This window comes from Gopherus evgoodei, chromosome 11 (genome assembly GCF_007399415.2).
Source record: "Gopherus evgoodei ecotype Sinaloan lineage chromosome 11, rGopEvg1_v1.p, whole genome shotgun sequence".
NCBI classification, from domain to species: domain Eukaryota; kingdom Metazoa; phylum Chordata; order Testudines; family Testudinidae; genus Gopherus; species Gopherus evgoodei.
Genome location: NC_044332.1, coordinates 29888288 through 30465003, shown reverse-complemented (window position 1 = coordinate 30465003; position 576716 = coordinate 29888288). Strand labels below are relative to the sequence as shown.

The 576716-nt window shown below is 40.7% G+C and overlaps 1 protein-coding gene across 1 annotated transcript; it reads left to right on the top strand.

The window, feature by feature from the left end:
• The first annotated feature begins 273942 nt into the window (after positions 1 to 273942).
• Positions 273943 to 560393, top strand: GULP1 (GULP PTB domain containing engulfment adaptor 1). Its single transcript, XM_030580450.1, is given in 14 exon segments — positions 273943 to 274074; positions 312894 to 312990; positions 363837 to 363948; positions 423037 to 423113; positions 436610 to 436671; positions 484714 to 484731; positions 484734 to 484787; positions 496349 to 496447; positions 502947 to 503084; positions 511944 to 512060; positions 512494 to 512586; positions 536091 to 536229; positions 544986 to 545080; positions 558605 to 560393. Coding segments are annotated over 11 exon segments (915 nt in total). The 5' UTR covers positions 273943 to 274074; positions 312894 to 312990; positions 363837 to 363948; positions 423037 to 423085; the 3' UTR covers positions 558677 to 560393.
• The last annotated feature ends 16323 nt before the right edge of the window (positions 560394 to 576716 follow it).

The following is a 576716-nucleotide window of genomic DNA, read 5'->3' as shown; positions in this document are numbered from 1 at the left end:
TATTCATCCTTAGGATATTCCACTATTTCTCTTTCAATTTTTAGGCCTTTGAAGAGCTCCTGCTGGGGCCATATTGGCCTCTCTCTATTCTTCCCAACAAACACTAGATAGATTTGTTAGTTCCTTCAGAAAATGTTCAGTTGTGGAGTCACAAAGACTTGCATCCTACTGGAAAATTAACCCCATTAAAAATTTGGAATATCTAAAACTATACAACAAAATATTAAGATCCAGAATATATCCCTGAGACAAGGTTGCAACGCACCACCACAGTGCCTCCAGTGATTGTCTCCAGGAATTAGCTCAGTCCAGTGGAGCACCCCCTCCTGGTGGTGTCCCCCCCTTTGTCTCGCCCTTGGTTGGCATCTGAGGCTACGTCTTCACTACCCACCTGTAAGCTGGCGGTGTCAAGGCTCATCCCTCTCAGGCGCGGTGGGGAGCCAGGGTGCCTCCTTACACACAGCAGTCCGGGAAGGCCTAACCCCTCAGCAGGCATTGAGGGAATAAAAGGTCTGCAAACAAGGTAGAGTCCCGGCCCTCCAGCTGGGGTCGGGTAAGCACAAAGTACATAAGCCCAAGCCCTTGGGCAGGGCGAGGCAGTAGCAGTTCAGGCTCAGGCTTCAGCAGGCTGAGCAAACACAGGAACCCAGAAGTCTATACAGCAGGCCTTCTCAGGCCAGGGAGAGAGGGAGTCTGCCACCCTTGGGGGGGTGGCAGGGGGAACGCAGGCCCTCCCACTCCACCGCGTTCCAGCCTGGGGCCCTAGCAGCGGCCAAGACTTGCTGCTGTCAGTGGGGTTCCTGGCAGCAACACACTGACATGGGTTCAGGCTCTTCAGGAGCCAAACCAGGGTCGGCTACCCCTGGGCCACTTCCGACCTCCCCCTCTCTGGGTACCTGTCTCTCGCCAGTGTCATCTAGGGGGTCGCAGACCATGGGCTCCTCCGGGTACCAGTCGTAGGGAAGCTCAGGCAGCTCCTCGGGATACCGGTCGTAGGGAAGCTCAGGCAGCTCCTCGGGATACCAGTCGTAGGGAAGCTCAGGCCCCTCCTCGGGGTACCGGGCACAAGGCAGGTCAGGCCAACGTTCCTCCGGGTACAGGGTATGAGGCAAATCCGGCCAGTGTTCCTCTGGGTAGTGAGCATGGGGCAGGTCAGGCCATCGCTTCTCTGGATAGTGAGCACGGGGCAGGTCAGGCCAGCACTCCTCTGGATAGTGAGCACGGGGCAGGTCAGGCCAGTGCTCCTCTGGATAGTGAGCACGGGGCAGGTCAGGCCAGCGCTCCTCTGGATAGTGAGCACGGGGCAGGTCAGGCCAGTGCTCCTCCGGATACTGAGCATGAGGCAGGTCAGGCCAGCGCTCCTCCGGGTAGTGAGCACAAGGCAGGCTGGGCCCGGCGGGAGCTCGGGCACCAGCATCTGTCCTCTCTGGCAGCCGGCAGCCAACTGAGCACTTGGGCCGGGCTTTTATACTTCCTGTCCCGCCCCTTGACTTCCGGGGGGCGGAGACAGGCAGCTGTGACTCCGCCCACTGAGGCACCTGCTCTGGTTCGTCCCTCTCAGGTGCGGCAGGGAGCCAGGGCGCCTCCTTACACACACACACACACCCTCAAGGCTGGCTCCCGGGCAACGGGGCCAGGCTCGTCCATACCTCCCAAACGGGAAAGGAAGTCAGCATTGGCGTGGTCCTTTCCAGCCCTGTGGCGGACGGTGAAGGTGTAGGGCTGCATAGCCAAGTACTATGGTTGAAGTCGCATGTTGTGGTCCTTCATACGGCACAACCATTGGAGGGCGGAGTGGTCAGTGACCAAGGTGAATGGGGCCCCAAGGAGGTAGTAATGCAGGGCATCGCAGGCCCATTTCGCCGCGAGGGCTTCCTTTTCGACCACTGCGTAGTTTTGCTCTCTGGGGAACAGCTTCGGGCTAATGTAGAGGACTGGATACTCCTCCCCATCCACCTCCTGTGAGAGGACAGCCCCAAGCACCACTTCCGACGCATCTGTCTGCAGGATGAAGGGTTGATGGAAGTCAGGGCTAAACAAGACCGGCTTGCTACAGAGGCTTGCCTTAAGCAACTGGAAAGCCTCGTCACACTCGGAGGTCCAGCGTACTTGTCGCGGGCTGTCCTTAGTGAGGAGCCCGGTCAAGGGGGTGGCCACCATCAAAAATTGGGGAATGAATCGTCAATAATATCCTGCCAGCCCCAAGAACTGGCGGACTTGGCGCTTTGTGGTCGGTGGAGGACAGGCTGCGATGGCCTGAACCTTGTTCACAAGAGGTTTCACTTGCCATTTTCCGACGGTATACCCCAAGTAGGTGGTCTCACGCCAACTGATGCGGCACTTCTTAGGGTTGGCCATTAACCCAGCTGCCCGCAAGGACCTTAGGATGGCGGCGACCTTTTCTAGGTGAGTTTCCCACTGCCAACTGTAGATGACTACGTCATCTAGATATGCTGCGGCATAGTCGTGATGTGGTTGGAGGAGGCGGTCCATCAAGCACTGGAACATGGCGGATGCCCCACGAAGGCCGAAGGGCATCCGCGTGAAGTGATACAGGCTGGTCGGAGTGGCAAACGCAGTCTTCTCCCTGGAGGCCAGTTCCAGGGGGATCTGCCAATATCCCTTGCTTAAGTCTAGGGTAGTGATATAGCGGGCCTCTCCCAACCGGGCCAGCAGCTCATCTATTTGGGGCATGGGCTAGGCATCAAACTTAAAGATGGCGTTAATGCACCTAAAGTCAATACAGAATCGCTGGGAGCCATCGGGCTTTGGCACCAGGACGACTGGACTACGCCACTCACTTTGCGAAGGTTCGATTACTCCTAGGTCTAGCATCGCCCTCACCTCGTCATCAATGATCCGCCTTCGGTGATACGGCTGGGGTCTGGTCGTGGCCCAGATCACCACCCCCGGCTCAGTCTGAATCTGATAATAGACCACGGAGGTGTGTCCCGGCTGGGCCGTAAAAGTACGGGGGAACGCTTGAAGGAGGCAGCGGGTTTGCTCGAGCTATTATTCTGTCAGCGTTTCCCCAAGCTGGGGTCCCTTGGGGTCTTCATTGGGGTGTACCTGGGGCCCTAGCTCGGGTTCCGGTGGATAGGGATTGATCAACAACCCTTCTCATTCCCGCCAGGGCTTCAGGAGGTTGACGTGGTACCGTTGGAGCTCTTTCCGCCGGTCAGGCTGACGAATTTCATAAGTAATGGGGCCCACCTTTCGAATCACCTCATAAGGGCCCTGCCATCGAACCAGGATCTTGGACTCACTGGAGGGGAGGAGGAGTAAGACCCGGTCTCCAGGTTGGAAGTCCCGGGTGCACGCATCCCGGTTGTACGTCTGGGCCTGCATTTCTTGGGCGGCTTTCAGGTTTGCCTGTGCCAGGGTCCCAGCCTGTTTGAGACGCTCCTGGAGCTGAATCACATATTGTAGGTGACCCTGGGCGGGTGATGGGTTTTGCTCCCAGGTTTCCCTCATCAGGTCCAAGAGGCCCCGGGGTCAGAGGCCATACAATAGTTCGAAAGGCGAGAATTTGGTTGAGGACTGGGGGACCTCTCACACCGCCAAGAGCAAGGGCAGGAGTAGCTGGTCCCACCGGTGGAGGTCCTCCGGGGCAGATTTCCGTAACATGTCCTTCAGGGTTCGATTGAACCTCTCTACCAACCCGTCGGTTTGGGGATGATACACTGATGTCCGCAGTTGCTTGATCCCTAGGAGCCCGCACATCTGCTCCAACAGCGGTGAGGTGAAGTTAGTCCCCTGATCCGTGAGGATCTCCCAGGGCAAGCCGACGTGGGAGAAGACCTTGACCAGTTCGCCTGCGACGGTGCGGGCGGTGATGTTACGGAGCGGGATCGCTTTGGGGAACCGAGTGGCATAGTCCAGCATCACTAGGATGTACTGGAACACTCTTAGGGAGGGGCCCCACCAGATCCATGGCCACGCACTCGAAAGGGGTCTCGATTAGTGGCATTGGGACCAGCGGTGCCTTGGGCATCCTTGCCAGAGCGGTCAACTGGCAATCTGGGCACGAGGTACAATAGTCCTTCACCTCGTGGTGTATCCCCGGCCAATAGAAGCATCCCAATATTTGGGCTAGGGTCTTTTCAGTACCCAGATGTCCGGCAGCCGGGACATCATGGGCCAGTTTCATGACCGCCCCCGTCGATGACATCGGGGCACGAGGAGTTGAGTTCGGGGCTCCCTGGTGTGCGGGTCCCTCTCGACCCGATACAAGCGGTCCTGTCGCAATTCAAAGTGTGGCTACTGGGCTGCTCAACCCGGATCAAGGATAGTCCCGTCCACGGCAGTGAGCTGCTCATATGTCCAGCTGAGGGTGGGGTCAGCTCTTTGGTCCCGGCAGAAGTCCGTGGGGGCCGAGGGATCCCCTGCCTCCCCCGGGGAAGCATTGTCCGCATCCTTTATCTCGACGGGGTGCTCGGAGGGGGGGTCCTGCTCATCCTCCTCCATTTCTGGGGCCCCCCGCTCATCTTCCTTCCCTTCTGGGGCTTCTCCTTCCACAGCTGGTATGGGACCCATGCCACCTCCGGTATGTTGGTGCAGGACGGCCAGGAACTCGGGCCAGTCCCGGCCCAGGATCACTGGATATGCCCGCCTGGGTGCGAGACCTACTACCAGCCATCGGGTCACCCCCATCTATTATCAGTTGGGCCCAGGCACTGGGGTAAGACCATATGTCACCGTGAATGCACTGCAGGCGAATTTCCCCCAGGCGTGCATCCGCCTGGGGACCTAAGTGGTCGCGGATTAATGTCTGTCCGCAGCCGGAGTCAAGGAGGGCCACGGTCGGGTACCCCTCAACCACCACGGGCACCGTAATCTTAGCGGGCTGTCGGTGACGGGCCCGAGCCTCCCAGGAGCAGACTTGGCCAAAGGTGCATTCCATTTGGAGGCAGTCTCTCTGGAGATGACCTGACTTGCCACAAGAGAAACAAGGTCCCACGTCGGTTCATCCCGATCAGGGCCGAATCCTGGGGGAGTCCCTAGAAGGTTCCAGGGCATCTTCCGGGGAGCAGGAGTTGGGGCTTGGGCCGGCCTCGCAGGTGGGGCTGCAGCCTGAGTGGGCGTCACCTTCTTCTCGGGGTTGGGGCATTCTGGCCCCCATGGGGTTGTTCGGCCAGTTGGGCCCACCGGGGCTTCCGCCACTAGGAAGTCCTCCATCAGGGCGACAGCGGCAGCCAGTGTTGCCGGTCGATGATGGAGGACCCAGGCTCTTCCTCGCGATGGAAGGATGTGAGTGAACTGTTCGAGGATCACCTGCTCTGCCAGCTCTTCCGACGTTCGACGTTCAGCTGCAACCACCACCGGCAGGTCTCCCGGAGCTCCTGGGCCACCATACGAGGCCAGGCCCCGGCGGGGTACGTCAGGCCCCTGAACCGCTGTCGGAAAGTCTCCGGGCTTATATTGAGGGCGTCCAGGATAGCAGATTTCACCTGGCTATAGTCCTGGGCGGCCTCAGCAGACAGGCTTCGGTAGACTGCCTGAGCCATTCCTGTCAGGTATGGGGCCAGGATGGAGGCCTATTGGTCAGGGTTCCACCCCGCGACTGTCGCCACCCGCTCGAAGGTAACCAGAAAGGCCTCGGGGTCATCGCCAGGGCCCATATTGGTCAGTCGAATTGGTGGGCGGGGGCTCAGGCCCCCATCAGTGCCTCCCGACTGGGCCCCCTCTCGGGGGGCCCTCTCTGCTGCAAGGTGCTGGAGGCACTTCAGCTGGAACTCCTGCTGCTGCTTAACCAGGTCCTGGATCAGCTGGTGCTGTTGAGTCCCCAGCTGCTCGATGAGCTGCTGCTGCTGCTGCTGCTGCTGCTGGAGCTGGGCGGCCTGATGCTCCTCTTGCCGCCGTGACTGAGCCGCTTGCTGCGGATCCTGGTTCTCGGTCAGAAGGGTGACAAGTTGGGACATGTCCATCTCGGGGGAGGGAGCTCCCTCTCCCGCAGCCCCCCGTTCACCGGCGTTAAGAGTCCGCGCTCACATCCTGGGTGGAACTCCCCACTTCTGGTACCACATGTAAGCCGGCAGTGTCGGGGCTTGTCCCTCTCAGGCGCGGCGGGGAGCCAGGGCGCCTCCTTACACACAGCAGTCCGGGTAGGCCTAACCTCTCAGCAGACGTTGAGGGAATAAAGGGTCTGCAAACAAGGTAGAGTCTCGGCCCTCCAGCTGGGGTCAGGTAAACACAAAGTACATAAGCCTTGGACAGGGCGGTGCAGTAACAGTTCAGGCTCAGGCCTTCAGCAGGCTGAGCAAACACAGGAACTCAGAAGTCTATACAGCAGGCCTCCTCAGGCCAGGGAGAGGGGGAGTCTGCCACCCTTGGGGGGGTGGCAGGGGGAACGCAGGCCCTCCCACTCCACTGCATTCCAGCCCGGGGCCCTAGCAGCGGCCAAGACTCACTGCTGTCAGTGGGGATCCTGGCCGCAACACACTGACATGGGTTCAGGCTCTTCAGGAGCCAAACCAGGGTTGGCTACCCCCGGGCCACTTCTGACCTCCCCCTCTCTGAGTACCTGTCTCTTGCCGGCGTCGTCTGGGGGTTCCCAGTCCATGCGCTCGTAGGGAAGCTCAGGCAGCTCCTCGAGATACCAGTCGTAGGGAAGCTCAGGCCCCTCCTCCGGGTACCAGGTATGAGGCAAGTCCAGCTAGTGTTCCTCCGGGTAGTGAGCATGGGGCAGGTCAGGCCTGCGCTTCTCTGGATAGTGAGCACGGGGCAGGTCAGGCCAGTGCTCCTCCGGATACCGAGCACAAGGCAGGTCAGGCCAGCACTCCTCCAGGTAGTGAGCACAAGGCAGGCTGGGCCCGGCGGGAGCTCAGGCACCAGCATCTGTCCTCTCCGACAGCCGGCCGCCAAGTAAGTGCTTGGGCTGGGCTTTTATACTTCCTGTCCCGCCCCTTGACTTCTGGGGGGCGGGGACAGGGCTGTGACTCCGTCCACTGAGGCACCTGCTCTGGCTCATCCCTCTCAGGCCCGGCGGGGAGCCAGGGTGCCTCCTTACACCACTGTATAGGCGGGTAGCAATTGATTTCTCAGGGATCGATATATCGCCTCTCATCTAGAGGCGATATATCGATCCCCAAACGAGCTCCTATCGATCCCAGAACTCCACCAGCCCGAACGGTGGTAGCAGAGTCGCCATGGGGAGCCGCAGACATCGATCCCATGCTGTGAGGACGGTAGGTAATTCGATCTAAGATACTTCGACTTCAGCTATGTTATTCAGCCACCATGTCCAACCACACCCCCAAAGTCTAATCCCTCCTGTCAGGGATCTATGATGGGCATTCCCCATGGCCAATGGAGGGATGTACTGCAAGAGGGAGGGACCCAGGCCCACCCTTTACTCTGGGTCCTGGCCAAGGGACCCTCTGGTGGCAGCCTTGCTGTCCTCTTTCTCTCCCGTCATCTGTCCACTTCCCTGGGCCGCTTCCCCTATGGCCCCTTGCACCCGCTAGGCCCTTCCCTTCAGAGCCTGCAGCCCGGTAGGCTACGGGCTAGAGCTCCCTTCTGGTCCCTGAGCCCAGCCAGCACTGCGCTGTGAGCAGTGCTAGTCTCCCCGCTCTGGACACAGACCTTCCTATGTCAAAGGTCTGGGACTGATTGACTCTCCTCTCCCTGAGCAGCCTTTTATAGGGCTGATCCTGGCCCTGATTGTCTGTCTCCAATCTGGGCCCTGATTGGCTCCCAATAAGCCTTTCTCTAATTGGCTGCCTGTCTGTGCAGGCGCACCGGCCTGCTGCAGCCCACACTCTCAGAGAGTAGGGGCAGTCGCCCCACTACAATCCCACTTGAATACTCTAGAAAAAATTCACAGCTCTGAAACAAAAAATCTGAGATAGAAAAATTATCAGAATAACCTTAAAACATAACTTGAACAAAGCACCTTAAACAGGTTTCATATCCCAAAATACTTCATTTCAGCCTTAACTAGCAAATGGGGTTTAATGGAACTAGCCATATGCTTAAAGTTAAATAGGTGTGTAGATATTTTTCTGGAAAAAGGTTTTAGAGTAAAATCTCTGGGAAAAAATTAAAATTACCCTGATATCAACAACAATGTTTATTAATAGAGATGGGCATGAAAAGGTAATTCCAAAAAGTCTGTGACTAGGTCCCTTACAAAAGGTTCCTTAGCAAAAAAAGTAGTCATGGGATAAGAGAGAAGGTTCCATCATGGAAATTCCAAATTTCACTTAGCTATATCGATCAGTACTGAAGGGTGAACAGCAAGCAACAGTTGTGGCTGGAGGTAAGGATTATGAAGTTGGAGGGAGCAATTTCAGGTATTAAGACTTGCCAGTGTTGACATTTGTCAAGTATGTTTACAATTTCATTATAAACATTATAAATTGAAAATCATTTACTGATCATCTTAGAACACTCTATTCTTTGAGTTATTTTTCTTGCTATACAAGACAATTATCAGAATTTATAGCCTATTGAGATTCAGTCACCAATCACCAGGGATATGAAAACAAGGCAATTTAACTGTGAGTTTAGACTGTTCCTTGTTCTTAGATCAAAGTGCAAGCAAGAATAAGCTGTTGGAGGCAGAGTGAAGGTAAAATTTGGAGGGCAGACATGATTTAACTTCAGTTACTGTACCATGAATCCCAGTTAATGGGTGTTTTCTGAGTGTATGATATCAGTATTATGAGACAGGATGTAATCAAAAACAAACAGATATCAAAATTGCCTTCAGATAGAAAAAAAAAGTTATTTATCTTTCACAGGGGACAGTTCTCAACCACACAAGAATTTCATCATCTCTAATTCGTTGCACACATTGCACCGACCTAACAAGTTATTTGTTTTCTGTGACACACAACCATCTGCTGTTAAGAGACAATGTCTATGATAACGACTTACAAATACATTTCTCTTTCCATATGGAAGAACTGCTAAGATTTTATAAACCTTGCAAAATGTGCAAGCTGATTTTCAAAGTCACACATATTGGCATCAGTTCATCCATCACATATGGGCCAGGCACTCAACTTCACTGAACTCAGTGCAGCCATATGGCTTGTCCTAGGTGAGAATCTGACCCATTTTCTGTGCAACATTGATGGAATTTTACAAGCAATAAGAAAACAAAGCTCTGATTCCATTCTCATTTAAATCAGTGAGAGCGGAAAAACAGCCTTGACTTCAATCAAATTTGACATCTGTAAATGTTCTTTTCTTTGAAAAGCTTACATTTTATCTATGCAAATGATCTATGAAGTGGTATGGAACACACACTCTACCAATCTGTGTTTTAATTTCACTCCCTTCAGCCATCAGTATTTCCTATTCTGCTAAAGACAGAAAGCTAAGCATCAGTTAGGAAATAAGTCTGTTTAACATATACAGTATTGCTAATTAAAATTAAACATTTGCCAGTTATTATCATGGATCAGTCCTATTGCAAGTGCAGGGAAATTGTCCTACTCTAGGATATCACTATTTGCTGCTGGCAAATACTGATTTTTTTAACGGTGACCACTGAACAAATGGTCTTCTGGTAGCTTCCCCTTTTGGCACTGTACAAATGCCCATCTGATCAATTCCCATGTGTCAGGCAAAGCAAAGAAAACAAGCCCAGCTGTAGTAACTGTTCCACACCACTAGCAGAGCCAGACAGTGATGAGGGGGAGGTATGGGCATGATTAGAGTGGAGAAGGTAGCAGATGATAAAAATCAAAATTGCATAATAACCCTGAGGTAAACTCATGCCTAAGGTTCTATCTGTAACTTGCTAACACTAATACAGACACCTCTGGGGTTTAGCATCTGGTTAATACTTTACCCAGTTTGAACTACAAGGAAAATATTAGATAGGCTGAAGAATGTAATTACTCATTCTGCAATATGGGTAGGACACGGCAGAGAGTTTCAACTCTCTTCCTGCAAAGAGTGATATGGTTCTCTAATGACAAAGGTGGGTAGGTTATGAAGTATTCCTTCAAATCATAAATTAGTTTTAATCAAGGCCTCTCCTGCTATCTGACTAAGAGGCTGATACTACTGGTTAATTACTACCCTCAGCAGAAGAATATGAAAACCAAACCAGACACTGTTTTTTAGGATTTTCTGGTACTGTCGACCACTGATAATACCACATTATTCTTTAAAGTCATATGACAAAACAGCACAGAAGAAAGGTGTGGCAAGTCAGCACAACAGTGTAGCAACCAGCAGCAGCAGGTGTAGTAGCAACAGAGCACCATAGCCTTGTAACTTGCTAGGAAGCAGGTTAGGGAAGACCTGGAACTTAACGAAGAGGTAGGTAATGCATCCTTTGTGAAGATTCCTGCATGTCTTCAGACAGTATTTCATGTTAAAAGCCATTATTAAAGCTTCATTGTTCACATCACTGTAGTCAATGTTTTCCAAGCAATTCCATAAATCTTCAGTCTTCTCCCTATACCGTCTTTGGGAGGAAGGGAGACTATCTAGAGTAAAATTTGACAGCGGGTATAACCCTGATCAGTTTCCTCATTTTTACGCCAGACAACTTCAAAAACAATGGTTAAGCAATTTTTGAGTTTCAGAAACATGTTTAAAGTTCTTATTTCAGGAATGGAGGAAGCAACAGGTTATTAATACAAAAAGACTAATTTTAAAAAAGGAAATCAGTATATGATTAACACATGAAAAGGCTCAATCTTTTTGGGTGTTCTCTGTATGTATGCATTATATTTTGATCCACACATTTTCAGAAGGATTTTTACAACATAACTTATGCTTCAGGCATATACAATTACAGCATTCCAGTCTATTACCTACATAACATGACTTTCAATACACGGCTTAATCATAGATTTATTCAATAGATCAAAAGAGCCATTTTGGTCTATCGGGTACACAATGAGGGTATAAATTACTGCATGTGTTTATGTGACAGATGTTCCTTTTTAGCCTATTACAAAAAAGGGGAGCACTATACAGGTTTGTTTTTATTATCTCAACCTAAATATAATTTTATCATTTTTGATAACAGAAAAGAGAAATGAGGGTTTTATTTAAATAATTTAAGTCTTTGACAAAAAAGAAATGAGGACCAGGAAACCCAAAATTAAAGTGAGTTCTCTGGGCCTGACTAAATGGATTGACTCTTTAGCCTGCTTGGAGGTTTGTAAATTCCTGGATTCGTGTCTAAGGGAGGCAAATTTATTCAACAGAATAAATAAAGCACCACTTCCCGTGGCTCCCATTGGCTGGGAATGGTGATCTGCAGCCACAGAGAGCTAAGGGGCTCCATGCCTGCAGACGCTCCAAGTTAACAAAATGACAATGTATTAGATCAGGGATCGGCAACCTTTGGCACGCGGCCCACCAGGGTAAACACCCTGGCGGGCCAGAACAGTTTGTTTACCTGCTGCGTCCACAGGTTTGGCCGCTCACAGCTCCCATTGGCTGCGGTTCACTGATTCAGGCCAACGGAGGCAGTGGGAAGTGGCACGGGCCGAGGAACGTGCTGGCCGCTGCTTCCCGCCACCCCCATTGGCCTGGAGCAGCGAACCACAGCCAGTGGGAACCAGCCTGGATTGGCAGCGCCACGTGCCAAAGATTGCCAATCCCTAGATTAGATATTCAATTCAATGATTCCATATAGAATTTAAAATAACCAAATTTTGTTGTAGACCCGTTTATAAGCCAACCCCTGCTCTTTGATATATAACATTTTTACCAAAAATATTCAACTTATGAACGAGTATATACAGTAATTTGCATTAAAAAGTGTGGTTTTACTTCTTTTGCATATGCAGAACCAACACAAACTAACACAGAATGAGCTGGATTTTGTGCCTTGTTGTTCATCAACATAATTGTGTATTGGGTTCCTATCAGTTACATATGTGCAAAGTAAAAGACAATAAGATTTCACAGGTGTTGCTAATAGTATAAGTCAGGCTGAAGAACTCATGCTATTGGAAATAATATTCCAAGAAAAAACAAGCCCAGCTTGACACTGAGATTCCAGGTTTAGTTTGCAAGGAGGACAGTCCTGTATTTGTAAACTGTTCACATTTAACATGGAAATAGTTACATCACTGAGATGCAATAAACATGCAATTTCTACAAAGTCATTTTTTTAGATCAAAATTGCACTTCAAGTAATATATGGATCCATAGTAAGGCTGGTTGAAAATATTCCACCAAAACTGTTTTTGATGGAAAACTGGATTTAATGAAATACCAAAATGTTTCATCCAAAGTGTGTGCAGAAAGCACTATTATTCCTCAAAAAACTAAACGCCTATGAACTGAACTATTTCTGAGACGATATACTGCCACGTTGCCTCATGGGAACTGCAGCTTAGTTGGCTCTATAGGGCAGGCTCATGGCCTTCTCCATTACGGCCCACGCTCCCCAGCCAGATTTCATCTCCTATAAAAAAAAAAAAAAGGATAATAGGGTAAAAAGTAATAGCCAGCATGGATTTATCAAGACCAGATCATGCCAAAGCAACTTCATTTCCCTTTTTGTCAGGGTTACTGACCAAGTGGATGTGGGGGAGGCTATACACATGATATATCTTGATTTCAGTAAAGGTTTTGATGCAGTCCCACATGACATTCTCAGACAAACTAGGGAAATGGGGAATCTAAATGAAATTACTATAAGATAGATACACAACTGTTTGAAAAACTATATTCAAAGAATAGTTATCAATGGTTCACTGTCAACTGGGAAGACATATCTTGTGCAGTCCTTCAGGGTCTGTCCAAGGTCCAGTATTCTTCAATATTTTCATTATTGGATAGTGGAGTGGAGAGTGTGCTTATAAAGTTTTCAGATGACACTGTGCTGTAAGGGGGCCAGCATTTTGGAGGACAAGATTAGAATTCAAAATGACCTTAACCAATCGAGAATTAGTCTGAAATCAACCAGACGAAATTCAGTAAAGACAAGTACAAAGTAGTTCAAAGGAAAAAAATCAAATGCACAACTACAACATGGGGAATAACTGGCTAATCAGTACTACTGAAAGGGGGTTATACTGGATCGCAAATTGAATGTGATGCAGTTGCAAAACAGGCTAATATCATTCTGGGGTGTATTAATGGGAGTGTTGTATGTAAAACATGTGAAGTAATTGTCCCATCTTATTCCATACTGGTGAGGCCTCAGCTGGAGTAACTGTGTCAATTCTGGACACCAAACTTTGGGAAACATATGGACAAATTGGAGAGAGAGTCCAGAGGAGAACATGCAAAATAATAAAAAAGTTTGGAAAACCTAACCCAGGGGTTGGCAACCTTTCAGAATTGATGTGTCGAGTCTTCATTTATTCACTTTAACTTAAGGTTTCGCATGCCGGTAATACATTTTAACATTTTTTAGAAGGTCTCTCTCTATAAGTCTATATTATGTAACTAAACTATTATTGTATGTAAAGTAAACAAGATTTTCAAAATGTTTAAGAAGCTTCATTTAAAATTAAATTAAAATGCTGATCTTATGCCGCCAGCCCACTCAGCCCGCTGCCAGCCTGGGGTTCCGTTCACCCAGTTCAGCAGCGGGCTGAGCGGGGCCTGCGGGACCCCAGCTGGCAAGGGGCCGGTAGCCGGGACCCCAGATCAGCAGCAGGCTGTGTGGGGCCAGCGGCCGGAACCCCAGACCAGCAGTGAGCTGAATGTCTCAGCCCACTGCCAATCTGGGGTTCTGTCCGCTGGCTTCTGCCAGCCGGGCTCCCGGTTGCTGGCCTCGTTCAGCCCACTGAGAGTCTGGGGTCCCGGCCCTGCCCACATAGAGTGGGTACCTACCTTCTCCCTGGTTCAAGCCCATTCTCTTCCTCTTTCTGTGCACTGAGCTGAGGGAGGGAGTGCACTGAGCACATAGTTGGGGGTGAAGGAGCAGGCTGGGGGTTGGGGTGTAGGTTCTGGCCAGGAGCTAGAATGAGGGAGGGGGCTCAGGGTTGGGACAGGAGGTTTAGGTGTGGAGTGCTCACCTGGGAAAGCTCCCATTTGGTGCGGGGGGGAGGTATATAGGGGAGGGGTGCAGGAGCTCCCGTTTGGTGCTCACGGTGGGGATGGGGATGTGGGGGTGTGTGCAAGAGTCAGGGCATGGAGTGTGGGGGTGCAGGTGTGTGAGGGGTTGCGGGAGTCAGAGTGTGGGATGGCTGGGTATGTGTGGGGGGTGAAGAAGTCAGGGCTGGGGTTGTGGGGGGTGCAGGAGTCAGGGCAGAGGGCTGAGTGTGTGGAGGGGTTAAGGGATCAGGGCACAGGGCTGGGGTGCTTGGCTCATGGCTCACGGCAGGGGACTGGAAGGTATATGCTCCATCCCCACCTCTTTCCTCAAGGCCCCGTCCCATCTCTTCTCTGCCTCCTCCCCGGAGCAGCTTCTCCCCCTCCCCCTGGCAAGGGTGATCAGCTAATTGGCGCAGGGAAGGAGGAGGAGGGAAGAAGCAGCACACTGGGGGAAGAAGCTGGGGAGGTGGGAGCTTGGCTGCCAGCAGAACCAAGCTTCTGCCTCCAGCCCGCCACCATTCTGGGGTTTCGGCAGCTGGCTCCTGCCAGCCGGGGTCTCAGCCCGCTGTCAGCCTGGGGTTCCTTCACCCAGGCCAGCAGAGGGCACAGAGTGGGACCGGAGGTGGGACCCCAGATGGCAGGAGCCAGCGGTGGACATCCCAGAGTGGCAGCGGGCCGAGCGGCTCAGCCTGCCACCGTGTGCCATCAAAAATCGGCATGTGTGCCACCTTTGGCACTCGTGCCATAGGTTGCCGGCCCTTGACCTAACCTTGAGGACCGGTTAAAAAATGGGCATGTTTGAGAAAAGAAGAGGGGAGATTTGATTATAGTCTTCAAACATGTTAAGGGCTGTTACAAAGAGGATGGTGATTAATTGTTCTCCATGTCCACTATATTAGGATAAATATCCTCACTAGTTAAGCACTGAAAAAGGCTTTCAAAGGATGTTGTAGAATCCTAGTCATTAGAAGTTTTTAAGAACAGATTAAACAAACATCTGTCAGGGATGGCTTAAGTTCTGCCTCCGTGCAGGGGGCTGGGCTAGATGACTTCTCAAGGTCCTTTTGAGTCCCACATTTCTATAATTCTATAAAGAAAAATGGTAGAATGAGGCACCTGAACTACAAGTTGCATGAGGTGCCTTGGCAGCATTTCTGAATCAAAATTTAAGTTTTCTGCCAAAATATTCAGGTTTTTAATATTCTTGGCCAAAAAGTTAAAAAAGAATCCTTTTTTCTGACCATGTTAGTCCATAACTTCCTGACCCACATGTTTAGAGACTGATAGGGCCTACCAACAATGTTTTCCAACTTTCTGCCACACAAAGGATTGTTCCCAAAATCTGTTCTTAATGCTTTGTACAGATCCATATGAAGTGACTAGCGCAATGGCTAGTTCACAAAATTATGTTATCGTTTTTGATGTGCCACCTATATACTTGAGCATGGGGAATGCTCACAGAAAGCATATTTCATCAATGAAAGAAGCCCGCCCACATCCTCAAAAAGGTCTAATTTTACATGATACAGTTTATACATCCTAGAAGTTCCATGCCTAACCACAGATGTGCATTGTGCAGTGTAACTACATAGCACTGAAATGCAGGTAAGTGCAGTTCTGTATTTTATAAAGAGTCATAGCCTACAGCACCCAGCTGCTAAGATGAGACTTTTAGCTTAAAGAGAGCTGGAAAAACAAGAAAATATATAATGGTTTTAACAATTATAAACAAGCACAGAGTGAATGGAACTACCTTGCTGTACTAGAGATCAGACATAATATATTTTCTTTATTCAAATAAATACAAGATCACAGATTGATTTAGTTTTCTTTATTGATAGATCAACGCATAGGTAATAGGATAAAAAGCCTTTTATCTCTACGTCATTAATTCAGCTTCAGCCTAGGTCAGTAGTGGCTAAATGCTATAATAATCACAGATGAGTGTTCGATAGCCTCTGTGAGGTAGGCTTGATGCTCTCAGTCTAGACACAAACAATAGGAATGTGTGTGCACATCACTGAAACCATCACTGTGTGTGGAATCAATTGGATATTCCTCCTTGCTGGCAGTCTGAGCAGAGAGAAACAAAGCTGAATGGGCATATAGAGAGCCTTCTCATGTGGACTTCAGAATTGTTCCTTGCAGCTTAGGGTGGAAGCACATTTGTGCAGGGAGAGGGGCCGCTTTTAGGGCCGTTGGCTGTGCTGGATCTGTTATATTGGGCTTGTCTACACAGTGCCAGCAAAGTCTGCCAGAAGAGTGTGATTTGCAGTGTTCCAACATGTTGCACTCTAACTGTCACAGATAGACATTGGTGGCATTCTCTTAAAGGGTATCTGCTTTGTGCTAATGTTTCAGACTGCACTACGTTAACAAAAACTAGGTACTTTTTGGAATACACCAGCAGACTCTACAGGGAAGTTAGAGAGCAACATGTTAGAACACTCTACAAATCAAGCTACTCTGGTGTACTTTGCTGCACCATATAGACAACTCCATTGATGAATTTGGCACTTCAATCTCTAGTGCTGTCGTGCAACATAACTTTCACAGCAGCGGCAGATTAGCCACTGGGCCAACGGGGTCCGTGCACAGGATCCCTGGCCAATTGCCCCTATCCCCCGCCCTGAAAAATGGGCACCTCTACCTCCTGACCTACTCTGCCCACCCAGCGCTCCTGTGGAAGCCCCACACACCCCGAGCCTGCTCCCTGGCAGGAGTGCTGGGGATGTGGGGGGATTGAAGGTGGAAAGGGTGGGGTGGGACCTGCACTTGCTCTTGCCCAGGACCCCACTAACCCCTAATCCACTTCTCATAGACTCATAGGTCAGAAGGGACCAATATGATCATCTAGTCCGACCTCCTGCACAAGGCAGGCCACAGAACCCCACCCAATTACTTCTGTTTCATAGACGCTATTTTTTTTAACGTATTGAGTTGCAGCAAGTAGTAAATTGTGTCATTTTAACCCAACCTCTTAAAGCAGAAAACAAGCTGCAGTGTTTGCTGAGCCAGTCCAATTCAAATACACACATTTTGCAGTCTTTTACTCCTCATAAAGGAAATGAATGCCTACAGCTCCAAAAGACTTCAGTGGGAGTTCCTAGTGCACACACAAAACAGTTCTTCTTACTGTTCCACAGGCATCATGGTACAGCAGGAATATATAATATGTATTGACTATTGCTGTAGGGTTTTGCAATATATAATTATTTATCAAGCAAATCAATGTTAATTTGATTTTAGCAGGCATCTGTAAGTGCCTGAAGGCCTCTGTCACTCTTCGTATTTCAGCGTGGAGATGCTTACACCAGCCAACAAAAGAAAGACATTATCTGCATCAAATGTGTCCCATGGCATTGAGGATGTAGCATAAAATATTCAACTTTCTCAAGCAGCATCCTGATTCAGCAATATTCTTTTAGTTGCACCAATGCTACTTCAGATCGATTGCATGGAAATATATCCTATAAACATTTACTCATTCTCCAGAGTACTGTTAAATACTATTCAGTCACACGCAAGCCACCCATCTCATATAATATTCCCTCAGGACTTGTATTAAAAGTTGAATATATTGCGCAAAATAAGATAAAAACCAGACATATTTGTTAGTGACTTATGAGGGACTATACGCTAAATAAGGCTTCTTGGGCTTTTATGAAACAAAAAGTTAGTTCATAGTAATTAAGACTGTAATCACATCAGAGGTGTTTTCCATTTTGTTGAAATTTCATCTTCATATAAATATTTCATAGAACATGAATGAAAATGTGTTCATTAAAGAATCCTAATCAAGCTCTGTAAGCCAAAATGATATTAAGAGAATAAAAGAAGGAAAAAACTACTGAGCTTCCACTGAATGTGTCATGAGGAAGGCAAACTGGTAATAACTTACTTCTATGTTGTAAATATTGCATTAGATGCAGATTTATAAGTTAGATGCAATTTCATCATTGTGTTGAGTGGGGATTTGTAGGCTGCCAGAAAATAAATAGTCTTTTACCTTATTTGCAATTTGCTCCTTGTAGGCACTAATGGTTTATGGCTAACGATAAACATATCATTAAAGGAGTAAGTCATTTAGGGAATCTTAGCCATTGCAAGACGACCACTTGGACACCAGGTACAATTTTTCTGCCCAAACACTAATTCAAAGTTCCAGAAATGGCTAATAATATAACAATTTGATTGTTAAGAGGTACAAAGGCCTATGCCAAACGGTGGGTCCTATGCCAAAGGGTGAACGTTACCCAAAATCAGTAATTTTAGTAGCTCTTTTCCTTTAATCAGTATTAAGGTGAGTGACATTTAATAACAATAGATATTGGAACTATAGTACAGTAGAATCTCAGAGTTATGAGTACCTTGGAAATGGAGGTTGTTCATAACTCTGAAATGTTTTTAACTCTGAACAAAACATTATGGTTATTCTTTCAAATGTTTGCAAGTGAATATTGACCTAATACAACTTTGAAACTTTACTATGCAGAAGAAAAATGCTGCTCTCTATTTATTTAGTGGTTAATGTTTAACATACTGTACTGAATTTGCTTTTTATTTATTTTTGTCTCTGCTGTTGCCTGATTGTGTAATTCCAGTTCCAAAAGAGGTGTGTGATTGACTGGTCTGTTTGTAACTTTGGTGTTCATAACTCTGAGGTTCTACTGTAATAGTTTTCATTTAATACATCGAACAGCTTTCAACCGGAGAATTTGGGGAGGGAGGCAGTGCAGGCCAGAAAATGCTGATTCATTGAAACTGAAACTTTTCTGATAAATATATAGGTTTTGACTAAATTTTAGTTGAGCAGGTTTCTCAGGTCCATGATGGAATATCTAATCAAGACTAAAGAGAAACACACACATCCCATCAAAGACAACAGTCTGGTGGTTAGGGTGCTTGTCTTAGATGTAGTAGAGCCAGGTTCAAGTCACCACTTTACCTCAGGTTGAGGTAGGACAAGGATTGGCAACCTTTGACACATGGCCCGCCAGGGTAAGCCCCCTGGCAGGCTGTGCCACTTTGTTTACCTGCTGTGTCCTTAGCTACCTGGGAAAGCATACCTGAGGAAAAAAGAGATGAAGGGGGTGATAGGTGGGCTATTCTAGGGGCACACCAAAACCTGTTTTTCAGGGAAACATGGTGCACAACTATTGATATTCCTTCCCTTGATATAATGTATTTTTGCCCATATTAAAAAGGTGTCCAACACAAGATGCAATTAAATTTTAATTGTAGATGTACTAGCCAATTATGGTAGCAAGGGAAACAGTTTAGGTTACTAGTAGCCTCAGAGGGATCATTGAAAGTGCCAGGGATACTTGGCAAAAACTGAAGAAAGTGGAAACAGTCAGAAAACATAGGCGGCCACAAAGGTCCACTGAGAATCAGAGAGAGCTGGCAGTGGTTGAAGTGAGTGTGAGAACAAGCTTTATGTCTGCACAAGCAGCAGACTGTTCCAGGAATGTCTGAAAGAGCCTTAGAGGGTACTACTGGCAATAACTATAAAGCATTGGAGGGGGCTTCAAATCTGGAAGCGCTAATATTTCCTTCCTTCAGAATTCAGTATGTCCTGCCACACTTAAAGTATCTAAGCCTCATATTTTGGAGGGGGGAAAAAGACTGAACACATGTACTTGTGAAAACAAACAAATCCTACTTATAGTTTAGTCTTGTTTTGCAAAAAGTCATTATGAATGGCCAGATCACTTATCTATGAAAGTACTTGTCTTAGTTAAAATGAAATTCAATCCTTATCTTAGTCTGTGACGCTAACTATATGGGACAAAATCAGTAAGCCATACATGCTGCTACTTTGGCTCAATATTTTGAAAGGAATCAGGCTGATAACAAATCCCATTAAACATTATACCATAACTATAAACCAAGTTTATTAAAACTGCTTGAATTAGCAGTTCCTTTAGCACCAATTCTTCCTAAGTGAGGATATTTGAGTATCAGCCATACACAGGTATATTATATAGCTCAAACTGGATTAACTGTTTGTTGCCTGATGTTCAAAGTTAACTAAATTGTCTTAATGTTACTATGAGGATTATTTAATTGACTCCTCCTCCTCCAACTCAGCACATACAATTGAAATCTTGTCTTAAAGTAATGGCACTACATCAGTCATTTTGTGATACTACTAATGAATTTTAAATATAGCATTGATTCTAATTAAATATATCAAAATGACTAGTATGTATGTGTATTACTGTCTTTGCCTTGATGGATTCAGAATAACTTAACTGTCTAAACTTTCCAGTTTTCCATCCAAATTTATCAGAATTTCTACAAAGAAAGTGGAATGAAATTGCCCTTTTCCCTCCTTTTTATTGATCAGCTCTAACCATTAGCCCTAAAATGTCAATGCTAATAGAGGTCCTTCTTACAGAAAGGAACCCATGTTTTCAAAAGAAAAGAATGTTGTGAAAATAGAGTCACAGTGTGAAAATCAAGACGTTTTAACTGAGCATACAATTATTATATAACAAAATGCATGCTTAGCAGATTTGTAGACATGCCTTTATAATGTATTTCTCACTGTTTTTGGTAAGGAAGCCTCTTAAATAGCACATCCTTCAGTGCTTATTTTGTGGTAGGGCTTGCCAAGACTGAGCCCCAGCACCTTTAGGCTTGGCAGTTCATAGCCCCAGAACCTTTTCCATCAATTTAATTACTGCAGCCCCTGCATACAACAGTAGCTATGTCAGTGGGAGAAACTCTCTGGCCAACATAGTGCTGTCTACACCATGGGTTAGGACAGGGTAACTTGCATCACTCAGGGGTGGCTTATTCACATCCCTGAGTGACATAAGTTATCCCAATGTAAGCTATAGTGCATTCATGGTCTAATGCGCTGAGAGGATAAGAGACTGTTCTGGGCTGTACAAGGTTAGTGACCGATTGGGAAATGGAACTCAGAAGTTGTAGCCCCCAGTCCTGCACTCTTAACCAATAAACCACACTTCATAATGCTAAAGTTTATGTGACCTTATTGATACCTGACTGATTTGTGCTGAAAGGTGGGAAATCACGTAGAAGTGAACCAGGGCGCTAGAATGTTCTTTCAGTGATCTAGCAAGTCTGCATCAGATCAAAGGGTGGGATCCCCAGTTTTGTTTCAGCACACTATATTTTTTTCTTTTCTGAAGCTGTAGCATGCCTATATTAGCCAGTACCAAGGGAAAGTAAAATACTAAGCATCTGAGTACAGCATTTCAACACCATTCTAACCTTCCAAGAGCATTCTATCACCACCCATTCTGTTTACCCAAACAATCCACTTCTGTATTTTCTGAGGAATATACAAATTAAGTTTGACTTATTTAAAATAAAAACTCAAAGCCTTTTAAAAGAAGATTATTGCACAGTAAATTCTGCAGCACGCTCAAGTGCCCCTGGCTTCTGGATACTTCAGGTATGAAATATCCACTTCAGTGGAACAGATATGAAAGAACATGAAAATGTTTACTTAATTACTAGCTGATTGCAACAATAGATTTATTCTGTCATTACTAAAAATCAAATTATTCATATGCTTAGGTATTTAACTTCAGGTATCCATATCAGAGGAATACATTGTAGCATATGAAGTGCAAATTTAAAAGGGGTTATTTGTTTTTGTCTTGCACTTGAAGGGTTTAACTTAGCTTAGAATTAATTATTTGCATCAAGCATGTCAAAGAGAAAGGATAAAAATATATAGCTGTGGAAGTTCATTAATTAGAATTATAAATTGAATAGTGTCTCGAGAGCTAATGTACCCAAACTATCTAGCTAATGCACAGTACATGTGAAGATGGACAGGCTGGTATTTTAATTCTAATTGGCTACAGAAAACTGAATTACATACTAATACCTTCTATAGACAGGATATAAAGGAAACTTTAATCTGTAAAAAGAACACAAAGTTTGTTTTTAACTCAATTATTTATCCTATGTATCCAAATAAAATTATTTTGACTGTATGGAAAGCTTGCAAGTTTTAAAATAAAATATACAAGATGATTTATGATGGAATTAGACCAGCCCTAGGGGCTTTATGTTGTACTAGCTCTACACCAGTGCTCACGTGGCTGGAATTCGATTTTACACAAATAGAAAATTATGTCAATCTCCTGGATAGGGAAAATGGGCCAAACACTTCTAAGTAGTCCCACTGAGGTCAAGACTCACTGAGTTGAGCAGGATTTGGCCCAGGTCTTCACTTAAGACAAACTTGCTTCCAGGAACTAGATGTTTATTTCAGATGTTGTCAATAGAAGCAGAGGATTTAATGTGGCCAGAGATGTAGCCATTTACTCTAGAATGACAGAGGTTAAAAGAACTCTCCTACAGAGATCCAAGATGAAGGAGCCTTAGTTTTCCCATGTGTATATAAAAACAATTTATTTTCATTACAATTGAGTGTTTTGATAGCATGGAAATTATCAGAGTAAGAAATATTAGGCCTGATCCGTATCTCATTTATACCAGTTTTACCAGTTTAGTTTTATTGACTTCATTGGAATTACTTTTTATTTGTATCAATGTAATTGACAGCAGAATCGGGGCCATTGGATATGATCAGAGCTAAAGCTATGGTGAAGTAATATGGTTAAAGAAAACCTGCAGAACAAGAACATCTTCATGAACATCCCATTCAGAACAAATAAATGGGAAAACTACAATAATATTTCTCTCTGTGCACTCCAATAATAAGCAATGAGACCTTTCTACGGTCTCAAATGTGTACTTCAGGTGGCCATTGAGCCTTGATGCTGGTGAAGGTGATAGAGAGAGAGAGAGACAATATTCATCCTTTCGGCACATCAACTCTTATCAGAACAACATTTATAATTGTTTACATAGCTGAAAATTCTTCACTGTGGCAATATATTTTGCATTATGATTATGTCAAGTGCCAGCAGCATGCTGGGCTTAGTACTGAGCCAAGATGAGTTATGGGCTTGCCTTGTAATTCTCCCTATGAAATCTTTGATGATATGATTACCACAGTTGAGAGGAAACTATAATTTGAGGACTGGTACAATAATATTAATAACCATAAAAGCAAAATAAAGTTAGATTGGAAAAAAAGCTATTCTATTCATGCAGTGACTAACTAATAAAAGTAATATACTAATGAAGTGCATTCAGGCACCTTGGAATTAGTTGCATATATTATCCATTTAATCATGGATACAGTCTTTACATATAAAACAGAATTACAAACTGCCTACTGCTTTCCCACAGAGGGCAAAATTAAAGGAGAAGAGGCCTATACTTATTTATTACACTTTAGGCAGTATGATTTTTCCACATGAATAATTGGAAAGTTTCTTCACTTATCTGTTTATTAATTTACAAAGTAATCTCTGGATGGGTGAGATAAACAACATGCAGGGAAACAGAAATACTTTCTGGATAGATATGCTGACAGGGCAGGCAAAGGAAACTTGCAGCACACCACTGCCTGAGATATACCTGTTGCACAGAGAACTTCTGAGGAATTATAACCAAGATTGCCAATGAAACCTTATTTCTGGCATTTCCTAACATAGGAGCGCTTGACTTTGCAACCTTAATGTTCCCTTATATGTACACACATACAGATAAGCAGAAGTTAATGTTGAGAGTATATAATACATATCAAAGGGAAAATAAACATTATAAAGGATTTTACTTATTCTCAAAACGAGTTTTATAAACTCAAATTCAAAGAAATTAAACGTAGTGAAGGTAATTAACCATTAGAATGATTTACCTAGAGATGTGGTGGATTCTCCCAAATCCAGACTGGATGTCTTTCTATAAAATATTCTATAGCTCAAAGAGAAGTCACAGGCTATAAACAGAGATTTTTAAGTCAGGTTCTCAGGATTATTCAGGAGGTCTGACTCGGGGCTTCTCTACCAGAAGACATGCAAGAAAAGTAATCCAAATGAACTAAACCTGAAAATTGGAAGTAGATTTTAAACTATTAAATCCCTGTGTCAAACACTCTCATTAAACTGGTCTTAATTCAATTTACCTTAAGTCACTTCTGTTTACACAAAGTTTCAATACAGTTTAACTTATCCATTTCAAATTCACACTATTAGTTAATTTGGATTAACTTTTCTAGATGTCACCATGATGATGTTTTCAAAAAGGCTACTGGGTCAAACTGACCCCTGTACTCAATACATCACACATGAAGAAGGTTTACACAGATTTTAAAACAAACGAACTAAAACAATTTAAAACCCCCTCCCCCACACATACTTTTGTTTTCCAGTAAACAAAGTGGCATGTGTCTAGTGCAGTGGTCCTGTGTCATGTCTTTTTCCTTGTTCATTATTAAGGATGCTGCATGATAACATGTCAAGGTTTTTTTCCCCACTTTGAACTTTAGAGTCGAAGAAGTGGGGACCCGCATGAACACTTTTAAGCTTAATTACTAGCTTAAATCTGGTACGCTGCCACCAGCCAGAATGTAGAGTCTGGCACACTTTCTGTTCCCCCAAAACATTCCCTGGGGAACCCAAGACCCAAACCCCTTGGGTCTTAAAACAAGGAGAAATTAACCATTCCCCTCCTTTTCCCGCCAGACTTTCCCCTCCCTGGCTTGCCTTGAGAGGCTTACACAGATCCAAACTCCTTGGAGCTTAAAACAAAGAGGAATTAACCATCCCCCTCCTTTTCCCCCCACCAATCCCTGGTGACTTCAGACTCAATCCCTTGGATTTTAAAACAAGGAAAAATCAATCATGTTCTTAAAAAGAAAGCTTTTAATTAAAGAAAGATAAGGTAAAAATTATCTCTGTAAAATCAGGATGGAAAATGCTTTACAGGGTACTCAGATTCATATAGACTAGAGAGACGCCCTTTCCCTAGCGTGAGATCCAAAGTTACAGCAAACAGAGGTAAAAATCCTTCCAGCAAAAACACCATTTACAAGTTGAGGAAACAAACATAAGACTAATCTGCCTTGCCTGGCTATTACTTACTATTTTGAAACATGGAAGACTGATTCAGAGAGATTGGGAAAGCCTGGGTATACGTCTTGTCCCTCTCAGTCCCGAAAGCGAACAACAAACAACACAAAAAGCACAAACAAAGACTTCCCTCCACCAAGATTTGAAAGTATCTTGTCCCGCTATTGGTCCTCTGGTCAGGTGTCAGCCAGGTTCACTGAGCTTCTTAACCCTTTACAGGTAAAAGAGACATTAACCCTTAACCATCTGTTTATGACATAACATTTCTCTATCTCCTCAGACTTCATCTGTTAGAAAAATGATGATCAATTCCATTATTTTCTAGATTGAATTTAGAACTCAGAAAGATGCAAGACTGACAGTGTTTTCTAGTCTTGCACCTTGTCTAGTCAAGCAGTGGGCAGATACAAGTACTGGCCCAACTTCTGTTGGTGAGAGAGAGACACTTGGTTTTAGTATCTAGAAAAGTTACTAACCCAGAAAAAAGATATAGAATGAACGTTTTCTGAAAAGTATTCACCCACAGATCATATGATGTTTTGTCTTTTATCAGACATCTCAGTCCTCATCCTCAAAGGAAACCTGCACAACACCTTCAAAAGATGAGTGTAGGACTTAAATTCATAACTTTGCTAGACACTGAAAATCATTGACTGACGACAGGCACTGGATGTATGGCTTATTACAACAATGTATAAGCCACTCAAATGTCCCTCACCAGCTTCCCCCCTTTCGTGTCCTTTGCCCCTGTGATTGGAGTAGTGTTAACAGGCCACTTCACCTTGAATGGTCCATCAAAATATGTTTAATGTAGGCTAAACAATCTATTCTACCTTGTATTTAGCTGTGATTCTTTGAGTATATTTCCCAGCAGCCCAGAAGAAGAGCTCCATTTAAGCTGGAAAGCTTGTCTCTCTCTCCAACAGAAGTTGGTCCAGTAAAAGATATTACCTCACCCACCTCCCCTCTATAATGTGCTGGGACAAACGCGACTACAACAACACTGTCTATAACTGCTAGACAGCATGGCTAGTGCTCCCACTGCATATTATTGCAGATAAGCTCTTAAAAATGTGGGCCTCTTGATTTCTAGGCAATAATTGTATCATGCAAGTCACAAGGCAAATACATCCTAGCTGAGCTAATAGGAGACTTGATAAACTTCCTTCAGCTTTCTTTGTACATCTTACAGTTGGCACTCGAAACTGAAGTCTCCACTTTGTCCATGAGCAGGCCTACTGCAGGAAGTGGCCAAAAAAACCTTCTGCAGAAGGTTGTCCCATTAGTCTCATTTCCAACCCATAGGGGCCACCTTTAGGGGTGAGAGGATACTCTTACGCTCATTCCATACTTATCTTATGTGCTGAGAATAGCTGTTTCTAGTTATGATGATGGTTTCTGTGTGATGCTAACCTGTTCACTGAAAACTAAACTGAGACCACCAGCTCATAAGGGTGTTAACTTGCTTTTGATTCCTGCTGACCAGTAATAGAGCCATATAAGTAACCTAGTAATGAAATATGGAAACTTTCATTTCCAATAGTCTAAATCATGTTTTTGACTGAATATAAAATATTTAGCACATGTATTTTAATGTATTTAACAAAGACCAATCAAGCCAACCAGTTTTTCCTCATTAAGGACTTCAGACTGAACCTATAATGTTTAAATATTAATGAAAAATCATAAGATGCAAGGCAATATTAACATTATATTTCTGCTATCCTGCATGATGAACTTATAACAGAAATTGAAGTGCTAATGAAGTGATCTTGTCTAATGTGTAAAAATGGGAAAACACAGTTCCAGTAAATTGTGCATCCATTTACCATATGCTCCAAGAAAGATTTCAAGCAACAGTCATTAACTTTGACCACTATGCTTTTGAAATAGATAACTAGGGAACAGAATTAAAGACATTTATTCCTGCATGGTACGTGACTATAATAGCTGATTGCTATATTTAGTGGCTTACAAAACATTCTGTAATATGATCTATAAACAGGAGTCTTAATAATTCTAAAAGAGAAGCCATAATGTAGGAACAGACATCAAAAAGCCTAATGATTAAACCTGAATTAAGGCAATTTGATTGTTTATTGTATCTTCCTCATACATCTTCAAATATCAAAAGTGAAAAAAGGAGGGGAATGAACAGAATGGTAAAATACAAGGGCAGATTTTCACTGCTGTAACATTTCAGAATTCAACTGGTACATTAGGAGAGATGAGTCAAAGTACATCGTATCAATGTAGCAACATTTTCAAAGCCATCATAAACTCAGGCGACCAACTATTGTCAGAGCCACTAGTCACCATTAGAACTGAGTAAATAGTTCATAGTTAATATTTATTTGATGATTTTCCCCCCATCCCTTCTTCCTTATAGACTTTAATACCAGACTTTAATTCCATCATGATCACCTAGTCTGATCTCCTGCACATTGCAGGCCACAGAATCTCTCCCACCTACTCCTGCAATAGACACCTAATCTCTGGCTGAGTTACTGAATTCCTCAAATCATGATTTAAAGACTTCAGATTATATTTTTCCTGTTTGAAAACTGTCTTCCCAAAAAGGTCCCTTTGCAGGTCTTCCTATTATCACCTCTGATATGGAGTAGCTTTTATAAAACTTCTCCATGGTCTAATGGTAGAATTTCCTTATTTACCTATTATCTGGGCCAGGCAGTGGATGTCCCCTTTAGCTGTTGAGAAGGTGGTTCAACCTCTAAAGTGAAAGACTATGGACTATTATAATTAACCATGCAAACTGTATGTTTAGGTGAGGATGTCCATGCAAGTGTTATACTTTAATTTTAAGCAAAAACATGGAGATCCTGGAAATGCTCCATCTTGATTTGTGCACATGCATGTCCCCCCTCCCAGGTGCATTTACCAGTAGGAAAGCCCACTTTGTCAGTTCTCTCTATTTACTAGCAAATCTCTCACTTCTAGAGAAAGGTCTTGGCATCACAAGCTGTTGAAGAAATCTTGCTTGACGGCCAGCCTAGCATAAGTATTTGCTTCACAAGTCATTGGTAATATGATGTGACATATCAAAATATTGTAAGATCTACTGTTTGTTTTTTTAAAGCTAGAGTACATGCAAAATTTCATTTTTTAAAGGGTCTAGGAGTCTCTTATGTAGATTCAAAAAAGAAAGAAAAATATGCTTGCAGACTAACTACAGAATGGAAAAGGAGAAATCATAAAATTACAGACAAATCAGTAGAAGGAATGGAGAGTAAAAAGGGAGGGGGAGAGATTAAATATCAAAGAGAAAATTAAGGAAGAAAAGAGAAGAGAGGGGAGACCATAATTCAAAGAAAGATTTTTCGAAGAATACAGAAGGTTAAGAGGATCTCATGAAGGATTTAAAGGGACACAGAGAACCTGGATTTTGTTGAAATGGACTAACTTAAAATATCACAATTTCTGATAAAACACCCTTTAAATGGTATGTTCTGAAGTTAGGTTGAAATTACTTTTTATAATATTTTACAAGGTCTTCATTTCACAAGCTTGAAGTGTAACTCTTGCCTTTTGGATTCTGCTATTTTGTCACTTGCCACATTCAAGCACCTTAAGGAAACAAAGTTAAGTAACTGAGATGTCAACAAGCATCCTCCACTGCCTTGCTCATGGTATTGTCATTTACACTTGTGCAAAGTGGATATAAAACACTTTTGTTCTTACTTTGTAGCTTTTCACATCCACTTCACACAAATGTGAATAACTATGCAAGTTGCAAGGCTGTGCTTAATGAGTTTCTATGTGTTTAATGATAGATAAATTTAGCTACTATCTTTAAGAATTTGGAGATTCCTTGCCTCATCCAAAATGAAAAAGGAAAACAATTCTTAAATGGTTCAGTGAGACTGTCACTTTTGTGAATACTTGCTTTATGCCACTTCTGGTTTTCTTGCTCTGTAACCAAAGACAACAACATTCTATTCCTTTCATTTGCTCAAGAGAAAAATTTGTTCCAATTTCTGGCACTATCAATTCTAACTTCAGGGGTGCTAAAGTATTACAACAGACATATGTCAAGTGGAAAAGGTTAATCTTGTCTTCATGATTTTCTACAGTGCTTTATAAACTGTTTATTTACTTCAAAAAGTTGTTTTTTAGCAACTTACCCAAGGATATGCTACAACTGACTCTCCCCCGCCCCCAGCAGGTGAAATGCAAATGCTTCGGCAACTGACAAGGAAGGATCCTAAACAAATTGCTTCTTTTTTCATTGTAATTTTGATGTGTCTTGAGAGAAACTCATATTTCTCAATATTACATTACAACTCATGGACTATGCTTTTGTTATTTAGGGGAAGATGAGCAGTGCTAAGCAGACCTGCTATGAGCTTCCCTCTGCTTTCATGAACTGTAATAAGCCAGTCCTTTTCTTTAACCTGCTGTGCTTTCTGGGGTTTGTGCTCACTACCGCTGATCTAACACACTTGCTCTTCAACTCATATTTTATGTGCTCAAGCCTATAATTAAAAGATCTCAACGGAGAGTTCAGAAAAGGGCCACCAACTGCTGGGAAATTTTAGCTTTTTACATGTTTAAATACTAAACACAGCTCTGCTAAAACGTAAGGTCAATCCAAAAATGAGATGGCACTGCCTGCTGACCTTACCTTGAATGTTTATTGTTGTGGTTTTTGCAGTGTGTGTGTGTGTACATACACACACATTGGTGAAAAGCCTGGGGCCAGTGTCTGACAATTTCAAGAGATTTTCAAAAGGAATAAAGAAATGTGTGGACTGAGTTCTGAAACAGAATATTTATAGGCATTTCCTCTCCTGCTTTCAGAAGGATCCAAAGAAGACAGTGGGAGAGAGTGGGAGTAGAGACTGAAACCAGAACACCAAAATGAGGTGCCCTTTCTCCCCCTCCCCTTGTCAGAGGCTTAGAAACTGAGAAGAGAGAGGGGGTTGGAATGCCTTTAATCAGTCTCACAAAAGAATCTGTTTAAAGAGTGGTAGAATTCAATTCACGAGCACAGATTCAGGGGACAAGGTTGATGTTCACATTCAGAAGAGAATCTTATAATGGAAATACTGGGGAAAGAAATTTGAAGTCTGATGGGCAGGGGACTGAGGGAAGCAGCAGCAGCTGCATCACAAAAGCAGGAAAACAAAGAAAAATAGATGAATGCCTACATCTATCAATAGATACACACATCCCAGAGTCTGGTCTGAGTGTCTATACATTTCGTGAGATTGCATGCAAAGAGAAACCTACGAGGATGGCGAGATTCCCCAAAAGGAGTAAATGGGAATTGTTACAAGATGGGAAGCAACAAATGAACAAGCAGAGGAAGAGATTTCTCTTTTTGTTGCTGCTTAATTATAAATTTCAGTCAAAGTGCAACACACACTATCCCTTTCCCCTCCATTACGCAGTCAGAAGAGATTTAACAAGCATCACAGATATAAGTATAATACGCTCCCAAGTAAGATGAGATGACTGTAGCAACTGACCTTGGTCTGACTCTTAAGTACAGCCACCCACACTAACCATTCTGCTGGCCATGCAGCTGAGCATACAAACTCACCTCAGTACAGATAGTGTGGGATTCATTCTATATTCCTGCCTAACCATTGATGTGGCTGCATTCCCTGACCCCTCCTTTACCTGCCCCTACAAACCTCTGCATTTGGACTGCACTCAGAACAGAGACAGAGTCTCTCTCCCTTTGCCTGTCTCTTTCCCCTGCCTCTCCAGTGGTAAATAAGATGTCATTTTGCTGTGATCTTTTGTAATTGCTTTGTTGGGGAGTGGGTTCAGAAGAGTAGAAGTTTAACAGAATTTTTTTTTTCCCTCTGACACGGACAACAGTGAGTTGCTTCCACTTCAATATCCAAAACTATTTCACATAGGTATTTATTTCACATCAGTCACCATAGTTTCTAGGCACTGAAAAGAAACACAAGGAACAGCAAAACTGTTACAGGATTAGTGCAAACTGGCTGAGTTACAGAGGCAAATCCAGCCAGTGATTGAACAGAATGAAGGTACTGAGAAACTTTGAATTCTCTCTCTCTCTAACCCCAACCCCAGTTTGGGATATATACTCTCTAATGCTCACCTTGCTAGCTGGGATACAGCTTTGATAGAGCTGGGTGCAGTAGAGACACCTCCTAGGTCCAGCAAGGAAAGATCTTAACTAGCAGCAGCTGAAGCAGCACTCCTTTTGTTCTCTTTCCTTTCTCTCCTCCTCACTTTGATTTCAGCAGGTGGGGGTGCTTCTTCCCTCTTTTTTCTTTGTGCTCAGAGCAGGGAGAGAGGGTATGTCACATGCTGCACTGAGGAACTGAGTTCTAGGACCCGTCCCACTCACTGATACTTCCATTAGGGCTGATGCAGTTTGCTGCCTAGAGAATGGCCCCAACGGATTCCCTGTTTCAGCCCTTCCCATTTTCTAGTAGCTGGATCTCTGGGGCTGGGTTAATTGTTGGTTTAGAGGTTTAGAAGGGATTTTTTCCATATGCAAAAATTGGCAAACTGCCCTGTGGGATTTTTTACCTTCTGCCTGGTGTCTAACAGGCCTAGATTTGGGGTTTAAGTTAGAATTGTCATAATTCAGGGAGGGTTCCACTACAGCTGATGACATAGAAAAGTGTCCAGCTGAGGTCCCTCTGACCCTTAGACTGCCTTGGGACTGAAACTCATGGTGAAGGGATGTGGCTCTATGGTTACATCTACACTCCAAGCTAGGGATGTGATTCCCATGTCATGTACACATACTCACTCTAGCTCGATCAAAGCTAATCAGCTATAAATAGCAGTGTACCTATTGAGGGACTGGGGAGGGGCAGGTGTGACCTTGCCCATTGCTAAAGGTCCAGCCCCCTAATTGTAAGGGGAGGAGCCACAAACCCAGGCATCAACCAAACCTGGAGGAAAACAAATGAAAAAAACAGAGATGGGAATGAAGATTACAGGGATTAAATCAGGGATCGGGAGAGGGACACCAAGTATAGGACCCCAGACAGAGCCCACTGCTCCTCAAAGGCATCCAGGGATTGAGGGAGGCAGCAGACACCACCCAGAGGAACTCTGCTTGGATACCTAAATTAAGGAGAAATTAGAAGTAGACCTCAAAGTAGCAAAGGCCTGCTCCTGTCCAGATTCTTTTTCTTGGTAGGGTGGATGGTCACCTTGGCCAGTGCCTGGATGAAGCTGAGGAGGAGGTCTCATGACTGTATGGGGCCAAGGACATGGTGTGAATGGATCAGGGGGTGAGGGGGGAAAATGCAGCCAGAGCTTTAGGAGGACAATCTGGAGGAGTTGGAAAAGGGGCTGCCATCTGACACACTCCACATAACATGCATCAAGGCCTCCCTCTTGCTGTAGAAAGGGTGAGTGTCAGGGGAAGCCATAACTGCAGTAGCAGAATGGTTTAGATTTGTTGATTATAAGCCTATCTGAACTCCATGGGCGCATACTCAGAACAGGTAAGCTGTGCTACCATGAATGCTGCCTATGTGACTGCAATTACATTGCTATTTATACTCACACTAGCTTGAGTCTGACCCCAAGTTCATAGAATTATAGGGTTAGAAGGGACCACAAGGATCATCTAGTCTACCACCCTGCCAAGACGTAGGATTTGTTGTGTCTAAAGCATCCAAGACAGATGGCTAGCCAGTCTCCTTTTGAAAACCTCCAGTGAAGGAACTTCCACAACCTTCCTAGGCAGTCTGTCCATTGTCCTACTGTCAGGAAGTTTTCTCTGAGATTTAATCTAAATCTGCTGTCCTGTAGTTTGAACTCCTTGCCTCTTGTCCATAGTGCAGACATAGTCTGTCTTGTTCAGCTTGTGGCTTTTCTCATCTTAGCTCTTCTATGTCCATTGTGGAGGAGGGGAGCAGGCCAGGACTCTGGATTCCAGTCAGGGTTCCCTGGCAGGACTGAAGGTGTAGAGGAGGCATGGCCTTCACACACCCTTTTAAACCTGTTGTCCCCCAGGATCATTGGTTCCCACTGAGAGTGGCACTGGAACCTGATGGCTACAGTGGGGTGGTAATAGTCTTAAAGTTGCAGTCTCTACATTTAGCCAAATGGGTGTTTGTCTCTCATTATTTCCACATCCACTTCAGTACCTGACAGCTGACTTTTTGCAGAAGTGGTTTTGTCTTGTCAGATAGGGTTATTGATTTTTTTGGTTCTCCCATCCCTGCTAATTAGCACTTTGAGGCAATTGTCTTTTATTTCCCCTCATGAGTGGTCTCTCTTCCTTTTAGTAACCAGATAATAAGGCTTTGAAACAGAGGAGTGCTGGGTGGCAAAAAAACTAAAAACAAACCAAAAAAAGAACTCCTTTTCCTGAGCTGAGCCACTTGAGCTCTAAAGCCCGACAGCAGCATTGCCATTCTCAACAGGGCCGGCTCTAGGCACCAGCGCTCCAGGCATGTGCTTGGGGTGGCACTTTCCAAGGGGCAGCACTCCGGCTCCTTTTTTTTTTTTTTGCTTGGGGAACAAAAAGCCAGGAGCCGGCCCTGAGCGGAGGTGAGCTGTGGCGGTGGGTGGCACGGGAAGGGCCGCAGGAAATAAGCCGGGAGGAGGGGGCAGAGGAACCACTCCCCCCAGCTCACCTCCGCTCCACTGCCTCCTTCTCCCCTGAGCACACCGTCGCTCCGCTCTCCCCCCTCCCTTCCAGGCTTGCCTTGCAAATCAGCTGTTTTGCAGCAAGCCTGGGAGGGAGGGAGGAGAAGCGGAGTGGTGGTGGCGCACTCAGGGGAGCAGGTGGAGTAGAGGTGGGCCGTGGGGGTGGGGGTGTGGGGAGGGCTGCAGGAAGTAACCTGGGGGGGCAGAGGAACTGCTCCTATCCTCAGCTCACCTCTGCATCCTTCCCTGAGCACGCTACCGCTCCTGGGAGGGAAGGGTAGGAGGGGAAATGAGGCATGCCCAGGGGAGGCGGTGGGGCTGGGGATGTGAGGAAGGGGTTGGAATGGGGTGAGGAAGAGGTGGAGTTGAGGCGGTGCCAGGGGTGCATAGAAAAACTTTTTTGCTTGGGGCGGCAAAAGACTTGGAGCCAGCCCTGGTTCTCAAGCATTCAAACTCATACACTTTGCTTTCAAATTGTGAGATTTAAATAACTAAAACACTTTAGGTTCTTTTCATTTGCCAGCTGGTTTCTCAAACTTCAGAATAGACATGGGTCACATGTTTTCAGGCCTTTAAAAAAAGGGAGTGGGGGCTGAGATTCTTCCATAATCCTTGCCTTCTGGAGCTATTGTTTTGTTAAAAAAAACCCAGCAAATATTGTGAATTTCATGACAAAATCCAGAGTATTAGCAACTCTGAAATAGCATTGTCATAGGATAGGCCTCAGTCTTGGCTGATTCCAGCAGTTAATGTTACAGTGACTCATGAGACTTGGAATTTTCTCGCTACCTCCTTCACCCATTTGGGGGACATACAACTACCAGATTCCTGGGAGTGTATGTTTTCCAGGAGTGTTTGGCTTGCTCAATAGAGTTAATATTCATGCTGTCTGGCAAATTTATAATTTGATGCCTCCCATCCTTGCTAATTAGCACTTTGAATTGATTGCTTTTTTTGCAGCTGACTATAGATAAGTGGGTTTCCCTCTTTGGGAATGAACTTCAGATATGTGGTTGACTTCATTCGTTTCTGTTGCTACACTGCAATTTTACATGTTTCTATAAACAATGAATCAGACTGATCTTCTAGATTAACAGGCTTACACTGATTTATTGCTCTGTTATGATGGGACAACTTCAGCCTGATAAACTTGCTCTGTTGTGATGGGACAACCATAGCTCAAAGCAAGTTTATGTGAGGAAAAGAATTGTCAACATCCAATGTTAATTGACAGACTCTATTGACAGATTGTTCAGCTGCAGAAATAACATCAACTATCCATGCTCAGTGCTAAGTCTACTGCTAAAGGCACAGTATCTTCTAACAGGCATAGGAAAGAGATGGAACGTTGATTCTCAAAATGTCCCAAATATTGGGACATCTATGAACAAAACAGGAGCCCCAGATAAAACTACTCAGAGGTTCAGGCAGGATCTTCAAAAACTCTGTTGGGTCATTCCAAGTGATCATGGCAGGGTTAAAGTTCATTGACTCAAGTAGAGCAGGAATTTGAACTAGAGTCTCAGTTTCATCCTGATATATAATGGGAAAATGTCTCTCATTTCAAAGATTTTTCATAGGATGGAAAAACAGTTTCCTGTCCAGCTCTACTGATGACTGCTTGCTATCCCATGACAAGAGGATGAGGCATCTGTATAGTAGGTCAAGTCTGAACACAGCCCTCAGGGCAAGGCTTTAGGAGAAAAGTGTATGTTGTGTCTACACAGAAAGAAAGAGCTGTTTCATTGGCTACTGACGCAGGTGAGACTGAGAAACTTCAGGTGAGCATGCATCATTTGGGAGGGGATGCTTTGCTCTCCTATATAGTCTACTAAGGATTTATGTATTAGAGAGAGTTTATGTATTAGAGAAAGTACCATCTCGTTGAGAATATTTGTTTAAATTGTACAGTAGTTATGGATTCTCCAAAAAAATCAAACTATTAATTTTGAATCAAATCAGTAAACTTTAGTACTCAGCATTAGTCTTTACTTCAACCTGCTTTGCATATTTAATTTTTTTAATTATTTCTACTCTCTGCTGAATTTAATGAAACATCAGGATTAAAGTGCATTTCATTTACTATAAATCCTCCACGAATGGAATTTCGCTTGACAAAGTAATCTTTGCCTCCTCCTCTTGCACAGGTAATCCGTGATTAATTGCAGTGATTGTGTAGAACATAATATGCAAGAAAGCCTTAGAGCTCTTCAAGGGTGGCATTAAAGTGTACCAAGAAAAATAATTTTCTGCCCACCAAAAATCCGGATATTATGCACTTCACAGTAACTTACTATGCTTAATTTGGATAGAGATGGCCAAATCGGAACCTCCAATCTGAATCCCTTCAAACTTCAGAGGTGGTGGTTCTGATCTGAACTGCTGCTTCTGAATCTGCTTCTACAGTTTCAGTTCCAAGTCGAATCCAAAACCAGAAATTGCATCCCCCTCACACACACTTTGGACATGGCCAAAACTTCATGAGAATGTTCATTCTCATGAGAGTCAATCCAAAATTAGTAACATTTCTTGAACCACAGATCTGATGAGATTTTTAGAAGTGTGTGTGTGTGTGTGGGGGGGGGATCTCATTAAACAGGTTCACAAGATGTTGATCCCATTGGTCTCACCTAACTCTGATTCAGCCCTCAAACCATTGCCTAAACTTAATCCAGACCCAGATCCAAACACTTCCTCTCTTCAGCCCATGACTAATTTTGAGAGGAAGCAGTTATGTCATATCCATTAGGTGTTCTGCATTATCACTTACTAATGAGTTTTACTTTATCAACGAAGTGGAAATGTTACTTTAATTATGAATTTATTATTTATTGCTTGGCCATTTTCCTTTAATTAGCAAATATCTGAAGCTATTAGTTCTTCCAGATTTTCTCAGTTGCTATGAGTCATGAGCTTCTTTTGGGAATTTAGCAATTACATAATTTAGTTTATATTTGGCATTACACACACCATCTGGATGTTAAATTACTAGAAATGTTTCTGTGCCTATAAATAATGCAAGTTCCTGGCACTGCTCTAATTATGACATGTTCATAATGTATTGCTTCCTAAAATTGATAGAAATTCTACTTTGCCACAAAATGCATGCATTTATCAGGGTAAGGGTGGTTTTCAGGAAAATTGATATAAAGAGATCACATCCTGCTTTCCTTCATCAATTGAATCTGGGATTTAATGAAAGTTTAGATTGAGGTCTAGTCTACACTACAGACCTATATCAGTAGAACTATGTTGCTTAGGGGTGTGAAAAATCCACACCCCTGAACGAATACTTATACCAACCTACCCCCCCATGTAGACAGTGCAATGGCGGCAGGAGAGCTTCTCCCAACGACATAGTACCTCCTCTAGGGAAAGTGGATTAACTGAGTCGACGGGAGAACTCTCTCATGTCGGCTTAGAGCATCTTCATTAAAGTGCTGCGTTGGTGCTGCTGCGCCAATGTAGTGTTTTAAGTGTAGACGTGCCATGAATATAGGACTTAGAGCCAGATTTTTAAGTGATTTATGCACCTAAAGATGCATTGATTTCAATGATAGCGAGGCTCCTCAGTGCTTTTGAAAATGCCACTTGGCACTGCTCTGCATGTTTAGGCATCTAAATCATTCTAACCTTTTAATCCTGTTTTGTCTTCTAGAAGCGCACTTGCTGTCATGAGGGAAGGTTTCTAAAAGGCACAACTAGCCGTTATGTGCCTAATTCCCATGGCCCTTCAATGATAGTTTGGTGCTGAATTGACATTTGGTGCTTTTGAAAACCTCTCCAATGGTGATTTCAGTTGTCTCATTCATAATGCTAGTAGCAATAAGGAAGTGCCTATAGTGACTTATAATAAATGTGAATGGCTTCACTTAATATGCTTTCTGGGAGCAGGATGCTTTAAATCCCAACAGATGAGAAAGTGGTTATATCTATATCTTAGCTTCACTGCACAGAGCACTCCATTAGTCAGCCACCAAAAATGTAGGTGCATATTGCTTTAGGGAGTAGATTGGTAGAAATGCATAGAAGACCTGGAATGTGAAATGTGGTTAAGGGGATTCATACAGAAGCACAAATCAATATAATAGACCCCATTCCCTACTGCACTCAGAGGTATTTGAATGCATTACAAAGAAAGAAATGTAAAGAAGACAAGCAGGCCAAGATTTTCAATAGCGAGTGGTGATGGGTGCCCGAGTTTTTGAATGTCTGTCTTGAGGCATCTGAAAGAGAACTGATTTTTCAGAGGATACATGTTCATCATTTCCTGAAAATCCATTCCTTTTCACACTGAACACCCAAAAACCGAAGCACAAAAATAGAAAAAAAGAAAAAAAAACCCTCACTGCTCATTATTGAAAATACTTGGCTACAAGCTATTGCTTCTCTCACTTTCACTAGTATGTCTCACAGGGTTTTGTTTTTTAAAATTTCATTTATTGGGAGTAGGGTGGGTGAATTGTTATTACAAATATTTTTTAGCACAGCTAAGTTAATAAGGTGGCTACACATAAGAATGGCCATAATGAGTCATGCCAAAGGTCCATATAGCCCAGTATTCTATCTCCTGACAGTGGCCAGTGCCAGGTGCTCTGGAGGGAATGAACAGAACAGGTAATCATCAAGTTTCCCAGCTTGGCAAACAGAAGCTAGGAACACCATCCCAACCCATAATAGGCATTGATGGACCTGTCCTCCATGAATGTATAAGTTCTTTTTTGAACCCTGTTACATGTGATCTGTTGCCATCCCCAACTCCTGTGGAAGTGATCCTACACCCTTGGATGGGAAAAAGCTCTGTCTGCCACAAGTTTCATATCCTACTTGTTAGAGTAATTGTCTCTGCACGTAGCCATAACTTATTTAAATTTATTTAACAATTTCCTCTTAATTTATTTTTCCAAGGGAAAGTGTGTTCTAAGGATACAGAAATTATGATGTCTGAAATCCTTCTAATGTTTAAGTGCCACCTCATGTGAGCACTGTCGCGAACAAGGAGTTTTCAGTTTATAAACTCAGTGAATATTCAGTTTGTGTGCAGCTCAAAACAATAAAAATATGCTTTATATTCCATACACATTAGACATCTCAACTAGGAAATGGCTCTTCAGCCTAATGGCACCATCACAACAGTCTAACCTATGAAAAGTAACTATAGGGAACAAGATATATATTCATAATGCATAGTGTTAGACAGTTAACGGGGGTGGGGGATCCAGAATCCATTAGAAATTCTGTATATGTTTTCATAAAAATATGTAGTGTTCTGGATAGATTCAATGGACTAAAATCTTCTAGTCCACCATACGAAAATAGAACAGTAGAAAAATGACATTACAATACTTGTAAATCTGCAACATTTTAACATGAACTGATGCATTTCTTTACCCAACAATGACAGATCACGATGCATACATAGCTGGAGATTTGACGTTTGTAATAAGCAGGTGCAGCTTCATAAATACACAAGCTCCTGAGCAAACCAGAAATACCTTTTTGTAAACAGCTTTTCAACTCTAACTTGCTGACAGGTTCTTTGAACATATGTTTTGTTTCAGAAAATGTAACTGCTATCGAGTTTCTGCTGCAGCAAAATTGTAATGAGACATTCTTTTCCCTTCAAGTTATTTTAGGGTTTTTTTGGAAACACAGTAGTGTGTCAAATTTGTTAAGAACTTTCTGCAACAAGATGCCTTTTTAAAAAAATAATGGGTAAGGGAGATGAACTAGAGGGCATTACTCAGGCTTTTTAAACAGATTATCCTTGTCTTTAAAAGACGTGATGCTAATTCTCAAGAGACAAATCATTACTTTAAAGCTCCAATTGCATGGCTTGCTTAAATACAGATGACTTCAATGCAGATAATAATTCAACGCATTTGAATAGCTGTTTATATCTCTGTAGTATTTTCATTAAGATTGTTGGATATATTAACCTATTATTTTTCAGTAATAAAAGACATGAATGATTAGAACAGTTATTATTTTGAAGTACAGGCTCACCTAGGTAACATAAACATCACCTCTGAACAGGCAAAATTTAAGGTAGTTTTTTAACATGACACTACCCATGTCTGTAAATTACCTGAATGGAAAGGCAGTCAGCCTCTAAATAAGTGAGAGAGTGTATCTTAGATACTGACCTCCACAGGGTGGAGTGACACAAGGTGGGTTAGGTAATATCTTTTATTGGACCAGATTCTGTTGGTGAGAGAAAGAAGCTTTTCAGCTTACACAGAGCTCTTCATCTGGGCTGGGAAAGGTACTCAGTGTCATAGCTATATACAAGGTGGAACAGATTGTTTTAGCATAAGTAGTCAACACATATTTCAAGGGACCATTCAAGGTGAAGTGGTCCATTAACACCCCTCCAATAATAAGGGTGAAAGGATGGGGCATTGTTAGTGGGTTTTATATTGTTGTAGTTAGCCAAAATTCAGTATTTGGATTCATGAACCAGGGGTCACCAAATGAAATAAATAGGCATTGGATTTAAAACAACAAAAGGAAGTATTTTTCACACAATGCACAGTCAACCTGTGGAACTCCTTGCCAGAGGATGTTTTTAAGGCCAAGACTAGAACAGGGTTCAAAAAAGAACTAGGTAAGTTCATGGAGGATAGGTCCATCAATGGCTATTAGCCACAATGGACAGGGTTGGTGTCCCTAACCTCTGTTTGTTTGCCAGAAGCTGGGAATGGGCAACAGAGGATGGATCACTTGATGATTACCTGTTCTGTTCATTCCCTCTAGTGCACCTGCCAGTGGCCACTGTTGGAAGACCGGATACTGGACTAGATGGACCTTTGGTCTGACCCAGTATGGCTGTTCCTATGTCTCTATTGAGTCCATGATTTTTATAGTCTTGCAAAGTTATAAATTTAAGCTCCCAGGCTTGTCTTTTGTAAGTGTTGTGCAAGTTTATTTTGAGGATGAAGACTGAGAGGTCAGTTGCAGAGTGATTGCTTTGTGAAAAGTGTTCATTCCAGAGGTGATATGGTGTTTCTGTACTATTTTCCTGTGAGAGTTCATTTGAGGGTGTAGTGACTGTCCGGTTTCACCAGTTGCTACAGAGGCATTTAGTGCACTGGATGAGGCACACTTTATGTTGTGATAGACATGTGTAGGACCCATGGATCTTGAAAGGTGTGTTGTGGGGGATGTTAATCATTGTAGCACTGGAGATATGTCTGCAGGTTTCACATCCATTGTTCTGACAGGGTCTGGTTCCGCTTTGAGTTGGTGGGTTCTGGTCTGTGGGGAGCTTTCTCCTCCCAATGAGCTTGGGGATTATTTGAAGGCCAGAGGAGGGGATTCAAGACAAAAAACAGGACTGAAAATTAGCAAATATAAAAAATCTTTAATCCTCAGACTCCAGTAAGGTCACAATTCAGTAGGTTTCTTTTTGACAGTACCATTACAACATAATAACCCACATGCTATGTTTAAAAATGGGTCAAATCAGTTGTAAATCCACAAACTCATTTTGTATTAATGTTTAAAATCAAATTAATGTACCATTCATTTATGGCTCATAAATTCAAAGATCTCTACATAACCTTGATAGAGGAACTTTAAAGATGACCCTCTTTAAATTCTAAAATATTTACACAGAAAATTTTAGAAGTAATAGCATAGCTCAATGCACAATCCATTAAGGCACTGTTTAACACTACACAAGATTAAAGTGATTCAGCACATCATAACCCTTTATATAGGCCCTTTTATACACAAGGATGTCAGAATTAATGTATTATTTATATTAGTAAACACACATTCTGTTATATACCCAGACCATACAACTTCACCCTGTCCTCCCAAGCTAACACCCTTTACCAAACTACCCTCTCCTAACACAATCAGCTACTATAAAAATCTACAACTCGTGTGTGTGTGTGTGTGTGTATTTGAGGTGGAATCTGAATCTTATTGATTGTTGTAAGATTCTTGAATCTGAAGCTTCTTGATTGTTGTAAGATTCCTTCATTGTAATTCAGCTAGATTCTACATATCCATTTCTTTTCATCTTTCCTCAGAAGCAGTTCCTCCTGCCCTTTCTAGATCTTTTAATCACTGATGGGAAGTGCAGTTCAATTAAGGCATACTGTACCAGTGACTCAAGTCCCCATTATTTAGACTTAAGTTTCAGAGCTCTATTTTTTTTTTAAATTATATAAGATTGGTGGGAAAATCAAAAGTTCTTGGCATTGGTCTAACTGTTCCCACTGATGTCAATAGGATTTTTAATGTTGTTTTCAAAAGGAAAAGGGCAGGCCAGTAGTGGTCACTTTTGAATTAACACTTATAACCCCCTTTTTGATACTTAGGGTTGGATTTTTTAAAAAAAATCTTTGAATAGAAACCTTCAGACTCATGACCTATTTGAATGCATATTCTTAAAACACTTGGATTTGCTCCAAACTGTTCCAAGTCATCTCCAGAAAGTCATTCTATAAACATTTGTTCTTCCCAGTGCTATTTCCAATTTGTTCAGTAACATTATTGATTTTGAAATAATAAATTGCTTTAGACAACACATCATTTCTCCATTATTATTTATACCAGGAAAACCAATCAAGTGAAAAACATTACATTATTTGTGAATATCTTTAATACAGTATATATATATAAATTTTACACTAAAATTTTATTGCAATATTAAATCTAATTAAATGCCTCATAAAGCAAAACATTAAGTAGATGTCAAGCAAAATTGACAAGTCATTCTTCTGCCTACTCTGTCATGAATCCCTGTTTTTGTTCGCAAATGGTAATTTGGCCCATGTGGTTGGATGTGCTCTTGAATGTTTGGGAAGGTCAAATGAAAGCTGCAAAATCTTCTTCATTAATGATTTACTGTAGATGAATTCAGAGTCCTGTTTGACATAATCTCCAACTCAGAGATACCTAGATATTTTCCGTGACTCAGTTGGAGCTACCCCCATCCCTGCCCAAGCAGAGTTTTGTCTGTATTTTAGAAGCACTGTGCCATTTATTGAGAACATTTACAAGTATTACGTTCCATTCAGAAGAAATCAGAAGCAACAATGAGTAACTGAATTGATAGCTAGCCTGATAACAAAGATCTTTCTAAAGTATTGTCTGGAGCAGTATTTGGCCAGTTTCTAGAGATTAATATTATTTAAAATATCCTGCCAGATATAGACCATTAAATGCCCACTGAAGTCAGTTGGAATATTTCTACTCACTTCAATGGGCTTTGGCTCAGTCTCAGTGACACCATATCAAGCCAGATATTACAGAGAAAGCTGTAGGATCACATGGAAAATATGGGTTTGCTCCTTATCAGGCAAATCAGAGGAGCTTGCAATCTGACTTGAGAACTGACTAGGCAGCGTGATTTTGGCAGCATTCAGCACACAGGCCAGACTGTATCACTTTCTGATGCAGAAAAACAATTGTCCTTTGCCCTTATGTGTCTGGCAAGACAGTATCTAGTATGGTGCTATCAGCTCTGACCATTTCATTACCAGAAAGATATGGACACACTGGAGTGAGGTCAGAGAAGAACAATGAAAATTATGGGGAGGCTAATCAATGAGATAATTAAAAGCATTGCTTGGTGAGGCAACAACGAAAGAGTGACAGATATCTACAAATGTGTGAAGAATCAAGAAGAGAGAAGAACTGTTAAGAATGGTTTCAGAAGGATATAATTAGAAGTAATGGAATGAAGTTAGGAAATGAGAAATGGGAATCAGAAAACCAGCTCCCTCATAGTGCTATATAGTCTTTAAGGAAGCTGGTTCACTCTGCAGTGCTACAATGGACAGCACACTTGAAAACTGAGGAAGAATCCTACATTTGCATTGGGAAGATAATTGACCTATTGGTTCTTCTTTATTTCTAGTTTATTACTCTATGCCATAAGAATCAATGATGATCCATCAGTTAGGTTAGCATCTGGCTTACTTGACATTTATTTTAAAATGTGCCTCCTGCCACTCACTGTGTCCAGTATACACTGCCATTCAGACAGGACCTCGAGAAATTAATTCTTCCAAAGAGTACAGTTTCTGCCTTGGGAACAAGAAAATGTGTTTCTCGATGCTGATTATGTTATCAAGTAAACCATGTCAATATGAGCCCATCTTCACAATAATGATTGTCCTGAGAAGAACAGTTAGGCTTTATAAGCCTGTCATTTAAAAACATCCCTATTCTATTTTGACATTGATTTGGAGCAGCATCGGCAACAGAGAAGGAAAACTTTGCAAAGCAGCATCAACGCAGAAATCAGCAAATCTTAAAAGAGATGCTGGAATTTCTGAACAAAATTTCTGTGTTTTGTATCAATTATTCTGAGCCTGGTACATGGGTATACCAATGGATACTCGTTGCCAGCTTTGATGGGGTCAGGAGCAGTAGAAACACCATCTGGGACCAGGGAAGAGAAATTGCAACTGGGAGCAGCTAAGGCAATGTTTCACATGCCCATCCTTTCCTTTGATCGTGGTGTGTGCATGTGAGGGAGAAAGGGGCAGTTTCTTTTCTCTTCCCAGCCTTCTTCCTTTGCTCAGTACATTGGGAGGGGTCACATGCTGTCCTACCCAGTGTTGCTGCCACTGGGTGGTAGGTGTGTTGCTGAGTTCAGGTGATCACTCCCATTTGGTGGTGGAGTGGGTGTACATGTGCAGGGGTTGATACAATTTGATGACTAGACAGGGGAGCCATTCAGGCTTCCTGTGTCAGCCCCTCTCTTTTATCTAGTTGCCAGATCTCTGATGATGTCAGGAGCTGAGCTGATTGCCAGTTTTGGGGGCTAGAAGGGATTTTTACCATATGCCAACACTAACAAATTGCTATGGTGATTTTTTCACCTTCCATGCAGCATCCAGGAGCTCTAGTTTGGAGGGGGGGAGGTAAATAGGTTTGTTCCAGTGCAGTTGCTGGGTTAGAAAGTGTTCTATTGAGGTCCCTGTAACTCAGCATTGGTCATAGGCACAGCACTGCCTCTGTGTCTCACGCAGCTTGAGGCTCGCCTCCTCTTAGCTCTCCTATCTCCAGTGAGAGGAAGTGGTTGGGACTCTAGCTTCCAACCAGGATCCTTTGGCAGACCTGAAGATACAGAGGGAGCATGGCCTTCATACTCATCCTCAGGTTTATAGTTTAGAACAGTGCTGGAAAATACTAGCTGGCAGGTCTGAGGTGGTTACCAGAGTTTGTTTATATTTAAAAATACATATTAAAATTAGTTCAACCAAAAAAACCTTAGTGATTCAAAAGTTAGATCCCCAAAGCACTTCTGAGGGATAGTTCAGTGGTTTGAGCATTGACCTCCTCAAACCTAGGGTTATGAGCTCAATCCTTGAGGAGGCTATTTAAGGATCTGGGGCAAAAATCTGTCTGGGGATTAGTCCTGCTTTGAGCAAGGGAGTGGACTAGATAACCCCCTGAGGTTCCTTCTAATCCTGATATTCCATGATCTTTGCATGCTTTACAGAATAGAAAAAAGTAAATACTACCTGGAGGTATAAAACATTGATTATCCTTCTTTTAAAATGCAGCTGTATTATTTCTATGCAAGGCTATCCAACCTGATAAAATTCAGGAAGATTAGAGTTTAAAAAGTTAATAAATCATCAGAAAATCTGTAATATCTTCAATATAAAAGCCCTTTGGCCTGATGCAAGGACCACTGAAATAAGTGAAAAGAACACCATTGATTCCAATGAGCTATAGAACAGACCCATTATGAACAAAAAGATAGAAATAACTAAAGGATGCAAGGACAGGGGATGGCAATAAATAAGGGGAATAAAAGTGACACTGTAGTCACGCTTTCAAATATGGCCTTTTAAAACTACACCTATGTATGCTTGTGCGTGCTCACCAACTAGTTGGGTGGTCACTCTGTGTACACAGTTTGCACCTACAGATAGATTTTCAGAGGAATCCAAAGGAATCAAGCACCAACTTCCAGTGAAATTCAGCTGGAGTTGGGCATCTGACTCCCTTGAGCTCCTTTTAAAAATCTCACCCATAATCCATTGCACAGGCAGAACTGAGGACACCAGTGTCAGAATCTGGGTTAAGGACACTTTGGGGAATTTAATCCAAGAGAGTCAGCAACAGCGAGTCTCAACATACTTTCCCAAATGCAAAAGGTAGTCTCCGAAAACAAATATTAAGCACCTAACAGAAGGAGCTGGGGGGTGTTAGCTAGAATGCCTCTCCTAAAATATATCCATTTACATAAAGCCAAATAATGTCTCATACTCCCCTTTTGTTTGTGAGTCTGGAGTAAAGGTGGGAAAAGTGATTTTGAAGAGTTTGGGGGTACTTCCAAAAATTAGGGTGAAGCAAGGGTTACATGTCAGCACATTGTAAAGCACTGTATCAGAAACCCAGAGTCTGTCCTCATTCCCACTGAATAGGCACTGTTCGCCGGTTTAGCTAAGGGCTTTATGAAAAAAAACCAATGTTTGATACATGTCTCAAGGGCAAATGCAGCACTGGCCATTACTCCTACCCTTGGCAGACAGACAGCTGAAGGGATTCTTTCATAAAGCAGAGGCGCTGGAAGGCTATCGTCATCTTCCTCTTACCTCATTTCTCAAACCACATACCACAAGCACCAGTAGACAGCAAATCTTACTGAGTGTGCACTATTCCAGAGAGATAGAGAGCTTTCCCATCATGTGACCAGACTCATTTCTTTCCCCTGGGGAAGTGGACTACATCTGGTACAGGTGAGACCGACCTTCCTCCTAAAGGACCAGCTTACAATTTGACAACTCCTGCTTCATGCCGTGTAACTTTACTGGAGTCACTCACTCCCTGGTATTTCTGCTTTGAAATCAATGGAGAAATGGATATAAAACTGGAGTAGTAGAGCGGTGAATTGGGCCTTTATTTAGTCATGCTGGCCATTGTTACAATCAGTCCCTCATTTTGATGAGCACCAACATTCACACCTCTTGTCAAAAATATTAAAAGGAAACAAAGGGAATAAGGTATCCTCCTAAAAATTAATTAATCCTGCAACTTTGTTTCTTTCCTCCTCCTATCTCTAGACGCATGGAAATGAAGGGAGCACTGTCATACTGCACTGCACCAGATGGTAGAATTTTGAAAACATGCCACAGGCTGATTGAATTGGCTTGTGGCACTAATAAACTGTAAACCTTGAAATTCCTGTCTAATTTCAAAGTCTTTCAAAATAAACAGCTATAAAGATAAGAGGGTAATTTGAAGCCACAATTTGTCAGGAACATTCTGTAGGTACATTAGAACATTCCATTGAGCATCCTTGTTAGCTAGTGAGTTTCATCTGGTTAATTTGATAATATGGGAAGATTATAACATTTGAACATCCACTTGCCTGGGGACATGGCTTAGGCTTCATAGACTAAACTCAGCAATGATGGAGCTATTTTTTTTCTTGGATAAAAATTTAATAACTAACTAAATTCAGGGTCTTATTGTTTAATGTTTATTGTGCATTCCAGAGGTGAGGAAAACCTCTGGTTATAGTTCCTGAGAATCCTGCTAGCTATGGATTTTTCATGGCATTTATGATTTTCAAATGCTAACTGTACATTTACATATAGGAGATGCTCAGTACCATGCATGACTGGACCCTGTACATGTGAGCAATGACCATATCATAGCAATAGCCTGACTTTAGGATACTCTTTCCTATATTTTTACAGAGTAGCACCAAGGAAACAAACAAATGGGTTGGAAATGCTTAATTGCTTCTTCACATGCCATTAAATATCCCATGTTAGTACTCCAATCTTTTAATTCTTATTCATATCTGACTATGCAAGTCTCAACCAGCTTCTTCAAAATGTTGCCAGACAGAATAGTATTCAATATAATATCTAAGAATGAAAAGCTGACATTGATTCATCCTGAATTTTGAAGATTTTTCCATGATCAGAAAGTGATTATGAGATAAAACTGCCTTGACTTTGACATATTTGCTAGGATATATCAACTTGAGGGAAAGAATGCATGAAAGTGGAAGCTTGCATTAAGTAAATGGTAACTGTTAGCTGCAAGCATTTTTAGTGGTTGCCACAACACTGTTCAGTATTATGTTATGAAAAGTTCTGAAGGAGGCAGTGTTTGTTTTTTAATCATTATGATAATCTGGGAGGCAGTGAGTGAATCCCAGTGAGACACTCCACTATAGTGCATAATTAAAGGCTTCTGGGAATCCTGGCTTACTTGACAGCTGGAAAATGATTCTCAGGGTCTTGTGGCTATTTCACATCTGTAGAAGAGGTCATTGGCATATAATGAAGTGCGAAATAGGAAATGTTAATCTCATTTTACCTAATGTTTCACTCAGGAATTTTTGTTTCTTGGGGCAATTGATAGTGCCAAACAAATATGGATAAGTCATGATGAAGAAGGTCAGTTGCTGAATGTTTCTTCTTTCTGAAAGAAATGCTCATTTTGTATCTCTTGTGTACAACATAGAAAAGTTTGGTTTGTGGGGGCTGAATTCCAAGAAACAGAGGATCCAACTGCAATTTGAATAGAAAGGTAATCTTTATATTTGCATTTTTTTCTCCCAAACATATCTACACATGTGCCTTGACAAAGTATGCTGAATAGAAGCATCATTAAATGTTAATAGCCCCAGTGCTACAGTATATATCAGTCATGTGATGTCTTGAATTAATTGGCAAAAGCACTTGTTAAGAAAAATATCCTGTATTAGATCTTAATTCTTCCCTTAACACACTGCAGTAATGTGCACTGCGGGGTGGGAGGATTTCTAAAGCATAGTGATGTGTTGTGCAGTAACTGGCCCATATAAACCCTGCTGATGCAAACTGAACACTAACACTTTGTTAATGTGCACTAGGGAACTTTTAGTTTGCATCAGCAGGGTCTTCATGGGCCATTTATTGCACAAAACATCAGTATGCTTTAGAAATCACATCCCCGTCCCCCAATGCACATTGCTGTAGTGTGTATACAAGCCCTTATATTTTTTATTAGGAACTTTGCCCATGTTACAAACCAAATATTTGTTCTTCATTTTCCAACATTTCAAAGCACTTTTATCTTGCAAAGTATGATCACATTCTGGCCTGTGATCCTAAAAAGTTAAGATCACAGACTGCAAAATTATGACTGGAGCTTGCCAGAAAATTTTGACATTCAGCATTTTCTCATTTAAAAAGGGTCCGTTTTTTCATGAATATTTTTTTGAAATGTTTTATCTTCCTCCTATCCCCTAAAATCAGGTCTATTCGTGACAATGGTTCCTAATTCTGTCTTCTTAAAGATGTTCATATGTTATCTTCATATTGAACTAAAACCTGAAGTTACTCAGATTATTCCAATTAGAAATCAGCCTATTCTGTCAAGACACATTTTAATTGTACTTTTCAATGGGAGCTTAGCCTGAGTAAGGACTTCAGGATTTGACACATAGCATTTAAAACACAATAAAATAAAAGTGCTAAATTCCTAATGAATTAATGTAAGTGACTGTACTGTGGGGATCTTTTCAGGAAATGTATTTACTCATTCATATTATAAAAAGTGTCAGAACAGCTCCTGATCTGCTAGCCTAGAAAAAAGCAATGATCTCTTATCATCTTACATTCCCCTTCCTATTGTTTGCTGTCCTTGATCTCCTTTCCACTCCACATCTTTCCTCCCCATCCTGGTCTTGTTATCTCTCTTCAGATATAAATATCACATAAGAGACACTGATTTACATTAAAGTGTCATACTAATGGAACAAGAGGCAGTAAACAAGCAATAATGAAACACTCAGTTTTGTCTCAGTTATCTTCTTCAGAACAAATGTCTCAGGAGATGATTACTTAATGTATTTATAGTGCCATGTGATCTAGAGTTTTGTATATGTATTCTTTTTCCAAACTGTGGTAAATATCTTTTCAAATTTGATCTGATTTATTGACGTACTTCAGGTTTTCATTATACTTCTGTTTACATTTAAAATACCAGTAAAATGTATTTATTTTAACAGCATTACAAATACCATACCAGCCTGTTAATCAAGAATCAACACTACACAACAGACATTGACAGTGGGAAGTCCCTATACTTGTCCTCAATTGGTTGGATAAAACTCTGGCATCCAACTGGTATCTTGTCTGTCTCAGTGCTCCTGCTGTTATTACCATCAGAGGGGCTGCAACAACGATAGAAACAGTGGGATTTTTTGGGAGTGTGTACGGGGAAAAGCGGGGGAGAGGGAAGAGAAGCTAATGTAGACAAAGAGCATAAAAGAATAAATGGAAGAATAATTTAACAGTTAGATTTTAATACCTTTACTCATAGAGAGTAGTATTTACTTCACAGGTAGTTTCATATGCTTCAGTGGGATTGTTTCTTCAGGTATGTTAGCAACAAGAAGAAAGTGTGGGCCCCTTACTGAATGAGAGAGGCAACCTAGTGACAGAGGATGTGGAAAAAGCTAAATGTACTCAATGCTTTTTTTGCCTGTGTCTTCACGAACAAGGTCAGCTCCCAGACTACTGCACTGGGCAGCATAGCATGGGAAGGAGGTGACCAGCTCTCTGTGGAGAAAGAAGTGGTTCGGGACTATTTAGAAAAGCTGGATGAGCACAAGTCCATGGGGCTGGATGCGCTGAATCCAAGGGTGCTAAAGGCGTTGGCGGATGTGATTGCAGAGCCATTGGCCTTTAGCTTTGAAAACTCATGACAAATGAGGGAGGTCCCAGATAACTGGAAAAAGGCTAACGTAGTGCCCATCTTTAAAAAAGGGAAGAAGGACGATCCGGGGAACTACAGGCCAGTCAACCTCACCTCAGTCCCTAGAAAAATCATGGAGCAGGTCCTCAAGGAATCAATTCTGAAGCACTTAGAGGAGAGATAAGTTTTGGATTCATCAAGGGCAATTCATGCCTGACTAACTTAATTGCTTTCTATGATGAGATAACTCGCTCTGTGGAAGAGGGGAAAGTAGTGGATGTGTTATTCCTTGACTTTAGCAAAGCTTTTGATATGGTCTCCCACAATATTCTTGCTGGCAAGTTAAAGAAGTTTGGGCTGGATTAATGGACTATAAGGTGGATAGAAAGCTGGCTAGATTGTTGGGCTCAATGGGCAGTGATCAATGGCTCCATGTCTAATTGGCAGCTGGTATCGAGCAGAGTGCCCCAAGGGTCAGTCCTGGGGCCGGTTTTGTTCAATATCTTCATTAATGATCTGGAGGATGGCATGGACTGCACCCTCAGCAAGTTTGCAGATGACACTAAACTGGGAGGAGTGGTAGATACACTGGAGAATAGGGATAGGATACAAAAAGACCTAGACAAATTAGAGGATTGGGCCAAAAGAAATCTGATGAGGTTCAACAAGGACAAATGCAGAGTCCTGCACTTAGGATGGAAGAATCCCATGCACTGCTACAGGCTAGGGATCAAATGGCTAGGCAGCATTCCGCAGAAAAGGACCTAGGGGTTACAGTGGGTGAGAAGCTTGATGAGTCAACAGTGTGCCTTGTTGCCAAGAAGGCTAATAGCATTTTGGGCTATATGAGTAGGGGCATTGCCAGCAGATCAAGGGACGTGATTATTCCTCTCTATTCAACAGTGGTGAGGCCTCATCTGGAGTACTGTGTCCAATTCTGGGCCCCACACTTCAAGAAGGATGTGGAAAAAATCGGAAAGAGTCCAGAGGAGGGCAACAAAAATGATTAGGGGGCTGGAGCATTTGACCTATGAGGAGAGGCTCAGGGAACTGGGATTGTTTAGTCTGCAGAAAAGAAGAATGAGGGGGGATTTGATAGCTGCTTTCAACTACTTGAAAGGGGGTTCCAAAGAGGATGGATCTAGACTGTTCTCAGTGGTGGCAGTTGACAGAACAAGGAGTAATGGTCTCAAGTTGCAGTGCAGGAGGTTTAGGTTGTATATTAGGAAAAACTTTTTCACTGGGAGGGTGATGAAGCACTGCAATGGGTTACCCAGAGAGGTGGTGGAATCTCCTTCTTTAGAGGATTTTAAGATCAGGCTTGACAAAACCCTGGCTGGGATGATTTAGTTAGGGATTTGTCCTGATTTGAGCAGGGGGTTGGAGTAGATGACCTCCTGAGGTCCCTTCCAACCCTGATATTCTATGAGTAAGGGTATCAAAATCCTAATAAGCAAGCAGATTTTTAATCCAAATAAAAACACAAAGGGTTAAATAATAATAGTGATTAACAGCAACCATTGGGAAAAAATATATTGCAATTCTCTGCTACCTACTGTAAAATGATAAACAGTTGTTGAGCCAATGTAATCTTTTAATTTGTCCACCCATTAAACAAGTGTGACAAACTTCCTCCTCTACCTTAGTGGGTCCTGCGCTTATTGGTGGATTTGTTCACCTCAGTGATCTTCCCCTCTTGTGGAACCCACAGTCTGGGTCAGCTCCTCCTGTGTCTGATCAGGAGTTGGGAGGTTTGGGGGGAACCTGGGCCCGCCCTCTACTCCGGGTTCCAGCCCAGGGTCCTGTGGATCACAGCTGTCTATAGAGCCTCCTGTACCAGCTGCATGAGAGCTACAACTCCCTGGGCTACTTCCCCATGGCCTCCTCCAAACACCTTCTTTATCCTCACCACAGGATCTTTCTCCTGGTGTCTGATAACGCTTGTCCTCCTCAATCCTCCAGCAGTACACTCTCTCACTCTCAGCTCCTTGTCTTCTTGCTCCCAGGTCCTCACACACGCTCCTTCTCCTCTGGCTCCTCCCTGCCTGACTGGAATGAGCTCCTTTTTAAACCCAGGTTCCCTGATTAACCTGCCTTGATTGGCTGCAGCTGTTCTAATTAAAGTAGCTATCTCTACTGCCTTCTAGAAAGATCTTAATTGGCCTCAGGTGCCTTGATTAACCTGGAGCAACTGCCATTTGGTTACCAGGGTACTAGGGATTTGTTTAGCCTGAGGCTAACATACCTGTTTCTCAGTACTTTACTGTAGCCATCTGGCCTTGCCCCATCACACAAGACACAAGATATAAAAGCAACCCTTGTCACAAAAGATTTCTATAGTGAAAATCCCCAACTCATTTCAAAACACGCCCTTCAGCCAATTCACATGAGGTCTTTCTTAGTTAGTAGTTTAGTCTAATAGGATATGCCTTCTTCAAACTGGTAATTAAACTGGTCACTCTAACTAGCATCCATTAGTTATGCAACACATTATAGATAAGAACATAAGAACGGCCATACTGAGTGAGACCAATGGTCCATCTAGCCCAGTATCCCATCTTCTGACAGTGGCCAATGCCAGGCACTTCAGAGGGAATTAACAGAACAGGTAATCATCAAGTGATCCATCCCCTGTCATCCTCCCAATTTCTGGCAATCAGAGGCTCGGGACACATCCTGCCATTGATGGACCTATCCTCCAATCCAATATATATTGGATTGAAGATATTGGTGGTAAAGTGAAAAACTAGCTGTCAACCTCACACTGACCCGATTTCTGAGATTGCTCAGAATGAAGGACAGAAGATTACAATGATCTGGGAGTCATTAATGTGTTTCAAAATTCCTAAAAACCTCAGTTGTAGGATTCCCCATTTCTAATATTAATTTTATAATGACAATACCAAGCTGAAATCCTGGTCCCACTCATATCAGTGGCAAGACTTTCATTAAAAGCAGCAAAGAATCCTGTGGCACCTTATAGACTAACAGACGTTTTGGAGCATGAGCTTTCGTGGGTGAATACCCCCTTCATTGGATGCATATGGGGCCAGGGAGCTGGGGGAGGAGGCCATACACAAAGATATTTTATATCTAATTTGAGAGACCTCCCTCGGTTTGGTGTTCACTTGCAGATTTTTCCTGTGTAATTGTACTACACTTATGTGGAGAGCTCTGGCTTTCACTTGGAATCATGAAAGTACTTTGCAGTCTCTAACTTTCTGCATGATTTTACAAATCCTGTAAATTCATCTTTAATGGACAATTAAAGACAGCTCATCTCACACCCCTTGCTTCACTGCTGAATTAGCAGCTTTGGAAACCCCCCATCCATCAGGTGAAAAATGCTGAAATGCTTACCTAGCTCTGAAGGATGCAGGGGCCTATCAGAGAAGAGAGTGGGGGCAGGAGGAGAAATGAGACAGAATGCAAAGCAGTGGGGAAGGACCCCAGGGCTAAAACAAGTGGAAGGAGGAAAGGAATCCATTAAATCATGTCAGATGTTTATGAATTTCAACCTGTTTCTCACTGTGTGGTTTCTTTGGAAGTATTAAATGTCTGATAAGCTACATATTTATATTAAAGCATATCCTGTTTAAAAGGGAATGAAAACACTGACATAAAAAGACTTATTTTAATTTAATAGCTATCCTCCACAGAAACTGCATCCATTCTGCATATCTTTGGGGAAAAAAACCAAATATTTCAATTGAAAATCAATCAGAAAAAGCTGACTTGTGTACATTCATGTGTGATGCAGGCTCAAACTACAGACTGCCCTGTCTCTTGAGTCCAGCAACCCCAAAATCACCCAAAAGTCCAACAACCCAAATGTCTTTGTCCCTGAACAGTGCAGCCCCCAAGTTCAAAAGTTTATCTGCAGAGTTTTACCCCACCAGCCTAGGTGGAAATGCAGGGGTGGGGAAAGGGCCACGTGGGGTGTTAAGGAGTACCTTACGTGGTCTGAGGCCAATTGCCCCACCTCTCCATGGGGTTCTGCTGCAGCCTTCACCATGAGCCGCTCCACTACACCAGCCGTCCCACAAACTGCTCCTCTCTGCCCCACTCCACCTCGCTTCACTCCACTCGCCATCCCATGGGCCGCTCCAACTGTCCCACAAATTGTTCCACTCTGCCAGCTGCTTAGCAATATATCTTCAGGCTCCCCCACTAGTTAACACAGCACTCAGTGATGTCAGCTCTTTGTAATTTTAGCTCTACAATGATTTCAACTTGTAGAGGAGCCCCAGTGCTGGTGTGCCATTAGGCCAAAGTGAATTCAGCACAGCAGCCTATAACTAGACTCTTAATAGAATCAAAATTAGCTCTGCTATTCAATAGTGGGGAGAGAAGGAGATGCAATTGGTGTTTCAAACCCTCAAAGGGGGCCCATCCCACTAGGTACAAATACCTACCCCCATCCTCTCTCAATTCACTGGAATCCATGTCCCTTGTCTAGTGAGTGCTACTTGGTTGATGGTGAGTCCCTCTGTCACAAAACAGTTCCACTGGCCTTGATTCAAATAATCAGGGTAACAACACTTTATTCTTCCTGCCCCAATAACAGAGAAACTGGGGATCCCACAGCAGACAAACTGACCATTTGGGTGGCTGTGGGCTCATGCTACATGGGGTGGGTGTGCCTATGCAAACAAGACCAGCCTCTGAAGTTCTTTTCCACAACTCACCACAATTCACCACCAGATGTCAGGGGAGAGCTCATCCTGACTCTGCTTACAATAATTTATAACAGCTTCTAACTTTTACATGCTATTCATGTTTCTAACATGTTTATAACATATATTAAACATTTATAAACCCTTTATCAGCCTTTTATAAACAGATTCTTAACATAAACTGCAAACAAGCTACTTTAATTTAAAAAAAAACAGCAACACTTTTGTAGAGAAATGGGCTCACTGGCCAGCATGCCCTCTCATAACAGGGCATGGCATAGCAGGCTCGCCTCCTCTGGGGCATTCTGCAGTGATCTGCTTTTTCTCATGACTTGGCCCTCGGGACTAGTCACATTCATTTCCACCTCTTCTGGTGGGACAGAAAGTCCCAGACACAATTGTTTAAAACCTTATTCCAGACTTTCAGCCCTGATCCTGGGACCAGTCATCTTCACATACCTTTGTCTTTGTATCAGGAGGGGTTTAACACCATCTTCCTTGGTGGCCAGTACAGGAACACAGGCTGTCCCTTTACTATGAGTTCCAGCCAAGGCACCCTGTGGCAAGCAGCTAAGGTCTGCTTCTCTCTTCTGCTGCCTCCCTGGACTACTTCCTGCATTAGCCTGTCTCTTCTAGGCCCTTTTTTGGGATCTGCGGAGTTCTTTTCAGCTTCCTGTACAAAGGAACACCTCCCAGAGCTTTCTTCCTGGAGATTCAGCTTCTCCCCTATTGTGAGGAATCACCATAGAATCATAGAAGATTAGCGTTGGACGAGACCTCAAGAGATCTCATCCAACCCCCCGCTCAAAGTAGGACACCACTGTGGTTACATCACCCCGGGTTTTCCAACATCTCTCTTGATCCTTCTCCAGTGCTCCCGTCTTAGAAGAGAAAAAAAGAAAATAGCCTTGAAGGCTTTCTCCTCCCTGCCCCCTTTTTTTCGGTTTTGTTAGTTAGCCCCATCCATCACAGCTAGGACTCATTCTTATTTGTCCTGGCTCACCTTCCAGGTGCAATCAAGTGAACTAATTGCTCTCTAGTTCCAGTTAACCCTTTCACTGCCACTCTGGGGTACACACCCATCACCACTTTTTTTTAAGCATTTTCCAGAAAACAATACAAAAATGCCACCTCCCCCTTATTCAGACAAATTCCACCTACTTCAGAGGACTTCAGTGGAACTGTTAGTATAAGTAAGGTGAACAGGATTTGATATTGTCTAATATATAAGAGGCTCTATATTCTGATATTTGTTTTCTGCACAGTAAATGTGGAAAGTAAGTATAATCTGAGTATAAACAGAGTTTAATAGAAAAGTTTTGTCTGGGGGAGAAAACATGATCAAGAATGATAATTAATTTTGAGTAGTAAATTAATTAGGTACTACATTCTCTCCACTTTTCATCCTCATTACCAATCTATACAAGTGAATCATATTAATGATCCTGCTTGAAATTCCTCTGACATTGTTGATTTATTAAAGCATGGAAGATGGATGCAGAATATCTATGTCAGCACTGTGGTTGGCAGATCTTCTGTTTCACTCAGGATGCTGTCAACATAAAATAAAAAAGCACAGATGTTACAATCTCAGCAATACACTCTGTACTTCTTCTTTGTATAGTTATTATAAAGCTTGTAAATTTGCATCAAATAAGTATGAGATCTTGAGCTAATCATCATATAAATATGGTACATTATGTTCAATATTTAGACTCTGTGCCCTGGTCAGCCTCACTGGTTGTTGCATGTTCACTAAAATTAAGGCTCTTTTTAGGTTTATTCTAAGGATTTTAAAGGAAATATGTAAAGAAATATTTCTGAGTAGTTGAAAGGCTTCACAGTAACTGCTAGATTAAGGAAAAGTGCAGATGCTGCACAAATAGTTCATACCATTCAAAGTCCAGTCGCAGAACCTTTCCTTCTTTTGGCCTTGGGTATTAAGCATGTATCTCTTTCTGTTAACATCATTATACCTTACCGGCAACTTAAATTCATCTCAGTCAAATTTTAAATGGGTTTTGGAATGCAATTATATATCTCATGATTATTCATGGATAACTTTTGAGTTCGTCCTAACAAGAGAGAAGAATTTAGCAAATATTTTGAGTTTATCCTATATCTACCTTTTGGACTTTACAACCAGGTAGCATTAAAAATCAAAATGTGCTTCAAATTACAAACAAAGAAAGCCCCCTAAAAATAAAGGGATTCTCAAAATGGTAAAAAAAATGGTTAAGAAGCTATTCAAATAACTCTCATGTTCAGTGCCCACATCTTTCCATGTTTCAGCTTAAAAGTTCAGATAACAAACTGTTTGACCTATTGTCTCAAAGGCTGAAGAAGATCTTTTGTAATAGGTTAACATGGTTCCCTTTTTGTTAGAAAAAGGACCCCAAATAAATTGACACTGAATAAGGGCTTGTCTACGTAGGGAAATTGACCAGTTATTCTGCTACAACTATCCTAGAATAACTCCCCTGTGACTTTATTCCAGAATAATTATTCTACTGTAGCTATGTCAGTCAATTTCCCTGTGCAGACAAGCCCTGAAAAGAAGGGGCGGGGAGACTTATTTGCGTATCTCCCAGGACCACATAACCAAGCCAGTATGAGTTTTGAAAGATGGACAAATCACATGTTCTTACAAAAAGGACATTAATGTGTTTGGGCTGGAGATAAGACACCAGCACATCAGCTGAAAGCAGTGCCTGGAAGTAGGAAAGAAGATCTGAAACCCAGGCACTCTCTCTGTGTATACTTTGATGCTGCTTTTCCTGCTAATCCCCCTTTTTGTTGTTGGCAACTTCAACAAATATTTTCCATTATATAAGTCATTTGTACACTCTAACCTTCCATTCCGTTTTCAAATCTGGCCACCTTATCTTAAAGCAAGTTATAGAAGAGTTCTGAAATGGGTTAGAAAAATGAGTAGAGTCTTGGAAAGACTTCACACGAGGAGGGATTGAAAACACAGAGACTGTTTAGAGATAAGACAAATAAGACAGGACATGATAGAGGTATACAAAATGATGAATGGCGAGTAAACTCAATTGGTAGCTTTAGCAAAGAACATTAGAGGAGTAATCAGCAGATGCTAAGATGCAGGATATGTGAATCAAGTTTGTGAGCTGTGGGATTATGAAGGCACAAATGGAATTCTTCCAGACTTCTGGGATGTCTTGTGGTACAGGGGGATTTTGACACAAAGCCCTTATGGAGTATCTCTGGCCTGCAATTAAAGCTTGCAACCCTCATGGTATTGCACTGGGTGAGAGGGGCTTTTAAAGTCAAAGGTCAGTTTGGACCATTCTTTGTGCAAGCCCGTACTTTTCCCTGGTGGCTACAATCTCTTTCCAAAACCTAAACTTTTGCATTAAAAAATATTAAGGCCAACATTTTAAATCTGAATGCCTAAAGTTAGGCTCCTAAATCCATATTTAGGAAATTATAGGTTTCTAGAGTTATTCAAGTGCTCTGAATCTACAATCAATACTGCAATACTGAGACTGGATAGGAAGATTCCAGATATATCGATCTGTTTAATTATATTTACCTGAAAAGGCTCAAATTGTACTTCTTTCCTTCCCCTCCCCTCCCCTCCCCAGCAGCAATTCCTGTTCATAGACAGCTAAGGGCCATCAGATCCCAAAACATATCAGTAACACTTGATATTCATTGGAATATGTTTTGGTACTCACCCCAAAATCACTTTGAAATTAGCCTTATTTATTAGTTGTGCTGTGTGGTTTATAAATAAAGTAAGGGTTAGATGGATCCACAGATCTGGATGTTCTAAATGTAATGTAATTTGGAGGTTTAGGGTAATAATATACTTACATTGAGGTACCCCTCTATTTTATAGACCTGCATTAATTTTTTTGTTTGGTTTTTTGTTTAGATCATAACTTTTGCTGTACTGGGGACTGCATTGACAACATGGTAGAAGGCTACCCCTAAACTGTATTTACATTTACACAGAATTTTAATGAAAAATAAATAAGCAGCGTGCAGCATTTCACATAATGCAGACACAATATGCTTTGAAGATTTCAAGGTGTGGAGTGTTCTTGAAAAGACTAAAGTCAACTTCCTAAGATCCAGCTGTATCTTAGAGGTGGCCATGTGCACTTCAGAATGCAAGTCCAAGTCTGCTAGTTGATCATGGGGATATGTTCAGGTTAGCTGCCTTTTCCTATAACTCTAGCCAGCATTTATGGAAATCCAAAGGGTTTCCTTCACAAAATGGGTATTGAAGCATTGTGAGACAAGCTCTAGAGAACTTCGGGTTCAGCTTCAAGGTGATCTAAAAATGGACCTGCAAACAACCAACGTTTTGAACACATTAAGGGAATAAAGTTTGAAGCTAATATAATCAGCAGTAAAATAGCTCATACTCCATTTAGATGAATAAGACCTGTACATACCACCTCAGATCCATTATTTCAGGCCATCAGCCTCCCAGATTAAAACTGTGCTACAATGGCTCACATTCACATTCTTTTTGGTAAGGGCCAGAAGCTTACATTTTAAAAAATTAAAGCATATGTTCTGCAGAAACTGACTTGCGCTTCTGATGGGCTGAAATTTGTCAAGCTCAGTTTCAGAGATATTTATGTATGTAACAATTTATTCCCAATGGATAATAAAAGTTAATCAGGAAAATAAGCCTAACAAAGCATGTTAATTGTAAATAGAAATGGAAAGCATAATAAATAAGGATGAACAAATTAATTAGGGCAAATAAAAGCAAAATCCAATCCTGAGCCAAACCAACATTATTCAGATTCAGACAGGTTTGGATATTCTCCCTCATCTAGAACATAGTTCCTAAATGTGGTTGTTCTTTGTACATTACATGCAGATTTCCCTTTTTTCTTATTTCCCAAATTTCTAGCAACATGCAAATTATTACTGTAGATTTGTGGGTAATTTGACATCCAATTCCCTTGTGGATACATCCTTATATATATATCCAGACATCTGTGAGCTTAATTCCTGGGCAGTGCACAGTGGGGTGATGTATGTGGTTTCTGCTATTATTATACTATCAATGACACTGGCATTATTTTGTTAACAGGAATAAAATCCCATCCTTACCCCTGTGCTTTCTGGAGCATCTCAGACTTCACTGAATGACTTAACAACCACCCAATCAGCCGGCCAGCCAGCAATGGGAGCATGACTGTCCCCAACCCTGCTGCTGACAAACTGGAGGACAGGCAAGAGCACGCCCCACTTCAGAGAGTGTGAATTTGCCAACACTTCCACCCAAAGACTGAAGATAGGAATGTCTCGGTTCACCCTGTCATCGAGGGTTGACAGCTATCTACCATCCCAAGATTCTGGGATGAGCGGATAAAGGCTCTGTGGAAGACAAAGTATGAAGTGGAGAGATAGGGGCTTATTGGGGTAAGTTAAGGAACTGGTGAGGAATGAAGGCTCTGCGGGGAAGAGATTGGGTGCAGAGATGGCTATATAAATTCTCAGAAAAGAGATCGGAGCTGTAAATGAGCACTTATATTTGCATTAGCTAATAAATTTAATATTTGACATGCCCATTCCATGTGTGAGCCCCATTCCTTTTGTGAGATTTGAACATAAGCTATGTATTTATAAAATACCACTGCACTCCACCAAATCACACAAACTCCCCCCAACTGCAGGGATCCAACAGTATTAGCTAAGGATACTGTACAGAGAGTACTGGAGACTTTGTGAAGTCTCTTTGTCCTTCTTTATTCCTCACACTAATTCATTTCAATGAAAGCTTTGTGTTTCATAAGTTTAACATGGTCTGAATATCAGGCTATAAAACTGGCCCATGGATCCCATGCTTAGAGGTTTCTAAACTGGTTCAAGTTATCTCCATAGCTAATACAATAACATAAGAACATAAGAACAGCCGTACCAGGTCAGACCAAAGGTCTATCTAGCCCAGTATCTGTCTACCGACAGTGGCCAATGCCAGATGCCCCAGACAGAGTGAAGCTAACAGGCAATGATCAAGTGATCTCTCTCCTGCCATCCATTTCCATCCCCTCATGAACAGAGGCTAGGGACACCATTCTTTACCCTTCCTGGCTAATAGCCATTTATGGACTTAGCCACCATGAATTTATCCAGTTCCCTTTTAAACATTGTTATAGTCCCAGCCTTCACAACCTCCTCAGGTAAGGAGTTCCACAAGTTGACTGTGCGCTGTGTGAAGAAGAACTTCCTTTTATTTGTTTTAAACCTGCTACCTATTAATTTCATTTGGTGACCCCTAGTTCTTGTATTATGGGAAAAAGTAAATAACTTTTCCTTATCCACTTTCTCTACATCACTCATGATTTTATATATCTCTGTCATATCCCCCCCTTAGTTTCCTCTTTTCCAAGCTGAAGAGGCCTAGCCCCTTTAATCTTTCCTCGTATGGGACCCTCTCCAAACCCCTAATCATTTTAGTTGCCCTTTTCTGAACCTTTTCTAGTGCTAGAATATCTTTTTTGAGGTGAGGAGACCACATCTGTACACAGTATTCGAGATGTGGGCATACCATGGACTTATATAAGGCAATAAGATATTCTCTGTTTTATTCTCTATCCCCTTTTTAATGATTCCTAACATCCTGTTCGCTTTTTTGACCGTCTCTGTGCACTGCGTGGACATCTTCAGAGAACTATCCACGATGACGCCGAGATCTTTTTCCTGACTCATTGTAGCTAAATTAGCCCCCATCATATTGTATGTATAGTTGGGGTTATTTTTTCCAATGTGCATTACTTTACATTTATCCACATTAAAATTCATTTGCCATTTTGTTGCCCAATCACTTAGTTTTGTGAGATCTTTCTGAAGTTCTTCACAATCTGCTTTGGTCTTAACTATCTTAAGTAGTTTAGTATCATCTGCAAATTTTGCCACCTCACTATTTACCCCTTTCTCCAGATAATTTATGAATAAATTGAATAGGATTGGTCCTAGGACTGACCCCTGGGAAACACCACTAGTTACCCCTCTCCATTCTGAGAATTTACCATTAATTCCTACCCTTTGTTCCCTGTCTTTTAACCAGTTCTCAGTCCATGAAAGGACCTTCCCTTTTATCCCAGGACAGCTTAATTTACATAAGAGCCTTTGTGAGGGACCTTGTCAAAGGCTTTCTGGAAATCTAAGTACACTATGTCCACTGGATCCCCCTTGTCCACCTTCAAACAACTCTAATAGATTAGTAAGACACGATTTCCCTTTACAGAAACAATGTTGACTATTGTTCAACAGTTTATGTTTTTCTATGTGTCTGACAATTTTATTCTTATCTATTGTTTCGACTAATTTGCCCGGTACTGATGTTAGACTTACCGATCTGTAATTGCTGGGATCACCTCTAGAGCCTTTTTTAAATATTGGCGTTACATTAGCTAACTTCCAGTCATTGGGTACCGAAGCTGATTTAAAGGACAGGTTACAAACCTTAGTTAACAGTTCCGCAACTTCACGTTTGAGTTCTTTCAGAATTCTTGGGGGAATGACAGCTGGTCCCGGTGACTTGTTAATGTTGAGTTTATCAATTAATTCCAAAACCTCCTCTAGTGACACTTGAGTGTGTGACAGTTCCTCAGATTTGTCACCTACAAAAGCTGGCTCAGGTTTGGGAATCTCCCTAACATCCTCAGCCGTGAAGACTGAAGCAAATAATCCATTTAGTTTCTCCACAATGACTTTATCGTCTTTAAGCGCTCCTTTTGTATTTTGATAGTCAAGGGGCCCCACTGTTTGTTTAGCAGGCTTCCTGCTTCTGATGTACTTAAAAAACATTTTATTATCTTTGGAGTTTTTGGCTAGCCGTTCTTCAAACTCCTCTTTGGCTTTTCTTATTACACTCTTGCACTTAAGCTGGCAGTGTTTGTGCTCCTTTCTATTTGCCTCACTAGGATTTGACTTCCACTTTTTAAAGGAAGTCTTTTTATCTCTCACTGCTTCTTTTACATGGCTGTTAAGCCATGGTGGCTCTTTTTCAGTCCTTTTACTGTGTTTCTTAATTTGGGGTATACATTGAAGTTGGGCCTCTATTATGGTGTCTTTAAAAAGGGCCCATGCAACTTGCAGGGATTTCACTTTAGTCACTGTACCTTTTAACTTTTGTTTAACTAAACCCCTCATTTTTGTATAGTTCCCTCTTTTGAAATTAAATGCCACAGTTTTGGGCTGTTGAGGTGTTCTTCCCTCCACAGGGATGTTGAATGCTATTGTAATATGGTCACTATTTCCAAGCAGTCCTGCTACAGTTACCTCTTGGACCAGCTCCTGCACTCCACTCAGGATTAAATCTAGAGTTGCCTCTCCCCTTGTTGGTTTCCGTACCAGTGCTCCATGAAGCAGTCATTTAAAGTATCAAGAAATTTTATCTCTGCATTTCGTCCTGAAGTGAAATGTTCCCAGTCAATATGGGGATAATTGAAATCCTCCACTATTATTGGGTTCTTAATTTTGATAGCCTCTCTAATTTCCCTTAGCATTTCATCATCACTATTACTGTCCTGGTCAGGTGGCTGAAAATAGATCCCTAATGTTATATTTTTATTAGAGCATGAAATTTCTATCCATTGCGATTCTATGGAATATGTGGATTCACTTAAGATTTTTACTTCATTTGAATCTACATTTTCTTTCACATATAGTGCCACTCCTCCCCCTGCACAACCTATTCTGTCCTTTCGATATATTTTGTACCCCGGAATGATTGTGTCCCATTGATTGTCCTCAGTCCACCAGGTTTCTGTGATGTCTATTATATCAATATCCTCCTTTATCACAAGGCACTCTAGTTCACCCATCTTATTATTTAGACTTCTAGCATTTGTGTACAAGCACTTTAAAAACATGTCGCTGTTTATTGTCTGCCCTTATTTGATTTGCCAGATTCTTTTTTATGTGACTGTTTATCATCTGATCTGGCCCTTACATTATCTTCTTCCGTCCTCTGTTTCAGAAACCTCAGTTCCATAATGGGAGCATGATACTAATGTGAATATTGATTAAGCCTGTTGGTAGTCAGACAGTGAACTTATGTCACCTGGAAGAATGTGACAGCTGAATCCTTTTTAAAAAAAAAATGAAAAACTTTCATGGTTGGAAAAAAGTCCATATAGGGAGATAAAACTCATTAACAGAATGAAAGGGGAATCCAGTGTAAGCTGAAAACAGCTGCTAAAGCTTTCAGAGAAATTGCATGCACAAGTTATGTTATGTATACATGTAAGAAACATGGAGTGTTAAAAAGCTTCCAAGGAAAAGTGCTTCTTTTGCTATTGGCTATCTGGTTGCTTTTGGTATGAACTGTTGCTGAGGAGAGTTTTCAGTTCCAGTAGAGCACTTGCGTATTTGAGGCTAGGATACTCACAAAGCATAAAGGTATGCAGGCCCATGTGTAAGTCTTTGAAGAACTGGGGTCTAAAATTGCCTCCTGATGAGTGAAATGTAACCCAAAGAAACAAGGGTAGTCCAAATAAAGCACAGTTCTAAAACATACAATCCTTACATAATCTTCAGCATACATACTACTTAATGCATATGAATGGATTGATTAAGCTATCAGGAGATGCCAATGTTTACCACACAGTGGCATCTGAGAAACCACAATATTTTCCTAGGCGTAGAATACCAAATAACTATACTATCCCTGACGCCACTATGCTAAATGTAGTATGTTGACTTGTTATAGGACAACCTGTGTGTGCATATTATTCTGCCTTTGTATATTGTGTGTAACTTGCCTTTTTTACTGACTGTGTTTGGTAGAATTTGAAGTTAATGCATAAAGTTAGGCACCTTCATAGTCTTGGCAGGACCAGGGCTTTAGCTTGTCATTTTTCTTTGGTATGTGACCATCAAAGTTTTCCTAAGTTAAATAAACTCCACCAAATCCTTGGCTCGTGTAACTGGCATAGTTCCTCTGAAGTTAATGGAGCCACACACACTATACTTCATGTGCTGAGGATCTGTACCGCTATGTCCTACGTTAAATAAATTGTAATATTGATGATAAAACACAGTCCTAACTGGGAGCCACTTCCTATTGGAGTTTTACTATTAATTGAGTGGAAGGAGGATAAAGCCCTAAAGCTGGAGAGAGATGTGAAAGAACCAGTATTTGCAGGTCTGGCACTGCACTTTTTCTGGAAGCTGTAAATACAGGCTTCAGTGCACTGCCATGTGGTAATGTGGTCAGACTAATATGATCATTCCACCTTTGCTTTACTTTTACTGTGTCCTACCTACAGAGCTGCAATAGGCTGTGACCTGTTACAATACATCTGTGTTAAAAATCTACCACAGTATATTTTTATATTTGTTTCTTTGGTAGGTCATGGCCATTGATACTTCTCAAGTTGATTTAATAAAGCAACTGGAAGTTTGTTTGCTTCTCTTTGGTGATATCTCTGTGCTACATGAAACATACATATCTGTTGAGAATGAGGCTACTAGCAGGGGAGTAGTCAAGATTTTCTATATTTACTACCTTGTAAATTCAGGCAGGACTCTGCGTATTGCCGGAATAAGTGCTCACTTGCAATTTGTGTTCTATCTTTTCATCCCCTCACCCTGGATTCCCTCCTACCAACAGTCCTCACACACACCAGTGGCAAGTTCAACACCATGAGCTTTATTTACAACATGCTTTACAAGTGTTTGTTCCTCACAGCATTCAGCGGTTCCACAAACTTTTACTTATAACCAAAGCACAGGACAGGAGGGGGAGACAGATTAGATATTGAGCTCCTTTGCTCTTCCTTCCAGCCTTCCCTCCTCCCCCCTCACCCCCTTCAACCATCCTCAGCTGAGGAGTTGAATCCTCTTGTTGCTTGTTTAATCAGCTGTTACTTAACCAATTATCTCATCCCTTTGGCTCAGGTAGGGGATGCTTATCAAGTACAAAGAGTGGCGAGTTAGCCTTAAGCTACTCACACTGTGTCAGGCTTTTACAAGCAGTGCTGGAATTACTGCCAACCTTCTGCTGAAACCAGTAAGTGCAGAGAAATGTAAAAATAGAGGAAGAGACAATAAAAATGTACCCAAACTATTCTGAAACTCAAAAACAAAACAAAAAATGGGTTTGATCTGAACTTTCTTCAAAACTTCAGATCAGTTCTTTTTCATCTGAACCAGTGCACATATCAATGCATTTCCAGCTCTTGTAAGATTTCAGCACTTATAAACAAGTGGTTAATGATAGAGTACAATGGTCATAGGACCAGTTCTAAAACCTTCATTTTCGTTCCTGTAAGTTCTTGTAACAAATAACTGAAGTGCTACTATGACTACTATCTGTTTTCAAACTAGCACCATCTTCTAATTATCTTTGTAAATATTTTCCTAAAAATACCATCATTATGGAAATGAAATAAGTTCAAATGAATTCCTATGACAACAGATACGGAAAGGTTTGGTTAAGCAATCTCTTTCTCTTGGTGAGTCTATATATGACTTATCTGTGAAGATATGTATACATATATTTATGGAGTTTATACAAGAAAGGATGTCAAATTTATCATTCTAGTTGTTTCAAAACTGATCACTTATGGTTATGAACCTATTTTCCATTCCTTTTGATTGATCTCATTCTATCCCTTATCTAATAGGTTTATTTTCTTTTTGCAATATTCTTGCTATTCAAACTGCCTATCAGATACTCTGATTACACAAGCTTACAATATAAAATAATATAGTCACTTCAGGGTGAGCTAAGGATGGAATAAGTCCTGAAACGGTGAAAATCTCATAACGAATATAGAAGAAATTAATACAAAAGGCTGAGGAGATTCATGGTAGAAATTATGTAAAATAAAATTGGCACCATATGACTCTGTACACAGATTAATATTTATACATTAGACAAGTAGGGATAGATGAACTACACGTCACCTGTACATGAAAGGACATGGTGAATCTAGAAAGAGTAAGCGTAGTAATAGAAGAATAGTAGCATTAGTCAGAGGGGGAAAGTAGACACTGGGCCAAGTTCTCTGCTGGCACAGTTCCTTTGGCTTCAGTGGAGATACACCAGCATAGAATTTGACTCAGTGTATCATCCTTGCAGCTAAAGTCATCATCAATAGTTTAGAAGACCAGAGTGTTCAAAAAGCAATTATATTTACAGTAAAGGCATTAACTTTATGGTTAGGAACATTGCCCGTAAAACACCCAATACTGGCCTTTCCACAGTATCTTTGGGTTCTCTTTCCTGATACTTCAGCTAGCAAATAAACAGTAGATATTGGCCGCAGTTGAATTTAATATAATCATTTATTGACCAAAGTAGTAGTACACATTGAGCAAAGCTTCAGCAATGTCAGTATTTAATGTGAGCAACAATAAATCTTCTGGTTGAAGAAAACTAGAAGTCAATATATGTATTGCTACATATACTGTATTTTAAAAAGTAGTCCTGACATGGATATTGATCTAATTTTATGTAAACTCTTAGGGCTTTTTAAGTCAATGTTAGAAGGCAGTATTGCCATGCTGTAAGTAATACATTCCATTTTCTTACATTCATCATCATAGTGGTGCCTTACTGGAAAAAAAGATCTTTGGCAGCAAAGATGAATAGTGCTTTCTATAAGAGATGCACAAAAATTGAAGAAGAAATTTGTGAGCATTCACTCTATTTTACAAATGATTTGCTCCAGCAACAATTACATATCTATAGAGTCTACTATTCATGAACATATAAGTGATCAAGTTATCATGAATGTATACCGATAGTGAATTTTAAACTCACATATACAAGAATTCACACTGAATTTATATGATACAGTACACTATAGGCACAATAGGGGGAGAGAGGGCCCAAACTTCTTTACAAGGCATCTGAGATAGAAACAATTAAATAGGAAAGATATAAATTGTACCACACCATTAGCAACTAGAACTCGACATACAGAATACTGCTATTTCTCTGAGTTAAAAAATCATGAGCTAGGCCTCAAAAAAATCCCATGAGATTGCCTGAATAAAACAAATACATTTTAGGTTCTCTATATTCACCTTTTGTTTTCTGAGCCTTTAGGATTGATGTTTTCAAGCTTTTCTCTTCAAACGTTTTCCTGTGAATGAAAGCTGAGTCTCATTTAATCACATGACTCCAGTAGCTGGAGCTTTAAAAAAACACACCAAATATCTCAAGACTTGTGGTAAAATCTCAAACTACCCTATTGCAAACTGGAGAGCCTCCCTGAGCTGCAAGTAACAAAGGGAGAGAGTGGCTCCAGTGAGTTTATCTTCACTAAATTGCTGCACCAATGCAGCCGCACTACTGTAGTGCTTTAGTGAAGACGTTACTATGACAATGGGAGAATTAGTTAATTCACCTCCCCAAGTGGCAGTAGCTGTGTTGATGGAAGCAGCTCTTCCACTGACATAGCGCTGTGTCAATATAACTGTGTTGCTCAGGGGTGTGCATTTTTCTCACCCCTGAGCAATCTAGTTATACTAATATAGGTCTGTAGTGTAGACCTGGCCTGTGTCATCTTTTGCAAGAATGCACTATACAGTTTCAACCACAATTAATTAAAGGTGCTCAGTTCTTCTGAAAAATCAGGTCACTTTCATTTAGGTGTCTAAATATAAAGTTAAAAACCTCATATTATACATCCAAGTTTGAAAACTATGGCCTTATCCTTTGTGCTGCAGTTTACCCATTTATAAAATGGGTATAAATTAATGGGAATTATTCATTGCTGGAAAATTCTGGAAAATTGGCATTGCTCAACCCCCTCCTCCTCCCAACCAACAGTTGCCTTTGTTTTTAGTAAACAAAAATATCACTGAAGCCCCTCCCCCCCTTTGAATCCTCCATGTTCCACTCCTCTCAACCCCACTCCCCATCTCCACTCTCCTCAAGAGGGTTGTGTGAGGTGTGCAGTTCCTGTTCTCTCAGCATCTGAAGCTACTAATTTTGGGAGATCTAGTGCAGTTATGCAGGAGAAGGAGTCATTTCTCCGATATGTGCCAGCATTAGATCTAACCCACAAGCTAGCCCACAGTGATTGCTACAGCTCAAAGTAGAATCCAAGATTTCTCTGACTCATGCCCCTGGCTCTAATGAGCAGATCTCTAGGCCTCCAAGCACTCTCAAGCAAATCCCCTTGCTCTATTTCTCACTGTAATTCTCACATGCCACAGTATGAGATATATCCCATCTCCTAGATCATTAAGTCTCTATGGCTCTAGCTTCTTATAGTTCTAGTTTTAAATTTTCCTCTGCTTTTAAGTAAACTAGCCTTAAGATTGTCAGACTGGTAGGAATTGTTGTTATTTTTTTTTAAAGTAAAGATGGGTGAGTTGTCATGCCAGGTCTGTTTTCCCAAACTCAGATGCCTTCCGTTGCTCTTTGTTCCAGATTTCATCCTCATGTGCATATCAGTATGTCCAAGGTGAAATGGTAGTCAGCCTGCTCACTTTGATTGATGAAAATGCACCCATATTACAAATGCACAGTTGTCTATTACCTGATGATAGGCAGTCTGATAGGCCTATTGTTTTGAGACTGATACAAAGTCAATAAAATCACATACCACTTAAGAAGTCACATGCTCCACTGGTACTGCAGGTCAAAACTCAAACCCAATCTTACATTCTAAGGTTTACTTGTCTCAATTGCATTGAGAATTGAAAATGGCAAAGTTTACAGAGATACTTGACTGTGCTGCCTTGCACCTAAACTCATATTTCAAGCTCCTACTCTCTACCCCACTAAGATGTTGTGTTTGTTTGGACATGGAATTTTGATTAGCGATAAGGAGCTTTGCCAGAATTTCACTCCAGATATTTACTGTAGATTAAAATTAGGCTCTAATGGAGTTTCACTGACATTCCACATGAGAAGTTGCGGACGAAAGTCATGCTTTCTTGATGTCAGAACTTTGTGCTATTTAACAATTAATATTAGATTGCTGTATTCATAGGACTTAAAGCTATGATATTGCAAGGTAAGGAGGCAGAGCTCTAAAATACTGGATGTATGGCAAGAGTTGGCAAGAACTGTTAAAAATCAGTATAAAGGGGTTTTTTGTTTTGTTTTGTTTTTTATGTTTGTCATTGGGATGGCTTGCATCAGACGACCAAAACAGATGAATTAATGAAAGGACAGTCCTACTCCATGTTTTAGTTGTAGCAAAGGGATTGGTGACGCCCAAATGAATGCAATTCATATAGAGATACTGTGCCTGTAGGGATCAGGGCTAGAATACTTTCACTGAACCATTTCCCCATCAATTGTATGTTAAATTCAGGTTGCTAATCCAAGGAATTTGATCATGTATTATTTCAATCAAATTTTGGCTCAGGACATGCCTGATTTTGTGGTTTTAGACTTGGCTGAAAGAAATGTTTTAAAAAAACCTCAGAATACTAGATCCATAGCTGTGGAAATTAGCATAACTCCATTGACTTCAATTGATTTACACTAACTAAAGCTCTAGCCCTTGAAGTGCAATATAAAATTGCTTGATACTGTAAAGTATGCATTAAAAATAAATTATCAATAATAGAGGTGCTACATATACTTGTACATTACAGCAGATTGATTTTCAGAAAAAGGTGTAAAATTAAGAATTATTCTAATTTTAAAAGCCAAATTCAACCTTCGTTGAGGGATGAATTTGGCCTATAAATTCTATAATTTATTGTGTGGTATCATGTGGTAACATCTGAATACTGTGCACCAAATGCTCTTTCCTTGAATGTATTGTATGCCAGAACATTGTTAACTCAAGAGGAGTTGATCTGAAACCTAACTGATTAGAATGTCTTCACATTTCTAGTGTTGATACTGGGATTTTGTGGCATCTCTGTGAAGGAATATAACAAATTATATGTTGTGGGAAATGTAGCAGGAACTCTGCTGCTATTGTAGAGTTATTTCTGAATTTAATCAAATATTTTCTTTAAATTCTAAGGCTACACTTTTATGTGCTATAATTTACTGTTTCTCTTCAGAAGCAGCTAGTGAGGGTGCAGCTAAGAGGCAATAATATCTAACAATATCCTCTCCAGAAACCTCTTCATGTTATTTAGATGATTGATTAGGTTACTGAGAAGATTATTTCTTTGGAGTTTTTCACTTTTCTGCCAGTTTTCATTACTGCTTTTCTAGGTAAAGTGAAGAACTTAGCTCACAGAGGCAGAAGCTAATCCTCTGAGTAATTTATAATTGGTGAGAGACTCGAACATTTTTCCTATCAAAGCATTACCCCGATATAACACAAATTTGGATATAATGTGGTAAAACAGTGTTCCGGGGAGCGGGGGGCACTCCTGTTTCACCTATAACATGGTAAGATTTTTTATATCAAGGTAGAGGTGTATTTAATCTTAAAATACTAGGTAAACAAACCCAAATGAGAGCTTGCAGTCAACATCTATGAGTGTTATCCCTGAATATGGACTGCAGGATGGCCTACTCTGCTTTGAATTTTCTGAGAAATTAATTCCAGACAGCTAGTAGGCCAAATACTGCTCCCCTAACTTAATCCGGCTAGCAGCATGTAAATTAATGGAACTGTTAGTATGTGTAAGGAGCAGGATTTGGCTTAATCTATTAATGTGGTTATTAATAGTATTTCGATCTGAAAAACCATAAAATTGCTATTTCTCACAAAAGCACTATTGAAAATAGCACATAAAACCTCCATGCATGTCATTTGAGAGAGTGGGAATGAGAACATACAATGGATTTACCTGTTTCCTGAGGAACTGTTTTTTCTTATATTTGGTCTTCTGCTTTGGTGTGGCATATTTGATAGGGGTCCAGATATCACATTTTAGTGAGGGGGATGGGATGATTTTGAAAAATGACATAACTGTAAATTTACAAGCTGTTTTCCTTGCTGCTGGAGAAGACAGGAAGGATGGTCTTATGGCTCAAAACTTTTGGGTTCTAATTTCAGCTGTGTCACAGATGCCCTGCAGAACACTGAGAAAGTCACATGCAGGGGAATCTTCAAAGGGGATAGTTTGGGCTAATGACAAGGGATTGGAGAATTTGAGTTTGTAAAGTATGTAATAAATATAAATAATCGAGGTGTAACATTTTTATTACAGCAGATTTTAGTTGCAGATCAGTTACATGGTGCTCTGGAAATGGTAAGGATTTTCTAAGCTTAAGGGAATCAGTGTTGGAGTTCTGAAAATGCTCTACATGCACAAACATGAATGGAGCCCCAACAGAGCATGCAACAAGCTACCTATGGCAGTGCAGGCTTTTGAAAATGTTGATGCTAATCTGTGAAGGTGAAATCCTGATCCTACAGAAGTCAATCAGAGTTCTGCCATTTACTTCACTGGGGCAAGGATTTCACACTCTGCACCTCAGTTTCAAATCTTTAAAATAGGAGGAATAATAATTCTTCCTTAGGTCTCAGGGTTATTGTGAAAACAAATTGATTATTTTTAGAGAGACTTTTAAATACCACAGTGGCAACATCATAGCAGAGGATGTATATAAATAAAAGTTCTATGTCATGGTAGTAAAAATGATTTGTATAACAATAAAATAAATTTATTTTGTAATAGGTTTTATATAGCACTGATTGTTTCCCCTCTGGTATAAACTGATACAGAACTCCTGTACTTTTAATGAATCCATGATGACTGGTAACAACTTGGAAACATGAAATGATACTAAGAGCTGCAGGTACTGGTATTGAACATGTTGCCACAAGAAGATTAGTTCTGGAAAATAATGGTAGTAGCCAAGATATTTAAAAGAATAAGCGTTTTCAACTTTCTGACCAATCCAGTTGCTTTTTTCTGCTGATTCAATTGAATAGATAACCACCTTTCACTGATTAAAATGGTAGTGTGGAGGAGTGTATGTGTAGGGATCTTGGGGTTCTCTTCTTTTCAGTCCCAGCAACAATACCAAAAGTACTTGTAATGTATCATACAAGCTTACAGTGATCTTTATTTGTAATTTTCCATATAATTATTTCTTTATTACATTAATTCTCCCTTTAATTTATATTACAGCTAATCCATATGAAGTGGCCAGAACAAAAAGAAAAATAATTCTATTAATTCAGTTTAACATGCGTCTCTTTAGTATGACAGCAGGCCAGGGAGGTGGAGGAGCTTTTTGACAACATATTAGGAAATGAAAATTGGTTCTTTCACGATACAGGCAACTCATTCTTCCAAACTTGCCATGATGTCAGTTGTGATTGTGCCACACTAACAACAACATATCTTACCTCTTGTTCCTCCTTCACTCCCTTAAAGAGAGCCTGACATATTAAAAATAATTAATTATGAAATTAAGGAACAGATACACTTGTAATTATCTCAGACATGCAGTGATTATGATAAGATCCCCTGAGGGGATCAGCTGGAGTGACTTCAGACTCCATGGTAATCATTGAAAGGGCAACTGTATTACCTCCTGTCCCTGTGCCAGCAGAGCTTGAAATGTACAGCCAAAATAATTGTGTCCAAGCACTGAACATGACTAGAAGTGAGCAGGTATTTTATTTAAGGGAGGTTGGTTCATGAGCGTTGGAAAGCCTTGGAGGCTGCAGAAGAGGGAACAGACAATCTTCAGTTACAGTAAAAAGCCCTAAGATGAATGTAAACCATTAAAAAAACAACAATGTGGGATTTGAGTGTATTGCTACTGCTCCTTGCAGTGTATTTAACAATTAGACTTATTTGACTTGTTAATATGAAACCTGGGCTATGGAGGACAAAGTGTAAAATAAGGGGTGATCCTGCAATACTTATTCATGCAAGTAGTTCTATTGACTACAGTGGGAGTAGTCATAAAAGTACATTCCCAGGATTAGCCCCTAAGAACTGGACACCTCAGCTTTTTCTCATATTAAAAATTCCAGTGGAAGCAATGGAAATCACATGTAGCTTTTCCTTTTAAAGTAAAGCATACAGATTATCTAACATACTCTTTGCGAGGAAAAACCTGTATTCTGAAATACCATTTGTGAGGTTTAGCACTTTTATCAGGAACCTTGGCTATCTCAAAAGAAAAGAAAGGAAATCAGATTTTTTTTAATTCATGCTAAACCCATGCATTTTTCCATTTAGAGGCATTAACAGAAAGGGTTGGAAAGTGTGATTCCATTCCCACACATAAAAATGACCCTCTCTAAAATACCAACCTCCCTAAGATTAGTTCTTGAGCCACAACCACATTTATCTGATTTCTGTCTCCTGTTGCAGCAAATGAAATCTGCTGAAAGCAAGCAGACCTGCCAAGAACCAACTCTGGAAGAAACAACTGAGGGCTGCAGAAACCAGAAGTGAAAACCTGGCCTTACTGAAGTCAGTGGAAGTTTCACCCAAGGATTTCACCCCAACTGCCTTTCCTGAATGGTGTATGTTGTCCCAACCAAGGATAATATAATTAGTTAAATAACGTGTATATAAAACTGGAAGTTAAAACCAAGGAGGAGGAGGGAAAGCTGAATCCTGTTACTCACCAGTTAATTAGCAAGATAAATCTATGTAGTAACATAATCAGTGAGTATGTAACCCTTCCGTCAGGCCGAGTTGATAGAAGGAAGGGCCGGGTTCAGTATATAGGGTCCCTTCCCAACAACATAACACAAAATCAGCTCGAGCCCCCACCCAGTGACCTGGGAAAATCTTACACACATCCCTGGGCACCTCAAAGAGGCAATACTTCCCCTCGGGTAGGCACAGAGTCTCGGTATAGCAGAAAATGTTTAATAACATGAGTTAAACAACATTAGCATTACATTGGGAAAACACCACAACTAGGGTTCATAGACCAAACCATGAGAAAAGACCCACCCCAGCAAACTGGGCCATGTCCTTTCCCTTTGGTTCTTGAGTCCAACACCCCAAAAGTCTCTTGAGTCCAACACCCAATAATCACCCCAAGTCCCAAAAGTCCAACAACCCAAAAGTCTCTGTCCCTGGTCAGTGCAGCCCCAGAGTTCAAAAGTTTATCTGCAGAGTTTTACCTGACCAGTCTGGGTGGAAATGGAGGGGGGGAAGGGGCACATGGGATGTTAAGGGGCACCTTACGTGGTCCGAGGCCAACTGCCTCACCTCTCCGTGGGGTTCTGCTGCAACCTTCACCACAAGCCACTCCACTCCACCAGCTATCCCGTGGGCCACTCCAACCATCTCACAAACTGCTTTGCTCTGCCCCGCTCCTCCCCGCTTCACTCCACTCACCGTCCCGTGGGCTGCTCCAACCATCCCACAAACTGCTCCACTCTGCCAGCTGCTTAGCAATATATCTTCAAGCTCCCCTATTAGTTAACACAGCATTCAGTGATCTCAGCTCTTAGTGATTTCAGCTTGTAGTAGGGGAGCCCCAGTTCTGGTGCACTATTAGCCCTAAGTGAATTCAGCACAGCAACCTATACTAGACTCTTAATGGAATCAAAATTAGCTCTGCTATTCGGTGGTGGTGGTGGTGTGATGATGATGATGATGATGATGATGATGTCAGTGTTTCAGGCCCTCAAAAGGGGCCCACACCACCAAGCACAAACACCTATCCCCAACCTCTTTCAAATCATTGGATTTTGGAACCCATGTCCCTTGTCTAGCGAGTGCTACTTAGTTGATGGTGAATCCCTCTGTCATAAAACAGTTCCACTGGTCTTGATTCACATAATCAGGGTAAAAACACTTTATTGTTCCTGCCCTAATAACAGAGAAACTGGGGATTCAACAGCAGCCAAAGTGACCATTTGTGGCTGTGGTTCATGCTAGGCAGGGTGGGTGTGCCTATGCAAACAAGATCAGACCTTGAAGTTCTTTTCCACAACTCACCACAATTCACCACCAGATGTCAGGGTAGAGCTCATCCTGACTCCACTTACAAGTAAAATAAAGGGGAAAATAGGAAACCTATGTTACTTTCAACATTTGGATACAAAGCAGAACTCTAGAGGGTGCTCTATGATGTATCAAACTGAACTGCAAGATAGTGAACCTAAATCAGTAGGCAAGAGATTTTCAAAGGCACAAACAGCAGTTAGATAGCTAATTCTCATTACTTTCCATAGGAATTAGGTGGTTAGTGCCTATTTCTGCCTTTGAAAATCTATGGAAGCCTATGTGGTGTTGAAGATCCCAACCCATAGTTAAAGTTTCTCTATTTCATTTATGCAGGGCGCGTTGCATGCCTACTTGCTCCTTCCTGGAACAGATCGAGGCTAGTTCTAGGGGTGGGCAAGCAGGTCAGTCACTCTGGCATCAACTTCCAGGGAGCATCAAACTCCTGTACTGCTCAGCGTTTCCTCTCCCCCGGAGTGGCCAGCTCAGTTGCTCAAGGCACGGATGGGAGGAGGGGATGTTTTTCACTCTGGCCAGCTAAATGGCTTGGATGATTTATGGAGCTGAGGGTGAGCAGGGGCAAGCAATGGGAGGAGCTTTTCTGCCCATTAGATCTGGGTGAATAATTGATTTTTCAGTTTGATGGCAGTTCTAAAAAATGCTGGGAAAAAAACCAGGTTTGGATTGAAATGAATCTGAAAATTTTCAGAATTTGTGGTGAATTGAAAAGAGCCTGCTCCAGAGCAGGGATCTGAACCAGCATCTCCCACATTCCAGGTAAGTGCCACTGGGCTGTTGGCCACAAATGTGTGTGTGTGGGGGGGGAAAGGAAATCAGCCCCACCACCTGCTCCTTTTGCAAGTGGCCAAAATTATTACTATCAAATTTGCAACTATTTTGAGGTTGACTAAAACTGATTTTTTGTTAAATAAACTATTAATCTGAAAAACTTTACTCAGCTCTTCTGGCCAGTGCAGCTGAACTAGGGCAAGGGATTGCAGTTTGCTGCTGCTCTAGGCCAGTAGCAAATTACTACTACTCCCTCTCTCCATAAAAATAAGGAGGAAGGAAAGTAAGAAGTGTGCCTCAGAGCCATGTCTCTGAGGTACATGGCTTCCTCAGCTACCCCTAGGGTGTAAGCTTTCATGGGTAAAAAATCAACTTCAGATGTATGGAGTGAAAATTACAGGTACAGATTGTGCCAATATTTATGCCTATATCTGTAATTTTCACTCCATGCATCTGAAGAAGTGGGTTTTTTGCCCACGAAATCTTATGCCCAAATAAATCTGTTAGTCTTTAAGATGCCACCAGACTCCTCATTGTTTTTGTGGATACAGACTAACACGGCTACCCCTCTGATATTTAGTACCCCTAAGGTGGTGAAGCTTACATATCATCTCTTGCTCTGGGATATACCTAAAGTAACAATACATTCATTACATGAGAGGCTATGCAAATTTATTTCTCACCTATCCTTGAGAATTACATACCAGTTCTCTGATTAACTATGGATTTTGGAATAATGCTAACTACTACACCATATCTCCTTTTGTATTGAGTTTATATAGGTGTGATAAAGAATAAGAATGAAAAATGAAAGAGTAATAATAATACTATAGAGTTAGGTTAGAAAGTACCAGAGAAAAATAGTCAGTCTAAAAATTGTGGTATATAATTTGTTGGATTTTGGATCATCAAAACTAGACTTGAATATTAATAATTTGTACTGGAATCCACAAAAATGTCTTTTTTATCTGAAAAGCTTTTAATTTATATATCTATCAAATCCTTAGTTTACATGGTACTCACAATAAAATTAAGGGGCACGATTTTTTTTCTTCTAAACCCTCTTTTTGATTTCTATGAAACTAGAAGTAACAATAACATTTCTGAAGTATAGTTATGTGCTGTCCCAGTTCTAGTCATGACCATACAAAGTTTTTAGACTAATTAGATCTGCCAAAGCATAATGGAGGGGATTTTTAATCCAGTATTACAGTTACCACAGAATACTCTGTGATCTTCCACAATCAGGTTCTATAACACATGACAACTCCTACACAGGAATTTATGGAATAGGTAACAAAAGGTCAGGTCTTAGTCCCATTTGCCCTGCCACTTGTTTCTTAAAACCTTCTTTTAAATTATGGCCTTACTTCTTCCACTGTTGTTCCACACATTCTGAGCAGAAGGATCACAGTGACAGAAAAAAAAATTAGAATTTTGTTTTAAAAGAAAAGAATATCACAGCATTACAATAACCCATAGACTATAAATGAATGTTCACAAACCTAGCTTACCAGCACTGTTTTGCATGGAAGCATGGTGAATGTAGTTTAATTACTCTATTTAAATCTGAATGTAGTTTGTCTGTTACAGCTATCCCCCTATTCCATTTTGTTTCTTACAGCTGTCCCCATACTCCATTTTGTTTTTGTTCTCCTCCTGTGGCCGCCCTTCCCTGGCTGTTAAGTTGTTTACCAGGGCCACTGCCCTTCTTAAAGGGAGGGCCACTTGTGCTGCATGCTAAGTGGGACCACTGCCCTGTTCAAAGGGTTAGTCCTGTTATCACCTCGTTGAACCTGGGCTTGGTGTAGGGCAGGCAATGTTCAGAGCTGCTAGACCTATTGTAAAAGCAGCAAAGAATCCTGTGGCACCTTATAGACTAACAGAGGTTTTGGAGCATGAGCTTTCGTGGGTGAATACCCACTTCTTCAGATGCATGTAATGGAAATATCCAGGGGCAGGTATATATATGTGTGCTAGCAAGCAAGCTAGAGATAACGAGGTCAGTTCAATCAGGGAGGATGAGGCCCTGTTCTAGCAGTTGAGGTGTGAAAACCAAGAGAGGAGAAACTGGTTCTGTAATTGGCAAGCCATTCACAGTCTTTGTTCAATCCTGAGCTGATGGTGTCAAATTTGCAGATGAACTGAAGCTCAGCAGTTTCTCTTTGAAGTCTGGTCCTGAAGTTTTTTTGCTGCAGGATGGCCACCTTAAGGTCTGCTATAGTGTGGCCAGGGAGGTTGAAGTGCTCTCCTACAGGTTTTTGTATATTGCCATTCCTAATGTCTGATTTGTGTCCATTTATCCTTTTCCGTAGAGACTGTCCAGTTTGGCCGATGTACATAGCAGAGGGGCATTGCTGGCATATGATGGCGTATATTACATTGGTGGATGTGCAGGTGAATGAACCAGTGATGGTGTGGCTGATCTGGTTAGGTCCTGTGATGGTGTCGCTGGTGTAGATATGTGGGCAGAGTTGGCATCGAGGTTTGTTGCATGGATTGGTTCCTGAGCTAGAGTTATTATGGTGTGGTGTGCAGTTACTGGTGAGAATATGTTTCAGGTTGGCAGGTTGTCTGTGGGCAACCTGGAGACTCTCATTAATAACCAAACTTCTATACAAACGGACTTCACTAGAATAAGACAGGAGATCTACATTACTCACTTCACCTCTCTTCAAAGGAAAAAGGACTGTAAGCTGTCTAAACTCCTACCTGCCACATGGGGCCACAACAGTGGTACCCCTAACCCACCCAGCAATATCGTCAATTTATCCAACTACACACTCAGCCCAGAAGAAAAGTCTGTCCTATCTCGGGGACTCTCTTTCTGCCCTGCCACCCCCACCAACATGATACAGTTCTGTGGCGATCTGGAAGCCTACTTTCGCCGTCTCCGACTCAAAGAATACTTCCAGGACAACACTGAACAGTGCACTGATACACGGGTGCCCTCCCACCAACAGCACAAGAAAAAGAACTCCACATGGACTCCTCCTGAGGGTCGAAATGACAGCCTGGACCTATACATTGAATGCTTCCGCCGGCGTGCACAGGCAGAAATCGTGGAACAACAACATCACTTGCCTCACAACCTAAGCCGTGCAGAACGCAATGCCATCCACAGCCTCAGAAACCACCCTGACATTATCATCAAAGAGGCTGATAAAGGAGGTGCCGTTGTCATCATGAACAGGTCTGACTATCAAAAGGAGGCAGCCAGACAACTCTCCAATACCAAATTCTACAGGCCACTTCCCTCAGATCCCACTGAAGAATACACTAAGAAACTACAGCATCTACTCAGGACACTCCCTACACTAACACCAGAAGAAATCAACATACCCCTAGAGCCCCGACCAGGGTTATTCTATCTACTACCCAAGATCCACAAACCCGGAAATCCTGGACGCCCCATCATCTCGGGCATTGGCACTCTCACTGAAGGACTGTCTGGATATATGGACTCTCTACTCAGACCCTATGCCACCAGCACTCCCAGCTATCTCCGCGACACCACTGATTTCCTGAGGAAACTACAATGCATTGGTGACCTCCCAGAAAACACCATCCTAGCCACCATGGATGTAGAGGCTCTCTACACAAACATCCCACACACAGATGGAATACAAGCTGTCAGGAACACCATCCCTGATGATGCCACAGCACAACTGGCTGCTGAGCTCTGTGCCTTTATACTTACACACAACTATTTCAAATTTGATGACAATATATATCTCCAGATCAGTGGCACTGCTATGGGCACCCGCATGGCCCCACAATATGCCAATATCTTCATGGCCGACCTGGAACAACGCTTCCTCAGCTCTCGTCCACTCACACCCCTTCTCTATCTACGCTACATTGATGACATCTTCATCATCTGGACCCATGGGAAGGAGACTCTGGAAAAATTCCACCATGATTTCAACAGCTTCCACCCCACCATCAACCTCAGCCTGGACCAATCTACACGGGAGGTCCACTTTCTTGACACCACGGTGCAAATAAGTGATGGCCACATTAACACCACCCTATATCGAAAACCCACCGACCGCTATGCCTACCTTCATGCCTCCAGCTTCCATCCCGGGCACATCACACGATCCATTGTCTACAGCCAAGCACTGAGGTACAACCGCATCTGCTCTAACCCCTCAGACAGAGACCAACACCTACAAAATCTCCACCAAGCATTCTCAAAACTACAATACCCGCATGAGGAAATAAGGAAACAGATCAACAGAGCCAGACGTGTACCCAGAAGCCTCCTACTGCAAGACAAACCCAAGAGAGAAAACAACAGGACTCCACTGGCCATCACATACAGCCCCCAGCTAAAACCCCTCCAACGCATCATCAAGGATCTACAACCCATCCTGGACAATGATCCCACACTTTCACAGGCCTTGGGTGGCAGGCCAATCCTTGCCCACAGACAACCTGCCAACCTGAAACATATTCTCACCAGTAACTGCACACCACACCATAATAACTCTAGCTCAGGAACCAATCCATGCAACAAACCTCGATGCCAACTCTGCCCACATATCTACACCAGCGACACCATCACAGGACCTAACCAGATCAGCCACACCATCACTGGTTCATTCACCTGCACATCCACCAATGTAATATACGCCATCATATGCCAGCAATGCCCCTCTGCTATGTACATCGGCCAAACTGGACAGTCTCTACGGAAAAGGATAAATGGACACAAATCAGACATTAGGAATGGCAATATACAAAAACCTGTAGGAGAGCACTTCAACCTCCCTGGCCACACTATAGCAGACCTTAAGGTGGCCATCCTGCAGCAAAAAAACTTCAGGACCAGACTTCAAAGAGAAACTGCTGAGCTTCAGTTCATCTGCAAATTTGACACCATCAGCTCAGGATTGAACAAAGACTGTGAATGGCTTGCCAATTACAGAACCAGTTTCTCCTCTCTTGGTTTTCACACCTCAACTGCTAGAACAGGGCCTCATCCTCCCTGATTGAACTGACCTCGTTATCTCTAGCTTGCTTGCTAGCACACATATATATACCTGCCCCTGGATATTTCCATTACATGCATCTGAAGAAGTGGGTATTCACCCACGAAAGCTCATGCTCCAAAACCTCTGTTAGTCTATAAGGTGCCACAGGATTCTTTGCTGCTTTTACAGATCCAGACTAACACGGCTACCCTCTGATACTAGACCTATTGTGTTTTTAAGATCCTGGGCATGAGTCATAGGCCTCATGTGCTTTTGAGTCACCTATTGCACAGAACTCTGCCCAGGCATGTCTCTGTGCTCACCTGCAGTTTTTTCCCTGTTCCTCCTCCCCTGTGACAGAGGGAGCCTATCAGGATTACTGGCGGGAAACTGCCTAAGTTTGCCTTTGAAAACAGACATTTTTGAAACAAATATCAGAAAGGTTTCTGCATTGCTGCCTGGTCTGATCAGCCAGGGGTTTTGGGGGGGTCCTTTCTCTGCTCTCCTTTTATTTTTTGAGTGTACCCCCGTTTAAAAAAAAAAAAACCCACGAAGAACGAATTGCTGCCTGAGAGTTCTCCTGATTATCAAGACCGTACGGATCCCTCCTTGCTTCTTCTGATGTTGCTGCTGCTTCTGCCTTTGCTGCTGCCTTGGGGACTGGTAAGAATCCCTTTGTGAAACTTTCTATACTTTTATTTTATTACTTTAGCTGCTGGCTCTGTTTCCCCAGCACACAGACTCAGGCTAAACTTTGGTCTGTGTCTTAAAACCTCTCAAACTCGCGGGGCTTTGCTGCTAAAAATAAGCTTGTGCCTGCTAAGCTCTGCTCCCTGCTTTCAGCTGTAGCCACTGCTGCAGCCACCATCCCTTGGCTTCCTTGGGGGGCTGTATCCTGAGCACATACCACTCCGTCCTCTGTGACTTCCCCATAGCATAAGGTGCACCATAGGTTTTGCTTTTTAGTTTAATAAGTCATAGTTTGCTAAGATTGTAGAGCTTGTAAGTTTCACTTGCCTTGTTATAGTTTGCTGTTTTGTTGATCTGTATAGTTGCTTGTTACAGTTTGCTTAGAATTTGTGATATTTGTTGTTTTTCCTAGTCGTTGATTAAGATAGATTTAAAAAAACCATTGCCTGGTTGTATTCTGTACCTGTTTTATTACTTTGTATAAGCTGCTTGTAATTTATATAAGTTTGATTAAGTTAAAGGATAGATAAGGTTTCTACTGCTTGAATTCGTCTTCCTGCTGTCCCAATCTCTCCCTGAACTTTCCCGTGTCTGTTTTTTCCCCGCTCCAATCTCCCCCTCTGTGTACTTCTCCGTGTCTCCCTGTTGTAACCTCTTGCTGCTCCTCTCCCCCCCCGCCGTGTAACTTCCCAAACCCTTTGCCGCTTCTTTCCTTTTTTTTTTGTGTCCCTCTAGCCCTTCTTTACACCTCTCTGCTGCCTCTCCCTGTATCCCCTGTGTTCGTGCCCCCGCTCCTCCGCTGCCCCTCCCCTACCGAAGATCACCATCACACTGCTCTGTTTGTCTTCATCCCGCTGCTCTGCAACTTCCCTGAAGTGCTCTCCGCTGCTGCAACCTGCTTCTTCCCTCAGCCGTCTCCCCCATTCTCCACGTGCCTTCCCATCGCTTACACGTTCAGCGCCCTCCCCCTTGCTGCTCCCAGACTCCCCTTAAGTGCTCTTGTCTCCCGTACCTCCAGCCCGCAGGCTCCTGAAGACTGCTGCTCTGGGCTTCACCCCACAGGGCTTCAGAGTCTCTCGCTGCTTGCAGCTGCATTCTCCTCTCGTTAGTTACCACTAATCACTCACTCCCCTCCTGCTTCTTGACCCAGCTTTTAGGTACACTCTTGCTATCACAGCCTCACAAATTAAGTCAGTAATTTTCTACATTGCATAATTTCACTTATCACTCATATTGTATTATTGCACTGTGACTCACATTTTACTTGTGGTTATAACACCCCATTAGTTGCCTCCATTTTTCTAATATACTTTGTATACCATTTTTATATAGAAGCTACCATTTTATTTTGCATTCCACACTGTATCTAGAGTTGTTCCTATATAAAGTTGAGTTGCTTATTGACTGTACTGTATCCCATTGTGCTGAACCCCACTTACTGTACCCCACTGTTAAAACTCCCTACACTGTTCAATAAGAACCCCCCCATCATTGTGTATTGTAAACACCTTATACACCCCATCCATCGTATTTCATTGTTAAATTCCCACCACTTCCTTTTTCCTTTAATAAAGAAATTAATTGGCACCCCACCTGTGTGGTAATTGCTCCCCAAGATCCCATATACCTGCAGGCAGGGACATAGTTGAGTTTCATATGCTTGTTTTGTAGGTTTATATTATAATGCCGCCTGCAGTGATTTGAGTATGAATACCAAACTTGAGGCAGACTGTTGGCACCCATGGCACAAACTCAAAATTGGTTGTGAACGCTATACTTAGATTTCACCAACCAAGTGCAACATTCTCAGGCACTATAAGAGCCTAAATATGGAGTCACAGACAGTCTCCTTGGGTACTCCAATCTATCTTGCCACACAGGTGGGCATATCTTTGTGATAGATGATCCTTTACACTAAGAATCTATCATGTTATAAACTATCAGGTTATTATCAGTCCCAAAGGACCAGCCACTTACCCCAGGACAATTGCACCTTAGATCTCACAGGAAAGACAATGCTTGTAGCCAATCCTATAATAAACAATACAAGGATTTATTAAATAGGAAAGCATTAGCCTGCTAAATGCAGGGTTGTGAGTTCAATCCTTGAGAGGGTAACTTAGGGATCTGGGACAAAAGCAGTATTTGGTCCTGCTAGTGAAGGCAGGGGGCTGGACTCACTAACCTTTGAGGGGAGGGATAGCTCAGCAGTTTGAGCATGGACCTCCTAAACCCAGAGTTGTGAGCTCAATCCTTGAGGGACCATTTAGGGATCTGGGGCAAAAATCTGTCTGGGGATTGGTCCTGCTTTGAGCAGGGGGTTAGACTAGATGATCTTCTGAGGTCCCTTCCAACCCTGACATTCCATGATAAAACAAGAAAAGGTTATAGTAGGTAATACATGCACAAATGAGTTACCATCTTCACTTTCAAAAAAATAGAAATTTCTATAAGAAACAAGCTCTGTTTGAACTTTTAGGGCTAGCCTTGGCTAAGCAGCTGGGGTTCTCTCCCAAAGTCCAAGCAGCATAGAGATACAATTCCTTCTTGTTAGGGATTTTATTCCCTTTCCTCTTATGCTCTAAACTGTAAACTCAGCCACTTGCATGACTCATGTTCTGGGAGAGAGGGCAGCATAACATATGTATTTTGTCCTCTTTAACACCCCACAATAGTCTGTCCAGTGTTGATGGACCTTTCCTGTTGGGCAGGATGTAACCCTTTCTGTTGGAGATTAGCATTTGAAATTTGCTAATGTCTCTCTCCTGCCTGGTGATTTACACAGTCACAGAGGCTCACAATACAACTGCTCAAATGTTACCTTACAATATGGGAAACAGATGGTATAAGTGAGGTTGCTGCATGCAGCAACTCACAAGCATTCAATACATTTTAAACACTAAACCCATTCTTATAATTCTAATACTTACTTTAACAATACTAACACACAAGTGAGCCAGACTGATTCCAACTATATATTTGTCAGTTTTCAATTGATACCTGGAGACTATGGCATGAGCTGGCACTTGATCTGCCAGCATCACTATAATTGTGGGAGGATTTATGAAGATTTATTAAGGTAATTTAGAACATAATGGCTCTCTTTTTCTTGTATTTCCCCTTTTATTGACCTCTGGCACCTTCCACTGAGGCAGTGAAGTAGTTTGCATTGGCTTTCAAGCCACACAAATTCCATAGTGTTTTCATGACATTTTGCATCTTCTGATCACTGGAAAACTCTGCAATTTCCTCTAAGATCATTGACTCTCTAGCAGACGTATTTTTGTGTTCTTATGCTGGGGTGTTTTAACCTTTTGGAAGAGAAGTTCATTGTTTAATCTTAACTATTGGTCCCTGGCAGTAAACTGACCCAGCTTCTCACTTGGCAACTCTGGACTGATATTGTCTATGCTAATATCTTCAGAGCTAGTTGCATGTGTGTCCAGTACAAAGAAAGGAGGTAGCAGAAAATCTGTCTGCCACTCCTGTCATATTAGTTTAAATTAAAAGCAGTATTCGTAAGATTAATATTCCAATCTTCCTGCAAGAGTTAGGGTCAGATGTGAACATGAATACAGTGTAACACATAATTGAGTGAAAGAACATAACTGGCTTGTTTATAATGTGATTGCTAGAAAAATATATCTGCGTATGGCTGAACTTTTTTTTTATTATTTAGCTTGTTTTAACATACCGTCCTGTTTTGGATCAGACACCTAGGATAATACAGCACAATCCTATGAAGAGACTCTTAAACACTGCTTCTCTGTTGCTTAACTCACTTTGATATCTGCCTCAAAAGGCATAACCCTGGGCATGATTGGCAGTGCAATTAAGGGGCAAAGTCAACATACTGCTATGAATCAGCTCTGCCATCACACAGCCTGATTCTGCCATTGAAGTCAACAGCATAGGGATTTATTAAATACTCTATGGTTTAGACGTCTGGGAACAGAACAACATATATTGGTTAACTAGATCAGTTACCTAGAGCCAAACTGCAGCACTGAACACTGAGTCACCGTGTCCTAACGGCTTATAGAAAGACCAGCTCCATTGATACTGATGCATGAAAGTAATAAAGTCTAGAATTTTTTTTTCCTTGGCTATAAATATTTCTCTGTTTTTGACTGATGAAATTCTTTTCTGTTATTAAGTACAGTGCTGTTTTACAGAACCCAGGGTTTAAAAGAGCATAAAGGAGCTGGACAAATGCTGAATATATTTACATCAAGAAACATAACATTCAGGGAAGCAAAAATTTAGACATTATTTACACATCATTTTTGCTAACGTTTACTTTGTTTTTTAAACACCTTCAACTGCAGAGGAAATTATTGTAATGAAGCATTTAATGGCATTTGTCCAAACTGTCCTGCAGGCAATATCGAGTTATACATAATTTCTTTTAAAATTCTGCTTCGCACACATTAGAGAGTATAATACATCATTTATATTATTCTCCTGGGTGTCCTTAGACTGTCTGAGCTGGCATAAACCAAATTAAAATAAAAATAAAGCAAAAAAATCAGCTAGTTTAGTGATCCATGGTAGAACTTTATTTTTTTTTCTTATTTTATTTCATTATGCTGTACCTTTTGGGACTTATTAATCTTCTGTACTTGCAGTGCAACTTTGCTGGCCAGGTATTTATGATCATTTCTGTTTAGTATTTTATCCCTCCAGGGCCCAACACTATTTGAATCTGTTCTAATAATATCAATGGCACAACATAAATTCAGTCAAGGACCAAAGGTTTCCTTTTTCCCTAGGTCCTTGACAGCATCCAAAAGGACCAAAAGGTGTTGCATGCTCACACTTGCATTTAAGAGAACATTGCCTAAATATATTTTGGCCCTGATCCTACAAACATTGGGCATGTGTGTAATATAATAACCTGATATATGTGAGTAGCCCCATAGATCTGAAAGAGACTACTCAATCATATGAAAAGGTATGGACATTCTTAAATTGTTTGCAGGATCAGGGCCATCAATGGTATAAATAAACATTAGAAATCAGTTAGCCTTTTCTGAGAAACAAACGCCTAATAATATGTATTATTACAACCTTGGTATGGTTGTGGAAATCTAGCTACTTAACCCAGAAAGTTAGACAAATAGGTTTAGTCCTGTACAAAATTAATAACTTTGTTTTATTACATTTTGCAATCATTTTGCAAAGATTGAAGGCATATCATGTTTCATGATTTACCATCCCCCAAATTCTGCCTTGTTCACAGCTTCTAGAAATTGACTATTTTTCCATTCAAATGTATAAAAACAGAACTGATCTGGCAAAAGCCACCTCTACTTGGAAGGAAGTAACAGACTTTAGCAGCTGTTTCTGTGCAAAAGGGCCAGTTTGAAGATTTAAAATGAAGTTCAGAAAACTGAATTTTGGGCAGTCTTGCATTTTCACACTGAAATAGTATTAGAATATAGTGTAAACAGACTGCTTCATCTGACACAGGAAAACCACTTTTTAAAAGTACATTTGCCTTCCATTGTCAATGAAACACATTCATTCTTTGGCGTTTATGTGCTTTCATAGATTTAAAATGAGTTGCAGAACAAACTCATCTCTGTTACATGGGTGTAACTTCATTGTAGTCAATAAAATTACAAGGGGGTAAAAACAGATCTTAATTTGGAAGCAAAATGTGATTCTGTTTATGTTGCAAACCAGTCATTCTGGTTTTAGTAGCAGAGGGGTAGCTGTGTTAGTCTGGATCTGTAAAAAGCAACAAAGAGTCCTGTGGCACCTTATACACTAAAAGATGTATTGGAGCATAAGTTTTTGTGAGTGAATACCCACTGCATCTGATGTATTCACCTATGAAAGCTTATGCTCCAATACTTCTGTTAGTCTATAAGGTGCCAAAGGACTCTGCTGGTTTTAGTAGAATGGTCATGGGATATCTCCAACACATACTTTTATAAAACTCTTCATTAAGGAACTGTTCTAAGGACCTCAGAAATAGTGGTATGACTGTGCCCTCATACAGTTTAGTTCAATTACAATTGATTCTATTACAAGTTGAAATCATACATGGAGGGGAAAAAATGTGTGCAGTGTTCTCCCCACACTGAGCAAGTTTAAAAAAGGTGTGTTTGGCATGACTTTTCCCTTGTAAAAATCTAACTGATTTTTTTGTCCAAGAGAATTACCATTATCTAATGCTCATTCATAGTGATTGCAGATGAACATCACTATGAATGATGAATGAAGGTCAGTTTATAGAACTAGCAGAATGTCATATTGAAACCGTATTTTCTTGGTTTGGTTTTGCTTTTTTTTAATTTTCTCTAACACGATGTTAGTGATAATATATTGGCTGAATTTAAGAAAAATCAGAGGTCTTGAGTCCTGTATCAGCCATTCCATTCTTTTGCCTGGGATCAATATCAGGTTGACAGGGCTGAAGATTTCCATGCTCTTTCTCAATTCAGACATGAATTCTTTTAGAAATTTTAAGTCCAAACAATTCAGTTATTTTTCCACCTGCGGAAATGGAGAAACATTCCCACCACCCTTTTAAAGTAAATTTTAAGATTCTTTTAAATCAGTAGTTCTCAAACTTTTGTACTGGTGAGCTCTTTCACAAAGGAAGACTGAGTGAGACCCCCCCCCTTATAAATTAAAAACACTTCTTAATATATTTAACACTATTATAAATGCTGGAGACAAAGTGAGGCATGGGGTGGAGACTGACAGCTTGCGATCTCCCATGTAATAACCTTGCGACCCCTTGAGGGGTCCCAACCTCCAGTTTGAGAACTTCTGTTTTAAAGGAAAACTGTCTGAATTTTACAAATGGAAATTTTCAGATTGTCTAGTGCTCTCATACCCTACAACGCTTTCATTGTTAGCAAAAATAAATAAGTATCATAACTGAAGGTCACTATTCTGGACAGTCATGTTCAAGCAATTTCCAGTAAATCCAGAGGAAATCACCCCAGAGAGTATGTGTGGATATATTTGGACCCTAATGGAGTCTCATACTAAAATATAATTCAGCTGGTTCTATTAGTAGTTTTTATTAAGAAAGAAGGATATGCTGGCTTGCAGTGAAAGCTGATCTCTCTCTTTGGCCATGGATTCTGCAATGCATGTGAATTTCATTTTTATGTTTATTGATAAATGTTATCAGATAAGAAGCTTGGAAAGATCTGCATCTTATTTTTAAGATAGACAAATTCAGGCTCTCTTCAACTTCCAGCCATTAGATAGTGCTATCCCTTTCTCTATTACATGTAAGAGCCCATTTTCAAATATTTGTTCCCCATATAGGTACTTATAGAATGTGATCAACCATCTCTCTGTTAAGGTAAACAGATTGAGCTCCTTAAGTCTTTCACCATAAAGCATATTTTCCAATCCTTTAATCATGTTCACGGCTCTTCCCTGAGCCCTCTCAAATTTTTCAACATCCTTCTTGAACTGTGAACACCAGAACTGCATACAGTGCTCCAGCAGTGGTCACCCCAGTGCCAAATACAGAGATAAAATAACTTCTCTACACCAACTCAGTATTCCCCTGTTTATACATTCAAGGATCACTTTACCCTTTTTGGGCACAGCATTGTACTGGGAGCTCATATTCAGCTCATTATCCACCAAGACCCCCAATCCTTTTAGAATCATTGCTTCCCAGGACAGAGTCCTCCCATCACATAACTCTGGCCTACATCCTTTGTTTCTAGATGTATAACTTTACATCTGGCTATAATGAAATGCATATTGTCTGCATGCAGCCATTTTACCAAGCAATCCAGATTGCTCTGTATCAGTGACCTGTCCTCTTCCGTATTTATCATGCCCCCTATCTTTGTGTCATCTGCAAACTTTATCAGTAATGATTCTGTGTTTTCTTCCAGGTCATTGCTGAAAATGTTAGACCGACTGCGACCAAACATCAGACCCTGTAGAACTTGGATAATACACACCTGCTCAGTAATGACTCCCCATTTACAAGAGTTGTCAGCTAGCCAGCGTTTAATACATTTAACATGTACCATGTTTATTGTGTATTCTTTTAATTTTGTAATCAAGATGTCATGCAATATCTAGGTAAATGCTTTACAGAAGCCTGTGTATATTACAGCATCTCTTTATCACCCAAACTTGTAATCTCATCAAAAAGTGATACCAAGTTAGTTTGACAAGCTCTTTTTTCCATTTTGGCATTAATTATATTATCTTCCTTTAATTCTTTATTGAGTCCCATATCAGGCATGCCATTCTTTTGCCTTGGATTGAGATCATGCAGACAGGCCTATAATTACAGGCATATAATTTATAGTGACAAAATGGCCAATGTTGGTATGGTGGGTCCCATGCTTTTCTTGCAGGTGGCTAAGATGCCACCCTTTGCCCCTGCTCTTGGGGTGCCAAGGGCCCCGCTTGTGGTCCAGGAAGGTGGTAGAGGGGTTTGCTCCTCACTCTGAGGCTGAGCCCCTCTTAACTCCTGTAGGTGTCTTACCCTCTTTCCCCTTGGGTAGGGTTACCCTCGGTCCTTGACACTGGGAGAGAGGGTCTCCCTTCTTTTGATTCTCTGGTCTTAAAGGCACACCTCAAATTCCAGTCCTTCCTCTCACACACTGACAGCCTGAAGCAGGGAGTTTTATTAGGCTCCTGACAGGGCCTTAATTGAGTACAGGTGCACCAGTTAGTCTACAGGGAACATGCCTTAATTAGCATAGGGCTTATATATTTCCCCTCTATCACTCTCCCACTCTTCCCTGGTCCTGCTGTATCAAATTACATATTGATACAGCATTAGCATTCCTCTAGTTGTCTAAAACCTCTGTAGTGTTCCAAAACATACTGAAAGTCAACATTACCATCCAAGGAGATCTTTGGCTATTCTTTAAAAACTCTTGGATGCAAATTATCAGACCTGCTGATTTTAAAATGTCTAACTTTAGTAACTGCTGTTTAACATCCTTCTCAAGTACTTAGGATCACTGTGTTTATTCTAGATAAATAAATTAGTGACTTTTCCCAGGATAGGGTAAAAGAGGTGCCACAAACCTAAAGCATATCAAGCAGAGGGCACTCATGTACCTTTCATATTTGGGAGAGGCTTCAGGCACTAAGTATTGGATAACAACTTAATATACATCTCGATCTAGAATTAATAGCAATGTTTGAGACCAACATCATTTCCTTACGGTAATATCAGCTAAACAGAGCCACAAATCTTTCACTCATTGGTTTCTAATCCTATTTTTTCTTGTTAGGTGACATGTAAACATAGTCCTTGAACTAAAAGATTACATTGTGATATGAATCCTCAGAATTTGCTATTGTAAAATGAGGGTTTGTTTCCCCCCTCTTTACATGTTTCATCAGCTCTCTAGAGAGCATGGAGAAAGGGTCAATAAAGAGGGCCTGTGTTTCTGTAAAAATAATAAAACTAAGTCCCTTATAAAGCCTTTTTAAGACTTCTGGATTTTCAGTTTTGCATTTCTGGAAGATAATCTGAAAGTCATAGGGAATTGTTAGAAATAGCCAAATAGATTTTTGCTTATCCAATCCCCATTTGAGCCAAATATTAGGGATATATTTTTTCTAATTATATCTTATGGAATACTGCTCTAAAAGTATAATATCCAAATTAGCTAGACCACTATCCACAGTTACTGCTTTATATAATAATATAGCAAAGCATTAATGTAACAAAACAAAAGGAAAAAAAAAGCACCACAAACTGAGTTTTTGCTGCCAGCTACATGATAAGCTGAGACCACTCTAACATGAGGGGAGTAATAAAATAAAATGACCGACTTTGGCTCACACAGTTGCCAAAATGGCAAAGAAAAATACATTTTAATGTAGCTCTCTTTGCTCCCCGCCCCCTCTGTGAAATACTTAGTGAGGTTCTTTGGAACATCAATTGGGATAGAATTACTATTAATTTACTAGGTAAAGAGAGAGGCAATTCTGCCACCAAGAAAATTCCTGTTGTGCTTTATGCGAGTGTGAATAACTTGTCTGCAAGTACCTTATTTTTGTCCCTGTGCATCACCACTATTTGTTGGTTAATATCACCTGTAAATTTAATCAAAGAGCTATGCTAAGTACAGTAGGGAGTAGAGAATTAATTTTAGTTGAACCTACTTAATGGAAAGACTCAATATTCATTTGCATTATTGCATACCTGTGATTGATAAAGTAAGATTCTTTGAGTAAATCTGTATATTTGCATGATCTGATGTAGACTTCTCAACAATGTCATGGGACTCTTGTTATGCAATTCCTATGTTAGTTTTACAGGCTCTGGAAGTTCAGGTAAATATACAACTTTGAGATACTTATGTAACCCACTAAAGTTTGATTACACAAGTACCCACTATAATTCCATTTTACTGCAGGAATAGTGAGTGGGTTCCATCTGTTTAACAGTGGAACTCCCATTTGTGGATACTAACACATAAGATAAATATGCAAATTTGGATAGTTGTGGATGCCCATATGCTGAGTTGCTCTAGTCTAGAACAAAGACACCAGAATATAATAAAGTTGCTCAGACTGAAAAACAAAACAAAAAAAAATGATCAAAGTTTGTAAGAAGACAATGAGGGTTAACTACAACTCCTCATAAATCTAAATGCAACTTTATCATTACAGCAAATACTATGCAAGAAAAATAGCGTCAAACAGAGAGATTTCTTCAGTACCAAAAGATACACAGGACACAAATCTTATGCCTTTAAAATATGCAGGACACTTGTTCTTTGAATAGACTGGTATCTTTCTCCTTGTAGTTATCTTTTTGCTTCAATTAGTAAAACAGGCCTGTGAGCCCTCAGGGCAGAGATCTTCAGTTCCCCTCCCATATGGCTTCTCCCTCTGATTCTAGCTCAACTAACAAAGTTTGATGCCTTTTTAAAAATATTACAGAGTGGAATTTGCCCTCACCCTTGGAGACGCCTACTGAGCACACTCCAACGGCTCATGATTTTTTTTTCCTGCTAGTCTCAGATTTGCTGGAGTCTGTGAACAGCTGCTCCAATCTTATGGCAAAAAACCCTGACTGCTACTGTTTAAAGGAACAGCAATACGAGCATGGGTTACACTTACAGAAACAAAACCAGCCTATGGAAGTTCACCCATAACATTATGTAGACTTTGAGCCCACTCCTACAAGGTGCTAGGCCACTCCGGGCAAGATGCACAACTCCAGAGAACTCCAGTGAGAGTTGAAGGTCCTTTATCCCTTGCATGATCAATAATACATAAAATGAGAACCAGCAGAGGACATAAAAATCTTGTAGTTTGAGATATAGCTTGGTAAATAAGATGTAAGTAGTGAACTGATAACATAGATTCTTTTCTCTCAAATTGCATTTTAGGCTTCAAAGTGTAGATTCCAGAGTTTTAAATGGGCAGCCTTGATCTCCAGCCATAGCTCTGTGCTACCAGTGCCTGAATCTCTGTTACAGTTATTTGGATGCACTGGTACCAGCTTTCCCTTAATTATAGGTATTTGCATATTTTTGGCCAAATCTAAACATGTTTTCCTATAAAAGCTAATTTATGTACTCAGATTAAGTGTCTAAAGGGTAATTGCTATGAATTTTGTATCCTACAAAAAAGGAACGCAATAGATCACAAATTAGCAAATGTGTTAGACATTATTCCATGTCCTAACAGATGACATTTAAATGATCCCAGTACTGTCAAATGCATTCAGCTGGGTGAATATCTTGGACCAACATCTGAACTGGATCATAAGCTTGCTGGGCAGGGACTGTTTCTTTCTTTGGGTCTTAAAAATAGCTGAGCACACTATTTAAACTTAATAGTACATAACTGCTCTCTATTCAAATTGAAGTCACACCAAACCATTCTGAAGACTGGAAAAGGTTTTGTTAACCTTTTCCCTACCTGTGCCCAGCCAACATCTCAAAGGTGTACCTGCCCATGTCACCTTCAAGCGATTGAGAGGCAGATTGCACCTGTAGTGTCAGGTCTTTGCTTTGCTTTGCTGTCTGGCATTGAAGTGAGGTAGGATGGGGGACGGAAATTCAGATACTTTACTCATCACACCCATTACCCCTTAATTCTGCACTCCCCACCCTTCTAATTTAACAATCAACATCCTTGTCTCTCTCTCGCTTACTGCTTTGGGGGTCTCTGGATGAATCAAGGACAAAACAAAGAGCAAAAGAAAGGGCTACACTTGGAAAGTTTATTTACACTGTCCCTCTGCTTGGCCTAGAGTAGTGCTTCTCAAAGTCGGGCCACCGCTTGTTCAGGGAAAGTCCCTGGCCATCTGGGTCGGTTTGTTTATCTACTGCGTCTGCAGGTTCAGCCAATCGCGGTTTCCACTGGCCACGGTTTGCCGCTCCAGGCTTATGGGGGCTGTGGGAAGCGACATAGGCCGAGGGATGTGCTGGCCACCCTTCCCGCAGCCCCCATTGGCCTGGAGCAGGAGACCGCAGCCAATCGGAGCTATGATCAGTCGAACCTGCAGATGCAGCAGGTAAACAATCCGACCCAGACCGCCAAGGGCTTTCCCTGAACAAGCAGCAGACCAGCTTTGAGAAGCACTGGCCTAGATGACAATGTGCATGCGAAAGTTCCAAGCTGTAAAATATCTCATTTAATTCACTTGCAGTCCCAGTAGGGGCAGAATGAGAAATTACTGCACTGATTCCATTTCAGCTAAACCTAGACCCTCCCTCCACAAATAGTCTTATCTGGTCTTATCTTACTAATTTAACATTTTAAAAGGTTCTCTAAGGCATAGCTAATACATAGTTTGTATTGTCTCCCCATGGACTTCCCAGAACCACTTTTCCTCCTTCAATCCCTCCCATCATTGAATATCTCACAGCTTCATAAGTATCCCTTGTCCGCTGAATTTTTCTGCATTCAAATCTGATGAGCTCAGAGACTTTCCTGACATGTTATGCTGTGGACTGTGCATTATCTGCATCTGAAGTAAGTTATAGAGGATATATTTCCATGAACTGCTAATCGGCTGCCAACAAATGTTCAAAGGTTTGAGTTGGTGCTACAGAGAAAGAGAAGAAAGAGAGAATATGAGGGATGTGGAGGAGAGGAGAGAAACTGAGGAATATCTAGGCACCAGGAGCCAGCAAACCTGCATGCTGGGTTAGGGTCTCTTGATTGGGAGGAGTCTGAGAAAACATATTGGGTGTTGCAAACATAGAAGAAGAAATAGGTGAAATAGGAAAACGCAATTGGAAAGTGAGAATGAAGGATAGGGTCAGAAAAGTGAAGAAAGGAGAGGGGAATGGATGAAGCTACAAAAGGTTCAGATACCCTTCATGTAAGGACCTAAGCAGACATCACTAGTTTTTAAATACCTTCATACCTTATGTCATTTCCATGACAAAAAAAGACCACTAGAAGGTTAATGTCAATATAAAGCGGGTAACGATATATTCCATGTCTAGACAGAAGACCTGGTCCTAGGGCACTTGTGCTGATTAACTGATACCTATAATGGCAACTGAGTGTCACTATTCTTCAATTAGTTCCAATAAAATAGGTAAAGGAAAACTGCAGGCAATTGAACTGATTAATAATTCAGTTGTATCTAATCCTGGGCAATCCTGGCTGCATAATTTTTCAGTTCCCTTTTCTATTACTTATGTAAATTAAACAAGTAAACGACAAGGTTATTTAGAAAATATATATCATTAAAACAAAAAAGTTTGGAAATGGGAATAAGTAAAATTTTACTTATTCAGGGCCTTACTGAACATTCATTCCTCACCCACACAACCCTCCCATTAGCTTCAATAGCAGTTTTGGCTGATCAAAGAGTTCTGCATAGGGCCTGTAGGAAGAGCAGTTGATGAGCAACAAACAATGAAGAAATGTACTCAAATAGCACACCCACTCTCACACAAAGCAAAGATATAATCTATTTCCAAATCAAACTGCTTCTACAGGCTGAGAAGGAAGAAATAAATTGTTATTCCTATTTTTAAATAATTGGAAAGCACAAAGGAAACTTTGATGATGGAAGCCATTTAAGTAGACAGGTTAGACAGATGACTGCCTTTAAAGAAATCCACATAAGTCTTCATTACACTATGAAAAATGTCCATTTGTGACAGAACCTGATCATTACTAGGCGCTGAGCAAAGTTTGTCTGTCTGCGAATCCAGCTAAGCCGTATTTGACCCTGTGTCAGCTGCACCTATTGTCGGCAATGGGCAATTTTGTCAGTGTGTCACTTATGAAAAGTGTTTCCATTATTGACTGCAAGGTGAAAGGCATTTTAGAATGTGGAGAAGTGGAAATTGCAGGTAATGAAAAATAAGGTTAGCCTTTACATTTTGGAATTAGTCACTCACTACAGAGCATGACAAGCTCTCCCCAGCATTAGATAAATAACAAATTCACCTTAACAACATAGACAGCAGTAATCCAGTGGTCTGCAGGTTTCTTTATAGATGGCAGAGGGGGCAATGTAAATGGGTTGTGTTGCTGTAGTGTCCTAGAACAGAGCAATAGGGGAAGCCAACAGAAAATTATTACAATGCATTTCTTTTCACCAGAATCACCTGTGGTAACAGGAGCCTCTCATAGCCTGCCAACAGGTAGCACCATCTATGAGGTTACAATTTCACTTTGACATTCTGACAATATTTCAAACTCTGCATAAAGATAATTTGAGACGGGGTCTCTAATGGAAGTGCAAGGTCAAGCTTCAATATAATCTTGTGATAATACATGATTTCAAGCCTGAGAATCATCCCCTGCACAGGCTACTGCTCCTTACTCCTGCTGCCCTCTTCTCAACCCTTCACTGTTCTTCATCCATGGCCAAAAACACTGAGCTCTCTATTCACCACTGAAGCGGCTTTGTATTACCATTTCAGCATCTTTCTCAGTTTTCCCACAACAGCACTCACTTTGGCACTACTAATTAAATATAATCATTTAAGGATGTAATTAAACTTATAATTTAGAAGTTTTTTTGGTTGTGTTTTGTTTTTATCGTGATCTTCAGTCTGTTTAACATGCAGTAGCCCATGGTTTATAGTATGTCTTGTGAAAATGGATAGTGTAGCAACAGCTTTAGAAAACATTCTATTTAGTCTTAAAATATATGAGAGAGGGCAGAGTAAAGAGGAATATAAATGGTTCCTAATGTAAATCAGAGAAGTAGAATAAAAGATCTCTATGTCAGCTTGTCATGGTGCTCTTTGAGGAAGAAGAAAAAACGTAGCAAGCTGATAGATAAAAGGAAAGATGTCAGTCTTAGAAATAAGAGTTAGACTAAGGATTAGGTACAGTCAAAATCCAAAAGACATCTGGTTTTCTTTAAAAAAAAATTAGTTAAGTAGAATTGATGGTTCCCACAAATTTTGAAAAATTATAAAGAAAAACAAAAAGAACGAGGAGTACTTGTGGCACCTTAGAGACTAACAAATGTATTTGGGCATAAGCTTTTGTAGGCTAAAGCCCACTTCATCAGATGCATGCAGTGCAAAATACAGTAGGAAGATTATACACACACACATGAAAAAATGGAGGTGGCCATACCAACACTAATTAGACTCATCAATTAAGGTGGGCTGTTATCAGCAGGAGAAACAATATCAATTAAGATGGGCTGTTATCAGCAGGTGAAACAATAACTTTTGTAGTGATAAATCAGGATGGCCCATTTCAAACAGTTGACAAGAAGGTGTGAGTAACAGTAGGGGGAAAATTAGCACGGGGAAATAGATTTTAATTTGTGTAATGACTATCCATTCCCAGTCTTTATTCAAGCCTAATTTAATGGTGTCCATTTTGAAAATTATTTCCAGTTCTGCGGTTTCTCATTGGAGTCTGTTTTTGAAGTTTTATTTGTTGAATAATTGTGACTTTTAGGTCAGTAATTGAGTGACCATAGAGGTTAAAGTGTTCTTTGACTGGTTTTTGAATATTATAATTCTTGACATCTGATTTGTGTCCATTTATTCTTTTGTGTCGAGACTGTCCATTTTGGCCAATGTACATGGCAGAGGGTCATTGCTGGCACATGATGGCATATATCACATTGGTAGATGTGCAGGTAAATGAGCCTCTGATAGTGTGGCTGATGTGATTAGGTCCTATGATGGTGTCCCCTGACACAAAAGAATAAATGGACACAAATAAGATATTTGTGTCCCCTACTGTTACTCACATTTTCTTGTCAACTGTTTGAAATGGACCATTCTGATCATCGCTACAAAAGTTATTGTTTCTCCTGCGAGCTTGGCTGTAGACAATGGATCATTTGGTGTGGTCTGGATGAAAGCTGGAGGCATGTACGCAAGTATAGCGGTCATTAGGTTTCTGGTATAGGATGGTGTCTTTGTGACCATTGCTTATTAGCACTATAGTGTCCAGGAAGTGTATCGCTTGCGTGGACTGGTCCAGGCTGAGGTTGATGGTGGGATGGAAATTGTTGAAATCATGGTGGAATTCCTCAAGGGCTTTGTAGAAGTCCGCTGTTGGGAGAGGTGGTTCACCCCTCTCCAGGGCGGCTGGGAGCCAGGCCGCCCCACGACCTGGGGTGACAACAACAGTTCTGGGCTCAGACCCTCAGGCAGGGGCTGAGCAAGCAGTTCAGTCTATAGAGCCCAGGCCATGGATCAGGGTGGGACAACAAACACTGGTGCAGGGCTCAGACCCTCAGGTAGGGGCTGAGCAAGAAGTTCAGTTTATACAAGGTGAGAGGCCCAGGTTTCTGGGCCTGAGCATTGGGGCAAGGGGGAGACTGCCACCCTTGAGTGGGGTGGCAGGGGGGACGCAGGCCCGCCCACTCCTCTGCATCCCAGCCCGGGGCCCTAACAGTGGCAGGCAACCTGCTGCTGTGTCAGTGGGGGATCCTGGCCGCAACACACTGACATTGGCTCTGGTTCTGCTTCAGCCAGACTAGGGTCGGCTGCCACCGGGGCTACTTCCAGACTCCCCCTCGGGGCTTATCTGGATCCTGGGATCGTCCTCCGCAGGGTCCAGGTGCATGGGTTCGTCCCAGCCGGGGCTGGAGGGTAGGTCTGGCAGCTCCTCGGGGTAGCAAGCACGGGGAAGCTCCGGCAGCTCCTCTGGATAACGAGCACGGGGGAGCTCCGGCAGCTCTGGGTGGCTACCCTGGGTTGCAGGAGTCTCCCAGTCCCGAGCTCCCGGAGGGACGTCTGCTCGCTCCGGCCGCTGGGGCCTCACTGAGCTCAGAGGGCCCGCCTTTATACTTCCGGGTTGGCGCTTGACCCTTTGTGGGGTGGGCTCAGAGCTCTGTAGCTCCGCCCAGTCCGGCCTCTGGCTGGACTCTTCATCCTCCGGGGCAGCTGGGAGCCAGGCCGCCTCACTACACACACCCCCACTCAAGTCTAGCTCCCGTGTGGCGGGGCCAGACCCTTCCATGCCTCCCACGCGGGAAAGAAAGTCTGCATTAGCATGGTCCTTCCCGGCCCTGTGGTGAATTGTAAAGGAAGAGGGCTGCAACGCCAGGTACCACCGCTGTAGCTTCATATTATGGTCTTTCATTCGGGCCAGCCATTGGAGTGCAGAATGATCAGTAACGAGCGTGAATGGGGCTCCAAGGAGACAGTACCACAATGCATCACAAGCCCACTTTACAGCGAGGGCCTCCTTTTCCATTACCGCGTAGTTTTTCTCCTGGGGGAACAGCTTCCTGCTGATAAAGACCACCGGATGTTCTTCTCCATTGACTTCTTGGGAGAGGACAGCCCCGAGTCCCACCTCCAAGGCATCTGTCTGGAGGACGAATGCCCGGTCAAAATCAGGGCTATATAGATCCGGTTTGCGGCAGAGGCTTGCCTTGAGTGTCTGAAATGCATTGTCCAGGAGTGGCACCAGGGTTTCTGATGCCCTAGGCGGATGGTCATTTCGCTGCCCCCCGCGGGTCCGGTGGACCTACTGCAGTCATGCTGGTGGACGGTCTGCTGCTGGAAAGGCTCCGGTGGAGCTGCCGCAGTGATGCCGGTGGGCAGTCCGCTGGTCTAAAGGCTCCGGTGGACCTGCTGCAAGCATAACTGCGGTAGGTCCGCCGGAGCCTTTAGACCAGCGCACCGTCCGCCGAAATGATTGTGGTAGCTCCACTGGAGCCTTTCCAGTAGTGGACCGTCCGCTGGCATGACTGCGGTAGGTCCACCGGACCCGCGTGCCGCCCCCCCGGCAAAATAGCACCCCCCAAAAAATTCTGGAGCCCTAGGCCATTGCCTAGGTCGCCTAAATGGTAGCGCCGGCCCTGGCATTGTCGCACTCTTGGATTCATCTTACTTGCCGCGGGCTGTCCTTGGTCAACAAACTCGTCAAGGGGACTGCAATAGCTGCAAATTGGGGAATGAACCACCGAAAGTAGCCAGCCAGACCCATGAACTGGCATACCTGGTGTTTTGTGGCCGGCGGAGGGCAGGTTGCAATGGCCTGAACTTTTCCCATGAGGGGTTTTACTTGTCCATTTCTGATGGTATATCCCAGGTAGGTCGTTTCTTGCCAACCAATATGGCACTTCTTTGGGTTGGCGGTCAATCCAGCTGCCCACAAGGACCTCAGGACCACGGCTACCCGCTCGAGGTGGTTCTCCCATTGGCTACTATAAATAACTGCATCATCCAGGTAGGCAGCCGCGTAGTCCCGGTGGGGCTGGAGGAGGCAGTCCATCAGCCGCTGAAACGTGGCCATGGCCCCATAGAGGCCAAAGGGCATCTGGGTAAACTGATACAGACCTGAAGGGGTGGCAAAAGTGGTCTTCTCCCTGGAGGCCAGCTTGAGGGGGATCTGCCAAAACCCCCTGCTCAGGTCAAGGGTGGTGATGTAACGGGCCTCTCCCAACTGGTCGAGTAGCTCATCTACCCGGGGTATCAGGTATGTGTCGAACTTCGAGATGGCATTGACGCGTCTGAAATTGATGCAGAACTGTCGGGTGCCATCTGGCTTCGGTACCAGCACTACTGGGCTGCGCCATTCGCTTTGTGCCGGCTCGATGACCCCCAAGTCCAGGATGGCCCGTACTTCCTCCTTGATGACCTGTCGTACATGATATGGCAAGGGCCTGATCGCGCCTTGAATCACCACGCCCGGCTCGGTCTGAATGGTGTGATGAATGAGGGTGGTGTATCCCGGTTGGGTTGTGAAGGTGCGAGGGAAAGCCTGAAGGAGACACCGAGTCTGTTTAAGTTGTTCCGCCGTCAGCGTCTCTCCAAGCTGGGGTCCTTTGGGTGCTCCGAACATGTTACCTGGGGGCCCAGCTCGGGTTCCGGTGGGTAAGGGTTAATTAATAGCCCTTCTCGCTCCCTCCACGGTTTGAGAAGGTTCACGTGGTAATGTTGCCTTTTCTTGCGTCGGTCGGGCTGGTAGATCTCGTATGTGACGGGCCCAATCTTTTGGACCACCTCATAAGGCCCTTGCCACCGGGCCAGAATCTTTGATTCACTGGAGGGGAGGAGGAGTAAAACCCGATCTCCGGGCTGGAAGTCGCGAGTCTGCGCCTCGTGGTTGTAGGTCTGGGCCTGAGTCTCTTGCGCGGCTTTCAAATTCTCGCGCATCAGGGCCCCAGCCGCCGACCGTACAGTAGTTCGAACGGGGAGAACTTGGTAGATGACTGTGGAACCTCCCAAACCGCCAGGAGCAGAGGTGGAAGTATCTGGTCCCAGCGGTGGAGATCCGCTTGGGGGAACTTGCGTAGCATGTTCTTAAGAGTCTGATTAAATCGTTCGATTGGTCTGGGGATGGTAGACCGACGTGCGTAGCTGCTTGATTCCCAAGACCTCACACACCTGCTGCAACAGCCGAGAAGTAAAGTTGGTGCCCTGGTCCATAAGGATCTCCCGGGGCAAGCCTATGCGGGCGAAGATCTTCACGAGCTCGCCTGCAATGCTGCAGGCCGTGATGTTTCGGAGGGTTATGGCCTCGGGGAACCGGGTAGCATAATCCACCATGACCAGTATATACTGGAACCCTGCAACGCTTTTGGGGAGTGGGCCCACCAGGTCCATGGCCACCCGCTCGAAGAGGGTTTTGATTAAGAGCATGGGGATCAGGGGTGCCTTAGGGGTCTGGGCTGGAGCAGCCAGCTGGCAGTCTGGGCAGGACTTACAGTAGTTCCTCACCTCCTGGTGTATGCCCGGCCAGAAGAAGCACGTCAAAATCCAGGATAAAGTCTTCTCGTGGCCTAGGTGTCCAGCTGCCGGGACGTCGTGAGCTAGTTTCATGACGACCTGCCGATGGCACTGGGGCATGAGGAGTTGAGTCTGGGACACCCTCGTATGGGGGTCCCTTGTGACTCGATAAAGACATTCCTGTCGTAGTTCAAAGTGTGGCCACTGGGCCGCCCAGTGGGGATCAATGACAGTGCCGTCGACAGTGGCCAATTGCTCGTACGCCCGCTTGAGCGTGGGATCGGCCCTTTGATCGTGGGAAAAGTCAGTCTGAAGCGGGGGCTCCTCAACCGCTTCTGAGGGAGAGTCCTCTGATTCTCTCGTCAGTTCAGTGGGGTCGGATGCTTCCCCTTCTTCTGCCCCAGTCTCAGGGGGATCTCCCCCCAAGGCTGGCGTGACCCTCAGGTGTTCCCCGGTGTTGCAGCGGAGGAATTCTGTGAACTCTGGCCAGTCCCACCCCAGGATCACTGGGTACGCCAGGCATAGGGCTGGACCCACCACCATCGGTTGGGTGACCCGCTCCACTGTTAGCTGGGCCCGAGTACTGGGGTATGGCCGGACGTCCCCGTGGATACACTGCAGTTGGATCATCCCCAGGCAGGTGTCGGCCTGGGGGCCTAAGTTTTGGCGGACCAGCGTCTGGCCGCAGCCTGAATCAATGAGGGCCACCGTTGGGTAACCCTTCACGACCACGAGCACTGTGATCTTGGCCGCTTGGGGACGTCGGGCGCGGGCTTCCCCGGAGCAGACCTGGCCAAAGTTGCACTCCATTGCTGGTCAGTCCCACCATAGATGGCCGTAATCCCCGCAGGAAAAACAGGGCCCAAGGTCTGCTCATCCCGGCCGGGGACGTGTCCCTGCGGCTCCCCAGGGAGGGCTCCGAGTGGCCCCCCGCACCACTGGAGAAAGGGCTGGAACTTGTTGCCCTACGGCCTCCGCGGGTTGGGGTTGGGGCTTGGGACCCCGGTAGGAAACTCGAGAATCAGTCCAGGAGGGAGCCCCCCTCCTTTCGGGGTTGGGGCGCCCCACCCCGGGGGTGACTACTCGAAGGGTGAGATCCACCGGTGTCTCAGCAGTCAGGAAGTTCTCCATCAGGATGATGGCAGCGGCTAGCGTCGTAGGCCGATGGCAGAGGACCCGGGCCTTTCCTCAAGGCGGGAGTATGTGGGTAAATTGTTCCAATACGGTCTGTTCCGTGAGCTCCTCCGGCGTTCGGCTTTCGGGCTGCAACCATCGCTTGCATGCTTCTCTTAGTTCCTGGGCCACCATCCAGGTCCGGGCTCCATTGGGGTAGGCCATGCTCCGAAACCGCTGCTGGAAGGTCTCCAGACTCACATCCAGGGCATCTAAAATTGCTGCCTTTACTTGGTTGTAGTCCTGGGCCGCCTCCGCGGACAGGCCTCGATAGACCGCCTGAGTGGTCCCGGTCAGGTACGGGCCAGGAGGGAAGCCCATTGGTACTGGGCCCACCCCGCAACGACCTCTACCCGCTCAAAGGTTACGAGGAAGGCTTCTGGATCATCGCTGGGGCTCATCTTTGTTAGCCGGATAGGCAGGTTTAGCCGCGGAGTCCCCTCCGGGCCTCCCGGCTGGGGTTCCACAGGTCAGGACAGAGCCGTTGCGAACTATCGTAAGCATTGCTGCTGAAAGTCCTGGTGCTGGGTGGTCAGATCCTGAACCAGCTGGTGTTGCTGGGCTCCTAGCTGTTCGACCAGCTGCTGTTGTTGCTGGAGCTGGGCGGCCCACTGCTCCTGCTGCTGCTGTAACTGGGCCGCCTGCTGTCGCTCCTGGCTCTCTGTCAGGAAGGCGAAGAGCTGGGACAGATCCATGTCTCGGGTGGGGGGAGTTCTCTCCCCCCTAGCCCCTTTCTCACCGGGGTCGAGGGCTCGTGCTCACATTCTGGGCAGAGTCCTCACTTCTGGTACCACATGTAGAAGTCCGCTGTTAGGAGAGGGGGTTCACCCCTCTCCGGGGCGGCTGGGAGCCAGGCCGCCTCACGACCTAGGGTGACAACAACAATTCCGGGCCCAGACCCTCAGACAGGGGCTGAGCAAGCAGTTCAGCCTATTCAAGGTAAGAGGCTCAGGCTTCTGGGCCTGAGCGTTGGGGCAAGGGGGAGACTGCCACCCTTGAGTGGGGTGGCAGGGGGGACACAGGCCCGCCCACTCCTCTGCATCCCAGCCTGGGGCCCTAACAGTGGCAGGCAACCTGCTGCTGTGTCAGTGGGGGATCCTGGCTGCAACACACTGACATTGGCTCTGGTTCTGCTGCAGCCAGACTAGGGTCGGCTGCCCCCGGGCTACTTCCAGACTCCCCCTTGGGGCTTACCTGGATCCTGGGGTCATCCTCTGCAGGGTCCAGATGCATGGGTTCATCCCAGCTGGGGCTGGAGGGTAGGTCTGGCAGCTCCTCGAGGTAGCACGCACGGGGAAGTTCCAGCAGCTCCTCTGGGTAACAAGCACGGGGGAGCTCCAGCAGCCCCTCTGGATAACGAGCACGGGGGAGCTCCAGCAGCCCCTCTGGATAACGAGCACGGGGGAGCTCCGGCAGCTCCTCTGGATAACGAGCACTGGGGAGCTCCAGCAGCCCCTCTGGGTAGCGAGCATGGGGAAGTTCGGGCCACTCTGGGCAGCTACCCTGGGTTGCAGGAGTCTCCCAGTCCCGAGCTCCCGGAGGGACATCTGCTCGCTCCAGCCACTGGGGCCTCACTGAGCTCGGAGGGCCTGCCTTTATACTTCTGGGTCGGTGCTTGATCCCCTTTATACTTCCAGGTCAGTGCTTGACCCTTTGCGGGGCGGGCTCAGAGCTCTGTAGCTCCGTCCAGTCCGGCCTCCGGCTGGGCTCTTTGTCCTCCGGGATGGCTGGGAGCCAGGCCGCCTCACTACAGGCTTCTTTTCCATGGGTCCAGATGATAAAGATGTCATCAATGTAGTGCAAGTACAGTTGGGAACTTAGGGGATGAAAACTAAGTAAGCATTCCTATACAGTAGGAAGTAGGAATTCCTACTGTATTTTCCACTGCATGCATCTGATGAAGTGGGCTTTAGCTCACGAAAGCTTATGCAGTAATAAATTTGTTAGTCTCTAAGGTGCCACAAGTACTCCTCATTCTTTTTGCTGATGCAGACTAACAGGGCTACCACTCTGAAAAGAAAAACGAACTAACCTAAACAAATATATATTAATATCCTCAATGTTAGATTTATCTTTATGTAGGAGTTTCAGACACATTAAAGCTATGTATGACTAAACTGGTAAAGTTATATATTAAGTCTTACAATTATACATCAAGAAGTATTAGCCAACAATTGATGTTTACTAATGAAAGGCAATGGGGAAAAGATGGGATACAATTTAGCAACTGCTTTAAAAGCTTGTGAGCTTCTCTATTCATTTTAATAAACTCTAAACAGGTAATTAACTAAATGACACGTTTAGGGAAGGTTTTTATTTCACAACATTACTAACAATTCTAAAAGAATTGAAGAAACATATCCATTACTGACACATATGATGCAAATACTGAAGGAAGGTAGTTAGAAGGCATAATGTTTTAGCCGACTAGCCTGTCTCCTATAATCACCTCTGTTGAAATGCTGGCTTTGGGTCATCAGGGAGAACACATTTAGAGATGTCATTTTAGTCTCCTTATACACTTAACAAAACGTACACACCATCTGATGAATTGGCACTACCATACATTATATAACCATTCTGATGTAAGCGTGAATTAAATTTGGGGTTAAAGGACCAAATGCTTTCCTCTAATTCAGGGGTGGCAAATCTGAGCCTGAGAAGGAGCCAGAATTTACCAATGTACATTGTCGAAGAACCACAGTAAAACATCAGCAGCCCCCCATCAGCTCCTCCTGCTCCCAGCGCCTCCCACCCACCAGCAGCCCTGCCAGTCAGAGCCTCCGCATCACTCCCCACACCCCCCAATCATCTGTTCCGTGGTGTGCAGGAGGCTCGGGGTGGTGGGAGGAGGAAAGAGGGCACAGCAAACTCAGAGGAGAGGAGGGGAGGGGAGGGAAGGGATGGAATGGGGGCAGGGCCTGTGGCAGAACCAGGGGTTGAGCAGTGAGCATCCCCCAGCACATTGGAAAGTTGGCGCCTGTAGCTCCAGCCCTGGAATCTGTGCCTATGCAAGGAGCCGCATATTAACTTCTGAAGAGCTGCATGTGGCTCCAGAGCCATAGGTTGGCCACCCCAGATCTAATTGTTGCCCCCTTGCAGAGCCTAGGTAAATAGTGGAACTGGTAAAAAGTGCCTAGGATTTTCTATAGAAAACTTTCAATTTTCAACAAAAATTCTAAAACCAAAATATTTTGGCCCATTTCAGTTTGGAAATGTTGCCATGGTGCCTCATAGGAGTTGTAGTTTGGGAGCCTCAAATTCCCATTTTGCTTTATAGGCCAGGTTCCCTGATCAGACTATATTTACCATGGAGCACCATGGTCTTTCCCCTTGGAGAGGTTACAGGAATCCCCTGACCATGGTGCATTAGAAGTGATGTAGTCCAGCCAGGGAGCCTGGCCAATAAGGGAGAACGGGGACATGAGACAACAGAAGTACATCTCCCATTAGGTACAGTGCCAGCATTTCAAAACTGAAATAATTTAGTTTGGGGGCATTCCGTTTGTTGATGAAAATTTGAAATTGTCTGCAGAAAGCATGCTCTTTTTTAAAAAAAAATCATTTAACTGAAAACCCAATTTTCTGTAGAAAAATACTTATGATAGAAAATATTTGACTAGGCCTAGTAAAGAGGCTTTACAGAAACTGAAGGCACCTAATAAAGGTTTGTCGGAGAAGGGAGATTTCTAGCTTAGTGACTGGGAGATTACTCTTACTCCCTCACTCCGTTTGGCCGTCTCATTGGTCCCCTAAGTCCAGCCACTCCAGTAGAGACTCCAGTAGGTAAGCCACTCTATTTTTCCCCATGGTTTCAGCCCTCTCTGGCCCTCAGCTTTAGTTCTTCAGTTTAGACAACTCCCTCTTTTGCTGCTGCCCCCCTCACCACGGCCACCACCAGAAGCCTTGGTGTGATAATTTTGCCTACAAATGTACTGTAGTTGTGACTTCAGCTGTAAAAAGTAAGTGGAAGTTCATCAGATGTCACAATAACCTATAACAACAAATGTAGATAGAGAAAGGGGTAAAAAGAAGACAGACTCTGTTAGTCTAAACAAAAAGGCCTACTGATATAATTCAAGGACTGTGTCAATCTCATGTTTGGTAAGCAACACAATGAGGGTCCAAATCTTAATAAACCAAACTTTAGTGAGACAAATACTAGGCTTAATTGGTGGACAAAATAATGAGTCAAGTATCAGAGGGGTAGCCATGTTAGTCTGGATCTGTAAAAGCAGATAAAATAATGAGTGGATGGACTATTCCACCCACCACTTCCTTTTTGGGTCCTTAACAACTTTGGTGGAGGGGGGGAGGGGGCAATACGGAAGAAAAGATAGAGGCTACTGGAGCAAGCTTCACCATCATGGCTGCCATTACCGCCACCATTTCCTGGGAACCCCAGGCCTTTATCACACTGATCCTGAAAGATGTCCTACTGAGACTGGTCAGAGAGAGGGATCTAGATGGCATTGCCACCCCTACAAGCTCCAGGTAAATCTCAACCACCCCCTGAGAAGAAAGAGGTTCAGACTTTAACAGCAGCAGCAACAGCTCCATCCTATCTCAACTAACTTTTTCTTTTCCCCAAAAGAACACTTATTACCATCTCTGATACCATCTAAGAGACTTAGAAACAGGGTTTAATTTCCCCTTCTAAAACTTTTTTTCTGCTACCTAGAAAAGGAACAAAATATGTTGTTAAAATGAAACTCTTACTTAATACTTTACATTTCAAATCCTTTAACTGTTTTTCCATCTTTTCTTTATCTTTAATAAAAGGTTCTTTGCCATGGTAACAGGCTAAGGTCTCTGTATAACAAACCCTGACCCTTGTTTAACACTATTTAATGTTGGACAGTGACTGCATTACATTAACACTTTTAGCCCATTTATTCCATCTAAATTAATGCAACTGCCCTCTCCAGCCCTAACTCAGCTAGCAAATTGCTCTTGCTGCTCTCCTTGCTTTCAGCCTTCCCCCAGGAAACACCTTCTGGACTCTGGCAGCTCTCACCTGCTCCTCTTTTCCTGACTCTTACTCAGGCAGCTTGGATTCACCAGGCTCATCCTTATGGGGTCTTCCTCGATCCCTTATAACCCTAGGTGCCGCCCTACCATCTTAGTTGGCCAAACTGGGGCACCTGCTTTGGCACAGGAAAGCTGCACCTGCTTCATTTACAAGGGCCAGGCACCGTGTGTCAGTTTCCCACTGCACAGATCTCCTGGATCCCTTTTGTGTCTCTTGGAAGACAGAGCCAGAGAATGAAATGTAGGGAAACTGGGGATGAGCCTTTGCTCTCACCAAGTGCAGGCAGATCATGAGCTGAAATTCACCCAAATGCTTCTGCTGCTTAAACCCACGTTATCTGCACCTCCTCAGCTTCAATTTCCACCAGAGAGGCTTTGGTGCAGGTACTGGCCAAAACTGCATAGTAAAGTGGCTGTGTGGAGGGAGGCTGGGCCGGCATGTGAAAAAAGCTGCTGCTGAACATGTGAGATGATCTTTGGAACATACACAAGTTCAGGATGCTGGCCTGTCCCTCATTCCTTAGCAGGTAGAGGGAGGAAAGAACTCTCCAGAGGAAGTGCCGGGGGCCAACATTGGAATTTTTTGTCTTTTATCTGCGTTTTTCCTGCATAGTATGTAACCCCTCATCCTTTTTCATCTTCTTTCACACTCAACTCCCCCTGAAAAAGAGGGGAAATGAGTCATGATGAGAAAGGACCACATAGTAATAAATGCAATTATGAAGACATTTAACAAGTTTTAAAGCCTGCATTTGATATTGTGCTTTCTCAGTACAGTAGTGTCATTTTAATATGAAGTTTTCACAAGGTTAGCAAGGGGACCGGTTTTCTTTCTCCATGGAAAGGCCTATCCAAAAGTTAAATGATACAATAGGCTTGGTTACCTCTGATGCTCTAAACATGGATCGATTGCTTTTGATTTAGGAATGCTTTTTTCTAAAATGTATTTTATCAAGGTACAAATACTACAACATTTTCCATTTATTTAGCAATGGTAATTGCTTTATTACTGTAAAATGAGTTGAATCAAAAGATATGATATGAAATGTATTAAGCTGGTATTTTTTCAGCTTCATGGCCAAGCTCAAGTCTATTAAGTTGGAAAAAACAGATAATAGATTAAATATTATATATGGGAAAGGATTTTCAATTTTGAGTTTAATAGCACTTCATTGAATTTTTGTTTGGCTTCCTGCTCACTTGAGGCTTGGTAGGAAAGAACTAGTTAATAGCACCAGAAATATTAGTCAGCAAGTGGCAAATAACTTTTTAGTTGCTGGAGATGAAGTGTGTCCTATAGTCACAGCAAAGATGACCTGCTGAAGAGCTAAAGTGTAAAGATTGGAAATACTTTAAAATAATTTTGTCATGAAAAATGAACTGCAGTTGAAGAGTGCTGCAATACAGAATATAGGTACCAGTTACTGAGCTCTGTGCACTTACTGTTTAAAACAGGTCACAAGCTAAATGATCAGAAAGTGGCATTTACTGTAAGGCAGTACATAGCAGGAAAACAGTAACAGCTTCTTTATTAAACCTTGCACACACAGTGGTGGCTCACATTAGCATTACTACATTGCTTAACTGAAGCATATTCTCCCAGTTCAGTGAGTTGTTCTCTTCCCAGCTGTATTATTTCTAATGGGAACTACAGTATGTCTTCTTAGTACTGCGGCTGGCAGGCTATGCTGGCTGCCACTGGTCTTATAAAAAGATACATCACAATTGGCACTAACTGGCACACTTTTGCAGTCTCCACATTAAGGCTCAACAGAGACTGAACCATATTCTCACCCTCTCAGAGGCCATATCAGATTTGAGAAATGCCAATGAGTTAGGTAAGCTAATCTAAGACATTTAAAAGCACTACATTGACAATTTTTTAAAAGGAAACATATCAATTATCCTGGGCTTTCTGCTTGTTTTTTGGCCATCTGCTTAGCAATTAAAGTTTAAATATCTCTTGATTTAAAGTTGTAATTTTTAAGCAATCAGCACTTAAACTTTTTTAGTGCTAAGCACGTAACTGTATTTCAAAAGCACCAGGAGTTGCAGGGAGTGAAGCTAGGTGGGTCAGGTGAGGGTCGTGTTTAATAATTAACAGGCCATCTGAGGCTTTGACAGAAGACAGTCTTGCTTTGTGGGACACTACTGATGTCTGTGACTTAAGCAGAAGGGAAAGCACCAGACGGGGGTATAACAAAGGAACCAGAATGAGTGAGTGAGATCTGGGTAGTAGCTGGAGAGCCAGAATTGTCTGAGGTCTGAAATTATATAGTAGACCTGGCTGGGGTTTCAGTAATGATACAGTAAGTCCTCACTTAATGTTCTACCGCTTAACGCTGCTCAATTAGGGAACATGCTCATTTAAAGTTGTGCAGTGCTCCCTTATAACGTCCTTTGGCTGCCTGCTCTGTCCATTGCTTTTAAGATTCTGTGGAAGAGCAGCAACTTTACAAGGGAACATTGCACAAGTTCCTCTTCTCCACCTCCTCTCCCTCCCTCCCTCCCAGCGCTTCCCCCCCTGCCAAACAGCTGTTTGGCGGCACTTAGGACTTTCTGAGAGGGAGAGGAAGAGTGGGGAAGTGCCGCATCTCCACTCCTCCACCTCCCGCACTACCCCGCTCCTGCCCCTCCATCCCAGAAAGTCCCAAGTGCCACCAAACAGCTGTTTGGCAGCACTTAGGACTTTTAGGGAGTGGGGAGGAAGGAGCAGGGATGCGGCATGCTCCAGAGGGGAAGTGGAGTGGAGGTGGGAAGAGGTGGGCCTGGAGTAGAGCGGGGATGGGAAGAAGCGGGTCTGGAGAATCCCCCGGCAAAGTCGGCACCTGTTCTTTTGGGGAAGCTGCTGCTGCAAAGGTGCTTCCTAGCATCCTTGTCTGCAGCAGGCTGTGCCTGTGTGGGGTAAGCCAGGGGCACTTCCCAACCACAGTACAGTACTGTACAGTATATAATGCCTTTTGTCTGACCCCCAAAAATTTCCTTGGAACCTAACCCCTTGCATTTACATTAAATCTTATGGGAAAATTGGATTCGTTTAACATCGTTTCACTTAAAGTTGCATTTTTCAGGAACATAACTACAACATTAAGTGAGGAGTTACTGTATTGTGCCATGGAGCAGGGCTCCGAAAGGGTTGCAGCTGGACTGGGAGAAAAGAAGCAGGGTAGGAGACTGCTTGTGTGGCTGGAAATCTAGGGCAGGATGTTGGTAAAACAATCCAAAAAATCTGCTCTCCTGGCATAAAAATCTGAATGCTCAAGCTTTCTCTGGACAGCATGCAGGGTTTTCCCATGAGAAGCAGCAGAAGCCTAATATTATTGTTAAATCTCAGATTTAAGAAAGAACAAAAGAAATTCTAATGAAAATAACTTAAGTTATAGTTAAGATTGTTAAATGTATTTCAATAGCAGACATATCATTAAGCACATCTGTACAAAACCCAAACATCAACTGGAAATTCCTAGCTAAGTTTACATATCATCCTGAATGTTGAGTTCACTTGCACAGGCCTTTAACAAAAAAGGTCTCTTCATGATATGGTTTATCAAATCTTGATGATAAAAGAAAATGTGTCTCTCTGTGCACACAGACAATTTTTTATGACAGTGTTGGTTCGGGAGATTAAGAGATGTAGGTTTGATTCCTTTGGCAGTTTCAGTTCAAGTCAAATTTTAGGATTACATAAAGCAAGTTGACTGTACTGAGATGATATATGACAAGAAACATTCTCCTTCAACAAATCACAGGAATCACAGCTTGCTTACCCAGTCTATAAAGCACAAGGTGAGATGAAGTCATTATCAGAAGTCAGGACATGCTTTAACTTGATTATGTCTTTGCCATTTAGTTTCTGCATACTTGGACTGTATATAAAGAGCAGTTAGATGCTGCAACCTTTTTCTAATATTGACTATTCTTTGAACTTGTTACACTTTTAGAGTTATAATGCATCACAAGGCTCAAAGGATTGAGCTAATACAATATCCACAGAAACTTTTAAAGAATTCTAAAGAACTAACTAGATTTCTGAACCTCTAAGGGATTTTTTGTTTAAATATTTATGATTTCTTTTAAGCAATACTCTAGCTCCTTTCTCTTCCGTCAGATGACCCCAGGAATCCCAAGAAAAGTAAAAAGATATTATTTGGTCAGAGAGCCCAGTGTGTGTAGATAAGAGAATTTCCTTTAAGTCAGTGGGGCTACTCTGATTTACACTAGCTGAGGATTGGGCCCCCATTGGTAATGCTCAGATATCAGTGTTAATAAGAATGCTTTTGTGATATTTGGTTTGATAGTGGCAGGGCTGTTTCTTCTTCTAGATAGATCTTTTTTCTCCACGAATGATTCAACCGTAACCTAAAACTGTCTGCTCAAATACTAATGCAGTTATCTCATTGAAAGTGTAAGTCATACATTAGCTTACTGTCTTCCAGGTGCCTATAATAATGAGCTTAAGATCCATGATAGTAAGAGTCCAGAATTTAAGTATTCCCATAAATGAAATTGAATATTTAACTAACCATATCTGAAGTCTTTTTAGTTAGGGTTAAATGCTCCAAGTGTAAGTTAATTCCTCCATATAAAAGTAACAGTATCTGTCAGTATTTCACCTTAAAAGGAGTAAGACGTTTCTTCCACTGTACAATGAGCTATCATAATTGGCCTAACTGAGGAGAAAAGGCATATTTGTTAACCAGGGGATCCTAATTAACCTCTGCTGAGTTTATAGAGATTCAATAGGGAAAACAAGATTTCCATTTTGTCACATCCATATTTAATGTGAAGTTAAGGAGGTATTTTTATGTTTTGGTAAATATATACATGCTATCATTGCAACCAGACACAGATAGTTACTATTCAGAATTAGCCACGTGGCAGTGTACTTACAAAATATAAATTCAGATTTAAAAAAAAAAAAAGTAGACCAAAGCTAGATGTTTCACATTTCCAATACATATTAGGATTAGTCTGAGTTAGTTTACCCAATTTTCAAAATATTAAAATTAAGCCTAATATTGCCTAATCACATAGCCAGCCATTCAGCCAAGTACATAACAATATAATATATGAGACTTCGTGAAGCATACATGGAATTCATCCATTTCTATAATAAAAGTTTGAAAAACACTGGCTGAAAGTTTCTTTGAAAGTTTTTATGACATTACAGGTTATCGACTGCTGCTAGTTGCTGGGGTGTGCATAAATATGACTTATGTCCTGGCTAGGGGACTACTACCCACCAAGCATCTGATCACAAAGCCCACTGAAGTCAACAGAAAGACTCCCATTGATTTCATTGGGCTTTGGATCAGGCCCCTAATGTTTTGGGTCACATCCTCTGTTTTCTCTCTTATGCAATCTTCCACTAAAATTTGAGCTAGTCAATGTAGTGAGAGAAAGAGACCCTGACAATTTTTAAGGATCTGTCAATCTTTCTCCAGTGGTTCTTAAATTACAGTGAATGCAATGCAGGGGCACCATACAACCTTTAACACTGTGGTCTTTTACTTCCAGTCTTGGGGGGAGGGATAGCTCTGTGGTTTGAGCATTGACCTCCAAAATACAGGCTTATGAATTCAATCCTTACAGGGGCCATTTAGGAATCTGGGGCAAAAATCTGTCTGGGGATTGGTCCTGGTTTGAGCAGGGGGTTGGACTAGATGACCTCCTGTGGTCCCTTCCAACCCTGATATTCTAAGATTATCACTTAGATCTCTACAACTATTACCATCAAATATCTGACAACATTACAGCTACATTTTATTGGACTGTATGTCAGCACTGCTGTGCCATCCATACCTTGCACCAGGAGGATGGGACAAATATAATGCTGGCTAAGGAGGGTGAATGGAAAACACAAAGGTCCTGCATGTTATAGAGCTGTTTCATCTACAGACTTCTGAATCAGCTTCAATCATTTCAGTGTCTGTGCAGAAAGTGAATGCAACAACTAAGTATCAGATTTGCTAAATTTAAGTTTTTCTCTTTCTAATCAGTTGACTTTCAGCAGTGTCTGAGCTGCCACTTTTTGGATGGCAAAAAGGACACATCAGAAATAATCTTGCCTTCTTAACTTTCATACACATCATGAAATTCAGTTCACTAACATTTACTAAAGGATGTGTGAATGAGTTATGCAGAAAAAGAAAAAAAAAAAAGCTAGCCCAAACCTTTTCTTCTACCACTGACAATTCAAGTAAGGGCAACCTGAATGTCTCAATGTTCCTCTTCCCTCAGCACGCAACATTCCTGAGACTTCCTTTTCACAAGCTTTCAATTGCTTATGCATGACTAAGGCTAAGATTTTGTCACAGGACTTTTAGTAAAAGTCACAGGTAGGTTGCAGGAATAAACAATAAAGCATGGAAGTCTGAGCCCCACCACCCAGGGCTGAAATCATGGAGGTCCCTTAAAATCACAAATCCATGACCTCCTCGTAGCCTTATGCATGACATTCTTAAATCAGGCTATACTAAATACCAGACTAGCACTACTTTAGTGCTTTTCTATTAGGCAGCATGAAGGGAAAAAGCCTATCTGCGTATTGCAATCACAATTATTGCTTGAAATTGTAGTCATTTCCCTACAAGCTTCTCCCTGCAGCAATTTGGGCAGAAGTCATGCAGTTCTTTTGTGTGCTAATTAGTACACCTGGCAGGCCTGATCACAAACTGTAATGTTGAATGTACCTATTAGAGATTGTGCAGAAGATTCAGAATTAAAATTGGTCTTTAATAGGGACACACTGTTGCCCTGCAGCGTGCTGAGGATTTCAAACACCACAAAATGTTTCAACATTTCTAAGATGAAACATTTCATTTTGGTTTGTGTTCACCTAAACTACCACAGTTCCTCCTGCAACTTATAGTTAGGGTACCTCATGCCATCATTCTTCTCTATGGATTGGATTCAGTGGCTGGAATAGCTCTCTTGATGCACCACAGTCATGGACTTCCCATAATGCACCAGGGAAGTTCAACCAGAAGGAAGAGCTCGGTGCATCTTGAGAGCTGTATTCTGGACAAGAAGTCTGTCCACGGATAGAATAGGGCCAGGAGAAACCTAAGTACAGCTCCCAGGACGTACTGTGGCAGTTCACATGGTCATAGTTAATGTCAAACTAAGCTAAAACAAGAACCTTTTGATTCAGTTTGGCAAGCTGAAATATTTTGAGTCAGGTCAGCCTGACCCATCACAAATTACTTTGTTTTAATTTTCCCAGAGGAAAAAAAATGAACAGTTTAGCTAATCAAAATCCCTTAGAAAATTTTAATTTTTCAGAAACTACATTTTCACAGGAAATTCCTGACCAGTTGTTGTCATAAGTATGCCTCTCGCTATTTAACGAGGAAAAGCTAAAACATAAGCCTAAGATTTAAACCTATAGCAGGAGTTCACACACACTATTGCTCATGTTTAACTAAGTCAATTAAACATCAATTTTTTAGTTAAATTGGGGCAACGTGTATCTAGACAATTTTCTTGGAATGTTATTATATTTCCAAATGTGACCCAGGCAAAACAAACACACAAACCTGTCACCCCCTAAATTATTACTGTAAATAATTTATAGCAAAATAGTTGACTCAGGAAAATGAAGTTAGAGTGTTTAATTTATGTAAAAGTTAACTCTACATCATTTTTGGCTTCCACAGTTCTGCTCTTTATTTCTGGATAATTTCCCATGTTTAGATTGGCCATTCTCTACCTGACTTGAGAGACAAACATTATATGGCCCTGTGATGGGGTAGCACTGCCTTGCACTAGCCCCAGCAGTGTCAGACCAGTAGCACTGATGGCGGAAGTCTCGCCCTGTCCATACTGGGCATGCTCCAAGTGCTCTGGGAGTTTGAAAGGAGGGCGCTCAGCTCAGTCTGGGCTCGCAGCTGCAGGGGAAGGACCTGACCAGGAAGCTCCTGCAAAGGACCAGCCACCGCCTATGAAGGCGCCGGGGATGGAAGCCTCTCCAGGCTGGCTCAAAGCCCTCTGGTGGGAGAAACCCGAGGAAGTGACTGACCCAGAGGCCTGCAGCAAACCTAGGGACTTATGGGAGACCCCAACTTTCAAGCCGGTAGGATGTGACCCAGGGAAGTGACAGACTGGTACCTTGCCCCCGATAAACCTCAGTGTGTTTTGGTAGGACACACACACGCATACACACACACATGCTGAGCCAGTGACAGAGTCCTATGCTGTGGTTAGGGCCGTAGGCCAGGGCCCGGTGGAGTGGCAGAGACTCCAAACATTAGGCCACACCGCCCTGCAACCAGGGGTGACTCTATGGACTCTGGTCCCTAGGCTGTACTGCCCTGCAACCAGGGGTGGCTCTGTGGACTCTGGCCACCATGCTGTACTACCCTGTAACCAGAGGCACAAACCCTCACAGGCCCCAAATGGTATACTTTCAACCAGAATGAGGTTTAACCATTCAGCTTCCATTAATGTAAATTGCAGCTACTTGGCTAACGTCCTTCAGCTCAACCTACAAGATTTCTTCCAGTGACAGGAGGTAGCAATGTTCTTACCACAATACAAAATAAGTTTTTACATGAAAAGTTATTTCAAAATAAATAATAAAATGTTCCATTCCAAAAGTGTCAAAAGGGGGCATTTCAACATAGTCAGGACTTATTTCTCTTCTGAAATGGAATTCCAGTGAAGTTCTCTGATTGGCTCTACACCTACCTTTCTGTACTGTACCTTCGCATTCCAAAGTTCTTAGGTTTTTCTATGCTGCCTTTTACTCCAGGACCTCTCTTTCACCCCCACTTCCTTATGTGAAGCCTTTGACAATTCACCATGTTTCTTTATTAAACTGCACCACTTTTTGATGGACACGTTTTCTGGTCATCTATTGCTGACTGCATCTGTACTGCACAGTTCATTTACTTAGACTGGAATGGGTCCATGTTATTTACATAGTTGAGCACACTGTTAGCATATAATGAATATTCTTCTTTGGTATCAGCTGCAGACAGGAATATTAGCAATACCATTTAGTCCCCCTACTTTCCACCCTACGGATTAGAACTGTCATGCTCTGGTTTCCCATGAAGAGAAGAAATGAGAAACAGAACCAACAAAATAATGTAAATCACTTTGAATGAGACTGACATATTGAAAAATCCTATCTCCCTCCCTCCCTCACAAAAAAGGTTTTGGTGTAAGAGTCTTAAAATTCTTAGGGATCAGCCCCAACGAATAAAAAGCAAGCACATTTCCACTCATTTAACAGAATAATATGAAAGTAAAGAAAAGTAAAGAAACATTTACTTCACGACAGCTATGGGAAATACACTCCCGGGACCAATCAAACTGGCCACTGGATGTCACTGGAGGTCTTGCACCACAGAAACACAGCTGCTAGCATATTAATCTGGCTGGAAATCATATTTTGGAGCATAACTGCAAGTATGAGTTGTTTGTATTACATCCCTTATACTCCCATTTTGTTTGTTTTATTGCTACAATTTGTATAGGGTGTTTTTTAATAGGGGGAAACAGTGTTCATTAAACAACTGATATACGAAGTTATCTGCGGTTCTTTGACAATAACTGAATGTAACTCTTTACATTCATGTGGATCAGTAAGGCCATTTAGAAACGGTTAAAAATGGGTGCACACAACAAAAATGCTCTTTGCAGAATCAGTATATTGCAAGCAAACAGCACATCCCACCAGTGACCAACCTGAAATAAATTCACACCTGTCTCTGAAAACTATCAATCCACATTAAAGCCATTTTACAAAAATAAGTCCTAAAAGCGAATAGTACAGTTTCTCCACACTTGAATCGTGTCTTTTGTTGTTGTTTTTTACTGTTTACCTTTGAACCTTTCAGGATTTACTTTCTTTAGAAATTGTCATTACAGCTGTCTCAGGAGACAGCAGCATTCATATTTCAGGGAGAGGAACAGCTTTAACTATGCAGAGCAAATGGCTTGAATTCAGATTGAGCCAAACAAACTTTTTTACCCTTTCATAGGACAGAAATTACTACACAAGGAGGCTCTGATAATTTTTTAAACTTTTGCTTAATATGTTAGTGTATTGCAACCCTGCTAGTGTTTGTACAAAGCATTGATAACTATGCAGCCATAACAAGCAAGCAAAAGATTTTTGTACGCAATGTAGCAACAAATACCCATGGAGCTCGCAATTTTCAGCCTTCCGCCAGTATTATAAACACAAACGAGCAGATAGAAACTCTATCAGGGTAATAGGGTGCCACAATACATGCTTTTCCAATTAAAAATCATTTGACAGACAGAGGGACTCAAACAACAAAGTATATCCTAGAGAGAAATAAATTGTTTGGCCTCTAGTTCTCTGATCTAGTCTAAAATCAACATTTAAAGTTTGTACATGGAGCATATGGAGATCACCTATTGAAAGGTACGGGCTGGATTGTGGCTTTAAGCCAATGGCCATGTTGGGGCAGCTGGGAGACCATACAGCAGATGCCCCCTCCCCCTGAGGATTCTGGCCAGCTCCTGATTTTCATAGTCATGAAGTGGGCCAGATGTACTGGTTTACGAAATATGCAATAAAAATCCAGTCCCATGGAATCAATTTGAATCACCTCATTTGAGTTCATCAGCAGGCGCACAGTATAAATTCCATAATAGGTGCAATATATTGCACATATATTTTCTGAATTGGCAATAGCCCGCATAGCAGCTTTTCTATCACAGATATGAGTGTTATAGAACTTTTGTTGGAACACATCTTAACGGCATTGTGTTGCATTTGCAAGATTCATGGAGTCTCTGTGGTTTTCTAAGGATCATGCATGTTTCTCTTAACACATCATTGTTGGGTCTGTGGGAAACTAATATTCAGTATATCTTCTCCATTTTAAAAAGTGTAAAGGGAAAACACTAAGCACTTCAAAGCGTCTTACCAATATGAATCAATCCTCACAATACCCCTGTGACTTAGGTATGTGTTATCCCATTTTATGGTGAAACTGAGACAGAGCTTAAGTGACTTGCCTAATATCACCATTGTCAGAACTGGATTAGAATTAGAGCTTCTGACTCTTTTTCTTATGCTCATGCTACACTAAATTATGCTTCAGCTCGAAAAAGAAGAAATGGCTTGAATGTATTAAAATGATTAAAGAACAGTTCTCGGGGGGGGGGGGAAGAGGGGGAATCTAATACCTGACACTGAAAAAAATACACACAAAAAACCAGGCAGTGTCTTCATACACAACAACATAAATAAATACACCTTTTTCAAGAAATACTTTAAAGAAAATAAAATGTCAGGACATCACTTCAGGTGGTGGTAGCCACCAGTATGGCGATACTACATTAGACCAGTGGCTCTCAACCTTTCCAGACTACTATACCCCTTTCAGGAGTTTGATTTGTCTTGCTTAACCCCAGTTTCAGCTCACTTAAAAACTACTTGCTTGCAGAATCAGGCATAAAAATACAAAAGTGTCACAGCACACTAGTACTGAAAAAATGCTTGCTTTCTCATTTTTACTGTATCATTATAAAATAAATTGATCAGAATATAAATATTGTACTTACAATTCAGCATATAGTATATAGAGCAGTATAAACAAGTCATTGTCTGTATGAAATTTTACTTTGTACTGACTTTGCTGGTGTATTTTATGTAGTCTGTTATAAAACTAGGCAAATATCTAGATAAGTTGATGTATCCCCTGGAAGACCTCTGCCTACTCCCAGGGGTACACGTACTCCTGACTGAGAACCACTGCATTAGACTATTAAGTCTATAAATACATATGTAAGAATTCATGAACACTCACAGTTGCAAACTAATTCGTGGTGATTTCAGTGTGCTCAAAACCAACAAGACCAGGTTTTGACACTTCATGGAAAGACATGACCTAAACAATCATCTAATGGAGGAGTGAGCATATATACAAGGCATACATTTTTGCTAGTGAGGGTAATTAACCACTGGAACAATTTACTGAGGGTTGTACAGTCTGAGAAATGGAACCAAAGAAGGATTTACTTGCCCAAAACCACATAGCAAGTCAGTGGCACAGCTGGCTTGAGAACTCAAGAGTGATCGAGGATTCAGTACTCTACTGCAATCCAGCAGAGTTCAGGTACGATGGGGAAAGGAACCAGGCTCCACCCTCCACCTCTCCTTGCCAACACACCTCCCCTCATCATGCTCATCCCCTGCTTTCCCGCTTCACTACCAGAACCCCCCCTACGATACAGGCACCAGCATGAAAAGGGGGTGACAGAAATTGAGTGAGAAGTGGTGGAGCTGCCTCCACCAACTTTAACCTGTGGGAGAGAGAATTCTTCAGGGGAAATCTCAGTGTAAGTTCACTTTGCACGTGGAGAATCCAGACGTCAGCCTTTTGCATGATCCCTAGGACTGCATTGCTGTTTCAGAGTCACCTCCACCATTTTGGGAGTGCTTTCTGTGTTGCTTTAGTCTTCTGTCCAGTTCACTCCTTCTGATTGGAGTGTTACTCCTTCCTCCATGTACGCTTTAGGCAAAATAGGGATAGTATCCCAAAGGGATTAAACAACATTAACAGTATTCTCAATGCCACTGGCACAATCCAGAGGGAGCAAGGCACTTCTTAACATATTATTTTATTGTTAGCTGTGAGAAAGGACAGGGGAACACAGGAGAGAGAAGCCAAGTGAGGAAAAGAAAAGGATATGAGAATATGGAGAAAGAAGGACTGGATGTGTGAAGGAAGTTGGAAAGAAAAGGAAGGGGAAACAGAAGAGAGAAAAGAAAAGGATGAAATGATGCATGTCAATTTCCCACCATTCATATCTTGGCTTGATGTCTAAGGTAGAGCCGGTCAAACTTTTTTCACCAATAAAATTTTACACAAATATTTAGTCATTTTTGTCTCACTTCGCCCTCAACTATTTTGTTTTTTGTCAAAACTGAGGGAAATGGCAATGTTTTTCTAAATGTTTTGTTTATTAAAAAACAGTCTTTTTTATTGAAAGGGTCTAACAGCTCTATACTGAAGCCCTCATTACTGCTTAACCTAGCACTTCTGTCCTGCAGACTGCAGGGGAGAGGAACTGAGGACAGCAGCACCTTACACTTCAGATGGGATTGTTTTAAATGTACATAATCAATCAATAAATCCCCCCCTCCCACAAGTGAGATGAAATTGATTAAAGCCCCTGAATCTTTACTTCCCACTTTTCCTGTTACAGGGGAGAAGGAGGCTAATGACTGACATTAAATGGCATTTCCTAGGTGCCTCAGGAACAAGTCCATCAGCCACTGAAAAACGGTAGAGTAAACTCAGGGCCATGACAACCAGTCAGAGCAACCTTTCTGGTCTTCAAACTCTGAACAGAACCTAAGCATATTCGTTGGTGTCTCCTGAAATAATCCACAACAGTCTCTGTGTTCATCATATCTAGCAGGTGGACCAAGAATTGTGAGAGATTTAGCTCCGTAGAAGAAGAATGAAAGACCTGCTGAGGACATTGCATGGACATTATTAAAGAGACGGGATTTTCTTCCTCAAAATGCAAACAGCTTTTCCTCCTTGCAGAGGGGAGAGCTTCCATGGACAAGGTGTCCCATAGACTATTTTCAGCGGGACTGCACTCTTGCTCTAAAACCAAGCCATTTGAAGTTTCTCTTCAGAAAATAACTTTCTGAGTTTAGATTCCCACATATCTAATTCATTGTAAAGCCAGATCAAAGTAACTGATATACTGTACGGGTGTTGTGAGTCAATGTATGAGTCAGCTCAGAGGGACTTATTAGATACTAGTTTTGTATTAAAGGATTGTGGCCAAATTTTATGAGAAAAGCACCTGCAAAGACTTTATATGGCACAGAAACTGTGGTCTTATATCCCTGTACTTACACATTGAGTTAGAAAAGTCATCAAGCATTTGCTCTTTGTCTATCAAGCACAGTTTTCCCTAAAAACAGGATAGCATTTGGTTCTTCAATTAACTTTTATTCTGCTGTTCTTTCCCCTTTTCTAATGTAAAAAACTCTCTCACTGGAACCAGCAGTATAAAAGCAGGCAAACTGCAGAACATCTCACTTGTGAATTAATTATAGGGGCATGAATCAATACAACAAGAACATTATTTAATTGAAATGAATAAGAGCAACAAAACTACTTAATGAGAAAATGCTGAAGCCACTACAGAGACTAAACAAAAGATCATTTCACAATGCTCTTTCCTTTCCTGGTTCTCATTTTAAGTAAAGAATGAGAAACATGAATATGAATGTACTATCACATTACCAAATTAAAGGCAAATACTAGGGATGGATCAAACAATTTGGCTAAATTGACACCTTCCCCTAATTTTCACCCCACCCTCAAAATTAAACCAAAACAATAACACATGCAGTAAGTGTTTAGATGTAGGGTGATACGTTGTCCTTACAGGCTCTTCAAGATAAATGAAACTGCCCGATAACTGTAGTAATTTGGAGTGGAAGGCAGAGGAGGGTTTGGGGAGGGAGAGGGAAAACAAAGATTCCACAAATGAAAATCTGGCAAAGCTACCTCTGCCATTAATGTCTAAAGTGCTGCTCTAGTCTAAAAAGGACTCTATAATTAGGGCAGCATGAATCTCCAGTTTTCTGGAATTCCATGACATCCACATCACATATGCTCAGTGTACCAGTAAAGATGGAGTTTTGTAACTGGTAGCTCTTCAGATTCAGCCTAGGATACTGTACAGATTGTTATAACCTTATTCCCAGATTCTGGACCTTAGCGTCCAAAATATGGGGGTTAGCATGAAAACCTCCAAGCTTAGTTACCAGCTTGGACCTGGTACTGCTGCCACCACCCAAAAAATTAGAGTGTTTTGGGGCACTCTGGTCCCACTGAAAAACCTTCCCTGGGGACCCAAGACCCAAATCCCTTGAGTCTCACAACAAAGGGAAATAATCCTTTTTCCCTTCCCCCCTCCAGATGCTCCTGGAGAGATACCCAGACACAAGCTCTGTGAAACTACGCAGAGTGATTCCCCCTCTCCGTTCCCAATCCTGGAACAAAAGCACTTTCCTCTTCACCCAGAGGAAATGCCAAATCAGGCTAGCAATCCAACACACAGCTCTCCCCTTGATTTCTTCCTCCCACCAATTCCCTGGTGAGTACAGACTTAATTTCCCTGAAGTAAAGGAAAACTCCAACAGGTCTTAAAAGAAAACTTTATATAAAAAAGAAAGAAAAAATACAAATGTTCTCTCTGTATTAAGATGATACAACACAGGGTCAATTGCTTAAAAGAATATTGAATAAACAGCCTTATTCAAAAAGAATACAAATCAAAGCATTCCAGCACTTATATTCATGCAAATACCAAAGAAAAGAAACCATATAACTTACTATCTGATCTCTTTGTCCTTACTCTTAGAAACAGAAGACTAGAAAGTAGAAAGTACTTCTCCAAAGCTCAGAGAAGCAGGCAGGCAGACAAAAGACTCAGAGACACACTTCCCTCCACCCAAGGTTGAAAAAAAATCCGGTTTCCTGATTGGTTCTCTGGTCAGGTGTTTCAGGTGAAAGAGACATTAACCCTTAGCTATCTGTTTATGACACGCCCCCCAAATTGCAGACAGTGGGGAAGCTCACTGGCGGCAATTTTCTTCTAGAACTTGAAAATAAACAGATTAATACAACACATGCACCTTTACATATACTACTAAGTATATAACTAACAGACTTTTACATTTTAAGAACACTTTTTAACTACTGGATTTTGGGAAACTCTCACGGGAGAGTGCATCAGCAACTTTGTTAGAAGCTCCTGTGATGTGTTGAATTTCAAAATCAAAATCTTGGAGAGCTAAACTCCAACGAAGAAGTTTCTTGTTGTTCCCCTTGGCAGTATGAAGCCACTTTAGTGCAGCATGGTCAGTTTGTAGTTGGAACCGCCGTCCCCAAACATATGGGCGTAGCTTTTCCAGGGCGTACACAATGGCATAGCATTCCTTTTCACTGACTGACCAGTGACTTTCCCTCTCAGACAGTTTCTTGCTGAGAAACACGACAGGATGGAAGTTGTGATCTGTTGCTTCCTGCATGAGCACTGCTCCTATACCACGCTCAGATGCATCTGTGGTTACTAGGAATGGCTTGTTAAAGTCCGGGGCCCTGAGCACAGGGTCAGACATGAGCATCGCCTTAAGCTGGGTAAAGGCCTCTTGACACTCATTAGTCCACTTAACGGCATTTGGCTGGGTCTTTTTGGTTAGGTCGGTTAATGGGGCAGCGATTTGGCTGTAGTGTGGTACAAATCGCCTGTAGTATCCGGCCAAGCCTAAGAAGGATTGGACCTGTTTCTTTGACCTTGGGACAGGCCACTTTTGGATAGCATCCACCTTGGCCTGTAGGGGGTTTATGGTTCCTCGACCCACCTGGTGCCCCAGGTAAGTTACTCTGTTTTGGCCTATTTGACACTTTTTGGCCTTAACAGTTAGTCCTGCCTGCCTGATGCGCTCAAAGACCTTTTCCAGGTGGAGTAGGTGTTCGGGCCAGGAGTCTGAAAAAATGGCCACATCATCGAGGTAGGCAACTGCAAATTCTCCCAGTCCAGCTAGTAGACCATCTACCAGCCTCTGGAAGGTGGCGGGTGCATTTCGAAGGCCGAAAGGAAGGACATTGAATTCATACACCCCCGCATGGGTGACGAATGCTGACCTCTCCTTGGCAGGTTCATCTAGCGGTACTTGCCAGTACCCCTTGGTTAAGTCTATTGTAGAGATGAACTGGGCACGTCCCAACTTTTCCAATAGCTCATCAGTACGTGGCATCGGATAGTTGTCCGGACGAGTTACAGCATTTAGCTTACGGTAGTCCACGCAAAAGCGTATTTCCCCATCTGGTTTGGGTACCAGAACCACTGGAGATGCCCATGCACTGGTAGATGGGCGGATTATACCCATCTGTAGCATGTTCTGGATCTCCCGTTCTATAGCAGCTTGGGCATGAGGAGACACCCGGTAGGGTGGGGTTCTGATTGGGTGAGCATTACCTGTATCAATGGAGTGGTATGCCCGTTCAGTCCGTCCTGGGGTGGCTGAGAACAATGGGGCGAAGCTAGTGCACAGCTCCTTGATTTGTTGCCGCTGCAGACGTTCCAGGGTGGTTGAGAGGTTTACCTCTTCCACGCCACCGTCTTTTTTTCCGTCGTAGTAGACACCGTCAGGCCACTCAGCATCATCTCCCTGGACTGTAAACTGACAAACCTGTAAGTCTCTGGAATAGAAAGGCTTGAGAGAATTAACATGGTACACTTTAGGCTTTAGTGAGGAATTGGGAAATGCTATGAGGTAGTTTACAGCTCCCAGGCGCTCTTGGACCGTGAATGGCCCTTCCCATGATGCTTCCATCTTATGGGCCTGTTGCGCCTTCAAGACCATAACCTGGTCTCCTACCTTGAAGGAACGTTCTCTGGCATGTCTGTCATACCAGGCCTTTTGCTCTTCTTTAGGTTCTCTCTAGCAAGGGCTAAAGAGTGTCGGAGGGTGCTTTGTAGGTTTCTTACAAAGTCCAGAATGTTAGTTTCTGGAGAAGGCGTAAACCCCTCCCATTGCTGCTTTACCAACTGTAATGGCCCCTTAACCTCGTGACCATACACAAGTTCAAATGGTGAAAACCCTAAACTGGGATGTGGTACAGCCCTGTAGGCAAACAGCAACTGCTGCAACACTAGGTCCCAATTATTGGAGAATTCGTTGATGAATTTTTTTATCATGGCCCCCAAAGTTCCATTGAACCTTTCCACCAGGCCATTGGTTTGATGGTGGTACGGGGTGGCAACCAAGTGATTCACCCCATGAGTTTCCCACAGTTTTTCCATGGTCCCTGCCAGGAAATTAGACCCTGAATCTGTAAGGATGTCAGAGGGCCAACCTACCCTGGCAAAGATGTCTGTTAGGGCCAGGCACACAGTGTTAGCCCTGGTGTTGCCTAGAGCTACTGCTTCTGGCCATCGGGTAGCAAAGTCCACTAAAGTCAGTACGTACTGCTTTCCTCTGGGCGTCTTTTTTGGGAAAGGGCCCAGAATATCCACAGCTACTCGCTGAAATGGGACCTCAATTATGGGGAGTGGCTGGAGAGGGGCCTTGACCTGGTCTTGAGGCTTACCTACTCTTTGGCATACCTCACAAGACCGGACATACTTGGCAACATCCTTGCCCATCCCCTCCCAGTGGAAGGACTTCCCCAACCGGTCCTTGGTTCTGTTCACCCCAGCATGGCCACTGGGATGATCATGGGCTAAGCTTAAGAGCTTCTCCCGGTACTTAGTTGGGACCACCAACTGTTTTTGCGGCTGCCATTCTTCCCGGTGTCCACCAGAAAGAATTTCCTTGTATAAAAGTCCTTGGTCTATAACAAACCGGGATCGATTAGAAGAGCTGAGAGGCGGTGGGGTGCTCCGTGCCGCCGCCCACGCTTTCTGAAGGCTGTCATCTGCTTCCTGCTCAGCCTGGAACTGTTCCCTTGAGGCTGGGGTCACCAGTTCTTCCTCAGACTGTGGACTTGGGCTTGGTCCCTCTGGAAGCGATGTAGGTGATGGGGTTGTTTCCGTTGCTGGTGAACCGCTCTCCGCTGGTGCACCTGAGGGTATTTCAGGCTCTGGCTGAGCCTTTTGGGTATGGCTGTCTGTTGTTTCTGCCAGTTCTGGCTTGCTGGCGCCCACTGGCGTTGAGTTTGAAGATGTGGTTGCACTTGCTGGTGCTGGTTGCTGTTCCAGTTCCGGGCCTGGTACTGGAGATGCTGTGGCTGTTTCAGTGGTAGGCATGGAATCCGGGTCCACTACCTCTGTCTGGGTCTCTGGTAACACAGACGGGGCGTCTGTGGACGGCTCAGGAACAGGAATGGGTCTGGAAGCTTGCCTGGTTTGGCTACGGGTAACCATTCCCACTCTCTTGGCCCGCTTCACTTGGTTGGCCAAGTCTTCCCCCAGTAGCATGGGGATAGGATAATTGTCATAGACTGCAAAAGTCCACATTCCTGACCAGCCTTTGTACTGGACAGGCAGTTCAGCTGTAGGCAAGTCTACAGCTTGTGACATGAAGGGGTAAATGGTAACTTTGGCCTTTGGGTTGATGAATTTGGGGTCAACGAAGGATTGGTGGATAGCTGACACTTGTGCCCCCGTGTCTCTCCACGCAGTAACCTTCTTTCCGCCCACTCTCAAATTTTCCCTTCGCTCCAAGGGTATTTGAGAGGCATCCGGGCCTGGGGATCTTTGGTGTGATGGTGGTGTAATGAATTGCACTCGCATGGTGTTCTTGGGACAGTTGGCCTTGATATGTCCCGGTTCATTACACTTAAAGCATCTTCCATCTGATGGGTCACTGGGCCGAGGTGAGTTACTGGAGACTGGTGAGGTTGAAGAGTAGGGTATCTGTGGCTTTACTTGGGTGGTATGGAGGGTCTTTGGCTGTCCTCGGTTGTAGGGTTTATGGTCTGTGTGCCCCCTGGGGTAATCGTTCCCCTTGACAGTAGCTTTTTTGCTTTCTGCCAGTTCCATCCATTTGGCTCCAATCTCCCCCGCCTCAGCGATAGTTTTGGGATTTCTATCTTGTATGTACCGTGTGATGTCTTCAGGAACACCATCCAAGAACTGCTCCATTTGTATGAGGAGGTTCACTTCTTCCAAGGTTTGAATGTTGTTTCCTGTTAACCAGGCCTCATAGTTTTTTGCAATGTAGTAGGCGTGTTTGGGAAATGACACCTCTGGTTTCCATTTTTGGGTTCTGAAGCGCCGACGGGCATGATCTGGGGTTATCCCCATCCTGTATCTGGCCTTGGTTTGAAAAAGTTTATAGTCATTCATTTGCGGCTTGGGCATTTCAGCTGCCACCTCTGCTAAAGGTCCACTGAGGTGTGGCCTTAATTCTACCATGTACTGGTCTTCGGGGATGCTGTACCCAAGACAGGCTCTTTCAAAATTTTCCAAGAAGGCCTCGGTGTCATCACCTGCCTTGTAGGTGGGAAATTTCCTGTGCTGTGGAGCAAGACTTGGCGCCGGGTTGTTAGGGTTGGCTGGCACATGCAGCCCAGCTTTTGCCAAGTCCAGTTCATGTTTTCTCTGTTTTTCCTTTTCTTCATTCTCTTTTTGTTGTTTTTCCATTTCTCGGCGGTGGGCCACCTCTTCTTCTTCTTGCTTCCTTCTGTGGGCCAACTCTTCTTCTGCTTGCTTCCTTCGGTGGGCCACCTCTTCTTCTTCTAGTTTTCTTTTGTGTGCTGCCTCTTGGGCTGCCTGTTCTCTTTGGAAGGCTGCCAGTTTGAGGCTTTCTTCCTTTTCTTTCATCTCCATCTGTCGCCTGTGTTCAGCGTCTTTGATTTGTTCTTCGGCGTCAATCTTTGCCTTCGAAGTCATGGTTCCTGTTTTCTTGTGTTGGGGTGCCCTCCGGTGTTTATTTTCTGAACTGCAGGCTCTCTGTTGCCTCCTGAAGTCTGCCTAGCAACAGTGCTTTTTTCCTTTTCTCTCTCTAGCTAATGTTCAATGAAGGGAAACCAGAAAAACCACTTTATTTGCATGCATATAAGTGCTGGTACTTGCCTGCTAATGGGAGGGCTATTGCATGACAAAAGACCCTTAACAGTCTTCTCGCTTAACATGCAAACCACAAACTGCTAGAGAGAGCAGAAAAAAAAAATTCTCTCTGGTTCCCTTTTAAAACCAAACTGTTTCTCTCTGCTAAAAAGCCCTTAGCAGAGAAAAGAAAAATATAATATTCCTACTGGCTTCTGGATTCTGTCTATATCCCGCCGCTGTGCCACCATGTTATAACCTTATTCCCAGATTCTGGACCTTAGCGTCCAAAATATGGGGGTTAGCATGAAAACCTCCAAGCTTAGTTACCAGCTTGGACCTGGTACTGCTGCCACCACCCAAAAAATTAGAGTGTTTTGGGGCACTCTGGTCCCACTGAAAAACCTTCCCTGGGGACCCAAGACCCAAATCCCTTGAGTCTCACAACAAAGGGAAATAATCCTTTTTCCCTTCCCCCCTCCAGATGCTCCTGGAGAGATACCCAGACACAAGCTCTGTGAAACTACGCAGAGTGATTCCCCCTCTCCGTTCCCAATCCTGGAACAAAAGCACTTTCCTCTTCACCCAGAGGAAATGCCAAATCAGGCTAGCAATCCAACACACAGCTCTCCCCTTGATTTCTTCCTCCCACCAATTCCCTGGTGAGTACAGACTTAATTTCCCTGAAGTAAAGGAAAACTCCAACAGGTCTTAAAAGAAAACTTTATATAAAAAAGAAAGAAAAAATACAAATGTTCTCTCTGTATTAAGATGATACAACACAGGGTCAATTGCTTAAAAGAATATTGAATAAACAGCCTTATTCAAAAAGAATACAAATCAAAGCATTCCAGCACTTATATTCATGCAAATACCAAAGAAAAGAAACCATATAACTTACTATCTGATCTCTTTGTCCTTACTCTTAGAAACAGAAGACTAGAAAGTAGAAAGTACTTCTCCAAAGCTCAGAGAAGCAGGCAGGCAGACAAAAGACTCAGAGACACACTTCCCTCCACCCAAGGTTGAAAAAAAATCCGGTTTCCTGATTGGTTCTCTGGTCAGGTGTTTCAGGTGAAAGAGACATTAACCCTTAGCTATCTGTTTATGACACAGATCTATCAACTTTATAGATTTTCAAACTCTTCTGAAAGTCTGGGAGACAGCCAGTGCTGCTGCAAGTGATGCAGGGCAGTCTGGTCCTCTGGCATGTGCAGGTGGAAGACTTCTTCCCCTCCCAACCCAATAACTGATGGCTGGAGTGCTCATGCCTTCTATGCTGAAAGCAAACTCAGCAGCAGCTGCTCACTGCTAGCTCTGAAGCATCTTCTGCCTATTCTCTGGTTTCTCTAGATCTGAGAAGTGATGATCCTCTGGTATTGTTTTCCCCCACTGGACTGGGAGATAGTTAAGATCTCCCCTACATATCCCAATAAGGCTTCCCGGGAAGAAAAGCAAGGAAAAAGACCCTGAAGAAAGGAAGAGTGGGTAGCCAGGCAAAGTATCTAAAACATAGGAGCATAGAATCAATCGGGTGGGATTAGAGAGCATGATGAACTGTAATGGTATGTAGGGATATTTGTGTGGAGTCAGAATCAATTGTGCAAGAGAGTCTGGGGGGGAAGTAAGAGGATGGGGGGGCAGGACAAAAATCAAATGTGCTTAGATGTGTAGCGACCAGAGTACTTACCTTTTACTGATAATATCTAATTCCACACTAAATAGATTATATTCCACTAATATTTTACCAGATCATTCAGAATGCAATGGGGCAGGAATCTATCTTCTGTATGTTTTGCTGTCATAGCCAGATACAGCTGTGGATGCTGCAACGTAATAAGAGCAAAAATATCTTTGTAAGTTTTAGATCCACAAAAAGTCTTATTGGGTAAAAGAATGGTGTTCAAATTTTAAAAAATCTTTTTATTACCAACATTTGCTTATGAAAATGGAAGAGAAATGTCAATATTCTTTCTCTCTCCCCCCTCATTTCTATATTCAGTATTTCATTAGCCAAGAAATAAACGCTGAACTATAGTTCCCTTCCCATAGGAGTTAATGATGTCCCATCAGCAAACAATTCATTATTTTGGTGTACTCATTAATTATATTTAGTGTGCTTTCCTCTCTGATTTTTACTGTGTATAGACAGAAAATGTGACAGTGTTGAGTTTTGACATTTCTGCAGAAACCCTTTGGGAACTAATATTAGCATGTCAGTTAAATATAGTTTTATTAATTTATTATTAGCATCATCATCTTATTATGATGAAAGATAACTTCAACAACCAGTAAAATACATTGCCCGGGAAAGGCAGTCTTTCAAAATTGCACTGAAAATCTTGTGGATGCTTAAAATATGGCGGCTTGTGCTAGGTATAAGCAAAACTGAATTATACGTTTACTTATCTGCACCCCTTCTCACTCTCACATCTGTCAGTAAGCATCGCCATTTGCCATTGATCATGATATAGTCAATCTGGTTCTTATCTCTGCCATTTGGAGAACACCATATCAGCTTCTGTATTTCACGATGTTCAAATAGAGTTCCGCCGATGACTAGGTCATTCATACTAAAGAAATCAACAAGCCTTTCTCCGTTTTCATTCATAGTGCCACCCCTATGTCTTCCCATTGCTCTGTCATTGTTTGTGTTATCCTTACCGACCTTGGCATTTAGGTCTCCCATGACAATAGGTCATAGTGTGGTACTTTCTCTAACTCCACCTGTAGTGTAAGGCAGAATTTGTCCTTTATGTCTTCATCACTGTCATTTGTCAGAGCATAACACTGAATCAGGGTGATATTATTATGTTTCCCTTTCAGTCTGGCTCTCATACGTCTTCTGCTCATGGATTTCCATTCAAGCAGGGAGGATTCCACTCCCTTCTTCAAAAGGATGGGAACACCCTCACGGTGTTGTCCATCATCCCATCCAGAAAACAGCAAAGTTTCTCCTATGGCAGTTGTTAATCTTCAAAATCCCACCCATCTGCTCTCACTGACACCCAGGATGTGTAAGCTGTAGCATCTCATCTCTGCAGTGACCTGAGCTAGCTTTCAGAAAGGACAGGCGGAGGAGAAAAGATGGAGGAGTTGCACTGTATGTAAGAGAGCAGTATTATTGCTCAGAGCTCCAGTATGAAACTGGAGAAAAGCCTGTTGTGAATCTTTGGGTTAAGTTTAGAGGTGAGAGCAGCAAGAGTAATGTCTTGGTGGGTGTCTGCTATAAATCACCAGACTAGGAGGATGAGGTAGACGAGGCTTTCTTCGGACATCTAACAGAAGATTCCACATCACAGGCCCTGGTTCTCATGGTGGACTTCAATCACCGTGATATCTGCTGGGAGAGCGATACAGCAGTGCACAGACAATCCAGGAAGTTTTTGGAGAGTGTTGGGGACAGCTTACTGGTGCAAGTACTGGAGGAACCAACTAGAGGGCATGATCCTCTTGACCTGATCCTCACAAACCGGTAAGAATAGGGGAAGTAGAAGTGTACAGCGACCTGGACAGCAGTGACCATGAGATGGTCGAGTTCAGGATCCTGACAAAAGCAAGAAAGGAGAGCAGCAGAATACGGACCTTGGACTTCAGAAAAGCAGACTTTGACTCCCTCAGGAAATTGATGGGCAGGATCTCCTGGGAGGCCAATATGAGGGGGAAAGGAGTCCAGGAGAGCTGCCTGTATTTTAAAGAAACCTTACTGAGGGTGCAGGAACAAACCATCCTGATGTACAGAAAGAATAACAAATATGGCAGGTGACCAGCTTGGCTTAACAGTGAAATCTTCGGTGAGCTTAAACCCAAAAAGGAAGTTTATAAAAAGTGAAACTTGGAAAGATGACTAAGGAGGAGTATAGAAATATTGCTCGAGCATGGAGGGGTGTAATCAGGAAGGCCAAAGCACAATTGGAGTTGGAGCTAGCAAGGGATGTGAAGGGTAACAAGAAGAGTTTCTACGGGTAGGTTAGCAACAAGAAGAGGGTTAGGGAAAGTGTGGGACCCTTAGTGAATGGAGGAGGCAACCTAGTCACAGATGATGTGGAAAAAGCTGAAGTACTCGATGCTCTTTTTGCCTCAGTCTTCATAAACAACGTCAGGTCCCAGACTGCTGTCCTGGGCAGAATAGTATGGAGAGGAGGTGAGTAGCCTTCAGGGGTGAAAGAACAGGCTAAGGACTATTTAAAAAAGCTGGACATGCACATGTCCATGGGGCCAGATGCAATGCATCCGAGGGTGCAGAAATAGTTGGCTGATGTGATTGCAAAGCAAATGGCAATTAACTTTTAAAACTTGTGGTGATTGGGGGTGGTCCCAGACTATTAGAAAAAGGCAAATATAGTGCCCATCTTTAAAAAAGAGAAGGAGAATCTGGGGAACTACAGACTGGTCAGCCTCACCTCAGTCCCAGGAAAAATCATGGAGCAGGTCCTCAAGGAATCTATTTTGAAGCACTTGGAGGAGAGGAAGGTGATCAGAAACAGTCAACATGGATTCATGAAGTGCAAGTCATGCCTGATCAACCTGATGCCTTCTATGATGACATAACTGTCTCTGTGGATATGGGGAAAGTGGCGGACGTGATATACCTTGATTTTAGCAAAGCTTTTGATACAGTCTCCCACAATATTCTTGCCAGCAAGTTAAAGAAGTATGGATTGGATGCGTGGAATATAAGGTGGATACAAAGCTGGCTAGATCGTCAGGCTCAACGGGTAGTGATCAACAACTAGATATCTAGTTGTCAGCCAGTATCAAGCAGAGTGCCCCAGGGATCAGTCCTGGGACTGACTTTGTTCAGCATCTTCATTAATGATCTGGATGATGGGATGGACTGCACCCTCAGCAAGTTCGCAGAGGACACTAACCAGTGGGGAGAGGTAGATACACTGGAGGGTAGGGATGGGGTCCAGAGTGACCTAGACAAATTGGAGAATTGGGCCAAAGGAAATCTGATGAGGTTCAACAAGGACAAGTGCAGAGTTCTGCACTTAGGATGGAAGAATCTCATACAGTGCTACAGGTTGGGGACCGACTGGCTAAGTGGTGGTTTGCAGAAAAGGACCTGGGTATTGCAGTGGACGAGACACTGGATATTATTCAACAGTGTTCCCTTGTTTCCAAGAAAGCTAATGGCATATTGGGCTTCATTAGTAGAAGCATTGCCAGGAGATCAAGGGAAGTGATTATTCCCCTCTATTCGGTGCTGGTGAGGTCACATCTCGAGTATTGCATCTAGTTTTGGACCTCACACTACAGAAATGATGTGGACATATTGGAGAGTCCAGCGGAGGGCAATGAAAATTATTAGGGGGCTGGGGCACATGACTTTTGAGGAGAGGCTGAGGGAACTTAGCTTATTTAGTCTGCAGAAGAGAAGAGTGAGGGGGGATTTGATAACAACCTTCAGTTACCTGAAAGGGGATTCCAAAGAGGATGGAGCTCAGCCGTTCTCAGTGGTGGCAGATGACTGAACAAGGAGCAATGGTATCAAGTTGTAGTTGGGGAGGTCTAGCGTGGATATTAGGAAAAATTATTTCACTGGAGAAGTGAAGCATTGGAATGGGTTACCTAGGGAGGTGGTGGAATCTCCATCCTTACAGATTTTTAAGGCCCAGCTTGACAAAGCTCTGGCTGGGATGATTTAGCTGGTATTGGTCCTGTTTTGAACGAGGGGTTGGACTAGATGTCCTCCTGAGGTCTCTTCCAACCCTAGTCTTCTATGATTCTATGATATAGCCCTATACGCAGGCCAGGCAATCTGACCCATATCTCTTAGGATGCACCTGCTGTCATTTAACTCCTATGATGCACTATGGCACTTAGAAGAAAGATTGTGTTGCACCATGGGATATGTAGTCCAGCCAGGAAGTCCAGCCCATAGGAGAGAATAGGGGCAATTAGGCTGGTGAACTTCAGCTCTCAAAAGGCAATGATCCATTGCAGGGAAATGCAGCTTAATGTTAAAGTTAAACAGTCTAGAAAGAAAACATTTTGTATCGCCCACTGTAATCCCCAGGTCCTTTTCTTTTTCAATTGAACAAATTCGAAACAAAATATTTTGTTTTTGTTTACCCAGTGGAAAAAAAATGAAGTTTCACTAAAAGCCAACAGAAAAAAAAATCTATTTTCTTGAGACTACATTTTCTATTAAAAAAAGTCACTCTGAAAGAAGATTTCCAACCAGATGTACTTAAAAACTTCCTTGTTTCAAGTTTTGTTTCAGAACCCTCTCTGCTTTGAATATAAGCATTTGAAATATCCCAGGTCAGGTATTAGTTATCCTTCCAAGAGCAGTCAAAAGTGTACGTAGTCCAAAGTACTAAAAACACATAGTGTGGCAGCTTGGGATACTCAGTTGTTCTTTTTACAGTTTCTATGCTATTAGCAAGTATTTCTACTTAGTAAGTGTTCTGATTGCTATCAATCAGTTTGACTGACTGCAGTAAAGAATCTTCCTCACCAGATCAATCTTAATTCTTTGTTGACAAAGATGAAATCTACCAAAACCAATGCATTTCTAACATCATAAATGTAGTGCCTTATGTTGCTCTAAGGAAAAGAAGGGAAGGTTTATGGAATGTGGGAAAATTCAGATTGATTTGCTGATCACTGTCTCCATAAAATGGAAATCAACATCAAACATGCAAAAGAACTCTCCTATTATTGTTATTTTATCTTGCATGTCTCCCTGAAGGGATATGTGCTCAAGCAAAAGCAGCAACAAAAAACTCTCCGTTTTGGAAATTATTTTGAAAATTGGAGTTAAATAAATCATTTATATCTTCCTTTTATCTCATCATCCTCATCTTTTAACTGCTTATATTGCTTTCATACCACGTAAGAAATGATATTGCAGCCAGAGTCAAGTGGAGAATTTCTGTACTCAGCATCTGTAATCCTCTCTCTGCTTGGTCATTCTGATCCTAACTCTCTCTCAAAACTACACAAAATCCAAGTCTCATCACTTTCATGATTTCATGAGTTTCCTATTAAGTCTGTCAAATTTACCCTGGTTTTATGCATAAATCAGGAAATCTATACAAGTTTTGTGGCAAAACAAAAATCAGACCAAGTTCACCCAAAAATTTAACTGGCTGTAAATTTGTCAAACTCTCTGCTTGCTCCCACCTCAGAAACAAGAGTGCCTGACAAAGAGAGGATGAAGAGAAAAAAGAAATCATGAGAGGACAACAAACGTACAATGCTAGTATTGAGTTCAGGAGTTTCTCAGGCTGCAGTCACATGTCTTGACTACAAGCTTCAGGTGCATAATATCATGAATGGGTGGAAAATATTAGACATGTAATAACAATTCTTAAATTATTCCAGATTCTTCTTGTGCAAGGTTAGAGTTTTTTTCACAATGTTAGCTTTAGATGTATTTAAGTAGCAAATATCCAAGCCTAAAAGACTTTGGGCTCTACAACATTTTCTTTCTTTTGCTGAAGACTCACCTCCACCAAAAAACCTTGCCTTTCAGCTATTATAATAGATAGTAGGTTATCCCACTAGTCTGATTACTCAAGGCCATTGATGTTGCATGCATTTATCCTGTCACTTACAACTGAGTCACACACTTTTCTGTGCCTTTTCTACTCTCATTTTACCTATAACTTCACTCCCATTGGTGAGCCTAATTCTGTTCCAGACCAAATGAAACAGCTATGTTATTTACTGATGATCATAGATGAAAGCATTACTATGCAAGCCATGCTCTTAGGAGGGAAGCTATGAATCTATACCCGTGATTTAGCCAAAAATTTGTCATGTAATACTTGTGATTTCTTCGACTGCTTCCACCACTAGCTTTACTTATGCAGGCTGATTATTAACATATGATAACTGTATAGGAGCTCAGTATCGAATTTATTGAAATCTAGTGAGGTGAATAAATCCATATGCTGCTTTCTGCTCAGTAGAATGAATGCAAAGTTCTAAAGTGAGTGGCATATTCTTCTGTGAAAACATTTCATCAAAAAGTGTTAAAAAAATAAAAATAGCATAAATAATTGAAGCAGTTTGATGGGAATATTAGACTAATCTTTGATCTGAGACAGACTCTCCATGAATATACAGTGCTACTTTTGCGTTAGTGGCTTCTTTCACATAATACTGAAGTCTATATGGAATGTAATATTTCCCCTTGAAGTACTTCTCAGCTTCAAACAATTAAGAAAAAAATCTTCCTGGCCTTAAGGAAAAATCATTGAAATAATAAAATACTCAGTGAAATGAATGGGGCTGGTCTAAGTTTTGCTTGTGAGAAAAGCAAAGAAAAAAAGTCAGACTTATGAAAGTAAGAAAAATCTTGACCGTAACAGGTCAAATGAGAGCTGGGAGGGTTGCCTAAAGTACAATAACTACAGTACCAACACTTCATTGATACCATTCTCCAAGAGTTAGTGAGGGTTTTACTGATTCCCATTTCAGTGTTTAGCACAAAAGATGGATGTCAGTGGTTCCCCATAGGGTCTCTATTTCCAAGGGCCAAATACACATGCCATTTTGCTAGAGTAATAGGATTTCTATGTTCTGAATGAATTCAGATATGAAATTGCAGAACTACTAACTGTGGCACGTATCAGCCTTTGTATCAAATGACTAGAGAGAAGATGATTTTTTTAAAAAGCCCAGAGGTGATCCTGGCAAATACAGGCTGGTAAGCCTAACCTGAGTAACAGACAACTTAGGTGAAACTATAAAAAGGAACAAAATTATCAGACACATAGATAAACACAGTTTGTTGAGGGAAGAGTCAACACGGCATTTGTAAAGAGAAATCATGCCTCATGAATCTATTAGAATTCTCTCAGGGTATCGAAAAGCAAGTGGACAAGAGTGATCCAGTCGACAGTGCACTTGGACTTTCAGAAACCCTATGACAAACTCCCTCACCAAAGGCTCTTAAGCAAAGTAAGCTGTCATGGGATAAGAAAGAAGGTCTTCTCACAGATAAGTAACTGGTTCAAAAGATAGGAAACAAAAGATAGGAATAAATGATTGGTTTTCACAATGGAGAGAGATACTGTGACATGTGGTGTTCAACCTATTCACAGGTTATCTGAAAATTTTTTTTGCAGATGATACAAAATTACTCAGGATAGCATTCAGCTTTGGTTTATCGATGACTGTTAGCCAAGATGGTCAGGGCCACAAACCCATGCTCTGGATGTCCCTTAATCTCTGACGACCAAATGCTGGGACTGGACAACAGGGGATGGATCAGAACAGGCAGGGAGATTTAGGACAGATATTAGGAAAAACTTTCTAACTCTACAGGCAGTTAAGCATCACAACATGCTTCCAAGGGAGGTTATGGAATCCTGTCATTAAAGACCCTCCCTCTCCACCAGGTCCTTGTGGAAAGCAGCTGCAGGGAGCACCCTGCTGGTAGAAGTTCCCTGCAGTTTGGGGCATGGCCCACAGCCCTGCAGGTTGTCAAAGAGGGTGGGGTTGGAGAAGGCACTGCTCAACCTTGTGTCTGACTTTTTTGGAAGATTTCTCTTTCCTGGAATCTGTCCATCCCCTTTGCCTGTGCTTCTAAGATCCTTTTTAACCTGCTCTTCCATTCTCAGAGGTCTATAGGGGTGGGGCTACATAGGCCCAGTATTGTCTTCTAACCCCTTTGGAACCAGTGTGGGATGGACACCTCATCACCAGATCCAAAGGGGACCCACGGCCAGACAGTAATGGGTAAGAGGCTTTCCATACTTACCAGATGGGAAGGTCTGGCTGGAATGATACTCTGAGGGGCAGGAACTGAAACCATAAAAGCAATAATCTTCAGAGGGAAATGGTTTGAGGAAACACTAGTCAGCAGGTCCTTACTTTTGGAAACAACTGTTGCACCCAGCAAGGGACTGAAGAAACTGGGGAGTCAGAGAAAGACATATTTTGATTTGATATTTGAACTGTTTTTTTATTATGTTTGCAGGGCCGTCTTTAGGCATACACAGGATACATGGCTGCGTATGGCACCTGAAAATTTGGGGCACCATCAGGGGTGGCTCTATGTTTTTTGCTGCCCCAAGCACAGCAGTCAGGCAGCCTTCGACAGCACACCTGCGGGCGGTCTGCTGGTCACACGGATTCAGCGGTGTTTCTGTGGGTTATCCGCCAGTCCCACACCTTCGGCTTACCTGCTGCCGAATTGCTGCCAAAGCCGCGGGACCAGCGGCCCTCCCGCAGTCATGCCGCCGAAGGCTGCCTGACTGCCGTCCTCACAGTGACCTGCAGGCCGGCCCCATGGCTTGTTGCCACCCCAGGAACAGACTTGCTGTGCTGGTTCCTGGAGCCACCCCTGGGCACCACTGGGTCTTAGTATCCACCCTTCTGGCTCTTCCTGTCCCTGTTCTTGCTCTTCCTGCAGGCACCCATAGCTAGCTGCTGCAGCCTGGTGAGTCTTCTTCTGGAGGGGATCTAGTAACTTAAAAGTGAAAAAGCCTTCCAGCCTGCCAGACTGATTAGTACAACATTGAAACTGTTACAGAGCCATTCAAATGGTAATGAAGCCATTTAACAGGTATTTGCCAATCCCCAGGTATATACTGTCAGGCCATGGCTACACTAGAGAGTTGCAGCGCTGGTGAGGGGGTTACAGCGCTGCAACTTAGGATGTGGCCACACTTGCAAAGCACGGCCAGTGCTGCAACTCCCTGGTTGCAGCGCTGGCTGTACACCCGGTCGAGCCTCGGGTGTAGGGATTCCAGCGCTGGTGATCCAGCGCTGGTCAGCAAGTGTGGACACCCACCAGTGCTTTTATTGACCTCCGGGGTATAAGGAGGTATCCCAGAATTCCTGTCCACAACAAACCGGAAAAAAGGGAGAGCTCGGAGTTCAGCCAAACTGCTTATTTAAAAAACAAATACAGCTCCTGTTTGCTGAGTGAGCGGAGGCAGGCAGGGGAATTACTTTGGAATGTTCACAGCTGTTTGCTTGAAGAGAGAAACAGCACGCTCACACGGGCAGAGGGGGAGGGGGAAGTCCGTGTTGAGCAGTTGCTTATCTGGTCTGACGGGTATTTAGAAGTACATAATTTGCATGTAGTGAATGAGAGAAGAGTGGGGGAAGGGAGTTAGAACTTTTAAAATGATTGAAGGTAGACACTGTGTGTCTTCCAGTCCTTAGAATTTGCAAGGCAGGGAGCTGAGAACAGTGTCAACTCCAAAAATCCATCCTGTCTATCTCCTCCACGCTCCCTGTCATATTCCACCCCACCCCCCTCTTTTGAAAAGCACGTTGTAGCCACTTGAATGCTGGGATAGCTGCCCACAATGCACCACTCCCAACAGCGCTGCAAGTGCTGCAAATGTGGCCACACTGCAGCGCTGGTAGCTGTCAGTGTGGCCACACTGCAGCGCTGGCCCTACACAGCTGTACGAACACAGCTGTAACTACCAGCGCTGCAAAACTGTAAGTGTAGCCATGGCCTCAGTTTCTGAATTTATTGACAAAAACAGTTGTGCATTACTGTAATATTTACTCAGAACGTGTTAGTCTACAGGACCTTAGTTTAAAATTTGCTTTAAAATATTTAATTAGTGAGTTGGTGAAGATTATAAAATCACATCTCTAAAAAATCCTTGCATAGATTTTTAGATGCACAATCATCTTCAGCCTTAAATGCTTGGATCTTCAGACATATAGTTTTTAAAATAAATCCTTCAAAAGACCACTCTTATCTAAAATACACATTTTTATTTTAATTACTACAGTAAAAAATAATTGCTTCCAAAGTCTTCCTGTCCTTTCTGTCCATCCCTTTCTCCTTTCTTCCCCCCTCCCCAGGGGACGGGGGGTTTGAAGAGGGCCCATAAAAGGACAACACCTCTTTCCTTCCAGATAGCTGGACAAAGAGTTTCCCTTTCTTTACTTCTGACTATCCGATGAACTAGTTCTAAGAGAACCCTCTAGCAAAAGCAGTAACTAGTAGATATAAAATCCTTTGTTATGCCTAAAATCTTTGGAAACACATTTTTTAAAGTTGGTGAAATTTCATAAACATGTCTATTGTTATGGTGATCACACAGAGTAAATTAGTGTTTCCTTTTTCTAAAAGCAATGAACATTGTTATGAACACACTAAACCTCTGTGACTATTAATTTAAAATAATGTCTTTGTTTCAGTGCATTAAATATGTAGTAATTTGGAATGATTACTTTATGAAGGCTTAAGAGTACATTTAAAATATAAAATCAGCTTAGAAATACTAATTAAGAAAATGTAAAACAGAGAAGAGCTGCATCATGTATTCCATCATATTTAATGTTGTATTCAGCATGACAGCTGACTTTCCCTTATTACAAAGTTTTTGCAAATAAATTTCTGACAAACTTTAGGGCATATCAAAAAACCTGTGACTGACATTTTTTATTCCCAAGTTTAGTAATTTTAATTAGGTACCTTCTGCATGTCCAGTCTTCACCATCTGGCATGCAGCGGAAAACATGCCCCTTTTTCTTTAGAAAGAAATTGCAGAAGAGTGTTTTTTCAAATGTCATTTGCTTCATTTGGGTTCAGGGATTTGGCTGGAAAGGGGTGAGCAGGGTGGGGTAGGGAAGAGAGGAGGAAGATGGGGGGAAGGCGGGGCCTGGGGCGGAGCAGAGGTGGAGTATGGGCGGGACCACAGGTAGAAGAGGTGAGCTGGGGAGCTAGCCTCTCCAAGCGGCAGCTTCACCCACTGCCCATGACAGCAGGTAAGAGCGGGTCGGTTCCAGCGCGCACTGCAGTGTCCTTTGGCAGGGGCCGTATTCACAGAGCCGAATGCACTGGTGCCATGCATTCTGAGTGAGGGAGAGGGAACAGGGGTCTCTGCTGGGAACTGTGACTCTGTGGGGAACTGTGAGGTGGACCTGGCATCTCAGTATCCTTTGCTACCTCTCCCACCCCTGGGCTGCTATTGGGCATAGGGGCACCAGTTTAATAATACTGTGTAGGGCCTCATATATCCTAAGGATGTCCCTGTGTGTTTGTTTTTGTTAATAAAGTACCATATAAAGGGTATTATTTGATTTACACAAGAGTCTGGGTTCAGTTAGTGGGAACCCCAAAAAGGGGGAAAAGGCGGTGGCCAGGTTCAATGCCAGTTTGGGTAACACTCAGTTGCAGTCAGTTTAGGACTATTTCATTGCCCCTAAACCAGCAAGGAAAATCCCCTCAGGTGAACACCTTTAGACTAGGTATATCTGCAAAGCATCATATTAGTATACTCACAAATTACACTCCATTAACTCAGTGGTCAGATTATTTTATATTTAATATACTTTAGAACACACAATTCATTTGTTTTCAAATAAGTCTCCATTATTGGATATTTTATGCATACCTCTCTCAAGAGATGCAATCCAAGTAAGGTTAGTCATCATTCTGCTTCAGTGTGGGGAGCACTGTCTTCTCAAGATTTAAAATCATTCACTTTGCCCTTAATCCAATCTGTAGCCTGGCTGCCTTCTTTGATGAAATGTTCTTGAAATAAGTATTGTTTGTTTAATAATTTCAGTTTCAACACAGGAGACCAATCCCAGGCTTTAGGTGCCCTTGACAGATAGTAAAAACAAAACAGCAGCAGAAACCTAATCTTGAGGCAACAAAGGCACAGTTGATAGTAACCATGACTTCTCACTCTCCTGTGTCTTTTCTCCTCACAATAGGAGCATAGTTTAGTCTCTCCCGTCTTAAAAAACCTCATCACCCTTTACCCCCACTTGCCTCTCCAACTACTGCCTCGTTTCCCTGTTATCTCTAAGTTCATCCAGCACATTGCCTACAATTGCTGTCTGACATTCCCCTTTTCCAGTTCCTCCAAGACACTCTCCTATCCAGACTCTGCCAGGACCCTAACAAAGGAACTAGAAAGACAGCTGAAAAACAGCACATTGAAAACACTTCAGTCTGTGCCTCCCCATTCCCCTCCCAAATGCACTGTGTGCACATTGAACAGAAGAGGCAAATAAAGTACAACTTTGTGTAACCTCCAACTGAAACCTGCCCATTTTCTCCAACATCTGATACAGAGTTCAGAAAAACTCTCCAGCTTGAACGTTTTCAAGGAGAGGTACATGCGTGAGAGTGTATGAACTTTTGACAGCCTTCATATTAGTGATGCTAAATCTCAGGCATGACCCCTTTGGGGTTCTTCATGTACCTTATCGCTATATGCGTGAGCTGTCCTGATTTGTGTGCAGATCAGGAGAGTTCAGTCTCCTACATTCTGTGTGTGCATTTTTAGGTGAATATTTCTGTCAAAAATACTCTGTACTTTTACATTGTCCCTTCATTGTTTTAGAATTGAGAAAGCACTTTACTTTCCCCTTCTCTCAACTCCCACTTAACTTTAAATTTTAGTATTAAGCATAGTGGAGTCATGCCAAGGGCATGGCTGGTCCCAGGATCAGGAGGGAATTACACTTGGTCAGATCTGAGGATCAGATCCATAGATCCTACTAGTGCAAATAACCTCTGCAGGGCTATGATCCTCAGAATCACATAGATGGAGTCAGACAGAAGAGAAAGTCTCTTCACAGAAGCTGTCCCCTACAAGCCCCGCTCACACTTTTGCTACAAGCAGCAGTCTCAAAAAGCCAGAAGGTTGTCAGATCAGATAAAAAAAGATCTACTGAACGTTTCAAGGGATAGTTAGGACAAAATTTTCAAATCAACTAGATGGATCTTGAATGCAGTACAAATTCAAACCAAGGCCGTTTGTGTTGTATACTTTTGTGGTGTGAATGAAGTATGTCAGATGGTACTAAATGTTCTAACTGGAACCAAGCCATCTCACATAGTCATAATTAAAGCATGGCAAGATCATTGGGTCCTTCTGGCATTTATAAAGTCTTCAGAAAGCCCCAGTTATAATAGTATAATTCATGCACTATTCCGTATACACTCAGATCTTTGTGTGGCCAAATCTGATTACCTGATTTGTCAATCTGATTTTTTACACTCACATCATCCATCTCCACTCTCTGAACTCAGTTGATGTTGATTTTTAATAAATCTTTTCATTCTGGAACTTACCCAGAGAACTGGAAAAAAGCTAAAATTGTGCCAATATTTAAAAAGGATAAATGAGACAATCCACGTAACTATAGCCCAGTTAGCCCAACTTTTTGACTTTGACCCTGGGAAAAATAATGTAGTGGCTGATACTAGACTCAATCCAAAAATAACAAAGGATGGTAACATAGTTATGCCAATCAGCATGCTTTTATGAAAAATAGATCTTGTCACTTCACTTCTCAACTCCATGTTCCCATTTGCACAGGGTTAGAGATGTCCACAATTCTTTGCCAGTCCTTCGAGTCCATGGCATAGGCTCATAGGTCTGGGAGATACCATCCTTTTCTTTTCAAATTTCTCTTAACTGAGTCTTTTATTGAATCCTTGGTCTTCCACATGGTTTCTAGCTGTCCTCCTCTCTGGCTGGTCATTCTTCATCCATTCTTATCACATGCCCACCTCAAACACGTGCTGTCCATCCTATCACTGAGAGTATCAACTTCATCTTCCTCTTAATTTCTTCCATGAACACACTGTCTACCCTCTGCTTGACTACTATGCTCCCCAGTATATTACATTCTACTACCTGTATCTTGTTTTCTTCCATCTCCATAAGACCCATCATAGAGCATGCAGCATATGCTTTTCCTTTCAGTCTCTGACTTAAATGTTGGTCGTACAGTACACCTGCCACCTTTTTCATTGCCACTCATGCACATTGGGTTTTTCTTTTTAGTTGTCCAGATCTCTCTCTGATGGTACTATGTGACTTCTCATGTATATAAATTCAAGCTTCTGATTCATCTTCTTACCCGAAATTTCAAACAAAAGCTTTTCTTCCACCATCCTTATTTGTATAACATAGTTTTCTTCATGTTTACCTTCAAACCATGGTCTTCAAACACAGACGCCAACTCTGACATTATATTTACCAATTCCTCTTTGCTGTCAGACAAAAGAGCCAATTCATCAGCATACATTAATTTTCACTGTCTCCCCACAGGCTTGGTTCTCCAACTAATCAGCTCCATAACTAGAATGAAGCTTGATGTCTCAAGCCCACATCAAAACTCTCTGAAATTCCATGCATTGTAACCACCTTAGCTCTTGACCTTGAAAATAAATCATGTCAGATTAAGTAAAAAATAGATTTCAAAATGTAATTGTTAATCGAGTATCATCACTGAATAGCAATGATATCCAGTATGGTACCTTCAGGGTCTGTACTTGGAGCGGTGCTATTCTTTATCAATGATACAAAAATAAATGAATTAGCATTGCTGATAAAGTCTGAATGAAGATGGCACAAGGATTGGTGGGGTGGCAAATAACAATAAGGACAGGTCACTCATACAGAGTATGTATACCCTGTGGCCATCCAGTATGAGAGGCACAGTAGAATGGTATGGAGAAATTTACAGAGCAAAGGAGTTTATATCTTTATCTGCCAAGAAAATAAAAGCAATGTCTGTACTGTGATTTAGTGTAATGCATTGGATCCAGATGCTCAGGCAGCTTTGACTTTTTCCTCTTTGTACTAGCTGATTTCAACACCACAGAGCAGCGTTGTTTATGCCACCAGCCCTCCCTTGATTTCAACAAGGGCAGCTTTATTTTATGGCCTGTGCTCTATAGAAGTTGTACCATTAGCAGTTCCCCAGAGAGATATTGGCACATCCACCAGCCACACTAGCACACCATGCAGTTTGGGGGCCACTTTGACCTTTTGCAGCTCTGCAAAATGAAATAAGTTTATGTCCACTTTGCAGTAATGCAACCTTCCCACCCCTGACACTTCCCCCATCCCCATTGGACTGCCTCCATAGGAATCTACACTTGAAGAAGAGAATATTGAACATAAACTGGATTTAGCACTATGAATATAGGTCATAGCAAAAGAATTGTGAAATCACATCACTTATAAGGTTATAAGTGTTCTAATTTGCCTAGAGCCATGATTTGATTTTGTATAAGTAGGTCCTAAAAGCAGAATGTAAATCTGTACAGGACTTTGTATACACAAAGGGATTTAAAATGCAATTTGAGCAATGTTGTGTTCTGTTTTCTAAAGTGCATGCAACATAGATGCTTTGATATTGTTTGTAAAAGTTTGATCAAATATGACAATTAAAATTATTGTTTAAATTGTACTTAAAATTGATTGTTAAAATTGGATTTTTTAAAGATAAACTCAAGAAGTTTAAATCTGTCTTTCATTTCAGGACTAAGCAGTGGCTTTGATCTCCAAATCAGGTCAATAACCTGAAAGAGCCTCACCTGTGTCCACATTAATATAAGTGGGTTTACATTAATATAAATGCAATCTCAGTCTGCTTAAATGGACATTATGGAACTGGTCTATCCAGAGGTTTCAGAGGGAAGATCACTAAAACAGTTAATGTTATAATATTTGATTATGAAACAGGCTAGAGTTTACAATTTAAATGAAAGCATTTCAAAAGAATACCCAACTGTTTTATAAATCACAAAATGCATTATGAATAGGAAATGTTTGACTAAAATGAATCCACCAGAGTTCATTTTTGTCTGGTCATTCATAAGAAAGCTCAGTTTATACTGCATTAGGTTTCAGCTAAATTTGTAATCACTTTTGTAAAATTGCCAAAACTCTTTCTTTTTTCCTTCTTTCCAAATCAATGCCCCTTCTTGTTTATATCCCAATCCTGACAATGGAATACTAGAATCTATAACCTTATGCTTGAGACAAAATGCAAACCTTTCCAGTTTCTATTAGGATTTAACTTGCTGAGCCTCCTATGGCTAAATTTGCTGCTTCTACCATTTAGTAGTAATGCACTTGGTGTACCAGTTCTCTTGAAGAACATGGAAATCTAGTTCCTGTTCCCATCTTCAGTAGTTTTAAAACATTCTAAATATTTGTAAATAAGTATAAAACCCTTACATTTATTTTTTATTTAGCTAATTCTAAGGCCATGCCTGATGCTCTTGTGGAATAGCTGGGAGGCCAGAGTGGTTTTCTTTGTGAATTTTTGGATGCATTTCCTAGAAATTCCTGAATCTGATCAGAGGCAAATAGAGCACTTTATCAGCAAAGCCAACTTTCTGATGCAAAACATGGCAAATTTCATCTTATACCAAACTATGAAATCAGAAGCAGTGAAAACATTATTTTGAGCAAACTATTAATCTTTTTCAAGTGCAACTCTGTGCCATGCCTCCCAATGCAGGTTCCTCTAGCAAGGCAGCTCAACATGTACTGATTTTTCCTGTAAAGAGGTTTCCCAGGTTTTAATAAAGTATTCTAGCTAGATTTCTACAGCACCCTCTTGAGCTGGCCATACTACAAATCTCGTTTATCTTGGTTCTTCTGGAGGAAAACAATGGCTGCTATTACAAAACAATATATATATTAAAAAAATAGGATTAACATGAGACCTTTATGCTAAGTATTCTTGCTTCCTTATTTGCCCTACTAAACTGCACATTCATAATCACAGTAGCCTTACGGTGGAAAGACACATGTGAGGTCGGAGTAAATCTGTTATTTTCAACTACAGAGCCATAGTGAAACAGACAAGAAATTTAATGAAACAGCAAAATCATTATGACTTAAATAATTTCATATATTTTTGATTCTACTTTTAACACCTGGTAGGTCTGATTAAAATCATCTGTTCCTTGTAATTTTTTTTAAGTGGTCAGATTTAAATTCCTTAGGTTTAAAACATATTTGTCCCAGTGTTCAGAAATTAAAAGCAATATTTATTGTACTCTATTATATGCATATGATATGGCTGGGGAAAAAAATCTCTTAACAATAGTGACTTTTATGGAATTTTCTAAAATTAATGAATCCTTCAAAAGTGCCTTTTCTCAGAAATATCGTCAAATAGGCATCAGACACATTATTTTAGTTAAATGACTTATGAATAATAAAAGGGTATCTTGACTATCTTCATATTAATAGGATTGAGCTGAGAGCCAGGTTAAAGATCAAACATTCATCCAAATAAGCAGCAGACAGATAAGAATTTATAATTAGAAAATGAAAACAGTAACAGTCTGTTTAGTTACAGCATTATGGATTTAATGTATTTAAATGGCTTGTATTTGTAAAGTGCGCTCAACAACTCAGTAGTAACTTGAATTGTTCATGGATGGAGTTTACTTGAAAACAGTACAGGACATTTCCCTTTGCTGTAATACTTTTAAATATTAGTATTTCATTCAATATAGGTATACATACTTTTCATTTATGGAATGCCGTTAGTCCATATTAAAATACTTTACAAATGTTAATGAAGCCTGGAAGGTTTAAGTATAAGTATATTGGTATTTCAGATAACAACCTGAGGCAGAGGTCAGGTTGCAAACACCAGTCTGGTAGAATCAGGACTAGAACTCTAGAGTCATGACTCCCAGAACCCTGATCTAATCATTAGACCCCCGCTGTGAAATTGTGGCCCTATTGAACCCAGTGTGAGTTTTGCCATTTACTTGAACAGGGCCAGGAATTCACCCCTTCTTTCTACATATAAGATTAATTCTTATGTGATATATAGACTTTTAAAAAATCATATTGCTTGATTTCATTTCTTGCCTACATAGATGTTACGCTGTCCATGAGGTTTATGATAAAATAGGAATATAAGAGGTGTTTATGACAGGAACATACGCTGAGGGCCTGATCCAAAGCCTATTGAACTCAATTCATGCCATTGACTACAATAGGCTAAAGATAATTTTCACAAAAATCAGCCTTCAAATTGATTTAAGTAAGGCAAAGAGAATAGCTTTAGAGATCTTTAACAAAATTATGTATGTTTGAACATAAAGAAATTAATTACTTATTGGCACAGCAGAGATTCTAAAAGATGTAGCTAATTATCAACCATGTTTTTTTTTCAACATATGTTTTTCTATTCTAGTATAAAGTGGTTGTTTTTGTGGAACCAGTCTGTTTTCTGCAAAATTCTTAAAGGTCAGATACAATGTGCATGCTGATTCAGGAAATCAGATGCCCAGTTGGTGACTTCTTTGGTCAGTTGTACTGTTGAAACTACATACACAGTAGTAAGAGAAAAATATAATCTATGGGAATTGTAAAGAATCAGACGTTAGCTCTCTATTCCCACTTCCTTCTGTAAGAGAAGTACTTCCAGTTAAAACAATCTCATGCCATGCTGAGGAAGAGGAAAATGAACAAAAATAAGGTTGGCTGCAAGGCAAGGATAAAAGAAAATTTGTATAAGTCAGGAAGTTTTTTTGTATAATGGGAAGCAGAAAACTGAAAAGTGAATTTTTTATTAAATGTGTGTGTTTAGTAAACACTAAAATTTTTCATTTTGCCTTATTATTACGGTTCAAATAGGAACCCCACTAGAGATTTCTGCATAAAGACCAATACTTATGAAATCTCATAAAGGTACTTTTTTCTTGACACAATTTAACCTTTTTCTTTTAAACAAATAAACCCCTCTCCTACCTCCCTTTTAGATTACAGAGATTGAAACCTGGCCTCATTGAGTTTAATGCTGGCTATAACAATCAGTATTCTTGGCATTGAGCATTTGCAAAATTGATTTAATTGATTTTTTCCCCTCTACAGTGCTTTCAAAGTGAAATGCAGCATAGACTGAATGGCCAAGCACCTGCTGATTTCTTAAGAGCTGGAAGACTGGTGATACTTTTAAAAATAATGTCTATGTACAATATTTGGAACTTCTCTTTTTCTCCTGATGTTTCATGCAAGGGATGCAAGGTTACAGGGATGGACGTTCAGATTTGAAAGTTTCTTTCCAGTACATTAAAAAAAAAATCTGTCGTCATGGCACTCAGAAGAGGAACTGATTCAGCAAAGCTAAGGAGAACATGTTTTCAAAATCAATAACCAGGAAATTTTGGGGATGATATTTTTAGGGTCAAAAGTACATTTTTCTCATTAAAGTGTGCTAATGTCACTGGTCAGTGTTACAGATCTCCCCCTGTGTTCAATCTACTGGGGATATGAGTTTATTACAGGTCTCGCTGAGCTGTAATAGCTCATGCTTTCGGCTTCTATTTCCATCCCGTGTGTGTCAGGCCAAGATGGCAGCTGCTGTCACACTAATGTCACTCCCACCAGCTTCTGACTCAATAACAACATATGCATATTTCTCAAAGTGGAGAATTTTTTTCCCAGAAACAATGTTCCAGATTAGTTTATTATGATGCACTCAACATATGTCCTTAACATTCACTTTGGGTAAAAGAACAATTTTGAGTGTTCATGGTCATTCTGTTTTTCTATTTACACAGACTTGTTCATTCTACTGAATATTCATTCCCTTTAACTGTTTATTTTTTCTCAGTAAATGGAGCAAGTTTCTCTTGGTGCAGTAATATGTCTTGAACAAACAATTTATAATTATAAATCCAGGTATTCTAAGGGAAGTTCCTGGGAAGTCATGTTAGAAATTGCAACTGAACCAATAAAATTAGGACATATTGTCACACTAAGCAAAGCACCCGATAGCTATTGTGAAGTCAATGAAACTACTCAAGTGGTAGTTAAGCACATGCGTAAGAGCTTTGCTGGATCATGGACATTAATTAAATGCGACAAAGAGTCCTTAGTCACTTTTTACTGTTCCAGACTAACGCGGCTACCCCTCTGATTAATTAGATGGTGTTTTATTCATCTATGTGTTTTCCCTATTCTGAAGTTATAGTCTTATTTCTTAATGTAAGATTTTGAAACTACTTTTTGTTTTTCAGTTGCATCATTTTCTCAGAATAATGATCAACATATAATAGGTTAACTTCACCAGACATGGTGCAAAGAGGTGAATCAAACACTTCCCATGCTGGGGGGCTGTCACATCCAGTGGCAATTAATCCCAAAGGAAGGCAGTTGTTGTTGCTGATGACAGTTCTCTCAAGCAGTTTTCAATAGGTGGAATAAGGATAAGGTACAGCTCCATAGACACTCCATGAGCAGAAGCTACTCATGGCATATGTTGAAGAAATACATTTCCTGTTCATAGCTTCTCTTGTTGCACAATATCCCCCACTTTTTGGGCTGTGCCCACTTGTGGACAGAAGCTCGAGGCTGCTTTTTTATGCTACTACTTCTCCTTCCACAACACTTTCTACAATAAGGGCTCTGCACTGGGTAAATCTGACATAGTTCTGGGATTGAACTGGGCACAATATGTGTCCCTCAGAAAGAATACATCGTAGAAAGTGCATTTTGTTCTGTTTACTATTCAAGAATTTAATACTATGATCAAATTCAGATAAAAGTTCACCATATGAACAAACTGTGTTAATAATGTGAACAAAAGGAAATGAGTGATGAATCTGGATACCTCTTTCCCCTTAATCTTCCTTAGGCTTACCATTAAGCTTGGCAGAGTGTTCAAACAGAGTGTCTATCTTTGATTATTTGTAGCTAGCTGTGATGGCTGTATGCACAGAATTTAAGTGACTTTTTTTCAAGAAGCTGAAGCTGTTGTAGTTGTCTGGAAAAAACGAATTAAAGGGCCAGAGAAGATTTAAAAAAACAATTGTAACTAAAGGGATAGAAAAGTTTTCATTTTGTTTTCATCAATAAAATGTACATCATCATTGATTTGAGAAGATTTGCCCATTTCCTCTAAGCAAAGTCAGCAGCCAGTTTGAAGTTGTCAACATGATATATCGTTAGCATTAGTGCCAATCCGAATCTGTATGCAATGCTCTCTTTATCTAGAAATTAGTGTTTTCTATTAATTAAAATGGGTGACCATTCTTACCCTGAGCATTCTGTTGGTACAGCTAGGAGCACTGGTAGGAGCAAGGATTCTCTCATAAGGTCAAATTCTGTTTGTCTTATTCAGACAAGTAGCTCCAAGTAAGGCAAGCAGGATTTGGCCCATAGCAATATTTCCTAAGTTTTCAAAAGATTCTTGGTCACTAGCATCTTACAATAAGATATGACCAGTAAAAAGTTAAAAATGCTTTCTCCCTCATAAACAAGCATATAAGATATTTGTTAGTTACAATGCCATCACTGATGAAAAATTTAGGTTTATGTGAAGTGTCGGAAACATACAGCTAGTAATTAGTATCACAGTAATTAGAATCCCTGCTTTAACCAATGAATTTTCAATTTCCATATGTTCAAAAAAGCATTTTTTCTCTTCTACTATTGATTCTAATTCTATTCAGATAATAAAATACTATCATCAGCTTTTTTTTGCTTTACTTTGCTCATCTTCTAGACTTACTTTATTGTCTTGGAAGAGGTATCTTGTTTTCCAATTTGGGAAACAGACTACTGAAACTGACACATAGCATCACTCTCTGGCTAATCATAATCATTGCTTGATTGAGTCATATCTAATTTGTTTGAAGGTGTAAACATATTCATAAATGTAAAACTTTGAAATAGTTCTAGTTAAATCAATTAGCCTTTATTTTCATTAGTCATTTGTGCTGCCATTCAAAAATATTAGCTTTTTTTAAGGTTTTCACGTGCTTCATCCATGACTGGGAGAGACAGGTTTTAGCAATGGACTGGCCTTTCAGACTTTATCACCACCCAAATGCTGGTCTTTGACAATGAAGGCAGGGAATTTTGCAATCTGGAAAAAATCCTGGCCAGGGGAGAGAGCAAGCGAGAGATGGAGGTTTCCACCCAAGCATGGTGATGGCTGAGGAGCTAGGAGTCTGGAATGGATGCACTTGCTGCACCATGCAGGAGTAATACTGATTCAGTTGCCCTGTGACAGATACAAAATGTGAGGGTAACAAGAGGCTCAGAAACAAAATGATATAAGCTAATGCTTAAAAAAACACCACCAGGAACTGCAAGACTTTAGGAAAAAACAGAATGTGGGTAATTAGTGCATGGAATGAACCACCAAAGTCAGGCCTTGCTTTCTGCTCAAGAATATATTTTTAAAGAGATTAAGTTATATATGCAGTTATAGAATAGAACCATTAGGGGGTACAAATGCAGGATAGATTGGTGAAAAGACCGAGGTGAGCCACCAAGGGTCCCTGTAACACTGACTGTCACTACTCTGATGACTGAGCTAGTGTGTATATCTACTGCATGGAATCAGGATTATCCAAGCAAATTACATGCTGTCAAAAAGTATTTTAATGCAGGGTCTCCTTCAGTCTCTCTCGTAGCCTGTTAAAAGCCTGATATATCAGGGGTGTACATAGGCAGCAGGAAGTCATTTTATCCCCACTGTTTTTATTCGGAGTAGTAATGGTGTGCAGCAGGGGAGGATACGAAATAATTGTTGCTTATCAGTATATTCTCAGGTTACAGTGGGAGAAAATAGCTAATGCTTACTGTTATGTTTCCTTTAATTGGTGAATAGGATTTCATTCTGGACTTTACAATATATTTACCTAGATGCTGTTTTTTTGGAGCAACTTTAAATTGGGCATAACAACATGTAAAGCAGTGGTAAAATAGATGTTTTAATTGACAGATACTGTGTCACAGATTGAATCCATGCTAGTATCTGACCTAATACTTTTGAGGGACAATGAGAAATTACCTGGGAATTAGAAAATTGTGGTTCTTGTTTAGAGTCCCAGAAATTACCCACAGGGATTGTTTGGTTGCTTTGTGACATCGCTATGAATCATTAAAACACATACTTGGGTCTTTATCACTCTGCTTGTATTTTTAACAACTAACCAGTTAGTCTGAAACTCACAAGTAGGAATTAAACTATGTTCTCTATGTTGGTCAGAGAGGAAAAGCAAAAGTATCAGATGAGTGAACACACTATAGAGAGGTTACCATTGGATGAAAAAAGTCTATAATTTGTTTTATTTTGTGATGAAAGAAGTCCAGTAAAAATAGTTCAGGGTTCAAGGCTCATTGACACACCATCATAGTGTATATTGGGGATTGAGCACAAGGAGAGCAACAAGTGCTTCCTAACTGTGTTACATTATAATTTTAAAAGTCATAAAATTAGTATACTTTGGACTGTTTCATAAGTATAACGGGATTGATGCTGTTCCTGTGCAAGTCAGTGACAAAGCTCCCATTTAATTTGATTATGCAGGAACAACCCTGAAGAGAAATTTAGCTTTCTGTTCATGCAAGATCAGCATTAATCAGATCTCCAATTTTCTGCTCAGACAAATAAAAAGCTGCAGTCCTAATTTCTGAAATTCTAGTTGTTTCACTACTACTGAATCTGATTTTCTCTGGCCTGTAAAATCTTTAATTTCAGACAGTCTCAGAATGCCTTTCTGGGAGTAGATATCTTTTAAAACTATTGATTGTAAAAAAAATTCACACTGCTTATTCATTTCAATTCAGGTGGTAGTATATAGTGGACCTATAATCACGTTCGATTTGATCTGAGAATCCCTTACATTTCTAGCCCTCTTAAAGAGAATCCTTTTGGTGCATTTTCCTGCACAAAACTGATTACATATAAAAACATGAAATTGTATTTTTTTCTTATTTTGACCAATATATCAGCTAGGGAGCAGATATTTATGACTGTCATAAACCTCTCATTGGTTATTTATTGCCTGGCTGCCATAAGATTTTAAAACATGGACTGAGCTTTTTCTATTACTGACTGAACAAAATTTTGTTTAATCATTTTTAAATGAAATTTAAAATCAATGTGCAAATTGATTCGGTTGCATTTTTGAAATGGGAAGTTTAATATAATCGGGTTTTTTGCCTTAAAATTGCATTCAGGTGTGAAAAAAAAGCCATCAATGTAATGTTAGAATTCAGAAAATAATAGAACTTTTTTGAAAGTGTTTCTTGAAATTAAATACAAAAGTGTTTTTAGAAAACTCAGAATATACTAAGTTGTAAGCTAATACTTGCAAAAGAATATATTTTAAAAAGTCCATTCACATTGAAGATGCTCTAATGCGAGCACTACTTTAATTGACCAGTAGTCATTCACAATGATTTCACTTGTAAAAATGCATGCAGAAGATGTTGGAAGGCCATTTTACATATTGCTATAAATGCAAGTGTACTGGGTGATTGTAAATTGAGGTCTGACAATGCAGCACCAAAAATCTTGCAGCCATTTATAAAACATCTTTGAAGGATACAAATAGTTGTTTATGATGCTAGTAACTTACATCACTGGGGTATTTTACTGGCTGTGTGACCCTTAGACTAAAGTAAGATATAGCTACCTAAAGGGAAACTATTGATTTCAAACTATATTTTGCTACTGTCAGACTTTGAAAAGAAGAAAATACTTCACATCAACTCTTCCCCAGAAAATGGGAAGAACTGTAGAATAAAAAAAATCCATGGAATATTGATGTGATGTATTAGGCAGTTTTATGTACGCCATCACTGTCTTGAAACAAAACAGACTAATTTACAGGCCAACAATAACAGTTTTCATTACAATATATAGTATAGTATTGCAATATAGCATCTTTTAAGCTCTAAAAATCTTAGTGTTTAAGGTAAAGGGGAGAGGGAGGGATAGCTCAGTGGTTTGAGCATTGGCCTGCTAAACCCAGGGTTGTGAGTTCCCTCCTTAAGGGGGCCTGTTGGGGATTGGTCCTGCTTTGAGCAAGGAGTTGAACTAGATGACCTCCAGAGGTCCCTTCCAACCCTGATATTCCATGACCATTAGATCATCTGGTCTGACCTCAGGTATATCATAGGCCCCACACAGCAACTGGAAGGCAGTCATTTATTTGTTCTAACTAAAACTATCAGTCCTGTAATGAATAATTTATTGTGCCCTTACTTCCTGGAGACCTGGACATGAATGATTACATTTATAGATGAAATTGTAATTTATTTGTAATTCACCACCTAAATATTTTTCCCCTCAGGTATGAAAAGTTTACTTTTTGGTTTAAGTATTTTACTAGCTATAAAGCCTGTTCTCTGCTGCCATTTAAAACGTTATGGATTTTAACTGAATCACTGTGGTTGTGATAAATGAACAACTCAATTGTAATATTATCATATGGTTGGACTACTGTATTTAGGTAGCAGAAGAAACACATGATCTAGCTGGGAGCTGAACCTGGTCCATCTGGCTAATAGCTAGCAACTGTATATTTTTGGCCCACTGGCTTGCTTGTATTTCCATGTCAATATGTTTTTTCTCAAAGACTGAATGTTTTCTTCCTTCAGATGGAGTGTACTCCAAGAGTTCTTGTTCAGAAAGAACCGCTTCTGCTGTGAAATACTATGAACATGAACTGCAGTCTAGGCAACCTTTTCTCTTTGATGTTTAATTATGATGATACACTACACTGAATTTTGTGCACAGTAAATCCAGGCCATATTTCACTTTGAATGATATAATGTTTGGTATTTATACTTCTGGGATGGAATCTTATTATACACAACTTTCAGACTGAGGACCTAATCCTTCAAACCCCTGCTCATGTGTAGAAGCCCGTCTTGAAGTCAAGGGCATACAGGTTCAGAGGATAGGGTCCTCACTGTCTAAGGATTAGATTGATACAGCTCTTGTTCAGTCACGCAGCCAAGTAAGGGAGAATAAATCTTTCCATCCGTTTACTTTTCTACTCAGCCTCTGCTCAAAAGGTGACACCAGTTGTTGTGGGAAGAGCAAGGGCTGTTTGACCAACATTCACCCTGAGAATAAACGAGTGGGGAGAGGTCAGAGACAGGGCAGCTCCAGACACCAGGGCAGCAAGCACCTGCTTGGGGCCACAAGCCACGTTGGGCAGCGGGCTGGTCATCATGAGGGTGGCAGTCAGGGAGCCTTCGGTGGCGTTGCTGTGGGAGGTCTGCTGGTCCCGCGGCTTCAGCAGCAATTCGGCGGCAGGTATGCCGAAGGCGCAGGACCAGCAGATCACCCGCAGAACAACCACTGAATCTGCGTGACCAGCGGACCTCCTGCAGAAAAGCCACCGAAGGCTCCCTGACTGCCACCCTTGCTTGGATTGGCAAAAAACACAGAGCCATCCCTGGACAGAGGAGCTGGAGGAACCCTGGATCCATCCTTCTACCCTGCCATTTGCTAGTCAGAGTAGCTGGATGGGTATACAATGCAGCACCATTGAGTACTGGGTGTACAATGGTGAAGTAACCTACTCCTCTTCCAGATAAGGGGAGGAAATGTGACTCTTTGGTCTGCTCCTAAAGTAACTCAATAAAGTGCTGCCCCTTCCTCAGACTAAGTTACAAGCTAGTCATAAATTTACTGATGACTCTGTGGGTAGTACTGACTAGTAAACACAAAGGGATATGAAGGATGTTACCACAATAAGAGGGAAAAGGACGCATAATATACACCAAACATTCCAATACTGCTTTGCTGTGACTTTATAAGAGTTTTGCATGTGCAAGGACTGCAGGATTGGACTAGAAGTTTTTCATCCAGGTAAAATTTTCATAAAGGAATATTACATCCCATAGTGGCAAAATGTAAGATGATTTATAATAGAAAATATAGATTATCATTTCTTCTCTGGGTCACTCTGGGTAAGGTTGCAAAAGGTCTCAGCTTTAAGCCTCTGTCACTTTTTTTATGAACTTCACAAATCAGCTATTGAAGCCATTTTGCAATATTTCACCCTATCCCCAAAATAATTTTTTTTGGAAAATGTGGTTCAGCCACATTTGCATTTGCCAAGGGGCAAAAACACACATTTTAAAAATTTCTAACCATACTTTTAAGATCTGGCTGCAGGAAAAGGAACGGAAATTTGAACTTTGCATGTGAACAGACCATAATTGGTAGTGAATTTGCAACTAAAGCTGCAGACTAATAATGAATCACTTCTAAGTATGCTCATTATCACTGCTAAGATTTTAGGAAAGTTTAGTGAAGCCTGGTCTCTTTGTGACATCACTGAATACTTTCCGTGCCCAGCATGAGAGGAGCAGAGGCTGCAGTTGGGATAATTTGCATGAGCAAGGCTACATTTGTCTTATTAAACAAAATGATCCAAAAAATTAGGTTACATATTTCATCTCACCTCAGCTCCCATGACAGATCACTGAAGCAACCTCAGATAGAACTTTGCATGGTGTCAAGTATCAGAGGGGTAGCCGTGTTAGTCTGGATCTGTAAAAGCACAAAGAGTCCTGTGGCACCTTATAGACTAACAGACGTATTGGAGCATGAGCTTTTGTGGGTGGTGCCACAGGACTCTTTGCTGCTTTCTCAGATAGAACGTAACAAAAGGGCTTTAGAGATCAATATTCACATTGTGAGTTTCAAATTACACTCAGCTGGCAATAGGAAGCAAGTGAAGACATTGGAAAATTGCTGTAAAACTCCAGCAATAAATTCAGTAAGTCATGCACCAGGAGCCCAATATACTATCAGAACTACATTTTGCCACTTTCATGCCAGCTGTTGCCTCCAATCTTCACCAAAAACCATGTGAAATAAATGGCTTTTGCAGCATGCCTGAAAAGGCATCACATTTCAAACTAAAGGGTCCTAGCTAGCTTGTTGTTTTATATTGGGCTTTGGTCTTAGCTAGTGAAGAAAGGTTAGAAGGCTGAGGTCAATGAGATGAGGCTCTATAAATCCCTTCTCTGCCTCAATTGGGCCTATAGGGAAGAATATTAACCTGTATGAGTAAGAGCCCCATGGAAAAGAAGGGAGATGTTTTGCATTCTGATGTCGCAGACCTCTAACATTTTGATTGACAAGATATGCTGGGTCAGTGGTTCTCAACCAGGGGTATGTGGACCCCGGGGAGTAGGCAGAGGTCTTCCAGGGGACACTGCAACTCATCTAGATATTTGGCTAGTTTTACAACAGGCTACATAGAAAGCACTAGCAAAGTCAGTACAAAGTAAAATTTCATACAATGACTTGTTTATACTGCTCTATATAATATACACTGAAATGTAAGTACAATATTTATATTCCACTCAATTTATTTTAAAATGACATGGTGAAAATGAGAACATAAGCAATTTTTCAGTATTAGTGCACTGTGACACATCTGTATTTTTATGTCTGATTTTGTAAGCAAGTAGTTTTTAAGTGAGGTGAAAGTTGGGAGTATGCAAGACAAAATCAGACTCTTGAGAGAGGTATAGTAGTCTGGAAAGGTTGAGCGCCACTGTCCTAGATGACCAGATGCTTGGAGCTGATCCTGCAACATCTTTTAAGAGTTAAAGATTATTCTGTATGTTTGTTTGTGTCTGTTAAAAATCTTTGCACATACTGAGCAATTGTGTGGTATTCTCTCTTTGAGTGCAACAGAGCTACTAATTAAGCTTAAAGTTCAAAATTTAAATACAACAGCTCTACTTTTGATGTGTGCAATTATTTCTAAGTCCAGAAAAGACAGAACTCAGCCCTGTGCTTTGGCAAAGAGCAAGGCTGATGTGAAAGAAGCAGAGTGAAATAATAATGAGGCACAATTTGTCCTAATATCTTGGTTATCTCTATGAATGTAAAGTACCCATTGAAGTCAATGGCGTTTTACCAGAGTAGAAGGGACTGCCATATTTGGTCCGCGGTAAGAACGGACAAAATAGTAAGTTAAATAGAAAGTTTTTTTCAGTCTATTTCATCTTACATTTGAAATACTACTTTCCTGGTAATCCAGGAGGATTCAAAAAACTATTGCTGCTCTTTCTATGCTGGACTCTTCAATGGCTCTGTCTGTGGGGCAGATTGTGCCATTTATATCATGGTCCTTATAAGGGTAGGGTTGCCAGGGGTCCAGTTTTCAACCAGAATACCCGGTCAAAAAGGGACCCTGGTGGCTCCAGTCAGCATTGCTGACTGGCCATTAAAAATCTGGTCAGCAGTGCAGTGGGGCTAATGCAGGCAGGCTCCTTGCCTGTTGTGGCTCTGCACAATGTTCCCCCTCTGGCTCCTAGGCATAGGGGCAGCCAGGGGGCTCTGTGTGCTGCACCCCACACCAAGCACTGGCTGAGCAGCTCCCATTGGCCAGGAACCACAGCCAGTGGGAGCTGCAGGGGTGGTGCCTGCAGACAGGGCAGTGCGCAGAGCTGCCTGGCTGCACCTCCATGTGGTAGGAGCTGGAGGGGGGATATGCCGCTGCCTCCGGAAGCCACTTGAGACAAGCACTTCCTGTAGCCTGCATCCCTCACTCCCTCCCGCCCCAACACCCTGCCCCAGTCCAGAGCCCCCTCCTGCCCTCTAAACCCCTCAGCCCCAGCCCAGAGCCCACTCCTGCATCCCAAATCCCTCATCCCCGGCTCCACCCCAGAGCCTGCACCCCCAGCTGGAGCCCTGACTCCCTCACACAACCCAACCCTCTGAGCCATCCCGATGAAAATGAGCGAGTGAGTTCGGGTGGGGGAGAGTGAGTGACAGACAGAGGGTGGATGGGGTGGTGGGGGAAGGGCCTCGGAGAAGGGGCAGGGCCTCAGATGAGGGGTGGTGCAGGGGTCCAGGCAAGGGCATTCAGTTTTGTGTGAGTAGAAAGTTGGCAACCCTAGATTAGGGGAGTGGAGAGTCACACTGCTCCAGAAACTACACTCAGCAATTGTGCCTGTCTGAGGCATAATCTTTCCCAATGGACTTCTAGTGCACTGGTAATCTCCTCACTCTGTTCAATCCATGCAGATTGCTCCCAGGGGTATGCCAGCCCCACTCTGCAGGGTACTGCACAGAATATTGAAGTAATCATGGGGTTTTAGTTAATGTGCAGTCCACAACATAAAGATGTATTTTTTTAATGTCCAAAAGCATTGTTATTTTATAGATGAATAATAAACCAGCTGTGTGCTCAGACTTAAAGGACCTGAGGGGAAGAAAGGCAAGACACCTGCACAGAGGTTTTGCTTGCGTTTGTGCATATATTTACATACGCAAGTATCATAAATGTGTATGCCACTTTGATATCTGTGCATGTTAATGGCTGCCTGGGCACTGAAGTAACCATTTATATGAGAAAATACCTGATTTACATATTCTATTGCAGTAATTGCACACAAAAATGTAGGTGTACAAGTTGGCTTCTAGCTTCTTGGCCTTAAATCTTTCTTCATGTGAAATGCATTAAAGTATTACCACGGTATCTTGAAAATTCACACTGTGCTACTCCTTTATCTGTCATCTCAATTGTTGGTGATTCCAGCCATCCTTTGACGGATGACTGCTGTGTTAGACAAGTACTGAACAATGTCTCCTGAATTGCACATTCTTGGAAAAGGACTGGGTTTCAACCTGGCTACAGAAGAAGTGGGCACAGTACAGGAGAAAATGAACTGTGATTCAAAGAAACCACAACAGAGGGTGACTGAGCAGATTATTACATGTATAAAAGGCACAAGTGCCTCACACAGGGTGGCACACTGACAATCCTAATCAAGCTCTGAGAACAATTAGTAACAGCTCAGACTTAGAAGATCTTTTATTTTTATAAAAAAAATGTGTTGTATTGAAAACTGTGTTAAAATTATAAACCATCAGTCAGGATCAAAGCCAGCAGCTGATCGAGTCTCCAGGCAATCCAACAAGTACAGCTGGACTGTAGAAGGCTGCCTGATTGGCCACACCATCTGAAGCCCAGCAGTAGCAGTAATCTGGTGGCTACTCAAAGCATTTATCCATGGTTGTGATAGTTCCTCTGGCTGCCTGTTGCCAGCTTTGCCCCTGCATTGTTCCACTCCTGATGCTGCCTTGCCTCACCCCAGGTAGATCAGCTCTGACTGTTGGCTCTGATTCCTCACTCCAGTTCTGACCCTTGGCTCTGGCATCTGGCATCTAGCCTTGACTCAGACACTCCTGCTCCACCCTCTGGCCTCACTCCTGCTCCCACCACTGGGCATGAGTGCCCATGTCCCAGTCTCTGACAATATCACATTAAATAGCAAGAGGGTTCCAGGTCAGCCGGCTCTGAAAGAAGTATGATGTTGGGCCCTTAACTTCTGTGTATGTACATGCTGCCACCATAACAAAGAACAAATAAATTTACCAATCCTTCCATTGCTCTTCATGCTAGTAATATGGCTACCAACTTGAAAAAACCCCACATGTATATTACAGACTCTGCAGAATAAAGCTTGCTGTGCACGTACTGTAATAATAAAAATGAGATGGTAAAGGCATATGAAGTGGACTATTTGGACTTACTGGTTAAACAAGGCATCTTTTATGTGGTTAACTCGCCAGATAAAATTATATTTCTTAACCAGTGATTCTCACACTGTTAAACACTAGATGCCTGTCTCTGAAAAATAAGAAAGGAAATCTTTGTTTTGCACATGCTCTCCAAACCGCAGTCTGAAAGTTGGAAAAAACAAAGCCCCTGGAGAGCAAGATCATATCTGAGGATGTTATAGAATGAAGGAAAGATTCAGCGCCCTGTTAATATTTAACAAGCCATATTCTGTATTGTTTAAGCTAACACTCTTTCCATCTTCATGAACAGTCCATATATTCAAGCAATTTTTATGGTAATCAGAAGCATCTCAATCTCTCATATTGATTTATGTACCTACTTCACCAACAGGATACAGTGCTTCGAAAACAAAGGCAATATACCATCTCAGGTTATAAATCCTGTTAAAACTTTATTCGGGGATTCAGAAATAATACTCTGATTTTTCATTATGTTAACCTATACTTAACATCTAATACTGATGCGTACACTCGGATCACTTTAACTCCCACTAAAAGACTTTTATTTTCTGTAGAGCTTTTATAAATGTTTGAGGCTTAAGCTTCTAATCTTCACATCGAAGTTACACCACTGTATCTTTAGCATGTAACTTCAGCAAAGTTACTCTGAATTTACACCAGGATAACTGAGAGCAGAATGTAGCAGACAGAGGTTTGTGAAGCTACACAGTTGCTTCCTGCTGGTTTTATATATATGTAACTGCCATGGAAACCAACGAGTGTTGCATGCATATTACAACTGTGGGATCAGGCTTATAGTTAATAAAGGGAGTTTATATACATTTCACTTGTCTGGGAGCATTATTTTTGTGCCTGATTTCTATTTTTTACCCTGCAATTGGATACAAATTTGCTTAAGTAGCAATATTATTCTTATTTTATTCCTGTTAGTGGTCCCCAATCAGGGTCAGAACCCCTTTGTGCTAAATGTCGTACAGAGAGAGTAAAAATAAAGTCTCAAGCCAGAAAACTTTACATGGATTCATTCCTTCAGACAAGAGTCACATTCCGAACATTCTAAATAGTATGAAAAATTTAAAGCATCAGTGGAAAAAATATGCTTGTTTGAAAATGAGTTGTTCAGCTCAGAAATTTAGTTTTAGTGCTTTCATTCTAACTTTGCTGAAAAGATACAGGCTTTTTGATTTTTTTTTATATAAACTTATTAGACGGTAAATTGATTCCATAGCCACTTAAAACCTAACAATGCTATAAAATACAGATTGGGTATCTAATCCAAAAGTTTTTTTTTCTTCTAATACTTGACATGTTGAGTTAGAGTGTGTGGAATGTTATAATGCCACTCATCTCTGCTTTCTACAGAGCTACATGCCATTGGAGTATAGATCATTTTCATAGATTTTTCTTTTATTGTGTATATCTGGGGTGATGTGACAATATGATGCTGCACACCGTAACTCAAAATGTGAAGGATCAGGAAAAAAAAAAGCAGTCAGCTGTCCCTGTTAGTTCCCATTTCAAGGCTAAATTAATGCAGCAACTGGCAGAAGTAAAGGATGATTGACATAGTTATAATTACTTCTAGAGATTGTTAAAAAATGTACTCTTTTCCATTTCAGGAGCATGATTCCTGTTTTCAAGTAGACTCCAGGCAAGTGTCATTTCCTTATAGGTGGATTTAGATAGACTTACTCACATTTACAGATGGCTGAAAAATTTCAGACAGAAGGTTTTGCTGTCAGAAAATACCATTTTTTCAAAATTGAAACTTTCTAATGGAATGTGTTGATTCTGACAAAATTTCATTTAAAGGAAATCCAAACAACGTATTTTGATAAGGTTGAAACAGAACAGAGAATTTCAATTTTTGTTTTTGTAATGACTTTGTTTTGGAAATTTATTGTATAATAGAAAGTAAAATGAAAAGTCAAAATCTAAATGAAACATTTGACCCAAAACATTTTTTTCTTCCAAAAATTGCATTTCGCAGGAAATTTTAAATTGTTTTTATTACAGCTTAGAACTAAAACAAATTTCAAAATTGCAAAGGCTCTTATCACATGGTCTCACTCTGATGTAAATGTGGAAACACTTGTCAAAAGCCTCATCCCTACTGGGTACTTGTAGGAATTATAGCACCAGTTCAGGCACCTGAAATTTCTTCTATACCTAATGTATCCATGCACCAAAGTGCTAATCATAAGGTATACGCTTTTTATGTCCTGGTACAACTGTAGTTCTGAGCAAGGCTGAACTATTGCCATGCTAAATGTAGATGGGAGGTACAGTTAAACGGGCTCAATTGGTCTTTCAAGCATAATCTCATAATCCTGTGAGACACTTGGCACTCTCCACTACCACTGGCTTCTGTGAGAGGCGGAGGGACTCAACACTTCACAGGATGATTCCTCTCTACACAAACAGAGAAGGTGTTTTTTCCTCCCACTCTTCTAGTGTTATATATTTAATGACTCCATTAGTAGAGCGTTCTCAGCTGTAAGTAAGTTTAACAGTATGGAAACATTTGGGGACGTTCTAACCCAGAACTGAGAGCACTGGGGAGTTCTAACAGCCCTATAAAGATGTTCAAATAATGACTAATGACAAACTCTCTACCCAGCATTTCTAAAAGCTAATTTAAAAACCCTGCTGCTTCCATTAAAATAAGGGTTGGGAGTGGGCCAATCTATTACAATGGACTGTTGTGTGTGATGAGGGTACATCAAGGTAGGAAGCAGTCCAACAATGGGAATCAGTAGCAATTTAAAAGTTCCACAGAAGCCCTTGGATGTTAAAGCTTTGCAGGATGAATCCTATGGGCTGCTGTGATTTAGATATTTACTTTATACACGTTATAACACATCCAAATCAAAAGAACTAAAAAAAAATGTTTAAAAGAGTTTTTAACTTATTTTTATGAAAAGTAATTATTTATCAACACCCAAAATGTACTAGGTCCCTCACAAAATAAGTAAAGACACAGACCCAATCCCAAAGAGCAAACAATAAAGATTTGAGACAACACAGCAAGTGAAGGTCATAACCATCCCCTCTGTTGTATCTTTGCATGAACCTTCTGTTGACTCTTCAGATGGAGCAACATTCTCTCCAGTTCAATTTTTTTTTTACCTGGAAAGTATACTTTTTGAACAAACAACGTTTGCCGCTAGGTGTTGGGAGAACACTATTAATGGGAGATTTACAGCATTTGAAAACACTATTCTCATTGGGCTTGTCCATAACTAGAGCAGAAAGAGTGGGTCCACTCAGCCTGAAAAATTCCAGAAACAAAGCTGCATTAAACATACTAGTGCAAAAGATTCTCAACCCATAGACTCTGCAGCTGTGTTTAATGGAAGTTCTTTGTATTTAATGCTTTATTCCAGAGGAAAGGGAGGGGAAGACATAAGACCATTATCCAAAGCTTGCGGAGATTTCCAAAGTGGAGAGGGGTCAGGTTTTATGAATTCTAAGGAGATTCATACTGGATGACTTACATATTTTGAAAGGTAACATCATTTATTTTTAAATATATATATCGTGAAGTAGAAAAATCACTACATCCAAGCCAGCCCATATATCATGCATCCTATGGTATTAAGGGAATTCAGTGAACTTAGTGAGCCATTGAGATTTTTGAAAAATCATTGTCAAGAAAAGCACCAGTAGGGGGGAACAAAATGCTGTACTGATGTTCAAAGTAAAAGGAAAAAGGTGATACTGATAGAAGTTAAACTGGTGGGGGAATATATAGAGGGAAGAACAGACCATGCAAGATGATGATGAGGATTCAACAAGAATACAACACTAACACTTGGAGAGTTCAGAAAAATCACAAAAATGCTGAAGGGATTGACTTAAGAAAGATTAACAGAACTAAAAAGAGCTAAGAGACAATTACATATGGGGACATAGTCTACAGATATTGTAAAAGCTATGGAAGCCCAGGGTGAAATCTTGGCCCCATTAAAGAAAATGGAAGTTTTACACTGGTCTTCATGGGAGCCTGAAGCCTTGATTTTCACCCCAAGAAAGCAGAGGATTTCATGATGTGGTACAAGTAGGAATAAAAGAAGGAAATTTTAAAAGGTGATATTTGTACTGAATGGGAGAAAAGATTTCCGAGGCTATGGAAAAGCATCTGAAGGGACATGGCAGGTACTCTGACTTTTGGGACTCTAAAAGCTTGACTGTATAGAACACTAAAAGATATGCAAGATAGAGAAAAATCCTGCCTGGGCAAAGAGACAAAATGAATGATCTGCTTAGTCATTTCCATCTCTCACCTGTTTGAGCTTTTAGAGTTTTCTCTGGCACCAACTGTTAAGACTATTGCTTTCCACTTTAAGAGTTACTCTAAGAGTTAGTGTGGTGAATTGTTTCTATGTAAGTCAGGCACTCTCAGCTTTTCTGCAGCTTTTCAATCCAGGCACTTTCAGCTCGTCATTGTTCAAGTTCTGAACTTCTACTAAGATGACTGATAATTGAATTATAATGTGGAAAAATGCTCATTATGAGACCAACCAGGGAACACATTTTCATCAACAACCTCTCAAATTCCAGGTATAATTTATGCATATATACTTTTGTGGGTGAAAGGTAGATAATTAGGAGCCAGATTTCCAATTTGGGGGTCTAAATGTGGATTTTCAGCATGCAACATTTAGGGACTCAACTAAGGTTAGCTGAAAACATCACCCCAACTTGAAACCACTTAAATTTTTATTTGGGACCTCTATCATATTTGAACCCAAGTATGAAAATATAATGTATTAGCCCAGGGGTGGCCAACCTGAGCAGGGCAGTCCAGAGGATTCAGGGGGCCTGGGGTCTTCAGCGGCGGAGGCCCCCCTGCCGCCGAATTGCCACCGAAACCCTGGCACTTCGGTGGCAGGTCTCAGGGCAGAAGGACCCCCCGCCATGGGTCTTTGGGGCACTTTGGCAGCGAGTCCCAGAGTGGAACGACCCCCTGCTGCCGAATGGCCGACAATTACCCGGAGTGGAAGAAGCTCTGGGAGCCCGGGCCCCACGAGAGTTTTCCAGGGCCCCCAGAGTGACTGAAGGACTCTGCTCCTGGAGCCCTGAAAAACTCTCATGGGGGCTGCTGTGGGGCCTGGGGCCTGAGGCAAATTGCCCCTCTTGCTCCCCCTCTGGGAAGCCCTGAGCCTGAGGAGGAGCCGGAATTTACCAATTACATTGTCACAGAGCCACAGTAATATGTCAGCAGTCCCATATCAGCTCCCTCCCTCTTGCAGCCTCCTGGCCACTAGCAGCCCTGCTGATCTGCACCTCCCAATCAGCTGTTTTGTGGCGTGCGGGAGGCTCTGGGGAGAGAGGGGGCAGGAGCAAGGGCACTGCAGGCTCGGGGGGGCAGGGGTGGAGTGGGGGCATAACCAGGGGTTGAGCAGGGGCAAAGCCAGGGGTTGAGCAGTGAGCACCTCCCAGTACATTGGAAAGTTAGCATCTATAGCTCCAGCCCTGGAGTCGGTGCCTTTACAAGGAGCTGCATATTAACTTCTGAAGAGTCGCATGTGGCTCCAGAGCCACAGGTTGGTCACCCCGTATTAGCCAATTACCTTTGCTGAACTTGAACAAAGGCCCATTTGGTACTCTATTAATTTGAGTCCATATAGGTTGTCAGCATAAAATAAGTTAGGGCAGAAAGAATTTGGGGTTTGAAGGACTCATTGAGCATCTGGGGAAAAGGCGCAGGAGGATTATTGTCAAGCCCTTAACTTCTTCAGTGGAAATTAGTGATTAGTAATTTTCCCTGAAGATGATATGAAGCTGCAAACTGAGCTTAGAACAAATTTTAGGTAGTGGTTCAAGATGTGTTAACTCTCAGACTGCAAGCACTTTCTAGACCGCAAACCAAGTAAATACCTTAGCAGAAAGTATGTAAAAGGATGTCTTTTAAGGTCTTTTTCAATATTCATTACTTTGTTCTCATTGCATTGGGGAAGTAAACACCCACATAGGTACAAATATCAAATAAGGGAGTAAGCTGTCTGCTGCCCTATCACTGCATACTATGTAACAATTTGAAGTCTGCCAAGAAAAGTAGCAGCACTATGGAGCAAGTCTTGAAATGTGTAGCAGCAAAGAATTTCTTGAGGAGTGCCAATTCTGAGCCAAAAGCAAGCAGTGCATTACAAAGGTGATAACAGGAACAACAAAAGGAGAAGATCCAAATTTTAGAATAGGGTAAATTATGTAATGTGTTTTTTAAGCTATTCTGTACACTATGTGAAGTTTCCTTGTCAGTAAGAGCATCTCATCCACTTTTCTGTCTTTTTAAACCTTTTTCTCTTTTTAGATATTTATCTTCCTATTGTAATCCCACTTTCATTCTGGCCCTTTGAGAGTGAACAGCAAAAAGTTTTTATTGTTACGGACAGTGATGGATTTAAGATAGATCCCTGTACACTAGGATCCAAGCCCAATGCTTCATGTGTGCTTCAAAGCTGAACTTTCTGCATCAGAAGGGGTTTGGTGCATGGCTCTGCCTAAAGGATGTATGGAAGAAATCCCCCCCAACCTTCTGTTTATGGGGGAGGAAAAAGTAAGCAGCTTTTCATACATGGCAAAGCAATCCTTGTCTAGGCTGAAAAGTCATTCAGCATGAAATCAAAAGGGCGAGGTGCTTGAACACTACTGAAAATCCTATTAGGTAACTATATGCATCTGTAGTTGCTTAAGTACCTTTTAAAAAATCTGCCCTCAGATACTACAGGGATAGGACCTATATATTTAACATGATCTAGTTATGTACTTAGAAGCTTTCCACAGTGTTTTGTGGGTTTTTTCCCTGTTTTCCCTGTGCTAATTAAGAACCCAGCAGCTGATTGTACTGCTCCTAAATAGACGCGTCAATGAAAACAGAAAACAATATGCACTTGTGCAACTAGTGTTCTCGCTTGCCTTTGTGCTCAGATTAATTAGTCTGGTGACAAAACTGTGAAAGATGGGGAGAGGGAAGCATTTTAGAAGTTAGTGAAACTGGAAGTTTTTATCTCTAGTTCCTTGGAATTTTCTGTTTAAGTTCCTGATGCAGCATCCTTTAGATGCACGTCTCTGTTTTAATTTCAAACGGCTAGTTTATTTAGGTGTTTAAATACATTTTACCAAATGAAAGTCACATTAGGAGAACAACCTTGACTTCAAGCTATGCATGCATGATGCGTATTTACAATCCATTTTCTTCACAATAAACTTGAACTATCATTCAAAAAAGTAGGACAAGACATATTGGATCATATTCATCCCTGGCACAACTTCAGTAGGCTTGCACCAGGGATGAATTTCTGTCATTGTGCGGACATCAGCTGTAACACATAAGAAAATATCAAGAACACTGCTGCAGTGATGGGACACAAAATAAAGAAAGGCAATGATTTGATTGTTTGAAGCATGAGATTTTTGGAAAGCAGATCTAAGGGGATAGCAATTAATCATGTAATATAATTTTCCCAAAAGGAACATGAACTAAGAACTTAAAATTGTCTTAAGGTAATTGCGTGAACATTGATTTAGCAATTCTTTCCTCCTTCAACAATATTAAGGGCAAACACTTGGATTTTTGAAGTAATTATACAATTGCAGGAAACAAAGAGTGGTTCCAAGATTTAGTTCAAGGTTGAGAGATTTTCAGAGTCACCTAATGGATTTCAACACTCAGTTAATGGGAATTACAGTTAATGGGAATTGGGCATTCAGACCTTTCAGGGAACTTCAAAAAAAAAATAAAACGAACAAAACCCTGAGCCTAAGAATAATGGAGACTATTATAAATAGTGAAGTTCCTGGAGAGACCAGTAAGGTTGTAAAAAGGTAATCAATAGAGTTACAAAAGGAACAATTCTGCTCAACATGTGTACACCTAGCTAGTACCAGGATGAGTGGGCTCCCTGATCACATTAAAATGATAATGCAGGAGTGGACTGAGGATGTATAATGTATTTCCATATCCATCTCTTTCTCACCTCCCATTATAAATACGATGCACTTTGAAGCACTGGCACATTTTAAAGAATTCTATTACCTGAACAAATTAAGCCTCAGTGTACCTACTCTACTCAACACATTTTTTCCCCTTATTTTCAGAAGTGGCCTGGTGCAAGATGGGGCTCATTACAGTTTGTACTACGGCAAGCCAATAAAAGGTAGCAGATGGCACATTAGAAATTGGTAATTAGGTTGGTATTCAAGGTACATAAAGCTACAACTCCCATTTTGATCTGCTCATCAATCAGGTGTCGAGGCACTGAAAGCAAGAAAAGGATTTAAACACAAAAAATGTCGCATCGACACAAAAGACTTTATGCACTGAAATGATCGCTATGATATTTAATGTCATAGCATGCATATTACTGTGTTAAATGCAATGAAATCCACGTAGAAAGAAAATAATTTGCTAGAATTAGGTCACCCTTATGAAAGGTCCTACTACTAATTTAAATTCCATAACCCTTGACATGGTTATAACATGCAAACAAGACTTAACTGAGTTCCTTTATCTCAGCTAAAGGCCTTGAGTTTTAAGCCAGTAACTGAGACAAAATATACTACAAAATGTGTTGCAGCTGTGTCAGCAGATAACAGTGGAAATTGGTTCCCTTACTCCCATAGTTGTAAATATAGGGCTTACCATCTGTCCATCAAAAGAAGCTATGTAGCTACTCAGAGGCCTCTGCAAAGGGACAATGTATCTATAAAGGAGTTGCACTCCCAGGTCTACACTAATTGTTGCTGCACTTGAGTCTCCTGCGTCTGGACTCTGGAAAATATACAGTCCAGTGATGAATTACCTTTCCCAGAGAATACTGAAATGGCTGCAGTTCGGATTGTGTGTCCCCCCACCCATATCAGCCTATTCCTTCCACCTCTGCTCACCCGGTTGCCACTCCCACCCTCTTCACAGACCTTGGACCTATAATATGCATTGTTGGGGTCCACCAGGAGGGAAGAATGGTTATCATGCAGGGTCATCCATGCACAGAGGGAACCCTTTGTGTGCAGATCTGCAGCAATGTGAGGCAGTAGGGGATTGGACTAGATGATCTCCTGAGGTCTCTTCCAACCCTAATCTTCTATGATTCTAAGAGGCAGTGGAAAATGTAGGAAAATAGCTGCTGATGAAGTGCAAACATTTTAATTGAAGAGACTGTTATGCTATTCAGAGCTGACTTGACTCTTCTAATCTCCACAGTTGTGGGTTCCACTGATGGTATTTTATGCAAACAATGACCTTGGCACAATTACAGGGTCTGTGTTACATTAGGACAAAGTGTCCATGCAAAAATCTCACCATTTTGCAATTCACAGACCTTATACATTGTGGCAGAATATTACAATACCAGATGTAGTGTTGGATCCTATAAGGCACTGAGTGCCCTGCAGCACACACTTGATTTTCAGGATAAAGCCCATAATTCCTTATTCTAAACAATGAAAATCAAAATTAATTCCATGATTCTGATGCTGTACTATTGAATAACATGACTGAGTTATCACTTGATAAGTTATCTACCCCCATAGTAGTATTCTGTATTTTCTCAGCTATTATTTATTCACTCTCTTTGTACTTAAACACTCTAGTGTCCTGAAATAACTCCAGTTTATATATGTATTATCTTTATTAATCACAGAAGAACCTAGTAGAACTGTGGTAGAACCAAATGCAATATCTTAACAGATAGGTGTGATCTTAAATGATTTATAAAATGCATTTTTCAGCTGAAAATCTAAAATTACACAGCCACCTGATTAGTTTAAACAATATATCTTGAAAACTGCCACATACTGATGTTACCAGCTATGTAGCTAATATAAGTAATGTGTTTAACTGCTAAGGACAATGCAATACCTTGCTGCAATACCTTTATGGACTATTTAGAAAGAACTCCTAAAGAAAAGGCAGTTCTGCCCTGACACTGGAGAATAAGGGCCAGAACCTTAGACAGTATTTGCCAGCATAGATTCATTGAGGATTAGTCTTTAGTTAGGACTGCCAACTTTCTACTTAAACAAAACCAAACATCCTAGCCTTGCCCCTTTCCCGAGGCCATGTCACCTGCCCTGCCCCTTCCCCAAGGCCCTGTCCCCCACTAACTACATTCCTCCTCCCTCAGTGGAGGAGGGGGCTCCAGGCTGGGGGGTGGGGCTGAGGGATTCGGAGTGTGGGAGGGGACTGCGGGTTGAGGCAGGGTTGGGGTGTGGGAGGGTGTATGGGCTCTGGGCTGGGGGTGCAGGCTCAGAGGTGGTGCTGGGGGTGAGGGGTTTGGGGTACAGGAGGGAGCTCCAGGCTGGGGGGTGAGGCGAGGGATTCGGAGTGCGGAAGGGGGCTGCAGAATAGGAGTGTGAGGGCTCCAGGTGGGAGTGCAGGCTCTGGGATGGGGCCAGGAATGAGGGGTTTGGGGTGCAGGAGAGGGCATGGAGTTACCTCGGGCGGCTCCCGGTCAGTGGTGCAGTGGGGCTAAGGCAGGCTAGTCCTTACCTGTCCTGGCTCTACGCTTTGCCCCGGAATCGGCTGGCAGGTCTGGCTCCTAGGCAGGGGGCCCAGGAGGCTCTGCTTGCTGCCAGGGCCGCCCAGAGGGGGGGGCAAGTGATGCAATTTGCCCCAGGCCCCACAGGGTCCCCCACAAGTTTTTTGGGGTTCCTGCAGCGGCATCCTTCACTCACTCCGGGGGCCCCAGAAACCTCTCGAGGAGCCCGGGTCCCCAGAGCTTCTTCTGCTCCGGGTCTTTGGCGGCAACTCAGTGGCAGGGGGGTCCTTCCACTGCCGAAGTGCCCTGAAGACCCATGGCAGGGGGTCCTTCTGCCCTGGGACCTGCCACCGAAGTGCCCCGAAGATCCGCGGCGAGGGGTCCTTCTGCCCCGAGACTTGCTGCCGAAGACCCCAGGCCTCCTGAATCCTCTGGGAGGCCCTGTTTGCTGCTCTCGCTCACATACACCACCCCTGCTGCTCCCATTGGCTACAGCCAATGGGAGTGTGGAGCCAGTGCTTGGGGCAGTGGCAGCACATGGAGCCACTTGCGTCCCCTCCGACCCCTCCAAGGAGCTGGACCTGCTGGCCACTTCTAGGGCAAAGTGCAGAGCCAGGACACGTAGGGACTAGCCTACCTTAGCCCGGCAGCACCACTGACCAGATTTTTAATGGCCTGATCAGCGGTGCTGACCGGAGCCACCAGGGTCCCTTTTCAACCGGGCGTTTCGGTCGAAAACTGGATGCCTGGCAACCCTACTTTAGATATCTAGCTCTGGGTGAACAGGAATGCAGCTTCAGAAATGCTTCAGAGCTAGTAGTTACTCTAGTACAAGCTATTAACTAAGGAACTTTTACAATAAAACTAAAGCACATGTATACAATGTACTACTCCGAGCAGGCTGAAGCTGCCAATACACTAAACTATGTATCTCACTAGCCAAGTCTGAAGTATAGAAAGGCTACTTTTACTTTTTACTTATATAGCATGATAGAGTCCCTGCTGATTTATATCCCATTCAATCCCACTGAAATCAATGCTCCATCCGTAATCTAATTACTCCAGATCCTCGTAATCTTCCTCTGGAAGTCCCAAACTCCTCCCAGGTGCACACATCTCTCTTTCCATATGAGTGATCCCAACCCTACCTTCCACCCACTGGAGCCTCAATCTTCCACCTCTGTGTTTACACAAAGTAGCTGAGTACAACATGGCTCTAAATCCTTTGGGTAAGAGTCTAGACCAGGCCAAATCCCGTCTTTGAAGAACCATCTATGTTGTTCAAAACATGATTTCAAGAAAAACTAAAGAATTACTATCATTTTCACATTTATTATTTTATAGCATTTTGAATACTATGAATAGGTAGAAACTGAAGCATTTATGTTTCATTTATTGAACACTGGTGAATTTTTGATACAATAATGACACAAACATTAATGAAACAAGTGGGCCCCAAGGATACAGCCAGTGAATAAGCATGCAAGTAAGAAAATAGAAGCGTTCCTCAGATCTCATAATTACAGCAGACAGTAGCTAAAATGAGCATCCACGAGAGCAAAAATAAAATACCCCAGACTCTATCTGTTTTAGGGGGAAAATAGTGTAGTTAAGAAATGATTCTTATATTTGCATAATGCCTGATGAGAGGAAAATGTTTCCTTTTGCTTTTTCAATCATTGCTCAAACAATTTTGTTAGCATTTCCTACCTCATCAGTCACATCCATGTCATTTAACAATCCTCCCTTTTTGGCCCCAGTGCATATAGCATAAGATAGGAGCAAGGAGGAATATGTCTGACAATTTGGTGTCTTTCTTTCTGCACCTTTCATTTTCCTAATGGCTGTCTCTGTAAAGTCTCTATTTTCCTTCCCTTCTGTCATTAGCATGTAGTGTCTTGTCTGTAAATCCCTTCTTATGCTTAGCTTTATTGCATATGATTCATCACTTCTATATTACTTGTGCAATTGATTAATTAAAACTGGATGTGAACACACATAATCATGGTTAATTATTCTATTCATTAAGGGAGCCATAGTGATCCACAGAGACATTGGGAATTAGGACATCTCTCACCACACTTGAGATAATGACACAAGAAACAACAGCACTGCACTTGTGGAATGCAGTATAGCCCAGTTGTATGTGCAGGAAGAAAGGAGAGTGGGGGAAGGGAGCCAGGCAAGTCATACTATCCATTGGAAAAAATATTCTGTCCAGTATGGCAATGAAAAATCTACTGAAAGAACTATTGCCAGTAGTAGTTTATGTTGATTTTACTCACCTATTACCTGAAGGAAGAAAAAAACCTCTCTTACTCCAAAAGCTAAAATTCTGTAGGTCTTACCTGAGAAGGGGCCTAAACTATAAAACATTAGTCATGTTGGTAAACACTTATATGAGTAGTCCCACTGACAGAAGAGACCTTCTTAAAGATAATTGACTTCTCAGATGACAAAGTGCTGAACTTGTGCATTACAGCCCAGGAGTATAGTTTACTATACATTTAAAGCAAGATCTTCAGCTGCTGTAAACTTGCATAGCTATATTGATTTCAATGGAAATACTCCAGTTTACAACAGCTGAGCACCTCATCTACATTTTATTAGATATTGTAAGTTGTTCCACGTATGTGTAAATAAGAACATATGGTCCTGGTCCTGGACAACTATTGTGCATAAGCAGTGCCATGGATCCTTTCAAAAGTGGTTAAGTTTTGCTCTTAATTCATGGGCAAACAACCTCTACATGTTCCTTACTTTCAACCAAGGATATTAAAACAAAACAAAAAACAAACAAAAAAACACATGCAAATTAAAATAGGCAAAAATAATACACAAATCAGAAGCAAAAACTCTATACATCATACATATGTGTGTCTTTGACCATAAATGTGTTGCATATTTCTAACGTGCATCAAAAATTAAGACTTATTAAACCTGGATCTGCTGTTAGAATCTTCTCATCTATATAAACAAAATATCTACATCAAATTGTCCTTACGTAAATATAATCATCATATGACTGGTATTATATAAGTACTTTTACTGTAGTCAATAAATGTGAAGTTACTTTTCACTGGAAAAATATATGTATATAAGTATATATCAATACATTAGAAGCAAGAGGAAGACCAAGGACAGGGTAGGCCCACTGCTCAGTGAGGAAACAGTAACAGGAAACTTGGAAATGGCAGAGATGCTTAATGAATTCTTTGTTTTGGTCTTCAGTGAGAAGTCTGAAGGAATGTCTAACATAGTGAATGCTTATGGGAAGGGGGTAGGTTTAGAAGATAAAATAAAAAAAGAGTAAGTTAAAAATCACTTAGAAAAGTTAGATGCCTGCAAGTCACCAGGGCCTGATGAAATGCCTCCTAGAATACTCAAGGAGTTACTAGAGGAGGTATCTGAGCCTCTAGCTATTATCTTTGGAAAGTCATGGGAAACGGGAGAGATTCCAGAAGACTGGAAAAGGGCAAATATAGTGCCCATCTATAAAAAGGGAAATAAAAACAACCCAGGAAACTACAGACCAGTTAGTTTAACTTCTGTGCCAGGGAAGATAATGGAGCAAGTAATTAAAGAAACCATCTGCAAACACTTGGAAGGTGGTAAGGTGACAGGGAATAGCCAGCATGGATTTGTAAAGAACAAATTGTGTCAAACCAATCTGATAGCTTTCTTTGATAGGATAACGAGTCTTGTGGATAAGGGAGAAGCGGTGGATGTGGTTTACCTAGACTTTAGTAAGGCATTTGATACGGTCTCGCATGATATCCTTATCGATAAACTAGGCAAATACAATTTAGATGGGGCTACTATAAGGTGGGTGCATAACTGGCTGGATAACCATACTCATAGCGTAGTTATTAATGGCTCCCAATTCTGCTAGAAGGGTATAACAAGTGGGATTCTGCAGGGGTCTATTTTGGGACTGGCTCTGTTCAATATCTTCATCAATGGCTTAGATGTTGGCATAGAAAGTATGCTTATTAATTTTGCAGACAATACCAAACTGGGAGGGATTGCAACTGCTTTGGAGGACAGGGTCAAAATTCAAAATGATCTGGACAAATTGGAGAAATGGTCTGAGGTAAACCAGATGAAGTTCAATAAAGACAAATGCAAAGTGCTACACTTAAGAAGGAACAATCAGTTTCACACATACAGAATGGGAAGAGACTGTCTAGGAAGGAGTATGGCAGAAAGAGATCTAGGGGTCATAGTGAACCACAAGCTAAATATAAGTCAACAGTGTGATACTGTTGCAAAAAAAGCAAATGTGATTCTGGGATGCATTAACAGGTGTGTTGTAAACAAGACAAGAGAAGTCATTCTTCTGCTCTACTCTGTGCTGGTTAGGCCTCAACTGGAGTATTGTGTCCAGTTCTGGGCACCGCATTTCAAGGAAGATGTGGAGAACTTGGAGAGGGTCCAGAGAAGAGCAACAAGAATGATTAAAGGTCTTGAGAACATGACCTATGAAGGAAGGCTGAAAGAATTGGGTCTATTTAGTTTGGAAAAGAGAAGACTGAGAGGGGACATGATAGCAGTTTGCAGGTATCTAAAAGGGTGTCATCAGGAGGAGGGAGAAAACTTGTTCACCTTAGCCTCCAATGAGAGAACAAGAAGCAAAGGGCTTAAACTGCAGCAAGGGAGATTTAGGTTGGACATTAGGAAAAAGTTCCTAACTGTCAGGGTAGTTAAACACTGGAATAAATTGCCTAGGGAGGTTGTGGAATCTCCATCTCTGGAGATATTTAAGAGTAGGTTAGATAAATGTCTATTAGGGATGGTCTATTAGTATTTGGTCCTGCCATGAGGGCAGGGGACTGGACTCGATGACCTCTCAAGGTCCCTTCCAGTCCTAGAGTCTATGAGTCTATGAGTGTTTACTAAAGTTTATTAATAAAATATTCATCATTCATAAAATATTAATCATCCATACATGATCACTGAAATCTGTATCCTGCAATTTAGTCAGTGCAGGTGGACCTCATGTCCCTGTGCAATGGGGCACTCTGTGGTCTCAGGGAGTCTGTCTATGCACAAGAAGTTGCAGAATCAGGGGCTAATATGCTGATAAAAAGCTGAAAAAGTTATCCTGACCATCTGCAAGTAAATTCAAGTACCATGAAATTTATAAGTGAATTTATTTTAATGGGTGACCAGGGAGAGAGTAGCAAAACAGAATAAGAGAATAATTTAGAACCAATAAAGAGTAAGCCATTAAATGTAATGTTAACATTACAGTAGATAGTAATACACCTGTTAGTGCTACACAAGAATATTCACACAAGAATATCTTCACACAAGATATTTTTAATATTTTAGAGATTAGAAATCAGATTTTTTAAAAATCCATTCAGATTCTTACTGACCAAAGCCAGCATGTGTATTGTATACAAATTAATTAAATTCAGTTTAAATGGGAATGTGAACTAAAGTGGAATAAATAATTAATTTTCTGTTATCCGAATCCTTGCATTTATCTCTAACATGTCTTTACATGCCTGAATTTAGCTTTGTGTAAACAAAGGAATTATACTGAAGGGGCTTATGACAGTGTAAGTGATCCTAGTGAATTCTGTGATAAATTCTTATATGACTTGGTGGAGTATAGGTTTTAAAATTCATATTTACTTGTAGTGGAAAGTGTATGTTATTTTAATGACTTATGCAATGTAATGATTTATGTGCAAAATATATAGCTCCTATATGTGCCCATAGCCCCAGACTCCTTGCTACAATCTCCCCCACCATTCCGTCTCTCTTTGCCCAGCCAGCCCACTTCTCTCTTCTGGCTTCTCAACTTCAGATATATCTTGACTTCTGGCTTCAGCAGTGCACAGACAATCCAGAAAGTTTTTGGAGAGTGTTGGGGACAACTTCCTGATGCAACTACTGGAGGAACCAACCAGAGGCCATTCTCCTCCTGACCCGCTGCTTATGACCAGTGAAGAATTGGTAGGGGAAGTAGAAGTGAGTGGCAACCTGGGCAGCAGTGACCATGAGATGGTTGAGTTCAGGATCCTCACAAAAGGAAGCAAGGAGAGTAGCAAAATATGGACTCTGGACTTCAGAAAAGCAGACTTTGTCTCCCTTTGGGAACTGATGGGCAGGATCCCCTGGAGGCTAATATGAGGGGGAAAGGAATCCAGGAAAGCTGGCTGTATTTTACAGAAACCTTATTGAGGGTACAAGAACAAACCATCCTGATGTACAGAAAGAATAGCAAATATGGCAGGTGACCAGCTTTGCTTAACAGTGAAATCTTCAGTGAGCTTAAAACTAAAAGGAAGCTTACAAGAAGTGGAAAGTTGGTCAGATGACTAGAGAGGAGTATAAAAATATTGCTCAAGCATGCAGGGGTCTAATCAAGAAGGCCAAAGCACAATTGGAGTTTCTGCTAGCAAGGGATGTGAAGGGTAGCAGGAAGAGTTTCCACAGGTAGGTTAGCTACAAGAAGAGGGTTAGGGAAAGTGTGGGACCCTTACTGAATGGAGGAGGCAACCTAGTGACAGATTATGTGGAAAAAGCTGAAGTACTCCATGCTTTTTTTGCCTGTCTTCACAAACGTCAGTTCCCATACTGCTGTCCTGGGCAGAATAGTATGGGGAGGAGGTAAGTACCAGGGGTGAAAGAACAGGCTAAGGACTATTTAGAAAAGCTGGACATGCACAAGTCCATGAGTCGAGATCTAATGCATTAGAAGGTGCCAAGGGAATTGGCTGATGTGGTTACAGAGCATTGGCCATTATCTTTGAAAACTCATGGCAATTGAGGGAGGTCCCAGATGACTGGAAAGAGGCAAATATGGTGCCCATCTTTAAAAAAAGTGAAGGAGAACTTGGGGAACTGGTCAACCTCACCTCAGTCCCTGGAAAAATTATGAAGCAGGTCCTCAAGGAAACAATTTTGAAACACTTGGAGGAGAGGAAGGTGATCAGGTCAACATTGATTCACCAAGGGCAAGTCATGCCTGACCAACCTGATTGCCTTCTACGATGAGATAATTGGCTCTGTGGATGTGGAGAAAATGGTGGACATGATGTATCTTGACTTTAGCAAAGCTTTTGATACCGTCTCCCACAGTATTCTTGCCAGCAAGTTAAAAAAGTATGGATTGGATGAATGGACTATAAGGTGGATGGAAAGCTGGCTAGACTGTTGGGCTCAACAGTTCGTGATCAACAGCTCGATGTCTAGTTGGCAGATGGTATCAAATGGTGTGCCTAAGGGGTTGGTCCTGGAGCTGGTTTTGTTCAACATCTTTATTAATGATCTGGATGATGGGATAGATCGCACCCTCAGCAAGTCCACGAATGACACTAAGTTGTGGGGAGAGGTAGATATGCTGGAGGGTAGGGATAGGATCCAGAGTGACCTAGACAAATTGGAGGATTGGGCCAAAAGAAATCTGATGAGGTTCAACAAGGACAAGTGCAGAGTGCTGCACTTAGAATGGAAGAATCCCAAGCAGAAAAGGACCTGTGGATTACAATGGATGAGAAGATAGATATGAATCAGCAGCGTGCCCTTGTTGCCAAGAAGGCTAATGGCATATTGGGCTGCATTAGTATGAGCATTGCCAGCAGATCGAGGGAAGTGATTATTCCCCTCTTCTCGGCACTGGTGAGGCCACATCTGGAGTATTGCATCCAGTTTTGGGCCCCCCCACTCAGAAGGGATGTGGACAAATTGGAGAGAGTCCAGCGGAGGGCAACAAAAATGATCAGGGGGCTGAGGCACATGACTTACGAGGAGCGGCTGAGGGAACTGGGCTTGTTTAGTCCGCAGAAGAGAAGAGTGAGGGAGGATTTGATAGCAGCCTTCAACTACCTGAAGGGGGGTTCCAAAGAGGATGGAGCTCAGCTGTTCTCAGTGGTAGCAGATGACAGAACAAGAAGCAATGGTCTCAAGTTGCAGTGGGGGAGGTCTAGGTTGGATATTAGGAAACACTATTTCACTAAGAGGGCGGTGAAGCCCTGCGATGGGTTACCTAGGGAGATGGTGGAATCTCCATCCTTTTAGGTTTTTAAGGCCCGACTTGACAAAGCCCTGGCTGGGATGATTTAGCTGATGTTGGTTCTGCTTTGAGCAGGGGGTTGGACTAGATGACCTTCTGAGATCTCTTCCAACCCTAATCTTCTATGAACTGTTCTCTCTCCTCCATCCTAACCTCCAGTCCCAGGCTCCCTTTCACCCCAACTTCTAGTCCCAATTTCCCTCTCTTCCCACCCCTACCAGTCTCCAGTCTCAATTACTCCCCACCCTCCAAGTGACATCCACTGCTTTGGCACTTATCCCCTATACAGTCATCTCAAGCAGTTTTCTCCTAGGCTCAGCAAGAGGATCACTGAAAGCACAAGAGACACAGGGTCCCTGTTCTCATTTAAGACATCCCAGGCTAGAGCATTTCCAGCATGAATCAAATATTCTAGAAATGTAACTGCTAAAATCTAACATGTCTCTACTGACCAAGTGCATAGTGCCACTTTTTAAAGGTTTGTAGCTTGGTCAACTTTGTGCAAATTTGCACAAGGAACAGCAAGAAGCACATCCCTGACACAAAGATCACCCCTCAGCCAAATTTCAAAGCACAAGGGTGTTAGAACTTTTCAAGAGGAGATGGCAAGAACTTAACATGAGGAAAAACTACATCTTTTTCCCTAGTCTCATTCTCAGAAGAAGTGGAACCGCTTTGGCTGATTTTTTTTTTAAATCAGAGAAAATGCAGACACCTGACATGAGATATTAAAATAAAATGGTTAAGTTTGGAAAAGTTATAAGCAACCTAATCCAATATTTTATAATAGGAAATGTTAGGAAGCCTTAATAATAGACTCAGATCTAGTACATATTAAATGTCTTCAGATCACAGCCTACCAAGCACAGAAAATGTCTTGCATTAATGGTGGTACCAGTGTGCCTTCCAAATGCTCATAATGCTATGCAATTCAGCATATATGTAGAGATACAGTTACGGTAACAACCTTTTTCTTGGCTATGGAATAGTAAATGAATTAACTTGGGAAATGCCAAGGCAAAAAGAAGCATTTATCCAAAACTCCAATCACAATTGTTTTCCCACTTTAATAACTGTATCATCAATTATTTGATTATAGCCCCCTTTTAATATACATAAAATACTTTTATTATCCAGGAGCCAAGCTTAATTACATTTAGGGCTTTGGCCCTACATTTAATGCATTATTATTTCTTGTCATGGAAACTCTGCCAAGTGGCTAAATAGACTGCTGAAGACCATTTGAGCAAGGCTTTGGGAGGGGCAGGGGAGGAAGCTTTACAAATACGCAGATTTAAAAAAAGGCTGCAGTGTTAGGGATGCAACAAATGTCAATAGCCATGAAATTCATGGCTGAGTGTACAACATACTAAGAACAGATTGCAGGCAAAATGTCCTATAAGTTTATCTTAGCAGTAAACAATCTTTTCCACATGTAGGATTGATCGCTAACTTTGTTGGTGTCATGAGTCAGGATCCCTCCATATCTCATTCTCCTTACCTTTGCAACATTAACTTGCAACCCAATTTCACTGAGCATTGACAGGTAATATTAATAATGATTTAATAATTTCTTAATGTCTATAGGGAGAAGTTTAACGAGGAATAATGTAAACTCCCAACTTGGAATTTGGCCAGGATAGTAGCATTAATGTTCTAACTCTCTGAAAAAGTACCATGGGTCCTCTACTTACTACAAACGACCTCAATTTTACATCTCTCCAGAAGAAGACATCAGCATTAGCATAGTGACGTTAAACACCATGCAGGGATATTAGCTCCATAATGACTTGGCTTAGGAAGATTGATACCAACCAATGTATCAACACCTATTCCTTCACCACGAACAAACTCTTTAGAAGTCTCCCACTGAAGTGACACCAAGCTGAACACTTGCTTACCTTGTGAGACATAACAGGATTATGATACAAAGCAGGATAACTCAAGGCACCTTCCACATTCAAGCTGATCTCCCACCATTAGGGATTTTTCACTGACAGAAGGCATGAATTTTCTTTATTTATTTCAACTCAGGAGTTCTAGTTGTATCTGCTTGTACTAACCTGAACAAGTAGCAAAGTATTTCTTATCCCTATTTTTGTAGTAGTCCATTCAGTTTGTTCTCTTTCACTAATTTCTCATTTGTACTGATAAATAATGACAACTTGATCTCTTTGGGGAGAGAGAGGCTTGCAAACAAAACTTATGTGTAGTGTTGGAATCATTGCCTTCCAGGGATCCTTAGTGAAATAGTCCAGAATATGACTTTTAATTTTTTTTTTTTTTTTAGTGGGAGACCTGGAGAATGGTGGGCTAAGAAAAATCCATTTTAGAAAACCCTACATGAACAGAACATTATAGCTTGCACTGTTAAACAGACAACTGACTGGAATGCCAAAGTTTAGTGGCATGTGCAACAGTAACTCATGTAAGTATGCACAGAGTCCATAAGTAGATGATCACATACTATTTCTTGAGTATAACTTGCAATTTTTTTTTACAAACCTAGAAACGTGTGTAATAGTACTATGCAATCTGCTGTCTATGCCAGACAAACAACCCAGGAAAAATTTATAGGAAAAATACACTGCATGTCAGCAGTGCTGTGTGATGAACAAAACAATGCTGGGCTTCATGGAGTACAGATTTTACCCCAAGATTTCAAATATGCCAAAATCATAACAATCTACAAGCATAAAGGGGACACAACTGTGCCAATTTTCATGGCATTTTGTTCCTCTCCATTGCTGGAAAGATCAGGGCTGCTGAGAGGATTCAGGGGGCCTGGGGCAAAGCAATTTAGGGGGCCCCTTCCATAAAAAAAAGTTGAAATACTATAGAATATTATATTCTTCTGGGGGCCCCTGCAGGGCCTGGTGCAAATTCCAGCCCTCTGGGCAGCCCTGGGAAAGATCCTTGGTAAGCTGTTGCTGAAAAGGCCTCAGGTTATTGCTGATGATGTACTCCCTGCATCCCAGTGTAGTTTTCACTCATCATTCAGCACTGCTGATATGATATTTACATTGCAAACTATTCTTATACTTTCAGCATTCTACAGATTAATTGAAACAAAATCAAGTACTGTAATAGTGAAAAATTGCTGACAGGCCATCTGGGTTTGCAGCTAAGTTATGTTCAGAGTTAACTGCCTCATGCTCTGCATTATATCTAAGGAATGTTTTTGACACTAAATGAAAAGAAAGTATAAAATACAGGAGGGCTGGAAAAGTTTATACATATGTATCCCACTTAGTCACAGTATTATCAAATTCTCAACTCCATTTTATCAAGAAATTCAGAGCGCCCACAATGAGCTAGAACTCTGAGGGGACACATATAAGCAATTGGGAGCTTGAGAGGTCTGAGGCATTGGCTTTAGGGTCTCAGGTACTGGGCTGCATAGCCCCACATCCCAAGGAAGGGAGGCAGACATGAGGTCTGCCCCTGGGAGTGTGCCTTAGAGATCGAGAGCTAGGAACAGAGTTGGCTTAAGAGTACATGGGATCCAGTGGTTGGATCCTCTCACAACAGACTGGTGTCCTTCCAGGGTGGTGGGGAAGGGGACAGGGCTGAGCCAGGTTATGACACATATCTATGTCTTAGAAGGAAAATAACTTAGACTTTTTATTGTGACAGCCATATTTTCAAAATGGCATCTAATTTTGGTCACTTAATTTCAAATATGCTGTGCACCAACAAATGCAAGGAAAGTCAATGGAAGCTTCAAGGCCAGTATTCTTAAGAGTGACTATGGCTTTTCATGGCTGTGTTTCTGAGTGCCCAATTTGAGACACTGTAAAGGGGTCTGATTTCCATAAAGTTAGTGCTTAGCACTTTCTGAAAACCTTGCCCTTTAATGGGTCTCACGTTTGGTTCCTACAAATTGAAGCACCCAATTTTTTATAATTTCTGACCACATCAATAAAGAGAGACAGAACAATCAGATCATACAAATAGCACAAGTGTATGAAAATGAAAAAAAAAATAAAGCTGTTCCCCATGAATCTTTGATAAACAGCATGCAAACTTTAATATTGTGTATCCACAAGGAAGCATGTGTATATTCTGATGAAATTTCTGGTTACTCATAAAACTTTAAATTTGTCACTTCCTGATATTAGAATATTTACCCATGCTAACTAATGCTCTTTTAATGTCATTTAACATTACAGGAATAACGTACCCAGCAAAAAGTCATCACAGCATATCAAACAAATGTCTGGGAGAACAGCCAGCCATTAGACCATAAAGATCAGAGTAATGATGAAAGATGCAGAGGTTTGGTTCACTTCTGATAAACAATGAAGAGTTTGGGAGCCGTAGCCTGTCGGGGTACCTCAGTCTTTATGAGGTCAATAGGAGGCTTACCTGAGTAAATGCTTAGTAAGGCTAGCAAAATGGTCCTGACTGCTAAGCCAAACCTCTTGAATCTGCAAAATGGGGGGCAGGAGATCTCAGAAGAACAAGCTCTGTCACAAAGTCAAATTTAAAATGAACCTCTAAAAAGTTCTGGTTCAGGCAGAGGTTATTGTCCATAAATACTTGCTACTTTTCTTTGGAATCCATGAATTCACTGTTCATAGTTCATTACCATGCCACATAAGACACTGATGTTTCACTTCTAAAATTTGTAAATATACAAAATACAGCATATTTTAAGTCTAAATTGTTGATATGCTGAAAAATATTTTAATGACGCATGTAAAGACTTGGCATACAAAGCTTCTAAACACAATAATTAGGCATTTGGAAAATATGTCGATAGTTTTATGTTTCGGACCACCACATTGCTAATAAGGTTGCCAGTTCTTAGTTTTACTGGCATGGAATGAATTGTTTATTGGCACATTAATATTCTTGTCCAATGGATGCTTAAGGCTTTGACAGACATATAAACACAAGAGGCTAACACAAGATATCCAAAGTGGGAAGGCGAGACGTAGAAATGTGTTTAATTCTATGAATCTCATCCTTCCACGTGTTTCTAAGAATCTACTCCATTTCCAATGCACTAAGCATAATGTTTTAATGGATCAAGACTTTCTCAATCTTATTGCTCTGATGTAAACTGCACAGCTTGTTTCATATTGCTGGAATAGTGCTGGAACCTCTCTAGGGGAAAAGAGTGGGAAGAGAGAGAAAGGAAGGAATCATGCCTTGAGCAGTCTAAGTGAGGAGCAAGCTTTTTGTTATTCTTCTCGTTAGGTGACAGGCACCTTAAAGTTTAATAGAGAAATAAAGTTGACAGAACCTCCCCCGCTACACACACACCAGAAAAATAAATGTATGAGGTAATGACTGCTTCTTTCTTAGTTCCGGCTGTCCTGATAATGAACCGCAGCAGGTGCTCTGTCCATACAGACCACTGGAATATTTGAAAAAGAAACAGCTGTTACAGACTTCTGTTGCTAGTTGATGCTGCATTCTGCATCATTAGAAATTTTGCTGCTATAGTTCTGTGTTCCAGTCTCAAAAAATCAATCAGAAAATAGTATTAGTTGCTTTTCTAACATCTAACCAGATGCCTACACTCACCAGACCTGATGTAGTTTTTCCAAATCAATTTGCTTTTTAGGAAACTCCTCCTCCACTTTATTTTTCAAAGTGGTTTCAGGACTTAACTATTTAGAAGTCACTGAGAATCAGCATATGCCTGATTAAGAAAAGAGTTTTGGCTATGCTGGATCATTGACTTAATTATTGATTCTGATGTAGTTTCAAAGCTGCCCACCAAAGATCAGGGGCCCATTATGTTAGGAGCTGTACAAACATAATGCCAGTCACAAAGACCTTACAGAGACAAAATGTAATGAATATTATGAACAAGGGAAGGATAATTAATTATATTGAGCTAGCACATAAGCTAATTAAAATGCTCAGTTGTTTAACACTGATTTGATAAATTCCTTTCTTTGAGGTGCTGAAGATCTATAGAGCCAGTTTGTCCCCTCCATGGCAAAAACATCAGGGTAAGGCCAGAGAAGAAAAGAAAAAAACACCTCCAGGTGGCTGATGTAACAGAATTTCCTGTGAAGCATCCCTCTCCCTGCGTTGATCTACTGGCCTCTCTCTTCACTCCAATAGAAGAGTCACGCAACTGCTGTCAACATCCCTTCTTCCCCCATACACAAACACCATCCTGCTTGTGCTTGTACAGTGGAATTCAAAGGGAGGACCCAAAAGTTGTTAAAGATCCAAACTGTATTAATTATCAACTGAATTTCTGAATAAAATATGGCAAGTCTGTGAGAAATGGGTTTCTGCTAACAGTCCCTCTGCTCCAGCACCCCTGCTTCTTGACCACACACCACCATAATCTCACAGCAGCTGGGTTTGTCCCAGAAGGCAGGAATCTTTCCCTCTCTCTACCCAGAGAGCCATCGGAGTTCACTTGCTTCTGCATCCATAAGCAGAGAGGGTGATCTAGCTGAGTATCAGTATATCTTGTTACTCTACTAATGCGGGGAATCTACAAGGACACTCAGTTCTAGGGTTTACTCATGGGTTAATGACCTACTATGAGGAATAGAAGATGTATAGTACCCACACTACTTTTAATATAAAACATTTTTGCTCATGGTCTCAACTAAATTAGAACGTATTTGTGTTTTCTTTGTACCACAGCAACATTCCTTCCCCCTTTCCCCCAGCTCTCTTGTCTCTTCCTCTTTCTTTCCCCTCTTTTTGACATTCTTCTTTCCCTCTGACTTGAGTATCTATGACCAGCAGGTTCTGCACCAGGTTACTGCAACTTCATTACATGTATGTATTTATTTCTTAAATTTAATTTTAATTGGTCTCAACCAGCTGGATGAATGTCAATGCTCAGCTAGTAATAGCTTTGTTTCTTCATCATTTCCTTTGCTTTGAGAAAAATACAAAACATATAATCATCCAAAGGATTTTTTCTGGAATGCTTTGAGAAATATGTCACTTTGAATTATTCTCCTGTCTCCTAAATATTTGGACCTAAGGACAATTATTGGAACTCAGATAGACAGTTCAAAAGTAATAGATCCCTGGTGAAAAGTAAGAGAATAATAGCCTGATAAAATAAATAATTAAAACCTTAGATAAGGGAATTTAAAGACAGGGCCATTCTAAGGGCTTGTGATATGAGAATTTACAGTTTGGCTGTGAGAACTATAGGTATTAATAAGAAGATTGGGTGATTTCTTCTAATATTTTACAGAATTTAGTAATAATACTCAAATTTTGCTTTCCAGTTGATATTACATCATAACTGCACAATCTGTCCATTACAAGCTTTGCTGGACTTCCCCTAGAACATGCCAGGAGGGAAACTGTGATTTAAAAGTCACAATCTCCTTCTTGGTTCTCCTGCTGCTCTGAGGAAGAAGTAAAAGGCACCAGGTCCTTGTTTGAGGCAGCATTGGTACAGTATACCACCAAGTGCATGGGAGGACTGGAGCTGATCTGGGAAAGATGTTGCCAACTTGAAAATAGGTCTGTCCAGAAAATAAATAAATATATATATGGATATAGGAGAAATCAAAGCAGCACACTTACTTTTCCAACGGATATTCTGTGTGATGGAAAAATATTCTTATGACCAATACTTTTTAGAATAATGGGTTGATGTGCAATTTTCTGTTTTTCATGACATTGGTTGTTGCAAGATGGAGAAAAACTACAAGTATAGCTCACTGTTTAATATTGTAATTATGATAACTGTCAATATAGATAATATCTATATAGTAGACCAAAATGGTATTTTAGTTACATAGAATTATATGGAAATACATACACATTTCACCATTTTCCTCTCTTAATTGTGTTTTATCTGTTCACATGAGTAACCGCAAGGGGCACTATACCTTGGGGTATGTCTGCACTGCAATGTAAGTCCAGAGTCAGTGGGAGTTAAGTAAACTGACCCATGTCAGAGAACCCTGGTCTGATTCTTAACCCCATATTAAGACTTTTCTAACCCAGGCTTGAACCTCAGGCTTTGGCATCCACACTGCAGCATGCTCATCCAAGCCAAGCCAATCATACCTCAGAGTGCCCTCTCAAAATGCGGCTGTGCTAGGCCTTTGAATCCAATGCACTGCAGAAAAACTGCCCACCCTGCACATTACAGGAAATATGAACAGCCCACCAACAGCACCTGCCAGGGAGTTATTCTGAAGAACTACTCTTGCGTGAGCTTTCACTCTGCTGTCAGGAAAAAGGCAAAACTTCAGTGAGGTGTTGGTTGACATTTTGGTGGTGTTTTCTGACACACTCAAGATACCTAATGGTACACTCAGCCAGAAAGGGCACCTACCACAGATGGGTCTTGGTGCAATGGAAGTTAAAGATGCTGTGTGCGCTCATATTATGGACTCGAATGGCTGAATGGAAGAGGGGAAACAGTACCTAAAAGAATGTGTCATTGGACTTGAGGAGCGGGAGAGGAGAAAGGGTCAGTGCTTGGGAGGGGTGTGGGCTTGACTGCCTTGCAATTAACATATGAATGACATGATAAATAATGAATGGGAGGTGGGCTGAATCACAGTATAGGCTCATACAAGGAAGTTACTGAAGTGTCAACTGCTGTACCTAACTGCATAGGAGAAATATTGTTTGCTTAGTAATGTATGATTGCTCCTGATGTTTTTACCTTTATCTCAAATTGTGATGGTATGATGTGATGCAGTGATAGCAGCTGACTTTCATGATGACATAAAAGGCTTTATTTGTAAATATGTTAAAACAATACAACAAATCGCCCATTGCCAGGCAGGCCAGCTGCCATTATGACATCCCAAAACAAGAAACTGAAGAACATTTCCAAAACGAAAACTAAAAAAATAAAAAAGTGTAGGACACAGTGCAAACATGACATAAACCCATTAATGCTTCATGTCTGTCCCCTGGCCCCGCATTCTCCTGTCCTTTCTTTCTGCACACTTGGCACCAACGGAGGGGGTGGAGGGATCCACAGGGCAGGGGTTCAAGAAGGAAGGCTGCAATGAGACCGAGACATTCATGGTGCTTGAATGCATGGAGCTGTCCAAGCTACTCCTGGGCTGAGGGTATGTTGCAGGGGGAATCAAGCCTTGGTGTAGAAGAGGCAGCTAGAGCCTGTGTTCTTCCAGCCCTGATGGGGATGAGTCACCAAACAGTTCACTCTGTTGACCTTAGTCCTCCTCCCTCAGCCACCATTCCTGTTCCAGGAACTGTTCCCTTGCTAAAACCCTGTCCTCCAGCTGAGCAGTGAGTTTTAGCCTTTCCTCCTGCCTCTCAGCCTGCCACTGTTCCAGTATTACCCCCAACAGCTGCTGGTATTGGGCCTGTTTGTCAGCCCTCTCAAGAGCTTCAACCAGTACTTCATTATCGAAACACTTCTGCTTGGAATGGTCCATGACGGTATATTGGGCCAGAGGTCAAGTTCTGGACATACAGCAGCCAGTGGAGGTCAAGGGGCCTGAAATAGGATAAGCAACAGATGGTTATTGTCTAAGTAATTCATTGAAAAAAGCAGAGAACTAAGCACTGTGAAATCTCAAGGACATAAAATATATTTCAAAACTGATCCAAAATATATTGTAAAACAGATGCTTCATTCCACAGAATCATTCTGAACACAGCCTGGGTAATTGCAGTTATGGAAGTGCAGAGACAATGGTAAGTTTTTTTAAAAAATAAGCTTTTTCTCTTTTATAAAAATTACATAACTACTTGGTTGTGGGTGGAGTGGAAAGTAGCCTTGCAACAAAAGTCTTTTTCTATTATTTCAGGTCTATCAAATTTTGAAGGATAACTGTTCTTGTGGTGCTCTATTGGCCAAAGGAGATATTATTTCAAAGTGCTAGTGGGAAACCTGCAGTGTATGCAGCTGGAGTATTGAAACATACAGTGACTGAACAGCACATCTCTCAGTAGAGTGAGCTGATCTGCTCGACTGAGGTGGTTCTGGAAATATGCCCTTCCTTACAGTGTGACTACCTATCCAAAGTTCTTGCCTCAGGAAAGTTTGCAGCTTATCAGCAACCAGGATTGGGTCAGAATCCATGAGGGAATTAACAGGATGGTTCGTCAGTTTACACATGGCTTACCATGTTATGGCATCACGCAAACCTGCAGCTTTCCTATTCCCCACCCGTGGCACATTTCTGAATGAAAACTGATACCCCATTCGTGCTTGGGAGAAATGATTTTGTCACTGGTGACTGCATGGACTTTCTCTAATTGAAATGGACTAGATTTTAAAATAGAACACAGTTTCACACTCTTTCTAGGGGACTCCATAGACTACACAGTGGCAACCTTACTTGAAGGAAAACATGAATGACCCAAGCAAGCATCTGTGTAAAAATATTCTTTACAGCTGTTCTTTATTGTTTGCAATTCCCAGTCACCATTTTGAAATCCACATGGTGAAAGAGGCAGAGGGGATGTCAAAGTGCTCGGATATAATCTGCCATCAGCAGATACATGCTGGTAGCCAGGGTTTATCATAACTTTTGCATCTGTTCTTAGAGTAGAAACCCCTCCCATTACTGAGGTAATCAATTTTGGAGTCAAAAATTTATCAGGTTCACAGAAGGCTTCTGCCTCCACTGGGTTTGCTGCAGACTCAGCAGTGGTGTGTTCCTCAGAGGAGGGCCATCAAATGGCTCTTCAGAGTATGGATCCAGAATTTGCTGCTGATCCTGTCCCACAGCACTGGTTTCAGAAGTAGAGTCACTTCATGCTTCTGACTCAGAGCCTGCTGCTGGCTCACATCAGTTCCCATGCTGGATTCAGGGAACAGGCTGACCAGACTGTCATGCATCACAATTGGCTCCATGCTGGTGGTTGTGCCCAGTTAAATTCCTCATAAAATGGATGTGAGGTTGGTGAGTTGCCCGAGGTACAGTTCTGGTCCCTGGTTCTTCTGCTACTCAATCTTGAGCCACTTATTCTGCTTTCTGCACTTCTCACCAATCTGGGAAATTTGCAAAGCTGCCAGTTTTTTAGCTATCTGCTGGTAAGCGTGGTCATTCCTGGTACTTTTGCTAAAGTCCACAGTTTTACTGGCCTTACACTAGAGAGTCACCAATTCTGGTTGTGCTCCTGTGACCATGAAGCATCACACTTTGCAAATGGCTTGATCTGTTCAGGCTTGATTGCAAACACAGAAGGCTCTCCACTCGTGTTTGCAGCTCAGTGATTAGAAGACAATGGAGGAGCTAATGCTGACTCATTGTGTTGCTGCTGTACACCAAGAGAGGCCATCTTCTGTTTTCAATTGAGTCAGTTGGAGGTTATTGGGATAAAGATGACTAAGGAAGTTATCCCATGGGATTGTGAGATACTTCTGGCTGATTTCCAGGACATGAGTCAAGCAGGGCTGTATCTACTTTGCAAAGCAATAGGGTTTGAACCCTAGGTCCCGGCTTGACTCAGGCTCATACCCTAAAGGCTGGCAGGTTTTGGGACCAAGCCCCGAGTTAGCATGATTTGTGCATACATGGAAGAGGGTTAGGCTTGAGCAGGAGTCAGAGCCTGGGTTTACATGGGAGTGTAGACACACTCTTGGAGGTTAGAGAGTTTGTAGAACCCGGGATCAATGTGAAAGATGTATAGCAAAGTATCATCAGCATACTGAAACCTAGACTGTCTCTTAACCTCCCTTAGTGTTCTCACATACACAGAGCTGACAGCATGGAATCCTGTAGGATGAACAGCTGTTGAACATTACTTATTGGAACCACTCTAGAAGAAAGAGTGAACTTCATGAGGGTTAGTCTGTCCACCTACCAGATGGTTCAATAAGCCAACAAGTCATGGTGATCAGTAGAAAAAAATGCTAATATACCTGAAGTGGGTTAACAGAGACAATTATCACCAAAAATAGATAAATGTAATCAATCAGTTTTATTGACAGCATCTCAGGTATACAGAATGGTTTGAGGTAAGCATAAAATAAAGATGGAGCTGTTCCAAGACCATTTTCTTAATAACCTTCTCTCAAAAGAGAAGTAGTTCAAGGCAACATAATATGCATGATATTAAATATCAAGATGATTTATTGGTCCAGGGTCTACCTACCAACTTTTCAAGTGTGGATGGCAATGTCACCTCCATACAGAAAGTGTTATCAATCTTAATCAACAATAGAACCAATGTTTCTCCACTAGTCTTAACACTTTGATGATACTTGTAAAGGTATGTTGCCATGGGTAGATGTTGTGTTACCTGTTTTTGGTCTGTACTTGTAATGAGACATGTTTAGGCAAATATGATCTAGAACAACCCACTGAAGTTTAATGTTTGGGACTATATGTGGAGAACATGGTCTAAACATCTTGTTATTTATTAGTATCTCTGTAGCACCCAGGAGTCATGGTCATGGATCAGGATCCAAAAGCATAAACAAGTATTTCAGATAATACTATTCCCATATTAAAAAATTAATCCATTATTTATATTCTTGGAGTAAAGTATTACTAGAAAGTTTTTCCTTTCATTTTAATTATACAGAGGGTCACATTGAATAAAAAGTAACATTGCAATCTAGCCCAAGATATTAGGTGCAGCCAATGCTTAATCTTATGAATTTCTGAAACGAAGACTCATAAATTCCTCAAAAGGCAGATCCACAAATGGATCTCTGAAAATGAAAGGACAACATTTGCATCTTAAACTGTTTTTCCCCAAAGCAACTGGTTTAGTTCCATTTCTTGCAGACTTACATTTATGGGAGAAGATGGATTTACTAAGTAAACAAATTAGCATGAGATAAAAATGCCCTCCACCAAATCCTTGCTATCAGCAGAATTTATTGTGAGTTGGCAACTGCCCATACTGTCTTTTTACCTTCTGAGGCCTGGTCAAATTTAAAAATAAACAAACAAAAAGACTCTCTTTGCTTTCTGCCCAGGCTGTGGCAAATCAGTTTTCCATGGCTCACACATGCTGTTTTTTTGTTTTTTTTTAAATACAGAGTTCAAATACTGTACATCAAAAAGGTACCACATTTGCCTTAACATAAGGCATAAGAAAGGTTTTAAAAGGTCATCAGTGAGTTAAAGGGAAAAATGAATAGACTCCATGCAAAGAAATCTCAAAGGTACAGAAATATAAAAGTGTGTGTTTAAAAAAATTAAATTAAATTAAAGAAAAAAAAAGACAGGGGTATCATCAGATTCTCATTCCTGCTATGTCTTATGCTCCAATATTAATGGAAAATGAACCAAAAGTTTGTTGCACAAAAGTACTTGAAAATCACACAGCAACTTAGGTTTCAGTAAGTCTGATGGAAGTGATTACCATTGTACAAAAATGCATTGTATGTAAAAGAAGTCTATTGTCTTTGTTTATATTAGTCAACTCCTTATGCAGCTATAGCTTCATCGTTTTAATGTGCCAGTTGGTCACACTTCTGATACTTGTCCCCCCCGTTCTAGCCAATAAAATAAGATCTTGGGAGAACATCGCTGAACAGCAGTGAACATGGGTCACACATTCTTACTAGCAGTGAAATTGAGGTACTCCCCATTTTTACCTTCTTCTCTTTCATACCAATCTGCTAGACTCAGTTCTGCTGTGATATCTACCAAGAAATCAGCTATTTTGGAAAATGTTGTATAGCAAATAGGAAGAGTTATAATTGTCTAATATATAAAACAAAATTTCAATTGGATTTGGAATCATGAGATTAGGCATATTGAGTTTGGTCTCAAAGCCCAGCTGAAGGATGTTGGGTCAAGCTCATCATTAGTGTATTTAATTACGTTATTTTATTACTGTTCTCTCTCTCCTGTTGTTGATTAAACTAACTTGTTGCATCATGTCTTAAATTAGAAGGTGATCTCTCTGAGGCTGGGACGGTCTTCCAAAGTATTAGGTAGCAGTTAACATAGTTAACACAATGACTCAAAAACAAAATAGTTTTCAGATCAACTGTATATATTAACTATCAGGATGATCCCATCATTGCATGAAATAACCAAAATTGCCGTTTCTGAAATTTTATAACTAATACACCTCACAGTCTAGTTTCTTGAATTTAAAATCCTTCTCTCGACTTAACTTCAAAGGTGCATTGAGTAATAATGTCTTGGGTCATTAACTTTAGCACCATCAACATGTTCTCACTCTCACACTTACTTTAATTAATGTAATGCTAGCAATTAATGGAACACTTTACACAAAGGATTGCCTGAGCCTATTGTCAACTTCTGACAAAAATAGATCAATCCTCAAATACTTAGAGCAAAACAGAGAAGTTGTTAAAGGTGAAAAACGCACAGGACAAAAGGTTAATCTGATTTTTATCTTGATTTAGGTTTAACAGAGATTTAAATGTAATGGTAAAAAATATCATCTACATTATTTAACATATTTCTTTTCAAATTTCATAGTAGTAAGTTGATTAATAAATCAATAGAGAAATCTCTAAAATAGTGTTAATGAAAAGTGATTTAAAATATTAGTGATGACGAAAAGAGGTCTGAGAAAAGGTAGCTGAAAAAAATGTTAACATTCTTATTATAGTATAATTTTATTTATCGAAAAACTCCTAAATACTGATAGCTGTTATTGGAGCTACAACTATGATAACCTATTCCTGCTCAAGTGTTTCCCTCATAAGTTTCTGAATCTTTCAATTTTTACTCAGAAATTTCCACAAGATTGATCTTTGCCCAAGGGTGAACATTTTTTTTTTAAACTGCTTGGCTCAAACTTTCAAAGGTTTTTCCAGAACAAGGAAAGTGAATCTGAATCTCCCACAACAGCAAAACAAATTCAGCAATGCAAGCTGGGGTAGAAAGTAAAATATTTAAATTACTCAGCTTGAGGAAACTATGTGGAATTGTCTTATGAAGCAAACTTGGAAACATTTTCTTCTTACATATGAATCTTATTGTGGTGTCCCAAACTCACGGAAAAGTACTCTTTTCATCTCTCTCCTACACAAAATGTGCAACTGTAGCTAGAGCTCCTTGACAGAGTTGGGGGTGGGAGTTGGAAAGATGGGAAGGAAGGAAAAATCATTTTTGTGCAGTGGCTATATTGATACAGTCTCGAATCAAAAGTGGCCTAGTAGCACAAAGCAGAATTAGAATTCAGGATCAAGCATTAAAAGCCTGGTCCTTGGGCAGACCAGCATTTTGACTGGATTGTCATCAAAATGGCATATACAGCCCATCTCTCTTGAGCCTCCTGTGTGGAATCTAGGCCCAAGGATGGTGTTGATACTTCATTTAGGATTTTTTTTAAAAGTGTTTTGATTCACTGTTACATGTGGTGTCACTTTCCAAGAATAAGAGAATAAGCATCTAAGAAGAGCAGAAAATTATACCAGACATCAGATATTATACACATAGCTCTTCTAACGGGTGGCTCAGAAGCCTGATGTCTGGCAATATTATATACAACTGACTTTGAGAGCCATCCATGGAAGATGCAATTGTAGCTGGAAGTCTGGCAAGAGGCATATTTTTCTTTTAATAATTCATGAGTTCACTTTCTTCACTGAGAGTAATAAAGCTTCCATTAGTTTGTGCGTACTCACTTGGAATTATGCTCACCTACCTTTTCTCTAGCATAGTTTTAGTAACATACTAATTAGACTATAGCTACAGTAGGACATGCACTAACAGATCTCACTAGCAGTTTATTTATTTTGCTTAGTTTGTCTTGTAGTTGAACACACATACTGCCCATACAAATGTTGTGTTATTTGTTAAAAGTCTTTTGGTCTTTCTCCATCATTTTATTTATGTATGGAAACATCCTGGTTTCCTTATCCCCTTTTTCATAGGACCCTATGAACTGGTCTCTGTGAGGAGGCAATGTGGGCGGAGATGGGCCTTAAGGGGTAGGAGTGGGAAATGGGCAAACCTGCTTTGGGTGGGCCCTTCAGCACTTGTAAGATTCTTGGGAGTAGCAATAAAGTTGGAGATGCATTAGTTCTTCCATGAATCCCTCCTAAGGTGACCAGAAAGCAAGTGTGAAAAATTGGGACAAGGATGGGGGGGTAATAGGACCCTATATAAGAAAAAGACCCCCCAAAAATTGGGACTGTTCCTATAAAATTGGGACATCTGGTCACCCTAATCCCTCCCCACAGTGGGTGATAGGGGAGGAGAAATCAACCCAGTCTTTTGGTCAGTTGCAGCCAGGGGGAAAATTCCCAAGTAGCGCAACTTCATTAGTCTCTGCACAGATGCTCATGATCTCTTGTAGATCCATGGGGGTTTGCCAGGTTTGTGGGCAGGCTCAGTGGATTATGCCAAAAAGATAAAACCCCTCTCCTCATTCTCTGCATGTCATGATTGGTAATGGACTTAGACAGAAATCTCAGGAAGACCTCCTTTATATTCTGGACTTCTATCATGTGTGCAGGAAGATGAACTGTAAACAGTGTATTTTAAAGTGTGGCCTGGATTACTGAACATTCAGAGAGCTAGCAATTTAATGCACAATACCATGAGCTACAGTTTCCAGCTACAAATACTGCAAACATTAGTGAGAATATAGAGAGAATATAAAAAGAACACAAAGGAGCTAGAGATCTTACAAAAATGGTCAGAAAACAGCAAAGTAACAATGTGAAATTCAGCTTGGACCAATACAAGCTAACACATATGGGAAAAAAAGTCCAAAATAAAGAAATTCAATAAGAGTAAGGCCATTGGAAAACAATCATAGTGAAAGAGGCTTATAAGGGAGAATATACGGTAAGTAATACATAAATTGCTATGCAATATGGTGGCAAGACAGACTGCCATTTGAGACTTCACATGTGGACGAAGACATCACAGCATGGTAGCAGTCCCCCTTCCTGAGCTTGTCTACATTACAAAATTGTATCATGTTTGAACATGGTTGTGTAAAAAACAAGCTAGTTGATATGATGTCAAACACAAGAAACCATGTTCAATGTTATGTCAGCAAACCATGATCACAAGTTGTCCTTGCTTTTGAGAAAGTCACAATCAGCATTTTGTCAGCTAACTTAATTCTTCACAACTGTATTCAAACACAGAAAATATCTGTAGTGTAGACAAGCTCCATGTGACTCTGTATATCTGGACTAGTATATTCAATTCTAAATACTTCATTACCAGAAAGCTATTAGCTATTTGAAAGAAGATCTGAAAAATGAACGGAGGCAGGAAGGGATTCACATAAGAGGAAAGATTATGAGCACTAAAGATGTATACTATTGCTTGGCAAAGATGGGAACATAACAGATTACAAATATTGGAAGAGTGTAAACAACAAAGAAGAGGTTTAAGCAGGAATAACTAGGAGTTAAGGGATAAATTAAACAGGAAGTTACACTGATTATGAAGAAAGTATTTCTGACACTGGGATATAGGAAGGCTGTGGAACTGTCATCTTAAGACAGTGGTTGAAGCCATAACTATGGGAAAACTTCAGATAAAATGCTAGGAAATGTTCTGTAGGAAACAATCCTGTATCAGCAGTGAAATTGAATGGATGATCAAATTATTCTCATAGGGTTTTTCCCCATCTCTAACTTCTATATTTCTATTAAGATCAATTAAAATGTCACAATTCATAGCTGGGAAGTATGATTTCAGATCTATCATAAAAAATATCTCATATTTTTACTCTAATAGTAATGGAATTTACAGTTGTAGAGCTTAGTAACAAACATTTTTTTGTTACTACTGTAATTTATTTTCATCTTCAGACATAGTGGTTTCAAAGCCTCATCAGAAAGCATCCCTGTTTTGAGTTCTATATTAAATAGATCTATAGCTATGAATTTTCAGAATCTTAAAAACACACCACCACATTGTGCTTCTCCTATGAGCACTGATTTCTGTTTCTGTTATTAAACAAGGAGAGGTTACTTGCCTGTACAGCAAGTGGAGTTCATACAGGTGTTTTGTCCATCCACGTAAGGATGTGCACATGCCTGTGCATTCTTCATTAGAGATTTTTCATGAGCTCCTCAATGGCATATAGGGAGGAGTGGACCCTCTTACAGTAAAAAAAAAAAAACAAAAAAAACCACACCACAACGTTAGGTAGAAGAAGCAGTACAAGGCACAAAGTCTAAATTTAGTTTATGGTCTTAGCACTCCATGTGATTGAAGTTGACAAATGTTCAACTTTGAGCATGAGAAGACAAAGAATTCTGACTATGTTTTTCCAGTGTTTCTCTCTTGTATTAGCCTACTACACAAATTGCATGTAAAATTGATATTTACATATAAATATCCCAATATCCTCGGGAGAAAGATGAATGGCAAAATTCTCATCTCCAACCTTCACTGGAGATCTCTATGGCACTTTCTACATTTATTCCAGAGAGATGCCAGTCTTGTAGTCTTTAGGACAGATTGCACTATTGATTTTTACGATGAAGTGTTCATTTACTTCAAGAGCTATGCTAAAGAAATAGTATGGGCCTTTTAATATATGCATATACCATGGATAGTTGATTGTTCAGGAAATGGCACAATATAAGACATATAGGAGTGCAGAAGGGATTGGGCTGTGCATTTCTGTATTCTCACCATGCACACAGCCTTCAGCAAAACAGACTATTTATTCTGCCCTGACCACTTTTAAAAGCAATGAACAAAGAGTCAACAATAATTAGTTTCTTCACCATCCTTGTTGTAAGACTTATAACTTCTCTTTTCTTCAGTTATAGTACATAGTAAACACTCAGCTGCCTTACCAAAAAAAAAAATCATACAAATGAAGTCTGATGGAGCAGGAGAAAGTGCTAAACCAAGTATTTTGCAGTGATCTTAACCTCAGCATTGGATAGGAGGATTACAACCAACATTTTCAGATTGACATTTAGTCCCTTTAGGACACAGCCTGTTTTTCAAAACTAGTTATGCTGTGTTCATCACCTTGCAAGTATATTTCTAGCATTTATACGATTATTTGTGCGCATGTGTAGAAAGAGCATTTAGTTTATTTCCTGGGGGCAAAACAATTGAAGCAGAGAGAAAAATGAATATTTCTGTTTATGGAGGTTCTTGGGTGGAGGGGTCAAAATATTCAGCACAATGAGTTTGTTATACTGTTGTCTCTTACACCACAGTTTCCAAAAGATACAATTTTTAAGCAAGGAGAAGATAAATAAAAAAATACATAATGCATGGGCCATTAAAGTTGCACCCAAATTGCTAGAGAAAAAGAGAAAGGGACAAAATAGGCAAGACTATTTTTAGCTCCTGGGGAAACAAGAGAAATATCATCGAAGTAGAAGCAGCATTTAAAAAAAGGTCACCTCACAGGTTGTTGGATCTCTAGATGATAATTAAACTCATTTCAAAGCTGAAGAGGAAAAAGCCATTTGTAAGAGATACAAACTGTAGTCACATTTTTCTTTTAAATCTGTGAAACCCATAAAAGCTGCTCAATTTGAGAGCTCTGCAACTAACCTCCAGAACTCATTATTCATGCAGAGACACTAACTCATCAAGGCTAGCTCTTTTTATTTATTTATTTTTAAATAGAAGTAGAACTGGTAAATAAAGGCCAGGCTTATTTACGAAGGAGGCATAAACTTGCTCTTTAATGCAAATATCATTGTATTTATGGACATAGGCTAGTTTTCATAAAATTAGATCTTTACAGAAAATGATCATGAAACTCTGGCCTGCCTGTCCCATCACATTTGTAATTGATGTTTATTTTTCAATGTTATGTTTTACTTACAGGAAAAAAATATTTAATTCAGCCTGTTGATCTCAAAAAGTACAGTGTGTATCAACACAAACATAACATTCATGTCACACAGTAAGTCTAAATAAGCTTCAGTCTGAAACAATTTGGTGGTCTGAAGATCTTTTATAGTCAACAGTAGTAAACCCTCTAATGAGATGGTTACAAACAAAATGTGCTTCTATTGGGTTTTCCTTACCATGGCCATCACAAGGAAAAAGATCATGAGTAACTGGCACTAAAGAGGCAGTATTTAATGTATCGCTTCTGTTTATCCATGAAATAAGTATATGGTGACAAAATAATGGATACCTGAGGAACAAGTATTTTAAGATAGCTGTGATTCCATAACACTTTAAGATTCAGGTCATAATTGAAATTAGAGAGTGTAAAATTACATTTTGATTATCTAGGATGTTTATTATTAGTATTATGATAGCACTTATGGGCCCCAAGCAGGCCAGAGTCACAATGTGCTAGGTGCTCTACTGATATGTAGTAAAACAGTAGATATAAACTCTTTGTTGGCTTAAGACATGTATCTGCTCCAATGTAACAAGTGGGTGAAACAAACCAAACAAAAAGAGGAAAGGAAGAAAGGGTTATGGTAACAAAGACTTATATTTTCTCCCCAAAGTCTAGCTGTGCACATGATACACACTTCAACCCTTAAGAGCAATGGGAAAGTCAAATATTTGATCATTTATTTTTATATTTGGCAATTCAAAGTAATAGAAGCATTGACTACTAGGGCACTTATCACTCTTTGTACATGAAATAACTACTTCTGGAAGCACGAGATCAATTAAAACATGAACATCTAGCTTGGTAGAATCCACAAGAACTCAATAGCATTTGATCTTCTTGTGACACCTATGGCAATTTCCTGCAATATCTTTGGGAGATCTTACTATATTATATGTGTATATCATTGTGGGCCAGAGACTGTATGTAATTCCATGAGAGAGGGTGACCACAGCTCCTTCAGGGGGAGGAGTAGGCAAATTTACTCAGGCTGTACCACTTCCAGAGAGGTACCAGCACTTGGAGATGCTTGCATATATTAGTTCAAACTTGATTCTCAAGAGACCAAGAGACAAAGAAAGGGCTTTTGGATAAATAGCCTGAGTTTACATTATCTCGAGGCCGTTTTTTCTGATCCAGCAAATTGACAGAACTGTCTGTCCAAGAGGGACCTCAATCCTTCCTGGGAAGGGTTGGAAGGATTTGAGACCGCTGTGTACCCATAAGACTAGTGAGTGACCTCCGGTAAGCTTTTACTATGTATATAGGAACTTTTATTGTTTATATGTTTTCTCTGTAATGCTCTTACTTTAAGAATAAATGAGTTTGCTGAGAAAGGTCTGCAAGGTAACTTATAACTGCTGGAAATTACACCGGTCATAAGCCTTTGAAGAAAAAGCAAAGAACAGACACTGGCCTGTTTAGGCAGTCAGGTTTGCTGGAGATATCACAATGAAGGTGAGTAATTGTACAGCCTGAAAAGGGCCCATCAGGAAGAAGAGAAGCGCAGCTCTCTGCCAAAGACAGTGGACAGCTGAGGAGCTAGGATCCTAGAGTAGGTGCCCTCATATGACCATGGATGGAAATAAAAGTGCAGTTGCCCTGAACTGTGACATTTCACAAAATTCACACTCATTAAAGCCAAGGCACTCATTCTACAAGGCTTTACCACAATATAGCTATTCAGTTTTCTTGTCTTGTTTTGATCATAATGAATCCTGAATCTCAGGTATATTAGCACACGTGACATTTTCTCAAATACTAGGACAACAAGGTTTCCTAATCAACACTAGGAAAAATTGTATTTGATGGTATATGCACCATTTAAATATGTCCTGTGGTCTAGTGATATTTAGTGCTAATCAGTCAGGAACTTACTAGCTTCTTCTGTCATCCTTGACAACCATACTATTCATGAGTTTTTACTTTATCTTGATGCACTGTAAAGTGAGCAGCATAATTGCATTCAATTTTGGTTAAAACTGTGGATGGGGCTGCTCCATGAATTGTGGATCTTACCCCAACTTCCACAAAAGTCAAACGGGTTCAAAATCATAGGGTTTTTTTTCAGGCCCTTTTCTAGTTTCAAAAAGGTTGGATGAAAAGGACATTCCAGTTGGGAGACCAGGCTCACTCCAATAACGGCTTCCACTCTAGTATCAAAATATGAACAGTGCAGTTCTTTACATAACAAGCAATGTTCTTTCTGAAGTGAAGATGATATTTCTAAAGGGGGCGGGGAGAACCCTAGATATTAGGACATGCAAAATACTGGTAAGAAAAGTTCCCATCAGACACAGTGGGCTTGACCCAACTCCTATTGAAGCCAATAGAAAGACATCCCTTGACTTCAATGGGAGTTGGATCTGACCCACAGTTAGCTACAAGTGTTAATCCAGGAATACAGAACGTATTGGTATTGCATGTACATAATACTGACAACTGACAAGTACCACGCTTCACTAAACTCAGACCTCAAATTCCAAACTTCTTCTCACAGACTCAGGGTGCACAGGTCTCAAAATGAATTCCAAAGTTAGATCACATCCATGTTAACATGATATCACTGGCTGATAACTATCATGCAATTTTGTCCTCTCATTCATTTACGCGCAGGGGGAATGATCTAGAAATTCTTTGGGAACTTCTTGAATGTTGAAAGAAAGCCACAAAGAATTCTAAGTATGCAGATGGACTTCAAGAAATAAGTTGCAAGTGGATTACAGAGTTCATAAAGGATAAAAAAGATGCAAAGTACTCATCTTTTCTATGACTTGGGAGATTGTTGAGTTTTAAAGAAATATTTTGTTCTATTCATTTTCAAAAGGTCCCAGTGCTGTCACAAGAAGAAGAGTAACACTATAATCAGAGCTCCGTGGCTCCAACATTCACACCCCTTCCCCAATCAACATAGCTAGGACAAGCATAAGGGGAGCTTCTGGGGCATCCAATGAAAGACTCCCACCCCAGAAGGCCTTTGTGGCAGCCCCAGGAGTCACACTTGTAGACCTTGAGCCTTCTAATGTCAAAATAGGGGGCTGCCTCTATACTCTTTTTTGCAGTAGGGATGGCCAATCCAATTGTATGGATGACCCTCTTGCTGCCCTCCTATTCTGCTCTCACTTAACTTCTCCTTCATCCACCATTTTCTCCTCTCTCAGTCCATCCAACTCATCCCTTCCTGCCCTCTTCTGTTAGAATATACAAGATATTTGCCAACCTTCACTGTAATTGCTTGCTCTGATACTGTAACCCTTTCCTCCACAATCTCAGTTTTGTTTCTTTGAAACATGGACTGTATTTTGTTATATGTGATAGGACTGTAGAACACCAGGCATAATGGAACTCCAAGTGGTTAATAATAAATAGCTAAAGGAATTTTGTAAAGATTACTGACTATCCATGGACAGTAGCACTCCAAGATCAAATCTCAATTGCACTATGTTTCCCCTTTTAAAAAACAGCTTTAAGAAATTAATGAATACAGATGTTGTAACAATTGGAACTGGCTGTTTTTTTTTTTTTTAATTTAAACATGTTGGCAAAAAATAAAAACTGTCATTTCAAGTCCACATCTAATGGATGGGAAAGAAATTTAAATCACCTCACCCCTTGCCATTTTTTGACCATCGCTATAAAAACTTCATTTTTAGAAAGGTGATCAGAACTGAACATAGCATTCCAGGTGAGGCCATACTATTAATTTATATAGCAGTATTGCAATATTTTGTTTGGCTGATGGGGAACTTGAAAATGAAGTGTGTGTGCTTCATACAAAAAGAAGATCATTTTGTTCCCAGCCTTGAGAATGTTTGACAGAGAAGATTGGGTGTGTCGACATCTCTAACATTTTATAAACCATTTGATTGAGGAAAGTTTTTCTAGTGCCCAGAAGTACATATTTAAGTGTAGAGTATAATGAAAATTTCTGGAATAGGACAATATATCAAAATAACATTTTAACTTAAATGAAACAGAAAACTTTAAATTACTTTTTCTCTGAATAGGAGTGGATTAAGTATAAAGATATTTATTGAGTCAGTGGTAGCATTTCTAGCAAAATGAGGTTTGCCTCTGAAGTTTGTGATCATGTCTGAAGGTTACAAGCTGTTTTCTCTGTTTTAAGATAGGTCATAATATTTGCTAAAAAGGGGGAGAGGGGTTAAGAGTGTATAGGAGCTGGTATTTCTCTTAGCTTGAGTGGGGGAGGGGAGCTCAAAATCCCTGGAAGCACCTTTCCAACACAATTCATAATATGAGTTTCTCCAGAATCTTCCGGTACAGAAGACCATATTGCTCGAGAGTGGGATATTGGTCAAGATAGGTTGGATTTTGTTTGACTATTGTAGATCAAGTATTGGATAAAACTTTAGATCATGTTTTCAAAATATCTCAGCACCCAGCAGTACCCATTGTTCTGAGTGGAAGCTATTGAGAATAGAACACTTTTGAAAATCTGGCCTCCTTCTTGGATGCAGCGGTTAAAAAAAATGGAATTTAAGCTTCATGTTTAGGAGGGATTTGGACCAGTAGTCTGAACAGGATAGACCATCTCCAGCATTCTTGGAGATGTCTGTAAATTAAGGCAATTTTTGAATACCTTTGAATCGCTAGTTGGGATACAAGGATGAGCCAGTGACTAAACATTTTGTGGAACTCTCATTCAGGCCTGGAAATCTGCCAGAGAGCATGAATTTAATAGTTGTTTGGATTTCTTCTTCCGAGAATTCTTGATCAAGGAGTTGCTTTTGATCTGGATCCAGCTTGGGGATGAGAAAAAGTGTTGTGTTTAAAGTGTGATTCAGTGATAAATGCCCCAAAATTGTTTCCAAGAAAAGTAAACAATGTTTCATAGAATATAAATATGTGAACTATATTATAAGCCTTTACATGTAAAGTGTACATTTCCTCAGGGATACATATACATAATGTTAACAATCCAAACAATACAACCACAGAATATTTAAACAGTCAAGCTTTGGAAATGTTCTTGAGAAAGTGAAGGCTTACAACATGATTGAGAATGACAGGCATACTTGTCATACAATCTTATGCTGACCAAGACAGGAAGCAGAAAAATCAATTTGTTTGCTCCCACCATTCAGGAGTAAAATTTAAACAACCCTGATAGCAAAACAAAAAATCTACAATTAAAAGGAAGTTACGATGCAAAGACTGATCTAAACAAAGTTTCTTTAATCAGCATGTTCTGACAATTCAGGAAGAACTAAACTAAATATACAATACTCAATAAGCCAGAGTCTAAGCCATGCTAGGAACTATACCAATTTAATTTATAGTTACTTTCCTTGAGGAAGAAAATTAGATAGGTCACAAGGAGAACAATGGGTCTGTGTATTTTTCTGAAGGCTAATTGATGGGACATCTCATTGTAACCAATTTTATTTGCTAAATTTTCAATTGTTCATACTCATGATAATGATCAAGTTGGCAGTCTCACTATGTTCCTAACAAACAGTGGCCAACATCAAAAGAACTGCCATCAAAATTATTAGTTTTCAGTTAAAGTGAAAAGATTAACAGACTGAGTACTTAACATGCGAGTATGACATTCTTGCAATAGGGTATGAAGGCCTCAATTATGGATCAGGAAACTCTTTGTTCTAGTCACATGCACAGTGCCTGCACCAAGACAAAGCCTGACACAGAGACCTCACCATCTAGGATTAGGTCAATAAGGAAATAAACAGAGAAACAGGAGTTGGGTACAGGACAAAACAGCAGAAAGTACTGATATATTTCCAGATGTAGTCCCAGTGTTAAACTAGTCAAGAAATCTGCCAACCTAGCTAATGCCAGATGGTTAGAATTTAGAGCTGTCACAGGAAAGGTATGTTTTAAAGAGAGTTTTAAAAGAAGATGGTGGCTTTATTAATTCTGACAGGAAGATAATGGGCTGGGTGAGAGCAAACCTGCATTTATGGCACAGTGAAAGCAGGGATCCTTCTAGACGCTCATTTCCCTTCCCTTTCTCAGGATGGAGTTTCATTGGCAAGCTAACAGAATTCTGTCTTTCAAGTTCTGTGAGCTACTCTCACTACTCAGGCTTTTGCAAGAGGTTCATGTGTTCTGGAAAAGCAGTTTCAGACTCTTTGGCTTCTGGTTTGCACACAGTTTTCATTCAATATATTTATTTTAAAAGTTTGACTCTTTCTTTGAGTCTTTTTCCCCCTTTTGTAATTTCCTGTACATTTTAATGAAGAAAGAACAGATTATTTAAGAAGTTGTAATCCATACCTGAAATTTTAAAGGATAAGTGAGCACAGCTAGTTCTTTTTATTGCAAGACTTCAGTATATCCTGAGAAACCCTTTCCACAGGACAAATTGCCCCAGGCTTGCTAGTAATTTAAATGCTATTTTTCCCTTGAAGAATAAAAACTTCATGTTTTGAAGTCCTAACATACCTATTCCCAAAGAAGCTGATTCCATATTTGCTGGACTGGGAGAAATGTCTATAGAAATAAAAAAAGGCTGAAAGTAAGGGAAAGGGAAAGGACTGTTCTACATGCCATAAGAAGTAGAAACTTCTATCTTTACTACACAGAAACCATGTTAAGGGCCCACTTCTGCATGACATCTGCACACATTACATTATATATGTATTACAGTAGAGCTTAGAGACACCACCATGCTAGGCATTCTACAGACACAAAGTAAGAGATTGTAAGCTTTTCAGGGCAGGAACTATCTAAATAAACAAAAGAAGGTGGGAGAAAGGAGGCAATATTATCCTCATTGTTCAGATGGGAAACGGAGGTTCAGAGAAACTTAAGTTATTTGCCCAAGCCCACACAGAGGATTGAACCCACGTAGGTCTTCTGAATCGCCAGATGCTGTCTTAACCACAAGATCATCCTACTTTACAATTAAGCGTAAGAGTTTTGGATACACCAGAAATACCTGAAAATAATATAGGCTGGAAGTCTTTAGAGTGTGTCATGGCTTCCATACATATAGTTTAAGATGCAAAATTGACACCAATAATAGGATATGAATGGCATATAGGTACCAGTGTAAGCAATGCTGTTGGATCTCTCAGAATAGCCTTCTGACAAGGAATCACTGCATTATGTAAGTTTCATATAGGATACATGCAGTTCCTGGTTGTTATTTTGAGAGCACAGTTATCTAGCTCAATTTGTATTTTCACATGCGTTGATAGATATAGCTATTGCTGCAGTTTCATCATTAATCAAAAAACATGAGCAAACCCTTTTTGCTTCCAATAATCCTGATAGTTCCCTTTGTGTAACTGATAATGGTAAATATAGGTATTTTCTTCATTTAAATTCTAGACACTTTCATCTTTGTGGTTCACTTTTGCAAGTAATTAACAAGTTGCATTGTGCCAACATACTGGACAGCTTGGCAGTTAGGATTGATACAGAGCTCAAGGATTCATATAACTTTTCACATTGTTCTTTCATAATAAGCATCCCTTCTTTCAGCCATTTCAGGGTCATCTCCTTTAAACTGGTCAGATGATCCAGGATGGAAATAAGTTACAATCCCTTTCAGTCAAGGATTTTGCCAGTTTAAATTGTTTGGTAGTAAATAGTTAAAACTGATTTTGCAACCAGAATAAAAGTTGTCTTTTAAGTGCACTTAAATCTGTTGTAACAAATCTTTATTCAGTCCATAAATAATTTAATAAATCCATTCTGAATTCAACCCCAAGCTAATACAGTCAGAAAGTCATTTGACAATGAGACTTCTTTACAGATACTTATGGGCAAGCTAGATTAAAAGACAATAGCCTGAGGGCGTCAGACAGCCAAATTTTATATCAAAAAGGGAGAGCAGGATTTTTTTAATACAGCCAAGGCAATTGAATTATTAGTCCTCTTGAAAGGAGTTTATTTAAGAAGCGCAACAAGGCATGACTCCTAGGATACAGATTAGGACTGATCATTTCACTTAATCAATATCAAACATCAAAGAAGGGTTGTCCAATAGCCTGTAGTTTAGATGAGAAAATTAAAATATAGAGCAGTGGTCCCCAAACTTTTCACGGTCCCACCCCTTTACCCCAGTCCATGCCTCCCTGGGAGCCAGGGCCATGGCTCTGGGTGGGGAGGCACAGACACAAATCTGCTTGACATATTTTATAGACACATTTCTTATGTTTGCTGAGATAGTTTTATTCTTTTGGGTCAAACGAAAAGCTGTTTGATCAAAACATTTTATTTGGGTTTTATTTTTTAAATACTCTTTGGGTGGTTTTAGTTAAATCTAGCTAATTTCTAAATGAAATATTGCTTCAAAATGAAAAGTCAACCATTTTGTTTAAAAAAAAAAGCTTCATTTTGAAATATTTGGAAATCCTTCCTTCCTCCAAAAATTTTCCCAGCCAAAATCATTAGCCAAGTTTGATCAGAATATCCAAACATCTTTGATCAGCCCCAAACTGCATTTTTCAACTAATAACCTATTCACTAAACAATAAAATAAAATAAATAATAATAATAATAATAATAATAATAATAATAATAAATCACCACCCAGGTCTAATCGTGATCATAAAAAATCCAAGCAAAATATTTACGAGTAACCAATTTTGCTATATTTCTCTAGCTCTACTTATTAGCATCTCTCTGTGCTAGGCAATATCTTCTATTTACCTGTGCATTGAATGTTTTCACATGAGGAGCCAGAATAAGGATTCATGTCCACAATAGGCTCACAATAAGCAAAGAATAGCTTGGCCTACTGTCTAATCAGATGAATATCAGAGTAGTGTTCCCATAGGGAAATTACAGAGGCACATCCAATCTCAGTGAAATGAGGAATAAAGAGGTTAATGAAACTTTTTCAACCCATAAAATACAAAATGCAGTAGCTAACATATCAACATGTTATAGTAAGGCATTTGAAGACTGTGTAAAAAGATCTCTCTTATGAGTGTTCATTATTAGCATGAAAGCCAGGAATGAGGCTTTTTGTATTGCTAAGGCTATTAATATCATAAAATTTAGCATTCTTCAGCAAGGACTATACAATAAACGCAGGGGAACAATGTGCAAGCCCAACAATCAGGGAAGAGAAAAAATGGGAGCATCTGTCCAGAGGAAAGACTGTCAATCCAGATACATGAACACCACAAATTTGAAGAGGGGAGAAGGCAGGGAGAAATCAAGTGCTCATATTGAAGCAGCCCTAGGTAAACCAAGCAGTACTCCAGTGGTCAAACAAAACCAAAAGGTTTCACTGAATATGTCAGCATTTTCTGGCGTAAGTCAACTATTTGGAACAATTCCTCTAAAAAATTAATAATTAACAAAATTACCTTCAACACAGGTTCACATGGGGTTTTTGCTCTATAACAACAGATCCAATGTTTATCCTCCTTTGGTGAACCTATTGTTAGTCTACCTTTGTATCTCATGTTTCTATAGCCCTCAGAATATTCCAGTTATTTAAAGAGTACAGATTTGCATTCCATACTGACTGGGGGATTTATTACCTTCAAGATTTCAGCCATGAAGCAACTGGCAAGCGTTCACTCACCTATTACACGTTCACAGGAAAGTTATTTTGGGAATTCTCCTTTACTTGTCATGTGAACAGTTATAGATGGAGTAAATTCCATTGCCAAGAATTCCAGCAATACGGGATGGGAAGGTTCCAGCTTTTCTAACCTCAGAGGTGTCAGCGCTAAGTGTCTCAGCAGCAAGAGTGCTGAGAAGACAGACAGCATTTGGGGGCAAGTTCCATGGACTTCAGTCAGACACAAATGAACCTCCAACGGCAAGGTTTGGTCCAATGCTAAGAATCTATCCAGGCCCTGTGGAATTTGGGGTCCATATTTTATATTTTCAGCACTGGAGATACTAGATTTAACACTGATATTAAAGCTGACTGCTGTAATTTGACCCTATACTGTAATTTTTTCAAGCTGTATGTTGCTCTGACTTCTTTTTTGGATAAAAATAGCATGAAGTGCTCAACTTGTGCATTGCCCCATAGGGATAAGAGAAACTTTAGTGACTATGAGGTAGGAAGGTTTGTTATTAGAGGTGAACAATTTGCAAGGAAAAATCGGTCAAATGTAGGCTCTCTCCTGCCCCCAATTATTTCAGTTTCTTGATTTTTCTAAATTCTTTGCCCAGGGTATTTGATATTTATAACATAACGGAGCTTTGACTAGATAGATAGGTAATATCGTGTGCTGCTGGTCAGAATTTTAGGCAAAAGATGTCATACATTTCCCTCCCCTTTGTTTTTCAATCACTTCTAGTCACATGATACAGTTTCTGATTCCTGTTTGACTGAAGTAAATTTAGAATCAAGTTTCCAATATAAATAACCAGGATTGTGAATTCAGTGTTTGCTTTTCCATGAGAACTCTGTAATACCTGCTTAAGACTAGTTGGTGTGGTGAACATTCCTGCCAGTAGAATTGTTGCTTAGGTATTCATGGAAATCAAATACAAAAAGCTGAGTGAACACAATCGAAGCAAAGCATTAAAAACAATAAACAGTGAACTAGTGTTTGCTAATACTGTCACAATATTTGGTCAGATCTAGATACTAACTGCTTGTTGATTTTACAATACATTTACAAATCTGCTTCATATACACATGTACTTATTAATCCTTCTGAAACCAGAAAATAAATACAAGCTTAGCACAGCCATATCAAAAAATAACCTAGCCTCACTTCTGGAGAGACAGGGAAAGTCAATACAAATCAGAAGTTATGCTACTTATGTTTCTCCCCCATATCAATTTATCCTTATAGGAATCATTATATTTCAGGGGAAACAAGAAATATGATAGCTATTATAGAATCTGAGGGCTTAAGGCGAGAAAAGATTGCACAAAATAAATAAGTGTTATGCATATTCAAAAAGATCCCAATGTTATCTACTGTCATCTTAAAAAAAAAATCATATACCCCTGTTTAGCTATCCATTAGCTTTCAAAATCCATACAAGCTCACAAACTAGAGCATGCCAGTATGGCTCCATGATTACCTTAAGTGTTTACAGAATGGCCTTTAATATGTAACATACACAAAAAAAGTGACTGAAGTTAAAAAAAAACAAAGGATTTCTAAGTGAGATTGCTAGAGACTCATCTAAATTTTGCTCTAGTTTTCAAGTTTGTTTGGATCTGCAGTTTGATGGACAACAGGAGTGTTTACAGAATTGGGCTTAAAGACAATGGATACTTGGGATGGGGAGGATACAAAAACATTGTCTTATTTTATTCTAGTCATAGAATCATAGAATACCAGGTTTGGAAGGGACCTCAGGAGGTCACCTAGTCCAACCCCCTGCTCAAAGCAGGACCAATCCCCAGCTAAATCATTCTATCCCAGCGTATTGACACCTTTTACTATTTACTTAGCCTTGCTAGTTTCTGTACAGAGATTTTGATTGCCCATTTTGAGGTATACATTTTAATTTCACCATTTTTGGGGGGAGGGGAGAGGTAGGAAGGGGCACATAAGCCTTTTCCAAAGTCCACTTAAGTCAATGCCTTTAACCTCACCTACGTTCTAATATTATTTTGTGACTGAATTCTTAAGCCTGCCTGCTTATTCTTGGTTTTGTTTTTGTTTTTTGTATTTTAAATAATCTAGTTTCTTGTAAGTTTTACATTTCAAAACTCATACTTGTCTTCTTAGGCACTATGTGTTATATTCAGAAGACTTTTTACTGGCATTTAAAAACACATACAATTACTTATGACGGTTTGACTATATGAACTATTTGATTAGTAGAAAACTATTAGTCATATACCTATGCAAACCTTGTTAAAACACTTTGTTGCATGCTTAGTAAGATCATTCAACTATAGTTGCACCCGAAGAGTTCTCTTACGTTTGGACTCTACTCTTCTTCTTTTCCCTTCAATAGTGTTTGACTATTTCATTTGATTCTCTTAATTGCCTTTTTAGAGTTGAAAGTTCACTGTCACTCTGACCACCCAGACCAGCATAGAATTCTGGATGCCTATTTAGTTCTCTCAGAAATGCTTAACAAACAGACTTTTAGGAACACAGACAGTTTCCCCCAGCAGATTTCAGTTTGTAAAGTTCAGTAAGGATCATTTATTTTTTAGAATGAAGAACTCACAAACTTTTTTCTCCTTTTGTTGCTACTGCAAGAAAACCAGCCTAATAGCTTAATTTACAATTAACATCCAAATGAGGCAAATAAATAAATCAATCAATAATAGCCTATCAATCAAGCATGATTTCAGGAAGGAAATTGATATGAAAGTAGAATAAGAAGCTTACACTACTAGTTAATGTGGGGCCAGAGGGGTGTCAATTATCTCTCTTAGTGGCAGATCCACAGTGAGGAAGACATTGCAATCTCTCTTTCCCACATAAGATTCATAAGTACCTGCAAAATCTAAGCTTTACATCTGAGGAAATGAAAAAAAAACCTGCATTCTGTGAAGAATACCTTTCAAACATGAACAGGGTGCAAACAGACACTGTACTGAGTCTATTGCAGACAAAAAGACATGGAGGTATAAGTTAGAACTGGGGGGAGTTTCTCAGTCAAAACTTTTTTTCACCAAAAATGCATATTCTGATTGACTGAAACACTTTGCAAATTCATCTCAAGTTTGCCATATTGATTTATTAGAAAAAATAAAACCAGTTTTCAAAGTGTGGAAACATTTCATTAACATTTGTGAAACGTTTCAATTTTAAATAAATGTTCATGTTTAAAGTAGTTAAACCCCTCAGGCTAAAGGAAATATTTCATTTTGGGTCAAATGAAACATGTCATTTGACTCAAAATTTATGTTCATATATTAATTTCTACTTTTTCATTTTTTTTAAATAAAAAAAAAGGTTTGGATTAACCTGAAGCAATTAGCTTTTTTATAAAAATTTTGGTTCAGCCAGCAATTGAGTGTCACCATATAAACCTAGTGATCAGTAGATCTACTGAAAGTCCTGCAATTCATAACTGCTGCAGGTGGAACTGCATCGGACATTCATCATTAGCTCAGTCGAAAAAGCAGGACATACTGTCATATAGGGTGACCAGATGTCCCAGTATAATAGGGCAATCTCAATAATTGGGGCTTTTTCTTATATAAGCTCCTATTTCCTCCTGCTTCCATCCCAATTTTTCACACTTGCCATCTGGTCATCCTACTATCAGACTACTTCTGAGGACATAAAAAGTTCTGCATATTTACTGGCACATAATGATTTGATTGACATGACAGTGTCATTTCCATGCATCCTATCAAAGATAATCCGCTGTAAGAGGAAGGAAAGAAATGTCTCAACAGAGTATATTGCATGACTGGCTAGGTGTACTTATTCTTCCCTACTTCCCTCTGTATGATTAAGTACTTGACGCTGTCAGATGCCAGAAAGTAGCTGGAACAACTGTCTAATCAGATGCAGCAATTCCTATGTCATAAGCAATTTCACAATACTTTTGTAACTTTTTCTTCATTTTAGTTTTAAGATATTTTTAAACTCCATTATATTTGGCTAAGGATGATTCAAAAGAAAATAGAGTTTACAAAAAATAATAAATTTTCCTCTTTTTTAAAAAACTGTGAATTAATGGCAAGTACATTTGAAAGTCACTTGTGTGTGTCTGAGTTAGACAGCTCAAAAAGTAAAGGATGTTGTCTTCCTTTACTTTTGCACTAGAAACATACAGCTAAGGAAATCTCTTGTTTATTACACACTGTCCCCTCCTCCTCTACAGTATCCTTATACGCTATCTTCAGAGCTGGCTGACATTTAACTGAAACCACATTGAAAACCTGTGGTTTCAAAGGCAACATTTTCTGGAAAATGTTGATTTTGAGGAATTTTTTCGGGTTTTTTCCCCATGAAAAAAATTAAAACAAAATTTCATTTTGATTTGTGTAGGAATTTCCCATGGAAAGCTAAAAATATTGACTGGGAAAATTAGAAATAATATCCATTCAATTCTGAGTTAAAGGAAAAAATAGTAAGATTCTAAAGAATATTAGCAGAAGGTAAAAAGGTACATAGACCTAAATACTCTCTCTTGAACATCATTCAGGTAGATAGGCTTTGCACAAAGATACATTATTTCACCAGAACTCAGCAGAGTCAGGTTTTTCAGGAGAAAGGGCAGATTTAAAAATAATTTAATTGATTTAAAACTTAGGATTCTGGCGGCATCTAGGCCCAGATCCACAAATGTCAGCGGAAGATAGGAGCCTAAATAGCTTAATGCATACAGAAGTGCAGTCACATATATAAATACTCCATCTCATTTTCATAGTCACTCCCCTACTAGCAACTAGACACATATCCTTACAGACCAGAGTGCAATAGCAAGATCATTTCATAATATCTGTACATTATTTAATGCACTACTTTGGCTAATGGAGCCACATAGTCATGGATTTCCTAGAGTTTCCCCCCCACCTTCTCCAAATCAGAGGCACTGTGAATATGGTCCAGTGGCAATCCCACAGGACTGAAACCCTTGAGAACTTGGTTCTAGCCTCAAACTAAGGGATATTTTTGAAGTACCTTTACATCTAAGGATGGTAAGTACTAAGTATTTATTATCAGTAAGGGTTGTACCATATATACTCACTCTGGAACTACTTCAGTTCTGCAGTACTCAGGACCTTTCTTAAGCACTGATTCAGCAAGGTATTTTAAGCATATGCCTCACTTTAAGCACGTGAGTAATCTCATAAGTCTGTGGGATTTATAACCTTTACTGAATTGGAGCCATCTGATGTACTTGTGTCATATTAAGAACTATATTACTTCAAATCATGTTACTATAGTAATATTTGAATTCATTATCAACATATATTAACAGAACGGTCCCTCAATTTTTCCCTTATTTATCCACTTGCAGAGTCAAATATTGTCAGGCAATATACTCTTGCATCACTTTTATGAATCATAATTGGAATTATTGAAGCTCTAGGAGAGGGAAATGATGGTTTTATAACATTGGGACTGAGAGGCGGCAATATCCCTGTAATGAATTATCTTTTAGCTATTCTGCGGCATGATAAATCATCAACAGTTCAAAAGGATATTTTTGCCATTTTATTTAATTGTTAAATGCAATAAATACAACTGGGGAATGCAGACTTTTCTCAACTTGCAGTTTTATAAGGCTGTACTGCTTGGGAGCAATGATTAAGCAGGGTTGTGGGCATGTTATAATATACTTTAGGAGCATGTGGAAACAATCTAAAATCACTAACCAGGCTTTCAGACACACCATATTACCAGTTTCCTACAAGAGGGCAGAAGAGCATTTCCTTTGAAAGCTTCAGACATTCCACTTCCCAAAGTACAACATAGCCATCACCTTTAATCTTCCTAAAGACAGTAGCCTTTTAATATAAGATAGTACATGTTTAAAAAAGGTTAGAAGATCTGTTAAAAATATAGGAATATGCTTACTGTGAATTAATTTAGGGTGAGATTTTCTTAAAATTGACTTCAGTAGGAACAGAGTGAGGCCAATGCTAAGCACTTTCAAAGACCACACCATAGCATATAGGTGCAGCTTGCCACTCGGATACCTCCAGTACAGTTGTGTCTCAGTTTCCCCACTGTGCATCAGGTTGGTTTTGTGATTTGGCCTTCTACCAAAAATAAGAGTCCTGCCTTTCCAGAAAAGGCCTTCCACAAATAACCCTTTCAGACCTCATTTGTAGGACCTCACTAGTCTCCTGCTTTTTTGTAAGAGGAGTCAAGTGATCCTCCACCTCTTGTCTGTAAGGGTGTTGACTCACTCTCTACGAGGCCCAGTTGAAGGATGAAGGAAAATCACTACCTTTTTCCACTACAGACTCCTCAATACCCTAACTCAAGGTATGTCTACACTACGGGATTATTCCAATTTTACATAAACCGGTTTTGTAAAACAGATTGTATAAAGTTGAGTGCCCGTGGCCACACTAAGCCAAATCCTTTGCCATGTCTGACAATCTCTTACAGATTGAGTTTTCCCTTTTGCCCCTTTCTTGGTTGTTCCCTTTAGGAAATGTGTCTCGTCCTATCTCTGTGTCCCCATTCATTTAAAGAAAAATGCTTGTTAACTTCCTAGAGGTTACGGGACGTGGTGGAAGGGGGCAGATGTGTGCATTGGGAAGGAGATGTGTGGAAATTGGATTTTTTTTAAAAGTTACAATTAAGCTACAAAAAGAAAAGAAGTAACTTTAGACGAGGAGAAAGAAACAATTGTGCAACAGAACAATAACCTACAGCTGAAGAAAATATTGGGGTAAAGAAAATGTGGGCTTTAACTGCAGGAAGCTATCTCCAATCGCATAAGAAAATTACCACTGGTTTCAAAATTCTTTGGAAAGAAGGTAAAAAGCATTTGTTCTCCAGAATGTCTTTTTCATATCTTAATATTAATGTCACTAAATGCACTGACTGATTTAGACTAAGTTGAAAGACTTTTGTCCTAAGCCTGCAGCGTTTTTTTTTATTTTCATGGTGTGTCAGAGTTGAGCCAGTACTCTTATCACTACAACTCCAGTTAGCTGCTCTGGCCTAGGGCTGACTACCAGAACTGTGCCCACTTAATAGATTGGGATGGGCTGTAGGAAGTTAAAAGGCTAATTAGGTCATTAGTCCAGATGGTACAAAAGGTGCAGAAAGGAAGGCTGGAAGAGGATGAGGAAAGCCTGAGTCAGAGGAGAGTGTGAGGATCTGTCTTTGCCTCAGAAGCTGAGGGCATACGACTACATAGTCACTAAATGTGGTGGAAAAGAACACTGTAAATAAACAGTCTGAAGTATTTTACTTGAAGAAGATATCTGAGGTGTTTGTGGGCTGGAAAGTAAGTAGGAGTGAATCTGCCCTACCATGCATAGACAGGACTAATCCACCTGTTAATATAATGTACTATGTCTGCAATACTAGTGATTTGAGTATTAATAAAGATAGTGGCAACTTTAAATCTATCTTAAACTGCTCCTATTTGACATAAGTATCATTTACCTTTGATGTTCAGGCTAATTCTTTATTCACTGCACTCCATGCAGTACTTATTGACCTTCTAGATTAGACTTTTGTGGAGTCCTGTATGAACACTTTGCTGTAGTTAAGCTGAATTATATTCTGAGATTCTCTATCAATTCCATTTGTTTCAAATTTGTGAATATCCACCAGTCCCCTTCATGGACAGCTTGTTCCTGTTATTTCTTCAAGATACATTTACTATTTTAACACTTGTGCAATCTTTTCATTCTTTGCCTTTCAATTTCTGACTCTTTTACTCATTGATCTTAATGACAACCTCTTCTGGACTTATTTAGTCACATGCTTAACTTTATACCTTTTGACCAGTCCCATTTATTTAAGCATGCATTTAACTTTATGCACACTGAAGGCCCGATCAGGATAGCCCTATTACTGGCACCAAATTATTTTCAGAAATGACAAATTATAAAACAAATACACATAAAACAATGTTGGTGAGAATTTGTCCTACATTCTTTCCATAACTAGAATTACTGAACAAAAAGTAATGATTGGGCCTAATTAGATTTTTTTGACTACTTTCTTCCTGTTTTGTCTTGGTTTTAATCCATAAAGTTCTACATCTCAGTGAGTTGTCACATGTGTATAGGTTTACGTGTTTGCCATAAAACATACTTTAATGAATAAATAAAATATTTTGTACAGTGCTTAAGTTGTCAATGATTAACCATAAAAGGGCCCTTCAGAGTTAAACTACTTTTTTTATCCATTCACATCTGAGTCTTTTTTTCTTTAATGAAATAAACCAAGAGAAATTAAATTGAAAGAACATTTACAAAGATAATATGTGACTAAAAAGACATCTCCCCCTCCAGTTGCTTTCCTAAAGCCCCAGTGCTGCACAAACACTTGCACATGCACTTAATTTTACTAACAGGACTAGTTCCATTGAAATCAATAAACTACTCAAACCAGTAAAATTAGGCAGAGGCAGAAGTGTTTGTTAGATCAGGGCTTAACACTACCATTTCTACTAGGTGAGAAATGCTAAGATAATATATATATAAAAACATCAAATTTCTTTACTTTTTTTTTTTTTTTACCAAGAACACCTTAAAATTAAAGGTTTAGATTTTCAAGATGAGAAAATGAAGGACTTTCAATACCTTACTTTTCACTAAAATCCCAGATCTAAACTCCTCCAGATTCTTGAGAAATTCTGATCCAGAGCACCATGCACACTTCATGTCTAGTCCATAGCTCAAGAGTGGCAAATCTAAACACCTTCTCAATCTAAGAATGCTTAATTACAGTTCCGTATTTCAAAATCCCCTCCCTTATTGAGTTTTTTCCCATTGTTTCATGTTCCTCAACTCAGACAATGAGATCAGATTATATCATTTCACTTTCCGGTTCTCAAACTAGCACAATAACAAAACCTTGGATATTTTACCACTGCAAAGCGATATTTGTTTTTTAAATTGTTTCCATTGACATCAGTCTTGTTATCTTTACTTTTGGGTGTAGGTTTGGTAAAGACAAGAATTTCAGTATTTGGGCCAGGTTATACATGCCAATAGCCCTTTAAGAAATACACTCTGTTCTCTCACTGCTGCTTTCAACTAAGATGATTGCCTGTCAAAATATCTCATCTGTAGAATTTCAATTTTTCTAAACTGTTCCATACGAGGAAGTTGATCAAGGTTTCTATTTCTAATTGCTCAATAAGCTGATCTCATACTCTGTTAGCTATGTGAAATATAGTACTGTGTTTCACACAAGTCAAATATGTCTATGAGCTTGATGTCCTTGAATTAACTTTAATGGGAATAGGATCGAACATTTATACCCCAATCTGCAAACAATTTACATGTAGACTCACAGACTTAAAGGCCAGAAGGGACCATCATGATCATCTAGTCTGATCTCCTGCTCATTTAATGATTTAAAAACTTCAAGTTATAGTGAATTCACCAATTACACTAGTTTAAACCTACAAGTGACCCAGGCTCCATGCTGCAGAGGAAGGCAAAAAGCAAACAAACAAAACCCAAAAACAACCAACACCAAAAACTAGGGTCTCTGACAATCTGACCCAGTGGAAAATTCCTTCCCAACCTCAAATATGGTGATCAGATGGACCCTGAACATTTTGGCAAGACTCAACAGCCAGACACTTTCTCTGTAGTAACTCCAAGCTCTCTCCATCTAGTGTCCCATCACCGGCCATTGGAGATATTTGCTACTAGCAGACGCAGAGCAGCATAACTATTCAATGGAGTAGTCCCATGGAAATTAATGAGACCACTCATGCATTTGCCAGACTGGGGGCCTTAAGTTGTAATCTTCCAGGGGCTTGGAATATACCTGATTCTGTAAAGCACTCTGTATAAATTATTTAAGTGATTTTAATTATACAGAAATGTGTGGATATATACATATGCCCATATGTAGGCTCACTTTAATGACTCCATGGAGGAACCACCCTACCTTACACTACTGGCAAAAGAAAGAGTGTGCCATTGCTGTTCTTCACAATGTAAATGCAGCCAACCAGTTTGTCTTCAAATGCACAAATCAATATCCACTGTAGCACAGCCCACTTGAATTCAACAGTTCACAGCTGTTTGATTGGCTGTCCTGTGTGTATTCTCATGTAATCTATAAATCCTCTTTCTGCATGTACAGAAACAGCACCTGCTATAATCCAACCAAGGCTAATAATTCAATATGCCACAGATTTTTCATAATTGTAGACATTGATAAACCTTGAATAAGCAGAGTTCATGTGGCTCAGGCAGTTCAGGGCTCATAGCTGGAGACAAGTACAAGGATAGGCAGAAGCAAAATGTGTTTCTAATTTATGGAAAAAAGGTGAAACTTATGGATGATATGAGAGCTCTTAAAATCGGCAGGGACAGCACTATTAACACCAAGTCAATCTATTTTAGTACTAGGAAAAAACCAACTACCTGATGATAAATCCATAATGCAAGGGAAGACCTTTAATTTAGAGTGGAGAGAGCTACGACAGGCAAAACATGTTGTTCTATACCAGAGCAGGCTCATTATCGATCACTTACTCTGAAAGTATATTTAAATGGCATAGGTGGTGGTGTTCACTGTTTGCTGCAGGTAATATGAATTCTCTAACGCTTGCAACGTTAACTATTACTAAGTGAATTTCAGTATTTATTAACACATCTTTACTTTTCACTTATGAGATGACAGTGAAGAGGAGGACTAAACAAAGTGATTTTAACTCTGCATGAGCTTCTGGTGTTCTAAATCTTGTGACTTGTTGAATTGACACAGCAAATTTAAGTTGCTCCTCTCTGTGTTGACTGATCTCCAAGACATGCCAGCTACTTTAGATGCGGTAAGATCAGGAAACCCTTAATTATGTTCAAGTTGAGTTAGCTAGGCAAATCAACAAACCAATTTTCTCTTCTGACTGTTCTCTTCTTGGCTCCTCTCCACAGCATGTTTTGAAGGGAGAAGAGGGAAAGAAACTTCAACAGTTATACATTCAGTTTCTGGAATACTAGATAGATATATTACAGCAGCCACATTTTACAGATCATAAGCAAGGTTGGGGTGGATGGGAAATGTGTTTTTTTGTCATATCTGTGAGATTTAAGAGACATGTATGGTATCACAGTCTTACCTACCTATCTAAAATATGGTCATTTGAATATTAATAAAGCTGTAGAAACTTAAAACTGACAAACTGAATTAGTCTTGCTCCAAAACATCTTTTCTTTTGTTTCATTGTGTTTGTGTGTTGGGCAGGGGGAGGCGGAGTTGGCAACTTTTTCTTAAAAACTCAGGCAAAATTGCTAACATCCTGGTACTCTGGGTACAACATGGGCACATACTACTTTGGAAGCATCAGTGAACACTTCTCTTTGCTCTGCAATGGGGAACAGTAAAACTAACAAAGTTTACTACAGGTGTATGACTGTAGAATTAATGTAATTAGTAGGGGAAGAGATGGTGACTGTGCACATTACAAAAAGAGCAGGAATCTGAGTGCAACACTTGCAATCCATGATACATTCTGAGACATCTTCAACAAAGCAGGGATACCAGGAGTACTCCATAGGGAGGGAAATGCAGGTCCAGACAGTTAAAATTTCCAATTGAATCAACTACTTTTGTCAAGATCGTAACTGGAATACTCCTCCCTTACAGAAGGTCTTTCTGCATGGCTGCAGATTCCTTAACCCAGTCCTGTCCCTGAACCCCAAAATAAATGTGTAATGTTTCCCTAGTGGGGTACATAGCCACTGGGTACATGCACTTCAGTGCCATCTGAAGAGTGTTTTGGTCATTCAAAACTCTGCCATGGTTGGAGGAATGCTGGTCTTGTGTTTAAGGCACTAGCTTGGGAGTCAGCATATTCCTGGCTTTGCCTGGGAGTTAATTCAATTCCTTGTTTTGCCATTACCTCTCGTTTTATCTTGAACAACTCACTTAAGCCAGAATTTTCAAAACATTTCCCCACCCACAGTTTAGACTGTATTTTGAAAGAGCTCTTTTGAATTAGGTCCCCCAGTATGATCCAAAGGCATCTGAAATCAAATGGAAAGACTCCTAATAACTTCAGTTTTGGACAGGTACTGAATCTCTCAGGGCCTCAGTTGCCCTGTAAAATGAGGTTTCCTTTCTCTTACCTTTTGAGCCTTCCGTGAAATTCATGCAGACATCCCTCTGCACTCATGTGAAGCCTGACTTCAATAGGTCTACTTGCACTTATCTTATTTCAGGATCAGGCCTTGATCAGGTGATTAGTTTCTTGGGGCAGAAGCTGTCTTTTTCTGTGTGTATGTACAGCACCTAGTATAATGGTACCCAATCTCAGTTAAGGTCCCTAAGCACTATTGTAATAATAATTAATGGTAATATACTGTGACATTACCTACAGTATATTCTGGACTGTTGAAAAGCTATGTCCCCTCAGTTCTCCAATCTAGGGTGCCTTTTACACTGCTTTACTGTAAGAACATCCACTCCTAGCCAGTTCACACAGCCTCTAATGTGTACAAACAACCCTTGCTGCACAGTATTGAGGACCAGTAGCTAAGAACTCATGCATTAAACTGCAGAGCAACACCAGCAAGCTCTCTAGTCCCAGACTTTCCCCCCAAAATGTGTGTCTTGTACTACTCAGTACCTTTTTGAACAATACAAGCTTATAGAAAGTCCATCATTTCATCAAAGGAAAATGGTAATGCCTTGTTATCCCAAATGGGGATAATCCAAACACACTGGTTGAGATAAAACAATAAGATAAGTTTATTAACTACAGAAAGATAGATTGAAAGTGATGATGCATAAAAGTCAGTATTACAAAAGAAATAAAAGATAAACTGCACGCTAATGGCTAATTTAACAAACTAACACAATTCAAAGCAAAGGTTTTCTTCATCATATGCTGCTGTAAATTTCACAGGCTGGGGTTCCTTTCAGCCTGGGACCCCTCCCCCTTAGTTCAGTATCCTTCAGGTGTTCACTGATATATGCAGGGAGATGGGAGGAGGAGTAAAGTCAAGTGTTTTCCTCTACACTTTATAATTCATTTTTTTGGGGCTAGAAACATCCTTGCTGACTCATGGTGACATACAGTCTATTGTGGATGTGAAGTCTGAACTGTCCCTGTGATGGAATGTACATTTCTTGTTTACACATTTCTCCCTGCTAGAGAATGACTACTTAAGCAGGTGATAGCTCTTTAATTCCTGAGAAACTGATTTGGGCCTGCTTCTCTTAAACTTGGAGCATGTAACAGAAATGATACAAAGCAGAAACATATAACTTCATATACAATGTTGATATACATATTTTACCAGGACAATAATGTTCAGCAGATTATGACATTTCTAACAATACCTCACAAGGCATACTTTGTACAAAATTTATCATAGTCCTGTAAAAGTGGTGAACATAATAGTATAGACCAGGGGTCGGCAACCTTTCAGAAGTGCTGTGCCGCGTCATCATTTATTCACTCTAATTTAAGGTCTCGTGTGCCAGTAATACATTTTAACATTTTTAGAAGGTCTCTTTCTCTAAGTCTATAATATATAACTAAACTATTGTTGTATGTAAAGTAAATAAGATTTTTAAAATGTTTAAGAAGCTTCTTTTAAAATAAAATTAAAATGCAGAGCCCTCCTGACCGGTTGCCAGGACCTGGGCAGTGTGAGTGCCACTGAAAATCAGCTTGCGTGCCGCCTTCAGCATGTGTGCCATAGGTTGTCTACCCCTGGTATAGACCATCACATTTACAAAGTCATGCTGCTCTAAGTTATCTGAGTGAAAACTGAGAGAAGAATGCAAGATTTTGCTCTCTGTATAGTTAAAATAGAAAACAAGCCCTCACTACTTGAATATTGTTTTTTAATGTCTATCTAAGAAATCAACTCATATTTCCTGCAAAATGGTGGTTTGTTTTCTAGGTATCTACCTCCGAGGGCTTGACAAGGCTGGGAGTCCCTTTAAATACCTGTCAATGGAAATAGATGAGTTGGATTTATTTTTATTTTTTCTTAACTATTCTAAATTATCTTTGAATGAATCAGGCTTCTGGGAAGAAGATGGCAACTCAGTCAGTCTTGGCAAAAAAAGATAAGATCACTTTGTATACTCATAATTTGTCTAATTTTGTATTTAGTCTAAATTACTTCTTTGTAATTAGTTTTAAACTGTCTGTTCCTTCTTATTATAGGATGTTAGGATTACAGCAGACTTTTGAAATGCATGTAGCTCATGAAGTTTTCCAGCAATTTATTAAAGAGGAAGTACTATTCTCTCAGTTATATATAAACACATATATGGATTGTACTGTTGTATGCGCCTCTCACTCCTAAAAACACACAGAATTGTTACTGTGTTGCTTTGGGAAATCTGTTTATTTAGACTTTATGAACTGTTTGATTTTGGGGGCTCTTTGTGTATATTTGTGTCAGACAGCTGATTCCATTGTGGATGTGGTTCTCTGTTGTCCTTTTACCTCTCTGTTGGACTGGAATTCCAAGTTGGAGCAGAACATGGTTGTTAAGAAAGTGTCACTAAACTCAGATAGCCCTCAAAATCAATTTAAACTAAAAGCTCACTTCTGCCCAAGTGACCTGGTTTATCAGAGGAGAGATTGCTGATAATGAAATCAACTGGAAGGAGTCTGTGGTCACCTGTTGCTGCTGATCAAGAGATCACATGACTGAGGAGGCTGGAAAGTAATTATTTTACTCTAGGTCTTTGGCCATTTTCATCAGTTCAAGCTAAGGGGAGCTGTTACAGGAGCCTGATAAGCCAGAAGTGACCTCTATCCACTGGAACACAGCTGAATACCCCCAACACACACACTTCCCAAGGACTCCCAAATGGAAGGGTGAGCTGGAGTGGGGGACATTAGGTTCAGGATGTTTGTTTTCTAAATGATGCGTACTCTCTTCTGCATTATCTTACAAAAGTAAATGGTGTTTAGAATCCTGTACAAAGTCCATGTGTCTGTTTGCTTTCACTGTCACATGCCTCTGAGGAGCTGAACTATGAACCAGAAGGCTCACACATTTGGTGGGCTTCAGGGGCATATACCAGAGCTGCTCACAAAGCAGAACTACAATCTCAGTCTGAGGGTTCCCAGTGCCCAGAGTGGTGTCGGACACAAGGGCTGCACATGGAGTTCTTGCCCAAAGTTAGGGACAGTACCTAAACTCCACCTGGCCCCAGAAAGCTGAGCATGCAGGATTCAGCAGTTGGATCCCCTCACAGAAATCTGGTGAGTGTACAGCACAAGGAGCTTGACTAGATCTGTGATAGATAGCTAAAATTAACTTGGGCTGCCAGGATTCATTCTGGTCTCTGGTGGCATGGAGCTCCCTATTTGAAGGGATCCTTAGCAATGAAGGCCGGCCATTATCTCTTCATGCTTTAATTCTAGATATTTATAGCCATTGTGAACTTTAAGGCTAATCCTGTGCCCTCCTCAGCAACTTCCTCTCCCAACCTGGCATGCTGAAGGATTCATAGTTTTATTAACACTGATACACAAATCTTTCATGTGAAGCAGTTAATTATGCAAACCCACAAGCAAGGAAATGGAAAGATGAGCTGCTTAACAGTACTTGCATCTGCTTCTCCATCCACAAACACCATCTTACCATTAGCACAGCTACTACATACCATTATGGCTGTAAGCCTGCATCCCTTTCATGCTTCTATGAAGTGCTCTATACCAAATTATTATCTTTCAAGATGTACACACCCAAGAGTTAGAGTATTTTATGATTGTATCTTTCTGGAAGGTTGCAACATAATACTACTCTGATTCTTATAATTTAGAACCCCAAAATATGGAGGAAAAAAAAGCAGGCTGCTTCCTGAAGCACAACTTTGACTCAGATTGCATATCTCTCTAGAGAGCCCATACGCCTGTGAGCAGAACTAATAAACCCCTAGAAAAATGATAGCTTATAGTTCCAACACAGTCTTCTATATACTCCACCCAACAATAGTAGTTGTGGACGTTTTGTGCAGTATTTGGTTGTTCAAAAGGATATTTAGAGGGGATAATGGAAGACTGGCATCCCTCATGTGGCAGACTTAAGAACAGAACAGTGTAGCTTCTGCCAAAAAAGCTTTTATGTGCACCCAATCCCCATCAGTCAATCAGGTATGTGTGCTCAGTATATGCAATCTGTTATAAAGTGATCAGTAGCTTAAAATGAACATAAACACATTTGAAAACAAAACAGAGTATCCATTGTTCTTGATCTCCTCAGGATCCTGCTCTCTACTCTATTTTGTACAGAGAGACAATGTTGTAAAGAAATATCAATCAACAATGAAAAGCAGAATTACCCAGGGGAAAAGTCATCAGAGTACAAACTCAAAGGCTTCCTATCAGAGAAGCTAAAAAAAAACTATATTTATAGTTCTTAAAAATTGTACTTGATTGAAATTTCACTAGAAGGAAGTGGCCAGTTCATGAGGAAACAGGAATTTATGTCTCATTTTTAAGGCCACTTAAATATGCAGACTAACTAGTCAAAATGGGTAACTCCAATACATAAAATCATAGACACTGCAAAATGGTGGGGGTGGGGGAGGGGGATGTTCAGATTGCACAAGGCCTTAAACATCAGGGCCAGTACCTTGAAAATGAATCCAGTAATGAAGAGGAAGTCAGTGAACATGGTGAAGAATTTGTACTATAGGCCCTGTTAAACATGTTCTGGTTTGGATGGAGGTACCAAGTGATGGACTAATTATAGCTTTCACCTACCCTGCACCTTCATCCTCAGGTACAGTGAGTTACAGTAGACCACCAGCACTAAGTAGGACATGCATGGATTTCTATGGCTAGGTCTGTCCCTGAGGGAAAAACATGAAAGAGTTTTTAGCAAGTTTTGTTGTTTTGATGTTCAGCATCAATGTGCCTCATAGAACAGAAGGCCACTTGATCACTTGTGGATATGCCTCAAACTGAGAGTGAGGACATACTATTTTTAAATACAGCTTTTTAAAATGCTCCCCTCCTTCTAATTGCCACCACATCAGTCTTTCCTGGATCAATTATGGACCAGCTGTCTCTATTCAGCTTCCAGTTTGCTTGGTATACTGAGATAGCTGTGAGATACTTCATGCAGATGTTACACAGAACTCTTTGTCATTGTATTTTTGACAGTGTAGGTCATGGATTCTCACAGTCTCCACTAGCAGCTTCAAATCAATGTTGAATAGGAGAGGTGAGAAGATACAGCCTGGAGGGACTACACAAATTAGGGCCTGCATGCAGGAGTAACTGTCCATCAACACATTCTAGGATCTGCCAGGGAGTGACAAGCATAGCCAGGCTGAAGAAATCCTGGCTACCACTGACAGGTTTTACAAGTGGATCAGCAATACTTTATGGTGGATGGCAGATTGAGAATGAGTAGAGTCAGCAAAGACATTCATGATGATAAGGATGTTCTCTGCCAGGGTAGCTACAGCTGTTTCCGTGCCATGACTCAAGCTGAAGTCCTGTGGAGGGGATCTAGAATATTAGTGGTGAGATGTTCCTGGGGCCTGCTTGTTAACTACTCAGGCCTTGCTGAGGAATGGGAAAGTAGCAATCAGGTGTTAGGTGGTTGGTTCATGTGAGTGATTTTTTTTTTAATAGTAAAGAAGACTATTGCACATTTCAAAATAGTGGAAATAATGTCTTCCCTAAGGAAAGTATGGATTGTCTCCCTCAGCAGTGGGCTAAGGTGTGCCTTACTGGCTTTTGCTAGCCAGCAGGAGCACGGGTCAATTTCACTAAGATTTTTCCATGGGGTTTCAACAACTCTCTCTGGGTGAATTGGATGAAATTTGTCAAAAATGATGGGATAATTGTTGCCTGCTGCATTGAAATATTTCCCTTCTGATTTGAGAGGCTGTCACACATTTGATTAATGTTCCTCTATGAAATAAGAGAAAAGCTTCTGAAAGCACGTGGTACTTGGCTCTTTGGTTGGTTGAGGGGAGGCAGGATGCCTTTATATATGTGGAGGATGGAACTATATTTGGGCCTCACTGTCTGTACGGTACTTTAGATCCAGGTATGCAGGGTGCCATTAGAAAGCCTAGGATCAGGAAAATGTGAGGTTCATGTTTACACACATCACACTATGCAAATAGGGGGTTATCTTTAGGATTCTGGTTTGACCCTGACACTAGTTTGGGAAATATCTGTAGCTGCATCTCCTTTCACATACAGCTTTAAAAGAGGTAAATAATAAAGCAGGGTAGCTCCGATGTTTCCCTAGGGTTCTTGAGTGTAACACCCCATTTCTAAAGTGTAGAGCTTAAGTAGTCTGTTTTACTTAATTAGCTCACAATCCAGAAGTGTCTCTGAGCTATTTCTGAAACTTGTCTAGGAATTAACCCTGGAAAGCTCAAGCTGTTTTCTGGCTTGGTGGATGCTCCTAAGGCAGGGTGCTTCGTGACTTCCCCTCAAAGACATACAACCTGTCAGTGTTTACATAGCAAATTATAAAACAATCAATTTGTAAGTACCTACAGGATAACAATGTTACAAGGAATTTGTCAAGAACAAATCATGCCAAATCAAGTTCATTTTCTCCTTTGACAGGGTACTGGCCTAGTAGATTGGGGTGGGGAGAGAGGATGCTGTAGATATGATTTTTCTTGATTTCAGTAAGGTTTTTCACAGTCCTACATGACCATATTTCCCTAGTTTTCTTATGAAACTGTCTAGATGAAATTACTATAACACCTGCACAACTGTTGAAAGGCCATACCCAAAGAATAGTTATCAATGGTTTGCTGTCAAACAGGGATGACAAATTAAGTATGGCCCTGCAAGGGTCTGTCTTTGGTCTCATACTAGTCAATTTTTTCATTAATGACTTGGATACTGGAATAGAGAGTATACTTATAAAATTTGCAGATGAACTTTAGATGGGAGGGGTTAAAGCACTTTAGAGGACAGGCATAGAAGTCTAAACAACCTTGACAAATTGGAGAATTGGTCTGAAATCAACAAGATGAAATTCATTAAAGATAAGTACAAAGGACATGACTTAGGAAAGAAAAAAATCAAATATTCAACTACATTATAGGAAATAATTGGTTAAGTGGTAGTACTGATGAAAAGGGTCTGGGGTTATAGTGGATCACAAATTGAATAAGAGTCAACAATGTGATGCAGTTTCAAAAAAGGCTAATATCATTCTGGGGTGTTTTAGCAGGAGTGTCATATATAAGACACAGCACGTAATTGTCCAGCTGGAGTATTTTGTCCAGTTCTGGGCACCACACTTCAGGAAAGATGTAGACAAATATGAGTATGGAAAATTTCCCTCTGTCCCCAAATTTATCCTCTGGCCAAGCAAGCAAATAGCAGTGATAAAACCCAGTTTTGAGGGATTCAAAAAATTAGACATTTATATGGATAATGAGAATATCCAAAGGTTTATATTAGATGGAATATTAAAGTAAGGAATATAAACCCACATGTTCATGATATAAGCTGTATGTGTGCTGCTGCTGTGTACATCTATATTCAGAGACAGAAGGGCCAGCATAAGCCACACGTTATACAATGAAACCCTCTGCATTTTGTAGGTCTATATTACTTAATGTGCACTAATATTGTACTAATCTACTTTGAGATGGGCTAGTGTCAAGGATTGGTAAGGAAAAACTCCGTGGCATAATCAAGACACTGTTTTCTTTTCTGTGCTCTTAGTTTTTTAATATCTCCTTTTCACTCAAGCTGTTGCATCAGAATTAGATGTTGATGGAGTTTCTGGCATGACCAATGATGAGTGGTGCATAATCTAAGTTACAGATGAGAGCCAACTGCACAATGGGAAGACGTCTTCCCAGTATAAATCTGGTACTTTAAAAGCCAAAGCTTCCACAACTGGGAGATAAAGAATAACTCAGAGTCTAAGCATGACATTCATTAACTTCCAAAGAGGTTTTTAAAAAAAAAATTATTTCTTTGTTTTTCCCTTTAAATACCCTGAAGTTTTAATGAAAACTCCGCAAATAGATGATGGACCAACTGATCTCCCTATTCTCATTAAGCAGAACTTCACTCTAAAGTTAGTCCCCATGAAATCAACGTTTTTTTGTTTAGGAATTATTATTACAATTGTATGTCAACAAGTAGGATGTGCAATGAAAACTACATGACTCTAGGTTTACCGTGCTAATAAAGATGTTGTTACATACTCAATTCAATTTCTCTCTCTTTATCATTAAATGTAATCCAGCTAGGCCTTGATCTGGCATGATAGACCTATTTCTTTTGATCCAAGAGTTAATTATTCTAATCAGAGGGGCTGAAGGCTTGATCACTGTGACGAGGTGGAGGAAATGGATTCTTCACGAGAACCCTCTCACAGCAATTTCTCTACAGTATTCTAATCTATGCCAGACTGTGGGATCTGTGTCCTGGGGCATATAGGGAACACCCACAATGGGAGTGGAAGCCCAAACCACTGCTGGAGCTCTGTGCCCCCAGAAGAAGGAGATTCTAACCAAAAAATGGCTCAATGGAAAAGATGGCATAGGCTGTATTATTTTTTCTTAATAAAATCCAAGGAGTAATGGGGTGCCACTCAAACCCACCCATTCCTCTCTGATATGCCAGATGTCTGCTTCCACCCATTCTATGGCATGGTTTATCAGACCACCAGAGAAAACTCTGGGATGTAGGGAAAAGGAGGTGGCAGTGTTAGGTAGATAGATGAGCCCCACCTAGGAGCAAGAGGAAGATATGCATACAAAGTCCCATTTTGTGCACAGTCTTGATTCCTGCTTAGATTTCTGACCTTAGCCCTATGTAAGTGGAGACACACTTAGACCTCAAGTACTAGTGATGTCTGTCCCTAGAATTCACTGGGAGAGAAGTCAAAATAATTTATATCCTTCCTCCTTCTCCCCTCCACTGCCCACCCAGGTTAATGGCTTGACATCTGTAAACCAGATCAGCAGCCTTGAGGAAATAGCTGAAGGAAATTTAGAAGATTGACCACGCTGTCATTGTGTGATGGTAGCAAAAGGGAATCAATGTTTTTATATAGCATCAAAGTGGACTGGATTTAACTGTGTAAAACCGGGAGAATTTAAATCTGGATCCAGATCATGGCTACCTCAGGTGTAAAGAATAGTAAAATTAACCAAAGAGAGAGAAAGGAGTCCATCTTTCCTGGTAGAGTTGCCCTTTACAGGAATAACTGAATTTGTGTTTCTCTCTTTTATGAGAGGTAACTTATGTCATAAATAAATAAATTTAGAAAATGCTTTGATCATTACTCTGCAGAAGGACATTATAGAATTAATTTTTATAGTGCCAGCTGCATCATAATGGAATTTTGAAATGGCTAAAGCCACTTCAGTTAAGCATACTCAGAAAATAAAGGCATTCCAGTTAATCCAGTAAGATTATGACAATTGCCTTACCTATCCATACACATGGTTGTCCTTAGGTGTGTGTGGAGTGGTGGGGGACGGTTGATTTTTTTTGACTCATTAGTTCGCTTTGTTTGTAAGGGGACAAGGAAGGATAGGTATGGATTCATTCCTGAAGCAAAAGTCCCCTTCATGAGCTTTTAAAAGGTGATATGGTGAAGGGGGAGCCAAGGAATACGTTACATAGTTTGTGCACTATATTATTAGAATGACCCTGGCACCTGATATAACCAGCTGTTTGAGGAGGAAGGGAAGGAAAATACAAACTGAAAAAGCAAGTTCACTTTACAACACTATTTATAGGAATATGACTTAGCATTATCATGGGGGCACAGTTGTTGAAAAGTTAATGTCTCCTGAGCAAGACAATTCCCCCTCAATTACATATATTTATTTTGGAGGAACAAAACCACCTTTTCCTTGGCAGTGTATGAAATACTTGGTTCCCACATAGTGAGGCTTTTGCAGTTGCTCCCCCGCCCCATCACTTTTCTGCTTAGATTTAGATCATAAGCAATTTTATAGAATGCATGGATGAACTGTTCAATCTGATTGAGATTTTAAAATAGTTTTCAGATAGTCTGGCAGATTTTAGAAGCATTCAATTGCTTGTGAGAAGTTTGTCTGACTCTACTTTTCTAAACAGGATAAAAAAAAGTTGTTAATATTTTCAGAAATGTTTGCCATTAAAATTCTCACTTTGGGCCAAATCCTGACCCCAGTGTGAGTAACTGGGCTGTGCATTGAGGAGTTAGGCAGTGAATGGGAAGGAAGGAAGGAATCCTCTGTGCCAGATGCTCCATGGCTGCAGCAACCCTTGCAATCATTCAACACGTTCATATATACATAGAATCATGAGGCTGGAAGAGACCTCGAGAGGTCATCTAGTCCAGTCACCTGCACTCATGACAGGACTAAGTATTATCTAGAGCATCCTTGGCAGGTGTTTTGTCTAACCTGCTCTTAAAAATCTCCAATGATGGAGGTTGTGGAATCTCCCTAGGCAATTTATTCCAGTGCTTAACCACCCTGACAGTTAGGAAATTTACATGGAGAGCAATAGCCAATGAAGTCATGTAAGGCCAGAATTTAATCTTGATTGCATCACTGCAAACCTGGAGTACCTCCACTGACCTCAATGGAGTCGGTCTGGATTTGCATTGATGTAACCAAAAGCAGAATGTAGCTCATAGTATCAATGGATCTATGACTGGCTCTTCCCCGTGTTTCCAAACCTATCCAGCCCACTGAAGAGCAGGATGCCACAACAGAGTGCAGTTCCACAACATATAAATGCCATATGTGCTCTCTAAATCTCTCACATTTGGGGCTCTTTGTGTATGTTAGGGGACAGGATTTATTTCCCTAATGCACAGAATATAATCTTATTGGATGAGAGATCTTGTTCACCAGGTTAACTTAGTTTTACAGCTAGCCAGCAACAGCCTCACTAAAAGAGTCCCTAGCTGCAAGTTATTCTTTCTTCCTTTGAGAAAGAGTGATGTTTGTGATCTTATTGTGCTTTGCTTGGGGCCATCTTTGTCTGTTGATCCCCAATCACCAGGTCTCTGTTATTATTGTCAAAGTTTTCAGATCCTCTGTTAATACTTTAATTCTGCTTTACACATGTAAATTCACTTCAAACATTTACTAGAAGCTTTTAAAAAATAATGGGTCTGATTCTCCATTTCCCTCCCCCCTAGTGTACATCAGTACAGAGTGGGTGGAAATCAGAATGGTATCATTTTGCCCTTACTTTGCACAGAAGTAAATGATCATCCTTGGGTCAAGGTAACAGAGAACCAGGCTGTGACACTAAGCGCCTCGTATTCCCCGCCTCCCCACATGCTACTGTAACAATCTTTGTACAGGATATACTTTGTAAAGTAGCACATGAAAACTAATAACTCTCTGATCACTTATCTTCTTATATAATGTATGCCAGAAGGTGTACAAAAAGTTATAAATATATGCTGGAATTATGACTAAAGTGTGTTTTAAACTAGGTATGTTAGGGGGAGTTAGTTAGACAAAGGAATGTGTATTTGATTCTCTGACCAGCCTGATGCTCAGACAAAGACAATGAAGGTCCATATTTACATATAAGCAGGGCCGGCGTTTCCATTTAGGCGGCCTAGGCAATCGCGGTTCCGGTGGACCTCCCGCAGGCACGGCTGCGCGGGGCGGCGAAATGGCCATGCACCTAGGGCGCTAAAAACACTAGCGCCGGTCCTGCATATAAGCAGTAAACAAGACTACCAAGACAGCAAGGAGAGGAGATAACAGGAAACAGAACAATTTGCATTTCAGCAAAAAAGAAAGAGAAGAAGTATGGAGCTTTCTTCACCACCAGACTCTGTCACTTTCCTCACAGCTTGAATAAACTTTACTTTTGAGGGCACAGATGGCAAGTTCAGAGTTATATGGACCCGTGGTGTCTGTGCTCCACCAATATTTAGGAATGCAGGTCCAGCACAACCAAAGTTTGGGCTCACTGCGGTTTGTGGGGCCCCACAAAGCATTCGGGGAAAGCAGGGTCTAGGGCGGCCTGGGAGGTTAGCGGGGGCCTGGCGCTGGCAGCAGCAAGTGACCTGGTCCCAGCTCACCCCTCTTTGCCCCGCCGGCTCCTGGCGTCGCTCAGGGGAGGGGGCATAAGCTGGAAACAGATGGGGTGGGGGTGTTGGGGAAGGGGTACAATGGGGGGGAGGGGGCAGAGCAGGGGCAAGCTGGGCCTGGGTTGCTCACTGCTACCGGCGCCAGGCCCCCCACTAGCCTCCCAGGCTGCCCTGGACCCCGTGTCCTCCTGAAGTGTGGGGACCCCCAAAGCACATGGCCCTGGGCAGTTGCCCTGGTCTGTGCTATGGATGGGACAGGTCTGGGTCCAGGGCGGCCTGGGGGGTTAGTGGGAGGGCCTGGCGCCAGCAACCAGGCCCCAGCCCCCATTCCATCCCCTCCCTCAAGCCCCCACCCCACCTCTTTCTGGCTACTGCCTCCTCCCCCAGGCGATGTCAGGAACTGGCAGGGTGGAGTAGAACGAGGCGGGCTGCAGACTGGTCACTCGCTGCTGCTGGCACCAGGCCTCCCTGGACCCTGCATCCCCCTGAAGCACGGGGCCCTGGGCATTTGCCCCAGTCCATCCTATCGATGAGACGGCTCTGCCTGGACCCCAATTCTCTCTCAAGCACGGTCCCGCCAAAGTGCAGGGCCTGGGGCGGTTGCCCCGGTGGCTGTGCTTGGACCAGTTCTGGGCACCACCAAAAATTATATAAACCTAGTGCCCATGTTTGAAGGATAATCCAACCATTGCAAAGGTTTACTGGTCTGTAAAGATTGGGGCCTGAACCTCAGATGATACGCAAATGAAACAATTGATTGCATGTACTATTACTGTATTATAAGAGTGTATAGCGTGTGGTCTTTTCTGAAAGCTAATGACACACTGGTAATTAATATCATTGTGACAAGTACATATTAACATTATGAGGAAATACGGATACCTAATGATATTATGTTTTAAAATCTGTGGCCAAACATGGAGAAACAAGTTCTCTCCCAGAGTGGATAGAAAACAGCTATTGATCTGATTCCTATGTAAATTAAGCATGGTAGAATTGAAACAATGGAAGCCCTATTCACTTGAGTGGGATGGGAAGCCCAGGGGAAGGGAAGAACAGTATACGGTCATCCTGCCTCTTGAAACAACATAATTTTGGAAGATATAACCAAGGACAGAGACCCATCTTTGGCATCAATTACAAGACAGATGTAAGAGGGCAGAGCTCTTGCAACCTGAGAAAGATGCCCCCTTTTACCAATGGGGATTGAGGTCTCTGGTATCTAAATATAGGTGAAAGAAACCATTCTGAAAAAAGCTTGTACCTTGCTAGATTACATTTTAGATTTTTAGATGGGTATTTTCTCTTTTTTATTTGCTTATAACCCTTTCTAATTTTATTCCTTTTACCTGAACTTACTTAAAGTCCTATTTTCTTTTGTTTTGACTATTAGTCTAAACCACCAGTACTGTGTTTGAAATAAAGTGAATGTTAGTTCAGATAAAATGGCAAGCTAGTGGGATTTGTGTCTTTAGAGGAACAAACAAATATTATTTCTCTGAACTGTCCAGGAGAGAGCTGGGCACTATATGATTTTGGGAAAATTTTCGGATTGGGAGTGTGTTGGGATTACCCTGCAAGTAGTAACCAAGGCTGGTGGAAGCCAGAGTGGGATTGTGGGGTTATAGACTGGCTGCTGGGGTCAGAGCTGCTGAATGAGAGCTATGTAGCATGCACACACTCAGGGTGTGACCTGCACACTTGTAGGCTAGTTGTGAGTATTGCAGGCTAGGAGCTACAGCAGCAGAGCATTGTTGGGCACCCAGGGTTGCTGGGCAAGTGGTGACAAAACCCCTCATTGGGCTGGTTTTTCTCCCCTCCCCCAAAACACCATCTGACATTCCTTTTTGCTTAAAAATAGAAGTATATTAAGTAGAGCTTGAATGTGTTATAATAATAAATAAAATAATATATGGAGATATACATATCTCACAGAACTGGAAGGGACCCCAACAGGTCATCAAGTCCAGCCCACTGCCTTCAGTAGCAGGACCAAGTACTGATTTTGTACAGATCCCTAAGTTACCCCCTCAGGGATTAGAACCACTGAGGTATGTTTAGCAGGCTAATGCTCAAACCACTGAGCTATCCCTCTCCACACTAGGAAGCAAAACATTTACCTTCATCTGTGAGGCTCCAATTATAATTATGTATTAAGATGTATGTATATCTCACAGCCTTTCATAAAATCAAAACAAATCTTCAAAACACAATTTTGTTACTTTTTTTGCTTGACTTGAGAAAAATCTAGTATTTGGGGGCAGGGGGTAAAAAATGATAGGTACTTTCATATTTATTAAAATATTCAAGTAATGAGCACTTATGTTTGATCTGTTTAACTTCTAATGGTATAAATGACTGCTATAACTTTAGAAGTGAAGGTGAATTGTACACTCTTACCAAAGTGTTTTACAGTAGAACCTCAGAGTTATGAACTGATTAGTCACCCACACACCTCATTTAGAACCATAAGTACACAGTCAAGCAGCAGCAGAGATGGCCAAAAAAAAAAGCAAACAGTACAGCACTTTGTTAAACATAAACTACTAAAAAAAAGGAAAGCAGCATTTTTCTTCTGCATAGTAAAGTTTCAAGCTGTATTAAACCAATGCTCAGTTGTAAACTTTTGAACGAACAAACATAATGTTTTGGTCAGAGCCACAAACATTTCAGAGTTACAAACAACCTCCATTTCTGAGGTGTTCGTAATTCTGAGGTTCTACTGTACAGCTTTTAAAGTGTGCTAGCTTTAGAAATGCTGTGTAGGATCAGAAACAAGTGGTAGGTGAAACTAAAAAATGGAGAGTATTAAATTGTATTCTTTAAGAAGCACGGTTCATTGAATTAGTTTAGATTATGGGATGAGGGAGAAGTGCTCACACGTGGAGTGAAGTATAATTGTATAAACAAGGGGCAGTTTGGTCATTAGACAGGCTAGGTAAAAGTGATTTTTTTGATGATAGACTGGAATACTTCCAGGGAATGTCTTTGCTTTTGCTATATTTGAAAGGCAAAACCCTGTCTATAACTAATGGGAAACACATAGGAGTGTAGCGGGAAGAGGAACTGGGCCAGCTGATAGAGTTGTTTCACCAGCACAGGACATGATGGCTCTGGGAGAGGATGGAGAGTGATGCATTGCCAATGCCAGGCACATTTCTCCTTTGAAAACGAGGAGTTTGTACTTGTGCTTACCATGGTCTGCAGATCACAGTGGATGTGCTAGCCTATTGGAACCATGGTTATATTCCCTAACTGCAGATCTCACTCGATTGGCAGACCACAGTCCCTGTGAACATGGAAGTCAGTCCCCCATCACTATGCTGTACTGCGTAACAGATAGAGATTCTACTCTGCTGTTTGCATGAGAGGAAGAGGGTGGTTTAAACCCTTTTCCTTGGTCCCATGTAGTACAGGGCAATATTTGGTACAAGGGCTACTAGATAAGAAATCTATCTCCTGCTAGTTCAACTAGTTGTATGGTCAACAAAAGTGATCCAGACCAAACTGTCAGACTGCAGGATGATGTGGGAGTTCATTAACATCCGGTGGATTCAGGCAGCTTGGTAAAGACATCCTGAAAATAGGTTAAACCATTCTCACATAGGTTTATTCCATCTTCCACCTCCATCTTTGAAAAGTAGCACCTCGGACCTACAGCAGTTTCTGGATAATAAATGCTTTCTGTGTGTGCTATTAAAATAATGGACATATAAATTGTGACTAGCAGTGGCCAACCAGCTGGGAGAAAGACAAATAAGACGAATAAAATATGTAACAATTTAGACAGGTTGACTCTCCAAAATGCTTTTCATGCAATCTGAACCTCAGACAGTTGACAAAAAGATTCCCCATTCACAAAGCAAGGTTGCTGCTAGTCCTTCTACTCAGTATGTGATTTGGATAGGAAAAAATGAAGAGGCTGTTTATATGTTCATTTTACTCATGTTCAAATGTATAACTACTTTTTTTCCCTCCTAAAATGAACAGCATGTGTCTCAATCACCCTCCAAACTTTTCTTCCCTATCATCCTTTATACATATTGTTAGGAAATATTCTCTCAAGACACAGATCATAGAAATTAACCGAAAGTAAGGGTTCCAAAAAAAATTGATCAACCACTATTATTTTACTAAATTAAAAATTATCCTTAGCATCGTGTCTCAAATTTTAAAAAGAATGCGTCCATAAAAATTTCATGAAAATCTGATTATTTATTTATTTTTTATGAATTTCCCCTCCAGGCTCAGTAATCAATTGTATGGGAATGGAAAGCTTACTAGGGTGCTTATACTTCTCAAAATTAACAATATTACTGTTTCCTCCTGCGGTGACTGCCAAAGGGCATTGTAATGGAGCCAAGAATTGTAAAAGGAGTTTTATTATTATTTATTATTTAATTATTTTAGAAAACTGAGCTTGTACCAAAAACTGGCAATGTTTTCTGCTATATTCATACTGCAAAATTCCACAAGAATATACTTTAGCTGAAAGAAGTGCTGCCATAAAAAAAAAGTTAAAATAACATTGAAATTAATACATCAATCTACAAGTTCAAGGAAAATCTGAAAGGAAGTGTGACAGCCCCATATCTTTCTTTTGGTAAGGCAGCACATTTGAGGCTTGAAAAAAGCCCACTAAAACCAAGACTTCAATGGGCCTTGAATACTGCCCGTGATCTGCTACTCGGGTCTCAGAGCAGTAGTGTGGTTTTATACAAAATGTTCTATAATACTTGGACACAAAGGAGACTGTTAAGGATGCTCAGATTGCCTCAGTTAAATATTTTCCATCATTCCATCTCTAGCCCATAGGGCTAGATTGCCTTTATTATATTCACTGCCTTGCCTTCATTATATTGAGCAGTGATGCAAGGAACCTCCGGGCCTGTACCCTCTAAGATATTAGTTTCAGCATTTAGCATAAGACTTGAGGCCTACGAACTTTGGCACAGATAAATGGCCCAACAATAATTCCCAAGTTTGGGGGATCTGAAAATAGAGTGTGAAGGGGGAACTTTGTCGGAATTTACCATGATGACACCACCCAACCACTGGAACACAAGCTAACATCCACAGATATGTCCACAAGAGTGCTCTGGCAATGAATTGATGTATAGGATAAGAAGTTCAGATAATTAATGTAGTAACCTAAAGGAGAAGGGCACCTTAACGTTAGTAGGATGAGGAAATACAAATAAGGAAGAGGGGAGAAACTCCTGCTAAATATGTATGAGACATAGCGGCGTCAGCGTAACATATTATAAAAGTTGTACCCTAGCCTGAGTGCAGAAGGAGAGAGAAAGATATAGCCCTTGGGAGGTGCCAGAATGATAGCCACTGGAGATGAGGAGGAAGATGATGGGGAAGATAATGGCTAACATTTCAGGTTGTTCTGCAAAGGATAGTATGAGTATGGATGTGCAGATTTACATTCTGTATTATTTCTATCAACCTTACTGAGTTAGAGTATTTGTGACTTTGATAAATGTATTACTAAACTATTGTAAATATAGAAGGGTTTATATAGTGTAAGTGTTGCAACTGTGCACATCAGGGTTTCCAATGGCTCAATAGTTTTAATAATACTGCTGCTGATCTTGGGACAAGAACCTATCAACCCTCAAAGTGATAACTGGGAATTCTTAAGTAACTAATATAATTAATACATAATCCATAGATCAGGCTACACATCAAGGATGATAGTGATACATTTCTATTCATTTTAATGGGAATCTACAACAGAACAAGATTTATGTATAATCTACATGTAAATTAATTTACTCAGACAATTAAAGGAGAAGACATCTTTTCTAACAATCCACATCCTAAGAAAGACTACCCAAGAAGCAGGACTGACCCAAAACACCAACATTCCTTTTTCCCCCCAAATACACATTTTATTTGCTTTTAAAGATGTGGAAGCTCCATGGGCATCATTTTGAGTGACACTGTGTTTAGCTGATTTCATTCCCAATACTTTGCCTAATTCTACCTAAGAGGCTGGGATATTGAAGAACCAGGGAAGAATTACATTAAAAAAATTTCATTCATTTAAAAAAGTAGGCAAAGGCAGACAAAAATACATAAGTAAAGGCTTACCACTGCTTTTAGGAAATTACCTGCTAATTTACAGCACAGATGAGCATTAAAACTCTTGGCCTAGGTTAGCGTTTCTCAAACTCGGGTCCGTGGGGGTCTGTGAGGGTACTCCAGGGGGTCCATGGGCCCACTGATCAACTCCTCCCACTTCCTCCGAGCACCTCCTGCACACTGGGGAACAGCTGTTCAGTGGCATGCAGGAGGTGCTGGAAGAGAGGCGAGGGTTGTGGGAAGGGGGCAGAATCATGTTCGGGGCCATCGGCCCTGCTAATCAACTCCTCCCCCTCCTTCCCAGTGCCTCCTGCATGCTAGGGAAAAGCTGTTCAGTAGGATGCAGGAGGTGCTGGGAGGGAGTGGAAGGAATGGGGAAGGGGATGTGCTCGGGGAAAGGGCAGAAAGGTGCAGAAGGAGCAGGACTGGAGTGGGAAGAGGTGGGGCAGGGCCTTGGAGGGAGGCAGAGAATGGGGGCAGCAGGGCCTGGGGCTGAGTGGGAGGACTAGGGGTCCAGGAATATCTTTAAATAAAAATGAGGTCCTTGAGTTGCTAAAGTTTGAGAACTGCTGGCCTAGATTTTATGGTTAAACCCAGGCTTCTTTGTGCTCCTACCAGTACCAAAAGGTATCCTGTAAATCAAAATATCTCCACAGCATCAGCAGAGACCTTTCTTATGAATAGGAGCCCTAAGCAGTTGCCCCTGTATTGCTTATTAGTTACCACTCCTATATCATCATCCACTCCCAACACGCCATGCAGTAGAGGGAGACTCCTCTTATTCTTATTTAAAGGCACAATGTTTTCAGTCAATTCATGGTACCTATAGCCTAAATCACTATCAGAGCATACAATAATGATCATAGAAACCTGTCTAGTTCCGGAATCATGAATTCTTCCTTTGCAAATTATCAAGCACCTTAAAAATATTTTTGTCTGATTAAGCCTTGTAATACAAATATGTAGGATGTCATTTAGAGTGGTGAAAGAACAGCTGTGAAATTTTGATCTGCGTTTCATTGTTACCTGACATAACTGAAAATGTAAAAGAATCAAGACAAGAATACACCAGCGCAGACTGTATGATTTATGACCACTATAGAGCAGTCTGTTGAATGGAATGGATAGTGAGAGACTGAAGATGCAAAAGATGTTGGGCTTGCAACATTCATTATTTTAAAGATTTCACCTCAGTGAAGTAGACTATCTTGTTTTTGTGATTTGTAATGTTTCTAAATTTTATGGATATTAAGATTGAGATTCACAAGTAAATGTTTGATGAGATGAGGAAAACAGCTGGACAGTGAAGATAGCAGGGCCATACTCTGCCCTTCATTTTAGTGGTACAAGCTGCTGGAAAGCTGGTGGATCTGACCCTTACTATTTCGCATTCTGTGTGGTTATACTTGGGTAATGGCTCCTAATCTACTTATGTCATAAACAGATAGCTAAGGGTTAATGTTCTTTTTCCTGTAAAGGGTTAACAAAGGGAACCAAACACCTGACCAGAGGACCAATCAGAAAACAAGATTTTTCAAATGTCAAGGGAGGGAAGTTTTTGGGTGGGTGTTCTTTGTCTTGGTTCGGTGGCCCTCTCGGCTCTGAGAGTGATCTCTCTGTCTCCAGGCTTTCTAATCTTCTGTTTCCAAGTTGTAAGTACCAGGATAATAAGACAATAGGTTTATATTGTTTTTTTGTATTTACATGTGTGTAGTTGCTGCAATGTTTTAAATTGTATTCTTTTTGGATAAGGCTGTTTATTCATTTTTTCTTTTAAGCAAATTGACCCTGTATATTGTCACCTTGATACAGAGACCATTTTTATGTCTTTTTCTTTCTTTTATATAAAGCTTTCTTTTTAAGACCTGTTTGAGTTTTTTCACTGGTTAAGGCTAAGGAACGAAGGGAGGGGGAAAATCTCTTTGTGTTAGATTTACTAAGCCTGACTTTGCATACTCTCTGGGTGAGGGGAGGGAGAGATTTGATCTCTCGGTACTTGTGTTTCAAGGACTTGAAGCAGGGAATATCCTAGAGTACCCAGGGTGGAGAAATCTGGGAGGAGGTAAAGAGGGGGAAGGGAAGTGGGTTATTTCCCTTTGTGGTGAGACTCAGGGCATCTGAGTCTTGGGGTCCCCCAGGGAAGGTTTTGGGGAGACCAGAGTGAGCCAGACACTGGAATTTTCTGGCTGGTGGCAGCGATATCAGATCCAAGCTGGTAATAAAGTTTGGAGGTTTCATGCTAACTTCTCATGTTCTGAACTCTATGGTTCAGATCTGAGTAGGAAAGTTACGACATGAGTGGCAGCAGTGTGGAAAGATAAGAATCCAGAAGCCAGTAGGAATATTATTTTCTTTTCCTCTGCTAGGGCTTTTAAGCAGAGAGAAAGGGTTTGGTTTTAAAAGGAGCCAGAGAGAATTTTTTTTTCTGTTCTCTCGTTGCAGTTTGGCTTGCATATTAAGCAAGGAACTAGTAAGGTTGACAAAGGGTCTTTTGTTAAACTATAGCACTCCGATTGAGAGTCAAGTACCCAGCACAACACACATGCAAATAAAGTGGTTTTTCTAGTTTACTTTACATTTAAAAGATTAGCTAGAGGCTAGGAAGTTAAAAGGACTCTGTTGCTAAGCTAATCCAGGAAGCCAACAGAGAGCCAGCAGTTCAGACAAAAAAAAAACACCAGAGGGCACCCCAACACAAGAAAGCAGGAACCATGAGTTCCAAGGAAAGCCTGAGACAGGAACGAGCACGGCAACAAGCCATGGACAAAGAAAATGAACATAGGAGACGGATTGAACTAATTAATGCAGAACTAGCCAAGGAAGAGCAGCCCACAAAAGAAAACAAGAAGAAGAAGAGGCAGCCCACAGAAGAAAACAAGAAGAAGAAGAGGCAGCCTACAGAAGACAGATAGAACTCCAGAGGGAGACCCACCGACAGGCCATGGAATTAGAACAGGCTAGGCAACAGAACACAGCCAATCCTAACAACCCTTCACCAATAATGGTTCCACAGCACAAGAAATTTCCCACCTACAAGGCAGGTGATGACACTGAGGCCTTCTTAGAAAATTTTGAAAGAGCCTGCCTTGGGTACAGCATCTCTGAAGACCAGTACATGGTAGAATTGAGGCCATTGCTCAGTGGACCCTTAGCAGAGGTGGCGGCTGAAATGCCTAAGGAGAAAATGAACGATTATAAACTTTTTCAAACCAAGGCCAGATACAGAATGGGGATAACACCTGAACATGCCTGTCGGCGGTTCAGAAACCAAAAATGGAAACCAGATGTGTCATTCCCTCAACACGCCTACCACATTGCAAAGAATTATGAAGCCTGGATATCAGGAACAAAGGTTAACAATCTGGACGAGCTGCACCTCCTGATACAAATGGAGCAGTTCTTAGATGGTATTCCTGAGGAAATAGAGAGGTACATCCTAGATGGGAAACCCAAAATGGTATTCGAGGCGGGGGAGATTGGAGCCAAATGGATGGAAGTGGCAGAAAAGAAAAAAGCTATTGTCAAGGGGAGCGAATACCCCAGGGGGCACACCGACAATAAACCCTACAACCGAGGGCAGCCAAAGACCTCACCTACAACCCAAGGAAAGCCACAGACGCCCTATTCTTCCACCTCACCAGTCTCCAGTAACCCACCTCGATCCAGTGACCAGTCAGCTGGAAGATGCTTCAAGTGTAATGAACTGGGACATATCAAGGCGAACTGCCCAAAGAACCCCAACCGAGTGCAGTTCATTACACCACCATCACACCAAAGATCCCCAGGCCCAGATGCCTCTCAAATACCCTTGGAGCGAAGGGAAATTTTGAGAGTGGGCGGAAAGAAGGTTACCGCGTGGAGAGACATGGGGGCACAAGTGTCAGCTATCCACCAATCCTTCGTCGACCCCAAATTCATCAACTCAAAGGCCCAAGTGACAATTTACCCCTTCATGTCACAAGCTGTAGACTTGCCTACAGCTGAACTGCCTGTCCTGTACAAAGACTGGTCAGGAATGTGGACTTTTGCAGTCTATGACAATTATTCCATCCCCAAGCTACTGGGGAAAGATTTGGCCAACCAGGTGAAGTGAGCCAAGAGAGTGGGAATGGTTACACGTAGCCAAACCAGGCAAGCTTCCAGACCCATTCCTGTTCCTGAGCCATCCACAGGAAACCCGTCTGTGCTACCAGAGACCCAGACAGAGGTAGTGGACCCGGATTCCCTGCCAACAATGGAAACAGCCACAGCACCTCCAGTCCCAGGCCTGGAACTGGAACAGCCCCCAAAACCAGCACCAGCGCCAGCAATTGCAACCACATCTTCAACCTCACCGCCAGAAGGCGCCAGCGAGCCAGAACTGGCAGAAGCAACAGACAACCATACCGAAGAGGCTCAGCCAGAGCCTGAAATACCCCCAGGTGCACCACTGGAGAGCGGTTCACCAGCAACGGAAACAACCCCATCACCTACATCGCTTCCAGAGGCACCAAGTCCAAGTCCACAGTCTGAGGAAGAACTGGTGTCCCCAGCCTCAAGGAAACAGTTCCAGACTGAGCAGGAAGCAGATGACAGCCTTCAAAAAGCTTGGGCGGTGGCACGGAGCACCCCACCACCTCTCAGCTCTGCTCACCGATCCCGGTTTGTGAAAGACCAAGGACTTTTATACAAGGAAATTCTTTCTGGTGGACACCGGGAAGAATGGCAGCCGCAAAAACAGTTGGTGGTTCCAAAAAAGTACTGGGGAAAGCTCTTAAGCTTAGCCCATGATCATCCCAGTGGCATGCTGGGGTGAACAGAACCAAAGACAGACTGGGGAAGTCCTTCCACTGGGAGGGGATGGGCAAGGACTTTGCTAAGTATGTCCGGTCTTGTGAGGTGTGCCAAAGAGTGGGAAAGCCCCAAGACCAGGTCAAGGCCCCTCTCCAACCACTCCCCATAATTGAGGTCCCATTTCAGCGAGTAGCTGTGGATATTCTGGGCCCTTTCCCAAGAAGGACACCCAGAGGGAAGCAGTACATACTGACTTTCGTGGACTTTGCGACCTGATGGCCGGAAGCAGTAGCTCTAGGCAACACTGGGCTAAAGCTGCGTGCCAGGCACTAACAGACATTTTTGCCAGGGTAGGTTGGCCCTCCGATATCCTTACAGATTCAGGATCTAATTTCCTGGCAGGCACCATGAAAGAACTGTGGGAAACTCATGGAGTGAATCACTTGGTTGCCACCTCATACCACCATCAAACCAATGGCCTGGTCGAAAGGTTTAATGGAACTTTGGGGGCCATGATACATAAATTCATCAACGAACACTCCAATAACTGGGACCTAGTGTTGCAGCAGTTGCTTTTTGCCTACAGGGCTGTACCACATCCCAGTTTAGGGTTTTCACCATTTGAACTTGTGTATGGCCATGAGATTAAGGGGCCATTACAATTGGTGAAGCATCAATGGGAGGGGTTTACGCCTTCTCCAGGGACTAACATTCTTGACTTTGTAAGCAACCTACAAAGCACCCTCCGACACTCTTGAGCCCTTGCTAAAGAAAACCTAAAGGATGCTCAGGAAGAGCAAAAGGCCTGGTATGACAGACATACCAGAGAGCGTTCCTTCAAGGTAGGAGACCAGGTTATGGTCTAGAAGGCACAACAGGCCCATAAGATGGAAGCATCATGGGAAGGGCCATTCACGGTCCAAGAGCGCCTGGGAGCTGTTAACTACCTCATAGCATTTCCCAATTCCTCCCTAAAGCCCAAAGTGTATCATGTTAATTCTCTCAAGCCCTTTTATTCCAGAGACTTACAGGTTTGCCAGTTTACAGTCCAGGGAGGAGATGACGCTGAGTGGCCTGATAGTGTCTACTATGAAGGGAAAAAAGACGGTGGCGTGGAAGAGGTGAACCTCTCCACAACCCTAGAACGTCTGCAACGGCAACAAATCAAGGAGCTGTGCACTAGCTTCGCCCCCTTGTTCTCAGCCACCCCAGGACAGACTGAATGGGCATACCACTCCATTGACACAGGTAATGCTCACCCCATTAGAACACCACCCTACCGAGTGTCTCCTCATGCCCAAGCTGCTATAGAACGGGAAATCCAGAACATGCTACAGATGGGTATAATCCGCCCATCTACCAGTGCATGGGCATCTCCAGTGGTTCTCGTACACAAACCAGATGGGGAAATACGTTTTTGCGTGGACTACCATAAGCTAAATGCGGTAACTCGTCCGGACAACTATCCAATGCCACGCACCGATGAGCTATTGGAAAAGTTGGGACATGCCCAGTTCATCTCTGCAATAGACTTAACTAAGGGGTACTGGCAAATACCGCTAGATGAATCTGCCAAAGAGAGGTCAGCATTCATCACCCATGCAGTGGTGTATGAATTTAATGTGCTTCCTTTCGGGTTGCGAAATGCACCCGCCACCTTCCAGAGGCTGGTAGATGGTCTACTAGCAGGACTGGGTGAATATGCAGTTGCCTACCTCGATGATGTGGCCATTTTTTCTGACTCCTGGCCCGAACACCTAGAACACCTGGAAAAGGTCTTTGAGCGAATCAGACAGGCAGGACTAACGATTAAGGCCAAAAAGTGTCAAATAGGCCAGAACAGAATGACTTACCTGGGACACCAGGTGGGTCGAGGAACCATAAACCCCTTACAGGCCAAGGTGGATGCTATCCAAAAGTGGCCTGTCCCAAAGTCAAAGAAACAGGTTCAATCCTTCTTAGGCTTGGCTGGGTACTACAGGCGATTTGTACCACACTACAGCCAAATCGCTGCCCCACTGACCGACCTGACCAAAAAGACCCAGCCGAATGCAGTTAAGTGGACTGATAAGTGTTAAAAGGCCTTTACCCAACTTAAGGCAACGCTCATGTTTGACCCTGTGCTAATGGCCCCAGACTTTGACAAACCATTCCTAGTAACCACCAATGCATCTGAGCGTGGTATAGGAGCAGTTCTCATGCAGGAAGCAACGGATCACAACTTCCATCCTGTCATGTTTCTCAGCAGGAAACTGTCTGAGAGGGAAAGTCACTGGTCAGTCAGTGAAAAGGAATGCTATGCCATTGTGTACGCCCTGGAAAAGCTACGCCCATACGTTTGGGGATGGCGGTTCCAGCTACAAACTGACCATGCTGCGCTAAAGTGGCTTCATACTGCCAAGGGGAACAACAAGAAACTTCTTCGTTGGAGTTTAGCTCTCCAAGATTTTGATTTTGAAATTCAGCACATTTCAGGGGCTTCTAACAAAGTAGCTGATGCACTCTCCCGAGAGAGTTTCCCAGAATACACTGGTTAAAAAATTGTCCTTCGTATGTAAAAGTCTTGTAGTTTACATACTTAGTAGTATATGTAAAGGTGTATGTGTTGTATTCATCTGTTTCTTCAAAAGTTCTAGGAAAAAAATCACCGCCAGTGACGTTTCCCACTGTCTGTGATTTGGGGGGCGTGTCATAAACAGATAGCTAAGGGTTAATGTTATTTTACCTGTAAAGGGTTAACAAAGGGAACCAAACACCTGACCAAGACAACCTACCTCCCAGCCCCGGTATGGGAAGCATGTCTAGGAGAAAAATTGACATAGCCAGGGCATCTATAAGTCACAATGACCCCAGAGGATGAAACAGCTCTTAAAGGCAGTCAGCAGGTAGTGCAAAGTAGAGCATCTAAGGACACAATAGGGATTGTTTCAGTAGCCTGCTAACCTCAGCACTGAGAGTTGTTTATGAGGGTGACTGTTCTGAGCATGTCTAAGCATGCTGTCATGTACCAAACCCATACTCCAATAAAGTGATACTAATAGGGTTTTTGGAGTCCCATAACATTTCACCTCCTAAACATACAATATATAAATGCCTGATTAACTTGAACTAAAATGGCCTCAACATATACTTTCTCTGTTTCCCCACTGAAATGACTGGAGCAGTGGGAGAGTCTCCTGTGTACCTTCCAAAGTCTGTTTTGCTGGAAATCCAGGTAACCACACTTAATATGAAAGATGTAAACAGCCTTGTTTACACAGGAAGCATGAATACTGCTAAACAAAAATAGAAGCAGGAAATCACAACCCCAAAATCACTAGAATGCCCTGATTTTAATGTGTGTTCAGTTTGGCCACATTAGGAAGAAGCTGTTCAGGAGAAAAAGATTATTAGAGAAATGGAAAGGCTGCAATATGAAGATAATTTTTTTTAAAAGGATTAATTAGTTTAGAGAGGATGCAATTGACAGGGGCCTTCACAGTTATATAAAATAATAAATGGCATGGGGAAGGTAAGTCAGGCTCTCTTGCTCATCTTTTTTGTCATAATACACGAACAAAGGGATATTCTATTAAACAGAAAGGCAATACATTTAAAATTGATACCAATTTTTTTTAACTTACTACACAATTAACCCATTGAACTCATTGCCACAAGATATTACAATCTGAGAGATTTGCCATAGTAGTTAGAGAGAAAAAAAAATCTACTGGCTCCAACTCTCCTTTGCAGCAGATTCAGCAGATTCAGTAGATTCAGTGCTAAACTCAGAAAAACAAATGTATCTTAACTCGTTATTTGTTTTCTAGGATGCGGAACAGTAGTACAAACCTGTGGGTGAATCCTACTTGTCTAATAGGTAGTAGCCAATCTGGATGCAGAGTTTTTCACATCCAGTCTTTCCTCCACCCAATGTGCAGCCAGGCTTCTCCAGTTAAAAACATCCAGAAGCAGAGAGAAAATTATGTTGACCCAAGTCTGGTTGCCCAGTGCCATGTCACATGTGGGTGTCCTAGTTGGTTTTGAAGTTGTCATGTCATATATTGAGGTAAGATATGCGGTGTGGCACTTTCTTCCATCTGCAGGGAACTAATAAGCTGTTCTGAAGATAACAGAACTAGCAGTCAATGTGGACTGTAGACTGACAATTGTTTGAGTTTGCCTGGAAATTTGCAATGAAATAATCTTTTATCAAATTCCAGAGAAAGGTAAAGAATTATATATAAGATAGTTGGAAAGTGTATATGTGGGAAAAGGGATAGTGATTCCATGATGTGGCAGTAACCTGTGTGAACAAATGGGTAAATCCTCTTCTCAGCTATCAGTCAGATGGGTGACAACCTTCTGCATGTGGAGTTTTCATGTCTTCCACACCACATCCACACCTACATGCGGGCATGTTTCCCCAGCTGCTCTTCTACATGGCTAGAATCAGCTGCAGCTGGTACCTCTCTGCTGAAGAACCCCTATTTCTCAGGCCTCAGCAGAGCTTCAGTGTCACATGTAGCAGGAATCTTCCCTGAAAAAAAACGGTGAAGAAGAGCAGAAAATGTTAATCTTGTACCTACACTTGTGGAAGAAGGTGCATTCTTCCTGTTCTTCCCTCCCTCTTCCACTTCAGCCTCCTGTAGAATTGCCTCTGGAGCAGGTGACCATGCTCAGCTTCAGAAGGATTATTGATTTGTGGTGGCTCCAGGCAGTGGAAGAAGAGAGTGATGTAGCTTCTGTCCAGGGCATCAAAAGAAGTCACTTCAGCCATGCTTGTGATTGATCACTATGGCCTTGAATAGGCGTTTGCCTGAGACAGGCAGCCAAGATTAGACATGGTGGGTAAAATTTTCAAAAGTGCCTAAATCCCATAATAAAAAATGACTGTCATTAGAACATAGGCTTTTAGGTGACTTAGGTGCTTTTGAAAATTTTATCCACTGACTTTAAACTTTTCTTCATCTTGTCGTTCGTTTTAGAGAATTCTTGATCTATTGTACCATAAACATCCACAGTCTATAAAGCTCTGGAATGGAGTGAGGCATCCAATAACTTAACAAGAGACACGCACAGATGGTGGTCTACAGGGTCAGATATAAGGCCAGGTGACCCAGCAGACCACCTGGGGTGCCAGACTTGGGGTGCTGTTTTTGTTATTAGGGACATTTCATTTATTCTTAAAAGTAGGTTCTATAAGCTTAGAGGAAACAATTTTTTGGTTTTGTATATGGCATGAATATATACAGATTTACAGATCCTGGCATGCAACTGTATCGCCTTATATGACAGGGATAAACCATGCATGCAAATCATGCACCAAAGTTGTGAAATGGGCTACAAATGCAATAAAGATAAGATATTCAAAAGTTTAACAAATGGAGGAGGGAGGGCATTGTGCCTCGCCTGGGGCACAATTTGTCTAGGACTGGCCCTGGCCCTCTACTTCCCTATTTCTAGATCTCTGATACTGTGCTGATATTGCATTTGGTGAAGGCAATTTGGTGAAGGCAGAAGGATTTAATTCTGTTTTAGGAGTCTAGAATTGATGTTTCATCACTTGAATGCTCTATCCTAGTTTGCTATTCCTTTCTTTTTTCATCTTAGCAAAGATTTATTTGAACAATGTGAGCAGTGATATGAAGTTAATATAGTGCTTATCTCAGTACCAGTGCACTTAGTTGTGTGATATTTAATATGTTTACAAAACAGAAACAGATTTTAAATAATACTTGATGGCAAGTGACTGTATTTGTGCAACTGAACTTCCTATGTATAGTTTTGTTTTGGTTCTTGGAAGGAGACGAGGTAAACACACTGAGAATTCTAAAAATGAAACCTAGGGCCAAATGGTGTCACTTAATCTCTTGCCTGCATCCGCCACAGTGTGAAGACATACCACCCTAGAATGAGCTATGGGAGCCAGGGCGGGACTGTGCCTTTGTGCAGCCTCTTCTTTTGGCTTGCTTCAAAGGACAGTAGGGGAGGAGGGCAGGGTCATGACCTCACTTTTGCTCCCTGCACTTGGAGGTATTCCTGGCGGGGCTAGGTTAAAAACATTAACTTTGATTGTCCCTAATCCGGTGGTAGCTTGCAAGAGTGGGAAGGCTTTTTGTGCCCTCCATTTGTGAAAGGTCCAGGATAATCTAACCCTGAGTATATCTCCTTAAGGCAAGTTCCTAACTGAATCTCAGTCTAATAAAAAGCTTTTTTAAAAATCCCACTTGTTACGTCCCTTTTGACAGCTAGGAAATTCCAGTGTAGTTACGTAAAGAGAGAGTGTGTTATTTTTCAGTGCTCTTTAACTAAATATGAAATACTCTTATGTGACCAATTTAGTCAAAAGTACACTGTAGGATTTTTTTTGTCCTTTACCTATTTCTGGAGGCAGAGAAGAAAGTGCTTTTGGAAGCTCTCCTTGTTCTGTAGAACAACAGAACTTTCATACAGACCTGTTTTTTTTCTAGCTTATATTTGGTTAGCTATTAAAATTAGGGAAACAAATTTTCCACATACTTCTCATTCTTTATTTCCTCTGTGTTTCTCCTAATCAGCATTAAGAGTTTGAATATAGCTTCATCAGTTTCACTTTTGTTTCCAGGCAACTTCACTTTTAAGAGTTCAGTCTTGCTGCCAATGAAGTCTATAGCCCAAAGTTCTTTTTTTTTAATTTAGTTCAATGCTGCAACATTTGGATTGCAAGTGCCACATGTGAATATCTACTTGCAATAAAAAAATATTTCTGATGGAATTTTAAAAAGCAATTGGAGAAACAATTTCCATTAGTCTCTGGTTTTGTAAAAATAAAAATTTTATTCCACAAATAACATAGTTTCCAGTGAAATAATTAGGATTTCTGTTGTATTCTTTTTTTTTTAGTAGTACTCATAAGTCAAATAGAAAAGGATGCTGCGGTACTTGAAGTTGGGCAGGCACACATTCTTGTTCAGGGAGCAGAAAAATTGCCAGACGCTTTTGGTATATCTGTGGCTATTAACCTTTCATTAAAGTACAGTACTTAAAGTACAGTGTCTGTAGACTTCTAATTTTAGTTGTGTTCTCATTTTATTATGCTGTGGACAAATGTCCACATCATTAAATGGCCACATAATTTGGCACAGCTGTGTATGATTGGCACTCACTGATCATTCTTCAAAATAAGCAGCGGGCAGTGCTATGTTAGGAACACAGGTCTAGCCAGACTATTTTAGTCTCATTTTTCTGATCACTATCAGATGCTTGGTTTATGGGAGCAAATATAATACTCTAATATAGTTCGTTCACTTTTTTTTATTTTTGTGATGGTTTGAAAACAGATTTGAGGTTTTAAAGATCAGCTTTCTATGTAAAGAATTGAAGCAACAGCTAACTTCCCATTTTTTCATAGAATATTACTGTTACAATGAAATTAATGGGAGTCTTCCCATTGATTTTGGTCAGGTTCTATACTAGAAAGTTGGATATTCTGTAACAGTAGGTGAAATGGGTAGTTTTACTACTTTTTCCTGTTAATGCTCTGAAGTCAGATGAGCAGCATAATTTTTTTCTTACCTTTCAGGCGGGCATATTCGTGTTCAAAGAAAGTAAAAAAAAAAAAAAAAAGCCACATATTCTGGTATATTTCTTATTATACCTAATACAAACGTAATGCCAATAGTATTAAACAAGAAACAATAAAAAAAAGTAATCCTTCAAAGAAACAACGCTATGTATATTGAAGAGATATCATGTGGAAAGAATCTTAGCAAAACACAACAAACCACACCAAACCACCCAGTACAACGGGGGTTTTATTTTCAAAACATGTTCCTGTCAGAGGGCCTACATTCGTTAGCCAAAAGCCTTCTCTCACTCCTGCATCCCAGTCCCATTCAATGCTTCTGACTTGAGATTGCATTTTGTTTGTACTAATTATGATATGGGCCATCTTGGAAGAATTATTGTGAACACGGAGAACAATAAAGGCTATTTACTTACTCCTAGTGGTTTTCTGTTTTGTTTAAAGTTTCAAAACAAGGACATAGGGTAGCTTTGATCAAACTCCTGACTTGAAACTATGGCTGCAAATTATTCTGAAAGTGGTTGTAAATTTATTCTGGAATTTTTACTTGAATTTTAAAAATAGATTTGCTTTGCTGCAAAGCTATTTACTTTCTAAAAACAGTTGTTACCCGAAGAGCAATAGGTTTACTTTGTGTCTGTTTTGCTGTACGCTACTTAGATGTCACAACTTCTCTTGGAAACAAATATATAGACCTAAGCAGTATTTTTTACTACTGTTATTGATATTAGCTTTCCCCTTGCTTGGAAATTTTGACGTCACTCTTAGAAGTTTCTTTTTTATTCCTCTTTGTCCTGTTATAATTTTTTACAATGCTTTCTCCTCCTTTGCCATAAGAAAAAATATACTTCCTACAGCATGGTCTTTGTTTTGCTGCTCAAAAACTGAACACATGCAGTTTTTATGCGTTTTGACTGGATAATAAATTCCAGCTGGTGTTGATTTCAGCAAGAGGGTATTACTCAAGAATTTTTATTTTAAATAACATTACTTGAGAAGACTCCCAAATGTATCAACACTGAAGACATCTCCAAAACAATGGTACTGTAATAACACTACAAAAAATGCTGTGCCTTTATGAATATTTATTAAAATGCATACAAACTTTTAACAATTGAATGTTGCTTGGTATTGTACTTTATTTAGATTCAGTCTCCAGAGCCAGATGTAGTGGTATGTGCTGCAAGCTGATACATTTTGTTCACAGATAAAACTGCAATAGTGCTCAAAATAAGATTTAGCTTCAGATTTATTGAATACATAGCATCATTTTTCTTGTAGATACCATGTTAAATTAAAACATTTCTTTTCTTGTTTCTTTACTAAGGTAGTTTCAACATTTAAAACCAGATTACATACAGTGCAAAGAACCAAACTTTAGGAAACAACCCTGCATTGGTAGTGGATGGGCAAATAATCTTGTAGGTCTTTTTGGTCACTCACTAATTTTACTCTATTAATATAACTGTGAGGCTTATAATAATTATCTTCAGTTATTCAGTTTTAACTTAGCAAAGACCTGCTGCTGCTCACTGAAGTGAATGGAAGTTTTATCACCAACTTTTACAGGAGCAAGATGGGGCATCAAACATGCATAGGAAAGGCAAAAGTTTGGAGGAAGACTAGTAGGGAGAAATTTTAACATTAAAAAGACAAAACAAAGACTCAGGCACTAATAGCTAGCTGATTCTAAGCAAATTTCTGTCCCCTCAGCACATTTTATTTCATCCCTTTATTGTCAAAAACAGTTAATAAACAACCTTTTAAAATTATTTATTGCACAATCTTGCATCTATCTTTCTATTAAGTGAAAACATTAAAAAAAATCTACCAAGCCTCCCTGGAGTTTTTTCTTCACTTTTCCCTTTTCATTCTATTTTTAATTCCTCTATCATGTATCTTATTTTCTTCTTTGATTTCAGCAAAAGAGCAGTTTTGTTAAGAGTCTACGCTCATTTGACTTCACTCCAAACAATAGGTGTCATACTGAACACTCATTCCACTACACTATTTGTTGTTTGTAAGCAATTTGGTATAGCAATACTTGCTTCTCCTGTACAGACATATATTATACAGTAATAAAAATGTTTTGATGAAATAAAACACTTGGATTATTTCAGGAGTCCTGTAATGAGGGAGGGAGGGCACCAGGATATCGATTTTTAAAACAGTCACTTTATTAGGACACTGTGTAAGTTTTATTCACAGAGGCAAGATTAGTATGTAGAAAATCATTAACAACTTCAGAGGTATGCCACATAAATGCAGCTAGTGTTCTTATGTCAAATAGGATTTTAATGGTACTGAATACTGATTGCCAGAACAATAAGAATAAAGAATGACCAGGACAATAAATTCTATTTGTTGATTGACTTCATGAAATATAGGCAACCGGTACAAGTTGGGAATAACTGTACCACAAAAAATTTAGTGTAATTAAAAACTTGCCTCATTTTTTAGTCACTTGGGCCTACATTCTTGGCGGGTGATCTGTGAATGCATAATCTGTAAGAGTTAATCCACTCTTTGATCTATGCATATTATTTCAAAGTTTTCCTCCTCAAACTACTTCCTTTGAAACTCAAAATAACTGATTTTCAGAGGCCTGGATGAGTTTCTAGTAAATCACTCTTTGTGGTTCTGTAGATCCATAAAGTGATGTATCTGAATGCAAAACTTTTATTTTTGTTAAATATATAAAAATCAGTCAATTTCACATGTATTACTGACATGTTTTACAATATTTCAAGTCACTTCCTTTGATTTCATGATTATGAGCTCAATCCTTTCCTCTCTACTTAAGCAACGCTTCCATTGACATCACTGGGAGTTTTACCAAGGGAAGGAATTCAGGGCTTAGGCCCTAAACCTACAACACTTGTATGTTTATCTTTACATAGGTGAATAGTCCCTTTGAAGTCAATGTAAGTGTTTGCTGGATCTTTTTGCTTAAGACACAAGAACATTCAAATTCTTTTTAAAAATAAAATTTGTGGACGCTATTCTAATTTTAAACTGTTTAATCTTGTTCATGAAGGTAATTATTTTGAGGAGAAATATGGAAAAACAATAATTTGGGGGGTGGGAGGAGAAATTAGAATTATTCAGTAATTCATGCTAAAGATGAAAGAGTTTGTGTGCCTGGAAAGGGCAAAACAAATTCTGTTTTACGACAAGCAACAGCAAAATTTGAAGTATTTAAGATTCTGAGTCTACAAGTGTTTACACATTACAGAACAATCAGGTGTACACATACAAAATGGGAAATGACAGCCTAGGAAGGAATAATGTAGAAAGGGATCTGTGGGTTATAGTTAAGGCTAAGATTATTGTCACTATTATTTTTAGTAAAAGTCACAGCCAGGTCACAGGCAACAAACAAATATTAATGTAGCCCATGACTTTTACTAAAAATAACTGTACAAGCTGGGGCAGAGGCGCACAGCCCCAGCTGCAGCCCCTATCGTGGGGCAGGGGCGCATGGCCGCCACTGCAAACCGCAGGGCGGGGGCCACGGGCACACGCTGCAGGGCTATGTGAGGCACACGGCCCTGGAGGTGGCTCCTGCCACAACTACAGCCATGGCTTCAGCTGCTGACAGCTGAAGCTGAAGAAGTCACGGAGGTCCAGTAAAGTCACAGAATCCATGACCGCTGTAACCTCGGTGACTAAATTGTAGCCTTAAGTTACAGTGGATTGCAAGCTAAATATGAGTCGATAGTGCACACTGTTGCAAACAAGCAAAAATCATTCTGGGATATATAACCAGGAATGCTGTAAACAAGACATGAGAAGTACGTCTTCTGCTATATTCTACACCAGGGGTTCTCAAACTGGGAGTTGTAAGCTGTCAGCCTCCAATCCAAAACCCGCTTTGCCCCCAGCATTTATAATGGTGTTGTTATATATTAAAAAGTTATTTTAATTTATGAGGGGTCACACTCAGAGGCTTGCTTTGTGAAAGGATTCACAAGTACAGAAGTTTGAGAACTGCTCTACACTGATTACGCCTCAATTGGAGTATTGTGTCAGGTTCCGGGTACACATTTCAGGAAAGATGTGAACCTTGAAGAATGTCCAGAGAAGAACACCACAAATGATTAAAGGTCTGGAAAACATGATCTCTGGGGAAAGATTGAAAACACTGGGTTTGTTTAGTCTGGAGAAGAGAAGACTGAGGGGGGACATCACCGTTTTCTAGTAGGCAAAAGGTTGTTACAAGGAATAGGGAGAAAAATTGTTCTCATTAACCTTTGAGGATGGGACAAGAAGCAACAGGCTTAAATCTCAGCAACAGAGATTTAGGTTGCACATTAGGAAAAACTTCCTGTCAGGAACAAATTGCTTAGAGAGGTTGTGGAATCTCCATCAGTGGAAGTTTTTAGGAACAGGTTAGATAAACGCCTGTCAAGACTGGTCTAGTTATTACACAGTCCTGCCTCGAGTGCAGGGGACTGAACTAGATGAACTCCTGAGGTCCCTTCCAGTCTTACACATCTAGATTACACATGAGTAGTTCCATCCTATTGTGCTGAATGGAACTATTCATTGGCATCAGTGCTTGCAAGAATAACTGCACCATAAAAAACTCAGGCCGAAGCAAATATTAGGAAAAAAATTTTATTTGCTTTTCAAGTAGAGAAGCCAATCCTGTGTTTCTTATGTGTCCACTGAATAGAAAATCACATCCTAAGAGAGGTTGCTCTGTCTTATGAAAAAGAGGCAAACATCTCAATTATTTTCCTTGTTCATTTGTTTTTTAAATTATGTATGAAAGCTTTTATTTGGGGAATTATTTTCCATATTTTCTTTCAGTAGTAAAAGTATGCCAAAAATTATTCATGTACTACAGTTAATAGATAAGTATACCTCAGTGTTATTTACTATAACAAATGTCAAGTGTGCAATAGTTCTAGTTAATGAGCTATATAGAGTAAGTACAGGTTTGTTCGTTGAAACCATAAATTTGAAGATCATTTCATAACAAGGATTTTCAATGTTTAATCTGTACTGCATTTTTACTTAATATGTTCACTAAGTATTTGTAATATTTATGTACTGCAGATTAAAACTGAAAAAGGTTCTACATTTTGTCCTTGATGTGCACATGTATTCCCCATTGATATAACTGATCAGTGTTCCACATATAAACTGATGGTGCAAGATGGCTTAAGGATCCTAGGTATAATCAAGGGAAGTTTGAAAGGGGGCTACTAAGATTAACACTCATCCTTCCAGTTCTTCCATCTCTAAACTCTGCAGAAGATTCTGATCTATCTGTGTATTGTTGCTCTGATTTCATTATATTGAGCATGTAGCAGAATCTCTTGTGGGTATGATTATAGATTGCATTATCAGCAAACTGAGAAGTGCATGGATTGGCCAGAGCTTCAGCTGAGTAGGTGGCTACAGAATGCAGACTGCAGTTAACTACCTTTCCCTTACAACTGGCTGGGCTTGAGATGGCATGATACAGCTGCCTCCTCCATCCAGCTGTTAGTGTTGCACATTTCCAGCATGGTTTTCTCTGTGTCCTTGAAAGCACTGATGGTGGGATGTGGACTCATTATAGAAGTGCACAATATAGCCAGCAACGTATATGCTGGGGAAGAAGGCCAGGATCAAAGGGCCAAGCTTGCGGCCCAAAAGGAAAGGGGAAATGAGCAGAATTGGGTACAGTAAGGAACAAGAGAGCAAAGGAAGAAGAAATAATAAAGGCGTTGAAACAAATGGGAGAGATATATAAGAACTAGGAAGGAATGAAATAAACAATGAGAAGCAGAGGAGGTTTATTTTGGGAGAAAAAAGAATGAGGTCACATTTTGGAAAAAGAGAATAGTATTTGATTTTTTTTAATGAAGAAACAAGAGTTAAAACGATGATGTAGAAGATGTCATAGGGTGATCTCCTCGGAGTCTTTTTGAGCCTCACAACTGACCCTCATAACTCCAGAGTTCTTCACCACCACAATGCTTTATTATACCCCTTCAGCAGGCCACAGCCTGGAATGCTATTTACAGTCAGTAGGCAGCTTCCCCCACTTGCTTCTGGGAAAGGGTACAGTATTAGCCACCATTTCTGTCTTTGTTCCGGCTCCCTATTCTCATCGCTAGGGCTTCCTTCCTGTCTGCTTTTATAGTCCCAGCTACTGGGTTACTTCCACCCAATTAGCCCTTCAGCTGTTCAGTTAATTGGCACCTTGTGCTGACAGCCTGTCTGTCAATCAGGTCCCAATTAATGTACCCTGGTCAGAATTTGTGTTCCTGATTGAGCACACCCTGTTACAGAGGGGAAATAGATGACATAAGAAGAAGAGAGATGGGGAAAAGAATAGAGATAAAGAGAATTAAAGATGGAAATAGAAACAGAGAAGGAAATAAAGTAAATAAGAAGAACATCAAGAAATGGCACCCACAACTTTCAGGGGTTTGGAGTTTATTTACTGTTTTTCTACATTTTACAGCATTTCCCAGGCAGATGTCTCATAGCATTCACATGTTGGGGGAAGAGGAATTGAAGAATGATGGTAGAATGTGGTTCCTGTGGGGTTATGAGTCTTATTGCTTTGTAGTGTTGTTGTTGGCCATATGCATCTATAAAATTACCTGCTGCATTGACAGGTAATTTTTTTTCAGCATGTCAACGGCTGAACAATGATGAAAAGAAATTTTCAAACAGGATTTTCTCTAGTGTGGCCCAAGAAATGAACTCAAGAAACTGACATCTCAAGAACAGAAGAAATTAATATATTTGCAAAGACAGCTGCATTTCTTTTGTTTATTATTAAGCCCACGTCAAAAGATTGGGATAGGGGATATAAAAGGTTTCAGGGAAAGAGACTATATAAGGGAAGAAACTGAATGCATGTGGTATCAGGGCTGGCCTTACTACGAAGTGAATTGAGGCGGCCGCCTCAGGTGCCAGAGTGTGGGGGGTGCCACTAGGACCCAGAGTGTAGAAAATTGTGTCTGCTGCTGGTGCATATGTATTCTCTCTGCTCTAAATACACAGAGATGGTGGAGTGCTGCACTGGAGGAAGGAGGGCACAAGAGACATAACAGGCAGGAGAAAAGGTGAGAGGGAATAACAGAAAGCTGCAGGAGTTGCAGGGAGCCTGGCACCCCCAGGAGCCTGGACTGATTTAATACCAGCTTCTCAGGGAGCTTCCTGTTTCCTGATGCTTCCCTGAGCCCACTTGAGGAGAACAGGCAGTCAACTGAAGTAGTAGGAGCCAATTAGGCCATTAAGATGCTGATATCTTCCCTCACTCAGGCCCTGCTACCAGCCTGCTTATTTGTCCCCTTCAGTTGAGGGTTGAGAGCAACTATAGCTGGCACAGAACAGCAGTCATGAGTGAAAGAAGAAAACGCCCCTCTGGGGCAGCATTCAGAAAAAGCAAGCAAGCAAAGGAAGCTTTTCTGTCTAAGCAGGAAGAAGCTCTCCTGAGATACATAGATACAAATGTTCATGGTGAGTCTTCCGGCCCCAGTGAGGATGTGAGTGGTGAGGAGATGCCTGATCTTCCAGTTAGTCAGATTGCAGGTGACCTGGCAGCTACAGCAGCATCCATATCTCTGTCTCAAATGGATGTAACCACATTCCTGAAGAAAAGTGTAGATCAGAGTGTGATAGAGGTGCAAGAAACAGCTGCTGCTGAGTTTAGTTCCTTAAGTCTAGATGATCCAGGACTGTGGATCCACTTGAGCAGTAGTCTGAGGGACTTCCTTGTACTGCATGGGCCACAGCAAGTGAAAAATTTCATGTTCCCCAAAGACAATGAAAATAGAAGTTTCCATCCAACACATTACTAGTTGGTCACAAAGTGGAGAGGTCATGGCTTATGTACTCAAATACCCAGAATGCTGCATACTGTTTTAGTTGTAAACTCTTCCAGTCTAATGTTCCAGCCACATTGGGTTCTACAGGAACAAAGGACTGAAGAAATCTGGCATGCCATGAGAAGGAAACAAATCACCAGAGAGCATTCCATAGGTGGAAAGAGCTTGAGATGAGACTAATGTTAAAGGCCACCTTAGATGATCAGCATCAAGAAAAGATTGCATCAGAGTCTCTTTACTGGCAAAATGTACTGAAAAGGCTCATTGCCATTGTGAGAATGCTTGCTACCAAAAACCTAGCACTGCGTGGCACTTCAGATGAACTGTATGTGCCAAAGAATGGAAACTTCCTTAAAACTGTGGAACTGATGGCTGAGTTTGATGCTGTACTCCAGGAGCATCTAAGAAGAGTCACCATACAAGAAATGTACACACACCACTACCGTGGAAAAACAATTCAAAATGAGATCATACAGTTACTGGCAACAAAAGATGATTGTGGCAGATCTGAAGTCAACAAGATATTACTCTGTTATTCTAGACTGCACACCTGACATCAGCCATACGAAACAAATGACTTTAATGGTGTGTTTTGTAACAACAGCAGAACCTAGTGAAAATGTCCCTGCAATAGTGACTCTCAGAGAACATTTTCTAGAATTTATTGACATTGATGATACTACAGGAGCTGGTATGACAAATGTGCTTCTTAAAAATCTAGAAGGTACAGGAATTGCGATAGCTGACATGAGAGGTCAGGGCTACAATAATGGTGCCAACATGAGAGGAAAGAACAGAGGAGTGCAGATACAGATCAGAGAGTTAAACCCTCGAGCTTCTTTTGTCCCATGCAGTTCTCATTCATTGAACTTGGTGGTCAGTGATGCAGCATCAGCTTCCAGTGAGGCTGCTAAATTTTGTAATGTAATTCAAAGTATCTATGTATTTTTCTCTGCATCAATTTATTGATGGCAAATTTTGAAGCAACGTCTGGGAACATCGTCTCTGACACTGAAACCACTGTGAATGGCTTGCCAATTACAGAACCAGTTTCTCCTCTCTTGGTTTTCACACCTCAACTGCTAGAACAGGGCCTCATCCTCCCTGATTGAACTGACCTCGTTATCTCTAGCTTGCTTGCTAGCATATATATACCTGCCCCTGGAAATTTCCATTACATGCATCTGAGGAAGTGGGTATTCACCCACGAAAGCTCATGCTCCAAAACGTCTGTTAGTCTATAAGGTGCCACAGGATTCTTTGCTGCTTTTACAGATCCAGACTAACACGGCTACCCCTCTGATACTTGAAACCACTGGGTGCCACACAATGGGAAAGTCAAGTGGAGACAACAAAGCCTATCAAACACCAAATTGGGAAGACAGATGATGCCATAGTTGCCATTATGGAGGATAATGCTACTGTTTGTACTAGAACAGTGGCAGAGGGAAATAGAATCACCAGAAAACATACATAACTTCAAATTTCTGTGTGGCTTAGTGTTGTGGCATGACATACTGTTTGAAATAAATGTTGTAAGCAAGAGACTCCAAGGTGTTGACCTTGATATATATCTGGAGCAATGGAACAACTTGACAAAGCAAAGTCATATCTACAGTCTTAACAGTCAGATGAGGGATTTCAAAATGTTCTGAAGAGTGCACAGAAGTTAGCAGAGAAACTTCACACTGAAGCTATTTTCCCCTCCATTCAAGAATACAAGAGTCACTGAAGAAGAAGAAGAGGAAGAGATTTTGATTACGAGGCACGGGATAATCCCATAAGAGACCCCAACCAACGATTCAAAGTTGAATTTTTTAACCAGGTGCTAGATTGTGCAATACAGTCAGTTGAAGAACATTTCATGAAGCTCAAGGAACACAGCAGTATATTTGGGATGTTGTATGATATTCCAAAACTCCTCCCTATACCTGAAGAAGAGCTACACCAGCAATGCAGGGCACTAGAGACAGTGTTGACACATGATGACATGCGCGATATTGATGCGAGTGATTTAGGTGATGAACTGAAAGCCCTTTCAAGATACATTTCAGCAGGATCAACTTCAAAGGCTGTTCTGGAATATATGTGCACAAATAAGATGAGCACCCTCTTTCCAAATGCTTTTCTTGCTCTGCGCATACTTCTAACACTTCCCATAACAATTGCCAGCGGAGAATGCAGCCTCTCCAAGCTGAAGTTAATAAAAACACATCTACGCTCCACAATGACACAGGAGAGGTTGGTCGGCCTTGCAACCATCTCAACAGAGCATGAGCTGGCACAGACTGTGGACCTTCAGGAAGCAGTTCAGATCTTTGCAATCAAGAAGGCACGGAAAGCACCACTTCGATTATTCAAACAGATAAAAATGCCAGTGTTTACTATGCAGACAAGAAAACTTACATTTGCTGTTCAGGCGTTTGAAAGTTAAGTGTTACTTAACATTTTTGAACAAGGCATTTTAAGTTGTTAGTTCTCCTTTATTGGGGTAGGTAGCAGAGCAGTACCATGAGAAGAATAGAACAGAAAGAAGGCATAATTGAGACCTTTCAAAGTTTTGGCCCAAGCGAGGTGGCCTGGGGGCATCATTTGAGCTCCCCACCTCAGGTGTCAAAAAGTTGTGGGACGGACCTGTGTGGTAGCTACTTTCTAAGAGTTTGGTAAGCCTAGTTTCACAATAACTTTCAAACAATGAAGGGTTTACAGAAAAAACAAGAAAAGAGTCAGTGGTCAGCCTAGAGAGAGAGGAGAGCCTTACCCTTCAGTAGCCAAAGATAGAGAGAGAATGAGGGTACTGAGAAATCCATCCAGGGACAGGGCTGAGATACAAGGGAATAAAATCTCATGGAAAACAAGGAGATAGGCAGCATGAAGATTTATATGGAGGGAGGCTACAACAACTATTGTCCTTAGTTTATCTTTCCCAGAACAAGATGGTTATTTTCCTGCAAAATACTCATGCATAGTGAATGAACACTTGTGATATGATAAATCAAGTGGTGGGCCAGGTTCAGATCTCCTCCTCCTTCACTGAATTTTAAAAGAATTGGATGAATATCTAAATACAAACTTCTCAGTTCCAAACAATTGCTGCGTAAAATGGGGTACACAACATAAAGTACCACAGGGTCTCCATTAAAAGATTTATCAAAGCCAGGGTTTCTTACCATTCTGTATAGATACCCATAAAAAACTCTCTCACACAAAAAGACGTCTTTGCACAGTGGTTATCCTGATGTAACTCCCGGCACTTTGGGACAACTATATTGCATCACTATATCTTAATCAGTGATATACTGTGCCAGTCAAGCCAATTGAATGAACTACATGCTCCTATGTTAAGTATTTTGGTGCATAAGGCATCCCTTCCCTTCCTGAATGTTATATGTGTAGTATTGCTCTCTACCCAAGATTTTTTATGAGACTAATATAATGTGGAAAGTACAGCAACCAGCACAAGTTAGAGCTCTTATTACTTCCTAAGGGATACTTAGCCTCCATTTTTTTAATGTTCTGAATGTTAAATGTTCTTTAATGGGTATAAAGTAATTTTGTCCTAAATAGAATTAAAGTTCATTTTTACTTCTTTGAATGTTAAGACTCATCTTGAACTTTCAGTGGGAAATCGTGCTGTATGTAACAGTAAATCTGTTAACAGCCTGCTGCTGGTATGAGTTTGCCAGGTCTTGGAGTGGCTGATAAGACTATGTGGTGTGCCTGTGTTTTTCCAGCAGTGAGACTGAAAATGAGAGTCAACACCAGAGACGGTGGCTGCATTTTCTCTTTGCTAGTCTCTCTTCTCCCCTTTTGTGTTTGTCTTGTTTTCTAGAAAAACAATAGCAACATGCATCCGACGAAGTGGTATTCACCTACGAAAGCTCATGCTCCAATACGTTTGTTAGTCTATAAGGTGCCACAGAACTCTTTGCTGCTTTTACAGATCCAGACTAACACGGCTACCCCTCTGATAATAGCAACAACGATAGCTCCAGCCCATCTCAACTAACTTCTCTGGTCCCCAAAGGACAGTTGTTACTATCTTCACTACCAAGAGAGTGTCAGATAAGGGGTTTTCCCTTTTAAAGACTGTCTACAGAGCAAGGAATGTTGTTTAAATGAAAGCCTTACTTAATACTTCGTATATAAATGCCTTAACTGTCTTTATTTTTGTCTGTATCTTTAATAAAAGGTTACAAAGATGTTTAATTGTGTTTGCCATAGTACTAAGCACACTGAGGTCTTTATACAAATCCCAAATATTGTCTCCAGCAGTTTAAAGTTGGACAATGACAAGGTGTGATGAGGCATGTCCTTATCCTGTTAAGGAGGGAGCTAATGAGCTCTTCACCTAGTGCTATCCAGGCACACCTGCAGGGCTTGCTCTGCCAGGAGGGAGGAAATTAAAAAGGGAAGAGGTGGTAACTAGGGGAAGACTGCTGTGCTAAAGGGACAGCTGGTTACAGCAATTACATCAGTGAAGAGGGAAAGAGCCAGGGACCCTGCTGCCCTTGAGACAGCCTGGACTAGGCACAAAAAGCAGGAGGGAGAGTCTAAAGATGGATGCTAGCCCCAATCAGGACTCTGGGGCCAGTCTATATGCTTTTTAAAGAGGTGACCAAGTGACTACCCAAAAGCATGAGCACCCTCCCCCTAACAAACCTCCCCCTACTTCTTTACTTTGATCCTGCCTTCCCCTTGGTTGGTTGGTTCAGCTTGGTTGGGGACACTCTTCTATACCCTGAGCAGGGGAAGGATGCTGTGAGTGCCAGAGAAGGGAAGTAACCCAAACCATAGTGAAGTGGGAACTCAAGAGATTCCACATTCATCACACAGGGTCACTTACTGCTCTTTGATTCCAAATCAATACCGCGGAGTGCATGTTCTCATGTTATCATTCTACATTTGTTTGAACACATAAACAAAGTTATTCTACGGAAGTTGAACATCAAAAATGAACTTCTCACAACTTCTGTGTTAAAGCAATGAAATAAAACAAGATGAATGTCTTAACCAATGACTTCATATACGACTATAACTGAAGAGTGTTCATTTCTTCAGAACACAACTCACCTAGATAATTATTCTACAAAACTTAGTGTTAAAAAATACAGGGAAACTGTAAACTCGTATATATTTTCTTTGCCATACAGATCTCAATTGTATGTTTTATAGTTTTACTTGATTCCTTTTCTAATATTCAGTTCTTTCTGTTTCAATATTAATTGCTACATTGAACATTCATATCTGTGTTGCAGCTTTCCCTGGCCTGGCAAATTCCCTTTTTCTCTTGTAATTTTTCAGCTTTACGTTATATGAAGAAAATATATCAACTGATACTAACCTATTAAATGTATCACTTGTGTACAATCAAGGGCATGATTTATATGTCTCTAGGTTTACCGCACATAATGTGAAAAATTAAAACATTCTAAAATGCAGATGAATGTACATTTAATCCAGTGCATCTTGCATAAAATGTTACGAAGTATTCCATAAGGAGGAGAAGCAATGGAAAATAAATGACTGGGTCTCAAAATATGCATTTAAAATATTCATTTGGCCTTGAGTAAAGGTCTCTAAGAGATTTTTTGGCTTTTGCTGGGCCTTCCCTGTATTATTTTATTAAACACCTTTTGAAGATATTAGTTACTGATCTAACTGTTAATGAACATGGTATTGTTTATGGCAGAGGACTAATTTTCTCAAAGCTCATAAACCCTTTTCTTTCTAACACATTATTTTAGAAGCCCATCAAAAACTTAGGCTACAACGCTTTTATATCTAAATGTCTGATTTCTGTATATGTTCAAGGAATTTGTAAATAATGGGCCCTCCTCTATCACCCTTTGAATTCCATGGGAGCTGAATTGGAACTACAAAGTTTTCAGGGTTTTGTTAAATATAGGTTGTGTATTGAGGGAGTATTTAAAAATACAATTTCGTATACATTTTCAGTTTATGCTAAGAATAATTGTTTTTTGGCTTAGACATTTTGAAGAAATATTTGTGATTGTATCACTAGCAAAGACTTAGCTTTGAAAACCGATGGTGTCCATATGCACAGTAGGTATGGTCAGACCAGCACAATTATTTCTAATGTTTCTCTGCCAATGTCTGTGTTGTAAAAGAGTTAACTTCAGGGTTAGTGTCTGGGTCTTTCCACTAAACATTGCTCTGAAATGTGTGGAAAGAAAATTGGGGATTACAGAGAGACAAATTTTCAGAACTGGATGCCTGACTTGAGACATCCAAGGCCACATTTTAAGAGGTGCTAAAGACCCATAGCTCCAACTAACATTAGTGGGAACTGTGGATCCTCTGCACCTCTTATAATCAGGCCAGAGGTGTCTCAAATTAGGCACCTAAAACACTTAAATGGCCATTCTTTGAAATTTTTTGACCTGAGTTGTTTGTGCCATAACACTTAATTTCTTAGTCATAATATACAGCAGTCATTTTTAGCATTCAGGTGCGGGGGGGGGGGGGGATCCTTTCTGTATGACATACTTTCACTCAGACCACTTGAAAGAAAACAATTCATATTACAAAAAAATGATATTTAATACTGTATGATTTTATTCTCTAAAAAAGTATCAACCTTTTGGTTTTCAATATAATTTTCACTTTCTTCTTAATTCTAGCAATAAATTAACCAGAGTAACACCAAAAGTCTGAGTCTTCTTTTACTGAAAGTCCATTGACTTTGATGGGAGCAGGATCAAGGCAAGTTATTAGCAGTACAGTCTGTGGGCAGCTGTTCATGTGCAACTGCATGTCTATTTTGAATACATTTTGTAGTAACTTGGATACCTTGCATCTTGCAAAACTCATCTAATTTTATATTTGCATATAACACCTTAATGCATGCCTGATTAATGAAAATAAGGCCCTAACTGTAAATTTAAAAACAATGAGATATTTCTAATTGTCCAAGAAATGCATGTAAGAGCATTCATCAAATTTTTGTACACATATACAGAAATAGTTCTTTGCTTTTTCCTTTAATTGAATATGATTTTAATCAATTTTCACTAGACTCGGTTTAGGGGGAAAGCTCTCCATGAAAAGCTGACAAAAACGAACGTGTTTTTCTGAAAATTTGCTTTGCCCACTGGCCATCTGTAATAAGCCATAAAATCTCTCCCAGTGTCTTGTCTTATCCCCCAGTTAATCTAGCTAGACTGGACAGTGGAGACGGGAGCTTTGTTAGCAACTCTGATGTTACAGACTTTTGACATGAGATTACAACATGCTACTGTCAGCAAGAATCATTTAACCAATGGAATACAAAAGAGGAGGCACAATGAGAGAAAATCATTTGTGACTTATGTCAATAACCCTTCACACTGTGAAGCATGACTACATTCCCCCCCAAATCAAGTTAGATCATACTCCTTTGCCCAACTCTAAGAAAGTTCTTCTTAAATGTGTCAGCTTCTGTAAATTGTCCTCAGTAAGCCTGACATAGAGGAGTTTTTGGTCAATTGTAAAGCAATAATGGAAATTCAGATGTTATAACATGAAGTGATTGCCCTTTGCTCAACACTTGCCTTGACAATTTGGTTCATGATCATCCAATATTCCATTCTTGAGGTTTTGGCAAAATAACTATTGTTTGGATGCCTCAGCTTTGCTTCACCTTTGTCAATCTGGGTACAGAACAAACTGCACTGATGGCATTGATAAATGATCTAATTATTAATTTATAAGGCTTGATTCATACTATATCAGCCTGGGGACCCGATTCTCAGTTACACTTGGGTCCCTTTACATCTTTGTGGCAGTGTAAGGGGCCTTAAAGCCCCTATTACACTGCCAGAGTATTGTAAAGGCGCCTATCACGTGTGAGCCTGACTCCTTTAAAGAGTGAGCGGTTCAGCTCACCTATGACAAATAAGCCTGTGCCCATCAGGTGTACTGAGGGACAGCTAGCCCCTATAAAGATCAGTGGGGATGCCCAATAAAGACAAAATGAGGGAAAACTGCTAGAGGATGGAAAGGTTCTGGCAGGAGTCCAGAGTAGGCTGGGGAGAAGGAACTATGGGGAAAGTGAAGGCTCTTGTAATGGTTCCTCAGAAGCAGGGTCAGAACAAGGAAGAAAGAGTGATTGAGAATCCTGGATATCCCTATAGCAAGTGCCTGGAGGGAGAAAGACTTTGTTTATTGTGAGGACATAGTGTATGAAGCCTAGGGGGGTAAGAATATTCTGTATCTAATAACTTTGATGGAGAAAATTTCAAAAGGCAAAGTCAGAAGGAGGGGGGCCTGGATCATACCTTGATTGGGCAGTGGCCCCATGACATTGCCTAAGCGTAAATGAGAATTGGCCCCAAGATGTTTACACTGATATTAGATCTATCATTTGCTTTTGTCACTACTGATCACAATGTGGTGTTGACTCATCTGCTAACTGTGGCAGGAATGAAAGGGCTTCTCTTGGATTTCAGGTTCTTCCTTGTTGAGCATTTCAGAGAGTGATGCTGGGCAATTCTTCTTAGACCCCTTGAGGGGGTAGGTACTACTCAACATAAGGGTGGCATCTCTTGGACCTCATCATTGGCACAAACCTCGTGTGACTCCTTAATTTCATTCCTTGTATTAATGTGACTATGAATGCCACACCCTCTATCTCTATAGATTTCTCCCTGATTTCTTTTGTTTGGCTGATTCTTCATTCATCCGTCCTGCTATATTCAAGACACAGAGCTCCAAGAAACCTAGCCCAGTTTTGTCCAGTGCAGGCTAGATTAATTTGTTTGTGCTCCGGTTCTGCTCCAGCTCCAGGCAAAAACCTGCAGCTCCGGAGCTGCTCCGCACTCTGCTCCAAAGCCTGGGATTAAGTTTTCAATGGACCTGTGAAACAAACAGTTATTACCTTGACTCAGGATGTTCTTCCTTTTAAACATGTTCAGGCTTTTGCTGAATCACATGTGCAAACAATTATGAAGAAGAGGGACTACTTCTGGTACCTCTCTACTCTACTTTCAATCTCTTAACACTCATCGTAGCCTACTGGTTGTCTTGGTGATGGGGGAAAAAGCTCTCTCAAGGAAGAAACAAATGATAAGAATCCATGTATTATGACACTTCTCTTACTCCCTCCAAGGAATTGCATAAGTTGTAGTTGAAAATAGATTTATATTACGTTCCTCTTAATTGTATACTAAAATAGAGATTCTCAAAGGGAAAATATCCTAAGAGACAAGAAAACCAAAGATTCCCATACACAGATTCCTTTCCTCTCCCCTCCCCTCATATTTTTATATAAAACATATACTTTTTAATGAGAAACACAGTTGCCTATGGAATGAGCACTGAAAATGTTTGGACTTGCATCAATGTTTAGGAAACTATTTTATTGTACTCAAAATGGTATTGTGTTATTACTAACAATTTTAGGACAAATTATACCCTGACCCCATTCAATATCACTGAGTGAAGTTGGGACAAAATCTTGTCATTTTCATTAAATCTGTATCTCATTTTACTGGAAAACATCTTTGATGCTGAATGGTATTTGCATTTGTATTGGTATTTGTAATGGCACAGTAACAGTATTTTTGAATACCCTTAAAATTTTCACTTCTTTTGTAAATAACCTTGCTAGAAATGTCTTATATTCATCCCACATGCACTTTTGCTTTGCTATTGAGATTGAGCTGCTGACCTTTATTTCTCTTAACTTAAAAAAAAAACACTACTGAAGTTTTATTTTATAAAACATAAACAGGTAGAGATGTACATGACTTTGCAAAATAAGAAATATGGTAGATCAAAACTTTGAACTTACATTTCTTAACTTGACAGTAGTTGAGAGCTAGTATTATAAAAATAATATATATGTATTATACTTATTGAACCAATTTAAGGTTGTTTATCTTAGGCAGCACATGTCACAAGTCAGTTTGCACTGTTCATTTTGAAAAGCTAATTATAAGACCATACCCTTTTGTTGAAACTGACGGTAGTTTTGCCTGAGTATGGAGTGCACAAGTTGGCTTGTTACCTCAGGAAACAATCAAACTATGAAAAAAGAACAACAAACCCCAACTATGTAAAGCAATTACAAAAACCCTTCAAAATATCATTATTAAATTAGTTCTGTGCCATCTATGAAGAAATTTTCTTTTTTCTTCAATCCTATATGGACTTCATAATTTCCTCCCCAGCTGGCCACAGATGGACAGACACACAGAATAGGAGATATATGAAATGGGCTGTCAACTTAGACTGTTAACAAGATGTTGGTACAGCCTTTGCCAGTAGTTCTTCATGCACATGCAACACAACACAACACCCAGCACTACCTGTGTGATACAGCAGGAATGCTAGAGCTTATCAGCATTTTTGCCTCTCAAAGGAAGAATCAGTTATGGATGAAATGAGAAATTTCAGTCATTCATATGCACCCTTCCACCTTTCTATTATTGTAACAGGGCTGTTTTTCTTTCTAGAATTTTAATATAAATCCTTAAGGTGGCTGTAACTCCAGGAGGTTAAAAAGTCATCAGGCACAAAACCGCAGCAGTGAAAGTGATGCACATTGGGAATCCAGATAGGCATTCCATCCTCCCCCCATTTTCTTGCCCTTTTTGTATATTCATTTTGGCATGTTTCCCCTTTGGGCTGGGATTTAGGAAGACTGATTGTTACCATTGTTAGGGACTTTGTACAAAATTATTCTGTGCAACAGTCTCATGATTTATTTGCAAATTGCCCACAGTCAAAATTTATACATTTTGAAAATTTAAAATTATGCTGATTCTTGTTTGTTTTTTTTTCTTTAGGAACATAATTCAACTTGAATTTTAAGGAACTTGATATTTGTATCCTGCAGTAGAGAACATTGTGAGAATTTGCTTCATTTCAGCATCCAAATTTTGGAGGCAATATTTTGTGGTTGAAAATCAATTGAAAAATTAATCACACTAATTAATCTGACTACCAGCCTCAGCCCTGTTTCCATGTACGAGGCAGATCAGTGATCATGTTTGTCTGAAGTTACTAAAGTGCCACCGGATTCTCATAGACTCATAGACTCTAGGACTGGAAGGGACCTCGAGAGGTCATCGAGTCCAGTCCCCATTGTTTTTGTGGGTACAGACTAACACATCTACCCCGATACTTGATACATTTGATTTGTATCCTTTGTTGTTTTTGTCATGATCTCTCCATCATGACACAACCTCAATCTTTCTGAATAATCATAAAATTGGGGGGCTGAAAGTGACCTTGAGAGAGGTCATCTAGGCAAGCCCCTGTTTGAGGCAGCACCAACTACAATGTCTCTTAACTTTGCTTAAAACAAACTTTGCTTTGATTTCAGTGACATGTCTTGCTCTGGAACCTAAATGGCCACTCTCAAGGTTTGTCTGTTGAGTAACGAAAAATGAAATGCTGCTATTGCTCTGGTGGTCTGCTATGGAAAATCAGGAGTAGGAATGACAGATGAGTTTCCCGTGTTTTCAAAGAGAGTGCATGTCCCCTTACTAGCATCACCGTGGCAGAATGACACAGGAATAAATGGAACATGAAAGAGATGAGTTTCTTGTCCTTCCATAGGTAATACTTGGTCTCTAATCTGCAGTCTCCATGACTTTCATTGAAAATACTTGAACTTAAAAGCTTGTGTCCCCCCCCGCAGCACACTTTAACAAGGAATATATATCACTTAACTTGCATCTCCCAGTGACAGAAGAAGAGGGAATACATGTCCCCTACCCAGAAGAATTCTATTCCTCATTGCAGACTTGCTCAAAAATGTATTCTATAGAGGGTTTTTATACTATGCTCATTACTGTAGTTCCTGAACACCTTCCAGTAGGGTATAAAATATGACTACACATCTGTCATGTGGGGTTTGTTCTCTCATCCTCTTTCCAGGCAAAAAAATGTGTGCAGTGTTTTGTTTTGGTAGGGTGTTTGTGTGTGTAATATATACACACATAATGTAGTTATTAGAGAAGGCAATATCAGATAAATGGGCCATGCACTTGGAGCAGAAGGTGATGAGATTTGCGAAGGTCCTGAATTCCTGGGGAAGTTCATTCCATGGTCTGAGATTGGCCCTGAGAAAGTTCTGGCTCTTATAATGATGCTCTTTACCCTTATTATAGAGAATTTAATTGTGCCCGAGGAGCAGAGTTGTTGACCACAGACTTAATCCCAGAGTTTTAGGTAGTTTTTTAAAATATCCTGGATCTAGCCTATGGATTACCTTGAAAATACGATCTCAGATCTTGATTTTGATTAGAAATTCTATGGGAAGCCATCATAAAGACCAGAGGCCAAGTCTGATGTGCATGTGGTAGCCTGTGGTGCTGAGAAGATATGGTGCAGTGTTCTGTACTATTTGGAGTTTCCTAAGTGCTAAAGGCACCATGGTCAGATATATTGTGGTAGTCCAGCAAACAAGTGACAAAGGTGTGAAAACTGAAACCTGGTCATCTGTTAGAATAGCCAACTGGAGATGAAAGCATTATCCATGAGTAATGTTTCTCTGTGAGAGCTCAGAGACAGTGAGGAATCCATCAGTACTCTTAAAGATCAAATTAACCAATTGTGGAGGAGTACTTTCCAGTAGATATGCTCCCTAAACAACACCTTACCCAGAGTAGGCATCTTCAGTGAATGCCTGCACTACATCATGCAGCCCCCTAGCAGGCTGCCTCTGGAACTTTCTGTCCCTTAAATTGCTTCTTCTTCCCCCAGAAGATTTTTCCCAAGGCAGAGCTGGATTAAAGCAATGTGAGACCATACACTTGTCCAATCAGGGGCTCCTACAGACCTGATCTCAATATGGCCTTGACCTTGCTTGGTAGGGTGGTACCACTCACACACAAGCCCTATTCTGGGATGACAATGGCTCTGCTGCTACCCCTTCAGTGAATCAGTGGTTTTTTCTCTCTCTCTTCCCTGATGTGCAACTAGTCTGCTGTTTCCCATCCATGGACAGGCTGGGTTCCATCTGGGAGGAGAGAGTCCCTTGCCAAAACGAGCAGCATGTGCTCTGTGAGCAGTTTTCCTCTTACCAGTCCAGTGGGATTCCTGTGGGAGAAGACTTCCTGCCATCCAAGCCTAGGGCTCTAAAGCTGGGGGGGTTGTTCCTGCTCTGGGAGGGTGGTTGCTTTTCACAGGACTCTCCACTACAGGCACACAGCACCCTCATCTTCCGTGGTAGTAGGTGCATTGTTCCAAGCAGAGTTATGAGGGTAGCTGCCATCCCTCTTATATGCAGCCTTGTGGCAATGTCCTCTGCTAGGGCTCTCTCTTGTTGGAGACTGCCAAGACTCAGGCTCAAAGACCTACATGAGTAGCAGTGGCAACAGGTCAGGGGAGAGGGCAGGCATTTCATAAACTACCTAAAGTAGAAAAAGAGGCCTGCTGAGCCCCCTCCTCTTCTCTCCAGCTGTATTTGTGCTCTTTGATGACCCCTGCTCACATCACTTATGCCACCACATGATTTCATAGCTGGGGACCCCAATCAGGTGGGGGTTGTGCCTAGGTACTCTTACCCGTCCCTGGGAATGCATCCCCCAGAATCTGCATCCTCCCCACCCCAGCAGATTTCTTCAAGAATACAGCCCCCTGCCAGACTCGCTATGGTTGTTAAAGACAGTTTAGCAGCTTCTATTACCTCTGGCACGTTCTTTCCTCGCGAAGCTGCTGTGGGAAGGATCACTCCCCGTCTAAACCATCACGGGGCAAAGTCCCAGCCTCTTGGCCGGGCGCTGAACCAGCGAACGCGCGCGCGGGAGGGGGGCGCACACGCGCTCCGCCTGCCAATGAGCCAGGCCACTTCCCGCTGTAGCAAGGCGGCGTGAGCCAGAGGGAGCCCGGGAGCAGCCAAGCGCCGGCTCCGGCAGATCAATGGTGGGAGGGGAGGCGGGAGGAAGCCCAGCCTGACGTCAGGAAACTTTCTCGGTGGCTGAGCCGGGAGCTCGCGGAGCCGCTTCTCTCCCTGGGTGTCTCGCAGGGGCTGGCCCCGGCTGCCACCCTCCATCACTCCGCAAGGTACCCCGCGCGTCCTTCCTTCGGGAGGCTGCCCGCGCCGTGAGCGGGACTCAGTCCAGCCAAACTCCCCTGCAAGTCCGCAGGAGTTTGAAGCCCCAGCGAGGACTTTCGGCGTTGGCGGCGGCTCTTTCAGCCCCTTCCAGGGCCAGTCGTGGCAGCCAGGGGGAGGCACCCCGCGGAGCGCCCGTCTTCACCGGCAGGGGCCCGGGGCTCTTGCCAGGCGCAGGCCGGGAAGGGGGGCGCGTTGGGCAGCTCCCGGGGCTGCGGCGTCCGAGCGCGGTTTGGCAAGGGACGGAGCAGCCTGTTGCGCGCAGTGGCTGGAGTGATGCTGGGGCGCGGGGCCAGCGCGCGTGTCTGGTGTCGGGAGCGGGCCCGGGGCAGCCTCGGTCTCCCGGGGAAACTTTTTTAGGTTGAGTGAGCACGCCTGGGGCATCTAGCCATGAGCCCTGCAGCCTCCTCCCCTTAGCCGCTCGCGGCGCAACTTCCAGCTCCCTTGTTGGTTTTGCGCTGCAGCTGCCTTACGTCCAAGATCGGAAAGGACTGGCATCCAATTATCCCTCTCTTCCTCCCTCCAAAACGTGAAACAGCTGTAGCGACCTAAGCACCTTTCCACTCTTAGGCGTCTCGATTTTGAGGGTTTGCTGGTGTTAGCAATGATTGCAAATCTTGCCCATTTTTTCCCCAAGAGAGCGAGCGGGAGGTGGGGACTGGGGACATTGGCATTTGTTGTACTAGATTTAAGAAACAGAAAAAGATTGATGGAGCCTGGCAGGAATGTTTGGATCTTAGAGTAGTGAGTACAATCCTTTGTATGCGGAAGACTTTTCTAATAATATAGAGGAAATAACCCTTTGCTACATACTCACATCAATATTGAATTGTATCACTAGAATTAATCATGCAATATTTCCCAGTGTGATGATTGCATAGAAAATAAAGTGATGCTGGAATTAATTTTCTCTCAATAAGGCCTTCAGGAGATGCTGGGAAGTCCTCAGTCATTGTCAGTCTGCATATACTTCTGAAATTTAGATCACCTTTGAAATTCAGTAATGATTATGGATCTTTAATCCTGTATAGCAATGAATACACCCCAAGAACATCTGTCAGGTTTTTTCTAATATTTATTAGACTATATTTGCTTTAAAACTTAAAGTAAACACAGGCACAGCTTGTTTTTCTTCCCCAACTTTGAAATTATAGGGACTTTGTCAATAATTTCAGACTCCAAATATGACTTCAGATATGATAGGAAAACTTCCTCTGAATTCTAAATAACTTTTCAAAACAAACACCCTATATTCTAGTGAGAAATGTAAAAAAGTATAGTAAAGCCATTTTCTCTGTTTTTTGTTGGTCCTATAAAGTTTTGTTTTGCTTTTCCTGGCTTAGCCATAGCAATTATGTTTTGGAGATAAGCTGACATCACTGCTGATACTAATGAACACAGTATTGTTTTGCAGAAGAAGATTTTTTTATCCATAGCCAAACTAAAACAGAAAAGTTAATTTTAATCCCATAAAATAGGTCTTGTCAATTGGAAAGGAATGTGAAGACTATACTAATATTTGAGCATAAATTTCAAGCCCAGAATCACAGGGAGAGAGAAGGAGAGAAAATTAAATTTCTAAGAGGGTTTGAAACTTAAGATGACAGTGACCTCTATGATACTCTTCTAAAAGGATACAGTAAAATGCAATATCATTTCTGTGCTGTTACTGTAATCTCATTACCATGATTGGCATTAGTCAACTAAAGAACAGTAACATAAGGTTTTGGATATCAATTCAGATTTACTAATAAATGAGAATACTGAGGAGACATTTTTCTTATTTTTATCCAAGGGTAATGACAGCCAGTCAAAGGCCAGTAAAGGTTAATTGTAGTCTTGAATATTTGTCATAAAAGGAATTCAGTTACTTTGACTGTTCCTTAGTGTTTAAAAAAAAATAACCCCACAATGCTGATACTTAACTTGTTGCTGCTTTATTTTAAATCACTCAATTGTCTTAAACTATCACTACATGTTTTAATTTAAATGGAAAATTGTACTTCTAGTTGGATTCTAGCATGTAAGCTTCTTAAAAAAAAAGTCTTCTCTATATTGAAGTAACTGAGAACATGTTCAGAAGTCTGTCTGACTCTGAAAAGAGGCAGTAGTGGGCAGATGTGATGGTATACATGAAATTGACCTGAAATATGCTTTGAATGTACATACATTTATATTAAAATACATATGCTCTGCTCTCAGGATGGTGTAAATGTAAATGACTATCAGCCATCAACTCCCTTTATAGGAATAACTATGAAAATAATGCCCCTAGAAAAGTTCATCATATGATGCTGTGTGTCATTGCTCCTATTTTTTCTCTTCTCTAGGTTAAGCTAAACTACGTTATGATTTCATAGTAACACCTGTCAAACAGGCTACTGATAGAATGATGCTTCACTACTATTAAGAGTTTACAATCTGAACATAGGAGGGGACCAATGAAAAGTAACATGAGTGGTGATGTTAAGTACACAACTTGTTATAGTTTTGTGCTTTTTAGTATGTGTCTTTTCTTTTTATGGGCATATGTTCATTAGTTAGCTGTATGAGTTAGTGTTTATAGGCCTCCTTGAAGAATTGTGTTTTCAGAAGGGAGTTGGAGGATCAAAAGGTGGAGATGCAGTATATCTGAGTCATGGATTAAGGTTTCAGGAATATGTAGCACAATGGAAGAACTCAAGGGGATAGTTACTTGTGTGCGTTAGACAGTAAGGTGGGGAAGGAAGACTGTGGAAAAAGATAGCTAGAGTCAGGTTGTGCAGCACTTTGAAAGTAAAGACAAGGGTGTTAAACTTGCTTTGGACAACAGTTGGAAGCCTGCAGAGGGATTTGACAAGGGGTTATAATGGCAGATGAGGCTTTTACTGAAGCACTTCAGATAATATTAATTAGGGTAAGGCAGATACTGGGAGATTAAAGAGGAGGAGGCTGATGTAGTAATCAACACTCAGACAAGGGTACTGGTGATAGGCTGTTTGCCAATTTTGAGGGTTATTCTAAAATAACTAAATACACAGGATGATACTGAATATTGTACAATTAAAAGCACACATGGCAATACTGTACTCTTTCCCAGATGTTTAAACTGTACTGTACACACGAACTTTAAGTCAATTCTTCAACACAGGTCTACAAAATTTAGTCATCTGTTGAGTAAATCATTAGAATTTCCTTAATTTTTTTTGAAAATTCTTTCTATTTTTCTTCAGACTTAATTACATTTAAAAAATAATGAAGTATGAGAGGTAAATAAAGTGATATGCTTGCAGTGGTAGGATAGGGCTGTATAATGTGTATTGAAGATAAAAGTATTTTGAAGCATACAGTTCTAAATACAGAATATCAAAAGAATCATGTGAAAATATTTAAGGTCATAATATTAATAGTACCAGTGTACTTTGATTACAGAACTAGTTTTTCCTCCCAAGATTTGATCCATGAATAGCATGTTGCATGAGCATGCTGTAAGGAAATAATCAGAACTACCAGATACACTAATTAAAGAAAATTTGAAACTAGGAGTGTATTAAGTGCCTCTACCCTGATCTGGAGGGACAGTTTAACTAGAGAGAGAGGCTAGTTCATCTTCTGTAACCTTTCAGTTGTTGGTTTCTCTGCTATGACTTCCAACCAGGTTGCCAATTACTGCCCATTTTGGTGATTTTTTCTGATGGATTCCAGTCCACTGAGAACTGAAATCACCTGATTCATTTCACAAATGCTAGTAAATGCTCAGATGGAAACAATTTCCAGTTGCTACAGAACTGAATTTAAATGGTATGAATGACAGAGGTCAGAGTCTCTGTTTGTAATGACTAATCCCCTGAGCCAAAAAAGTTCTGGATTGATCTATTAGAATAGAAATTATATAACAATGCTTAAATTATGCAATAATAAACCTTGCCCTCCTTTCAATAGTAATCTGATTTTTGAATGGATAATTACAATGAGGGAATCAGATTATTGTTCAGGAAAGAACAGAGACTGTATTATTGCTATTATAACATAAGCAGTGCCCCCACACAAACTGCTTAATAACATTCTCCACATCTCTCTCACCTTAAGTGGTTCACTACTTCCTCTAAGGATTTTAGAAATTGATGCATTCTCCGCAGGTCTTGAACTCTTGGGGTCCAATCCTGCTTATTTTACTCACGTGTACGTCACTGAACTTGTTGCCTGACAATTGCAATCCAATCTGCCCTGGTCCAAAGTATGCTATAGTTACAGAGGAGTTGAGCTGCACTTGGGTGATAAGTAGTCAAAAGTTGTGTTTATCTTGGAAAAAAATATTTTGCTTAAATTTAAACTTTTGATTTTTATGGACTGTCTTCCATTCATATACTTCTCTCCTATTGGCAATAGTGGAATACTACAACAGATCTAATTCTGTAGAGGAAAAAAGTCACATGCAGGTGACCAAAAAAAAAGCTGAGGAAAGTTTTGCATTTTCTGAAGTTCTTTAAAGAGAAGTTCTACTCTGAAAACAGATGCTAGGGTTCTATATTTGTTTATTTCTGTATCAAATCTTCTCAGTTTTTGTAAGTAGAAAAGATGTTTTTCTAACCACCAGCTTTGTACAATCAGCCTGGGTTCTGAGAATCAAACTGGTTCTTTTCATTTCATACATCCCGAAGGTTCAGTTACATCTGAGCAACCCCACTGTCTTCAAATTATTATCACAGTGACACCTGTGCAACCCAGTTGCCTTCAGTGAGTTTGCACAGATGAAACTGATTGGAATTTAGTAAACAATTCTGTTGATGCACAAGTTGGGAGAGACTCCACATATCATTCAGTCTTAGCTCTGTTCTCTCTGCAGGATTAACAGGAGGAGCAAACAATACACACTTATTTTAGTCACCAAGATCTGCAGATATGACCTTAAATACATGCAAAGAGAATATGTGTTGAGTAAGAAGGTGGAGTTTTTACATAGTCATTTTTCAGAGTAGCATTATAGTCTTATGGAGTTCTTTAGGCACTAAAATTGAGTCACAAACTTGGAGAATATTTTTTAACAGTTCAAAGGGCTAGTATTTTCAATATTATTTCCTCTTCCAGCTTTTCAGACATACTTGACTTGATGTAAGTTCTTAATATTCCAAACAGATTGATATTTCTAGCATATGACTGTTGATTTAAGTGTAATCATTGTTTCTAGGTAATGGGAGCAACTTGAACTTTTCCCATACTATGCCTAGATGCACAAATTTAGTCTCTAGGGCTGTCAATTCAGCACTTTTCAAGAGCAATAAAATCATATGAAAATTTAAAAAATGCACTCAAATTCCTGTGCAGTGCATTATTTTTAGATAAGGTGAAATAGTTCAGAGTGGACTCTGGGATTCTTAATAACTTTCTTCAAGATCTCAGATTAGCATTTTCAGTTTGAATGAGGGCAGGTTTAGAAGAGCAAAAGATTAATACCAGTCTTTGATCAATCAGTAAAGATGGGTAGCATTATGTGTACCTACTAGAATATCACCTATCATAAACTGAGATTGACTGTTCCTTTTTTATTTATTTATTTATTAAATGATGACCTCAGCATGACCTTAACTAGTTGTGATTTCTTTTCCAAATTCGTTGCATGTTTGGCCAGCATACCCATTGGACTTCTGTGCTTACTTAACACAAATCATCTTATGTTGCTTTGAAAGTTACAATGAGTACTACAGCACTAATGAGTACTTCCTGCTTTTACGTTATTTTAAATAAGTTTGCCAAACTAAATACCTCCCTATGCCACTGACTTTTTAGTAGAAATCTGCACTGAAATAACTGGAAAGCTTTTTCAAAATCAGAAAAAAAAATCTGATGCAAAATGGCTCTGGCTGTAGTGTAACCTAGAAATGGCTCCTATTACTTTTTAAAAGACATTATTCCTGAAATGCTATAGCAGTCTTCTCTTGACTCAGACATGTGAGGATTCATAAACAAAGAGTTTGTATGTCCTCAATGCCATCTTTTTAATGTTTGCTAGGACTAGCCCTCTATATACAATACTATATTGCTACATTATGTCTCTTGCACTTCTTGTGTTTAGAATTGCCAACCACAAGTGTTTGAAATGATGTCTGATCCCAAAAATCATGATTAGATTAAAATTTTGGGGTTAAAGTCAAATAATAAATCTTGGATTTTTTAGTTGCCTTTTGGCCTTTGAGACTTTTGGGTGCCCTCAAGTCTCATTTGCAAGCTTTTCTTTGTAATCATGAGAGGCTAACACTTTTTGTAATATAAAGACTGAGATTCTCACAAAAGCACAAGATTCCAGGCCCTGGGGCTCTAAGAAAAAAAAATACTGTGAGATTAGCAATAAAGTTACAAAGGATGATGTCACTGTGGGTGAGCTTTTGCTGAAATAAGACTTAGTATTAAATGAGAAGATATTGTCAATGTATTTCACTTTCATCTATATTTAAATTTTGATTGTAGGATAGCTCTAACTAAATGGCAGTATACCTGTTGAATGCAGCACTGAAATCTATTCAGATTCAATGGTAGAGATAATGGTCTTCAGAAATAGTGTAGCTACCTGCCTTTTCTTCCTCCCACCATGTGAGGTGAAATAGGAATGGAACCTTAGATCTTTAGCTGCAGAGTATATTTCAGTGGACAGTCTAAGCAACACAGGTAAGTGTCAGATTCACTGGTAATTTTACCAGTATCGTAAGGTCTCCTTTTATGTTGCAAATCATACCCATTTTAAAATAAGCAAAGATTTGAAAATAATATCGAAGTGGATCATTAAAATTAAGCATTAAATGTATCAGGAGGTAAAGTACATATGTTTTTTCTGTAATACTGAATGCCTAACCAAGTCAGCATATGGGAGTAGGGGGATATACAGCTAACATAAAAGGTAGTTTGAGAGACCGAAACCCTACAGCTGTGCCCCTTAATCTGTTTCATATGTGCAAGCTTTAGAGGTGAATGTGCTGTGGCTTTGTAAACAAAAAGATCTTTAGCATCTGAGTTTAGTCATGATCTCTCTCTTGAAGAGAGCAGACTAGAAATTGCAATACCAATTTTATATGCTTTACTGCAGTGTTAATATCCAATTTATCATGTTGAGCAAATAAATTTAGGATGGAGGAAAGACTTTTTTTCAACATATTTTGCAGCTGGAACTGATACTTATACTCTTATCTCTCAGTACCATACAGTAATTGCAGTTAATTGGTTGCTGGATAACTGCTTCTGCCATGTGTTGTGGTGTGAAAATGAAATATATCAACAGTACTAAATCACAACATTAGCATGTATAATATTAATGTTTTGAGAGAATTTCCAGATCAATCATCCAAATGGATGAAACATTTCATGTGAAATTCCAGCATCAGTGCATTCCCCAAACTTTGGTAGCTAAAGTGTTTGTTGTTACTATTACTTAAATAATATCCAATAAATTAATATTTATTTGGGTAATTTATGCATTAACTTAAACCAGTAGTGTTTTCTGGTAACATGAAAATCAAGATTAGTTGGGGATGTGGAACCAAAGGCCATAATTAGGAAGTGAGCAGAATACTCATGTCTTTTTTCACAGTCATTTAGAAATGTTGGAGCCCCCGTTAAATCACAACCTGCCTGCATTCTAATATAACCCCTTTGCAATTACCCAGTTATCTGAATCCTGCCAGGCTTTTCTTGTTCAGCTATGGGGGCTCAAGTAAATACAGGCCCACTGGTAACCAGGAGCAGCGCCAGGGTTTTTGGCACCATAGGCGGGGGTCCTTCCGTGCTCCCGGTCTTCAGGGCACTTTGGCGGCGGGTCCCGGAGCGAGTGAAAGACCCGTCGCAGAATTGCCGCCGAAGACTGGGAGCGTGGAAGGACTCCCCCTGCCAAATTGCCGCCCCCCCGAACCCTGGTGCCCTAGGCGACCGCCTAGGTCGCCTAAATGAAAGCGCCGGCCCTGCTGGTAACTGTGACTCCATGATGAAAACTACTCCCAAAATTTGGAGATTGGAGCTCAACATTTGGCTCCAATTACAATGGTCACAAAAGCGCATCTTTCAGAAAGCAACCTGGCTTAGAAAGGACACCAGGGAGCTTTCCAGTGCATCAGAAACAGACATTTCTCAAAGGCTGGATAGAAGCAGCACAGAAGTTTGAGAAAGGCAAATGGGAAGTTCCACACGGAACAGTGGGCCAAACTGGATTCTTTATCTTCTGCCAGCTTCAGGTCTTGCTGATGATACAGGGAATATAAAACTCTACATTCTGCCCAAGGACTGTGGGGAAAATACCAGTGCAGAAATTAGAGACCAGGTGAAAAGAGACCTTTATCATGATGGAGATTTGAACTCCAGGTGAAACTGCATTCATGACTTGCTCAGTTGCACTTAGCTATTAAAGGATATGCACTTATGTGTGTGCAGAAAGGGGTAATTGACAGGAGCTGTCTGTAATTTTTTGGTGTATCTTTGACTTTTACTTGTCGCAAGTGCACACTGAGATGCAGAAAAGTCAAAGGGAGAAATGCTGATGTTATTGGATGACTAGTTTATGCAGGTAAAGAAACTTGAACTTCGAAGCAGTTTTGTGTGTGTGTGTGCACACGTGCGGGGCACCTTTGGAAAACATATTGGGATCATGGGTCATTGTGTTCCCATCCCTTGATTATTCAGAACTTCTCTTTGGCCAATAAAATCTTAAGTGCTGTCACATGTTGTGAGTTTTAAGATAGTTATGTGTACAGAACAAGAGAACATGTATCACTTGCTAACCAAAGCACTGTATAGCTATCTTCTTTTAAAGAAGTATTAACAACAAACATGGATGAACTTCTGCTGTGGCTTTGCTGTTATGTATGATGAAAAAAATTCTAGCAGGACTCCTTGTTCTGTACCTAGAAGCTAAAAGGTGTCACACTGCAGGACACACACATTCAGCTGTAGACCACATGTGGGTTAAGCACTGACCATGCTTCACAGAGTAAGGATATGTCCCTTTAACTGCCAGATATGTGCATGCAGATCCACAAGAGACAGAGGGAAAGAAGCTGATGTTATTGGAGGGAACTTGAATTCCATAACTAGTTACCTTCTGTTTAAAAAATACCTAATGAACATGTATAAATGGAGTTTAACTTTTGTTTATAATCAATATGCTATATTAGTCAAACTGTACAAAGTTCTGCTAGTGTTTACTATCTAGAATGGTCTGAAGAGAATAATTAGCCCCTTTCATGTTGATATGCAGAAAAAAGTGGCCTCTCCGTCTTCTTCCTTTGTGGATCATAAAGCAACTTGCCAAGTGTCTAGTATCGGCTGGGAATTGGATATTGGCTAGTTGGTTGACGTTTCATCCAGAAAAGACAGAGATAAAGGGAAAGCAACCAGGAAAAATGAGGCTTGTCTCACACCCTTATTGAGAAGGTGCCTGTCACTTGCCAAATGGAGGAGTATGGATGCTGCGGCAGACTGACTGTAGGAGCTTGCTAGAGGGAAGGTTGAGAAAAGAGGTATTCAGAGAGGATGTGGAAAATGGGGAGAAGTATTAACATATGCATTCTGTACTGTTGCCAAATTGTTTATTTTATTGTGTTATCTACTTCAGTTGTAAGAAAGATCTTTGGGATAGGTACTCTCTGCTAGTGTGTGTGTATACAGTGCCTAGTGCAATAGGGCCCAATCTCTGATTGGGGTCTCTTATCACTTATCATTTAGGATCTACCAGAATATGATGGATTTTAAGGTTGCTTCTATTTAAGTGTGGAAAAAACTTGTTGCTTTTTTTATTTCAGATGTGAACATCGCTGTGCTTACTAGTGCCTTTCCCACAGCCAGGTTGGACTTCTATTTTGTTCTAGATGAGGCCTACGCCTTAAGGCCACTTGGAAAATTATAAACAGTGGAGAATGTAGCTGCTGGTTCATTAAACAGGATTTTCTGTAGGAGTACTCTATCCCTGTACTCCATTATCTGCTCTGGCTACTGGTTTATACTGAGTGAAGTTTCAAATGTTGTTGTTAACGTCTAAAGCCCTAAATCTTTAGGGAATTGCCTATCTTAGAAATCCCTTTTCCCCAGTGTGGCTCTGTGACAGTATCAGGCAGCTGAGGCACTGAATAGCAATAGGTTTAAATGAGAACTGGTTTAAATGAGAATAGAAATAGAGTGTTCTTGGGGGAGGGCAAATGGCAGGATATCTGCAGCTACTTAATTTGTTAATGTGCCCTCCTGTGCCAGAGCTCAGGTTTGATGAATGTTGGGGAACATTCCAAGGCCTATCCTTTTCCAGATTCTTTTGAGAGAAAGAGTTGGATGTTGAATGAAGTTTTGGAGTCAATGCCTGGCAGCATCCTTTGTGATATTGTGCTAATTTGTGAAAGTATTTTTTTTTCTAATGGTGTTTAAAGTATATTTAGAAAATACAAATAAAAACATGAATGCATTAAAATAAACAGGAACTTCTCTGATACCCAGGCCCACCCAGCAAGATTTTGTAAGTCAGTGACTCCCCAGTTGTGAGCTGTTATATTTTGATCATGGAAGTTGCCTAATAAGAGCTTATCTTGGTAAACTAGACCAGTCCTGTCTATTTTAAACAAAGCATTGTTGGTTGGTTTTTCCCCTTGTAGGTGAAGGAGTGTCACCTCAGGGACCACTTTTGTGAGCTTCTGTTATCATACGTCTTGCCCACTGTAGGAAAAAATGGTACCTGTTTTTACCAGCAATGGGGCAGCTGTATTGTTACTGGGAAACAGCAACATTGCCTCTAAATGGATATAAAATCTCCTAGCATAAATATGCCCTCAGCCTCTTACACTATATAGGCCAAAGTTTAACTTGCAGTTCTAAAGAGTCTTAATGAGGTATGTTGTTGTTTCTTATCTCAACAGCCCACCTTCATCATCTATGCCCATCCAAATAACTGTAATTTATCAAAAGCCCCGGGTATTTTATGTATCATTGTGGATAATGCCAGAGCTTTAATCTTTTTCTAATCTCCAGTTAATCATCAATGACGAGTCTTCTCTGTTCAAGGACAAACACCTGCAAACATGATGCTGGGTAAACCCTAATGGTATGTTAATGGCACTCCTTCTGCTTTTCTGGTGAGGGTGGAGGAGTTTGTTTCATCTTGCTAGTGGTAGCTCTGCACGCTTAAACATGCTGATTTATGTTTTTATTTGTTCTTGTTCTACTTTCAGTCTCCGTGAATCCCACTAGTTTTATTTTCTGCCACCCCACTTCATGCTGTATTGCAGCACATGCTTAACAGGGTCTAATCTGATTCAAGATTAACCTCATTTAAACTTTTCTCTTATTACCATACTCTTAATCTTCTGTACAATGGTTGTACTGTTCATAATCCAATCCATTCCTATACACCGCCTTCCACTTATTTGGGACACACTTACATGGGATATCTTCCAGGAAACTGATTAAAAACCAATGGCAATAGCAAGGACTGCTGCTTAACAAGGATGATAATTCTGTTTAATTAAGATACCTGCAGTTGAATAAGTGATACTTAAATAGGGATAAATAGTATTTGTGATGCTCTGGGTGATATTGGTTTGTCTTCCTTTAAATGACCTTTACCAGTGCTTTCTTCAAGTTCACTCCCATCAGGCTCACAGTACTGCACACTTGTCAGAAACTTCATGGTGGTTTTTCTCTAGTTCAGTTGGGCTGCAGCTCACTGAGCTGTATTTTGGGGGGTGTAACAGAGTTCACATCCCGCCTCCTTCCTGAGGCCTGCTTGCTGCCCCCAATAAGGCTCAGATGGGGTTGTGAACAGGGCCGGCACTTCCATTTAGGCGGCCTAGGCAATCGCCTAGGGCGCCAGGATTATTGGTGGGCGGCATTTTGCTGGAAGGGGCGGCAGGCAGCTCCAGTGGAGCTGCCGCAGTCGTGCCTATGAATGGTTGGCTACTCGCGCGGCTCCAGTGGACCGCCCGCAGGCACAACTGTGGCAGCTCCACTGGAGCCGCAGGACCAGCGCGTGGGGCGGCGAAATTGCCGTGCGCATAGGGCGCTAAAACCCCTAGCGCCGGTCCTGGTTGTGAAACACCTGTGTCTTTATTTAAATAAGGTTCTTTCACCATCTATATACAAGTCTTGCATGATTAGTCACCTCCTTCACAGGTAGAGGCAGCCTTCAGCTAGGAGGCCTCCAGTTCCCTCTCTGACTGACTTCTCCCTGGCTGCTGCCCACCTTCTGGCTCCCTCCCAGCCTTTATAGCTCTTGGCTTGTCAGGCCAGCAGGTGTTGCCAATCCTCAGGCCAGCATCAGGCGTTTTCCATCAGCCCCAATCTTCTTCCCCCTATTGGAGCTGACTGGGCAGGGGCTAATTAGGTGCTTTTGCTCCAGTACCCTGTTACAGAAGGGAAATAACAAGTGTACGTGTGTTATTTTAATGAGCCAGCGGGATTAATTTTAGTGAAGTACAAAACTTGAGAACCTCTCAGATACCGAATGACTTGACTTCTCTTAAAGCCCACGATCCGCTCAGAATCCATATGGAGTGAAGACTGCACTCATGAGGGTGGAAGGGGGCAGAGGAGCTCACAGGAAGTATAGGTCTTGCAAAAGAGGTGCTCTCTAGGGCCGATGGGAGCCAGGCAGCAGCGGAATCAATGGGCATCTGTATGATCCTGAACAATGTGTGCGTTAAGGGAGTGGTTATTCCTGCACAGAAGACTATCAGGCCCAAGGCTAAGAACTTTGCTCCTTTGGGATGCTAGCCATCCACCTGGGGTATACTGAAAGTGAATCCATATGACTTCTATGTAGTCCCAGACTCCCAGGTGCTACTGGTCAGATTTTGTATTTTGTTTGGCATTCTGAAAAATAATTAAATATGAAAATATCTCAACAACTGACAGTGCCTGGTTTATTACACGTAATCATTAGAAAAACCAAGTTGCAAAATTGCAATAGAGTATTAACAAGCCCATAAAAATGTGTTACTCTTTCCCCCCCCCAAACTTCTATGTAACACAAATTAATTTCACTTGTGGTTTTGTATCTCATCTTTGCATGGCTTGCTGATACTTGTTTATTTCCTTCTCATTTGTGAGTGTTATGATCCCACCTTGAATTGAATTTATTGTATCTGTGAAAACTGCCTTTCATAAGATTCTATCAAGGGCAAAGTTTTGCTCTTGGCTATGCTGATGTAAATCCACAATAACGCCATTGGAGTCAATGATCACTTAGACTGTAAGCTATTGCAGGCAGGAGCCTTCTTTTCCTTATGTGGTTTAACAGTGCCTACCACAATGGAGTCCCTGGGCATTACCACAATACAAATAATGAACAGTGCTTATAATACTTGAGATTCACAGTGATATAACATGGTGGAATTTGACCCAGAGTGTTACACACAGGAAAACATTGTGACCAGCAATGCCCTGAACTGCACCTGTACATGTTGCAGGGCAGAAAAAGGCCTAAGAATCCAAATGGCTACCCTGGCACAAATTTGTTGTAATGTATAGACTTATTAGCATTGCTTTCCATAAGTGACTTGTCCATTTATCTGTCTGAGTTACTTACGGCCCTCTGTCACTGTACTATTTGAGCACCTCACAATCTTTAATATATTTTTATTTTTCAACTCTGCCTCCCTCCCCCACCTGTGAGGTAGGGTAGTGCTATTGTCCTCCTTGTACAGATGGGGAACTGAGGCAGAGAGTCTTGAGGCTAGATCCGTAAAGGGAGTTAAGTACCCTAGTATTACTTTAGCTGGCCCAGAGATAGGTGCCCCTTTGTGAGGCAGGGCTTAGGTTACACCCATCTCCTCCACATTTCCTGTTGCTTAGCTTAGGTGGTTCCCCATTGAGCTTGCTGGCTTTTGTGAATCCCATTCTTAGGCACCTAACTCAATGTGTAGGGAGCCTTAGTGCCAAATTCAGGGCTGTGGATTCCACTAGGTGGTAGGGTGCCTTAACTCAGCATTGCCATGCGTAATGTGTAAGTCTCCTTTGTGTATCTATTCCTAAGTGATTTGCCCAGGGTCCCATAGGAAGTCTGCGATTGAGCAGAGAACTGAACCTGGGTTTTCCTTAGACCTAAACTCAATTGTTGATAGGCCATTCTTTAGGGTCACATTGATGATAGCTGTGTCCCCAGTTGAGAGCAATTGTACCTTTATTTCCTCTCTGTGGTCCAGCAAGGGCACCCATTCTAGACTCCTCAGCTGTTACCTCTTCTGGGCAGGGACTTGCATCTCTCTCCTTCCCCTTAGGAAGGATTGGGGCCCCCTTGAGTGCAGAAGCTTCTATCCATTTGCTAGATCAGAAAGAAGGCCCTGAGTCAGTTAAACTCAGATTATTTATCCCAAAGTCCTTGCTTTGTGTGCTGGATCTCTGGAGATTCCAGTTTGAACTAGTACATGTGAGCCTCTCCAGGCAGTGATGCCTTTCTGCAGGTGTTATAACCCAAATGAATTTACCCAATCATCGCCCACTGTTTGTAGTTCCTGCAGAGCCGTGGTCACCCTCTCACGTGGAATTATATATGCTAGAACCTCTCGGGAATGGAGGCTTTTCGTAACTCTGAACAAAACGTTATGATGGTTCTTTCAAAAGTTTGCAACTGAACATTGACTTAATACAGCTTAGAAACTTTACTATGCAGAAGAAAAATCCTGCTTGTAACCATCTAAATTTAAATGAAAGTAGTACAGAAACAGTTTCCTTACCTTGTCAAATCTTTTTTTAAACTTTCCCTTTATTTTTTCAGTAGTTTACATTTAACACAGAACTGTACTGTATTTGCTTTTTTTGGGGGTGTGTGGAACGGGGGTCTCTACTACTGCCTCATTGTGTACTTCCAGTTCCAAATGAGATGTATGGTTGACCAGTCAGTTCAGAACTCTGGTGCTCATAACTCTAAGCTTCTGCTGTACAATCCCTGCCCTCAGTGATACATAAACTTAATACAGTAAAATCTCCCACAGATATTTCAGGAAATTGCCATATCTGTCACAGTATGCTTCTGTATTGGCTGGCAGAGCGGGTGTGCTGTTAACTGATTAGTTGCAATGTCTGTATGGGTGGGATGGATGGATAAATGTATCAAAATAACAGTGCAGAATGTTACTTTTAAAAAACTAACTATACTATGTGCCTGCTCTGCCAGCCCTGTGCTCACTGTGGGGACAACATTGCTGTCAACAGCTGCCATGCTGTTTTCAGACATCTGCGTAAGTTGTCATACTGATTTTGTTTTGTTAGCTGTAACCAGGATGCCATGGTAGCGTGGAACAATATGACTGTGGGTGTTTTTGTGTAATATATAGCATTAATCCTAAATGCAATATAAAGTACATATTATACAATAATTTCTCAGTGGGGAAAAATGGAGGCAATTGTATTTATATTGCCAGTCTCCAAAGGATTAAATAACTTATACGGTTAATAAAAGGTTAAAAACAATTTTAGATTAGAAAAAGACTGAAGCATTTATGTGAGAAATTTCAAAGGAACATTTTTAACGCTACATTCTCCCTCCCCCCGGATTCTCATTTTTTCTTAGGATGTCATGAATCCAATGTTATTGTCTTGAGATACAAAACATTTGCAGAATGTTTTCCATAACATGATGTCTACTCCCACTTATTCTGTTTTTCACTCCCCAATTTCATAAATAAGGTATCGGTATAATCTTCCCTTTTGGACCTTTAAGGGAAGATAAGAGAACTATAAGTACTACAAAACTGGAGAAACAGATACAACTCTTTTATTCACAAGCAGGTGGAGGAAGCGAGATAGGACTGGTATTGATGAGAGGTCTATGCATTGTGTGGGGAATGAACTCTGAAATGTGACTAGAAGAAATTTTGAACTAGAATTTTAAAATGGACAGGCTGAATAAAACTACAGAGTACCTTATCAGTCCTCTGAATAGTGCATTCCCAGAATCCTTGACAGGAGAGGCAGAGAAGATCATTTGTACCATCCTGTGTTATTCCTGCACTAACAAGGGTGGGGTCAAGTGTACTGGCCCGCTGAAGCAAATGAGATAAGCCTCTGTATCCAGAACCACTCTGTTTCTGGTTTCTGAGCCTGTACTCCACCCTGGTTCCATGACCGGCTTGGGGAGTAAGTGGTTGAGTACTTCCATGGAAACATGAGCACAAGTGTGTTGCTGGCATAGTTCCTGGATTCTCTCAGCACTTGCCTTTCTTTCAGTGAGACCCAGGTGCACAAATCTCTTCTGCCTACTACAGAACCTGCCTCTTTAGGTTTCGGCTGCACTTTGCCCACACCTTTTTATTTTTGGTGGCCCCAACAAGTCCAGAGGTTCTTGTCATGAACCTCTTCCCTGCATTGCTACTTATAAGTCGAGGAGCAGCAAGACTGGCCATGAGGAGTCTCTTTCTGACTGTAGGGCCATTTTCCTTGGCCCCACACATACAGACATCAGTCCCTGGCATTCGTTGACTCGTGACGCCTTCTCCGAGAAATGGGTGTTACCCAGGGTTCTCTGTTCTGTGTCTCCCCCCCCCAACCCCCGACTCCTTTTGGCTGAAATTTTACTGTCACTCCTTTCAATGCCCTTTTTCTTGAAGTATTTCTTAATTAATTAATTAAGTAATTAATAGACTGATAAATGTAAGTCAGAAGGCACCATTATGATAATTTAGTATGACTTCCTGGGTAATACAGGCCCTTACCCAATAATTTCTGAATCAAGCCCCTAACGTCTGCTTGTGCTAGAGCATATCTAGCCGGAAAACATCCAGTCCTGATATAAAGACATCCCTAGACAAGCTGTTCTTGGGGTTAATTACTTCAGTGTTGAACATGTGTGCTTTAATTCTAGCCTGAATTTGTCTTGTCTCAGCTTCCATCAGTAGGATCTCATTACACCTTTTCTGCTATATTAGAAACCTACTCAGTTCAGCAGTTTCCACACAGATCAAGGAGTCGAAGGAGCATATCTTGGATCCAGTTCTTCTCCTCTTCTGTGTCCCCTCCTTCAGCTCTGCTTGCTGAAAGGGAAATTCCCTCCCCTTCCACCCTCCCTGCCCAAAGTTAGTCAACACACTTCCTCTATGGCAAGAAAAAAAATCAGTCTGGATTTTTGTGACTACTTAAATGCACTCAGGAAGGAGTGAGGAGGTATACTTGCCAAGTTTTAATAAAACACAGAGCCAAACTTGAAATGAGTGATCCTATAGGAATGTTACATAATAACTCATGATATCCTTAAAATTCCTTATGGATTTCCTGAAATGCAGAACTTTTGCTTCCCTATGGCATATAAAGAAGGCTCAGAAAAGTGTGTGTTTCTTTTCCTCAATCCTCCCAAAAAACTTTTCCTTTGTTTTTTATGTCTTAGTGTAAGCTCTGGTCTAGCCTGGAAGACTCTTGGTTGAGTGAAGAACTAGAAAAAGTTACTACACTCCCAAAAGCCAAGAGAGTGAAAGCTGAGCAACTGAGAGAAAGGATTTGTATTCTGACTACTTAAAACACCTTCCTCTCCTGCACCTGTTTAACATAATTGACAAATCAACAGTTTAAAGAAAGGAGAAGCTGTATTAAAGATTTAGCACAAATCTCCTGCCCCTTCAAATAAGATGAGAGCTAACAATATACATCCTCAGACTTCAAGCAAAATCAGCGAATACCAGAGCTGATATATCTAAGCCCCTCTCCCCACTCCCTTCCCACCACTACCATCACCAACAAAAACCCCATAGGGGTGAGTTTTGGTTTGTTGTTAAAAAAGGGGGCAGGGGAGAGGGTTTGGTCTCTTTTAAGCAAGAAGGCACATGCCCAATTTAACAATCATTTGCAGGTTTCCTTTAAGCAGGAATTTGTGACAGGTGATTAAGCCCCTTGTAGTAGAAATAAGGGAGTTTTAGAGACCACATGAGTATTAAAACTTACGTTATTTTAAAATAATGAACCAAACATTCATAGAACAGTTTTCAGAAAGAGTACATTTCTTTAAAAATTTTGAAGAACCAGAGAGCAAAGTGTCAGTCCTTTCAACCTTTCAACGCCTGAGTAACTTTACTCACATGAGTAGTTCGGTTGCGCTCCCTGGGACTATAGATGCTTAATCATTTGTAGGTCAAAGGCCATAACTGGTGTCTGAGAGCACCCAAAAATGGCTGTCCGACATTTAGGAAATACTTAAGCAACTTATAGACTAACAGACATTTTGGAGCATGAGCTTTCGTGGGTGAATACAAAATACGTGGTATTCACCCACGAAAGCTCATGCTCCAAAATGTCTGTTAGTCTATAAGGTGCCACAGGATTCTCTGCTGCTTTTACAGATCCAGACTAACACGGCTACCCCTCTGATACTTCAGCAACTGTAACTGATCTATTTTGATAAATCTGCAAAACACTAAAATGCATGCAGTCATGAAAACTGATGAAATATGTGCAGTACTAAGTGTTTTGTTTATTAGAAAAATGACCTGCATTGAGACTGTGGAAAATAAAGACTGGAAAACAATTTTGGAATTCAATGGAGACTGTCACAATTAAGCTTACAGACAAAGTGAGGGAGATAATAACTTGTATTGGACCATCTTCTGTTGGTGAGAGAGAGGAGCTTTTGAGCCACAGAGACTTCTTCAAGTCTGGGAAAGGTACTTGGAGCATCACAGCTGAATACCTCATGGAGTAACTTTCCCAGACTTGAAGAAGTCGTCTCTTTCTCAAAAGTTTGTCTCTCTCACCAGAAAAAGTTGGTCCAATACAAGGTATTCCCTCATCCACTGTGTCTCTCTAATATCCTGAGACTGACACAGCTAAACTACACTTCATACAACAATTAAGTTTGTCATTCATAGGAATCACATCAATCTGTTCACCATAAAATGTTGAATACATCTGTGACAGAAGAGACAAAACCAAATTGAAATTAACAGTATACAGTGGTAAGAAATTACCAGTAATTGAGGTATTAGCTGTGCTGTGTATATAAAGTCAGAGAGGGCCTGCTTCTCCACTATCTTGTATCTAGTATAGTCATCTAGTGTACACCTGTGAAAGATAGGTGTAAATCACTTCCAGTCTGTTCTTGTGCATTCTGGCACAAAGGGGTGAGTTAGTACAGAATCAGGCCCTGGGAAATTAGATACTTTTATTTATTTTGGCTCTGAAACTCAGCACGTGTTAGGGATTAAAATGTGTGAAGATATACAACTGGAACATATTGTGGAGGTCTTGTGAGATCCAAATGAAAATATACTAGGAAAATATACAGACTGTTTGAAATCTATCGTGCTAATGGCAAATTGAACTGTTTAAATGCAGAGATAATCTCAGTTATTATTTCATCCCAGAAAATTCCATTTGCATTCAGGTTGAGTTTTGAAAGAACTACTTTAAGATGATAAGCTTAAGAAGTCTCACAATCAACTGACTGGGCACATCCATTGCAAGGAAAAAAATCTTCTAGGTATGTCAGTGAATATATCTCGATACAAAGGAACATTATAAAGCTCTAACAGTCCCAGTTGTGGAAAATGTCAGTAGTGGATTGGCTGGAGCAAGATGCTTTCCAGATTTTGGGTTCATCTGGTGGCTTTTGGCAAATATTTTGGGAGAAAAAAAGTTCTGTGGAAACTACATTTAACCTGTTATTTATCACATCCTGTTTCTTGTGGTAGCTGAGAGTCATGTGTGCTTCAGGCTTACTAGGTACTACTTGATTATGATACCATAATCCAATAATTGCCTCCATAGGGGTGTTTGTCAGTGATGAGGTGGAAAACACAAGTCATTGCTGGTATTTGTGTAAGGTAAAGTGGATAGAGATATAGATACAAATAATTACTTAAGGTGGCAAATAGTTTTGACTCCCTCAGGGAACTGATGGGCAGGATCCCCTGGAAGAATAACATGAGGGGGAAAGGAGTCCAGGAGAGCTGGCTGTCTTTTAAAGACTCCTTATTGAGGTTGCAGGAACAAACCATTTGGATGTGTAGAAAGAATAGAAGATATGGCAGGCGACCAGCTTGGCTGAGCAGTGAAATCCTTGCTGATCTTAAACACAAAAAAGAAGTGTACAAGAAATGGAAGATTGGACACATGACCAGGGAGGAGTACAAAAATATTGCTCAAGCATCCAGAAGTGAAATCAGGAAGGCCAAATCAAACTTGGAGTTGCAGCTAGCAAGGGATATTAAAAGTAACAAGAAGGTTTTCTACAAGTATGTTAGCAGCAAGAAGAAAGTCAAGGAAAGTGTGGGCCCCTTACTGAATGGGAGAGGCAATCTAGTGACAGAAGATGTGGAAAAAGCTAATGTACTCAATGCTTTTTTTGCCTCTGACTTCACGAAAAAGGTCAGCTCCCAGACTACTGCACTGGGCAGCATAGTATGGGGAGGAGGTGCCCAGCCCCCTATGGAGACAGAAGTGGTTCAGGACTATTTAGAAAAGCTGGAGGAACGCAAGTCCATGGAGCTGGATGCACTGCATCCGAGGGTGCTAAAGGAATTGGCGGATATGATTGCAGAGTTATTGGCCATTATCTTTGAAAACTCATGGTGATCAACGGAGGTCCTGGATGACTGGAAAAAGGCTAATGTAGTGCCCATCTTTAAAAAAGGGAAGAAGGAGGATCTGGGGAACTATAGGCCAGACAGCCTCACCTCGGTCCCTGGAAAAATCATGGAGCAGGTCCTCAATGAATCAATTTTGAAGCACTTGGAGGAGAGGAAGTGATCGGGAACAGTCAGCATGGATTCACCAAGGGCAAGTCATGCCTGACTAACCTAATTGCTTTCTATGATGAGATAACTGGCTCCGTGGATGAGGGAAAAGCAGCGGACTTTAGCAAAGCATTTGATATGGTCTCCCACCATATTCTCACCAGCAAGTTAAAGAAGTATGGACTGGATGAATGGTGGATAGAAAGTTGTTTAGATCATTGGACTCAACTGGTAGTGATAAATGGCTCCACGTCTAGTTGGCAGCCGGTATCAAGTGGAGTGCTCCAGGGGTTGGTCCTGGGGCTGGTTTTGTTGAATATAGGCTTTGGAACTGTGCTCCGGCTCTGCTCCAGGCAAAAACCTGCAGCTCCACTATTCCAGAGCTGCTCCAGCTCTGCGCTCCACTCCAAAACCCTGGCTGAATGTCTTCATTAATGATCTGGAGGATGGCATGGATTGCATCCTCAGCAAATTTGCAGATGACACTAACTGGGAGGAGTGGTAGATATGCTGGAAGGTAGGGATAGGATACAGAGGAACCTAGACAAATTAGAGGATTGGGTCAAAAGAAATCTGGTGAGGTTCAACAAGGACAAGTGCAGAGTCCTGCATTTGGGATGGAAGAATCTCATGCATTGCTGCAGACTAGGGACTGAGTGGCTAGGCAGCAGTTCTGCAGAAAATGACCTGGGGTTATAGAGGATGCGAAGCTGGATATGAGTCAACAGTGTGCCCTTGTTGCCAGGAATGCTAACGGCATTTTGGGCTGTATGAGTAGGAGCACTGTCCTCTGTTCGGCATTGGTGAGGCCTCACCTGGAGTACTGTGTCCAGTTTTGGGCTGCACACCCACCACAAGAAGGATATGGAAAAACTGGAAAGAGTCCAGTGGAGGGCAACAAAAATAATTAGGGGGCTGGAGCACATGACTTATGAGGAGAGGCAGAGGAATTGGGATTGTTTAGTCTGCAGAATAGAGAAGAATGAGGGGGCATTTGATAGCTGGTTTCAACTACTTAAAAGGGGGTTCCAAAGTAGATGGATCTAGACTGTTCTCAGTGGATAGAGGTCTGAAGAAGCTGAGTTCCTGTGAGGAATAAAATATAATTAAGAGGCTGATTGTATGTAGTTAAAGTTATATTATGGATTTATTTTTTTTTGTTGTGTGTGAGAGGGATCTGCACCTTTCTAAACTGGCCTAGCATTGAGTTTGTCTAAGGCCCTTTCCTCTAACTCCCCTAAACCCTGGGTATTAGGCCATGATATATATGGGCTAAAATTGTAGGTTGATCCTGTCATTAGCTTCTATCTGCAGGCCCAAAATGAGTCTATTTGTGACTGTGCACCAAGTCTGCTATTGGGCTTATCAGTCAACTTAATAGGCCACAGGTTTAAAACAAAGAAAAGGAAGTATTTCTTCACATAGTGCACTGTCAACCAGTGGAACTCTTTGCTAAAGTATGAAGGTCACGACTATAACAGGTTTCAAAAAAGAACTAGATAAATTCATGGAGGATAGATCCATCAGTGTCTATTAGCTAGGATGGGCAGGGATGGTGTCCCTAGCCTCTATTTGCCAGAAGCTGGGAATGGGTGACAAAGGATGCATCACTTGATGATTACGTGTTCTGTTCATTCCCTCTGAAGCACCTGGCATTGGTCACTGTCAGAAGACAGGATACTGGGCTAGATGGACCTTTGGTTTGACCCAATATGGCCGTTCTTATGTTCTTAATCCTGAGCCCAGGCTATGATTGGGACCACTGTGTTTTTTCTTTGTGGTTTGAACACATTTGATATGGATATGCTGAGATGCAATAAACCCACAAAGTCCTTTTTAGGGTAACTTTTTAAAGTGGAATCATGTTAATATAGTGAGCCTTGGAATTTGGTTCAGTGTACAGTTTTTTTCTGTCTCTTTCAGTGGAAGTTTTGTCATTGTTTTCGATGGGAGCAGACCATCTCCTTGCATATGTTCTATGATTCTCCTAATGGCATGCTCACTTTAACAAGTGTTGATAAACCAAATACTGGATCTTAAAGAACAGAAAGCTTGTTCTAACAAACTATATGCAGTTTAGTAAGCACTGTCTCTGTACACTTCTAGGACATGAAATTGTATCAAGGTATATTTTTTCTCTCCTTGAACTCCACCAAAATAATATGAAAGTTTTTTTATATCTCCTACCTCCTCCTCAAAATGGTGAATGCACGTTTATGTTCTATTGTACTCATAATTTTGATTGACTACATCCTGTATCTTTTTTTCTTTCACACTTTGTAATCACAAGATTAAAGTCTTTAAATAAAAAACCCATTTTTGCTTTTATGCTTGTCTCATTTCAGGCTTCTCTGAGAAATCTTGGTAAAGCCATTAACAATGAAAAAGGAGGGTACTTGCCAATTGACTTCAAACTTCTGACATTTATGATCTATTACAGTCCATACACTGCTCATTTATTTTCCTCTAAGACCCATTGTTTTGAGTGGGTTTGCTTTTTCATTGCTAAAAATCAAAGGTATCTAAATCTCTCAAGGTCAAAATAGGGTAGACTGGATGACCCTTGCAGTGCCTTCAAACCCTATGATTTTAAAATAGAGAGAGCTGCAGGAGCATTTTACTTTCCATTTGCTTGTACCATAAGAGTTTCTGTTGCATTAACAACCATTCTGTTTACTTTTTGTCACGAAAGCTGTTGCGTATCTTTAAATTGTGTATGGTATAGTAAATTTATCAGTAGTTCTAGGTCCCAATTAACCCAATGTATACCATGTTTGATTGGGACTACTCGCAGTATGTAAAGTTAAACACGTGCCTGAAAGTGTGTAAAATTGGGGCCCTATATTCATGTAGGGGAGGTTGTTTTATAGGAGATTAATTTAGGAAGACAAAACTGGTTTATGTTTAAAATAGGATTGCTGTTTATACTGACTATGAAGCCTGCATCAATAATATATTGACTTCTGGTAAGGGTGAGTACACACATTAGTATTCTTAGCATTACTGTTTTATTGGTTAATTTATTGGTGAGCATAAACTTGCACAGTAGATCTGTAGATGCATAACTTGAAGGCCAGAAGGTACCATTGTGATCTTCTAGTCTGACCTTCTGCATAACAGGCCACAGGACTTCCCTGATTTAATTTCTGCTTCAGATTCAACAGCTGTAATTTAACTAGAACATATCTTTCAGAAAAATGTGCAGTCGTGATTTAAAATTTTTCAGTAATGGAGAATCAATCACAACTCTTGATAAATTGTTTCAGTAGTTAATTACCCTCAAAGGACCTTTTGCAATTGACATTTATTACAGGTTGGATAGAGAATGTCTCTCTATCGGAGTGCAAAGGAAACTGGAGGAAAGCTGTTACAGTGAGTCTTGACTGCTGAGTTTAAATCTACTGTTTAAACATGGGTCTGCTCTGAAAAGGGACTATAAAAATGGCATTGTGGGGTTCCATGCTTATTTTATTTCATTTCCCTTAACAAATATGTTGAGTTTATAAATAAAAAATATTTCTTTAAACAGTCATCCCTGCAAGCCCAAACTGTGTTCTGAAAGGGAAGCTGGGTTCATTATTTCGCTTATGTCTTCACTGTTAGTAAATGTTCTGATGGTTAAATGTTTGTCCTTGGTTACACCTGTACAACCGGGACTGTTGTCCTTGGGATTTCACAGGTGTGACTGATTGAATGATAATGCTCAAGAAGGACTAGAATCCAGTTCTTACCTCCTAAGCTGTACTGTGTTTGTAGTACTAATGGAAGTAACTAGTCTGTTTATCATAAAAGTAAGTACAGTAACTCATCACTTAACGTCATCCTGGTTAACGTTGTTTCGTTGTTACGTTGCTGATCATTTAGAGAACATGCTTGTTTAAAGTTGCGCAATGCTCCCATATACCATTGTTTGGCAGCCACCTGCTTTGTCCACTGCTTGCAGGAAGAGTAGCCCATTGGAGCTAGCTGGTGGGGGCCTGGAACCAGGGTGGGCCAGCAACCCCCCTATCAGCTCCCCTAAGTTCCCTGTGCAGCAGCTGCTCAGCAGGCTATCAATTGTTGGGCAGTTCAGCTGTCCCTCCCCCCACTGCCATGTGCTGCTCCTGCCCTCTGCCTTGGAGCTGCTCCCCAGAGCCTCCTGCTTGCTGTTTTGGGGTGGGGGAAAGAAGGGTGCTAAAGTCAGAGTGTCCCCCTCCCCCCTGCTCCTTTATTCCATCTCCAAAGAGTGGGGGGTGGGGGAGACGACAGGGCTCAGGACAGAGTAGGGTGACCAGATGTCCCAATATTATAGGGACAGTCCTGATTTTTGCGTCTTTTTCCTATATAGGCTCCTATTATTTCCCTCCCACACCCATCCAAATTTTTCACATTTGCTGTCTGGTCACCCTGGGACAGAGGGAGCTTGCTGGCAGCAGCTGCTGTCTCAACTTGCTGATCTGCTTCAAAAGGTAGTGTGTTTAGAGTGGGGTCAGCCTACTTAAAGCGGCAATGCTCATCTTTCTCTCTCTTTCTGTCACCAGGGCCGGCTTTAGGCTGATTCCCCGGAATCAGGCCCTGCGCCTTAGGCGCCTTTTAAATTTTTTTTACATACCTGGCGGCAGTCTGGGTCTTCAGCAGCACTTCAGCGGTGAGGGGTCCTTCACTCGCTCCAGGTCTTCAGCAGCATTTTGGCACCTGGGAGGTCTGGAGTGAGTGAAGGACCCCTCACCACCGAAGTCTGCTGATGACCTGGGCCGCCGCCGGGTATTCGAATTGGACCCCACAGTTCCTAAAGCCGGCTCTGTCTGCCATGCTGTCTCTGCTCCCTCCATTCATGCTGCTTTGTAGACTGTGAGGCTACATTAACAACAATCTGTTAACCCTTGAGGGCCCAGCCGAGTGCTAGTTCATCATTTAGCAGTAAGGCATTCCTTGGGAAATATCCCACCTTCTGACTTCACCACCTCAATCAAGCTTCACAGTCATCTTTGCTCTGTACAGTATTAAATTGTTTATAAGTTTTAAACATAAGTGTATATATGTGTGTTTATATGTATGTACATATACATATATGTATATAAAATATAGTCTTTTGTCTGGTGAAAAAAAATTCCCTGAAATCTAACCCCCACATTTACATTAATTCTTATGGGGAAATTAGATTCACTTAATATTGTTTCACTTAAAATAGCATTTTTCAGGAACATAACTACAATATTAAGCAAGGAGCTACTGTAACAAAGTGGATATTCACCCACGAAAGCTCATGCTCCAATACATCTGTTAGTCTATAAGGTACCACAGGACTCTTTGCTGCTTTTACAGATCCAGACTAACATGGCTACCCCTCTGATACTTGTAAATGGATGTAGGGATCTCTTGAATGAAGTAGTGGTGCATTTATACAGGAGGAGGAGGATATCTTTATAAGGGCTAAGGCTATTGTTGAATTCTGCATTAAATCTCTGCAACAGGCAAGCTTTCAGGAGAAATGTGGTAATAGCATGGCACAATTACTCTTAGTTAACTCATGCAATTAACCCCAAAAAAGTAATTGTGATTTTAAAAAGATTTACAGATTTAATCACACTGTTAAACAATAGAATACCAATTTAAATTTTGGATGTTTTTCTACAGTTTCATATATATTGTATTCTCCGTTGTAATTGAAATAAAAAAATGTACAAAAACAAAACAATATAAAACTTCAAAGCCTATGAATCCACTCAGTCCTCCTTGTTCAGCCAATTGCTAAGACAAACAAGTATGTTTACATTTACAGGAGATAATGCTGCTCTCTTCTTAGAATCATAGAAGCTTAGGGTTGGAAGAGATCTTAGGAGGTCATCTAGTCCCAACCCCTGCTCAAAGCAGGACCAATCCCAATTAAATCATTTCATCCAGGCCATTGTCAAGCCGGCACTTTAAAACCGCTAAGGATGGAGATTCTACCACCTCCCTAGGTAACCCATTCCAGTGCTTCACCACCTTCCTAGTGAAATAGTGTTTCCTAATATCCAACCTAGACCAGATGATTGCTCCTTGTTCTATCATCTGCCACCACTGAGAACAGCCTAGCTCCATCCTCTTTGGTAGCTGAAGGCTGCTATCAAATTCCCCCTCACTCTTCTCTTCTGCAGACTAAATAAGTCCAGCCTCCTAATAATTTTCGTTGCACTCCGCTGGACTCTCTCCAATTTTTCCATGTCCTTTCTGTAGTGGGGGCCCCAAAACTGGATGCAGTACTCCAGATGTGGCCTCACCAGTGCTGAATAGAGGGGAATAATCACTTCCCTTTATCTGTTCACAACACTCTTTTTTTTTAGCTGGCACTGCAAGGCATTTATGTTCCAGATATGATAAACATTTGTTTGCCCCTTTGTGCTTCAGCCACCATTCCAGAGGACATGCTTTCATGCTGATGACACTCGTTAAAAAACAATGTGTTAATTAAATTTGTGACTGAACTCCTTGGGGGAGAATTGTATATCCCCTGCTGTTTTACCTGTATTCTGCCATATAGTTCCTGTTATAGCAGACTTTGAGGATGACCCAGCATATGTTGTTCATTTTAAGAACACTGTCATTGCAGATTTGACAAAATGTAAAGAAGGTACCAATGTGAGATGTCTTAAGTTACAGCAGTTGACACAAGATTTAAGAATCTCAAGTGCCTTCCAAAATCTGATTGGAACTGGGTGTGGAGCACGCTTTCGGAAATCTTAAAAGAGCAACACTCCAATGTGGAAATTACAGAACCCAAACCACCAAATAAAGAAAATGAACATGAGTCAGTCTACACTGCTTTGGATTGTTATTGAGTAGAACCCGTCATCAGCATGGACACTTGTCTTCTGGAAGGGTGGTTGAAGCATGAAGGGACATATGAATCTTCAGCACATCTGGCACGTAAATATCTTGCGATGCCGGCTATGACAGTGCCATGTTAACGCCTGCTCTCACTTTCAGGTGACATTGTAAACAAGAAGCGGGCAGCATTATCTCCTGCAAATGTAAGGAAACTTGTTTGTCTGAGCGACTGGCTGAACAAGAACTAGGACTGGGTGGAATTTCAGGCTCTAAAATTTTACATTGTTTTATTTTTGAATGCAGCTTATTTTATACATAATTCTACATTTTTAAGTTCAACTTTCATGATAAAGAGATTGCACTACAATACTTGTATTAGGAGAATTGCAAAATACTATTTCTTTTGTTTTCTTACATGCAAATACTTGTAATAAAAATAAATATAAAGTGAGCACTGTACACTTTGTATTCTGTGTTGTAATTGAAATCAATATATTTGAAAATGTAGAAAACATCGAAAAATATTTAAATAAATGGTATTCTATTGTTGTTTAACAGTGTGATTAATCACAATTAATTTTTTTAATCACTTGATAACCCTACATGACACAGTTACCCAAGAGTAGTGAAGAATGAGCAAAGTTGCACAAAATAAAATCTCAAATTCTAAGGCAATTTCTATTAGGTACCAAATCCTATTTGCCTTGCTTACCTGAATGATCTCATTGAAACCATTGAATATTTTGAGATTTCCAGAAAGAGGTACCTAAAACATACCTCTAGAAACTTTCAGAAGTAGATTTACTTGTGTGAAATTAAGTTGCAAGACACTAATAACCACAGAAACATTGACTTGCAGAGCTAAGAAAAAGTTAGGATTTGTTTTGCAAAGAAATGAACAGAAAATCGTTTAACAGAACAATGAATTGAATAAATCATTTATTGTGCACTAATCTCTGAAGGTCTTAGTTTATTTTTGTAGTGCCGTGTCTAGAAACTTGAGAATGGAATAAATTGGTTAATTAAATAATTGCCTGCATTGCATTTGATTAAACAAGTCTAAATTAAAATGTATGATGTGCACGACTTTGTCAATGTAGACATACCTTCAAAAAACTTTAAAACATTACAGAAAGATGAAGCAATTTAAGTAATAACTAAACATGCATCAAAGCAACAATATGTGTTTAAGAGGGTTGCAGTATTATTAGAAATCACACCAGAACATCTCTGGAATTTTTAATAAATGTTTAGTGAATTCTTTACTAGATTTGTACTGGTCTTGGATTTATTCCTTCATTGATTAATGCTTATAGGAGCACATGTTTTTATTCTGCTATGACCCTTTCCTTTTATTAATGCATGTGCTCTGCATTTCAGCTCTTTAATTAGCTTTCTCTTTTGAGTTGGGAATGAATAATGTTTGTTGACAGCTTATTATAAATGCCCCATAATCATTAATTTATTCATTAATCATAACAAAGATACCTATTGCTTTTAGGGCCTTTTTTTGGCTATTCACTTAGATTTTACATATCTGGTATTAGAGCTAGTTGGGATGGGATGGAATTTTTACAAAATAATTCCAAATTCCCCCCTCACCTCCATTTCTAATTGAATACTTTTGGTGAAATTGCCTGACTAACTTTTTAAGATATGTCTGCTTTATTTTCATCCATAAATTTCAAAGTCTTGACAAACATTAATTCTCTACTATGAAATCTGAAGTGATATTTGAAAATAGAGCAGAACTCACCATCAAATCAGACCTATTCTTCCGTGATGTGAAGATAATGTGATACACTGGGTATGGCTGCACAACTTCCCCCTCCCCCACCTCCAAAAAAGCTGTGTTCTTAAATGGGGTTAAAATAGCAAATACATGGCAAAGTAAAGAACTAGAGTCCTACATTTCCCAAAATGGATTCTTAAGGTGCCCTATTTACCTAGACCTGTACATTAGGTGTAAAATCCTATCCCAGTTGAAGTCAGTGGGAGTTTTGCCTTTGATTTCACTGGGAGTCATGACTGATCTACTCAAGTTTTCTCTCTTTTTCTTCTTTCTTACAAAAATTCTGCTTTCACCCCAGAGCTAAGTTCACCTCATTTTGGAATTGATATTCCATTCCCTGGGAATATCACAGCAGGGCCCAAACTGAGCATATAATGGCAACTCAATTGTATGCTTAACTAGGGAAAGGCTTCTGCCACTCCATTAATTAAAGCAAAGTCACCAAAGAGCTGGTCTGATTTACATTTTTAGCCTGGGTTTCACTGGTCACTATTTGCTAAACACATGCTTTTTTTCCCATGACAACAATTGTGCTGTGATTTTTTTCCTCCTTACATCTTTATTACAAAACTGTTAAGAAACTTGTTTGAGACTATGAATGATAAAATTAAATATATTAGTGGAAACTCGTGGGAAAGATTACTGTAATTTATTATCCATTGGATTGGAGCAAAAGTGAATTATACTGAGAATGTGATTTTTTTAATGCTACTTTACAGAAGTAATGTAACATTTATGAATCCTGGAGGGTTTAAATACTTAACGTGTTTTATGAAGAAGCATTTTGAATTTATGGTGATCTTTTCCTCAGTGATAAGAAAGGCTAGTGTCCCAGAGAAAACAGTCCCACTGTGTATAATTTTGAAGCTGGTTTAGCACTAAGTATTGAACTTGGGAGATCCTGTAGTTCTAATATCTCAAGTACCAGTAGGTCTTACTATAAAGATTTATGATTTATAGAGTTAGGGCCAAATGTGCTTAGAATAGGTTTTTATCCATTTTTCAAACTTAAAGGGAAAAATAGGCATTAAAATAGACATAAATCTCTAACACAGATAGTCAGAACAATGAGGGCGGTGTTGTATATGTAGAATGAACACAGTGCATGAATCCTTGACTAGCCAGGGGCTAGGAATAACAAGAACATCATAATATTGAGAACTCAACTGGCAGTACAGTATCCTGCTTTCCTACTATGCCAACTCAGTCTTTTATAGTTGGTTTTATGTGGTTTGGGGATATTTAAAACTCCCATATTGTACCTATGAGAAGATATGTGCGTAATTCCACTGAGTACGGGAACTAGATGAGGGAAACTAATTTTTGTGTGAGAAAATGTATGAATTGTCCCGGCATGAACTTACTGTTGCACTAAATGGATTAAGGGCATTAATATAACAAATACAGATGCCTGTGGCATCAAAACAAGTAACAGGCACAAAGTCAGTTTCCCCAAAGGAATGGAAAATCTGAAACTTTGCAGGTGACACATTCAGTCTTCAAAAGCGTTTTAAGCTGTTAAGATCCTTTATAAACCACGTAACTACATCCATTTGAATTTTAAACTAGTTTTTTTTTTACTTGTAATAGAAAACAAATGTTTTTAAATTGTTTTTAAATTGTTTATGTATATAGTTATAAAACTAAAAGAATTTTAAGGGGTGGTGGTGTACACATGCCTACTGCAGCCCTCATTTCTGGGTAGACATCATATTGCTTATCAATTAACTAGTCATGTACACCCATAGCTAGGGCCCTACCAAATTCACGATCCATTTTGTTCAATTTCACGGTCATAGGATTTTAAAAATCTTAAATTTCATGATTTCAGCTATTTAAATTTGAAATTTCATGGTGTTATAATTATAGGGATTCTGACCCAAAAAGGAGTTGTGTGGGGGGCGGCGGTGGGGAAGAGGGCAAGGCTATTGCAGGGGAGGTTGCAGTACTGCTACCCTCACTTCTGTACTGCTGCTGGTGATGGCGCAGCCTTCAGAGCTGAGCAGCTGGAGAGCGACGGCTGCTGGCTGGGATCCCAGCTCTGAAGGCAGAGCCACCACCACTAGCAGCGCAGAAGTAAGAATGGGATGGTGTGGTATTGCCACACTTACTTCTACGCTGCTGCCTGCAAAGCTGGACCCTCAGTCAGCAGTCACGACTCTCTGGCCACCCAACTCTGAAGGCAGCAGCGCAGAAATAAGGGTGGCCTGGTATGATATTGCCACACTTACTTCTGTGCTGCTGCTGCTGCTGGCAGGTGCTGCCTCAGATCTGGGCACCTGACCAACAGCCACCGCTCTCCGGTCGCCCAGCACTGAAGGCAGCACAGAAGGAACAGGAGTGGGAGTACATGAAGATGGGTTGGGTCTGTTAGTTGTGTAGCTTGCATGCAATGTGGAGATTTAAAAAGGGTTCCTTTAAAAGGCAAAGTATCAAATTATCAATTAGGAAGCATGTATTCTTTGTAAATCCATGGAAAATTATCTGCATTGAATAGGGTAGTAAGGGTTCAGTCTGATGAATTATGTGGATAAATGTCATCAAGTTCCAAGACGGATCTAGACTGATCAGGGTCTAGGGGCCCAGGAATGCACCTATTCTGTTCTGTTTCCTACAGTTCTGCCTACCTGTGGCATCGTTTATGAAACCTCTATAGATCATCTTTTGTAATGGAAGCTTCCTGAGAAATTTTTAGGAAAAATCAATATAAAGTTGACAATAAGGATATTACAGCTCGAAGTCCATTCACTAACAATATTGCTATACAAATAACATATGCATAAAATCAAACCTAGTGTACTGTGTGTTGTCTTTGTCATGAAGAGTTCAGTATTGACTGTGAAACTTCCACTGTTTTATACGTTGTAGAAGAAGCGAGGTCTATGTGGAACAAGTTAGATAATTCCATTGAGTTGTATTGTCAGGGTAATACTTGGCTTGTAAGCTCTTTGGAACAGAGGCTGTCTTGTTTTGTTTGCACAGTGCCTAGCACAACAGGGTCCTAGTCCATGATTGGGGCTCCTACGTGCTACTATAATACAAATAATTTATAATAATAACAGGTTCCCTATGAAGGACCACATCTGGTAACCTGAGGTTTTAAAGTGCCCTCCTTTTATATAACACTGAACAAACAAACCATGCTGTAAAAAAAACAATGTTTTATGTTTGTTTGTCCTAAATTAAAGGAAAATGAGGTAAGGCTTGAGGACAGAGCTGGGCATCTAGAGGTGGAAAGCACATTCCCTGAAGATTCTAGCAGCTCTGGGCATACTCCAGCTCAGAGGTGAGCTGGAATTTCCCTATAATTGCAGCTCTAGGCGACTGTGGGCTGTGCTGCATCTGGGCACCTGAATGTAGAACAGGAAAACTGTATTTTCTATGCCCTCAGCGACATCACTGCAAGGTCCACGCAGTGTAGGGGAGAAAGCTGCCTGATTCATATGCAGAGAGGACAATAGGATCTGGACTGGAAGGGGGAGTAGACTGGGACAAGGAACCACTAGCTAGGAAGGAAGAGAAATTGGTGTGGAAGGCTGGCAGAGGGAGAAGGAAACTGGGACTGGCTGAGAGCTGGGGGGGGGAACATGGGACAGATGGGGCTAGGAGACTCAAACTGGGATTGGGATCCGGTGAGGGAAATGGAAAGGGGGAATTAGGATCCAGTAGGTATGGAGGATTCTAAAGTTGGATGCGGCGCCAGGGGAGACTGTGACTAGCTGATCAGGAAGAATAGAACTGAGAATCCGTGGGGTGGAGGGAGGGATACAAATGTGATAAGGGGGACAGTTACTACTGGTTGGTCAAAGAGACTGGGAGAACTGGGACTGGGTTGCTCAGGGAGCCAAGGAGGCACACTGAGATTGGATGAGGAGCCTGTGGGGGCTGGCAATGTGAGTGTGGGGAGTGGAGGCCAGTGTGGGGAAGCAAGAAAAATATTGGAAGGGACAAGGCATAAGAGGCCGCACTGGTAGAGATAGGCAGAAGAGTACGTGTCCACTGGAGCTCACTGCCCTGCCTGTGCCATGATGGTTCTAGGCCAGTGGTTCCCAAACTGGGATTTGTGAACCCCTGGGGGATTACCAAATGTTACAGGGGGTTCTTGGGAAAAAATTCCCTAATGGCAGATAGAGCTCTCCATAGGGATCCTGGGCAGCATGGGGTCAGAGCCCAGAGCCTTGGGGACTGCCAAGAGCTAAGCAGATCAAAGCGAGCATATCTATCACACTGAGGAGATTTAAACTTCAAGACTCCTTATAAGAAATGGAAAGGGAGGTGGATATTTTTTGCTGTTTTTAAAATTAAATAGGCTGCTAGTGTTGTCTTTAAATTATTATGAAGAACAAGTTTAAGCTTTGTTGTAATGTGCGTTGTTGCTCAAGACCTGAATGCTTGTGTAGGAGGAACTCTTTGAGTCGGCTTCTTAAATACGTACATGCTATTTCACATCTGATACTCCTTGATGAAACATAGGAGTCAGAGGCACCAGTACGGGGGGCAATGAGGGTCATGTGCTGCCCCTGTGTTGGCACACCTCTCCGCGGGTCCCTCCCCTTTCAAAAGAGATATAAGCTACAAAAGTGAGATCTTGGAAGAGTTGCCATTTTCATAAAGTAATAAAAATACTGTAATGATAACTAATAATAAATAGTGTGTAGTAGGCATGTCATAAAAACAAATTTTATATTTCGAAGATCACTGCTTTTATGATTTATGTTGAGGTAAGGGAGAAAATCCCTGGAAATATTCATTTTTAGGAAGGGGTTCATGAGACTTGACATTTTAGTGAAAGGGGTTTGCAGGTTGTTAAAGTTTGGGAACCACTGTTCTAGGCGATACTAGTCAAGTAACTTAAACATACTCTTCTCAGGTGATCACTTGTGTCTTATTTGTTTTCTAGATATCTGACTTCAGACCTTGGGGTCTGATTTGCAGAAGTGCTAAGTGCTCATGACTTAAATGAAGTCCATGGGAGCTGTGCTTTGAAAATATAAAGTGCTAAATAATGCTAAGTGCTCTGAAAAATCAGATCCTAGGCATCTGAAACTGAGCAGCCAAAATTCGTGGATACTTTTGACCTAAACATTTCTTTGAATGAATTCCCCATCTGTAAAATCGGAATAATACCAGTCCCTCACTTCAGAGGGGTGTTCTGAAGATAGATTACTTATGGAGCACTCTCATGATAATTAAACTTGGAAAGATTAGGTTTTTATCTGTAAATGTTGGTAAACGTCAATTTCACCGTATGCACACAAACCGATGAAAAAATATTTTCCTAGACAATAGAAATTTACAGAGAGGAAAAGAAAGAAAAATGCTGCTTGAGAACTTATTAGAGTTTGTTTCATGACATTTAATTTTTATATTTTGTTGTGATGTTGGCAATTTGTATTTTAACAGTTTGATAAAGTTTTATTTTTTTGAATCTCAATTTCTACTGTCTTTTGATAATTATTGTCTGATTCCCCCATAACTTCCCACACCTGTGAACATTTAAATTGATAACAATTGCTTTAAAAACAAAGATCAATATTATCCACAGAAATTATAAAAAGAAATAAAAATCAAATTCTGTTACATTTATCCATAGCGCTGAGCACTATAGAAAAGCCCATAAGGAAGTTAATAATTATCATCAGAGCAGGGTTTGGATAGTGTGTGGTAAATAAGGCATGGGGCCAATGAGGAGAATTAATATAATATTGAATAGCTGCACTGTCCTTTTGGTATGCTGAATGAGACTGTTTCTATGGAAAAAAGAGTGTCCTAATATAATTAGACTGTCTCATAAAGCATAATTAGACTGTATCATAAAGCTTATACACATGGAAGCCATATTAAAGTTGCACAGCGAACCTTAATTCTGGCATTTCTTAACTTTTGAGTGCTTGACTTTGTAACCTGACTAATCCTTTTTAGTGTAGTTTTTGTGTAGGTAATGTAATATACACTGTGTATGATACATAGACTATATACCGTTGCATGTGTGTATTTGTGTTTGTGTATTAATAAATACACACTATGTTTACTCAGTGCAACTACTCCCGTGAGTGTAGAGTTACTCATAAAGACTTGAAGAATCAGGACCATAAACTATAAAGGTACATTGTGTCATCTCCTCAAACAGCCATGCTGGAAATGTTAAATGAGTGCGCTCTTTTTCTGGCCTGTTCATCACAGTGATGACAGGATTTGGCTGGTTTCAGAAGGAAGTTAGGGAGCTAGTCAGATTGCTCCTAAGACACTATTTTCTTGCCGACACCTTGTCAGAGTGGCAGCAGTATATTTCTTTCAGTCTGAGGTGAAGCAACTTTTGTCCCTTACTGGAAAGGGAAGGAGAAGAAATAAAACCTAATGTATATTTAAAGGAATTCTTGTGTATCTCTGCTGTTGCCAAATCCCTGTGGATTTATTTTATATTTGATTAGCACCACCTCCTCTGCAAGAATGAGTGTTGATGCAAACTAGAAGTATAAGAATTACGTAAGAAAAAAGTCTCACTGAATTAATAAATATATCTAGCTATATAGATAGATTTGCTTGTCAATTGTTGCTTTTAAACATTTTGAATACATATCACTGTTGCAGCATTCCCTTTTAAAAACCAGAATAAATGTCTTATCTCTAAAGGAGATTATGGGGATTAAATTGTGATTAATGGCTTTGTCATTATATTTGACAGTGAACATATTTTTAGCGGAAGAACCCTTTGTGACATCGCTTATGTTTTTATTTACAAAATGCTTAGCCATGAGTTAAACAACCCATTGGCCCCGTAGGAAGACTAGGAGCTTGCTCTTGCAGCCCATACTCATCCCAATAGTTCTATTTATTTCAGAGGGGCTGTTCTTGTGAGTAAGAACAGCAGACTTAGACTCCACATTGTGCTTACATTTATTTTTAAATAGCATGTTCTATGGCTAATGCAGTTTTTTTTTTCAATGAAGCAAAATTAGATATGTTGGTTGGAGAAGGGAGGTTGGAGAGGACATTCTCATAGTACTGAGTGCTATGGGGGATTCTCAGCAGCAGCCCTCAGAGGCTGCTCGAGTTTATGCTGAGGACTGTTTCATCCACTATTAGCAACTAGGAATCCAGACAGTACACGGACGGTGTAAAACCACACCTTTTCCCTCTTCTGGGACCTGGCCTTTGTCTCCTGTGCTGTCTCTCTCAGGAGGTGCACCACAGAATCTAGCCTAGGTCTTCTGATAACTAAACTGAAGTGTATATATAGGGGAATGGAGAGAGATGGACATACTGAAAATGGGGAATGGCTCCCATTTTCCCTGCTTTCAAAGTGCACTTCACCCGCATTGCAACAGCCAGCCTTGTTCACACAGTATTTCCCACTTTGAGGTGTCCATGTGGAGGCCAGCAACTCTTCCATTGAAATCAGTGGGAGTTTTGTTGTTGATTTCAGTTAGACTGGAATCAGGCCCACAATGTTGTTTTCGGTAATAACTGGCTGCCTATGGACATAGTTATGGACTCTGCCCAACTAAGAATGCATTGATCCCCTAAAACGGGGAGAGTACGCACGTGTGAGGGGTGAGAGGAGGCTGTTGTTCCTATCCGAAATGCAGCGAGGAGAGAAATGTTAAAGGAATGGTCTCCGAAATGGTCTTGAACTGATTTGGGCCGTGAATCCATGGCCTTCTGTGATTGCTCCAGAAGCAAGTGTGCTGTTGAACAGGCCAGATGCTCTCATTATACCATCATAACATCAGGAGATATTCCTAGTACTTATACACACAAGCTGCACTAAACCATTATTAAGGCTCCAGCAGCGGGGGAAGGACTTCTGCAGTGGAGAGGAAGCAGAGAAAGACTCTTGTGGTGGGGGGCTGCCAGAGCCTTTCCCTGCTGCAATGAAAAGCCTCAGCAGCAGGGAAAGGCTCTGGTAGAGGAGAGGCCCCAGTAGCTCCCCACTGTTGAGCCTTTTCCCTCTGCCTTCCACCACCAGTCTTTCTCTGACACATGTAGCTCCACACCACATTGTGAATGCATCCCGCTTTTCACTGTAGTGTGTAGCCACACTACCCTATTTACTGCAGTCCCATGTTGTGCAGTGTAAATGTAGCTTAAAGCACTACTTTACCTATGCCTTTATTACTGTAATCATTTAACACAGAGAAATCATTGCCAGCTGTGATGTAAATTTTTAATTCTCTGCATTAAACAAATTCAGGCTTATAATAGTTTAAATTCAAGCAAGGTTAGAAATAAAAGTCATAATGACTCTGATGTATTGTCTTGCCAAGATCCTAAAGTGCTCAACCTAGTGTGCTGACACCCCTTAGAGAGAGAGAGCATTCACTTCACCCATTCCCAGTTTACAGATGCTTCTGGGATGGATGGCAACCTTTAAGTTGTCAAACTGATGGTATGAAGAATGGTTAGGGCCTGATCCAAAGCCTGTTGAAGTAAGTGGAAAGTTCCCATTTACATGAATGGGCTTTGGATCAAGCCCATGTGGGGGGAGAGAATACACCTACCCATTCTGAATTTAGCCAAAAATACAGCAACTAATATTACTGTTTGTTCTTGCAAAAGATATAAATGGGATTTTTATTCTGAAAGAAGAAATGTCAGAGATATGGTACATTACATATTGTGTGATTTACATAGCAAGGTCCTCATCCAAGGCCCCCTGAAGTCATTGGGTATCTCTCTATGAACTTTAGTGGGTGTTGGGTCAGGACTGTAGGGACCCATTCTTCACCCTGACTCTTATTAATTAGTAATGAACTCCATCAGAATTCCTGTTGCAATCAGTATGAGGAAGTATGGCAGAAATGGTCTCTTAATTCCTGTAACTGAAGTTGTATAAATAATAAAATCAAACAGAGAGGCAGTTTGTTAAAATAGTGACTTGTTACATCATAGACATGTTAAGTAGTTTGCCATTAATTTAGCTGCTGTCATGGCTACCTTTTAAAACCATCAGCTTCAAGTCAGCAAAGGTCATGTCTTTTAAGTGCTGCTATAGTGTCCTTTCAGATAGTCATGCTCATGGGGCTCCTTTGCACACCACTCATCCTTATTGGTGTCTGTCACAAGCTATATCCACAGTCACATCTTCTGGATGAGATGTCTCCATGTTAACCATTAAGAATGTCAGTCATTCTCAGCAGTCAGAGCCTTGCTAACTGAAGAGCAACCTCCCTTTCTGAAATTTTGCCACCCAAGATGACTTTTTAAATAATGTCCTTATTTTCTCTTCTCTAAATAGATTCCTGTGGCTCCCTTCCCCCAGTACTGGCTCTTCCCAGGGTCAGAGCAAAGTGCAACTGCTGGCCACAAGGTCAGCCCAAATATTCAGACATTCATAAGAAAACTATGCACCAGCAGGATTACATAATGTTCAAAATATGACGCACACATGGACTTGCTGTATCATATTTCTCTTAGAACATTGGTTCTATTGTTAGTAGTAATAAAATGAGGGGTAATAACTTGGGAGGTGAGCCATGCATTCACTTTATAGTTAAATTCTGCTATTACAGTGGCTACTGTGTGATCTTTGTTCCAGTCACAGATGCAGAATGCAGCTTGTCTCAAAGACAGTGCCAGTAGATGAGACAGACGCTTCTTGGAATGATCCCCACTGAGCTTTGGCACTTGTAACAGTAAGTGTCTGCCTATGTATTAATTATAATGAAAGAATAAGTATGGTGCTTAGTGCGCTCTTCATCCTGGCAGCCACATGTGACTTACCAATATGCTGCTAAATTTGCACCTGCACACCACACACGACTTGCAGTTGTTGGGTCCCAGATGTTAATTTTCACAAAGGTGAATGAGATGAAATGGGGGAGGGATAGCTCAGTGGTTTGAGCATTGGCCTGCAAAATCCAGGGTTGTGAGTTCAATCCTTGAGGAGACCATTTAGGGATCTGGGGCAAAAATCTGTTAGGGGATTGGTCCTGCTTTGAGCAGGGGGTTGGACTAGATGACCTCCTGAGGTCCCTGATATTCTATGATTTTGCAGGTTCAGTGGAATTCATGTAGGGAGTAAGGAGGCCAGAACAAAGCTGTCTTTCTCACTGGATTGGGGGGAATTTCATAGATTTATAAGCTCTTGGTCCTCGTGGAAAATCCTTTTGTTCTGTGTATAGCACCTAGCATGGTAGTTCTCCAAGGGTTTGTTCCTGGAGCTCGTAGGTACTACCACAATACTACTACTAATAGAGTGTGTGGATGGTGGAAAGTAAAATATGCACTTGGGATATGTGCATCTTGTTTACAACAGCCACCGGGGAGATAAATGTATGAGGGGCAGGTGTCTCAACTGATTGTACTAGTAAACATCCTAAAGTGCTAAATAAACTTTCTGACACAGGGATATACAGAGATCATACATTCACCACTGAAATTCTTCCACCTTCGGGGTGGAAGATATTGCTATCTGAATGGTACACATGCCTCTTTAGCAGCACTGTGAACACAACCCACTCTGCACTTTTATATTAGATGCCAATTGAATTTTGGATTGATTTCAAAGTCCTCAACTTTGCCCTGGCCCAGTCAGAGCTTTGAAGAGATCTTATCCATTCCACTTAGTCCCATGCTCAATGGAGATGCTTCTGCTGATGAAGCCTGGGGTTCAACTCATAATATTTGGAAGCAGTGTATCCTAAATATCTGCCTCTGATTTATAAAACCCTATAGGAGATTAGATACAATCTAATCTCACCACACTTAGAATTGTCCAGCAGAGCACCTTAGAACTTCCCCATACAGCTTTGTCAAAAGCTAGATGTAGAAAGACACAAACATTAGAATTCAGTAATGGTAAAAGAACACTTTTAAAGGAGGAGAAGGAAGAGATAAATTCTTATTTGTGCGTTTATACATTGCTCCATTGCTACTGTGTGAGTGATAGAAATGCCCACATATTAATATGTTAAAATTGCCCATGCAAGAAGACTCCGAAATTCTAGTCATAGACAGGCAAAATCCCATTAGGGTCTGGCAGGAATTCCAGCAAATTCCTGACAAGGAGAATAGGTAACTCACTAAAATTACCCATGTATTCTATCCTAGGATCCTCAGACATAAGATGGATTCTTCAATCTTTGGCACTCGATACTTTCTGCTCTGGAGATCAAATGCAAAAGCTTAGCCATATATCACTGGATCAGATATTTGGCTGGGTAAATCTGTCATCCAGCCACGTCTCAGTAATTCATGCAAGGTTGAATGCCTAGACCATGACTGAATCATTGATAATGGGGGTCTTATTAGTGACTAATAATAAAAAGCTACATCTGAGTTTATGGTCTCTGCTTGTTATTGCCACATGCATCCTGAAGGAAGATGTCAAACCAGTGGGACAGATGACAAATATGATAGATAGCAAGTGGTGATCTCTGTAATCCAAAGCTTCCTGTTTTGCTGAGTTCTAACAGTTCAGTTCTGAAATTGCAGAGTGCTTTGGCTCTGATACACTTAAGCATGTGTTTTTAATGTTAAGTATGTTTGTAGTCCCATGGGATATTGAAGTCAATGGGGACTGCTTGGATGCTTAAAATTAAGTGTGTGCTTAAGCTAATTTGCTGCATTAGAGTTAGAGTGCTTAATGTCTTGTGGGACTGAGTTCTTCTTAGTGTATGTGCAATGTGCCACAGGTTCGCTGGTTGGATCGTTGAATTTGGTCCGCTGGTTGGATCATTAGCTTCCCTGGCTTGGGCTGGGTACTGATGCAGAGTGAAACATGAATGCAGATCCATTACCCCTCCTCCCCAGGATTGAGTATATTATGTAATTTACCACCTTTTCTCTATGTAAATTCGTTTTTATTTTAGTCTTTTTTTTTTCTTATGAGCAGGGTACCACACCAAATTCTTTTTTTTTCCTTCCAGTTTCTCAGTCTGATTCAGATTGCATGTTGCATTATCACTGTAAATGACTGACATTTTGCTGAGTGGTGGGATATGTTTGGCAGTACTTGACACATTTTGAAATAAGAATATCAGATGTTTAAATTACTAGTGTTTGATCCTGTGATTTTTTTCACTAATCCCAGCAGTTATTTACAGACCAGTGGATACACATATACAAGAAACTTGCTATGGGAGTTTTTTGCCTGTAAAATAACTGCATGATTCTTAATAAGGTAATTGCTCAGCACAGTGCTAATTGTTGTGTCCAACAAGAAATAGAGCTCTGCTTAGATTTTTTGTGTATGAGCAAATTTATATTCATAATATTACACACTAAGCCATTGAGGATCAATGAAGTACATCTGCCATTTATAGTAAAGGCTGCTCTTCTGATACACCAAATGAATGGCTGCAGTAATGTATACAACTATTAATATTTACTTTTATTCAGTGTTTTGTTCAGTGACTCATCTCCAATTGTCATTAGCTATATACTGCAGAACCATTTAATGTTTTATGTTAGATTCTGTCTCAGCTATATCAGACTTTTCAAAAGTTTCTTATTTTGTTTTTGTGCTAGCTATCTTTTGATAAGATGTGCCTGACTGGAAATATTTCCTACTGTTTTTACAATAACCAAAACACTCACACACATTTTATGGAATAAAATTAATACAATATTCCATTCTGGTAGCGATACCATAGTGAAGAATAACATAGGGTTTATATTAGGGCAGTCAAGTGATTAAAAAAATTAATCACACGGTTAATCGTGCAATTAAAAAATAATAGAATGCCATTTATTTAAATATTTTTTGATGTCTTCTACATTTTCAAATATATTGATTTCAATTACAACACAGAATACAAAGTGTAAAGTGCTCACTTTATATTTATTTTTGATTACAAGTATTTGCACTGTAAAAAAACAAAAGAAATAGTATTTTGCAATTCACCTAATACAAGTACTGTAATGCAATCTCTTTATTATGAAAGTTGAACTTACAAATGTAGAATTATGTACAAAAAAAACCCTGCATTCAAAAATAAAACAATGTAAAATTTTAGAGCCTGAAAGTCCACTCAGTCCTACTTCTTGTTCAGCCAATTGCTCAGACAAACAAGTTTGTTTACATTTGCAGGAGATAATGCTGCCTGCTTCTTGTTTACAATGTCACCTGAAAGTGAGAACAGGCCTTCTTGTGGCACTGTTGTAGCTGGCGTTGCAAGATATTTATGTGCCAGATGTGCCAGAGATTCATATATCCCTTCATGCTTCATCAGCCATTCCGGAAGACATGCATCCACGCTGATGATGGCTTCTGTTCGATAGCAATTCAAAGAAGTGCGGGCCAATACATGTTCGTTTTTATTATCTGAGTCAGATGCCACCAGCAGAAGGTCGATTTTCTTTTTTTGTGGTTTGAGTCCTGTGGTTTCCACATTGGGGTGCTGCTCTTTTAAGACTTCTGAAAGCAAGAACCACAGCTCTGCCCTCTCAGATTTTGGAAGGCACTTCAGATTCTTAAACCTTGGGTCAAATGCTGTAGCTATCTTTAGAAATCTCACACTGGTACCTTCTTTTCGTTTTGTTAAATTGGCGGTGAAAGTGTTCTTAAAATGAACAACATGTACTGGGTCATCCTCCGAGACTACTATAACAGGAAATGTATGGTAGAATGCGGGTAAAACAGAGCAGGGGACATACAATTCTGCCCCAAGATGTTTAGTCAGAAATTTAATTATCTCTTATTTTTTTAATGAACATCATCAGCATGGAAGCATGTCTCTGGAATGGTGGCCGAAGCATGAACGGGCATACAAATGTTTAGCATATCTGGCACGTAAATACCTTGCAATGCTGGCTACAAAAGTACCATGCAAATGCCTGTTCTTACTTTCTGGTGACATTGTAAATAAGAAGAGGGCAGTATTATCTCCCTTAAATGTAAACAAACACATTTGTTTTAGCAATTGGCTGAACAAAGAACAAGAAGTAGGACCGAATGGACTTGTAGGCTTTGAAGTTTTACATTGTTTTGTTTTTGAGAGCAGTCATGTAACAAAAAAAAAAAATCTACATTTGTAAATTGCACTTTCACGACAAAGAGATTGCACTATAGTACTTGTATAAGGTGAGTTCAAAAATACTATATTTTTGTTTGTTTTTACAGTGCAAATATTTGTAAGCAAAAATAATATATACTGTGTTCAGTTACAACACAGAATACAATATATATGAAAATGTAGAAAAAATCCAAAATATTTAATAAATAATAGAATACCAATTGAAATTTAACAGTGCAATTAATTGTGATTAATTTTTTTGAGTTAATTGCATGAGTTAACTGCGATAAATCAACAGCCCTAGTTTATATTATACTTCTCATGCTATGATCACAATACTTTAAACTGCCATTTAAAGGAAGAAGAGACCATAATAACTATAGACCAAAGGTAGTTAATCTGTATCCAAGACCACTGTATTAAATAAAGATCTGTTGACTCACGTCAACTTTGCTTATTATTCATAACCCTTCCATGTCACTTTCCTTCTTTGTTACTTTTTATCTCATTTTCACATGCTGCTTATTTTATTCGTTGCTTTTCTTTTCTTGCTCTTCCTTGTCAGGTTAGATCATGGAATGTGCAGATGTGGCTGTCAGTCCTTAAGACAGATAAAGGAATATAACTGTTTATTCAAAATGACATTGTCACTACCGCTTTAAGAGATTAACAAAAGACCAGATACTTCAGTATTTCTGCTGCTTCTGAAAAAGTGTTTTAATGAAAAAAAGATTGATAGTTATGCTTCTGAATACTGCTGTGCTGTTGAGAAACTTGCTCCTAATGGAACAGTGTGTAAATGTTTGTTCTCTCCCCCCATAACTTTATAATATGGGTGACTCGGAAGCAACTGTGGTGTGGGAAGCCAATGACAGAAGGTGCAGTCTAGTGAAGTTCAAAGTCAAAATGGGTCTCCATTTGGTTACAAGGATGTGATTGTGCTGAGATGATTGCTGGTTAGACCTTAGACTGTTTATAAAAAACATAGAGCCTCTATCCAGCACTCCAGAAGCCTTTGGCATGTTGAAGACAGATAGAGAAATAAACAAACAATGGGGTAGATTCTTACTACTGCAGGGAAATAATAGAGGGTAACAATCACACTTATACTCACCTATAGGCTGGCTAACCAGACCTTGTATCCAGGCTCATAGCTGTTGGCAAGTATTTTACTATGGGTAAAAATCCAAGTAATTATTAATTTGCATAGATTTGCATAAATTGAAGTAGATCTTATCTAGATTGGGAATTTCCCCAATTGTAGCCATTGGTGAGGCTGCACCAGGCAATCTCACTGGAAGACTGCACTGGTGCACATAACAGCCTTTTCTGTCTACATTAAAGGTTTTCTGTGTTCTCTCAGTAGGTGAGGGATGGAGCAGATCGTCAGTTTAGAGGCATTTTCCATGTGGACTAACAGATGTTCATAGGAGGGTCAGAGAACCTGCTGTCTCTGGGGAAAACCTGTAGGACTTGCAACCTTGTAGTCGAAGGCAGGAACATTTAGTGCCCTAACCGTTCCCTGGAGCAGGTGGGCCAAAAAATGGATGGGGTCTTGCCCAGTCACAGGACAAAATAGCTGAGTTGAGATGGGCACTAACGGACATGGACAGCAGTAAATTACAGTCCCTTCAACCCCATCCCCAGGAGTAAAAAGAAACATGGGAGGAATTGAAATTTGGTCCTGAGACATTTTAGTTTGCATTCCACACCTTGCTCGTGTCTGTACCAAAAGCCCTGAATAAATAAAATGCTAAGATGCCCTTTTCAGGTATCATTAGTTGTCTTGTTTCTATACAGCTCTGACTCTCTTCTTATCAAGGTAGCACAATAGGTGGGGTCTTCAGTCCTGACACACATGGTTAGTGTCCTGAGAACCTGATTACCTGTTTTGAATTAAGCCTCCTGTTTTAGTAATGTATGGAATAGTTAGCAGAATACTAGTTCTGAATAGCTGTGACCTCTCCACACTGTCAAGGAATATCAAATAGAGAGGAGCGTCAGGTTATATAACCACTGCTGCTTGGAATGTGAAAAGTTTCAAACGTACTATTTATGTGTTTGTTTGGGAGAGGGGAAACGAAAAGCCGCCAGATTTTCTGAGAACATACCATGAAATGTTCGATTTGTCTTAGCTTAATGGAAGTTTTGTGTAAGCTGTACAGTTGAGTTGATATGATTGCTTCAAGCTTACTGTGGAAGGTCATTCTGATATGTTGGTTTGTTGCCATTTTAGGGTCTGGTCCCCTGAGGAACTGAGTACTCTCAGCTCCCATTCTGGCTTTACCTACTGACTTCGGTATGTTTGTAAATGACGCCACATAGAAAAGTGCCGATAAGTATTTCACTTATTTCTTAAGGCTTAATCTAATGACCATTAAGATCAATGAGTTTTTCTCCTGACTTCAAGGGGCTTTGGATCAGGCCCCTAATGAGAGATTTCAATCTCATTGCTTGTCAGTGACAGAGAATCAAATGTAACTAGCATCTTTCATTTGTCACAGAGAAAGACAGTCACTCAGTCAGTCTTCCGTATATAGAAGAAATGGTGACCTGCCTACTTACTAAAATAAAGTTTTTTTTTCTCAATTACTTTGAGAATCAATGTTAGGTCTTTTAATTATAGAAACCACTCTTCCAATGACTTTGTTTTAGTCTTTACTATACCTGAAGCTAGTTTAACTCCCATCTTTACGTTCTGTGTGTGTTCTTGCACCAGTGTACCACATTTCCTAGGAATACGGTAAGCAAGTAAAAAGTGATTGTCTACAGTTTGATATAAGCTAAAACACCATAAGTGGCACTTACTTAAAGCTTTCTTTCCCAGCACCCTGACTTTCCCTATCAGGATAATGAAACAATCTAGTTGCTTGTTTTCTCCTAGAGATTGCACGCAATCCTCAATCACTGTTCAGCCTAGTCACATCTGTCTGGAAGAGAACTAGTCTTAAATATTTAATAAATTCAAGCACCAGGTTCCCTTTCCTAAAATGTTGTCAGAGAGTGATGCCTTCACCCTTTTTTCTAAGGAGGGGGGTGCATTCCAGTAGGGAGAGAAAAAAGATGGAGCTATGGAATGAAAAAGGAAATAAAATCTCACTCACTGCTTCAGAGCCTGGTGCACATATCACAGGAAAAGCCTTCACTGAATCAGTCAGAATTAGTCCTATCTCTGCTAATTACATTTGTTGGAATTACTTTAAGATGCATACGTTGTCTGCTTTCATGGGTTAATTGGATCAACCCCATATACAAGAACAAAATGTTTTCATACACATCAGCTAATGAACTCTTCCAACTTGAATATATATCAAGATGGCATAGGAAATGTAATGTCCTACAGCCAACATATACATTTTAGTACACCAATGTTTAGGTCATGAAGGGCCCTTGAATGTTCTGAATCATATGAATGGTATTCTACTTCTCAGACTTGATCAGAAGAAGTTTTAGGAAGTTTTAGGTTTTAGTCTTCAAAGTAAAATACTAGATAATTTTACATACTGACCAATATGTTGACATAATTAGAGAATAGATATTGAAGTAGCAGAATATACAGAACAAACTGTCATAAATTGGAAGTCTCAGAGTGACCACAACTAAGGCCGGCTGTGTATATTTCCCATTAGAAACCTATTGCACTCTTTTCAATTCCAGGACATAGAGTATGTGTATGAAAGCAGTGTGAGGAGAGTAAAGGGGGAGGTGGGCTACTTGGTAACAGAATCACTTGTATATGCTCTTGCACTTGCTGGGCCAAGATTGAATGATGAACTGAGATGGGTGTCTTGTCGACAGAATAGTAACATTTATTGTCTAATTACAGTGATCTGATACTAGCTGGAGATTTACATGATGTATTGTGTGACGAAAGGTCTTAGTCAGGTCTAAGCACACATCTATGTTGTAGTAACATGTTTGCTTGTGCTTCCCACTGGATATTTGAGTGTTTTCCTGGCTGCAAATACATTTTCTGTATGATTCAGTTCATGCAGCTGTAAGCAAAAAATCTGATATTGCAATTTGAAAAAAGAAACCTTTACTCAGAATTCATGAATATAAACCCACTGGCATGGCGGAGATCTTAAAGGAAATGCAAGACACCTCTATTAGATTTTGTGCACTCTATTAGGACTGAATCACACCAGCAGCTTGTACTAGCCCTTGCAAGCTCTATGCAATATTTGACATTAATGACAAACTCGGGGATTTTTAGAGTAACTTCTCCAAAGACATCTTAGATCTTTAAGTTTTTAATTATTCTGTTCTGTGCTCAGCATGTTTTATCCCTCCTGCCCATGGTACAAGCTGATGGTCTGATATGACCTACACTGATAAGACCCTGAGTGCATTGACTGACTCCAGTGGAGGCTGATAAGTGAAAGCTGTCCTCCCATCTCCATTTCTTTGTGAACAACACAAATGGCAATTGCATTTAATCCTGCACTTCAGAAAGAGCAAGATACATAATTAGCCATGTGCATTCTTCCTGAGGTGCAGTGTAGAGTGTGACTGGCTAAACTGTGCTGGAGGAATTTAACGGACTGGTCAGGCAAATCATCTATTTCTTCTACAGTTGGTGGTACTTAAAGGGAACTGAGCTGAAAGGCCATTTTACGTGGTAAGACGCAGGGGGACATGTTGGTCAGCTAATGAACAACTGCAAGTTTTTAAGCTTGGCAGCTGATGTTTGATAGGCAGCAAGTGGTTAAATTTCACTTGTCTGGACTGGTGTTTTGTTTGTCCTGGACTGTAATACAATAGGTTATTTTTTTTCCTATCCTGGGCAAAGCTCAACCGGTAATTTTACTAATTTAGAAATATATTGTGATTCCCAAACAGAATGAACTGCCGTAGCACTGGAACTAAACTATATAGGGTAAAAACATTTATTGTGACTGTATTTTTCTATTCTGTCCACGTGGCAGTTCGGTGGCATACAGTTTAGTTATTTTATTACAGTTGAATAAGCTATTATAATATAGAACTCCAATAACTTTTCTGTGAAGAGCGTTGACACTTCATTCAAATGGACAGGAAGAACCTACTTACTATTCTTTAAAGAAACCCACTAAGATCTGGAAGGCCAACACCAAAATAATTTACCAGGATGATATATCGTGCAGTAAGACTGTCCCATAGATGTAGGTGGCAAGCAATGAGAGATGTTCTTAATTTTATCTACCACAAAAAGAATTAACTATTGCTGTAGGGATTGAAACAAAAATAATGGCAGAATGATATAGTCTGTGTGCTGTTGGACTTGTTCAAATTATGTGTTCCTTCTTATAAAAATTAATAAAATAAAAACAGATTAAGCAAGCATCATTCTAATGGATCCTTAATAAGCCTTAAGTATGCCTTCCTGTGGTCTAAGATGTGGTAAATGACTGGATCCTAAACTTACCTCCTTATTTTTAGAGTAATTTCTCAATGAGGCTTGAAGTTCAGACAGCTGCTTCTTTGATTTATGTCATCGTGTCCTCATTAAAGATCCAGTTTGCACTGCTGGGGAGCTGTGTCCCATTGTTTTTTCTTTAAAATATTCATCCAGAGGCATCCGTTCAGAAGAGGGAGCTGGTCTGTTGGTGAATTCAGAAACATGGTGTTTCAGGTAAGAGTGACTTTGAAAATGAATCTGGACACTTGGTGTCATTTGCTGAACGAAAGGCACAGTACATTTATTCAACATTTATTGCTTGTGAATTACCCAGACTGTAGAAGGTGCTTATTGTGCAGAGGTTTTTTTCTTTATCTGTGTGTTGTCAGTCAGAGTTCTCTCTCTTTTGTTTGTACTGCTTAAAAATAAAAATAAAGTTATCACATCTTCCAGTTATTTGACATTTGCAGAACTGGAACTTTTACTCTATTACAATCCACATGATGGTAGTTAAAAAACAAAACAAAACTATATAGTACATTATTAATAGGCATCTAGAAGTCTAATTATCTTGCAACTTGTGTGGTCATGTATTTCTGTGCAAAATGTACAGATTGTTACAAGTGTAAAATGTTACTAAATCAAAGATTATCTCTTTATACCCACTTTGCATTCAGTGTGAATGACAATACCAGGAACAATGCAGTGGATAATAAGCCCCTAACAGGCTAACTTCCATTGCACTTTCCCTAGCATGGGTGAAAATGTATATATTCACCTACACTCCTTAAGGCCCTACGTGTCTTCTGACACTCAGTGTGCGTGATGAATAACTTTACAGAAGTCACTGAGGTCATACCACTGTAAAACCAGCATAAGTGAGTGGAGACTCAGGTCCTGAGACTATATTGCAAATTCAGTTTGAATTATGCACATGTATCTGATGATAGAATTGGCTCAGTTTCTGTATCTAATTACTTCTAAGGCTTGGTCTATACTACGCGTTTAAACCGATTTTAGCAGCGTTAAACCGATTTAACGCTTTACCCGTCCACACTACGAGACCCTTTATATCGACATAAAGGGCTCTTTAAATCGGTTTCTGTACTCCTCCCTGATGAGAGGAGTAGCGCTAAAATCGATATTGCCATATCGGATTAGGGTTAGTGTGGCCACAAATCAATGTTATTGGCCTCTGGGCAGTATCCCACAGTGCACCACTGTGGCTGCTCTGGACAGCAATCTCAACTCGGATGCAGTGGCCAGGTAAACAGGAAAAGCCCCGCGAAATTTTGATTTTCATTTCCTGATTGCCCAGCCTGGAGCTCTGATCAGCACGGGTGGGAATGCAGTCCCAAATCCAAAAAGAGCTCCAGCATGGACCGTACGGGAGATACTGGATCTGATCACTGTATGGGGAAACAAATCTGTTCTATCAGAGCTCTGTTACAGAAGATGAAATGCCAAAGCATTTGAAAAAAAATCTCGAGGCTACCAGTGCTGTGTGACAAGCATAACGGGAAGCCAGAGACTCAAATGGACGCTCATGGAGGGAGGGAGGGGGTACTGAGGACTCCAGCTATCCCACAGTCCCCAGCAGTCTCCGAAAAGTATTTGCATTCTTGGCTGAGCTCCCCATGCCTGTAGGTTCAAACACATTGTCTGGCGTGGTTCAGGGAATAGCTCGTCAATTTACCCCCCCCCCCATGTGAAAGAAAAGAAAAGAAATCGTTTCTTGACTTCTTTCAGTGTCACCTATGTCTACTGAATGCTGCTGGTAGACGCGATGCTGTAGCAGTGAAGAGCAGTATCCGCTCCTCTCCCCTCCTTGGTGGCAGACGGTACAATATGACTGATATCCGTCGTCACCATCAGCCCATGAGTGCTCCTGGCTGGCTTCAGGTGAGGCTGGCCGGGGGCGCCTGGGTAAAAATAGGAATGACTCCCGGTCATTCCCAGTAGATGGTACAGAACGGCTGGTAACTGTCCTCATCATAGCAACTGGGGCTGAGCTCCATCAGCCCCTTCCCTTTCCTGTGTAAAGAAAAGATTCTGTACTGCCTGGACTATCATAGTAGTGGGATGCTGGGCTCCTCTCCCCCACACTGCTTAATGTCCTGCCTGGACTATCATAGCACTGAGAGGTTGCCTCCCCCTCATTTTATGTCACTAAAAACTCAGTGTTTCTTATTCCTGCATTCTTTATTACTTCATCACACAAATGGGGGGGACACTGCCACGGTAGCCCAGGAAGGTTAGGGGAGGAAGGAAGCAACGGATGGGGTTGTTGCAGGAGCAACCCTCGTGAATGGCATGTAGCTCATCATTTCTGCGGGATCTGACAGGGAGCAGCTGTGCTTTCTGATACACTGGTTCTCTAGTACACTTGCCCCATATTCTGGGCAGGACCGACTCTATTTTTAGAAACCATAAAGGAGGGATTGACTCGGGGAGTCATTCCCAGTTTTGCCTTTGCGCCCCCAGCCAATCTCAGCCAGGGGCACCCATGATAGCAGCAGACAGCACAGAAGGACAGATAACTATCATCTCACTGCTAATTTACACCAGCAGCAGACGGTACAGAACGACTGGTAACAGTCTCTGCTATCATGCAAAAGCAAATGAATGCTACTGTGTAGCGCTGGAGTATCGCCTCTGTCCGTGACATCAAGTACACATATGGTGACTGTAAAAAAAAAAAAAAAAAGCTGAACAGGCTCCATGGCTGCCGTGCTATGGCGTCTGCCAGGACAATCCAGGGAAAAAGGGCGCGAAATGATTGTCTGCCGTTGCTTTCCCGGAGGAAGGAATGACTGACGACATTTACCCAGAACCACCCGCGACAATGTTTTTGCCCCATCAGCCACTGGGCTCTCAACCCAGAATTCTAAGGGGCGGGGGAGACTGCGGGGACTATAGGATAGCTACAGAATAGCTACCCACAGTGCAACGCTCTGGAAATCGACACTAGCCTCGGACCATGGACGCACACCGCCGAATTAATGTGCTTAGTGTGGCCGCATGCACTCGACTTTATACAATCTGTTTTATAAAACCGGTTTATGTAAAATCGGAATAATCCCGTAGTGTAGACGTACACTGAGTTATAAAAAAAAGTCATCCACTGGTCCTCTTGACCTAAGGTATGAGACTAGTGTTTTGAAGATTATGTAACTAAGTTCTATAAGCAGAGAATCAAAGATTTTAGAAACTTTTAGCAAGAGGCATGCTAGGATTAATCCTCTGTTTATTGTAGTATATGTTGACAGTCCTCTCACATAGATGTTCTATACATAGTAAGATGAATATGTTGGTTCCAGTGGCTGTTCTCCAGGCTAATTTTAGTGTTCATTTATATTAGGGATTTTTTTCTCTGATGGGGGTTCAAACGTTGTTAATATACACATGCTCTTAGTTTAATGCGTCCTTCCACCATGCTGATTCTTTGTTGATTAGGTCAATAGTGATACCACTAATATTATTAGAGCTTTTCAGAAGGAAGCATTCTACAGGTTATATTAAGCAAGAGTTTATCAAACTTCTAGTTACGTTTTAATAAAGGGTGGGAAATTTTAAGGGAAAACGCTGCACTGAGGATTATTATTACTATTTTATTATTCTACTCTGCTCACTTAATGTCTCCAAGCTAGTTGTTGTTTCGTACAGTGGGTAGCATTTACAAAGACAAATTAGAAAAAAAAAGAAAAATAATTACAACTATGTGTGTGAAACTATTAAACAAAATAATCTGTAACAATTGTGAGATATCTGGGTTTGAAACCAGTTCTCAGTGGGCCTGATTTGGCTGGGGCCAGTAGGCACAATTGAGATGTAACTTGAAACTTACATTGAGGGTTATCTCAAGCAGTGCCTTTAGCTGGGTCCAAGTTGACTGCCTTTTTCATTGATTCCATGCATCATTAATGCTAATAAACAATAACAATATGTAGTTTTCCTCTGCCACATGAAATATTCCCACTACCCTTCCAATTTGGGCTGTACACCCTCTGCTCAGATATAACAGGGCAGCACCCAGAGCAGAAATGCTTCAGCTTCCTCTACAGCCAGCCATGCTAGATTTTTTTTTTTTTTAAAGAATCACTGTATAGGCCTTCTGAACATTAGTAGTGAAAAGAAGGGTCCAAGAATATTTGCTCTCTCTCTGTATTTGCGTGTGTCTGTGTTGTGTTATATGGCAATACTACTAACGTTGTCTCCCAGTTTAACATTTTTCCTTTGCCATTGATGCCAGCCTGAAGGCCCCCTTGGTTTTATTTTCCATTCTCGTATTCATTCATTCCCCCATGGAGATCTTATGCTTGAAACAACCTTCCTATCCTAGCCTCCTTTTTTTTTTTTTTTTAGATCCCTTCTGAAGACCAGATTCTTGAATAAGAGTTTGAGACCTAACCCTCATAAATAAATTGCCATAAACCTTTCCTTCTGATTTATTTTTAAAAAAAACCTTTTAATTTATCATCTTCTGGGACTTCCAGTGAATTCTCATCTTTTTTGTGAAAGTTAGATCGTAAGTTCCTCAGGACGGGGGAATTTTTGCTTTATTTTTTCTATATTTTTTTTTTAGTGTGTGGCACACAAGATGGAGCTTAACAAATAAGTATTAATATAACTACTAAGAAAAGCAATCTAGTGGGTGAGAAAAGTATACATTTTGGTTGTTCCGCTCTAAATATTGGTGTCTTACGTAATTCTAAGTGAAAAATACCAAATCTGTATATCGTTATTGTTATGGAATATTTTCATGATGATGATGTCCAGATACCCCAGTCAGGAGTGGGCACCACTATGGTAGATGATGTAAAAACATAGGCCCTAATACTACCAGGACTTAAACAAGTGCTTAATAATGTCAGTAGTCCCCTGGGAATATATATACCTTTAGAAACACTGAGTAGTTCCATTTACAGGTCTTTGAAGGACTAGGGCTCTAGGAGGTGGTCATGGGTCTTCTTCTGAAGAGCTTTATGATCTACATTATCTCACCAATATTAGGACCACAGGTAAAATTTTCCAAACCAACCAAGTTCCATTTTTAAAAGTTGACTTTGGCACTTGAGAGAATAAGTCTCGCTAAAAGTCTATAGGACTTAAGGTCCTAAGTCACTTAGATGCTTTTGAAAAGTTTATCCAATGGTCCTTCACTTCTTGCATGATGTGGGGACTCTTAACTTCAACTGGAATACTCATGATATTAATCCCTACACTTGGTAAGAAGTGTCTACAGGATCAGGCCCCGGTAAAAAAAAAAATACACACACACAGTATTTCCCTTCTGACAGTACAGTACCTATATTGATACTTTTTGGTTACAGAACACACATTTCATTGCTTGACTTTTATCAGGTCATATTCTTTAATTAGCACTTTCCTTCCAGTAATTAAAATGTTGCTTGATTGATGAGCTGAATAATATGATAACTTTCAGACACAAAATATTTGTGTCTTTGCTGTTCAACAGAATACAATAAATTGAGTAATGTAATATAGAAAATTATTGGCATAGTAATAACTGTGAGTATAACACAGTAATTTACAAAGTGCTAGTTAATATATTGTTTGAAAATTTAAAATGCTGAAATATACATTTATCACTGTGCACATGTTTTGTGTGTGAAAAACAGTTTTATATTTCAGAACCTTAAATATGTAAGATTTTTTTTTCCAAAAACACTTGAGTGACTGATGAGCACAAATCCTATAGAATTTCAGTAACAAGCATGTGACCCCTTAAATGGAAACTTTAATGCAAGAAGGTTATCATGTATTACCAATGGTTAGGGCACTAGGAGACCCAGATCCAGTTCCCCATTCTACCACAAATCGTGTGATCACTGGCAAGCCTCCCTTATGGCTTGTCTACATGGCAAGTTACTTCATGGCAAGCCAGGGTGTGAATCTACAACTTGCTGCTTGGTAATATTCTGCACGCAGTATGTCAAGCCTCATTCGGGAACTTAGTGCTCTGTATCTCTGTGCCGTGGCAGTGTCCACATGGAGTTTTACTGTACAGCAAGCTGGCATGCTGTAGTGTCACATCTTGGCTTGCCGTGCAGTATCTTGATGTGTATGTAGCAAAGCCCTTAATGTCTCTGTGTACCTTTGTTGTCCATGTGTAAAATGGATCACCACTTTCCAACCTCACAGTGGTGGTGGTGGTGTGAGGATAATTACATTATCATAGTTTCTGAGCACCCAACATATTTATTGAGGACCATGTAAGAACCTTAAATAGATATGAATGGGATTTCTGCATGTATAATGACTGGATCATGTGGGGTGTTGAGCACACTCCTCAACTCCTACTGAATGCCAAGGGTGTTGAGACTCAGCATCTCCCAGGTGGGCTCTGAGGGGCCAGTTGATGTCAGTAGGCAAAGGATTGGGTCTGAGGAATGAAAGACTTGCGTCTACATTCACCTTACATCTAGAACATTAACTGATTGTATAGGAAATGCAGTATTAGCTCCTAAATGAAGACACGTACATGTGTATTGAATTAACTTCCAAGTGTGAAGTGCAGTAAGAAAAATAAAAGAAACAGACCCACTGAGGTCTTAATTAGAATAGCATAGCACTGAATTATATGGTTTTAAGCTTCAGTGAAATGATGTTACTGGGTAGAGAGAGTTATTTTTGTATAAAGCATACAAACTCATTATCTGCTGCAGTAAATTAACACAGCTTTGATTTTTCAGAATGTGGTAATCAATAAATATTCATAACAATCAGTGAATTTCTGATGTTTAATTTTTTCCATTTTTGCAGACTCTCAGGTGCCTGCAACTAACAAAGTAAAACAAGGATTTCAGGAATAAAATATTTAGTATTCTGAGTGCTGGCAGGCAGCATTTTAAAATTAGTCTTCTTTGAATTAAACATGATGAAGAGTAAACTAAGTGTAAACTGACCTTTTTGTGTTTACAATCATGTTTGCTCAAGTTACATTTTTACAAACTGCCCATTTTGCCTTAGTATGCTTTTTTTTTTTTTTAAAGAATGTCTTTTCGAGTATTTCTTTTTCTTCCCAATGTCTCTGAAGCATCATTGAAGCCTTATTTGACTCCAGCAGGCTGATAGTGGTCACAAATATGCTTATAATCCTATAGCAGGGCTGCAGAGCTGATCTTGATTACAGTCAAAACTAGTAGTCCTGCTGCTCAGACACTGAGCAACCATAAAACAGATATGCAGGGGAACTGTATGCCCCTAAGCATGCAGGTTCTGCATAAGCCACCATCATAGAAGTTTGGCTTAGGCAAACTGGGGAGGTGCATGCCCACAAGCTCTATAGTCCTGCACCTCAACCTGGCCAAAGATAGGTAACAGGGCACTGGGTTTGGGGGGTGCATTCACATCCAGTGCACCTATTACAGTCCTTGAGCCCTTTTAACACTGGGAACTCTAACAGGTCCCACTCTTGCTTCTAGTCATGTACCCTGCAGGAAGTTGTGTGTAAAGGTTTCCTGACACTTAGGCAGTGGAGCAGACAGGGAGACCCAGAATGAGAGAATGGTCAGAGAGTGGGCTCTCTGTACCTGTCATGCAAAAGGCCTGAGATGGAGACACCTGCTGGGAACAGGAGTCAGCTATGTGGAAGTCCTGGAACAAAGGCTTGTAAAGGCAGAAGTCCCAGAGAAATGCATTACTCCAGATCCTAAGAGCAGTGAGACTGCTTGAGGGTGTCAGTGGACCTCAGTGGGTCACAACAGAGAATATCAGATTCAGCACAACTGCTGGGAAATAGGGCAGGCTCATCCAAAACTGATGGTTATTCTATCATTATACCAAGCCAGTTACAAAAGTAAACTTCTGTCACACTACACTGGTTAATGAGAAATAAAAAATGCAGTCTCCTTGAGTATTCCAGCCTTTGTCTTACCACCCAGACACTGAACTCTATGATGAGTGGCTACTGAAAACCAATTTATTCAAGTGTAGGGTCCTTCTAATCCCAAGAGATCAGCCACTTAGCCAGGTCAATATATAACTCTGATCTTATCCGATGATCACGCTGTTGCCAATCCTTTAGTAAATAAAATCTAAATGTTTATTAAGAAAAGAAGAAAAGAGTTAAAATGGTTAATAGATCATATACATACAATAATTGCAAAGTCCTTATATCAGGTTTGTAACAGTGATGGAATAGACTGGTGGTTTGTAAAATCTCTCTGGTAACTTCCAAAAGATCGGAAGGTCATTAGTCCATAGTTCAATATTCTCCTTTTAGTTGTAAAATTCACAATCCAAAGAATCAGGGCAGGATAGAGCAAAATGGAGTCATTCCAGGAATCTTTTATAACCTTTGCCATGTGCCTGGAAATTTTCTGTTTCAAACAAAACTCACAGCCCAGTTTGTGGAAAGTTACTGCACAAGATGTGGTTTAGGGTCACATGAGCACCAATGGCCGCTTGAAAACTGAGGTGTCCGCAGGAAGAGATGTCTTGGTGGAATGAGTTTCTTCTATGGGCCATTGTGAGAGCTAAGGGCATGTCTGCACTACAAACTTAGGTGACTTACAGCCATCTCAGTAATTACTGTGGTGGTTCATGTCCACACCGCCCTCCTTCTGACAGTGGTGCATGTCCTCGCCAGGAGCGCTTCCACTGACTTAAGAAGGGCGGTGGGGAGGAGGGCTGAGAGCCACTTGGGCTCCCAACGGAGAGCTCTATGCCTGGAGCTTGGGTGTCTCCCGAGCTCTGAGCAGGGAACCTTATGCAGCCCGCTTGGGAGCCAGGAGCCTGGGCAACAGCTCGTCTGGGAGGGGGAGCCAGGACCTTGGGACCGCCAGATTGTGAGCAAGGAGCCAGGAGCCCTGGGAACAGATGGGACCCCCACCTGCCCCGGAGTAACAACCCGAGCTGTGAATGGCCTTCTTTGTGCTGGAGCAGTGAAATTGACAAGAATGACAGTCAACAGTTGATTTAAGTAATCCACAGTGTCTGCACAGACACAGCATTGTCCTAACTACACTGACATAAGCCCTACACCTCCTGTGGAGGTGGAGTTATTATGTTGGTGTAGCAAGACAGCTTACACTGAGGGGGAGCAAAGCTGTAGTGTATACACTGAGATAATTAGGTCAATGTAAACTGCCTTACATTGACCTAACTCTGTAGGGTAGACCAGACCTAGATATCTTTAATGGGCCGTGAAGCTTAAATAGTCCATTCCCAATGTGCCGGCTAGACTGGATGTAAACTTCATTGTGAGTGTTACTCCAGGAACAAACACATTTAAATTACAGATACATAAACTACAGCATTCATAACTTCAGACACAGTGATGATACATAGATTTAAACAGGGTACTCTTATTTAGCAAATAATAACTTTTCCATTGACACCTTATATGATATACTTTTTACAAGATTTGTTGCAATTGCCTAACAGTGGCAATATCAATGATATACATAATCACATTTCACTCATAAAGCATCACAAGGGGGTTGTGTTTGGTTTTACACCTTTGTTAACACAGACAGCTGTGAGAACTGAGTGTGTGCTATTTGGGGGGTGTACTATTTGGACTTTATCTTCCCTGCCTGGTAGATCAGCCTACCAGATTATGCCCTCCCGTAGTCTGTGCAGCTCTTTATATTGTGATTGCATCTCTACTTTTACATGCTTCAATCAACCATGAAATAGTTAACAGCTAATTTAAATATGTTAACTTGGTTAAATAGTTCTTATCATTGGCACCTTAACTACCAATATATTGAGATGAACAGGAGCACTGCAGCTATTTTTTTCAGGCTGTATACAAACTTGGGCAGACATCACTATATCAGTTATATTCTGACTAAATGTTGAAAGTTCTGCTCTTCTAGAGGACAAAATGGCTGTTTGAAAGGTAGGCGTAGGCCATATACCGGTGCTAACCCCCTTTCATTTTGACTCCCGCTCACAGCGAATCATAAACACAATATATTTATTTAAAACTGAATATTCACTGGAAACTTTTTTGTTTGTTTTTTGGCGAGAAGGGGACCCAAACCCCATAGCTGTCATGTTTAATGTCATCTTCAGAAATATCCTGAAAATTTAAGAGTCTTTGTAAAACCTCACTTTCTTCATGTTCTCAAATCAGAGAGTATTTTACTTCATCAAAAGGGTCTTACAGCAGAAAAACTACTTATAGATCTATAATATCATATATTAATTTAAAATTATGCAAACATAAACCTTATTTCAAAAGTTTTCCAATTCAATTTTATGTTTCAGTAGCACAGATACCTCACTTGTCACATGTTATTTCCTTCTGCTTACTGTCTAAATGAGCTTTAGAAGCTCTTAGTGTAGCAGCAGAATCCTCATTTTGCAAGGCATGCTGTCAGTAAGAATCAGATTCTTCCTATTGGGAAGAAAATGTAGGCCGAAAAAGCAGTTCTATTTCTGCCCAAGCAACTTCATAATTTTTTAATTATTTTTTAAGCTTGTTCCTGCTAATTCTTCATGAGATCTGTCAACATTGTGCCAACATAATCCTTGATGTATCACCATCATTGATTTAACTCCAGTATTCCAATGAATCTGGCCATTATTAATCCAAAATCCAAATCTGACATTAGCAGGTACAACGTGCATGATCTCACATCTGCATATGCCAGTTTTGTATCTTACTTTTTCCTGCTCCTTCTTTTCGCTATTCTCATTACAGGTCATTCTAGTTGGCATTTTGGAATTTTTCAAAAAACTTTTTCCTAAGTAATTAGAATAGGCAGGTGCATAAAAAGAATGAACAAACTTTTCGCCTGCCATGTGTATGAGGAATTCCTCCCCAGCATGGTTTTTATTGCTGTGTGAAGACAGAGACTTATATGCCATTTATATTATTTGGCTTTCAATATTTATTGTAATCACAGCAGATCAAGTTCATCCCTGGTGTTACTCTACCTATAGAGTTTTAGAACTGTTCAGGAAAATTTGTGCACGATGCATGAAATACTTGTATGAGCTTTTCTGATTTACTGTGGTGCTTTCACAAGTCAAATATTTTATCAGTTGATGCTGGGCCAAATGTTGTGGACTGGTTCTAGTATATACACTCAAGATGTGAAAGATGCTGCTCACATAACTCACTTTTATCATTTTCTTTACCTGAGTGCTCTTTTAAATGCAGTAATGTTTAGAGTAGAAAATTCAGCACCAAATCCTATTCCCACTACCTCCACAAAGTCCTATGTGACAGAACTATCTGGAGGATGAGACAAAACACTTCCCTGTAACCCCGATGGAAGGCTTGGTGCTTTGGCAAAACCACGTTATTGCTGCAACTCCAACCTTTGGGAAGAAGTCACAGGTGCAATCCTCTTCTCTCTCACAGTCACACATATACCTGGGCTTTTTGGCTAGTGAGTCCTAACCACATCTACTGGCTATGTCTCTTGGCCTACTGACTGTGTTCCCTTGCTTGGAGAACCTTTACAGAGCATTTCTCTATGGAATTCTGGGTGTGTATGGCAGTGGGAGTGTTTGGCTAAACTATGTGCAACTCTGAGAATTTAAAGGTTAAAGTCCTGCTAATACTGGACAATTGAGTTTTTAAAAAAAGCTTCACTGCTGAGAAATTTCGAAGCTCAGTTATCAAACTTTTAAAAAGTGGTTATTAAAAGGTCTGCAAGAAATTTCAAGTAAATTAATACTACATATCAAGCTATGCAGCAGCGCTACCTACATGCCTCCGGTTTATTTGAAGAAATGCAATGTATAAAGTGCTGTTGAATGAGAATGCATATTCTCTTTATAAATGACCGACTGGATAATTGTGGTATTGTTGTAAGGAGTTTTATCATCCCCTTTCTCTCTCATTTATCTTGTTCCTTTGGTTGATCTTTTCTGTTAAAGGCACAGAAATGACTCCTGAATTTTCATCTTCTGTATCACACACCTGAAGTCCAAGTATGAAATTTTGCATACACATGTTTGGAGAGTGAAATGTATCTTGAATGCAACTTTTTTTTTTTTGAGGGATGTAAACAGAATTGTTGAGAAAATTCATCTATTTGTGTAGTTTTCAGTTCATGATATATTGCTGTCTAGCTGTGAAGCACGGTGTGTGAGAAAGATAAGTCAATTTATGAGACAGCGATAGTAATATTATTCTTATTAATTGATTCTACATAGTCTCCTTCATAAATTTCAGGGTACTTCATAGGGAAACATAGATTATTAAAATAAACAATTAAAAGAGACTGGGAAATAAATCTCTCAAAGCATTACTTTAAAAATATCATCACACTTAAAATAGGAGAGTATTCTACCCAATAGGTACAAAAATTCCAATCCTGCAAGGTGCTATGCACCTCAGTGAGAAATGACAGCTCAGCACCTTGAAGGACTGGTAACTACCATGGAGAATGTATAATGTTTGTTTGAAATATTTTAGTGTCCATGACTGTATATGCTATATGTGGAGACCACCTTTCCCTAGAGAGTGCACCATCTGGTATTGTAAACTACACAAGTGCCAAATGGCACCGCCAAACAAATTATCATATTTAGACTGCAAATCCTGAATGGGGACATTTAGATGCAAGTTAGCCCACACAAATACAATGGTGTTATAGAGTGAAGAACTTTAAATACCAAGGCTAATGACTTAAACCTGATCCTAAAGTTAGTGGGTAACCAGTTCAACTCAATAAATAAATGAGACATTATGAGGGATATGAAATTTTAAATATGTTGTTGTATGTTGAACTGATGCAAACAAGTGATGGATGGCCAATAAGACTAGTAATATGACTGTTGCAGTATCGCAGTTGTGCACTTAAAGGGATTAATGTTTTAGCAACTGCAATGGTTAAGTATTTACTAGGGCTGTCAATTTATTGCAGTTAACTCACGTGATTAACTCACAAAAATTAATCGCAATTAAATCACAGTTTTAATCGCACTGTTAAACAATAGAATACCAACTGAAATTTATTAAACAGTTTTGGATATTTTTCTCCATTTTCAAATATATTGATTTCAATTACAACACAGGATACAAAGTGTACAGTGCTCACTTTATATTTTTTTTATTACAAATATTTGCGCTGTAAAAATTATAAACAAAAGAAATAGTATTTTTCAATTCACCTCGTACAAATACTGCAGTGCAATCTCTTTATTCTGAAAGTGCAACTTACAAATGGAGAATTTTTTGTTGCATAACTACATTCAAAAACAAACACTGTAAAACTTTAGCGCCTACAAGTCCACTCAGTTCTACTTCTTGTTCAGCCAGTCGCTAAGAGAAATAAGTTTATTTATATTTACGGGGGATAATGCTGCCCGCTTCTTGTTTACAATGTTATCTGAAAGTGAGAACAGGCATTTGCATGGCACTTTTGTAGCTGACATTGCAAGGTATTTACATGCAAGATATGTTAAACATTCGTATGCCTGTTTATGCTTCGGTCACAATTCCAGAGGACATGCTTCCATGCTGATGATGCTCATTAAAAAAATAATGCATTAATTAAATTCAGGATGGATTTGATTGAAATCAAATTGATTTAAATCGTTATTTAAATCACTAGTCAGGAAGACTTGATTTTAATAATGGATTTCTACATAAAAGTCTCAGTGGTTTGAGCACTGGCCTGCTAAACCCAGGGTTGTGAGTTCAGTCCTTGAGGGGGCCATCTAGGGATCTGGGGCAAAATCAGTACTTGGTTCTGCTAGTGAAGGCAGGGGGCTGGACTCAATGACCTTTCAGGGTCCCTTCCAGTTCTATGAGATAAGTATATCTCCATATAGATATAAAACTGCATTCTTGTTGGTTGTTATAATCTTAATACATATTCTTCACAACTCAGAGATAGATGCAGGTTTCATTTTTAGAAGGTACACACTGTACATTTTTAAGTGATTTATTCTGAAAACTTTTCAGATTAGTTTTGCAGCTATATCAGAACATAAACGAATGATTGGTTATTTCATTTACCAAAGATAATTGAAGCAGATATTTATGAAGTCATTGGGAGGTGAACTATCTCCAATTCAGTGGGTTAATGATTAATATTTTGAGGATTTTCTTGCAATGCTGTATTAGGAGGAGAACATCACAAGACAGCTATTTAAATTGTTTCATTTAACTAAAACAACATTATGTATTCTGGATTTTTTTCTTCAACAGCAAACAGATAATATTTTAACAAAACAAGCATATGAATTTTTGAATTGAGTTAAACATTCAAGTTTTTTAATCAGGTTTGTTTTTGTAAAAATTGTTTTTAACTAAAATAGTTAAATGACATATTAAAAGAACAATTAAATTGACTATGTCAGCCAGGTCAACGTGAGAAACTTAAAATATGGTTCCTGCCGCTAACTCAGTCATCTTCACCTTCATTTTCCTGTTTGTTCATAAACTGGAAAAGAAAAACAAGCTTTTCTGCTTTTTCAGACCCCAAATGATTTCTCAGTTTGGAATGAATTAGTCCAAAGGAAGAAAATATTCTTTCTATACTGGCAGAAGAAGCTACTATTGTTAAAAGTGAGATTATCACTTCAACAGTCTCTGAATGAAGGGCTTAAGTGACTTCCATCAGTTCACAGTGTGACTTTCTTTAAAACATCATCAGCAAATTTCTTGAATGGTTCACCCTTAGCTCTAACGTTTATTATACTTGGCATTATGGAGGGATGATTGCTGGATGTCCATGTCATAGCCGACTCCTCTTCTTCAGCAGTTAAGGTTTGACCAAGTATTGAGAATATTTGCAAGAAAATGAGCTGGAGATAGTACTTGTCCCATTTGTTTTTTTAATGCTTGTAATTTAACTCTGTCGTTGCGTATTTCTCTTTTTAAGATCTCACTCAGTTCCTTCCAAATTTCAACAGCTTCAGCAATAAAACAGCTATTTCCCTACAATTTGTTCAAGGCTACAGAAATAGGCTTCAGGGTACTCAGCATGTATTCAACATTTCTCTTAAGCCCAATGTTGAGAACTTTGGCTGTGACAGTGCCATCTAGTTTTTTCACAGTTTTGTTCACAAACTGTCCTCAGATTAGACCAGTTATTAGCTTGTGACTTTCCTCACTCTCTTCTAAATAATTTCTTCTCATCTTGCATACATTTGCAGCATTGTCTGTGACTAAGCTGAATGCTAGACATTTGATTTTTTTCAATTTGTTATAGTTTTTTACTGCTACTTCTTGTAAGTATTCTTCTGTGTGTGCATTTCCTGATATATCAATTATTTCTGCAAGAAAGACATTCCCTTCTTCTTTTGTTGCACAAGCACATACAACAGGATCATTGTAGACATTGCTCCACCCATCAAGACTCAGGTTAACTATTTCACCCTCTAAACCTTTTTCACGCTGCTCAATTTCTCTTTCATACACTTTATCCAGCAATTTGCCTGCACCATTTGCTCTGTTGGGTGTACTGTATCCTGATCGTAATGACTAAACCATGTTAATGAAGTGTGGGTTCTCAATCATACGGAAAGGAGAGTTTGTTGCATAAACAAACAGTGCAATTTTTTCATCAATTACCACTTTTTTTAATCTACTGGTTCTTATCACAAACTTATCTATAGTTGTTTCTGGATGATGGAGATTTTTTTTTCTTTTTGCTATAGGTGATATATTGTGACTATGTGACATACATGATGTGACTGAAACACTATCATTGGCAGATCACTCTGAAACTATAGAAAAGATGGTGATCCTGAAGGTGGATAGTCTTCAGAATCCTGTATGTTGAGGATGGATTCTCCTAAACAAAATATGTCAATGCAGTTATTTAATTATTATTACCATACTGCTCATTGCATTCTCTGACACTCAGTACTACTTTAAAGGTGGAATTGTAAAAGGAAGATCCACCTATTTCAGCTATTTATTTTTATCACAACTGCATCTAAAATGATATTACTCTTAGAGTAACAACTATATTTTTTGCTCAAACATGAGGATTCAAGAATAGTCCAGATGATCTGGTGGTCCCATCTGACTGTAAACTCTGTAACTCTATGGCATACTAGAAATTCAACTCCGCGCAAACCGTGTTCATACACTACACTTTTCTCCCTAACATCATCACCTCTTGCACAACAAAACTTCCCTGGTACTACTACTAGAGGCAATCAGAGCAAAAGACAGAATTTGGCTCTGAGAAATAAACATTTAGGGTTGGATTTTTTACAAGCACTTAGCATTGATCAAACTCTGCTCCCATTAAGTCAGTGGTAAAGCTCCCATAGACTTCAGTGGGAGCAAAGTTCGTTCAATATTGAGTGCTTCAGGAAATTCCACTCTTGCTATGTCTGAAAGTGTAAATATTAGTAGCAGTTGGAGAGCAGAGTGACCTAACACCTACATGGTGCATGAAATACAAAACTAGAGAGACCAGGCACAGCAGAAAGATTGCCAGGCTGCTCGTCCTCCCGCCCTTTTAAAGATAGGTTGCTCCATGTGTGGGTGTGCTTGTGTATATGTTTTTCAGATAATTGACTGAATGCAAGTAGGGAGAAAAGGATGAATATTTTTTCATCCTTCTGTAGTTGGGAGTACAGAAAGTCCTTGCTTCCATCATCACTGAGGAGCCTGGATGCAATGTGAGTGAGGTGGAGTAGAATTCCTAGAACCCACGCAGGGTATTCTCAACCCAGAATCCACAGTTATGCTGAGCCAGTATTCTTATGTGTGGACTGGTGGTGGTCAGGAGATATATTAAGGCTGCAGAGATAGCCATGGAGTAGCTAACTTGCCACTTTGCAATCTGATGAATGGAATCCATTGTTCTTAAATCCAGTGGTTTGCATCCTCTGTAAGAGTTTTTTCCTCGTGAATAAGACTCATTGTCTTCCCAAAGTGAGGATAACTTGCTTATCTTGTTTTCTTTTTTTTTTTTTTAAAGAGAAACATACATTAAATAAGTTACTTAAAGGAACAGTATCTTTTGTAGGTCTATGCCTTCATACTGGCTCCTATCCTGCTCCATCACAGCTCAAGTCATAAAGTCAAAACTTAGGAAAAAAAATGAATGAAAAAATAGGAATTCTTTAAGAAGAGATTATTCCACAAGTCAGAAAGAGGACACCTTTGGCTAAAAGCCCATCCTGGTTCAGTGGTGAGGTGAAGGCATCAATTAGAAATAAAAAATAAATATATATCAAATGGAAAAAAAGGAAATAGCAATTTACATGAAGTGAAAGCTATGAAGTGTAGAATGTTGATAACGGAAGCTAAAGACATCAGAGAAAGATCCATTGCTGGGAAGGCTAAGGACAATATGGAGGAGTTTTTAAAGTATATTAGGAACAAAAGAAATCTAAGCAATGGTGTTGAACCATTACTAGATGGAGATAGTAAAACTGTTAATGCTGCAGAAAAGGCAGAAAAATTCAATAAATATTTTTGTTCTGTATTTGGAAGTAAGCAGGATGATGAACTCATGCCACATAAGGATGATAAAGTACTTTCCAGACATTAGTAACTGAGAAGGATGTTAAACATCTACAAGGGATAAACATTTTTACTTTTGGGAATTAATTGATTTTTTTTTTGTTTTCATAAAGAAACAGACAAGGAAAAAGAAGAAAAAGGTAAATGACTTACAGTTTGTAAATTCCAAATACTGCACAATTCATGAGCTTTCCAAAAGAATTATGGATTTATGCAATTTTACAGCTTATCAAAGCTCCAAAAGCAAACAACATTACAAAGAGGTGACAAGTTAGGGTGTGGATAACAGTAAGAAAATAGATGTACATGAATATGGAGAAAATGGAGGAGATGGGGGTAGAGAGAAGAAGACAGGGATTAGGTGAAATGGAGGTTTGGCATTCTTTGAGCCGTCTCAACATTTTTACCAAAATGTATTTAGAAATGGAGTCCAAATTGCTTCAAATTCAAATAATTGCTCTCTCTGGTGACAAATTGCCTTTTTTTGGCTGCTAACTCAGACAGGTCCAAATGCCACTAACTTTATTCTGGGTGTTTGCCTATTCCTTCTGTTTTTGTAAAATGATTCTCTTGATGATGATTGCAGACCTCCAGAACCAAAGTCTTTGTGGCAGCATTAAGCCCATTTTAAATAACCTTGAATATAATTTTCAGCAGAGGTTTGACTGCTGAAGCTGAGCACTATTTTAACTCTTGTTATCCACCTCTTTGCACAGCTGCCTGATGATTGGAAAGTCTCATAGCATATTCATTAAAGTCCTTTTCTCTTTGTTACAGCAGCCAAGAGTTCTGAAGGAACACAAATGTGAAATTGCAGAACTACTAACTGTAGTCTGTTACCTATCATTTAAACCAGCTTCTGTACTAGATGACTGGAGGATGCCTAAGGTGACACCAATTTTTAAAAAGGGCTGGTGATCCAGAGGTGATCCTGGCAATTACAGGCCTGTAAGCAAACCTGGGCAAACTGGTTGAAACTATAATAAAGAACAATATTGTTAGACATATAAATGAACATAATCTGTTGAAGAAGAGTCAACATGGTTTAGTAAAGGGAAATCATGCTTCACCAATCTACTAGAATCTTTGAGGGGGTCAACAAGCATGTGGGCCAAGGGAAGCCACTGGATATGGTGTACTTAGATTTTCAGAAAGCCTTTGACAAGGTCCGTCATCAAAGGCTCTTAGACAGAGTAAGCTGCCATGGAATAAATGAGAAGGTGCTCTCATGGATTGGTAACTGGTTAAAAGATAGAAAACAAAGGGTAGGTATAAATAGTCAGTTTTCAGAATGGAGAGAGGTAAACAGTGGTCTCAGGGGTCTGTTCTTTGACCAATCCTATTCAACTATTCATAAATGATTTGGAAAGGGTAAATAGTGAGTTGGCAAAATTTGCAGATGATACAAAATTACTAAAGATAGTTAAGACTGAGGCAGACTGGGAGGAGCTACAAAAGGATCTCTCAGAACGGAATGACTGGGCAACAAAATGGCAGATGAAATTTAATGTTGATAAATGCAAAGTAAAACACATTGAAAAGCATAATCCCAACTATACATATAAAATTATGGGGTCTAAATTAGCTGTTACCACTCAAGAAGGAGATCTTGGAGTCATTGTGGATAGTTCTCTGAAAACATCCACTCAATGTGCAGCGGCATTTAAGAAACCAAACAGAATGCTGGGAATAATTAAGAAAGGATAGATAATTGAACAGAAAATTTCATGTTGCCTCTATATAAATCCATGATACACCCACATCTTGAATACTGTGTGCAGATGTCATCACCCCATCTCAAAAAAGATATATTGGAATTGGAAAAGGTTCAGAAAAGGGCAACAAAAGTGATTGGGGGTATGGAATGGCTTCTGTATGAGGAGAGATTAATAAGACTGGGACTTTTCAGCTTGGAAAAGAGACGGCTAAGGGGAGATATGATTGAAATCTATAGAATCATGACTGGTGTAGAGAAAGTAGACAAGGAAGCGTTGTTTACTACTTCTCATAAGACAAGAACTAGGAGTCACCAAATGAAATCAATAGGCAGCAGGTTTAAAACAAATAAAAGGAAGTATTTCTTCACACAATGCATGGTCAACCTGTGAAGCTTCTTGCCAGAGGGTGTTGTGAAGGTCAAGACCATAACAGGGTTCAAAAAAGAACTAGATAAATTCATGGAGGACAGGTCCATCAATGGCTGTTAGCCAGGATGGGCAGGAATGGTGTCCCTAGCCTCTGTCTGGCAGAAGCTGGGAATGAGCGACAGGGGATGGATCTATTGATGATAATCTGTTCTGTTCATTCCCTGTGGTGCACCTGGCACTAGCCACTGTTGGAAGACAGAATACTGAGCTAGATGGACCTTTGGTCTGACCCAGTGGGGCCATTCTTATGTTCAGTAAACATCACCAGGGATCACTTTTCCAAAGCAGTCACTCTGTATCTGACTTGTCAGTCCTCATTCTCAAAGGAAATCTGTGCAACACTTTCAAAGGATGAGCCTGGGAGATTAAATTTATAACTTGGCTAGACACTGAGTCATTGTCTTAATAAACAACATTGGTCACTGAAATCCACTGATCACAAGCTCCTGGAGGAGAACAAGCACTGCAAGTATCTGAACCCACTTGGACCTATAGGGACAGAGTGCTTGGTACACAGGTACTACAGCCCAGATTTGTAGTAACTCCACCCTGAGGGATAAAAGGGCTGAGACCTGATACCTGGCAGGATGCACTCAGGGAGATCACAGGGGGGACAGAGGTGCAGCTAGCCTTGAACAGTGATAGCTGTCATCAATTCCATACAAAATAATGAAAATCTAATATGGGATTCAATTGATAAAACCTCAAAGGATGGGAATATAATTAATAACACGTAGTTTTATGGAATATATGTCTGATCAAACATACCTGATTTCATTCTTCACTAAAGTTGCAAGTTTGGTTGATAAAGGACACTGCTTACATGTAATATACTTAGGCTTTTGTAAGGCATTTGTCTTTGTGCTACACAAAATTCCTATTAGAAAAATATAATATCAATAGAGCACACATTAGATGGATTTGAGAATTCACTGAGAAGAGCGGACAGATCTTAAAAAGTAATTGTCCAGTTGGGAATCATCACTGAATGGGGGTGTTTCTAGTGAGGTTCCAGAGATTGGTGGTAGGGCGTATAACTCTAGTGAATGTTTTCACCAATGACCTGGAAGTAAATAGAAAATCTCTGCTGATAAAATTTGTAGATGACACAAAGATTGGTGGAGTGGTAAATAATGCTGAGGGCAGGCCTCTCATACGGAATGATCTGGATCACTTGGTAACCAGGGCCTATTATAACCATATGCCAAGGTATAGTTCTAGGAACCAGGAATGCAGACCATGCCTACAGAATGGGAGACTATTCAGGAAGCAATGACTCTGAATAGAATATGGAGGGTCATGGTGTATAAGCAACTTAATGTAAACTCCCAGTGCGATGCTGTAGCAAAAAGGGCTAATACAATCCTTGGATGTATAGGTCGATAATGGAATACTGCATCCAGTTCTGGTATCAGCATTTTTAAAAGGATGTTGAAAAATTGGAGGGTGCAGAAAAGAGCGGTAAAAAATGTTTGAGTGATTGCAAAAATGTCTTACAGAGAGACTTAAAAAGCTAAATTTGTTTAGCTTGTTGGAAAGAAGACTGAGAGATGATTTAGTTGGTGTACAAGTACTTTGATGGATAGAAAATGAGTACTAAAGGGCTCTCCGATGTGGTGGAGAAAGGCACAACAAGAACAAATGGCTGGAAGCTGAATGAGGACAAATTCAAATTAGAAATTAAGCACAGATTTTTAACAGTGAGGGTGATTAACCACTGGAACAAGTGAAGTGATGGATTCTCCAGCTCCTGATGGGGGCAAATCAAGGCTGGATGCTTTTCTGGAAGATATGCTTTAGCCAAACTCAAGTTATTGGGCTTGATACAAGGGCACAGGGTGAGATTTAATCGCCTGTATTATACAGGAGGTGACTCTAGATGATCCAATGTTCCCTTCTGGCCTTAAACTCTGTGAATCTTTTATAGTGTTCCTAGCTTCATGTTTTGCAATTTGCTCTTGACCACTGAGAATGCAGAGGTTCTGTATTAGTGTTTTTTTGCCAAAATGTATTGTGATCCTGTGGTACATATATGAGCTTCATGAAATATTTTATCATTTTAATTACTTGCCAACTCAGTGGATGTTATTTACTTGGACTGCGGGATCACCATACTTTTCATAGACACTCTCCACCTGTATGCTCCCTGCTACTAGTGGATTGTTCAGAAGACTTTGAATTGTTTCTTTTATTTGCATTTGAGAAAGAGCCATGTGCCTCTAGTCTTAAGAACTTGATAAGAAGAGATTTATTTTGTTTGATTTCCCATTTTCCTAATAATCTATATTTTGAAACTGGATTGGCCTTTAATTTGTGGGCAATTTAGCCTTTTTATCATTAAGGCTCCAACTCACATGGAGCTTTAGTATGGTGAATTTATAAAAATATGTAACTTGTATAAGTACAAAGCTATATAACATACTGTAGCATTGTTTCTCAAATACATTGCAATTTTCACATCTCATTCTTGAGGGGGGAAGCATGAATCAACTTCTGACACAATTGCAAAAAAGAGGACTGACATATGCTGTATTTTATTTTTGCATTGTAGTATTCTAGGTCCACATTTTATTCTGCATATTGTTTATTTTGTTGCAGTGAAATATTAGCTCTAACTCTCCAAATGTCATCTCTACACTGTAACTGCTGGGATCTTTCACACTCATCAGGATTTTTTAACTAAAATTTTGCATATGAGAAATAATTGCATGATTCTTTAGTTGTCAGCTTGCCTTGAAGAAGACCTACCATACTAATGGTATCACAGTGTCATGTGACAAATAAGCAAGATCAGTAATATCAAATATAGGCAGTGTGAAGCAAGAAAAATGGCAGATAGCAGTAGTATATGTCCATTATGCTATTGAGAAAAATACACAAACATTTAACACCATTGTCACTTATAAGCAGCATAGGCTGCTGCCTGTCTTCCCAGTCCAGGAGTCCGGGCCAGGCCCTTTCTCAGGGCTTCAGCTTTACTTCCTGCAAATAATACAAATTCAGCACAGCAATCATCCATTCCCCTGTAAGCAGGGTTCTTCTGCAGGGGCCTTTCTGTTCCCTACAGGTTCTGGCTCCGCTGGCCACTTACCTGAGAATTGATATGCCTCAGGAGCTAACTTGCTTCCTGTATCTCTCTCTCTCACCCCACAACTCCTCCTCTCTGTAACACTCTACTCTCCCTGAGTAACTTGCTGGCTTTATGGTCACCTGATCCCTTGCTTATCAGGCTGAGCTAGGAGATAGCTAAAACCCAACTCCTCTTTAAAGGACCATCCACCCTGTGAAAAGCAGTGATCCCTAATAAGAAATTGTGCACATATCTTCTTTGCTAGAAGGGTGTATTTGCAAGTTTACAAATGCAAGGTGAGTAATGTGGTACAAAATAATTCTGCAATCACACCATGTATGGAATTTCAATTGAAGTATGTGTATAAAAAAAAAAAAAGCTGTATCTCAAAACATTTGCAGAGTTAAAAGACAAGGGCAGAAGAAACTTGAAATAAAAAATGAGGTATAGGCAAGGGAGAAAACTTTGCTAACTTGTGTTCCTATTACAGTTTATAACATGCACTTTCTTTGGTATAAATGTGCTGCTTTTTTCCAGTTTCTGTGCATCCCTCTCCTGTCTCTGACCCTATTAATCTATATCAATGGGCGGAGCAAATTGAAGCTAGTAGTTGCTCAACTGCCTGTCATACGGTAGTATAGATGTAGTTCAATATAGAATCTGCAATGCCAGAATTTGTGCTGCACTAATAAATAGTGTTTTGAGTCTGCTAGCAGTGGAGGAGGTACTAGTGTTCCATTTGTTTATTGCATTGATTATGCATTTAATTCAAACATAATAACAACTAATCTTTACTAATTAGAGCTAAGCCATTGCTTTCTGTATGCGTCAAAAATATCTTGGATGAATGAGGGAGTAGCAGATGTGAGCCCCTCCTTAATCCTCATTTTGGGTTACATGGATCTATAGTGTCTACAGCCTATGCCACTGGCATGTCATTATTTCCCAATGAAATTCTTTGTAGAGATCTACAGTAGTGTTCTTCTCCAGGGCACTTGGGCGCATGCATTCATTCTGTGCAGATTCTCTCTTGCTTTTGTTGCCCATAGAATGGTCCTTACAGTCTGAGCTAATGACAATGAAATATTGATCTCTCGTCTTATGAAACACTAAACATAATATCATTTGCTGTATTGGTTTATACAAAGGTGTAAAACAGTAGCTGAGCTTATTAAAGCCATCTATTATGTATTTGAATTTCAACCATATTGATTTTATTTTGCAGTGCTGAAGTGTGTTTCTCAGGCATCAAAAAACAATGCAAGTCTTTAGGACAACTGAAGTATAGCAAAGGTCAGAAGGAAAGGAAGTAGCAATATTAGACTGTACAAACTAGGTTTTGATTAAGCCACTATAGTATTAACAAGTGAAGCAGCTTATAGAGTTGGCATCTAAGTGTTTATGAAGAAGGAAAATGTGAAATAAGTATGTATCTGATTTAAATGAAACATTGTCAACCTTACTACAATTTTATATTTTTACCACTTAAGATATATTGACTTGTATAGTGCTTGTGTGGGAAGCGCTGAAAAAAGAATTGTTGATATGGACTTGTATCTGGTGTGGAAGGAGAAGGGAGATTTGAATCACTTCAGTGTAAACTGGAAAGTGAGTGCATAGGGATTGATTCAGCCTGCTCTGCCCTTGTACTGATGCTGAAGGATTTAGCCATTGGGATGGAAGTTTCTCGTGGGAGCTGAAGATTGAAGTTTCAGAAGGGAATATATTAGGGATTATGGCATTTTGGAGATTTTGTAGCAGCCTTATTTTAGTGATGTGTGTCTCTGGGGAAGACATCTAGTAAAACTGTCTTTTCATCTTTGCTTCTGTGCCATTTTTTGCATTTTCAGTGACAAGGGACATACTTCCTTGTGATAATTAACTACATTTCAATCCTCAACTAGGAATACATTCAAATCTTTTAACGTTGGTAGTATCCCACATTCCTAAATGGTCCCCTCAAGGATTGAATTCACAACCCCGGGTTTAGCAGGTCAATGCTCAAACCAGTGAGCTATCCCTCCTCTACACCAATGGACTTCATTGCAGAACTATCATGCTCACAGGGATACAAATTAATCCTGGTTGCACTGATCTGCTAACAAAGATGGCACTGTACCTTTCCCAAACTGTACCTTTCCTACCACATTGGGACTCAGCATCACTCTTCCTAGAAAATGTTTTCCTTTAAGCCTTATGAAAACTCACTTCATCACACTAGTACTTCTCTAAAACCATGAAAATGTGCCATGTTTTCACTTACGTAATGTAATTTATTTCTATGAAATCTGGTAACATTCATATGCTAATTCACAGAAGATCTCTTCCAGTGGATGTTTAGTTTGATATATTTGGTTGTGGTATAAGATTCTAATGGGTTTCTAAGGGTCTAATGAGTCTGCTGAATAGGAATATACAGTGCAAAGTGTGCAGAAAAATGAATTGTACTAACATTTTATTAAACCTCTCTGAATCTGACAAACTACTTAAATTTCTAACAGAAGAATCTAAGCTTTTTAAATTAATGGTGATATACAAAGAGTGCCTATAGACTCATAGACTCATAGGTCAGAAGGGACCAATCTAATCATCTAGTCTGACCTCCTGCACAAGGCAGGCCACAGAACCCCACCCATCCAATTTTATAACAACCCCTATCCCAGGACCGAGTTATTGAAATCCTCAAACTTGGTTTGAAGACCTCAAACTGCAGAGAAACCACCAGCAAGCGACCCGTGCCCCATGCTGCAGGGGAAGGCGAAAAACCTCCACAAGACTAGAAAAAATCCTTCTTCTACCTGCACAATTTTATTTTTTACTTTAGGTATTTCTATTGTGACTTAGTTTAGATCTAAATGGCTAGTGAAGTCATTGTATGTAGTCCAGCCTAGTTAAATAAAGATTAAAAATAATGTTTCTGTAGGTCTGAAGTTCTGCCATCCATATCTTATGATCCCTCTCTGTTTCTCTCTCCTTTTCTCTTGAAATTTGTCCATCCATTGCTACCTTTCTTCTATCTGAAACATGCCAGGAGATTTTTTGCGTTTCACTTGGTCTGCTGCAGAACTGTCACTGGCCATTTCAAAATTCATACCATTGGCCTGGGACGACGAACCGTGGCTAGTGGGAGCCGCAATCGGTTGAACCTGCCAACACGGCAGGTAAACAAACTGGCCCGGCCCGCCAGGAGGCTTACCCTGGCGAGCCGCATGCCAGTGATTGCCGACCCCTGCTATATCTATACTGTGGCTTCCCTAGATAATTCACATTGACAGCACCTGTTCATCATATGAATCCAATAGCAAATATAATGCATCCACTTTCTTTTAGCATCTTCATGAAGTGCATGCTCCTCAACACTTGTGTCATTCTCACCCACAAGCATGCTTATAGTTAGTGCCTTACCTACTTACTTCTAAAGCAGAAGTGGACAAACTTTTTGGCCCGAGGACCACATCTGGGAATAGAAATTGTATGGTGGGCCACGAATACTCAAAAAATTGGGGATGGGGTGCAGGAGGGGTGACGGCTCTGGCTGGGAGTGCAGGCTCTGGGATGAGGCCAGAAATGAGGAGTTCAAGGTGCAGGAGGGGGCTCCAGGCTAGGGCAGAGGAGTGAGGTGTTTTTGGGGAGGTGAGCACTCTGGCTGGGGGTGCAGGCTCTGGGGTGGGGCTGAGGATGAGGAGTTTGGGATGTAGGACGGTGCTCTGGGCAGGCACCAAGAGGTTCGGAGAGTGAGTAGGGGATCAGGGCCGGGGCAGGGAGTTGGTATGCGGGAAGAGGTGCAGGCTCCGGCTGGAGGTGTGGGCTCTGGGGTGGGGCTGGGGATGAGGAGTTTGGGGTGTAGGAGAGTGCTCTGGGCTGGGATCAGGACTGGGGCAGTGGGTTGGGTCACAGGAGAGGCTTGGGGTGTAGGCTCTGGGCAGCACTTACCTCAAGTGGCTCCTGGAAGCAGCAGCATGTCCCTTCTCCAGCTCCTATGTGGAGGCACGGCCAGGCAGTTCTGCATGCTGCCCTGTCCGCAGTCACCACCCCTACAGCTCCCATTGGAACACCAGAGGGGCCATTGGAGCAGGGCTATTGGAACGTATAGGAACTGGAGTGGGGCCATGCCACGGCTGGAGCACCAGAGTGGGGCCATGCCGCAGCTTCCAGGAGTCATGTGGAGCGGCTCCCATGCCCCGGCTGGAGTGCTGGAGTGGGGCCATGTTGCAGCTTCCGGGAGCTGTGTGGAGTTGCCCCCCAACCCTACGCCCAAGCTGGAGCGTGGGAGCTGGGCAAGCCCCAGACCCTGCTCCCCAGCGGGAGCTCAAGGGCTGCCTTCAATCAGTGGGCGGGCCAGATCCAGCCTGTGGGCCATAGTTTGCCCACCCCTGTTCTAAAGGGTTCAAAGCTGCCTTCAGTTATCTGCATTCATCTTCATTGACTTCCATGGAAGCAGTATGCTCTTAACTACTATTACTTCTCTTGTAGTTCTGCTCCTAAAACCAATGATGTGTTTTCCAGAGTTTAACATATGTGATCTTTCAGTGCTTGCCCATAAGGGAAGCCTGCACAATACCATCAAAAGGCAAGCCTGGGAACTTAAATGCATAAGTCTGCTAAACACCAAAATCCATGGACTTAACAGGGACGCTGGCTCTCTGGCTCCTTGCAACAATTTATGACCCACCACACTGCCTGCTATCCTTAACTGCACACTCTAAAACTTCTATTTGGAATAGCCTTACCCCTAATTGCCCACTTCATTTCAAGTGACTGCCTCCTACACGCATTACTCCTTCTGCTTAACAATCTGTCCCAACTTGTATTTAGCTCATAGTCTCTGCTTCTTCCCCCATACCTGAGGAAGAGCCTTGTGTAGCTCTAAGGGCTTATCTACACTACAAAATTAGGTTGATATACTGTAATTTAGATCAACCTGCAGCCAATGCAGTAATTCAATCAGCTGTTAGTGTCCCCGCTACCCTCCTTCATCCTCCCCTGGAGTTCTTGCACCAACTGAAGGGGGTTCTCTGAAGCACTGACAGCTAAGTGTAGGGCACTGACAGCCATGCAGGGCTCACAGCGGGAGCTCCCCATCTGTCCAGAGGTGACAGCCCCAGCTTTGAGCCCCACATGGACTCAATTTCACAGCACAGAGCCAACCAGCAATGAAAGTGACATTGTTGTCAATTCCACATTGTGTTCCTGGGAGCTGGGAGCCCAAGGTTTCAGCGGGGACCCTGGGAAGCAGCCAGCTGGAAGCAGGAAACCGAGGGGAAAGCAGGGCGCCCAGCCAGGAGAGGGGAGCCTGGACAGCATACCACAGGGAGCGAGTAGCCAGGACCTCAGGGGCAGCTGGGCTGTAGCTTGAGCCCCTCATCTGCCCTAGGGTGAGGGCCTGAGTTGTGAGCCAGGTTCAGGATTCACAGCAGGGAACTTACCAGCCTTTCTTGTCAATTTCACTGTTCACACAGGGAGCTGTGAAATTGACAAGAATTCTAGCCAACAGCTGATATAAGTAATATGGTGTCTACACAGACACTGTGTTACCCTGACTACACTGACATAAGCCTTACACCTCTCGTGGGCGTGGAGTTATTATGTCTGTATAGTAGGGCACTTATACCAGCAGGAGCAAGACTGTAGAGTAGACACTGTCATAGTTAGGTTAACATAAGCTGCCTTATGTCAACCTATCTCTGTAGTGTAGACCAAGCTTAAGGCTTGTACCTGCCGCCAACAAAAGTTGGTGCAATAAAAGATATGACCTTATCTGCCTAATCTCTTTCATACCGTTATATTGTGTCAAGTGACATATTAGTGATACAGATCCAGGAAGACAGACTAAGTCTCTTCAGCAGGTCCTTATATTTCCTTCTTGAACACTAGGTTATTTTCTCTGGGCTCATTGTTTCATTCATTCTGTTATCCAATTCCATAGTGTTCCGTTTACTCATCAATGTCCAGTTTCTTAAAGTAGTTATCTTAGAAGCAGAGCCGGCTCCAGGCACCAGCACAGCAAGCAGGTGCTTGGGATGACCAACGGAAAGGGACAGCATGTACAGCTCTTCGGCAGCAATTCAGTGGCGGGTCCCTTAGTCCCTCTGGGAGGGAAGGACCTGCCTCTGAATTGCCGCCGAAGAATGAAGCAGTGGCAGTGGAGCTGCCACTGAAGTCCTGCTGATCGCGGCTTACCCCACCACTTGGGGCAGCAAAAATACTGGAACCGGCCCTGCTTAGAAGGTGCTGACCTTAACAATGATTGCTTTTGTGAGGCCATCAAATGAAAACAACATAATGTTACTTTGCACTTCCATAAGCAGCTTTCATTAGAGAACCTTGAAACCCTAACAAACACTTATCACCTTTATGTGACAGTATTCTTTCCATTTTACTGGCTGGTGAAATTGAGGTATAAAGAGGTTAAGCCCAAAATTCTTGCATAGCCACAGAATATGAGTGTCTCTATTATTAGGCATCCAGTTAGACACATCTAGAGCTTGGATTTTAGCAGAAGACAGTGGGAGGTAGATGCTGATGTTTTTATCTTTAGCAATGCTGACTGAAGGTTAAGAGCTTGTGCCCTCAGTTACATGCCCACAACTCCTAATGAAGGTAAAATCAAGCCATAGGAGTCTTAAGTAGGGCATCCAGATTTAATGGGTTAATGCTGTTAAAAACTTGGGTCTGGGACTTTCCTAACGTTGTGCAGCAAATCAGTGTCAGAACCATGTCTTCTAAAAAATAGACCACCATGTTTTCTCTCCTGGACAGCTTCAAAATCCCGTAGGATGAAAATCCTTGGATAGCTATGACTTATTTTTCTGTTGTGTTCTATATGTTTCAGTTGTAACTATTTACTCTTTCTGCTGAGCAAATGAATACTCAATACATATTCATGTGCAGATGGCAGGGGCTGATCTCTAGACCTTGCCAATACTTTGCAGTTGAAAAAGTGTCAATGAAGATAATTGTCCAGCTGTAATAATGAAGTCATTTTTCATAAGCAGTTATGTAAGTTGCCAAATCAATACATTTTGACATCACATTTATGCATCTTCAGTTTATATAACAGCAGTAATTATCATTTTAAAGGTAGCTAAATAACCTAATGTGTAATTAAGGTCTTAAATAACATACATTTTGGGGACCAGATTCTAATCCAGTACACCAATGCAAAGATGGAGGAACTTGCACTGACATCAGTTACTCCAAATGCACATGCAGCTGGATATCAGAATCTGTTCCTTTTATCTTTATTGCCTTATAGGGACTGTCAAGGTTATTTTGGAACCGACACTTCAGTTATTTTGAGGTTGTTATAATCTGATGAGATAAATTATTCAATTGTTAAATACCTAGTGGCAAAAAGCAATACACACGGTATTAGGGCACTAAAAGTGATTTAACATTCAATACACTTGCCCTGTATCGTCTCTGGCTAAAGGAAAAGGACTATTTCCAGTAATTTAAAGATCATATAGAAATTTTAGGGCATTATTTGTTCAGACTACAACACAGTGCCTACAGTTTATATTTTCTGGGATAAAAATTCTACTTTTGTTGGTTTATTCCAATGAGTGTAAACGCTGCAAACATGAGCCCATCACAAATTATAAGTAACTGTGCTTCTCAAACTCTTCATTTATTCATATAATTAGGATCAGTACATCCACGCACATTATCAGATGTAAGCCTGCCTCATACAAAGTTATCCTCTAATATTTTATTAGTTTTATCAGTATCAGCTCACTGAAAAAAAGTAACTCTGTGATTAATACTGTGGCCCAAACTGAATAAGTGATTTGTCACAAAATTTTTGAGTTTAAAACAAATCTTCTATTCAGATGAAGGTAAAGTTACCATCAACAGCATGTGGAAAGCTGTGGAAGGCTTGGACAAGTTACTGATGCCAATTTTTAAAGAGTGGCCAGAGATAATGTATTGGGTGCCTTATTTTTTTTTAGTGTTCAGTTTTTTGTTGCACAGATCTCAGGATTGATTTCTAGAATATTGACTTCAAGCATATTTCTGGGTGTCCTGTGCTTTTAAATATGAGGCCAAAGGTGCCTGAAATCGGGCACCTAAAATCAGTGGCTGGTTTTGAAAACAGATTCACCCACCCAGTCTCTTTGTGTCTCTTTCTGCATCTGAAAATGGGGATATTTTCCTATCTCATGGGAGAGTTGTGAGGATAATCCATTATTACCTGAGGTATTTAGAAAGGCCTGTGAATAAAAATAGGAGGATATTTGGACACACAATTCTGGCATTAATTCACTTGTTATGTCCCAAATGTTCTTTATTATGCACAAAACAATTTGTACATCAGTCAGGTTAAGTACAAGATTTGTTAGATTGAACAGGTGCATTGCCCCAATATGGGGCTCTGGCTAAATGCCACAGTTTTTAGCACCATAAATTAGTCAGCTTAGAGATTTGGAAAAACCCTCTCTGGTGTGTCCCATTCAATACTCAACCATGTCTGCAGGGTGAGCAAAAATAAAACTAATTTCTGAAGAGGATAATCCATTATTACGTTTCTCTGAGGTTTGGGAAATACTGAATTAACAGATGTGCCCACTAGAAAATGAATGGTCTCTCTTCTATAGCAAGTAAAATGTGTCTGTTCATGCCTCTGCCTTCTCTCCACCTTGTCCAGCTCTATTTCTAGCCTTGTGTTCTTCTCTTTGGGCAAGATTTTACCAATATGCTTTGGCTGTGTTGCCCCAGCAGCTGGATGGATGAGTTGGGCTCAGTATACTTAAGGTTGTTCACCTTGTATTTATTTCTGCCTTTTCAAAATGGTACTTCATATAGGGTTGAGCTTCATGTAAAAGTTTAATGTTCTGTGGACTGTTTCACTTATGATTCTATGATGATTCAAATATAATCTACAATAAAAACACTTCGTTAAATTTGGAAGGCCACTCTACACAGAAGCAAAAATTAACTTTCCTTTCCTACATTCAAGCCTCCCTCCCCCTGCAGTGCCGAGGGCCCCATAGGAAGGGATCCTATGTATAGCTCAGCTGTGGAAGGGTAGGACAGGATTAGAAGGGCTTGAATTGGGAGATGCATATCTCCTGTGTGATGAAGAATTCAGATTGGTAACATCTCTGTATTCACAAGTAGAGCCCTGCAAATCTGTGGATATCCACTTAATATCCATGGATATCTATGGACCATGTTTGCGGATCAGATGCAGATACAAATTTTGTATCCACACACGGCTCTATGCACAAACATGCCAGTAGTGGGCTACGTTGGATGACCACTGCTAAATTAGAAACAAAAGCATTATCCTGGAGGGTTTTCCTACTCCCTTTCTAATGCACTCATCTATCAAAAGCACCAATTTCTAGTCCTGATGGTTCACAGGATATTAACCTTAAATCTGTCCTTTGGCCAGGTCTTTGGCCCAGGCAGTACAATATAATTCAGGAGAGAAATAATGCTTGTTGTTGGAGAGCATTAGAAATAGTCCCACAAGGATAGCTCAATATAGGGCTCAATAGAAATAGCTCCACAAGAATAAAATTGCAGGAGAGGCAGTTAAATTGCATTTATCTGTTTGTTTGTTTGTTTGTTTGTTTGTTTTTACCACATTGTTTAGCAATTTCCTACAGGATACTGTTATCATGTGTGATACTAGCATATACAGAATTCTGCATAATATATACATTTTCTTTCATACTGACAGTAATATATTTCAATACCTTTCTTTTTTGTTGCTTTAATGATCAGTTTTACCTTGTGCCTGTGACCTCGGTGAGGCTGCTATGATCTGTTTAAATCAATTTAATTTGTTAAAGTGTTTTTGGGCTGGTGGCTGTATAGAATTATATATATATTGATGGGTCCTTTTTAAGTCTGCACATTGATTAAAAAGATTCTGGCAGTCATATACTGTTTGTTTTTTTTGTTTCTTCCATACCTCAGATGCCAAAGGATTTATCATTCTCAGTCTAGCACTAAGCATTAGTCATCACAGATAACTATTTTAACATCTCTTTACCTTGTTTCTATAGTGCCTGCTAGAAGATACGCTGGAGGTAATTTTTTAACTGTTTTCTGGTCACAACTTCTATATGTGTAACTATTTGTTTCTATAAATCACCATTTATATGGACAAATAATTGCTTGCCTCTCTGCCTAATTTACTTAGACAAAGCCAATTTATGAATCAAAAGGTGGCTTTGGGATATGTAAATCAGGTTGTGCACATAAAAATAGGGTTAGATGGGTATTTTGGTACAATCTGTGTGCAATCACTGCTTGGACTGTGTACTCTTTGGCCTGGGGACTGTCTTTTCATTGTGTATCCACTGTCTCGTAGAATGGAGCCCTGACTGGGATACTACCACAATAAAATTCCTTCTCTTAGTCAATATCTTGAAAAAAGTTTGGCTAATGAAAGAGACATATTGGAGTGGAAGTACTCCAATATGTGTACTCCAATATGTGCCATGGCAGTGTACTCTGCCATGGCACTGGCATTTATTCCTGGGTGGTGAAATTATATGTTCATTTCTGTCATTTTACCTTCCTCAGAAGTTGCCTTTCAAAATACCTTTTTTTTTGGTACAATGCAGTTGTTTGATACCAAGGCTACTGCTTTGTTCTCTTTTTGGTTTTAGTCAGTGTTCACCTTGGCTCTTATATAATGTTGAGCTAGCGATCTTAAAGCATTTTACAAAGGAAGGTCAGAGTCATTATCCCCTTTATGCAGATGAGAAAAGTGAAGTGTAGAGAGGTTAAATGAGCTTCCCATGGTTGTAGAGCAAGGAACAGAACCCAGGTCTTCTGATTGCCATTCAGTGCCCCATCAGCTAAAGCAAGGTAAACTATCAATATTTAGGTCTTGTTCTTTCCTGTGTATATAGACTTTGTTGCTCTACATTCCTACAGTTTATAAATAATGCTTGTTGGATCATAGAATAGAATCATAGAATATCAGGGTTGGAAGGGACCTCAGGAGATCATCTAGGTTCTCTTCCCGGCTTTGTTACTGGCTCACTGACTGACTTGACTTAACCTTTTTTGTGCATCAATTTATTCTTAGGTAAATAAAGATAATAATGCTATATAGTTAGATATGAGAATGATAGACCCCGAATAGACTCCTATTTCAGTTTTATCTGCCGAGTTGGAGCATTTTAATTATTTCCAGCAAACCAGAAATGGAGAAAGGTGTTAAAGTAAGAAGAATGACATAATGGGGGCTAATGGTGAGTGTTACTTTTTGGGGACATAAACAGGAGAGGCAGTAGGGTAGCAGAAATGAGGAGTGTTGAGTTGAAAAGGGGTTGCAAGAGTAGGGAGTGATGTGTGTTTGTGGGCATGGAGTGGGGCAGAAATGAGGAAAGTTAAGGAGTGGGCAGAACTAATTGATCAGTGTAAGGTGACCAAATATCCCAATTTTATAGGGACAGTCCCGATATTTGGGGCTTTTTCATATATAGTGCCTGTTACCCTCCCACATTCTGTTCTGATTTTTCATACTTGCTATCTGGTCGCCCTAGATCAGTGAGAGTTTGGAGGAGGGTTGTCTGAAGCCAGTGATTGCATTACTGGACTCATGGCGAGGAGACTGTTGCCTCCCTCCAATTCTTAAACTTTCAGAGACAGTGTTTAGTCTGCTCTGGTGAAGTCATCAAGGTTAAAACAACATTTGGATTGGGTGTGTTGTATGTGTCTACCAAATCAAGTGTGGGTATTTATCCAAGAGTTATTGGGAAGCAGAGTTCAAATTAATTGGAACTTTTGCTCTGAAATTATGTTAAGCATACTGTAGCTAGGGCAGATTTTACAGTTTTGGCTGGAATGCTGTATGTTTTCTTCTAAAATTGGCTCAGCCAATGGAAAACTAAAACTACAACAACATGTTTTAGTTATACTGGAGCTAGTCTGGAAGTAGAACGCTTGGGAAGGATTTTTACTATCCTCCAGGGTTTCTTAGACATTTTCATAGTGTAGGCACATGTTAATAAGCATACTTGTCATGTGGACATCTCTCTTCCTGTCTTTGATTGTACACACGCCTTGCGTTGATTCGCAATCACCAAGTGCCTTTACTCAGATAAATAATAGGAACATATTTAGTGTATTTTAGCAGTCTCTTAATGTTATTTAGCAGATGAACATGAGGAGAACCAGTCCCATATGGCCAGCTACCATTCCACGGCACACTAGCAAGTACTCCCCAAACCACTAGTGATCCATGGATCACAGTCTGAGGATTGCTGCTCTGTCAACTTTCCAGTGTAAATAAGAGCGCAGGAAAAAGACAAAGAACCAGAACTCTTCTCTGATGCTGATCCTCCTTCATCTTCTTTCACATACTTTATGCGTTTAGATCTGTTGCTGTAATGTCAATGGCCTGTGTGTAATTTGTGTACCCATTTTTGTTTCAAAAGCACTTAAGAGTTCTTTGGGATGAAAAGTGATATATAATATGTTCCTCTTGAAATCTAAGTGACAGCATCTGTGAACAGTGCAGTGCAAATGAATTTTGGCTTATAATTTTCCCAGCAGCCAGCTATGTCAAATACTGTACTTGAGTAACTGTAAGACATTTAGAACTGTATCACAAACAAAGAAAGAGAGAAGAGTCATTGATCCACTAGCTCCCAAATCCACTGCTCACACCCTGTCCATGCCTGAGCTCTACAGTCACTACTGTGGTCTCTCAAAAAAGTTCTATAGAGAGAGGCTGCTCCCTGTATCTTGTCTTACTGCACTGTGAAGCCTCCTGACCTATTATGTGGATTCCAAAAGTGTGTAGGGGTGAGCGTGCATTATAGCTGCTATCTTACCTTTATCTATACTGGAGCCTCCTTTTCATCCTTTATTGCACCCCTCTTCCTACAGGAGAGGGATGGGAGCCTTAGCTCTGTGGTTTAGTTCCTTTCACCCGGGGTTTGATTTTTGAGACTGTTTAAACTTCGTAGTGTCTAACTTAACAAACTACATTTGATTTAAGGTAAAGTCCTTACCACACTGTTCAAGTCAGGACCCCTATCCCAAAGTCCAATGGCTGTTTCTTTCTGTTATCTTAGGTGAAAAAAGGGAGATGGACAGGGAGAGAAATATCTTGGGCTGTTTGCCCCTCCCTGTTATAGTTCAGCCCCCCTCAAAAGTGCTATCCTGATAAGCATAAGGGCACCTGGAATCTAGTGAAAAAAGATGCTCTTTTCTTTTACCTGTGTGTGCTGAGATGCAGATTTTCTTTGTCTTCTTTCTTTTCTCTCTCATTGTCTGAGAACCCAGTTTACAACTAATATGCAAATTGAGGTAACCACACATCCCTTTGTATAAGAAGACCTCTTTGACCACTTTTGCCTTAATTGGTGCTACATGAGTTTGAACATGTGCCTTTAACATTATATAGGGTGGATTTCATAACTTTACATGCAACATTGCTGCATACATTTCCCCAGGATATTATTGACCAGTGAGTTATTAGTTTTCAAATGGTGCCTCACAGGGCATATTTTGTACAAAGATTATTACAATACCAGGTAGGATGTGAATACAGGGGTGCATTCACTCACAGTGGGGTTAAGCTATGTTTGAACTATATTTTAAATACATATTCTAGCAATGGATTCCAAGCACGGGTCCTGTTCTAATGCAAAAGAAAAGATAAGCCTGAGGTGTGTTTAAAGTCCTGGTATTCAGAGGTGCTGAGCATCGGCAGCTGCTACTGCCTTCAACTAGAGTTGTAGGGGCTCCATGCTGCAGGGCTAAGTTAGGCATCCTGAAGCTGAGGCACTCCAAATCAGTGGCTATTTTCAATCATTTTAGCCTTGGGAATCTACAGCTAATTAGGTCCTAAATGGAACACATTTTGGAATAGAAACACATTCAGTATACTGTTGTAGATAATTAAATGTCTATGGTTGCAAAGGGCAATTCTGCTAAAATTGAATATAGGATACTGAAAAATCAGTGCAAGAACATAGCATTTACTTATCAGGTTCAGGGATGTCATAATGATTAAATGATGGATTAAAACAACTCTTCATATTTTGTAGCCGCAGAACACATTATTTTAATAAATGCTGAAGGTCATTTATGTATCTCAGTATTTCTGTGAAAGTATGATGGAAACAAGTAAGATGGATGAACATGATACACCACATACTTAATAAAATTGGCACGTATGCAGCTTGGCAGTACAGCAAGATATTCAAATTATTAAAATACTTCAGGCTCCACAACATAACACTATAGGGGATTATCTACCTTTTAGAAAATTCTAACATAAAATGTGTTTCTGATCTACTATAACATTGTGTGTGCAGTTATTCTTTTACTTGTACTAGAAAATAGCAGCCATTACTCATTGGTACCATAATTATTGTTTTGTGGAAATTATTAAGGCTTGCAGGTATAAGAGCAATGGAGAGAAAAAAGCAGAATATAGTACGACTGTCTGTAGCACTAGAAAGAAAGGAAGTCAACTAGTAACAGAGAATAAAGAACAGGAGTACTTGTGGCACCTTAGAGACTAACAAATTTATTTAAGCATAAGCTTTCATGAGCTACAACTCACTTTTTGCATCCAAAGAAGTGAGCTGTAGCCCACGAAAGCTTATGCTTAAATAAATTTGTTAGTCTCTAAGGTGCCACAAGTACTTCTGTTCTTTTTGCGGATACAGACTAACACAGCTGCTACTCTGAAACCTGAGAAAATAAAATTGACAATGATTTTCAAGTGATCTACTGTGGTTCTTTTTTTCTTTTCTTTTTTAACAAGACTAGGTAAAGAAAAGGGAGAAAGTATTGGTGCCCTTCTTATTTTCTGTTGCTAAAAAGCAGGCAAGGGAATGCTTGAAATGGTCAAACTGTGCAAATCAGCAGGTCTGAGTGATATGCATTAGGTTGTTAAGGGAATTAATTAGTTAATGAACTTACTGAACCACTGGCAATTATTCTGAAATGTTATGGACAGCTGCAAAAGCCTGCAGGATGGAAATAAATGTGGTATCAGTGGTGGAAAGAGAACATTTTTTGTTCAGTGCATATAACTTCAGTGTCTAGTAAAATAAATATTAGCAGAGAATGTGTGGACACCTGGGGCTAAACCTGAAGTTTTTCCTTAATCTTTACTCTGGAAAACCCCTTGTGATTTCTTAGTCAGAAGAAAGGCATGTGCCTAGTCTTCACTGAAAACGCTCCCATGCTTAAAGTTAGGCACAAGCTTAAGAATCGGGGCCGTAGTGAGACTTCATGAGGAGTTAATAAAACTGTGATTAATAAATACCAAGTGAGGCATAGAATTCACTGTGATGGAGAAACATGAAAAGCCATAGGAACAATAATAAACATCCAGTTATTGTAGATGTGAGTTTGCAGTGTAACATGGAGGCACAAAAAGGCCCGAGCGTGATTTTGGTCTTCATACAATATGCGGAGTCATTTCATGAATTAGGAAGGTAATTGTACAGCACTGATTAGATGACAACTTTACTATGCACAGGTCTAGGTGTGTACAATCCAGACTAATGAGTTGCTGTGTTTCCCCTGCCCTGAAACCTTGGGTGCCTTACAATGCTTTGCTGAAGCACCATCCATGTGGGCTGCTCACAACAACCTGTCAGCATGCAGTCCACACCCTGAGTATCTGTGTGCTACTGCAGCCAAACCAATCTTGGTTATACTGCTGGGTGACCCCAACACATCCCAGATATTCCGCAAGAAATGTATGTCCTGTGCTGCCCAGCACTCTCCTGGACAGGACAAATTATATTAAGTCAGTTATTTCTTTAATAGAAATAATATGTACACAACTTGTCACCCCAGATGGAGTTTCCCAGACACTTCAATTTAAACACACTGGATTAGATAAAACGATAAAACAAGTTTGTTAATTACAAAGAGATTTTAAGTGAATACAAGTAATGGGGCATAAAAGCCAGGTATGGTTACAAGAAAAATAAAGATAAAACACTACAGGTGCCTAATTTAACAAACTGTTTTTTCACCTATTGTTTTCAGCAGTCTTACTGGCCAAACTTCTTAGCTCAGGACCCTTCCCTCAGTCCAATGGCTACTTCCTTTGTTTCTTTGGGTGCAGTGAATCGATGGGCAGGGAAGGGGTGACTTGGGATGTCTGTCCTTTCTTTTTATAGTCCCATCTCCACTTTGAGAACCATTTCCAGCTGAGAGCAAGGCTACAGGCAGTCTATAGGGAAAGGAACTCCATGCTATTTCTTTGCTAAGATCTAGATTTTTTGTTCCCCTCCCCTTCTCCTGCCAAAGAATGGTCACTTAATAGGTAATGGGCATCAGCCTTGTTTACACCAGACTGGGGCGTCCGCTTACCCTTTGTCTCTGAGAAACTTTGTTTGGCCACTCCCCAGGCTTTTCTGGAAAACATACTTTTAGTCATGATCTCAGCTTATGTTTATAACTTCACATCTAACCTGCTGCATGCTTATTGCCGTGATTTTATTGACCAGGAAATTGAGTTTTTAAATACCTCACAAGACATGCCTTGTACAAAAATGGTTACAGTGTGTGTAGGGTGTGAACATGAGAGTATATTCTGTCACCCTAGGCATCTCACTACCTGAAATATTTTGACAAATTGGAGAGAATTCAGAGAACAGCAGCTGGCATAAAGAAGGGTTTGGAAGAATTACTTATCAAAAGAAGCTACAAAAATGAAATGTGTCAATAAGGGTAGAGGAGAGTGTTTGATGAGCATCCATAAATATCTCAAAGATTTACAATCTCGTGGAAGGAGGAAAATTGTGCAGGAGGGTGGAAAAACTCTCTCTGTCTCTTTGCCAGATTACACACTTTCCTATTAAAATTAGCAAGGGTGGGAAAATACTCTGTGTGATTCATCTCCCAGAGATTCCTTCACCTGGGTCTATCAGAGAGCACTAGCTTGACCTCCCAATTGTGAGAGAGGCTGTGGAGCTATTCTGAAGAGAAGAGATTTGTGCAAGCTGTGGGATCCACAGGAACCACTGCCAACCTTACTTATGTTTGGTGAGACCTTACTCTGCAGATAGTCTCCTGGACTTTATATGGAGTTAAGATACTACTCATTGCACGCAGGAACATCACAGTTTGGCCCATGACTATTATAGTTCGTTGTTCTGACTTTGAACTATCAAAATATGCATTCTGTATTAACACAGTTGCTAGATTACTGTAGCTCCATGGTCTAATGGAAACATTTAAGATCTAAGCTGAATATGATGGGTAAAAAATTCATGAGAGTGAGATCTCTTAAGTGTAGTCTCCCAAGAGAGAGTGTGAAACTCCTGTTGCTTAGGATATTTGAAACTATAGTGGATACAGATACATTAGGGAATGCTATTGTTGGAAACAATTCTGCATTGATGGAGAGAAGACTCAGTAACCTAGCAGGTTTTACCAACTTGTTTAATTACATGAAAAATAGGGACAGATATAAAACTGCAATCCATAATTTATTACCTACTAATACATAGACAATAAATATAATAATAAATATATATGACTTAGACACTTTAAAAATTGAACATACATTGATTCTTATATACATTCTAGTCTCATCACACTTTACAGATATAGGCCCTTATTCTGTTATGCTAAATCCCCTTTAAACCACTCCGACAGTACAAATACTTTTTTTTTTCTCACCTTAAAGCCACTTTGGTGTAACAGAGCATTGGTGTAACAAAATTAAGCAGACTTAGTGTAGGCTAAGTGCTAGGATTAGATAGTGTAATATATTTTGGATGGAATATTTAGATGATAAGATTTTACATATGTTCACAAGTTGCAGATGCATTGCTATTCAGTTTTCTCTTGCCCATTATCTTCTGGTAAAGGCTATCTTTGATTTTTATGATTCTCCTCAAAGTGCAAGCTGTGTACTCAAAATGTCTTGACCATCTTTATTTTCTATTTTCAATGTAAATCTACAAACCCCGTTTTTGTTGAATCTTTTGGAAATGCTGTATACTGTAGTCATGAAGACTTAAACAGTTTCTGTGTGGAACTAAGGCCAGAATATATTGTAGCTGGAAATGACTGTGTTTCTGTCTATACTTCCACCAGTCTGGACTTCTAATCAACTTTTAAATGCAGGAGGATTTATGGCCCAATTCTGCATATGCTGTGCATCTAACTCCCAATGAAGCTAATGTGAATGTTAGCTGTGCAAGTAATGCATGATCAGACCCTTATTTTCTATAATGAATAGTCCTTTTGTTTATCTGAGGGATTTGTGCACAAAGAAGCTACAGGAAAAATTATCTGGATTCAAACTTCTTTTTAAAAGCTGTAAGTCTGTAGCTTCTGGCATTTTTGTTTGATGGCTGAGAATTCTGATGCTACAGAGGTCTATTAAAAATGTCTAGCATGAAGTATATTAGATGCCTTAAGCTATTTATATCAGTCTTTTTAAAATGAGAAAATAACCAGCATAATAAAAATAATTTCAGTGCTCTGTTACAACATTAGCTCTTACCTGACATGTGTCCTTGTTTCTTTCTCCCTTCACAGTGCATTGAAAGCTACAAAGCAGAAACGATAAAAGTTGAAAGATGTTGACAAATGAGTGATATGCGAGCAAGTGTCTGTCGTGCCCCTGGCCGAAAAAATTGAAAATACTAGGGTAAGATTTGTATTTAACTTTATTTCCGTTGCAAGTCAACTGATTTATGTAGTAAATGTATAGGTCTGTTGGCTCACATTAGGTGAAATGACTTTGTCAGTCAACAGTTGAGGAGTAACTTATTCCATTCAAATATAGATGAATTCTAATATCTACTAGTTCATTTTTGAGTTCACTGGTGACTTTGAAAGCAGTGCTGATTACTTTCGCTAAACATTGGTCTCAACAACTTAAACATAACAAGTATAATAGAAAGCAATTCACAACTCAATAAAGAGTAGTAAGAAGGCATTTAAACAATGTGTGAAATCCTGACTTCACTGAAGTCACTGGAAACCTCCTCCTCCATTGACTTGAGTGGGGCCAGAATTTCACCCAGTGAGCCAAATTCTATGCCCCACTATAACTGCTTTGTGCTGCTAGTTGGCTTAATGCCACCGTTGCCTCCCCCTGAGCAGATGTAGCCCAGAATCAGATCCAGCATGTTCATATGTAAGTATTTATTAAAATTTTAGTTCTGTATTTTCAGTGCTATTGTGTGTGACAAGGTCAATAAGAAAATCATTAGGCCAAATCCTTCCTTTGGATACAACTGTATCCCATTTAAGACAGAGAGTTGTGCATGAGTAGATGAGGGCTGTCTTTGCTCCACTGGTCCAATTCTACTTTAGCTGAAGTCAGTAGCAAAACTCCTCTTGATTTCAGTGGCAGGAGAGTCACGCACAATAGCACTGAAAATACAGAACTTAACTTTTAATAAATACTTTCATATGAACATGTTGGATCTGATTCTGGGCTATATCAGCTCATGAGGAGGCAAAGGCGGCATTAAGCTTTTCTTCCACCATAAGTTACACTGGGGAAGAGGTAGAGGGATGACCAAAAGGAGTAGAGAGCTTCCTCAATGCCCTTTGCCATACTGGAGATAAAATGTTAAGCTTCCTTAATGTGTTTGGCTCTGAACATTTGTTTAGAAGTTTCAAGACAGAATGTTGCATATCACAGTCCCTGAAAGATAAGCTGGAAATTACATTCTGCAATGAAACACTCTTGTTTTTATAATTTTAAATTGCAGTGGGTGAACTTTCAAATTTGGATACAGAGAGTTGTTCAAAGAACATCCGTTAGTTGGAAAGAAATAATAATGATAAATTAACATTTATCTGTTAGATTGTACAAGCTGGCATTTTCCATCATCAAACATTGATAAAAGTTGTATACCTACTCAGGGTCAAGGAAAGAAACATAAAATTAATGAAATGATGTTTGAAAATATGAACTTAGTAGATGGCTGAGGGCTAAATTGTGTTGACCCTATTCATGTATCAAATGATGATTTCCGTTTTATACTATGTGTTGAGCAAACCTCTAAATTTGCCTGATGGCAGCTTATTGTAATACGTTTCAGACAGTTTCCCTACCTAGAAAGATGTTATTGACCCTATTACAGAGAAGCCATCATGGCAGCAATCTGGAGCCATCGACTTTCAATTACTCTAAACCTTTGGCTTCACCTCACGGAACAGTGGTTTCTCACCTGGGAGGGGCTGGAGATTCCCAGTTTGAGCATATGGCACAGAAGAGAGACCCTACTGAAGAACAGGATTCTGTGCTGTGCAGAGGGAACCAAACATAGCTGCATGTAGTATGGTCTTGCAGGAGAGGACAAGAGCGACTCTGACCAGCCTGAAATGCTGATAAACCTTGGACTCATTTAAGGAGTGAGATCAAATTAGGGAAGGGAACATTTCAAGACTGGATTATTTTCAGATATCGAAACCTCCAAGTGCTTTTTAAAAAATAGATCACAGTGATTAAGAAATTCCTTTTGCTAAGCCAGTGTTCTTTACTTTCCTGACTTCTTGTCCCCAGAGGAGTTAACTAGAAGACCAGGATGCTCACAGCCTAGGTGGAGTTTTGGAGGATGGTGTAAACGTATCTGGGCATTTCAAGAGGTCTGAGACATTGATTTGGGGGTCTAGAGTGGCTGTGCATCAATGCCCCATATCCCAAAGATGGATGTCAGAGAAGAGTTCTGAACCTGAGGGTATGCCCTATAAAGCCCCAGAGCTAGAAAGCGTAACTAGACTTTACCCAGACCAGTTTGGAAGCTTGTGGGACCCAGTATCTGGGACAACTTGCAAGAGAGTGGTGACCATGTAATGGGGTTCTGGGGCACATCATAAGTCTTCTCACATACGTAAAGCAGACAGGATTTGGCTTTGAACATATTAAATCATTGTAGGGCAATGCTTGAGAATAATTGTTCAGTACTGACTGTAGGTTATAATGTATTTGTTTTTGTTTTACACTAGGGGAATATGCTTTATGTATATAAGATTTTTTTCTCAAACTTGAAATTATAGTATACAAACATATTCAGATTTGATGCAGCATAATTTCTTTGCGATAATCTCTGATCAGTGAGTGAAGCAATGGAAAGCTAAAGGTAATAAATTGATCTCAACTCTTTCTCAGGCTATGACGATCTAGAAGGATAATGCTGCATGTCAGTACTTTTCATTATCTGTGATAGAGTTTAAAAGAATAATTAAGATGTGCTTATATTGTAAGCTATTGTCATGCACATTGTCATAGTAACATGCATAGTATAAAAATTAGCATAACTTGATGACAAACTATTTTAAAGGTGCTACAAATTCCTATGGAGACTATTGTAGTATGTTTCCCTTTGATTTTCAAAATGATATTGCTTAAATTGTCTGTAAAATAATCTGTAGGCACATCCTGGCTGCTGTTAATATTTGTCAAAGCTATCTTTGATCAGCTGGTAAACCTCCTTAATTCTTTGAGTGAGATTTCCCCTTACTGTCACTTTGCATCATACCACTTTAGTTATTCCTCCCCACAGTATCCTTAGTCCCAGAAATGCCTCCCCAGCCATATTCCTCCCACATTATACCTCCCCAACCCAGTCCCTGCCCTCTGGGTTTTCAGCCTGCAGGCTTTCTGTGGATTACTGGTTGAGACAGCAATCTCTATCCTCCTCTTTTCCCTCTATGCCTCCTTTGCCATGCTCCCCAGCCCTGCATCTAACTGTGTCATTCTTCAGACAGGAAATCACTGATGGTTCACCAAGTGATGTTCTCTCTGGCAAATCACAGGTAAAAGTTTTCCCTGCAACATAACCCCTTCCCACAGACTCCAACTTCCTATTCGAAAGCAAACCCTACATGCGCAACCTCCTTCCCAACCCTACCACTTACATTTTCAGTCAACATCAGCTGGGGAGACCTGCATGTCCTTGCTTGATTTTTCACTCTGTTGGAGGAGAATCACAATCTTTGGGGGGGGTGGGGCTGCTGTTTGTGATGCACTTGCAGACACAGTTTGTCAGCACGAGTGGTGAGGAATATGAGAGAGAACTCACTTTGACAGGCTCACTCATCAGCCTTGCCCACCCATAGTGGATAGTAAATTGGATAGTTTCTAATTTTAAAAGAAAAACATGGATTAAGGCATCAAACGTCCATTCTAATAGGGTTTCAGATAGACCTTGTATGATCAAATGATCCAGTTCCTATTTACCCTGGCTCTTTAGCCTTTGTCAAAGACTTTATATGTTGTTTTACTGAAGAGATGGAGCTAGAAGTCACTGCCTTCACTTACACTAGCCTTGCATTTGGCCCGGAAAACTATTGTCAAAATTCTTTGCTTATTTTATGTTTTGATTTTAGTGTGAATTTATGGAAACAACTTTGTACTGCATTGGGAAATACTGTTTATTTATAATCCAGTCATGAAAGTTTATGGATTACTGATGAAAGAAAGTAGTGGCCTACTTTTCAAAAGTGGAGAGCTCCCACACATCCCGCTAAAGTCAACAGAAACTACATACACTCAGTCTGATAGAGTGGGATATGCCTCTAGCAGATTGTGAACTCCATTTTCTATTGTCTTTCTTTTTGTGCCTCCTTTTGTGTGTGCAAACTGCCATATTGTGTTCTGTGTTCTGTGTTGACAAGGTCCATTTCATACTCTGCCCTCCCAGGGAGGGATGTGGGATACCTCAGAGAGGACTATCAATGAGAGAGCCATCAAAGAACCATCATGAGTATAAGGAACTGGAGACTTGAGAGGGATGAGGCATTTGTTTTGATGTCTAAGGTAGCTGGTCTGTGGACCACCACAGCCCAAGGAAGGAGCAACAGACACAAGGTCTAGCCCAGGGAGGGTACCTTAGAGACCCAGAGCTAGGGGCAACCAGCCCACTCTGACTAGACCTGGTTTGCTTAGGAGCACATGGGATTCACCAGTTGGGTCCATTCATAACAGATTAGTATCCTTCCAGAGACTGGGATGGGCCAGGTTGTGATAATTAGCACCTTTAAAAATCAGGCCACTAGTGACTAAATAAAGGATATTGTTTAGCTGGAAACAACTTTGTAGACATTTTATAAGAAAAGGAAAAGAAATATTTAGGTTCAAAACAGCTGAAGGTCTGCGCAGTGTGAAAGCATAAATTAATATGTTGCACTGTTTCTTGGCACCCACTGAAGAGTGAAAAAATACCATCTCCCTCATAGAACATTGCATGGGGCAGTATAGATGTTAGAGGCTATTGGGCTGGTGTGGAATCTGGTTTCTGAGAAGCACTTCTAACTGGAGAGATGGGGCTGAGGCAAACTGGAAGCCAGTGTCTGTGGTGTATGGGGAAGGAGCTGTGGCCTGAGAGCAAAGGAAAAAATCTGCTCTTTCCTGCTTGTTATAGCTTGGGGCCAGATGCGACTCCGTAATTTCCCTATCCCTGCTTTAGAGGAAGGGGTTACAAGGCTTCACGCAGCCCCTTCCTACTGGGGAGACAAGGCAGGTAGACGCAACATTAGAGAAAAATATAATTAACAAGAATTTGTGATATCTAGAACTTTTTTTGCAAGTAGATTCATTTAGTGCTGAGAAGTTGCTTTACTTAAGATGATTAGGCACAAATTCCAATGTAGATTTTACTGATTTGTTATGGGCTTATGTAGTACTTAGACGTTGGAATTTCAAGCCAGAGCTGTCGTCTCATTATTTTAAAAGTCTGTTTTTGAAATCCATCAAGGTAGGTTTTTGGTGACTAGATGACTTTAATATCATAGGAAGCAAGAATATAACAAAAAATTCCTCACCTGTAACATTACAACAGAGTTTATAGAAAGGCACATTGAACTGATGTGTTTTTTAAAAAAAATATTATACATCTTGGAGAGAAGTTTAACTTTGTGTGTGTGTTTGAGTGTGTGTGCATGCGTGGGGAGGGTGTGAGGGGAATTCTTTTTTTACGCTGAATAGCACCTTATTCCACAAGTTGTCCCATTGAAGTTCTTGTTATTTAACATATGTAAAGAGATTACAGTGTGGCTCTTTATAATGAAACACATGTTTAAACTAGGGGTAACTAGTGTAATGCTTTGACTGTATTTGTAATAAGCTGACAATAATTGCTGTAAGGGTCTATAGTAAATCTGAAATGCTTAAAGTCTTGTAATTTCACATTGGCTACAGTGAGTTGTAATAATAGTTCAGTGGAAGGTCACAACTTTCCTGTTTTGCTGGAGAGATGTAAAATTTATTTTTACTGCTGTAATAGTATACTGTGGGGCTCTAGTGTGGGCTTCAGCTGGAGAACACTATTGACTTCTCAGTGCCTCTGGTTTGGTTAATTTTAGCTACAGAACTCCTGCCTTTCTGGCACTTGATGTGCTCACTGTCAGGTCATTATTCTAACAGTGGACCCCTGAGGACATGATTTAAAGGGGAAGGATTCCTATGAAGGGCCTTGCTTCAGCTAATGCACACATCATTTGAACAATGGTTTGCATGTACCAAAATCTACAGTAGTGGAGTCTGAGACTTTGGAAAACCGAGGGCTTATCTACACCTACAGTAATGCAGTGGCGTAGCTGCACCAATACAGCTGTGCTGCTGTAGCATTTAGTAAAAACTTCACCGGCACCGATGGAAGAGCTTCTCCTATTGGTGGTTGTACTCCACCTCCCCGAGAGGCAGTAGCTATGCCAATGGGAGAAACCGTCTCATTGACATAGTACTGTCTACACCAGAGATTAGGTCAGTATAACTGTGTCACTCGAAGGTGTGCATTTTCCACACCCCAATTGATACAGTTATACTGATCTAAGTTGGTAATGTAGAAGACCAAGCCTGAGGTTGTGATACCACAAATCATTACTTATTCCAAATAAGTGGTCTTTTTACACTCCAGTAAGAGGTCACTGGGATTATTTGTGAGCTTGGGTATTCATGGTAAGGCTCTGAATATCTCAAGAAAGATACAACAGTCTTTCAGTTAAATGAAAAATCAAACAAATAAATAAAGCACTTACAGGCCGTGTTAGAGTCATATCTACATTCACACACAGAGTTAAGAAATGCCAAAGTTGTTGCTATAATATTTATTTGCTTACATTGCATGCAGCGTAGGTGTTTAATGACCTATTCAAATCAAAACACAAATATTACATATGTGCCATGAGAGAGTGTTAATGAACCTTGGCTTTTGCATTTACTAATTTTGCATTTAATGTAACCTTAATGTTGCATTAACTTTGGTTATTTAAAGAAAACAGGATTAAAAATCATAATGAAATTTCCTGTACATGAAGGCATTTAAATTGCCCCACCAGGCTTTTTGAAATTGAGCTCTAGAGAGTTGCACTCACAGTTCTCCATTCTCCACAATATACAGGAAGGGTGAATTAACACCTATGCTGCTGTTCTTTGACTAAACCATCAATGAATCCCAGGACTTCACCGAAATAAAACCGTTAAAGGATCTTTTATATAGGTAAGGGAAATTTATCCTGTGAACACTCTATAAAGTAAATGAGCCATGTAGATTCCTAATGCAACTTTTTATATATTTTTAAAAAGTTGAATGAGGGATAAATTTGGTCCAATGTTTAGCTGTTCTAAATTAAAATTAAATTAAGTAATTGACAGTCATAACTGGGTTAAAATAAGTGGCTACAATAATTTAATAAGAATGAATCATTCTGGCAAATTAACTATTTTTTAAATATAGGTGCATTTTAGTATTATTAAGCCAAAATGGTAATGAATGTGATAAATAATTAATGCATTAATTCATAACTTAATTGTTGGTTATGATGCTTGTGGTATATTGTAATTAGTAATTGTTAATTGTAATTATTATGACAGAAACAACTTTCTTTACAAGAGTATAAAGTTGCCCACACAGATTAATAATAACCTAATGTTAATAAAATACCCAAACTCTAATTGATAAGTAGAAATGTAAATGTATCTCTTACAGACTTCTTGGGTAAAAATTCAAAATTCATAGATGTTTAAGGCCAGAAGTGATCATTATGATAGTTTAGTCTGATGTCCTGCATAACACAGGCTATAGAATTTCACAAGGTGATTCCTGCATCAAGCCCGTAACATCTGATTTGAGCTACAGCACATGCTTTAGAAAGACATCCAATCTATTTAATGACTGCAAGTGAGAGACAGTCCATTACATCCCTAGGTAAATATTTCCAACAATTAATTATACCCTCGCTGTTAAAAATGTGCACCTTATTTCTAGCTAAGTGGTGACTTTCAGTGAGATTTAGCCTAAGTGGCTAAGTCACTTAGTGCTTCTTAAAATGTTACCCTTTAACCTTTCTGTCATGATCTTTGCAAAACAAGTAAGTTGCAGTGCTGATGTCTTGTGAGTCAATGCAGAAATAAGACTGCACTCTAGTAATTTTTTTTTTAGGCTGAAGTTGCAGTACTTATAAGTCCAGAAGATTTGTGATCACTAATATCCTAAATAATCATAAGGACTGGGACACCCTTCCTGTGTCCTGAACATCCACAGGAGAGGGAGTTGGACTACACCAAGATCTTACCCTACTGGTGTCCCAATTCTAAAGTGCTCTATCCTACCTTTCCCTATGAGTAACCATTATACAGCTAATCACCTCTGTATAGTACTTTGTAGGTAGCATGCTAGGAACATAACATACCCCTTTTTGGATCCTGTGCCATGGGACTGAATTGGTGTCCTCTACTTGCTTCCATTATCTTGTAGCAGTTGGCTTTGGGGCCAGCTGAAAATGGCCAAAAGGAATATATAATTGGTAGCAGAGGAAGAGACAAGTGGTATAGGGAAGAAGCTGAGACCATCAAATAAGGATGTCCGGAGGGAGGAGGTAATTTTTTCCCTGAGATCTGAGGAGAGAGGGCCACAGCTGGAATTCTGTCCTCAAGCAAGGAGGACTCTACAGTTGTTGTTGGGGAAGGAAGGCTATAGCAGAGAGCTTTCAAATGCTCACAGATATTTTTCTAAACAACTTGTCAAAGAAAACATTGCCAGTTCACGGGCAATGCACTGTTACTGTGCTGAGAAAAGCCTCTGTCACTCACAGTGGAGGAAATGTAATTATTCTGCTTGTTTTCCATGTCATTCAACATTGTTACTCTTGATAATCAAGAGAGAAAATGAGCTGAAAGCAATAAGACAAATGAGCTGACTGTCTAAATCAAAATGGAGTGATTTAATACATTTAACAGGTGTAAAAACATTTTACCTAAAGCGGACTTCATATCAGTGAGTTTTTGAAAACCTGAATCTAAAAAGTGAAATATGGGGGGATAAAAGGTATTTTCTATGTGAAAAATAACACATCCCTTTACTTCCTTTTGGAAATTCTTTGCCCTATTATGGGAATAAGTGGTGTTCAGGAAACATAAATCCTTATTTGCACAACGAAAGCATCCAGCTGATCAACATTTCTTTGTTGCCCTCAAGATAATACTTTATTTGAGCTGCTTATCTGAGATCCGCTAGAAGGATTAGCCCATGATGTGAATGCACATGATTGTTTAAGGGAAAATAAAGCATATTGTTAACTGCATTACAGCTTTGAATTGTTTTCTGCTTGAGCATCAAGCTCAACTTAATTCTTAATTTCTGTTCTCCAGGCTTTTATAACAAATGCCAGCCATAAGTAATTTTATTTTTAAAAGAAACAAAATACCCTGCAGATAATCAGTAGCTGTAATTTATTCCGCTTTACACGTAAGGCAGTGGTAAAAGAACACTTTTTGTTTGATTAAAGCATAATAAACATGAGCAAATAAAATAAATTGAACGTGAAGAAGGAAAAGTATATTCCTTATGAAACTACTCTTTGAATCATATCCTGTTAGTAACCTAGATGTGCATTTAATATTGGAATGTATAATTTTAATGTAAACAAATAAGTGTTGTTTACTTTTATTTAGTTCATAGAAATTTATACTAGCCTAATAAAATTCACAGTAAGTTTCCTTCCTTTTTATGTAATCAGGAGCACTGGAAAACTGATATACGCTATAAAATGGTTTTAATCAAAATTTTCTTGATAATATTAAAGATTGTTGTTATATTTGTTATTTAACCTGCTAAATGGTTTAATTTGGATTGTGTTTTTCTCATTATGTTGGTATATGTATTTGCCCTCTGCTTTGTAAGGACGTTTCAGACTATCCTTCCTTCATTGTGTACTACAACAGCAGTTGAGATCAGCTGAAGAGCTCATACTAAGGGTACGTCTACAGTAAAAAATTAATCTAACTTATTCTATTTGAATTTTCTGAAGCAATTTTATACATTCGGTGTTGTGTGTCCCCACTAAAGCACATGAATTCGGCGGAGTGCGTCCACAGTGTTGTCAGATTCTACCGGTGTAGTGCTCTGCTCTGTTCAATGTTGATGTCAATCGGCTGTGTGTGTGTGTTCCCTCTGTGTGCTATCCCAGCTCTGTGCAGATAGCTGACACAGCAGACCCCGAGAGAACCCCCAATGACCACAGAGTCTAGTAAGGTACAAAGGCTTATTGTCAAATGAAGCACAATGATAGTTCCCTCTAGATTTTACTCTACAGGACATACTACGAGTATGTGCCCCCTGGCAATGGACTCAGCTCAGTCAGTGGCGGGACTTTCCACTGCCCCCCTAGGCTGGACGAAGACACCGCCCCAGGGATATATTCTTATACACAGGTACAAACAAGTTACACATCGCTCCTGACGTATTGAGGTGCAGCCCTTCTACGTAGCAAGGTACAACCCTTCTACGTAGTAAGGTGCCACCTCTCATCTTGTACATGTTTGTTCGAACAAAACAACTCCATCCATCATATTATCCTTTTGCCCCTGTCATTGGGATGGGTCAGCTTGTTCCTTGTTATCTGTGTGGAGTGTACAAGTATGCAAATGTTCTGATATCTGGTGTCCAGTACCTTTTAGGTATGTCTCTTTTTGCAGCATCAGCCCTTTCCTTGCCAGCTTCTGTGAGCAGGGTCTGCCTCTGGCTCACAGCTTAACTTTGCTTTATGTTAATAATGTCTTGACCATTACTTTAGTTCAGGTCTTAGGCCTCATACCAGGCCTTTGATACCAAGGTTTATATCTCAGGGCCTCCTCTTACTACACAGAGTACCAAGGCTAGCATCAAGTGTCGGAGTGGTGCACTGTGGGAAGCTATCCCGCAGTTCCTCCACCCACTGGAATTCTGGATTAAGCTCCCAATGCATGATGGGGCAAAAACATTCTCACAGGTGTTTCTAGGTGTGTGTCATCACTCGCTCCTTCCTCTGTGAAAGCTACAGCAGATGCTATACTGCCAGCAGATCATGCAGTATGGTGCACTGTGTGTCTCCTGGTACCATGAATCCATCTCGCATATCCTCTCATCTTTCTGTCTACCTTTTATCTAACCATTTCCTGCCTTTTTTTGGCTACCGTGAACCGAGCAGCGCAGCTTCCACTGCAAACTTTGCTCTCCTGCTGTTGCATTGCTAGCTAATTTCTCCATGTTATTTGTCCTGGGCTCCCATGGAAGCTACAGAAGGCAACAATTTTTCACCGTTTTTCAGCCATCGTGAACTGAGCTGGACAGCTTCCACTGCGAACTCTGCTTGCCTGCTCTTGCAGCTCTAGCAAGCTTCCCACCACTGTGAAAGCTACAGAAGACAATCATTTACCGTCTTTTATCGGCCATCTTGAACCAAACAGCTTTCCTATGTTTCGTGCCCTTTTTCCAGGATTACCCGTGCAGGTGCCATAGCCATCACGCATGGCCAGGCAACAGAATTCAGCTTGCAGGCAGCTTAGGGGCATGCGGGGTTCTTCTTCTTCTACATTCATTTCAGTGCTTTCAAACTGCTGGGCCCCCTTTCCCATAGCAAGCAATGCCTGATGGGTTTGCCATATAAAAGGAGGGCCTGCAGGCTCTCTGGGATGATCACTTCACACAGCACCCCTCTCCCCAGCCCCTCCCCCTCGCACTCACTGCATGGCTTTGATGAGGCTCTGAGCAGGGATGAGCCCATTAAACTAAACGCGAACAGCCCAGCGCGGCCGGGTTTTTCCCCCTGCCCCCCACCGCATGGCTCCGATCAGGCTCTCGCTCACCAGAAGTTCCTTCTCCAGGGTCATGGTCCGGGAGCCTGCCTTGGGAGTGGGCAGAGGCTATTGGCTCCAGCATTCAGAGTAGTTCCTGGCTGTGGGGGGAATGGATTCCCCACTTGCTGCCTGTGCACTGTCCTCCTCCTCCTCCTCTTCATCCTCCAATGACTCTCCTTCCTCTCTCCGTGCAACTCCCCCATTGCAAGTGTCCATGGACAGTGATGGGGTAGTGGTGGTGTCATCCCCCATAATTGCATGCAGCTCACAGTAGAACTGGAATGTATGGGGCTGTGACCCAGAGTGCCCGTTCGCCTCCCAGGCTTTTTGGTATGTTTGCCTGAGCTCCTTGATTTTTGTACGACACAGCTCTGTGTCCCTGGAGTAGCCTCTTTCTGTCATGGCCCTGGAGACTTTAACATACGTATTTGCGTTCCTTTTTTTGAAACGTAGTTTTGCTGTAACAGATTCATCTCCCTAACATACGATGAGATTCAGTACTTCCAGTTCGGACCATGCTGGAGCTCTTCTGCAAATCCAGGACTTCGTGATCTCTTGTGATGGTGGACTGTGCTGACTATCACCTGTGCTGATGGTGTCCAAATAGGAAATCAAATTCAAAAGTTCCCCGGGGCTTTTCCTGTCCACCTGGCTAGTGCATCGGAATTGAGTGTGTTGTCCAGAGTGGTCACAAGGGAGCATTCTGGGATAGCTCCCAGAGGCCAATAACGTTGAATTGCACCCACAACACCTTTAACCCGGGATTGTGATCTTGATTTAAGTGCTGCTCCACTTGCCGAGGTGGAGTACAGAAATCAGATTAAAGAAACCTTTAAATCAGAAAAAAAAAACTGGTTTGGTTGTGTGGACGGAATCATTTTTTTTCTGAATTAACTCGGCTAATTCTAAAATAATCAACTAGTATAGACCAGCCCTAAGAGTTCTCATGTTCCAATGATGGGTTGCTGTTTGGCATGGTATTTTCACTGAGGTATCCTCAACTTTTTGCTTGCTTCCTTGGTCCAGCAGATTCCGGACTTGTTCATCTTAAAGAGGTGTTAGGCTCAGCAGCTGTCTCTTTTTAGATGTTTTCCAAAGAGAGGAAATGTGCATTAGGGGAGGACAGGTGTTGCCTCCTGGGATTTATTGTGTTTGCTGTCTGTCGAAAAAAATCCTTATTCCAAAGGGAGCACATCAGTCCTATAGATTATTTTAAAATGTATTTTACAATTGATTGTATCTGCTCCTTTTCAAATGTTATGGTTTACATTAGAGTGGAGGAAATGAGTAACCTGATTCAAATGTAGACACAAAGTGTCTTAATTGATTTTTTTATTATCCAACCAAAATTGGCCTATTGGGTTATTATTTTCCATATCCTGTGCAATCTTTTCCAGAAGGGCTCTTATAGAATCCCAGCCATAAATTGAGGCTTCTTTTCTTGGTAGATCCCTTGTAGTGGTGTATCAGTCATACTACTGCCTGCCCTTCCCCATGTGGGTGAAGGGGGATTGCAGTTTGCTCCCTAGGTACTTCCAAGTCCAAAAATCTTTGTGTGATGCATGTATGGGTTGTGTACAAAGAGTTATACATTTGTGCTGGAAATAAATTCTTAAAATGTGTTTGGGTGGCACTGCATAAGCCCAGCCTGCTCTGAACAACAGTATTTTCCTGTCTGATCAGCTAGGTTACTGGCAGAGGACAAAAAAAGTACATTTATATAGAAGGTAAACAAAGCTATCAAGCTAGGAGCAGGGGAGAAGATCATTTAACAGTCACACCAGGGGGGAGAATTTGTATCTCAGGAAGTCTTCCTGGGTCTTGAGCCAGAAACTTAGGGTAACATAACAGGAGCAAAAAGACCTTTTTATTATCCATCGCTGATGGGAAGTAGGGTACAACATCCTTCAGACTGAAAGTTGGATCCCCTAGAGTGGAAGACTAGGGATGTTGGCGACTTGATGTAAATAAGAAAAATGCTTAGGCAGAGCACATAACTCGCTAAGTTTTTTGTTTTAGTCACTAGAAAGTAAGTTTTTTGTTTTATTTGTAATCATGCGTGTCTTTTTCTCTTGCTTAATACCACTTACATCTCTCTTCTTTGTTAATAAACTTAGGTTTTATTAGAAAACCATCTCAGTGCTGTGTATTAAAGTGAAGTGTGAGTCTTCATCTAACCTTACGGCTGGTGTGTGTGCTTCTTCTTTGGAGACAGCAAACTTAATTTCTGAGAGTGTCCAGAGCACTGAACACGGCAGGGAGATGTCTCTGGGAAACTCGGAAATTGGTATTCACTGATTGTTAGCTGCTAGGCAAGGTTAAGACTGGCAGAGTCTTGAAGAGTTTGGTGGCAAGGCAGACAAGCTGATGTCAGGGAACTGACAAACAGTTTAGCGAAAGCAGAGTAGTGACACAGTGGCTCCCTGTTTTTGGTGTTCTGAGTACAACATCACAACATGTGGATCTGGCACAGCGGGAACATGTAATACATACTGACCAGTCCACATGCAAATTCTGTACCATGATGTAACATCTTCTGGAAGTTGAAGAAGGATGAAGGGAGACCTTAAATGGTGGTAGGGCCTCTGTAGTGACTGTTAAGTTGTATTTCAGAATTTTCTTTTAGTGTCAAGTGATTTGTCTGTGCAGCATTTTATGATGCTCTGGGACTTCATTCAAAAACACATTTCTCTTGGGTAGAGTATACTTATTCAAAACTGAAAAGTGCAGTATTAATTACCTTATAGCCCAGACAATATTTTGACTGTGATTCAATCCTTTAGGCTCGTGGCTTCAGGCACGCTATCTGAGGCTTACCAGTCCAGGGGCACCATGCCACCAATCAGCCTGGCAGCACAAAAATCAAAGAAAAACTATTCTGGTGTAATGCTGGTTTGGGAATCTTTTAAAATTCCCTGCTCATTAAGCAATTTTTGTTACCCCAGCTGCCCTGAATCTTTGAGTTTACACATCTGCAGCAACATTAACCAATAGGTCTACAGAACCTATGGCTAGGGCTCATCAATTTTTGGGACACTATAATGGAAGGAAATTCAGGGAGAAATCACATGAGCATGGAGAACCTGTGGAGCAGCTGGTAATGTCATGCATTTAAGGAAAGCAATGGTGCTGCTTAGCCTAGGGAAGCATCTCCATCTGTGAGCCGGCTGTGCACAGCAATGGAGTACTGATTTTTGCCTTTGCCTTTGATGTTCTGTGACCTCCTCCCTTGGTTTTCACACCTCAACTGCTAGAAGAGGGCCTCATCCTCCCTGATTGAACTAACCTTATTATCTCTAGCCTGCTTCTTGCTTGCATATATATATACCTGCCCCTGGAAATTTCCACTACATGTATCCGATGAAGTGGGTATTCACCCACGAAAGTTCATGCTCCAATACGTCTGTTAGTCTATAAGGTGCCACAAGACTCTTTGCTGCTTTTCCTTTAGGAAGTATACTGCAAGTACAGAGGTAACTGTCTATTTTGCTAAGTTTAAATTGGCACGTTTGTAGTGGCCATCACCATAGCTGCTCCTCCTCTCACAGAGGACCCAGTAAGATTGCAGAGTTCCTCATCAGATGAATTAGAACAAGTTATTCTGGGGGGGGAGGAAACTTATTAGTCAGACTGAACATTCACATATTGAAGAAATCGTCTATTCAGTAGAATATTGTGCTTTAGTTATGATGGAAAAATAAGTGATTTCATATCCTTGCTCTATGCTGTACAAACATCTCTATTTATTAAAATTGCTTTTTCCTATATTTAAAACTCAATATTCCATATTTTTACACAAAAACAATGTAGAAGTATTAAAAACATACTCATAGAGACATGTGGGCCAGAATCTCAGATGGTGGGAAACAGCTGACAAAGCTTGAAAAATCAGTCCTCATTTATTTACATGACTGTTAGGATAAACAATACTGCTTTGTTCTTAAATAACTGTAAAAATGGAAATTCACAGATAAATGGCAATATTAATCTAGAGTTGTTTTGAACTAGTTAAAATCAAAAATCCAGAGGGAAATGAAAATCTGCCCTTAAATAACTTTAATCTATAAATATTTCAGTATCTTGGTATCACAGTGCTCATAAGAATGGATTTTCAGCATTAACTCTGAGAATTCCCTGACTTTTGTTTGTATAAGATGGTCCTGCACACTTATTTTTGTGATTTTTTTGTAAATATTTTAATAAGGAATATTTTCAGCAGATGAAAATATTTTATCTGCTTTTAAAACCTCTAAATAAGCTTTGTGTTAATTGGCTCCCAGACTTTGTAGATTAGTTTATTCTGCATTTTACTGAGAAACTACAATAATTAATATAGATCTTAATTATCATATTAACTACAGCTGTGCAACCATCTCTGCATTCACCCATTGATTGATTAATATAATGCTAGCCAGCAGGAACTTATTCTGAAGCATAAAAGCACAGTAACCTACGTTGGAGAAAAAACATAATGTGTGTGTGCACGCTTAATTTGGCAAGAAGATGGTGGGGGATTTACAGATAAAAAGCTGTTTTTTGCCTCTTCAAGCATTTAATGGAGTAATGAAACAGGAAAACCTAACGAAATCAGGAATTTGAGTCCCTTGAGTTTCCACACCGCACTCTCACTTAAAATAATTTCTCATCTCTGGCTAAATAATCTTCTGTATGTACTTGACTCTGTGTACATGGGCATTTTATTAAAGAAGGGACTCGAAAATACAACAAGAGACTATTTATTGTGTAATTCAGTCATTGCATATGCAATTTCTGGACTGGAACAAATCAATGGTCTCATTCTAGAGGTCAGACTCTTACATCAAAAATGCTGAGGGAAAAACAGCCTATGTAGGGGTGATCCAAAGCTCATTTAAATCTGTGGAAAGACTCCCATTGGCTTCAGTGTACTGAGGATCAGGCCCCTATCCTACTTACAATCACACACAGTTATTAAAATAGTAATCAGCATGTGACCATAGAATTACTATGAAAAAGGAACAGAGCAAGATTTAAATCATGAAGATTAGATGCTCATGAAACAAAAGGTAGGTTAGGTCTTCTGAAGCTAGAACTGTTACACTGAAAACTGACTTTCATTATTGGCCCCATTTCTTGGATTTATTTCAGAAAGCCTACTTACTGTCATACATTTAGAAGCCCCTTGAAATAGCCCCTTTTCCAATCCAGTCCTGCAGTCAAATTTAAAGTCTGTTTGATTGTGAAAAGAGATTACTAGATCCAGCTGTATTCCTCATTCTAAAAGAATCTCTCAGTCAGTTGTAGAATGTTTCCAAGTGGAAGAAACTTGAGGAATGGCCATTGTAGTTGGATTACTGAAAACGATCACTAAACCAGTATCACACGATAGTAATTATATTTGGATTATACATTGATCAGTGCTTTCCCAGAATTAATCCATCACTCTTAAATCTGGAACACTAAAATAAAAATTGAGATCAGGTTCCTTTATTGGGAAGATTAGGAATTGGCATAGATTGTTCCTCTTGGGGATTTTTATCCAGAGGTCATTCCAGCTACCTTCACAACCTCCCAAAATGATTTTAGCTCAATAAGCAATCTTCTAGAATTCTTTGAGGGACTCAACAAGCATGTGGACAAGGGGGACCCAGTGGATATAGTGTACTTAGATTTTCAGAAACCCTTTGACAAGCCTCACCTAAGGCTCTTAATCAAAATAAGCTGTCATGGGATAAGAGGAAAGGTCCTTTCGTGATCAGTAACTGATTAAAAGCTAGGAAACAGAAGATAGGAATAAATAGTTAATTTTCAGAATGGAGAGAAGTAAATAGTGGTGTCCCCCAGGGGTCTGTACTGGGACCAGTCCTATTCAACATATTCATAAATGATCTGGGAAAGGGGTAAACAGTGAGATGGCAAAATATGCAGATGATACAAAACTATTCAAGCTAGTTAAGTCCAAAGCAGACTGTGAAGAGATACAAAGGGATCTCTCAAAACTGGGTGACTTGGCAGCAAGATGGCAGATAAAATTCAGTGTTGGTAAATGCAAAGTAATGCACATTGGAAAACATAATCCTAACTATATATATAAAGTTATGGTCTTTATAAAAATGAATTGTAATTCTGGTGGGTTTTGTAGTGGTTCATGCTGAGAAGATGGAAAAGCACTTATCGACCTCTTTAGAAAGATTGGTATATTCACCTGGCATCAGTTGCTTCACATGGACATCTTATTTATTAGATTAATGACAAAATGAAGAATGTCAAGGAAAAATTATTTCTTGCCTATTTTCCTGTAGACTTGCAGAGAGAGGCAGATGAGATTGCAGAAATAGATTTAAAAAAAAAATTTCATATGTAAAGGCCGTGGGTTCTCAAGACATGAGGACTTCATAAACTCAGCCAGAGGTTATGGGTCTGCTGCAGGAGTGGGTGGGTGAAGTTCTGTGGCCAGTAGTATACAGGAGGTGAGACTAGATGATCATGATGTTTCCTTCTGTCCATAAAGTCTGTGAATCTAAATGAAACTATTTAGAGACAGAAGGATGCTTTGTCTGAAGGGGTTTAAAAATGTTTGCGTGCCTATATCCTAAGATACAAAGGGCTTCAGTGGAGGGTCTTTTCAGAAGAAAAAATGTCATAATTGCTGAAGAAAAGAAACCTGCAATTTACTGTTTCTGCAGAATATTTAGCTCAAAAGCCTCTGTATTTGAGATTTTGAAATCTGTTTCTCTTAAACTTCACTGCCACATTACAGGATATGAAAATAATGAAAAAAATATATAAAAAAATGTTTTCTGTTAAACATACTCAGGAGCATTACACAAAGGGTCCAGCACAGCTGACGTTAACAAATGAAATGTGAGTATGTAAAGTCTGCTTTGAATCCCTTAGCTCTTTTAATCCTCCCTGGTCTTTGTATTACACTCCTCTGGTGGCAGACCAAAGCCTTTCCTATGCCTTGATTCAGGTTAACATTACCTCCACCTCACTTTGTTTTCTGTGTGGTCAGAATTTTGTTCCTGTGACAAATGTCAGCTAGATATAATCCTCAGATTATTCAGGTTAGATTAAACAAAGTAACATCTTTTGATAATTTTACAGAAATGAGAGAAAAACAGACATGAAAATTGGTTCCAAATTCATTAATGTCTAAATAACTATGAAAACAGGATGTTAGGAATCATTAAAAAGGGGATAGAGAATAAGACTGAGAATATATTATTGCCCTTATATAAATCCATGATATGCCCACATCTCGAATACTGCATACAGATGTGGTCTCCTCACCTCAAAAAAAAATATACTGGCACGAGAAAAGGTTCAGAAAAGGGCAACTAAAATGATTAGGGGTTTGGAGAGGGTCTCATATGAGGAAAGATTAAAGAGGCTAGGACTCTTCAGCTTGGAAAAGAGACTAAGGGGGGATATGATAGAGGTATGTAAAATCATGAGTGATGTGGAGAAAGTGGATAAGGAAAAGTTATTGACTTATTCCCATAATACAAGAACTAAGGGTCCCCAAATGAAATTAATAGGCAGCAGGTTTAAAACAAATACAAGGAAGTTCTTCACGCAGTGCACAGTCAACCTGTGGAACTCCTTACCTGAGGATGTTGCGAAGGCTAGGACTATAACAGCGTTTAAAAGAGAACTGTATAAATTCATGGTGGTGAAGTCCATAAATGGCTATTAGCCAGGATGGATAAGAAATGGTGTCCCTAGCTTCTGTTTGTCAGAGGATGGAGATGGATGGCAGGAGGTTGATGACTTGATCATTGCCTGTTAGGTTCACTCCCTCTGGGGCACCTGGCATTGGCCGCTGTTGGTAGACAGATACTGGGCTAGATGGACCTTTGGTCTGACCCAATACGGATGTTCTTATGTCAAAGCATCCTTAGATTGCTTCTAAAGGTGAAGGTACTGACTCTTTAGTGAAATATGAGTGCTTTCTTGCTGCTTTGAGAAATGCAACTGCATGTCTTCTGTTGGTATAAAATAGGTGACAGAACACAAATTATCCTTTGATTATCCTTTGAATGTAATCAGATTATAGGGTTGTCTTAAACAAAACAAAACAAAACCTAGTTTTATTTGATTAGTTTGTCCCCTGAAATTACTCACAAAAATGAAATGTTCTTTCTTCCAGCATTTTATGCTAAAATATTGTCTCTTCTCAAAATTATAAGTGTTAGTGTTCTTTCAGTGCTGTGGTTCAGGCTTGGCAATCAAACAAGCTGCATGCCTATAGTTGAATTTAGTGTTCTTTTTAACAATTCCAGATAATACTTCAAAGAGGATCCTTCCCATGTAGCATATCTCAATTAAAAAATATACACATAGGTAGCAGAAATCTAGATAAAGCAAAGATTAAAAATTGGCTTGGCTGGACACAGCTCATCAGATGGGCAGAAGCTGTACACAGTAAGGACAAATTTCAGTTTAATTTATCGATGATAGCTTCTGCTGCTGGTCTACAGGGCTACATGACCTTCTACGCCAAGAAAGAATCCTTAGCAGGTAGTAATTGAAGCTACAGCACAGTTAGTGCCAGACCATCTCTTTGCACTCCACTTAGGGACCAGCCACTGCTATTCTCTATATTACAGAGTTCAGACACTACGCTAGCACCTCCTAGAGTGGCTGGGAGGAGGTGAGATTGAAGTGCCTAAATGCTTGGCCAGGGCATTCCAAACAGGGATTAAGCTCTGCTGAGATGCCTCCTGATGCTCCCACCGGGACAGTGCATAGCCAAACCTCACTTTCCAAATGAAGAGCTGTCTATAACTGTCACAAATAACACATGGAAATGAACTTTAATAAACCTCCCTATCTGTTTGGGCTTCAGTTCCTGTGATGCAGAAAGGCTTGGTTTGCTTTACATTTTATCTACACCCAGGGTTTCTCAGACTTTCATAGCGTGGGTCATATTTGGATACACAGGTTGTCAGATGACTGCCTTTCCTCCAGTTTATAAGTGTATGGGCCACAGCCTCATTTGTGGCATATGGCATTACTGTGGCAAGCAGAGCAATTGTTTACTTAGAAAAGAAATCTTACAGTATTCAGTGTACATGTAACCACATTGTAATGCAGATTGGTAGATGCAAATGGAAAGGAAAAGCCAGCATGATTGAATAGCCATCTCTCTTCAGACCACCAGTGATTCTCACACAATCATTTGGAAACCTCTGACTTGTGCCAGTCCATCCAAGTGGAATCTGAATGCATGGTTATAAATTGTGTTTATAATGTGTAAATTTACAAATTAAAAGAAACCTATGGAGATGCTATCTTCCCTTTGTTCATATTAAACATTAGAAAAGAAAACGTCATGTTTAGACTTGGAAGATAATCAGATAAATCATTTTTCCATCTTAGGTTGAGAATTTAATGAAGATATTTTACTGTCAACTTTTCTCTATGGCCCTTAGAAGTCTTATTTGTTCAAACATTAAACATAATCTGAATACAATTTGTCTGTTGCAGTTAAAGTAAGATTTTAAATGATACTGTAGTTTTGGAACCAAGTCCCAAATTCTGCTTTCCTTACAAAACAATGGGGTTTCACAAATATAGTAAAGAGCAAAACAGCCCAGAGTGGAAGATATTAACCAGAGGTCTTCATGATTTTCAGATGAGTTTAGTTAATTGTTAACTAGTGGTTTGAATCCTGGCTAATATCCTGTTTGAATCTTAGAATATTGATTGGATTCAGAGAACTAAAAAGACAGGCTATAAAAACACAACATTGGCTGGACTGAAGGAAAGCAAGAGAGAAATAAATTAACATGACAGAGAATCATAGACTTTAAGGTCAGAAGGGACTATTATGATGATCTAGTCCAGGGATCGGCAACCTTTCAGAAGTGATGTGCCGAGTCTTCATTTATTCACTCTAATTTTAGATTTCGCGTGCCGGTAATACATGTTAACGTTTTTAGAAAGTCTCTTTCTATAAGTCTATAATATATAACTAAGCTATTGCTGTGTGTAGAGTAAAAATGTTTAAGAAGCTTCATTTAAAATTAAATTAAAATGCGGAGCCCCTCGGACCTGTGGCCAGGACTCGGGCAGTGTGAGTGCCACTGAAAATGAGCTTGTGCGCCGCCTTCGGCACCCATGCCATAAGTTGCCTACCCCTGATCTAGCCTGACCTCTTGCACAATGAAGGCCACAGAATCTCACCCACCCACTCCTGTATCAAATCTGTGTCTGAGCCATTGAAGTTCTCAAATCATGGTTTAAAGACTTCAAGGTGCAGAGAATCTTCCAGCAAGTGACCCATGTGCCACGCTGCAGAAGAAGGCGAAAACCCCCCAGGGCTTCTGCTAATCTACCCTGGAGGAAAATTCCTTCCTGACCCCAAATACAGCGATCAGCTAAACCCTGAGCATATGGGCAAGACTCACCAGCCAGAGACCCAGGAAAGAATTCTCTGTAGTAACTCAGATCCCACTCCATTTAACATCCCGTCACAGGCCATTGGGCATATTTACCGCTAGCAGTCAAAGACTAATTAATTGCCAAAATTAGGATATCCCATCATACCATCACCTCCATAAACTTATCAAGCTTAGTCTTGAAGCCAGATATGTTTTTTGCCCCCACTATTCCCCTTGGAAAGCTGTTCCAGAACTTCACTCCTGATGGCTAGAAACCTTTGTCTAATTTCAAGTCTAAACTTCCTGGTAGCCAGTTTATATCCATTCATTCTTGTGTCCACATTGGTATTGAGCTTAAATAATTTCTCTCCCTCCCTGGTATTTATTCCTCTGATATATTTATAGAGAGCAATCATATCTCCCCTCAGCCTTCTTTTGATTAGGCTGAACAAGCCAAGCTCTTTGAGTCTCATTTCATATGACAGGTTTTCCATTCCTCAGATCATCCTAGTAGCCCTTCTCTAAACTTGTTCCAGTTTGAATTCATCCTTCTTAAATATGGGAGACTAAAACTGCACACAGTATTCCAGATGAGCTCTCACCAGTGCCTTGTATAACGGTACAAACACCTCCTTATCTCTATTGGAAATACCTGGCCTGATGCATCCCAAGACCACATTAGCTTTTTTCACAGCCATATCACATTGGCGGCTAATAGTCATCCTGTGATCAACCAATACTCCGAGGTCCTTCTCCTCCTCTATTACTTCCAACTGATGCCTCCCCAGCTTATAACAATAGTTCTTGTTATTAATCCCTAAATGCATGACCTTGCACTTTTCACTATTAAATTTCATCCTATTACTATTACTCCAGTTTACAAGGTCATCCAGATCTTCCTGTATGATATCCAGGTCCTTCTCTGTATTGGCAACACCTCCCAGCTTTGTGTCATCCGCACACTTTATTAGCACATTCCCACTTTTTGTGCCAAGGTCAGTAATAAAAAGATTAAATAAGATTGGTCCCAAAACCGATCCCTGAGGAACTCCACTAGTAACTTCCCTCCAGCCTGACAGTACTGACCTTGTTGTAGTCTCCCCTTTAACCAGTTCTGTCTCCCCTTTAACTAGTTAACTGACCTTATTGTAGTCTCCTCTTTAACCAGTTCTTTATCCACCTTTCAGTTTTCATATTGATCTCCATCTTTTCCAATTTAGCTAATAATTCCCCATGTGGAACCGTATCAAATGCCTTACTGAAATCGAGGTAAATTAGATCCACTGCATTTCCTTTGTCTAAAGAATCTGTTACCTTCTCAAAGAAGGAGATCAGGTCGGTTTGGCACGATCTACCTTTTGTAAAACCATGTTGTATTTTGTCCCAATTACCATTGACCTCAATGTCCTTGACTACTTTTTCCTTCAAAATTTTTTCCAAGACCTTGCATACTACAGAGGCCAAACTGACATGTCTGTAGTTGCCCGAATCACCTTTTTTCCCTTTCTTAAAAATAGGAACTATGTTAGCAATTCTCCAGTCATACAGTACAACCCGAGTTTACAGATTCATTAAAAATTCTTGCTAATGGGCTTGCAATTTCATTTGCCAGTTCCTTTAATCTTGGATGAAGATTATCTGGGCCCCCTGATTTCATCCCATTCCTATTTGTCATCCTGCCATTATGCCTAAGCTCCTCATTAGCCTCATTAAAGACTGAGGCAAAGTATTTGTTTAGATATTGGGCAATGCCTAGATTATCCTTAACCTCCACTCCATCCTCAGTGTTTAGCGGTCCCAGTTCTTCTTTCTTTGTTTTCTTTTTATTTATGTGGCTATAGAACCTTTTACTATTGGTTTTAATTCCCTTTGCAAGGTCCAAATCTAGGCTTTTGGCCTTTATCACTTTATCCATACATGTTCTGACCTCAATAAGGTAGCTGTCCTCACTTATCACTCCCATCTTCCATTCCTTGTAAGCTTTCTGCTTTTTCTTAATCACCTCTCTGAGATGCTTGCTCATCCAGCTTGGTCTACAACTCCTGCCTATATTTTTTTCCCCTTTCTTGGAATGCAGACTTCTGATAGTTTCTGCAACTTTGACTTGAAGTAATTACAGGCTTCCTCCACCTTTAGTTTCCCAAATTCTTCAGTCCAATCCACTTCCCTAACTAATTTCTTTATTCTTTAAAGTTAGCCTTTTGAAATAAAAAACTCTAGTCACACATCTATTTTTGTTTATCCTTCCATTTAGTTTAAACTGAATTAGCTCGTGATCCAAGGTTGTCCCCTACAACCATTTCTTCTATGAGGTCCTCACTACTCACCAAAACCAAATCTAAAATGGTATCCCCTCTTGTTGGTTCAGCAACTACTTGGTGAAGGAATCCATCAGCTATCGCGTCTAGGAAAATCTGAGCCCTATTATTATTACTAGCACTAGTCCTCCAGTCTATATCTGGGAAGCTAAAGTCTCCCATGATCACAGAATTCCCATTAGTATTTACTTAATTAAAAACATTAAAAAGGTCTCTAGCCATATCCAAATCAGATTCCGGTGGTCTATAGCACATTCCAAGTACTATCTCAGAGGAGGCTCTAACAGCTTTCTTCCCCAATGTGATTTTTACCCAGACAGACTCTGTCTTATCCATTCCATCCCTTCGTATTTCTTTACAGTCTATCTCATCATTGATATGCAGTGCTGCTCCACCACCTTTGCCTTTATTTCTGTCTTTCCTAAACAGCACATACCCTTCAATACCTGTACTCCAGTCATGACTACTATTTCACTATGTTTCTGTTATCCCTATAATATGCAGTTTCACTTCCTGCACCAGTAACAGTTCCTCTGTTTTGTTACCTGGGCTCCTTGCACTGGTATGCAAACATCTTAATTCTTGCTGTTTGGCTTCACTCACATTCTTTACCAGATTAGACCCAGATGTTCTACCACCAGTATCACCTATTAGAATTGTATCTACAGTACCCTTCCTCCGTTTGTCCATTCTCCTACCCACGACAGTATCCTTTCTTGCTTCGTTTTCTTCCCTCTCAATGTTAAAATCCGTCGTGGAGATTAACTGGACATCTCCCAACCATCTCTCCCCAATTCCTAGTTTAAAGCTCTCTTAATCAGTTGTGCCAGCCTCCATCCTAGAAGTCTATTTCCCACCCTACTCAGGTGAAGTCCATCCCGAGAGAACAATCCTCTGTTCATGAATACCTCCCAATGGCCATACATTCCAAAGTCCTCCTTATAGCACCCCTGCCTGAGCCATCTGTTGATCACCATAATCTTGTCACACCTTTGTTGCCCTTCTCTAGAAACAGGCAGAATCCCACTGAAGATCACCTGAGCCTCAATTTCCTGAAGTGGCTTCTCCAGCCTGGCATAGTCTCCCTTGATACGTTCCAGCGAGAATCTAGCCATATCATTCATTCCCACATGAAGGACAATCAGCGGATTCTTTCCTGCTCCCATTTGGAACCTCTTCAGCCTCAGGTCCACATCCCATACCTTAGCATCCGACAGACAGCACACCCTTCTGCAGCTTCTGCTCTCTGTATCAGCTCTGGTTACAGGCTTGTCTGTTCTTCTCAGTAAGGAGTCACATAGTCAGTAAAAATCATGTGGACCTGACTTTTCCTGGTGACGGTGCGATTCTCCAGTCTATCCCCTGTTCCCTCTGGCTGCAATCCTCTCGATTCCTGTTCACCCTTGCAATCCTCTGCAACCCATCCCGTATCCTCCTGGGGCTCATGTTGGGTGTCATCTCCATTAACTCTTCCCCTCTCCTTATAGGGCTAGCTGCTCTTCTCTTCTTCCTTGCCCTCTCACCTTCAGCAACCACCTGCTGTGCCCCTTCTTCATTTTCCAACTCCGCAAACCTGTTCCTGAGCTATGTTGCTCCTTCACTAGCATGTCTTTTCCTCTCCCTGGTTCGCTTAGTCACATGCTTCCACCATCCATTTTCCTCACCCAGCAGTCTCCCCTCAGAGTTCTTTGGTCCTGCTTCCATCTGCACGTCTGAGCTTTTCCCTTCGGCCTCATCATGTCTTTGCTCCATCATCTGCTCGAACCCCTTCTAATTTCGACCAGAGTTTCCACCTGCATCTCCAGTCCTCGGATCTTTTCTTCCATCAGCTCTAACAGACGGCACTTGATGCCAACAAAACTCTTTTCAGGTATCCCCTCCAGGATCATGTGCATGCTGCAGCTTCCACATTCAGTCATCTTTATTGTGTCTTCCACTGCTTGGGTCACTACAACTGCTGCCTTTGTATCTGTCATAGGCTTCCCACCTAAATCCTGTAAATTGGGGAATACAAACCAACCCAAAACACCCCCCCCAGCAAAACAAACCCCCAACAAGCACCAAGACACTCCTAGAACACTGCACACTCTCTTCAGTAGCCTGTGTTTTCCTCTGCCTGCCTCTTGTAGTCTTTCCCCAAACTCCCCCTGCAAACTCCTGCTCAAAATCCCGTTTACAGCTCTGTTTGCTGGCTCCTGTGCCGCTGCAGCTGACATGTCATGAAAAGAGGATGATACTGGGTGAGTTTAGTGCTTTATTAAATTGATTTTTTAAATGTATAGTACCCTTTTATTGGATTATGGTAATCATATAATTCTAGTGAATTACAGTTTATATCTACGTTTAGTATATTTGTGTTTATTGAAAGACATATTCTGTTCTCTGTGTCATGGTAAATTTGGACAGTCTTCTGCTGCTATGTCAAGACGTCTGTCGTTTGAATAGTAAAATAATCTCTTCTCCTTGTTATTAAAGTTGTAGAGCATTTATGGGCCAACTACTGGTCTAGTGAATGAAATATTCACACATATTTGAGTGCAATCAACACCCTGTGCCTTGTCTCAGAATTTAGGTGCAGCTTGACATAGAATGCAACTGGCCTTTCATCTAGTGGAGGGCATATACACCAGCAGGGGAGAACAAAATAAACCTTGTAGTGTCAGGGTAGCACGCTTAAACGACAATATTTAACTTAACTCTCTTCTGATCAGCTTGCTGAAATGATTCTCAAGAACATTTCTTACAAGTGCCAAGTGGCTTCAGAACAGTAAATGTCGCCTCAGTTATAAATGGGACATCCAGGCAATAGCTGTGCACTGGGAAAAGCACCCAAACAGAGGCAACTAAATTCAAGTGAGACCATAAGCCACTCTACTAATAGCTCCAATCTGATTGATTCAAATGCATTATTCCAGGCCACTTAGACCCTAGATTCACAGAGGACACAGAAGAGTTGGATAATGCTACAATTATTTCTGTTCTCCTTAGTCTTTAGAATTAGAAATTCTGGAGCAGAGAAACTAAGTAATCTGGAGAAATGTACCTTAACTTAAAAAAAAATAGTAAAAATAAATTCCAGGATTAATTGCTTGCTTATAAAAACGTGGGGGGGAGGGGCGTGCAGTCATCTTGTGCCACTTGGTAGGCCTGTCAATGATGTTAAAGGCATATTAGGAGCTGGCTTTTCAGCTGTGATATGCGACCTAAGCTGTGGCATGCCTCAGGAGAAAAGCCAGAGTATGACAAGCCATGACTTTCACATTGCTGAGAGACATGCTACATGGTGAAATTATGCTGTAGTCCCTAACTCTCACTTTTTAGGTCATTTTCATTACAATATGTTGTGTCCTCACACCAAAGCTGTGAAGTACAATTAGGGGTATTTCTAATTTACACTGAATTATGCTTTGAGTGGCTAAATGAAGTGTGTTACTGATGTTGCATCTGTCACCCATGTGTGGGGAAACTACATACAATATACATATCTGTACATACAGCCAAAGAGATGACATGTGACCTTTAATTAGGATATACTTAATCATGACAGATCAGGATTGGTTCAGTCAATTTAGTCAATAATTAAGACAGCAGGTTGAACATATGCTAAATATGGACAGACAACTGTGGAAGATTATTTCTTCACTGGATTTTTTTTATATATTATTTACTGCATATGTGACTGAAAATTAACCATTGAATTCCCTCAGTGGGCCTTTTAAAGGCATCTTACCCAGCGGCATCCATCTCTAGCAAGGAGAAACACAGCCCCAAGCCTAATGTCCCCTTGTTGAAAATGGATAATCATAAATCGTAGAGCTTACTGTGGTATAATTTTGGTATATCTTCAAAGGTTTCTGGCTACATTAATAGGGCAGGCATGGTACAGATGTGGGATTGGAGAGGGAAGCTTGTGACCTTCAAAGTTTCTATTATTTTAATTATTCAGGTTTGGTATTGATATGTAAGTTACGGAGAATTTGCCTAATGAATCCAAATGATGCCTGTTCTCCCATAACTCAGAGTACACCACTGTTTTAAAGTTGGCTAACCGAACCAATGAATGCTAAGTCTTTAGTGTTAGGAAAGGGCTGTTGAACAACATTGTCTCATTTAATCCAAAACATTTTAAGGAGAAAACATTGACTATTTATAAATATTATAAAAGCATTTTACTCCATTATACATATATTTTGAAGTGGTGCCATATGCTGCTGCTGCATTTCTTAAAAGCCTTTAATCAAGTTAAGGCTTAGTAAAACAAACCCCACAATTTAGTTTGTCATCAGGTTGGAAGTTAGTTTCTAAATCCAAATACTTAAAGGGAGTTGAGTTCACCATAGATAGTTGAGTTTACCATATTGTGGAGTAGACACAGAGATGAGCACTGGAGACAGTTTTGTCTGGGGGAGCTGCTGGAGGACTTCCCCTAGTTTGGCCCGTAGTAGGGATTGTACCTCAAGAAAGCACATTCCCTCCTGGAACTCCCTGCTGTTCAGAGTGAAGTGTGCATGCTTTCCATTATTATACTGTGAGCTCCCTTCTCGGCATCCTGCCAGTAGAGCTGGCTGGCGCCAGGAAGGATTCAGAGCCATCTCCTTTGGAGTGGCCTTTTCCCTAATGTTAGGAGGGAGCATTCCCAGAATTTGGGAGTGAAGCAGTAAAGGGATATTGGGGCAGGCTTCTTTCCACCTCTATCCCTTTTGTGCTTGCAGAGCAGCCAGACTTAATCTGGCCTCAAATGCGGGTGACATATCCAAGCTGTTTCACAGAACAGATTAGGCAAGGTTGTAGTAGGATAAAGTGACTTAATAAAGGAATTTTTATAGCATACACTTTACTCCTGGCTTTGGAAATGAATAGCACTACAGAACAAAAAACTGAAAGCGGATAAATTACCAGTGAACAAATACTGACTTTTATATTTTTTTACAGTACAAGATTGTCTGTAAGTCAGTAGTACTGTAATAGCCACATGGAAACTCTGAACTCTGTACTATCAAATGCATTTAGAAATGGCTTTGTGTTGTCTACCATAAATGCTGCAGTTTAAGCAACAGACATTATAGCAAAATTGCCAGGACATGCATTTTATTTAAATAGAATGAATAACAGATGGAAAAAAAAACCTTGTTTTTTTTAAACAAGTTAACATATATTATTTTTGTAGGAAAGAATAACACTGGACTAAACTGTGGAGCCTACATTTGAAGTGACTTCCAAAAAAAGGCAGTTGATTTGTTACAGTGAATGTAATGAGTTTTAATATTTGTATATGGGAGAAATCAATGTAAGATCATTTATAATGCATGCTCTTCCAGGACTATGATTTTGTTGTCCCCTTCTTTTGAACTAAGCATGGGTGAAATCAATCTGTGTTTATACTCAATATGTGTCTTTTGTCTGGCTAAATGCCAGCTTAAATAAATACATTCTGCCTATCAATTCTCCCTAGAAATCACACACTCATGTACCTTCCTTGAAAAAAAAAAGCAAATAAAAACAAAACAAACAAAAAAAAATCACCTCTCCCCTACTTTGCCCCGGCAGAAAAACACCAATCCCAACTTGTTGCTAGTGCAAAATGGCTGATACACTGCACCGTGTAAATGGATGTGTTTCAGGGATATGTAAAGCGATTCCAATGAGTATAGTTTGTAAATCACTTTTAGATGAAAGGAGACTTATAACAAAGTGTTATTTCCATCAGAATTTCCTTTTCACCCATTTTGTAATGTAAACAGATGTGTTCAAGTAGTGCGTTGCCTTGTCTATCATCTATGTTATGACTATGTATATGGATTTTAGGGAGGATGCAAGATTTTTCCTTAAATAGAAACTCTGATGCTGCCTTAACAATGAGTGGCAGTTGCTCCATAATACATTAGTTATGCATCTTGCTTTTGTTGTAATTTGTCCATTTAGGGGCAAAATTCTGAGGCCCTTTCTCAGGCAAAAACCTCATTGTTTTGGGAATATTCAAGAAAAGGGAGAAAGTAAGAAACAAAGAGAAGAGCTGGTGTATATGAACTACACATGCAAATCCTTTCCTTCAGTTCTGCATAGATACAATAGCCTCTCTAAAGGAAGAGAAATAACTGCTCACTTTGGGTCTGGTTGGGACAGAGAGATGATCCTTCCTCTCCAGCCCACATACAGTTCATCCATAACTGCAGTCAATGACTCTGAGGAGTTCAGGGATTGCCACCTTCCTGTGCCCCTGAAGGCATAACCCATCTCAGAGGGCAAGGATGGTCCAGGTTGAGCAAAGTGTATCACTTGAAAGAAAATTGTTTTTGATATGGGACATCTCCACACATATCTTATTGTGGACTTGGGGCTAATTGCACAATCCAATCTTTTATTTTAAATCAAGTTTGCTCTGAATTTTCATACTTTGATTCATGTAAAGTCTTCTTATAATCGTAGTAAGAAGCACAGTAGCTTTTCACAATAGATGCTTATTTATTTATCACTTTCATCTTGAAAATGTTACATGATATCTGAAATTTGAAAATAAAAAGCTTTTTTTTAAAATTTTCAACACAGCACTTTCCATTGCCACTTTGTCTTTTCATGTATAAATCATATTAAAATAGAAATTTTCCTTCATAAAAATATTTCACCCAATGAGCTTGTAAGGTTTCCACTCTCTTGAAACTAAATTTAACTGCATTATTATTTATGCTTTTGTTTTGATAGATTAATTGTCACATTTGGGATCTCTAACTACATTTACAGACTTAGCAGTGCTAGCTTGTAACATTCCCACTAGGAGCAAAAGTGATGAAATACCAGAATTTAACATAAGGATGCATCTTTGTTCATCATTGTCACTTTCTGTGGTTTTTATTTTAATATTGTCTGTTTGTTTATTTATATATTACTCACCAAAGATAGCATCTTTGTCATGTTGAAAATGATCCCCCTTGAGACTGAGAGGACAGGGTAATTCAAGAAGCAAAATCGATTGGAGATACAAAGTTCACAATGAGCAACTAAATATTGAGGAGCTGACAATAGCTACAAATAGCTGGAAATGTTTAAAGTCAGCTGGACTCAGTTGTTTACCTCATGAGCTATTAGTACCCACTTTGGGACAAGAGCACAGAAGTAGGTTCTTGAATTCTTCAGCTTTTACATAGAGACAGTGCCAACCACAGGTTGTAGAGACAGGCCACAGTGGTTGCCCCACTCATACCATGTAAAGACTGCCACCCAGTATCCTCATTCTGCTTAACTAACAAACTATATGAGCAGATGATAATGAGTAGAATGACACCAGTAGCTGAAGGGCAACTGATGACCAAACTGGTTTCTACCCACGATATCCATGCTGTGGCCAAATTGCGAACCTAACTCAGTATATTGAAGATGGCTTTGAAACCTGCAAAATCACAGGGGCTGTTTTTGTTGATCTGTGGGCTGCTTGCTACACTGTGAACCATCATGCACTTTTAATAAAAGCATCTGGAGTTTTGAAAAAGAGCAAGATGGTCCAGGTCATCACCTCCCTACTGGAGAGTTGCTATTTCTTTGTTGAGATGGATGGTCCAAAAAGTCAATGGCAAACTCAATAGAATGGGTTTCCCCAAGGTTCAACACTATCATCCTTGCAACAGCACACATCACACAAATGGCCAACCAAAATTATTTGATTTTTGAAGATTTCTTTATGCAGATGATTTTTGTATTGCCACCCAGTCAGAAGGCGTTTAAGACATTGAGTGCATTCTAACTGGCTCCCTGAGCATGCATGGAGAATATTTTTGCACATGGCTACTAAATACCACGCGTAGGAAGGCAAAAGTGTGCACCTTCCGTCTGAAACACCAGCATGGAATGGTACAATCCTTGAGCATTGTGAACATCTGGTCTACCTTGGGGTCACATTATACCAAATGATGATATTCAAAAGTACAGTAAGAAGCTGAAAAAGAAAAAGTGTACTCCAGCACCTGGGGAAATTGGCCAATACAAAATGGGGATCTAACCCCAAAACACTCTGAGAAACTGGTCTCACTCTGTGTTACTCAGTTGCAGAGTATTGTGCCCTAGTATGATCACACTCGAGCCATGCACACACAGTTGAAACTGACTCCCACACTCTTTCTATTCTACTTACCAGGGATTGTGCCACCATCAGTGAGGTAGGATGCCGTTACTAGAAAGGACAGACAAAAGAGAGATGCACAATCCAAGACACCCAGTGCATGGACACTTTGCAACAACCAAGAGGTTGAAGTCAAGAAAGATCTCTGCCTCTGAAAATCCCTTTCCCCAAAATACCACAGTGGAAGGCTGCAGAGTAACAAAATGGTGGAAAATGCTGATGATCATAGAGAACCTGGCTCATTCAGAATAACTCTCCCAGGCACCAGCCTGGAATGAAAAGACAGGTATACTGTAAATTGTGTGAGCACTGAAGTGACAATGTGACCAATATGACCAAGAGGAATGACCCCAAATGTGAATGTAGAGAGACTAGACAAACACTTGAACACTGTCTAGTGCAATGCCCTCTGTCAACATCCTGTAGCCTTAAGGAACCATTCAAAATCAGTAACTCCACCAGGTCTTGGAGGTGTTTTGAAGCAACAAGCTACAATGATGTTTGTTCTTACGTAGATTAAATCCTGTTACACACAGAAACACAATCCTGACTTATGATTGACTGAAAACAGTCATGTGACAAGTGGCATTTCTATTTTTTAATTCTTCAGAGGTCAATGGTGGTGTTGTCTGCAGAAATGTAGACACAGTCCAGTGCATAGTCTTCAAATAAATCTCCAATGACAATGTAATAGCCATAGATTACTCAATGAAAAGGCTAAAATGTTCAGGCCTGGAGGAAACATGATTTTCTTTTCAGTAGACCCAGAAGTTTCACAATTGATTAGAGTCACCATTGTGATATTTGTGTTACCTGAAGAAAGTTCCATGATCTCTCAAGGCAGAACCAAATATGCCTGGCATGCACTGAAGCAGTGGATAGGCAGCTGTATTAGATTATATTTATATTAAAGAAATACATGTGTGTGCACGCACACATTTTTCTGGAACTGTAGACTTGAATAGTTGAACCACTGTTGTTTATACATCTAGAAAATGCCTGGATCAGCACATACTCCCATTCAAATGCAATTAGTCTGTTTCTTGGTAAGCCTCTGGACTTGAGGGGAGTTATGTACTTGCCATGTTAGGCTCCACTGACAGAAAACATATTGTTAAGCACTGACTAGACTTTAAAAAATTCTCTTTTGAGGAACAGGAGAAAGACTTGTCACAGAACCGCAACACAGAGGCTTTCCTCATTGGATCATTCCTCTTTTGGCTCTACAGGAAGTATTGCCCAAATACATATAATTGAATGTGGGCATTTTTAAAACCAGACAAGATTTGTTTAATATAGTGTAATATTTAAATTTAGTTTTACACTTTCCAAATTATTTTCTGAAACATTTTGCTGCTTCCTCACCTAGTGGACAGTTTGAATTGAAAACAAACAGTACTTCGATTAATTAAGTGGGTCATATTTCAATAACATACAAAATAACCACGACAAACCAAATAATGAAAGTCAAGAGCCAGCTAATAAAGCATTATCTGTCATGCTATTGGCAAAGTGCAATTGCTTCAGATACTGAGTGCTCTGGTGTGCTGCAAGCACTCAAATGACTGCAAGTGGGGCCTTCCTGACGTTCCCCTTTGCCATTGTGGCCATTTAGATGACGTAGATCACATTCTTGTAGGCTGCATCCATCAGCAAGGGCTGCCTGGTTCCTAGACTTTGCACAATGCCCTCCCCTCAGCAGTTAGATTAACACTCTTGAGTTGAATGTCGGTGTAAATGCAATCTCAATAAAAAAGAAACCTGTTATCTTTTGATTGTTTTAAGTAATCATTCTTCGAAAAACAATTGCAGAGTTCATTTTATAAGGACACTGAGAACAAATACACATTGCGCTACCTGAAATAGAAGTATTTATAGGCATATTTTTAATTAGTGTAGTATTTTTTCTTTTTAGAATAACATGCTTATAATGGATTTTGACCTCTCCAGCACTGATTGTGGGTATAGTCTGTTTCTTCTTTTCATGTTGCTTTGGTTTCCCCTCTGGAGATTGTTGCCCTCTGAAAGATGTGTGATCTTGCTGCGGGTTGGTCCTCTGTCCAAATTTCTATTGCAGTAGAGACTTTTCCCTACACATGGAGTGTTCTTCAGGGTCAATCTCCAGCTATTTTAAGTTCACTTTGGCATACTGAAGAATCTGGCTCTAAGTATTTAATGGCAGAGAGACTGAATTTCCCCAACTGCCTTTTGGCTGTAGTTACTTGAGCAGTTCAGGGATGAGGCATATATAGACAGTGATGTAAAAAATCTTACACTGTGGCTGCCTCTACTGTAGCTGTTCTGTGAAATATAGAGTTGAATTACCAGTACTGCCAATCTGGTGTCTTTCTCAAACATTAAATTATTTTGAAAAACTGTTTGGAGGTGAGACTTTTTCCTTCACTTGAATATTAAGGAAACACAGACCACATTGCCAAGTGAATTGGCTGGCTAACCCAGTGTTTGTTCCCTATCCGTAACATCTGTGATGCTACGCATTGCTTTCAAATATTCCATTATTCTGATAAAGTAGTGCCTCCAACTCATTCCTCAAGTCACCATTGCTAAGGAGTTAGAAAGAAATGTCTAGTTTAGAACATTAGTCTCTCTGTGCCTTAGTTTCCCATATGTAAAATGGGGGTAACAGTACATACGTACTGTACCGGGTGTTGAGAGATAAATACATTACAAATTGTGAGGTGCTTAGATACTATAGTAATATAAGTACTGAAGATGGATGGCTACTTTGTATAAGACCTAGCAATGTGATCAGTTGCCTCAGAGTAATGTTGTTTTCTTATATAATCTGGTCCAACAGTTCTGTAATACACAAAACTTACATTGTGAGTTGCAGCTTCTTTAACAAATCCAGTTTGCCAAATTACTTTTGGAATTTATCATCTTGAACTAGGAAGACTCAAAATTCCTTTGCTTCCAGTACAGCACAGTGTCCTCTGAGCACAAAGATGTTACAAGATTGCATCATGTTACGAGACATATTCATACTGAATAAGGTCCAGGATGTGGAACCTCCTAGTAGATATCACATGATGCACTACTTTTTCACAGTGGCAGGCAGTGCTCAAAAAGCTTGTCTCTTGAAAAGCCCCTTTTGAAATGGTATCAGAAGTGCTGAGTGGATGTTAGGATGTTTACGCCACTGAGTCATATAAACAAGGAAATAATATTGGTAATCAGAAACCCCAAAAGCCCAGTGAATGAAAAATCCTGTATGTTGCAAAATAAACTTGATTGGAGGGGCAGGGGGAAGCTACTAACAGCTTCTCAGTTTCATCAGCCTTGAAGTTCAGTAAGGTCTGGTTGCTGACTGAACACTTTTTGGTCACTGAAAAAACGTAGACTAGCAACTGAACTGGGAGAGTGAAGCTGGGGGAGATGCTAAGGTCAAGATTATTTTCTTATGCTCAGTAGTGAGAAAAATAAATACTTAGCATATTTATGTCAAAAATATGGGTGTTACACAGACCCTTAATGCACTGAAGTAACATTTCCTTCATCCTAGAAGGTTATATATGAACAGTATATTTTTAACACAACAAATCCCAGAAATAAAAGACCAGAGGTATGAATGAGTATTAACTTCCATGAACAAGTTCAAAACATTAAACGCTGGGGTCTATGGCTGCAAGTGGTAGTGTTAGGATATTAAGAAGTTAAACTAGATTTTCCATGTGCTGTGGAGATGTGTAGAGAAACAGTATAAATGCAACTGAGTGCTGCAGGCATAGGAAAAAGTATAAATCTTATATATAAATTACAATATAGATGCCATTATTTTGATAGGAAGTAGTTTAGGATCAGAGAGAAGTGCCCAGATTACAGAAGAATTACAAGAAAATCAGTTTATGAAAGACTGAAGGAAGCAAAAGTAGTTAACTAGAACAGTACTAAAGTAATTCAATGACAAAGAGGATAGACTACAGGAAAACGGTATTCAGTATTGTATGTCATGTAAGGCCATGAAAACACAATTAACATGGTGGTTCATAATGACTAATATGAGCACCGACAAGCACCCAGATAAAGAAATCCTATGACAAATGGACTGTAGATCCATAGTGAATGAAACTTAATCAGTAGCAAAGATTACTGCAAAATAAGGCAAGATGGGAAGGTGACTTTAGAGCACAGTTGAGCCAAACAAAATTTATAATAGTTCAGATGCTGCCTGTAGGCCAATACACATTGAACTGCACGAACAAGTATAAGGATCCCTGTGTACTCCTTTTGATAGTGGGGAAAAAAATCCAATAAACCCCTCTTCTCTGTACAAACATGCAAAGAAATTTAAAGCTGTCATAGATTTCTACTGGAAATTCCAATTCTCTGTGTAAGAGAAATCTCGACTGATGTAAAATTGATGAAGGTGGTGCTACAGCTTCTAATGCCAGAATCCACCCTCCATCATAAGGGAAATGTTCGGAGAGGAGTTGGCGGGGGGAGGAATGGGGCTCCATTCTCTACTGATGTATGTTCTCTCTCAGGACCTTATATCAGAGGTTTACATTTACACTGCCCCACTGCATCATTAACATACACCAGGGCTGAGCAGCTAAAAATTAGGGAGCCATGACTAGCTTCTTGACAGCCTCCCTTCTCCACGTGGCCTGAGCAGGCAACTTGAGCAGTGTTCACATGGAGTGGTGAATGACGTCTTTTATGTTCCAAGTAGATTGGTCTCAAAGGAAGATCAAGATAGAAACACCTGGTTTTGCATCAGAAAAGAGACATCCTTCAACAACAACAAAACTAGAACAAATCAACTATGCTGAATTCCTCAGAGATTCAACTTGGCCCAAATACAAATACAAAAGATGAAATACTGCAGGCAGCAAAAGCAATGGTTTTAGTTGGATGGCCAGATGTGAAGGACAAGGTTCCTTCCAACATTAGAGAGCACGGGATGTATTGTGAGGAAACCAGTGTGAAACATGGAGTCCTTGCAAATTACTGAAACTGATTATATACAGTTAAGAAATGTTAGCAAGAATTTATCCTAGCCGCCCAAAGAGCAGAAGGACCTGCTTAGAATGCATGAACTGGTCAACTGACCTTTTTGCAAAGTGAGTATGGATTTATTTGTGGCATAATATTATATTTATTTAATTTTTTTTTTTAATATTCTGACTTCCAAGAAGTCTCTTTTCAAAAATATATAACAACTTGCGGAATATTGGAAAAAATGAATGTTAGCTATAATTCTCCCCATGCAGTGGTGAATAATGGTCTACAATTCACAACTGAAAAGCTTGCTGAGTTTGATAAGGAACAGGCACATAATCTAATTTACATATTTTATAAATGGGGAAAGCTGAGTCACCAGTAAAACCAGAAAAAAGTAAAAAGTAAACCGAAGCCATTTTTGCAAAGCAATGTAAGTCTGGTAGAATACACTAGCAAAAAATGCAAATAGCAAACTCGGACAGCATCAAATGTCCAGTTGAGCCCCAGTACTGGTCTGACTTGTGAGGAACTGTCTGCACTCAAATGTACTTTCAGGACTAATAAACTAGTAAAGTCGGTCTGAAAACGGTGTACTGTGAGCCAGGATTTAGGAATCAAGTAGACCTGCAAATAAACTAGAGTATAAGGTTGAAACCATCTCCAGCTGAGAGAGGGAAAGTGGGGAGGAGGAACTGACTACAGGTAGCAGTATGCTTATCCACTGTGCAGCGGGACAGAAGCCTTACAGTGTAAGTATGTTCTGAAAAGAAAGAGAAGCACAAATGAGGACAGAGGCAGGAACAGGTCCTACTGGTAAAGAGCCAATAGCTCCTCCTGTTTCTGTGGACAGCAGAAGCTGTGCATAACAAAGGCACAGCAGCATATGAAAAGGTGTCAGCACAACACCTCAGCTGACAATGGATGATTAAAACATTGATAAACATGGGCTTGATTAGCTCCTGTGGGGCCCAGGGTAGTAGCTGCACTGAAGTAAGGATTCATTTCTGGAGGAGTGGTATTGCTACTGCCATCCTGTGGAGCTGTTATAGCCAGAGTTTCATAAGAGCTAGCAGTGACTGCCAAGGAGATGTGCTGAATGAGCACATTAGCTGCCTTTTCTCTTACCTGTTTTTCCTCTGCCTGGCTCTGGAAACATTCTTAACCATAACAATTGGAATAAAGCCACCCAGTTAGTGGAGGTTATTGGCAGCATGCATTCCCCACAAAAGAAGACTTTCCATCAGCACAGCAACACCCTTCCACTGCCTTGGAGTGCAGATGCTACTTGTTTATACAATGAGTTAAATATACTTCCCACTTTGGTTCACCAGTCTAATATAAAAGTCAACAACAGACAATTGTGAGATCCTCCATATGAATCATGTTGGCTGCTTTCTTGCTTTGCAATATTGTCTTGACATCTGTAATTTAAGGGCTGCCTAAGCTATCTCTAAAAGTGTGTGTGAAGTGGAAGAAATTTTGAATAACTATAGTTTTTCAATCTAAAAGAGTTTTGCAAACTATGAGAAGTTTTAGCGACAGGCAGGGTTCATGGTTGGTGTCATATGTGATGTGCTCACGCATCATACCCCAGTAAGAAAGGAAGGCACATGGAAAAGAAATATTCAAAACCATTGGGGGAGAACAGATACTCCAAACTCAAAAAGAACTGGCTTGATTATTTTCTTCCTGTTCAAGGCAGTGTGAACTCCTTTAGCTCGTCCTGCCTAAAACAATGTAGCACTTAAATAAAGGTATAATTAAGGTATAATTAGAGTCACAATTTACTTGTACTTTTTGAAGTTTGTTTCATAGTTTTTCAATGAGAATTTCAGATCTTTTTTTCTCTTTACTTGAATTACAATAGTATTATCAGGTAAATGATAGGAAGAAACTTTTAATGCTGCTAACTTACGTAAGATAGCATAATCATATAAAATAAACACATATTCAAATTTTCATTTCCACAGTAGAATCCTTTCAAACCTGCAGTGAGCCTTACAATACTGCTTGGTCAAAGTTTGCAAGAAAATGTTCCAATTTACATGCAGTACACCAAGAAAGGTTTCTTACACCTCAGAAATGTATTTGAGCAGTTCATCCAGAACCTGGCAGTCAGAATGCCTGGTTTATATTCCAGCGTTGTCAACTGATTCCCTCTGTGACCTTGGGCAAGTCAGTTATTTTCTCTGTGCCTTAATTTATCCATTTGCAAAACAGAAAAATAACATGGCTCTTATAGGGAAGGCTTATGGACACACTGCAAGTACTCTCATGTCCTCTGGTGAAAGAAGCAATAAATGTTAAATGTTATGGAAGAGCAGCAACATCTCCATTATCTGTAACATTGCCACAAGCTTCTTTTATAGAGCCTTGTGTAAGCTCCCTGCCTCCATCACTTTGGCTTGGAAAACTGGTTTAGCTAAAGTTTGTGGTATTCACTGTGAAGACAAATGAGAATGCTGTGAAGACAAATGAGAATGTCTCTGCAGTGTCAAGAAAATTTACATAGTGGTCTTTAAGTGAAGTCACTTTAACATTAACCTGATTTGATTTTTTTTTTGGCTATCTTTAATACAATTTTTTATTGTTAGTATTGTAATAGCACCTAACATCCCCAGTCATGGACCAGGAGTCCATTGTGCTAGCTGCTGTAAAAACACAGAACAAAAATATAGTCCCTGCCCCAGAGAGTTTTTGTCTCCTACTTGCTTATAATCAACATAGCATTAACATTTCAGACTTTTACATGTAACACTTATAACACATAATTGACCTCCCACTCGGAAGATTTCACTTAGGGCTCGTCTACAGAGTCAGGTAATGCATTTTCTGGAGTGTGATTTCTAAAAATGTACTCAAAGGTGAGCATTAATGAATTGGTCCATGTAGACCCTGCTGGTGTTCTTTAACTTTGTGTTGTTTCAAACAGAGCTGTGTTAAAGTGCACCAGTGGGGTCTATAACATGTACCTGGATAAATTAATGTGCATACACTAGTGCATTTTAGAAATCACACCCACAGCACATTAGACACTGTATGAATGGAGTATTTTTTGTTTCTGAATGGTTAGAACCAACCCTCCTCCCTCTGATCTCAGTGAATTTATTTTGACTTCAGTGGAAGTAGGCACTATGAGTTGGAAGTCAGTGGGTTTATACTAAGTTACAGTAATTGAGAATCTTTCACCATACATCTGTTTGAGTCTGTTGCTATATGAAAACAATTGGCTGGCTGCAGCTTAGAAATAACATAAAGGTATTTTTTACAGCTGACACATCACTTCCTTTAGTTCAAGTGGCAGAGGTCTGTGATTTTGGATTTGTAGGATCAGGTTTCCAGTTTCAAGTCTTCACTTGTCTTTCATTGCAGAGAGGCTGTGGCATAACCCCATTATGAGGCTGATTTTAATCCCCCATTTAACATTCCATATACTTTCAACTTCTTACGGTTAAATCTGATTTTTTTAAAAATGCTTTTATAGATAAAAGTTTTAAAAATGGCTCCTTTTAAACATTTTTATAAATTCTGTCCTTTCTTTCTTTCTTTCTTTCTTTCTTTCTTTCTTTCTTTCTTTCTTTCTTTCTTTCTTTCTTTCTTTCTTTCTTTATGCCTCTTTTTGCCCAGCAATATCATATTATGCCACATCATCTGAAACACAGATTTTTACATTGACTCCGTGCAAGATGCAGTTTTCAAGGACAGGAAATATAAAAAGGTTAAGAAAATTCCATTTATTTGAAACTAGGGATAATTCTCTGGTGAATAAAAACAAAGATGGCAACCAAGAATGTTTTCATTGTTGATCATTTAGCTGGCCAGAGCTGCTTTTCAAAAGAGAAATCTAGACTCTAGTAATATGTCTCCTCCTGTGCATTCTCTACTGGAATGTCCACTTAGCCTGAGGAGAATGTACACAGATAGGGTAGCAGAGAAGCAAAGAAGCTGCTTTTCCACTCCCATGCCTTTTATGTGGTCATTTAACACTTGCAAAGGATTGTCATTCTGCTTTGGTTACGGTTTTCATACACTCTATATGTCTATAAATGACCAAACAAGGCAATGGAGAATCAAGTCCAGAGAGTTTAAGTGACTTGCCGATTGAGGTTTGTGGCAGAACTGTGATCAGAACTCTAATCTCTATGGCTCTGCCCTATCTCTTATCCACAAGGAGACAGAAAGCATTGGTGGGAAGCAGCCTGGAGGTGACTGCTGGTAATGCTACTATGAAAAGTACTGTACATGTAACTCTGCTAATCAGCCAAGCAAACATTCCCAGGTTTTACAGAAATCGGTACCAACTCCTTAGTTTCAGTAAAACTAGAAGGACAGCCAAACTGGGACAATCCTGTAAACTGGATATCTTGGTCTCACATTGACCAGACTTCTGTTATGCTAACTAATCTATATGAATAAGTGATTAAACTAAATAACAGCATGACTTTCTAAGGAAAAAACAAATCTTACATTTCTCCTTTCTTTATTTTCCTGAGGACACCCACCCTCACAGTATTTATGTCTCTGAGGGGCAAGCAGTGAGACATATTTGTGAAAATCCAGTAATATATAAAGTATCCTGTTCCTCAGTAAAATAGAAAGATAAGAGGTAATTATGAATTTTGGTGTGTAATGTGCAAGTCCAACAGGATTTAAATTTAGAGACGGTAATTTTAAGAAAAAATAATAGACTGCATGTTCAAAATTCCAAACAAGCGAGCGGGGGGTAATATGGTATTCAGGGGCTTCTCTTCAGAATATTTTAAGTTTTATGATCCAGTTTGTAGTACCGCACATGGCCGAGCTGAGAGCCATTAAACTGGGCAACCGTGCTTCCTCCCTCAGTTCCTGTGTGATTTATCAGGGCAAGTAAGTAGTTTCACATTTACCATTTTTAATAATTTAGATATCAATAATTTGATATACTTCTGGCTTTCACGGTAAATGCTAATCAATCTGTTGGGTTTTTTTTTTAAGTGATGCTTAGTGGCACAAGATCTGCTTTCTTTATATGCTGTTTAGATTTATGTTCTATTCACTTTTATGATTTACAAAAATAGTGTTTGACTGAACAGGTTACCTAAGACATACAGCACCCTGGGTGGGAACAAAAGTATTGTCATTCCCACAACACCTTTCAAAAGTTTTAATCTTCCAAAGAGTTCAGTAACAATCCTCTTTTGTCTGCATACTGTCAGCTATCCAGTGTAGTGTGCATATTTATATAATCTCTAAAGCATGAGCTTTGGCTGAGTCTTGTCACATACAGTTCCCATTAAAATAAAGGGAAACATGGCTCCAGATGTGTTGCTTGGCTAACCAAGGTTTATATTTGTTCTCTTTTAGTACAGTACCTCTTTAGTATATATCATAATAACTATTCACTGTTAAAAAGAAATTATTTTCAAAATAGCTAATGAATATCTGTTAATGTTCTTCAATTAGTGTGCTGAATACTAACTGCAAAATTACATGCATCAGATTAAAAGCCATTTGAAATTATTTATAATCATTTAATATTTTTTTAGCTCAACTGCTTCTGCAATTCTTGATCATCCTGTTATCATGTATTCCCCATTTTTGCTCAAATTTTTTTTAAATGTTGTTGCTTCTTTCTGGGAAAAGTCTATTTCATTAGACTTCAACAGAATATAAGTTTATTTTGGTCTTTTCTTAGGCCTTGGCTACACTGGCGCTTTACAGTGCTGCAACTATCTCACTCAGGGGTGTGAAAAAACACACCCCTGAGTGCAGCAAGTTACAGCGCTGTAAAACGCCAGTGTAAACAGTGCCCCAGCACTGGGAGCATGGCTCCCAGCGCTGTAAGATAATCCCCACGGGGAGGTGGAGTACCTGCAGCTCTGGGAGAGCTCTCTCCCAGCGCTGGCGCCGCGACCACACTCGCACTTCAAAGTGCTGCCGTGGGAGCGCTCCCGTGGCAGCGCTTTGAAGTTGCAAGTGTAGCCGTACCCTTAGTATCCCTAGCTCCTCATTATGAAAAATGAACTACTCCACGAAATATACCTATGTAATTGAATGTCTCTAGTGATATCTGGTTCATTGTGTGGGTTCTTTGACTGCTTAGTGAATTTAAAATCACTCAGGAAAACAGCATTTTAAAAATATAGAATGTTCTGTAGGTCATTTAACTTACAGTTTTGATAGACTTGGTCCTGCTTTATAAGAACTGTACTTAAAAATATCCCTCCAAACATAAGCATTATTATTGTCCTCTGATGGTATAAATGTTTCCCCCACCCCTTATATGATGGATCAGTCTGGGAACCCATTACAGCAGGGAGCAGTTACTCATAGCAGTAGTCCCATTCAAATCAGTTGGCTTACTTGTGTCTATAACCACTCACTGGAGATAAGAGTGAGAGAAAGGAGTTCACAATTTAGCTGTAAGAGTACATGTTTCTTTCTTCTCCTTCTAGAAGCTAAGGATGCAGGATGAAACAAGTTCATTTTCTGTTTTGTAAGAGAGGATTTCTGTGCATAGGAGTAACCCACTTAGAGGAAAGATAACTTGAGGAGTTTCCTCTGCATTCTTCTATCAGGTATAATTTGCCTCCCTTCTCTTTCCCGCCTCCTGGGATGAACAAGGAGTTCCGCCTTCACAGATCATGGCAGTCAAGAGGCATGTACATAGATGACCCTGGCCTCTATTATACTTCTCAACTTCACTAGCCCCTGAAGAGCACATCCTTTTGAGTCATGCTCCCTCAACTGCACTGTCTCTGGAACCCTCTCCTCAAAAGGGGCTTCGTAGGAGGGAGAAGGAGATAGCACAGATCAGTACATCTGCCGGCTGTATCAACTTTGTGTTTCCCCTGCAGTCTGAAAGAACCTAGCTGGCTCCCATGATAAATCATGGCATGTTTCTCCTCCCTCTTCATTTGCTCCATTCAGCCCGTTGAACTCTAATCCTGTAGAAATCCAGGGAAAGACTGTTGGGGGAGGAGGGGAGAACATGCAGCAGAGATGGAGTGTCCCTACCCTCCATGAATGGACAGAGAGAGAGGAGCAAAGGATTCTTAGTGACTAAATCGTTTTTCTACCTGCCATAATTTGGGGTCAAATCTGAACCCCATTGACATTTGGGAAAGTTTGGCCTGTGATAGGAGTTTGAATGTCATTAACCAGATCCAAGGTTTCGGTCGGACTGGTAACATGTTTGGATCTGGAGCTCAGCTCTGCTATTTTAATTTGGACTCACTTGTATGAGTAACTAATTATACTGATTGCAGTTTACTCTGGGGGCTAGCAGCAGCATGGAGCTAAGGGACCAGGCTGAGGTAGCATAAAAGGAAAAATTCCTTAGTCTCTGTAAAAGCCAAAGCAATTATATTTTGTGTGGCTGTCCAACAAAGGAGGAGGAGTATGAAATGCAACCCCCAATTTTGGGACAGGTTACAGTGCAGCCTCTTCATTGCATTCTACCACTATATCTGTAGCCAATAAATTGGAGTAAAGTGTCTGCTCTCCCCCTCATGTCCCAGCCATATGAATGTGTCCAGCTGTTGGAACTGTGTAAGTATAATTCCATTAGTCCAGGGCTATGTTTAACATTCCTTTCTGCATTGGAGTATTTGGATCCAACACTGAATGTTCCTGTCCTGCGTACAGGGCTGCAGGAATGTTATTGCTGAGTGACTTCACCCACATCTTGCCAATGGATGTATTTCATCCTAATAGTAAATTCTACCAGATTCTACTGCATAGAGATGTGCATATCTATGCAAGAAATGCAAAGGATCAAAAAAAAAAAAAAGGAAAAGAAAAGAGGGATTCTGACATTTCTGTGCTCTACTGAAAATACTTTAATTAAATACAAATCAAAATAGCTGTTTGGGTCCATGGTTCATTTAATCTAATGGGATGTCTCTAACAGTGGCGAGTGATTTAGAGGAGGCTGTAAAAGACCTTATAATATATAATTCTGAAATACCGTACTTGTGGGAGAAGTTTCATCTTAACTGCCATCAGTCAGTGGCTCTTTATGTCCTGAAGCATGAAGTTTGATAATCCTTATACATTTTTATCCTATCTAGTTTTACTATGGGTGATAGTAATATAAATGTCTGATCTTCTTATGAATCCTCATTACCTCAACATCTTCTGGCAGTGAGCACTGCCAGTTAATTATGTGTTATGTAAAAAGCAATTTCCTTTCTTTGTAATATAAATAATCAAAGAGAATAAACAAGGCTCCCAATTTAAAAAAGGTCACAAGATAACTGTTACTGCAAGCTTCTGGATTCTTGTAGTCATGCATTAGACTTTGAGCGAGTAAGTGAGGGTGGGGTAGAGGAAGCAATGGAGGGTTGGAAATGGAGTGAGTGGGGTGGGGCCTCGGAGAAGGGGCGGGGCAAGGGTGTTTGGTTTTGTGCGATTAGTAAGTTGGCAACCCTATATATTCAAGTTCATATTTATAAATATATTAGGTGAGATTTTCAAGAGTGAAAACTACTCTAATACAAGTCAATGAGAACTTTATCATTGACTTCAACAGAAGCAGAGCTAAACTAGCACTGAACACTTTTGAAAATCCCACCCATTATCTCTCTATTTTTGCATCATTAATGAGAGCGTGAACCAACTGCTAATTTTCATGAATGCAAACTGCATACATTTCCCGCGCTTGTGTTTATTTTTTTTAAATGTATACACCTGAGTATTCAGAAAATGTTGTAGACTTTGTATTTGTGGATGTACATAATCCACACCATTACGTCAATTACTCTTCAAAAATCAGTTTATGCTGCTACTTTGCAGTTGTCCTGGAAATAGCTTGTCTGTCTGAATAATTATATGAAAACACCTCTCTGGACGGGAGTGTACTGTATTTTACAATTCTACATGTGTGTGTTTTCTAGAAAAGAAATGAGTTATTTGCAATTTGGTTCATAGATTAAAATCCACATACTAGCACTTCTGTGAATGTTTTAGGCAACAAAATAGATGTAGAAACTGTTTGCAAGTGCACTGTTTTAGTGGGCAGATATTCTTTTCTCATATGTTTTTAGTTTACTTATACTTCTTTTGGCTTCCAAAAGAAGTATAAGTAAACTCATCAACTGGAATGTTTCATCTTAGCAACTAAAACTCAGGGAGTACTATATATCTTAAAATTCTAATTCTAGATGTATTTAGAGGTCTCAAGTGTGTGTATATATATATATATATAAAAACTGGCATGTTAATTTATTCTAAATATTATTATTTTTTAAATTTTCTCCTAGCCTGGGACCTCGAAAGTCAAATTCCAGCTCAAGGTGAATCCAAAAGACTGTAGGCCAAGATATGTTGGATCTTAAGTTTTCAAATATTGTGGGCTGGCAATTGAAGAAAAAAATACATTTTGCATAATTTAAATATATTAATTCTTGGAGATGGGTAACACAAGGAAGTGTCTTCCTCTGGTAGCAGGCATAAGTAGAAGACAGTGTAGATTACATTTAATTTTAGTTCTCAAAGTATCTATCTCTTAATTTTTTTTAGGTTTTGTTGCTGATTGCCCCTAAAGAGTCCCAAATTTGTTTGGGACTGGTTTTTGAGCTTGGTTTCTTCATAAGAATATTTTGCTCAGGTCTGCAACACATATGCACACATGTTTTCTGTTCTGAGTTTTATTATACCTATTTTTAAATACAGAACATCTGGTGAGTTATATGAAAAGAATTATCTATGTGTGTGTGTCACATGGGCTGCATGAGAGAGTGGGATGTACATTCCTGGAGCTTTGCTCCTCACACAAGAAAGGGCGAGATTTTCAAAAGAGTTCCAGAAAAGATTTTGAAAATGCTCAGAACCCACTGCTGAGGCCAGATTTTCCAATGCACCGACATGAGTTAGAAACACAAGTCCCACTTTGAATGATTAGGTGCTTTTGAATATCCAGTCCACTAATGGCCTCATTTTACATATTATGACCCAGACACTGAACTCTTGAAAACTGGCACAAAATCATCAGCATCTAGGGTCTGATCTAGACCCCACTGAAGTTAATGGGAGTCTGTCTATTGACTTCTGTGTGTGTTATATCAGGCCCTTACATTTAAACAGAAAACTCTTCCCAGCAAGGTCCTTTCAAAAATCTTGGGTGTGAAAAATTCCATCCTAGTAATGGGCAAAATTGAAAACAGAAAATGGAAATTCCAGATGTTGCCATTATGAGATGACACAGCAGAAGATGAACTGTCAGAGGACCATGCAGCTAGAAATTGTATCCAAAATTACAGGAATCTCATAGTTCTGTTGGGTATAAAATTTGAAAGGCAAGGAGGGAGGACACATGTAAGAAAAAATCTTTCCATGGACAATGGTGAACTGAAGCAACAGGTATCAGATTTTGAAGATAGAGGTTAATCTATCATTTTCTCTTAAAAACCTGCATGCTTTGATCCTTCAATTTTTCCGGCCTATATGTTAAACCACACTAACTTTGGAATTTCTATTATGTGGAGTGTCAGTCCTCAGTCGCTCTCACGATTTTAATTAGTAATTTGTTCTAGAATGGAACACATACTAGTCTCTTCAGATAAAATCCCTAATAACCTCAACAGAATGCAAAAGTTTAACATCACTCCTTTAACATAAATTATTATTATTAAAGAAAGCAGATTAATCTCCTCATCTCAGTATTTGGTGGATCAGCTAATGATTTTGTTTGCTTGGTTTTTATGCCAATCTCATCTGTGTTTCTATAACCTAAACCCATATTGTTTCAAAATATTGTGTAAAGGATATTCAGCTTTCATTTGGAATAAAAGACAAATAAGAACTATGCTGCTATAAAATCCTGGGAGACTTTACTCTGCCAAATTTTAAAACTATAGTTTTGAGCTTGTCACTTAGGTTATGACTCAGATGGGTCATAGAATGTTCTTTCCAGTATGGTGACCTTTGACTGGATATTGAAAACAATCATGATTGCTCATAGCTCAGCAGAAGAATACATTTTTTTATCTCTGTTTGTGATTGGTTGCCTCATACTAACCTATGCAGGGCCTGATCCTGTGTGCACAGAAGTGAATGGGAAACCATTGGCTTCAGTGGTGCAAGATCATGGCCCAAGTCATAAAGACTAGGCAGATACGATTATATTCAAAAAGAGGCTAGATAGCATACATATGTTAAGAGTATGTAATAATTGATTAATAGATGCTTTAATAAATGGCTGATCATTTATTAGACAATTATAAAGTCCAATAATGAATGTCACTTAATATTATCTTTGATGCTTCTACTAATATCCTTATAATAATCCAAAACATGTACTAGCCAAATATTTTAATAAACTATAAATGTATCCTTAATAAAAATCCTCAAGAGGCTTTCCCTTTTTAATTTGTTGATATTATTTCTAAATGTTCCAACTTGCTTTAATCACTCAGGTGGCCATTTGTGCATTTAAAGTAGGACTGTCCCTCTTTTTCAGAGCCTGTCTGTCCTGGTGTCCTTGTTAGTTTTGTGGAAGCAAACAACCAGTGTTGTGTCCTGGTTTTTGCACAATATGGCTGGTTTCGAGGATCTCTACATGAGGTCTGCTTCCCTGCACCAGCCCTACATGACGCTTCAGTTTCAGAGAAGAAAGGGTTGTGAATAGGCATTGTTTCAAGTATTGTTTGAATAGATTCATAGGGCTTGTCTTCACTACTGGAGAGATCCACGCTGCTGCAATTGATGCAGCAGGTGTTGATTTGACAGGTCTAATGAAGACCTGCTAAATTGACGGCCGAGCATTCTCCAGTCGACTCCAGTACTCCCTGTCCCCAAGAAGAGTAAGAGAAGTCAATGGGAAAGTGTCCTCTGTCGATGCAGGGCAGTGAAGACACCATGGTAAGTCGACCTAAACTATGTCGACTCCAGCTATGTTATTCCCATGGCTGGAGTAGCATAATTTAGGTCAATTTACCCAGGTAGTGAAGACAAGCCCATAGAGTTTAAGACCAGAAGGAACCACTAGATCACCTGATCTTACCATCTGTGTGTCACAGGCCACCAACACCACCCAGTACTTGCACACAAAACCCAACAACAGCATAGGAAGAGGAGAATGTGTTGTGATTATTCTGTGATTTTTCTCTCGCTTTTATTTATTGCTTCTGTGTAGCCTTTCACTGTTACTCCTGGCTTTACATCTGAAGGGAGTCATTCATTTATTCATTTAGTCTGTTTGATTTGTCACTATTACATACTTTCCAGATTTCCTCTCATTGTTGTGAGCCTTTTAGCTGGTGGAGTAAAGTTTTTTTTTTTTCTGTTAAGACGGACAGCAGGGAGGTTACAGAGAGCTCAATATTAGAGCAAGGAGCTGCTGGATAGGGATCAAGGTCTTCAAAAGGAGCAAAATTATATTGGAGAATGGGGGTAGAAGATGCAGAAGCTGTGAAGAATTGTCTGGCAGGGAAGTAAAGCAACAGTGCATAGGGGAAATGTTTGGGAGTGGGAGGGAGGAGAAGTGATAGGAAAGTGCCAGCAGATAACTGGGAGAGGAGTAGTGGTACAGAGAATGTTCAGGTAAACAAGTTCTATATGGCAAAAGCAATGGAATAAGCCATACTGATACTTGTTTTTGCAAAATATAAGTCAAAGATGGGAGGCTGCAGAGGGAGCATGAAACATGCCATTATGTTCAGATTGTCTAGACAATCCATATCTAGTGTACTTTTTCAATGCATCTACTTTTTTCTGCATCTACTTTCATTCCCAGCCCAGCCCACTGGCTTAGTGGCTGCAGTTTGTAGTCAGTTTCCACGTTCAAATTATTAGTGGCAGCAGCGCGTCTCATGGGAATTCAGAAACTGATGAATGATTACTGTTTCTGTTTGCAAGAACTATATTTTAATTTGTTTATTGTGGTTTTAGCTGGATCTTGTAGGATTGCCACCAACTGATTAGTTTCTAATTCCTTTACATAACACTGGAGAGAAAATCAGAATGAGATGCTCATTTCAGGGTTTGTTTTTTTTATCGTCACGCCACATCTAATTGCCATGCTCAGTGTAATTCAATTCAATCATGTACATTCATAAAGTTTATGAAGCAGTAGTCACTCTGTAGTTAAAGTTGAAGCCACCTTCCCATAATTTTAAGCTCAAATTTCAAAACCTCTCCCCTTCTCCAGTTACTTTCCACAAAAATAAAAACCCTGATCTTTCTGAAACTCCCTAATGTCACATATCATCCCAGGATAGTTTTCCAAAAGCACAGCTGGAAAAAAATTAGAAAGGGAATTTTAAGGCTATTGGGTAAATTTTTCAAAAGCTCCAAAGTGAAACAAGACCCTAAGTCTCATTTTCAAAAGTGACTTAAACAATTGGACTTAAGGTCTTAAGTACCTAGGTCACTTTTGAAAATGAGAGTTAGAGTCTTGGGTCACTTGGATGCTTTTGAAAATGTTACCTGTCGTATTTGCAGGTTTGAGTTCACTATTGACATTTTTATTTTTATTTTTAAAACGATTTTAGTTCATCCAAAGTTCCCAAATGGCTTGGCCTGTATACTCCAGCTTGGTCTGGTTTTGTTGACTTTGCTTGAAAGAACCTTTTGTATTTTGGAACGGCAAGGAATGAGGGAATCATAAATCTACAAAATACCCAAACAAGATTGTGATGCCACATTCTAAGGGTACATCTCCACTGCACAGTTAACCTGGGCTGCTATCCAGGTTTTAGTTCAAATTCCTACCATCCACACAGAAAAACTTCTGACCTGAGTTTGGAGTTATTTTAAGCCTGAGCTAGTTTACATGGGTGGGGGTTAGGGTAGAGCCCAGGCTTCAGTTTAACTCAGGTTGGAATCTATCTTTTTACAGTAAGGATGCAGGCAAAATCACTCAAGTGCAGATAGTCCGCCGATGCCCTTCCCACAATTCCTATGGAAGGGCAAGTTCTCCCACAGCTGACACAATTGCCTGAGAGAGAATCCTAGAACATTGCAGCAGAAAGAACCTTGGGAGAGGCCCTCGAACCCCCATGGGTGAACACATAATCATTACACAGCTTGAATCTATTTCCCCATGTTAAGTATCCTCAAACCTCTTGTCAACTGTCTGAAATGGGCCATCTTGATTATTACAATTTTTTTTTCTCCTGCTGATAATAGCTCATCTTAATAGCCTCTTAGAGTTGATATGGCTACTTCCACCTTTTCATGTTCTGTATGTATATATATTTCCTAACTATATGTTCCATTATATGCATCTGAAGAAGTGGGCTGTAGCCCACGAAAGCTTATGCTCAAATACATAAGGTGCCACAAGTACTCCTGTTCTTTTTACAGAATCAGAGAGGACACAGTAGCGTGGGTAAGGCTTTGTAATGAGGATGATCACACCCAGGCTAGGCAAACCCAGGTGCTCAGACCCAGATGCCAAACACTCAGGTTTAGATTTGTAGTGAAGACATAGCATAAGGTACCAGAAAAGGTTTTAACTAGGGGTTCGTTACAGCAGGATTATGAAAAAGAGCCAGTGGAATGTGAGAGAGGGGCCCTGAGGTTAAAACAGGAAAAATGAGTGTCCAGCCCAGCCAGCAAAAAGGAAATGGGAAACACAAGATATGGTAAGTTAGGAAAGTTTATTTCATCCCCTGCATATCTGTCAGCTCTCCAAAGCTGCCCTAAGTTATAAACAGCCATCTTGGAACTTACCATCCTCCCTGAACTCCTGGGCAGTTGGAGTTGTGTTATCCCTTCAGAGTTTCCTTGCAGCCACTGAGGACTACTGTGATGTGTCTGCTTAGTGGGCAGCCGGGCTGCCACTCTGTCCCCCCTTTTGCTGCTTCTCTGCTGGATATGAGCCAAGAAGGAGTGGTCAGGAGGACATAAGTTGAGGGGAACAGTACTGGCTCCAGGAACCCCTCTTTCTCAAAGCCCACAATCCATAATCAGCCCCAGGGTCCAGTCAACCTCAAAAACTCCCACTATCACCACCCACCTAGTTTCCCCAGGTTGCCTCACAACCCTCACCACATACCTGCTCCTAGATTCCCGTCACCACCTCATGTAGCTGTCCCAGGCCCTTCCCCTTCCCCCCCCCACTACCGAAATATATTGATGAAGTGGGGACAAAGCAGAAAGGGAAAGAGATGTCTTTACATGTCACCGGTTACCTGGGTTAGTGGTAGTTCCTTTAATAGCTTCAAAGCTCTATCTTCACATGCCAGGTGAACAGCCAGAATTCACACTGCTCAGAGGGTGATCTTTCAAATCTTTCAAGCTGCTGAGCGTATTCTTATGAATTTTAGGTTATTTTCTTTGCCTTTTATATTCCTTTTCCTCAAAGAAGACAACAACCTAAAATTCCACTCAGTGAATGCACGTCCCTCATATAGTTCAGACCCTGGTTACCCAGCCTGTGTGGAGAATTGTGCCTGCCAAAATTCTTTGTATGTTGGCAACTATGCTAGAGTCAGGTTTAAGTTATCTTTTGCTTAATGAGGTTTGGTTTTTTTTCTGAAGGAGGAAGAAATGCCTAATTCTGGGATGGAGAAATGCTCTCCACAGAGGCATGTGTTCCTTTAAGATACAGGATGCAGTAGTTATTTTTCCCTTCTCCCTTCTCCAATTCCTTTTTCTGTTACCTTTGCTTGTCACAAACTGCTTTACTCTTTCAGACATTTATGCCTCCCAGTGACAGTGAAATCTGTAACTGGAATAAATAGCTTCTGTTACAGTTCAGGAATGAGCTGTCCCTCTGATCTCTCTCTGTCCCTCCATGGACAACTGTTTCAGTTGAGTCTTCCACTTCTCTCAGAATAGAATCCTGTAATTCACCACCCTTTTGATGGGTTTTGAAAACCAGGTTGTGAAAAATCCTGTTTCTCAGACATGTTACCTACAGCAGGTTCAAATAGGCCCCTGCTAGAGAATTCTCTCCTGGAGCAGTAACTAGGGTTGCCAACCATGTAATCACACAAACCCAAACACCCTTGTTGCACCCCCTGCCCTGCCCCTTCTCTGAGCGCCCCCCATTCACTCCAGCCTCCCTCCATCACTCTCTCTCTCTCCCGCTGTCACTCACTTTCATCAGACTAGGGCAGAGGGTTGAGGTATGGGAGTGAGTGTGGGCTCTGGGTTTGGGGGTGGGGGCAAGGAGTTCAAAGTGTGGGAGGGGGCTCCAGCTGAGCCTTTGGCAGGGGTCTGGGGTGCAGGAGGGGTGGGTGGGCTCTGGGGGGAGTTTGGGTGCAGGAGGGGGCTCTGGGATGAGGCAGGGTTGGAGTGCAGGAGAGGATTTGGGGTGTGGGCTCTGAGAGGGAGTTTGCATGAGGGGGCTCAGGAGTGGGGCAGGGGGTTGGGGTGTGGGAAGGGGCTTGGGGTGCGGGCTCCGGCCAGGCAGCACTTACCTTGGGTGGTTCCCGGAAGTGATGGCATATCCGGCAGTGGCTTCTAAGCTCGGGGAAGCCAGGCAGCTCTGTGCACTGCCTTTGTCTGCAGGCATGGCCCCCGCCTGCAGGCACTGCTCCCACAGTTCCCAATGGCTGTGGTTCCCCATTCCAGGCCAATGGGCACTGCGGAGTCAGCACTCAGGGTGGGGGCAGCGTGCGACACACACTCTGGGGTGCACCTCTGTCTAGGAGTTAGAGTGACATTCCAGCTGCTTCCAGGAGTAGCATGGAGCCAGTGCAGGCAGGACCTAAAATCTCCCAGATTGGCTTCAGTAGCCTCCAGGAGATTGAGCCCAATTTCAAGAGACTCCTGGCCAAACTGGGAGGGTTGGCAACCCTTGCAGTGACCAGCTGGTAAATGCAGTGATAGAGAACAGCTTGTTCACATTAGGGTATGGTTTATTTATTCTTCAGAACACCCTAAGTAGAGAGAAAAAAGTTAAAAATAACTAAAGCCTTAAATGCATATTGTCTTACCTAAATTTATCCCGGACATTGGGTTGGGTGAGATAGGTTGTCGTCTACAATTGCTGTCTCTGACAGTCTGCGCCTCAGTCAGCCTATGTCTCCCTGAAGAAAATGCCCATGTCTCCATGAAGACGCAGGCTGTCTTTGATCCATTTCAAGGTCCTTTTATTGAAAGTTCCTGCCAGAAGATCTTTTGAGGTTTCAAGTAGGGCTCCTGAACCTGGTCAAACTTATTCATGCATTTCTCCAGAGCGGGATGGAGGTAGTCTTCATACAGTGTATTCCTGGTATTGTCCATTTGAACACCAAGCAGTTGTGAATCTATAGCCATTGTTTATGATTCCTGCAGGATTTAACCCTTGGCCACCTTTTTAGCCAGCAATAAATAACCCTCAAATCCATATATCATACTGTCTCCCCCCCTCTCTCTCACTCACAAATTAATGTGGCTACCTCCCACGTTCTTCACAGCATTTCATAGCTAAATTACAGAAAGCCCATTCAAGTCAGTGGACAGACTTCCATAGATAATATTGGGTATTGAATCAGATCCTATTTGTGTTATATAGTGTCCTTATAAGAGAGCCATACAGCTGATAGCACTAAAATGGAGTCTAATAATAAATATTAGAACAGTTAAAGGTAGCTGCAAGCTGAGTTCTTTTGCTTAGCTTTAAGATAATAGTAGGAATGAAGTATATGTGATAAACATTTATTATTAATAAAAGTTAGTCAGTTTCCTTCCAATTTACAGGCTGTTTTATTTAATCCCAGTTGTGTTGGGTTTGTTGCAAAAATAATTTCAAACTAATCTCTGATGAAAGATTCAGCAATGAATTTTTTACCAGTCAGGCAGTAGAGAGGTTTTGGCTTTTTATTACTACAAGTTTATTTAAATATTAGCCTTCATCCTTGCTCATTAAAGAAAAAAGATAAGCTTTTATTTTCAAATAGGTCTCAGAAATTCAACATATGTAAACACAAAATGAGGAACGGGTTCCAGATTTCTTTAGAAACTGATAAAGCAGCTATTTTAATGGTGTTTATATTTTCCAGATCTTAACTCAATCTACCTTTGGTCTAAATTCCTTTTGGACTCAAACAGTAAAGTTGCATCATGCATAAATTTGGCATCTTTTTAATTATGCTAAGATTTCAGTAACAAAATAATAATTATATTTGTAAATGACCTTCTTTTGAAGCATTTCTCATTTAGACAGCTCCAGAAGTTATTCTTTGGTACTTTTATATTTTAAATCATTGGTATGTTAACACACTCAGTAACTGTTATAAGTTGTTTCGTTTTACAATAGTTTCTTGAGGCCTCAACAGAGATCAGCTCCTTGTTGGGCAGGCTTTGTGTGTATTATGTAGAAATGATCCCTGCCTCAAAGAGCTTACAGTCAAGTCTAAACCCTGCTTCAGGAAAACGTCCTTATTCAGGAAGGATACCTAAGTACATGCTTAAGTGCAATTTGAATAAGGGCTTAAACAGAAAAGACTGGGAGAAAGAAAATATTATTATCCCCATTTTTAAAATGGGGAACTGAGCCACAGACAGATTAAGTGGTTTTCCAAATGTCACATGAGAAGCCTGTGGCAGAGGTAGGACATAGATGATTCCTAATCTTCTTACATCTTAAACACAACACTATCCTTCCTCTCTTTTTACTGATGCTCTGAATCTGGTAGCATGTAAGTAAGGTATGACGTACAAAATAAGAATTAAAAAAAAAACTTTCATAACTTAAAAACAGAATAAAATGTAGGTCCTGCAAAGACTTCTGTAGGAAAATATTTTCGCTAAATGCTTTCTTCTGTTGCTTGCAATTCATATGTTAGTAACACTTCTGGCCACCTCACTTATATTAGATTAGCTACAGCATTTTCATTACTGAAAACTATTGATAGTTCATCTGAATGTTCTCTATCATGTACTAAATCAGGAAGCATTACCTCTCATACCGCTAAACTCAACATGACAACTAGCCATAACTGACGCATTTAAATAAACCATGCTTTTAATTACGATTTCCTACACATTCTTTGTTAAAGCGGGTAAATTGAATCTGGACTTTGGGGCCAGATAATGTAACTGAAGTCAATGACAAAACTTTCAATGACCTTAATGTGAAGTGGATCAGGCCTTTAATCATCTGATCTCATGGTCCTTTGGTAAGATGGAACATGACATTCTTTAGAGGGTACTAATACTAAACCCTGTGAAAAATATTATGAGTTGACATTTGTACTTCTGTTTTAGTACATGGGCATTACAAACATAAAACAGTAAAATTAAGTTAAATAATTCAGTAATGACTTCAGTTACACAAGAAGTACAAAAGTACTGAAGATGAATAAAACAATTTGGATTTATGGTAAGTAATTGTATTATTATATAAGTTAAATAGGGCATTAATTTTTTTTTCCCTTGATAAGTAGAATAAGTTTCCATAGTTTGTACTATTTTGGTGAAGTTCTTTTAGGAGTTGCTATTATTTAATATCAGAGCTTAAATTGCTGATATATCTCTAACATAGGGAGATAAGCGGAATAGTGTCTCAACTATTGTGTCAGTGTCCTAATACACAGAAATGTGGTGAAAATTATGATGTATGGTATTTTATATTTGGGTTAACGGCTTTCAATTTACATTGAAATTGTCAATGCAAAGACAGAAATGACAGTACTTTTAGTATAATAACGGCTTTGTTTTAAGATTATTCAATTAATTACAGTTATGTTTCATTGCCATGTAGATTTAACGAGTATAATGATAAAGGGGCATAAGTTGTAGTATGAAAAGTATGTCAAAATTAGATCCTTTTAATTAAAAGATCCATTGGAATTGCTTGAAGAGTAAAAACCATGCTATTTTATGGGCAAGACATTTGCATGGCAGGTACCATTCCTAAAAATACTATACTTAGGTTTTTGCTTAATTTGCAATTATTTTAGTAATTTTATAGAGAGAGTGTTAATTGTCCTTTAGTCAAGAAGGCATCTACTATAAAATCTGATTAAGAAAAATAATCTTTAACAAAAATGTACTATACTGCTTTTTTTTAGATTTGTTAGCACCATTGATGAAATCTTGTCCCTGTTGAGTTCAATTTGAGTTTTCCCATTGATGCCACTGTGGTCAGAATTTCACTATGTGGTGTGTAAGTGATTTCTCTGCCCACGCAGGGAGCTCAACACAGCTTGTTGCAGGATCAGGCTCCATTTTCTGAAACCCTTACATTGGTGAGAATTTATTACACAGGTAACCTCATGATGTGGCCACGATCTTGTTCTGACAATCACACAGGTGGACTTGCCTTTGTAGAAGATCTGATTTGAAAATACAGAATGCCACCTCCCCCATCCCCACCCCCTACCTAATCTTCTCTTCTACTCTTTTACTGTTTTACAGGTTTTAGTAAAAAAAAAAAAATCCATAAAACAATACTGGTAAATACAAGTTATTTGCAACCCAGGCTATTTCATCATAGAGCAAATAGTTGGTAATTATACCAGAATTTCCATAGTGTTACTCAGATATGAAAACTATCAAATATGTGGTGATTTTAAAATAAAATACAAAGGATTTAAATATAATTACCTGTACACCTTAATCTGAAAGACAACCTTTATGTGAAAATAAAGATGTAATTACTGTACTAAGTTATTTGCAAAGCAGGACAAAATTTGCAAACTGTATTTCACGTACTTGCATTCAAAAGCTTACACTAATTTGTCCTGACCATCTTGACAATACTGTTTAAAGTATTCAACGTTGGCCTAACATTACTCCCATCAAAGTCAATGATAAAATTCTCATTGATTTCAGTGGGAGCAGAGTTATGGCAACAATGAGCACTTTGAAAATCCGACTTTTTTTTTTTGTTCTCCCTCAGGCTCAAAATGCCACGGGAGGAGCGGGATAGAGGGAGGCCATTTTCAAACACCATGGATCGAGCATGTTGGCTGGGGCACCTGGACAGAGGAAGGGAGGATGGGCGAGTAAGAAACCAAACAAAAAGTGTTTTAAGCAAGGGGCTCCAAAAGAAGATTGCCCTGCCTACACTGGGAAGTAATGGGGTATTTCCAGATTAGTGTAGGATTCCAGGTCTGTAAAATGCTAACAAAGAAAATACAATTCTAAGGATATTATCAGGGTTAGAGTCTGAAATCAGGATAAGAATTTTGTGTCTGAGGATATGATCTAGCTAGCTAGCTATCCAGTGTTCCCACCGTATCAGACCTGTATCCTTTACCTATCTGTTCCAGTCTGGGAGGTAGATGTAGGTAAAGGATACAGGTCTGATATGTTGGGAACACCGTCATCAGCAGATAACACTGGTTTGAAGGAAAATCTTTCTGGGGAGCACAACTTGAAAAGAGTTGACAGTCTCAAGGCACAAAAGAGGGCAATATAAATACAGGCTATGTCTTACTGAATGTTCTTATTCACTTTAACACTAGATATTCAGCATTCATTTTTGTAGACTTAATGTTTGTTGTTTAGTATATATATTTAATCCATTTCCACTTGTGTCTGTTAAATCACAGTGAGGGGAGCTTTCCAATAATCATATTCAGTTTCTCTGGGACTTTCAAAGAAATGCCTTCCTTAATCACCTGATTTTTTTTTCTTCACAAGCAAACTATTCCCCATTCTCTTTCTTTAAATTAGCTATTTCAGAAACGACACCGTTTCCCTATGTAAGTCTCCCTTTTGAGTCTAATAGAAGAGGATACTTTAGTTACACTCTATATGTATACATAGGAAATCTGTCTGGCACACATTTGCTTTCTTATACTTGTGAATGCAGCCTGTGCAATTTGATAGGTATTTATATTTACAAATAACCATCAATTTGTACAAACACCAATGTTCATATATAATAAAAGCAGGCATATGCTTGTAGATATATGTATATGTAAGTTGGCTTATTCAGTTTAAAAACATTTTGAATGTCATATAATTAAATAATCTGTTAACTTGACATTTTATTATAGAATTGTCTCCTTATTCTTTCTTTTTGTGCATTACTTCTCAGGTTGAAGTGCCACCAAACAGAAAACATATTTGACTGGCTGATTCTCAACATGAACCGTGCTTTCAGCAGAAAGAAAGGTAAATAGTTTGGCTTTCGTTATATGGGAGACCAAAGCAATTCTGCATAAATCTTGTAAAGGTAAAAAATATTAGTATTACAGAATAATTCCTTTTTGAGTAGTTGTATCAGACCAATTAGTTTAGAAAGGAATGACTTTCTGGAAATTATCTGGAGCAAGCTACTCCAGATGCGTACCTATAAAGAGTCTTCTGTCGGTAGTATAAGGCTGTGAGAGCCTGTACTGAATCTCCTGCTATTTCCTTTATTGATTTCTGATCAGAGGGAATTCAAGAGGGTGTTAGAATAGCTAAAGGGAGGCATGGAGGTCTCTGTGCTGCTGTTTATTGTTTCTAGTGATTGGGCTTTTATTCCTGGTGAAGCTGTTTTGGAAAGTCAAATTTTAATAGAACTAAACCACCCTGTATTACAGCAACTCTTTGTTCATTCTAAAGGCCTGGGCTTTGAAGGCTAAAATTAATCTTGGGTTTATGTTGAAAAAGAGACTTTCTAAAAGTGTATAGCTACTGCCAAATAGTCTCTAACAGCTAAATTCCCAGTTATAGATCTTTCAGTTCATTCATTCATTTTTTTTTCATTTGGTTGTTTTAATGTATTTAATTTGTAGACAGAGTTTTGCAGATAGATTTTCTTTTTAAGCAAATACAAATTTTTCTGATGTGACTGAAAACATTTAATGGAAAGTGATATTTGTGTATTAATAATGAGGAAAACATTAACAATAAGAGCTTCATTTTCTGGGCTTATGTTCACAGAATTCAAGTAGATCTTTCTTCTAAAGGCCATTAAGTGATAAAGACCATCAACCAAAGTCTCTTTTCGTGTAAATGAGTGAAACTCCATTAAAGTCAATGTGAATCCATCCATTTACCCCACAAAAAAGCCTCATATTTGCCACATCTATCTATATTAAAGTTAGAAGCTTAAGGTGTCTTATAATAGAATCTAACAAAACGCAGTAACAATATCTCTGTGACCTTTGTGGTGAATATATCTACTTAATTTATTGACGTGAAGGCCACAGACCCATTTATTCTTTTGTTCCTGGAGATGCATTGTGTTTATTGGTGTTGCCTAATTTTCCTTAGCATATTTGTTTTTATAAACAATTTTCACACATTTTATATTAGTTTCCAAATTTTTTTCCCCATAGCCATGGGAAGAGTTTTTTCCTGTAGATAACCTTTTCCCCTATTCTACTCTATTGGCTGCTGATACTATTTGCAACTTGCTCCTTCCTTCCATGAGTAGTACCCTGTTTTCCAGACCCCTTATGTTTTGTGGTGGTTTTCTTGGTAGTTCACCTGGGTATTGGGTTATCCTATGGTCAGATACTTCCTTACTTAATCATTGTGGCTCCCAATCCTCTGAAGCTCAGGGATACAGCACAGAACATAGTCCCAATCCCTTCTGCGTCCTGTCCCCCCCCCCCACAACATATTGTATGTCTTACATGGCCCTTATATGTTTAGTTAAATACAGGCAGTCCTTGACTTTACGACGTTCGACTTAAGACAAACGGCACTTATGATATTTCTGAATTGATATTCTGATTCAACTTATGGCCATTGGTTTCAACTTTTCGACACTTGGTACTCTGTGTGTGTGTGTGTGTGTGTGTGTGTGTGTGTATATAAAATATATAAGCAAAAAGACATAGAAAGCATTAGATTATTAACTTTTAAATGAACAATCATCAGTATTTGGGTCCATATCTTAAAGGGTGTCTGTTTTTCTTGCTGGCTCTGTAACCTGAGATTTATAGACATTACTGTAGAAAGTGATCATACTGATGCACAAACAGGAAAGTTAACAAAATGAAGCAACTGTTTGTTGATTTATGCTGCATTAGAAACACAGGGAAAATGTATTATTTTTGTCATATGGAACGGGACATTTTTAAGCACAGGGTAATCATGGTGGAAATGTAGGCAATCGAAGGCCATGTTTTTTCACTCCGGACCAAATTCAGCATTGATTTACAAGCTGTGAAATCTCACTGACTGCTTCAGGGTGTGGATCTGCACTGAATTTGGCCCATAGTTTGTTATACCCTAATGCCCTGATTTCATCCAAAAATAAATGCACAGGTGTCAGCCTTAGTTTAGATATGGGTACACAGGTCTATGTCAAGACTATTGTTCTGTAAGAAAATCTGAATTCTCTAACATCATGTGGAAAAACAACATTTTAACAGTTATGATTGCTGCCAGGTGATTGATTCATGAAACATGAAAGATACTTACAACATTAAATTTAATACATTGAAGTAATTACAAATGAGAAAGTATGAGAAATTGTATCTGTACTGACAGCTAAGCCAAATGATTATGGTTCTTTATGACTGTCATTTATGGAAATAGACAAAATGTAATGACAAAGTTTGAAATATCACAAGAATGCCTCATGGAAAAGTTACAGAATACAATTTCACTTGAATAGTCTGTCTATAAAACGATTTTCAAAATTATTATAATCTCATGCTACATTTCACAGACAACATAAGTTTAGTGTTTCCTATTCTTCCTTTGGACATGAAGGAAAAAGTGAAGCCATAAAAGTGGAGGAAATACCTATGGCACATAAAAAGAACATGAGTACTTGTGGCAGGGGAAATAGTTTTACATAATGTGAATGCCTGGCTTTTTTCCACTAGCCAACCATACTTAGAAGAGTGAAACTTTGAGCATGTGAAAGGTACAGAATTGCATGCCAAATAGCCCTTTGCTACTCCAGTTTTGTTGGCCTTTTGATATAGAAATTGGTCATTTTCTTCTTCTTAATACTTTAACTAGCTTCAATTATTAGAATTTCTGCGTAAAAGATTATCAGATGGTTTCAGTCATAGCCCTTCTAGTGTTTGAAATATAGTGACAGGTGAAACCAAAATTTCAATGACAGAGGCCCTTTTGGGTCAGTAACCTAACACATTTTTTTTTCTAAGGCCTTTTGTAACTATTATATTGTTCTCAGTAGGCTATTAGGTTTCCTTTCCAATATGTAAAATATGAGAGAGAATTCAGTAGTCTTTAACGTGTAGGGACCAAATTATCTTCTCCATTGTCCTCTGCAGAGGGGTGAAAATAAGTGGAAGATGGGGCAAAAAAGTGAGATCTCTGCAATATGCTCTCATACTACCCCAGGATCTAAGCAAGTCCCCTGGAATGAATACCAAGCAGAAGGCATCCATGGATTTGGGGCAACGGAAGCAGAAATGGGCAGCGTGCAGATATATAGGGAAGAGCCAGTATATCAACATGGTTTCTGAGAGTAACCATGAGCGAGAAATGCAAATGGAAAGTTTCTCTGTAGGAATGTTCTTGAGTTTATAGGGTTCTGGTCTGATTTCATTTTGGAACTTCATGCAGTTGTACTGCTACTCTTTGGTCCCATATTTTTCACCATGTGGGAAGCATTAGGCAGCAGCTGGGAAAGTTCTAACTCATACATATTTTGCAATATATTCTCCTCTGCTTCATGTTTCTGTGGGTGAGAGGGTAGTGTGGCCCTTTAGGATTTAGAATTTGGTATTTCCCTGTTTGCTGATTTGTCCAGAATATCCTTAGCACATTCGTATAATAATCATATTATAGGTTCCTACTTATCAAAGTATTTTAGGCAGCTCAAAAGAGAGAGCTCTCATTTTCACCTTAATAAAATAACCAATTTTCCCCTCCGCTAAACTTAGGAAGCTCCTTAGAGACATAGGTTCATTATTTGCTCTCTGGGCACTGAAGCTGTAGCTTCCTAGAACATAATAGTTTTTTTTGAAGAATGTTGAGCCTTTTTTGTTACTTTTCATTGTGAGATTCAGGGCCTTAGAACAGTTTAAACAGCTTAGTGACATAAGATCAGATATTTTACATAAAGGCTTTCAAGCCAAAGAATTTGAGCTCTATAACCAATAAATTATCCATTAGAATTGGTGTTCATTATTGCTCATTTGTAGAGTAAGTTGGACGTTGTGGGCCAAATTTTCAAAACTGGCCACGGAAATGTGGTTTCAACAGTTGCACATGTGCCCGAATCCTGCAGTTATGTGGACAAAATGGGTAATTCTTCATGTACGTAGACATAATAAAGTTTGTATTAGCACATAGAGGCTTAGTACGTGTGTAAAACTTTCATATAGGCAGATATGTATTTGAATATCAGGCAGTATAATAGTATCAGGCAGAATAAAGGTCTGCAGTGACTTTTTTGGTGGAATGACATGTTTTAACAATTGTTGGTTGACTTTCTCTTGCTTCATACAAAAGCAGTGGTTCTCAAACTTTTTTTACTGGTGACCCGTTTCACATAGCAAACCTTTGAGTGCGACCTCCCCTTATAAATTAAAAACACATTTTATATATTTAACATCATTATAAATGCTGAAGGCAAAGCGGGATAGGGGTGTAGGATGACAGCTTGCAACCCCCAATATAATAATCTCGCGACCCCCTGAGGGGTCCCGACTCCCAGTTTGAGAACTCCTGTACTAAAGCGCATTTCTCAATCTTCTAAATTGCTGGCTATCATGAAAAATCATTTCTTGTACGTTGAATTAAATTTAGGAGAAGTACTCACAATGCCATACCCTGATAAGAGTGATAAAAGTTATTTCATATTTTGCGCACTCTCTTAGTCTGAGATGAATGAAAAATGAAACTGCTGGAAATTTAGCATGAATATCCAAACTATGATTAAACTTACACCATATTGCTATCAAATACAAATGCCATGTTAGGAATAAAAAATGTTATGTGGCTATATGTAAATACATACCCTGTCTCACACATACAGTCTTGTTATTTATTTGGATCTTTTTTAATAGTCATCTCTACCATTTTTTCCCCTTTTGGATCCTCCATTCTCAAATTTTGCACCATTGTGGTGATCATTGGGTGATTTTGAGTTCATTTACTTTGGAATATTTTCAACAGTTCTATAAGACTAAAGGTGATTTAATTAAATCAGATAAATGTTATTCTTTATACCAGAATAAAGTTTGGTGGATACTTTTCCCTTCAGATTTCACTGGTGAAAAAATGTCGCTTCATTGTAGTAATATCCAGCAATTCAGAAAAACGTAGCAACATGGTAGAGTACCAAAAAGGAGAAAAGTAAGAGGTCAACTTTTTACCTAAAGATTTCTCTTTTGAAACTTCAGGGTCAGTTTGAATGTAAGAATATAGGTATGCTGTTGTGATTGCAATTTTTTAGCAGACAAAAGTCTGTATCTTTCCTGGCCTGAATATCTTGTACATAATGCAGGCAGCAAGATTCTTGTCACCTATTGTACAGGTCACAGTAGTCAACTGAATGGAGCGACCACTTTAGTTAAGGTTCAAATACTGTAACCCCTTTTTGTCATATGTGAACTTTTGGCTTTGTAACAGAATGGCAGCATCCCCAGGGCTTCAATTATGGCCTGGCTGGCTCTGGAGCCCCTGCCTCAGTTTCCCTCTTCTTCAGGCCTCCATAATGGGAGAATGTTGAAGATATGGCTTGACCCTCCAGCCAAGTCACAAAAAAATGTGACACCTTCTGGGAGTAACCAACCAAAAATCTCAACAAAGAAAAAGCTTCTTCCACTCTTCCTGAGTGTCTCTGCAGCCTGCCCTTGGTCCTATGCCTCAGGCTAATTAAATATAGGTTAGCTCAGGCTGGCCCCATCTCCCCTTTAAGGGGCCAGTGACCCAGTGGCAGGCTGACTTGTTCCATGCTTGGTCTCTTTCCAGAAGTGATTTTTTTCCCCTTGGAACACTCACACAAATTCCCTCTAATAATTTATGATTTAGGAAATATACTTAGAGCTGGTCAAACTTTTTGATTTTTTTTGTGGGAGGGGGTGGGAATGCATCGCAAATTGGAATAAAACATTGAATTTCAAAATTATCCACAAGACGGATTGTTGGTCTGTGTTCCACACCTATGCAAGGGAGCAGGGAGGTATAAAACACACTTACTTCCCTTTGCAGGCTGACTATACCACAAGTTTCAGTCCTGTGGTGAGAGCATCCACTACAGGACCTCTAACTCCCCCTCTTGCAAAGGTGGGTGGGGAGTGGGTAATCAGGGATGAAGAATGGATAGATTCTGGATTCCATCTTCTTCCTCTCTGACCCTGTTCACCTAACGTGCCAGCCGGCACAGTTACATTGTAATGAAAACAGTAGTAGTTTGCATCATGCATTGGGCTGGCAAAAATTACTTCTCCCTCTGGAGGGGGAGGAACCTGGGACCACTCTCTGAGTCGCGCTACCATCTCTGGCTTGCTCCTGGAGCAGTATAGTCACACACTGCCCCTTTCAGGGCTTCTGGCTAAGCCACAACATAGTCATTAGGGAGCAGCAGAACTTTGTGTAAGATGCACAAACTGACTGGCTTATCAATTCTAATCCTTTTGTTAAAAAAAAAAGTTAATACATCATTAAACCTGAATAGTTAGTATCACAAAAAGTGAAGAAATACAAAAGCTGAGGATTCATGATCAGTGTTACATATGTATTATTTCTGTTCTTTTTTTTCTACTTAAATACGTAGATCACTTTATTATGATCTATGTCCTAAAATGTAAGGCATAAAACACACAGTATATGAAATAAGGTTGAGATAACGACACTCTTCGAATCTAGCATTTGCATTTCCTGACTTTTCATAATTTTGTATCTACGCAAATTCAAGATTTCCTTAATAAAATTTTGTTATTTTAATAAGCAGCCATTGAAAGCCATTCATAAGGCCCTGAATCTCATGATGGAAGGACACTAAAAGGCTCTACATTTTGCAAATCTCATTCTGTTCTAGGAAGATCAGACTTCAGTGTCTTGACAAAGAATGAATGCCTGTCTCCAAGAATCATTGGGAGAGGAGAGATACTGGGGGCAGAGAAAAAAACACCAACAACACAACACTTAGTTTTTATATCACATATATTTCACTGGGGCTTGTCTATGCATACCTTTGGGCAGAATTTGGCTCATAATTTGGATTGTGTGCTTAATCATAGTAACCTAGTAACTTTAAAAAATTGCTTTTATTCAACACGTAGGTCGTAGTCAGCATCTGTAATTCTCTGCTCCTACTGTAATTGAGACACACACTGTGGCTGGGTGATAGCAAAATGGATAAATGTATGACCACTAACAACACTGTAATTACTGTAGGCAAATGAAAGCTATGACAAGGGTAATCAAATCTCATGCTTCAGGATATAAACTCCTGTCCTATAAGGGTGAAGAAAAATGTATGTAATGTACAGCATTGAGTAATTAACTGACGGGCAAGTTGCAGGAGCTCACCTTTCTCTGCAATAAGTTACTAATGGAGGCAAGATACATGACTAGATTAACCAATAGAGTGTTCATTTTTGTGTGTCCTATTGTGAAGTTTTTCTTTACTGATATGAAGATAGATAACCAAATTCATAACAGAATGTATACAGTGTGGAAGTGACTCCCTGATACCTGTTCCTTGTCATTCGTACAGAGGTATTGACCCTCAGAAGACTAACATTATGAGATGTGGTGGGAGAGCAGAGTTAAATGGAGTGAACTGTGGCATAAACAGCTAGGGCACTAAGATACTGGCATCAGTGCGAGGCAAGTGTTGATCCCCAACCGAAGTAATAGTGCAAAACTGTTTTGGTGATTAATTGAAAAAAAAAAGAATCTGACTATCCCTCCCCTCCCTGAGTGTAGCTGGCACAGATGGTAGTGCCATGCACTTTGGAGAGAGGGTCACCGCACTGGAAGTAGTAACCACTGACACCTTTAACAGTGCCCCCTCACACAGATTTCACATGAAAGGCTCTCAAGGCCATCTTCTAACTTCCTGGGCTAGTAAAGACACTGTGTTTTAATACATTTTATTGGCCCAAATCCTGTTGACTTCAAAGGGTGTTTTGCCTTGGTAAGGATTGCAGGATTTGTCCCACAGTTAATGCATACGTGATTTTGATGGTTAAGCTGCCCACAGTCAGTATGCCCCTGAAACACTTCTAATTGATTCTTCCTGTTTCCATATACTGTGATTCTTTGACCACGCATAAGGCAGTGCAGGTCATGAAAGAATCTTTGTTCATTCTGGAGAGGGGTAAGTGTGGTCATGAGCTAAGCTAAAATACACTTGAATACTACTGTCCCTTACATTTTCAGAATGTTATCCATGCAACTCTCATTGAGTCAGTCCTCTCCTTACAGCGCTGGTGCAGTGTGGGAGAAGAGGGCATAAGGAGCCAATCCTGCCCAGCAGAGCATCTGTGTAATAGCAGGACATTAATCCAGTCTAGCGGTCAATAAAACTCTAGGAGAAGGACCTTGCTATTGCAAGTGTTTATGCAGCATCCTCAAGGAGGCTTCATCTGTTGGCTAGGAGCATTGCCAATCCCAAGTACATACCACTCAGGTGTCCCTTCCCTGTTTGCTGCCCTATATCAGAAGAATATCTGTGGGATCCACTTCACAACCAGTGTTTCCCTCTTTCCAGACTATGTGCACTCCCAAAATATTCAGTGTAGAAGTTTACTTTCACGTTTTAGTAGGTTTTGGCTGAAGTTCATAATGCTCAGAAATGTATGGGCTTGTATCTTAGCCCTTTATACAAGTTCCTCTCTAATGTGTGTAACCAAATTCCTTTTTCATTTAAACAGAAGGCTGTTATTCCATACACAGCAATATTGTGCCTGCATGTTGCTCTTAAGTCTTAAGTCATTCATACTACCAGGATACTGAAAGCTATGAATTTATTAGTTCAAATTCCCTTTAGCTGCTCAGTAAACTCAAGCCTAGTACACTACATCATTTTTTAAAAAATTATTTCAGTATATTATATGTGTATGTTTGCTAGCTTTATTTAGACTTCAAGTTATTCTGTGCTGGGGCCTTGCTGTTTTATATGTCTGTAAAGTATTAGCACACAGTTGGTGCTAATAAGTGATATAATAATAATAATAATTAATAATAATATCAGCTGTTTGATTTGTTGATTACATTATACAGTTCTGTTTTGTTTATTGTTTGAAAATGAATAATTAAGTACTAAACTATGATGCCCTGCTAAAATTAATTTTAAAAGGAAGGGATGAGGGAGCAGAACAGACTGCATTTAACTCTTGAAAGAATTCATGTATTAAATTGAGTATCCCTATTTTGTTTTCTCATAATGTTCAGTGTGGCTCTTTGATGCAATGTCTCTGCCATTTCCTGGATTTTATTTGTCTAAAATGGTCTTATTTTCCTGTTGCCTTGAAATGACATGAAATCATAGCAAAATTTTAAAAAGATACTGCAAGACAGTGCCAGAAAGCAAATCAGAACTTAGCACACAAGGGGAAAATAAGGATTAGGAGATACTTCTTGTGACTTTTCAGTACATCTTCGCCATTTCTGTGAAGTTTGTCTAAGCATGGTCTTGCTTAATGATGCAAACAGTGCTGCCAACCTGCAGCCACAAGCAACCCCATCCTAATGGGATTCCAATGCTAGTGTGAAGTTTACAGCTAATGTGCCAGTGTCCCTATAGGGTGTTCGCAAGCTGCTACTTGCTAACTAAGGGCATGTCTACACTACCCCAAAGTTTGGATTGTGGGGGTGTAATTAGGAGTATTACACCCAAGTTCTGTGCAGTCATTCCCCTGTGTGAACATTGCGGGCACAAACTAAAAAGTTTCTACCTCACATAAATATAGTCCTATTTGAAGAGAACTATGGTAATGCGAACTAGGAACCTTTTAGTTTGCGCCTGCAGTGTCCACATGGGTGAGTTAAAGCACAGCTCTTTGGTGCTCACTGCTATTGACAAATTGATTATCCGAACTGAGGGGTAATGTATACATGCCCTTAGAGTTCTATGGCGAATAGTATGAATCCTTCAAAGAATCAAGATGTCTCCCATTTTAACAAGACCCTGGCCAGGTACATCAGTTTTACCCATTCCTTCTTTTTAACAGCAAAGCTCCAACCCCTTAGCTTCCTGCACAAACACACAGGTCATGATGGACACATTACCCATAGTATTCCTTCCTTACCACAACCCCTGTAAGTCTCTTGGCATCACATTCTGGAGCTGGTGGGTAAGGAGATGACCTCGCACTGAAGTCTGTAATGAAATCCTTGCCCATTGAAGTCAATGGGTGTTTGCCATTGATTTTTTGGGGACCAGAACTGAACTGGTCCTGTTGGAGGAAAAAGTTTATTTTTCAGAGTGAAGCTAAATGAATAATGCAAGCATGATGAAGTTACTTGGACGTAAAATTAGGCTGCGATTATTATTTCTTCTGGCATTGCTAAACAAATTTGTGGGGGTCTTCAAGTGCCTTACTGATATTTCATGAGGGGTATTTTTACTAACAAAGACTTATCTTATGTACGTAGACATCTGATGTCTACTTAAGTCAGTGGAAATTTTACAGTCATAAGAAATGCAGAACCATTAAAACATTTTCATTAATATTTTAAAATCACATTTCAAGATAGGTTGTCCTGTGTAAATGTGCACTGCTTTGGATCTTCACTCATTTAAAGAACAGGGAGAAGTCTGGTTTTGGGTATGCCTTGTCTGTACTGTAATTGTGGGGTGTGCTTATAGCTCATTATGACATACCTGAGCTAGTTTTAATCTATTTGGTTCCAACCCCAGAGCAGTGAAGTTATGGCATTGTGAGCTTTGCTGTGGGCTAGCTCCATGAGTAATAACTCAGGGTTACTGATGGGTCTGTATCGCCTCCTCTGGAGCGTGAGCTGCCACAGCTTCACTGCTCTGGTATCTGAGCTAGCTAGATTAAAGCTATGTCAAATTGAGTTGTAATTACACCCAGTGATGACAGTATAGACACACTCTTCTGATCTTTCTCTCTTAATCTGGACCTTCCTGCTATCTAGCAAACCCACTTTTTCCTCATCTCCCTCTAAATAGTGTACCTATTTTTAAAAGTATGATTCTTTTAAAAAAATACAACATAATATATACGACCAAATTAATCTTGGTTATGATGCTTTCTCCTTTATCTTTGTCTTCCAACTGCATTGACTATTAATTTTTAAAATGTTCATTATATCCTGGTGATCCTAGAATAACACATCACATCATTGACAGCTGATTTAATGTAGAGCACTCTTCAACTCCGAAGTTATGTTGAGAGATTAGCCCAGCACACAGCAAACCCAGGATCAGGGGAGCAAAAAGGTCACCGTTACATACACTTCCTCTCTCCCCGCCTTATACCCCTGATATGCAGTGTGCTCCCCAACCATAGCCAAAAGCACATTTATAGCTACTGTACAATATCAAATATTAAATTTTACCACTTTAAGAAACTCGTGGCTAAATCTTGTTCTTTCATGCAAGAGCTTCACTTTCAACGGGAACTACTTTGTATGCTACAGAAAAGATTCCACTTTTTTAATACAACTGCCTTCCATTGAATTGTGATTTTGTTATGAAAGTGACTGTGTAAAGATATATGTCTTACAAATCAGATCTGTTCCTTATGCACATTCGGAGGCGTAGGTCTTTATTTAGTTAAAAAAAAATAAGTTTTACTGCTTTTACTCCTGTTAAAACTGCGAGAGCAAGCACAACTCAGAGAGTATGAGCTGGATTTTATTCATCCTTGTGTGTTATCAACAGAAAAAGTTAATTATTTAGTTATTGTGAAAACTCAGTGAAGGCAAAGGGAATTTCATGTGCTTATCCAAAGGCCGAATTTTGCCTTACACGACTCTTGTGGTGGTTCGTTCAATGAAGTTCCAGATTCTGCAACCGTAACTCATACTAAATGAAATGAGAATAGTCATATGTATAAGTAAACGCTACTCACCATGAGTAAAGTAATTCATCACAAATTTTAAAAAATCAGGAATGCCATCTAGTCATTTGAAAAAAATGGACCCAACCCAAACATTTAATTTCCCCTCTGTGTCATGTTTTATGTGGATTTATAAAATTCTGGTGTTGAGAATTATTCTTCTGAAACATTAGCAGATTAGTTTTACATAAACCAGGCATTTTAAAATAGTCATTACAAAGAAAAGGAAAGGCAAATGTGTTTCACTGAGCAGTTAACACATGCTGTCAAAGCATAATAAAATTCAAAGCAGGAAAAGGAAGACAATAGTGTATAGTTCTTAGATGGATCATTAAAGGAAGATATACAATTTTATTTAGTTCATCCAGTGAAAGATTAAAGTTTTAAAACTCTGTACCTAATTGTTAACATGGTCTAAGACATGATATTTTTACAGGAACCTTCCCTGTAGAAATATTGGAGATATCAAAAGCAAAACTGTTTTATTGTTTTTTATTGATTTTTGAAGAAATGAATACAATAGAGAAATCTAAGAAAAACCATCTTCTAGATCTATAAACATAATACATCAAAATACAGGTAATATGCAATCAATGTTTGGAACATCTGCATGGTGAGCAAAATATCAGAAGAACAAGGAAAACCCACCTTGGATTGAAATAGCACTTTCATAGGTCAAAGGAGGAAATCCAGAGATGAAGGCTCTAGATCTGATTTTAAATTCAGTGAAAGGTGATTAAAATGGAAAATCTCAAATGCTCAAGACGAAAAGTTTTTATATACCATTAAAAAGTCACAAAGTCTTTCTGGATAGTCAAATTTGTTTCTTATCTAGCTTGACATTGCTTATCTCATCTTATCTTGTCTCCTGAAATAATTGAGTTACTGGACGAATTTGACATTCTTTTTCCAGCAAGAATTTTACTTAGTGGTCAGTGTTAAGCATAGTTTGTCATCACTGTTCTGATATTATTCTCATAATTTTTTGACGTATTATAAGTTAGTCTGAAGCAGCTGAAGCCTTGTACAAACAAGGTATGTGATTTTAAAATGGTATGCAGGGATCTGCATTCATGCTTATAAAAGGAAGCTCTTTCACATGACTGTGTATCTGCTGTACCTCCAATACCAAACAACTCTTCTGATTATTTTCTGTTTGGTTAGAGATAACATACAGCAATTCTACAAAGTGGTCATACTCAGGAGAGGAAGGATACTTCAATGTACCAGTGTAAAGTACTAGCCCAGGACTGGGGAAACCTGGATTCAAGTGCCTGATCTGCCACAGATTTTCTGGACAAGTTTGTTAGGCCCAGAATTGTAAAGGTATTTAGGGCTTAATGATGTAAATCGGTATCTTTTAGCATCAGAGATTCAGGCACTTAGGCATCTACTGGGATTTTCAAAAGTGCCAATCTGCATCTTTAGACACCAAGTACCTTTAGAAATCTGGTCATTAGCCTCTCTGCACCTCATTTCTCCATCTGTAAAATTGGGATAATAATACTGCTTTACCTCACAGAGATAAATTCACTAATGTCTGTGAGGTGCTGAGATACTGTGGTAATGGGGCCCTTTATTATTAGCTACAATAGCAATGTACTTATCTGAATAAAATTAGCATATTTGATGCATATAAAGTTACAATAAGAATGAATAAGGCATTTAATCTAATGCAATTTTTTTTCTTTTGCTTTTTTGCAGACAAAACATGGATGCACACTCCTGAGGCTTTATCAAAGCATTATATTCCCTACAATGCAAAGGTAAGAAAATGTCAATTAATTTCGTCTTTGTTTACATTTTATGACAGACCCAAACCAGTGCGGTACAGGAGTCTGGTCCTATTGGTATCCAGGAGGTGGGCAGGTGAAGCCCGCCCACTTCTAAAGGATCTTTCCCCAGCCTAAGGGGAGGATCCACAGGTCCGGGACACCAAATAAGTACGGGGCTCAGCTAATGAAAAAACAGGATCGGCAGTGAGGTCACAGGGCGAAACGAAGGGAATCTGATGAGGACACCGAGCAGAGAACCCCAGAAAACACCCACTGCTCCTCGAAAGCGTCAAGGGAGCCAGTGGATGCTGCCCAGAGGAACTCTGCCCGGATGTATGAACGGACGGAGGAGCAGAAATAGGCCCCACAGTCACAGAAAATCCCGTCGGCCAACCTCCTCTCCCTGGTTTTGTAGATGGCTAGTTCGGGCAGGGCCAAGAGGAGGTTGACAAGGAGATCCCGCGTCTTTGTGGGGCCACGAATGGGGAGTGCATAGATAAACAGGTGAGGGGAAAAGTGCAACCAAAAACACAATAAAAAGTTCAAGAGGAGCCAGAACAGGGGCTGCAACTTGGCGCACTCTAAATAAATGTGCGCCAGGGTCTATTTCATGCCACAAAAAGGGCAGGTGTTGGGGATGGGTAAACTGCGCCAAGTACACGCCTGTGCTCACAGCCCCGTGAAGGAGCCGCCAACTGACATCCCCGGCGGGCCTCAGGACCAGGGCAGACTATAAGCTGGCCCACTGGGGCCTCTCACCTTCGAGAGGTGGCAGGAGGTCCCGCCATTTGGTATCAGGGCGGGATGTGAGGATGAGGTAGTGGAGAGTGTGGCGCACGAGCGTTTACGGGTGTTTCCGTGGCGCGGCCTGGAACAGAACTGGCTGCAGATCGTGCAGCTGGCTTACAGTGAAAGGGTGAGGGGGGCCGATTGGGTCCACAGGGAAGGGGTCCTATAAAAATGTCCACGGGGCCTGGAGTGGAGGGTGGGCAGGGCATGCCCTCTCGCAGGACCCGGTCGAGGTAAGCCCAAGCAGCAGGCAGTAAAGCAGCCTTCACCTCCTGAAGTACGCGCCGGGGAGCACGAGGTCTGGAGAGCCCCATGCGCTGAGTGAGCATCAGGGGATCCATCCAGTCTCCACAGTTGTAGTCCAGGAGGTCTCCGACCCTGGTGACTCCCACCAAGACCAGCCTCTGGCACACCGCGGGGGACTCCGCCACCTGCACACGAAGCTGGGGATTGTGTAGCAGGGGCTCCGCGAGGAGATTGACCCCCACGGTGGCCGCCACGGACCTGGTCGTTGAAAAGAGCTTCCAGGTCTGGAGGAGGTCTTGGTAGAAGACTGGCAGCCCAGAGAGGTCTCACAGAAGACCTCTTGGATGGAGGTAAAAGAGCTGCCGGTCGTATCGGAGCCCTCAGAAGCGGCGGAGGAAGGCATGCACCAATACACTCCATGCCAGACTACCTGCACTATACAGGAGTTTCTACAGGGCCTGGAGGTGGAAGACATGGACCTGAGTGTGTACGCATTTCAGGCCCTGTTCTCCGTCCTCCAGGGGCAGGTGGAGGACTCCTGCAGAGACCCAGTTCATCCCTGGCCAAAAGAATTCCAGAATCATCGTCCAAAGGTTGGCCAGGAAACCCAGGGCCGGGACCAGGGTGTTGAGCCGGTGCCAGAGCATGGACAGGACCAGTTGATTGAGCACCAGTGCCCTCCCTCGAAGGGAAAGGCACCGGAGGAGTCCTGTCCACTTCCGGAGCCGCTCCGTCACCCTGCCCTGCAAACCTTGCCAGTTCTCTGGCGGAGACGGATGCGTGGCGGAAAGGTAAACGCCGAGATAGAGCAGCAGGCCCGCACTCCACCGGATGGCCTGAAGCGCGGGTGGGAGGGAGCCCGCCTGCCACCCGTCCCTGACCACCAGGCCAGAGCTCTTGATCCAGTTGACCCGGGCGGAGGAGGCCACCAAGTACACAGCCTGGCAAGCCTCCACCCGTGCCAGGTCGCCCGGGTCCTGGACCACGAGGAGCACATCGTCGGCATATGCCGACAGGACCAGCCACAGCTCCGGCTCCCAGAGCACCAACCCCGTCAACCTCCTGCAGAGGAGACAGAGGAAGGGCTCGATCGCCAGAGCATACAGCTGGCCCGAGAGGGGGCACCCCTTCCGCAGTCCCTGCCCGAAGCTGACCGGCTCGGTCAGGGTCCAGTTGAGCCTGACCAGACACTCCGCGGAAGCGTACAGCACCTGGAGAAAACCCACAAATTGGGACCCGAAGCCTAACGCTCGCAGAGTGCCCAGGAGATACCCGTGGTCCACCCTGTCAAACGCATTCTCCTGATCCAGGGACAGGAGGGCGAACGACAGACCATCCCTGCACCCAAGCTCCAGGAGATCCCGGACCAGATAGAGGTTATCAAAGATGCTACGGCCCGGGACGGTGTAGGTCTGGTCTGGGTCGATCACATCCTCCAGCATGGCCCCCAGCCGCAGTGAGATGGCCTTGGCTACGATTTTGTAGTCCGTGCTGAGGAGCGAGACGGGATGTCAGTTCCGTAAATCGCGGAGGTCTCCTTTTTTCGGCAATAAGGCGAGCATGGCTCACCTGCATGAGAGAGGGAGGACCCCACTCTGCAAGGACTCGGCCCAGACACTGGCCAGGTCCAGGCCGAGGACGTCCCAGAACACGTGGTAGAACTCCACGGTCAGCCCGTCCATGCCCGGAGACTTGTTGGTGGACATGCGAGGGAGGGCTTCCGAGAACTCAGCCAAAGAGAGAGGCAGCTCTAGCCAGTCCCGGTCGCCTGCGCTGAGCGTCGGGAGCTCATCCCAGAGCACTCTGCGAGCGGCAGGATCGGTCGGATCCAGGGAGAAAAGGTGCACTTAGAAGGTCTGGGCCCTCTCGCACATCTCCGCCGGATCTGTGAGGGGGGTGCCGTTCTCTACCAGAAGGCAAGTGACGTGCTTCTTGGCCCCCCTTCGTTTCTCCAGGGCGTAGAAGAAGCGGGAGCCGCGATCCATCTCCCGAAGAAGGCGGATGCAGGAGCGAACAAAGGCGCCCCGGGCCCGATGGTGCTCGAGGACCCGGAGCTCCTCCCGCCTCTCCTGGCATGCTCCGCAAAGGGATGGATCCTCGGGGCTGGCGGCCAGATGCCTCTCCAGCCCTAAGACCTCCCGTTCCAACTGCCCTATCGCCGCATCCCTCCGTCGGCTGGCACCCCGTGTGTAGTCATGGCAGAAGAGCCGGGTGCGCACCTTCCCACATCCCACCACCACCATGCCGAGGGAAAGGCACGCCGCTGCCCTCGCCAGGCCAGCCAGGACTCCCGGAAGGACGCCATGAAGCCCGCATCCTCCAGCAAGCTGTTGTTGAAGTGCCAATAGGCTGGCCCTGGCCTCTCCACGCAGAGAGAGGCTGTCACAGTGGCAAGGTGGTGATCTGAAAAGGGGGCCGGCCGAACACTGGAGGAGTGGGCTCGTGAAAGGTGGAAATGCGACAGGTAAATGCGGTCCAGCCGGGAGTGGCGCGACCGATGGGCCTCCACCTGGACGAAGGTGAACGTCGAGATGTCATCCGGGTGATGGTTGCGCCAGACGTCCACCAGGGACTGGCGATCGACGATCTCCTGGAGGACGTCCGCGGCAGCCGGGCACTGCTCGGTCCCTGAGAGGTCTCATTCCTCGAGGGTGGTGTTAAAGTCCCCACCCAGGACCAGGCACTCATAAAGATCCAGGGAGTTGAGGAAGGCGGACGCCTGCTGATAAAAATGCAACCTCTCCAGGCCCGATGTTGGGGCGTAAATGTTGACAAGATTAACCACAAGCCCCTCCATACGAACCCAGAGGTGCAGCAGGCGGCCCGGCACAGCCTCAGTGACCCCCAGCACCTCGGGCTGTAGGTCGGGGGAGAACAGGGTCGCCACTCCAGCCGTGCAGACCGAGAAGTGGCTAAAGTAGACCCTGTCCCCCTACTTCAGCTGCCAGCTAGCTTCAGCGGCCGGATCCGTATGGGTCTTCTGCAGGAAAACCACAGAGTACCCCCCATCCTGAAGGAAGGAGAGCACCTGGCTCCTGCGGAGACCCATCCTACAGCCCTGGGTGTTTAATATAGCAAAGACGATTGGTGCCCTGAGGAGGGCTGGGGAGGATCCTTGCCGGCAGACACGCCCACGGCCTCCGTCGTGCCGCGCAGCAATCCGTGACCTACCCCGTAGGTGAGTAAAGAGTCACGGAAGAGGCGGACTCGCCAGTAGGCCGCAGCAGCCTGCTTCCCGGTCCTTTTACCCTCCCCCATGAGGGCCCTTGCGGCCTGGAGGACCTGATGGAAATCCCCCCACTGCTGGAGCACAAGCTGGACTTTGTTACTGGAGCCACGGATGTCCTCAAGGAACTCCTGCAGCATTTCCTTCAGCACATGGGGGGGCGGGGTCACTGATCTACGACTGTCCCCCAGTAGGGCCTCTGTCACAGCCCTGTAGCCCACCGAGGCGGGCAGGCAGGGGGCAGACCCCCGACGTGGCGTCCGATGGGCTGATGCCACCGACCTGCCCCACTCCCCGGTTCAACAGGGGGCAGTGTAAGGAAAACAGCAGCCCCCAATGGGTCAGGACAGGGAAAAACAACTAAAACCACTCCCTGGGGAGTATCCACAGGGGCAGCACTGGCAGCACAGGAGGTGGAGGAGACGAGGACAGGGCTGGCATCAGGAATAGGGTAGGGGACAGGAGTAGGGTGGGAATCAGGAAGGGAACTGGGGAGGGGGGCATAAGTAGGATCCTGAGTCTCAATAGTCGGGCCGCTGGAAGGTGGCCCCTCCTGGTTAGGCTCAGAGATCTAGGGAGTAGGAAGGAGACCCCCAACAATGCCAGGCTCAGCCACTATGGTTTGGGCGGTAGCCCTGGCATCAGGAGATGGATGGCCGTCAACAGGGTCCCTGCCCGGGAAGGAGGTTGGGTGCTCCACACCCAAGAGGGACAACCGCTGGGAACCGGGTCCCGGCAGCGGGGCACCGGCCGTCTCCTCAATGGGCTCGGCGGCCGTCAGCAGGGTGCCAATTGCAGCCGGGCTGATGGAAGATTCCAGGGGACCCTCAGAGGCGGAAGCAGAAGCAGCGGTTAGGGGAAGGGAACACGGGGACAAGGGGATCGGGGTGAGGTCGCCCATATCGAGGCCCACTGGCAGAGGGTCGTCCTCTCCCTACGTGACCGGGGTCAGACCGAGGGCCTCGATCTCCTCGTAGATGGAAGAGAGATCACCGTCTGCCACCCCAGTGCCCTCCCCGCCAGCACCCGAGTCGACGCCCACCTCGGCGCTCGCAGGGGCTTCGGATGGGAAGCGGGCGAGAGAGGCTCCCTCGGGGGCTTCCACAGGAAGGGACTCTGAAGGAGGGGCGGTGTCACCTTCCAGTGCTTCCACGGTGTCCCCAGCCAGCACCACAGAACGAGATTCATCAGGTGGCAAGGCAGAAAGCTCGTCATCGGTGCCCCCCTTCCTGCTCTTCCGGGGGGTCTCCGAATCTAAAGGATGTAACGGGGCCCAAGCCTTCTGCTTGCCCCACCTCCCCTGCACTAAGGACCAGCCCTCCATGGCACCATCTGGGGGCTGGCTAACAGGGGTCGGGTCGGGGGGCAAGGGCAATGGCTCAGGGACTCGGGGAGGCAATGGTGGGGTAGCAGGAATGAGGGAGGATTCCCCCTCGGGTGAGTCCTCTCTCAGGCCTGGTATTATCTCCGCCACACCCTCCTCCACAGTGGTGGACCGAGAAGGAGGAGGGGCAGCTTCAGGTGCTGGGCAGCCGGGGTATCGGTGGTGACAGGGCCGGCGCCTTGCCGGGGCTTGGGGGTCCTGGATGCTCCTCCATGCCGGGCCAAGGGGCAGTCCCTCTGGACATGCCCCATCGCCCGGCAGAGGTAGCACCGGGCCTCCCCTGTCGAATAGTGCACCCGGTAGTGGGCTCCCTGGTAGGGGACCAGAAAGGACTCCTCGAGCGCCTCTCCATCACGCACCGCCGGCGGCAGTGGAAGCTGCACTTGCCGACAGAATGAGAGGACATGACGGAGGGTGGGGTCCTTGCAGCCCAACGGGAGAAGGTTGATGACAGAGATGGGGCGCTCCAGGGTAGAAAGGACGGGCAGCAGGGCGGCATTGGGAAGGAAGGGAGGGACAGAGGTCAGGATCAAGCAGACCCGCAGGTCTTTCAATGCCCCCCACCGCCAGGCCTGTCTCTACCACCTCCTGGGCGGCGGCCTCCGATGCCAGGAAGAAGACCACCCTCCCGTACATTTTGGAGGCCACCACAATGGCCTGGGCCCCACCACCCTCGCCAACGCCCGCATGTAGGTCTCCACGTGGTGCGAGGCGGGCACCAGGAGGCAACGGACGCCATGCTTCCTGGTTAAGGTGGGGAAGGGGCCTCAGCCACTATAGATGGTAGCCAGGGAGGGACACCCGTGGAGCTGGTGGAGGGAGCAGCAGGGAGGGATGCCGTGGCCGGTAGTGGGGCTGCGGCAGCGGGGGCAGTCTCTGCCATGGAGGGCCTGGCCTTTTAGCGGGGCCCTTACCCTTCTTCCCACCCTGACCTTTCCCACCGGCTGAGGGGGCTCCCCCTGAATCGGAAGGGACGAGGGACATGGCAGCAGCGGGGGTCTCCCCGGTACTCGCCACCGCCGGTGCCCCAGCAGGGGCGGTGGTAGGTGGATCAGCAGTGGCGGTCGAGGTAGAGGCTTGGGAAATGGACACGGGGGCAGGTGGAGGAGGGGCGGTGGGAGCACCGCGAGGGGTCTCCCCCGCTGTGTCCCCCGCCATAACGAGAGCGGGGAGGGGGACAAACAGTGAGGGGAGGGGGGGAAAGAGGAGGCGACCCCCTTCCCCGCTAGGCTGCAGGCAGGGGAGGAGGGTGCCAGAAAGGGAAGGCTAAAGAGGTGTGGGGAGCAGCTAAGGACTTAGGGGCGGGAAGGTGTCAGGTCACCGACTCAGAGGGGAATTCCGGCTCCTCCAGCTGCACTATGGGATCAGGGGGGATAACGGCATAAGGGGCTGCAGTGAACAAGGGCAAACTCAAAAGGGGGAAGGGCACAAGCCCATGGGAGGGGGCCTGGGCGCACAAGGGGAGGGACCAATCAGGGCTGGGTGATCACAGGGTGCGGGGGGGAAGGGCAAGCTGGGAATGGGATGGAGGGACCATGGGGCTAGTTGCAGGGCTGGGGCAGGACAATGAGGGCCGCAGAAGGAAACAGGTGGGGCAGACAAATATGGCATAGGAAAGGGGGTCAGCCCAGGGGGTGGAGGAGGGTGCGTCCATGGGCACTTATGCAAAAAAGTCAGTGCTTGGCTGCTGTTGCTGTAGGCTCAAATGGTGGAAGCGGGCGTGGTGAGCCAGGCAATCAGCTCAGTCCCAAAGGCAGGAGATCAAAGTAGAAGGAAAGCAGCCAGCAGGGGTGGTAGAGGGGGCAGCAATGGTGGTGGGGGCGAAGGGGGACACGGATGGACCGGGGGCAGGCTCCACGCCACACCCCCGGTGTCCCAACAGATACAGTCCAAACCCCCACCACAAGAGCACAGTTCGAAAAAGACTCAGTCCAGTAAAGCCCCCTCCACAACGGTCCTCACATGGTCTTCCAGCAGCTGGTGGTCCTCTTCTCCTCCTCCTCCTCGCGGCTCCAACAGCTCCCCAGCAACAGCCACAGTAGTCCCAGCAGCTCCAGGTGGTGGTGGTCTGGTGTCCAGGCAGGAGGGACCCTGCTCAGATGGTGGTGTCCTCAGCAATAAGAGCTGGGGTCCCTCACTCCCCTCCTTCTCTGGGAAACAGGTCTTCAGCAGCCTTCTCCTCCCCCCCCAGGGCTGTAGGTGGAGTAACAGCAGCAATTGAGAGTGGTGGGGGAGGTGAGGGGATCAGCAGCCAGCCAGCTAGAGGGTAGCAGAGAAGTGGGGAGGTGGGGATGGAAGTGGTGGTGTCTGGCCTAGCCACGGGAGAGGGAGCAGCAGCAGCAGCCCTCTTCCTCCTCCCCTCTACAGCAGAGGAATAGAAGGGAGATCTACTGGCCACAGGAGAAGCAGGTTTCTGTTCCCTGAGTGACCAGAGCAGGGGCTGCACTAGAGTAATCAGGAACCTGCTAGAACCAATTAAGGCAGACAGGCTGATTAAATCACCTGCAGCCAATCAAGGCAGGCTAATCAGGGCACCTGGGTTTAAAAAGGAGTTCACTCCAGTCAGGCGAGGGGGGAGCCAGAGGAGAGGAAATATGTGTGAGGAGCTGGGAGCAAGAGGCGCAAGGAGCTGAGAGGGAGAGGGAGAGGGAGAGGGAGAGGGAGAGGCTGTGCTGTGCTGTGCTGTGCTGTGCTGTGCTGCTGGTGGACTAAGCAGTACAAGCGTTATCAGACACCAGGAGGAAGGACCTGTGGTGAGAATAAAGAAGGTGTTTGGAGGAGGCCAGGGGGAAGTAGCCCAGGGAGTTGTAGCTGTCATGCAGCTGTTACAGGAGGCACTATAAACAGCTGCAATCCACAGGGCCCTGGGCTGTAATCCATAGTAGAGGGCGGGCCCGGGTTCCCCCCAAACCTCCCAACTCCTGATCAGACACAGGAGAAGTTGACCCAGACTGTGGGGAAGATCACTGAGGTGAGCAAATCTGCCAATAAGCGCAGGACCCACCAAGGTAGAGGAGGAACTTTGACACAATTTTTAAAAATAAAATGAAAGGAAATTTTGAAATAAGTCATTTTGAATAGAAAAATTGTGAAAATGTCAAAATGCTTCAATTTGTTAGATTTTTTTTGTTACTGAAATAATTTAGCGAAATCAACCCCAATTCTTGAAATATGTTAGTGTTCCCAAATCTGCTTTTTAGTTTTGTTTGTTTACTGGGAAAGCTTTCAGGTGCAAAATTTCACCCAGTTCTGTTTGATAGATCCACTGCTGCATGGATTCTCTTCCTCTCCCCGCATGGGGTGCTGCCAATGTATCAAGCTACTTCACCTAATCAAAGAGGTTCCTCATCCCCTATGCATCTGACCACCACTTGTTCTGATTGTGTGCTGGACCTCTGATTTGTCCTCTAGAGGCAGTTGATGAGAAATAGTTAAAAATATTTCAAATTTTGAAGGTTGTCACATCAGACTGATTACAAGAATTTTCGCTATAAGCTGGGGACTTATCAGTTGGAAGCAACAGAGGAGTACAAAGACCTGAGTGTACTGATTGATCACAGGATGACAATGAACCATCAATGTAAAACGCCATGAAAAAGGCTAATGCATATCTATGATGCATCAGGCAAGGTATTTCCAGTAGAGACAGGAAGTGTTAGTACCATTACACATGGCACTGATGCAGAGAACGACTACTATGAATGGAAAACCTACCTTTTGAGAGGAGATTCAAAGAGTCTGGCTTGTTTAGTCTAAACCAGGGGTTCTCAAACTTCATTGCGCTGCATCACTCTTCTGACAACAGAGTTACTACATGACCCGAGAAGGGGAGAAGAGACCAGTAGGGCCGCCCAGAGGATTCCAGGGGCCAGGGGCCATCGGCAGCAGGCGGCTCCGGTGGACCTCCCGCAGGCATGCCTGCGGAGGGTCCGCTGGTCCCGCGGCTCCGGTGGAGCATCCACAGGCACGCCTGCGGGAGGTCCACCGGAGCCGCGGGACCAGCGGACCCTCCGCAGCCATGCCTGCGGGAGGTCCACCGGAGCCGTGGGACCGGCAAGCGGCAGAGGGCCCCCCGCGCGGCAAAATGTCTAGAGCCGGCCCTTTTTGGCAGCGGGGGGCCCTTCCGTTCTGGGATCTGCCGCCAAAGTGCCCCAAAGACGCGCGGCGGGGGCCCCTCGCCGACGAATTACCGCCAAAGCAGGACCCACTGCCGAAGTGAAGCCCGCTCTTTGGCGGGAATTCAGTGGCAGGGGTCCCCGCCGTGGGTCTTCGGGGCACTTCAGCGGCGGGTCCCTGAACGGAAAGGCCCCCCGCCGCCGAATTACCGCCAAAGACCGGGTTGCACTTTGGCAGCAGGTCCCGCTTCGGCGGTAACGCGATGGCGGGAGGTCCTTCCACCTCGGAGCGGAAGGACTCCCCCACCAGCGAAGACCGGGAGCGGAAGAAGCTCCAGGGCCCGGCCCCGCAAGAGTTTTCTGGGGCCCCCAAGCGAGTGAAGGACCCCGCTCCAGGGGCCTCGAAAAACTCTCGTGGGGGCCCCTGCAGAGCCCGAGGCCTGGGGCAAATTGCCCCTCTTGCCCCCTCCCCGGGCGGCCCTGGAGACCAGGCCCCACTGCCTTGGGTGGGAAGAGAGGGAACCACAGCCCAAGCTCCGTTGCCCCAGGTGGGGTGGCGCTCATGCTTCAGCTTCAGCCCTGGGTCCCAGCAACTCTAATACTGGCCCTGGAGACACCATTAAAATAGGGTCACAGCCCACAGTTTGAGAACCGCTGGTCTAAACAAAAGAAGACTGAGGGGAGATACAAGTATTCTCTATAAACACATCAGAGGGATAAAGGAGGAAGAGTTATTTAAGTTAAGCACCAATGTGGACACAAGAACAAATAGATATAAACTGGCCGTCAACAAGTTTAGGCTAGAAATTAGGCAAAGATTTCTAACCTTCAGAGGAGTGAAGTTCTGGGACAGCCTTCCAAGGGGAACAGTGGGGACATAAAACCCAACTGGCGTCAAGACTGAGCTTGGTAAGTTTATGGAGAGGATGGTATGATAGGGCTGCCTACAATGGCATGTGGCCCATCAGCTCCTGCAGTAGCAAAAATCCCAATGGCAGGGGATGGGGCACTAGATGGGGAGGGCTCTGAGTTATTACAGAGAATTCTTTCCCAAGTATCTGCTTGGTGGGTCTTGCCCACATGCTCAGGGTCTAACTGATCACCATATTTGAGGTTGGGAAGGAATTTTTTTCCCTGAATCAGATTGACAGAGACCTGGTGGTTTTTCACCTGCCTCTGCAGCATGGGGCATTGGTCATTTGCAGGTTTAAACCAGTGTAAATGGTGAATTCTTTTTAAATTGCATCTTTAATCCATGATTTGAGGACTTCAGTAACTCAGCCAGATGTTAGGGGCCCATTACAAAAGTGGGGGGTGAGGTTCTGTAGCCTACAATTTGCAGGAGGTCAGACTAGAAGATCACGATGGTCCCTTCTGATCTTAAAGTCTATGAATCTGTCTTCCCTGTAATAGATGTTTGGTGGGATCATTGTTTCATCCATGTGTCAAGAGCAATACTGTAACTGGACTTTGATCTCATAAAATAAATGTCCGTGACCAAGGTACCTCCTCCATCTTCATTTTTCTTTAGTTCTGATTTATTTCTTGAATCTGTATAGAGGCAGAGAAATCTCATAGATAGGTGTTGGTACAGGTATTTTAGAAAGTATTTCAAAATGCAGAAGGAAACAAAGAAACAGTGGATGCCACAGTAATGCCCAAAAAAATAACAGTCCAGCATCAACAATTGTTGATGGAAATAATATTCAGTGGAAGACTATCTTCAGGCTTATTATGAAGGTCAGTCATTCCAAGCAGAAGCCTATTTGACTGAATGCATTCTCTATATGTCTGCCATTTAGTATATGTTCACAACATCTGAGTTGTTTTGGGTCTCTCTATTACTTAGCTTGAGCATTGGCAGATTGTACAGCATACTCACCAGGATATCTTTGAAACTTCTGCCCAAGCCGGGCAGCCCCTGGGCCAGCAACAGCAGTTTGAGTGTGTGGGAGGAGGCTAGGGGCAGAGGGATTGGGTGGTACAGGGGGAGGCACTTACCTGGGGTGGGGAGCTTCCCGGCTCTCACTGGCATGGCCCCCCTGCAGCTCCTAGGTGGCTGAGGGGTCAGGAAGGGTATCTGCGCCCACAGGCCTCACGCCTGCAGCTGTCATTGGCCATTGGCTGCAGTTCCCAGCAAATGGGAGTTGTGGCAGCTGGTGCTTGTGGTGGGAGCAGTGAAGCCTCTGTCCTGGCCCCTGCCTCTGCTGCCTAGGAGCTGCAGGAACGCAGAGCCAGGTCAAAAACCCTGCTGTGTCGTGACCACTCCCTCATTCCCCCCACCTGCCAGCCAGCACCAGCTGGGGTCCCTGACTGTGCGCTGCGCCATGGCCAGCCTCCCCACCCCAGCACCAGTAGTGCCCCTGGACCACCCCCCCCCCCAGAGCACCTATGCCCCCCCTCCCACAAGTTTTAGTCACAGACAGTATTTTTAGTAAAAGTCATGGACAGGTCACAGGCCCGTGAATTTTTGTTTACAGTCTAACCTGTCCATAACTTTTACTAAAAATACCCATGACTAAAACGTGCCCTTAATCATAAACAAGGCTCTGCACGTGATTTGCTAGAAGAACCACAGCAATAATCGCAAGCTCATTAAATATAATCTTGCAGAATTTTGCCTTAGTCCTGCAAAGACCAATTTTTTCTCAGCAATCAGCATTTTAACCATAGGTTGGTATATCACAAGTGAAACTCTTAAAAGAGCTTTCACATTCTGGTGTGAACAACTATGATATACAATCATTGCTATCAATTCAGGTGCCAGTCATGCTTTTATCTTGCATTTTGAAAACAATATTGTAAGATTTAGGGACCAAAAAGTATATAAAGATGGACCACTTGTAACAGATCAGTCAGTGAGAGTGCCTGAGCTTGAAACTACTATATTGATTCCTCTATTTATAAGCCTATATTTCAAAATAACAGCCTCAGAATTAAATTAACTATATTAAATATAAATTTATGATGCTATAGTATAGCAGTAGTATGATTTCTATATGGTAAAGAAGAATTATTTTACTCAGTATGAGTATAAGCTTTTTATATAGGTTACAAAAACAGGCTGTTATTCATTTACAATATAAATATAAAACCCAATATACAGCTCCAATATTTGAAACACCTGGCTCCCCACCAATGTCAATAATTTTCCTGGCTACTTACAACAGAGACACTGAGATCCAGATCCTCAGCTGGTGTAAATTGGCATAGATCCACTGAGGCCAATGAGCTGTGTCAATTTACACCAGTTAAGGATCTGTCTTTTCAATCCCAACTTTAAAGTGTCATTTTCATTACTTTTTCTTGGCTTCCAATATTTATCTTTGCTTTTAAGGTTAAGAACATACATACATACAAAAGTCCATGATTTTTTGTAGCGCTCCAATTTTGTAACTCTAGAACACTAAAAAGTGTATCCAACCAAAGTAATATATTGTGTGAAATAATGGTGCAAGCTTAGGAAGCATTTATGAAGTTTCCGAGACTGGGCTCATTAGTTTTTAGAAAATGCTTATTGGCCACATAAATAGTGTCCCATTGAGAATACTACAGTATTACATCTCCTATCTCCTCCTGCATTTGAACATTAACAAAGAAAAATACCATGACACTATTTCTCATGGGAATGATTTGACAAGGTAATTAGTTTCATGAAAAGAAATAAAGATGAGCTGCTTAAAAAGTCAAATAGAATAAAACTTTATTATGGAAAATAATACCATAGAATCACATGCAAGTACATAACTGAGTTTAAAACAGCTAAACTAAAATAAATTCTTCCAAATAAAAAAAAGGAGTATACTAAGAATTTTTTCCTGATTTTTTTTTCCAAAAGTTAATGTTTATTTCTGAGATGATGGAGAAGAAAAGAAATTGGTAATACATAAGTGGAAATACTTTTTTTTTTAAAGGGCAGTGTATGTGCTATACATTGCTATGGGTCTTTTTATATAAAAAGGCCAAGCAAAAGCAAATTCAGTGCAAGCTGAAAGGCCTAGCACCTTGCAGAATGGAGTTTTATGTACAAATTGTAGACGATTCATTGATAGTTTCCTTTTTCATTTATTTGCTTTGGAAAGGCCTTTTCATATATGTTAATAAAGAATTAGCAATGTATTGTACTTTACAGCACAGCAGAGGCAACTTTAGTTGGGATCCACGGCTGCAATTATATCCACAGAAATCAGGCCAGGTCAGAACAAACCTGAGTGATGGTATGATCTGGTACACGAGGTTACAGTGCTACTCATGTTTTGTGCCTGCTATTGATGGTGTGGGAAGTGACTATCCTGCCCCATCCAGGCCCAGATCCAGTTTTTGCTGCCACTGGCATCATTGCATCAGGCCCAAAGTGACCTGTAGGGCTGAAGTTCAGCAAGATTTGGAATGGGGAGCAGCCCCCCAGCAGCACTGCCCTGCCTTTATTCCCTACAGATTGTGCAGCAATCCCAGAGGGCTGGGTCGTCTCTGATCCTCCCCTCTTCCTTCTCACTCCTGTCATCCCTTCTCCATCCCAAGCAGGATGGGAGCAACACCACAAGCCTGGGCACTCGCTGACCCTCCCTGGTCCTTCATCCACACACCTATTCAGACCTATTGAATTGAGAGGCTATACCCACCCCTGCAGCAATAACTCTACGAAGTCACTTCTGTAATATGTTATATTGTTTTTCCATGTTTCATATGTAGTCATTTGGCTATTCCCTGACTCATTTCATATTTCCATGGCAGCACGCGTGTGTGCGCGCACACACGCACACACACACATGTATGCTTTTTATTGGATCTGCCACATGGGTCCAATATTTGTGCTAGTGCCTGGCATCATGGTAAGAAGATGGTTTGGAGATTAAACTGAGGCTGGGGACTATTACTGCCGTGCTTTACTATACATTGACATGCTAAACTCATGGGAATGTACTGCCCAAAGACCGACAATGGCTTGGTGATGTATGAGACAACCATTTCTTCAAGTCAGTTTTAGGCTTATTTTCTTTTCACAACTTAAAACTTCAAGTTAGAGCTATGGATGCCTTTGTTCATTCTCACCCAAGTTCAAACTTGTCATTTAAAATAATAACCTTTCAGAAAAATTTTCTGTGCTACCTTACCTTTGACAATTAATCATTTGAAAATATTCGAAACAGTATACATATCTCTATGGAACATGCCATCAGGGATATTTCATCCCCATTACTAAATGTGCAGTTTGAAATTAGAAATCTATAATACAAGCTAGATATGTAACAAGCACTAAATGCATTACAATTAAATATCCTGCAACAAAATACTGCCTGAGAAAGTTATGTGGTATCAATCCTGACATAACACAGAAACTTTGTTCACTGCAGTCTAAACTGATTCATTTTTATCTGATAACACTTTCTCCATCATCCGTTAGGCCTGGACTAAGCTAAGAAGTTTTGCCAGAAGGACTATGTTGGTTAGCATGGTGAAAAAAATCACACCCCTAACCGATATAGCAATGCTGGGAAAAGTTCTGGTATAGACACAGTTATATTGGCAAAAAAGTGCTTTTGCTGGTATAGTTTATTTCACTCAGTACACCTGGAGAAACTGTACCTGCAAATACTCTTGCCCAAATAAGCTGCATCTCCATTAGGAGGATTTGCTAGTATAGCTGTGCCTAGGTACTGTCTAGTGTCAAGGCCTTATTCTCATATAGCCTTCTGCCTTATAGGTCTGTCAGATTCTGAACATACTTGATTTATTTCCTTTTTTCCATCATGATTTTCCTTTTAACCCAATACATTTATCTCAGTTCCTCTTCCTGTTACTGACGCTTTCCTTAGGAATTCCTATTTGTGCCTATTATAAATGAGGTTGCCATTGGATGAAGGTAGCCCTGTGATGATTGTTATTAGGATGACAAATAATTCTGAAATTGTAATAAATATATCACAAACAAAGGAGCCAAATGGCAGAGTCTGGAATGACTATGGTCTTGGGCCAATAAAAATAAATGAGACTATGCAAAGGGTAATTGTATACCATTTTCAAGAAAATTAGATGTAAAAAATGCTGGAAATTATAAGACACGGTAAAATAAAAAAAATAAAGATTAGAAGGTAAATGTTAGGTATAGTGAGACATTCTGAAGAAAGCTCCAAAATGTCAGAAGTAAGAAACTAATGAAAGAGAAAGGGAGAACATAACAGGGCATACAATGAGACATAGGAAATGTAGATGATCATAATAATATCAAAATAATTATATTAACATTGTTTCAAATAATTTTCATTAAATAATATCAAAATATTCTAGATATAATCTTCATATTAATATAGCAAAGGTTTAAGCACATGAGAAACTCAGTATTGAAAGAAAAATTAAGTAATTAGTGCAAGAAAATGCAGATCCATAGTTATTAATTATTATATTATATTAGGATCCCTAGCTTTGGGTTCCATTGTGCCAGGCAGAGAACAGACACATAGTAAGAGACATTCCCTACCCTCAGAGAATCTTGAACTTTTGATCTTCAGAGAACTGCTTGAAAAAACTTTCTGTGACTTCAGATAGGCAGTTGTGTTTGAGGGAGCAAACATTTGAAAAACAAGAAAACAGTGTGGGAGAAAGGAGGGGAACTGAAGAGGGATTATGGAGGCAAGTTTTTTTTAGTGGGGAGGGATAGCTCAGTGGTTTGAGCATTGGCCTACTAAACCCAGTATTGTGAGTTCAGCCCTTGAGGGGGCTACTTAGGGAGCTGGGGCAAAAATCAGTACTTGGTCCTGCGAGTGAAGGCAGGAGGCTGGACTCAGTGACCTTTTAGGGTCCCTTCCAGTTCTATAAGATAGGTATATCTCCACATATATTTAGATTTTCAAAGGAACTCACCTGTCATGGAGGCACCTAATTGAAGTGGCCAGATTTTCTAAAGTTCTCAGATCCCAACAATTCCCATATCTCTCATGGTGGATGCTGAGCACTTCTGAAAATCTAGCCATTTATTAGCTCCTTACATGGAAGCTTTAGGATACCATGCTCTTTTGAAAAGCTGACCCTCAATGACTTGTCCAACATTACCCAGGAAATCTGCAGCAGAGCCAAGAATTGAACCCAGATCTCCTGAGTGTCAGTCCATTCTTTTATCCACAAAACTGATCCTCTCTGCTGATTAACTGTCCTGTCAATAATTAAGAGATTATGGTGCAGCAATGTAAATAATATGTACAGAGTATAGTACCTATGCAATGGAGACTCCCAAATCCAAAAACACAGGCACACTGTGTGTCCCAGTCAAGCATACACACAAATGTCCAATGAATGTGCAGGGTACTTGCATACTTTAATAAGTATGTGGCTACTGACTAGTGTATATGTGCAGTCGTTTGCCTTACGCATGCATTAGTTTCAGCTCACCCACAATCATTGGATAATTTGGACCATATTTCATATATGCAGCTATGGAGATTAAACTTCAAAGATTTTGTATTCTTCCTTCCTTTTTAAGATATCTGCGGGCTAAGTTTATAACATCAGAGTGCTACTGTTGTACTAGTTACTGGCATCCAGGGAAATATGTGCAAAAGGATGAGGCAAAGAGATACTTTCATAAAAGAATTCACATGTGATAAATAATTGAAACAAAGAGAAAACACTTAGCTTCTTTTAATTTCTGAAACCTAAACTTGGAGCAAATACTCCAATAACTGGAACTTGATCGGTAACTAGCCAATGTGTCATCAGCCAACAGTAGTTTTAATAAATAGGTGGCCAGTGTGCCATCAAGGCATAGCCACAACTCTGACTTTCAACAGTATTTAATTAATTTGTTCTAAAGTTTGTTCAGTGCTGGTTTGAATGAAATGTTATGGCATATAATTTGCTCATTTATCCAAATGTACATTCCTGTCCCTTGGTTAAAAAAAAAGAATAGATGACAAAATAAAGAGACATTGATCAAATATCTTTGTCCTGATTCTGATCTCAGTTACATTAGTGAATTATTGCCTTACTGGAATTAAGCCCCATATATATACACTTTACACACACACACACACACACACACATATATATATATATAGGTGTAAGTGACATAATCAGAATATTGGCTACATGAACTGTAATTAATACACATTAGAAATAACACTTAAAAGGCAAATTCTGATATTCAATCCACCCAACAAATCTCTCATTTGCTACATATCTCTCTTTCATATTCAGTATTTGGTCCCTTCACAATACCAATGAATAGGATATTGTGTAGGGATCAGGTACAGAATATAAAACAGAGATCTGAAATGCAAATAAAAGGTATAAGCTATACATTCCAGAGGAGGACTTGACTGTATCAATTTCTCTCTATATATAGATAGATAAAAACATAATATAGTATAGTATTTATATGTATATTACTGTATCGTGTGTGTGTATATATAGATATAGAGAGAGACAGATAGACAGACAGCAAACAGAATATAGCATAGTATACATAAGCTCCCAGAAACCAGTGAGAGCAGCTGTATATACGTACATAGGTCTTCCATGTTTGTGTATCCCGTTGTCCTTGACTCAAGCAGTTGAGAAAATGATTATATAGGGCAGACATTGAGATGATAATCCAACATGTTTTGTGCAATAACAAAGTCAGTGTAATAAAAATTACTTGCAGAGAAGACAAGTGGAAATTTTCCCATTGTGGCAATATCCCTCTTCCTGCAGCAAGTTTATATTACCATACTTTGACATTTAGTATTGTACCCTACATCAAAGGGGATATTTCCAGAAATATAACTTGAAGTTTAAAAATAGGCACTTGTTGAATCTTTATATAGCAATTTTGCAGGGCCTTTGTGTCAGATCCTGTCTTGTAGTTAGTGACAAAACTCCCACTGACTTCTCTGGGAGCTGGAACATGCTTCTACTGGGTTAATGGTATACTAACTGCCCTTTGGATTCTTCCAACCTGTGGCACTTCTCCAGCCTGTGAGTCTGCACTTTGTTTATTCTGCCCTTATTTATTTGTTGCATTAAACTAGTGAAACACAATTGTTTAATCTTCTCCAGGATTATCTGAAAATACTTCATGAGAAAAATTGACTATAGCATAAGTAAATTTGAGGGAGGAATGAAGATAGTACGTAATATATTAAGCTAATGTAAAATAAATGATTTTCATCACTTGGGTTTATAGGAAAAATCAATAAGTTAACGACTTAATGTTGTTCCATATAAGAGTACAGTAGTTAGATAACTAAACGATTTGCCAGTCATAGTAATTGAGTTGGAAGTAGGATCAATAAGATGACCTTTGTCTGCAGAATGAAGAATCAAATAAGGTACAAGCGAGCTGGAGGTATAAGATGCTGCAAAAAAGTAAGGTCCATGAATAATTTTAGGTAAGGGATTTTTAAAGGTGGAATTGAAAATGATGTATCTGAGTCAACAGAATCCTCAAAGGTTGGGGATGATGTGGTCAGAGTTACAGAGCCTGAGCAAGTATGTGGTAGAGCTTTGAACAACTAAAAGTTTGGGAAGCAGAAATAAGTGGTGGCATAATAGGAATTGAATCTTATGTATGTACTTCATATTACAAGATGAACAAAGAAACAGATTGCTGAAAATGTCTTTCATGCTGTTAAGCAGGAAGCTTTTTTTTTCTAAAGCTCCGTGAAACTGGTTCATTTGAATATCATTTGTGACTGAGTCTTTAGCAGCTGAATAAAAAAATATATATATAGTTGCTGGGACAGAATGGGGCTTTATGCATATCACACAGATGTTTTTATATCCTAATACAGTTTTGACTGGCATAAACATAGCAAGAGTAGGAAGATGGGAAAACACCTTTAGGTGGCAGTGATCAGGATTAGAAATGGAAGATGGTAGAAAGATGAAGGAATGTTGCTGAAAGCCTGGAGGGGCAGGAAAGGAACTTTATAAGGAACAAAATAGCTATGCTGCATATCAATATTGGAATTGTTAGCCAATCTCCTATTTAAAACAATGTTCTTTCCCCAGAATGAAACAAGGTTTATTAAATAATTTTTGTCTATAACTTGCATTATCTTTAAATTTCTCTCTTTTTAGTAATATCTTATAGGAATCATTTGTGTTTAATTAGATTGTAATGACACCATTTTTGTCAACTGAAAAATATTTTCATGGTGTTTCTTTTATTATTTAGATGCACAGTAAATGCTGGGTAGGCTCTAATCTGCTTTTTTTTTCAGTTCAGCTGTTATATTTATCGATGCCAAATTCTTCATAAACTGTCTGTCCTGTTATCTGCTTTTACCCCAAAGTTCAGATTTACTCTAGGGGAATGCACAGGTTCTAATGTTTGCATTTCTTGTGTTTTTGTTTGTTTTTCACTCAGGAAGCTATTTATGACCCAAAATAATGAGACATCTGTTCTTTTCATTCACATTCAATTCATGAATGGTGGAAAGACTAGGAGAAGACCTCATTTTTCCTTATTTCAGCTCTATAAATGACTTGTGGAGGCCAAAAAGCTTTGGGGAAAATGCAAATACCAATACCAGATACTCCAGTGTAGCAGCATTCTATTCTACACAATGTGCCAGATCCTTTCCAATCATTGGATAAATGTGTAAGGCCCAAAAGACAGCAGAACAGGATAGTTTTCTCGCACAAATAGGCCAAGCTGGAATGTATTCAAGGTGGTTAATATATCCACTGCGTGCCATAGAGTTGGGGTGGGGACCAATAGATTAACAAAGATGTGACTCCACTGGTGAAACTTCTTATGTGGATATCTGGTGCTCCACAACCAGCTCTTCCACCACACAGAACCCTTGTGCAAAGCTAAGTTCGATATGGCTTTGTGAAGGGAGTTAGGAATCAGCCCAGTCTGAATAACTGATACAATGCAAATGCCAATGCTATATTACGACAAGTACATAAAGCAAAGGATTGATACACACATGGCAGAAGACACAGCATATGAACACTTTGGGTCTGATTCTCCAACTGCCTTGCACCTTATGTAGTTGTTACTAACTGTATAAAAGTGAATGAAGAGAAGGTGTCCTCAAGCATTTTATGTTCTTTCTACACAGATGCAAATGACTACACAGAGTGCAAGGCAGTTAGAGAATCGTGCCTTTAGTCTTCAAGCTACAGAACAACATATCAGAATATAATACTGCTTAAGAAAGCTTTTTCACTTTTCTGAATAAAATGGGGGAGCATGCTGTGTTTGAAGCTACTGGGAGGCTCATACACTTGGGGGAGTGGAGCCTCAATTTTTGGGTGGACAGAATAAGAAATTACGAAGCTGCTAGATAAATTGTACTGCCATGTTTTGCATTCTGTTTGTTATGTCATCCTGCAATCACATGTCCCTGCACTTTATCACATGGGTATTGGATATGCCACATGCATGAGGTCACAGTGTTCCTAGCCACAATCATTTTTATTTAATTTCTATATTCCAAATGTATGTTGCTTGCAGTGGGAAATCATATTGTCAGGAAAATGACTTTTTACTGAAGCATACAAGTTTTTAAAAAATTAAAATGGAATTTTCAAACCGTTAAAGTAGGGTTGCTTGCTGTGCTCCTCTTGATATGTATTGTGGTTGTCACTAGCATTCCAACAGGGACTTAAGTATTGTACTATTCAATTCGATGGCTCTAGAGTTTATTACATTAAACAGACGTGAGCACTAAGTGTAGTGCTTATGCATGAGAAAATGAATCTAACTGGGAAGGCTCACGTTAAAAAGGAAAATCAGTAGCAACTTGGTTAAAGCTTTTAAAAATCACATTTTCTTCCTCGTTAGAAGTAATTTAAATGTGTACATTACGTCTGATATATGCAGTAGAGCAATCTTCTGAGGTGATGAGTATCTTCAACTTCCATTGATTTCAGTGGGGGTTGAGGGTACTCTGCATCCCCTGGGAAATCCTCAGCACTTGAGAGGACTGGATCCCAAATTACTTATTTGGAATAAGATGTTTGATGGCTACTCAGAGATGTGACTGTTTTTTCCAGATCAAAGAAAACTTAACCACAGGGATTTGTTCACACAGATAATAAGGCCTGTCGCAGAGAGAGACAAACAAAATAAAGAGAAGTCTACAAGATCTCTGATGGGCTACTCAGAGATGTGGCTATTTATTCCAGATCAAAGAAAACTAAACCTGTTGCAGGTAGAGACAAACAAAATAAAGAGAAGTCTACATGAAAAGGAGGTTGTTCCCTGAAGCCCAGATTTGTATTGTGCTCCTAGTGTCCCTTTCTGTTCCTTCCCCCTTCCTGATATATTTGAATCTCCATTGCTCCCGAATCAGCTCTAAGCAACCAATTAGGCTCATTGACATTCCCCTCCAGGAATTCTTGCTGCACAATTAGATTGTTTGCTGAACTGTAGGCCACTCAAACCTCAGGTTGCTGTTCCCTCTGAAATCACAAGCAGCAGCTGCAGCAGTGTGAGGCTGCTTTAAACAAGGCTTTAATCTCCTGGCTGCCAGGCCTCAGATAGTTATATGGCAGTTATTTCAACTAACATTTCAGATTAGCTCAGTGTTCTGTAAACATACATGGCCTGATTCTCATTTAAACTCAACTCAACTCTAAACTAATCTATGTTTGGACACTGTACTCTGCCAGGTGATGTAAGTGGCTTTTGTTTAAATGAGAATTGGGCCCACAGATGTTATATGGATACAGTATTTCCACCTTGTCAAAACCTTTCCATAATTTCTCAGGCAACAGGAACTACCACTCCCTTTTTCTTATTTACTATTTTTCTTCACTCTGTAAAATTAGCAAACTATCCTCTCCTTCTCTCCTATAAAAGGTAGAAAAATATATATAGAATGTTTCTACATAAAAAAATAAAACTACTTCTTGAACAGGAGCAGCAGCAACTGCTGAGCAACAACCAAAAAAACCTAATCTGTTTACCAACAAAACCAAAACAACTGGAATCCAACTAGCCACCAGTCAAAACAACATGAAAAATATAGTCAGACATTTTGGAAAAATCCATTTCACATTTACCAAACTGTCTGTCCTCATGTAAACTATCTCCTCAGAAGGAAACTGTTGGACAGAGCATTAGCTCTTCTCAATGACCAGTGAAAACCATCTTTACCATAAGAATGACATCCACTAACCAGTCACAGATGCTGAATCACCTATTTTGCTTCTGCTGTGAGGAGCGTCTTCTTGAGTGACTCAAGGCTGGAGAACACAAAGGTGACTTACAGCCCTTGCCCCACATTCCAAGCTGCAGTTTGCACTTTGTATCTGGGATCTGGGGTCCGGATTTAAAAGGGATCTCACTATTTGTGTTTCAAGCCATAAGCAGGCCACTAAGAAACTATCTCCATAGGCACAGTATTGTATAAATATCTATTACATCAGTTTTACACCTTCATCTGAAGTATCTAATATTTACCCCACACAAAATCTTGAAGGAAACCAAGTCAAGTTCATTGCTGCATTCTAACAGCATTACTTTTCAGTTTGTTACTGTTGCTTTAATATCACTAAAGATAGGATAACTGGTAGTAGAATATGATTATTTAGTCAGATGATAAATGTGTGAATCATGTTGCACTATTATAGACAGACAATTTGAGGCACTGCATAGAAACATCCCTGTGGCATAGATCTGATTATAACTCTAATATATGCACATTCAGAGTATCTGAAATCTGAGGTAGAAAAGAGATAAGTAGCTAAGCTAGTTACAATTTCAGTTAAGACACTGTAGGAGGGAACACAAATCTTGTCAACAATCAATTACAGTATTATGGCTGGAATTTCACTGATACTACAGAATGGATAGCTTTCCTTAAGACAGGACTGCATACCCAACATGCACTAGGATAGGGTCTTGAGGAATTACTGTAACTATTTGGTATATAACAGTTGAACATCTACATTTTTTGCAGATGTATCTTAATGACAGAATTACAGCTTTCAAAGGGCAAACACAAAAGCATCTCCAATAACAACTCATGACTCTGATGTCACTAATTCTGTTCAAAGCCATAGTAAGAGCAAATAAAATTAAGGCTGACTAAGACACCAGAGTGATAATCATTCTGAAAAGAGTGATCGGCAATTGCAACTATTATTATGTATTTGTATAATGATGACATCCCCAGTGTACTACATGCTGTCTACATTTGAGTTCTCCCCTCCCAGTATGTCCACACTGCAAAGACAGACCCTGAGCAGCTAGTCTCAGAGTCTGGGTCTGCTGACTCGGGCTTAGGATGACCAAATTGGGCAGGATAGTCTGGAAATGCAGAGTTCAAGTTCCAGTCCCAGGCTTGAGGACCAGGTTTGGGACCACAGAGAGGGCAGGATGCCTGCATGTGTCCCACTTTTGCCTTTTAAAAGATGGTCACCCTTCTCAGTCTGAGCACGCTCACACTACAGGGCTAAAAACACCAGTGTAGAAGTTTGGGCTCAGGATGAAAGCCCAGATTCCGAGACTCTTCCTCCTCACTGAGGGTACGTCTTCACTACCCACCGTATCGGCGGGTAGCAATCGATTGCTCAGGGATCGATATATCGCGTCTCATCTAGACATGATATATCGATCCCCGAACACGCTTATATCGATTCCATAACTCTACCAACCCAAACGGAGTTGCGGAATCAACAGGGGGAGCCGCGGACATCGATCCCGCGCTGTGAGGACGGTGAGTAATTCGATCTTAGATACTTCAACTTCAACTACGTTATTCACGTAGCTGAAGTTGCGTATCTAAGATTGATGTTCCCCCGTAGTGTAGACCAGCCCTGAGTTTCAGAGCCTGGGCTCTGGCCAAAGCCTGGATGTCTATTCTGCTATTTTTAGCCCTATAGCAAGAGCCCAAGTCAATTGACCTGAGCTCTGATACTTGCTTCTATGGGTTTTATTTTATTTTAGCAGTGTAGATGTGCTCTTAGCTCACAATCAAGAATTAAAAACTGGTGAATCAAATTTTAAACATGAGACATAATCCCTCTTTTAAAAATAGACAACCTGATTTACATTTAAGCTTCAAAACACCTATACTTCACTGAGGATCACATTTCAATGCAGTACCTCATCACTTGATGAAGTTTATTAAATAGCTTTCTTTTCTCCTTCATGCAATTATCTCCACTCCAGGAGTTGTGTGGTCCAATCTTCTCTGCCAGGAAACCATCCACATTTGGGAATGATCTCTGTGCTACCATGTTTTCCCATCTGCTGTTTATTTAAGCTTTGAGGGTCAAACTTACTAGCATTTTGCTTAGGTCATTATGTATTAATTCTGCCTCAGAGCAGTAAGATGGACTAGATGACCTCTCAAGATCTCTTTCAGCTCTACGTTTCTACAATTCTGTGAGTGGTCTTGGTTTCAGGATGTGCTCAGTCGAATCTCCCAGCTCTTGACACCTTTTCCACTCTCTCTAAGCCATTTTGGCTCTAATGCTCTTGCATTTTTTTCTTTTAAATTCCTGGGGATCCCCCTTTTTAATGCCTTTTTCCTATTTCTTTCGGTTTGGAGCCTTTGCAGAAAAAGGATGAGAGGCAGTGCATGCTAGTCCATGTAGTACTAGTTTGGATCTATCAGTTATGGTACTTGCACTTGCTAGCACTGCTGTTGGAACAGCACAGGTGGGCCAGACATGGGCCAGGAATGTGTCCCGATGTTGTTGTTTGTATTTTAGCACCAGCCATTAGATGAGATCAAAGCCCCATTGTGTTGGGCACTATAAATAATTTATTGCAATTATAAAAGTTTACTTAGATTGTAAGCTGTTTGGGGTAGGGACCATCTTTCTCTTTTGTGTTTGTATGGTGCCTACCACAATTGGACTGAGACTGTAGGTGCTAATGTAATATAAATAATAGACCTAATAATAAACATCATGAGACTCAGTCATTGCCTTCAAGAACTCATTATCTAACTAACAAGACAAAGTGTAGAGACAGGAAAGTATTATTGTCCTCAATTTTACAGGTGATGAATTCAGGCAAGGACCTTGAATAACTTGCCAAAGGTCATACAGAAAGTTGGTTGCAGACTCACAATTTAACCCAGCTCTCCAGAGTCACAGTCCAGTGTATTCAGCAGAAGACCAATCCTCTTTCTATATATTTTCTAGAATTATTTCATTTGAAAGACAGAATTTATTATATAAAGCATTTTACAATAGTAAGCCTCTGCCTTATTTCACATTTAATTAAAAATGTGACTTCCCACTGTAATGACTTAGACTAAATTAATTTTACCTCTCTAATATCTGAAAATAAACCATCTATTTACAAGCAGAATCACTTTTATAAAATATTACATCAACACTGTCAACTTTATCAACCAAATCTGATATCAGATTAGTTTAACAAGATGTATTTTCTATAAAACCATATTGATTTGCATTAATCATATTACCTTCCTTTCAATCTTTATTAATCAAATCCGATACCAGCCATTCCATTATTTTGTCCTGGATCAATGTCAGGCTGATAGACCTGTAATTACTGGAGTCATCCCATTTACCCTTCAAAAATAGTGGTACAACATTCATAGACTCATAGACTCTAGGACTGGAAGGGACCTCGAGAGGTCATCGAGTCCAGTCCCCTGCCCTCATAGCAGGACCAAATACTGTCTAGACCATCCCCGATAGACATTTATCTAACCTACGCTTAAATATCTCCAGCGATGGAGATTCCACAACTTCCCTAGGCAATCTATTCCAGTGTTTGACTACCCTGACAGTTAGGAACTTTTTCCTAATGTCCAGCCTAAATCTCCCTTGCTGCAGTTTAAGCCCATTGCTTCTTGTTCTATCACTGGAGGCTAAGGTGAACAAGTTTTCTCCCTCCTCCTGATGACACCCTTTTAGATACCTGAAAACTGCTATCATGTCCCCTCTCAGTCTTCTCTTTTCCAAACTAAACAAACCCAATTCCTTCAGCCTTCCTTCATAGGTCATGTTCTCAAGACCTTTAATCATTCTTGTTGCTCTTCTCTGGACCCTCTCCAATTTCTCCACATCTTTCTTGAAATGCGGTGCCCAGAACTGGACACAATACTCCAGTTGAGGCCTAACCAGCGCAGAGTAAAGCGAAGAATGACTTCTCGTGTCTTGTTTACAACACACCTGTTAATGCATCCCAGAATCATGTTTGCTTTTTTTGCAACAGTATCACACTGTTCACTCATATTAAGCTTGTGGTCCACTATGACCCCTAGATCTCTTTCTGCCATACTCCTTCCTAGACAGTCTATTCCCATTCTGTATGTGTGAAACTGATTGTTCCTTCCTAAGTGGAGCACTTTGCATTTGTCTGTATTGAACTTCATCCTGTTTTCCTCAGACCATTTCTCCAATTTGTCCAGATCGTTTTGAATTTTGACCCTGTCTTCCAGAGCAGTTGCAATCCCTCCCAGTTTGGTATCGTCCGCAAACTTAATAAGCGTACTTTCTATGCCAACATCTAAATCGTTGATGAAGATATTGAACAGAACCGGTCCCAAAACAGACCCCTGCGGAACCCCACTTGTTATACCTTTCCAGCAGGATTGGGAGCCATTAACAACTACTCTCTGAGTACAGTTATCCAGCCAGTTATGCACCCACCTTATAGTAGCCCCATCTAAATTGTACTTTCCTAGCTTATCTATAAGAATATCATGCGAAACTGTATCAAATGCCTTACTAAAGTCTAGGTATATCACATCCACCGCTTCTCCCTTATCCACAAGGCTCGTTATCTTATCAAAGAACGCTATCAGATTAGTTTGACATGATTTGTTCTTTACAAATCCATGCTGGCTATTCCCTATCACTTTACCACCTTCCAAGTGTTTGCAGATGATTTCTTTGATTACCTGCTCCATTATCTTCCCTGGCACAGAAGTTAAACTAACTGGTCTGTAGTTTCCCGGGTTGTTTTTATTTCCCTTTTTATAGATGGGCACTATATTTGCCCCCTTCCAGTCTTCTGGAATCTCCCCCGTCTCCCATGATTTCCCAAAGATAATAGCTAGAGGCTCAGATACCTCTTTCATTAACTCCTTGAGTATTCTAGGATGCATTCCATCAGGCCCTGGTGACTTGCAGGCATCTAACTTTTCTAAGTGATTTTTTACTTGCTCTTTTTTTATTTTCTCTTCTAAACCTACCCTCTTCCTGTAAGCATTCACTATACTAGACATTCCTTCAGACTTCTCAGTGAAGACCGAAACAAAGAAGTCATTAAGCATCTCTGCCATTTCCAAGTCTCCCGTTACTGTTACCCCCTCCTCATTGAGCAGTGGGCCTACCCTGTCCTTAGTCTTCCTCTTGCTTCTAATGTACTGATAAAAAGTCTTCTTGTTTCCCTTTATTCCCATAGCTAGTTTGAGTTCATTTTGTGCCTTTGCTTTTCTAATCTTGCCTCTGCATTCCTGTGTTATTTGCCTATATTCATCCTTCGTGATCTGACCTAGTTTCCATTTTTTATATGACGCCTTTTTATTTTGTAGGTCATGCAAGATCTCAAGGGTAAGCCAAGGTGGTCTTTTGCCACATTTTCTATCTTTCCTAACCATCGGAATAACTTGCTTTTGGGCCCTTAATAGCGTCCCTTTGAAAAACTGCCAACTTTCCTCAGTTGTTTTTCCCCTCAGTCTTAATTCCCATAGGACCTTGCCTATCAGCTCTCTGAGCTTACCAAAATCTGCCTTCCTGAAATCCATTGTCTCTATTCTGCTGTACTCCCTTCTACCTTTCCTTAGAACTGCAAATTCTATGATTTCATGATCACTTTCACCCAAGCTTCCTTCTACTTTTAAATTCTCAACAAGTTCCTCCCTATTGGTTAAAATCAAGTCTAGAACAGCTTCCCCCCAGTAGCTTTTTCAACTTTCTGAAATAAAAAGTTGTCTGCAATGCAGTCCAGGAACTTATTGGATAGTCTGTGCCCCGCGGTGTTATTTTCCGCTTTCTTCCAGTTCTTGGGAACTTCCTCAGTGTTCCAAGACTTCCTGAAAATCAGCATTAATGGTCCTGAGAGCTCCATAGCCAGATCTTTAAAAGCTCTTGAACGCAAGTTATCTGGATCAGGAAGGATCTCCAGGAAGATCACTTGGACATTCTTCTCCTTCAGCACTCTTCTGAATTCCCAAGTCATCGGTGCTGATATGCACCATCACCATTGTATCTTTGCCCACCAAATTCAGAAGTCTATCAAATCTTAGACTCACATCTCGGAGGTTGCCACCATCTTTTAGTATCCTGTCCATTGTAGAATGTTCTTTCCATTCTTCTTAGTATGGATTGTTCAAAAGGATCTTCTGTCTTTCTTGGGTGTTTGCAAATCTCTTCGTGGGCGAGCTTGATTTTCTTATGGGTTGGCCTCTTGTGAGGTGTGCTCTGTACACCTCTGCATTCCATTTGACCACCTGGATCCTCAGAGATATCTTCCATAATTTCCATGCAGAGGCCATGGTAAAGATTGAAAACTTCTAGCTCTGTGAAATTCCTCCTGACCCTCTTTTTTTCTGGTGATCAAACCCTGCCCCTCCTCATCTGCCACAGCCTTGTGGAATGCTGCCTTGTCCTCTTGTCTCTGGTGGTTATGATCTGCAGGACCTCCTCTCTGATTCTGATGTTTACTCCCTGTTTACTTGGTAGCTAGCTCCTTTCTTCCTTGAATCTGTTGTTTCCCAAACGCCTCAGCTTCTCTGATACTCCATAGCATCTGTGCTTGCCTTTCTAATAAAATAATTTTTTCTTCCAGGACAGTCACCAACTTGCCCTTTATACATAGGAAGCCCCTTCTGACTTCATGCACACATCTGTTGCAGGTCACAGCCACTGTTCCATAGCATGACATCACAATATTGAGCGTATAACTGTACCTGGAAAGCAAGACTCTGAAATTCCCGTTTGCTGCATATAAAATAATGAATGGTCCAGAAAAGGTAAATCAGGCATGTTTGTTTATTCTTTTCCATCTACAAGAAAAAGGGAGTATCCAGAAGAATTAAAAGTCAACAAAGGAAATGCTTCTCTTCACAATGCCTATTATCAGGTGGAACTCATTTCCAAACCATATAATTGAATCCAAAAGCTTGAAAGATTCAGGACAGGATTATATATTTGTGCAGATAAAGTGAACATCCAGCATTAATGTAGATAAAATAGAAATGTCTAAAAACCCTCATGTTTCAGGTCATAAACTAACCACTAATTGATGATGTATAGGAAGAAATTTCTCCTGTGGCAGGATATTTCATAAATGTTCTATGGGTGTTTTCTTGAACCTTCTCTAGATCTTTTACTGACAAATGACAGGGAGAGGATATTGCAATAAATGTACTGCTGGACTGTTTCACTGTGATATCAGTGAGGTTAAACAGGTATAATTTGCCCTCTTGAGGCCTTTCATTAACAAGGACAACAAGTGGAGTTTAGGAATTAGAACTAATAAGAAAACAAAGAAATATTAACATTTTTCATCAAGAAACTTTGAAAAATTCCCTACAAGCGCTAATAGAATGTTATCACCATGTGGTGCAACTGTAGTATATTTATTCAATTACATTCCTGTGGGCTATTTATGTGAGTAAGAGTTTGCAGGATCAAATCCATACAAGGGGGGGTCCAAATTCTACTCTCTACCCTACTGATGTCATTTGAGTTGTACCTGTGTAACTGAAAATAATTTGTTTCAGTCCATTCAGTTACTTTGATTATAGGAACTAGAGTAAAAGAAGAAAACATTCTGTGGTATGTCTTGTTTGTCATATCCATCACATTTTGCATAAGATTTGCATATAAATAAGTCAATTTACATTCCATAGTAGTAGTAATATAATTTAAAGACCATATGATATGCCACAATGATTGTACAAATTGTTTAACAACTAATGTTCAGATAGTGTCCTAAATTGAAACTTATAAAAAAGCTCTACTAAACTTCTGAACATGAGTAGATTAAATTAACTGCTATGAACACTCTTATGTTTCTTTTCATCTTATCAAATTCTTTTTCTCCACAATGTTCATTGAGTTTGCTGAAGTATGTTTTTGTCTCAGATTGAAAATCACATATTTCTATGACACCAAAATTAAAACCAGAATATATTTTTAAATCTGTGGTACACGGATAAAACCTGAACTCACAATAGGAGCCAAAACTTTTATAAACTCTGTTTTAGAGCAGACAAGGCATTCTTAAAGTAGGGACTTGTGCAAATTTGGGGAAAAAAATGAGCCATTTAAACCAAAAAGTAAAGGACAGTAGATTTCTATGTTCCTATTACTGAAGATATTTGTGTTTGAATGAGAATTTTCTTCCTAAACATGACTTGTGCTTCTACTTGATTCCACAGGGCATTCATATTTCTGTGTTTATTTAGTTGTTGTATATTGCTATGGCAAAGACTTGTCCATTGCAAGTTCAACATTACAGCTTCAGTGAAGAATAAAGGGAGCAGAAAACTGACATTAAAGGGGGAAAGAAATCTTGCTTTATTCATTTATTAATTAGCACCATTAAAAAACTATTGTTAAATATACTTTTGAGTGTGCTTTTATAGGATAGATTTTTAACATTTCTCAGTATGAAAGAGCCTCTTCAACATGGCCTAAATTGTGATTAAGCATTTTTACACACATTATCCAAGAGTGTTAGCATTTATATACAATGGAGCGGATTCTTTGATGGGTCTAACGACACAGAAGTGTGGTCTCATGTCTCTTAGGAGGGATAGCTTGCAGGAGGCATTCAAATAATATGGCATATAGGAATCTTAATAGCCAGCTATCAAGCTCAAGCTGTAACATCCTAAAAACTGATGGTTTCAGTCTCAGCAATGCTGAGCAGCTCTGGAAATCAGTTTTTCAGTGAAATCATGTACTCAGGTTTACTTACAATGTGCCACAATAATCTGAGGAAATTTACCTTGAAAATATTTGATATCATAATGCTGCTGTTCAGTTAACTGCAGCATTATGCTGGCTCATGTTTATATTTTATATTAGCATTGCCAGAAAACTATAGGAAATGAGCCATAATGTAAACTTGTGTAGTCTAGTGGCCTCATGCAGTAAGTAACAATGAAAACATTTTTTCTCACAGTTTAGTGGTGAAGTGGAAACTTTATTGATAACTCTATTCTCAGTGGATTTACAAATGTATCCAAAGAGAATCTGATGAGACGGAGATAGAGGAAAAGCTAATCTCACCACCCATTTGTTCAGTTTCTGCAAGTTGAATTTCACAGGTTTGTAGGTATGTCAGATGCAAATAATTCTCCTTAGCTGCTGAGTCTGTTTGCCTTTAAATTACCCTGCTCAGGTCATTTGGGTGGCATGTAAGAATTTTGAGAGTTATAATTATTGAAGTTATGTCATATGATTAACTTACTAGAGCACAGAATTTATTGGCATTTACTTTCCAAAACGGAATGTCAAACAACATGACAACTTACTCATATTTGAAATATCTGAATATGAGAGAGCATCCTGGTAGAAAATAGTGGTTTGGTGAGTACTGATTACATGGGTCTGGTGATCTCATTTGTACCTAGCAATTGATATTACCTGAGAAGAATCTAATTCCGCTGTAAGAAATTAAGCATAATGGAATACTTTGTCTATTATCTAATTATGTGTTGTGCTTGATGGTCCATGATTAAGGCTGTTGCTGAGTTTCCATTGTAGGTGAAATTACTTCTCAGATCAAAACTGATATATGAAGTCTATATATATGGCCAAAGTGGAGAACTGGACAAGAGATTCCTGAATCATGATACACTAAAAATAAATATATTTACTGAAGTTCAATAATTCTTCTATTTTTTTAAGTGAACACAAATTCTTTGAGCCAAAAGATTAAAATAACTTAAATTGGTAACACTTAGCTTAGGAAGTTTTGTGGACAAGAAACAGTCTAGATATGGAATCAATTTTTCTGAATTTAGGCATTCGAAGCATATTTTGTGGGTCTAAAATGAGTGGATGCTTAAATGTCAACTTGAGCATCCATATGTGGAATTTGTCTTCCTAAAGTAGGTGCCCGAGTTTGAAAATTAGACCACATTACTTATGCATACATAGAATAGTTCATATTTACTCATACTACAGTGGAACCTCAGAGTATTTAGTACCTCAAGAATGGAGGTTGTTCATAACTCTGAAATGTTCGTAACTCTGAACAAAATGTTATGGTTGTTCTTTCAGAAGTTTACAATTGAACATTGACTAAATACAGCTTTGAAATTTTACTATGCAGAAGAAAAATGTTGCTTTTAACCAACTTAATTTAAATGAAACAAGCACAGAAACAATTTCCTTAGCTTGTTGAATCTTTTTTAACTTCCTATTTATTCTTTTTAATAATTTAACACATTATGTATTATATTTGCCTTTTTGGAGGGGTCTCTGCTGCTGCCTGATTGCGTACCTCTGGTTCCAAATGAGGTGTGTGGTTGACTGGACAGTTCATAACTCTGGTGTTTGTAACTCTGAGGTGCTACTGTACACAACATGTGTCATGAGTATAGAGCTATTTGCTTGAGAAATATCACTGAAGGCTTTGAGTTCCTGGGCCTGCTCACCAAATCATATAGGTAGGGATGTGCTAGAAAGGGTTACATTTCAGCAGTACATGTAAAGTATTGTCAAATCCAGGTGTTCAAAAGTCATAATTCAAGGCTCAAAATATTATAAGATTGGCTTAAAATAATGATAATTTTAAAATATGCATTTTTTAGTTTTCTTCATTTGTTTTTTCAGCACTTTGGTTGCCATTTTCTAGTTTTTTCCCACAGCTATGAAGCCTAGAAGCTTTTTCTTTTTTATGAAAGCTGTGTATGACCCCAGAAGGTGAGGGCTTTAAGAAAACCACAAATACCATGACACTTGTGATAAAATTACAAGAGTTGGTAACACTGCACGTATTCCTACAAGACACTATGCAGTACTATCCTTCCTGATGGCTCTCTTGCACTTCCTCAGAGAGATAGGAACCAGATGCAGAGACTAAGGGATTGTTCACGTTGAGACTTAGTGTGTGGCAAGCCAGAGTGTGAATGTACAGCGCACCAGCCTACTGCATACTAAGTTTCTGTGTGGACCCTGCTATCACATAGTGGGCTTTGACTTTCTGCACAGCGGGGTGCACATGACAACTTAGTGCATGGCAGGCTAATGCACTGTAGAGTTACACCCCAACTTGCCAGGCAATTGTAGTAGGGATTAGTGCTGTATACAGCTCTTAAATACAATTAGCACTGCTGACAATGAATGGTGACTGGCAGTGTAACCCCTCTCCCCACCACAAGCAAATCCTGCTAGGTCATTAAGAAAGATTGAGAGCTCCAATAACAGAGGTTTCTAAACAAGTATGAATAGTAAAGACAAAAACATTGCAAGATGATTGCATAACAACCTGGCCACCCCCTCACAACACAAACCCAGTAGAGACGTCCTGTTCTAATTGTCCGTAATATGTTCAATTTCAGAGGAATGGATGGTGAATGGTCGTCAGTTGCAGGGAACAAAACCCTTGCAAAGCTATGTAGCCCATAAGTTTTGTGACAGTGTTTCCTCACGTGTCTCTTCCAGCAACTGTACAGGTGTGAAGGTGTCCATCAGCCCAGGCAGATGTCATTCTCTGCCTTCCTGTTGTGCCTACATGTGTGCACATATGGTATCCCTGATTTCCCTTGCCCCGTGGGAACCACGACCAGCATGCACATGGTGGGATCCAGCTGCCTGTACAGTTTACAAACCAGGTTTGTCCTGAGCCCACTCAGGATGGAAGAACTATTTTTTATCCTCACAAATATTAGCAAATATGTGAAGGTGCGGGACAGGAAGGACCGGCATGGAAAAAAGGGAGGAAGTGTTGCCTTATATATTAAAAATGTATACATTTGGACTGAGATTGAGATGGAAATAGGAGACAGACTTGTTGAAAGTCTCTGGGTAAGGATAAAAGGGTAAAAAAACAAGAGTGATGTCATAGTAGAGGTCTGCTACAGACCACCTAGCCAGGAAGAAGAGCTATATGAGGCTTTTTTTAAACAGCTAACAAAATCATCCAAAGCACAGGACTTGGTGGTGCTAGGGGACTTCAGCTACCCAGACACCTGTTGGGAAAATAACACAGCAGGGCACAGATTTTCCAACAAGTTCTTGGAATGTATTAAAGACCATTTTTTTTTATTTCAAAAGGTAGAGACAACTACCAGGGGAGAGACTGTTCTAGATTTAATTTTGACAAATAGGGAGGAACTGGTTGAGAATTTGGAAGGCAGCTTGGTGAAAGTGATCATGAAATGATAGAGTTCATGATTCTAAGGAATGGTAGGAGGGAGAACAGCAAAATAAAGATGATGAATTTTAAGAAGGCAAGCTGATGCAGACTCAGGGAGCAGGTAGGTAAGTTCCCATGGGAAGCAAGTTTAAGAGGAAAACCAATAGAAAACAGTTGGCAGTTTTTCAAAGAGACATTATTAAGAGCACAAGAGCAAACCATCCCACTGCATAGGAAAGATAGGAAGTATGGCAAGAGACCAAGAAGTCTGATGGTGATTGGATGTCTAAAGTAGTGAATGCCAGTGAAAATAAGATTGGATCAGAAGAGGCTAAAATAGGGAAAGAACAAGTTAAAAATTACTTGGACAAATTAGATATCTTCAAATCACCAGGGCCTGATGAAATGCATCCTAGAATACTCGAGGAGCTGACTGAGGAGACATCTGAGCCATTAGCCATTATCTGAAAATAAGGACAATCCGGGGAATTACAGACCAGTCAGCTTAACTTCTGTACCTGGAAAGATAATAGAGCAAATACTTAAGCAATCAATTTGCAAACATCTAGAAGATAATAAGGTGATAAGTAACAGTCAGCATGGATTTGTCAAAATAATGTGTGAAACCAACCTGATAGCTGTCTTTCACAGGGTAACAAACCTTGTGGATGTGGGGGAAAGTGGTAGACATGGTATATCTTGACTTTAGTAAAGCTTTTGATACTGTTTCATGTGACCTTCTCATAAATAAACTAGGGAAATGCAACCTAGAGGGAGGTGGATGAAAAAACTGGTTGAAAAAACATTCCCAGAGTTATCAGTGGTTCACGGTCATGCTGGAAGGGCATAACAAGTGGGATGCTGCAGGGATCAGTTCTGGGTCCAGTTCTGTTCAATATCTTCCTTGGAGATTTAGATAACTCATACAGATATGCTTATAAAGTTTGCAGAGGATACCAAGCTGGGACGGGTTGCAAGTGCTTTGGAGGATAGGCTAAAATTCAAAACGATCTGGACAAACTGGAGAAATAGTCTAAAGTAAATAGGATGAAATTCATTAAGGAAAAATGCAAAGTACTCCTTTTAGGAAGGAACAATCAGTTGTACACATACAAAAGGGGAAATGACTGCCTAGGAAGGAATACTGCGGAAAGGGATCTTTGGGGTCATAGTGGATCACAAGCTAAATATGAGTCAACAGTGTAATGCTGTTGCAAAAAAAGCGAACATCATTCTGAGATATATTAGCAGGAGTGTTGTAAGTGAGACACGATAAGTAATTCTTCTGCTCTGATTAGGCCTAAACTGGAGTATTCTGTCCAGTTCTGGGTGCCACATTTCAGGAAGGATGTGGACAAATTGGAGAGAGTCCAGAGAAAAGAAACAAAAAATGATTAAAGGTCTAGAAAACATGACCTATGAGGGAAGATTGAAAAAATGGGTTTGTTTAGTCTGGAAAAGAGAAGACTGAGAGGGGACATAACAGTTTTCAAGCATATGGAAGTTTGTTACAAGGAGGAGGAAGAAAAAATGTTCTTCTTAACCTCTGAGGATAGGACAAGAAGCAATGAGTTTAAATTGAAGCAATGGACATTAGGAAAAATTTTCTGTCAGAGTGGTTAAGCACTGGAATAAATTGCATAGAGAGGCTGTGGAATCTCCATCACTGGCGACTTTTAAGACCAGGTTAGACAAACACCTTTCAGGAATGGTCTAGATAATTAGTCCTGCCATGAGTGCAGGGGACTTGACTAGATGACCTTTCAAAATCCTTTCCAGTTCTCTGATTCCATGAGAGTAACAATAATACACAGCAAAGTGATTCCTAGAGTGTCTCCCTGTCCTCACAGAGCCCTGGAATAATGCCTAAAATGGTAGTGCTAACACTGTGAAATAACAGCAGCAGTGTGGACACGAATATATGTATATACACCACATTACACCTATGTCCAGCACAGTGTAATGTGGGCACTTCGAAGGGCAACAGGAAGCATGTATGTGGTCTCATACTCATCTGTGCTGGCACAAATACTCATAGCCTGAGTCTCCATGTAGACAAGCCCTGGGAATACCATCAGGCCACATTACAGTAGCATCAATATTGTGTTTATTTTGTAAATTATTACTCGTTAGTTAGTTATCCTAAATCTTATTGAGTCATCACTGAAATACTGCAAGGGGCTCTATAAGGAGGATAAATAATAATGTAAAAACAGAACAGGTTAGCTTGGTGCCATCTGTCCTAAGGCAATTAGATGGCTGTAAGGTTAGTAGTGAACTTGATAGTTTTGGAATAGGGAATATAGGAACTGTAGTCTCTTGGGGCCAATGCCCTAAATGCACACACAGAGCCCCCACTGAAGTGCATGGGAAATGGTATGCACTCATGCAAGGAAAAAGTTTGATCCCTTGTGTAACAGCCAGTAATGAAAAAAAAAAAATGTCCAAATAAAAATTACAAAGGATTGCGCTTGGGAGCGTTGTCTTTTTTGACATTGATAGTTTTTTTGTTATGGTTTCTGTTTTCCCCACATCCAAAAGCAAAGTTTTCTTGACTGTGAGGAGTAATGAATCATGTGCAGAGAGAGTCTTAACTCAGAACTTTGGACATTCAGAGCTTAAGACACCATCTATAACAGGGAATGTATAGGAAGGCATTATTTTCAAGAAATAAATTGATACCATAAGGAGAGAATTCTCTCTCCCTCCTAATCATTTTTCCCTTTCATGCCTGTCACCAACTCTGAAGCTATCATGTTTACATATCTGCTCTGGTAAGTTTACACGTCAATAATTCAGAAACAAACAGCCAACAACTTGATGAGCATGTCACAGCAGTATCTGTCATCTTGTACTGTGGAAACGTATATCTTTCTCATACTTCCCTCCCCATTATTATTCATATTACCATAGAACAGGGTTTCCCAAACTTTGTTCGTGGCTTGTTCAGGGTAAGCCTCTGATAGGCCACGAGATGCTTTGTTTACCTGAACATCCACAGGTACGGCTGCTTGCAGCTCCCAGTGGCCACGGTTTGACGTTCTCGGCCAATGGGAACTGCAGGAAGCGGTGCAGGCCGGGCCACCGCTTTCCGCAGCTCCGATTGGCTGGGAATGGCGAACGTGGGCTAATGGAAGCTGCAAGTGGCCACAGGTACTGCTGATCACAGCTCCCATTGGCCAGGAACAGCGAACCATGGCCACTGGGAGCTGCGAACAGCCATACCTGCGGACACTCAGGTAAACAAAATGTCTCGCGGCCCACCAGGGGCTTACCCTGAACAAGCCATGAACCAAGTTTGGGAACCCCTGCCATAGAGCCTATGAGCCCTATTGCCTGATGATACCAAGGGATTGACGTAGGCTTAGACTGTGCCCAGGAGAAACATTCCAAGCCACTTTTCTCCTCTTCTTGCTCCTGGGGAGTAGTATTGTATTGGTTGTCTATGCCAGCAGTACGTCGCTACCCTTAGCCAGAAGGACAACAGGAACAATCCACCCATTCCCCATCCTCTTGTTTTGGGGAGAAAGTAAGTTTGCATGTAGCCCTGCATATTCTTTCATGTATGAAGCTAAGATCCAGGTAGCCCTCAAAAGTTGAAAGGGGTACTGTTTTTTCTGCCTCTCACAGACTCATGGTCTGAGTCACAATCTGACTTTATAGGTTTTCAGGATTCAGGTTTGGAGTGTAAGATCTTCAGGGCATGATCATCTGGTTACATCTTACTAAATTAATTCCATGTCACTGCCATTGGAGGGGCCTTGGATATTGGTGCACTTCTGGCCCTCTTGTTTTGTGCTTGTGGCACATGATAGTTTAGTCTCCTGAGAGCTGTAATACTTCTGTAATACAACACTGATTGTTGGTGTGGGGGTTACAGACTATGTGACCTTAAATCTCAACTTTTTTTAAAAAGTGTCTGTAAAATGCTGTTCAGATCTATAGCACTGTAGTGTATGTTTTGTTTTGTTTTGTTTTTAATTACCAACATCTTCTGTGGTGAGAGTTCTGTCAAGATAAGCTTTGTCCTTTGCAGGAAGTAATGCTTCCCTCTGTTTGGTCTACTCTGCTCTTATCTTCCTTGCAGAGATGTGGGCAGTATCTTTTAATGTTATAATTTCTTTGGTATTTGTTATTCTTACTCCTATTTACAGTCTGATGGCTACACCATTATCTGATTTTTTAAAAAATACATCATGTTAACTGCTTTTCTTACAGATCCCTGCAGTGTTCTTTCACTGATAAACATGATAACATGAGTTTTGATTACTTACAAAGTTTAGGGGAATTTTGGAGACAAATTTTGCTTACAAATGAGCTGAGTCAGCTAATACAAATTTATACTCTAATCTAGATTCTTGCCCTTTTTCTCTCTTTCGAGCCTAGAGGTGTGCCCAGCAACAGTGGATCAAACTCAGTGGTAAATCAAAGGGAATCTAAGATGGTATAATTCACACATTCTTCTGGTCTCCTTGGCTTTGAAACTACATCAAATTAGATTCAGTTATACTCAGCCTCTCTTACTTCCATATCCACTTAGCAATATACAAATTTGTAACCTACACTTCTTTTCCCATAATCTCTGAATTTGGCCAGGCGGGAGAGGTCAGAAGAGAGGTGTAGCAAGAGAAACTATGAACTGAAGGGGGTAAGAAGGCATAAATTAAAGCAGAAGCTGGTCTATTTCCCACATTCCTATTCTATTGTCCTGAGGTGGCCTATTTTAACCTATGCCTTCTCTTTGGTTCGTTTCCCTCCTATATCTTCTGTCCCATTGATATGTAAGTTACACCAGTTTAGACTTCCTTAGGCTACGTCTACACTACAAGCTAAGAGTGTGATTCCCAGCCTGTAGACACATAGTTGCAGTAGTTCGATGAGAGCTAGCTTGAGTATAAATAGCAGTGAAGTTGCAGTAGCACAAGCTTCAGCATAGGCTATACCAGTATCGGTACTTCCTCGGCTAGTCCGCACTGAAGTCCATGCTGTCACAGCTGTGCTGTTACCAGTACTCAAGCAAGCTGGCTCAGGGAATCTCTGTACTGCAATTGGAAGAGCGATTTCAATGATATAGGTAGATATACCTAAATCATTACAGCACCTTTAGACCCCAAGGAAAAAGTGCAAATTAAACTAGTTTATATTCCCTTGGATTAATTTAGAATTTGCCACAATATCTTCAGCATTCTCAGTGAACAAGACAATTCCTTTTCTTGTTAAGTAACTAAAAATCTGATTTATAGCCCTATTTCTTCTAACTTTTTTCACCATTTTAGTAGTTCACCAAATACAGTTTCCTTTCCCTGTTTTTCACTTATCCTAAATATTTTCTCTTAAATGCCTTCAACTCTGGCTTCGTTTTACTGATTTATCACCTAGCTGTTTTTCATTTCTGTTTATCTTTTGTAACAATAACCATGCTTTCCTTTCTTCTTCACAATAGTTCCTGAAAATCACTCATGCCCAAAATGCTCTTTTCCCAAGGCATATGCACCTCCCCTAATATCCTTCCTCACCCGTCAATCAGGCAGGAGGAGGCATGCAAAGATTGGTGGCTTCATCATCTTCTCAAAATTATTCTGCAGTCTGGGTTCTCCTAACCAGAATAAGATGTTTACCATCCTTTCCATTTACTAAAAAAGATCACTGTCACAGCCTATTACTGAGTCTGGACTGTATTTGATTTATGATGCAAATCTCATAGAACAGCAGAGAAGGTCCCTATTCCCACAGTCTTAGAAAACGGACTCAGAGGGTTTTCAGGCAGTGGCCAGAGACTACAAGCTGCTGCTCTCAGTGTCTTTCAGGGAATCCAGTAGTGCCACGAAGTATTGAGCAGTTTCTTAAATGTGCTTCCGATCAGAGAGCTCCTGGCCCCAGTTAGGTTCCTCTCTGGGGAATTAATATGTATTCAGACTATTTTTTTCCAATATTTATTCACTTCCTGGGAAGGACACTGCTATACAGGCCCTGTGTCCACATTAACAGCCCCCGTAATAATGGCAGCTGCACTTAGAGAAAAGTCTTGCCTGTTAATTCTTTTCCAAGGTGTGGCCCTCCTAGGACTCCCCTGTGCACACGCACACTCTAACAAAGATTTTAGCTAAGAGGGAGATCAGGCAAACTATCTCAGCTCTGGAACTGATTGTAGTAGAATCATAAGGGAATGGCACAAGAGCCAAAAGTATTTTAAAAAAATGCATCCATACCTCATCCTAGGAGACAAGACACCCCACCCCCCAAGTCTACACTAATGTTGCACAAGGTTGAATAATGATTAGCAAGTTAGAAATATATTCATCTAACTATTTTCAGCATGAATTCAGAAGACCTATTTGGTTTCATTTGCAATTCTTACCCTTATGAAACACTCTATTTCTGTCCCCCTGTTACTGTTTTGTTTTTCATAACATACCTTCATTACTGTAGTGTTGTGAGATATGGGTATATTTAGTCTTACTTTAAGCAGTAAATCAACATCTTTCCAACTTCTGCTATTTTAAAGAGCTAATTTATCAGATTTTGGCAGCGGGTTTCTAGTGAAATTTACATTGCTTTCTTCCTTTCTTTGTTAATTTGATGGGTACTTTATTTTTTCTATTTCTACCTTCAAATTCAGATAAATGAGAACTTTTAGCATTCAGTGATTTCAAAGTCACAAGGAAATTCTCATTGAGAAAGATTAAAACTTGGGGTTTTTTAAACTAGGAACGTGATAACAAAAGAAAACAGATCATCTTATTACATCAGTAAAATATCCTGCACTGCTCTCTACTGGGAGAGTGGAATTTAAAGTTTTAATGTCCTAAAATGCATCTAAAACTAGTTTACCAGTCAGATTTATCGTTAATGTACCATCATCTTTTTTTAAGTGATCAGTAGATAATTACTGAAAATTGTTTTTCAGGATCTTATATTTTGAAATCCTTTTTTTTCATTCTGAAAGATAGCTTTTTAGTGTAAAAATGTTTTAAAGAAATAGAGTGTATAATTAAATCTAAAATATAGTGTCGGGAGGGGAAGTATTACCTCAATAAAAGAAAAGATTGGTGAAGTTAGCCGTTACGGACAATAGACAAAATACTGCAGGAGCCCTAGACATTATTATTTCTTTATTAATATGTATCTACTTAACATGCTAGCATGTGATAAGCTGGTCAGGTAAAAAGGATTCCAAATTTAGACAGAGTTTAAACATATTTGGTTGTGTTTCATTTAAACAACAAAAAAAGCAAATGTTAAGAGGCCTCTTTTTATGGAAATAATAAAAATGCAACTGGGCTTCAGCCAAAGTGCAGTTACAAAGGCTCCCGTTAGCTTCAGTGGGACTTGGGTTGGCCCTAAATGCACCTTGCTTAAGCTGAATCGAAACAAAAGTCTCAAATGTAACTGTTTTCAATCAAGTTCTGGAGGACAAATGTTTCCCACCCCGAGGGAAGGGAGCTGTTTTCTAGCTCCTTGCCTGACACAACCCTTTGGGCCAAGTTTCTCTTGTTGGGCTTGATCTTCCTCCTATTGAAGTCAGTGATAAAACTTCCATTGACTTGTGTGGTATGGGATCATGCCTGTAGTGTACTAATTGGCATGCATTAATTCTTCCCAGCTGGGCCAAGTTTGTTACCTTGCTAAGGGCAGGGCAGGTAAATTTGCTTCTTCTAATAACCTTTGATCGTAAACTCTTTCGGGCAGGGACTGTCTTTGTGCTGTTTGTTTATACAATGTCTGGCACAAATGGGGCCCTGGTCCCTAATTGAGACACCGAGGTGCTACCACAATACAAATAATATCCAGAAGGGTAATCTCTGATGAGTTCAATACATAGTTGTATATCAATAAAATGCAGTATCTGTGATGTAATAATGGGGTCAATAGTGCTATAAAATACATTAGTAACTAACAGTAGCAAATAATAAACAATATTATAAAATGTCAAAGAGAGTAAGACCGTGTCAATATGTTTTAAATATACAAGTCTTTATTATGGAGTCTGACTTGACTTGTCTCACTCACTCAGGATCATTGACTGGATTCCTGATAGATATAGGTGCAAGTCAGCTCAGCATGAGTCCATGGTTAAAAGCACAGCTTTTGATTAATCTGTGGAGAAATAAATGTTTGGAAGAAAGGCAAACAACAATTCAAATATGTAATATTTTGTATAAAAATGAATCAGCTTTACAATAGTTTGTACAAAGTGTTAAAATTCATCAATTTTGAAAGTCCAGCTTCTTAAAATATACACATGAAAACTTTACACAGCATTACTGAATGTTCACTTTAGCTCTAGACTTGCACTTGAAATATTTGACAAAGAGAAATATAGTCACATAACTATTATACTGTGTGCCTTTTTGTTTGGAATGTTTTTAAAAAAACAGAAGGACAAATCTGTTACATGAATAACTATTTTATCAGTTGCAAATATCAAATATCATTAGGAAATGTGATCAAATAAATATCTGTATTTTCTCCAAAGTCAATCCATGCTGTAAAAGTGAGTAATGTGAACAATCTCATTTGTTTATTTCAATGGTGCCCAGAGGTGTTAACCATGACTGGGGACCCATTGTGCTAGGACAACACAAACACTAATCTCTGTGCCAAAGAGGTTACAATTGAAAACCCTAAACCTGCAAACACTTACATCAGGGCCGGCTCTAGGTTTTTTGCCGCCCCAAGCAAAAAAAATTTGGCTGTCCCTCATCCCAGCCCTGGGCTCCCCCCACACCCCCCTGCTGCCCCAGCCCTGGGTTCTCCCCCCCACACCCACACCCCTGCTGCCCCCAGCGCTGGGCTTCCCCTTCCCCCCCACCAGTGCCCTCCCCCCACCCTGCTGCTGCCCCAGCCCTGGGCCCCCTCCTTCCTCCCCACCATTGCCCCCCACACACACCTCCTGCCACTCCAGCCCTGGGCTCTCCTCCCACACACACCTGCACACTCCTTCCACCGCAGCCCTGGGTCAATGGTAACTCGCTCCCAGGAGGGTCATTCAGCAGGAAATTTTGGATGTGCACAAAACACAAATAGGATTGGTTCCGATATGGTTACAGAGCTGCAGTAAAGTGGAACAATTTTCAGCTTCTGTGATTGGAGGATACCTGGATGCATATTATAAGACTGTCCTCCAAATATATGAGGAAAAGCTGAGGTGCCTTTATTATTCTTTTGTTCCACTCTTTCTTTCTATGGGGAATTTGCTAATGCAATATCACTGTCTTCCTTTAAACAAACAAACAAACAAAAAGGCAATGGCTGTTGCATATAGCAATTCCAGTCCTAATAACCATGGGAAGCATTTCTTGCTCAATTTTATTCTACTTTTTCTACAGCAAGTTACAGTGGATCGTATATTTGATTTGGGAGAATGAAAAGTAACAGCTGCCCAAACTGAGCTTGAGTACTCCTGAATTTTGAGGTGTTCAAATCTGGAAGGCAGGTGCTCGGTGTGTGTGTGGGGGGGGGGCTGTGGCTCCGCGAGGGAGCACGGCAGCATGTATGCAACAGCGTGTCTGGAGCTGCGCGGAGCCAGACACACTGGTCTGAGTGGCACGGTAAGGGGGCTGGGCAGTTGGAGAAGGGGTAGAAGGTTCCAGGGGGGCAGTCAAGGGACAGGGAGCAGGGGGGATTGGATGGGGTTAGGGGCTCGGGGGGGGCAGTCAGGGGACAGGCAGCCGTTGGATAGGCATGGGCGTCCCAGGGTTTGTCAGGAGCAGGTAGGGGGTGGGGGTCCTCGGGGGAAGTTGGGATGAGGATCTCCAGAGGGAGCAGTTGGGGACAAGGAGAAGGGAGGCATAGATAGGGGGTGGGGTCCTGGGGGGCAGTTAGGGGCAGGGGTCCTAGGAGGGGGCAATCAGGGGACAAGGACCAGCAGCACTTAGGGGCAGGGGTCCCAGGAGGGGGTGATCAAGTAGCAGGGGGGAAGTTGGAAGGGTTGGGGTTTCTGTGGGGGGCAGTCGGACGGGACTGGATGGTGGCAGGGTGGGGCTTCCCTCCCCCTGGATGTGTCCGTTTTTTGAATGTTAAAGTATGGTCTCCCTACCACTCTCCACCCTGGCACATGAGGTCCCACTCCTTCCTTTCCAGTTGGTAGTGGCCAAGGGAATGCTGGGAAATGTAGTTCTTTCCCTGGGCCAGGGCTGGCTCTATAGGCAGGGAGCTAACCAAGGAACTACAGCTCCCAGAGCCGACTGTTGGTTCTCCACTCCCCTGCTGCCCCTGCAAATGGGCTGCCCCAAGCAGGTGCTTGTTTTGCTGGTGCCTAGAGCCATCCCTGCTTACATGTACTTTACTATCATGAATAGAACCATTGAAACCAATAGGACTCCTGATGGTCTTGAAATTAAGCACGAATGTACGTGTTTGCAGGATTGGCCCCTAATATTTGACAAAGCTCAACAATTGGGCAAAATAAACAGAAGGAAGCAATTGAAAAGAGAGGATGATGGCAACAGTGACAGGAAATATGTTGTTACATAGACAAGCTATATGCACCTCTAAATGGTTATAGAGTCAGACTTTTTTCAGTTAGGTTTAGAACTGATCAAAAATTTCTGAATTTGAGTTTTTGATGTGGTTTTCGGTTGAAAATTCAGTTTTAATGAGGAAAAAATCAAAATATATAATTCTTTGCGGGTTGACCAGCTCTAATTATAATATAAATACTCCAAAACATAAAATATGTTTTTTGTTCATGTTAAACTGTGCAAAGTTTGTAGCTTTACACTTATGTTTTACCCAAAGACCAAAGGAGAGTTAATTTGCAGAGGTCATGGGTGAGACATGACAAACACGTACTAGTCAATTACTAACATTATTACAAAAATAAGAACATACCCTGAATGAAACAGCTGCAGTCAGTGGATACAGATACAGACAACTTAAATAATGACATTAGCCCATGAACTCAGATATTGCATGAAAATATTGACATTTATGCTACAAACTTCCATTACGTTTTTAGAATGAAATGTATCCCATATCTTTTCCTATGCTGCATACTTTATTATGTGTAATCTTGGATTCACATGCAGTATAAAATTGTTGAATCTAATAAAACTGTTGTAGTGATGCTAGATGTCAAAACTAATATTAATCATGAGACCACTGCATTACAAATGATTGGAAGAATTCTGATTAGTTAATTTATCTTCCATAAATGTTGATGTAACTGACAAAATATGTCCATATAATTTATGGGAAATGCATCGTCTTCACTGTTTATTGTTTTTGGAAGATTTTGCATAATCTATATTTACATATGTTTGAATGGGTTTGTCCTGTAATCATGTAAGCCTATGCTTGCAGTACTTTATCTTTCTATTTTAGGATGTCTGGCCCCCTCCCTTTGCTCCCCATGCCCAAGTACGCGGTCAGAATCAAACCTGAGAAATATTAAAATTAAAAAAGTTTATTTCTACTTTGGGGACTGTTCACTGTGGCTGTCCAAATACGAGCTGTCATTTGAAATCCATGTAAATCAACAGTACCTATACAGGATTTTTTACTGCTGTAGCGAGGATTTCCAGATCCATACTGCTCCAATGTACGTGTACATGTGTATGTGTTGATACGCAACAAGCGACAAATTTGATAGTGATTTTGTTTGGCTTTAAACTTGTATTGAGAGGTGGTGGGCTCCTTAAGCTGATAACTCTTTGGACATGTGGGTAACCACATAAAAGTATTAAGAGGCCACCCATGGGAGAAATTCCCATGTGCTCACACCTGCACAGCCATTTATTCATGCCACCTCCACACACCACATCACTCAATACCATCCACATTGAGAGTATTACACTCAATACCACCCACATGGTGTACTGTAGCAAGAAATTAATGAATTCTTATCTTATTCCTAGGGAATTAGAAGAATATTAGAAAACTGCTGTAACATGAGCAACTTGTGAATTGCTTTGAAGTCACTTTAAATTTACAATTCATGCACCTCTCTGTGCATTATGTATGTTGGTGCAGCTGAATGAAAATCAAATATTGCACAAAGAAACCTGCTTTTTTATTCATATTTAGAGTATGTGTGTATATGTATTTCACTGATTACTATTCTTAAATTTTTCCAGAGTCCCCAAAACTTACATGTCTAAATCATCATCTTAAGTTTTTGTGTTCTTCTTTTCCAACAGAATTGTGCATAGGCAAACCCTCAGACATGGGTGCAAAAACCCTGTAATTTAATGTCGAAATCAGGTAGCTAGGATATAATGTGATTTAAGCCCACAAACACAATCTGAGCATCTCCACTGCACCTTACACATGCAAAGTTTTGGAAGCCAAGCAATAAGCATGCAAATATCTTAAGAAAGGTGCTTTTGGCGTACAAATCTCGAAGATAGGAGAGGTGTCTTTAAATAATTGAGCCTCACTGCAATTTTGATGTGCATACTTTTTTTTTGTTTAAAACAGGATCTTGTCAAATATAGAGCTAAATTAGTAATATTCTATATTGTGTAAATTGTTTGAGTGTTACTTTTGCCAGTGTAAGTCAGAATCTATTCGAATGAAGTCAATGTATTCCACAGTGAGAGTGGAATCAGTCCTTTATTATCCTTCACATGCTTGTGAAGCAACAGTTCAAAACTGGTAGCACGTGCTAAATTTATATCTTGGAAACATCTTATTCACTGGAGCTTCTAAAATACTTGTACTGTTCTATTCCTTCCCAAAAGGCATGACATTTCCCTTATGGCAATGCCAGGGGAAAAGAGTCAAATTATGTTCTACAGAGGGAAAGTACCTTGACCAGAAATCCAAGGACTTCTGTGAATCCAAACCAAGTAAAATGGGTTTCAAAGACTGCTTCAAAGAACTTTGATGTTTCCACTCTGATTAGGAGTTTAATTTCTGTTGCCTTCATTTTCTTTGATTAAAAATAAGTATATTAAGATCCATCATTAGACAACAAAATCAAGTGCTGAAAGAATTGTATTTCCAAAATATTATTTACAAAGTTAATTAGTAAATTGTGCCTTTCAGCATATAACATTTTTCTCACAAATTACAACATTTTCAGTTTCTTGGCAGTACAGAAGTGTGAGCAGCCCCAAAGGTACAGAAGTTGTGAGAGATGCTGTTAGAAAACTAAAGGTAGGAAGCATTTATAATATAGATAAAACCAATGTGTATCATGTTATATTATATAGCTCAATAAATGACTGTGGACATTTACAACATGTCAAAGCTGTGACTTTTACTAACCTCGCTAATATATAAATACTTCTGTATTGCATATATACTACCAGATTCTACTCTTCTGCCCAAATGTTTTGAAGACTGTCTTGCTAGGAAAGATAACTACCAATAGTAGCGTAAAGTTCAGTGCCTTCCTGTATAATACTTCATTTGGCAAATGTTTGGACCTTATTCTTTCTAAATTATTTATCAACAGTTTAATTTAGTTTCAGCTACCCATATGTGGTGATTGATAACCTCTAATCAGGTTATAAAAATCCTGTTCCTTGTCAGTGCAAGACAACTAAAACTTGTTTAGACTTATGACTCATTACTAAGAATCACATCTAACCTGAGGTTGAAGGTGAAGGTGCCCTGCTCCACCAGTTTTCCTGTAAGTGCTGCCGAACTATCAAAGAAATGGGTGATTAGTGTGCTCAGCTTAGCACTTGGCTGAATTCCAGTCATTTTCATTGTGTGCAGCCCTTCAGGATGAATGAACGAAACTAACAAATCCTACAATCTTTATTAAGACCCAGTCTACACTATGGACTTATATTGTTATAACTATGTCAGTCGGGTGTGAAAAATACATGCCCCTGAGTGATGAGGATATATTGCCCTAACCTCTGCTGTAGACAGTGCTATGGCAACAAGAGAGGTGGATTAACTATGCCAATGTGAGAAACTCCCCATTGGCATAGTGGAATCTTCTCAGTGGGCAGGCACACTTGAAATGCTGCATCAGCCCAGCTGCAGCACTTAAATGAAGACACTCCTACACTGACTGGAGAGGTGGATTTTTCACACCCTTGAGCGACATAATTATACTGATATAAGTTTGTAGTGTAGACCTGGCCTAAAGTGCTTTAGCAGCACAACTGCACTTGTGTATGTAAAGAGAAGCCTTAAGCAGGGGTAGCCAATAGAGCCTGAAATCTTTTTATTTACTTATTATTGTCATTATTGTTATTTTTTGTCTTGTTTTCTCTGGAGTCTGGGTCTTTACTAGAAGACTTGACATAGAAATTTGGACCTTGACAAAAAATTATTGACTACTCCTGCCCTAAGACAAAATACACATTGAAGTAAATCTGAATTTTCCAGAGTAAAGATTGAAGAGGTGGTGCCTTAAAAAAAAAGAAAGAAAGAGAGAGAGCAAGAATAATTGAATATCAACATTTGACATGTAGGTTTTCCTTGGAAAAGCATTTTTAAGAGCAATTAGTAGCATCACCGAGATGTGTTGGAATGAAATTCTTAACAATCGTTTTCACTCTGCCCAAATAATGCAGGTGCTACTAGGTTTTGACTTAGGCAATTGTAGGGAGATCACCTCTGCTGTTATTGTACCAATTCATGTTCCCAAACAGAAACATTACAGCATGGCTACTTTTGAATTTATTATGTTAACACAAGTGTGACCCTTTTTAAATCAGGAATGATGTATGAAATGTACAGTTTTGTACCTAATTCACACATTTTTCAGATAATGCTGTGATAAACTGTGTGTTATTAGACATACTATTTTAAATGCACAGAAAGATGCAGCCAGAAAAATATACTCAGTGCAGAAGTCTCGAGACAATGCCCTGGCACAGAAAAGTTGATTTTTTTTAAAAGACATTTTAGAGTTTCTAATTCTCTCCATCCTTAAAACACCATCAAGTGATCCACTCCATAATCAAACTTGCTCACTGTTAGGCCTCTGCTATTTTATCATGTAACCCTCAGTGTATTCAATGGGAATTTTGTATATTGGACTGCAAGATCAGGCCCTTTATGTTGGTTCAAGGGAGAAATCAGATGGAAAAAGGATGTTTCTTACAGTCTAGGGGAATGTACCAGCAAAGGGCTTAAATCTCCAAATGGATCAGTCTGCATGCATCCCTGTCCTAGGCAAATACTTGTTCAAGATCAAACACTAAATCTTACAAATGTATATTTAAAGTAAGATTTCTGTGCATGATTTCAGTAAAATGCTGTCCATGATTAACTGATGCATTGATAAGCAACTACCTGATATCATAGAATCATAGAACTAGAAGTGGGGGAGTGTAGCGAGGGGGCCCCACTCCCCCGCGCTCCTGAGGAGAACAGGGCAGAAAGGGCGCGGCCCTGGGCGAAGCCCCCGCCACCTGTCCCTGCCCCCCAGAAGTCAAGGGGCAGGACAGGAAGTCCAAGGCCACCGCCGCCTGTCCCCGGCCCCCGGAAGTCAAGGGGCGGGACAGGAAGTACAAAAGCCTAGCCCCAGGGCTCAGTCAGAGGGAGGCAGCCAGAGAGAGCAGACGCTAGGGCCCAAGCTCCTGGCCTACCCCGTGCCCGGTACCCGGAGGGGTACTGGCCTGACCTACCCTGGGGCCAGCACTCAGAGGAACTGACTGAGCGGTCCGACGCTCGGCCTGTGGAGGAGCTGCCTGGACCTCCCGACGCCCGGTACCCCGAGGAGTGGATCGGACCTCCCGAACCCCAGTACCCTGAGGAGTGGACTGGACCTCCCGACGCCGGACACCCTGAGGAACCCATGGTCTGGGACGCCCCGGACGACGCTGGCAGAGGGCAGGTACCCAGCAAGGGGGAGGTTGGAAGTGGCCCGGGGCAGCCGACGCTGGTCAGGCTGCAGGCTCGCCTGAGCCAATGTCAGTGTGTTGCGGCCAGGATCCCCACTGACAGCAGCGAGTCTTGGCCGCTGCTAGGGCCCCGGGCTGGAACGCAGTGGCGTGGGAGGGCCTGCGTTCCCCCTGCTATCCCTCCAAGGGTGGCAGACTCCCCCTCCCCTGACCTGAGGCGGCCATCTCCGCTCTCTTGTTGCTCAGCCCCTGCTGAAAGGCCTGAGCCTAGACTGCGTGTGTTGTCCCGCCCCGCCCAAGGGCCAGGGCGTACTTATATACTGTTCTCTCGTGCTCAACCCTGCAGCAAGAGATGGGCCTGAGGCAGAAGGAGTGGGGCGAGCCAGTGTGGCTCCCCTTCCCCCTCAAGGAGGGTCGAGCCCCGGCACCACTCTACTACAGGGAGGTTTAGGTTGGATATTAGGAAAAACTTTTTCACAGGAGGGTGGTGAAGCACTGAAATGGGTTACCTAGGGAGGTGGTGGAATCTCCTTCCTTAGAGGTTTTTAGGGTCAGGCTTGACAAAGCCCTGGCTGGGATGATTTAGTTGAGGATTTGTCCTGCTTTGAGCCGGGGGTTGGACTAGATGACCTCCTAAGGTTCCTTCCAACCCTGATATTCTATGACTTTGTGATTCTGAGGGACCTTGAGAGGTCATCTAGTCCAGTCCCCTGCACTCATTGCAGGACTAAGTATTATCTAGAACATCCCTGACAGGTGTTTGTCTAACCTGCTCTTAAAAATCTCCAGTGATGGAGATTCCACAACCTCCCTAGGCAATTTATTTCAGTGCCTAACCACTCTTGACAGGAAATTTTTCCTAGCTTTCAACCTAAACCTCCCTTGCTGCAATTTAAGCCCATTGCTTCTTGTCCTATCCTCAAAGGTTAAGAAGAACATTTTTCTCCCTCCTCCTTATAAGAACCTTTTATGTACATGAAAATTGTTATATCCTCTCTCTGTCTTCTCTTTTCCAGACTAAACAAACCCAGTTTGTTCAGTCGTCCCTCATAGGTCATGTTTTCTGGACCTTTAATCATTTTTGTTGCTCTTCTCTGGACTTTCTCCATTTTGTCCACATCTTTCCTGAAATGTGGCACCCAGAACCTGACCAGTGCAGAGTAGAGCAGAAGAATTACTTCTCATGTCTTGCTTACAACATTCCTGCTAATACATCACAGAATGATGTTTCTTTTTTTTTTTTTCCTTTTTTTTTTTCAACAGTGTTACACTGTTGACTCATGTTTAGCTTATGGTCCATTATACCCCTCAGATCCCTTTCCACAGTACTCCTTCCTAGGCAGTCATTCCCCATTTTGTATGTGTGCAACTGATTGTGCCTTCCTAAATGGAGTACTTTGTTTTTATCCTTAATGAATTTCATCCTATTCACTTCAGACCATTTCTCCAGTTTGTCCAGATCATTTTGAATTTTAATCCTATCCTCCAAAGCACTTGCAACGCCTCCCTGCTTGGTATCATCTGCAAACTTTATAAGTGTACTCTGTAAGCCATTATCTAAATCACTGAGGAAGATACTGAACAGAACCAGACCCAGAACTGATCCCTGTGGGATCCCACTCATTATACCCTTTCAGCATGACTGTGAACTGCTGATAACTACTCTCTGGGAATGGTTTTCCAACCAGTTTTGCACCCATTTTATAGTAGCTCCATCTAGGTTGCATTTCCCTAGTTTGTTAATGAGATGGTCATGTGAAACAGTAATAAAAGTTTTACTAAAGTCAAGGTGTACCACGTTGACTGTTTCACCCTACCCACAAGGCTTGTTACCCTGTCAGAGAAAGCTATCAGGTTGGTTTGACATGATTTGTTCTTGACAAAGCCATGCTGACTGTTACTTATCACCTCATTATCTTCTCATTGTTTGCAAATTGTTTCCTTTATTATTTGCTCCATTTATTATCTCTCCGGGTACAGAAATTAAGCTGACTGGTCTGTAATATCCCCGGGTTGTCCTTATTTCCCTTTTTCTAGATTGGCATTATATTTTCCCTTTTCAAGGCTTCTAGAATCTCTCCCATCTTCCATGACTTCTCAGACATAATTGCTAATGGCTCTGATATCTCTTCAGTCAGCTCCTTGAGTATTCTAAGATGCATTTCATCAGGCCCTGGTGACCTGAAGACATCTAAGTAATTTTTAACTTGTTCTTTCCCTATTTTAGCCTCTGATCCTACCTCATTTTCACTGGCATTCACTATGTTAGACATCCAGTTGCCGCCAACCTTCTTGGTGAAAAACAAAATAAAGAAGTCTTTAAGCACCTCTGCCATTTCCACATTTTCTGTTATTGTTTTTTTCCCCTCATTGAGTAATGGGTCTACCCTGTCCTTGGTCTTCCTCTTGCTTCTAACGTATTTGTAGAATATTTTCTTGTTACCTTTTTTGTCTCTAGCTAGTCTGATCTTGTTTTGTGCCTTGGACTTTCTAATTTTGTCCCGACATACTTGTGTTAGTTGTTTATATTCATCCTTTGTAATTTGTCTCTTGCCATACTTCCTGTCTTTCCTGTGCAGTGGGATAGTTTGCTCTTGTGCCCTTAATAATGTCTCTCTCTGAAAAACTGCCAACTGTCTTCAATTGTTTTTCCTCTTAGACTTGCTTCCCGTGCGATCTTACCTACCAACTCCCTGAGTTTGCTAAAGTCTGTCTTCTTGAAATCCATTGTCTTTATTTTGCTGTTCTCCCTCCTACTATTCCTTAAAATCATGAACCCTACCATTTCATGATCACTTTCACCCAAGCTGCCTTCCATTTTCAAAATTTCAACCAGTTCTTCCATGTGCATAAGCTCCTGAATCACAGCCATTGTCAGTTACACAAGGATCTTCAAACTGTTTTGGAGGCTATCTAATATGTATGATTTTATATAGCTTTCAAAGGCCCAATCCTGTAATTGTTCTTCATGAACAACCTCTATTTTAATTTGTTTGAGGGCATAGGATCCAGATGAGAAAACGTATGGATACAATTGAAAATTTTTAGAACTCCTCCCCTCCACCGCAAAAAAAAAGAAAGAAAGAAAGAAGGCATAGATTAATGAAAGGCTCTGTGTAGAAACAATCTTCAGTAGATTAAAACCTCCCTCTCAACATCACTTCCAATACGTAGCATTGCCTGTGTTCTGAATTTGAATTCCATGAAGACAAAAAAAATAGAGATACTGAGTTTAGTTCTTATTCAGAAAAATAGCCTTTAGTTTGCTTTTAAAAATAGGAATATCAGTTAAAATTTAATAAGATTACAGTAAAATCATAGCTTCAAAAAAGATTCTATTATCCATAGAGCAGACAAAAGCATGCTTAAAGAATTTTTGACCCATATGAAAGAGGAGTTGTTGTTAATGAAATGATTTATGATAAGCTTGTGGTATTGTATTTTTTGGTCATGTAGTTCTGCTTTTAATCAAAATTAAACTAATGTCTTGCACAAAAGATCGGATCCAGCAAGATACTAAGCTCTCCCTGAGACATGTTGAGGACTTTCCATGACAGGCCACATTAGTTCATTTTGAAACATTAGTGTGTTTAGACTGGTATAAACCATGTTGGTGTGTCATGTTTTCATTATTGAGCCAGCGTCACAGCAGTCTGTGTCAGAATGAAGTGTTTAGTGATCATTTATGATTTCTTACTTCCTTGATTTTAGGAATTAGGAGCTCCCAACTAACATAGCTTGAAGAGTTCAATACTTTCCTGCCAAAAAACAAAAACCAAACAACATTGTATAAAATCATAGTATACCACTATTTAGAATTTGATTTTTACCAGCAGGTGGCGCTGATGTTCTACAGCAAAACAATAATTGATGTATTTTTTTCTTAATACTTCCCCACACACTTTTATTTCATATACTACTTTCATGTTTTTAAATGCTCGGTTATTTTACTGGGTCATTTGCAGTTTTAACCATGACATGGTTGTTAGAAGACAGCAAGCCACTTTCTCACTTTGTCTCCTTTCTTGATCAGATCTACTCAATTTTCTTTATCCAGAATGTTATTAAACTTTGCCTTGTTTTCAGATTATTTTAGGGCACAAGGGACGGATGATGATAATCATAATTATGCAGGACATAGAGAAAATTTGGCACTGTAACGTTTTACAGCATGTGTTTATAAACACTTCTAAGATAGATAATGGGAACACTTGCCTCTAACATTTCTGAGCTGGATTTTCCAGAATTCTAGTCAAATGAACATCTAGGAGAGAAACTTGGCATAGTAGAGATAAGTCCAAGAATTTTGCAATAAGATCTGAACTTGCCCAAAGTTTGAAGGAGTTCAGCTGCAATTTTCTGGTTCAAGCCCATCTGTAGTACTTGCACTTGTTACTCGATGTATGTGGAAACTAAGGATATACATCTCCGATTAAGTGTCCCTTCTCTCTGCCTTTCTTCAATGGCATCAGGTAGGGAGCAGCCTTCAATACAACAGTGAGTGCAGGAGTGACAGAAATAAGAAAGGAAGGGGTGGTCAGCCGTTGAAAGGGTAGGGCTTTGGCATCTGGACAGGAAAAATAGCAGGCAAGGAAGGAGGGAGCATTTCAGTCAGGCTGACCCAAGGCATCTCCTTCCAAGGGCAGCAGAAGGAAGCTACCCTCGTCTACTATACTCATTCTAGTCAGGGATTGACTGGAGAAGAACCATGCTAATATGGGGTTTCAAAATGACTCAGGTTGCTTACAGTCCTCTGCCTTGCTAAGAAGTGAGATTCAGGGTGGCCAGGCTGCTGCTGCTGCAGCAGGGGAACCACCTGGAGGGAATGGAGAGGAACTGCAAATGAATAATTCATTCCTAGGCTCAGAGCCTCTTTCCTTTGCAGCCTTTAAAGGAAGAAGGCCTGCATGAAGGGATCTTGATGACTAGGAATCATGACTGGTCTCTGTTCTCCTTATCCGAGCTTGGTTGTTGTCCAGCAACAGTGTCTGACAACTCCATCATCAAGCTGCTTTGAAGTCCACTTTCCTAGCTCCCTTAGAAGGAGATTAGGAGGGAGGTCATAAGAGGCACCAGTCACTTTGAAGCCTGGCTTCAGCAAGCTTATTCCTCGATTTCTCCTCTGTTTCTTGATAGGGTGTGGAAAGTAAGGTGTTTCCTGTACATACTACCCAGTGTGTGTTCTCTGCACATACTACCCAGGAGAAGCAGCCACCTCTTGCAGTTATTAATGAACCAGAGTGATGATCAAAGGCACTGTTTCTATTCTGTGCTTCAAAAGCTGCAGTGTTTCCCTGTCAATAGCTGAGCTCCCACCCATTCCTCCTTTTCACTATATTGGTGGACTTCCAGGGGACACTTTGAGTCCTTTTACCCACCGTGTTGTAATCACAGGAGAAAAATGGGGCACATGAGATCTGAAGATGAGAGCTAGTGGGAGGAGGGGCAGTGAAAAGACTATGTGGAGTGCAAAAAAGCTCCACAGTACACCTCCAAAAGTCAGCCTGAAAGAAGAATCCTTGACCCATCCAACAACTCTACATGGGTAGGAACACAGACTTACGGTCCACTACAGTGCCTGCCGGACTGTGGGGCATGGAGATATAACCTTCCCGTCCACCTGAAAGAGATTCATCTGCTGGAAGTCTAAGGAGATTACTTGCGCGCATATACCTGGCAGCCCTTAAGAGACCCTCAAATGGGAAGGCAAAGGACGCAGCAACATAGAAAACTGCCTAATCTCTTTCCTTGCCTTCCATTACCATCCTGCCCCTAGCTCCTCATGCCTGCTGGGCTGCCATCCCGTGGGTCTTGTATTCTTGGAGGGGAGAGGAGAGGAAATGGGACTGAGTCCCCTGCAGCACTTTACCAGGCACACTCAGTGGTAGAGCCTTCTTACCAAAGCTGGCAGATTTTTTAGGCTTCTTCCCATCCTGGCATATATTTTGATAGGCCTTGTGTAACTCTCTTTTCTACCCATCCTAGCTGGTACATTTCTGAGAAACTTACCCCTTCTACCTGTATCTTAAGGGACTGAAATTTTCTTCTTTTTGAGTGCTCTTCTTTGTTCTTGCTGTTTGAAGGCTAAATTCCAAGGGCCCTCTTTCCTTATATGCATTTATTGCACCTAGCGCAGTTGGGCCCTGATAAAGGATGATACATATAATGAAGAAGCAGCTGCAGTCTGGCTAAACTCTTCTTCTACCTCCAGCTGATATTGTCATGGCGGGATTGGAAGAAGCATTTTCCCACATTTCGGTAAAAAAGGTGAGACATGGATGGCGGTCCCCAGATGAGCTAAAATTAAAGTGATCACAGGATTTGTTTTTAATTCATGGCCCTAATGAAAGAGTCTAAGCACTTTCCCAAGTTCACGCAGGAAGTTGGTGTGATAGCAGAGGACTGAACTCCAGTCTCCTGGGTCCCAGGCTAACAATTGAACCATCTTCCCTTTAAAAAATGAGGCTACAGGGAATACAATTAAATGCATAAAATGAAATATAAATGTTAAGTAAAATTATATCACTTTGATTTGGCATTTGATTTTCTTTAATCATTGTATAAGCTGGTACTTCTCTCAATAGATCATCTGTGTAGATTTTAAGATGTGTGTTTTTGTCCTCATACAGTTCTGTTCCTGATTAACCCTCTGATTGTGGTTTGCTATTACTTAATGCATAGCCGTTTCAAATGTAACTTAATAATCCCAAACAAGAAGGCAATTTTCCCAAACACTGTTGTGAAATTAGTGAAATACATGCATATATACAGGGTTGGGGGGTGAGGTGTGGGGGAGGCTATGAGTTAAATGAAACTGGAGAAAATCAGTATAAATATATGAGTTGTGTTTTCCCCTTAAAAAGTCACATACAGCTAAGGACATCATAACTGTGCATTCCAAAAACTACGTAAAAAGGAATGTTAAAAATTTTCACTTATTTAATTTAAATTTCATTCACCCCTTTACAGTTAGTTAAGATCTTATTCTACCCAGTGGGCTTCTGTTCATGATATTGAGCTAAAATCTGTTTTGCCCAAGTGAGGATTAGGTAAAAACTAAACAAGAGCCTGTGAAGTTGGCCCACTGTGTTCATTATCAAGCCATGTTGTGATTCAATTTAACTTTATGTTCTAAACCTATGATCCGTGCCAATCTCAGCTCCAAAGATCAGTCTGTCGACATGTTCTTCTCCAAGTTCCCAGTATTTCTTCCCACTTTCTGTTCTGATGCTAATCTGAGGCTGCACATGTTTACCCTGTTAAAGAATTTTATTAGCATGTAGGCTGCAAACGGGGGTGGGGGGATGTTGAATACATGCTGAACGTAGAAAAATAGAGTTTGTAAGGACATTTGAGCTACAAGGCCTTTTCCAGGCACTGTCTGTTAAAGGAAAGAGTGGAAGTAATGGAGAGAGATAGAGGCAAGAAAAATAAAGGTGTAAATATGTGGAAAATAATATTTACTCCAGGATCAATTCTTTGGAACCCTGTGGTGCTTTTGGGATGGGTAAGGATGGGACACAAAGATGGGAGAAGTGCTCTAAGTTGCACCACTTGCAATGGCCTCCAAAGTGCCATTCCAGGAGCCAGGAATGATGGCAGTGCAAATATCCTCAATCCACAACCCCAGTTCTGGGAGGCTGCAATGGGTGGTGGACCGATACTGGCTATGTGAGCCTTATGCCACATGAAGGTGCCATGGCAATTGCCCAGCAGGTCAGCTAAGCTAGTTTATTATAATTTTGTTGTATTTGTATTGCCATATGGGACCAGGGACCCATTGTGCTATGTATTATACAAATGTATCATACAAGACAACATCTGCTCCTGAAGGTTTACCATATAAAAAGACGTTAAACTGAACATAAGAAAAAAGGCGGTGAAAGGGAGGAAAGAGGATAAATAAGAAAATATGAGAATGAAATAGAAAATATCATAAGGTTTAATACAGGCTTAGAAAAAAAATCTATGTTAATGAAATGCCTGTTTTAACAAGGACAGTGATAGCCTGCAGGCTCTGTAAAGAACTGGGAGTCTGGCTGCGTGAAAAATGTAATGACAATTTTTTTTATGGAAAACTGACAGTTTTTGGAGGAAATTTTCTGTGGAAATTTTTGAATTTTCATTGAAAATCCAAAAAGGTTTGGGCCAAAACATGAAAATCTTTTTCTTTTCAGGTTTTTATTTTTCAATGAAAACATTTATTTTTTTTTTGGCAAAAATTTCCTTGGGAGAAAAAAAACATTTTCTGAGCAGCTCTAGTTTAGAGTAAATGGTAGCGATCTTCATCAAGCTGTGCTTAACAAGAGATTTGTGAAATATGTTACCTGGATAATGAATCAGGACATAGGAAGTTTAATGATATGGTTCTGCACTGCATTAAACCTGCAATGTGAGTGCAAGTTGCTACCACATCGCAATGACAGCATTTTATACCCACTTTGTACAGGTGGAGACTGCACAACGTGAAGGGCCTCAGAGAGTTACATGCTAGATGTATAAATACAGCAGTGGGGACTTGGAGAATAGGAATAAGCATGCCTATACTTCAAGAACTGTGTGCAGGACACACATAGGAGGCAAAAGGAAGTTATTTAAGTTATCTGTTTTTTTAGACAATTGGCAGGAAGCTAAGTAGATAGGCTTTTCTCAGTGAGTTTGCTGTGGCCATCCTGTTACAAGCCAGCTTAAAAAAGGTCTTGCCAAAGATTATCACAGTCCTAGCTGCAGCAATTGAAAAGAGGATATCTACGTCTATGAGTATTTTTTAAACTAAAATTGTATTAGTATGGCACTTACCAAATAATGTGATGATGGACTGATCAGTAATTAATGACCCAGTGCCATTTTAAACTGGACAACTGGTAACATGGTACAGTGATTTCATCTCTGCTTCCCTTCTTACAGTTTGCAAGACATATCAAGAAATCTGAAGGCCAGAAAACCCCAAAAGTTGAATTACAAATCTCAATTTATGGTGTAAAAATTCTAGATCCAAAAACAAAGGTAAGAAACTTAACTTCATAATTGTTTGTTACACCAGTAGTTAATTCAACATTGATTTAGAAATTCTATTTTATAAACCACTCTTCTAACAATTTCTTGTAGCGAAAAACTCCCTACTTATGGAACAACTGTAAAAATGCCTTTGCTAGTTACTGTAAATAATCATTTTTGTCAACATTTACCACACAGAAGTATATGAGATAACACAGGTTTTCTAAATATAGTATACATAGGGATGCTCACATTTCTGTAACAAAACTACACTGGGACTGACATTCCATATAGCCATACAAGAAGGGCAAAGTGGCCACGACCCTCTGACATTGTTTCCAACCCTCCTGTGTCCTCTGGTTTGAGAGCATGTGGAATAAGAAATAGCTGTGGCAACTATGAGTTGTGCGCTGACAGATGTTGACTATTTAATGGGGATAACTAAATATGTACTAGTGATGTATGTCAACTTTTGTAGCTGACTTTATGATCCATTTATATTTGCTGTGAGACTTCTCTTTCACTATTTTGCAAGGGCTACTTGTTTTTCTGGGTGTTTTTCCCCCCTCAGAAGGCTTTGAAATTCCAGCTGTGCTATACGTATGGCTTGATAACAATGGCAGCAACTGATTTGGTGAAATATGGCCTGAACCATGGTCATTTCTACAGGATTGTAGTTCATTGTCTCCCTATTGTGGTTGAAAATGTAATTTGACTTACAGAAAAAAAACAAAACTAAACAAAAAATCTTCCCTTGAATTCAAAGAGGAATAATGACTTAAAGACCCATAAACAGATCTTAAAAGTATTGTAGGTCTAGTTATTCAATAATTTTCAACATTTTATAATTACAAAACTCTTGTTGCTGCATTTTGTATTATTATTTTTATGATGAATATTGCAATTCAGTATAATACTGTAGTTGGAGATAAGCCAAATTTAATTCAAGGACATTTCTACTTGCAAACCTTTCTGCTTGAGACCCTTTAAGTGACAGTGGGTGAAAAGTTGGTAAGCAGAAAAAACCCAGCAACACTAAGTTGACTTCATTGTAGTTCTGTATCCTCCTTGTGGCATTGTGGGATGAAAAGTGGTTTCAAATCCTTGTCCTAACTACAGCCATTTTAAAAATAACAAATGCCAAAAAAAGTTAATCCCTTGCAGAATGAAATATAAGGAGCTTTATAGAAAATTGTGGGATGCAAATTACTAAGGGAACAAGACATTTTAAACTCTTGAAAATGTTATAACAAGCATTAGTAGAAATCAACTAGGAGCAGTTTTTGTACCTCTTTTTTCTTTGTTTTCTTAACACTACAAAATTACACATGAATGAAGCCCTCATTTGCAATTCAGCAAAAGCAGATTTAAAATACACACAATATTATGACAATATCAAAAGGAACACATTTATTGTGTTTTCTGTAAACAGAGGATAAATAGCTTATTCCAACACAAACACATTATTCCTTTGTATTACATGTACAAATAGTTGAACTCACTTTTAATCAGTGTGGAGGGATTTTTTTATAGATGTTTATGGATATCTTTTTCAGATGTTATAACAATCGCTTTTTTCTTGTTTTGTTTTTGTTGAGAATAATTCATTTTAATTAGCTTACTGACCACAGTGAGTCATGGTAGCTGAAGGAGTCTTTTTTCCCCTGAACTGTTTTGGGTGTTGTTAATATTATTATTAATTTTAATTGTGGTAGCACCTGGGAGCCCCAATCATAGATCAGATCTCCATTTTGGGAGGTTCTGTGCAAACACAAAAGATGTCCCCTGGCCCAAATAGTGTAGGAGTTACAAAGTGTTGAACAGACCTGGACTTTAAAAGTTAAGAAACAGAGAGGTTGGGGCCCAGTTCAGTGAGGTGATTTAACTCCCACTAAGGTCAATGAAGGGTGAAGATGCCAAGCCCATGAGGAAGGAGACCCTCAGCATCTCATAAAATCAAGCCCCAAATACTTGCTCAGACCACACAGCAACAGCAGAACCAAGATTATAACACAGGACTTCCTCACTCCCAGTTGCTGTCAGGCTGAGAATAACTTGCCCAGGGAAATCAGTGACAGAACCATGTTTAGAATATGATACTGCCTGGCTTAGTCCCCTCAACATTTTCTTCCCCTAGTGCTGTCCCCGTCTAATTTACTGACTCAAAGGTTGAGGAGGAAACATAAAAGAGCTTTTCTTCTTCCCACTGTAGCCCATCTCTCTAAACACAAGGAAAAATTGCTTCCTCCTTTCCTAAATGGGGTTGAGGGCAGCTGGCAGTCGCTGCAAGGAATTGCCTCTTTCCCTAGAAGGCTCCTGTGCTGCCCACTGATGTGGCACTGGGAACATGAAGAAACACAATCTGTTGTTAAAGGGGTGGATGGAGAGATTATAAGGTAAAGTTTGAAGAGCTCCAAGCTTTGTGGAGAGGGTGAAGAAGGGGAGAAAGCCAAAAGGGTAGGGGTGGGAAGAGTGTCTTGGAATGTAGGGGAGAGGAAGAGAACTGAGAGCATGGGAAAGGGAGGAGAGAGCATATGGAAGATGCGGGAGATAGGAAGAGGAGAGAGCCTTTTGTTGGGCGGGGGGAACAGATGGGAATGAGACTAGTTTGGAAGGAGAGGGAGAACCTAGGGGATATGGTGAAGATTGCGCAAGCAGCATGGATGGAAAAGAATGTGACTAAAATTTTTGGCCAGGAGGTAAATGAGAAAAATTGTTTTAACGTGTGGGTTTTTTGACAACCTGCAGGAGAGACAGAGGTTCAGTGTGTATGAAACATTTTATTGGGGGACAAGGTGCGCAAGAGGATGGATGTGGAGGGAGTGTAGAGATTGGGAACAGGGAACATGGCAGACGGAGAGAGACTGAAAACATGAAGAAATCTTTGAAAGACTTAAATCCTGTGTTATAATCTTGATTCTGCTGTTGGTCTGTGGCCCTAAGCAAATTATTTGAGGCTTGATTCTTGGAGATGCTGACTGCCCCCCTGCTGAGATTACAGCAATCTGTAATCTCTACACAGGAATCCACAATTTTTAAAGTAGATATAGCTCACATATCAACTGCAATATTTTCCTTCATAGCTGGTACTGCTTTCCCATGCTACTGGCCAAATGAAATAAAACACCAAGAGGGTTACTGAGAAAAATAAAATACTAGAATCTCAAATATTCTTTCTATTTCTGTAATTTTGCCAGGCTCCTGAAAATTAAGAACACTGTCATTGCCACTGTTTAAGCAGTTAGGCCATAAGAAAATATTGGGGAGTAGTTTTGGGTTTTTTCAGTTCCATTCATCAGAAACAGTGATTTACTGGTCACACTTCTAATTCCAAGACTGTGTATTTTAAGTGTGTGTCACAGAGTACAGGGAGGGAAGGTGGGAAGAGCACAGGAGAGCATGTATTCTGCTCACTTAGATGCTAATTACTTTCCCAGGGAAAACTGGTTGGGGTAATTATCTAACCAGGCTGGTGGGCTGGGTGGGATAAAGATTCTATTAGCCCATGAGCCCAGGTCTGATGAAGAGGCACAGGAAGGAAGTGCCAAGAGGGAGTGAGAGAGAGGAACAGGGCTAGCTGAGCTCAGCCACATAGAGAACTTAAGAGATGTGAGACCTCTGTTCCCCTCAGGTCCTGAGGAGAGGGCCAAAGGCACTGTGAATGTTGTAAACCGACTGTCCCACAGGGACTGTAATAATTTTGATGGAGAGAACTTAAAATGAAAGGTCACTGAGTGTACACCTGGTGGAGTCTGCTCAGTTTCTGCAAGAAAGAAGACAGAAGTGAAGCCTTGCCCTTGTCACAGTATAACTTGTGTGTACTTTAAAATATATATCTTAAGTTGACAGGATGTGAGTGTACTTGTGTATATAGGAAGGATTTGGATTTGTGCCTTTTTTCATAGAAACCACATGAAGGAATTTGAAAAACACCCCATTTGTTGTCAACAGAAACATTTAGAATTACTTAATGCATTCTATAAGAAAAGCCATAGTTTCTGTAGAAATTGTTTTCTATGATATTAACAATAGATTAGTGAATTAGCATGGTTCTGCCATGACACACACATACTACAAGCATGTAGGGAGTTTCCTTTGGGTACTACTCCAAATTAAATCTCTCCTGGCTTTTAGGTGTCAAGAAGGTCTGGACTCCATAATCAGATTACTTCTTTGCTGGGTGAGATATTAATTGTAATTTCAAAGCATAATTACAGAAGATGCACTCCTGAGCAGAAATATTAAACTGAAAAAGCAAAACACAACTTACAACTCTCAGGCATAGGACATCAGAACTCCAGCAAAAAGCTCTGTGTTCAAGTTCTCACAAAAAGTGTCCCAAATGCCCTGTGTTTTGTGTGTTTTAATTCTTCTCCCAAACATATTAACTCCTTGGGTTATTATGGTCTGGTCTAACACTCAAAATCACAACTCTCATAGGCACATGATTTATCATATTTGTTACAAACCTAAAAATTCTACTCTGATATTTCTTAGGCACATGTGTACAGTCTTGTTCTTTTGTCTTGTCTCTTCTGATAGTTACTCGTATGTTTTATTTTCCGCTCTGCAGTTATAGGTTTAAGATGATGATTTTGATTCACCACTTTTACACTAGAATTAAAAATTAGTAACCATCTAGAACATTAATGAATGTTATTACTGTTTTCCAATACCCAATTTTACAATAACCTTTACCTAATCTAAATGCTTAGTTACTTCTGTCAGGGCTAAATAATTCCAGCTGTCTTTATCCGTTCTCATTTGTAAGCCTTTTTTGTCTTGCAGATTCTGCTTTTTAAGGTTTGCTTCTTAGGAGATTGAGGGCATGTCCTCACCAGGGGGTAAGTCGACTTAAGTTACGCCACTCCAGCTGCGTGAATAACGTAGCTGGAGTCGATGTAGCTTATGTCGACTTACCCCAGTGTCTTCACTGTACTGCAGCAACAGGAGACGCTCTCTGGTCGACTTCCCTTACTCTTCTCAGAGAGCTGGAGTACAGAAACTCCTCACTTAACATTGTAGTTATGTTCCTGAAAAATGCAACTTTAAGTGAAATGATGTTAAGCGAATCCACTTTTCCCATAAGAATGAATATAAATGGAGGGGGTTAGGTTCCAGGGAAATTTTTTTTTTTGCCATAAGGTACTGTACAGTACTATAGTTGCGAGGTGCTCCCGCCTTACTCCACACAGGCACAGCCCACTGGCACTGGAGACAATGAGGCAAGCAAGGAGGCTGAAGGTGTTGTAGGCTAGGAGAAGCAGGTTGCTCAGCAGCATCAGCAGCTTCCCCTACTCTGCAAGCACCAGGGGCAGGGGGGCTCAACCCTCAGCCCACCCACTCCGCCCCTTCCCCCAAACCCCCACTCTTCACCCATCTCTTCTTCCTCCCCTCCTCCCCCTTTACTCCGCACACCATGTCCTCGCTCCTCCCCCCTCCCTCTCCTGCCTCCTGCCCATGGCAATCAGCTGGCTTTTAGCATTCAGGAGGGAGAGGGAAGGAGCGCGGACACGGCACGCAGGCTCCCCCTCCCTCCCCTGCCTCGTGAACACCACAAGCCAGCTGATTATCGCTGGCAGGAGGCAGGGGAGGGAGGGGGCAAGCATGCCACATCCTCGTTCCTTCTCCCTCCCTCCTGCCCTTGGTAATCAGCTGGCATGCAACGTTCAGGGGGCAGGAAGAAGGGAGAAGGAGCAAGGACTCGACGCACAGCCTCCCGCCTCCCTCCCCTGCCTCCTGCCCGCAACAATCAGCTGGTTTGTGGCATTCGGGAAGCAGGGGAGAGAGGGGGAGCCTGCGCACAGAGTCCTCGCTCCTTCCCCTCCTTCCTGAACACCAGGAGGGGGGCATAGGGGAGCTGATAGGGGGGCTGCCAACTCTGGACAAAGCAGGCAGCCAAACAATGTTATAGTGAAGCATTGCACAACTTGAAATGGAGCGTGTTCTGTAATTGACCAGGGATGTAATATCGAAACAACGTTAAGCAAGAGGACATTAAGTGGGGAGTTATTGTATCAGGATCAACTGGAGAGCACTCTGCCATTGATTTAGCAGGTCTTCACTAGACCTGCTAAATCAATCCCTGCTGCATCGATTGTGGCAGCATCTATCTCCCTATAGTGAAGACCAGCCCTCAGATGCAGTCAGTATTAGCTAGAATGATCACTAACAGTTTAAACAAATTTTGAATTTTTCAAACTGCAGTAAAGGTTTAATTGATAAAATTAGGTAGCTGTCCTGCAATGAGTTCCACACAGGTGCACAGGTCCATCTGCACAAAGCTCTTTGCAGAGCGGGGACCATCCCTTGTAACTACATGCACATTGAATGATGCAATATCATTTCCTAAAAAGAGAGAAAGATTACAATAAATTTGTCACAATAAAGTAAGCATCATATTACTATAACTTGTTCCTTTATATCAAGGTATGTAGAGTATTCATTTTCTGAATAAAATACTAAAAAATTAACTCATCAAATGTGATCATTCTATTGTCATTTGCAGGAAGTCCAGCACAATTGCCAGCTTCATAGGATATCATTTTGTGCTGATGATAAAACTGACAAGAGGATATTTACCTTCATATGCAAAGATTCTGAGTCAAATAAACACTTGTGCTATGTATTTGACAGTGAAAAGTGTGTAAGTATGTCAGATGTTTTACAATGATTTTGGCATCTCAAATGGCTTGTTTTGAAATTAGTACTAGGAAGAGGCTAAAACAAGCAGCTGGGTAGCCCCTTATATAGGGGCAGTTTGATGTACTGTTTCATGTCAAGATGTTGCCTTTAAAATTGTACTTGTGTTTATTACAGATTTAAATTAAACATTTTCTTAATGCTTTTTCATCTAAGGTCACAATGTTCTTTTTTGAGGCAAATCTTCTTCCCGGTATCCACCCTCACTACCTGGGCCAAGCACCAGGCTGATACACAAGATGGGGAGAGGATCCCTTTCCCTCCAGGCTCTGGAATGTTGCAAAGCTGCCATGTGGAGGTTACTGCAGCACACTATGTGAAGTAGCCACATGGACTGTTGTGCAGTACACACACATCCTTATGGGATTTGCACAGTCAGCGTCTTCCCCTCTGCTGGGTCACCCATGTGCTGATACACCACTACAAGAATGCAGTCACTTCTGTGATGCAACATGACAACTGTTCAGCAATGCACAGTTACATTCAAGAATAGTTTAGGACAGGAAGAGAGGAATACTGTGTTCAGCTGAAACAGTAGGAGTTTACATAGGCAGAAAATAAATGCCTAATGGAATTTAACTAAGACATTGATGCTAATGCACTTATTCTTATGAAGAATGACAGGGGATGTTTAATATTCACAATTGCTCAGGACCTCTGTTTCATCAGGCCTCATTTAGAAAACTATAAAAAAAACTCTTGACAAAAATTACAGCTCTTTTTTCCTCTATAGCATTAGATGCAGTTATATAATCTTTTGCCTTACTGCTTATAGAATGTGTTCGGTGGTCTTGTCATTCATCTGCAATACAGTGCCAATACCAGTAACAATGTGTATACTCACTGTACATTTCTGTTCACTTCTGTCTTCTTGTCTGTCTTCCTTTCTCTCTTCTTTTAGGGAGGGCAGCAATAAACACTGATCTCTTCTCAATCTCAGGCGCATTTCTTCTTCCCTCCCACTAATCGCTTTATGCTAGTACCTTTCAGAGACCGGGATGTGAGCAGTTATGCGTAGTGGTTGATACAGGAATCAATAGCCAGAAAAAGGCACCCAGGCTCAGAGGAGAGGCCAGAGTCAGATGTCAATAACTGGATTTGAGGGTCAGAACCAGAGTGGGGAAGGCAGAGGAAAGGCTGGGTCCACCATCAAAGGCAGGAGCACGACTGAAACAAGGTGGGAGCAAAGTTGGGAACAAATAGGCAAAGGAGTTATCGCAGCTGTGGGCAATAACAGCCTACTACAGGTCAGCTGCACTTGTTAGGTTGCCTGGAGATTGACTCTTCTGCAGGGCAGAATACCTGACAATACTCCCAACTTGAGGATGCCTCCTAACTGGTCCCAGTTTCTCCAGGTACATCTGATGGAACTCTTGCAATACATCCAGAATGTGCATGTTCTCTGCCCAGTCCCAAGACCACTACTCCAGACTGTAGTCTTCCCAGTCCACCAGGTACTGGAGCCTTCCTCTAACTTGCTGAGGTGAGGATTCAGTGTCCTGTCCGAGAACTGTTATAGGTTGGAGCGGTTTGGATATAGGCTCTAGGTGTAGGGCTTTAAAAGTGTGAGGTGAAAAGGTGGATCTTCGAGGACTCAAGCAACTGTAGCCTGAAGGTCACTGTGTTTATCCATTCTATAATCTTGAAGGGGCCCAGGCATTGGAAATCTAGTTTGGCAAATGAGTAGTTTGATTTAAGGTTCTGGGCAGAGAGCCATACCATGTCCCTATGGCCAGATTGGGGACGGCTTGGTGGTCTTGGTCCTTGTAGTGTTTTATAGGCTTCTTTGGCAGGCTTCAAGTGTTCCATGAGCTCTTGGTGCACCTAATATATGTTGAGGGCTAAATCCACAGTGGCTGGTGCTGGGGAACTTATGGGTACGTATCTGTGAAAGTGGGAGAGAAAGCCATAGTTTGCAAAGAAGGGGCTATATTGGGTCTGGTATGTGTTTGTAGTCAATAAAACATTTTGTCAAATAAGAAACTCAGTTGACATTTTATTTAAGACAATCAGGCAATATTTAATACAGCGCTGTGCAGAGAGAGGAAATATACATATCAATCTCTGTAATGGAGAAGTGATGGTTAATGGTTAATCAGTGCACTTCTGTTTAACTTCCTTAAAATCACCCTTTATATATACATTTAGAACCCAGAAAAATCCTCATGCTTTTCCCAGAGTTGGTTTTGCTGACATTTTGCTTATTTGAATATTCTTAACCTTAACCTAATCAATAAGTTAATAACGTCTGTAACCATATTTAGCTCTTAATGACTTGGACGTTAGTCAACACATAACTTAATGGTTTGCTGTTACATTGATTCTGGAACACATCCGCTATACCAAATGCTCCTTGTCCATTTTGTCAGTTACTAATTTTATCAGTTACCATGCATGTATGTGTATCCCTTAACAATTATGTTATTTTGTCCATTACAACAAACATGTATAATAATAGGCACCCCTTTATAAACAATAGGTGCTCACAGACCAAGAAAAAATGACCTATTGACTGTGAAGTTCTTTTCATGTAATTATAAACACAAGGTATAGTAGGACTTTGGCTCATGTAGAAAGAATCAGTGGGTTATGGTTAAGGTTAAGATTTTGTCACAGTTATTTTTAGTAAAAGTTATGCATAGGTGGGGGGCAATAAACAAAAATGCATGGGAGCCCGTGACCTGTCTGCAACTTTTACTAAAAATAACCAGGGGGAGGAATGACAGCTGGAGCCTCAAGGGAGCGGACTGACAGCCTGAGCTCCACCACCAAGGGAGGGGGCACAGCCCCAGCCCAAGCCGTGGGGCGGGGGCGCACAGACCTGGCTCCAACCCCAGCCACAGCCACTGACAGCTGAAGCCAAAGAAGTCATGGAAGTCCATTAAAAACACAGAATCTGTGACCTCCAGAATTAAACCGTGTCCTCAGTTGTGGTGGTGTGGTTTAATTATTAACAGATCAAGGTGTAGATTGCATTGTTGGAGTAGCACATCAGGGAAGGCTAATCGTCCTGGTGGTAACTGAGAAAACAATAAAGATACCGCACCAAGATTTGATTCTCTCTCTGTTTGCCCATTGGTCTTTGGGTGATAAGTGAGTCTCTCACCTCAGCCAACCTGAGAAATTCCCACCAGAATCAAGAAATGAACAGGGACCCTGGTGAGATACAATGCCTGTCTGTAACCCATTGTAATGGAAAACATTTTCTAGGAAGAGTGAAGCTGGGTCCCAATGTGGTAGGAAAGGTGCAGTTTGGGATGAAATGTGCCATCTTTGTTAGCAGATCAGTGCCAGGACCGGCGCCAGGGTTTCTCGCTCCCTAGGTGCACGGCCATTTCGCCGCCCCCCGTGCTGATCCCAGGAGGGTCCGCTGGTCCATGGCTTCGATGGAGCTGCAGCAGGCATTCCTGCGGAGGGGCCACTGGTCCGTGGCTTCGATGGAGCTGCCGCAGGCATGCCTGCAGGAGGTCCACCGGAGCCGCGGGAGTAGCCGACCGTCCGCAGGCATGCCTGCGGCAGCTTCGCCAGAGCCGCAGACCAACGGACCCTCCGCAGGCACGACTGCGGCAGGTCAACTGGAGCTGCCTGCCGCCCCCCCCGGCAAAATGCCGCCCCCCAATAATCCTGGTGCCCTAGGCGATTGCCTAGGCTGCCTAAACGGTAGCGCCGGCCCTGATCAGTGCACCCAGGATTAATGTGTATTCTTGTGAGTATGACATTTCTGCAATTAAATCCATTGATATAGTATACAAAGGCTGCAGATGTGTGGGTAGAAGCTGGAGAAGACCTAGCCATTTTGATTGTAGGTTCATAGTATGGGCACATTTGTAAATGGTTTTGTGTAGTCTGCGTGAATCAGGATGAGTGCTGAGAGGAATGCTTTCTTTAGTTCATCAAAGGCTGTCTGAGCCTATGTGAACCAGGGAAACTGAGCTCCCTTGTGCAAAAACGCTGTTATGGGTGCAACCAGGCTAGAGAATCCTTTAATTAATTGCTTTTAGAAATTAGCAAACCCCAGGAATTGCTGCACCCTTCGTATCTTCTTGGCTGCAGCCCAGTTGGATATTTCCACCACTTTATGTGGGTTTCCGGTGTATTCCTCAGGTGAAAAGATATATCACCGTGACCTTATCAAGCTTTTCTCAAGCTTCATGCATAGGTGGTTTTGTCAGAGTCTCTCCAAGACAATGCGCATGTGATGATTGTGGAGCACAGAGAGAATGAGGATCTCATCCAGGTAAATGATGACAAACTGGTCCAGCATATCCCTAATATGTCATTTATGAAATGCTGGAAGATTGCCAGAGCACCCAAACAGTATGACCAAATATTTATAGGTGCCATACCTGGTATAGAAGATGGTCTTCTATTCATCTCCTTGCTAGATAACTCACCAGGTTATAAACTCCATGGAGGTTCAACTTTGTGAAGATCATGGAAGAGCGGAATCTTTCAAACAGCTCATTTATAAGCGGTAAGAGGTACCAGTTTCAGAGTGTAATCAGTAGTCCACACAAGGCTGGAAAGAACCATCTTTCTTCACCACAAAGAAGACTGGGGTTCTGCTGGGGACGTGGTGGGGCAAATGAACCGCTTCTGCAGGTTTTAGTCAAGATAACTCCGAAATACCTATACTTCAGGTTCAGAGAGGGAGGACCTCTGCTCTTGGCTAGAAGTTGATGGGGCAGTCGTAGCTCCGAGGGGGCAGTAGGGCATTGGCTTTCTTTTTGCGGAACACATCGACATAGTGCTGCTATTTAACAGGAATCCACAGAGCTTTTGAGTGTTGTCATGGTGATTGTTGGGTCGCCTTTGCATCCTATCTTCATGTCTCTGAATTCTTTAGAGGACCAAGTAAACCACAAAAGGTTTCTGATCTCCAGTTAGCTCTCAGAAAACAAGACTATTGGAAAAATGGGAGATCAAAGCACACCATGTCTGAGTGCCAGTAGATGCACGGGTCATGGGAGATGAGCCAGGGGATGCCAATGTCAATTGATGAATGCAGTGAATGAATTAGCTCAAACTGGAGGACTTCTCAGTAGCCTCAGGTGTAGTTAACTCTAAGGGAACCATCTGGTCCTCACAAAAGGAATGACAGCTCTGTGGAATTCACTAACTTGGGGGAGTCGTTGTGCTGGGTGGAGATATTGTGTGCTTGGGCAAATTCCAGATCCATGAATTTGCCTGAGGTTCTGAATCCACCAGCTACTCTAGGTTGGTGTCAGGCATCACAGGGTGCCATAGCTGGAAAGGGAGTTGAAGATGTGTTGGTTGCTGATTGGCTATTGTGAAAGTACCGGTGGATGAGAATAGGCATGGACTGCTGGGGTGAAGGGAAAGACGTAAACCCAGCCCTGATCCCCATAGGTCCAATGCCCAGTGTCAATTCCACTATGTGTCAGAGAGGCAGGGCTGGACCTGATTGAGTTGCTTGGGTTCAAGCAATGGAGAAGGGAATGGTGGTGGGGGAATGGAGCTGGAGCCAGCAGGGCTGGCAGGAGCCAAGAGGACCATCATTTTTTCTCGGTAGCATTCGTCGATTTTGATGACTAGGTTGAGTAAGGCAGCCAGGCAGGATGGCGATTCCACCTGTGCCAATTCATCTTTAATATTACCATTTAGGCCAAGCCAGAAATAATAACACTAGATGTCTCCTACCAAGCATCGGAACTCTGCTGCATATTTAGCAACTGGCCAGCATCCCCTACTGCAAAACCTCACGTGCAGCTTCAGCTGTACGCTCATGACTTGGGTCATTGAAAATCACCACCATAGCTCAAATAAAGTCCTTAAATCGGCCCAGAAGTGGGCTTGATTTTTCCAGGAGCAGAAATGCCCAAGCCAGAGCCTCCCAGGTAAGCAGGCTGATAATTAGTCCCACTTGGGCTTGGTCAATGGGGTACAACTGTGGGCATAGCAGAAATAGGAGCCAACATTGATTTAGGAACCCATGAAACATGATGATTGTCAGTGAACTTATCAGGCAGAGAGAGTTTGGGCTCATGAGGAGCGGGGGTTGGAACCGAAAGCACAGCTTGAGCTTGCAGGATTGTGTTCTATGCCTTCAGAGTGGTAACCTGGGCCTGCAAGATCTGTCGGGCTCCGATTATGTCCATCAGAGAGGTATTGGCCTTTGTAGGATCCATGCTAACCATATCAGTTCTAGTTCCCTGTTTTTTTGGGCTGCTAAAACTGTCATAAATTGGGACATGGCAGTCATGCCTAGCAACTGGAGAAGGAGGCAAATCTGGTGGTTAGGAACAAAGTGAGAGCAAGGCTGGGAACAAGCAAACACAGGAGCTATCACAGCCATGAGTGAATGTTTTGAGCAGCTACCAAACTGTTGCAGCTACTGGGCTCAAGAGCTGATTTGCTGACTCTGTTCCTACTGGTCAGGCTGTCATAAAGCAGCTACCAAACTGTTGCAGCTACTGGGCTCAAGAGCTGATTTGCTGACTCTCTTCCTACCTGTCAGGCTGTCATAAACAGATAGTTGAGGGTTAATGTCTCTTTTACCTGTAAAGGGTTAACAAACAGGGAACCAAAAACACCTGACCAGAGGACCAATCAGGAAGCAAGATACTTTCAAATCTCGGTGGAGGGAAGCCTTTGTTTCTGTTTTTGGGGTTTTGCTTTGTTCTCTCTGGGTCCTGGAAGGGACTAGACATGCAACCAGGTTTCTTGCCAATCTCCCTGCTACAGTCTCTTATATATTCAGAATAGTGAATATTAAGTAGGAAAGGCGGTTATAGTCTTTTGATTGTTTTCTGTATTTGCAAATGTGTAGTTTGCTGGAAGTATTTTAAATTGTATTTTGCTGGGAGGAGGCTTCTTTGTAGTGGTTATAAGCTGTGCTCGTTAAGTTGCCTGGTGACTGGCTCTGCTGAAGGCCCTGATTCTTGACAGTACCTTTCTCATCCCAGTCACTATTGCTCTTTCTCTAACATTTCTGTCTGTCTACCCCTATGGTCCCCAAAGTGAGTTTTGCCCCCTCCGTCTTTCCAGTCCGTTAGTTCCTTCAGCTTCCAAAGAAGCTCACTCAAGTTGGTGCCTTCCCTTCCAATCTACACACATTTCCTGGAAAGTACCCTTAGTGCCAGCATTGCATATTCCCAAATGCCAATTTACCATTATTTAATTAGTTATAAATATGGTCGGTTCTCTAAGATAGTCAACATGCAGCTGATTGGTAATGATAATTCTGAGCAACTGTCACTTTGTTGTGTTAATTTGCAGCAGATAAAATGATTAAACCTGTATCAGTCATTTGGTATTACAGAAAGTTGTCAAAGGGAAAGTCTCTACTTGCTTTGAAAATTAAAATCTCAGTCTTGCCTTGATATTTTCCCATGTTTTTCTATGCTTTTCAATGACAAAGAAAACCAATAGTCTAATCCAGTTGACATAAATCCAGTTTTTATAGTGGTTGTCAAAAAAAAAATCTGTTTTCCAACAAACACATTACATATATGCCAGTTTTTCCTATTCTAAGTACAAGGAGAAAACAGAGCAAATGCTGACTATTTAATAGTGATTACTGGGATTAAATAAGTTTCCAAAAACATTAACAATGACTTAATGTATTGTATTGTTGGGTTTTTGACACTGCAAAAGTTATCCAAAGTAAATCCTTCCTATGTAAAAGGAATTGAAACATTATGTATGGAGTTCTCAGATGTGAAGAGAGAAACTATTCTATTTGCCTGGACATGCACAGATTTGGTTTGGCACTTGTGGTCTTCAGTACTTAAGCACAGATATACGATATATAGATATATCGACCTTATGGAAATTGATACCCTATTTTTATAATATAGACTTTGAAACCTAACTAAAAACAGTGAAAGTAAAATTTGAATTCAGTAAAAATATTTATTTAACAAAAGAAAAGTTACAGCCATCAGCCACTTTCAAGAGATGAAAATGCAACAAAAACAGACCCAAGCACATTGTTTATAGATATTAAAGTAGCATAATGTACACTGCACCATAGATAATTGCATTCTATCTACAGCAGTTTCCCCTGTAGTTTATTTGCATCAATTATTCTTCAGTTATCCTCCTGGCTCCTTTGTTTCTTTTCAAAGCTACTTCATTTCAGTGGTGGGTGAAACAATACCTAGGTATATTGAACATTATGTATAGGGCCCTACCAAATTCAGGATCCATTTTGATCAATTTAACAGACAGAGATTTAAAATTGGTCAGTTTCATGATTTCAGCTCTTTACATCTGAAATTTCACAGTGTTGTAACCATGGCGGTCCCAACCCAAGAGGTACCTGGAAGTAGGTCTAATCTCCCTAACACACACCCTCTCCTCAGAGCTACCATGCAAAGGAAGGACAAGTCCTGTCTCTCCCCAGCCCAGCAGGAACTCACAGCTAAGAGCTCCATGGGTAGGGAACTTCCAGGAGCAGGGGGATATCAGACCCACCTCCATAAAAGTCCTCCTGCTGCAGGAACTTCTGGGGATGGAGCTTCCTGCAGCAGGGGGAGGAACTCTAAGGTGGGTCTGCTCTCCCCCTGAAGGTAAGAATGGCCGTGCAGGGGAAGGACAAGTCCTCTCCCAGCCCAGCCAGGACTTGCAGCTAGGAGTCCCCTGACTGGGGTTCTCCCAGCAACAAGGGGGAGATCAGATTTCACAGGGAAGGGCTTATTTCACAGTCAGTGACAATTTTTTCATGGCCGTGAAATTGGTAGGGGCCTAATTATGTAATATGTTTTGTGCTACTGTGAAATGAAAAACACTGAATAAGATACTCTTAACTTGCTAATTCCAATATTTTACTTGTATAAAGGCTGAAGAAATAACTTTAACAATTGGTCAAGCATTTGACCTGGCTTACAGGAAATTTCTGGAATCTGGAGGAAAAGATGTTGAAACAAGAAAACAGATTGCAGGGTTACAGAAAAGAGTAAGTCATATATATTTGTTGCTTCTCTTGATGAAAATTATATACTATTGTATATACAGATTTCTGTGAAGTATGCTGGAGCATAGGTTGCAGTACTATACTGTACTAAGGACAGAAGATTATTAAGAGACTCCAGAAACACTAAAAAAGAGGACAATCATCTATGAAATAATACAGTGTGCATCTTTCCATCATCCTGAACATTCACAAGTGCTAAGAAATTTATTACATTATCAAATAAAATGAGGCATTTGTGTCAATTATTAAACACAATTACTAACTTTTTGGTAATTAGTTTGTCATATACAGTTAAGAAGAGCAGATATCAGATAAATAAAGAAATGAAAATGTTACTCATGATTTATAGCTAAAATTAGATATATCAGAGGATGAGCCTCCCAGTAGCTGTTACAATGACTGTTTGTTTTTTTAGATTCAAGAACTAGAAACTGAAAATATAGAACTGAAAAATAAGGTACAAGATTTGGAGAACCAGTTAAGAATAAATCAAATACATACATCTCCAGTGAGTACATGGATACAACTATGTTTTCCAGCCAAGATTGGTATAACTTAAAATTATTTAACAACATCTTTGTGTTCTGATAACAAATACAGAATTCACACTATTTCTGATTATTGTAATTAACACACTGTAATCCTATATTTAAGTAGCAGTAAGATTGTGACAAACCAAGAATTGTAGGAAATTTAAAAGTTATATTCAATAAATGATGCTTCCTTAACTCAGCCTGTTGTGCCCAGATGTTGCTGTATATATGCAAACTCATTTTTCTCAGACACACAAGCAGACTACCTAAGGATGAAGAGAAAAGTCCTGTGTCCAGAGGATCTGGTTCAGTGTGCCAACCCTGCGCTTTGTAACTCAGGATTTCTTAATAACTTTCTGTCACAAACATACCGTTACTTACATCTATTGTTTTGTCTATAACTTACATCTTGTCTTAACAAGTTTTATGTTCTTCTGAAATTCCCTACAGTTATCCTTGGAAATATTTTGCCTTCTTCAGAATCAGAGGATGTCAATTTTTATGGAATTTTTAAATGGCAGATTTAGATATCTAGTTAGTGAACTATTAAAAGTATAGGTTGTTTAGCAGACTGACCCTAATGGCTCTAAAGCAGTTATAGTTTATTGTATCCAAATGTATTTACATAGCTGTAACAACAACAACAAAAAGTTGATGTGCATATACAAGTCCTTATGAAAAGTATCTAGTTTTTAATCTAAATATAATTGATGAAATGCTGGTCCTATTGAAGTCAATTGGGACAGAATTACATCCCTTGAGTCTATATATTTGTCCAAGCAGAAAAATAATTTGCCAATTTTTATTTTTTTATTTTCTTAAGTCAGAGGGGGTTTTTTGTTTCTTTTTGGGTTATTTTTTTTAATTACAGAAGTATCCATACATTGTACAGTGCATTTGCTTTAATTTTTACAGTTTGTGTAAGTTGAAATTTGGCCATACCACATATTTTAAAAATGTGTTTTGGGTTTTTTTCATCGTTGCCAGCCTGAAACTCCATTAGTCCTAGTATCAGCCTTAAGTGGATGTTTACATTTTGATCCACAAAGCCCCCCAGAGTCTGTTTATTATTGCAATGATAATTTATTAGTATTATCATACTGAAATGAAGTTCTGTGGAGGTCTGGCTCTATAATGTCGTCAAGTGTAATAGTAACATGTGACCAGAATGGATATGATTGTATGTATGAAAGTCTTTCTTTCATAGGGACTTATATGAATTCCTCAATGAAAACTGTAAATTGTATATGATTTCTGACTTACTGTGCATTCAATCAAAAGTACTAATCCCTCATGCCAAATCCTCAACCTTTATTCAAGATTTTTTCTTATAAAAGTTGATCCTTTATTGGTAAACCTGATCATTCAATTTCTCTAATAGCAAAATCAGCTTTTATACTAACCCTGTGATAGATACATTCTTTGTATAAAAGAAAGAAGAATAACAAAAAACAGTATTTTCCTGTTCAGCTTTTTGGTCCAGGAACCATATGTTCATTATGTGTGCATCCAGTGTTGATCACAATGGGACCGAAGTACCTGATGGGGCCTCTTAACACTTAAAGAATACAAATAACATGAGATTGTAAATTGCAATTGTATAATGGCCAAATTATGCGCTTCACTGCTTATTATTGGCATTGTGGTAGCAATGTGTATATGCTTTCTGCGTATTATTTCAATGTGACTTCTGGCACATGGTTCTGAGAACAGAATTTGACCCTTAGGACAGCTGTTATTTTGTGTGGTGGAATGCCTGTGAATGCCTGTGAGGAAATCTGCAATGCAGTCTCAAAAGTACTGATTTAAGCATTGTTGCACATTGTTTTCATTATTTTATTTGCTAGTGAATATAAGACACACAGATGTTAATATGACATTTACATTTAATACCCATTAATTACAAGAATAACATATTTAAATTTTATATTTTCAAAAAATCATCTCCAAAATGTTGAGTTTCAAATATAAGCATACTCTAATTTATTTGTTATTTCTTTAGATTTAACATTTTAAAAGAAAGAATTACCATACAGAAGTTCTAATAATTAGAATTAGCATATTATAGTTAGAAGAGGCACCAGAAAGTCCTGCATCATTCAGTTGTGATGAGCATATTATAGTTAGAAGAGGCACCAAAAACTTTGCAGGATGTGGACTGGTATGTGTTTAAGGCTAAATTATGCTTAGTCAAACAAGGAAATCTAAATTACTATGTTTTACAAAAGTAAAAGTAGAATGAATGTATTTTTTCTTGTATTCTCTATACATTTCTGTGCAGAACATTGGTGATGTTACTGAAAATAGTAATAAAAAGTAATCGCAGGATTTTGCTAAAATTAATTTAATGCACTTTTTTCACAATAGAATTTTTAAATTCATAGGTCTAACCATTGGGAAATCTGCTTCCTCTTTTTTGCTTTTGTTTTTTTGTTTTTTAAATATATGACCTTTCTCGTGTTACTTTTTAATGAGCAGACACATTTTTCCAATTTGATGAAAATTTAACTTTCTGGGCAAAATATATTTCAAAGCCTGGACCTTTCTCAAAAAACTATCACATCTCAATAGCCAGCTAACCACTTCTAATAATCAGTGTGAAAAATGCAGCTTCTTTTTGTTAATTCTGCTCATTCCCCATTGAGATCTGTGCAGTGAACTTGATAAGGATATAATCTTGTAAAGATGTAACACAGAAGAACTACTATATTCAGTCAGAAAAATGTAAATCTAGTTTTGTTCATTCACATTTAAAATAGCAGATGAATTACTGTGTTTTATATGCTATAAGTGAAGTATGGTAGATGATATGCATTATTAGGGGTTTCCTACTATGACTCAATAACACAAAGAGTTTGTAGTTGTTCGGGAGTACTAATCTTCATAGAAATTCACGGCATGTATCATAATTATTTCCTCTTGTGTTGCAATGTGAAATAATATTTAAATTTTTAAGTATAAAATAATTTAAATACATACTAATAAATGTGTAGGAAAGATCCTTATGAAAAATCCTACATGTAAATTAGCAATACTTCAAACATCAGACTCTCAATTGTTTCAAAAAAAAAAAAAGATGAAGAAGAAACTAGCTGGCATAGTATATTATTGATCTATTAATATTTTTAAAACATATCCCAATTTTTAGAGGAGATTAAAACATCTGAATCCAATAAACTTAAACATTACTAAGTGAATTTTAAGTGGGCAGGACTTGGACCTGTATAAATAGACATATTTATGGTTTGTTTTTCTTTCCATTTTTTGAAGTAATAATTTAAAAAACAATTCTTTTTAAAAGTGCCAGTGTCATGCTGGGTTTCTGACCCTCGTTTGGACATAATATCAAATAATTAGATCTATTCATATTTTCCATCATTTGGATATAACTATTTATATCTTTTCATAACATGGTATATATCAGTTATCTTTCAATCATTTTGTACATGGAGCTCCCATTAAAGTAAATTAGTGTTTACATGCTAAGAGACTGCAGGACTGAGACTTAATGCTCTGTCACTGTGCAATGCTATAATACCATGTGTGCTACTGTTGGAACCAGGCTACCCTCAATGAGGCAGTAGCAGAGCTCTGCTCTCTTTCCTAGTCAGCCCCCAACTGGGTAGTCTCCTCCTTTTAAGCCCCCTTCTCCACACCTGACAATGCTGGAGGTGTAGTCGGGAGGGTCCGTTGCCTGTCCTTTAAACTCTTGTTGCCTTGGCACTGGTATTGTCTGATCCAAACTTATGTATTATACAGAATTATAAACTATTAAATTAACAAAACTCTAACAAAAATTATAATTTAACAATTCTTCATCTTTACATTTCAATATCAAAGTTCAGTATGTATCCTCATAACTAATTTTTATTTGAATGGGGAATTATGGGAAAACTGATGACCCTTTATGTCAGCATTTCTTATCTTCTTTAAACATGGGTTTTCAGAGACCTTTTACTCAAAGTCCAACATTATGTTTGTGAATTATTACCAAAAAAAAAACAAAAAACCAACCCAACACCCAACTTGTTAGTAATTGCCCCTGCATTGCATTTTGAGGGATATCTCAATTTTGGGGCCTTACTCATCATTCCCCAACAGTTCTCTCACGTGCAGATGAATGGGAAGAAATGAGGAGTGGTTCCTACTTGTTCTAATTCCACATCTGCTCCTGGGACAGTGCAACTTTGCACTGTCTCATGTACAGGGCTTCTGGCAAAGCTACAATTGAGCTCTATGTGAATATCCTTTTGATCAAGAGGTGTGGAGCATTCACAGACTCAAAGGCCAGTGCTCTATCCACTAGACAAACTAGATACCATTAACTTAGGTTTGAACAGAGACTGGGAATGGCTCAGTGATTACACTAATTGAATCTATTTCCCCATGTCAAAGTATCCTCACACCTCTTGTCAACTGTCCGAAATGGGCCATCTTGATTATCGCTTCTAAAGTTTTTCTCCCCTGCTGATAATAGTTTCTCTTAATTAATTAGTCTCTTACAGTTGGTATGGGTACTTCCACCTTTTCATGTTCTCTGTATGTATAAATATCTTCTTACTGTATGTTCCATTCTATGCATCCTATTAAGTGGGGCGGTAGCCCACGAAAGCTTATGCTCAAATAAATTCGTTAGTCTCTAAGGTGCAACAAGTACTCCTGTTCTTTTTGCTGATACAGACTAACACAAATGCTACTCTGAAACCTATCTTTAATTATTAAATATTAACCTGATTCTATCTTGTTGACCTCTCCCAAATAAAGGTATGGATTTGGCAGGTATCAGTATGGCAAAGTATTGACTGGACTGGTGACCTGACTCAGCTCTACCTCTTGAGGAATTTTTTCATTAACTATGAAGTACATACACTATATGGTTTCCAGATTTCTTCCCCTTCTCCCCAGATTCCTATGTCCTTAACTCAGCCTGTTGTGCCTGCCCAGATGTTGCTGTATATATGCAAACTCATTTTTCTCAGACACACAAGCAGACTACCTAAGGAATACTGAATTCTCTTAGAAAATTCTCCCAGGAACAGTTTTTAAAATCCTTGTTTTGGGATTTCTTCAGCACGAAAAAGAATTGACCAAAACCAGTCATCTTTTTTGAAGGCCCAGCACGTGAACTTGAGTTGTTACTGGACAACTTTCCATATAGAGGATACATAACTGACCTGAGGATACATAACTGACCTGAGTATGATCATCATTCCAGTCAAGTCAGAGCAGGTAGTCAAGGTAGCATGAGGTCAGCTCTTCCTCCTGCCCAGCCCAGCAAGTCCTACCCATGGATGGATTGGAGGGCCACATATCAAGTAAAATGGGGGGTTTCATTCTGATATAAGATACAATGTAAAAGAGTAGATAAAATGGAACATTGTTACATTTTTTTATTTTTGAGAGGAGTGCTGACAATCTGATATTAACACAGCTGTGTTAACTTCAAAAGTGATTGGATACTCAAAACAGTATCTAATCAAATAATGTCTTTGAGTTTAGGGGTTGTAATTTTGTATGGAATATGTAGGATTAAATTTCCATCAAGTTGCATCTCAAAAGTCTAGTCACAGGACACTACAAGTATAAACAGATATGTTCTATTTTTCTTAGATCAACCCAACAGGTTAACTGCACTTTACGGATACGTATACATTTACTTTGGTTTTGATTTGTTTTTTTTCTGATTTGTCTTCATTATATTAAATTAGCATGATAGTAACAGAAAAGTAAAGACATATGCTCCATTAAAACCATTTGTTTTACTTAATGTTAAGGATGTGCTAATTCTTATTATCATGATTTAAAGTACTAGTTCTCTTCCACTTTTTAAAATATTTGCTTTTTGCCTGTAGTGAATCTGAAGGATGTAAAAGGTTGTAAGTATATGTGTATTTAGCTCTCAAGAATGGCCTGAGATATATTAAACATTATGGGCTAGATTCTCATATGAAGTCCTGTTAAATAATCCTTTTAACTTCATTAGCACTGTTTGTAGATTGAGGTGCTACTCAGCAGAAGTAAAAATAGCAGACTGTGGCCTTTGTGGTAAATTTTAGTGATCAGGACTTGAATGTGTGATCTTTGTGTCACATATTAAAAGGTTCTTTTCAGTCGCTCAAATTTAATTCCTTCAGTCTCTTGCCTTTCTTTGTAGAGTGTGATATTGGGAAGTGACTGAGACTATTTTACTCTCAGATTCTCAAGGTAGATTGTGACTCCAATAATCTGCCCTTCTTATATGTGGAGAGCTCACATTAATTTCAGTGGGTGTTCTGTGCATGTTGGAAGAACTGAATCTTGGTGCTAAGATTTATAGAACAGATCTAAGGGAAACATTTTATCTTAAAGCTATACAACTATGTGTATAATTGCTATTTCTAATTAATGCTGATGATGTTCAGTGATATGAAGAATACTAGTGAGAATGAGATGCTCACTGTAATAAAGGTTTCCTAGATTTTTAAAAACTGATAGTCTCACAATGTTGCAGTAGAAGTAAAAGGTTTTCCCTTTAGGTGCTAATATAATGTAAAGCTGCAGGTTTTTTTACAAGAGCAAAGGTTCCTAGTCAAACAGAAGACAGTTACTGATATTCAAATTCTAACACCATGATTATTATTGATTTAATGTCATTAAGAGGTCTTTAAATTATAAAGACTAAGTCTTGACATTGATATTTACATAATAATCCTACAAAATTCCCATGCGAAGAGGGAGGGCAGATATGGTCCTTATGCTATACAGAGGCTTACATTTAAGCATAAAATGAGAAAAGACTACTCCACTAAACTTCACATATATTACTTTGTCTCTTTTCAAATAAAGGTCGCTACTATGTATGCATGAATTTATTGCAAGAGTTCTACTCTGTGAGGGAAGACAGATGTATGTCTCTGCATGGGTGATGTGTGACATTCTGCATGTAAACTTCTAAAAGCTAAAATAAGTTATTTGTTAACTGCCTGGCAGTTGAAATTTACAAACCAAAAAAAATTGCTATTGAGGACCCTGGAAAAGATCACATGGTATCACAGAGCAAAATCTTACTAGTGCCTTCTTCTCTTATCTAGAGTCGCTGAAACAAGTGGGAATGGTCTGTTATTTGTCCATTGTAATCAAGTCCTGTTTTAACACATGGCATGGACATGTGAAATGCAATACAAAATTGTTTATTTGATGATGGAAAAAAAATAGAAACAAGACTTCCCTAAATATTTTAAGTTAGGTTAGAGACAAGTCAGGTGGAGACAACTGGAAACTAAACAACTGGAAAGTAAAATATACATTTTAAATGGACTTATTTAAAAGAGTGGAAATGTAGAAAAACAGCAGAAAATGAGTTTGATATGGGCACATTATTTCTTAAACAATCCAGTCAACTCAAACTATGATCTAGTGGAGTGGTTCTCAACCTGCGACCCACAGGCCGCTTGCAACCCAATCAGCACAGAGAGGCAGCCTATGTAACATTCTTAGGGCCATACAGGTAGTATTGGATGCATCCCACATAACACATTGCGCGCCACATATGGTCAATAGGTTGAGAACCATTGATCTAGTGAGTTTCAGTGAGTGATTAGATGAATTTATAATGCGATTGACTTCCTTTATAAAGTGTTTTGAGACCTACTGATGGAAAGCACTATATAAGAACTAGGTATTGTAATTACACAGCATATGCTCTGCTGATATAGGTAACCCAGTGAAATGACATGGAACCTGACAGCCACATAACTTGCAGTAATGGCAAATGCTAATAGAATGCATACCATATAATAATGTTATGCATTTATTGCATTTCACTGGAAGTTCCTGGCACAGAAGACATTGTGTCCTTTTGATAATGCAGATTATTAAGAAATCTGAGATCATATGTTGATCTGAGATGGAACACCAATTTGTAAGAAATTTGTATTAAATATATAAATAAAAGTGTAACTAGGAATGGGAGAACCTCATATTTACAGGTTCTAAATTACTATGTAACCTTTACAAAGGAATTCTTAAAACATTACTTACAGATTCATTATCATATTTGGAGGATTATTTCAGCATGGAGCTTCATTGGGGCTTTAAAGAGGCTTGTCTGAGGGAATTAAATAGAGCTGCTCTGAAGTTATACAGCTCGGATACTGCTTTTCATGAGAATAAACTACAGTCCAGTGGAGTATGACCAAGAAAGAACTGTATAAAAAACAATATAGTCCTGTGTTGCATGACAAAGATTTTTTCAAAATTATATTTTTAAAAGCTACTTCTTTTGGCCTAGGATTTTACAGAGCTGTAAATTCTAAGTATTTTAATTTTTCAAATTTATATTTCATCCTGAGTGTAAATGGGTGGAAAACACTGATAGTAATGGAGTTTCACCTGTTTACACCTGGCATTAATTTGGCCCTAAGCTTTTAGCAGTGAATATATGACCTCTGATTCCCTTGTGTGAAATTCTGCTGTCACTTATTTAATCAACATCTATACCAGTACATGGTTATGGCGACTGCAATACCATCCAAGTTAACACTCTAATAATGCTATAATGTCCTGAAGTGAATTTGAATTGGAAAGGGGAAAACAACTTTCAAAATAAAATATCTCTAGTTGCATTCATACACCAAGGCATTCAAAGTAATGAGAACCAAGTAATGAGAAAGTCAACAAGTATTTTGATTATGCAGTCAAATTGTTCAGCAAAAGAACAAAAAGAAAGTTAACCATCAAGTAGCAAGTCTTTTGCATGCATGTTTCGTTCATTATGGATTCTGTAACTTTATTATTTTTACTGTTTGAATTTATAGTCAGTACATTTCTAAACAATTAAATCAGTTTCTGCATAATATTATTTTAAATTTTATTTTAGAATTCTGTCTATCAAAGCTGATAGTGATGATAAAAGATTAAATAGTTGCTCACTATGATATTTAACTGTCAGTGGAGAAGTCTTATGCAAAATAGGTTAATACATTTGTTACCACTTCCTGAATAAGTCTGTGAGAAGTATTAGTAATACTATAACGTGGTTAGAAAGATGTGGCTTCCTTAGTTGGGACTAGACCCTTGGAGTTTCTGTACAATTATACTCCTGTGTGGCATTTGAACTGTTGGCATAGGGTGTTGCTGCTGGCTGTTGGTGTTTTTTTTCTCTGTTTCATGCAATCAGTCATTTGGATATACAGCTAAAATTTCCATTACTCTTGTGTGTGTGCTGTTTACTTTTCCTCTGTGTTTTAGTGGTTTGGCAGTACATTAATCACTGGTCATTCTTCCATTTGGTCTTGATTATGTGGGAGCAATCTGATTTTCTCTTTATTGGTTTCATATGGTGGTGCTGCTTATGTTTGTATCACAATAAGAGTTTAGATACTGCTTTTGAGAGAACTTGCACACAAAACCTCAGTGGATCCCTGAGTGCATCTATTTATTTTAAATAAACCTATTTTCATTATTCAAAATATCTGAGTGTGCCTTTTTGCACTGTTGCTGCCTGAAGCAATCTAGAAGGGGATCAGCTCTACCCACCAGCCCTTATGGGGATGTACAATTGATTGAAAGTGTAGTCATTCACAACCGTGTTGACTCTATCTCTTTCCATAGGAAGTTGTATACCAAGCCCTGGCTGACTGCTAAAGAACCAGCCAAACAGGCCTTGATCTAGAGACAGGAAGGATTATTTTTTTCAAATGTTGGATATTTTTTCAAGACATTCCTGGAGCATCTGCAAGCATTACAGGATCTGACTAACCAGAATTCCAGAATCAGAAAAAAAGGAACTGAAGGAAATGCCGTGACAGCCACAGAACCCCCTTGATGAGAATAAATAACAGGGAACAGTCAGGAAGGAAGGCAGTGTGTGAGAGAAGAGCAATGCAAGGGAAATAGTAAAAGACGAAACCAACGCAGGAGTAGAGGAAGAAACCAACCAATGTGGAAAATGGTGTCAGAAAGAGAAAAACAGACAGAAAAGATGTGTGCGCCTTTGGATCTCACTGCATCACAGGTGTCTGCTAATTCCTGGCCTGACCTTACCTTTGTTTAGTGTAAACAAAGGCCTGCTCAGGACTCTCCCCAGCCAGCCCCACTTTAGCTCTGTTTCTCTCTCTCTCTCTCTGCTAGATTCGGCACAGAAATTCAACATTTTTGAAGGGTTACCTTCACAACTGAAGGACAAATTAAGCAGCACAAAAATAGACTTTTTTTAGGCCTGTATTTCCAATATAGTTATTCTCATAGTGGAAGATACCTGACAATGACAACCATAAATACAAATAAAAGTCTGGTTTCAGCAAATGAAAAGAAAAGGAGATTTGTTATAAACTGTTTCCAAAGATACTGAGCAGCAGGTACTGTCATTTTCTAAACTTCATGATCAGCTCCTGCAATCTGAAATAGAAAATGAAGAACTGCATCTCAGTTCAACAAGCATAAATCTGTTGTTGTGTCAAAGTTTAAATCAGGAAACAATTTGTGAAGCACCATTGAAGTTGCACCTGTAGTAGTAGCTGATGCTATTTCCAGATAAACTTTGCTTGAAACAAGCACAGCTGAAGACCTGTAGATGAGCTACAAAGCCAAAGATCTCATAGATGATAGAAAACCAAAAAGCCCAAAGACCCTGTAGACAAGCAGGTCAACAATGAAGCAGGTCAAAGCAGACTTCCTGCTGAAATAGGTTTGACATTCCCATCTAATAAGTCACTTTCAAGATTGTTTTATCATCTGAGCTATTATGCATGCTTGTACTGATTGTCCTTACCAGTCCACTGAGAATGATATGCCATATGGACAGTTCCCTTTTTGTCATATAAGCCACCATTTTTCATCTTCATTTTACAGAATGAAAAATGCACCACGCTGAAGATTTACATGGCAAGTGGCTAGTATACTCATCTCTTTCAGATTATACATTCTGTCACATTTGTTGGTTGTTCAAGGATACAGATATTCAAAAATCGGCCTGGTTAACAGTGATTGAAAGAATACTCTAAAGTCAATGTCTGTTCATGGCAGAAGCAAACAACATGTGTAGTCACATGTGGCAGCTCTACAGTTCACGGAGGATCAATGCATGTCTTGATAAACAAGCATCTGAACATAATAGGAAATGGCAAGAAGTACTAAAAATATTGATTGATGCTGTTAAAACTTCAGCTAGTTTAGGTCTCCCCTTCATGGCCACTGTGAAGTGCTGGAGAGCAACAATGGTGGTATTTAATTGAGCATCATTATGCTACTTGCAAGGCAGACTGTCACTTTTGCCCAACATATCAGTGACACTAAGGGAAATCAAATACTTGAACAAGACCATTACTGTTGAATGTAAGTCTTTTAGCATCAGAAGCCAGGGAGTACATACACCTCTACCTCGATATAATGCTGTCCTCAGGAGCCAAAAAATCTTACTGCGTTATAGGTGAAACTGCATTATATTGAACTTGATTTGATCTGCCGAAGCACGCAGCCCGCCCCCTCGGAGCACTGCTTTACTGCGTTATAGCCAAATTCATGTTATATCGAGTGGCATTATATCGGGTTGGAGGTGTACTTCATAGCTGCAAAAAAGATAAGTTGTTACCTGGAAATATTAGCCATGTTGATCTGATGACTGTTTTGCTTCTATTTGTTAATATTGATCATTTCGAAGGAAAAGTAGGTATTAAAGAGCATTTTGTAAGCTTTGTGGCAGCAAGTGAGGCAGATGCTGCCTTCTTGTGTGACCAGTTATCTAATATTGTATTCTGCAAGTATGGATTAGACCCCCAAATACATGTCTGGACAGGGATATGATGGGGACAGTGTTATGGCCAGAGATTGTGGAGGACTGTAAGCAAAAAAATGAGAGAATATCTGTCAGACAGAGGAGACAAAGTGTATGCATCATACATTGATTGCTCAGTACATCAAATTAACCTACTTTTGGTGCATGCTGCTGAAGATGAGGCCAGTCCAGATCTGAAGGATTTGTTCTGAACTTTGCAGGAAATATATGAATATTTTGCAGGCTCTAACCATCAATAGGGAAAGCTAATGATTAAGTCCAAAATAATCTTTACCTTCATACTTTTGCTTGAAACAGTAAAGTTTTGCAAAGGGAAGAGGAACTTGATGACGTGCTTCAGACCCTGAAGAAGTTGGCAGGATAGATGCAGCACATAAAATTGAACAAGCTTCTGAAGAATGAAGGAGATCTTTAGATTTAAAGACAATCTGCAATACTAGATGGGCAGCTCAAATGAAAGCCAATGAGGCAATGACAGTAAATTTTCAGAATACAATTGAATGCCTATAAGTTGAAACTATTGCTTAATGAAGGAGCAGTGAGGACACACATCAAGAGTAAAAAACAACTTGTCTTTCGTGGCCTAGATGTTCTACCTCAATCTGTTATGGTGGCATAGGGTCTTGGTTCTCATGGCTGCAGCCTCTGGAATCCTTCAGTCAAAGAAAATTAATGTGTACCAGGACATTTAAGAGCACAGTGAATGAGCTCATTAAACTTTGATCTGAAGAAAAGTACAAGGAAATTGTAAAAGAATCTCAGAACAGGTGGGAATCAATGGGTTTTGAAAATGCAAACTATCCAATCTACAGGAAGAGACATGAACGCCACACATGATGAATTTGCACACAGTTCTGTCTTTGAAGCAAAGGATAACCATTGAAGGAGATATTTTGAGGTTTTAGACAAAACAGGGAACTAAAATCTCAATGTGAAGGATTTCAAGAGGTAGTTACGCTCTTTGGTTTCCCCCATCCCAAGTGACTTCGAAATATAACTTTAGACAAGTCAACAGAAGAAGTTCTTACATTCATGGGAAAATACTCATAATTTTCTTCAGACTTGATTCAGGAGATTGTGTCATTCAGGCTGTATTATTTTACAGAGGACACAGAGGTGTTCAGTTTGTCACTTGCAATCCAAAGCTACTTGAGTTTCATAGTGTCAAGTTCTCTCGATGATGTTTTACCAGAAGTGGAAAATGGCACGGCTCAGTGACCTTGCTTTCCTTGCAAATGAGGAAGACAAGACAGCAAGGATGGAGCTGGACATCATTATAGAACAATTTGCCAAGAAAAAGTGTTACCGTGGTACTAGATTCCAGTAGTTGGCAGCACGTGAGCCAACACAATTTGAGTGAGATTCCATTTTTGTTTAGGCTTGTGGGTTTTTTTTTCATGGTTTTTTTTTTAACTTTCTATCTTTAAAAAGCCTAAGGTGATGTGACCTTTGGGTCTTGTGTTGCATGTTGGCTGACCTTACTCTAACCCTTAAATCTGCCTCTGTAAATGCACACCTGCTATAGCACTGGCCCTGGCTAAGAGCTTCAAAGTGAGCTGAAGACAGAAGACAGTGTCCATGGATGTTCTGGGCACGTCTCTTTTTTAAACGCGATTTGTAGCACCTTGTGATGGGGTATACAAACCCCACACTGGGCATCGTGGGGTTAAGGGATTATTTTGGGCTCAGCCAGCCCCGCCACAACTGCAGCAAATGCTCCATCTGCTGGAGAAATTAAAAGACAGGGAATTAGCTCATTTGGGTGGCAGAGCTGGAGGTGAGCAGACTTGCAGCCCACAGCTCCAGCAGTGCAGAGCAGAGGGAAGCCTAAGGCACTGACACAGCTGCCCAAAGGGGCCCTCCTTGAGGGAAGGGAAGACCCATCCCAGGGACAACCAGAAAGGAACGTATCCTGTGGGCCTTGGACATTGGTAACCCTCTCTTATTTATTGTGTTAAAAAAGCAAGTATTGGATGAATGGACTATAAAGTGGATAGAAAGCTGGCTAGATTGTCGGGCTCAATGGGTAGTGATCAACAGCTCAATTCTAGTTGACAGCTGGTATCAAGTGGAGTGCCCCAGGGGTGTGTCCTGGAGATAGTTTTGTTCAACATCTTCTTTAACGTTCTGTATGATGGGATGGATTGTACTCTCAGCAAGTTTGTGGATGACATTAAGCTGCAGGGAGAGGTAGATACACTGAAGGGTAGGAATAGGGTCCAGAGTGACCTAGACAAACTGGAGGATTGGGCCAAAAGAAATCTGATGAGGTTCAACAAGGAGAAGTGCGGAGTCTTGCACTTTGGACAGAAGAATCTCATGCACTGCTACAGGCTGGGGACCGACTGGCTAACCGGCAGTTATGCAGAAAAGGAACTGTGGATTACCGTGGATGAAAAGCTGGATATGAGTCAACAGTGTGCCCTTGTTGCCAGCAGATCGAGGGAAAATTATTATTCCCCTCTGTTCAGCACTGGTGAGGCCACATCTGGAGTATTGCATCCAGTTTTGGGGGCCCCACTACAGAAAGGATGTGGGCAAATTGGAGAGAGTCCAGCAATTTGGGGGCTGGAGCACATGACTTATGAGGAGAGGCTGAGAGACCTAGGCTTATTTAGTCTGCAGAAGAAAAGAGTGAGGGGGGATTTGATAGCAGCCTTCAGCTACCTGAAGGAGGGTTCCAAAGAGGATGGAGCTCGGCTGTTCTCAGTGGTGGCAGATGACAGAACAAGGAGCAATAGTCTCAAGTTGCAGTGGGGGAGGGTCTAGGATATTAGGAAAACCTGTTTCACTTGGAGGGTGGCAAAGCACTGGAATGAGCTACCTAGGAAAGTGGTGGAATCTCCATCCGTAGAGGTTTTTAAGGCCCAGCTTGACAGATCCCCGGCTGGTATAATTTAGTTGGTGTTGGTCCTGCTTCAAGCAGGGGGTTGGACTAGATGACCTCCTGAGGTCTCTTCCAACCCTAATATTCTATGATTCTTGGACTACGCTGACCCAGGGGGACGAGAAGAGAAAGAGGCCCAGGGAGGGCAGCTTTGGCTGCCAGACTACTGATAGCCCAAAGAACCCTGGGTCAGAGCCTGACAGAGTGGGAGGGTCAGGGCTTCCCTCCACACAATCCTCTTGGCAGTCAGAAGTTGCGGTCCTGACCAGTAGACCGTGCTCCCCAAACAAACCCCAAATGAGGACTGTCACACACCTTTTCTTCTGTACTTCTGGTGAGGATTTTCCATTCTCCCATCATAGATAGTGGTAAAGCATACAAGAGTCATGAGTAAGGCTATATTTTAATCACAAATATTTTTAGTAAAAGTCATGGACAGGTCACAGGCAGTAAACAGAAATTCATGGCCCGTAACCTGTCCATGACTGTTACTAAAAATACCTGCCATGTCTGTGGGTGCTTGGGGGGACAGTCTGGGGACACCAGGGATCCTGGGGAAGGTGACTCAGGAGACCCCACTGGTGGGGAGGGGCAGGCAGTGCAGCCTGGGATTCCCACTGTTGCTGGGGGTGGCCAGGACCCCTGCTTTTGCTGCAGGGGGCGGGGAGGGTTGGCGGTGCTGCAGGGGCTCCCTACCTGGCTCCACATCCCTGCAGCTCTTAGACAGCAGGGGGAGGGTCAGGGGGCTCAGTGCACTGCTCCAGCTACAAGCACCCACTGCCACAGCTCCCATTAGCTGGGAACCGCAGCCCATGGGAGCTGCAGGAGTGCGGCCTGTGGGCACGGGCAGTGGGTGGCTTGGAGATCCCTTCCCCACAGGCCCTCCACTGCCTAAGAGTTACGGGGCCATGGGAGCTGGGGAACCTACCACTTCAAGGTAATCATGCCCCCAACCCCTGTCCCTAGCCCTGACCCCACTCCCACACACCCAAACTGCTGCTGGTGGCCCAGGAGCTTCCTGGCTCTGGCATCCCTTGAGCCAGCACCAGCAGCTGCAGAAGTCATGGAAAGTCACGGAAGCCCTAGTCATGGGCAAAACAATAATCCTTGGAAGCCTCTGGGTGACTCTTCCTGTCTCTTTCCAGAAGATGAAAAATAGCTGTGTTATACAGCTTATCAGTTTAAGCTCTCAACACTAGTTCAAATCGCAGTGCAGGTGTACAATTGCAAATTACTCACAAAACAAAATTAAATCCATAAGTTGATTCCAGTCTCATCACTCAGGATTTTTATTTGGCATAGAACACAGCTATACTGCTATACAGTAACTCCTCATGTAACATAGTTATGTTACTGAAAAATGCAACTTTAAGCGAAACGATGTTAAACTAATCCAATTTCCCCATAAGAATTAACCCCCCCATTCACATTAGGTTCCAGAGAAATTTTTTTCCACCAGACAAAAGACTATATATATATAGAGAGAGAGAGACACACACACAGTATTAGTTTTAAACTATTTAATACTGGTACACTGTGATGATGATTGTGAAGCTTGGTGTAGGTGGCGGAGTCAGAGGGTGGGATTTTCCCTTACTGCTAAATGATGAACTAGCAATTGGCTGAGCCCTCAAGGGTTAATCTCTCACTCTACAGGCAGCAGGAATGGAGGGAGGGGAGACAACCCAGACCGAGACACACACCATTTGTGTGAGAGAGAGATATGCATATTTCCCCTTTAAGTACACTGCACTGTTAATTAGATCAGCTTGCTGAGACTGCAGCTGCTGCAAGCTCCCTCCATCCTGAGCCCTGGTGTGTCCCCCCTGCTGTATGGAAGATCGGGTAAGCGTGGTGCAGAAGCAGGGAGGAGGGGGACACGCTGACATTAGTCCCCCTGTTCCTTACCTCCCCACCCCCCCTCACACAGCAAGCAGGAGTCTCGGGGAGCTGCTGCAAGGCAGAGGACAGGAGCAGCACATGGCAGTGTGGGGCGGGACACAGCTGAACTGCAGGCAGCTGCTGCACAGGGAACTTAGGGGAGCAGGGATCTGATAGGGGGGCTGCTGGACCACCCTGGTTCCAAGCTCCCACCAACTAGCTGCTCTTCCTGCTGCCAAACAACATTATAAGGGAGCATTGCACAACTTTAAACAAGCGTGTTCCCTAATTGATTAGCAATGTAACAATGAAACAATGTTAACCGAGATGACTTTAAGTGAGGAGTTACTGTACTGAGTTGACCAGAATCAAACAAAAGGGGTGGGTATAGGGTGTACCACACATCCAAAGTTACACAGAAAATCTCTTCCTTTACATAAAATTACATATTACATTGTACTTACTGTACCAGGGGTCAGCAACCTTTCAGAAGTGGTGTGCCGAGTCTTCGTTTATTCACTCTGATTTAAGGTTTCGCGTGCCAGTAATACATGTTAACGTTTTTAGAAGGTCTCTTCCTATAAGTCTATAATATATAAGTAAACTATTGTTGTATATAAAGTAAATAAGATTTTAAAATATTTAAGAAGCATCATTTAAAATTAAATTAAAATGCAGAGCCCCCCGGACCGGTGGCCAGGACCCAGGTAGTGTGAGTGCCACTGAAGATCAGCTCATGTGCCACCTTCAGCACACATGCCATAGGTTGCCTACCCCTGTACTATACGTTTGATCACACTTTGGGATATCGGCTTGGTTACTTAGTAGGACCCAAATGGTAACTCTGATGACTGAATAATCCTTCTCGATTGTTTTGTATTTTAGACAGTATTTTGCTTGCTTAAGTCCATTCAAATCTAGTATCACATAATATATAAATGTAATAACTGGTAATATGTAACGTTAACAAACTCTACGATCTTTGGACAGTGGGAAAACTCGACACCAGCACCGTTACTGGAGACATAGCCTAGTGAGGTTGTTTTTCAAAATTCTACCAAAATGATTTAAATCTTTTTTTCCTGAGTATTTATGTATTTATTTATTTTATTTGAATATTTAGGTTTTGTATGGCTTGGAACACAAAGTTTCAGCCTGGCAGCAAATATGTTTTTCCATGTTTTAATATAAGAAAATGAGGTTTTGCTGTTTTCAGTTACAAACATTGAGTGGATACACTGGCAATGTAGATTTTACGTTTAGCGCTCTTGTAATTTAAAAACCGCTTTGCTGTTAAAATTGCCAAGTTGTGTCCTTAAAATGGCTTTGACCATAAAGAAAACAAGAAAAATTGAGGCACTTGAAAAGAAAGTGAAATGTTTCCTAAATAACCATGAAAGAGCAGTTTAAGGTCTTATTATTTCAGGGGCAAATCTTGATCCACCTGTAGGTATGCAAGACTCAAAAAGCAATGATAATGCCAAATTTCAGTTGTACGGCAGGGTCAATGTATGAAGAAGCCATGCAAGGTGAACTTTGCAACCTTCTCTGTCAGGCCCACAGCGTGGAGTCATTGTGGGCAAACCAGAAAGTTAGATGGACAAAGTATTCACAGCATAGATCCGCCATCTTCAGTCCCCACTCCTCTTAGCCTTGCCAAGGAGTACTGGCTGTTCCAGAAGTAAACCCCTTTTTGCAGGATTGAAGGAGGATTCTGTTTTTATATGCAGCTTCATATTTCACTTGTGCAAAGATGTTTTTATCAGGCTTTGGGGCAAGAATCAAGATTTGGCTCCAAAGAGTGCCTGGTTAGACACATTTCCAAACCAAATATTTGTGAACCTTGCCCTCATTTTCCAGGACCTGTGTTCAAGGCTCAGTGTCTATAATGGGGGTGGGGGTCGGGGTTGGACTGAGGGAATGATGACATCACAAACACTTAAAGCAAGGGATAGAGTCAACTCCCTGGTCTGGTTGAGTTGTTTGTAATGCCATCATTTCTTTCATGAGAAACACAGAACCTTGACCTCAGCTCAGGACATGGCAGGGAAAAATCAAACAAAACCTTTCCACTTGCTTTTCAAATAATGTTTGTGTGTTTTGTTTTTGAAATGAGAAGCCTATAGAATTATAAATGAAAACACAGCTTTTTTAAAAGAAAATTTTAAAACAGCTTCTTTTAAATCTTAAAATTCAAATAGATACAGGAAACAAAAGGAAGTAACAAGTTAAAAATGAAAAGAAATAAAATCGGGGAAGTAAGGCTTTACTGTCAGACTTCTGAGTAATGAGAATAAGTACACATTTTAGCAGCCACCAAATCTAAGACATAATTCCCTGCTGACTGTGTGTTTGGGGGTGGCCATGGGGAGGGGAGGAATCCTCTCCCCAGGTCACAGAGCAGACAAGGACCAGTCCCAGTGATGCTACTCAAAGGCTGCAGTAGTTATTCTGGCCATTGCGCCCCTCATCCCGTTGTGTGTGGAGGACTTGAGGCTTGGTAGAACCTTCATGCTTCACCCCTCTTCAGCTGGAAAGAACTGCTGTGCCAGAAGTCCCCAGAATGCTGGATTGTTCACGGCAAGAGGCTCCCCACTCAGCACAACCACAGCAGTTCCACTGTGTCATGAACCCTGTTTACCTGTACTAGAGGAAAGAGGATTTGAGCCTTTGTGATAGAAGATCTTAGACACTGTTTGAATTATCTAGTAAAAAGCGTCTCATTTCAAATCAGAAGTGCTTTAGTTGCTATTGTACCAAAAATGTCATAAGGAGATATATTTCTGTGCAGGAACTGTATAGTTTTCATATTCTATAGCTGAGTATCCAAAGGAGCCAATATAATCTTTCTATTCAAAATAAAACAAATCCCGTAAACTGCCTACATAGCAGGCTTTTTTATTGTATGAGGATTTTATTATATGAATTATTTTTTTATTTTGGGGGTAAAAAGAAATGGTCAATGGAACTGTATATTAACATAACAGTGAACCAGATTCTGGCCTGTACTTTAACCACACAACTTTCCTCCCTAATTATGTGCCTAACTACTGTTTTGCATGTGCAAGTACGGGGTTTTGTAGATATATTGTTGCATGAAGATTTTTGTGGGTGCAACCCATTGTTCCCATATTTGAAAATATATTCATGGTATTTTGATTCAATTTTTAATATCTTATTTGAATCTTATTTGTTCCCACCAATACTGAAATACCTTTTATGACTATGGTTATTAAGGTTCTTCTTTCATTTACAAAAAAATTCTTTAGCTTTCTGTTGAACAGCCATTTGCAAACAAATTTTTAAAATATAAGATGTGCATTTTTTCTTTCCTTTATGCTACCACTTTCTATTCCTTAGAATATTTTCTCTTTCTGTGATTCCTTTACAGCTGCAGCACATAAAGTCTGATAATGATCAACATATGTTTCAAAGACCCTCCACCTTTTTCTGGTGTAATAATGAGGATTCAACTCCTTGTTTAGATATCTCTTCCATTACACTTACTCCTATGAGCTCTCCTGACTCCAGACTATCATCTGGACTATTAACACCACCACCTTCAAAAAGTGGTCTTCCAAAGCCAGTCAATGAATACAGCATCCCAAGACCTCGTGTAATCCTGCTGTGCAAAAACTTTTTTTTCTATTTTCCCATGTTCTCTGTTGTGTGTTGATTGTATTAAAATATACATTTTGTACAGTGGTTAAAGGACAGATCAGATGTATTGTAGGTTTTGTCTGGGTATGGTTAAAATATGGAGACTTTTTGAGATGTTCTATAGTGCCTGCATCATATCCTTAAGATAATACCCTATTTTCCCAACTTTTTAACATTCCTTTTTCTTTACATTCTAATGGTTTACCTGTATGTGCTATATTTATTGGACTAGTTTGCTATTTTGGTAGAGTAATTATACTAATAATAGCTATTTACATTAATCAAGACAGTGTCCCAAAAGTCTGATTTGGAGGGCTTTAATTTTTTCAGTACAAAGAGAAATTGGGTAAGTGAGAAAGTATTGATTAGCTAGAAGAGCAATCAGCCATTATATTTTTTTACTATAGTTTATATGAACTCTGTGCAAAATGAAGGCTGCAAATTATTTTATTCTAAAATGATCTGTAACATGCATATTGACTGCCTTCTCATAACAATTTGTCAATACTCACAACCTTTTTTCCATTTGCAAATGACATTTGGCTGTATTTGGCAAACATTATCATGGCTTTCTGCATGTGTTTACTGAATAAAAATGCTTCTCATGTTCATCCAGATTTTAATAGTGCACATTTATTTTTTGAATTAACCACTAATGATCAAATTTAATAAAATTAGTTGTATTAATAGTATCAAAATACCCAATGAATATGACAAGAATTTGGAATATTGAACAGCAAAATATGAATGAAAAGCTTTTACCAAAAAGACTCATTTAAGACTGACCTTAAATATTGTTTATGTCTCTCTCTAGCTTCTGCAGAGCTATTTATAACCTAAGTTCTCAGTTATAATCTACTGGCCACAATTCACGCAAAGATCTTCCGTGAACATCAGTGGGAAATCTGCATGTGAACCTAGGGTAATTTATGGCTCATAAATACATGCAGGGCCTGATATCATGCTCCTGATGCAGACAAACCACCTCTCCCGTCAGTGGGAGTTCTATTTGCATGAGGAGTGTGAGATCTGCCCACTTTTCGATTACTGTTGTTTGTGTTACAAAGCCTGCAAATTACACACAGAATTCCCATGATATTAATGGGAGTTCCATGTGCAGATTAACAAGAGTCTATTGCACATAACAATATTCTCTCAAGAACCATTGGGCCACAGGGTGTCTCTACAGTGAATGTGCTTACACCTCTTGATGTCAACAAGAGTGTGTGCATGTGTGTGTGAAAAGTCCCATATGATTTAATCAATTTTTAAAAAAGAAGTTGAACTCTAATCTAACCACAAACATGCATTAGAATTGTTTATTTTAAATAGAATGAAGTAAAAAAACAAGCCAAAATTTTTATATGTGGAACCCTTAAATTAGGCACATCAATATACATAAATAAAAATGGGCCAATTCTCAGAGGGGCTGAGTATGTCCAGATCCTACAATACATATATAAAATATAAATTCCAAATTCATGAGCTGGACTTATGTGATTTTGAGAAAACAATATCACAAAAGGCTATTGAATAAAGACTATATAGATGAATATACAGGAAATAAATACTTTAGGACTCTCTCCAGCCCAAGCTTTATATATTATACAGATTATATCTATATATATATATATAAAATCTTTCCAAGCAATACAGTCTGTAGAAGTCCGAGAGTCAACACATTCAAAAAACAGGTTAGTGTTTTGCAGAAAACAACACTTTAAAAAAAACCTGCCCACTGGGGAGTAGAGGAGCATTTCAGTGAGAGAGGAAGAAGTACTGAAAATGAGATTTCTGCCTCCAGTGAGTTCTTATCCAGAGCCTGTCTCTATCTCCCCTTCTTCCCCACCACCTCCTGGAGTGATGCTGAATGAGAGAATGCTGCGGATGAGCGAAATATTTGTGTAGCCTCAAGAAGCAGAGAAGGCTGGTTCTGGCCTGTATATGGACTTTATGTTAAAAATAATAATAATAGTAACCTAGTTATATGAGTAGAAGGTTTTATTTGATCCCACACAGAGTGAGTGTGCTGCTGAGGAATCGCATTCTGATCTCCAGCTCTGCCCTTCTTTTCTGGAATGGAACTGTCTGTGGCTGCATCTCTGGGAAGGGACAGTTTGAGCTACAGAGAAACTACTAACGAAAGGAAAATACCTTTCCAACATTCCTATTACAGCTGCGTGGCCCAGGAGGGCTGTGGAACGCCCATGAGCCAGCATCTGTAAAGGCTGCTTATCACACAGGTTGTAGCACTGAGATAATCTGAATAAATCAGTCTGTCTTAATCCTGTGTTTACAACCTCTTTCATGTCAGCATTTTGAGCAAATTGAGAATTATTTTACCAAGTAATTAGGAAATAGGACATTTTTCATTTCACATTATAGTATTTCTAGTTTCCAGAAGCTTGTTTTCTATAATGTGAGTAAAGCTGAACTTGCCTTTGTGTTTCCCATATCAGTGGTATATATTTTGCCTTAGTTTGGTTTGTCTTCCTGAATTTTTAAGCTGTTTTTAGTGTCTGTTCTGTATTGACCTGATAGCGCTGTATTCTGTGTCCTGGGAGTGATGGTAGAACTGCTGTATGAGCTGTGATTAATGTTTTTATTTTAATGTGACTTTGGAACCACAGTAACTTATTTGCTTATCCACTTTGTTGAAGTCTGCTAAAAAGTCCTGGGCTTTCATAATGAAATATTTTCTGCTCCCCATTCAAGGATATATTTTTTTTTTAATTTTGGATTTTAATATTACATGTTGTCAGTGTGTTAGATGTCCAGGTTATTGCTTATCTCAAAATACATTCCACGCATTGAGGACAGCAGCGCTCATAGGTTGTCAAATAAATACTCATGTTATACAAGGATAAATCAGTAACAAAAAAATATTGTAATTATATCTTTTAATTTCAGGCACTAGTTCTGTACATTCAAATGTATAGCCTATTGCTGTTGCCCCGTTATCTTAAATGGGTCTTGGGAATAATACCTCTATTCAAATTCTTACTAATTTAGGGTTATTTCTTTCCAGCTCTTTCAGGTCTAAATCTCATTTATTTCTGGCTATCTCAAATTTACTGAAAATGTGAAATTTGCAATGCTATTCAGGTTTTAGCATGTCCCATAAACTCTTGGTTGTGAATGCCATTTGCTTGGTGTCAGGAGCTGGGTTTTGCATGCTGTTATTTTTGATACTGTAGCTCTTATCTGCATGCTGAAAAGTTCAGTATTGTGATTTTTCATGTGAAATATTACCCTAATATTTATTGTCCTTATTGTAGGCAGGCAGTGTGACACCTAAATCACCCTCCACTGACATCTTTGATATGGTTCCCTTTTCTCCCATATCCCCTCAGTCATCAACACCTACTCGCAATGGCACACAGCCTCCTCCAGTACCCAGTAGATCTGCAGAGATCAGTAAGTTTTGTAACAACTGACCTAATTTTTTCATATATTGTTTTTTTAATAAAGCATCTAAAATGGTTTACTGACATTTTCGTGACAAGCCATTTACTGTTTTTGATAGTCACATGTCTGATAATGCCATTTCATTTTTATACCGTCTGACCCAAATTCTTTGCAGTTCCTGCCAAGTTAAATAATGAATACATTCACTGAATTGATTAAACTATCATATTCATAATTTGACAGTTGGGAATTAAAACTTCCTTACTTTTTATAGTATGTTTTGAGTTTTTTTAAGTTAACCCAGGAAGTATTTTGACTTCCAGTTACATTTTCTTTATTGCAGCTCGCAACATTAATATTTTTGAAAACCTCCATTTGGTGGGGGGGGGGGGCGGCAGGAAGAGTGGCGATGGTATAGAAGGGAGAGTTGGATTCACAACTGAATATTCAGTTTATTGGGTAATAGTGTTCATGTAACTTTTCATGTTATCCATAAGAAACAAAGATAAAAGCTCAGACTCTCAGTATGAAAGTAGTTTTTTCTGTTTCCAGCATTTCACTGTGATGGAGGAATATTGCATTTTATTGCCTGGCATGGTCTAGAACAGGGGTGGCCAACCTGTGGCTCCAGAGCCACATGCAGCTCTTCAGAGGTTAATATGTGGCTCCTTGCCTAGGCGCCAACTCTGAGGCTGGAGCTACAGGCGCCAATTTTCCACTGTGCTACAGGGTGCTCACTGCTCAACCCCTGGCTCTGCCCCAGGCCTGGCTCCCACTCCACCCCTTCCCCCAAAGCTGCAGCCCCTTTCCCTGTGTCTGCTGCACCCTTGCTCCTCCTCTTCCCTACCTTCAAGCCTCCGGCACGTCACAAAACAGCTGATTGCGGCAGGCAGGAAGTGAGGGATGGAGGGTTAGGTGCTGATCAGCAGTGCTGCTGGCGGATGGGAGACACTGAGGGCAGGGAGGGAGCTGACGGGCTGCTGATGTGTTACTGTGGCTCTTTGGCAATGCACATTGGTAAATTCTGGCTTCTTCTGAGGCACAAGTTGGCCACCCCAGTCTAGAAGACATATCCTGAGAGTTGCTGAGCTCTCCGAATTTGACCCCAGAATGTACTAGAGAAAGTAGAATACCCAATTCAGCCCAACTACAAGTCCACTGAAGTCATTAGTGTTTTGCCTGCTCAAATCAAGGTTCAATTTGATCTGCAGACTTTACAGAATGTGTCACTGCACATCTTCCACCTAGTGTACACGTGAAGATCCATTTCCTGGTCTCTTCTAGGTCAGTGGCAAAAGCCCATTGATTTCAGTGGAAGTAGAATCAGGCTCAAAGATACCAGGTACCAGAAATGGTACCTAATTCTGATCACAGTTATACTGGTGTAAATTAGGAGTGACTCCAATTAAGCTATGCGTTAACTCAGTGTAGAAAAGTGGTGTAAATGAAACTAACATCAGTTCTGATTTTAATTTCATTAACCTAACAGAAAAACACTGCAAGAGAATTTGCCATTTAATGGTGAACTGAAAGGCTGTTTATAGTTGATGAAAGTATTTGCATTTCCTTTGAACAGCAATGTTGCAATTTGTTGCAATTGTGCAATGGAGCTTTATAACGTTTGGTGTTTTTCTTAAAGGTCCTCTGGTTACAACATAATCTCAGTTTTCTTTTTTTTTTTAAGTATATTTCTAGCCCTCGTGGTTGCAAAGAAAATCTTGAAAACATAAACCTCAAAGGCTCAAAAAACAGAACGTAGATAATAAGAACAAACATTAATTTTGTTTTAAAATTTCATGATTTTAAAGTCAAGCCCAATTTTTGAGGACTGACTCATGAGTTTTGAACATGACATGATACTACTGCAACAGTTGATGTCATTAACACCTAACATGGAGGTCAGGTGTTGCTGGTGTTAATGGTTTCATTAACTGCTTAAGTAATACATGTCCATACAGGAAATACCAAATCCATATTTTTTAACAAGTTCCTACAGATACTCTGGCCATGTATGTGGCAGCACTAGTAGCCAAATTGTTGCAGTGTTCTAAAACCATTGGGCCACTGGTTCTGCCACATTCAGGGCCACAGCATCTGGCTCACTACCAAAAACCAACAGAGACCAATCAGCACGTACCATGTACTTGAACTTTCAGAAAGTCTTTGACAAGGTCCCTCAACAAAGGCTCTTATGCAGACTAAGGGGTCATGGGATAAGAGGGAAGCTCTTCTCATGGATTAGTAACTGGTTAGAAGAAAGGAAAGAAAGGGTAGGAATAAATTGTCAGTTTTCACAGTGGAGACAGGTAAACAGCAGGGTCCCCCAAGGTTCTGAACTGGAACCACTGCTTTTCCACATATTCATAAGTGATATGGCTAAAGGGCTAACCAGTGAGGTGGCAAAGTCCAAAGCAGACTGCAAAGAGTTACAAAGGGGTCTCACAAAACTGGATGACTGGGCAACAAAATTGCAGATGAAATTCAGTGTTGATAAATAGAAAGTAATGCACACTGGAAAACATTATCCCAACTATACATACAAAATGATGGGGCAGAAATTAGCTGTTATCAATCAAGGAGGAGATCTTGGAGTCATTGTGGATAGTTCTCAGAAAACATCTACTCAATGAGTAGCACCAGTCATGCTTACAAATTCCATTACTCTAATTAATACACCATTTTTGCTAGAATATAGAGAAAATATATTTTTGTCTTGATCTGACTATTGACAAACCATTTTGAATTAATTTTGAAAAAGAAAAGAATTTTAAATTGAACTGATAAACTGGATACCCAGTTTCAATCCAGAGGGTGTCATATGTTCTGAAAAGTGAGTAAGAAGCGTGCATATACCAGAAATTTAAGGAGACACTGAATGATTGAGGTATTGCTGAGTGTCTTTACAATTGCTCGTAGCCCTAATGTTGCCACCCTTGTTTACACTGAATAGTACTTTACTCCAGTGATTTCAGTTGGACAGCTGGTACAGTTTGATAGCACCAAAGACTGTCAGAATCAGATCCTAAGCATCACATCATATTAGTGTAGTCTGGCAGTAGAAATCTTTTCAAACATAGCCTAGAACTCTCTTTGTGCTGCCTGGTATGCTTCAGTTATAAGGGATATTCTTGCAATGTTCTTTATGTTCTCAAAATCTCATTGATCTCATTGCAGTTTGGGATGCACAGAAAGGACAGGTTTGGGTCTTTTTTCTGTATAAATTTGTGTTATAGATTAATCTATATTCAAGTTGGGATTTTATAGCTCAAGATAGGATACAAAGGCGGCTCTAAGCCACCTTTCTGCCTCCTCTGCTCATGAGGCAGGCTCCTGTTGAAAGTTATAGCATGTCCCATCCACTACCCCATTCCACCCAAGAATGGCTCCCTTTAGAACTGCTCAGTAAAATCCCAAGAAAGCATTTTGTTCTCAGAATTTAATGATTTGTTGAAATTTAATGTTTTGCAGAGACAGTTCGGTTTTGATGATACTCCCCTAGAAATTAGGCAGGATTTCAGCAGAACCCTGCCTAACAGATAGCTTTCAGAACCTGACTCGTTTTCTGCCAGCATGCCAGCTGAGTTCCTCAACATCCCAGGCTTCCAGGCTCATGGTGCCTCAGTTGCTGGCTCTACTCATCCCCATTGTAGATGAGAGAGAGCTATGTGGAGAATGACAGTTCTGTTTCACAGGGGATTTCAATGCTTTGAAATTTTTTTTTTGTTTCAATTAGGAAAGCAAACAAAAAAAATAAGAAATTTTCTATGAAAGGGAGTGCTCAGGATGCAAGATGGTGAATTGCAAAGCTAGTTAAATCCAGATTGTTTACTGAGTGCTTCCACCAGCCAATGATTTTTTTTCCACTTTGTGAAATATCCAGAATCTTTCTGTCTGTTGTAGGGCCAATAACATAATACTGTTAGATTGAGATTTGTGGTATCGGTGTGTCACAAACTGAGAAATTATGAGAGATCTTCAGCAAACCAGGAAGAGCGAGGCCAAAAAAGAATATTTAAAAAGTTAAAACATATTTGAATGCAGAATGGTGTCACCAGTCTGGTTAGTGGGATTAATGAACACAGAAATCTCCGTTTAACTCAATTTTAAATTCAGTTTTCAAGTTCACCTCCACACTATATAGACATTGCAAATACAAGGGCTGAAAAATCAGTTTTTCAGTTCTTCTTTTAGTTACCGATGACAAACTGAGTTCAGGTACTTCCTTTGTGAAAATTCCAATAAACAATATAGAATCCTTTAAATAATCATCATAGTGTGTCTCTGATATAGCTATAAAAACAGCCATACTGGGTCAGAGTATCCTGTCTCTGACAGACACCTGTACCAGATGCTTCTGAGGGAGTGAACAGAACAGAGAAGTGTATCAAGTGATTCACATCATCATCCAGTCCCTACTTCGAGCTGGGGGACAGAGGTTAAGGACACCCAGAGCATAGAGTCACATCTCTGACCATCTTGGCTACTAGTTATTGATGGACCTGTCCTCCATGAATTTATCTAATTTTTTTAGAACCCAGTTATACTTTTGGCCTTCAGAACACTGCTGCCAATGAGTTCCACAGATTGTGCATTGTGTGAAGTACTGCCTTTTGCTTGTTTTAAACCTGAAGTCTGTTAATTTCATTGGGTGACCCCTGGTTTTTGTGTTATGTTAAGGGGTAAATAACACTTTTTCTTCACACTATTCATGATTTTATAGACCTCGATCATATATACACTCAGTTGTCTCTTCCCCAGGTTGAGCAGTCCCTGTCTTTTTAATTCTCTCTTCGTATGAAAGCTGTTACATACCCCTAATCATTTTTATTCCTCTTCCCTGTACTTTTTTCCCAATTGTAGTGTATCCATTTTGAGATAGGGTGACCAGAACTGCACACAGTATTTGAGGTGTAGGCATATAATGGAGTTACATTGTGGCAAAAAGGAATTGCCAGGTGAAAAAATTCTCATATTTTAAGTTATCTTACAACAAATTTGAATATCACCTGCTTTGTCATGTCATAGATAGTCAAAAAGGATCTGTGTTACCTCTATCCTAATCTACATACTCAGGATGGGAAATACTATGTTATTACAATGGGAACTGTCATTGAGGGACTGTTCTCAGTCATGGAGATAACACAACTGACAGGTGCAGTATTTCTAAATCCTGTTTTGAAAATTACTTTTACACTTTTCTTTCTCTAAGCGTAATGCATATGTGTAATATAGTCATTTTTGTAACAAAAAACTAGTTTCATTGTTAAGTTTCTGCTGATTTTTAACCTCCTATTAGGCTACATTTCATACAGGGCAAGTACTGCACATTCAAACTGAAATGTTGTCTTCCACTTCTACAGACCAGAGGCACTTCTCACAGAGCAGGATGGCCACACAGGGAAGCTGAATCCCTTAAAGGGGTGTAGTGGTTCACTCCTTATGCAGGGTGAAGGGCTCTGAGAGACAAGCCTGTGGTGATCCCCTGGAGGCTGCAGTTGCATCCATCACACAGCTGTGCCTAAATGTTGTTACCTAGCCCAAAGTTACCACACAACTGACAGCCTCTGTTCAGGAGAACAGCGATAATAATGTGACTGCTCAGGACAAGGCTTTATAAATCAAAATATGTGTGGGAGCTTTCACAACATCTGCCTGGCACTATGTCTGGCTCAGGGCAGTGTTGTCCATTTATCTCATAACTCAGAGTATTACATCCACTCACAAACCTGTCATGAAAAATAAATGTTATTTTTAAGTACAGCAAAGAGAGTGTGGAAGTACAAGGGCAATTCTCAGTCCTCTCCAAAGAATAGTATTTGATCAAACCCAACCCTAAGATAGGTATTTAGACACTGAACATGTTCAGGCATAATTTGCATTGGAAAGTTTACTCGATATGGCACTGGATAGGTATCCATAAAGTTAATTTTGAACATTAATTAAACTGATGAATGGCATGGTTTAGCTCATCTAGAATAAGTCTTGCTGTGCATAGTTTTGAAGGATGAAGTTACACAAAATAAATAACAGTAGAAACAAACCATTCCCTCACCTGAAGGGAGAAATTACTGATCAAACTCTGTAACCTGCAACCCTTACACATATGAGGAGTTCCATTGACTTGAGCAGAACTGCTTCTTGCAGGTTTGGGCCCAAATGAGAAATATTCTGAAATAGCTGAAAATATTTCATATCAGTTGAATTTTCAGAAACTTCCTTTTAATAATAATATGAAGTTATATTTCAGCTCTAAGAAATGCAAAAACCTGGTTTTTTTTATTTCACTGCCCGTTTGGTAAGGCATGATATCAAAAACTGACTGCCTTCAGCTATCTGCCAAGGACAATAGTCACACTGAAAAGTATCATCTTCTTGGTATTATGAAATGGAAATAGTAAATAAAAATAAGAATAACTCATATCTATAGTAATGAATCTACATATATCTCCTGAACACAACAGAAGAATGATGATTCTGTGCCCATTGTCGTTAGAGCATCCCTCAGTTGCCCAACATATGCTGGCTACCATCTGGGGATCACCAGAACTGAAGAGTACTCTAGCATATCTCTTTAGTGCACCCAGGAGAAATCCTCTTTGTTGTACAGAAAGCCATAGGTGCAGAGGCCAGTTACATCAGCTCTATACTAGCCAAGGATTCTCCTACACCATGGTGGTCTGTATTTGCCTACAATGGACAGCTTTCTGCTGGCATAAAGGAGCTGCGCCATGGGTCACGATATGGTCCTAAGGTTCGAGGCCACATCATATAACCACATGGAGTGTAATGTAACCACAGCTTCTGAGGTTCTGGTTAACCAATCACATTCCATCTTGCTTTAATACTTTGATATTAAGTATGACAGAAACATTAAAATAGCCTCTTAATATTTGTTGTTTCAAATGGATTTTGACATACTTAAGGTTAGTTGTTAATCATGGCAAAAAAAAGGGAAAAGTCATGATCCTGTCATGGAAAAGATGCAAACGTAGTCATTTTATTTAAATATGTTGTGGCACATGATAATTTAAGTTGTTTGCAATGAGACATTATGAGAACTCTAATATCCTTTTTAAAAAAATCTGAATATCTTAAAACCATGTAATAATACTAAATTATTAGTTTAAAACCCATGCTCTATTGCAATGGGCTGGCATGGGAACCACATCAATGGGTGAAATCCTGGCCCTGCTGAAGTCAAGGGAGTTTTGCCATTGACTTAAGTGGGGCCAAGACTTGACCCTTGATTTTCTGTGAATCATACACACATGCACACACCCACTCAGAATTGCCATTGAAATCACGGCTGTCTAAACATGCTGTTTTATAAACAGATTTCAGAATTAATATATTAATATTCTATATTCTGCATGTATCCTGTGCAATTTCTTTCAGCATTGATTGCATGAACAGTAGTACTGTAACATGCAGTCTCTTGATTTAGAAAATACTTTGTAGTTTTTTGTTCAGTGTAACATAATTGACTGTTGATTCCCAACTCTTGACTCTAATGTTGCAGGTCATATTTTGGGCTAGAACATAAAGCTAGTAGTATTTCAGGTATGAATAGCCCTCTTTACTTTTAAATTAACACACTTTATAATTGGATAGCATGGTTAGCAGATCAAGTGGCTAAAAGATAGGATATAGTTTTAACTTTCCTTCTGGCAACTGTGCAGATGTAGTTACCTAGTTTTGCAAGTGATGCAACCAATACGTTTAAACTATGTTAGCAAAATGGTTATCAAAACCAGTTTAGCTGGCTTCCAATCTAGGAATAGCATTTTTACATGGTACTCATTTTATGGAGAAAAAAACATTTGTACCTGATGAGAGAGAAAAAATAAATGAACTTGGCCTACAAATCAGATGAAATAAGATTAGTATAGTACTGAGCTAATATAGTAAAGTGATATTGAAGATACTGGATCTTGACTGGACCTTAAAAATAGGCAGTGACACAATTAAGAAAAACAAAGACTAGTTAGGAAGAAAAAATGAATAGTGAGAAGTTGCTGTAAGGCACTGACAGAAAGAGATGTACAGATGTATTGCTCCATTTCAGTTCCAGATTCTTTGGACATGTATGATAACTGATCTTTCATGGTCCACTATTTTTTGGTTTTTGATTTGTCTTTTATTTTCTTATCTAAGAGTAAATTAGAATACCTGAGGGCTAATAGTTGTTTCCATTAATACCAGCTGTGTCTAAAAGAACTTGGTGTGTACAGAGAGGGCCATTTGTCTTTATGCAAACCCTCTGACCTGACTGCAAGAAGCAACAAACAGGTGACCTGAAGACTGGATAGTTTTCAAGAGTCTATTTCTGTCATAGATTAAATTAAAAAAAAAAAGATGAATGCTTGGTGCCCACTTCTGCACCTTTTTCATTTATGAAACTCCCACCCACAATAATTGCAGGACTGTGCCATTAGGACTTCCCTCACAGAGACAAGGGGTAAGGCCTGAACTTCCTTCAGCTAGGCTATGATAGGATAATTACTGAACATTCCTAAAAAAATGCAAGAGAGAGAACGGAAAACAAATAAAGAAGTGAAAACATCAGCTTGGTAGCATTCTTAGAAAGGGAGGAAAAGAAGCTAACTCAGACTAGCTTCCAAGTTTATATTTAAACATTGCTGTTCATAAAATGGATTACAGGAAATGTTGTTCAGGTTATTTTGTAGGGAGACATGCTTACCACGAACCATGCTATTCCTTCCATGTGTCACTAACCTTTGACTTAATGTTTCTTTTCATTCTAGAGAGAGACCTTTTTGGAGCAGAACCATTTGACCCTTTTAGCTGTGGAGCAGGAGATTTCCCTCCAGACATTCAGTCCAAACTAGATGAGATGCAGGTAATTACTTATTTATCATTTCAACAAATGGTTTCCATTAGCGCATGAACACTTACCTAATAAGGGTAAAGTATACATCATAGAGCTGTCTTTGTGTTATAGCATGTTAAGAATTTGTTCTTTACTATGCAATGAAGAATGAACTTTGATGTTTGTGGATGGATCCCACTGACCTTCAATCAGAGTTGAACATTTGACTCCCTGAGGCAATCTTGAATATTCTCAGTGTCTTTAGAAAGAATGCATTTGGCACTTAAGTGTACTAATTATTGCTGGTTGGAAGTTTTCTGACATCATTGGACATTTTCTGTCAGAAAACGATGTTTAGTTCAAATAAAAATGCTCTGCAGGACCATCCTGATTTTGACAAAATTCCGAGCAAAAACCAGACAAGTTTCCAACAGAACCCTGCCTAGTTTTCTGTCAGCTTACCTGCCTGGCTCCTTGGCAGCCCAGTTTCCTTGGCAGCTGGGGGCTCCCAAGTAATGGGCAGCTCTGGGAGACTTGGAAATCTTTAGAAAAGGTCACAATGAAACTTTGGAATTCTGATTCATGGGAAATGTTGAACTTTCATTTATCATTCCATTTTGGAACAACTTTTTCATTTTGAAATTTACTGTGGACTGGGAATTCAAGTCTCTGACCAGCACTAGTACTAATATTTGAATATCAAAGCTAAAGTTAATAGGACATGAGAAATATCACTCAGAGGTTTGGCATCAGGAAAACCTAAGTAGAACAGTTCTACTGTGGAATTTCCACAGCATTGTTTAAATAATTTCTTCAACAAAGGAGTTTGAATTTGATTGCATAATGCATGTGATATCATCCTATAAAGAATGTTAGCATAAATCAATGGTTTGGGTCAAATATTTATATTTCTTCATACTATTTCTAATATCTCTTTTATCTTCTTGTGCTTTCCTGGGTGTTTAGCGTCAGCGATGGTTGGTATATTGTATTTTAATATCAATATTAAATCAACTTGTTATAATTAAAATCTTAAAACATGAGCATGCTGTATAATTCACATCATTTGTGAGGTTTATATTTTATATCTGTAATTCAGGACCATTTTTATGCAAATGTTTTTGGGGGCTTTGTTATTTTTAAGAAGGGGTTGGTGGGTTGGTTTAGGGCAAGGGGTTGTCTTTCAAGTCATAATTTATAGACTTTTTTTTCTCAATTGTTCATTTCCTTATTTAAATATGGTTGCTTTTTCCTTTCCACTTCCATGGGTATTGTATAAGTTAACTTTTGTATTTTCATCATCAGACCATTGCTAGTGAAAGTGTCTCTTCAGGCAAATATTATCAATCTATTCTACCCAAATGTATCTGGAACCCGGAGTGTGGGGGGTAGAGGGGGAGGATGTTTCTGTCTTGGTTGTTGGTGTTAATTTCTCTTACATAATCTTTTGACACAATATGAGGCATCTTCCATGCTGGCATATGAAAATATAAGGGTGTTGAAAAACCTGTGGCATTTTTTTGTTTCCTTTTCATACTTGACTTCAGAGGCAAAATTGTTGACATTAAGCTTTTGTATTATAAGATCTATATAATAAATTAGTTCTTGATTAGGATCAGTCAGTTGCTCGCCTATTTTTAAATGGAAAGAAATATAAAACAGTGCATGATAGGCAAGTTTAGCATCTTAGAAAAGTCATGGGTGGTTTCTTGGGCCCACAAGCCTATCTAAGGAGTCAGTGAATACGTGAAAAGAATTAGGAATTAAAACATAAGCAGTTCCAAGAAACGTAGTGAGGCCAAATACCACATGTTCTGAGGAATATGACAGTAATGGGGAATATGAGACAAAACTGAAGGCCTCGTAGACATGTATGTAGATCCAGCATGTTTGTACTCATTCACTTTGTAAAAGTACAGATTTTCTGAGTTTCAATAAGTGTATATTTGATCAAATAATATAGAATGCTGTTATTTATTGGTTGTCCAGGGAGACAATTTACATAGAGTTCAGCAGTGAGGGCAAGATGACATCTTAGAACAACTGATCATTCAAAAGAACTTAAAGCTACTGATATAAGTAGGGAATTTCTAAGTAATTTCCAGTGTACAGAGTTAGTATATCTTTATAGCAGGTACTGTGTGAGACGGACATAGAGTGAAGGCATGACACGAATGTCAGTAAAAAAAAGAACAGGTGATAAGAAAGCACTAAGTAGCTGCTGCTTGTTATTACTGTCAGCACTGCCAAAAAAGATGGACTCAAATTAAATTCTCTGAACTTTTGGGTATCTTTCCAAATCCAACTTTAATTTTGGTCCGTATTTCACAATTATGATCTTTTTACTGTCACTGTGAATCCGACCTTTTAGGAATGGTAAAAATCCAGACATGTACCCAAATCTGAATTTTGCAGCTCAGACACATCTCTGGTAAACATACTGTGACAGGATCCTCCTGGGGTGCAGCCTGGGACTGTGGGACCGCTGTGCACCCTGAACTCTCTTCAGCCTGAGCTGTCTCTCACAATGCCTTGCTAGTAAACAACAGCAAACCCCTCCAGTATTGTGATCAGTCAGCACAACAGCATATGGAGCTCCACACGCAGCTATATTGCATGAATCCTCCCAGAGCCACTCACGAATCACCCAGAGAAAGGCACCAAAGCCAAATACTTCCAGCTGCCAACACCTTACCTGAGGAATATACCATCTTGCACTGCTCAAGATGGGCAGTGCAGATTTGTTAATTGGTTCACTACTTCAACAATGGAAAGTGGAGCTACATCAGCCTTTGTCAAACCTGAGCAGATTTGCCAGACACTTCATAAAAATTCACTGGTAAAGATAAAAAGTTAAACAAATTTATTGACTATAAATTATAGATGTTAAGTGATAGGCAAAAAGTCAGAGTTGGTTACCAAAAGAAATAAAATTAAGCGTGCAGTCTAAACTCTCAGCCCTATTAGACTGGACAGCAACTAGATTAAGCAGCTTTTCTTACCCCACTGGATATAGCAGTCCTCAATATACAGGTTTGTTCCTTAAACCTAGGCCAATCTCCTCTGTTGGAGTCTTGTCTTCTTCTCAGTGTCTTAGGTGATTGCAGCATAGTTTGGGACAGGAGAAGGGCCCAGCACATGGCCACTCTCTCTGTTTCATACCCTCAGTCCATGTGCTTGGAAAACACAAGTCCAGGCATGTCTGGGAGCATTGCTGAATCTCCAGGCAAAGTTGAGCAATTCCCCTGGTGTGGCCCCCATGCAGGTGAGTCATTGCATTGTAGCTCCCTTGCTGGACAATGGTTCTTGATGGTTGATTGATACCGCACCCGGGTGTTGGTTACTTTCCTTGCTATTGCCTCTGGGGAGCTAATATTAGGCTGATTCCCCAGTTTACAGCATGTTTTAGTGACAATCGTATAACACAATTCTCATAACTTCATATGCATTAATGAGACACATATATGGACAGAGAAATAACTTTCAGCAGATCAAACCTTTGCCCTGATACCTTACAAGACATGCTTTTATATGTAAGATCACGATTATATAAAAATGAGGAATATGGGGTTCCAGGATGCTCCCTCAAGGTATAGAATGTCACACATTCCTTCTGTTTTGCTGAAACATTTTCATCCCTCTGTGTTTTTACCGTACTTAACACATAAATCAAATCAGTCCTCCGTATTCTCTAATCTCCTGAATTTGAAGTTTCTTAGAGGATGTTACATGGACGGAAACTTTCCCATTTCACCAATTATAGCAGCAGCAGCTGTTATATGTTCTAAAGTCCAACTTCAGTTAATATTGTACAGCTTGCAGAAGCTGTGGTCATTCTTCTTTCTCTTCCTAACGCAATAAGAGGCTTGCCTTTATTTTCCCTGAAATCAGTCACATTTAGATAGAGATCATTATCTGCTCAAATAATGTACATTTGCCATTGGATCACTGGGTCTGTGCTGCTTGAAGCCCAGTGGGTGCAGTCAGACTAACAATGAAAAGCAAGTCAATCAGGTTAAAAAACAGAAAGTTCTACCATTTACCTGAGCTCAGGACTCTGCTACATCTCAGCAGTGCTGGCCATTAAGTGACTGAAAAACTATTGGAATCACTAGTGTGTGTCCTCGCTAGAGCTGGTCAAGTATCTAGATTCCTCAGCTTTCCAGAGGGATACAGGCCTGAGTATGTCACCAACACTGCCCTAGTTGGTTTGGTAACTTATCCTCTGCTCTCAACGTTGTAGATCAGGTGTATGAACTCATACTGGTAAATCTGGCCACTGTGTGCAATACCAGTTGTTGTGAGATGATGTTGATCTGCTGCGAAAGGCAGCGGCCTTTCAGCGGTTTAAGCTATGTCTACACTTAAAATGCTACAGCAGTAAAGCTGCAGCACTGTAGCTGCATGATTGTAGCATTTCAGTGTAAACACTACAGCGGCAGGAGAACCCCTACCATCACTGTAGTAAATCCACCTCCTGAGAGAATTCTTTCATCAATCTAGCATTAGCTTCTTTGGGACTTAGGTCAGCTGAACTGCATCACTCAGGGGTGTCAATTTTTCATACCCTTGAGCGACACAGCTGGATCTAACTTTCTAGTGTAGACCAGCCCTGATTTTTTACCTCTTAGAGACACCCTCTTAGAGAAGGTAGTTTGGGGCCAGGGGTGGCTCCAGGCACCAGCGCAGCAAGAGCGTGCCTGGGGTGGCAAGCCGGGGGTAGGAGGTGGCCTGTTGGTCGTTGTGAGGGCAGCTGTCAGGGAGCCTTCAGCGGTGTTTCTGCGGGAGGTCCGCCGGTCCCACAGTTTCGGCAGCAATTCAGCAGCGGGTACGCCAAAGGCATGGGACCGACAGATAACCCGCAGAACTGCCACCGAATTGCGTGACTGCTGGACCTCCTGCAGAAACGCCGCCAAAGGCTGCCTGACTGCCGTGCTTGGGGCGGCAAAAAAAATAGAGCCGCCCCTGTTTGGGGCAATTACTTTTCTGCATCAAGGATCTGTCACATGGAGTTCTGTAAGATGCCCTTTCTCCCTGCCTTTTGTATGTATAATTGGCTCTTAAGAGACATAATCAAGGGGCCATGACTTACAGTTTTTCATTATGCTTTTTGTTCTCATCTCTGTTTCTGTTTCGTCTGACTGTGGCAGGGCTCCTGAATGACTTCTCCAATGTGTACTAGCTATTGGGGAATGGATGATGGTTAGCTGACTGAAACTGGGTCTGAACAAGATTGAAATGATGGTGACTGGATGAAGGAAGTGACTGGAAAATATGCTGTCCTTTAACTGAGTGTGTTTATCCATCTTTTGTTACTAAAGTTCACAATCTGGTGGCCTTATTTGATCCTCTTCTGCTGTTTAACAGTCATGTGGCCACCCTAGCCAGTACAGTGCCTTTTCCTCTCTCTCTCTATCCTAGAAATTGCAACCATTTCTTTGGATACGGACATTGCTATTGTAATTCATGCTTTCATCACTTCAGATTGCGCCACTAAAATGTGTTGTAACTGGGGCCTCTCATTAAATCAACTTGGAAATCTAAGGTGGTGCAGAATATGCAGTTTGCTTAATGAGGAGAATTTCTTATCATGATCACAACCACAGATCCCAGCCTTCAATATTACCCATCCTTCCCCAAAGACTGGAGATGAGCATGGTTGGGTGCCCTGCAGATCAACAAGTTTGAGTTATTTCAGACTCAGTGGAGAGTGATTTCAAGGGTTAATGGTAAAATTACTGCTTGCACTTAGTAATTTCTTCCTGAACTTTTAAAGTCATGGAGAAGATGCTGTTTTATTGGGACAGCAGCATCTTCAGTAAAAAATCCTGCCTGTCCGCAGAAGCTAAAGTACATATATATAATGATACAAATAATATATTTCAATGTGTTGTGCTTGTATATGGTTCCCTTTAAATGAAAAATGTTGTGTATTACAGATATTAAATGCTATTTTATGTACAACAAATATTATGAAAAATATCTGTTATTGACTGCCCATAGCATATTTAATATAATTATTTTTAAAAGAATATTCTGACTTCTAAAATAATCCTGCTTTTCAAAAATAATAAAACAAAGCATAAATGCTGATCCCTTTTTCTCCAGCTCTGGCATTTCAACTGACATCATTATTATGACAGCTGAAAGTGTTGGTCTTTGGGAGTGAAAGGTGAAGGGAGATATACACACTGCAATCTGGATTTCATAATAAATATACAGCACCTTAACCGATATAATTTCTTAAAACCTGTGCATATGAATTGTGTGCCTGAAAGCCTGCACAAAGCCTTGATTGTTCTCAGTTAACCGTGAGAGCTACAGATAAGAGAAATTATTAAATAAAAAGTAAAAGTAGCCCATGGCTTTATAAATCATCTCACCTCCAAAGATGCACACAAAGGGCACTCTCGTCACCCACATCATCCCCTTTCCTTGCAAAAGGGAGTTCATCTGACTTCACAGCACTGTTACCACCCCTTCTCCTGTTACCTAGACTCTACGGAGGATAACAGGAGTTAGCAAACTAGGCGGGTACCTGTTGTTTCCCCCTTTTCCCCCATGATGCTTAGACAGAAGAAATATCATAACCAAGCCAGTGTGAACTATAGAACTTTAAAAAGCTGTGGGCCAAATTTATGAGCAGGTTTAAAAAAGAAAAACAAATATTTGTATCTAAGACCACATTCAAGAGCATGATATGCCCATGGAAACTTCCAGAGGCTAGTGCTGTGCTTGACAGATTGGATTTGCAGATTACAAAAATATGTTTAAACACCATACAAAAAGTTGTCAGGTTAAATTCAGCCCACTTTTGAGACAAGGGAACTCTTGAAAGAAGCTGAAAAATGCCAGGCTAAATTTTTGATATGCTGAGGGATCCTCTTCTTCAAAAGTAAAATGGTGGAGATTTCAAGCAATCCATGGGCTGTTTGACATTTATGTGACAGTGGATCAAATCCTGTTCACGTTAAGGAATTAGTTTCTTTTACACCAATGGGATTACTCATGTGAATAAGGCAGGCAGGATGTGATTTAAGGAGGAAGGAATGTACTTTCTTTACAAATCTGCTGTAAACTTTAAAAAAATGTAAAATAGTTATAAAAATATGTTAATACATAAAGTTAATAATTAATATTTGTGTGGGGAAGATGCTTTAAACTAGACAGACATAAGCACATTTTTAGTTCATGCAAATAATAGTTTTTGCATTTTAAATAAAGGGAAAAATGTTAGATTTTCCTTTTTTCATTGATATCAACATCTTGTTTTTTCTAGGAAAACATTGACTCTACCCACATATTTTTGCCCAAATATATCAAAATGAACAATTTAAAAACAATCTGAAAAAGGTGATAATATGTGATAATATGTCATCATCCCAAACTTATAGTTCATTTAAGTCAGGAAATAAGTGGATTTGAAGGTTTATGACATTCAACTACTTTTCTTTGTGCCATTGTCAGCCAGATTTTAGGTCAAGTCCTAATGTCCTTACTAAGTTTTACTCCATGCTTTCAATGGGAGTTTGGCCATAGTAAGGAGAGAAGGATTTGATAGTAAGAATGCTTTTGATAAGGGTTAACAGTCCTATCTAAACATATCTTCCAAATGGTGCATTCTTAATAAAGACTACTGTTTACAGAAACCTATGTAAGAATCATAGAAATGTAGGGCTGGAAGGGACCTTGAGAGGTCATTTAGTCCAACCCCCTGGGCAGAATCAGGACCAAGTAAACCTTACCATCCCTGACAAGCGTTGTTTCAACCTGTTCTTAAAAATCTCCACTGGTGGAGATTCCACAGCCTCCTTTGGAAGCCTATTTCAGAATTTAACTGACACTTGTAATTAGAAAGATTTTCCAAATATATCCCCCTTGCTGAGATTAAACCCATTACTTCTTATCCTACCTTCAGTGGACGTGGAGAGCAATTGAGCACCATCTTCTTTATGACAACCCTTAACATACTCGAAGACTGTTATCAGATGCCCCTCAGTTTTATTTTTCCAAGACTACATGCCCAGTCTTTTTAATTATAGGTCAGGTTTTCTAATCCTGTTGCATTTTTTGCTGCTGTCCTCTGAGCTCCTTCCGATTTGTCCACATCTTTCCTAAAGTGTGGTGCCAGAATTGGACACAGTACTCTGAGGCCTCCCCAATGCTGAATGGAGCAGGACAGTTACTTCCCGTGTCTTTCATAGATTCCAAAGCCAGAAAGGGCCATTATGATAATCTAGTGAGTCTGATAATTTTTAAGTCAACTCATGTTAACACTGTAGTTCCTGGAATTACAATATTATTTTATCTTGCCCTTTTTGGAAATCCTTCTTATTACAGAAAGCTGGTTTTTATGTATGGTATTAGTTAAGTATCTGGCAGCTAAACCAGCAGTTTCTGTTAGCCCTGAAGTTTGCTAATTACAATCATAAAGGACAAAAGGCATATTAATAAAACTCTGATACAATATGATTCATGAATTCTTTGAATGGATCAAACTTTGACTGTGTAATTTATTCTATTCTCTTTGCCATTCATATTACAGACACATGAACACTGAGCTATTTTTGTTTGCTTTGTAAATTTAGAATATTGGGGAAAGTTTAGAAAGGACTGGAGGCCTAAACTTTGTGATGGAAAGGGTAGAGCAGGTCACAGACAGACAAAGGAGACAGTCAGAAACAAAACAGAACAAAAAATCAATGGGTCAGGCAGGAAATAGGCTAGAAATATGTAAAAGGCAAAACATACTGCACACAACAGATGATAAGTAACAAAACAGCCTTTTGTTTGGACTAAAAAGACAGGAATAAGTGAAAACAGCTGCTCTGTTTCTGAATACCTGTAAGAGTTGGGAGATTGGAGCCCAAAACCAAAGCTTGAAAGGAGGAGGCTTCTGCAATGTCAGCAGATTCTCCAAAATCTACCCAAAGTGCTTTTCAAAAATGGGGGGCCTGGCTCATTCTTTCCCCACTGCAGCCTCCAGTGATGGAATGCCACCTAGAGCAGGGATCACACTGGCATGAGGCACCTAAAAGCACTACTCCCCTGTACTGTGGTTGACTGCTCACAGTGTGAAGTGACAAGGACAGGACACCCTGCAAATACACAGATTTCAGAGTATCTCCTCAGGTACTATTTCTGTCATGGCCCTAGCTGGAGTTTAAAGCTGATCTCCGTGCCAGATGAATCCCTGTAGTCCCTCTGCTGGTGCACCTGCACCAATGAGCACTGGAGGACATGCAGATTTTCAATTTGCAACATCAGGAATGAATCAGTTCTTCGTATGTTTTAAGAGCTCAGTAAAGGTTTCATACATTTTTAACTGCATGTTTTAAAAGTTAGCAGAGCAAATTTAGGGCTTGATTCTGTAAGCTTTACTTTTGTAAGTAGTCCTTACTCCTCAGAGTGCTCCCCTTGCAGTCATGAGGAGTATGTGTTGTACCAACACTAGTAATGTGTGCAAAGTCAGGGCATTAGCCTCTGTGTAAGTGGGCACAGCACCATCCATTGCATTTGGCTGAGAGGTGCCCACTTACACCAGGTTTGTATTTGGCCTCTGTCACCATGCCTCTGTGGGTCACAACTGAGAATACCAAATTCAAGACAAACTGCTGAAAAATAGAGCAGACACACCCCGAAACTGGTGGCTATTCTCCCATAAAACATACCAGACCAGCAACAAAAAATACTTCTGTTTCACCACATTGGCTATCAAGAAGTCAAAAAAGCATTCTTCTTAGGGATTACAACACTAGACTTAATGATGAGTGGTTATTTAAAACCAGTTTCATCAACCAAAGGGTTCTTCTGACATACCCAGGTCACTATATAACTCAGATCTTACCCAAAAATCACGCTGCCGCTAATCCTTTAGTATCTAATATCTAAAGGTTTGTTTATAAAAAGCAAGGAAGAAATGTGAGAGTTAAAATTGGTTAAAAGAATCAAATATATACAATAATTGCAAGGTTCTTGGATCAGGCTTGTAGCAGTGATGGAATAAACTGTTAACTAGTTAAGTCTCTGGTTGCTCCCAAATCACTGGAAGGACCTCCGTCCCTTGGTTAGAATGCTCCCATTAGTATAAGTTCATAGTCCAGAGGTTTGAGCAGGAAAGAGGCCAAATGGGAATGTTTTCAGGGCCTGTTATAGATTCTGCCATGTGGAGGGAAATCCATTGTTCTATTTTGTGGAAAATCACAGGTAACAAGACAGAGTTTGGACTCAAATGGGCAGGTCACATGGGCTTAGTCATAGCAGAGGCCATTACCTACACTCTCTTTAGACTGTTTACATGAAAGTCCCTCAGGTGTGGATAGACATCTTCCATGGTCCATTGTGAGTTAAGTGTTCTTTGATGGGGCATTCAACTTGAATAGTCCCTTCACAATGTGCTGACTAAATACTTTTTGGTGTTACCACAGGAGCAAACATTTGAAATATGGATACATAGTTAATATTCATAACTTCAGATACAAACGTGATACAGCCATACAGATAAGATAATAATATTCAGCAAACCATAATTTTTTCATAGACGCCTTACGTGACGCATTTTGTACAAGAGTTGTTGCAATTATATAACAGGGGTAGCAACAATGATCTACATGGTCGTATTTTAATCATATAACATCACAGCCTCTAACTGAATATATTGTGTTTGCTTAGAACAATCCTTCTGTGTTTAAGGTTTGTGTGCTTTCATTCTGTGTTGCCAGCTCTAGTAAAATTCATAAAAAATGGGGCAAATTCACCAACATGCCCTGGCTGCTTTGTGCCACCCAGGCAATGCAACACAATCATGTACCCAGGCTGCTTCAACCAGGTCTACAACTGCTTAGTCTTGCTGGACCATAATAGTGATTCTGGCCTGTAATGTGATCTTGGTCGGAAACTGCTGTTAGAAAAAGCTTTTTCCTGGAAAATCTCAGACCACATTATAATTAAACCCCTTGAAGTTTATTTTATTTCTCTTAATATTATTTCCAGCCATTAATAATCCCAAGTGAGATTATTAAATATTTTGACACTTTAAATTCTAGCATGAGACGAGGCTAGCTGAATCTGTGATTTGCCTTTTATCTTTAAAAGGTATCTTTTTTATATACAATACATGCATGCTATTTATTCATGGCAACCTAATGAGAGTTACAAGTGTACAAAAACAGGAGACTATCTCTTTGGAGTTTAAGTTTATATCTATCCACAATACGGATGACTTAAATCATCCTTGATTATTTTGTCTTAGATGCTTTATAAAAACACATACTGTTTGCTTCATACTGCATCAGCAACATTTCCCAAATACATCCTACTTTCAGGAAAAAAATGAAATGAGCATTACAGCAGGAGATACTGTAATTAAAATTATCTTGGCCTTTTCATAGGGCCTTCTATCTTTTTTCCAATTGCTCATAACTGCAGTATTTTCACTTATCAGAATGAAATTTTCCAGGCTTAGTCTCAGCGCAAAAGTGATGTTTCTTTTAAAGTTCAAGCCAAAGTAGTTCAGCATTTTTTAAGGATGAGGAGAGTGGGGAAAGACAAGAACACTTTCTCCATCATAAAGACAAAAAGGGTTGTGTCAGATTCCTGCCCTTACTTACACTGAGTCGTATCTTACATCACAAGTAGTCCCACTAGAGTAAATGGGATTACGGAGGGTGTAAAGTCCTTCTCAATTGAAAAGTGGCAGAATCTGGCCTTTAATTTGTTTTTAAACACCTATACCATGAAAACAAAAGGAGAAAGCTGAAATTTGACATGAAAATAGATAATAGTCTTGAGAATCATCTTTGAGTATTCTAATAGCAATCATTGATTTTGATTTGACCAAATTATGTACCTTTAAAATGTATACCTTGAACATGCACAGTGGATCTGGTGTGATTTTTTGCACTTTTTAGCAATGCTTTGAGTGATGGTAGATTGTGCAGCACTTGCACGGTTGATTTAGCTGCATAGTGTTTGTTAAAGGTAACAGAACCAGGTGAAAGAGAATGTTAGAGTTCCAGGGTTCGACACTGAGAAGTGAGGAAACAATAAAGTTAAGGTTCATAGACTATCAGGATTGGAAGGGACCTCAGGAGGTCATCTAGTCCAAACCCCTGCTCAAAGCAGGACCAATCCCCAGACAGATTTTTGCCCCAGATCCCTAAGTGGCCCCCTCAAGGATTGAATTCACAACCCTGGGTTTAGCAGGCCAGTGCTCAAACCACTGAGCTATCCCTACCCACAGTTGCTTTTGTAACTTTAATGCTGACTGCTTGTGTGTATGCATTTTGCTACAACCTAGTGGTATGATCATACGCTGTTTCTCACAAACAATGTGATAACGATATAGTTGTTGCTACAAACTTAGATACACGGGTGTAACATCTGGAATATTTTATTCATTCTCGTACACTGACATTGTTTTATAACTGTCCCATATATATTAGCTTAGACTTTTTATATGTTAAGATTTCCTCTATATAAGCTATGTAATATAAGAATGTAGGGCCAAATTGTATGAGTAAACAGTGAAGGAGGTGGCATAAGAAGCCGTCTTTACCGTTGTGTGATCCATGTATGGTCTAGGACAATTTGGAGCCTTTCTGTTAAATGGAGAAAAAGGGCTGTTATATCCCTATTTCTTTTGAGTTGGGGAGGTCTCCACCTCCCCATATATCTCCAGCCTGTAGTTTTGGTGACCATGTGGAGGTAGGTAGTTGCCTTGAGTAAGTTCCTTGAGACAGAATATTTTCCAGTGCTTCACCAGCGTCCTGAAATGTTCAGGGTATTTTTGTTTTGTTTTACAACAAGGTAGTTGGCATTTCTTAGATTCAATTCAGGATATGAGGCAGCTAATTTAGCTACACACTGCTGGAAGTTGCAGTAATGGAAAGTGGTAATCTCCCAGTAATATCCCTATTAAAAAGTGTAATAAGGAGTTTAATATATTGTGGATTTACCATCCCTGGAGAAATATAGCAATATTAGTAAGGATTCACATGGTGAATTTTTTGAAAAATTGTATCAGTTTAGTAAACACATGCAAAGTACTAAAAATGCCATTATATGCCATTAAATCTTCAGAAATTTTTCACACTAGCATATCTACAAACCATTCTTTCATTCTTTTACCTCTTGATATTATTCATTTTGTCTTTTAGGTGCATATTGTGTATTTGCACTCTGTTTCATGTAGTATTTTCAGACATTTGTGTATTTGTGATACATTTTTTTTTCTTCTGCACCTGTACTTATTAAAACAGCCTTGGAATATGAACAATTTTTTTAAATGTGCAAGATTCACTATGTGATATTCATTTTAAATTCAATTTTGGATTTTTGCACAAAGCCAAAAGACTCTGACTTTCTGGCACAAAAATCGTGCGTCCTTGGGACCTCTTCTTGCAAAATTGCTTAACTTAACTCACATGAATGGTGCCATTAGAGCCGACGAGCACTACTTATATTCCTAAAGATAAGCATGCATTCAGGACTGGGGTTTAGCTCTATGGAAAAAGACTACCTTTTTATTAACTATGTCTGATTTTTTTTTTGCAGGAGGGGTTCAAAATGGGACTAACTCTTGAAGGCACAGTATTTTGTCTGGACCCACTAGACAGCAGGTGCTGATGCCAAGACCAGAAATTTAGAAATTCATATACAATCCTCTATTTTGAATTCAGAACAAGTATTATAGATGTTATTCATGTGCCAAAAATTATATTTTTAAACATGTTAACTCTTGTGAAGTTTGCTTCTGTAAAACTCCAACTTAGGTTCCCTGTACAAATGTAAAAAGTCACACTTGTATATGAAATATGAATTAAATTACACTGTTGTATTTCTCGCTCTCATACTTGGACAGACATTTGCAATACCTAATGAGTATTCACTTTAAGCTGGGAAAGTTCTTTAATGAACTCATAGATACCTCTTTCTGTTGGAAGACAATATAATTTTTGCATAATATTTGAGTAGTGACATTTTAAAATTAATCGTCTCAAGCCACTATTTAATTCCAGGTCAATAGGATGATTATTGTACAATAAAAACTTTAAGTACCAATTAAGGAAGTAAACCATACTGAAAATTAGTATGTACATAACAGATAAATCTGGATGCCATGTAATTAATTCCAGTTAACTGTACACAATCACTATACTATATGAATAATGTTATTGTTAGCCCATTGCATCTGAAATATTTTAGGCCTTTAATTCACATTTTAAAAAGTAAATCTATCAGATTAATTGTCAATATGCTAGCTAATGTTTGATAAGTGCACTAGGGAGGGCTAGTATACATGTGGCCGTTGTTTTGTAAAATGGACAAACTTAATGCTATGCATTTCTGGTTTGATGTTTTACAGCTAAGCTAGTTGCACATATTGTATGATGTTTGTAATTTGGAATTCATTACATGACAGCTATATTTAATGTTCTGAAAACTAAGAGCTCCATGCTAAGGAACATGTAGTAACCCCACTGCATTCACTGGGACTACTCGTGTGTAAAGGTACCCGCATGCTAACGTGTTTGCAGGTGTGGGGCCTTCAAATGTTGAGAAACACTGTAGTGTTACTGTTAAATGTCACACTCCAACTCTACAGCTTATAGCAACAACTCAGTGCAAACTAATAATGAAACCTTAAATACCATAAATAGGTCACATAACAGAGCTAGATTAAAAATATCTTGCATTGTGATGAATAATCACACACACAAAATATTGCTGCTGGGTGTTAGTATATTGTTGACTTGTCTATGCATACTTTTCACTAATCTTTAACATAAACAGTAAGTGAATGTTTGCATTCAACCATGAAGTTGTTCCTTAATGTGTATACTTTGCCGTGATTTTGTTCAGTGTGTACCATGTCCAAATTTTATGTTAAGGATATTCCCTTCCATCCATAAAAACCCTCATTAACTCCCCCCTCCTCATTAACAACACGCATAAGTAGAAAAAGAACTTTCAGGGGATTTTTAGTAGGGTTCGTTGGGGTCTTTTTTTTCCCCAAAAAGACTTACTTTTTTTGGTACATTATTTCTCATGAAATGTTGCTTTTGAGCTTATTGTCTTAAGGTTTAAACAGAAAAAAATGCATTTATGCAATATTACATTTAAGCATATATGCTTAGGCCCTGATTCAGCAAAGTACTTAAGCACGTATGTAATGTTAAGGATAAGAGTAGTTCCATTAGCATCAATGGAGGATACTCGTTTGCTTGAAGTTAGGCATGTGCTTAAGTAACTTGCTGAACTGGTATCTTAATGTTAAACTTTATTTAAGTCTTCCTTTCTTATTCTTTGCTCAACATTCATATACCTGCACACACACGCGCGCGCGCACACACACACACACACACACACACACACACACACACACACACACACACACACACATATATAATCACTAACAAATAGAGTAGTATATGTTTCATAAGCAAAAGTCTTTATAATTTTGTTTGTCTTATAGTATTTTGGAATTTGTATAATGAGGATGTTTAGTAGCCATATCCATGGCTTTTTTTAACAAATAGAATTTGTATTTTTATTGTACTTTAAAAAGCTTTACATAATAAGCATATATTTAGTGGCCATTTACGATCAATGGTAACACAATACTAAGATATTTGCACATTTTAAGAAACCTTTTTCTTTACTGATTTTTATGGCAATTGACTCTGCAAATGGCATGATTAAATATTATATAAACTGGTCAGTAGAAAAATACTTAAATCAATGCAACAGTGCATTTTTAATGAAAATGTTTAGTGATCTGGTTCAAAATTGTATTTCTATGTAATCTCAATTGTCTGTTTAATTTTGCCTAAAATAAATGTTTTTAAATAAATTGCATTGTAGAACATACTATTCATTCAGTAAATTACACAGAACTCAGAGTTGGGAAAGTCACATAAACACCATCACAATAAGCCAAGAATTGCATGGCAGGGGACCCAGTACTTCAAAGTCTTACACATGTGCTTAGCTTTACACGTTGTGGCAGATCCTCAGCAGGTGTAAATTGTTGTAAGTTACTCTTACTTATTGGAATGTGATCTCCTCTTCATGGGTTAGAGAAAGTTTCCAATAATAAGAGATCTCTCATGTTCCATACATTCTGATATTTCATACAGGTAAGTTGAAATATGCTCTGTTCCCCCAAATTGCAAATCTTGTTTTCATTCTTTGCCTGTCACCAAATAATACGATCCTTATCTTATTTAAATTGTCATCGTGCCATGGACTTCATTGTAGCTATGACCTATGAATTCAATGAAGTAGGCTTGCTACTGCAGGTGGTAAAGCTGGTCATGAAGAAAGGTCACTCAGGCTGTCATTCTGATGAGTACTGTCATTTCATAAGTACTGACCAATCAAAAATAATCTAACCTCTCTTTTTTTAATCCTCATAAAACATTACTCGGCACTTTGATTCTTTACTGGAATTATAATTTATTCATGCTCTTTTAAATCTGGAAATATTGAAACTAATTGCAAGCCTTCCACTGGCAGAAATTGACTTCAGATGGAACTCTGCACATGGAGGGTTTACGGCAGTGGACTCTTCAAGTGCTAATAAGGAAAGGGTATGTTTAATAATCTCCATCAAGTTTGGAAATGTGAACACACCTGTTGTTCTTTCCCACAAGCCAGGTGCATTTGCTCCTTTCTATCAATGTTCTAAAAGTGTTTATTCTTAATTTCAATCTGTCAAAACAACATATAAGTGCACATTTCAGATACTGTAGATTCACATTGTGCAGCATGGTCGCTCGGTGATTGATCCTGTCCTATTGAAGTCAATGGGAAATTTACCACTGACTTTAATGGGAGCAGGATCATGCCTTTGGAACTTGTTGTTTATCAACTGCCAAAAGTACTTCCAGTTTGTCATTTTTTTTTCTTTAAAAGCATGCTCCATTTTCCAATGCTTCGGGATCTCTGCTGGTCTTTTTAGAAGAGATGGCGTGTTGTCAAGAACTCAGAGCAGGTGACTGTGAGAATGGGAGGCTTTGTGTCCTAATTTCAGGCTCTGCTACTATATCACTGAATGACCTTGGGGAATTCACCGAGCCTTAGCCTGCTGAGCTCTAAAATGGGATTATCAACATTTACCCACCTCACACTTGGATAGTTTGTGTTTTGGATCCAGAAGTCTGTGCTATATCGAGCATAAAAGAACAAACTGCAACAGCTAGGAGCCGCCGGACTGGTCTGCTCTTTTCCTTCTTTCTCTTAAATGTCTTTTTTTTTTCCTGCTGTTTCTCTGGAATGCTGGTATTGACTAACAGCTGTGACTAACCCTTTTCCTCCAGGTGCATTACAGTAACTCCTCACTTAAAGTCGTCCCAGTTAACATTGTTTCGTTATTAAGTTGTTGATCTATTAGATAACATACTCATGTAAAGTCATGCAATGTTCCATTATAAGGTTGTTTGCCTTGCCCATTCCAGCCGGAGAGTTGGGTCAGGAAGTGGGAGCTTTCCCTGTTCCGCCCACCTGGCGTTCCAGCTAGGGAGCAGGGTCAGCGCACGGGGGCTTATCCCACTCAGCCCGCCCGACATTCCAGCCGAGGAGTGAGCAAGACCCTGACCTCCTTCCTCAACAGGAGCACCGGACAGGCAGAGTGGGCCCTGCCTGAACCAAGCTTCACAATCATCCTTGGAGAGTACAGTATTAAATAGTTTGTTTAAAATTATTTAAAACTTACACTGTATATGTATATAATATCTTTTGTCTAGTGAAAAAAATTTCCCTGGAAGCTAACCTCACCCCCCCCCATTTATATTAATTCTTATGGAGAAATTATGTTCACTTGACATCATTTTGCATAAAGTAGCATTTTTCAGGAACGTAACTACAACATTAAGCAAGGAGTTACTGTATTATATTCTAATTCCATCTGTCAGCTGATTGAATGCCGGGCTAATGTACCTTCCTGAGTTATGCCAACACTGGAAATAAGATTCTGAACTTTATATTTCTGCAGCATGGAAATTTTCTCTCTGATGACCAGGTTGATCTCACTGAACTTGCCTAACTCACTTTCCGAGGTTCCCATATGTCTTAGCAAAGGTAAACTTTACTAGCTAACTGATCTGCCCTTTTCCTCTTTCTCTTGTTCAGGATCTTTCGATTTTCTGATGAATTATCAGAGTGATATTATAGGCTATTCTCAGTTGTAACCCTCTCCCTCTGCTGCAGTTCTTGCTAGTCTGGTTGGTCTGCACGTTGTCTTGTTTTATCCTTCCAAGGCCCAAAGGAAATTTGCCACGGCCAAAATAGCTGTCTCGAGCACCTGAACTACTTCCAAAGACTGGTTCTTTCCTGCAGTGAAGCCTTTTTGGCTTCATTTCTGGGGGAAAAAGTGCCTGGAGTCTTCTCATGCTTGCAGAAGTAAGCATGATTCTGTAATCCCTATGGTGATTGTAATTGCCAAGAAATGGAGTTTGCTCTCAAAAGTTTATTATAATTATTTTTCACTTCGTTGTCTCAACTCTGCAGTCTGTAGTTCCTGCAGAGTGGGTTCTATTTCACAAAAGAAGTCTCTGCTGCACATGGAAAGAGTACTCTGCCTAAGACATCTCTAACCAAACAGGAAAGGGCCTCATCTTCATGATAGCCTATCAACTATTAAGAAAACTAGTCTTAAAGTACAGGAAGACATTTTAGTACTCTTCCAGCCTTTATATTAGCCAGAATTGGCACCAGCCAATCAATCTGCTTCATTTCTTTGATATTTCATGCTTGTTATAGCCAGTAAGACAGTGAAAGCTTTTCTAAAAAAAACAAACAAACAAACAAAATCCAGGAAGGATGTTTCAGAGGACTTACATTTTGAAAATCCATCTAAATAGCTGTCCAGGCATTTTAAAATTCAACCAAGGATGTCTGTTTCCAATAAGTCATGTCCTATAAATGTAACCCTTCTGTAGGTGAAGCCAGCAGCAACAAGGGCCAGTTTCAGTATCTAGGGGTTCCTTTTCAACAATATAACACAAAACTGGCTTGAGCCCCCACCCAGTGACCTGGGACAATTACACATCACCACCTGGGCACCTCTAAGGAGGCAATTAACTCAGCATTAATTTGGGAAAACACTGCAGCTAGGGCCCATAAACACAAACCATGAGCAAAAGACCCACCCCCAAGTAAGTTGGGCAGTGTCCTTTTCCCCTCAGGGTCTTAAGTCCAGCAACCCAAAAGTCCCTTTAACGTGCCTGTCCCTTCTCTGTACCCCACTCACAGTTGCTGTCTTTGGCCAGTTCAGCCCCAGAGTTCAGAGGTTCATCCACAGAGTTTGGGGTCGGGGGAAGGAGGCACCTCACACTCTGCACTGCTCAGGCACTCACTTGTCGTCCCAATGGCCAATTGCCACGCCTCTGCAGGGCTCTGCTCTGTCCCTCTCCACCAGCTTCTCTGCTGGCTGGTTTCCACACCTCTCCACCAGCCTCCCTGCTCACTACACCTCTCCAGCAGCCATCTGGCTAGCCGCTTGCCACGCTTCTCCACCAGCTGCCCGATCGCTAAGATGTCTTCAGGGTCCCACACACACTTAACACAGCCCTCAGTGATTTTAGCTGTTAGTGGGGGAGCCTCATTGCTGATGCACACTAGGCAATCTCTTGCAATAGAGACACTGTCCCAAAGTAGGTCTAATACATAAACCTAGGTATCAGTGATTTCAGCTCTGCAGTGTGTAACAACACTCTCAACTGAGTCTAAATTAGCTCTTTTATTATACCATAGCGAGAGAAAAGATCAACTGGTGTCTAGGACCCTTAAACCGGGCCCACACCACCAGGTACAAGTACCTGCCCCCACCCTCTCTCAACTCACTGGGTTTTGGAACCCATGCCCCCTGTGTAGCGAGTGCTGTTCAGTTGAGGGTGAGTCCCTCCATCAGAGTATGCCAGGTACAGTTCTGCTGTCCTCGGTTCACCCAAGAAGGATAGCAACCCTTTATTACTTCTGCCTAAACAACAAGGAGACTGGGGATCCCACACCAGCCACAAATGATCATTTGGGCAAGCAGCCCATTATGATGAACACCTAGGCAGGGTGGATGTGTCCATGCAAACGAGATCAGCTTCTGAAGTCTTTTTTCACAGCTCATGACTAGATGTCAGAGGAGGGCTCATCCAGACTCTGCTTACATAAAGTTCAGCCAAAGGAAGCACACAGAGAGTTCTGGATATTGTTTTCCTTTATAATTCCCTTTTAAGATAAATAAACCTATTCCTTTTGATGAGAGGTAAAGACTTTTATGATACATTATGTTAATACATGAATGTTAATTAAATATGAATCAGATTAGCCATTATTTAATTTTGTCCTTATGGAGGTATACAACAACTTTTGTCAAATGCTAGTGCCATTGCAACTGTGATCTATAATTCACAAGAAAAATTCTTTAGTCTGTACACCAGCAGACTTATTTTATGTCACATCTTACTAAAAATACTTGTATATACAAATATTTTTATTGGACTCAAAATGGTCTCTGGACCTAGAAACACTTCTTTACCAGCTCATAACAGCAAACTTAATGACAATCACAAAAATTGAGTGTGATGGGTTGAAGGTTTATGAACATGTGGAGTTGTAATTTACCTTTTGTTGTTTGTAACACAACCACAACTTCATGAAGAAGTTTCTTGACAAAAAAATCTTGGTTTTGTCTTGACACTGCAGGTTTTTATGTAGTTGGTGTAAACAACATAACAAGAGGACAAGTTCAGTCTCTAACAAGATGGATTTTGACATTTATCTCATATGAACAGATAGGACCAGTCTGTGGAATAGTGAGATTTCTAAGTTGTTGTGAGGATTTTGTCAGTTTTGTCAATCATTTTCTGCCTCACACAGTAGCCAGAATGATGGTTTGGCATTCATGCTAATTTTCTTTAGTCTGGATTTCTCCCCTCAATTTAGTAAAGCCTGCCTCTGCACAGGTAGAAAGTAGCTCAAAAACAGAAAGAAGTTAAGAGCGAAATAATTAAGTTGTCGTCTACTGGCAAGATCATGCAACCCAGGGAAAAATTAGTAGGTACTCTGTACCTACTGGCAGCCAAGTTCCCCTCACCCCCCACCCACTGAAGGAAGTAGCTGGACAGTTGACTGCAGTTCCCCTGGAAGGGGATAGAGGGCTGTGTCACTGAAGAGGACACCATGGTCCTGGGAGTGACGTGGGTACCAGAGCAGAAGTCATGCTATTGAGGCACCAGAAGAGGGCACAGAGCTAATTCCCAAGACAGCCAGCAGGAGGCGTCACGATGGTGAGTCGCACTCCATCACAGTTAGGATGAAACTTTCTATTAGGATGGGTTGCACCATAAAATGTTTGCTGCTGGGTTTCTCACAGTTTCCTCCCAGGTATTTTCTACTAGTTGCTATCAGGAACAGAGTAATGGACTTGATGGTCTGATCTGCTGTGGCAACTCCTATGTTTCTAGAGTAGAACACAGTATTCAATTAACATCAATTGTTGGTCCAATACATTACATCTTAGAAGACCAACTGGGAATACTGAACATAACCAGAGCTGCCTTACACTGTTTCCCAACTACCACCACCAAAAGGAGATCATGGACTGGGAGCCTGGAGGTTTTCTCACTTATAAAAATTGTGGCTTGAAACAAATCACTTTATTTTCTGCTTCAGTTTTCTCAGCTCTAAAATGGGGATAATACTTGGATGTCTACCTGATGGTGTGTTATAAGGATTAATTTATGGGGCCTCTTTATGATATTAGACACTGAACATGCACAGAGAGAAAATATGATCCTTCCCCCTTGGGGCTTGCAATCTGATTCATTGTTGTGTTATCCTGTTGACACTGATGTAACACTTTGATGGACTGAACCAGTGTAAAACTAGAGTAATGTAGTGGTGAATCAGGTTCAATGATTTATAAGCCCTTTAAACATGTAAAGTACCATTTAACTGCTAAAATATTATTATTGAAAAGTCAGGAATATGTGGGCAGGAACCTGAATAAATTGCTCCTGGGCAGTACAAAAAACAAGTCAACGGAACCACTACAACCACATGAGTTATATAAAATATGAATGTGCTTAAACTTAAGAAAACAAAAATATTTCACCAGATCCAGTATCCCCCAGACCTGTGCAATGTAGAATGCCAAAGAAAATGAAAAATCCCATTAGACACACTGGGCAAATCTCAGACCCAGTGAAACTTAACTGATGTGAATGGGTTGATATCAGGGATAAATTGGAACCACAGTGCATTGCAAAATGTATAAGAGAAGATAAATCCCATAGTTCAACATTGGTGGCATAATCAGCACAGCTTTTTTAGGAGGAGCTCTCCCATAAATAGATATAAAAGAATATTAACTGCATTTACAACTCTAGCAATCCTATTCTAAAATACAAATAGTGAGATCATTCAATATATACTCTTAGTGCAGTGATTTGGGCTCTTGGCCTGCTCCTAGAACAAGGAGGTATACAATGTATTTTTTTTTATTTTGTGATAGACCAGGATGACAGCAGGGTTACCAGAGCAATCATATGGGAGAGACAGAAAACAAGACAGCACAAGCTAACGTGAATGAGGTTTCAGCAAGGATCACGTTCATGCAAATGGCAGAAGTCTCCAGGAGCCACAGAACGACTTAGATAGCAGCTGTAGATTTTTCTGTTATTAACACAGAGGGAAGATATGCCCGTGAGCTTCTATGAATCTTTAGGAAAACTACCAAACAACCTATCACAGAGCTGCTGATAGGCTCCTGTTTCAGAAAGTCTTCACTGGACAAAATGAATACGTGCATACATCCAAGATAATATTCACCCAGCAACCAATCTGTTAAGACTAGAATTTTGAAGAGGAAGGCCATGTTTTGTAGCTATCCGCAAACTGCTACAGCATAAAGATTCAGCTCTCCTAAGGTGCTGAGAACCTCCAACCTAGTTAGGGGGAATTGAGGGTGTTCAGAATAGGAGATGCTTCACGAGATTGCTCCAAAAAGAAACAAATAACTGCATAGTAAACTTGTAAGAATGCCAGGTCCACCATGATGGATCTCGTAGGCTGATGCAAACAACTTCAGACCATATGCAATCCATGCAGAAAGTGACCCCACTCCAACTGCAAGTTATTACAAATGTGTTAAGTCATCATTCCTCAATTTACATCTAGATCAAACTCACAAAAAAGGAGTCTGAGCCTGATTTATAGACAAGGAATCTTGGCTAATAAAAAAACAAAACCTATTTCCCCGTTCACTTTCCTATTGTATTAGAGATTTTCAGTGACTTCAGATGTCAAGCATCTGATGCCATTTTTTATGGATAAACACAGGCAGGTAGGTGGCTGGTTTTCTTACGTGCATTCATCTCTAATTACCAAATATCCAGAACAATTATGTGACATTAGCCCTTGATCGTAACGATAGACACAGAGAGAGCAACATGGCGCTTCGCTATCAAAACTAAGCCCAAACTTTCAAACCGAAAAGGAATCTTTCAATCAATGCAGTCAGTCTGCAAAACAACTGGTCCACATATTGTAGGTCATTAATTAAAAGTAAGGAAGAGTTTTAAATAAGGTTGCACAAAACACATCCCATAGTCTATGGACTTGAACAGCTCTATGCTTTTTCATAATATTTATTTAAATTTTAAATAGTGATTGCAAATGTACTCTCTTATTACATCGAACAAGTACTTGAAACATTTTGTGTGGATTTCTAAATGCCTAAAGATAAAAGCATGGTAACTAAAAAAAAAAAAAAAAAAAAGCTGAAATCCAGTCTTTTATTGGGATCATAGTTCCCACATTTGTGTCTAAGGTTAAACAAATCTGCCAAAGAAATGATATAAAAAACATTGTGATTTCCCTTACAAAAAAGATGTGCGCAGGCTGCAGCTATGAGATTGCCCGTTAGCAATCCATCATCACACTTACAATTTACAGCACCGTACAGTCTAGCACATATAATTATCTGAGTCCTGATTAGAATATTAGATGTCTTGTCAAGTGAGTGGGTATAGAGGAAATTAAAAGTTGTGTTCTGAAGTACGTAAATTTCATCTAATATTCAGAATGTTCGCATGTTGCATTTGCTTTGCACTGCCATAAGGGCCAACAAGGAAGTGCAGGGCATTGAAAAATCAGGCTCCAAATGTTCTTAAGGCTAACTAGGGATGAATCATGGCATTTGAGGTTTTGCAAATTTCAGAAATTGTATTCTACATTAGAGATATGTGTCAAGATACTAGACGTAAGTAAATTCAACACCCAGCTTTGTCCTCTGTCTTCAGTGCCTGAAGCTTGCCTCTTCAGCATATTTCAGGGATTTGGCTGTGTGATACTGTTGCTACCTGTATTAACTGATTATTACCTGTTGTTTCCAGATGTGAGGCAGGGAGACAGCTCAGGCAGCAGGTGAGAGATGGAGAGGACTAGATTGCCCCATTGAAATCAGTGGAGTTACCTTCCCGTAAAAATGACATCTAGTGAGACCAGAATCAAGTCCACAATCTTAATCCATTTCGGTCAATATGTACCCAAAAGAACATTCAAAGTAACTTAATCTCTTCAAAGTGTCATAGTTTGTTTTATTTTTTAGAAACAAAGAGATCATTTTATAAAAGAAAAGGTCCATTTTTTTCAGAATAGATTCATGAGCCAAAATATCTTCTTATATAATAATAAAAATAATGCCTAATTGTTACTGTGTGTTCAGAAATACCCAAACACCAGTTTAATCAGAAGATGTTCTAGTTATTAGCATAATTTCATTCATAAAATTATGGCGACTAGAGAACAGTTACCAATTATTATCAATATTCTGTTGCAGTAAATTATCATATATAATACATATGAATGTAAAATCTATTCCTCTGTCTACTATTTGATTTCTTATTGAGTTTTGACCTTTCACTATTTTCAGTTGTTCAGTATTTGGTCAAATATTTCAATTGGCTAATTGCATCAATTGTTTGGGTTCCTTTTCACGCTTGATTCATGACAGTCCTACTGTTTAGGATTTTGCAATACCAGCTATCAGCAACAGAGATTATGAGAAATCAGCTATAACACTTTGTTCCATGCTAACAGGCCTCTCGGTAAAATAACATAAATTTGGGGCTAAAACTGAGCCATTAACATCATTTTGAGGATGGCAGTTTTTGAAACAATGTAAACCATTGTCATCTCTGAACTTAAACTGCATTTTTCATGTCAATGATTGTTTCACTGCAAGTGTGTGTCTATATTGGCCTGATCAATATGCATATTCAAGTCAACAGAAAGACTCCCATTAACTTCAATGGGTGCTGAAGAAGGCCCTAAGGCCAGATTTTTTTCTTTTTTGTTTAATGCTACATTGTAGTCCACTTTCAGGAAGAGGAAACTTTTGCTGCCCAGCAAAGCATTTGAGCAAGTTCTCAGCATTAGGCATATGAGTAGTTCCATTGAGGCTAATAAGACTATTCATGTGATTAATGTTAAACATTTTATTACCTGCATGCTGGATTAGGGCCTAAGAATATACAGCTGCTTCAGGATTACTATCCTGATTACAGATAATGTGTGATATTGTAATTCTAGGTCACTGCATTATGCTGGATTTAATAGTTAATTATGGCCAAGCTACAGTGGTTATTTTGCTTCTGTACACACAAGAGCGTAGCAACATGTCAATATTATTTCAGCCTGATTCATGCACTTTTAAAAATGCTAATCTGTGACCATTTTTAGCATGAACATCACTTTATTATGAAATACTGTATTGTTCTGCAAGCCTGAAACTTTTTTGGTAATGGAACATGGAATTTCTTGTTATACATATTCTGGCAACACATTAAATGATAAGATGTTTTAATGGTTAATTAAGCACAAAAAATAGCACACATTATAGTTCAATTGGGTTTGCTGAGAGAGTGCCAAGATTGATTTAAATGTGACACTAATTTTTCCCTTAGACTATCCTCTATACAGGTATGAATCTATAAAAACATGGTGTGCTTCTCTGATAGTGGTTAGCAGAACAGATTTCTAATTCCCTGCCCCACATATGGATATCTCTATCATCATACCTTGACAGCAGGTTCTTAGTTAAATTCAGCTCCTATGTTCCCCTGTGCAATGAGGATCTGAAAAGAATAAAGAATAATAAAGAATAATAAAGAAACAACATGTGCATTGGTATATATTAAAGATATGTACAGTTTAGAGAATTCACTATTCAAATAGTTGATACAAAGATTTTCCTAGGGTGAGTATCATAGGAAAATAAATAGTCATTAAAACATCTTATTAAATTCCAGCTCTTGGTACTGATCCTGGAAACACTTATATACTTATCTTTAAGCATGAGTAGTCCCATAGATGTCAATCTAATCAGGTACATAAATGTTTTCAGGATCAGAGGTTAACATCCCAATGACTCATATGGCTTGAAATGCTGCATTTCATCCATAGTTTGACTGCAATCTATACATTTACCATGGCAATTTCTTTCTTAGCTTATAGAACAGCCCAGACTATAAACTTTGCTTTGGGGATATTAAGAAGGCAGTAACAATATCTCATAACACTTGGATTATATGTCTTTGATTTCTCATTAAAATGACTTCCTGTATAATTCCGGGGAGAAATTTAAGGAAATTATTACAATTTGAGAGTCTCCATAAATTAAATATGTCACTTTTGGTGCAGTTTCCAGTTTTCTCAGCATATTGCAGCATAATCAGTGCAATTACTTTAGCGTAACAGAAAGTGGTGTCTAAAATGGTATTACACTGTAAAGGGAGTTATTTAATAAAGTCCTATCCTGTAATAGTTCTGTGACCAAACCTTTAGAGTGGATGTGCTGATTATTCCACATTGTGACACAATGATGGGATACAACATAAAGAAGCAATCCCTTACCCAAGAAGCCCATTCCTTTGGGACTCCCTGATTCCTGCTCTCTCTCCCTGATACAAGGTTGCCCTTTTGGAGAGACCTTTTCTCCCAGCACATGTTTCAGTGTCTGGCCTTTAAATTTGGTAGCCTCAATCAGCTCTACTTCTAAAGTGAAGCCATTTGCCAGTGGCAGATACCTGCATCATCTTCCTCTCTTCTAGTTGGTGAGTTGTTCTTAACTCCTGCTGTGTTTGCCCTTTCTTATTCCTAATGGGATGGCACATTCTCAAGGACATGAAATGGCTGGGTTAAAAACAAACTTGTTTGGGGGTGGAGGTGGGGTCTTTCTGCTTCAAATAGGGTTTTAAATCTTCTTTGATTGCTTCATCAGTTTATCAGCTATCTAAACACCATAAACAAAACCACCACACGAAACTTAAAACAAAATCACAAAAGTCAATCAGGCCAAATGCATGGACGGACGTCCTCAAAGAAACCTGAGCTAAAGGAGAATCCAAAAGTTATCAGTCACCCATCAACAAAATGGGTTCAGTCTCCACTGGCATTGTACAAAGTATGGGAAAAAGATGGTGACAGATGAAAATAGCATGGAAGAAGGGAGGGAAATTAAAAAAACCTGTCAAGAATAAGCTATCCAAAAGAATTATGTTTTGGGAGGGAGGGTAATGACTCTGAATGCTTGACCAAGTAACGGCTGCTGTCAATCAACTTCTGGGTCAACTTGGGGAGAGAGAGCACATCTTCTCCAACTGACCAAAACATTTGGGGACCTGCCATGATTTTATATTTTATTGGTTATTTGTATTGTGCTAGCTATTAGAGTTTACAATCTTAAGTATAAAACAAGAGATGACAGGCTGAAATAGGACGACACTGTCAGTCTGTTAAGACGATGGGGAAACACAAGAAAATGTGATAGGCAGCAGTCTCAGTGTACGAGCACCCTAACAGCTGTCAAGTTTTTGTAAGTATCTTGACAGAGGAGAAATAGGCAAAGGAGCAACATGCTCTGTCTAAACTAGAAAAAATAGGTGGTGTTTTAAAACATGTTGGCACATTTTTAGGCCTAGCTGAACATCTAGTGCAGGCAGGATTTAATACTCTCTTAAATTTGTGTTAACTGGTTGTACTTAGCCCTAGGGATTCCATTAAAGAGGAACTACAGGCAGCTGATCTTCAATTATTACTGCTTTTGTGTATTACTGTAGTGCCAAGGGACTCCAAGGCAGAGATCGGGACCCCATTCTGTTAGGCACTGTGCAAACAAGTAAGAGGCAGTCTTGGTTCCAAAGACCTTACATTCTAAACAGACAAGCCAGACAAAGGGTAGGAAGGGAAACAGGGGAAATGACTTTTTTGTGCTCATACACCAGGTCAGGGGGTAAAACTGGTCTCCTGAGTCCATATCTGTCGCACCAGGCTGCCTTCAAATTTAAATGTTGCCTCCTCTTTGAGGTACTCTCTTGTCCTATGTTATGGCTGGGAAAGTAACTGCAAGCAAATCACCTTGGATTGGACAGACATAAGGAGGCACCTGACATTCAACAAAGCCAATAGTCTCAAACATGCTTTATTCTCCTAAATCCATAATGAAGCACCTGGATATGTGAGCTGATCATTTGAGAGTACTCAGCACCTGAATATGGAGATAGGTGCACAATTTTAGGCATCCACATTAGAAAATGTTTTCCTAAATGCATAAGAACAAATCCATGTACAAGCAGAGGTAAAGGTGAAACACTGCTTGTAGTTGCCATTAAGGTGGATATGGAAGTCCCACTCACAGCAGAGCAAAGCTGAGGCACGAGCTATGTTTTTCAGAGGTCAGAATTTAGCTTTTTATTGGTTCCAGTTCTGATGCTATACATTTAAAATTACTGATGGCTCAAGATGCCTTACCTATTATTTTTTCTTGGCTGGTGGAATTACTTCACAGGAGACCATCAGCATCATTTTGATTTCACTGTTTTTGTATGTAGCCAGGGTCAGATTTAGGGGCAGGCGACCCAGTTGACCATCTGGGGTGTCAGGCTTGGGGTGTGGGCACCCGGATCAAGGTGCTGTAGAAAAAATACGGTATTCAAAAGTTTAACAAATAGAGTTGGGAGCGGAGGAGCACCGAAGATGCTCCTCGCCTGAGGCACCATTCGGTCTAGGGCCAGCCCTGTAAGTAGCAATAGGTCCAACAAACCTTTGAAAACTGCAGCCTAGTTTTTCTCCTAACAAACATCCGAAGCACAGAATAACAAGTACCTTGATAGCACAATATGCTCAATGTTTATAGGGAAGGTTTGCACAAGGCTAGGATTGTCCCATCTGTACTAGATAGATCTGTCACTAGTTAATAAACTACAGTCTTAAAATGACAGTATGGTTAAGATTTCCTCACAGAACCGCTATTCAATTTTTCAAGGCTCTGACTAGAGGATTTTGAACTAATACTGTGTATCTTGGACTTCTGAGGATAGATATGGTATAATCCTCACATAAGCCTCTAGCCAGCTTCTCTCCCTTCAGTTTATTATCAAAATGAAAAGATAAAGATAAGAATAATTGTGAGTTTAACAACTGCTGGGGTAGCATATATTTAAATGAAAACTGGAAAATCTGTTTATTTCACATGGCCGGGAAATAAGCCAAAATATACACTTAATGTTTCATACACTTGAAGTGTGGATTGTTATAATTATAGCCTTAAACAAAAGTGGTCAAGCAATGCAAAGTCATGGAGATTGAAGAAATATTTGGCTGTTCCAGCACCCTTCATTCCTGCATGTTTAAATTATCCATTTATGCAGACCATTCCCTCAGTTCTTTCCCCCTCTTTATAAATCATTCCTCTTCCCTTGGCCTCCTTGCACTTTTAAGGAAGTGTCCTGTTTTTAGATGCCTTGTGCATATCTTCCTTTAACCAAGCTTGTTTTCAGAACTGTATATATACTGATTAGGAAGTACATGGTGAACCAGTTAACATACAAGTTTGGTAAATATTTAGAGTGACCAGATGTCCCATTTGTAAAGGGACAGTCCCGTTTTTGGGACTTTTTCTTATATAGGTGCCTATTACCCCCCACCCGCCCATCTCATTTTTTCACAGTTGCTATCTAGTAACCCTAGATATTTAACCTCTACAGTTCTTTGTATGCAGGTCTGTGAAAATACATAGGGACTTCAATAGTGCATTTGAAAAATTATAACTGGTGGGGGGCGTTTGTCTGGCTCCTTTGCTCCTATATAGGTTGGAGGGAGGATCCTTTACCCTTTAAACCTACTGCCACATGTGTGGCTGTTATAGGCGGTAGGGGTACAGTTACTACTTTCCTGGTTTGGACAGTCTTTTATTCCTTACTCTCATGAGAGGGAAGACCCTGGCCGTGACTAATCTCTTGCTGCAGGCTGATTCTGTGTTATGTTCCATATCTGTAGTACTTGACTGCCGCCTTCAACACCATTGACCAGAAGCCTCTTGGAATGTTTAGAGCAGATGGTGGGGCTGTCTGGAAGTACTTTTTATCACATCTTACAGATCAGTGCCAATTCATTATTTACATAACTCTAAAAATAGCTGCAGCATGCTCTAACACAGGGAAAACTCACCAAAGCATTTAAAGGAAATCATATTTCATTTCATTACTATGTAAAGTTGTGTCAGGACCTGAGATGTTTCAAAATACCATTAGTCTTATTGATGAATATTCACTCAGAATAAGTTCTAAAGTAACTTCTTCATGGCCCAACTTTTAAACTCCATTTTTCCTCTCCCCATGATACTTCTAAAATGGTTCTTTATTTGTTGACAGAAAAGTGTCTCCAGGGACTTTTGTTGTGTGACTCAGAGTCACTCTGTTTTTTTGATGAAGGGAAGCTATGCACCTAACAGGTATCACTAGTGCCTGGATGCATTATGCAATGTGATGGCTAAATACTTAAATGCACCTGAGCTCCATGCACTGCCCCTGAGGAGGGTAGAAATCTAGGTAGCTTTCAGCCACCTACGTACACGCCCACTCACACAAACTTATGTTGGCAGCTGCTGGAAGCTGATTCAACCCCTGGTGCAAGTTAGGGAAACACACCTGCTGGAATAGCCTCTCCACATCCGGGCACAACCAGCTGGGGGAAGGGAGGGGTAGGAGCAAGAGCCATAGAGCCACCTTGCTGGCACATAAATGCTACCATGCAGCCTTTGCCCTGCCAGTAGCACTCAAGAGCCCTGATTGGTCTCCTCAGCACCTGAAGCTATGTTGTTATTGCCCCATGGGAAGCAGAGGTGAAAAGGTCTCTACTAGGCCCTCTGCCATCCTGAGCAGTCACCCAGAAGCAGCCATGATGTATCACTAAATCTGCTGCCTTATATCTTGCAATCCTTTCTTTACAAGTGATTATAACATTTATACGATCTGTGGTTAAAATGGCATAATGAAGGTAATGGAATGTTGAGGGTCGTCAGAGGAAAGGACAGGCTTTCACTACCTGATGCAATACCATGATTTCACCTGGGAATGTCACCATTTTTCAAATGCCAGTTAAAAATTACATGAGATAAAACACTTCAAATTCAACTGCTCCAATTAGTGGCTAGCCCATCACCTAATCAGAACTAGGAAAATGACGTTATGTATTAATAGCTTAACAAGGGAAAACGTAACCTGGGATAATACTTGTACTGGTATTGTGACTGGGAAAATGATGTGAACAACCAGCTGGGCCACTTGGATAGAGAGCCCTATACAAGTTTACTGTGATTTTATCATCA